Source organism: Saccopteryx leptura, chromosome 3 (genome assembly GCF_036850995.1).
Source record: "Saccopteryx leptura isolate mSacLep1 chromosome 3, mSacLep1_pri_phased_curated, whole genome shotgun sequence".
Classification (NCBI taxonomy): Eukaryota; Metazoa; Chordata; class Mammalia; order Chiroptera; family Emballonuridae; genus Saccopteryx; species Saccopteryx leptura.
The window spans coordinates 263116711-263640234 of record NC_089505.1 but is presented as its reverse complement, the minus strand read 5'-3'; the positions used below and the strand labels follow the sequence as shown (position 1 = coordinate 263640234).

At 41.8% G+C, this 523524-nt stretch overlaps 3 protein-coding genes and 1 pseudogene across 6 annotated transcripts; all 4 read left to right on the top strand.

The window, feature by feature from the left end:
- The first annotated feature begins 5745 nt into the window (after positions 1–5745).
- On the top strand, positions 5746–119077 carry ACYP2 (acylphosphatase 2). The gene is made up of 4 exons (XM_066378268.1): positions 5746–6412; positions 15695–15711; positions 17169–17278; positions 118252–119077. The coding sequence occupies exons 1-4, from the start codon at positions 6274–6276 to the stop codon at positions 118364–118366; spliced, it is 381 nt and encodes a 126-aa protein (XP_066234365.1). The 5' UTR covers positions 5746–6273; the 3' UTR covers positions 118367–119077.
- Positions 119078–153953: 34876 nt separating this feature from the next.
- On the top strand, positions 153954–220438 carry C3H2orf73 (chromosome 3 C2orf73 homolog). The gene is made up of 5 exons (XM_066372386.1): positions 153954–154039; positions 156535–156742; positions 171604–171757; positions 185483–185598; positions 220304–220438. The coding sequence occupies exons 1-5, from the start codon at positions 154014–154016 to the stop codon at positions 220307–220309; spliced, it is 510 nt and encodes a 169-aa protein (XP_066228483.1). The 5' UTR covers positions 153954–154013; the 3' UTR covers positions 220310–220438.
- LOC136397428 (elongation factor 1-alpha 1-like) lies at positions 194870–198505 on the top strand (annotated as a pseudogene).
- Positions 220439–291672: 71234 nt separating the features above from the next.
- SPTBN1 (spectrin beta, non-erythrocytic 1) lies at positions 291673–506784 on the top strand. Of its 4 annotated transcripts, none has more exons than XM_066378264.1 (36): positions 291673–291883; positions 352224–352418; positions 430675–430826; positions 443961–444134; positions 449371–449462; positions 452005–452085; positions 452407–452522; positions 455981–456093; positions 458619–458806; positions 459866–459983; positions 461038–461196; positions 461786–462088; positions 463865–464018; positions 464742–465612; positions 465705–465842; positions 466616–467372; positions 468176–468378; positions 473761–473851; positions 479723–479869; positions 480896–481159; positions 482765–482989; positions 483434–483523; positions 483698–483979; positions 484587–484717; positions 486285–486489; positions 486867–487241; positions 490273–490517; positions 492255–492393; positions 493145–493229; positions 495055–495251; positions 496547–496659; positions 497337–497400; positions 501765–502003; positions 503137–503310; positions 504686–504728; positions 505461–506784. In XM_066378264.1, exons 2-36 carry the CDS (start codon positions 352271–352273, stop codon positions 505677–505679), a joined length of 7095 nt encoding a protein of 2364 aa, XP_066234361.1. In that variant the 5' UTR covers positions 291673–291883; positions 352224–352270; the 3' UTR covers positions 505680–506784. The 4 variants fall into 4 exon arrangements, with proteins under 4 accessions (XP_066234361.1, XP_066234362.1, XP_066234363.1 ...); XM_066378265.1 differs by having other exon boundaries at positions 484587–484721; positions 486289–486489; XM_066378266.1 differs by lacking the exons at positions 291673–291883; positions 352224–352418 and adding an exon at positions 388608–389173 and having other exon boundaries at positions 484587–484721; positions 486289–486489.
- Positions 506785–523524: the final 16740 nt, after the last annotated feature.

Below are 523524 nucleotides of genomic sequence, written 5' to 3'. Positions count from 1 at the left end.
TAGAGAATAGTATAATGAATCCCTATGTACCCAAGACCCAGCTCAATAGATATCACCAATTCAGTAAGTTTATTCTAGATCAGGGGTTGGGAACCTATAGCTCGCGAGTCAGATGTGGCTCTTTTGATGGCTGCATCTGGCTCGCAGACAAATCTTTAATAAAAAAATAATATAACGTTAAAAATATAAAACATTCTCATGTATTATAATCCATTCATTTCCTACCGCTCATGTTCATGGTTGCGGATGGCTGGAGCCAATCACAGCTGTCCTCCATGATAACACCAAATTTTTATTGGATAATGCTTAACGTACACGGGTCATTGTATGGCTCTCATGGAATTACATTTTAAAATATGTGGCGTTCATGGCTCTCTCAGCCAAAAAGGTTCCCGACCCCTGTTCTAGATAAACTGTTCTGCCCTCATCTCCAGAGGACTTTAAAGCAAATCCCAAATATATTATAACACCCTTTTATGTTTGAGTATACACCAGGGGTCCCCAAACTTTTTACACAGGGGGCCAGTTCACTGTCCCTCAGACCGTTGGAGGGCCGGACTATAAAAAAAACTATGAACAAATCCCTATGCACACTGCACATATCTTATTTTAAAGTAAAAAAACAAAATGGGAACAAATACAATATTGAAAATAAAGAATAAGTAAATTTAAATCAACAATCTGACCAGTATTTCAATGGGAACTATGCTCCTCTCACTGACCACCAATGAAAGAGATGCCTCTTCTGGAAATGCGACGGGGGCCGGATAAATGGCCTCAGGGGGCCGCATGCAGCCTGTGGGCCGTAGTTTGGGGACCCCTGGTATACACCTCTAACAGAAAAGGCCTTTTAAAAAAACAAAAAAACCTATAATTCTATTATCATGTAACAAAGTGCAAGATAATTCTATAAATAATATTTAATAGTCAACTTGTGTTCAAATGTCCCCAAAGGTCTTAAAAGTGTCTTCTCAATTTACATATTCAAATAAAGATTCAAACAAAGTTTGTAAAGTGTATATTAAATTCTGTTGATTTGAAAAATGGGAATTTTGTTGTTTTAGTTGAGACCTGAGACTGAAAACTAAACAATACTTGTACCTAAATTTTATTTTTTTTGTGCACACGCACAAGAGGGAGACAGAAAAGGAGAGAGATGAGAAGCATCAATTCTTCATTGTGGCACCTTGACTGGGAAGCTCCAGCCAAGCCAGTGACCCCTTGCTCAAGCCAGCAACCTTTGGCCTCAAGCCAGTGACCATGGGGTCATGTCTATAATCTGGCACTCAAGGCAGTGACCTCAGGGTTTTGACCCTGGGTCCTCAGCGTCCCTGGCTAATGCTCTATTCACTGCACCACCACCTGGTCAGGCTATACCTAGATTTCAAGATGAGATGATAGACTAGTGATGTTGTTTAAAGGGGGTGTTTGAAACCAGTTTTAAGTTCTTTAGCCGAACACCTACCTTAGGCTCAAGAGCAGGGGTGCCCAAACTTTTTACACAGGGGGCCGTTCACTGCCCTCAGACCGTTGGAGGGCCGGACTATAAAAAAAACTGTGAACAAATCCCTATGCACACTGCACATATCTTATTTTAAAGTAAAAAAACAAAACGGGAACAAATACAATATTTAAAATAAAGAACAAGTAAATTTAAATCAACAAACTGACCAGTATTTCAATGGGAACTATGCTCCTCTCACTGACCACCAATGAAAGAGGTGCCCCTTCCGGAAGTGCGGCGGGGGGGCCGGATAAATGGCCTCAGGGGGCCGCATGCGGCCCACGGGCCGTGATTTGGGGACCCCTGCTCAAGAGGATTCCTTTGGGTAAAGTTACTGGAGACCTATGACTTTTCCTTTCTTGCCTCTCTCCCACCATGGGAGAGAGAAATGAGGTGTTTCCCCTTCAACACATGCCTACTAAGAAGGTCTTTAAAAAAACCACTTTGAACCTGACCAGGTGGTGGTGCAGTGGATAGAACATCGGATTGGGATGCGGAGGACCCAGGTTCGAGACCCCAAGGTCGCCAGCTTGAGCGCGGGCTCATCTGGTTTGAGCAAAGCTCACCAGCTTGGACCCAAGGTTGCTGGCTCGAGCAAGAGGTTACTTGGTCTGCTGTGGCCCCATGGTCAAGGCATATATGAGAAAGCAATCAATGAACAACTAAGGTGTCGCAATAAAAAACTAATGATTGATGCTTCTCATTTCTCTCTGTTTCTGTCTGTCCCTATCTATCCCTCTCTCTGACTCTGTCTCTGTAAAAAAAAAAAAAAAAAAAAAAAGGACCCCTTTGAGAGCTTATTATTTATTCTTTGGAGCTGGAAGAGACTGGTATTTGACTGATATCTGTAAAAAGTAGAGAGGCAAAGCTGTGTCTGGAGATACATGAATAATGCCTGCCCATTCAAAGCAAATTGCAACTTCTGACTTCCATCAACGGTAGGGCAGAAATATGAGTCCTCACAATTATATATGACAGGAGGGTAAGGTCTGGTCCTGTGGCCATTTTATAAGAGATCCCATCCACGCAGCCTTGTTGCTGCAGGTTCGTCTCTTTCAGCAGGGAGAGGCTGGAGGTGTAGTATTGAAAGCGGAGGCTGGGATGCAGGTGTGAGTATAGGCATTGTCTATCCAGGAAGCAGCAGACAGGAAGTCCTGGTAGGGAAATGCTCTGAATCACCCCCTACACCCCCAAAGGATCCTACAAAAGAACTATTCAGCTTTGAATGTTTACCAATCCCAGAGAACCAAACTGGATTACAAAAGTATCTGTTTCTTTCAACTTTCATCTAGAAGGGGAAATAAGGCAAGGGAAAGAATCAACCATGTCATCTCCCCACTCTAGCCTGAACAGTATCAAGCTGGGAGAGAGGAAAGAAACTTTAATGTTAAATATGTTTTGAAAATCAAATTGAACTGTGATAAAGAAAAATTGGTTCAAACCTGGGACATAATCTCCTTCTGGGAAGAAATAAGCTTTCCTGATAAAAATGCTTAAGCAATTTTCTGATAAATTATAATGAGATTAAAGCCTCTTCTGGGAAACCAGCTTACTTTGTCAGCTAACAGTTGGGTGTCTAATGATCTTGGATCCAGTTTAGTAATAATTATCTAACCATTTCAGTACCTATGAAGAATTCCTTCCATGAAGGAAACATTGAATTGGTTTGTTTAGGCCTCTTCAATTGTGGAAGTTAACAACTTGTTTTCTGTTGAGTCCTGCTCTTTTGACATAATTAATGGTTACAAAAATATTTCAGGGGGAGAAATATGTTGATGGATAATGTAATTTTGTTTTTCCCTAAAATCAAATGTACCTTAATATCAAATTTCTGAGCTATCTCTTCAGAAATCATTCCTGACTGACCTTTTGTGGTGACGAATTAGAGGTTTCCAGGTGGCACCTGCTTAGTTCAGTGTCATTTGGACACAGAGACTGTCTTTGTACATATTTCACAGGTACTGTGGCCTGGTTACTTTCTATACCCATATAATATAGGCAAGGTTTTCCTCTTCTGTGTATTACCTTCAACATCATCCTTTGTCACACACAAATTGTTTTATAGGATTCAGGAAGGGAATGATTTGACTAGGTTTTCATTTTAACCAGCAGTATAACATAAAGTCTAGTTATTCCAAAGCTGTTGCTTAGGTTATGAAATAAAAACTTTATCAATATCATCTTATATTGTATGTGAAGAGCCCGCTTATATTTGTTTGCATTAGAAGCAAATAATCATACACTCATATGATGTCTGTAGTGATATACGTAAATTAGTGTAGCCCTTTGAAAAACAATTTGGCCATATATATCAAGAATAATACATGCTTATACCCTTTGTTTTTCTGACTTCTATCCTAAATAATAAAAAAATATAAAAAGGAAGCAACATGAATATGAATATTTCATTCACAATGTATTTTATGGCAGTGAAAATTTAGAAGCAACCTGAGTGTATAATAGGGACTTAGTAGGTAAGTTTATGGTTATATTCACTTAACAGAATATCATGAAATTACTAAAATATTAATTGGAAAGGCTATAACATGGAAAAAGAAGAGAAAAATTAAATTTATACTATGATTTTAACTACTTAAAAATGAAGAGAATAAAAAATGATAGATTGTGTTAGGGTTATAATTTTTTCCTTCTAGTTTTAAAAATTTCTTTGATTATACATAGATGTTTCTGTTATTTAAAATTAGCTTGAATATTAGTAACATTTACTTAAAATTTCTAAAGTCTTAAAATCATGTATCGTTGGCTATCCATACTTAAGTGGTCCATAAAAATTTCTGTTTGCTAATGTACTGCTATTGGCAGAGTGAATATATTAGCTAAGCAAATGTCAATCGTTGCTATGGCACTTCTAAAATTACAATAAAGCTACATAATAACTGACAGGGGTACTCTTCCGTAAATGTGGTGAAAAGTCAAAGATTGATTAAGAAAAAGAAAATGGCAACCTTTCCAGGCAGTGACAGGATTAGTGATAGTTACAGGACCTCAATCCAGTTGGAGATTATACTTCTTGGAAGGCACAGTATGGGTGCGAAAGACACTAATAATTAGGATGAAATCCGGTAAATACTTGCACAGGAGACTGAACAGGATAGAGGAAGGTTTGGGAGTAGGAGGAGGTATTCTAAATAAAGTAGATCCAAGAGCAAATATTTTCTAAAAATAAGGTCAGGGTGTGTTCAGAGAGCAGGATAATTCAAAGTGTCTAGACTATGGGTTACCTATAACTTATAGGATAGGGATAAACTGGTAATCAGAAGTTAGTGAAGGCTGCAGACCTCTGGTTTTATTTGTAATGCAGTATAAAGAGTTTTGAAGATGTGTTATTGAAAGAATGACATAAAATCTATGTTGATTCTAAGCCCTGTCCAGGTGGCTCAGCGATGGAGCGTTGGCCTGGCATGTGGAAGTCCCAGGTTTGACTGCTGGTCAGGACACACAGAAGTGACCGTTTGCTTCTCCACCCCTCCCCCTTCTTTCTTGACCTCCTTTACTCCAGCAGCCATGACTCCAATGGTTCAAATGGTTCCAGTACCTTGGCCCCTGGCGCTGAGGATGTCTCCATGGCCTCCTCTCACTGAAATAGCTCAGTTGCACAGCAATGGAGCAGCGGCCCCAGGTGGGCAGAGCATCCCCTGTAGGTTTGCTGGGTGGATCTCAGTCAGGCCCATGCAGGAGTCTGTCTCTGCCTCCCTGCCTCCGAGCTCTCATTTAATTTAAAAGAAAAAAATCTGTTGATTCTAGAGTTTGCATGCATTGAAGTGGAAGATGAGAGGAAGACATATTGTGAGGTGTCTGTAATAAACAAGGAACCTCATTACATAAAATTATGTAAATTAGCACTTCCAGAATGTATTTTAAAATTATTTAACCACATTCTAACCAAGTTTTAGATGGTTTCTGGTGTTCTCTAATAGAATTGGCATATAATACTGAATCAGATTGCAGAGGATTAAACTCTATGGCCAGATGCAGAGACATAATTGAGGGCAACAAATAGGTTGAGAAATGCAAATTCTCATGAGTCAAACGATTTGGAATTCTAGAAGGCAGATTATCAATAGCTGTATCCAGATCTTTTGGACTGGTGGGTTGCTTTAAATGAAGACTTATTAGCTCACCAGGAAGTAAAATTTTCTAAGTATAAACTGTTTTAACCTTTAGGCGACTGGGATGTTGCTGAACAATAATCAAAACTATAAAAATGTTATAATGGTGAACAAGAGGTAAAGTTTATTTTTCTGTTTCCACTAGCATAAAATGGTTTAGGTTTTAAAAATCTTGTCCCAGAAATGCCAGAATCTAGGTAGACTATGGATTCAGGCCCAAAGCCTTTCTGATTTGAGAGATGGAGAGGGTGCAGATCTCACCTTAAGAATTTTGGCTCAAAAACCCAAGATTTGGCAGTCGCTTCGACATTTAATAAAAACTAACCAAATACACCACCAAGCTAGCAGATCTTTCACTTCAGAAGCACTCATTTTGGAGAACCGAACTATTGTTGACATCTGGGCACAGAACCGGCTTTTATTAACAGACACTGAGAAGCGCACCCTCCCCGCGACGCCAGGCGGATCCCACCAGCGGGAGGGCAGGGACGGGCGCCGGCCGAGCCGCTTCTTCCCTCGGGTGTCCCCGGCTGCCCTCGCTCCCAGGCCCCGCAATCTCATTTGCCGCTTCCCAACGCGTGACCCCGGCGCGCTCGCGTCCCGGGCCGGCGACGGGCGCGGGGTGCGCCGAGCGGTGCCATGTGCCTCCCCCTTCTCGCGGCCGCCGCAGTCGCCGCGCCCCGAACCTCGCTCCGGCTCCTCGGCACAGGGCTCGCCGCCATGTCTGCCGCTGGGCCCCTCAAGTCCGTGGACTACGAGGTGTTCGGGAGAGTGCAGGGTATGGGACCCCTCCCCCCTTACCCCCTTCCACCCCGCGGGAGACCAAAGACGTATTAGGGGAGGAAGAGGAGAAGGCTGAGAGACCGGCTTCCCTCTTACGGGTCCCTTTCCCTTGCGTGGCCCGGGACTTCCGCTGGGCCATGACACAGCAGCCTCGAGTGGGAAGGAGGCCCAACGCGCAGGCGCTGGAGAGCTGGGCTGGGCGGGGGAGGCGGGGAGAGGGAGCGGAACCGAGAGAAAAGGGAGGGGGCGGGGAGAAAGGAGAGACCCTTGCGCGCCCTGGGGGGGGTTTGCTAAGGAGGCAGATGAGAGGGAAAAATGAAGTTGGTAGGGAAAGGAGGGTCTTTGAACTAGGCGATATTTCAAAATGAATATGAAGTGATAAAGAAAAGCATTTGATTATTTTTTATTAAAGAAGAACATCAGAAAAGCAAATGACAAATCTAAAAAAGTTCAATTATGCAAATGAGATGCAAACTCATCTTTTACTTCATTGGTGAAAATGCGCTATACAAAAGTGTGAAAGTGTTGGAGTATCTTATCTGCACGTTCCCTGACCCCCTAATTTTTGTGAGCAGTATAGTTATCTGTTGTTTGCTGCTGGGTTCCATCTCAGCTTCAGGAAAGACACCTAGATGATGTTGGAGGGTTCCCTTTGTCAGATATAATTTTAAAAACTGTAACTCTTAAAAGAATTGTTAAATTGGTATCTAATTTTTGTTTCATCATAAACTCAAGTACTTGAAAGGGATGTAATAAGTGGTTTATTGTAACTGGTTATTTCTAAATTAAAATGTTAAATCACTGAAATTTGTAGAAGGGAATGTTAATATGTTAGTGGTTTAATATTTGCCATCATTTCATTTGAAATAAAGCTTTTTAACAGTGGGAAATTTTACATCATTTCTTTTCCTTTTGGAATTTGATTTCCATTCCACTTCCCCCACAGAATTTTATTGTGCTGTTATGCTTGAGAGTCTTACTGATCACCTGTCAAACTTTTCTGTAATATATGTGTATATTTTCTTAATTTCCTTTGACCATAAATCTGTATTAATTTTTTCTTTTAAAAATATTTTAAACTATATTAAAATTTTTTTAATGCATTGGGGTGACATTGGTTAATAAAATTATACAGGTTTCAGGTGTACAGTTCTATAGCAGATCATCTGTATACATGTTGTACTGTGTGTTCACTACTCCAAGGCGAGTCTCCCTCCATCACCATCTGTTCCCCTTCTACCCTTTTCCTCCACCCCCTTTTCCTCCTGCAATTTCCACATTGTTGTCTATGCTTCTATTAATTTTTTTCTTATGGCTTGAGTTATTATTGCAAATATTATTAGAACAAAATTGATGAAATTAATATAGATACTTTAAAAGTATGATAAATTTGTATTGGAAATTTATTTCATCAAGAGAAATCTTGACTACAGTAAGGGTTGAATTATCGTTTTATTTTGGTACCCTAGAGGTTTTTACACTTTGCACCAGGGTCAGATTAAGGATGGGTGAGACTATGCCCTTTGTAAGGACTGGCCTTTCGAGGAGTATGGAAAGAGGAAGAGCAGGAGCACGCAGGTGCTTTCTCAGACAGTCTTAGAAAAGTGTACGTGTGGAAGTTGAGGATCTGGAAATCAATTCCTTTAAAATTAGCCATGGCTTTGCACCCTGTAGGAAGTCTTTGGGTACATCCAGGAATATGATACTCTGGATTGGAAACTGCTACAATAAGTCACTGAGACACATTACACATAAAGTATGAAAATGGTGGCAAAGATTACCTGACAAAATATTTGGTCTACTGGACAGAGATGCCTGCCGTGCGCACATGGGTGACATTTACTGGAAGCGTTCCATGGGCCAAGCATTTTATTATTATTTACTTAATCCTTATCACAATTTTTTGATATATATATATTTCATTCTTATTTTAACAGTGAAAAAACAGGTACAGAGAGGTTCAGTAACATGGACAAACCCTGAGCTGACAAATGGGATTTGATCCTGTATCAGTTTAAATCTAAAACCTGCACTTTTCCATTATACAGTGTTTTCTGTTAATATATAATGTATTTAGATTGATTTTAACTGTTTAACTGCACTTTTGTGCAAATGATGGTTACATGGTATATGAAGATTAATTCTGGGTGACAGTACAAATACAGGAAAGACAAAAGTACTATATATAAACAGTGGAGTTTAAAAATGAGCTCTAGGCACTAAGTTCTATAGTTTGCAGTTTGTTAAGTGGAAGAGAGTACATGCATGCTATTGATTTATCAAGGCAAAGTATGTGGGACGATTCCCAATCACGTATTCCCACATACGTACACCAACATTGGCTGAGAACTTAGGCCAATTTGCGAAGCTCTGTACTTCATAGTTCACATGCATTGTCTCACATACATTCAATTCTCAACCTTGTACCCTCAACTATTTCCTCATTTAACAGATGGAGAAATTGAGGTATAGAGAGTTAATTTCCCCGGTTGCAGAGTGAGTTAAGTGGCAATGCTGGGATTTGAACCTTGATAATCTGATACCAGAGCCACGCTATTGATCATTATATTGATTCTCCTCTTAATACCCTTTCCACCTGTATTTTGCCTTTCTCCTAACTTATGCACTGAATACATATATACACTAATGCAGGACATTTGGACCCAACTATTTAGATCAAGGGTCCCCAAACTTTTTACACAGGGGGCCAGTTCACTGTCCCTCAGACCGCTGGAGGGCTGGACTATAAAAAAAAACTATGAACAAATCCCTATGCACACTGCACATATCTTATTTTAAAGTAAAAAAACAAAATGGAAGTAGTACTGTATGTGAGCGACACCGCGCTTTGCATATAGTACTCCTCTCACTGACTACCAATGAAAGAGGTGCCCCTTCCAGAAGTGTGATAGGGGCTGGATAAATGGCCTCAGGGGGCTGCATGCTGCCCCCTGATTTAGATTATTTCTTAGATGTCCTTGAGGACATTTTTATGATATTTTTGGTTCCATGGAAGTTTGACCTAGTCAGTAAGCAATCAGCACATTCAAAAGCTACAGCCTCTGACTCTCTGTCACTTGCTCACACTGTCACTATTTCTGTATCTCATACTGTATCTCACAATTTTATCATGGATCACCTAAGAAACAAATACAAGCCATTAGTCTTTTAGCCAAGTCATAATGATTACATAGAAATAATTGACATTAAATAATCAAAAATTTAATTTTAATACTATAAAATAAACAACAATTAAGGGGAACATAAAATTGACTCTTAATTTAAAAATATGGAATAAATCTTAGAGAAAACTGGCTTGATAGAAGTAATGGCTATGAAAGTAAATTTGCAATGGAAGAAGCTATAATTGGCAACATTTAATATGGATAAAATATGAAGTGATAAATAAAATTATCATAAAAATATTTAAATGGGATATATTCCCAATGAAAATGGTTTCAATGACATAAAAATGAATTGGAAAATAGTTTAACTGTCCTATCCTGAAAAACTTATCAATAAATTAAATTGGTTTTATGAAGTTTATGACAAAATATTTTCCAAAAGGGTGTTGTTATATTTCTATATAGAATGTTTGAATTTAAAACATCCTTGGTGACAAAATGACAGTCAGCATGTTCTAGGGGTCAAATGTACCCTGCATTGTTCTCAAATATGCACATTCTAATTTTCAAACAGATTGCATTCCAAGAATTAGTCAATAAATTGGTTGTTTGATATTCAGGAAAATACACTTATAGAAATAATATTACAAATAGTGGATTTGCTTCTCAGCTCCGTCTGCACAGCTTACGTTTAGAGCCTCAGGATGCTGCTCCTTTTTGTTGCTGTCTCTTCCTCTACTTTGTTTTTAAATAAGATATTTTTGTTTGTTTGTTTGTTTGTTTGTTTTAGACTAGTTTTAGATTTATAGAAAAGTTGTGAAGAGTTTCTGATACCAGATAAATGTTATCTGATATTAGCATGATAACATTTGTAATGACTGTTGAGCCAATGTCGATACATTATTATTAACTACGGTCTATACTTTATTCGTATTTCCTTAGTTTTTACCTGAAGTTCTTTTTCTGTTCTAGACTTCTTCCAGGATATCACACTATATTTAGTCATCTTATCCCCGTAGGCTGCTGTAGGTTGGTAGGCTGTGACAGTTTCTCAGACATGCCTTGTTTTCCATGACCTTGACCGTTTTGAGGAGTACTTTGAGGTTAGGTACTTTGTAGAATGCTCCCCCATTGGGATTTGTCTGATATTTTTGTCATGCTAAGACTGGGGTTATGAGTTTGGGAGGAAAACCACAGAGGTAAGGTTCCACTCTCATCACACCATATCAAAAGGGTACATACTATCAATATGACTTATCACTATTGATGTTGACCTGGATCACCTGACTGAGATCGAGTTTGTCAGATTTCTCCCAGTAAAGTTACTCTTCTCTACCCCCCCCCCCCCATTCTCTACTTTTTAAACTCCATGTTTTTTTCCCCACCAACTTCTGTTGCCCTGGGGGTTTTGAGATGAGGATCAGGGGAATGACTACCTACGTTTTTAGAACATTGTAACTATGGCATGGTATTTGATGTTCCTATAAATGTTTCATTACAGTTATATCTAGAATAATATATTCTGAAAGTTTGAAAGGGAAATTGATTAAGTTGTATATGGATTCTTCGATGTTTTACCAGATCTTAGGCGAATACTAAATGACATTTGTGGCAATGGGTTATGACAATCTATTGGTTTACCTGTGCTTTGGACATTCAAGTTTGTATTTTTGGCAGCATTAACTTAGTTTTAGAATAGGAGTAGCTTCTAATTCTTTTTCTCATCTTTATTCCTATAGCATTTCATTTATATCTCTGATCTACTTCTTGTTTTTATTTCTCTTCGATCCATTTTCCTTTTCACTGCAATTATTTATGCACTTATGTCTGTGTCTCATTAAACAATACAGATAGTATTTTGAAGGTCAGGCTGATAGATTGTTTTTATATCCCCTACAGGTTGTGCTTCTGATGAGGACTTAAAAACTGTGTCAAATTGAAGTGGTTGGGGATAGTTGGCTTGAAGGAAAAACAGTAGAATGATGTCTGTTTCAACTCTTTGAAAGATGCCTTGGTGTGTGGCTCCAGGGGACAGACTTTGGAAGTATGAAGAAAGGCTAAAATGAGGCAGAATTTTATTCTATATAAAGAAGGCCTTTCTGACCATTCAAGATGTTTATCATCATCAAGGGCTGCTTTATACAGCGGTAACTGGCTGACTTTCTGCACTCAAAATTGGCACAGGCAGTCAGATCTCAGGACAAAGGGGAAATTTGATTTTTGCATGAAAGGAGGCTGATGTTTAAAATTCATCATATGATTTCTTAAATACCAATACTTCTTTGTAGATTAAAGTATGATTTCCTTTGTAAATATTTCCGTCTGTTTCTCCCTGACATATCTTTCCACAAAGTGAGGCTCAGTAGCCGCTGACTGAGCCTTGCCTGAGCAGCTCATTGTGCTCGAGTCTTTCATAACTGAAGGGGCTGCTTGTCTGTCCCAGTTTTCAGAGCAGTGTGTCTGCAAAAAACCTGCATGTGTCACATCAGCTTCCCTTCTCTTTAGCAGACGAGATGGAAGCAATGCAGAGAGACCACAGAAGTCCTCAGAGCATGTTCTCCAACCCAGGCTGTGCCCCAGGGGTGCTGTGTTCCAGCCAGGGCCCATAAAATGCAGAAAATCTGTCTCCATGTTGGCTTCTTGGCTTCTTTTTTTCTCTATTTCCCTCCTTCTGTTGCACAGTATGCTTCAAACTCGGGATCAGGACTCGCTGAAAGTTTCTGAAAAAATTCCTAGTGGATTATGGAGCTTTGAATGTTAATTCCCGCATGGCCCATGCTTCACGGAGTTAATGGGCTGGTGGTCCTGATGCCTCTTGATGCACACATTCCTTCTTATGCTTTAAAATAGAGGTTGTGGTTGAGGGACTGAATAAATAACACCCCTCTTCATTTTATTGACCGACAAGTGAAACAAAGAATAAAACAGAGTTTGGGGGATGCGGTATGTTCCTTCAGGTAAGTGGACAGTACAATAATCTGCACTGGCAAGTGAAACACACCCACCTGAGCACAGGCGGGCCTCCCCCATGGCGGAGCAGGGGAATGTGAGGGAGGGTCCTTTCTGGGGTGATGGAAATGTTCTGGAATTAGCTCGTAGTGATGGTTGCAAAACTGTGAATATACGAACTATAGGTAGTGTACTTTGAATACTTCTAAGGAGTGTATTTAATATTATGTGAACTGTAGGTCAGTTTTTTGAAATGTCATAAAAAATGTAAATAAAGAAAGCAAAATACTCTCAGGTGCTGCTGGTGCTACTGGCCCATGGGCCACTCTTTGAGTAGGAAAGAGCAGGACCAGATGTTTCTGGTTTCTCTTGACCTCAGTAGCATGCGCTTTTCGCGATGCTCACATCAGACAGGGCTGTTCACCGTTGAGGAACTCAGAGGGGAATACGCACAATGCAACCCTGACCGAAACCTTCAACACTTGGGTCTTCTGGGACCTCCTCACTCTTACCATAAACGACTGCACATTTGCCCACAGTTCTGCCTGTTTTCTCTTCTGTTTTGTCTCTCTCTTCTACATGGTCTGGTTTAACTGAAAAATTTCTTGGTTTTTCTGCTACTTTCTTTATATCTGCTAGCTAATGTCTTTCCCTCCAACTACAGATTGCCTTTCTGATCCCTTTCAGACCAATACTTCCACTCATCAATCCTCCACCTTTTACATGTAGCATTTAAAATGTTTTTATAGCCCTACAAAAATTTTATTTGTGATATTATCCTGTCTTTATTGCTTAATTACTTTTTTCTTCACATTATTTTGGTACCAAAATACACAATCATCAGGAAATAAATGATATTTCTTATTATTGTAAATCCACTTACAAAATTACAATCACCTAACCACTGGTTCCTTCCTCTGTATTTTTTTAAATACTAGGCTCAATTGCTGTAAAGGGGAACACTATCTTTTGCCTGATTTATCCCCTCTGAGTTCCTGATTTTTTTTCTTTTTTTTTTCAGATGGGGTATAATTTAAATTCAGTAACATTCACCCTTTTTTAGTGTGTAGTTCAGTGAGTTTTGGAGAATGCATAGTCAGGAAACCACTCCCACAGCTGACATGCAGAACAGCGTCATCATCCCTAAGAGCCCCTGGGGCCCGGGCAGCACTCCTCTCTCCCCTCCCAGCCCTGGGCAACCACTGATTAGTCTCCTGTCCTGTAGTTTTGCCTTTTCCAGATGTAAAATTAAAATTAGAGCCTGACTGGGTGGTGGTGCAGTGGATAGAGCGTCGGACTGGGATGTGGAGGACCCAGGTTCGAGACCTGGAGGTCGCCAGCTTTAGCATGGGCTTATCTGGTTTGAGCAAAGCTCACCAGCTTGGACCCAAGGTCTGCTGTAGCCCCAGGGTCAAGGCACATATGAGAAAGCAATCATTGAACAACTAAAAGTGCCACAATGAAAAACTGATCATTGATTCTTCTCATCTCTCTGTGTTCCTGTCTGTCCCTATCTATCCCTCTCTCTGACTCTCGCTCTCTCTCTGTAAAAAAAAAAAAAAATTAGAGCAAAAATGTTTTATTACATTTAAAGTGGATTTAGTCCTTGTGTGTGTGAGAGAGATAGGAAGGGAGGGTGAGAAACATCAACATGTAGTTGGTTTCACTTTAGTTGTGCATTGATTGCTTCTCATGTGTGCCTCGGGGCCCTGCCAGTGTCCCCTTGCTGAAGCCAGTGACCTGGAGCTTTTTTTTTCCTTTTTTTTTTTTTAGAGAGAGGGAGGGACAGACAGACAGACAGGAAGGGAGAGAGATGAGAAGTATCAACTCAGAGTTGCAGCACTTTAATTGTTCATTGATTGCTTTCTCATATGTGCTTTGACCAGGGGTGGAGAGAGGTGGGAGTGGGGGCTCCAGCTGAGCAAATGATCCCTTGCTTAAGCCAGTGACCTCTGGGATAAAGCCAGTGACCATGGGGTCATGTCTATGATCCCATGCCTAAGCCAGCGACCCCAGGCTCAAGTTGATGAGCTCATGCTTAAACCAGATGAGCCCACTAGAGCCAACGACCTCGGAGTTTTGAATCTGGGTCCTCAGCGACCCAGGCTGATGCACCACCACCTGGTCAGGTAACCTGGGGCTTTTTTTATGCCAGCAATCTTTGGATACAAGCTGGTTAATTTTGGGATTATATGGATGATTCCCCTGCTAAAGCCAGCAACCTCACACTTACGAATCTGTGCTCAGAGCCAGCAACCTTGGGGTTTTGAACTGGTGACTTCAGCATTCTGGGTCAATGCTTTATCTACTGCACCACCACTGGCCAGGCTAGTCTTTGTATTTAAAAGCTGAGGATAGGTAGATTTTATATCAAATATGCTCAACTGCCCTTATAATGAGCATTTTATTTTACTTAGCATTTTAAAATAGAATAGCAAGGCCCTGGCCAGGTTGTTCAGTGGATAGCATATCCTCCTGGCACGTCAAAGTCATGGCTTCAATCCCTGGTCAGGGCACATATGAGAAGCAACTAATGAGTGCACAACTAAATGGAAAGACTAAGTGGAACAACGAGTTGATACTTCTCTCTCTCTCTCTCTTTCCCTTACTCCCCCTTTCTTTCAAATCAATGGAAAAATAAAGTAAAATAGACCAGTAATTTTCAACCCTTTTCATCTCATGGCACACACACTAATCAATAAAATTCTGTGGCACATCAAAATATATATATATTTTTGCTCACCTGACAAAAAGTAGGTCTAATTTTGGTTCATTCACATTGGATGGTTATTGTGTTGGCTGTTGTCATTTTTTTTTTTTTAATTTGACAATCTAGGGGAAAAGAAGTCAGTACTTCTGATGAAATAATCGGGTATTACATACTTTAAAAATTCTTGCAGCTGAAAAATTCTAAATCGCTGAAATAGCTTAAATACAGTCTGGCATTTTAATATATTTTGAATTAAATATTCAGATAAAATGAAATAGTCATATTACTAATTTTCTCCAAAAGTAATCTTCCCTTTCTCTTTTTATTCTAAAGGAAAATAATTAAAAAATATTTTAGAATATATTCAGATATTAAAAGATTTGTTCATTTTATTTACTTACTATTTAATAAAATAGATAAAGTTAAGTTAGGAAATATATGCTTTTTTTTTAAAGGTAGACAAGCTGACATTTTTTATCTTTCTTTTGTACAGGTGTCTGCTTCAGAATGGTAAGTTAATACAATCAGTGTCTAATTTTTTTGCCATTTTTTCCCCCATAGTTAATTCTAATCACAAAGCCAGAGCAGTGTTCCACTTAGTGCTGATCTACTGCTTACTTCTCATCCTTGACAACAAATAAAAACATATTTCTTCAAATACAAATACTAGTTGAGATTTTTGTTAGAGCTGTCTTTACAAAGTAATCTTAAAAACATTATAGCCTTCTTAGCCTTTAGTATTTTCTATGAATTTCAAAATACCTCTTTTGAGGTGAACACATTAAACATTTTGATTAGGTATATTAAATACAAAATATGGGATCTTTCACTTGTTCTGGATAGAAGAAACCCTCTAGCAAGGGTATGTCTCTCTGTTTTTTAAATGTGTCTCAAATTGCGTAACTAAAAATATTCATGCTGCATAAGGTAGTGGTTCCCAGGTTTATAGAAGTTAAAACTTCTTATTGTCTTCAAAGTTTTTATTTTGTTACTTTATTTCTTTCTTAAATGTTAAATGTAACTTGGATTTTCACCTACTATTTTAGCTGGCAGTCCCTAGATTAGGTCTCTGTTAATATGTTCCCATCCATAAAGTCTCTGTATCTTGAGATTGTTGAGATTGTTGCATTCTCTGCAGTTCAGATTGTCTCCTTTTTCATTATTACCTATGAGAGCTTGACTTGTTTTCAGAACCAGCTCATACATCAACCCTAGTTGTAACCACTGAACTCTCGCCATCTCAGTTTGTGTCTCTTCCTATTGTTTGGAATGTGGAGTATAGAGATCTTGGTTCCCCTGGCTGTCAAATAAAAGAGCATGTTATTAAAAAGTTCTAGTAGACCAGGTCTACAAGAATTTTAGTATGATGTAGTTAAAATAAGTCAAAATCTAAATGTTGCTAGTTTTTTATTTGCCAATAGTGTAACTGAATTTGGAACCAGGAAGATATTTTTTAAAAATCTATTATGAATAACAGGAGAAATCCAGAGCCAATAGAAAACAATAGAATATTTTAAATATATTAATCCAGTACTTTCTGTTGAGCATAACTGGAAATTTTTCCTCAGTGACTAAGAATTTCAGAGTGATCATCATTTGGAACCCAGATTAACAATGTAATTTATTGTTCGCTGATGTGAGGGCAATGCAGCTGAATTGTATGGATCCCAAAATACATCATGGAAACTGTTTGTTTTTTTTTTTGAAGTAATTCCAGTACCAGTTTATTCTATCATATCATGCTTGTCTTTACTGAAAGTGGAATTTAACAAAAAATTTCATTTAAGTGAAGGTTCTTGTAAATAGAGCTACAACTGTAGGTCAGCTGCATAGTTTTCTTTCTTTTTTGGCATAGGGAAAAAACGATCTACTTAGTACTTTTTGAATGTTAGACTCAAATATGTCATGAAATCAGACTTTTGATGATGAACTTTCTTTCCCTTTTTTTTTTTTTTTAATGAAACCAGTACACAGAAGGTGAGGCTAAGAAACTAGGAGTGGTTGGCTGGGTGAAGAATACCAGCAAAGGCACTGTGACAGGCCAAGTGCAAGGCTCTGAAGAGAAAGTCAATTCCATGTAAGTAGCAAGACTAATAGCACACTCATGCAATTTATGAACTTATTTTAATGTTTCATTGGATAACAGGCATAGTATTGATGTACCAAATTTTGTTTGTAGATTATAACTAAATAACAAGCTTTTAGGCCAGGGGTTGGGAACCTATGGCTTGCGAGCCAGATGTGGCTCTTTTGATGGCTGCATCTGGATCGCAGACAAATCTTTAATAAAAAAAAATAATGTTAAAAATATAAAACATTCTCATGTATTACAATCCATTCATTTCCTACTGCTCATGTTCATGGTTGCAGATAGCTGGAGCCAATCACAGCTGTCCTCCAGGACAACACCAAATTTTTATTGGATAATGCGTAAGGTACACAGGTCCTTGTATGGCTCTCATGGAATTACATTTTAAAATATGTGGCGTTCATGGCTCTTAGCCAAAAAGGTTCCTGACCCCTGTTTTAGATAGACCAGCAAAAAAATTCTCAGAATTGGGAATGGGATTTCTGTGCTTGGGAATGGATTTCCCATGTGGACAGCCCTCAGGAAGATCAAATCCATGGCATCACTCTCTAATCTCTATGAATTGTGTTTTAGTTCTCCTCTAACATGGGGGAAATATCTGGGGTCCACATGTCTCTCATGCCTTAGGATGGTTCTTGAAGTTCTTCACAAAGCCTTCAAGGCAAACAGATTGCTATCTCCCTTTTATTGTTTAAATATCCTTTTATCTAATTTTAATTTTATTTGTACTGTCAGTGAAAGTGTGTTTAATGGTATGGTTACCATGAGTCCTTGAACACCAAAGGAGACCTGATTTAGAAATATATTCAATAGAAAACATTGCCCTGTCATTTTTAAAGGCCTTCTCTTTTCAGCTTTGTAAATTCCACTGTTGTCTGTAGTCTTTAAAAAAAAAAAAGCTAACATTTATTGAGTATATGCAACATGTTAGGCAATAAACTAAGCACTTTATATTGATTATCTCATGTAACCTTTACAAGGATTTTATGAGGTAGGTGCTAATACCCAATTTATTTTATTTTATTATTTGCAATTTATCTTTGTTTTCACTACTTAATGTTTTCAGATTTAAAAAGTAATACTTTTGGTTTATTATATTAACTCAAGTAATAAGATGCAGAGCAGTATAAAAGCAAAGCTAGTAACCTCCCCTCCCCTTCCTCTATCCCTTTATGCAGCCTGTGCCAACTTTCCCAACCTTTCTCTTTCATTTAAAAGTATACATTTATAATTAAGGTTTCACTTGTTTTTACTGCAATAGAATATGCGTATTTTTCTGTAACTAGTTTTGTCATTTGATGGACATTTCAACAATCAATAAATATATAACTACCGATAACTTCCTTTTTCTGATTTCATTGTGTGTAGGTACTTCCTTGGGTTTGTGTGTAAAACTGCACCCCAACCTGAAAAGCGGGGTCCATAAAATCAATGTCATGAAATGTTCATGGAAAACAGTATTTTTTGGTAGGACTGACGCAACGTGCACAAAAGGAAAGGTTGTGAGACTTACTGTTGTGCAGGACTCATGCTTCCATGCACGAGGAAGTGCCGGATAACAAGGAGGGAGATTGAGAATGGGGACTCTGGGGGGATGCCCACCCCAGGCATGTCATGTCCTAATGCATGTGGTAGGAGGTTTCTGATTGACATCAGTGCATCCGTAGCATACTTCTGCCCCTTTTTTCTTCCCAACCTCTCTCACGCCTCCTCCCTCACGCCTCCCCCCTCACGCCTCCCCCCTCACGCCTCCCCCCTCACGCCTCCCCCCTCACGCCTCCCCCCTCACGCCTCCCCCCTCACGCCTCCCCCCTCACGCCTCCCCCCTCACGCCTCCCCCCTCACGCCTCCCCCCTCACGCCTCCCCCCTCACGCCTCCCCCCTCACGCCTCCCCCCTCACGCCTCCCCCCTCACGCCTCCCCCCTCACGCCTCCCCCCTCACGCCTCCCCCCTCACGCCTCCCCCCTCACGCCTCCCCCCTCCTCCCTCACGCCTCCTCCCTCCTCCCTCACCCCTCACGCCTCCAGTCATCTGTGTTAGCAACCTAGTACATTTCCTTCTGTATTTGTCTCCGTGTTCACCTTTCCTGTGTGTATGTGTGTTTGTGTGTGCGTGCATGGGTTCACGCATACACATGGGGGCACATACAGTTTTGGGTTGTGATCAATGTTTGCTTTTTAAAAATGGGAATATGGTGTATGCACTAATCTGCATCTCACTTTTATCATTCAAAAATACATCGAGAAGCATTCCTCCAAGTTAAAGGGTATAGCTCTGATTTATTCTTTTTAATGTCTGCTTAGTATTCCATAATATAAATGTATCATTATTTATCACCTTATTGCTGGGAACTCATTTTGTTTCCTGGTGTTTTTTGGGATTTTTTTTTTGGCAGTAAGAGCAATGCTATAATAAACATTTTATTGGTGACTTTATTTTTATGGTAGAGATTCCAAGGAGTGTGATTTGTTGGTTGAAGTGTCTGTGTGCTATTAATTTAAAAATATTTGTCAGACTGCTTTCAAAAGAGTTGTAAACAAATTACATTTTTTTCCTCTTCATTCTGTCAGCAATTGGTATTATTGCTAATTTTTATTTTATCTGATTGAGGGTAGAGTGATATAATTTTTCACTGTAATTTGCATTTTTTTAATTTTTATAAACTCAAATATAGTTATCTTTCTTTCTGGTTAATAAGTAGACTGTGAGTGCTGTTTCCTAGGTTTCCTTCTAACTTTTTTTTTTCATTTTTTTCATTTTTCTGAAGCTGGAAACAGGGAGAGACAGTCAGACAGACTCCCGCATGCGCCCGACCGGGATCCACCCGGCACGCCCACCATGGGGCGACACTCTGCCCACCAGGGGGCGATGTTCTGCCCATCCTGGGCGTCGCATGTTGCGACCAGAGCCACGCGAGCGCCTGAGGCAGAGGCCACAGAGCCATGCCCAGCGCCCGGGCCATCTTTGCTCCAATGGAGCCTTGGCTGCGGGAGGGGAAGAGAGAGACAGAGAGGAAGGCGCGGCGGAGGGGTGGAGAAGCAAATGGGCGCTTCTCCTGTGTGCCCTGGCCAGGAATCGAACCCGGGTCCTCCGCACGCTAGGCCGACGCTCTACCGCTGAGCCAACCGGCCAGGGCCTCCTTCTAACTTTTTGATGCTTTATTTATTACATTACTTATTTACTCCTCTGAAATTTGTTTTTTATTTTATAATATGAGATTGGGGACTGACTGCATTCTGCCAGGTGGATAGCCAGTTGTGCCAGCACTGTTTATTAAATAATCACTATTTTCCCATTGGCTTTAAATACATTTTTGTCATATATTAAAACTTCATATCAATTGGATTTTATTTCCAGGTTCCCTGTTCTACTGATTCCATATTGATTTAATTAAAGTGGTTTTATAGTATATATTTCCTTTTACTATTCTTTTTTGTTCATTTATTTGTTTTATTGGGTATTTAAACTTTAAGATACTTTTATCTCTAAACTTTAAGATACTTTTATCCATTTAGTTGGAATTATATATTTTTTTTAAAAAAACTTGATTGTCTTACAAATATGCTTTTTTAAAATAAACTTTATTTTTAGAAGTTTTAGATTTACAGAAAAATTGTGAACAGAGTTTCCATATACTCTTTTTAAAAAATTTATTATTATTATTTTTTTAGTGAGAGAGAGAGAGGGACAGACAGACAGATAGGAAGGGAAAGAGATGAGAAGCATCAACTCATAGTTGTGGCACCTTAGTTTTTCATTGATTGCTTTCTCATATGTTCCTTGACTGGAGGGGCTCCAGCCAAGCCAGTGACCCCTTCTCAAGCCTTCGACCCTTGGGGCTCAAGCCAGCGACCATGGGGTCATGTCTATGATCCCATGCTCAAGCCAGCGATGCTGTGCTCAAACTGGTGAGCCTGCGCTCAAGCTGGATGCGCCCATGCTCAAGCTGGGTCCTCAGTGTCCCAGGCCTTCGCTCTATCCACTGAGCCACCGCCTGGTCAGGCTCCATGTACTCTTTACTCAATTTTTCATTAACATTTTACATTAGTATGATACATATGTTATAATGAATCCATATTGATGCATTGGTATTAACTAAAATCTGTAGTTCATTCAGATTTCCTCAGCTTTTATCTAATGTTCCTTTTCTCTTTTAGGAACTCATATTTTACTTGCTTTTTAAGTCTACATTTTTATGATATTAAAAGACTTGATATTAAATCCTCCCATCTAAGAATATGGATGTTTTTTCATTAGCTCAGATTTTTTAATTTACCCTTCAATGTGATTTTATAATTGTCACATGCTTTTCTTGCTGAATTTATTCTTAAGTATTTGTCTTAGTCAGTTTGGGCTGCTATAACAAAGTATTGTAGACTGGTGGTTTATCAACAGCAGAAATTTATTTCTCCGTAGTTCTGGAGGCTGGAAGTCTGAGATCAGGGTGCCAGCCAGGGCAGGTACTGGTAAAGCCCTCTGATGGGCTTTTACCTAATTTATTTGTACCAGACTGTCAATTCTCACTCTATCCTCACGTGGCAGAAAGACAGCTAACTATCTCTCTGGCCTCTTCTCATAAGGGCTCTAATCCCATTCATGAGGTTCTACTTTTATGATTTCATTACCTCCCAGAGATTCCATCCCCAAAAACCATACTGGTGATTAGATGTCAACAAAATGAATTTTGAGGAGGATGCAAACATTTTAGTCCATCACAATATTATATTGTTGTTGTTTTTTTACCATTGTGTATGGAATACCTTTCCCATTTATGTTACTAGGTACTTATGCTAGAATAGGGAAAGCATGACTTTTTAGGTATCTGTATAAGCCTGACCTGTGGTGGTGCAGTGGATAAAACATCGACTTGGAATGCTGAGGTGCCCTGTTCAAAGCCCTGGGCTTGCCTGGTCAAGGCACATATGGGAGTTGATGCTTCCTGCTCCTCCTCCCTTTTTCTCTCTCTCTTCTCTCTGAAGGGAATAAATAAAATCTTAAAAAAAAAGATTTTATATTGTAGAGTACCTTATCAAGTATTCTTATTAATTTTACTGGGGTTTTTTTCTTTGTAAATTATAGTCTATTAGATTTTTAAAGTATACAATTATATAATTAGAAAAATATTTTTTTCCAGTGTTTATTTTCTAGAATTATCAAGACAATACTGAATAATAATAGCAATAGAAAGAATCCCTGGCTGGTTTCTGATTTTATTTGAAATAGTTTTATTGTTTCACAAGTAGAATAATGTTTGCTGTTGATTTTGGTAAATATACTTCATCACATTGAATTCACTGTTGCATTCCTTGAATTAAGCCCTGATTGGTCACATTATGTTAGTCTTTTGAATCATTGCTGAATGTTGCTAGCCAATATTTTATTTAGGGTCTTTGCATCTATATTTATTAAATGGTTTCCTTTTGAAGGGGTACTATATCAAGTTTTGGTGTTAAAATCTTTTTGGCTTCATAATATGTATTGAGAAAGTTTGTCATCCTTTATTTGGGAATAATTTAAATAGTATTGGAATTACTATTTTTATTTAGTTTATTGGGGTGACATTAGTTAACAAAACTATACAGATTTCGAGTGTACAACTCAACAAAACATCATCTGCACACTGCAACGTGCACCCACCGCTCAAAGTAAAGTCTCTTCCATCCCCACTTATCCCCCTCGTTGCCCTCTTCCATCTCCCCCGGCCCCCTTTCCTCTGCCTATCACCATGCTGTTGTCTGTGTCTCCCCATTTTATCTGCCTTTTTGTTTTTGACTGTGTGTATTTGGTAGATCTGCTATGACTCCCAAGCTTTCTGATGTAGGTGCCTTGTGGGTCTCAGTGGCACAACCTCCAGAAATGCTTCTTGTGTGGGTCATGCGCCCCCTCCTGTTGTAGTTGAGTCTTGAGTGCTCTTGGCCCGTTTGTGGGTGGAGTTAGCCTCCAGGCTGGCTGACTGTACGGGTAGACCTTATTCACCGCATCTGAGTTGCTGTTCAGGGGCTCCCTTCCCCCAGGCGGAGCTGTTCCTGCAGGTTCTGGTACCTACCGAGTGCCCCTTAGGCTGTGCTCTTTGTGCGGTTAGTTGGGTGGAGCTCGGGTGTAAGTCCGTTCATCTCCCTATTTATTTAGATGCTACTGTTGTATATTTTAATTATGTATTTTAAACCTGATAAGACATTAGTGTTTTTTGTAAGTCAGTATTTGGGGGGGGAACCTCCGTATATTTGACATTTTTGTTGCTATTTCTTCCTCCTAATTCTTTGGGCTTCTGTGTAGGAATAATTCCATTCTGCTAAAGGAATGTTCTTTAAGTATTTTGTTTAATATGGGCCTGCTGGTGATGTGTTACCTCAGTTTTTGTTGGTCTCTACGTGTTTTTATTTTACCTTCATTCTTGAAAAAATATCTTTGCTGTGCATAGAATTCTAACATGGTAGCTTTCCCCCCTCCAATATTCTGTGGATATACCGTTTAGTATTCTGAAATCTATTGTTTTGTTTTAAAGTTGGCTATCAGTTTTCCATTTTGTTTCTTCAAAGTAATTTGGCTTCATTGAAGATGGCAACATTAGTAAAATTGCCAGTTTACAATTTGCGATAATAAAAACGTTAAGCCTGTCAGTTGGTTTAGGTTTATTTTCTTCAGTAATGTTTAGTTCTCATAGTACAGATGTCGAGAAGGCATGAAGCAGGGTTCATCCAGGACTGGTTATTGGCAACTACAAAGAGTAGAGGTGAGAGAGCAGGGACTTCAGGGTGTTTGCAAGGGGGTGGCTATGATGATGAATTTGGAACTTTGGACAAGAAGAGAAACGAACTGGTAGTAAATTGATGGGCAATGAGAAATGGTTGCCTTATTGGGCTTTGGATGTAAAGATCTGTAACAGGTCTCAGGAGTACTGTTTCATTATGTAATGTTATCCTAGAACCAGGAGAGTCCATGCAGAAGGGAAGGGCTGGAACAGCGGCGGTGAAACTTCCCTGATGTTTCCCGCTCTGCTGTGCGTAAGAGCCCAGTGTAGATGAACTCTTTCACTGACATTTTTTACACCTGTGTCCAATGAGTCTATTAGTGGACTTCATCTGAGCATTGCCAAATAGAAATTCCTCCTGAAAGATATTGAAATTTTTTCATATTTTGGTATTATCATGATTTTCTTTTTATTACAGCTTTTTATTATGGGATGTTCAAACATATACATGAACAGAAAGAACAGGACAATGAACCCTATGTGTCTGTTACCCAGTTTCAATAACAATTTCTGACTTTCTTGTTTCCTATATTCTTCCAACTTTTTGTTGTTGTTACCATTAGAGTATTTACCGCAGATTTTCTGCATCATATTGTTCACCTGTAAGTCAGCTTGAACAGTATGGAACTGCCAACATTTGACAAAACTTTTACCTACAAAATGGCACTTTTCACATTGTTTAATCTAATACCTTACTGTTTTTCTCTAACCTCTAACAGAAACTCTGTATACCTATCAATATATTTTTCTAAACACCACAGCAGATCTACCATCAAATGTCCAAGTAGAGCCCATAACAGTTACACTTTCCCTGGAAACTTGTCTTCCTCATGCTCTTGGTCTAAGTCTGTTCCACACCTGGAGTGGACTCCTGTTTCCTCAGTCATATGTTTTCATCCTTCTTGATTTATTCTTTTGTTTTGTTGAAACATAATTCTCTATAAACTTCCCAAGGAAAGGTGCATGAGAGACAAAAATATTGTTATTTTGCCTGCCTTCATTTGCCCTCATACTTGATTGTTTGAGTTATAAAATTCTATGCCAAAAATAATCTCCCATTCAGAATTTTAAAGGCATAGGTCCATAGGTACTCATTTTATTTCTATTTCTGCATTTTCACAATCCTCTATCTTTGTCTAGGTTTTAATTTCACTTTAAATGATGGACCCTTGGAAGAGGAGAATTGTCCTTTTTTTGACAATTTCTTTCCCTCTTTCTTTTTGGCTCTCCTCTTTCAGAACTTCTGTGTGGACCGGATCCTCTTATTTTCATCTTTTCTCACTAGTTTCTAAAGTTTATTATCTGGGAAATCACTTCAGCTTTGTCCTCCACCCTTCCTATGAATTTTTTGTTTGTTTCTACTGCTATATTTTAATTTTTCTACTTCCTAGCGTCTTGTTTTTTCATATCTCGCTGAGGATGTATGTGTTTTTCTTCCTGAAGTTTTCCTCTGCTTTCCGCATTGTTTCTGTTTCCTCTAACTTCCTTTTCCTTCGCCTCTCCTTGCCTTTTCTTTGTTTTCTGTTTCCATGTATTGCTCCTTTCACACCACAGGCTTTCCTTGCAATGATATTTTCAGTAACTTATTCATAAATATGAACAGCCAGCCAAGAATAAACAAACTTTTAAGGAAATTTTCCAACCTGTAATTGTGGTCTTGTTGGCCTGAGGAATGGTGGTGACTGATGGAGAACGGGCCTTCTTGTTGGGGAACCTCCAAATGCTAAATCAATAGGTCTTGTTGTCTGCATTCCCGGTCCCTTCAGGTCCTCAGTCTTCTGTGGGTTCCATGAGGCAAGCTGCCTTGCTTCTCACAGGTTTTTGCTTCTGCAGGTACTTGGGGATGTAGTATCCTTTGTTTTTCTGTGTTGTTTAGTCTTTCTCTGTTTTCCTTCTGATTTGTTTCACTCTCTCTCTCTCTTTTATTTTTAGTGAGAGAGAGTGGAAGGGACAGATAGGGACAGACAGACAGGACGGGAGAGAGATGAGAAGCATCAACTCATAGTTGCAGCACCTTAGTTGTTCATTGATTGCTTTCTCTTATGTGCCTTGATGGGGGGGCTCCATCTGAGCCAGTGACCCCTTGCTCAAGCCAACGACCTTGAGCTTAAGCCAGCAACCATGGGGTCATGTCTACAATTTCACACTCAAGCCAGCGACCCCACACTCAAGCTGGTGACCTTGGGGTCCTGAACCTGGGTCCTCTGTGTCCCAGGCTGATGCTCTATCCACTGAGCTACCGCCTAGTTAGGCTCAATCTCTTTTTCAAAAAATATTTTTATATCAGCTAAGAATAGTTTCAGCTGTGAGTTAATAGAAAACCAGACTTAAAATGGATAAAACAAGTAGGGTTTTTTGTTTTTTGTTTTTTTATCAGTAACAAGAAGTCCTGGGGAAGGTGGTTACGGGCCTTGGTTCCGTAGCTCAGTTATATCAGGACCAGTCTCTGTGATTCTCTTGGCCTTTCCCTCATAGGACAAGATGGAACAGTACAGCTATGTGATATCCACAATTAAGGCAGTAGAAGGCAGGAAGGGATAAGGATTGTGTTGTTTTCCCTGAACTTCCTAAAACAGACATCTACTTGTGTTTCGTTGGCTCATATAGGCTTATGTAGTTACCCTTTGCTATAAGAAGACTGGGAAATTGGTTTGGCATATTGATACTCTGGACAAAATTGGTGTTCTCTTGGCCAGGAAGAAGAAGAGGAATAGGTACTAGGTAGTCAATAAACAACGTTTGTTACATCTTTTATATTTTGATGCTATCATTTTAATGGGGTTTCAAGTAAAGAGAGATAAACTCTTCATGTTTAATTGTACCATGGAGATTGAGAAGATCTCCATAAAGTGCCTTATGCATTAAGTAATCAGTAAACATTTGCTATCATTATCTGACCCATGTTCTGTCTTTGCCCATGTCGTGTTAGTGGCAGTTGGATGGTCCAGGTGGAAATGCCACTAAGCTCTTAGATATATGGGTCATCCCTGCAGAGAAACTGGGCTAGAGAACTAAATTTGGTTGTCATCAGTGTGTGGCTAGTATTTGAAGCCATGTCCATGGGTGGGACTGTGCGGGGAGAGCTGGTGTGATGACCAGCAGGCAGAACCGGACACCAGAGAGTGCTAGTCAAGCTTAACAAATATTAGAAAATATCATGACAATGAAAAAGATTTAGATTTTAAAGAATGAATTTATTCCACTAGCATCTACTTTGTGCCTTACTGTTTAGGGTACTGAATTATCAAAAAAATTAAACCACAGTAAGAGAAATTACAGAAAGAGGTTGTAAAGTCAGACTAAACATGGTTCATTTGTAGCTATATAATATTGCCTTGTTTCCTCCTAGTTATTATAAACAACTTTTTTATTTTTTAGAATGGTGTGACAATAAGTCACAGAAATTAGAGTTAAAAACACAGGTGGGGATTCTTTCCAAGTTATTGAAATGTGGAATTCAACAGGGCCCATCATTTAGAGGCAGTCTGGCAGTGATTATAGCAGCCCTGCTCTGTTTCTGCTAATGAGCCAGCATCGTCCGAGGACACACTGCAGAGGTGTGTGTGTGAGTGTGTGCATGTGGATTTTCTTCTCCATCTGTTTTATTCTCTCAGAAAGACTAACTGGTGGCTTTCTTTAGCAATTTGTATTATATGATTCTAATTGTAGAGGTTAGTTCTACCAACATTTTTTGATGCATAAAAACCATTTTGAATCTATTGTTTTATTAAACCTCTTTTCCTTTTCAAAATTAAACAAAAAATATTTTGTTTCTTGGTAGCCATTTTAAATTAATCTATGGAGTTATGACATAGTGAAAACCTTTGACTAAATCTACACAAAATATATTTTTCCTAAAGACTAAATGGTAATATTGCAAAGAAAAAATAAAAGAACAGAAAAAACTAAAATTAAAAACATTTGTATTTGGAGATAGTGAGCCAAATTCTAAAATTCAAATTATTAGATAGGTATAAAAGAGGTTTTCAATTATGTCATAGCTTATAGTAGAGTTGAGTTCTAACATCAGGTTTTAGACCTCAACTACTAAGTCATTTATTTTCCTTTGGAATATAATATTTTTATCAAAATTACTTAAAAGCATGTTTTTTGCTTTAAAATTTATATTTTATATATGTTAATTTTGTAAGATAGTATTTAATAAAAGAAATGCATAATGCAACACTAATTACTTATTTTTCAGAACAAAAATTAATGGGATTTATTTATTTTTTTATTCATGAGAGGCAGGGAGGCAGAAAGACAGACTCCTGCATGCACTTGACCCTAATTCACCCACCAAGCCCACTAGGGGGCAATGCTCTGCTCATCTGGGGCCGTTGCCCCGTTGCTCAGTGACCTAGTTCTTCTTAGCACCTGAGGTGGAGGCCATGGAGCCATCTTCTGCGCCCGGACCAACTCGCTCCAGTGAGCCATGACTGCAGGAGAAGAGAGAGAGAAGCAAGAGGGGGAGGGGTAGAGAAGCAGATGAGCACTTCTCCTGTGTGCCCTGATTGGGAATCAAACCAGGGACATCCACAGGCTGGGCCGACGCTCTACTACTGAGCCAGCCGGCCAGGGCTAATGGGATTTATTTTTCAGAGCAGTTTTAGGTTTACAGAAATAGAAAGTACAGTGTTCCTATATATCCCCTCACACTTGCTCTTCCCTTCCCCACTGTTTCCTCTATTATAACATCTTGAATTAGTGTGGTAAATTTGTTACAACTGATAAGACAATATTGATAGGCTATTATTAATTAAAGTCCATAGTTTACATTAAGGTTCACTCTCTATTTTGAACATTCTATGGGTTTGGTTCATTAGAACACATATTCCAAAAATTTATATGGAACCAAAAAAGAACATGAATAGCCTCAGCAATCTTGAAAAAGAAGAATAAAGTGGGAGGTATCACACTTCCTGATATCAAGTTATACTACAAGGCCATTGTACTCAAAACAGCTTGGTAGTGGCATAAGAACCAATGGAACAGAACAGAGAACCCAGAAATAAACCCACACCTATATGGACAACTGATATTTGACAAAGGAGGTAAGAGCATACAATGGAGTAAAGACAGTCTCTTTAACAAATGGTGTTGGGAAAATTGGACAGCTACCTTGGTTCATTTCTTTTTATTGCTGAATAATATTTCATCGTATAGATGTAGCACAGTTTATCCATTCAACTACTGAAGGACATCTCAGTTGCTTCCATGTTTCAGCAGTTATTAAACTAATTAATTTTTTAAAAGTTGATATTATAAATAAGATACGGTTTTTAGTATTTACTTTTATGTTTTAGTATTATTTTATGTTTCTTAAAGTTAACCTACACTACACAAATGTGAGCACAAACTATTTTTAAAAAAGGTATCTTAATTTTCCAAAAGCTTTATACCTGTTTCAGTGTATTCACTACAAAACAAATATGATTATTCTTTTTTTCTTTTTCAAAAAAATGAAAAATATTTATTCATTTTATTTATTCATTTTTTAGATTTTTATTTATTCATTTTAGAGAAGGGGGGAGGAGCAGGAAGCTTCAACTCCCATATGTGCCTTGACCAGGCAAGCCTGGGGTTTTAAACCAGTGACCTCAGCATTCCAGGTCAATGTTTTATCCACCACAGATCAGACCTGATTCTTCTTTTTTCTTTTTTTTGACACAGATTGAGAGTCAGACAGGGACAGATAGACAGGAAGGAGAGAGATGAAAAACATCAATTCTTTGTTACAGCACCTTAGCTGTTTATTGATTGCTTTCTCATGTGTGCCTTGACTGGGGGTGAGGGCTCCAGCAGACTGAGTGAACCCTTGCTCAAGCCAGCGATCTTGGGCTCAAACCAGCGACCATGGGTCATGTCTATGATCCCATGCTCAAGCCAGATGAGCCTGTGTTCAAGCGGGCAACCTCAGGTTTCAAACGTGGGTCCTCCACATCCCAGTCCGACTCTCTATCCACTGTGCCATCGCCTGGTCAGGCTGGTTATTCTTTTCTTAAAAAAAGATTTTTTTTGTTTTAGAGAGAGGAGAGAGAGAGAGAGAGAGAGAGAGAGGTTACAGGGGAGGAGCAAGAAGCATCAACTCGTAGCATTTGCATCTTGTATGTGCCTTAACTGGGCAAACCCTGGGTTTTGAACCAGTGACTTCAGCATTCCAAGTCAACACTTTATTCACTGTACCACCACAAGTCAGGATCTTTTTTAATTTGCAAAAGGTTTATATGGTTGTTCCAAACATTCATATGAAATAAAATATGTAAGCTCTGCCTGTCCTCATAATACCATAGTCCTACACATTTTTATTTTGTGTATATGTTATAAATACATATAATATAACTCTATTCTTATGAAAAAATACAATATCTACTTATATAGTTACATTTATCTCTTTATCATTACAAAGATGCAGTTATGTTACACGTATTGTTCTGCAAGTTCAAAAAGTTTTACAGTACATGGTGGTAAATGTTTTCTTAAGTCACTTTAGACTGTATTCCATTGTTCAGATAAATCATAATTTATTTAATTATTTACCTATTACCAGACACTCAGGTTGTTGCAGGGTTATTGTTGTTTTTTGTTTGCCTCCCCCCATTATGAAACTTGTTGCAATGAGCATCCTTGCACACACATACATATCAATATATATATCTTTCTCATTTATTCCACAATTATTTGATTGGTGCCCATTATATGTGCCAGGCACAGAGAGGCCGAGAGAAGGTTCATTTCTCTCTCACTGCCTTTTTTCTCCCTCCTACACCCCCTGCTCTTCCTCCTTCAGAACTTTTGCAGTTTCTTGTGATTGTTGGAGGCCCACCAACAGTCAGCCAGTAAGCTGGGTATTTTCAGACAGTGGTAAACGCTGTGAAGAGAGTGTCGGTTTCCTACTGTAGCTGGGATCGTCAGGACAGGGCTTCCGGAGGTAATGTCTGAGCTGGGAGCTGCGTGAAGAGGAGGCTGCCAGGGTATTGAGTCTGGCCATGGGAGGGTCTGCCCAGCACAGACAATAAGGACGCATGGGTGTAGGGAATCTGAAAAGAAAACCAACTAAAATCAGCCCACTTTCTATTACCACACGTGCCAGCAATTCTAACCAGTAACAAACAGTACTCCGTTTCCCCAACCCCAACCCGGACACCGAAATTGTGTTCTTTCCCCAGTATTTTTCAAGTGTTGATTCCTGGAGATGAGTCAAAGCTATGTGCATTTTACATTTAAATCTGCCAATTCATTTTTAATTAAAAAATCATGAAGTGTTTTTCAAATAATTACTGTGTATACCAAGGACTCGTGGATGAGGAAATTTTATTCTCTTGTGTACTTTTGTAAATAAACAATTGGATCAATTTAGGTTATTAAAGTGATCAAGCCACTTATAAAAAATTAAGAAATGGAAATTAAATGAAATCACCCATTAACCCACTGTTGAAAAACAAATACAGGTAATATATATATTTTTTAATTTATTTTTTTAATGGGGTGACATCAATAAATCAGGATACATATATTCAAAGATAACAAGTCCAGGTTACCTTGTCGTTCAATTATGTTGCATACCCACCACCCAAAGTCAGATTGTCCTCTGTCACCTTCTATCTTGTTTTCTTTGTGCCCCTCCTCACCCCCTTTTCCCTCTCCCATTCCCCCCTCCCCCCCCCCCCCCCCCCCGTAACCACCACACTCTTATCAATGTCTCTTAGTTTCACTATTATGTCCCACCTACGTATGGAATAATACAGTTCCTGGTTTTTTCTGATTTACTTATTTCGCTTCGTATCATGTTATCAAGATCCCACCATTTTGCTGTAAATGTTCCGATGTCATCATTTCTTATGGCTGAGTAGTATTCCATGGTGTATATGTGCCACATCTTCTTTATCCAGTCATCTATTGATGGGCTTTTTGGTTGTTTCCATGTCCTGGCCACTGTGAACAATGCTGCAATAAACATGGGGCTGCATGTGTCTTTACGTATCAATGTTTCTGAGTTTTTGGGATATATACCCAGTAGAGGGATTGCTGGGTCATAAGGTAGTTCTATTTTCAGTTTTTTGAGGAACCACCATACTTTCTTCCATAATGGTTGTACTACTTTACATTCCCACCAACAGTGGATGAGGGTTCCTTTTTCTCCACAGCCTCTCCAACATTTGCTATTACCTGTCTTGCTAATGACAGCTAATCGAACAGGTGTGAGGTGGTATCTCATTGCCGTTTTGATTTGCATTTCTCTAATAGCTAAAGAAGATGAGCATCTTTTCATATATCTGTTGGCCATTTGTATTTCTTCCTGGGAGAAGTGTCTATTCATATCCTCTTCCCATTTTTTTATTGGATTGTTTGTTTGTTTGTTGTTGAGTTTTATGAGTTCTTTGTATATTTTGGATATTAGGCCCTTATCTGAGCTGTTGTTTGAAAATATCATTTCCCATTTAGTTGGCTTTCTGTTTATTTTGTTATCAGTTTCTCTTGCTGAGCAAAAACTTCTTAGTCTGATGTAGTCCCATTCATTAATTTTTGCCTTCACTTCTCTTGCCTGTGGAGTCAAATTCATAAAATGCTCTTTAAAACCCAGGTCCATGAGTTGAGTCAGGTAATATTTTGATCCATAATAGAACTTTCTGTTTCTCTCTTTCTCGCGGGGGTTAAGTCAAGCTCTTTGTGATTTTAACTCAAAACCAGGAAATTGTTGAGCTTTCACACTCATCAAAGGTCACCTAATATTTTAACCCCAATAAAGTTCTACTGGAGCAGGCATCTCATTCAATCACGTGAAGAGGTCATCCTGGGGTGGTGGTGGGACTCAGTTGTAGAACTGGGTCTCAGAAGCCATAAATCAGCCCCTTTATGATTTCTGGGATGATTTTTCTCTAGTTTAAATATTTTATCATGAAAATTTTTTCATTCAGCAAATATTTAGTATGTGTCTTTCCATGTCCCTCTGCTAGGTGCTGGGGTACAAAGATGATTAATGATATTGTAAAAAGTCGAAACAGTATTGGGTAAAGTGAAAAGTGGGTGCGTGTGTGCGTGCATGTGTGTGCGCGCGCGTGCGTGTGTGTGCACGAGCACAGTGGAAGAGTGCCCCCCCCCCCCCCCCCCCCCCCCCCCCCCCCGTCCTCTTCTGCTGCTCTCCCTCTCACTGCCTTTCAGGCCCTCCTCCACCTCGTGCCCTTCCTCCTTTGCAACTTTTGCAGAAGCTCCACCCTCTGCCTGGGATGGATGCCGGTTTCTCTCTCCAAACCTCAAGATTGTTCCCCACTCACCCGTTGCATCCTTTTGCCGCCTGCTCTGCTTCTTCATGTCCGTTAGCAGTTAGCACAGCTGTTATGAAGAATTACTCAATAGCCCCTACTTCCACCCCAGAGAATGGCTTCAGCTGTAACATAAAACCTAATGAACAAGTGGCTTAAGCAGATGCGGCTTTGCTCTTCTTAGGTGTAAAGGGGGCTGGAGGTCAGGGGATGTGGCACTTGGTCAGCTGATTATCACTGTCAGGATGCGGGCACATAGGATCCTGTTTGATCTGTTCCTCATAGTTGTAAAATGACTGCTCCAGCTTCTAGTATCACACTAACACTCAAGGCTGGAGAAAGGGGTGGCTCTGGGTCTGTTCCCTTTTATCTTGAAAGAAAACATTCCAGAAACTGCAGCACACTCCATATATGTGCTACTGGCTGTTTCTAGCTCTAATCAGCTTTTCCAGCTACTAGTAAGGAAGGTGGGTGTTTTGTATTCTTTTATCAGATGGTCAGGTACAGCTGCAAGAAGAGAGAGAAGGACTCAGGAATAAACAAGTTTATTATACTCACAGGTCCTGGAGACAGAAGGCACAGCCTGTCACACAGGGTCACAGGAAAACACCAGGGTGCTCAGAAGGAAGCGAGGGAGAAGGTTTAGACCAGATCCTTTATTGGGGTTTCTGGGGGGAAAGGCAGAACAGGGTTGGGCAGGGTAAGCAGTTTAGGACGGGCTAGCTTGAGTAATTCTGGAAGGCTTTGGGATACAGGGATGGTCCCTGGTTGCCTGGTACCCGGCCTTGGGATGTTTGAGAGAGGAATATTGCATTCTGGGATGCACAGGCCTGATAGAGGAGGGCTCTGGATTCATTAGTTTGCATATTAACATCATGCTCAGGGCTGAGCTCTTTTCTATCCTCAGGAATTTGCTAACCCAGGAAGGACAGTCTTTCCACAGCCGGAACAGGTTATTTTTTATTTTTATTTTTAGATATCAAAACAATATACATTGAGGGAGAAGGGAGTAATTAAGACTGGTGTTGGGTTCACCACTCAACAATGTCTACCATACCTCTTAAGATTCCTTAAGGGAAGGGATTTGTCCTGTTCTTCCTTCCCAACGCCTAGCGGACTACATGGCACACAGAATGAATGGATATGTGTGAGAAAAATGAAAGCAAAACAAGGTCATGTGGGAGAAGGAGACGTCAGGTTCAAAGGCACTGAGCTGAGAAAACCTCCATTGTGTGTTTGGGGACAAGGGATTAGAGCCTAGACAGATGGCAGGGGCTGCTGGAAATTGAGGCTGAAAAGGTAGTTTGGGATCAAATGGTAAAACACCTTGCATATCTCGTCAATTTGTTCTCTCTTGTCAGCTTTGGGGAGGCATTGAATAGTTTCAGGCAAAGAAGTGACACAGAGTTTGTGTGTTAATAATGTTAACTGTGTTGGTAGTGTGGGCTAGGAACCGGAGGAAGAGAGATTGGGATCAGGGAGACTAATGATATCATGCTATGGTTTGATGAAGTAGAGAAAGAATAATTTGGAAACTTTGGAAAATGTAATTTTGAAGTCATCCTCTAGAACAGTTATTCTCAAAGTATGATACTGAACCAGTAGTCTCTGCATTATGGCAACTTGTTAAAAATGCAGATTGTTGGGGCCCACTCCAGACCTTTAGCAAGCCCTCCAGGTGACCCTGAAGTACTGGAAGCTTGAGAATCCCTAACTAGAGCAATAACATGGGTGGAAGAGAGTTTGGAGATCTGATCTGATGCAACCAATCTGCATGTTAGAATCACCTGGGGCGCTTTTCCATGGCAACTAGGTTGAGCCCCACAGCAGAACGATGAAAATCAGCTCTCTAGGAGTGGGATCCAGGCATCAATTTATTTCCACTGCTCCCTGGTGATTCCAATGTGCAACCAGAGCTGAGAGTCACTGACTTGTTGAACCCCCTTTGATGAGAAAACTCAGGGCTGGAAGATGAGTTGCTCAAGGTCATACAGCAAGTTCAGGTGAGAATCAACTTTTGAAGCTGTCTTTTCCATGATGCTTTAAATACTATCCCAACTTTGTGATAATTTGCCTTAAGATAATGGCTTCTAAATTATTCATAGTGACAGAATATAACTGCCAAAATTTTAGAAGGAAAATAGGTTACAGGCAACGTTATGAAAAACACAGTTCTCCTTTAGTTAATAGTATTTCACACTTTAGAAAGTTAACCTTTTTAAAGATTATGTAAAAATGTGTATTTTTATTTAACAGACAAGATATGGATAATAGTAAGGTGACCAATCGTCCTCCAATAGGGAGGACAGTCTTTCTTTTCTAAGTGCCATCCTCCCTGGAAAAGTGTCCTCCTACATGTCCTCTTTTTTGATATTGGAAGACTAATCTGTAAATGTCTGTATTTGATCGATGCAGAGTCAATCCATTGCGTGGGATGTGACGTATTTGTATCTAAATGAATACATTTTTCTTACAATTCATATTAAAAATTAATAGGCATGTAAGCACAATTACAATATAAAATATTACAAATGTTTTTATTATGCATTTATCATATTATAGTGTATTATTGTTACAATGAATAAAATCTTTCTTTTTTTACGATATTTATTTTTGTCCTCCTTTTCATTGTAAAATGTTGGTCACCTTAATAATAGTGCTTTGTTAAGTGTGGTGTAAGAAATAATCCCTTTTTCAAACTCTAGGTGGAGCTCTTTGGTTTATATACCTATAGTTTTATACATAATTTTGAAAGTCTTAAAAATAAGCTATTTAGATTTTAAAAAATTAAATATAGTATTTTCAGCATTTCTAAGCTCTCTTTTTTTCCTGGTTATAGAGTCACTTAGGTACAAATTCATATATTTATTTCATTGCTTGACCCAAAACCCCAAATCCAGGCATCTGAGAGTTATTTTCAAATGTCTTAAATCTGTAAAGTTATGGTATAGTGTTTACTAATGGGTTAAGCTTCCCATGTTTCCTGTTTCTTGTAAGTCTCAATGTTGAATCAGAATTTCTATAAGATGGGTTTCCTTTAATGAATAATGTTGATAGAGACTTTGCAGATTACACAGTTGTTGCTGTAATAATTTCTTCAGCTCTTTTTACTCCATTGTGTACAAAAAGGAGTGTTACCAGCTAGTTTGCTGTAACGTAGATGAAGCATCTCTTTTTCTCTTTCCTCTTTCCTAGCTCAGTATTCTCCCTTCTACTGGGAGTGCACTGGAGACAACACTCCCAGAAACGTGCAGCGTGTTCTTTTTATTTTTTATTTTTATTTATTTATTTTTTTGTATTTTTCTGAAGCTGGAAACGGGGAGAGACAGTCAGACAGACTCCCGCATGCGCCCGACCGGGATCCACCCGGCACGCCCACCAGAGGGCGACGCTCTGCCCACCAGGGAGCGATGCTCTGCCCCTCCGGGGCGTCGCTCTGCCGCAACCAGAGCCACTCCAGCGCCTGGGGCAGAGGCCAAGGAGCCATCCCCAGCGCCCAGGCCATCTTTGCTCCAATGGAGCCTTGGCTGTGGGAGGGGAAGAGACAGACAGAGAGGAAGGAGAGGGGGAGGGGTGGAGAAGCAGATGGGCGCTTCTCCTGTGTGCCCTGGCCGGGAATCGAACCCGGGACCCCTGAACGCCAGGCTGACGCTCTACCACTGAGCCAACCGGCCAGGGCCCAGCGTGTTATTTTTAGACAGTGTAAGCCAGTGGTTGTAGTTCCGGGACCAGCAGCCTCACTCACTGTCACCTGAAAGTCTGTCAGACATGCAGATTCTCAGGGCCCTCCCAGACCTGCTGAACCAGAAACCCTGGGGGTAGGGGCCAGCCATCTGTGCTGAATCCCTGGCATAGGCTATCTTGAAAGGATAAAACTCCTGTACTCACTGGCACCTACATAAAAAATACTTCTGTGCAATTGGCCGTGCCCATTTTGGGGTTGGCCAGTGCCTTTTTAACCACCTAGGATTTAGTTCAAAGGCAGAATTCTCACTCAGTAAATTTGAAGTGGAGCCTGATACACTGTATTTTTAATAAGCTCCCAAGTGATGTAGATTTTGCTTGTCCATAGATCACATTTTGAGTAGGGAGGATACTGACCAGCCAGATAGCATATATTAAGACCATACTCATGCCCACCTATGAGAGTTATCTAGGGTTTATGACTGTATAATTTTGGTTTAGTATTTCTAGAGTCAATGAGGTTTTCCTTTTCAATCACAGTGGGAAGAGACAGTTACTGGGATATAATGCTCTCTTGTTTCATTGAAAATGACTCACCCTTATTAAATGCTACAAGAATGTATTGCTTATCAGAATCTGTCTCTGAGACCCTGTATTTTCATCAGCAGTGGGCACACTTGAGGACTGCATTATTTAATTGAGAAACTAATTCATTTGTGGTATGGTGAAGCTAGAGAACATTCTGAAGCTTGGTGGTATTTTCAGACAAAATAATTTCATATAGAAAGAAATGGTTCATAAATGTTTAGATCTGTTCCTTGAGTCTTCACTATTTATTGAGCACCTGCCATGTGAAGCATTGTGCTAGGCACTTCGGGAAATTAAAAAAATAGGTAAAGTCCTTGACCTTGAGATGACAATTTACCTGAGAAAATAAAATAAAATACCTGTAAAAGTTAACTAATAAACTTAGGGAGTATTCCATCATATGGTAAAGACTGTGGTAGAGCCTGACCTGTGGTGGCGCAGTGGATAAAACGTTGACCTAGATCACTGTGGTCACCAGTTTGAAACCCTGGGCTTGCCTGGTCAGAGCACATATGGGAGTTGATGCTTCCTACTCCCCTCCCCCAAATGAATAATAATAATAAAAAAGAACTGTGGTAGAACCTCAAAAGACTAAAGGATGGCTCTCTGCTTGAGGGGGTTAAAACTGTGGAGTCTGACTTGGGCTTTGAGGGTGGGAAGAATTCGGATATTCAGAGGAGAGTGAAGGAAGGGGGATCCATAAAGGACGAGGTGGCATGGGCATGGGCCAGGGTGCAGTTTCGAAAGGTGAACCACAGATGCACGTGGGAATGGGGAATACTTCAGAGTGACTGCATAGAGCTCAGCCTTCCTGTTCAGGAAAGTATGAAAGTGAGCCCCAGACAGGCTGGTAAGGATTTAACTGCTAGGCACATGAGTTTTGACTTAATTCTTTGTGCACTGAGGAGCCACTGATGAAGGCTTTGAACTAGGGAGTGAATGACCCAATCATGTGGACTTAGGAAGAGTCATTAATGAAATGTTCAGGATAAACTGAAATGGCAAAGACTGAGGCAGAAACACTTGTTGGAAGGCCATTGCATTAAGTGGCCTTGGCAGTAGGCAAGAAAAGAACTTAAGAAAGTACAATAATGAAGAGAGTTGGTAAAGGTAAACTGAAAATATAAGTGGATTAAAGAGATGGAAAGGTAAAGTAGGGACATTTAGGACTATATGTCTATCCTTTTGGTGTGTACCCCTTGTGGCAAACAGCCTTTTCTTCAACTAACCACCTTGGAGAGACTGTATTGACTAGGTAGGTTAAATGGTATTTCTCTAGTGGTTTGCAGTTTATTATTCCACATTTACCTTTATGGTTTTATATCTGCTTTTATGGTCTTCTGCCTTATTTTCTGAAGTCATCAATATGTTTTAAATACTGCTAGTCACAAATTCCAAAGCTGGAAATCTGTTGTTAGGTAGTACTTTCAAAACAAGACAGTCATCCTAAGATTTTAGATTTAGAAGGGACTTGAGAAGTCCCTCCCCCTCTCCTTCCCTCTCTTTTCCTCTCCTTTCCTCTCCTTTCCTCTCCTTTCCTCTCCATCCCTCTCCATCCCTCTCCATCCCCTTCCTTCCCTCTCCTTCCCTCTCCATCCCTCTCCATCCCCTTCCTTCCCTCTCCTTCCCTCTCCATCCCTCTCCTTCCCTCTCCATCCCTCTCCTTCCCTCTCCATTCCTCTCCTTCCCTCTCCATCCCTCTCCATCCCTCTCCTTCCCTCTCCATCCCTCTCCATCCCTCTCCTTCCCTCTCCATCCCTCTCCATCCCCTTCCTTCCCTCTCCTTCCCTCTCCATCCCTCTCCTTCCCTCTCCATCCCTCTCCATCCCCCTCCATCCCTCTCCATCCCTCTCCTTCCCTCTCCATCCCTCTCCTTCCCTCTCCATCCCTCTCCATCCCCTTCCTTCCCTCTCCTTCCCTCTCCATCCCTCTCCTTCCCTCTCCATCCCTCTCCTTCCCCCTTCATCCCTCTCCATCCCCCTACATCCCCCTCCATCCCCCTCCTTCCTTCTCCATCCCTCTCCATCCCCCTCCATCCCCCTCCATCCCCCTCCATCCCTCTCCATCCCCCTTCATCCCCCTTCATCCCCCTTCATCCCCCTCCATCCCTCTCCATCCCTCTCCATCCCTCTCCATCCCTCTCCATCCCTCTCCATCCCCCTTCATCCCCCTCCATCCCTCTCCATCCCTCTCCATCCCTCTCCTTCCCTCTCCTTTCCTCTCCATCCCTCTCCATCCCTCTCCTTCCCTCTCCATCCCTCTCCATCCCTCTCCATCCCCCTCTCTCCCTCCCTCTACAAAAAGTCCTCTAGGACTTGAGGCAGAACAAAGCTACACTTGAAGTCAGTGCCATGTATCACTATGCCCTGTCCATGATACATGGTTCACAGAGCTGTGTGTTCTCAGGCTGTGGAGGGGGCTTGGTACCAGGAGAGTACTCTGATCTAGTCTGCCAAAGAGGTTCCCTTCCCTACCCCACCCCAAGGGAAACTCAATGCCCCTTGGACCCTGGGTGAAGGAATCTTCTAGAAGGAAATACAGGAGAGGAGCTCAATTTCCAGTCAGATTTCTTCCCAGTACTAAAGGTTTTGAGTAGAATAAGGGAAATGTTATAGAAGGACGAGTTAACTATTTTCTTTGTACTAAGAATTTTAATTCCCGATGACTAATTTACATAATTTTTATTAAGTAAATTTAGCTGCCTTTGGTGGCAGTTATGATTATATAAGAGTTATGTTTGTTGTTGGTTGCTAAATACATTATTAACCTGTTTGAAAGAAAACCTGGCAATTTTTGTTCATGAAGGTCAGTTTTCACTAGCAGAAGGATTACAAACAAAGTTAGCTGGGAAACTTAATTTTTTTTCATGTGAGCTTTTTTCACCCCTCAAATTAGTAATTCTAAAATATATGAACTGGAAAATTTAATAATAGAGTAAGTAGATATAAGCTCTGGATACTGTACTTATCAGTTCCATTTTTAGTTTCTTAGAAACAAGTTAAAAGCAGCTAATACATTTCTAATTATATTTTTTCTCCTTTCTTGAAGCTTGTTTTTATTTTAAAATTTACTGAATTCTTTACTTGTACCAATGAAAATAATTGGCTTTAAAATTTTATATTTTCTCTAACCACAGTCATTAAAAATATATATACATCTAAATCCTGGCAAAGGTATAGCACAAAAAAAGTCAGGTGCTTTAAGCAAAGCTTTGGAAATTGAAGTTGTTTAGTGTGGTCACATGGTTTTATTTGTGAACACATTTGTAGCAATTGAAGTGATGTCCTGGTTTGAATTTTCTTCATCTCAGCATATCATCAGCTACAATGACTATTTCACAACTATGTGTGTAAACCCGACAGTGACTGGGGGTGGAGGCAGAGTTAGCTTCCACACCCGGAGTAGAAGCAGGAAGAGGATGAGAGCAGGGGGGAGGTACGGTAGGGAGATTGAACTGCGGTCATCTCTCAGCTCCTGTCGCAAGGACTATGTGGCTGACTTCCACTTGGTTATGTACATCTTTTCCAAGATAACCTGAGGGATGATATATAAGAGGAGAGGAGAATGTTGCAGATTAGGTGCTCTTTTGGGGCTGTGAACCGAGGGAAATGGTACAATCCCTCAGCTTGTCTTCCCTGCTGATACTGTCTTTCACATTGACACGTGGTTATTAATGACTCTTCAGCTGCTGTCACCAAATTCCAGGGAGACTCTTAATGGCCTTAACACTCTGTAAAGGCATGAAGAGTACTATACTCTTCTCCACTCTCCTGCCATTGCCGTGCACCTGCTCCATGCGCCATCTTCTTCCTCCCTAATGCTCTAAGCTAGGGGAGTCACCCATCTTCACATGGCTGTCTCCTTGTCATTCAGTTATTCACTCAAATATCACATCCTCAGAGACGATTTTGTTGCTCACTCCATCAGAGTAGGCTTATTGTCACTCCCTGTCATATCACCTTATTTTTAACCATAGCAATTGTTGCCATTGAATATTTTTATATTTATTTGTTCTCCCTCTGAAATCTGTGTGCCATGAGAATTGGGCCTACTAATGACTTGTCTATTCCATCATTAAGAGACAGGATTCAGCCCTTCCTTTTACGTGAAGGACCAAATAGCAAACATTTTAGGCTTCACTGGCCAAATAGTCTTTGTCAAAACTACTCAACTCTGCCATCTTAGCACAACAGAGCCACAGACAACATGTAAACAAATAAATGAAGCTGTGTCCCAATAAAGCTTTATTTATGGACACTGAAATCTGAATTTTACATAATTTTATATATTATGAATATTATTTTCATGTGTTTATTAGCCACTTGTATATATTCTTTGGGAAAATATCCAAATCCTTTGCCCATTTGTGTGTGTGTGTGTGTGTGTGTGTGACAGAGAGAGAGACAGATGGAGAGAGGGACAGATAGGGACAGATAGACAGGAAGGGAGAGAGATGAGCAGCATCAATTCTTCGTTGCAGCATCTTAGTTGTTCATTGATTGCTTTCTCATGTATGACTTGACTGTGGGGCCACAGCAGACCGAGTGACCCCTTGCTCAAGCCAGCGACCTTGCGCTCAAGCTGGTGAGCCTTGCTCAAATCAGATGAGCCCGTGCTCAAGCTGGCGACCTTGGGGTCTTGAACCTGGGTCCTCCATATCTTAGTCACATGCTCTACCCACTGTGCCACCGCCTGGTCAGGCCCTTTGCCCATTTTTAAAAAATTGCATTATTTATCTTTTTATTGTTGAGTTGTAAAACTTCTTTATATATTCTGAGTAGTAGAGCCCTATCAGATATAGAATTTGTAGAAATTTTCTCTTTTTGTGGGTCTTTTTGTTTTCTCGATGGTGTCCATTGAAGTAGAAAATTTTAAAATTTGAAAATGCCCGTGTTTCTTTTAGTCATGCTTTTGATGTCATATATAAGAAATATTGCTTAATACAAATTTACAAAGATTTACACCTATTTTTTTCTTCTTTTAAACTCATATTCAGGTCTTTGATTCATTTTGAATTAATTTTTACTTATGGTGTAAGGTTTGGGGTTCATCTTCAATTTTTTGCAGTTAGACATCCAATTGTCTCAGTGCCATTTGTTAAAGAGACTATTGAATAATCTTGTACCCTTGTATAAAATCAACAGACCATACATATAGAGGCATATTTCTAAACTTTCAATTCCATTCCAGTGACCTGCATATCTACCCATATGCCAGTGCCACAGTCTTGATTACTATAGTGTTGTAATGAGTTTTGAAGTTGGAAAGTGGAATCTCTTCAACTTGTTTTCTTTTTCAAGATTTTTCTCTCCTTCTTTTGGCTATTCATGGTTCCTTGCAATTCCATATACATTTTAGGATCAGCTTGTCCATTTCTGCAAAAAAAGGAATTTTAATAAGGGTTTCACTGAAACTGTAGATCAATTTTGGGAGTATCGACAGCCCAACAATAGTAAATTTTCCAATCTGTGAACATTAATTTAGGTCTTACATCTTTCCATTCATTTAGTTTCTTTCAATAATGTTTTATAGTTTCTGGTGATCAGTTTTACACTTCTTTTGTTAAATTTATTCCTATTTTATTCCTTTTGATTCTATTATGAATGGAAATGTTTTAATTTGAAATTTTTCACTGCTAGCGTAAAGAAATAGTTTTTGTATTTGATCTTGCATCCTACAATCTAGCTGAATCCATTTGTTAATTTTAATAGTTTGTCAGTGGATTCCTTAGTTCATATTCAAAATTATGTCGTCTGCAAATACAGATAAGTTTCACTTCTTCCTTTCTAATCTGGATCCCTTTTATTTCTTTTTGTTGCCTAATTGCTCTGACTAGAACCTCCAGTACAATATTGAACAGAAGTATGGACACTCTTGTTTCCAATCTTAAAAGAAAATCTTTCTTTCATCACTAACTATGATGTTAGCTGTGGGTTTCTTGTAGATATCCTTTGTCAGGTTGGGGATGTTCCCTTTTATTCCTATGTTGAGTGGTTTTAAGTCATGAAAGGGTGCTAGAGTTTGTCCAATTTTTTTTTTGCATCTGCTGAATTAGATGCTTTGTTTTTCCTTCTTTCATATGGTATATTATTGAATTTTAAAAATATTTTGAACCTGGAGTTCTCTTCTGATACTCCCTTTTCCTTCTAAAAGGGGTAAATGAATGATTCATTTTCTGAATCCTTATGAACCCGAAATTTCTCTTACTCAAGTCATAGATTGTATCTTGCCTGGAGACAGGATTCTTGGAATGCAGTTATTTTATTTTTAAAGTCTGTGTATGTCTTTCAGGTTTCAGTGTAGTATATGAAAGATCCATTGTCAGTCTGATTATTTTACCTTTTTAAGTATCCTGTTTGTACTCTCTTGAAGTCTATAAAACTTGATCTTCTTGGAATTCAAACACATTACCATAATGTGTCAACTGTGTGTATATTTTTCCATTATAACTGATTAGTACTTGGTGAACTCCTTTGATCTGAAAGCTCCTTTCTTCAGCTCGGAAGTTTTCCTATTTGATCATTGCTTCAGTTCTCTCTCTCTTTCTGTAAATCCTGGCATTTGCATATTAAGCCTCCTGTATCTGTCCTCCATGCCTCTTATATTTTCACCAATAATTTACATTTTTTTGTAATTATTGCTTTGTGATGTGATAGGTTTTTTCCTTCATCTTCCTGTTTACTAGTTTGGTTTTCAATATTAACCATTTTTCATCCTTTGTTGGTATTTTAACCCCAGATTTCAAGTGTCTTTTAGCCCTACCTCGAATTTTTGTAGTTATTTCCTATGCATAGCCCCTTAAACATTATTGCATTCTGTTTCTTCCATTAACTTGGTCTTGGTAGAAGATGCCTATTCCGTCTATTCTGGTTTCCCTAGTTTGAACTAAGTCCCTTTGATATCTATGAAGTTTCTTTCCTGCCTTGGGTCAGGGAGGGTGTTCTACCAAGTACTGTGTAAGTGTGGTAGGTGAAGTCTATTGGGCTATGGTGGATATTGCCAATAACCCATGGAGCTGAGGTAAAAAATTGTGAGACAGCATGTGGGCTTGGAGAGAACTTTTTAGTCAAAGGCAAGGTGAAGAACCAGAGGAAACAGGCAATGAAGAGATAACTTCCAGAGATAAGCACACAGGCCACCTGTGAGGAAGAGAAGACTTGGTTCTTCACAGGGAGGCCCTCCACCCCATTCTTGGGCTGGTCTCTCTTCCCCACTCAGGCAGCAGCCACACCACTGCTGCTGTGGGATGCTTTCATCCCCACGCAGGGCTCAGGACGTAGTGGGGACCCGCCTCGTCAGCATTCTTTCTGTTTACCTCACCAGGTATCTCCTTTTCAGTAATCTCTTCCAAATAATTTCATTCCTTTCCTAAATCCCTTTTCCTAAAATTCTCCTTCACTCCTCAACATTTAACTCTCTTCCTAGAGACTTTAATCTATACAGATATACCAGCGTGTCTCACATAATTGGGTCAGGGATATTCACCTGCACTAATTTTGCACTTTGCATATGATATAGGCTTTGCTTTAGGGTTAAATGTAGACCAATAATTACAAGTAATGCACTTATCAAACACAACCCCCTTTATAGAGTATTTGTATCTTTTAGATATTTATGGCTATCTTCTCTTTTACTAATTCGTGTATTTACTCTTCTAATTTACTTCTGTTGTCTAGTTCAAGGATCACAAACTGGCAGCTGTGTGTTGAATTCAACTTGAGGTTGCTATCTCCTGTTGAGTTGGAGTAAAGTTGTTATTGTGTGGTTTTAGTGTAAACTTATCTTCTGATGGGCTGTGCACACCCTGCCTCTCTTACTTACACCTGGGACAACCACATTTTTGTTAACTCACCTATCCTTGAAGGCATTTGGGTTTAAGTTTGGGACCTTGGGCTCAAAATGTCATGGTAATTTATTTGCTTGCAAATAGCTTGCTTAAATATTTATAATGGATGATGTTGTGAATTAGAGGCACATGTCATGATTTGCAATTTAAATTTATTATTTACTGCCATTGTTGGCTGTGCCTAGAGAATGACTGAATTGTTTTCCTATCCAATTAAAAAGTTTTTTTTTACAAGTCCTATGTGATGTTTCTAAAATGTGTCTATCCAAAACGTGTTATATGTTTTCATTTAATTGGGTTGCCTGTCACGTTGCTAAAGGTATAATTAGTGATATCTCTATTGTGTTTGATTCAAAACTAATATACTAAAAGGCACTTTGAAAACAAGGTAATTTATTCTTTATGCCTTGACAGACCTGAGTCTCATAGTTTTCACAGATGGCATCCTTTGTTTATTCCAGGTGCCTGTTAGCGCTCTGTGAATTCTCCGTGACATCACGGCCTCTTCTTTAGTTCCTGAAACAGGTGTACCCCTTATTTCACTTTCGTTCAATCAAGTCCTCTTTGTGACCTTTCTCATAATTATAGATTAAATAAAATTTACTTACTTATTTCAAAATATAATTTAGAAATGCAAATTAAATGTTCCCCTGTAGGGGGTGCAATCTGTTTTGAACACTTAATATGTGTAATAAAAGCTGTAAACCAGAGGGAACATTCATAGTCATTCTGTAATAATGCAGATTTTTTTTTTCCAGCAGGAGAGACAGAGAGAGGGACAGACAGGGACAAACAGACAGGAAGGAGAGATATAAGAAACACCAATACCTCATTGTGGCATCTTAGTTGTTCCTTGATTGCTTTCTCATATGTGCTTTGGCCAGGGGCAGCGGGGGGGCAGGGACTACAGCTGAGCCAGTGACCCCTTGCTCAAGCCAACGACCTTGGCTTCAAGCCAGTGACCTTTGGGCTCAAGCTAGCGACCATGGGGTTATGTCTATGATCCCACACTCAAGCCAGTGACCCCACGTTCAAGCTGGTGAGCCTGTGCTTAACCTTGGGGTTTCGAACCTGGGTCCTCTGTGTCCCAGTTCGACACTGTCCACTGAGCCACCACCTGGTCAGGCCACAGATTTTTTTAAGTGATTTGAAAACCATGTAAATCTCGTGATAGCCAGTGCATTCCTCAAGTTATGAAATTTGAATAATGTTTGGATAAAAGCAATATGTTTATTTTTTTGTTATAGTTTTGGGCATTGTCTTAACCAGGATTGTCCCGAGAAGCAGAACCAATAGTATGTGTATATGATATATTTTTACTTATATGTATATACATTTAAATTTATATAAATTTTGCAGTCTTGAGTCTGAAGGCTGAAAACTCAGGCAGAATTTCTAAGTTGTAGTCTGAAGGCAGAATTCCTTTTTGTTTTGGAAACTTCAGTTTTTGCTATTAATATCTTCAATTGATTGGATGAGGTTCACCCACATTATGGAGAATAATCTGTTTACTAAAATCTTCTGATTGTAAATATTGATTGCATCTTTAAAATAGCTTTAAAGCAACATCTAGACTAGTATTTGATCAAACAACTGAGCGCTATGTAAAATGAATCACCACTGGCATCTTACATACATTTATATCAATTTAGGCATAAACCTAAACTCAAGATAATGGCTGCTAGGTTTCGTGTAGCTTGGCTTTAATATTTAGTACAAGTCTGCAGTAATAAAGTTGTTACTTTATATCATACTACTGCAAAGTCAAATGTGTAGGACATGAAACATATAGTCCATAAATCATACTTCTTGTCAGTTTGGATTTTTTCCAAAATATTTTTTTGGGTCAATCTCCTATAATACTATAGTATTGTTTCAGTTTGTTCTTTGAAACTTAGCTTTCATGTTCTTTGTGCGCATTCGATATTGGGCAAACTTGAACACATAATTAGAACAGTGGCCAAAATGTGGATTAAAGAGAGAAAGCTAATCAACTTGCTATCCTGTGGAATTTCTAAATCCTAAGCTTGTTATAACACAGAATGTTCCGGGACCTCACAAAGATCCATAAAATGTATCTTCTGGGTTATGTTCCTCATTAGTTTTGTGTAAGCTTCCAGTTCAAGGAGATGTCAAGCTTGGATGTCTTCTAGTTACCCTTACCCTATAATTCTTATTCTTCATCGTTTCTTTTTTTTGTCTTCATGTTTTAAAAAAATCATTTTAGTTATCTTCCCCCTACAGTGGTTCTCACTTTCCCTTTTTTCTCCCCCCCCCCCATCTTCTTTCTCTCCTCTGTCTTCTCTCTCTTCCTCTCAGTTCTGATTCTGATGTTAATAACATACTGTTCTTTATCTTGAATTTCTTATTTTCAATGTATGTAACAGTCTTCATCTATATTTTCTTCCCTAAGGTTATTACAATTTACTTTTTATATCCTAGAATGGTGTTTAGTGTGTGTGTGTGTGTGTGCGTGCGCGCACGCATGCATAAATTGTGAGCGTATTTGTGTGTCTTTAATTGTGGGAGCTTGATCTCTACGTGACTTTCCATTAGCTTGACATCATCATGTGACCTCTAGGGTTGAGCAGGAAATTAGTTTTTGTCCAGAATAGCAGGATACAATAGAAATGATTTTCTTAGCTCCAAAGCCTCTGCTGCAGGAGCACAAAGGGAAATAGTGGCTTAGTGATTGACTTAACTCATTAGACAGCCTGCTGACAACAATTTATGTTTAGACTTTGGAAGGAAAGGGAAATATTTTTTCAGGTCTCTGTATAGGTCCCAGTTACAGAAAAAAGTAAGAAGAGAAACTGTTACTTGCCTGTAGTGTTGAGCAATATTATGTGTCATAAATCAGACTTTATAGAATTAATCATTTGTCAGATTGTGTCCTGACCCCTATTGTATGATTGTGTGTATGTGGGGTGGGGTCATATATGTTCACTGAGGCAATCCCTAATATAAAGTTTATAGTTTTTCTCTGATTTCTACTTTATTAAAAGAAAGTATTGAGGAAATGACAGGTTTTTTTTTTTTTTTTTTTTTGGCAAACTCAGCTCTTTCAGGCTGTTTATTTTTGCAGCTGTATTTCATCAGTTCTTAAGAATGAAGTTAGGAATGTTTGCTGGCTTCTAGATTAGTACCACCCAGAAATTGAAAAATAAAATCTGTTTTCTTAAAATGCAATATTTGGGGGAGATAGAGAAGCTTTTCATTTGTGTGAACTAGTAGCTTTTTAAAAATCTATTTAAATAATACATTTTAATGCTGCTTTTTAATATACAGCATATTTTAATTCTATATTCTTTTTGACTCGTGTCTTGGGTTGATATATTCCTTATTTTATAGTTAATGATTTTTATGGATATAAGATAAAAGTTGCTTGTGTTTATCTTCTTCAGTAAATTTGAATATACTGTTCATGTCACTTTAGAATTTAGCCTCTCACAGAGGCTAGTCTCCAAGGATATTGATAATGAGTAATCAGTTGTTACTATTTGATCAGTCAACATCAATTACACTTCTTGTGGAGTATTTCTTGTAGTTAAAATATCTGACATTGTTCTGACGCATCTTCTTTAAACCAGACTGGAGTAAGATGAGTTGAGAAAATTATCTGGAACGGATCATTTCTTCATTTGTCAGACATTTATTAAGCCACCCAGATTTGATGTTGTCCTGTCTCTATAGAAACTGATAGTTTAGGCAAACATTGAAAGCAATTAAAATTCACTATAGTGACTGTTACAAAAGGGTTTCTTTTACTGAGTGTGTCCTACCATTCTGGGCCATCTGCAGATGGCCTTCCAAATTGAGCTTTGAAGTTGGGGAATAAAGCAGAAGCAAGGATACAGAGAGACTTACTTTCAAATTAAGTAAAATTGAAGCTGCCAACAGAGAACCATGTTAATACATTTCATTTTTTCATAAATCCTAGATAAAACTAATGATATATAAAGCAGAGTTTCTTAAGTTGAGGGATATATCCCTGCCTTTTTATTTATTTATTTATTTATTTATTTATTTATTTATTTATTTATTTATTTTGTATTGTTTTCTGAAGTTGGAAATGGGGAGGCAGTCAGACAGACTCCCGCATGCTCCCGACCGGGATCCACCCAGCATGCCCACCAGGGGGTGGGGCGTTGCTCTGTTGTGACCAGAGCCACTCTAGCGCCTGAGGCGAGGCCATGGAGCCATCCTCAGTGCCCGGGCTAACTTTGCTCCAATGGAGCCTCGGCTGCGGGAAGGGAAGAGAGAGACAGAGAGGAAGGAGAGGGGGAGGGGTAGAGAAGCAGATGGGCGCTTCTCCTGTGTGCCCTGGCCGGGAATCGAACCCGGGACTCCTGCACGCCAGGCTAACGCTCTACCACTGAGCCAACCGGCCAGGGCTTCCCTACCTCTTGAAGAAAAATATTATCTCTGTGGACTTCTAGGGTTGACTGACATTGTTATAACATTACTTAAATATCTTACTTTACCAATATTGCTTATTATGTTACTTAATATGCACAAACATGAAGCTACATATAATATTTTGTGCTTGTAACTCTTATACTAAATAAAACCAAAACAAATTGACAAATGAAATATAAATAGGACTACAAAACCATTACAGTTCAAATGAGCATAACAATTCAATTCAGATCAACATGGATTCAGTAGGATGGGTGGTACTGCTTTGCTGAAATAGCCGTTGATTTGGGGAATTACAGAAAAATGTTACTACAAGTCCAGTTCTGTGGTTCATCTGTTTCTGTATTTGAATTATGAAAACACTTACTCAGCCTTACTCAACAAATGCCTGTTTACATAAGTATGCTATTCAAACAATATTAATATCTTTAGGTCTCTAATTGGAAGTTAGGCTAATAAAGCCTCATCTTTAATAAAACTGAATAGTTTTGGATAAGTATGTTAAGGATATATCACTTGGCATCTCTTAAAGCTTCATCACTTTAAGATAAAGTTTGCCTAACTGAATTAAGGTTAGCCTTCATTCAATAGGTATTTGATAGAATTATTGCTATAATCAGGAATAGAAAAATTTTTGCATGTTATGACCTTATTTCTTTCCAATACATTGATATGGGGTCTCCCACCACTCTGCTCATTTGGATCACAGGGCCTTGCAGTCACAACTTCCCGATGACCACTGACATAAACTCAGTTGTACATATAAACTACTGCATAAAAATATTGTTTAACTATGCAGTTGCATGGGGCCATCCTAATGATGCACACTATTTTTAAGTTTCTTTTTAAAAGATTATCCTAAAACTAAAAAAATATTTTAAAATGCATCATGAAGAATTTGAAGATCTTTAATACTATATCTTAATTTGAGAAATGTTGCTATAGGAGATGCAGTAGTTTCTTGATGGTGAAAAAGAGACTTGGGCTCTAAATCCAAATTTTACCTATTTAAATAAATTTGTAAATACTTTTGCAATTCCAGATGCACTATTAACATATAGCATTATAGTGATATTTAAATCTGTTGTCCAGGACCTGTTATGAAATATATTATAAATAATTTAGATATGTCCTAGGTTTTAAGAGTCAAACCTATCTGCTGTTAGTCCTTGCTCTACTGAGACTATGACAATCCTGACCTACTTAACTGGGCTGAAATGATCAGGAAGCCCAGCTTTGATATCTTCTATATCTAGTTCTGTCTATAGGCAGTGTTGCTTTATATTTGGGTTCATTATATTTATTTTATTTTACTTTGAGAACTATGATGTTCACATTTTCATGTATTACTGGTTATGTTTAATGTCTAAACATTAGAAGTAATTCACATACCAAAGAATAAATTTAACTTGTCTCACCAATGTTTTCTACTACTCTTTTTGTGTTTTAAGTATTGAAATGATATCTACCATTTCTCTATGTATTACATTACTGTGTACTCTTTCTTCTACAACTTTAAGACTTGTATTTCCATCTCTGATGGACCAAAAAGGTGGGATATATTCAGTGCTTGAAAATGCAAGCATAGCAAAGCTGGATCCTTCATGATGCTGGAAACTCTGCTTTATTATTATTTTTTTAAATTTATTTTTAGTTAATTTATATCTGGCAGGATTTCAATCAGGGAACAACATGTTTACATTTGATAAGGTGCTGATTGTAGGCTTCATACACTGCTTGTCATAGTGCTTGGCACATGATAGGTATTCATTGTAGGTGAATGAATGAATGAATGAGTGAGTGAATGAGTGAATTTGGTGCAGTAGTAGTGTTGATGGTGTTGCCGTGGTAGTTTTTAGCACAGGCACATTTTAGATTGTGGAGACATCGTCTTACTGGTCTTCGTATTGCCTAAACTTTTATTTATTTTGTGAGATGCAGGAATCTTTTGGAAAATTTGTTGATTCCTCTGGCTAATGAACTTAGGATGAGCATGATCTTTGGATAACCATGTGGATGGGACTGCCTTTCAAATTACAGGAAACAGTGTTATAGATCAAACATCAAATTGTACGTAGAATTTCTACTTTGTTTGGCTTTTTAATTTTAGTTTGAGCTCACCTGCCATGTTGGAACCTTGGATGTAATCTCCTTTTTCCTGCCTCGTGACTAAGAATGCATTTCCCTCTGCTTTACTGGTGCTGGACTGACCTAGAGATGATCACATTAGTAGTGGTCTGTCTTTCAGGCCTTTATTATCTGCTTCCCTGATCCCAGAATCAAAATAGGAGTGAAAACACTAAAAGAATAAATGGCTTTGTTTCTGACAATGTGAAACAGAAGAGCTCATGGGCATCCCTTATTGGTCAGCTCACCCATGGGGTCAGCGTTACTTTCTCTTCCTTTTATAATGTAGTTGTAGAATTTGTAGCTGCACAGCAGCCAGGTACATTTGATAAATCAAGTTTATTTCACTTTGACTGAAAAAGTTAATATATTCCTATACAGAATATTTTCAAACTTTATGCAAAGAAGAAAATTTATGTCAACTGTAATCCTACCACATAGAAATGACCACATTTTAATTGAAGCTATCTTTACCTTTTTTTTTTGTCTTGTCCATTTTCACTACAAGAACTTAAAAATATTTGTTAGTTATTACCCATGTATTACATATTTGCTTCTAGAAAAATTAAAAAATATAGATTAAGTAAAAAAAATATCCATCATAAGATCATGTAGAGATAGCTGATATTGAGATTTTGGTTTCTATTACTTCAGACTTTTAATTGAACAATAAATTATGTAAACTTATTAAACATAATTTTTAATAAGATTGGAAGCACACCATACATACTTAGGTGTAAGATTTTTTGTGAATCTATTTTCTTGTCAATATTCCCACGGCTGTGTAACATTCCATTGCATCAATATATAAAACAAATAAATTTATTCGACAAAGCTTATGATGATGAAAATTAGGTCATTTCAAAAATTCTTTTATAATTGTTTATTGTGAGGTTTGTGCCATACACAAGTTTTACATTCTTACGGGTTCAATCTGTCTCTCGGTGTCATTATGGTCTCCTACAGGATCATGGTTAGGAATTTTCTTCCCTATACAGGGAAAAATAGTAAAATATTTTTACTATTCAGCTCTGTTTTTTTCTAGTACTTTGACGGTTTCTGTTTTAACACTGACAACTTTAACCAATAGAGAATTTATCTTACAAATTATGAGTCAGGAATCTAACTGTGTATTTCTAAAACCCCTTAAGTAGTCATTCTCCACTATTTTGAAATGCTAGTTTTATCATAAACAATAATCATAAACAAATGTAAATAGTGGGTTTGTTTCTAGACTTTTAAATTTAGTTTCATCAGTTTACTCTGTTTGTGTGCAAGATTCATACTGTTTTAATTGAGTGTTTGTAACTTGATTCATATGATGTCTGGTTGAGCAAAACCTCAAGTTTTTTGGCTAGTCTGTCAGCTGGTAAGCTTCCAGATAAACTGGAGAATAATTTTTCAAGTTGCAATTTTTTTTTTGCAACTTGATTTTTTATTGGACTTATGTTAAATGTAAAGATTAGTTTGGAGAGATTGATAAATATTATATATACTCACTAGGTAATATAAAATATGGTGCCCATAGTTAACTATGGTATACTTAAAAGTTACTAAGAGAATAGATCTTAAATGTTCTCAGCACACACACACACACACACACACACACACACACACACACAAAATGGTAACTATGTGAGATATTGGATGTGTTAGCTAACCTTACTGTAGTAATCATTTCACAATATATACATAAATCACCATGTTGGACACCTTAAACTTATATAATGTTATGTCAATAATTTAGCAGTAAATCTGGAAAAAGCAATATAAATTTATCTCTATCTTTTTAAAATCTCTGACATTTTAAATTCATATAGCTATTATATATATATTTTTAAGTTTATTTCAAAGTATTTTACCCTTTGCTACTAGTATGAATGGGAGCTTTTTCTCATGTTTTCTGATTATTGCAAGTACAAATATATATGAATGTGATTGTATTTGTTTTATATCCTAATTTTAATCATTTTTAATAGATTTTTATTTGCCAGAGACAGTCATTCTATTACACTATTTAGATCTCATTTCCCTTTATTGACTCATTTTATAGGTTCAAAACTAGTCTAGCAAAGTATTGAAAATTGTGATGATAATAGGGTTTTCTTGCCTTATCCCTGACCTTGAAAGAGAAAGACTCTAGGTGATTACTGTTCAATAGATCTTTCTACAATTATGGAAGTATTCTCTCATTGTCCAATACATGTGGCTATTGGGCACTTAAAGTGTGGCTAAGAAACTGAACTGAATTTTAATTTTATTTGATTTTAATTAAATTTAGACAGTGCCATATTGGACAACTCAGCTCTAGGTTTCCATTGTTAATTATGTCAAGTAATAGTTATATCAGATGGCTCTTTGACAGGCGAGGCCAGCTTAGAGTAAACATGATGGGTTAAAAGTGAAATTATCATGTAGATAATTGTGAAACACATGCCTTTAGCAGGTTGTAAAAGAGAGTAGAGAATAGAGTAATAACTGGAGGGAGATGAGAGTTGAAGGAAAGCTTGCTTTCATCTGTTTAAGTATGGTCTCCAACCCTTTAGTTATCTTCCAAATATGTACCTTCTATGTTACTTATTTCTGTTAATAAAGCCACTATTATTCTAGTCCCAAACCTTATTACATTTTTTTAGTCTTCTCTTTCTTATCCCCTAATATCCAAATGCTCCTTTACCCATTCCCCATTTCCATAAGCCAACATTTTACCCATTCTTCAGTGTCCTTCACAGGTATACCTTCTGATGAAAGAACCCTTTCTTGATCTTGTCAATTAGTAGGTTTGTCTTCATTTAAACGAGTATTAAATTTTTGCTTTTTTAAATAACAGTTCTACCCACTGTCTTACAGCTATTTATGAACATATCTATCAGATCTATTCTATATCTATTTAGATAGGTTTTACAAGATATGCATATATATATAAATATTACAATAGATATGCATACTATTAGATACATAACTACTTTATAGATAGGTTTTATAATAAATATCATAATAGCTATATATATCTATTGTAAGCTCTTTGAAAAAATAATTCTTGACTGATTTTTCTTTCTATCCTGTAGAGTCCCTGTAGGGCCTGTCTGCTTGGTATGGCGCGCGCGCGCGCACACACACACACACACACACACACACACGGACTCAGTAAATATTTTTTAAAGAAATCGTAACCTAACATATTAATTGTTTATGTTTTGTATGTCTTTTCTTCAATTGATAACTTTTGGAAAGCAGAGAGGATATGTATTTTTCTATTTTCTGCATACTAACACAGGGCTAAATATTGAACAATTGTTTGGTAATTCTAAAATTTATTCATAATAACAGTGTTAAGACATAACACTAAGGATTTCTGTTTTGCTCTATTGTAATAGAAATTCAATTTAAGTAGCTTAATCAACCAGAGTCACTTTTCTGAGAAGAAAACAAGTCTAGAGGTAGACAGTCTAGGGCTGGTACAGAGGTATTATGATGTCATCAATGTCTTAGGTGTTTTTGTCCTTAACATATGGCTTTTGTTTTTCTGATCATGTGAGACTCTTCTTCCAAACACTGCATACAGCTCTCCGTTTCTATCAGAAACAGTTTTTCTAGAGGTTTCTACAAATAGTTTTCTGCTTTTATCTCTTTAGTTAGAACTAGGGTCACATGGGCATTCTGTCTGCCAGAGAATTTGGGGTATTTTTAACTGGGTGCATTGCCATCTAAGCAAAATTTGGATTCTAATCCTAAGGAGCAAAAGGAGAATGAATCTTGGATGGACAACGTAGAGTATGTACTTTGGAGATGGAATTTATACGTAAAGCCATTGGAATCTACCAGGGGATGATAAGATACATGTGAAAAGTTCAACAATCCAAGACAATTGTATGATAAATTCCGTACCCAGAGTCAGACAGTTCATGCTATCAAAGATTAGAGATAGAAGAGCTTCCTGGTAGATGGAGTCGAGTAGGAAATCTTCAGTGTAAGAGGTAGGGCTTGAACAGAGCCTGAAAAGATGGGGCAAGTGTTTTACAGAGGGCTTGGATGCCTGTTTTACAAGTGAGGCATAACATGCTGAAGGTATGTTTCTGCTAAGATACGCAGCTTAGCAAGAGGAATGTTCTCACATTATGGAGCAATAGAAAATAAGTTGGGATAGGCTAATGGAGGGTTGTGAATGCCCTTGCAGTGAGTTTGGATTAGAGACTTGCTCTTATCAGCAGATCTATACTGTAGGTTTCTGAAAAATGGCATAAAATAGGGAAGTGGAATACAAATGATAATGTTAGCTTTAAAATTAGTATGTTAATCACAGATTATTTAATTAGAATTAATCAATATCTAATGGTGTAACTTCTACTCTGTAGTTAAGATAGTTCATAAGGAGTCTCTAGTATTTAAAATAGATATTTGATATTGTAATAATTGAGGCCCTAAGTTATAGAACAACGAAATTCCAGAAATCAAATTATCTGTTAAACTTATTTTTTATATTGCCAATAAATTTTTTGTTTCTGTTATCACCACAGAGATTTTAAATATTACGTCAGCATATTTTATCATATTAATACCCTAGTGTAATCTTTCTTAAAATCATTTCTCTAAGCTTGCACTGAATAATTTATAAAGCGATTGAAAACAGACTGGTGCACTTTTGATTAAATGTACTTTTGGTGTCTGTTACTTTCTCAACCTAGAATTTCAAATTTGTTGAAAATGCTTAAACTTCAAAACACTTACATTTCTTTTTTAAATCAGTCTTAATACATAAAGTTTCTTTTTAAATAAATGAAGTATGTTAGAGCTTTTCCTAAATACACTGATGAATTTTTTAAACAATAGATATTTATTCAACTGAAAATCTCACAAAATAACAGAGTTGTTATTTTCTATTTTAATAATGAGAGCAATTACTTTTCATGGTTTGATGTAGTTTGAGGAAAGAGACAGTCTGATTCCATTGGAACACATAAAACACACTTGGAATTATTTCCTACGTAATTACAAATAATATCTGAAGACTGTTACCTCTTTTACTTACTAATTACAATATTAGAAATTTCATCTCTTCGCAATCTCCTCCTTAATTACTCTAAGATCTTTCTTTTCAGAGTCTCATTAATGTGAATTTAACTCCATGTAGAAACAATACAATTACATCCAACTAATTAAAATTTCAGTATTCATTATTGAGTACTTTTGGATTATTGTTCCGCCCCCATCCCACTGATGTTCAGTTTGGCCATGGGACTGCTTTGGTGATGGAACTGTTAGTGGATGTGACATAAAGCTTTAAATACACTTGCATGCTTTGCCTTAGGTTTTTCACTCTCGTAATTTGTCACAGGAAGAGCTTTTCCTGGGCAGCTGCTACCCCTTCAGCTTAGGTCCCAGAATTCACACACGTGGAGTAAACCTTGAGCCAACCCACAGCATGTAGCAGAGCCACCCAACCAAGCCTGCCAGACCAGCCAAACTTTAGTTAACATACAGACCACGAGCCTGAGAATGTTTCTTATAAGCCACGAGTTAGGGATGCTTTGTTCCATAGGATTACTATGGCAATAGCTAACTATTGCAGTCTAAAAAAACAAGTCTACATTTTTATTAAGAAAAAGCATAATTATTCATTTTTAAACTATCGACTCCCTGCTTTATTAGATGAAAAGTAATAGCACAATATATTCATTAATTGAGAGTTTCTTTTGGCTAGTGGGCATTGCAAGTTTTATTGAGTAAAATGCCTGAAGTGAAACTGGAGGAATAAGAAGTGGGTTTTTGCTTTTTAAATTAACCTGGTTGGTACTTTAATCATAAAATGGAATGGCATAGGAGCCCTGGCTAACATTTGTTGAGAGCTCGGCCACGTCTTTGCTTAGCATCCATATCACATCTTTTCATAGCAAGCCTGCCAATCAGTCAGTAAATATTTGTTGAACACCTACTATATGCCAGGTATTACAAGGGGTGTATTATTCCATTTCTGATAAATGATCATAGTAAGGCTCAGAAAAGTTAAGTGACCAATTCAAGTCTCACAGCTAGAACAGGGCAGAGCTAGGATTAGACTTGAGGTTGGTCTGACTTCGAAGATCATACTATTATTATCATTGTGTTACTGTTTGGAAGGCTGGTGAAAGTAGGAGAAAAGATAGAATTTACAAACTGCTTTACCTAACATTTGCGAGGGTGTCCTATCCCTAATAATCATTTGACATTTAACCCAGATGTCTCCTGGAATTGCCTCAGCTTTTAGAAGTCTATATATAGTTAGTGTGGGCCCTAATGGTTTTTTTTTGTTTTTGTTTTTTGTATTTTTCTGAAGCTAGAAACGGGGAGAGACAGTCAGACTCCCGCATGCGCCCTACCGGGATCCACCCAGCACGCCCACCAGGGGGCGACGCTCTGCCCACCAGGGGGCAATGCTCTGCCCCTCTGGAGGGTCGCTCTGCTGCGACCAGAGCCACTCTAGCGCCTGGGGCAGAGGCCAAGGAGCCATCCCCAGTGCCCGGGCCATCTTTGCTCCAATGGAGCCTCGGCTGCGGGAGGGGAAGAGAGAGACAGAGAGGAAGGAGAGGGGGAGGGGTGGAGAAGCAGATGGGTGCTTCTCCTGTGTGCCCTGGCCGGGAATCAAACTCGGGACTTCTGCACGCCAGGCCGACGCTCTACCACTGAGCCAACCGGCCAGGGTCGGCCCTAATGGTTTTACAGTGCATGCAAGTCTGAAGCTCTCCCCACTATCTCTAATTCTTCCGCCTTACGCTTTTGTGGTCCCCCTTCCTGTGTCTCTGGAGGCTACCTTGATTGCCATGTCAATCTGGTGTAAAGCTCCGCCCTTTCCGGTTTCTACAGCGTGCATGTAAATCCAAGGTTTTCACTCTTCTTTTCCTCTCAGATTTGTAGGTTAACTACCCTTCCTCCAACTCTTCTTCTGTTTTGCAGGATAGCTTTCCTCTTCCTTTGATGCCTGGATAGCACAGGCACCCGCAACTTTGGGAGTCACATCTCAACCCCCGAGCTGGAGTATCAGTGTGTGCCTTCCTGTCTCCATCTCATTAAAAGCAAAAATAGTGAGGTTCTATTGGGAAAACATCAAAAATTGGAATCAGTTCCATTAGTCTGAGAGCCCAATTTTAATTTTTTCTAATCAAATTTCATTTAAATTTTCAACATCAAAAATTTTGTTTAACTAACTTTAAATGGTTAGAACTAAAAACATCTAATATAAGCAAAAGCTACTCTTCTTAGATTAGAAATAAAACCCATAACTAAGGAAAAGCCCATCTTTAGAATTTTACTTATGTCCCACCTATTTCCAAAAATGTGATTTACAAAAACCGCAGAATGAATCTGGCTGTGAGCTTTTACTGGACTCTTTCCAGACCACTTTTCCTATTTGCTATTCAGAGCGCTTTTCAGGAGTTTGATAGCTTGGTTTGTGTATGAGCCTAGAATTTAGATGGTGGTACAAATTTAAATAGTCTGAAGCTCTTGCTTCTTCAACACTGTGTTAGAAATGGTTGCATGTCTGCTTCCTGCGTCTGAGTAAGCTCAGTCTACTGACTTGTCTTGCATGATTTGCCATCAACATTTTAACTCCCGTCAGAATTATTTTTAAATGGAGAAAGTTTAAGGCCAGTGACCAAAGGAACGTTAGTTCTTACTCATTTCTAATATAATTTTAATTGGTTCATCTTTCATCTAGGAAGCGATTTTCCTAGTAATCTGGCAGACGTTAGTTCCTTTAGATAAAACCTTACTAAAGATACTGCCTTAATAGTGTTTTGAGGAGCTCATGTTTTCTTACATTCCATGATTATAGTGGTGCTGTTTTTTATTTAACAAACATTATTAAAAAGTTTTTAAATATATTTTTAACTTTTATTTAGAAAACTAAATTTAATGGGGTGACATTGATCAATAAGAGTATATAGGTTTCAGGTAAATATTTTTATAGCATTTGAACTGTTGGTTGTGTTATGTGGCCATCACCCAAAGTCAAATTATTTTCTTGATTAAACAAAGCATTACATTTAGTATGTTTCAAATGTAAGCAATACAAAAAGAGTGAGTAAACCACAAGGCAGATCCTGAATGTGAGATGCATTTGAAGGTGGGTTATCTCAAGATTTCACATAGTAACATTGGTATTAAGATCCTGTTATCATTAGTCTGGTCTTAATACTAAGATTGCAAAAAGTATTTTATCTTTGTGTGACCTTGACCAAATTCTTTAACTTGCCTACCTCTCTTGTTCCTTGTGTGTTAAATGGGTGTTAGTATTATTGCCTTACCTAACTGAAAGGTGTTGTGAGGGTCAGATAACAACATCTATAAAAGTATTTTGTATTGTATAGTAGTCATTATAGACTTTAGTGATTATGTTTGTGGGCAAAAAAGTAGGCGGGATCGAGGAGAAAATGCAAGTTTGCTCTTAAATTCATTCCTGCAGTGTAGTTGAAAAGGATATTCCTCAAATCCTAAATGGTTGAAAGATGGCCAGGAAAGGGACTACTAGCTTGATGGCACAGCAATGACAGGGCTCATTAAATAGCCCCATAAAAGTTGATTCCAATCCTTTCAGGCAATATCTGAATGTCTACAGTGTTCTGGGCACCATGTTAGATACTAGAGATATACACAATGGCAGGATACGGTGTTTGCCCTCTAGCAGTTTTCAGCCCAGCTGTGGACAACACAGCTGTGCATGCGAAGCAGAGGTGAGGGTAAGCTGGGAGAAAGGCTGGGCAGAGGGATTGGAGCAGAAGATAAGCCAGTTATTGTGATTGGGTCTTGCATGGTTTTTTTCCATGATTAAATAGGAAGATTTAAAAATAATCCATCATGTATTTTTTTCTTCTTCTTTTTCCAAGTGAGGGCAGGGGAGATAGACAGACAGACTCTTGCATGCTTCCCGACCAGGATCCAGGTACTCTGCCCATCTGGGGCCATGCTCGCCACCAAGCTATTTTTAGCACCATGCTATTTTTAGCATCTTCAGCACCTGGGCTGATGCGAACCAATCGAATCAATTGAGGCATGGCTGTGGGAGGGGAAGAGAGAGAGAGAGAAAGAAAGGAAGGGAGGGCTGTGGAGAAACAGATGGTTGCTTCTCTTGTGTGCCCTGAACACAAATAGAACCCAGGCCATCCACACACTGGGCAGATACCACCACTGAGGCAACTGACCAGTGCCATCCACCATATTTTTAATTGTTGAGATCATACAGAGAAGAAAACTAATAAGGGTATTTTAAAAGGTTGGTTACAAACAAATACCCATAATAACACTTTTTTTTCTTTTAATAGATAAAGAGGGACAGGACTGGCATCTTCTTTACAGTTTTGTCATGTTTCCGGTGTCTTATGTTCTTTTTGGGTTTCAGGAACATTATCACAATGGCTATTTTGCTTGTTTGTGTTCTTGTTTTAGGACACTAAACCTTCAGGCATCATTTTTAACTTCATCTTTTGTATTCAAAAGTTAAATTGCTAGTGATCTTTATCTTTGACAGTTTTAAAAGGAAATAAGTGGATACTATATTATTCATACTAATAAGGACCCAATGACAAAGGTTATTCTTAATTAGTGGTCATTTTTGTTTTTTGAATACCTTAAGAATTTCTTTTCTCTTTATTTCTTTCTTAGACAAATAATAAAATAAGCATTTATTTTCTGAATATATAACAGGGAGGGGAGACATTCCAGAAGATGCCAAGAAATATAAGGAAGCTAACCCAGGATTAAAAACTCACTGCAAAAAACCCAAGGTGTGGGGGGTAATTTGGTGTTGAATTAAATTCTCTACTGTTATCTAACTAATGCTTTACTCCAGTGGAGGTGCTACAGTGGTGCCTACTTTAACTTAAATATTTAGAGAAAGTGTGGGAAAATTTGTGAGGAAATTAAGTCTTATATACACAGGCTGGTCTTAATTATTTGTATTTACTGCAGAAATCCCAGAGTGGCACCGGTGTGGCCCAAGCACTCACTGTTACCGTCAATTCATGTGATGTTCTGAGGCTTTGGGAGATGGTGGCCAACCCCACATTCGAAATTCCAAACAAAACAAAACAAAAATTCATTACCCAAGTGAGTAAAAACAGATTCTTCTAGAGCTGTCTGGATTCATCTTTTAAAGATACTGAACGTCTGGAATTTCTATGTGTGTGTGTGAGGCCACAGCTTCCTCTAACGATGTATTGTGGTTGCCAGCTTCAGTCAGTAAGAAAGGGCAGAGTGAGGAAGGACAGAGCATTTACAGTGCAGGACTTTTAATAATGTATTGATGTCAGGAAACGAGTGGAGCCATTTCTGATAAGAAAGAAGTGTTAATTTTAAACAGCTGTGAATGTACTTTCTGTGATTTACTCTTGTAAAGTAACAGCAGGGTAATTCATGGGCTGTAGGTCACAAGATGAGTTTGAGTAATCAATCCCTAAGTGAAACCAAGGAGAAGTAAATACTAGACGCGGTGACAGAGTTCAGCCCTGGGAGTGGAACACAGAGTCTTTTACGATTTGACTTTCTTGCCTAGGTTTAGATTTGGCAGCAGCTGTACCCCCCCACCCCCCACCCCGCCAGGCCCTCATTCTCCCTTACAGTGAATCAACACCTATGAAACCACAGAAGCACAGGAAAAAAATTATTCCTAAGTTAGAGTTTCAGAAATGACATTGAAAATTATATAGCATTTCTATGACCCAGGTTAACTCTTAACAGCACACTCATTTTGATGCTTAAAATGAATATGATAAAAGTTTTTTTCTTAACTGATTTAAAATGTTTAATAATTCCTTTGTCTGGGATAATGATAAGGTACCTGAGTCTATGAAACTGGATAAGAGCTTGTTATTTTGGTGAAGATAACATATTTTCTGAAGATCTGTTTGCAAGCCATTAGGTACAAATGTTGAACGTCCAATAAAGTCAGAGTAATGGTGGTGTGAGAGATACTCCTGATCTCTCCCCTTGAAATTTCAACAAATTGAACAACTATAACACTGTGAAGGAATCTGACCTGGGCTCACAGAGACACCTGCAAAACCTTATGTGGGTGTGGGACCTGCCTGTTTTGCATTTGCTCCCCTCCTACCAGTCTCTATGTAGCTTCTTCTTTAAATCTCTTGTTGTAGAACTTCCATTTAGATAGGTTTCAGGTGGTTCTGAGTGACAGTTGTTCTGTAGTTTAATTGTAATTTTGATGTGGTTGTGGGAAGATTTGAGTACTGCATTTACCTATGCCACTATCTTGACCAGAAGTTCCAAAATTTTCAAATTACATTCTCAGAAAGCTAAATCTCAGCTGCTCTTCAATATAAGCCATGATGGCAGAGTGGCTATAAAAGTAGCATTCATAAAAAATGCTCAGCTTCATTAGTTATTAGGGAAATGCAAATCAAAACTACAATGAGATACCACCTCACCCCTGTTAGATTAGCTATGATCAACAAGACGGGTAATAGCAAATGTTGGAGAGGCTGTGGAGAAAAAGGAACCCTCATTCACTGTTGGTGGGACTGTAAGGTAGTACAACCATTATGGAGGAAAGTATGGTGGTTTCTCAAAAAACTGCAAATAGAACTACCTTATGACCCAGCAATCCCTCTACTGGGTATATACCCCCAAAACTCAGAAACATTGATACGTGAAGACACATGTAGCCCCATGTTCATTGCAGCACTGTTCACAGTGGCCAAGACATGGAAACAACCAAAAAGCCCTTCAATAGAAGACTGGATAAAGAAGATGTGGCACATATACACTATGGAATACTACTCAGCCATAAGAAACGATGACATCAGATCATTTACAGCAAAATGGTGGGATCTTGATAACATTATAAGGAGTGAAATAAGTAAATCAGAAAAAAACAAGAACTACATGATTCCATACATTGGTGGAACATAAAAATGAGACTAAGAGACATGGACAAGAGTGTGGTGGTTACCAGGGGTGGGGGGAGGGAGGACAGGGGGAGAGTTAGGGGGAGGGGGAGGGGCACAGAGAACTAGATAGAGGGTGGCGAAGGACAATCTGACTTTGGGCGAGGGGTATGCAACATAATTTAATGACAAAATAACCTAGACATGTTTTCTTTGAATATATGTACCCTGATTTATTAATGTCATCCCATTACCATTAATAAAAATTTATTTAAAAAAAAAAAAAAAAAAAAAAAGTAGCATTCATAGATGTAGAGAACTATGAATAGGTCAGGCAGGTTGAATAGCCCCTGCCTCTTGGAAACGAAAGGAAGAGAGATGCAAGTAATGAATTTCAATCCCTTCATCCTTTTTAAAAATTTTATTTAAGTGACAGGAGGGGAAATAGAGAGACAGACTTCTGTATGCAACCTGACCAGGATCCACCCGGCAAGCCCCACCAGGGGCTAGACCTTTGACCATCTGGGACCATGCTCACAACTGAGCTATATTTAGCACCCGAGGAGGAAGCTCCAGGAAGCCATCCTCAGTGTTCAGGGCCAATGAACTAGAATCAGTTGAGCCATGGTTGTGGGAGGGTAAGATTGAGAGAGAGAGAGAGAGAGAGAGAGAGAGAGAGAGAGGGAGGAAGAGGGATAGAGAGAGAGAGAAGGGGAGGGAGAGGATAGTAGAAGCAGGATAGTAGAAGCAGATAGTAGAAGATAATAGAAGAGGATAGTAGAAGCAGATAGCTGCTTCTGCTATGCCCTGACCAAGACTTGAACCCAGGACATCCACACGCTGGGCTGATGCCCTACCCCTAGGCCAATCTTCCAGGGCCCCCTTATTACTTTTTTGGGGGGATGGGTAAGTGATCACATATACAATAAATAAGGAAGGAAGACTTTACATACAAGTATGGAAGCAAATCAGAAAGGCATAGACATATGGGACCAGGCAAATCTTGAACCTTAAACAAGGTCTACAGATAGCAATGCAGCCTATTCTCTAGGTGGGAAGATGGAAACCATAATAATAAAAGCAAAAGCTAATATTTATGAAGTGTTTGTTACTAGACACAGTATTTATTATATATTATCTATGGATTATTCAAATGTAAGGCAGGTGCTATCTTTGCCTCTATTTTGGAGATGGAGAAGTCAAGGCATGCAGAGATTAAGACTGTTAGTCAAGGTGATACGTAGCTGGATTGCCATTCACACCCAGGGGACCGGATTGCAGAAACCATACTCTTAACCAGTATGCCATACTGCCTCCCATGAGTTTGAAAAGTAGAGCCATAGTTCATCAGTTGGTCTTGTGGGGGAGGGGATGGTGTGGACTGGTGGAATATGGTCCTAACAATGGCCAAGTTGCAAGTTATTTAGCAGGTGGCCGAAAATAGCAAGATAATCCTTAAAAATAATTCATTCCAACAGTAATTAGGTATTTGATATTGTCGGAATGTCCCATTAGGTATTAGGGAACCATAATAAGGGGAAATGTCACAGTAAGAAACCCAGCCATTGGAAATGTATATATATATAAGGCAAGGAGCCCAGTCATGGTGATGGTAGTGAAATCAGAGGAACAGAAATTCAGGGCAGAGGCGGGAATATCTTGACAAAGGATTTCTTATGTTATCTCCCCTGCTGAGGGCTGGAGGTGGCCCCAGAATCAGACGCATAACTATAAGTCAGGGTTAATTTAATAGATTCAACTCAGAAGGAAGGAGAAGCAAGGGCACTGTGCCAGGTGGGCCATTACAGACTAACCCAACTGCATGAGAGTTCCAGGCAAGGGCTAGTTTTACTAATTTTACTAACATTTTTTCACCGTGGCAGCCCCTGCTTCTGCGGGAGGTGGCATCATGTAACACTGGCATTCGATATCCAAAGACTATGGAATGGCAGGTGAATTTTTATGCTATAATTTATTTAATTCAATAGCATCCTTTCATATATATCTTATGGCCCAGATTAAATTGTTATTCTCTTATTTTTAAAAAAGCATAGTTATGTAATGTATTGATTGTAGAGTTCACTAAGCCATTTGGAATGTTATAGGAAAAATAATTATATATATATAAATCGTTAATTATGCACATCGCTTGTTTATTCTGTCTTATAATGACTTTTGGGGACTATGTGTGGTTTGAGGAGCTAGTGATTTGTGTCCTTAAAAGCTAAACCTTCAAGATAGCGGTACTCAGGAGAGTCATTTAAATAGTTTTCATTTGCTAGTTCAGTCCTCTATTCTGTGTTTATGTGGTGTTTATCCAACTGTTTCCATATTTTATCTTACAACTGCTCTAAAGACTGTCTAATTATCTATTCCTTCTAAAACTTGTGTTTTCCTAGATCTAGTTGTAAGTGCTGTTAAAAATCTCGCAAAAATGTTTTTAAGAACCCAGCTTAGTTTCATTTGTGCTGGGAAGCTGTTCTCCAGATGACTGACATAGGGTGGTTTCAACCCAAAAGTATTTTTCTTGCATAATCTGTGCATTTGTCACGTTCTGTTCAGTGAGTAGCTTTGTTATTTTAAAATGGGTCCAAGATGTAGAAAAGAAAAAAATGCTGAAATATAGGATGTACCCAGGAAATGCAGTTACTTTCTACTATGGAAATTCTCTTAACTGATGTGATTCATGTGCATCGTTGAGTCTTGTCTCATGATAGAGTCAGCTGGAGTTAGAGAGTGAGCCTGGGATTGAGGTGGGACCTGTGGTCAAAGCGTAGGTATCACCATATAAATACCGCTAAGTCAGTTTACCTCTCTGACTGTATTTCCTGATTGGGCAGTTGAGAATCATAGCTATCTGCCAGGGTCCTTGTGAAAAACAAATGTATAAATATATGAAAGTGCCAATGTAGGTTTTCACTGAAAGCTAACTGTAATCACTTCTTGCTTGGCACCTGAACTTTAAGACTATCTGCTTAAGAGAGTTATATCATTTCAAATCATAAGAACATGCTGTTGCTATAAAAGACTGTTTCCTGCCGCCCTGGGCACTCCACACAGCCCGCTACACCATTAGCTCTTGCTATCTGCAGTTAATGATGATAGTTTGGTGTGCCTCCGGCTCTGTGCTAAATAATTTACCTATATTATTTCATGCAATCGTAACAGTAGTCCTTTCAGGAAATTTTTGGTCTGACTTTCTACCACGACTTTCTACTACCTGTATGTTCTTTTAGAATGTGTACTCTTTTTACTTTTGTCTCCCGCATTCTCTCCACTGGTGTGTACTAACTATGGCGCTTTAGGTAGCCAATTAGGAGCCTTGGGGATGCAGGTATAAGAGAATCAGAACCAGCCTGGCTCAAAAAAATGCAGTATTTTTTTCACATACACCACCGAGTAATTCTTCACTGGGCTGTATTTCTCTGTGATTGTTTCCACTCCGTTTCCTTCCATGGCTCCCCTCACTGGTTAGAAAAGGCTGCAGCAGTTTTCGACATGACCGCCTTGCACTACACTCTCCATAGGAATGCAGAGCTTCTATTATTCCAGACAAAACTCTTGGCCTCCTTTGGACCAATTTAAATCTTGCACTGCCACTGACACAGTCACTGGGAGCAAGGGGTGAGAATGCATTGACTGGCTTATCCCTGCCCCTTCCTGAATCATATGCTGGACAAAAGGAATGGTGTTAATCTGATTAGTTCAAACCTAGACCTGATGCCATGGTCAATGTCACTCAAATCACAGAGGGGCCTAATGGAGCAGGCGGTGGAGTGGTCTCCCATGGAAAGTTCTCAGTGTTTTACCTTGAATTATGATATTTTGCCATAGGAGTTTTTAAAAAGACATTTTTTATCAGTTTAATGAAATTACTTTCACAGCTAAGAGTTATTTTTTAAAAATAACAAATGGATGTTGACTTTTATCAAATGTTTTGTCTAAATTTGTTGAGATAATCATGTAGATTCTTAATTCTGTAAATGTAACAAATTACACTGATTTTTTAAATGACTTTAATGAGGTATGATAGTATATAATAAGCTGCACAAATTGTTGTATATTTTGATCATTTTCTTATATGTATATAGCTGTGAAACCATCACTGAAATCAGAGTAATGAACATATTTATCCCTCCCCTCTGAAAGGTTCCTCATTCTCCTCTGTGGTCCTCTCTACTGTCCCCCTCCTGCCACCCGCCCCTCCCTCCACGCCGGCCTCCAGGCGACTGCTGATCTATTTTCTGTCACTACAAATTAGTTGTATAACGGATTGAGTTTTGAATGTCTAGCTAACCTTCCATGTCTGAAATAAACCCACCTTAATCATTACACGTTAGCTCTCTTTCTTACATATTTCTATATTTCTTTATCTAACATTTTGCCTAGGATTTTTGCGTGTATGTTTATAAATGCACTTGGGCTGCAATTTTTCTTCCTACCAGTGCCCTTGCCATATTTCAATATCAAGGATATGCTGGAGGGTGTTTTCTGTTCTCCTCTTTTCTATTCCCTACAAGAATTTGTGTAAGATAGATGTTATTTTTTTCCTTAAGTATTTGATTTGAATCAACCAGCGAAAAGTAACTGGGCCTAGAGTTTTCTTTGTGGGAGGGTTTTTAATTATTGATTCCATTTAAAACTAGGTACAGAGCTGCTCACATACTGTTTCTTCTCGTGCTGTCAGATTCTGTAAGATGCATATTTTCTTGACCTTTTAATTGAAATATAACAGGAATATAATTATGAATAAAACTTGATTTTTTTACAAATGCACAATTTATTGATGGACAGCTGATTATAATATTCTCTTATCTTTTAACCTCTGTAATAGTAGACTCTGTAATGATATCCCCTCTTTTATTCCTGATATTGGTTAGTTAAGCTTACTCTGTATTTCTTTATTATTCTCCATGGGGGTGAGATTATAAACTTATTTGTCACTTCTTTTTTTAAAATTTTATTTATTGATTTTTTAGAGAGAAGAGAGTGAGGGGGTTGGGAAGCAGGAGCATCAATTCAGAGTAGTTGCTTCGCATACGCGCCTTGACCAGAAAAGCCCATCATTTCGAACTCATGACCTCAGTATTCGAGTCAATGCTTTATCCACTGCACCACCATAGGTCAGACCTACTTGTCACTTCTAAGAACCAAGTTTTATCGCTGTCAATATTCTCCATTGTATATTAGTTTTCCATTTTAGTTGTTGCTTATTTTTTATTTTTGTATTTTTATTTTTTTTAGATTTAAGCTGTTCTTTTTATTATTTTTTATTATGGATATTTAGTTTTTTGCTTTCTAGCTTTTTTCTATTATGTGTATTTGGGAACATAAATTTTTCTTTTAAAATGGGCTTAATATATCATAAATTTTCATGAACATTCACTTCAAAATATGTTCTAATTTCTATTATGATTTCTCCTTTGAGCCATGGGTTATTAGGAAGTTGCTTGTACATATGATTGATTTTCTTTTTTTTTCTTTTTCTTTTTTTTACAGGGACAGGAGAGAGAGAGAGGGATAGATAGGGACAGATAGACAGGAACGGAGAGAGATGAGAAGCATCAATCATCAGTTTTTCGCTGTGACACCTTAGTTGTTCATCGATTGCTTTCTCATATGTGCCTTGACCACAGGCCTTCAGCAGACCTGAGTAACCCCCTTGCTCGAGCCAGCGACCTTGGGTCCAAGCTGGTGAGCTTTTTGCTCAAGCCAGATGGGCCTGCGCTCAAGCTGGCGACCTCGGGGTCTCAAACCTTGGTCCTGCCACGTCCCAGTCCCACGCTTTATCCACTGCACCACCGCCTGGTCAGGCCATATGATTGATTTTCATAATGACCCATGCATATTTGAAAGTATGTATTTTCTACAGTTTTGGGGTATAGTGTTTTATGTGTGACTATTAGGACAGATATGTAAATTGTATTATTCAAATCTTGTATAAATTGTTAAAATCTCTCTGATTTTTAAATTTATTTTTGTTTTATAAATATTAATATGTAATTTGGGGCTGTTATTAGGTGCATAAAAATGTAGAATTATATTTTACTAAAGAACTTAAACTTTTGTCATTTTGAAGTATATAATTTCTGAGGAAGAAAAAACCAAGAAGAAGATAGAGCTTATCTGAAAACTTCCTCTTGCCCTTCCTTAAGAGCATCATCCTGATAGTCCAAGGTTGCAGGTGTGATCCCCAGTCGGGCATATACAAGCATCAACCGATGGATGCATAAATAAGAGGAACAACAAATTGATCTCTCCCTCTCTTTCCCTTTCTCAATAATCAATTAAAAAAACAAGTGTTCCATAGAAGAAAGTATGACTCCAGTGGTCCAGGGGCTGAGAGTTCCATCCTCAGAGATGGGAATTTCTTCTCAGAAGGAAGTTAAAGGTGTGCTCCTCCCTATGTGGCCAAGTGGATGGCTGAGAGCGATCTGGGGTCCCTGTAATGAAGGCGGTTGGGATTGGAAGTGCCCACAGGGCTGACCAGGGAGAGGGGAGGGAGGGTCACCATGATCAGTGTTGCATTTTTAAAAACTAAATGTTAGGTGAGGCATGAAGTCACAATACTGTAAGAAGAAAATGATAAATACTCTAGATATCAGTTTATTAAATTAGAGTAGAAAATGTACCTCATTCAGGAATCAGTCTGCACATGTGCTGAAACTTTCTTGGCAAGCAGCAAATCAGAAAAGAAAATTGCCTTGTTCCAGAAAGTAACACATCAAGCTTCTGTGGCCTGGAGAACTCACTCTTCTCCACTTTGGAGATGTTTCTTTTTCTAATACCTTGAAAAGGTTGTCTTTGGTCTGAACACCTCTACCATACCTAAGGACATCAGTAACTTTCCCCAGCTTTCCATTTTTCCGTTCTTATTGGTCCTCAGAAGTTTGTCATTGTAGCATCTCCTGCCTCAGCATACCCAGGACAAAATTCCCAAGACTAGGGCTTATATTACAAAGGGTGCATTTTAAAAGAGCAATTTTCTCATGAGATGAGCAGCTCTCCAGCAGATGAGGAGAGGATAACAGGGATGCAGGAGTCAGAAAACCTGGGGGCTAGAACTAGGGCTTCCATTACCTAACAGTCTGACCTTGAGTGTGTTTTTCTGGCTTCTGTGGCTTATGCTGCAAAATAAGATCCCTTCCACCTTTGACATGTAGCCCAGACTTAGCACTTTATTTTATTTTGGTAATTCTGGAGAGAATCCGTTCAGGATGAGGGATGGACCTCTGTCCTCTGAGGTTTTTTACCATTTTATTTTTCTTGGCAACCTCTTCACTTTTCATCTGGAAGCCTTTATTTTTGTTCTTTTCCTTTCATTAGCTGGAGATTAAGTGCCACTGACATGGTCCAAAGGGTATGTTCTTTTTACCTTTAGAGCAAGGTGGAGGGGAGTGGGTATCATAGGGGAGTACTCCAACCCCTCTCCAAATGCCTCTGAATGACAAGCCATGAAAAACATTTCAAATTTAAGTCAATTCAATTATTATAAAAGTTGGGTTAACCTCTAATTTAGGCTTATCTTGGGAAACTGTAATATATGCTGGCTGATCCTTATCCAAATTTTCATGGAAATATCAGTCTTATAACAAAGTATGTTCTTGGACTATTCTAAAATATCCAGCTGCTTTAAGTGCAATAGAATCTAAAAAAGAAACCTTCTACTAACAAAATGTATTTGAAGTATGTACTCAGGTACTCAGGATAGTAAGCTTACCCTGAAACAATTCACTGAAAAGGTGCAGTAACTCTAAGCTTTCTCTCAAACTTCTTTAATCAAAATCTCTGATATTGTGTGCTGTTTCTATCTGAAGTCAAACATTGGATGAAATTGCTAAAAAGTTTTGCAATTGTTTTTTTTTCCTCTATGAGATAGAGATTTATCTATGTTCGGAGGAGTGGAGGTAATCATATTCTTCTCTTGAGTGATCAAATAAAGTTCTTATTGAAGAGTTGAACTATATTCCAGTAGTACCAGATTTACTCAACAAATGTATTGCTGTGAAGAGTATGAAGATATTTCAGGTGAAATAACAGTATTCAGGAGAAATTAGTTCTAAAGGGCCTAATAAAAATGCAGATGTCATGACTATTGCATGGTTGGCGAGAGTACCAGTAGGTTTGCCATATTTGTAACATTAGAGTTCATCTGTGCAAACCCACGTACACCACTGCAGAAATGACTGCTGTGGTGCAGGCTCTGCATTCTGCAGCAATAACAACACAGCATCAAGCAAGATGGAAATGACCAGGCTGGCAAATAGAGGAGCCTTCCAGAATTTAGTAATCCCAAGGTGACCATGCCTGTCACTGGTGTCCTGTGAGACAATTTCAGATTTGTCTTACTAATTTTGTGCTAGTGTTGTGGTGGTTATTGGTTTCCTCCATTAAAGTAGAAAATAGGGTTATAATTGGTGGAATAAACATGTACTTGGCACCTTAGGTAAAATAAATAACATGAAATTAACATCCTTCTTTGGTAAATCCCTGGATCAGTGAATTGCAGCCTTAAGAAACATCCTTTCTCATCATTCTAAGAATTTGCTTGATATCAATTTATATATTCTCAGGTTGTCATTTTTCTTTTAACTCTTCTATGGAATTTTTTTTACTATGTATATTTAAATTTTTTTCATGCATTGCATTTATCAATCTCTTCCCTTATGCCTCCAGATTTCAAATAGAAATGCCTCCTCACCTCAAGTTAATAAAAAGTTCTCCCTTGCATTCTTTTAATATTTTTATTATTTTATATTTTAAATTTAAATACTTGCTCCTTTGGAATATATCTGGTATACAGCATAAGGAATGAATCCAACTTAATTGTATTAAAAATGCATCTCCACATATCTAAAGACAATTTTTTTTTTTGTATTTTTCCGAAGTTAGAAGCAGGGAGGCAGTCAGACAGACTCCCGCATGCTCCCGACCAGAATCCATCGGCATGCCCACCAGGGGGCAATGTTCTGCCCATCTGGGGCATTGCTCCATTGCTGCTGGAGCCATTCTAGTGGCTGGAGCCTCTCTAGCACCTGAGGCAGAGGCCATGGAGCCGTCCTCACTGCCTGGGTCAACTTTGCTCCAATGGAGCCTTGGCTGAGGGAGGGGAAGAGAGAGAAAGGAAGGAGAGGGGGAAAGGTGGTTAAGCAGGTAGGCGCTTCTCCTGTGTGCCCTGGTTGAGAATCAAACCTGGGACTTCCACGCACCAGGCCGACACTCTACCGCTGAGCCAACCGGCCAGGGCCGACAAATTTTTTTTAGTTCCCCATTTTTCCTTCACTGATTTCAGATGCCATGTTTATCAGACACAAAATTCTCTATGCATTGGGATCTTGTTCTGTTCCATTTATTCCTGTCTATTCTTGTGTCTGGATTGTTCTTTTTTTTAATTTAAGAAAATCTTATTTTTAAGACACAGAGAGTAACAGGAAGGGAGAGAGATGAGAAGCATCAACTTGTGGTTGTATCACTTTAGTTGTTCATTGATTGCTTCTCATGTGCCTTGATCAGGGAGCTCAAGCTGAGCCAGTGACCCCTTGCTGAAGCCAGAGACCCGGGGCTGAAGCCAGTGACGTTTGGGCTCAAGCCAGTGGATCCTGGGATCATGTGGATGATTCTGTGCTCAAGCCAGCAACCTTGGGGCTTCAAAACTGGGACCTCAGCATCCCAGGTAAAAGCTCTATCCACTGCACTACCACTGGTCAGGCTGGTAATTATTTTATTTTATAGTGAGCATTAGGAACATTCCCCTCATTTCTATTTTTTTTGGAGGTTTTCTTGAAATTCTTTTTTTTTTGTATACTTTTTAATATGTAGTTTAGAAGTTGCTTCTCTAGTTCTCTACCCCCCCCCCCTTTACTTGTTGGCTTTGTTATTGTAATCACAATAAATTTCTAAATTTGCTTAGGAGAAACTGACAGCTTTCTGAGGTTGAGACTTGCTGTAGGAGAACTTAGAATGCCATGTTCTTTGTACAAGTCTTTGTGTCTTTCAGGAATGCTTTAAAATTGTATTAATAAATCTTGCATATTTCTAAAATTTTCCTCTTATATATTTCATATTTGGGTGTTTCTATTGTAAATGAAGTCTTCCCCCACTTCATCTTCTAACTCACTATGTTTGTTCCTCTGAAATTTATTGATATATAGTAATTCTGTGTCAGGCTACCTTACTAAATTTTCTTATTGTTTGTAGTGCATTTTCAGTTGAATATCTCAGGTTCCCATAACAATCACAAATGGGGATAGTTTTATTTCCTTCTGTAAAGTTCTGTGCCTCTAGTTTCTTTTTCTTACTAATTATCTAACATCCATTACTGTGAAGTATTAGTGGTGACATATGAGCATCCTTCTTTGTTCCTTACTTTACTGGGAATGTTGCCTACTGTTGCCCCAGTAAGTGTGATGGTCACTTAGGACTTAGAGTGTATTTTATCAAGTTAAGACGACATCTATCTATTTCTTCTTTATTAAGTTTAACCATATTTCTAAATAACAGCAAAGCCTCAGGGGTATCTGCAGCCTCCCTAGGATGACAGGATCAAAGCTCTTAAAGGAAACCCAAGACTTTCTAGTCTGCCTCCCTTCCATCTTGAGTGATACATTCCAGCCACAGGGAGATTGCAATTCCTCCTAGCAGTCCCAAAATTATTTTAGAAAAACAATCTGTAACTAAAAAAATGACTGTCTCTTAGGTCTCACACCAGTGTTCCTTTGGGATACAAAACTAACATCGAAAATTTCTCTTCTATTTTTCTTTTTCACTGTGCGTTCTCCTTGAGATTCCCTTGTTTTATACTCTCTTCCTGTCGCACTCCGGGACCTCCCTGCACTGCTTGGCTGTGCATTCCTCCCCAGCTGGCCCCTGCTAAGGAGCCAAGTTTATCAAAGATTTCTAGACAGTGACATAATCCCCTTTCCACCTCAAAACACTTCTGCCATTTGGTCTTCCAAAGTGCAATGTCTTCTGCTAGTTACTTCTGGAATTAAAGCTGAAAGCTTGTTGGAGCCACTGAGCACCTGAAACTATGCTTCAGCTGTGATGGTGCCTGTAGCAAAGCCATTTGAACCAACAGTAGATGTGTCATTAATGCCAAGGCATCTTATATTGATTTGTGGGTGGTATTTGGATCTCAAAAGAAATTAGATCATGTTTACAGTATTTTAAGGAAAAAATACAAGCAATTATTATTAGTCCTAGACTTCTAGCTTTGTATTTATTATTTGTGTCATAACTTTCATTAATAAACATCAAAATTAGCAAATGGTTTATATGCTTAGACATTTTGTATATAAATGGGAAGAATCTAAGCCATTTGGCAAATTATTCTCATTAATGATTTTCTACTGCAAAACAAAAGATAGCATTTCCATTCATATATAGTTATCGAACTATGAAGTCAGACTTGGGTTTCAATCCTGGCTTTACCACTCATTGCCTGGCTGAGTGACTGGATACAAGTAACATAATCTCAGCACAGCCTCACTTTCCTTATCTGCAAAATATAGAGTTGTGTGAGGATTAAGAGAATATTGCATAGAAAGTGCTCAGTACAATGGTACTATGATGTAGGGCCCTAATAAATGAAAGTTATTATTAGTATAGCCTGTTGTTAAGGGCTATAATAAATACTTGGTTTTTCTTTAGCTTATATGAATTTAGAAATTAACGAACAGCTATCACAGTTTTGTTACAATTTGGATCTATAATTGCAAAACAGCTTATTTATCCACATTTTCTCCTTTCTGAGAGATGGAACCAAGGTACTTATAGGGATTTGACTGAAGCCTCTGCTCTGGCTCTTTCTTAGGAATTACTTGGGCAGTCATGCCAATTAACACTGATCTAAAACCTCAAGCCTAAATATATGTTAACTTATTTTAAATTAAGTTTGCATCAGGCAGTTATTTAATAAGTATAATGTAAGAGTACTACAAAAGACCACTCTGATTCATGCTCTGTATATTTAGATCTATAAAGGACTTGGGCATCTTTTATTTACACATTCATTAGGTAATTTTGGAGTGTCTGTTCTGTGCTAGATACAGTGCTCATGCCCTAGATATACATAAGTCAAAAGCTAGATCCCTAGTCTGAAGAGGTTTACAATCTAGTACAGTGTCTATAGAGAGGAACTTAAAAGCCGCCTCTTGTAATAGTGTAAGCTTTCCCTGATAGCCCTAACCCTCAGGTGAGGGGTCTTATGCATCCCATAGCACCCTATGCTTGCACTTATTATAGCATTTCTCACGCTACATCGGTTGTCGCCTGCGCTAGGCTTCCTGACAACAGGGACTGGGTCTTATTTATCCAGAAGAAAAAGATAACTAAAACATGATCTTGACTCTTTAATAACCTACAATGGACAAAGACATGTACAAACTATTAACATATAGAACTTCAACATAAATTTGCATGAAACAAATGCTATGAAGTGTATGATGTGGCAGGTAGGAGGTTTTACAAATTAGTTAGAGGAGCTGGCATTTAAATTGACTTTAGAAGGAAGGGCAGGATTTCCATAGGTTAGGATGTAGGGAAGAGAATCCGAGGCGAGGGAACATCATGAACAGAGGCAGAACAAAAGATGGGTTGCTTGAGGAGTGAATGGGGAGGAGTGGCAAGCGAGTGGACTCCGGCAAGCATGCCAGGCAGGGGCTGGGTGGTGGCTGAGCTTGGGAGCGAAACGAGGGTGCTCAGATTCTCTTCTGCAGACAGCGGTGCCTTGACGAGGATCTTTGTGCAAAAGGGACTTGATCACTTTGTGAACAATGTGGATGATAGGAGGAGAAAGATCAGATTCCAGAAGGGCAGTCTGGAAATTTCCAGTAATGTAGGCAAGAGCTGTGGAAGTGACAGTAGGTATGGACAATAGACATAGATATGGAGAGCAATTCTGGGAACATGCAAATGGACACGCCAGCCCCCAATCTGGAGTAAGGATCCGAGATTCCAGTTTAAGAGTTTTATCTCAAAGCTGATGGCAGGAGTTCTGGCAGTGGCGAAGGTCTCCCAGGAAGAGGACAGAGCAAACAAGCCAGTGGAGGCCACAGAACCTTGTGGAAAGCTTAAATGTATTTAAGGGGAAGGTAGACCTTCAGATTTAGAAGTGATGATTTAAACCTGTTATTAAAAAGATGAGGAAAATGGTCTTTGCAATTAAGTGGTTTGCCTACAGTTTAAGGCAGATCCCTCTTAAAACTCAGGTACCCCAGCTTGTCACTCAGAGCACTATTAGTTTAAAGCTCTAGACCTACTTTAATGCTAACATTGAAAACCTCACTTCCACCTTTCCTATTCTCACCTATCTTGGTACGACAAACTAAAAACTTGGGTTTTGGACCCCTTTATATAAAAGGAAGTATCCTATATTTCCTGTGCTTCTACCAGTAGCAAAGAAAATGTGCCCATTGAACACTATGGGGCAAGCCATCTATATGGACGCCATTTAAAATTATAAGGTACTACATGAATTGATAGTAGGAATTGTAAAAAACAATTAAATCTACCTTATGTTTCAAAGGCAATAAGTTATCTTTTTCTAATTGTTGTATATCCTTTATGTAAAAAAAAAATCCCCTGCACCTGACCAGGTGGTGGTGCAGTGGATAGAGTGTCGTACTGGGATGTGGAGGACCCAGGTTTGAAACCCCGAGGTTGCCGGCTTGAGTGTGGGCTTCTGGTTTGAGCAAGGCTCACCAGCTTGATTTGAGCCTGAGGTCGCTGGCTTGAGCAAGGATGTCACAGTCTGCTGTAGCCCCCTGGTCAAGGCACATATGAGAAAGCAATCAATGAAAAACTAAGGTGCCACAACAAAGAACTGATGCTTCTCATCTCTCTCCCTTCCTGTCTGTTTGTCCCTATCTGTCCCTCTCTCTGTCTCTGTCACAAAAAGAAAAAAAAATCCCCTGCATTTTCAACACTGCATTACCTATATTGTCCCCAGATAACTTGCTATATACAAAAATGGAAAGATTTTGCTCAAATAAGCCTAAAACAAATGATTTCATTACAAAGATTTTACAGCTTCTGTTGCTATTAATACTGTAGTCTTCAATGCTATGTCCCAAATGTATGGTTTGAAATTCTACTTTTAAGTCTTAATTATCGAGTGAAATATTTATACCTCAAAGTGGGAGCCCTAAAAAAAAAAAAGATATGAAACTTTGATACATTTTCAAAAGTAAGTACTGTATGATGGGGCCAATTCTCAGAATAGCATCATCCTTGCTGAACAACAGAATTAAATAATATGTGCCTTTTATCCTCTATTTGGCTGGAATAACTGAGCTTTGAAAATGAACCATTACGAGCCATGATTAATGAACTGTTTATAACCAAAAAATTCAGATAAAGGTCTTGATAAAATGAGCAGGAGCACTGGCCCTGGCCGGCTGGCCCACTGTGTGGAAGTCCCAGGTTCAATTCCTGGTCAGGGCACACAGGAGAAGCGACCATCTGCTTCTCCACCCCTCTCCCACTCTTCCCCACCCCTCTGTCTGTCTGTCTGTCTGTCTCTTTCTTGTTTCCTCCTGCAGCCAGGGCTCCAGTAAGCAAGTTGGCCCCATGGCCTTGCTTCGGGCACTAAAATAGCTTGGTTGCCTAGCAATGAAGCAGCGACCCTAGCTGGGCAGAGCATCATCCTCAGAAGGGGGTTGCTGGGTGGGTCCTGGTCGGGGCACATGCAAGAGTCTGTCTCTCTGCTTCCCTGACTCCCACTTGATTTTTTTTTTTTTTTAATGAGCAGGAGCACTAAATACTAAATGTTGATGGCCTATACCTAGACAACTGAACATTTCTTTATTTTCGGAAAATGGATGTTAGCCATGTGAATGTGGCATAGTAAATTACCCTATTAGAATTCTTATACATGGACTCATTGCCTAGCCCAAAATAGCCCAAACCTATTTTGAAATTGGCCAGTCATTTCTGGCACAGAGTCCAGGAAAATGATGAATTTTTTGTTTGTTTGTTTTTTAATTTTTCATTGGTTACTTTGGGTTTCTTTTTAACTTTTGTTTTTCTTAAGCATATTTTATTAACACATAGAAGCACTTTACAAATTAAATACCCCTGTGTATTCAGCACCCAGTTCAAGACACAGAACATCAGTAGCCCTGTAGAATCCACCCTCAGAGTCCCAGTAAATAGGGACCCCCCACCCCCCACCCCCGCACGCCAGACTGTTGAGGGGCAGTCCTCATGCGCTCTGGTGTTTCTGCACAGCTTGCGAGCAGAGAGACTGTCTTTGTTCAGAGTATCTTTACAAGGACATCCGTGAGTAGCCTTGGAAGACAGACATAGCGTTTCCCTTCAGAGCAAAGGGCAGGCTTACTTATAGCCTTGAAAAAAAAAAGATTGTGTCTCTTGTGGAGCAAAATAAGGTTTACTCACTGCTCAGTATAATAAAGTCTCCCTGCACAGCAAAGGGCAGGCATGCTGCTTCTCTTACGAAAGTCAGGTTCCCAGGCCAGGGTTCCCCTCCTGGAACGCCACCCACTGTGGGTGCGGGTGTCACCTGGCTCCCTCTCCATCGCAGAATCGGGAATGAGGGCTCAGGAAGTCACTATTCTGACTTCTACCACCAAAGATTCATTTTACCTGTTCTTAAACTTTACATATGAGTGGAATTACATGGCATGCCTCTTGTGTCAGGCTCCTGTCATCCAGCATCACGTGTATGCGATTCATTCCTGTTGTTGCACGTAGGTACAGTGCTTTATTTCTCATCATGTCCTATTGAGTGAATATTTAAAAACTTGCTTATTTTTTTCTATTACTGATGGATGTTGGGGCACTCCCCTGTGTTGACTGTTAGAATCGTGCTGTTATAAACACTTTTATGCATGTCTTTGTATATATGTATTTCTGTAGGGGGGCATCTCCAGAGCTGGATCGGAGGGTGTGCACAGATACTGGCAAGCAATTTCCTAAAGTTGGTACCAAACGACTCTCCCACCAGCAGTGCATGAACAGTCTGGTTTTTCCTTGTTCTTTCCAGCCCTTGTTATTTTCCATCCTTTCATTTATGTATATTTTCCGACTGACATGCTTTTATTTTGCCGTTGTGCCTATCAAGAAAGAGCAGCGTGCCAATGGTACACTCCCCGCTTTACAGCAGACTCTCCCAGGGATCTTTGCTATTTAGGAAAAGAGTAAATTGTCAAGACAATTAGAGCCACGATTTCTTTTGTGTTATTTTTCCATGAAGACGATTTCCAAAGTGTTCAGAGTCTAACAAGACAAGGTTATTTGAATTATATTTCTCAAGATTCTGTTATGAATATTTGCACCCTGGCCAGATAACTCGGTTGGCTAGAGAGCATCACCCCAAAGCACAGTGGTTGCCAGTTTGATCCCTGGCCAGGGCACCATACGGGAACAGATGTATGTTTCTGTCTCTCTCCCTCTTTCTTTCTTCCTCTCTCTGAAATCAATAAAATAAACTTCAAAAACTTTTTAGAAAAAGAACATTTGCAAGTCTATATTGTACAGGAAAAAGACTGATAATTCTTCCAAATATTCCCAATTGAAAGCAAAAGAAAACCTATACAGCTGAATCTTCCCAGGAAGCAGAAACAGAGAAGGCAAAAGGATTTTTACTAAACACGAGTGAAGTTAGGGCACAGTATTAATCTTCCACATAAACAAGGTCAGATGAAAATGAGAGAAAACATCTAAAGTCTCCTTGTTTGTTTAAAGCATCCTTCTCTAGGCAACATAATTAACACTGCAGCCATCTTCAATTTTCCCATCCCAATGCTCAGAAAAGTCTTCCTCCTCCCATTACCACCGACAGAGTAAGTACCCTGCCTTGCAGGTTCTCGGTTAACCCATAGGGTTCCTGAGTGAAGGCGGTGGTAGTGGTGGGGAGGAGTTGAGGTCTTTTAAGGGAGGGATAGAAAGGTCTTTTATGTGCTGGCAGAAACCTGGGTCCATCTCCAGTAAATGGAGCTGACAGTGGCCCTGAAGATGTTCATCCAGCAGGCAGTAGCCTAAGGGGTGGGGCATAGCCAGTCGCAGGCAGCGATAGGTGACCAGAAAAGAAGAAAGAGCAGTGGAGTTGCATAAATCACAGAGACCAAGTGGCCCAGCGCTGGTCTCCCTTTTAACTTTACTAATGCCCAGCAATTGTCCACAGGCCATGTGCAGAGCAGAGTGAGTAAAATAAGCTCTTCTTAAACATAGCTAGAAATCCAGGTGATAGTAACCAGAATAGAACCCAAACAGGGTCCGAGCAGTGCAGGTAAAGGCAGTGCAATGTATAGTATCATTTGTTTGGCTTAGAGAAGTGTGAACCAAGGCCGTGCAGCATGTGAGGTTAGTGCAGAACCACACAAAGACCATGCGGAAGTGGAGCAGCGTGTCCAGGAGGGTGTTAATCTTGAGGTTGAGAGAACTGAAATGATCAGAGCAAGGAGGATGCAGAAACATCCACACACACAAAAAGTAAAAGGCGTACCCAGTGCTGGTGCCAAAGCACAGGTCCTGCAGGAGGTGGTAGGGGACCTTGTGTGGGAGGATTCCCAAGGGCACAGGCTAGCCTGATTGAACTCACAGGTCCTGGGGATCTCCACTGGCTTTCTATCTGGCGAGGTCTAGCTCTATGGGCCCTTTCACCTAGTAGGCAGTATTGCAGTGCATTTTGCTCTTTGATAATCTCAGAAATGCTGTCGTGCTGTGGAAGGCTGTGGTCTGAAAAACAGGTGACATCTTGGTTCCTGCTTCGAAGGACTGGGGTTCATGGCTCAGGTGCCACATGGTCAGAGTAGAAGGAGACAGTCAGCTTGTTTCTGAACTATGGGTTTCTTCGAAAGAAGAACTTGAACTTGCAGCCAGTTCTTGGGTGTCTGAGCTCCTTACCTCCAAATTGTATGTACCTTAACACCTCTGCGTCTTGGCCTGTAATCAGGGCAGTCAGTTGTGTGTGGTTCTGGAAGGCAGTAGCCCCGAAGCCGGGGATATTTTGAACGATGTAGTTTCTTGCTCTGGGTTCTATTGGCACATCGGCCCAAACTTGCTGCTGGAGAAAGGCCCTGTCAGCCTACGCGTTCGGTGCCCAGTTCCATTGGATGGCCTCCAGGCGTGCGTGTAGAGATCCACATACAGAAATGATGTAGTTTCTTGCTCTGGGTACTATTGGCACATCGGCCCAAACTTGCTGCTGGAGAAAGGCCCTGTCAGCCTACGCATTCAGTGCCCAGTTCCATTGGATGGCCTCCAGGCGTGCATGTAGAGATCCACATTCAGAGGCCGGGCCCTCCCCTGTCCGGCCGCTCCTCTATCTCTTTCCCTCCACCACTTCCATTTCTTCACCTCCACCACCTCGGCCCTCTCTTCCTCACCCCTGCCCGCCAGCCAGCCTTTGCTTCCTTGCCGTTGCCTCGGCCATCATCTCAGACCCCGACCTCTCTGCGCCACGGGTTTCGAGGGCCTGCTCCCCGCCAGGGCTAGTGGCTCTTCACGCTGAAAGCCCTTTCTCAGGCCGCTAGCAGTGGCCACAGAGGCAGACGCTGCTTCCAGGCCCTCTGTGGATGGCCTCCTCCTGCCCTGCTTCGGCCACTGCATGACTGTGACCCCCATCAACTAGGATCTGGAGCATACAGCCACAGTCCTTGGGGTCCTCTGGTGTGCCCCTCCGCTGGAAGCTGGGCAGGGAGCATGCAGCAGTCTCCAAGCTGCCCTCGTCTGTCTTCGTTATCACTGTGTGGCCTCCGCTTCCTCTCAGAGCTTCCGGCACTGGTGTGGGTCTGGGTCTCCCAGGGCATGGTCTGGGAGTAGTGAGGCTGCGGGTTTGGGAGAGGGATTCTCTCGACCCCACAGTTCCTTACCGTCCATTTTCCTCACAAAAGATGAACTCACGCAAACCAGCAGGTGCATCACCAGCCTTCAGTCTCGCGACACCCACCCTTCCATTTCGCAATATTTACCCTTCTGTCTTGTCATATCCAGTCTTTAGTCTCAGCAGAGTCTGTTTCCATGGCCTCCCTCATTCTTTCTTTAACCAGTCTGGTGGGTGTGTGACGTTATCAAATGATGGTTTTATTTTGCCTTTACCCAATGTCTAACAAATTGAGAACCTTTTTATGTGTTCTTGGGACATTTGAATATCTTCTTTTTCTGAAGTACTATCCCCATTTTTCCATTGAGTATTCTATATTTTTATATTGATTTGTTGGAATCCTTTATACATGTGTGTAACTCATCAATGTTGATGAAATGTGGCAGAAAACTAAATGGACGTAAAAGCAAATACAGTGAATCAGTTTGAAAAAAAACCCAACTCTTTCCACAAAGATAACATAAGGCTTAAATAGTTTGGGGACAAAAGCTACCTTCAAGGAACACATAACCTATTATTTAAATGTTCAACAAAGATTTATTGTATACCTGTAGTATTGCTGGCACTGTTCTAGACCCTTAGGATATATTGGTGAGTAAAACAAAGACTTCTTCCCTCTTAGAGTTTCTAGCAGAGGAGAAATACAATAAATAATAACAAGTAAACAATAAAACACAATAGAAAGTGATAAGTATTATGGAAAAAACAATAGGTAGAGTTGAGTAAGGGAACGGAGGATAATGGTGGTAGGGAGTAAGGAAGAGATTGTTGTTTTAAATAGGGTGGTCAATATGATCCTATACATCGAAAACCCGAAGGACTCCACAAAAAGATTATTAGAAACAATAAACCAATACAGTAAGGTCGCAGGATACAAAATTAACATACAGAAGTCCATAGCCTTTCTCTATGCCAACAATGAAATATTAGAAAACGAACTCAAAAAAATAATCCCCTTCACGATTGCAACAAAAAAAATAAAATACCTAGGAATAAACATAACAAAGAATGTAAAGGACCTATATAATGAAAATTACAAAGCATTGTTAAGGGAAATAGAAAAAGATACAATGAGATGGAAAAATATTCCTTGTTCTTGGATAGGAAGAATAAATGTAATCAAAATGGCCATATTACCCAAAGCAATATACAAATTTAATGCAATTCCCATCAAAATCCCTATGAGATTTTTTAAAGAAATGGAACAAAAAATCATCAGATTTATATGGAACTATAAAAAACCCTGAATAGCCAAAACAATCCTAAGAAAAAAGAATGAAGCTGGGGGCATTATAATACCTGACTTTAAACTATATTATAGGGCCACGATAATCAAAATAGCATGGTATTGGCAGAAAAATAGACACTCAGACCAATGGAACAGAATAGAAAGCCCAGAAATAAAACCACATATATATGGTCAAATAATCTTTGATAAAGGGGCCAACAACACACAATGGAGAAAAGAAAGCCTCTTCAACAAATGGTGTTGGGAAAACTGGAAAGCCACATGCAAAAGAATGAAACTCGACTACAGCCTGTCCCCGTGTACTAAAATTAATTCAAAATGGATCAAAGACCTAAATATAAGACCTGAAACAATAAAGTACATAGAAGAAGACATAGGTACTAAACTCATGGACCTGGGTTTTAAAGAACATTTTATGAACTTGACTCCAATGGCAAGAGAAGTGAAGGCAAAGATAAATGAATGGGACTACATCAGAATAAAAAGTTTTTGCTCAGCAAGAGAAACTGATATAAAAATAAACAGACAGCCAACTAAATGGGAAATGATATTTTCAAACAACAGCTCAGATAAGGGCCTAATTTCCAAAATTTACAAAGAACTCATAAAACTCAACAACAAACAAACAAACAATCCAATAAAAAAATGGGAAGAAGACATGAATAGACACTTCTCCCAGGAAAAGATACAAATGGCCAACAGATATATGAAAAGATGCTCAGCTTCATTAGTTATTAGGGAAATGCAAATCAAAACTACAATGAGATACCACCTCACCCCTGTTAGATTAGCTATGATCAACAAGACGGGTAATAGCAAATGTTGGAGAGGCTGTGGAGAAAAAGGAACCCTCATTCACTGTTGGTGGGACTGTAAAGTAGTACAACCATTATGGAGGAAAATATGGTGGTTCCTCAAAAAACTGCAAATAGAACTACCTTATGACCCAGCAATCCCTCTACTGGGTATATACCCCAAAACCTCAGAAACATTGATACGTGAAGACACATGTAGCCCCATGTTCATTGCAGCACTGTTCACAGTGGCCAAGACATGGAAACAACCAAAAAGCCCTTCAATAGAAGACTGGATAAAGAAGATGTGGCACATATACACTATGGAATACTACTCAGCCATAAGAAATGATGACATCAGATCATTTACAGCAAAATGGTGGGATCTTGATAACATTATAAGGAGTGAAATAAGTAAATCAGAAAAAAACAAGAAATACATGATTCCATACATTGGTGGAACATAAAAATGAGACTCAGAGACATGGACAAGTGTGTGGTGGTTACCAGGGGTGGGGGGAGGGAGGACAGGGGGAGAGTTAGGGGGAGGGGGAGGGGCACAGAGAACTAGATAGAGGGTGGCGAAGGACAATCTGACTTTGGGCGAGGGGTATGCAACATAATTTAATGACAAGGTAACCTAGACATGTTTTCTTTGAATATATGTACCCTGATTTATTAATGTCATCCCATTACCATTAATAAAAATTTATTTAAAAAATAAATAAATAAATAAATAGGGTGGTCAGAGGAAGCCTTGTTGAAAAGGGAAGTTTTTGGCAAAGATTCAAAGAAGATGAGAGAGTTAGCTAAGTGGATATTTTGGAGAAGAGCATCCTAGACGAGAGAAGAGTTAAGCAGAAGTCCTAAGATAGGAGTATGCCTGTGGTGTTCAAGGAATAGGAGCAGAGTGAGTGAGAGAGGCCAGATCAAGTAGGGTCTTATAAGATATTGTACCAAGTTTGGATTTTATTATTGGTAAAAATGGGAAACCATTACAGGACTTTGAGCAGAGGACTCAAAATCTGACTTATGTTCTAGATATGGATTACTCTGGCTCCTAGGTAAAGAATAAATTGTGTGGTGTAGGGGGTAAGGATGGTAGATGTAGAGAGATCTTTTAAGGAGGCTATCAAAGTAACCATGGTGAAAGTTGATATATCTTACACCAGGTGATATTATTGCCAGATATAGTATGATGGCAGAGCCAGCATGATTTCATGATGAATTGGATATGGGATGAAAGAGAGTTCTTTGAGCATGATTCCATGGATTTTTGACCACAGTAGCTAATGGGATGGAGTTGCCAGAAGCGGAAATAGGAAAGGTTGTGATGGAGCAGATCATTGCGGAAAAACCAGGAGTTTGCTTTTGGACATGTTAAGCTTGGGATGACTGGTAGACAACAGAGTTGAGATACTGGAGTAGGCATGATGAGTCTGAAGCTCAGGAGAGTCTGAGACAGAGATCTGGACTTTGGAATAATCAGTATATGTACATGATATTTAAGGCCAGAGGGCTGCATGAAATCACCAAGGGTGTGAGTTGACAGACTGAGGTCCTCCGAAGTTACAAGGTCAGGCGGAAGAAGAAGAACCAGCAAAGGAAACTAAGAAGAGGCCAATGAGGTAGGAGGGAATTGAGAGTGTGCAATGGGCTGGAAGTCAGATGTGTAAAGGGTTCAACTGTGTGATGTGCTGATGGCTCAAGTAAAACGAGGTCTGAGAATTGACTATTGGATTTTACAAGAAAAGAGTCACTGGTGACTCAGTAAGAGCACTTTCAGTGGAGTGGTGGGATTAGAATAGGTTTCAAAGGGAATGGGAGGCAAGAAATTGGAGGCAGTGAATATCAACAATTCTTTTGAGGAATTTGCTCCAAAAGGAAATAAATAAAGTCATCACTTGACAAGAACAGTTTTAGAGGAGTGGAAGGGTGACAGTTTGGCTGTAATAAGTTTAAGAAAAAATGGGAAGGAAGCAAATGAAAACAGCCAGTATACATGATTCTTGAGGACTTTTGCTCTGAAAGAAATGGGATGGTGGCTGATGGAGAAAGTGATAAAAAGAAATGTTTTTAAACTGGGAGGAAAAGGAGTATGTGTGCTTGCTTATATAGATGGTTCAGTAGGGAGCAAAAGTTAAGGAGACTCATTGGAGGAATGTCCTGCAATAGTGGAGAGCAGGCGGAATCCTGTGTCTGAGTGGCAGGGGAGTGGCTTTATTTTATTGTATTTTTGTTAAAAAAAATTTTTAAGTTCTCAATTTATTAATCCTCTCATGAAAAAAATCTACATAATCACTACAGATAAAGTCACTGAAGAATCTTTATCCCTTTTGTTGTCTATACTCCAGCTCACTGCCACACATCATTTCTTTGTGCCAGCACCTGCACTGGCCTTTGCAGCCCCCCTGGCTTTCTGCATTAAGTTCCTGCACTCCCTTTTCTGTTCTCTTGAGGTCCTCCTCTTTTCATCCAGGCTGTGTCTTACCAGTCTATGTTTGGGTTCATTTTTCTCTGTAATCCAAGGAATCATATTATGCCAAAGCCAGTTGTCCTGCCATCACCAAAATGGCTCCTGAATCCAAACACAGAGATGACGTCTGGTGCGGTCTTATACATTTTGTCTTGGGTACTTGCCTTACCAGGGTGATGGACCTCAATGATCATTTGTTTCTGCAGAAATATTCTGTTGATCACAAACTTCCTGGTCCAGATAGTTACTGTGTCCTTAATGATGGCCGCTGATCTTCAAGCAGCCAGGGAGGAAAAAAGCAGGAGTTGGCTTTAGATAGGAGCTTGACCACTTAATCTATGGGAACCAGCAGGAAGGCCACGTATGAGGGGGTGTGTGCTGGTCAGTGGGTCAAAGTGATAGTGGAATCTGTGAAATTCTCTCCTGTTTGCTTCAGGGTTCTCAAAGTAGAAAGCAAGATTATCAAGTGAGAGTGAAGATAAGGAGAGGCAGTGTGTTTCCAAGGAGAAAGAAGTATGGAATACTTGTCCAGAGAATAGAAGAGTGACTGGACTATGACACATAGGATGATTGTCAAACAGCATTAAAGTAATGAATTTGAAGTGAGACGCATAAGCATGTCTGTGGATTTTTTTTCAGTCACATTCAGTGTACAGGTGCAGAATGAGTAGGCAGTTGGATTTAGAGCTGAAATGAGAACGACAAGAGATTGATCACAATCATTGATCTTAGAATTAAAGCTGGAGGAATAGAGGACATACAGGGATGAGGGGTAGTGAAATGGTGGACCGATCAATGTATTGGAAGACCCAGGAAGTTGAAGGGTCACTTGGGGTCACATACCAGAGTGAGCTGGAAGGATGAGAGATAGTGGTCTGAGAGTAGACTGCAAGGGATTGGTCAGAATACTATTCATTCATCCAAGTTGGGCTCTAGGGAGGCAAACTGAGAATGAGATCATTGCAGGGGAAGAGGTCAGTGAACCAAGAGGCCAGGGAGGGAAAGATCACCTTTTTGTATATTGAAATCACTGAAAGATAAGACGAAAAAGAAATGAGAATGAGCCAGGAGATAAAATCCTTGTGAGATGATGTGGGAGTAGTGACAGTGCAGGGCATGAGGTAATGTAAACTGATGACAGGAGATTTAACACTGGGTCCGAACTCTAGGGCCAAGGTTAATTATAGAGCAATGCCACCTTTGGCTAAAATTCGTAAGAAAGCAGACGCCTTCAGAATTTCATATTGCTTAATGTCATGGATCCTGCATCATACTATTATTTTTCTTTCTCAGAGTGCTTAAAAGATTACTCACATATAAGCTGGTGAAAAATAAGAAATTTATACATTTTTAAAAATTGGAAAGTAAATAGTGGTAATACCTTTGAGTTCAGTGTGAAATGCTATTTTCTTTTGGCATCTGCCATTCTGCTTGTGTCCTAGAATATAGACTAGAAACTACTGAAAAGAACAAAATATGAATTTAACCTGGGACTTGAAACATTCTTGCTATAAAAAAAGTTTTTTAAGAGGAATAAAGAGAATATAAAATCTCTGAAATGTCTAGTCAACCAGAGGCAGAAATAATTATAAAAAGACAGAAAGAGAGAGAAGGGAGGAGGGAGAGAAAGAGAAAGAAAAAGGAAAGACAGAAAAGAAAATGTTCTCTTCTTGGGAAGAGTTTAATTTACCCACAAATCTGCTCATCATAGAATTGTGGCATGTTTAAGTTCTCTGGGAAACAGGAAAAGCATGATGGTTTAAAAGATAAACAATACAAGATGAATGAAGACAGCCTATGAATTGTATAGCCTTATTTTCCTTTGACTTCTCAAATATTATTGTTCATTTCTTACTTGTTTTGAAAGGAATGTCTTTCTCTTGACTTAAATTCTTTAAACAAGTATGTTTGTTTAGTGATTTAGCATACAGAGCTATTGTTCTTTGGACCAGGCCACCTAGTTTAGAAAGCTGAGGGCCTCAGTGCAATGTCACTTTTTTCATATTGATAGATAAGAGAAAATGTACACTTTGTTACTTTCCTCTGTTTCCCATAGAAAGGCCATTTGGACTTGGCATCTGTGTTTGGAAAGAGAATGGTAAAAAAAAAAAAAAGAGGCTTTGAGGAATGAACCACGTAGCTTTACATCAGCAGTCATCTCTGCTGCCTCTTAGAAATACCATAGAGAAAAGTGGGAAGAAAAGATTCATTACTGGGTGTGGGTAAGGATTTACCCTGGGAAAGTTAATACCTAATATTTAATAATTTTCTACTAATATATCACTCATGGAAGCAAATATACATTACAGTGCCTATTGAAACTATAAGAGACTATATGACTGTGTAGGGTGCTGGCTGGGCAGGTGACATGGTGATGACAGAGCCAGATGGCAGGGGTGACCCAGATCATCCAGGGTGACACGGAGCCTTTACAAACATCCTTCAATATAGTACAAGACATTATGTAAAATATGTTTATAAGTATAATATCTAAATGTTATACATATTCATTTTAGCATAATTAAGATAAAATTATTAGAAACAATGAAATTGATACTATATCAAATGAGTGAAATTTAATAAAAAATTGAAATAATATTATTGAATCTTTAAAATATAGTGTGTTCTCTGCCTGACCAGGCAGTGGCACAGTGGGTAGATTGTCAGACTAGGACACAGAGGACCCAGGTTCAAAACCCGAAGTTGCCGGCCTGAGCGTGGGCTCACCAGCTTGAGCACAGGGTCACTGGCTTGAGTGTGGGATCATAGACATGACCCCATGGTCACTGGCTTGAACAAGGGGTCACTTGCTCTGCTGGAGCCGCCCCTAACCCCTGTCAAGGCACAAACAAGAAAGCAATCAATGAACAACGGAAGGTGCTGTAAGGAAGAATTGATGCTTCTCATCTCTCTCCCTTCCTGTCTGTCCTCTCTGACTCTCTCTTGGTCTCTGTCACAAAAAATAAATAAATAGAGCCTGACCTGTGGTGGCGCAGTGGATAAAGTGTCGACCTGGAAATGCTGAGGTTGCCGGTTCGAAACCCTGGGCTTGCCTGGTCAAGGCACATATGGGAGTTGATGCTTCTAGCTCCTCCCCCCTTCTCTCTCTCTGTCTCTCCTCTCTCTCTCTCTCTCTCTCTGTCTCTCCCTCTCCTCTCTAAAATGAATAAATAAATAAATAATTAAAAAAAAATAAATAGTGTGTTCTCTAAAAACAGATTGCATTGATGGTGTCATCATTTGCAGTAAGAGCTTATTTTTGAGCAAATTTTTCCAGCTGCTTTAATGGCTCTTTCAGACTCTACAGTAGTGACAGAATGGTGAAGAGAGTTTTTTTCCTGATTGCTAGTATTTTTCTTCTCAGCTGTCATTTTAAAATAATCTTTTTTTTTTCTTTAGAAAGGGCAATATTTTTATGTTTGTCCCATTACATTCCCACTACACCCTATGAATAGGTATTATCATTGCCCCACTTGATAGATATGAAAACTGAGATGCAAAAATAATAATTTGCTCATGGACACAGAGTAAATGGCAAAGTCAAGAAACAAACCCAGGCAATCAGACCCCAAAACGCTTCCTCTTAAACACTGCAGGGTCTAAACTCTGAGCCTTTTTCAGGCTCAACTGTCTCATCTATAAAATAGGGTCAGTATTAGCTCTCATGGTGGTTGTGACAGATGAGATACGGAGCTTGGGCAGAGGAGGCTTTGATGCTGTCTTTATCTGTTTCTGTATTATTTGATTTGTTATAATGAACATGAATTATTCATGTACTTTTTAATCAAGAAAAAAAGTTAAGACCTATAAGAGTGCCTGCCACAGAGAGGCACCTAATAAAGTCATTGTTATTATGTCTGACAGCAAAGTCAGAGTTTCCATTTGACTTAATAGGGATTTGTCAGCTCCCTAAGCTTGGGTGTGAAGGGAAGAAATAGGGCAATAGCTGGAGGTGAATTCAGGTTAGAGGTTTTCACTTTCCAATGAGAAGGGTTGGTACATCCTAAAGTGAAGGGCAGAAACCAGAGGCAGGGAGGATGAACTGATTTAGGCAGGAGGGAATTAACCAAAGGAGCAAAGTCCCAAGAAATTGGCAGGGGTGAAGAGGGGCACAGCCCCAGAACCTTGAATGAATTCTTTTGGAGAAGGTTAATAGTGACTTACTTGTTAATAGATAAGCCCTGTTTTATAAGCTCACTGAAGTAATAAAAAATATCAAAAATCATATGGGAAAATGAGAAAGGAATTAAAAGAACTCTATGGTTTTTATTTTTCTACCTCATTCTTGGGGATGTGAGAATAGGTTTTCTGAAGAGGAGCCAACAGTTTATTTTTCCATTTGTGGCTTACATGGTGAAATGATTATTGGCAAGTGACCGTTTCTCATGCAGCTTCCCTTGCTGGAAGTCAGAGGGGCGGCGAGAGGAGCTATTTCTGCAGCTGGGGAAAAGGTTCAGGGCTGTCTTCCTGCTTGTAGGTTCTCATTTCAGAGTCTGAAATAGATTTGAAATACTGTGCTGTTTGGGAACCGGGGCCCTATTCATCCTAAGCACATTTGTTGGTAGCTGTTGCAATAAAAATAAATTCAAATAAAGTCCAAGTGATGCTCATATTACACTTATTTGATTTCAAAGAGTGTTTTAAAAACACGCCTACAGAAAGCTCTGACGGGACCTGAGACACGACGTGAAAGGCCCAGTTGTCTGCCGCCACTGGTTCCTCTGAGCCTCAGCCACGTGCAGTCCCTTTAAAATGCCCCTTCCTCCCCGCCCGAACTTCTCAACCGAGACGCATTTCAGTTTTCCGAAGTTTAAATGTGAACGATATCAAATGCTTGTGTGCTTTGCTTTTGATAGTTCTGCAGGCATCTGTAGTTGAGATGAGGCTGTGGACTATAAAGTCATAGAGCCACGACTGAGTCCGTGTGTTTTCCTCCGTGTTTTCTTACCATTTTAGTAGATGAAAATTTTATTTAGTTGCTATGATTAAGGAATTTGATATATCTACCTATTTATTCATAATTCCATTCCATAAAGGATTCAAGGCATCTTTGAAAAGGCAATACAGGCCAGAAAAATAAAAGAACTTCTCCTTAAAAAAAATTTTTTTTAAGTATAGATGGTAGACAATATTGTATTAGTAATATTAGTTTCAGGTGTACAGTATAGTGAGTTGACATTTTTATACCTCACACTGTGATTACCTCACTAATTCCTGTTTCTTCCTCCCCTTTTTTGTTTTGTTTAGGGTTTTTTGTTTTGTTTTTGCTATTTTGAATGGAATTTCTTCCCTTTTCATTATATTATTGAGCTGCTCGTTACCATGATAACAAAAGCCCCTACTTATGGTAAATTCATTATAAACCTGGTCACTTTGATAAACTCAGAGGCCAGTGTATTTAAACAGACTTTTTAGAATTTCTAGACGTGCAATGTTTTCTGCAAGTTATCCTAGTTTTATCTTGGGGTCGTTGCCATTATTGGAGTATTGAAAAGAGCATGGGGCTGGAGGGTCAGGGGACCTGAATCCTGCTCTCAGTTCCTCCCTGAGAGAGCCACCAGGAAGCCTCTGAACAGGCACTGTGCTGGGTGCTTTGCACCACCACCCTGCCCACGGCTTCATAAGACCACAGAGTATGTGTATTGGCTATCATAGGCGAGGAAACGGAAGGTGAGCAGGTATAGCAGGGCAAAGCTGTTCCACGCTGTCTAAAGAAGCAATAAGAAATGGAACACTGACGTGCCCAGCCTTGGCAGTCTGTGTATGAAAGGCCGTGGGCCTGCGGCTCTGGAGTCCTGGACCTGGCAGGTCTGTCACTCCCTGAGGGCTGCACTGACCCCTGAACTTTGGTCAAGGCTCTGGGAGAAACTAGGGAGGCATCAAGAAGCTGCATCGGTTCACTTGTTCCTTGTCTCATGTATGCTTCCTGATTCCTGCTGAGGGCAGTCTGTTCTCATTCTCATAAATCCTTTCAACCCAGATTAGTCCTTTGACGTCTGGTTTAGCTCGGTGGGCTAAGTAATTTGTCCAAGATCGTATAGATAGTGAGTGATGGAGTAAGTGGCTTGTTGTTCAACAGCCAGTGGTCTTTCCTTTCTCCCAGGGATGTCTGCAGCAGCAATGCGTTTTGGGCAGGTCACTGTACCTCTCTGTGCTGTAGTGCCCTCATCTGTAGGGCACTCATCATTTATTACTCCATGAAGGAGTAAATAAATGATCCAGGCTGACTCCATTGAATGCATTATTACAGGATATGTTTGTTTTCTTCAGGATTGCAAATTTCTCAAAGACAGACACTACACTTTCCATACTTTTGAATCACTCAAATTGCTTTATGAATTAACAAGGGCTCAGTGAACATTTGTTGGTGGAGAATGAGTGAATGATTGAATTTGTGAAACAAAGAAAATAGTCTTAATGCTTTTTTCTATAACAGATTTTCAGGGCTAGAACACAAGCACCCGTGAGGGCCCCTAAAACCTCACAGCTTCACAGTTCAGCTGTGGAGACTTTTTTTTATAAAGATTGCATTTGTCGTGAGCCTTTTCACAAGAAGATACTTCGCAAGGGTCAGCTTGTTCTCATCTGAAAAGGACAAAGAATTGAGGTTAGGAAAGCAGGAATCCTAGAAAGGATCAAGGTGGGAGCTGTGGTAGGTAGACATCTCTCTAACAAAGCTGTTTGGGCTATTTTTATCTTTGTGCTGCTGTTATGGCAACAAAATGACAAAACTGACTATTCCAATCTCATAAAACTAGAGCCTGTCCAAACCGAATTTTGAATACGTGAGGAATTAAGGAGAGCATGCCTTAACATCTCTATTTGGGCATGTGATAGAGAATTGCTAAATCTTATATTCCTGTCTAGAATTTAAACATACAGTGTTTTAAATGTACCCTTGGAAGATAGAATACAATTACTTGTGCATTATTTAGTAGTGTTCTCTTTTATGCCAAAAAAAAAAAATATTCAAAGAAAGGTTCACAGTCCTCAGGAGACATAGAATCAGTGGATTTTGTAGTTAAATAACTTAAAATCTCATTGAAGTCATTAGTTAATATTTCTAAATCTTTATGCCTGAAAACCTCCCAGCGGATATCCCACAACCTTCCTGCCCCCTCCGCCATCCCCAGCCGAAGACCCGCTCTGACAATAGTTACAAAGGTTATTTTTGGAATAAACACAGGAATTTGCAGCATGCACTGGGGTCTGGTTTTGTCTCTTGAGTTTCACAAAGACCAGCATCACATTGAAAGGATAAAATGATTGTTTTCTGAAACGGAAAGAAAAACCTGGGGAAGTTAAATGTTATTTTTTGTTGTTGAAAATTACTTAAATTTAGAATGTCAAAATTTTTCGATTAAGTTTTTTTGTAAAAGGCAGGTCGGGTTAGGGAAGCCATAAGGATTCAAACTGTGTTTGTGAGCCGGTGTCTGCGCAGGAAAAGGAAACGTTACATAAACCAAAACCAGTATCTGTGAGGTGGATTCGAAGGAGGAGGTGTGACCGCAGCAGCGGGCTCGTGCTGCCCCAGTGAAGACCAGGCTGCTCTCCGTGCCCTTGACCGAAATCCAATATTCACCTTCAGTTTCAACCAGAGAAACAGGAAATAAAGGCACACAATAGCTTGACTTCCAATTTTTTTGGACCACTTTGTGATAGCATTCAGCTTTATTGTCCCAGAACAGGAAAAGAAAAACATCATGTTAATGACATTTTGGTAATAAAGTCGTTCTTTGTGTGGATGATTTGATATTCTCAGTGTTATTTTACTTTGCCTGAGAAGGTACAGGGCTCGGTTATAGAAAACGTCACGGCAACCTGAACCGAGACGGTCCTGAACTGTGCTTCAGGCGTCCTAAAATTGTGTTCAAGTTCTGTGCGAGGTAAGATATGGAAAAAGAAAACCTCCTCACCTATATAACCTTGGTCTTAGTAAATGCCCCAATAAAGCTTATTTTGTCTTGGAGTTCAAATGACCCAGCCCTACTGGATGACTCTATGGGGGCTGCTGTTCTGCATTTATTCCTGTTCAATTTTATATGAGCCCTTGACTTGTACGGGCTCAACACATTCTCTAAAAGAGAGCCAGACCAACGTGAACTAAATCCAAGTACACTGTCTGGAAACGCCTGACTGCAGGATCTCCTTATCTGCCGTGTAAGTCGGTGTGTCACTCCCAGCCACAGGGGACGGGGCACTAGCTCTGCAGGACCCTTGGACAGGCGTGAAAATCTCATAAGTACGTTTTTAATTTTGAAAAGATACTAGTACTGCTTGACTATTTCTAGCTTCTGGCATTAGGTTAGGAAAGAAAACCCTCTTATAACATTTTCCCTAAAATCTTAGAATAAGATAGGAAGAGGGAAATAGGGCTTCATTTCTGCAACCCCAGGGGTGAGCTTCCCAAGGCTCTCACAGGGAGAAGCTGCTCGGAGTGCAGGTCAGCCTTGCATTTAACAATCCCCTTTCCTTCGAAAGTTTAAGCTTAGAATATTAAGCTCTAAGAAATTAAGACAATTTATAGAATTAAACATACTAAGTGAATTACATTTAGGTGAATTTGGAATGTTGGCATTTATTGTTTTATAATGAATATTGAGGCCCTGACTTGCCGGATAGATTTGCTCATTTCTTAAGAACAAAATAAGTTCTGATTTAATATAATTTTATACTAGTTAATATTTAGTCAAATAATAAAATACAATACTAAGCATATCCCAAATTATACTGTGTGTATGCGTGTGTGTGTGTGTGTGTGTGTGTGTGTGTGTGTGTGTATATATAATAGTAGGTTACATAGTTGCTATGGGTTGTATATATATATCATATACATCCTTTTTTGGGAAAAAAAATTGAAGCTGAAACTTAAATAGCTTACATATTTACCCTTTTTATCCTTGCTAGGAAAAATCCCTCTAAAGAAATTACAATTATAAATGTCCCCTCCCTCCCTCTCCTTCTCCCTTCTTCTCTCCTTCTCTCTTTCTCTTCCTCTCTTCTTCTCTTCCTCTCTCCTTCTCTTCCTCTCTCCTCCTCTCCTCCCTTCCTCTCTCCTCCTCTCCTCTCTCGTCCTCTCTCCTCCTCCTCTCTCTCCCTTTCTCTTCCTCTCTCCCTCTCCTCCTCTCTCTCACTCTTTCTATATGTATATATATTTCTCACGTTTTCTTTATCCATTTATCTATCAATAGACATTTTGGTTGTTTCCATATCTTGACAACTGCAAATAGTGCTGCAATGAACATGAAAGTACAGATATCTCTTTGAGATCTTGATTTCAGTCCTTTTGAAAAAAAAAAATACCTAGAAAAGGGATTCCTGGATCATAGTTAGAAAACTTATTTAATTCAGGTCAGCAAATTAAGTACCATGTACAAAGTAAATCAAGGGTGCTACTACAGTGCATATATACTGGGCACTGTCAGTGGCTATAATGTGGATACCAATATCTCAGTAGGCAGAGAGGTGCAAGTTTTTAGCCTAATGGTGCCCAGAGAAGGTTAAGACAGGCTGATGTTGGGGGCTAGACCAAACTTCAGTTGGTTAAGACTCCCCATCTTCCTGGAGTTAGGGTAGCAAAGATATTATGTGCTAGGAGTTACCAGAGCTAGAATTTGGTGAAACCCTTATGCTCAATTTTTTTGTGACATATAAGTTAATTCTAGGCTCTAGTATTATAAAGTAAAATTAAAAAGCCAAAAATCAAAGCCATATTCTTATAAATGAGTGTTATAACTCCTGGTGAGAGAACCAGGAAGATATTGATTGTGGGATAATTTTCTAAGGAGTTAAACATAGATTGAAGTAACATGGAATTTAGATGTTTATAGAAAATGTGTTACCAAGTTCCACTTGTTTCCCAATACACAAATTCAATGAAATTTTTTTCAAATAAGAGTTATATAAATAGTAATTATACTCTACCATCTAATTATTGTCTTCATTAGAATGAATGGATTATAACAGAATTATATATATCCCTATTAATGTTTAAGAAAAAGCAATGAATGAATACTTCCTTATTAACAGACCAAAACATTTCACTTGCTTTCAAGTGATTAACTAACTACACTGAGTGAGTCACTCCCAGTGAAACCACTGGAAATGAGTATTTGGTGGATAAGAAAACCAGATTGGTGACAATCTTTATATATATATATATATACACAGTGGTATCTATATTCTTAATATTTTTCAATTACATTTGACATACATTATATTAGTTTCAGGAATACAACATGGTGATTAGACACTTATATAACTTACACAGTGATAACCCTGATAAGTCCAGTACCGACCTGACACCATACATAGTTATTACAATATTATTGACTATATTCCCTATGCTGGACTTTATATCCCATGGCTATTTTTAGAACTGGTAATTTGTACTTCTTAATCCTTTCACCATTTTCAACCATCTCCCCAAACCCCTTTCCATCTGGCAACCATCAATTTGCTTTCTGTGCCTATGAGTCTGTTTCTGTATGGTCTGTTCACTTATTTTTTAGATTCCAAATATAAATGAAATCGTATGGTATTTTTATTCTTGTGTCTGACTTATTTCACTTAGCATAATACCTTCTAGGTTCATCTATGTTATTGCAAATGGCAAAATTTCATTCTTTTTTATGGCTGAATAATATTCCATTGAATGTATATACCACATCTTCTTTATCCATTCAACTTTAGATGGGAACTTAGGTTGTTTCCATATCTTGGCTATTGTAAATAATGCTGCAATGAACATAGGGCCGTATATATCTTTTCAAATTAGTGGTTTGGATTTTTCCGAGAACTACCCAGAATAGAATTGCTGGATCAAATAGTAGTTCTATTTTTAAGGTTTTGAGGAACCTACATACTGTTCTCCACAGTGGCTGCACCAGTTTACAATCCCACCAACACTGCACAAGGGTTCCATTTCTCTGCATCCTTGCCAACACTTGTTTGTTGATTTATTGATGATAGCCATTCTGACAGGAGTGAAGTGATACCTTATTGTGGTTTTGATTTGCATTATTTAGATTATTAATGATGTTGAACATCTTTTCATATGTCTATTGGCCATCTGTATGGCTTCTTTGGAACAATGTCTATTTCAGGTCTCTGCCCATCTTTTAATGATCGTTTTTTGTTTGAGTTCCTTATATAAATATATTGGGTTGGGGAATAAGTTTGTAGTGTTTTTACCGAAGACTTTTATTTAAAAAAAAAAACAATAATTATATCAATAAGTTAATCAATTATATATTCGCCATTGCTGTTTACAACCTCTTCCCACCTCTCGACCAATTTGTTGATGCTGTTCCGCCAAAAATCGCCTGATCTGGTGTGAAAGAAGTTGTTGAGCCAGTTTTTAAGGACCTCTTTGTTATCGAAGGTAACGCCCTTCATATGGTTTGACAGGGAGCGGAAAAGATGGTAATCGGTCGGTGCAAGGTCCGGAGAATACGGTGGATGCTGAAGGACCTCCCATTCGAGCTCTTGGAGTGCGGCTTTGACGACTTGTGCAACATGGGGCCTGGCGTTGTCATGAAGGAGTATGGTTGGACCATGTCGATCAGATCTTTTCAGTCGAATAGCCTCATTCACGCGGTGTAGCTGGGCAATGTAGAGCTCCTTGTTGACCGTGGCATTCTTTTCGAGCATTTCCCAGTTCTTCATCGAATTCAGAAGGCCTTCTGCTCGTGTCATCGATGTCAAAGTCGCCATTTTTGAACTTTGCAAACCATTTCCGTGCTGTAGACTCGCCTATGACACTTTCTCCATACACGTCGCAAATGTCCCAGGCTGCTTCGGCAGCTTTTTGACCTCGATGAAAAGCAAAAGAAGAGCAGGTGTCGAAAATGTTGATTTTTGCCTCCTGGGTATTCCATTTCTAAGCCTCAAAACTAATAAAAAATTAAATAACTCAAAAATACAATTAACATAGTTTTGTAGAGCAGAAAGAGTTTTATCGAATGAATACTTACCCTTTGCCAAACAGCAAACAAATCATTGTAAAATAAAAGAAAATATAAAAATGCTACAAACTTATTCCCCAACCCAATATTTTAGATATTATTGGATGTATCCTTGGTGAATATATTCTCCCTTTTAGTGGGTTACTTTTCATTTTGTTGATGGCTTCCTTCACTGTGCAAAAACATTTTCATTTGATTAGAGTCCCATTTTATTTTTTTTCCATGGCTGATGAGACATAGCAAAAAAAAAAAATTACTAAGAGAGATATTAAAGAGTTTACTGCCTTTGTTTTCTTTTAGAAGCTTTATGGTTTGGGGCCTTACATTTAAATCTTAAATGTATTTTGAGTTTATTTTTTCATATGGTGTAAGAAAGTTGTCCAGTTTTCCCAACACCACTTATTGAAGAGACTGTCTTTACCCCGTTGTTGTATTATTCTTGCCTCTTTGTCATAGATTAATTGACCACATAGGCATGGGTTTGTTTCTGGACTCACTATTCAGTTCCATTGTTGTGCCAGAGTCCTTAGACTGTCCTCATTTTTTTAAAAAATTGCTTTTTCTTTTTTTGTTCTGATTGGATGTTTCCTGCTACCTTGTTTTCAGATTGCTGATTCGAAAACAGTCTGATTCATTTAATCTGCTGTTGTTTCCTTCTAATGAATTCTTCTTTCAGTTACTATATTCTTCATTTTTTATGGCTGCTCTTTTTTTGTTGTCGAAGCTCCTACTGAGTTCATCTGTTCTTCCACTAAATTCACTGAACATCGTTATAACCAGTGTTTTGAAATCTGTATCTGGCAGATTGCTTGTCTCCATTTTGTTGAGCTGTTTTTTACAGTTTTGTCCTGTTCTTTCATTGGGAACATGGTTCTTTGTCTCCTTATTTTGGCTGCCTCCTGTGTTTGTTTCTGTGTATCAGGTAGCTGTGCTACATTTCCAACTCTTGGCAGAGTGGCCTTATGTAGTAGGTGTGTTGTTGAACCCCGTGGCACAGTCTCTCTGGTCACCTGAGCCAGGTGATCCAGGGGTGTCTCTTGTGTGGGTTGTGTGCCCTCCTATTGTAGTTGAGCCTAGATTGCTGTTGGTACGTCAGTGGGTGGGACTGACCCTCAGGCTAACCGGCTGTGAGGGCTGGTTGTGACTACAGCAGATGAGCTGTTGTATGCAGGCTGACCCTGTGGAGCCACATTAGCAGGACTTTGGTGCCAGCTGAGTCCTTCTTTAGGGTGTGTCATTTGTGGAGATGGTTGGGCGGTGTTCCGGTGTGTTCTGAAGCCAGCCACTAGGTGTATTGGTTCTGGAGTCTCTCTGAAGGGGCTCCAGTACAGGACAAGTCAGCTGCCGCTTGTGCCCAGCTTGTGGCCACCTGGAAGGAGCTACAAAGTGATCTGCAGTTAGTTGTCACTTGTGCTTGGCTCGGAGGTGCTTGGCACAGGCTATGTTGAGAACCAAGGTTTGCTGCTACTAGTGCTGACCTTGAATCCTTTGGAGGGCACCATGATATGAGCTGAGGCAGCTGCCGCCGTGGCAGGCTATGGCTGCTTAGTTGAAGCTACATTCCAAACCAAGACTGGCCACCACTTATGTCATGCTTGGAACCACCAGACAGGAGTTACAGTGCAAGTTGAGACCTGTTGCTGCTTGTGCTAGGCTTGGGCCGCTTAGCAAGAGGTACAGGGCACACCAAGGCCAGCCACTGTTTGTTTGTGGGTTTGTGGGCCTTTGAGAGATTTTAGGAAAATTCACATTATGAGCCAAGGCAGGCTACTTGTGTAGAAAAGCTGGTGGAAGAGGTTCAGTGGGGAGTGAGAGTTGGGTGTGATGAGAGCTCAGGAAATCACCAGGGCAGGATAAATGGTGATAGATTGATGGAGAACACAGATCTGGTGCCCATCTGCACCTGTTGGCTGTGTGTGTGTGTGTATGTGTGTGTATGTGTGTGTGTGTGTGTGTGTGTGTTGGGGAGGGGGACTCAACAAACGAACTTCCATCCCAGAGAGAGGTGTCCAGCTCCTGTCCCTTAGCCCTCACCCTGAATTTAGTCAATTTAACTCCCTCTTGTGTCTCTGGTGCTTTTCTTTCTTTTTTTCTTTTCTTTTTTTTTTTTTTACAGAGACAGAGAGAGAGTCAGAGAGAGGGATAGACAGGGACAGACAGGAATGGAGAGATGAGAAGCATCAATTTTTAGTTTTTTTGTTGCGACACCTTAGTTTTTCATCAATTGCTTTCTCATATGTGCCTTGACCACGGGCCTTCAGCAGACCGAGTGACCCCTTGCTCGAGCCAGCGACCTTGGGTCCAAGCTGGTGAGCTTTGCTCAAACTAGATGAGCCCATGCTCAAGCTGGTGACCTCGTGGTCTCGAACCTGGGTCCTCCGCATCCCAGTCTGACGCTCCATCCACTGTGCCACCGCCTGCTCAGGCCGTCTCTGGTGCTTTTCAAGCTGCCGTCCCTTCACAGGAGCTTAGGGAGAGTTGGGGTGAGCAAATCCATGCTGAGCCCCTCAAAAGGATGACTAGGTCTCTGGCAGTCCTCTGTCTCACTCAGATGCACTCTTCCGCTGGGGTTCACAGCCAGATGCTGTGGGGACTCCCTTCCTAGCATTGTAGCTGCAGACTGGGGAGCCTGGTGTGGGACTGGGAGCACTCGCCCTTCAGGGAGGATCTCTGCAATGGAGATGTTTCTCTGAATTTATACTCACCACACAGTGGGGACCTGCCCATTGCATGTCTCTGCCCCTCCTAACAGTCTCGACATGGCTTCTGCTTTATATCCTTAGTTATAGGACTTCTGTTCGGCTGGTCTTCAGGTGGTTCTCAGTGTGGTTGTTCTATAATTTAGTTGTGGTTTTGATGTGGTTGTGGGAGAAGATGAACACAGTGTTTACCTACTGTATGATCTTGAAGAGAGCATTCTTACAGTCACCTGCTACTCCTGTGGCCACTGGTTAGAGGCTTAAGTTCTTTTCCTTTTCCTAATCCAGGGAAATATCAGAAATGTTTCCTTCCAACATTGAGGCAAATAAAATAACCTCTTTCAAGTCGCACTTCCTTAAGTTGTGGTTCATAGTATGGTACAATAAGTGATAGGTTTTTCCACATCTTTGCCTTGGAGATAAGAACAGACTGGAGTATAACCTGGGTGACTAGGCATAATATAGGACAAGGAAACTGTAAAGAAAACCTCCTGTTTTCCTCATTGACCTGTTGGAGGCGATGATGTGTTAAATGAAAAGCAGTGGGTAGTGCAGAGTTTGTAAAAAGGTGATCCTTATTACCACTTCTTCAATGTTTTCTAGGGAAGAAGTTGCTGCCATTACATATTCTCTCAGACAAATATGCAGAGTGGAGAAAGAGCAGGCTAATGTCATTCCATCTCAGTGTCCTTCCTCAACTGGAACATGTGTATAAATAGATGGATGATATACTTGACAAGTACAGTGCCCAATATAAATGAACACATGGTCTTCTGTTCTATATATTGATCTCCTGTGGATTTGGTTAGCATGCATTTGTTCCCCTAAACCTGATCATTGCATAGAAAGCTTTTAAGATCAATTTCCTAGACCACTGAAAACCACTGGCATTTCCACCAGTATAATGATGCCCCATAGGATGTCTACAGGAAGCTGCTAGTGAGTTTCTTTCTTTGATGCAGGTTTAGCTATAGCAGGAAATGTATGTAATTAGAAGAGGTTCCCAAGCATGTCTTCACCTGAGTGATTGCTAGGTCCAAACAGCACTTTCTAGACCTGATGTCAGGGAGTTCAGTTTCTTTCACAGTAGGATCCATCTTCTGGCCTTAAGCTCTACTTTGTTGTAACTTCTGAGACCTCAGACTTTGAATTCTATTCAAATGCAAGCATATCACTCTGGTGAGTTTGGGTTCACGTTCATCTGAAAGTCAGATGGCGGCCATGTTTAGTTTTCCAACTATCTACTATAGAAGTAGCTTTCAGTTCAAAAGAGGAAGACGTAGTATGATTAATCAAATTGCATTTTGATTCTGGTGACTAGATATTCTTTGGTCATTTTGTTACTGGTGTCAGAAGAAACTGAGCATATCTTAGAATACAATTTTGAAAAATTTTTCTTAGAGGGGATCATTACATGTTTCTCAACCTCTTCAATTAAAGATTTTTCTCTCTTTTTCCTTTTTTTTCCTTCTTATCCTTCCCTCTTTCGCTTTGTCACCTCCCACTAGAGAGGCAATTTAAATATATAGATGATGTCTTTTTTTAATTTATCTGAGATTCATCAAGCTGTTAATAAATTAGATTTCTTTCTGAAAAATACAACAGTTTTAAGTCAGTCAATAAGCACACACTATTTAAATTTTTGTTTTTTTTTTTTTAAAGTTATTTTTTTTTCTTTTTTTTTACTCATTTTAGAAAGGAGAGAGAGGAGAGAGAGAGAGAGAGAGAGAGAGAGAGAGAGAGAGAGAGAAGGGGGGAGGAGCAGGAAGCATCAACTCCCATATGTGCCTTGACCAGGCAAGCCCAGGGTTTTTGAACCGGCAACCTCAGCATTTCCAGGTTGACGCTTTATCCACTGCGCCACCACAGGTCAGGCAAATTTTTGTTATTAGGGTGACAATAGTACACTGAATTTTTGTTTTCAAAGTTTAGGCAAACGTCGGCCTAGCGTGCGGAGGACCCGGGTTCGATTCCCGGCCAGGGCACACAGGAGAAGCGCCCATTTGCTTCTCCACCCCTCCTCCGCGCTTTCCTCTCTGTCTCTCTCTTCCCCTCCCGCAGCCAAGGCTCCATTGGAGCAAAGATGGCCCGGGCGCTGGGGATGGCTCTGTGGCCTCTGCCCCAGGCGCTAGAGTGGCTCTGGTCGCAACATGGCGACCCCCAGGATGGGCAGATTATCGCCCCCTGGTGGGCAGAGCGTAGCCCCTGGTGGGCGTGCCGGTGGATCCCGGTCGGGCGCATGCGGGAGTCTGTCTGACTGTCTCTCCCCGTTTCCAGCTTAATAAAAATTAAAAAAAAAAAAAAAAAAAAAAAAAAGTTTAGGCAAAAACACATTTATTGGGATTTAGCAATGACTATTTCTTAACCACCTGCAAAAAATGTCATTACTAAAAAAAATGTCATTACTGTTAGAAAGATATATACTTTTTCTTCGCCTTCTATTTCATTCTTTACTTTTATTAAAAGAAGGAAATAAGCTGGCATATATTTATATGAATACAAAAAGATAAACATTATGATGGGAAATGGCTATTTTCCAAAGCTCTATTTGTATAACAGACTGAAATTTATGAGCACTGAACACATTAATGCTGAAAATAAATATTCATATTATAAAATTCAAGTCCTAATTATAAGTGACCACTTAAGAGCTGAAACTTCAGGAGGCATGCTTAGCTTCTAACAGGAGCCTCCCTATGAACAGTCACAGACTTGGATTTAAGAGAAAAATACCCTCCTTAAGGGATAATGAGAATCTAAAAAGAATGAGTTTTTTTAAACCGTGGCAGGTTGCAAAGATAAGCCATTTCTCACAGCATGAGACATGCCCGGGAGGAAGGGTTTCATTACTTTGGTTCTTGTTGGGGATGGAAAGGCTGAAAGCCCCCTCTTCAGGGTTGTCAGCCTGCGCGCAACCTGCTCTGTCCATCAGTCCCCTGAACGCACAGCCCAGCAGACTTGGACACATTACAATATTTTTCTGGTTTTCCTTTTTTTACATGTCATGAAATATATTTTTTTATTTTTCTTTTATTCTTTCTCCGTTTTCTATTGAATTTATAGTGAATCTTTTGTTTTTCTAGTAGTTCTTGTGTCATTAACTACCTCTCCATTCTGCCTTCCAACTAGTCTGTGATTTACTTCCGCACAGATTATTTTCAAAGTGGGTGTGGGAGAGAGATGCTTTATGAATTTGTCCTTAAAGCCTGTGCACACAGCTCTCTGCGGGGCTTCCCAGGGACTAGCCTGCCCTGGCCTGGGAGCCGCCCCTCCCCCAGCACCCTCAGGAAAGCCCTGCGCGCATGCGCCCTGCCGCGGCACAGGCCCAAGACCACCTGCCCTCCCTGCGCTGCATGGCTGAGCCGTCCAGCCTGAGACAGCCCTGGCGCAGGGGCTGCAGCTGAGAGCTTTCAGTCCCCAAGTTCAAAGCTGTAGCCAGGAGGGTGGACTGAAGATACATGTCTTTATGACCTCAGAATGATGCATGCCTCACTTTAATGGAAAAAGTATCTCTAATTTCCATTATAAAATCAAGGAAACAGTATCAGGAAAGAGTAACTTCGCAGCTCTATGTGTTTATACCTCTCTTTGTTGCTAACAGGATTTGTAAGGATATGTAAAACTAACAGGAGAGTGAACATTTAAAAGTGAAAAAGGATTTAAAAATACACACAAAAAAACAAGGATGGGCGATAAAATAGAGCCAGGAACAGGGCCTTTAAAAGAGTCTAAAATAATGACCTCTGCTCAGGGTGGGCCCCACTTTGGCTCTAAACCCTCTGGTAGCCTCTATCAGCTAATGGCATCGCCTCAAAAACTCAATTTGTTTATGAGCATTTGGGGAGGATGTGGACGAGGTCAGGCTGAAGGGTGGATAATACAGGGGAGTCTGGCCAGCTCCTTTTCATTTGGCTTCATGCAGGAGCAGAATTCAACATATCTGGAAGAGAAAACATCTTAGACTGTGTGTCCTTGAAGCAATCTCCCTCAAATATTGTTTTTCTGAGACACAGTGCTTGTAAATATTGGAACGCACTAGATTCAGGATCGAGACAGGCATGGCTTGCCAAGAACAGGACCTTCAAGATGTATAAAGCTGCTCAGGGTCTCTCCTCTCCTTCACTGCCAGGCAGCCTGCAAGACTGATCTATTCATGCTGTGTCCATTTGTGCCCTTCCCCCGCACTCCTGAACCGTTCCGACCTGGCTCCCACCCCCGCCCCTCCTCCGAAGCTGATCCTGCTGAAGTCCCCAGAGCACTTTTCAGTTCACACTGTACTTGGGTCTTAGCAGCATTTGGAAGTTGACCACTCTCTCTTTAAAACACCGTGTCCTTAGTTTTCCTAACACCACATTTGGTGTTATCTGCTCTTCCCTGATCATTCTTTCTACCCTTCCTCTGTCTGCTCTTCCTTTTCTACTTGACACTTCAATATTGGTATGGGGGGGGGATTTCTGTTCTAGTGCTGAGAAGAACTCACGATCTGACAGAGTCCATGAAAGTGTTGCCATGATACAGACCAGGAAAAAACATTTCTAATCATCTGGTTTTCATAGTGTAGAATTTTAAGAAGTTTGGTGAAGTGAGTAATAGCAGCGATAGACATGATTTATTGTCCTGCTCCGCCTCTGTTCCAAGCTCTTTCTGGTACCTTTCCTTTACTGCAGACTCTGGAAAGCTAGGAACTGTTTTCCTGATTTTCTTGCAGCTAGAGTTTCAAATATGATTTAGGTTTCATCAATCAGAAGTCTTTCTGGACCTGAGGTGGTCATGAAGCAGCAGTGCCTGAACCCCCCATTTAGCTGGCATGAGGATCTAGTGGACGCTGCCTGGCTCTGGAGCCAGCAGTTTTGGAGGAACTTCCTGATGCCTGGACTGCAGTTATGGTAGAATGTTCATAAATGCAGTGACTTGGGTGGCAGCCTCCTGATTCGCAGCAGTTCCCCTAATGCACTTATCAGAACAAAAATCATCGAAGGCTTGCAAATAGAGATTTCAGAAAAGTTCTGGGTATCAGCTAGTGGCACTTTCAGGAATTTTCAGATTCTATATGGATATACTGTATCTACTAGCAAGTTGAGTTTAGCATTTCTGGTTGTATGTATGTGTATATATACGTGTGTGTATATTTAAATTCTCTGAAGTACACATAACATCCTCTAGGCTCCTTCATTAATTAATTCATTAAATTAAAATATTTGACATCACATTCGTGTGAAAATCACAATTTCAACATTTGCTGCTTTAGCAGCCAATTCTACAGCTGCTCCAACAGACCCAACATAAATCTGTTCTTCCAGCCCTTTCAGTGACTTGGAAAGGACCTAATTCCCGGAATGAAGTTCCATTCTATAATAGGTAGGGTGATTTTCGTTACCTGCATTCTCATTGACAGAATAGTGAAAAAGTATTGAGTGTTTACTGTTTTCTAGATAATGTTAAACATTTTGCACAGATCTCATTTAATCTTCATAACAACTCTATGAGATAAGTGACATACTCTCTTGTTTTACAAATGAGGCACCGAGTTTAAGAAACTTGCCCATGGAAAGTAGAAGAGAAGATGGGATCAGAGAAGAGAAAGAGATTAATGTAATTATATATACATAACTGTTATAGAGAGCAGGACAGCAAATCCTGGAGGGAAGAGGGGAAGGCATTGGGGGGAGGGGGCATGGGGCGGCCGAGGGGGAATAAGGGGGTGGGGGGAGATATATTCCGTGGGACACTTGAATCTATGTAAACACAAATTAAAATCATAAATAAAAAGAAAAAAAAAAAGAAACTTGCCCATGGTGACCAGTTAAGAAGTGGTAGCTGGATTCATATGCAAGCAGAATGATCCCCAAATCCACTTACATTACCACTGTGCCAACATCTCATTTCTTTCCACTTTATAAATAAAGCATACAGAAGAGTGCACGTGTCACTTTGTTGATCTGGAAACTGTGGTGTGGCAGAGAAGCTAGCGGTTTCAGGCATGCTCTCACTTCTGCCTTCTCTGCTCCCAGGCCCTTTGGTTCAGTTGGCAGGCTCTCAGAATCCTGGCCATAATTCATGTCGGGTGGTAGCTCTTCCAGACTCTTTGCCAGCTGAGGTTAATGGCGTGCCATTTCCCAGGGCAGCCAAGAAGTAGCTCTGCCAAGACCAAGAGGTATTACTAGTGGAATTGCACTACAAGTGTGTGACTTTAAGGACCACAGAGTTTGCAAAACAGACTGCCCACAAAGAACAATTACACTGCAATAACTGCTCTAAAACAGTGGTCCCCAACCTTTTTTGGGCCACAGACCGGTTTAATGTCAGAAAATATTTTCACGGACCCGCCTTTAGGGTGGGATGGATAAATGTATCACGTGACTGAGACAAGCGTCAAGAGTGAGTCTTGGACGGATGTAACAGAGGGAATCTGGTCATTTTTTTAAAAATAAAACATCGTTCAGACTTAAATATAAATAAAATGGAAATAATGTAAGTTATTTATTCTTTCTCTGCAGACTGGTACCAAATGACCCATGGACCGGTACTGGTCCGCGTCCCGGGGGTTGGGGACCACTGCTGTAAAGAGCCTACTGCAGGTGTGGCCAACAGACGGCCCGCCGTTAAAGTTTTAATATTCTCTGCGCGACGCACTGTGGAAATGAAATAAGTGGTACTTTTAAATCATTATACATAAATTACGATATCTAACCATTGTACAACAATGAAAGTTAAAATCTCAGCTACTCAGAAGCGGAAGCATCTTTGATTATTGGAAATCGAGATATTTAAGAAGATAGTGATACGCGGAAAAGAATTCCGCGTGTGACTAATCAAGGGTTAACTTCCAATAATTGGTCGAATGGATTTGCAATACTTCTTTATTTTTTTTAAAAATTCCATTATAAAGATTATTTTTTGTTAATTTGTTGTACTAAATTACTTACATTTATTCATAAATTACATAATAAAATTTTGTTTACTTAAATGAATCATTTTTGTATTTAACATTTTTTAATTTTAATATTTCGTTCTGCCCGTGAAAAAAGTTTTCTTTCTAATCTGGCCCAGGGGCAAAAACTGTTGGCCACGCCTGGCCTAATGTGTGTCAGATGTGACATTAGGCAATTTACATACATTCTCTTTAATCCTTTCAATAACTCAGTGAGATGGGTTTTATACCCCTGTTTTAAAGGGAAGGCATCTACTCTCAGATTAGTTATGGATGTCCCAGGATTCCCTTGGTCATCGTGAACTCTTCACTAATCATGGGCTATATAGCTGATAGAAATTTTAGACATTATATCCAAACACCATTAAAATGTTTATCTTGATAAAAGTAAATGGTATTATATATTTTCCCACATGTAACTGAATAAGGAAATTTGCTAAAGAAAGGAGAGCAAAAATATTATGTGCTAACCTTCCATTATTAGTGAAAGTTGGAAAGCTTGAAACAGGCAGGGAACTCAGTATTTTCCAGCATGCACCACCGTAGCTTTTAATTTATTAGCTGTCTTTTTCTACTGTCTGCTTTCTTGCTATGCTGTACATTTTACACTGGGGCTACAGAGATATCTGAAAGGATTATGCTGCCCCACTTTAGTCCCAGGAAATAGAATGGCTATGAATTATTAATAGTGGCTTTCTAGTACTTTAATTTCACCTCTCTGTTTCAGAGAAGGATATTAGTTAAATGGATTTTTTTATATCGCTTCAGGAACTTACTACGTTTTGTAGGAAACACTGACTGACTTGAATTATAGAAAAGACAATCCTATGTTCATCTTCACTTCTACGCATGGTGGATTCTCCGTGTCTTCCACTCCCTGACAACCTTGCTCAGTGAGGGGTTATGAGAGGGCAGTTTTCCAGCTGAGTTCCTCAGAGCCTTTGGGATTCCCCAGAGATGCTGCATGCCCCCCAACCATTCCCTTCTTCAGAGAGCACTTCCCTTTCACTTTGAAAGCATTAAGCTTTTGAGCAAGATTATGTTGGAAGAAAGTATTCCTTTCCTTAAGAAGCTTAATAATCCTGAATTAATACAATAAACATAACAATAGGTATTTGTACATCTTCGTGATAGTAAGAAAAGTGTCTAAGGATTTATTTTGTTGAATCATAATGTCTGAACATCCACAAAAACGGAACTTAACTGAGCCGGCAGCATGTCATGTGACTAGGCTTGTAGGATGGACTTGGCCCTTTTCTGGTGGTGCAGTACTCACCCTGAACTCCGGGTGAAGCCAGTTACCATGCTTGTTTATATAATGAGTAAACTCAAAACCACAAGAAATAGAGTAAAATTTGGGGACTCGCAAAAAATAAATTAACGGATTCTATAAATGAACAGGGTTTATAGGCTTATATTCAGGTTGCTAGGTCAGACCTATGGGCCTCCAACTTCCTTTAAGAGGATGAATATAGTCATAACTTGTGTTATTGCATAGGGAATTGTCATTGGTAAAATATTATTTTCTGTATTAAGAGCAACTATTTCATTACCTTTCAAGGAGTGTAACAACAAATATAAAAAAGCTCCGGAAGGGTTTTGTTTCATGTGAGGTAAAATCAGAGTTAAAAGGTCATGCTCAGGGTTCCTTTCTGTTTGTGGACTCTGTAAAACCCTAGAAATGCTCGTTCCTCCCATGTCTGGAGGGTATAGACTGGAAGAAGGCAGGCAGGTGGCAAAGATTCATTCATCCAGCATATATTTACTGAGAGCCCACTATCACTCGGCATAGTGATAAATGTCGGGGAGAAATAGTGAATAAGACTTCAAACCCTGCCGCCTCAGAATGTGTATCCTGATGTGGGGTGGGCACCTAGCGGTTACATAAACAGTTACATAAACATAGCAATTATAGAACCTGACAATTCCTATGACGCACACAACAGGTTGAGGGCGGGGTCCTTTTTCGACAGGAGAGTCTAAGAAGGGCCTCTGGGAGGGCAGAAACCTAAGTGCATTTTAGAAGGCCACAGCTGGCCTCTTTGCTGGTTGCCAAGGCCACAGATGAGTGGCAGTTACTGTACTTGATGGCTAAATGTGTGCCATCTGCACTAAAAAGAATTAGAATGCTGTGGGAACTCTGAGGGGACCAATATAGTTGGTGACTGCCTGAATAGCAGAAAAACACAGCACAGTTAATTTATCAAACACATAGATTTTTCCCTGGTCATTTAACATTTATCAGTATGTGTTTTATTCATTTCTTTAATGCAAAGATGGCCTGAAGAAGACCCAAAAGTAACACATGCAAGATCACTGTCCTTTAGCATTCCATAAAAAATTGTTTTCACTATTGTGTAAAATCCTCATCAAATATGTAAGAAATGCATCCACAGTGAAATTCTTTCTTATATTATTACTGTATAATTGGCAAAAGCAACATGATTTTGGTAAAGGAATAAAAGAGACTATAAAAATTGGTTTGATTTTTTAAATCTCTACATAAGACATTTAAAATATATTAAAGGGAGAAAGAACATGGTTTATCAAGTATCATGACTTCTGTCAATAAAATTTTCTAATTTACATTCTTACGCTTTCATTTTTATTAGTTGTGCTTTCTTATATATTTTTTAAAGCCTATCAGTGGATCATGTTTCTTAAATAAAAATACCTGAAAGATACATGCACACAAAGCAGATTCAGATTTACAGCAGAAATACTAGACTGGTCTCTTCCAAGCGAATATAACTCACCCATCTAGCCAACCATCATTTAACATTTATTGAGTCTACTAAACTGATAGGTAAAACTTGTTGGAGCCAGAGTAGTGTATTATGGTGGTGCTGGCTGGCCCCTGGCTGGGTGCACACTGTTAATGTTTCCTTCTCTGCATAGTTTGGCAATTTTCTGAAAGGCATGTAAGTAGCTAACATGGTTAGATAGCCTAAGTAAAGAGCAATTTGAAATTATCCAGGCATTGTGATAACAATTGACTGACAGGATGAATTCAGGAAAAACACAAGAAGTGGTTTACCTAGGAACCCCAAAGGAAAAACAACAACTATAATACTACTAAGGAAGTTCAGTAAGGCATCTGTTTACAATATAACAGATCACAAGTTTTCCTATATACAAGCTTAAGAACATGATAAAAAGCACCTTGTTTAAAATAGCAAGAAAAATATAATATATCTAAATATAAACTTATCAGAAAATCTACAGGACCAAGCAAAGTACAAAATTTTAATAAGGAACATATTAAACTTAAAAGAAGTAGAGAAAATTGTTACTCTCAATGACCAGATTAAATGTTTGTTAGAATGTGTGATTTCTCTGAATTAGTTTAAGATTTAAAAGGGGATTTTAAGGGATTGGAAAAAATTAAACCAAAATCTAATAGACTATATGAGACAAACAGAGAAATTTAGAAGTAAAATACTAATGTGGTTGGGTGGAGGGACAGTATAGGGACCACTTTAATTATAGCCTAAGGCTATAATTAAAATAGTTCGGTACTGTTTTAAGGATTAACCAAAGTTCTCAATGGACCCAAATAGAATGTCTAGAAAACTACACAGATTTAGTACACATTAATAGTTGTGCTGGTGAAAATGTCTGTCCATTCAAATTAAAACATCTGTTTCATAAATGTAATTACATAATTCCAGATGGATTAAATAAAAAGGATAAAACCATACTTTCAGTTAAAGATGTTACCATTTTGAATCATATGCGTTAGCCTGTCTCCTATTAAACTCCACCTAAGTATGAGTAAAAAGGATTTATTTTAAAAACTGATGGTGTGGCGCAGTGGATAAAGTGTCAACCTGGAACGCTGAGGTTGCCAGTTTGAAACCCTGGGCTTGCCGGTCAAGGCACATATGGGAGTTGATGCTTCCTGCTCCTCCCCCCTTTTTTTTCTCTCTCTCTCCTCTCTAAAATGAATAAATAAGGCCCTGGCTGGATGACTCAGTAAAAGAATGTAAAAAAAAGAATAAATATTCTTTTTTAAAAAGCTGTTTAAACATCTACGAGAAGAATGGGTAAGAAAGCTAGTTTTGGAAATGGGAAAGCAGCTGAGCTAGTGGTAAGGAATCCTGAATTGTAAGCCGGGGGTCTGGGGGTGGGGGAGCAGAGACATGGCCCATTTAACACAATGGAAACCCCTTGAGGCCCAGGCGGTGGAAGTGGGTAAAAAGAGGGGGTTAAAAATAGGTGAACTGATTCACAATCTGTTAAATAAGCAGTTACTCCCTCATCCCACACTGGAGAGCAGCTGTCCCGCAGGCCTGTGTTTCAGGCTCTGGAGAGACCTTCTAGGCACAGCTGAAAAACGCTACACTGGTGAAAGCAGGGGGATTCAGTGCAAGTTACACCCTGAATGTTGAGGGCCTAATCTCCCACAGTCCTAGAAAATGCACAGCCCGATTTGTACAATTCTAGGCAGGATGTTGGGTGTGTCTGCTCTGGAGGATCTGACCAGTTCAGAGAAAGATAGGAAGATACCAAAATCAGAGGGTCCCCAATGACATGGTTCATTCAACTCATCCTAGTAAATGTAAGACCATGGTTGGTTAGCTGGCCAAAGAAAAGTCCATTCCAGACGGGGACTCCCACATTCCATTGTTCACGCCAGGAAACACGTGATTGAATCCTTCAGATGGATTGTCCCTATTGAGAAGCCACTGGCCCGGGCACTGACCTCCTACCCCAGGAGTTTGGACCAGACTTGCAGGACAGGCGTCTAAGAAAACACACGACTGCAGGCAGGCAAGCTTGCAGCCCCCCACCCCCACCCCGGGCCCTCTAGTCTAACCTTAGGTCCCTCATTGATCTTTATCAATTCTTTCACTTCAGTCAACATTTGTTAACTCTTATAGCAATTATTAACATCCTTTTCATTTTCTTTAATCACTGAACTCTACCTCTACCTCCCTTATTCTCAGTAATTTACCTGACCTCTTCCTGTATTCAGAAAATGGAGGCTATCTCATGTGAATGCCTCTTCATATCCAAATTGCTCTCCAATTTTTTTGGCCCCATTGTCTTCTCTTCTGTAAAGATTAGGTGCATCCTCTTTCTCTTCTAAACCTAATGAGTCTACCTATGTCTTATCCTGTCTCCTCTAGCCTGCCCTGGGGCCTTGTCACACCGTTCCCATTCCTCTGTCTTGCATCTTCCACTCATTGCCTTTGCCCACTGTGAGAGCATGTGCCCTGGGCTCAGTGATGTGCACTCACATTCCCTTTCAGGACAGAGAGTTTCTTTCCCAGATTCTGGGAGTGCTGCTGGAAGGTGGCCCTCAGTTCAGAATTGCCTCAGTAGAAGGATGTCACCTCACTAAAGGTCACACCTTCTTCTCCGGGCAGCTTTTCTCTGCTGACTGGCTCATGTGGGGCTATGCGGCCCCAGCCCTCTCACCTCCACTCTGGACCACTTCTGCAGAGCTCCTGCGCTGGCTGAGGTCCACCCTGAGGCTGCATCTCTGCCGCCTTCCCCCTCGGTCCAATCCTGTCTCCTGTCCTTGCCTCCCACAGTTTACCCAAGGAGGCTCACTGCAGGCCGATCTCTATCTCAGAGCCTGCGCCCCAGGGCACCCTTCCAGAGACAGAATGTCTGTAAGCTAGGGACATTTACAATTTTAAAGTTGCCCTTCTAAAAACTGTACAAATTTGCATTCCCATCAAAAATATAGAAAAGTGCCTCGTCTTCCCAAACACCCTAACTGCCCTGCTAGATGTGGTATTATCAAACTTTCAAATCCTTGCTGTCATAAGTAACAGATGGTGTCTCCTTGCTTTTTCATATTTTTACAATTATGAGTAAGAGTGAGAATATTTTCACGTATTAGCCTTTTAACATTCCCTTTCATCTGCTTATGTTTTTTTGCCCATTTTTCTATTGATGGCTATCTTTACATCCTGATGCTTGAGTGCTTTGTAAAATAAGAAAACTACAAATAAGTTTTCCAGTTTGTTATTTGTTTCATCTCTCCTTAAGACATTTTTGACCATGTAAAAGGTTTATTTACATTTTTAGTTAATGTTATCAGTATTCTTCATATGCTTCTTGGTTTCCTGTCATACTTAAATTAGCATTCCCCATTCTAAGATTTGAAAAATTCAGTAGTGTTTTCTATAAAACTTGGCTTAAGGTCCTGGCCGGTTGGCTCAGCAGTAGAGCGTAGGCCCAGTGTGTGATCGTCCTGGGTTCGACTACCGGTCAGGGCACACAGGAGAGGCGACTTGCTTCTCCACCCCTTCCTCCTTCTTTCTCTCTCTCTTCCCCTACTGTAGCCGTGGCTCAACTGGCTCAAGTGAGTTGGCTTTGGGCACTGAGGATGGCTCCATGGCCTCTGCATCAGGCACTAAAAAAGAAAAGGCTCAGGTTGCAAAGGAACAATGCCCCAGATGGGCAGAGCATCCTTCCCTTGTGGGCTTCCTGGGTGGATCCTGGTTGGTGCATATGTGGGAGTCTGTCTGCCTCCCCTCCTCTCACTAAAAACAAACAAACAAATAAACTTGGCTCAAATGCCTTTGCTATCACAAAGATGTCCCTAAATACCTTGACTGAGAAGTTAGCCCCCAATTCCTCTCTTCCTTTATATAAAAATCACATTGCACATCACATCCTGCCTTATTATTAGTTATTATTCTCCAAACTTTTACAAACAGATTGTAAGTAACTGAGGGAAGAAAATCCATTACAAATATCTTGTATGTACTGCAGCATCTAGAATATGCCTTGCATGCAGTGCTTAAATATTTATGTAATTGAATTAGGTGATACTCTTTGATTATGTGATTCTTTTTCACACTCAGGTTGAATGTGCACATGTGTATATATATCTCTATATATTATATATCCAATCCTCACTAATTAGATATAAATTTTGTGGAAATTTGTGACTAGTTATTTTTTGCTTAGAAGAACTGTGGTGCCATGTCCAGACCTGCGCCCCACCTATCAAGGGCTGACGGCAAGAGCAGCACATGAAGTCTGAGGTCTTAGAGCTTGAAGTGCCTGGTGACCAGAGCACTCCTGAGGAGGCAGGTCAGACAAGATGGTTCCTGGCACCAGGGCTGGCACGTGTGGGGCCATAGCACAAGGTGCCCCCCCACAAACACACGCACATACACACACACCACAATTCGACCCCCACCAGTGGCATAGATTCTGCCTTGGTCATAGGTCTGGACAATGAAGTTCTTGATGGTGTTGAAGACCAGCTGCGGCTAGGTAGACAGGTTCTCAGCTAGTTAAATATACTGCATTATCAGCTCAGGTGAATTAGTCCATTGCAGATTCTATGCCTCCTGTCTACTCCTGCTTTCATTTCCTCTCTCTTCATTCTCTCTTGAGCCCATTCAAATATGGCTTTCAACCCATCAAAGCTGCTCTTGTCAGGGCCATCAGTGATCCCTGGGTTGCTAACTGCAGCGGTCAATTCTCAGTCCTTGCCTTGCTTGACCTGGGAGCAGCCCTGACCTGCCTGCTCCGTTTGACTCTCGGGACACGATGCTCTCCCAGCTTCTCTCTTGCCTCCCTGGATGCCTTCCTCTCCTCCCTGGCTGGTTCTTCCTCTTCTTCCTGGGCTCTTGACACCGGGTAGACCTAAGGAGCAGTCCTTGGACCTCTCCCCTTTTCTGTCTATATTCATTTTCTTGGTGACTCCATCCAATCTATGGCTTTCAATTATATCTGCAAATTCCAAATTTTATGTCCTCCAGCCAGACTCATAGATCCAACAGCCTACTAGCATCTCATGTAGCTCTACTAGACATCTCAAACTTCATTCCAAAACTGAACCTCTGCTCTTTCCCCCAAATCTGCTCTTCTCACAGCCTCTCCATTCAGTAAAGGACAACACCATCCAAGTAGTTTTTCCAACCAGTAACCCTGATGTCATCCTTCAGTCCTCTCTTTCTCACCTACATTCAGTCTGTCAGCACATCTGACTCTACCTTCAAAATATATCCAGAATCTGATCACTTGTCACCCCCACTGCTACTACCCTGGACAAGTTACTTTTCTGTGTGTCTCTTTGCTTATCAAGGATTTAGGAGTAGTAATGGACTCTAACTTACAGGGTTAATGTGTGAACTAAAGGAAATTACATATGGAAAGAACTGAGCACAGATATGCTCAATGAATGTTAGCTTCTATTATTTCTGGCTGTTCTTTTCTAGCAGGTTTCAAGGAGATTTGACTTGTAAAATTGAATCATCAGCTCTTTTTCATAATAACTACATTTTATTCTTCAACACATGCAATTTCCATTTTTGAGATTTCAATTTAAACAAGTTGAAGAAAATGTGCTACCATGCTCATGGCTTAGCTTTTGAAAAAGAAGAAAAGTGAAAATTCACCTTTCCCAGGAAAACTGTCACAAATAACCAAAAAAGCGTTGCATCGCACAATGGCAATTTGAAGCACTGGAATTCTTCCCTTGCCGGGCAGTAATTTTTAGCCAAAAAGACGACGTTAGCCTAGAAAAATGTTTTTTAATTCAAGGTTATATGAGATTGTTAATGTGCGTGTTAACACAGCACTAGTTTCACTAGTTGGAGATATGAGGCAGGTTATGGCATGTTTCCAGAAAAGCTGGGATGACCACCATCACTTGTATAAAACGGCTTCATGTTATTAACCCCTAGTCCCACTTAATCTGTCATCCCAACTAATTATTAATAGGTAGAAAGTTTCTGGAAAATCTTTAACAGTATTAATTATCTGAGTTGTTACCTATATTACAATAAGTCTTAATTATACAGGAAGCACCTCGGGCAAGTACCCAAATGCATAAGGAGACACATGGATATCGCTAATAAATTAAGAAAGACCATTGCATTATATTAACAGAGAAATAACTTTAGAACATTTAACTCATCCCTTTAATGCAGCCAGTTTGCTAATATATATGGTAAGAAGAAAAAATGTTCATCTAATTTTAATGTTTGTGGAGAATCACATTTATTCTTTCATCCATTTTCTCTCCCCTTCTCTCCCTCCCCAACTTCCCTATTCTCCCATTCTCTCTCTTTCTCCATCTATATATATCACCTACCATATCTACCATGTGCTACGTAATGAGAAAAAAGAATGAATTGTTTTTATTATTTACCTCTTTATAAAAATATTTTAATCCTTTTGTATTGCTCAAGAGCTAGGTAACAATGGCCTTGGATGTTTTAAGAGGGAGAAAATAACCTGAATATGAAATCATCAGTAGTTGACTGTGCTTAAGTTGTTATTAACTTTTCTCAGTCCATATTTAATTATGTACTGTGGTATTTTGACATATACGTGATATACACAATGTAAAAACATTTATATTTTCATTATATGCAAGTTACTTAGTAAAAGTAAACTCCATTGTGGGGTCCTTTTAGCTAGTCCATATATACTTCACATGCTAATTTTTGTGTTTGTGTTTGTTTTTTGCAGGAAGTCCTGGCTGAGCAAGGTTGGAAGTCCTAGTTCTCGCATTGACCGCGCAGACTTTTCTAATGAAAAAAACATTTCTACACTTGAATATTCTAATTTTAGCATTCGATACTAATAGAAATAAAAAGTGTAATGTTTATACTGCATGATAGACAGTATATAGTCTTACGTCTATGTACTAGGCTAGTAGTAGCAGAATGGGGTGAAAAAAGGAACTTTGTCTTGAAAGCTGTATTGCTAAAACTGTTTGACACTGAAATAGTTTTACTGAACTAAAATTTTAACAGATAAAAATTAGTATCCCAAAATAAAAATGTCACTATAAGGTATTTAATATGAATATTTGATTTAAACTGGTCTCATAGAAACTAATTTTAATAAATGTTATAGCATACATGTTATTTGGCGAGGCTAGATATAAAATAATAAAGTTAACCATTAAAAATATTTTTAATTTTTAAAATTTATTATGTTAACATGGATTCAAGTGTCCCACTCAATATAACAACCTCACCCCCCCAACAACGTGCTCCCCATTACACTCCCTCCCCCTCTCTTACTGCCTTGCTTCTGGAATTTGCTGTTCTGTTATCTGTATCTATGTGTTATGTATATAGAATTTCACTATCCCTCCACCTTCTCTGATCCCATCCCCTCATCCCCCTTCCCTCTGACAGCTGTCCCTCTGCTCCCTGTAACCCCGCCTCTGCCTCTATTCTGTTCCTCAGTTCACTTTGTTCATTAGATTCCACATATAAGTGAGATCATATGATACTTGTCTTTCTCTGCCTGGCTTATTTCACTCATAATAATTACCAGGTCTATCCATGCCATCACAAAAGCTAAGATCTCTTCCTTTTTCATGGCTGCATAGTATTCCATTGTGTATATGTACCACAGCTTCTTTATTCACTCATCCACTGATGGACACGTGGGCTGTTTCCAGGTCTTGGCTATTGTAAACAATGCTGCAATGAACATGGGGGTGCATATCTTCTTTTGAACCAGTGTTTTCATATTCTTAGGATATATTCCTAAAAGTGGGATAGCTGGGTCAAAAGGCAGTTCCATTTTTAATTTTTTGAAGAAACACCTTACTGTTTTCCACAGTGGCTGCACCAGTCTGCATTCCCATCAGCAATGCAGGAGGGTTCCCTTTTCTCACACTTATTGTGGGTTGATTTGTTAATGAGCACTATTCTGACAAGTGTGAAGTGGTATCTCACTGAGGTTTTAATTTGCATTTCTCTGATGATTAGTGACTTTGAATATTTTTTTCATATGCCTATTGGCCATCTGTAAGTCCTTTCTAGAGAAGTGTCTATTCAGGTGCTTTGCCCATTTTTTAATTGGATTGTTTACCTTCCTGGTGTTGAGTTTTAGAAGTTCTTTATAAATTATGGTTATTAACCCCTTATTAGATGTATTGGCAAATATGTTTTCCCATTGTATGGGTTGTCTTTTTATTCTGTTAATGGTATCTTTTTCTATGCAAAAGCTTTTTAGTTTGATATAGTCCCATTTGTTTATTTTGTCCTTTATTTCACTTGCCTATGGAGATATACTGGTAAAAATATTGCGACGAGAGATATCAGAGAATTTACTGCCTATGTTTTCTTCCAAGATGTTTATGGTTTTGTGACTTACATTTAAGTCTTTTATCCATTTGGTTTATTTTTGTGAATGGTGTAAGTTGGTGGTCTAGTTTCATTTTTTTGCAGGTAGCTGTCCAATTTTCCCAACACCATTTATTAAAGAGACTGTCTTTACTCCATTGTATACTCTTGCCTCCTTTGTCAAATATCAATTGACCATAAAGGCATGGGTTTATTTCTGGGTTCTCTGTTCTGTTCCATTGATCTATATGCCTGTTCTTATGCCAGTACCAAGCTGTTTTGATTACAATGGCCTTGTAGTATAACTTGATATCAGGAAGTGTGGTACCTCTCACTTCGTTCTTCATTTTCAAGACTGCTGAGGCTATTCAGGTTCTCTTTTGGTACCATATAAATTTTTTGTAATATAGGTTCTAGATCTGTAAAGTATGCCATTGGTATTTTAATAGGAATTGCATTGAATAAATAGATTGTTTTGAGTAGTATAGACATTTTAATGATGTTTATTCTTCCTATCCATAAATACAGTATATGCTTCCACTTGTTTGTATCTTCCTTAATTTCTTTTTACAATGTCTTATAATTTTCTGAGTACAGGTCTTTTACCTCCTTGGTTAAATTTATGCTTAAGTACTTTATATTTTTTTGTTGCAATAGTTAAAGGGATTGTTTCCTTAATTTCTCTGACAGTCTGTTGTTGGTGTATAAAAATGCAACTGATTTCTGAATATTGATTTTATACCCTGCCACCTTGCCGAATTCATTTATCAAGACTAGTAGATTTTTGACTGAGACTTTAGGATTTTCTATGTACAGTATCATATCATTAGCAAATAACAGTTTTACTTCTTATTTTCCAATTTGGATGCCTTTTATTTCTTCTTCTTGTCTGATTGCTGTGGCTAGGACTTCCAGAACTATGTTGAATAAAAGTGGTGAAAGGGGGCACCTCTGTCTTGTTCCTGATTTTAAGGGGATTGCTTTTCATTTTTGCCCATTGAGTATGATGTTGGCAGTTGATTTGTCATATATGGTTTGTATTATGTTGAGATATGTTCCCTGTATTCCCACTTTGCTGAGAGTTTTGATCATGAATGGGTGCTGGATTTTATCAAATGCTTTTTCTGCATCTATTAATATAATCATGTGATTTTTATCCTTCATTTTGTTTATGTGATGAATCACATTTATTGACTTGCAAATATTGTATCAGCTTTGCCTCCCCTAAATAAATCCCTCTTGATCATGATGTATGATCTTTTTAATGTATGGCTGGATCTGGTTTGTATATGTTTGTTGAGAATTTTAGCATCTGTGTTCGTGAGGGATATTGGCCTATAGTTTTCTTTCTTTGTAGTGTCTTTACCTGGTTTTGGAATGAGGATAATGCTTGCCTCACAAAATGAGTTTGGAAGTCTTCCCTGCTCTTGAATTTTTTGGAATAGCTTGAGAAGGATAGGAGTTAGTTCTTTGAATATTTGATAAAATTTGCCTGTGAAGCCATCTGGTCTAGGACTTTTGTTGGCTGGGAGGTTATTGATAACTGTTTCAATTTCATTTGTTGCAAGCTTGATGGGTTAGGGCAGCTGAGGTTGGGAATACAATGTTTGTGGGACCCCCTACTTCAGGGGTCTCTTGGTCAGGATCTCAGTACAGGGAAAGTGGCCCCTACTCCAGAGCCTAATCCCTCAGACACTGCTGGACATTCCATTCTATTTCTCCCTAGTGAGATGACCAGCAGGTTCAGACTGAATGAGGCTAACCGTTCCCTCTGCAGAAGTCCTTCTAGCTGGTGAGCCCCTGGTCTCAGGTAAGAAGACTGAGAGAGTCCTCCCCTGGGGCTGACTGTGCCCTCCCGCAGAAAGTGGCTAAGCCTCTCAACTGGACCCAACAATAAGCTCACAGGGACCCACACTTTAAATGTCTGTGCTGTAAGCCTTTCTCCCTTCCCTCTGTGGAATCTAGCCCAGCAGGGCAGGATATCCAGCACCCAGGGCGGCTGATTGTAAAGCTCCACACTACTCAATGGACACGAGCTGCTGTGTTGGTGTTGATCACAAAAAGTAGACCTCGCCTCAATTGTGCCCTGTGTCTGATGAGCCCTCCCATAGGACACACTGCCAGCAAGGTCATTAGATCCTGAACCTATGCTCTCTTTAGCTGGCCACTGGATTTGCCAGCCCTGGGCCTCTCTGGAGGGAACCTAAAGTAGACCAGTGGGAGACACTGCCCATGACTGGCTCTCAGCAACCTTCTTGGAGCTACAAGCACTCCAGAGTTTGTGGCTGCCTCTGCTGGGCCCAGGTGCTCATGGAAATACCAAGCCACACTCCTAGGCTGGCTTTTACCTACTTTGAGCCTGGGGGAAGGTCCACAAAATGCCAAGGTTCCCTGAGCTCTGCCTCCTGCAGCCTCTGTCTGCTGGCTGCTTGTTAGGCTCGACCACTGAAAAAAGCCTTTGGTAGAGTCTAGACTAGAGCCTGCAGCAATTCAGGGACTAGGAAGGATGGTGGGTGTGGCTCTGCCCCTCACCCCCAGGTATCAGTCTGTTCAGACTTTTCTCACAGACAGCAGGATGGTGTGCCCCCAGGAATCCAGTGGGGGTGGCCTCTGAGACCCAGAGATGTGGTCTGCTGGCAGTGAAGACAGTTTCTACCGAGTCTCCCGTGAGGTGGAAGCACCAGTCATAGACTTGGGAGCATGTGGGGGAAAGCTCCGGCCTCAACATCAGAAAACTGAGTCACTGATATCCCCCCTGCTTCCTGGCTGACTTCTCAGCACAGCCCAGTCCCTATAGAGTGGGGCAAGAGGGATTCTCAAGGGTGGGAAGTTGCTTTCCCCAGGCTGATGCTACACAGAGGGGACAGCTCTACCCGAGAAGGATGGCGACTGCAGTATTGGAGAATGACTCAGCAGAGGGGTTCTGGTGGCAATCCCCCTCAGGTCACCAACTTCACACTCTCCTTACACAACTCTAGTCCTCCCTCTGCTGGAGCCCCAGGTAAATGTCTGTGAATGAGATTTTCTGTGCTGGCCCTTTAAGATGTAGCCTGTATCTCTGAGAGCTCCATCTCTTTCTCACAGACAGAAACCTTGGCTCTTTTCACCTCCAAATGCTGTGTGGGCACCTCTGCTAGGCTCTGGGGCTCTAGGCTGGGTTGCCAGGCCTGGCACTGAGGACCCACACCTCTCAGGGTGACCCTCCCCACAGTGAGAGTCCCTGTGGACTCTCCACAGCCACTTGCTTCTGGGAGCAGGGCAGCCCTTTCCACATCTCCACCCTTCCTGTCAGTCTCGGTGTGGCTTCTTCTGTGACCCAGGGTTATAGACTTCTCTTCATTTAGTCCAACGTTGGTTTTTCAAGATGATTGTTCTTAAATTGTAATTCAATTTGGTCCTGGGAGGTGGTAGTTAGAACATCCGCCTATTCCATCACCATCTTCTCATTTAAAATATTTTTATGTAGTATTTTCAGAATTGAATTCTAAACCTTCCAGATAATAATTTATTAAAGTTGAGAATTTTAATTACTCAAAAAGAACCAGTAGATATGAATATATATGATGATTAGTATAAACATAAAATAATATCAATGAAGAGTTAAAATTTAAAGTTCTGATTAGGTGAGAACATGAATCAGGACTTAGATTGGAGCTCCTTAATGCATTCTGTGAAATATATTGTTCTGTATAGTGAACAGATGAGTGATGGCAACTGATAAGAACCCACAGTTTCAGTAGAGAAAGCAGCAAGATATGTATCAACAACCATCCCTTAAACTTGAAAAGGAACTGTAAGTCTAAATAAATCATACTATCCCCTAAACTTGGCCTATCACTTGGGGATTTTCACATGTAAATGATTTTTAAGCAACAGTGTATTTTAAGGGAGAAGTTTCTATATTCTAGAATTACACTATTGAAAAAACTTTAACTCAAAACACTGGGGAATTTCAAATATTGTAGGTATAACCTAGCATATATCCTTCAATGACTTCTAAATGTTTAAAACAATGAAATCCTTCATTAAAACAAGAACTTACTTGGAATTTAATACCTAGAGTAAGTGGAAAAGCACAACCAGCATGACTGGGGGTGGGGTCCCTGGAACCCTGCACACTTGGTCTCACTTCACTTTGTGCATCTTGCCCTCCTTGGCCAATTCCAAGTGCCTTGAATATATAGGTTAAAAAATTCCATTCTATCTATGGAAGAAATCTCCATCGCTGCACTACAGGTCAGGAAGAAGCAAGCAGTCAGGGCTCTCTCCTCCACCTGCTGCCAGATGAGAACTAAAGGAAGGAGATCAAAGGTGAACTGACCTGGGTCACTTGAAAGATTAACTCTATGGATAATGATAATACTGATATCAAATATATACAATACAACACAACACCAGGGAATGACATATATATATTTTTTAATAAATAAATTTTTATTTTAATGGGGTGACATCAATGAATGACATATATATATATTTTTTATTTATTTATTTATTTTTTCATTTTTCTGAAGCTGGAAACAGGGAGAGACAGTCAGACAGACTCCCGCATGCGCCCGACCGGGATCCACCCAGCACGCCCACCAGGGGCGACGCTCTACCCACCAGGGGGCGATGCTCTGCCCATCCTGGGCGTCGCCATTTTGCGACCAGAGCCATTCTAGTGCCTGAGGCAGAGGCCACAGAGCCCGGGCCATCTTTTGCTCCAATGGAGCCTTGGCTGTGGGAGGGGAAGAGAGAGACAGAGAGGAAAGCGCAGTGGAGGGGTGGAGAAGCAAATGGGTGCTTCTCCTGTGTGCCCTGGCCGGGAATCGAACCCGGGTCCTCTGCACGCTAGGCCGACGCTCTACCGCTGAGCCAACCGGCCAGGGCAATGACATATTTTTTTTAAAAAAACTTTCCACATACCTTAAAGGATTAAAGAATTTTCCTATTATTTTCATAGTATCATCATGTTAAGTATTCTATGTGTCAAGCATTATACAGGAGAATCTATTGTGATAGGCACTTGAGTTTTGCTCTCCTTGTAATTCCCCACTCTGCTTCAAGGATGGTAGACAGGTCTTTGTGTTCCCTTCCCTCAGGGAGGGTTTTGGTGCCAGATACCCTGAAGACAACTTTCCTTCCAAGGTTTCACTTTTAAGAGGGCATTGCATTGTACGTGGAGGAGAAAGACAAGCGTAGGCCTTTAGCAGGTAAAAGAGGAGCAGAAGTGACAACAGCCAAGGGGACAAGGAGATTATTTAATACTTTGGAAAGGAACCAAAGGCTGTGAATTTTCCAAGAGATGCAAGCCTGTCCCTTTCTCCTCAGTGGCACCTCGGGGGGATGATTAAACCTGAGAAGCAAGCACCTGGGGTGCATCCAGAGAAGCTCGATCCCAACCCCAGCAAGATTCCTGTCCCCAAAGTGCTGCAAAGTATCCTGGTTACAAAGGACTCTGGTGATTTGGACAGCAGTCATAGTAGCTGATATGGACTGGGGACCAGAGAAGTCTTTCCTGAATGTTCTCTCTTCATAAGGACCTTTACATGGTCCTTCTGAGAGAGGGTGCAAAGTCAGGATGACAGGTTTAACTTCCCACCTCCCAGACAGGTGGGGCTTGAAGCAGCCTCAACTAGATTTAGAGAAAATAGTCTTATTGCACCCTCAAGTTTGAGAAAACTTTGTATCCCTTTGTACATAAAAAGGCTAAGTGATTTTAGAAAAATATGATTTCATATGTGACACCAATCTGTCAGTCTGTATTATACTGCTGTCCTCTGACAGTTCCCTTTCCAGCTCTCACTATAAGGAAACCATACTTTGCTGGCACAATCTTGTAACTGCACAAACTGAATCACATTAGTCAAGGTTGCTTAATGATTATTATATAATTAAATTCTATTACTGGACAAAAAATGTTGTAAGTAATGATTAAAAGTAGGTGTTCATGAATGGGTAGAAAGTAAGAGAAAAAACGTAAAGCCATTTTTAAAATGTGTTAGAGAGGCCAGATGCATTATAACATTAAATTTAATATGTCAAATTTCATATGGAACTTACACAAAAAATTTTTAATTTATATATCATATTTTAGATAACTGTGATACAGTCAGGATTGTCAGAATGAGACATTTTAAAAAGATCTGCAGTAGCAAAGGAGGATGGAGTGTAGAAGCATTCATATGACAAAGGACTCTTGTATATATGCACATTTTTTTTCTTAACCTAATGGTAACCACACACAAAAAAGCCACTACGGAAACATACAGTTTAAAAAGGAGGAAACGGGGAAGAAGTATGGATAACTACCAAACAGAAATTGACAAACAAAAAAGGGAAGAACCAAATAAGACACAGAGCTACCAGAAAACAAAATATAAACTAGCTATAGGAAATCCTCAAGTATCAATAATTACCCTAAATGTAAATGGACTGAGCTCACCAATAAAGAGGCACAGAGTCACAGATTGGATCAAAAAGCAAAACCCAACCATATGCTGCCTTCAAGTGACACATCTAAGCTGCAAGGACAAAAGTAGATTCAAAGTGAAAGGTTGGAAAATGATTCTCCAAACAAATAATATCCCAAGAAAAGCAGGTGTAGCCATATTCATATCTGACAATGCTGACTTCAAGACAATAAAAGTAACCAGAAACAAAGACGAACATTTCATAATGATAAACAGAACATTAGATCAAGAAGATACTTCTTAAGATATATGCACCAAACCAGGGAGCACCAAAATATATAAGACATCTACTAACTGATTAAAAATTGAAGCAGACAAACACACAATCATACTTGGAGATTTCAACACACCACTGATGGCTCTAGATCAATCATCCAAACAGAAAATCAATAAAGAAATATCAGCCTTAAATGACACTCTGGACCAAATGGGCCTAATAGACATTTATAGGACATTTCATCCCAAAACATCAGATTATACATTCTCCTCCAGGGTGCATGGAACATTCTCAAGGATAAACCATATGTTGGGCCACAAACCTAACATAAACAAATTCAAGAAGATTGAAATTATTCTAAGCATATTTTCTGATCATAAGCCTTTGAAATTAGAATTCAACTGTAAAAAGGAAGTAAAGAAATCCACAAAAATGTGGAAATTAAACAAAATTTAAAAAATTCTAAAGAATGACTGGGTCAAAGAAGAAATAAAAGAAGAGATGAAAAGATATATATAGACAAATGAAAATGACAACATGACATATCAAAATTTCTGGGTTGCAGCAAAAGTAGTAATAAGAAGGAAGTTTATATCATTACAGGTTTATATCAAGAAACGAGAGAGCCCAAGTAAACAACCTAACAGCACAACTTAAGGAACTAGATAAAGAAGAACAAAGCAACCCAAAGCCAGCAGAAGAAAGGAAATAGTAAAAATTAGAGCAGAACTAAATGAAATAGAGAACATAAAAACTATAGAAAAAATTAATATAAAGAGCTGGTTCTTTGAAAAGATCAATAAAATCCACAAACCACTGGCTAGACTCACTAAGGAAAAAAGAGGAAGGACTCATATAAACAAAATTCAAAATGAAAGAGGAGAAATTACTATAGATATCATAGATATGCAAAGGATCATAGTAGAATATTATGAAAGATTACATGCCACTAAATTCAACAACCTAGAGGAAATAGATAAATTCCTAGAACTATACAATCTTCCTAGACTGAGCCACAAAGAAGTGAAAACCCTAAATAGAACTATAAGCATGGAGGAAATAGAAACAGCTATTAAAAACCTCCCCAAAAACAAAAGTCCAGGACCACATAGTTACTCTAGTGAATTCTACCAAACATTCAAAGATTTGATATCTATCCTTCTCAAAGTCTTTCAAAAAATAGAAGCAATACTTCCCAACACATTTTATGAGGCCAACATGACCCTCATACCAAAACCTGGAAAAACAACACAAAAAAAGAAAACTACAGGCCAGTACCTCTAAGGAATACAGATGCAAAAATCCTAAACAAAATACTAGCAAATCAAATACAACAACACATTAAAAAATAATACATTACAATCAAGTGGGATTCATTCCAGGAGCACATGGTTCAACATATGGAAATCAATCAACATAATACACCACATCAACAAAACAAAGAACAAAAATCATATGATCCTATCAATAGATGCAGAAAAAGGCATTTGATAAGATACAACATCCCTTTATGTTTAAAACACTCAATAAAATCAGAATAGAAGGAAAGTACCTCAATAACATAAAGGTCATATATGGCAAACCATCAGCTAATATCATACTAAATGGTGAAAAAATGAAGGCTCTTCTAAAATCAGAAATGAGACAAGGCTGCCTATTCTCTCCACACTTATTCAACATAGTTCTGGAAGTTTTAGCCAGAGTGATCGGCAAGAGGAAGAAATAAAAGACATTTATATCAGGAAAGAAGAAGTAAAAGTATTACTTTTTGCAGATGGCATGATCCTGTATATACAACAGAAAACCCCAAAGACTCCACCAAAAAACTATTAGAAACAATAGACCAATGCAGTAAAGTCACAGGATACAAAATCAATATACAAAAATCCACTGCTTTCCTATATGCCAACAGTGCAACTTTGGAAAATGAACCCCCCAAAACAATTCCTTTTACAGTTGCAACTAAAATGATAAAGTGCCTAGGAATAAACTTAACAAAGGATATGAAGGACCTATATACTGAAAAATACAAAACATTACTGAAAGAAATTTAAAAAGACACAATGAAATGAAAAAATATTTTATGTTCATGGATTGGAAGAATCAACATAGTTAAAATGACCATTTTACCCAAAGTAATATACAAATTTAATGCAATCCCTATCAAAATCCCAATGTCATTTTTTAAAGAAATGAAACAAAAAATTATCAGGTTTGTATGAAACTATAAAAAACCCTGAATGGCCAAAGCAATCCTGAGGAAAAAGAATGAAGCCAGACTATCTAACTTCAAATTATATTATACAGCCAATATAAACAAAAGAGCACGGTATTGACAAGATAACAGACACACAGACCAATGGAACAGAATTGAGAGCCCAGAAATAAAACCACATGTATATGGACAGATCATCTTTGACAAAGGAGCCAAAAACACACAATGGAGAAAAGAGAGCCTCTTCAATAAATTGTGCGGGAAAATTGGAAAGCCACATGCAAAAGAATGAAACTTGATTACAGTTTGTCCCCCAGCACAAAAATTAATTCAAAATGAATCAAGGACCTAAATATAAAACCTGAAAGTATAAATTACATAGAAGAAAACATAGGTACTAAACTCATGGACCTTGCCCATAAAGAACAATTTATGAGTTTGTCCCCAAAAGCAAGGGAAATAAAGGCAAAAATAAATGAATGGGACTATACCAAACTAAAAGGCTTCTGCACAGCAAAATAAACTGGCAACAAAACAAATAGGCAGCCAACTAAATGGGAGATATTTGCTAACAACAGCTCCAATAAGAGATTAATGTCCAAAATTATAAAGAACTCACAAAGCTCAGCAACAAACAAGCAAACAATCCAATTAAAAAGTGGGAAGAGGACCTGAACAGACACTTCTCCTAAGAGGACATACAAATGGCCAACAGATATATGAAAAGATGCTCATCTTCACTAGCTATTCGAGAAATGCAAATCAAAACTACACCTGTTAGATTGGCTATTATCAATAAGACACATAATAACAAGTGTTGTAGAGGCTGTAGAGAAAAAGGAACCCTCATCCACTGCTGTTGGGAATGCACCTTAGTACAACCATTATGGAAGAAAATATGGTGGTTCCACAAAAAATTAAGAATAGAATTACCATATGACCCAGCATTCCTTCTACTAGTATCTACCCCCAAAATTTGAAAATATGGGTACGTAAGGACACATGCATCCTTATGTTCATCACAGCATTATTCATAGTGGCCAAGACATGGAAACAACAAAAGTGTCCTTCAATAGAGGACTGGATAAAGATAATGTGGTACATATATATAAGGGAATACTACTCAGCCATGAAAAATGATGACATTTATGACAACATGGATGGACCTTGAGAACATTATACTGAGTGTAATAAGTAAATCAGAAAAAGCTAAGAACTGTGCAGAGCAGTGGTAGTCAACCTGGTCCCTACAGCCCACTAGTGGGCATTCCAGCTTTCATGGTGGGCGGTAGCAGAGCAACCGAAGGATAAATAAAAAGATAGATTTAACTATAGTAAGTTGTTTTTATAAAGACTTATTCTGCCAAACAGCGAAAATCTGACATAAAGTACTTGGTAAGTAATTATTATTATATGCTTTAATTTGCTGTAACTCTGCTTTATAAATTTTATAAAGTAAAGTTACTTCCCTACTTTATAAATCATCATTACTGTGGAACTGGTGGGCGGTTAGAAAATTTTACTACTAACAGAGATACAAAAGTGGGTGGTAGGTATAAAAAGATTGACTACCCCTGGTGTAGAGGTTTCTCAAAAACTTAAAAATAGAACTATTATGACCCAGTGATTCCACTTTTGGGTATTTATTTTTAAAAAGCCTAAACATGAATTCAAAAGATATATCTATATACCCCTAAGTTCACTGCAGCATTATTTACAATAGCCAAGATATGGAAGTCACCTGCGTGCCCACTGACAGACAATTGGATAAAGAAGCTGTGGTGCATTTACATAGTGGAATACTACTCCACCAGAAGAAAGAATGAAATCTTGCCCTTGTAACAGCACGGCTGTACCTAGACTAGAGGGTATTATGCTAAATGAAATGTCAGCGAAAGCCAAATACCATAAGGTTTCATTTACAGGTGGAATCTCATAAACAAAATAAATGAATAGACAAAACAAACAGACTCATAGACACAGAGAATAAATAGATGGTAGGAGGTTAGCGGATGGAGGGAAAGGTGAAGGGATGAAGAAATGTAAATTGCCGTTATAAAAACAGTCATGGGATGTCAAGTCCAGCATAGGGAATATAGTCAATAGTGTTGTAATAACTATGAATGATGCCAGGTGGGTATTAGATTTACCAGGGCGATCACTTAATAGTTATATAGATGTCTAATTAGTATGTTGTATACCTGACACCAACATGATATTGTATATCAACTGTATTGAAAGATCTTTTTAGTTAAAATCTTTTTTTCAATGAAATGAAAAATAAAAAAAAGCCTGTCTCTTTAAAAAGCTAATTGAAGAAGTAAAGCTCAGGAGAATTTTCTTGGCTGCAGGGAATATACAAATGACAGACTGTTTACAAGGTGGGGTACATAGAAGCAACAGGGGTGTAGGAGAAACATAATGTTTTTCTATTAGGATGGGTAGGGGCTTCAGAGCTCTACAGACACAGTCCAAATTTCATCTGAGACTGGGAATTTCCAGGAATACCCTGCAGCCTGAAAAATGCTTGTGCTTCCAAGGTAGCTGCTGTGTTAACTAAAAGCAGGGACGCTCTGAAGGAGAAATCTGACAGATGAGGGTGGGTGAGGAACCATGAATGTGACTGCTCAAAACTGATCACCATTTTACAATTAAATATTTTGAACTTTGTCTGCCAAAGGCTTTTTTCAGAAGCGTGTATCTCTATATTCACAATTAGAGGTGAAAGAAAAACAGAATCCACTTCCAAAAATGAGTTCATATTTGAAAGTATATAGTCCACAAATATATTTCAAACAGTAGCTCTCCCTGACTTCCATTAATACAGAATGTACACTAATTGGTTAAAAGGGAAAGATTTTCATGTCTGGGACTAATTTCGGGAACTGAAAATAGGCTGCACAGTATGGTAGAAAATATTCTGGTCTAGGAATATTTTCTGCATTCTGGGCCCAGCCCATCCATTAATTTGCGGTATGCTTAGGTGCCCTGAATTGCAAAGTCAAGAATTTGGAATAAATTGGGACTTTTGCAGGATTCCAGTAAGCCAGAGGCCTCCCAGGAAGTGGCACCAGGACAGCTGCAGAAAGGCCATGAGTAAGATGCTCAGTCGAGGGCCCTAACACCTGCTCCAATCAGAACAGTCCTCCTCTCATCTCTTTCATATATTAGGACACTTTGTAAGACATCTTTTAAGATGAACTCTGCCTCAAAGAAACAAACAAAAGACACTGAATTAGTATCTGGAGACCTCTAAATTTCTATATATGTGAAACTCAAATGTATTTCCTGTTCTCTTAATTACTTCTGTCAAGCCAGTGTAGTATGTCTAGTTTACCTCTAGCCATTTGCATTGAAACATGCATTCTTTGTGAAAAGTACTATTGGAAATAGATTCTTATTTTTCATAATGGTCTCTATAAGAGTCCATGGTAACTAAAATTTTCTGAAATTGATTTTCTGTTTTCTTTTGTTTCTATTTTTATGTTATCAAAATGAAAAATATGCAAAACAAAATATAAATATATAATAAGTGACAAAAAGTTTTATAAGTATATCTTGCAGGTTTGAACCTAACATTTGGTATTATGTGTAAGAGTCCATTTTCCTTCTTTAAAAACCTGGTTCAAATGATTTTATTTTTTTAATTTTTTAACAGAGAGAGTCAGAGAAAGGGATAGGCAGGGACAGACAGACAGGAAGGGGGAGAGATGAGAAGCATCAATTCTTTGTTGTGGCACTTTAGTTCATTGATTGCTTTCTCATATGTGCCTTGACCATGGGGCTACAGCAGACTGAATAACCCCTTGCTCAAGCCAGCGACCTTGGGCTCAAGCTGGTGAGCTTTGCTCAAACCAGATGAACCCGCGCTCAAGCTGGCGAGCTCAGGGTCTTGAACCTGGGTCCTCCACATCCCAGTCCAATGCTCTGTTCACTGCGCCACCGCCAGGTCAGGCTCAAATGATTTTATTTTATTGGTATTTTTCTGAAGCTGGAAACGGGGAGAGACAGACAGACTCCCGCATACGCCGGACCGGGACCCACCCGGCACGCCCACCAGGGGCGACGCTCTGCCCCTCCGGGGGCATCGCTCTGTCGCGACCAGAGCCATTCTAGCGCCTGGGGCAGAGGCCAAGGAGCCATCCCCAGCGCCCGGGCCATCTTTGCTCCAATGGAGCCTCGGCTGCGGGAGGGGAAGAGAGAGACAGAGAGGAAGGAGGGGGGAGGGGTGGAGAAGCAGATGGGCGTTTCTCCTGTGTGCCCTGGCCGGGAATCGAACCTGGGACTTCTGCACGCCAGGCCGACGCTCTACCACTGAGCCAACCAGCCAGGGCCTCAAATGATTTTAAATAAAACTGAAGTCTGACAAGAATTTTGAAATTTAGAATTAAAAAGTCTAATTACTGCATATTCTCATTTGCAAGCTTTTCTATAGAAAGTGAGTTTTTCTTCTAAAGAGCATGCTTTGTGCTTTCTCCTCTGCTTGAAGGTCAGTATGCACTCTTGGTTGGATGTCCAAGATACCTCTTTCATCCTCAAACTACAGTTTTCTTGTATTAGTTTTATTTATTTATCTATGTTGACACTACAAGAGGCAGTGGATATGAGCCTCTGATATGACTTTTTCTTTTTTCCTCTGGTTTGAAAGCCCAGGACTTGCCTGGTCAAGGCTCATATGAGAAGAAACTACCACAAGCTAATGCTTCCCGCGCACCCCCCCACACACACACACTCTCTCTCTCTCTTAAAAAATATTTTAAAAGGCACTACAGCTAATATAATAAAACACTGTCCTTGATTTAGAATCAGGGGAAGTACATAACTCTAAAAGTTGCAAGAAAAAATTAAATTTCAGAAAACATATGCTATGTCCTCAACAACATGCAATAAAAGTTGATCTTTGAAAGAAGAGCAGGGAGCCACTGGGGAGAATATGAGCAGATTAAAATAAAATATATGGATTGAGGGAAATGATTTGAGATACGGAATAATCACATTCTGAGGAGCAAACATACACACACCATCACACACTTAGCTATGGACAGGTTATAGCAGGGGTCCCCAAACTATGGACCGCGGGCCACATGCGGCCCCCTGAGGTCATTTATCCGGCCTCCGCCACACTTCTGGAAGGGGCACCTCTTTCACTGGTGGTCAGCATCCATATCTTGTGCTCCTGGAGTACTGTATGTAGCAGCGTCGCTCGCGTACAGTACTACTTCTGGTAACGCGGGATGCACGCGTCATGGCTCCGGAAGAGCGTCATATCATTTGTTACGGCTAGCAGTGACAAATATGGAACCGGACATTGACCATCTCATTAGCTATAAGCAGGCCCATAGTTTCCATTGAAATACTGGTCAGTTTGTTGATTTAAATTTACTTGTTCTTTATTTTAAATATTGTATTTGTCCCTGTTTTGTTTTTTTTTTTACTTTAAAATAAGATATATGCAGTGTGCATAGGGATTTGTTCATAGTTTTTTTTTTTATAGTCTGGCCCTCCAACAGTCTTGAGGGACAGTGAACTGGCCCCCTGTGTAAAAAGTTTGGGGACCCCTGGGTTATAGGAAACTCAAAAGGCAATAGGAAAGTTGTAACCCATTTCGCAGTTGGTAACTGGGATGCAGAGCTGTGGCTGACAAATCCAGGTGATCATGAGAATCACCCACAGAGCATTTTCAATATACTTATGAGGAGGCCCCACCCCAGACCTAAGATAGAAGATAAGATATTCCATGGTTTCTGTCCCTGAATCTGCATGTTTAAAAATATCCCAGATGATTCTGACATCTGCAAAGCTCAGGAAACTCTAGGGTAAAGAATAAATTAAAAAGTTTATCAAGAAAGTAGAACAACAAGGAAATAAAAATGTGAATGAGAAAATGATTAATTTAGGGGATTGAGGACACATATCTAAACCATCAATAAATCAATAATAGGCCTGAACCTGTGGTGGCGCAGTGGATAAAGCGTCGACCTGGAACTCTGAGGTCGCCAGTTCAAAACCCTGGGCTTGCATGGTCAAGGCACATATGGGAGTTGAAGCTTCCTGCTCCTCCCTTCTCTCTCTCTCTCTCTCCTCTAAAATGAATAAATAAAAATAATTTTAAAAAATCAATAATAGAAGTTCATTGGGGGGGGACCCATAATAGAAACAGAAGGAAAAATCAGTTATGATAGAAGAAAACTTTCTTGAGTTAAAACAATATATAGCTATAAATATGTAGTATAAAGTTACACAGCTAAGAAGGACTTAAGTTTTAAACAAAAATTACTGAAAAGAGGCTCCTACATAAAGCTTGGCTAAAAAATAAGTTATCAAGATAAAAAACCCTCTAGCGTTCACCTAGAAGAACCTAATGGCTGCCCAGCAACTCTAGTTTCTCTAATCCATCCACTCCCCACCCTCCTAGACAACCATTTCATACTAATTCCTCTTCACTCAGCCCTGATTTTGGCTCCTATTTCTAACAGAAGAGAACTTCCACAAGCTTCCAACACTGCATCTACCTACCTGCCTACATTTGTGCCCAAGAATTTCCTCTACCTTCCTGCCTATTACCATAGATGAGCCATCTATGATTCCAATTAAGGCTGTGCCTGGATCCCATATCCTCAATTCTCATTCTTACATCATCAATTTCTGTTTCCTATTGAATTTATCTTTTCCATCAGTCTACAAATATGCTATTAATTTCTCCCTCTCTTGATTCCTCCAGCTACCACCACAAATCTCTTCCTTTTATGAATAAACTTCTCCAAAAAAGTTGTCTATGTGTGCTGTAATCCAATTGCTCCATTCTTCTTGAATCTATTTCATTACGTTTTTGCTCTCTGACCTGTCTCTTACTATTCCTAACGATTTCATTTTATTGCTGTTAACTCCACCAGCCAATTCTCTGTCTTCCTCTTACTTTAACGGATTAACACTTTTTTCACTTCACTTCCCGGACATCACAGTCTTGATTTTCCTCTTACCTCATTATTCATACCTTTTCAGTCTTGGTTGATGATTCATCTCTTACCCTCCTAACATTAAAGGGTCCCAGAGCACAGGCTGCAGACATCTTCTTTCCTTAAGCTATACTCATCCCTTTGACAATATTATCCAGTCTCATAACTTTAAATATTATATACATGTTGACAACTCCAAATTTTACATCTCCCACCAAGGCTTATTCCCTCAACTCCAGGTTCATATAACCAACAGCCTTCTCATTGTTTTCAATTAGACTTCTATTAGGCCTCTCAAATTTTAATGTCACAAACTGAGTTCGTCTGCTGCTTGGGTCCAAACTTGGTCCTCTCACAGACTTCCCCTACTTCAGCTGATGGCTTCTCCTACAGACTTCTGCACCTACACTGAGAGCAGCACATTTTGAGATGCTCAGGGGAAAAAAAAGTTCATCTTTGACTTTTCTCTGGTGTTCACACCCTGTTACCTTCAAATGTCCAGAATTTGCTTTAAAATAATCCAGTGGGAGGAAGGGAATGGCAGAAAGTGGATGTATGTATAAATAAATGAAGATTAAAACACACTTTGACAACTCCTAAAGTGGGTACATATGAGCTCATTAGACCACTCCCTACTCTTTTGTTTATATTTTCCATAATAAAACGTTTAAAATGTATGCTCTAATCCAGTGGTCCCCAACCTGTTTTGGGCCACGGACCAGTTTAATGTCAGAAAATATTTTCACGGACCGGCCTTTAGGGTGGGACGGATAAATGTATCACGTGACTGAGACAAGCGTCAAGAGTGAGTCTTAGACGGATGTAACAGAGGGAATCTGGTCATTTTTAAAAAATAAAACATCGTTCAGACTTAAATATAAATAAAACGGAGATAATGTAAGTTATTTATTCTTTCTCTGCGGACCGGTACCAAATGGCCCACGGACCGGTACCGGTCCGTGGCCCGGGGGTTGGGGACCACTGGTTTAAACAGAAACTGATTTGTCACAGTTCTGAAGGTGGGAAGTCCAAGGTCAAGGTGCCGGCACCTTCAGTTCCTGGCAAGGCCTCTCCTCCTGGGTGGTGGACACCCACCATTTCGCTGTGTCCTCACGGGGCAGGAGGGAGTGAGCTCTGGTCTCTGCTCCTTTTCTTATAAAGACAACAATCCCACCATGGTGGCCCCACCCTCATGACCTCATTTAAACCAAAGTACCTCCCACAGTCCCTGTCGCCAAATATCGTCACAGAGAGGGTTAGGGCTTCTACATAGGACATTTTGGTGGGAGTGAACATTCAGTCCATAAATAGCAGTCTCCAATTTCCTTATTGCCGCTGTCATAAGAAGAACAAGGTTGAAATGAAGACTTTCAGAGGATCAGTGACTTCCTGTATGTGCTCTTGCCAAGGCTCCATGTCATCTGTCACAACAAAGTCAAATCTGATCTGTCTCTCTCTGCACTGAGCAGCGGGGGTTTTTTTTTTCTTTCTTTTTTGTATTTCTCTGAAGTTGGAAACGGGGAGGCAGTCAGACAGACTCCCGCATGCGCCCGACCAGGATCCACCCCGCACGCCACCATGGGGCAATGCGTTGCCGCAATCAGAGCCATTCTAGTGCCTGAGGCAGAGGCCACAGAGCCATCCTCAGCACCCGGGCAAACGCTGCTCCAATGGAGCCTTGGCTGCGGGAGGGGAAAAGAGAGGGAGGAAGGAGAGGGGGAGGGGTGGAGAAGCAGATGGGCACCTCTCCTGTGTGCCCTGGCCGGGAATCAAACCTGGGACTCCCGCACGCCAGGCCGACACTCTACCACTGAGCCAACCGGCCAGGGCCAGCAGCGGGTTTTAAAGACAGGGAGAGGGGTTGAAAAGGAGACGGTGCGGAAGCATGGAGACAACCTCAACTGATGGATAGCGGGTCAGTCGGTGCTTGTGCAGAATTCTGCATCATTTTTTTTTTAAGTTATTGATTGATTTTAGACTGAGGAACGGGAAGAAAGAGACTGTTACTGCATGTGCCCTGACCAGAGATTGAACTGGCAACCTCTGTACATCGGGACAAAGCTCTAACCAACTGAGCTATCTGGCCAGGGTAGAATTCTGCATCTTATGACTTGCCATGTATTTCTCCTACCCAACCAGCCCAAACACAGTGCTGTATAATGATAATGACTTTTGGCAGTTATGTAGTGTGCTGGTGTGTGTGTGTGTGTATGTGATAATTGCTGTGTTATTTGTTATTCATAGTCATCCTGTCAAGTCACTTGACCAGTGTTGGCCTGGTGTGCCCTAGATCCCACCCCCCACAGAGATCAAGACCAGAAGTGTGGGGCGTTGGGCAGGTGTGTCCTAGATCAGTGGTCTCCAACTTTTTTTAGGCCACAGACCAGTTTAATGTCAGAAAATATTTTCACGGACTGGCTTTTAGGGTGGGATGGATAAATGCACAAAATAAAATTATGCAACTGGTGTAAAAACTGTGGTATTTTAAAATTTTTATTTATTTATTTATTTTTTTTTTATAGATACAGAGAGTGAGTCAGAGAGAGGGATAGACAGGGACAGACAGACAGAAATGGAGAGAGATGAGAAGCATCAATCATTAGTTTTTCGTTGCGTTGCGACACCTTAGTTGTTTATTGATTGCTTTCTCATATGTGCCTTGACTGCGGGCCTTCAGCCGACCGAGTAACCCCTTGCTGGAGCCGGTGATCTTGGGTTCAAGCTGGTGGGTTTTTGCTCAAACCAGATGAGCCCGCCCTTAAGTTGGCGACCTCAGGGTTTTGAACCTGGGTCTTCTGCATCCCAGTCCAACGCTCTAGCCACTGCGCCACCACCTGGTCAGGCAAAACTGTGGTATTTTTAAATAGAATTGTCAAACTTACAAGACAAGCGTCAAGAGTGAGTCTTAGACAGATGTAACAGAGGGAATCTGGTCATTTTTAAAAAATAAAACATCGTTCAGACTTAAATATAAATAAAACAGAAATAATGTAAGTTATTTATTCTTTCTCTGTGGACCGGTACCAAATGGCCCACGGACTGGTACCAGTCCGTGGCCTGGGGGTTGGGAACTACTGTTCTAATCCAACCACTTGTCAGTAATCTAAGGTAACAGCAATTCCACTCACCGCCATTATTGTAATAGCCTTCTAACTGAACTCCGTGCTTCTGCCTTTGTCCTTTAATCTCGTCTCAACACATCAGATCATGTCACATATCAGCTCAAAACCTTCCGATTGTACTATTTTATTATGAGTAAAAGCCAAAATTATTATAGTAGCCTACTGAGTGCTATACAATCTAGCTTCCCCTATGTCTTTGACCTCAACCCTTGGCTGCCCCTTGAATGTCCCAGGCATCCTCTGCACATGGATCAGTGCACTTACTATTTCCTCCCAATTAAACGCTATTTCCCCAGACATCCACAGATACCACTCCCTCGTTTCCTCCTGGTCTGTGGGCAAATGTTACCCTACAATGAGTCCGTCCCTGCTTACCCAATTTAAATTGTTAAACACTCACTCCCCAAACTCCCTATTGACTTTTCTCCTTCATTTTCTCTAAGGTGCTTATCATCATCTCACTAATATTCCGTATTTTACTGGTTCATCTATATCAGGGGTCGGGAACCTTTTTGGCTGAGAGAGCCATGAACACCACATATTTTAAAATGTAATTCCGTGAGGGCCATACAATGACCCATGTACGTTACGCATTATCCAATAAAAATTTGGTGTTGTCCGGAGGACAGCTGTGATTGGCTCCAGCCACCTGCAACCATGAACATGAGCAGTAGGAAATGAATGGATTGTAATACATGAGAATGTTTTTATATTTTTAATGTTATTATTTTTTAATAAAGATTTGTCTGCGAGCCAGATGCAGCCATCAAAAGAGCCACATCTGGCTCTCAAGCCATAGGTTCCCGACCCCTGATTTATATATTATTTTTTATCTCAATGTAAGCTATATTTATGTAATTTATGGAACTTTGTAACCTGCTATATTTGTAGTACCTAGAATAGTGCATGGACATGGTAAGTGTTCAATAGTATTTGTTGAATTAAATATAGAAAATGAGGCCCTGGCCAGTTGGCTCAGCAGTAGAGCACCGGCCCAGCATATGAAAGTCTGGGGTTTGATTCCTGGTCAGGGCACACAGGAAAAGCAACTATCTGCTTCTCCATCCCCCCCATCCCCTCCTGCAGCATGGCTTGAATGGTTCTAGCAAAGTTTGTCATAGGCAATGAGGATAGCTCCATGGCCTTGCCTCAGGCTCAAAATAGCGTGGTTGTCAAGCAACAGAGCAGCAGCCCAGATGGGCAGAGCATCACCAGGTAGAGAACTTGCTTGGTGGATCCCAGTCAGGCCCATGCAGGAGTCTGTTGCTGCCTCTCACAAAAGAAAGAAAGGGAGGAAGGAGAAATGAAGGGAGGGAGGTAGGGAGGGAGGAAAGGAGGGAGGAAGGAAGAGAGGAAGGGAGAAAGGAAGAGAGGAAGGAAGGGAGGAAGGGAGAAAATGAAATACTCTCCCAAGGGCTTAAACTAAGGTGACAGAAGTTTACATATTCGTAATATATATTTAAAAATGGTTTAAACTCCCCTATAAAAATTCCTCACATAATCTAAACATATGCTTATTATAAGAGACACATAAAATAAGGTGATAAAAACTTCCACTATTATCCATGACATAATACTAAGCACTGGACTTAACCTCCATGGTAAATAGCTAGAACACTGGACAAAATATCTTATATATAGAACAGCTGTTTTCAAACATTGGACAACAGGCAATGCAGGGCACCCTGATCTCTAAGACAAAAGAAACAAATGAAGTGAGCTCTGTAACTGCTGCATTTTTCTGCTTAGAGGCAGTTTTTAGACTGCCGGAGCAGGAAGGAGGGATCCAAACAATGTCTGGAGGCCTTGCTGAAGAGGCAGAGAATGGAGTTTAGGGAGGCTAAGTTACATTTGGGTAGTGACTACCATACTGGATAGCACAGTTCTAGATTCATGGGAGTGGGGGGGGGCGGTGAGTGGAAACAAATCCACTGAAATGAAACAGTAGTTGTCTATCTCTAGCTGGTAAAATTTTACTTTATGTTTATATATGTTCACCAAACTTTTCTATAATAAGTATGCATTTCTGTTATAATATATTTTAAACATTGAAAAAATATATATACATTAAATTCCTCATACTTAATTTGGAATGAGAAGTGATAATATCACCAAAAAATTTTTAAAAGTAAAATCTACTAGTATAGGAACTGAATTAGCATTTAATTCTTAAAAGTAGTGTTTTTCTCCAAATAGAAATTCCTACATTAACAAAGAGTTCAGCAATGGAAAACAGAAAATTGAGAGGATATATTGTAAATTCTTCCAATCTGTCTATGACCTCCTCATCATCTCCATCACATGAATTTGCTTCAGTTTAGCAACAATGAACCTCTTAATGGGCCCCATTAGTGCCTCCAGTATGCAGTTTGAATAATACATCTGAGACATCAGCATTCTGGTATTTAAGCAGTAGCTTAACTCTGATTTCAAAAAGAATGCCAGTGTCCCATTCATTTTATTGTTTCCCCCATTGTTTGGAAACACAGTGGAGGGAAAACATTTCCAAATGTCATCAAATGTGGGTAACTCTAAATGTTTAGAGCTGTCAACGCACAGCACACCACAGGGCTTTAATTCAGCAGTATGTGTATACGTGGGCATCGTTAGCAGGCATGAGTACAAACTCTGGACTCATACAAGTATAAATTGGACCAGTACATCCTTTAATAGCAAAAATATTGCTAAATTAAAAAAATTAACATTGTCCAAAGACAAAATTTCAGAGTATTAAATGATATTTGTATTATTAAACTTGAAAATACCACTTTGGATATGACAGATCATTTTAATGCAAATCATGCCTTTCCAAACCATAATGTGCATTGTTTTTTAAGTACTGGCTGTCACTGAGTAGCCCACAATTTGAATAGGAAACAAGACATTCACAAACACAAGTCTAGAGTAAGATTCTAAGATAATAAACAAATGATATCATGGTACTATAGTCTGTACAGGTTAGTCCTAAAATTCAGGCCTGATCATGTGCGCTGCCTTGACATCTGGGAGGGCATCAAATGGCCCATTCTCTTCCCCACTCGCACCCATGGAAAAGACCCCCTCACCTAACAACCGCCCTGTGAGGCTCGGGGCCTTGGCCATGCAGGTTCACCTTGGGTTCTGGCAGACAGTAAAGGAAATGTGAGTCATTTTGTTTATTAGAGTCTTGCAATAGCGGACAAGCAAGCAGGCAGGGAAAACTGCTTTCCCTTCTCAAGGCTCACAAGCAAACAGGCCAGCGTGGCTGACTCCTTCTCTGGCAAACAATAGCAAAAATGGCCCCTCCCAATGGCTGCAGGCAATCCGCAATCTACAATCTGCTGCCCTGAGGGCAAGCACCTGCAGCTTTACACAGACTATATACACGTGGTGCTGCCCTGTGCTCATGCATCAAACAGGCAAAGTATAAGCAAGCAAGCGTAACACACTTATCTGCCCAACACATCCTTACAGGGGCCAGATGCAGTTCCCGCTTATCCCTACATAGCAAGTTCCAGTTCCCAGCCAGCCTGCAAAATTAATCGAACAAGCCAATCACATCCTCCTGTGCAAACCAGGGGTGACAACCTCATCCTCTTAACTCTATGAGGCTGCCTCCCACAGCCTCTGGTTGTTCATTCTGTTCTTATGTGGCCCTGCATAGCATGGTGTCCTACTCCCCTTGGCTGTGAGTATATATGACTAAAAAACTGCTGCCAGTCTCATCTGTGACATTTCAGGTGTCATGTGTTATGCCACATCCATAATCCTAGGGCAGGAATCTCTCCCACATTAGTGGGGTGAATAGGAGGTGATTAAAATAGGCTATCTCTTAATACTGTAAAAGGTCCAGTCTTAGAAAAAGATCCTTATTATAGTGGCTGGCTATACAGGTTTTGTGAAGTAGGTTGGAAAATGGTATTAAGGATTTGGTTTTGCATGTGGCTTTGGTCTTTTTCTGGGATTCTCTGCTGAAGGAACATATAGACAAAAATGATAGCCAAATAACAAAGTACTGCCTTCATTAACTGAACAAAGAGCCAGTTCAACAATGGAGAACTCAAGTAAAAGCTATATTACATAAAATGAGTTAGGGTAGGAGGCCAGTGTGAGCCTTCTTACTTCTTATACACCATCCCTTAAATTCTATACCCTCTTTCCAAATAGCGGCATGATTATGGATGACTGGTCCATTAGTTCCATCAGCTGCAGACAGAATAGGGAGGGTGGCAATGGCCAGGCAGGCTGAGACAGAGAGGGCAAGGGGGTGCACGCCCGAACACTGACCTTTAATACAATGAGCCCACCCTCTAGTGAAATGGTCCCAATCAATGTCCATTTCCAACAGTCTGCTCAGCGTTTGTTCTCAGCGCAGTGAAAGTGAATGAAGAGAGGGAAGCCACAAAAGAAGCAAGTTTCCTTCTAACTCAAGAACTAAGGCAAAAATACATTCCTTCTACTAAATCGGAAGGAGGACAGTTTACATAAGTCTACCTAGATCCACAGACAGAGTGAAACAGAAGTGAGGGTGAGCAGGCTGTCTGGAACACAGGAGCCAAACTATGCAGCTGTGAGACCCGTGAGGCCAGTGAAGACAGATTCATGCTTTCGGAGCGTGTGAAATCCAAAGCCGGAGGGACTGAGAAACCACCTGAGGAAAAACATGCAGCCTGATGAAAAACATGAAGTCTTTCTTGCCTAAACAAGAAGGTCTCCGGACACTCCAGTGAGCTCAGTCTTTCCATAATGCTCAGTGAAAAGTTCCAGAAGCAGGGAGAAACCAGTGGGCCGGTAGAGGAAGAGCAGAGACTGTATGAAACTGGCCGGATGCTTTTTTCATTCATTCAGGAAACATCCCTAAGAAGGGATGTCAACTCCAGGGCACAGTTTGTGCCCTTTCCCTTCAAATATGAGTAAGAAGCAAAGAGGATATTAGAAATAGGAAGCAAAATTCTGGCTCTGTCTATACAGTATTCAGTTCAGAAAGAAGACCATAATGGATCTAAGTAAAAAAGTATAAAAATTATTTTCTTAGAAAAAGTAAAAGAAGTTTAAAGAGTAATAATTATAAGAAAAAAATCACAAGTCTCACATTACTATGTATGAATAGAAAATGATAGTAAGAAAAATGTAAGTCTAGGATATAACCCCATGAAGTGTGCTCAAGATAAAATTATATGGTTTCTATATATTTTATTTTATGTAACCATAAGCACTCATTAGGAAAATAACGCACTTAGGATTACTATATTTTCCCATTAGTGAAGTTTCCTGTTCTCAGCCAATCTAATCAAACCACATTCCAGTTAAAACAAAAGTCTAAAGTTAATTATTTGGTCTTACTGTCTACACTGTTCAGGCCCATCTTTAGAGAAGGAAATACGAGTTTGGAGCAGATTATCTCATGGATGAGCTTCTCAGCCTAATATTCTTACAGAGATAAAATACGCCTTAAAAATAAGGACTAATAGAGGGATCAACAAACAAATAAAATATAAAATATAAACAAAAAACAAAAGCAACTTAAAGTTTTGCTGAAGAAGCTGATACAAAGTACATGGGGAAGCAAATTGTACTTTACACCCAGGAGTTGCTTTGTACTGTAAAACAACCCCAAGAGGTAATGTTAGGACACAAGCAAGGCCAAACTGATACATTTAATAAAGGACACTTTAACCAAGTTCCTTCCCATGTATAACTATTCCTTTAACCTTGCTGAGACTGGTAGGATAGACGTTAGTATCCCGCTGTACAGACCAAGGCTCGGAACCTCAGGGAGGTCAGATTTGCCCAGTCTAGTTTCCAACACCAGAGCCCCGGTTCGTGTTCATTGTGGTAACTCACTACCTGCAACAATAGTGGCTCACAGGCTCCCACCAGTGCCTAGGAGGCTGACTAGCTGTGATGCAGTAAAGTAAGGACTGTGGTCTTTCCTGTATCTATTCTCCACACGGCAAAAAACCTGAGGAATGCCAGATTTCTTTCTAATGTTGCCTACCTTCTCTTAAAATACAGGCAGTCCCTGGGTTATGAATGAGATAGATTCTGTAGGTTTGAAAATGTTTAAGTATTTATATGCATAGATAGATAAAAAATTACTATGTTAAGACAAACACCTATCTGAGTTGCATGTAAGAGGTAAATGTACTTCTTCCAACTTACATACAAATTCAACTTAAGAACAAACCTACAGAACCTATTTTGTTCATAACCCCAGGGACTGCCTGTATAGGAAAATCCTATAAGATCTCTTTTCCTGAACCTTACAACCCATTATTAAAGCCTCAGAAGTTGGCAAAGAAAGAAAGGGGAAAAGAAGGAAACAAGTCAGGTAAATAGTTTGCTCCCAGGCTTATGATAAGTGGATAAAAAACATGGCTAAGTTTTCAAACTCTTGAAAAGCTTATAAATACCAAAATAATTAACTATAACTTGAAGCACATAATACCATTTTAATTACACCAAGGGAAAAGAATAGGTTAGAATAATAGTTTAAAAGTAATGACTTGTAAAAGATTTATTTGTCATACCATTTTGACAAGAATAACACAGGTCTTAGGAGGTATTTGAGGTGAACTGAACTAACCCTTACTAATTAAAACTAAACTAATTACAAGTGTTGCACTTTCCTATTTAAAACCTCAACTGTGATTTCTTTTTGGGTACACCCAAACTTTTAGGTCAAAATCGTCACTTTTCTTTAAATGCAAGTCAAGTTATCCCCTATCCCTTCACTTTTGTTACAGAAGAAAAGTATTATTCAATTTATCAAAGATCTACCCATTCATATCAAAAGAATTAGCACTGTTTACCAATTCATTAGCATCATCTCAAATTGTGGCACTATGTAAGGTCATGAGTTGGAGTGGTGGTGATTTCTGTGTGCCTACCCTTGGTTGCTTTGGTTTCTATTTTGCCAACCATGGAACCTAAACATCAGCTCTAACTGCTGCATATTTGTCAAGAGTGCATTGTGTATGATGACGCTTTATGAGCAGATGTTGCAAACTTTTACTTCCCACACACTCCCCCCCACCCTATCACCGAAAAGCTATCATGTTCCCCTCCCCATCACAGCTGTCCTGTCTTAAAAAGCTTTCACTCACCATGGACTCATAACTTGAGCCAACTTTAGTCTTTCTCGTTATTTTTACCCACTCTCATACCATAGTGTTTCTAATCTCTCCAGTCTAGTCAACATTATTAGAAGGACCTTATTCAAATTTTACATTCAACTTTTATTGCCCTGGTTTAAAGTAAGAGGTGGAGAAACTAGATATAGAGGCAATGAGGCCTAAAAAAAAGAGAAATGGACCTAAAAACAAGTCCTAGCTATATCACACTCTAGCTGGGTGCTTTGACAAAGGGTAAGGATGGGAGAGGGTGGTGGGAAATAATACTTACTGAGTGCCTACTTTGTGCCAGGTACTTTACCCATATATTATTTAATACCACAGCCCACAAGATAAGTTCCTTTATGCCAACTCTTTTGAAGCCTTATTCATTTATTTTAAAGCTTAACAAGAGACATATTCAAAATCTAAAGTTCAGGGAATTTAAATAACTTGCCTAGAGTCTCAGAGCTTTAATAACAACAGAACTAGGATTTAAACTCAGGTCTAACTCACAAATTTTCCTGCCCTAGGGAAAGTATAGAAATGGCAATTTGTACCATCAAAGGAATCAAAAGTAGATTTTATGGGCAAAAGCTGAAGAATTTAATTGCTTAGTTTAAAAGGAAGTTTTAATTACCATTTATAAAATGTGGAGATCCTCTAAGACAGTGGTCCCCAAACTTTTTTGGGCCACGAACCGGTTTAATGTCAGAAAATATTTTCTCGGACTGGCCTTTAGGGTAGGACGGACAAATGTATCACGTGACCGAGACAAGTGTCAAGAGTGAGTCTTAGATGGATGTAACAAAGAGAATCTGGTCATTTTAAAAAAATAAAACATCATTCAGACTTAAATATAAATAAAATGGAAATAATGTAAGTTATTTATTCTTTTTCTGCGGACCAGTAATGGTCCGCGGCCCAGAGGTTGAGACCACTGCTCTAAGAAATTTGTTGAATAATTACTACCTGTGTCCATAAAAAACACTTAAAAATTAAATGTTGTATATATTTTAAAGGATATAAGGAAATATTTTCTAGGTCAATTTCATTCATAGGGCCTATTATTTGCAAGGTATAGGTGCTGAGGATCTCAAATGAATAAACTCAAATCTCATGGTGAGATTTGAGTGAGAACAGGCCAGAGCAGACAAGATTCTCAATATATGCTGGATTTCTCAATAACTAGATAATAAGATGTGGTAATGGCCTGTAAGGAAGATGACCACATAGATCAGGAATTCTTCAAATGAATAAGAAAAATAGCCTTAAAAAGTTGCCTGAAGATAAAACCATCAAAACTAGACAGCTTGAACTAGTGACTTCTAACCTTTTGAGAATGGTAATACTTAAAAACAATTTCATTTTGCAATGTTTCCCCCTTAAGATGCTATACGCCCGTAGCTATTCATTCAGCCAGTCTTTACTGCATGACCACTCTATTTAAGACACCATTATAGGCCCTGGCCATTTGGCTCAGTGGTAGAATGTTGGCCTGGCATGTGGATGTCCCAAGTTCGATTCCTAGTCAGGGCACACAAGAGAAGCGCCCCTCTCGTTTCTCTCTCTCTCTCCCTCTCCCCCTCTCTCTCCATATATATGGAGACACTGAGAATTGCTCCATGGCCTCCACCTCAGGCTCTGGTTGCAATGGGGCAAGGGCCCTAGATGGGCAGAGTATTGCCCCCTAGTGAGCATGCCGGGTGGATCCTGGTTGGGATGCATGTGGGAGTCTGTCTCTGCCTCCTCTCTTCTCACTAAATAAAAATAAATAAATAAAATAAAAATAAAAAAGACACCATTACAGTACCAAAATGGCCCTTCACTGTTCTCACCACCTAAAACCAACTTTTCATTCATCCTTTGGTTATACAGCTTCTATACAGGGGATGATAACTGGGTTATTTAAAAATGAACCTTGAGTCATGAAATTATAGAAGTGGTTATAACTCTCCAAACTCATAGAGTATAGCCTTCTTCCTTCAATCAGGTGAGGGGTTTTTTTTTGTATTTTTCTTTTTTTTTTAATAATTTTATTTTTTTAATGGGGCGACATCAATAAATCAGGATACATATATTCAAAGATAACAAGTCCAGGTTATCTTGTCGTTCAATTATGTTGCATCACCCAAAGTCAGATTGTCCTCTGTCACCTTCTATCTAGTTTTCTTTGTGCCTCTCCCCCTCCCCCTTTCCCTCTCCCTCTCCCCCCTCCCCCTGTAACCACCACACTCTTATAAATATCTCTTAGTTTCACTTTTATGTCCCACCTACGTATGGAATAATGCAGTTCCTGTTTTTTTTCTGATTTACTTATTTCACTTCATATAATATTATCAAGATCCCACCATTTTGCTGTAAATGATCCAATGTCATCATTTCTTATGGCTGAGTAGTATTCCATAGTGTATATGTGCCACATCTTCTTTATCCAGTCATTATTGACGGGCTTTTTGGTTGTTTCCATGTCCTGGCTACTGTGAACAATGCTGCAATGAACATGGGGCTGCATGTGTCTTGACGTATCAATGTTTCTGAGTTTTTGGGGTATATACCCAGTAGAGGGATTGCTGGGTCATAAGGTAGTTCTATTTTCAGTTTTTTGAGGAACCACCATACTTTCTTCCATAATGGTTGTACTACTTTACATTCCCACCAACAGTGGATGAGGGTTCCTTTTTCTCCACAGCCTCTCCAACATTTGCTATTACCTGTCTTGTTAATAATAGCTAATAGAACAGGTGTGAGGTGGTATCTCATTGCAGTTTTGATTTGCATTTCTCTAATAACTAAAGAAGATGAGCATCTTTTCATATATCTGTTGGCCATTTGTATTTCTTCCTGGGAGAAGTGTCTGTTCATGTCCTCTTCCCATTTTTTTATTGGATTGTTTGTTTGTTGTTGAGTTTTATGAGTTCTTTGTATATTTTGGATATTAGGCACTTATATGAGCTGTTGTTTGAAAATATCATTTCCCATTTAGTTGGCTGTTTATTTTGTTATCAGTTTCTCTTGCTGAGCAAAAACTTCTTAGTCTGATGTAGTCCCATTCATTAATTTTTGCCTTCACTTCTCTTGCCTGTGGAGTCAAATTCATAAAATGCTCTTTAAAACTCAGGTCCATGAGTTTAGTACCTATGTCTTCTTCTATGTACTTAATTGTTTCAGGTCTTATGTTTAGATCTTTGATCCATTTTGAGTTAATTTTAGTACAGGGGGACAAACTGTAGTCCAGTTTCATTCTTTTGCATGTAGCTTTCCAGTTTTTCCAGCACCATTTATTGAAGAGGCTTTCTTTTCTCCATTGTGTGTTGTTGGTACCTTTATCAAAAATTATTTGACTATATATATGTGGTTTTATTTCTGGGTTTTCTATTCTGTTCCATTGGTCTGAGTGTCTATTTTTCTGCCAATACCATGCTGTTTTGATTGTCGTGGCCCTATAATATAGTTTGAAGTCAGGTATTGTAATGCTCCCAGCTTCATTCTTTTTCTTTAGGATTGCTTTGACTATTCGGGGTTTTTTATAGTTCCATATAAATCTGATAATTTTTTGCTCCATTTCTTTAAAAAATGTCATTGGAATTTTGATGGGAGTTGCATTAAATTTGTATATTGCTTTGGGTAATATGGCCATCTTGAGGAAACGGGGAGGCAGTCAGACTCCCACATGTGCCCGACCAGGATCCACCCAGCACGCCCACCAGGGGACGATGCTCTGCCCATCTGGGGCGTTGCTCTATTGTAACCAGAGCCATTCTAGCGCCTGAGGCAGAGGCCACAGAGCCATCCTCAGCGCCTGGGCCAACTTTGCTCCAATGGAGCCTTGGCTGAGGGAGGGGAAGAGAGAGACAGAAAGGAAGGAGAGGGGGAGGGGTGGAGAAGCAGATGGGCACTTCTCCTGTGTGCCCTGGCTGGGAATTGAACCCGGGACTTCTGCACACCAGGCCGACGCTCTACCACTGAGCCAACCGGCCAGGGCATCGGGTGAATTTTAAAACTATAGATTTCTAACGATTTGGAGTAACCTAGGCTGACTATAATTATAGTATTATTTATCTCAAAAAATTTTCATAAAATTAAAAACATTTTATTTATACATCTGTATGTACCAATGTAAATATACCCATGGATATACCCAGGATGACATATCAGAAGTGATCTACATAATTAATACTAGAGACTTTTGCCTTTTAGGAGATATAACACCTCATGCTTATTTGTTTTGTAATTTCTCTCTCTCTCTTGAAAGTATGGTATATATAACCCACTAAGTTTTGAACTTACACTAGAAGAAAACTCGGATCCCTTTTATATATGTAATTCATTTGAACCTATCCATCTTCTAAGATAGGCAAATCTAACTCTAACATTTCTCATTCCCCTTGTCCTCTAATGTGTATTTTAGTTTGATAGAATTATTATAATTTAATGTCACAAAGTTAAGACAATGCAACTATGTACTTGATGAACTTTCTCCTGTACTAATTATAATACATAGAATACTAACAGCCAACTCTTAATGAATGCTTACTATATGAAGAATAAGTTTTCTGCATGTATTTTCTCATTTAATCCTTGTAACACATGTGTATCAGACAAATAAATGATCTTTTTAAAAAAATAGAAATTAAAGATAGCTTTGGTTTATGCTACTTCTTTAGATCCTCACCCGCACCACTGGTGAATCACCGAAGAGGTAACTGAGGACGCTGGATCTCCCTGAGCCTCCGAGGGCTTTCCTATCAGGTTATACAGCACACCACTCATTATTTTTGGCATTTCTCAATGGGTAAAAAAAAAGTGGTGACAATTTTCTATAACATTTCGGATGAGCAATTTCCATCCTATTGTGTCCTCACATATGATGTTCTAGCTCAAAGAGCACAATGTTAGTAAACTACTCTGAGTTGCTCTTTGCCGAGAAGTATCCCATTTACCTAACACAAATGAGAAAATTACATGTGTTATTCAGGCTAGTGTGTTCCCTGATTTTCAGTCATAAGTTTTCCAATAGAAACAATGTATTTTATAGCTGGAAATGATCATAAAGGTGATCTAATTTGGCTACTTCCTTTTGCAAGTGAGAAGCTGCAGCAGAGAGGTTGAAGTGTCTCTCCTAGGTCAGATTAGCTAGTTACTAGTGAAATAGACTAATAGTAATCCAGTGCTCTTTCTATGTAAAAAAGTCAGTAATTATTTTAAAATCCTCATTTTTTAGAGGATGTACTAATAATAAATAATTGCCTCATTTTTATAATACTGTATTATCATCACTACTAAAATTTAATACTTGTGACTGTCAGTTTTATAACATTGTTATGGCCTGACCTGTGGTGGCACAGTGGATAAAGCATTGACCTAGTCTGCTGAGGTTGCTGGTTTGAAACCCTGGGCTTGCCTGGTCAAGGCACATATGGGAGTTGATGCTTCCTGCTCCTCCTTGCCCCCTTCTCTCTATCTCTTGTCTCTCTAAAAATGAACAAATAAAATCTAAAATAAAATAATAATAAATGCTGTTATGTATTATTGCTGCTCACAATTTTTCCCTGTATTTCTGTCTTGTATCCGTATCTAAATTGTGATTTTCTTGTGGTCACAATTGTGGTAGGCACAATTTTTAAAAATGTTTCTTATATTCCTCAATTTACATATGTATGAACTGTTTAACAGTTGGAAAGAGATTGACATAAATATATTTATATTTTAGAGGAATACTCTATGTATTCTATTTCTATGTATTGTATTCAAAATAGAACTGAACAACTATCATTCTGTTTGGCTGCAGGTGAATTTGTTTTGAGAGGGAGAAAGTCGAGAAAAATCCTCATTTCTTCTTATCAAGCAGTTGGGATTGTCCCTGATGGGAGTGGTTTTAGGTGCTTGAAGAGATTAGTAAAGGTTGAAATAGAAATCAGAAGTAATAATGACTGTTGACTAAGCCTTAAGATGTGGTAAAACATGCAAATTGAATTGTGCAATAAAAATAGTAGCTAATAATGCCCAAGGAGTTACTAGATGTCTGGCCCTCTTTCCAATATTCTGCCTGTATTGAATCATCTACATCTCACACCAGCCCAGGGTACTTTTCCCATTTTTGTGGATGAAGAAATTGAGGTGCACAGATGTTAGAACATCTGCCCAAGAGAACCAGCTTCTAAGTGGTGGAGCCACTTAGACTGCTCCCAAGGCACATGCCCCTAATCAGAGTATAATGATTAGGATAAAATCAGGTAAGGAGAGTTGGCCCTCTATATCCTCGAATTTCTCATCCCAGAATTCAACCAACCATAGATAAAAAAATATTTGAAAAAAAATTATGTTGTTGTTGACATGCATTATGTAGTTAGGCCATGATGGCTGTATCTGTACTGAACACGTACAGATTTTTTTCCTTGTCATTATTCCCTAAACTACAGAGTATAACAGCTATTTAAATAGCACTTACATTGCATTAGGTATTATAACTAATCTAGAGGTGATTTAAAGTATATGGGAGGATGTGCAACATTATATTTAAATACGATGCCATTTTATATGAAGGATTTGCTTGAGCATCCTCAGATTTTGGTACCTGCAGGAGTCCTAGAACCAATTCCCCAGGGAATCTGAGAGATGACAGTATACGGTGTTTAAGACAGTCTTCATATTTACTTATCCACTCACTCTTTACTCTCCAAACACACATATACATAACCACACACTCACACATTCCAGTCTTTTTACCTCTCTGGAGTCTAGGTAACTACGAATCAAATTTCCATTCATATGTTCTTCTTCCTCATAGGACTTAAGCTCACATATGTACAATGAGTCCTAAGACCAGCCTCCACTCTCCCAGATTTCTTCAAGATGAACGTAAAGACATACTAATACTGACTCTGGGTTACAGAATACATGCATTTACATAGCTCAATACATCGCAGAATTCAACACAAATAAGGACTTCTCCCATTATCCAGAGAAATGCATGAATTACCATGACAGATGCGAAAGACATTTGGGCCTGGTAGTGGAAATTGGGAGGCAGTGGTGAAATGAGGTAAGAAATTCCAGGGCCAGAAGGTGCACGCCAGGTCATCAATTTGCTCTTTCGGATAAGTGCTCCCTGAACAAGTCCCAACCCGCTGCCAGAGTGTACAGTCCCCTCCACTGGATTCTGAATCCGGCTGGGTTGGAGCAAATGCACACAGTGCGGGGAGCCTGGGTGTTCCTTTGCTTTTTTTTTAGAAGAGAGAGAGAGAGAGAGAGAGAGAGAGAGAGAGAGAGAGAGAAATTCATTGATTCACTTATTTATATGCATTTGTCGGTTGATTCTTATATGTGTCCTCAGGAGGGATCAAACCGGCAATCTTGGCTTATGGGTAGGACGCTCTAACAGAGCACTCGGCCAGGGCCCTCTTCCCTCTGTTTTAATGTTTGAGCGGGCTGGGAAGGAGGATATGTCAGAAATCCTGAACCTCGAGGGCCAAGTTTTCTCACAGAAAAACTAGGCAGCCCAGGAGCAGCAAATCATGACCTGCACAGTGTTTAATGGTTCACTGTCAAACAACTTTCTCTCCTGCCTGCCTGCACATGCCAGCTCTGGGGTGACGCTGGGAGTGCGGTGGGTGGAGGTGGGGGCCCCTGACGGGCAGGCGCTGCGGGGACAGTGACCTAGCAGACCGCCCCAGGCGCTAAGGCCGAGGACCAGAGGAAGGCTCCAGAAAGGCCCCTCACTGATATCCCGAAGGATAGAGTGGGCCCTGATAAATACCTTTCACCGCCATATAGCGGGAAGGCCAAGTTCAAAGGCAGGGTGTCCAGCCTAGTGTAGATCTGGGAAGAAAGCCGAGATATCCGGCCAGCCGTCCGACCTCGGGGTAGCACACGCACTCCAGCTACCCACCGTGCCGGAGCCAGCCACTGCGCCTGCGTGCCCTCGTCCCGCCCCCACGCTGCTTCCGGTGGCCACGCCTCCGGAGGCCGCTGTCGCTTAGCAACCCGGGAGTCACAGTCACGCTGTCTGCTCTCCCTTTCCTGGCAGTTCTTAGTCCCTGATGTTCCCGTGAGGCTTCCCGCTGCCTGGTGTCAGGTCTTAGGCACCCATGGAGGGAAAGGAGGATAAGCAGGAGTAAGTGCTGGGGTTTGGTTTTCTCCTTCCCAAAAAATATTTTCCTCCTTGGGGGGTAAGGTTAAATGAAAGGAGAGGTGGGTCCTCTAAAGATCCCCTCCCTCCTTATCATTTCTTAGTTGAATGCTTACGGTAATACTTTTTAAAACGCGCTGTTTACTGGGCACCTACTGTGTGTCAGGTACTTTACAGGCATTGCCAGGCCTGAAATTTTTGAAGTCATCTTGAGTCAACCACTCTGTCTCATATACCACATCTAATTTGTTAGCAAATTCTGTAGGCTTTACCTTTAAAATACATCCATCCAGAATCCCCCACAATTAATGCCACAATCCTTTCCTTCAAGGACCCGATTCCAATACAAGCACATTGTTAGGTTACAACCATGAGAAGCAGATGGAAAAAAACTGATGTCAGGAGCCTACAGTGATGAATCAATCACGATCTTTAATAAATATTTTTATCTCTGGAAAGGTAGTAAAAAAAAAAAAGACTTAGAAGTTGTTTACACTTTACCATTAATCGGTTTTTTATTTTTCAAATCCTTTACAGAGAGCAATTTTGGTTAGGATTCAGGGAACTAAAATCCAAGAGTACAGAACATTGCTTGTGTGTGTGTTACAGTGGGGTTGGGAATGTACAGCTAAAATAAAGCCAGAGTAAAACAATTCCAGGAGATTCACTAGCAATAGTAAATATTATATTGGCTCAGGATATAAATATATAATGGTCCATATGGTGGGTACCTAATGATGGATGAAACACAATCTTTGCCTTTATGGAACTTTCTGATTAGTGAAAGGTTCTTGTAGTGTTTACCAAATACAAGGAAACAAAAACTAGGTACATAAATTATTGATTGTGGTGCTATGGAAAAAATGACCAAAATAATAAAATGGAGACTCCATGGGGTGAGAAAGGGGAAATCTAGGAAAAGCTTCTGACATGACATTTTAGCTGAGATGGAACTGTTAGTGAGCCAGCTGTGTAGGGAGTTGGGAATGAGCCAGTCCAGGCAGAGAAAAGGCAGTGTGTGCAAATACCCGAGGGGAAAAGAGACTGGTGCTGAAAGAAGTGGGGCTGGCTGGAGAAGTGAGGGGAGAGAGGCATGAGAGCCACTGAAGACATTAGCTGGAGCAGGGTCATGCAGGACCTCAGAACTACCATAAGAAAGCAGTTTTTTAGGCCCTGGCCAGTGGCTTAGTGGATAGAGTGTCAGCCAGGCATATGGACATCTCAGTTTGATTCCCTGTCAGGGCACCCAGGAGAAACAACCATCTGCTTCTTTCCCCCTCACTCTCTCCCTCTCTCCCTTCTCTCCCTTCTCTCCCTTCTCTCCCTTCTCTCCCTTCCCCCTCCTGCAGCCAGGGGCTTGATGGTCCAAGCATCAGCCTGTTAGCTCGGGCACTGAGGACGGCTCAGTTGTTCCCAGCTTCTCAGCCTCAAGCACTAAAAATAGCTCTGTTGCATGCCTCTGGAAGGGGGTTACCGGGTGGATCCCTGTTGGGGCACATGTGGGAGTCTGTCTCTCTACCTTCTCTACTATCACTTAAAAAAAAAGAAAAGAAAGCAGTATTTTATTGTAAATGCAATGGAAAACCATTTGAGAGTTTTAATTGAAAAAGTACTTGATAAAGGAGATGGGCCTGGCTTTGGTTTGAAGGAGGGTTTACATGTTAAGGGCCATGAATAAGGTTAAACAGAATTTACTCACTTCCTCTATAAATTTGGACTCATATTCACTCACCTTCAATGGGTAAGGGCTTTGATTTTAAAAGCTTCTAGATGAAAGTATTCTAATTCATATATTTCATTCTTACCTTTATTTTTCAAGTAAATGACATTTAAAATACAGCCTTTTATAATGTCTACTACTCCTTATTTAAAAGGAAAAAATTCCATAAACTCTTTTTAAACATTTAACATTTAAAACAATCTAGTAAATTTTATTTTTGTACCAGTGTAGTTATTAGAAGCAAAAAGTGATAAGAAATTTAACTGTTCTGATGCCTGCAACAGTGGTCTTTTCTTGATAAATAGGTGTGGTCATTTTGTACCTTTTATAAGTTTTCCAGGTGATCTTTTAAAATTAAATAGTTGTCCTTCTTCAGATAGCTGAATTTTCTAGGTAACTAACTTTTAAAGACGAGTTAAGATCAGCATGTAACAGCCACATGAAGAAGTATTGCAAATGTAAGTTGTAGCATGATCAAATTGCTATTCCTTTTTACTCCAAGCAAACAAGAGTCCGTACACAGCACTGGTATATTGGAATGAATAATCATTAGTAACACAAATCCCTTTATCTCATATGATTTAGAGTGAGAAGACACCCTCCCAAATTTTAATAGCACAAGTCTCTTATAACTATTAATAAAGCCTAAATTGTCTCTACTGATACTTGCAATATACTTAAATTTTATTTTATGTAATTGTGACTCAGTACGGAAATGCTCATTGGGATAAATGATTTACTATTTAATTCTGTTTTTCAGACAGCATAAAATAGAAGATGCTGGTATAGTGTATGTGACTGAAAAAAAGGAACTCACACATGAAAAAGAACTTGGAAAAAGCACACCACATTCAAAACCATGCATCAGGAGAGGACGTGTGTATTATGCTAAATTCATTGACACAAATGCAAGAACATACAATGAACCAGTTCCCTACATCGATCCCAAAAGAGGATCAGAAAACCAGGTTGGAAGATATTCCTTACATACGAATATAGATTTAGATACAGAAGCTGTTCTGTAGAATAATTTGGTCACTGGCTACTTAAAGGATGTGACATAGCTCAGATTAATACTTTTTATAATCCAATAGTTAAAAGCAATAACCTGAAACTAGTCTCACAGATAATTTGCATACAAACTATACAGATAATCTAGATAGATGATAGATAGATAGATATAGATGTATACACACATATATACATATATTTTACTATATTGCATATTTCATATATATTTCATATTCTATAAAAATATTTGAATTGTGTGTGTGTGTGTGTATGTGTGTAGAGCTACAAATTAATGTTTGGAAAGAAATCTCTTCTATTGTATTTGTGACATATTCTAATATAGAAATTTCCCACTATAATCTAATTCAGGTATTTTCTATAAAATAATAGCTACCATTTATTGAAAATGCATGAAGTGTTAGGAATGAGCTAAGTATTTTGTATAAGTTATATACTTGAACCTAACAATAATTTCTAGGTGTTATTGGAAATATTTTACAGATGATAACATATTCCAAAAAGTATATTAACATGTCTGAGATTACATAGTAAACAAATGTCATAGTCATGTCTCTGACCCAGGGCTATTACTTTGGCCAAACCACACTTTTATTCACTATTGTAGTAAATATAGTCCATTATCTTTTTTTTTTTTTTTTAGCGAGGGAGAGACAGGAAAGGAGAGAGATGAGAAGCATCAATATTTTGTTGAAGCATCTTAGTTGTTCATTGATTGCTTCTCATATGTCCCTTAACTGGGGGGCCCCAGCAGAGCAAGTGACCCCTTGCTCAAGCCAACGACCTTGGGCTTCAAGCCAGCAACCATGGGGTCATGTCTATGATCCGACACTCAAGCCAGCGACCTCAGAGTTTCGAACCTAGGTCCTCAGCATCTCAGGCCAACATTTCATCCACTGCACCACTGCTTGATCAGGCCATTATATTCTTTTTTTAAAGTCAGGTTTGTTGAGGTATAATTTATTGTATTAGTTTCCTACTGCTGCTGTTACAAACTATGGCAAGCTTAAACATGAGCTTAAAGAAACACAAATTTAGCCTGACTAGGCGGTGGATAGAGCATTGGACTGGGATGCGGAGGACCCAGGTTCGAGACCCCGAGGTTGCCAGCTTGAGCATGGGCTCATCTGGTTTGAGCAAAGCTCACCGGCTTGGACCCAAGGTCGCTGGCTTGAGCAAGGGGTTACTCGGTCTGCTGTATCCCCATGGTCAAGGCACATATGAGAAAGCAATCAATGAACAACTAAAGTGCCACAACAAAAAACTGATCATTGATGCTTCTCATCTCTCTTCGTTCCTGTCTGTCTGTCCCTATCTATCCCTCTCTCTGATTCTGTCTCTGTCTCTGTAAAAAAAAAACAAAAAAAAACAAAACAAAAAGAAAAAAGAAAGAAATAACACAAATTTATTCTCTTACAGTTCTGGAGCTCAGAAGTCTAAAGTCAGTCTCTGTGGTTATTGGCAGGGTTGGTTCCTTCTGGAGGCTATCAGGGAGAATCTGTTTCCAGCTTCTAAAGGCTGCCTGCATTCCTTGGTTCATGGCCCCCTCCTGGTGAAAGCCAGCAGCAAAGCATCTTCAAATCTTTCTCTCTGACTCTTCTACCTAACTCAGCAGTTCTCAACCTGTGGGTCGCTACCTCGGCGGGGGTCGAACGACCAAATCACAGGGGTCGCCTAAAGCCATCGGAAAATACATATTTAATTTCACCTAAAGCCATCGGAAAATACATATTATACAATACATTTTAAAATAAAATATGTATTTCCGATGGCTTTAGGCGACCCCTGTGATTTGGTCGTTCGACCCCCGCCGGGTCGCGACCCACAGGTTGAGAACCGCTGACCTAACTTATTCTAAGGACTCTTGTGATTACATTAAACCCACCCAGATAATCTGAGATCATCTCCCCTTCTCAAAATCCTTAACTCAATCACTGCCACAAAGTTTTTTTGTTTTGTTTTATTTTGCCATGTAAAGTTGGGTATAGTTGTGAGTTGGGTATCGTTGTGATTTAACTTAATGCTAAATCCTTTGAGAGTGAATTTTTTTTCAAGAAATGAAATTAGTTCCAGTTACAGTTTTATTAACTTAAAATCATGTTTGTTTGATAACAAATTTATGGAAACAAGAAGAACATACATTTACCTTTTTTTAATGTTGCCTTACATGTACAGTCATACTCTGAATGGTCAGGAGGCACAAGGATGTACATGAACGTTCGTACTACTCAAAGTGTTAAATGGAGATTGCTATTAGACGATTCTTTTTACAATGATAATGTCAACTGTTCTTGACCCAGAACAGCACACTCTGGCACTGTGTATGGGTGTGAGAGCTGCCTGATGCAGGAATTTCTGTAGTCAGATATGCTCTAATGCAGGGGTCTCAAACTCAACTCAGCATGTGGGCTGCAGAGCAAGATCACAGCCGTTAGGCAGGCCGTACTAGGTCTACAAAAGGCAACTGTTACGCAACACTTTTCTCACTGCAGTTGAAAACAAAAAAAAATCAGTACAACAAGCACAATCGTACATGCAGTTTACTCAGTGTCACAAAACAACTAGAAACTGTAGTTCGCATCACAACTGCTGTTAACTAAGCTAATATCTAGCTAGGATATGCTAGAGAAATGAAAAATATAAGTAGGCCCCTAGGCTTACTTAATTTTATCCAAAATATTTTGAACTTCGTGGATTAGTCTGCGGGCCGCACAAAATTGTTCGGCGGGCCGCGAGTTTGAGACCCCTGCTCTAATGTCATGTGTAAGCCCTTTACACATGACATTAGTCTTAAAAGAGCAGTTTTAAGACTATTTTATAAAAAATTACTTGGGATTTAAAAGAAATCAATAGACTAGGCCTACCCTGGGGAAACAAGTCTGGTACAGAAATCCTGAGCTCTAGTTCAGGGTGGAATTTAAATCAACTGTAAACTGAACCCATTCTTACCTTGGAGACACTATGGAAAGAGGCTGGTTTAAGAAAAGAAATAAGAAATATAAAAAATTTTAAATCCAACTAATTTTCTCTTACTTCTAATTTGTAGGTCTCTTGAAAAAATAAATAAATGAACAAAAGTGTTAGGAGCTGCTATCAGCAAGACTGGGTGACAGAGTTGCCATAGAATCTTTGTTTTATCAGTGCTAAATGCTAAACGAGTCAGAGACCTTTAAGAGATGCTGAAAGTAAGTCTCAAATGAAGTGAGAGGATAGGTAAGAGAGGTCCACAGTGGATATGAATGAGGAGTTACAAAGAACGACTGAAGGTGATTCACAAAGTTAAAAAGTGTTTTTGGGGTGTGGAGTGAAGGGAATGTTCTTGTTTAGTAAACAACAGTAAAAACCCTTGACATACGCTCATTTCCAAGTATCTGAGAAGTAATCAAGTGCTTGTTTCACATACCTGTAAACTTAGTTCTTTTATATTAGATCACAGGTTTCTTTTTTAAAGTTAGCTTCGTTTAAAATTAATTAACCGGTTTATAGTAATACTGGCTTTAAAATAAAAGTAAAGAAAATAAAGTTGCCTAAATATTTAAATTGACATATTTGTTGTCTTATGTCTTATTTTGCTCAGATAATATCTCTCTAGAACACCAGACTGATTTTATTTATTTACAAGATTATATATATATATATATATATATATATATATTTTTTTTTTTTTTTTTTTTTTTTTTTTTTACAGAGACAGAGAGAGAGAGTCAGAGAGAGGGACAGATAGGGACAGACAGACAGGAACAGAGAGAGATGAGAAGCATCAATCATTAGTTTTTCGTTGTGACACCTTAGTTGTTCATCGATTGCTTTCTCATATATGCCTTGACCACAGGCCTTCAGCAGACCGAGTAACCCCTTGCTTGAGCCATCGACCTTGGCTCCAAGCTGGTGAGCTTTTTGCTCAAACCAGATGAGCCCACGCTCAAGCTGGCAACCTCGGCGTCTTGAACCTGGGTCCTTCGCATCCCAGTCCAACGTTCTTATCCGCTGCGCCACCACCTGGTCAGGCTATTTACAAGAGTTTTTTTTTTTTAATTTATTTTTCTGAAGCTGGAAACGGGGAGAGACAGTCAGACAGACTCCCACATGCGCCCGACCGGGATCCACCCGGCACGCCCACCAGGGGCGACGCTCTGCCCACCAGGGGGCGATGCTCTGCCCCTCCGGGGCGTTGCTCTGCCGCGACCAGAGCCACTCTAGCACCTGGGGCAGAGGTCAAGGAGCCATCCCCAGCGCCCAGGCCATCTTTGCTCCAATGGAGCCTTGGCTGCAGGAGGGGAAGAGAGAGACAGAGAGGAAGGGGGGGGGGGTGGAGAAGCAAATGGGCGCTTCTCCTATGTGCCCTGGCCGGGAATCGAACCTGGGTCCCCCGCACGCCAGGCCGATGCTCTACCGCTGAGCCAACCGGCCAGGGCCTATTTACAAGATTTTTAAATGAAATAATCAGTTATACAGTTCTATCTAGGGACATAAAATTGGGGGTGCTAGCAGAAATAAAAAGGTGCTTTACCTCAGTCACTTTCAATAAAAACTAGTTTGGTTGTTGTTGGACAGATAAAATATATTATACTCACTCTGTTAAAAATGGTGCTGCCCACATGGAAGCCTCTCGCCCAGGTGATGGTATTGGTTGCCTTTCTTGCTTGGGATGGGCGTGATGATATTAATGTATGTTGGGGGTTGGCTGTGGGCAGGCAGGATCCTTGTAGCCTGGGGCTTGGTTTTAGGACTAAGCCTTTCCCACCCTTTTTGATGTGGGGTGGTACAATCCCATCATGCCTCAGATAAGTGACTTTGTATCAGAGACTTCCCTATTTTGTATATTGGATTAAAGGTTTTGATTTCTGCACTATAAAGTGGGGCAGACTGGGAGCTTGCTCTCTCGGTTCCTAAGATTAGCATTAGAGAGGAGAACAGAAAAAGACCACATGGAGGAGGCCAGGAGAAGCAGCCAAGATGGTGGAGTGCTGAAGGAAAAGCCAGTTTATGCAGGGAGAAGGAAGGAGTTGGGGAACAGAGGTGAATAAGTCTGGTGAGCTAGAAACCTTTGATTCTAGGAAACTCAGATAAGTTAGTAGCTTTGTGAGCACCAAATGAGTGGATTTTGGAGCCTAGTATGTGTTATTACTTGCCCGCTGGGTGCAAACTAGGATTAAAGATGATGGCCCATCAGCTTTTCGCTCCGTTGTTTCTTTACCAATTGTCCGAATCCAGTACGAACTTGCACGGGCCAGGCAGCTGTGATGGTGGCTGTGGCTACTGGCTTTACAGTTGTCTTATATTTTTAAGTATTGGTATTTTAAAAAAGATTATACTGCCTGACCAGGCGGTGGTGCAGTGGATAGAACATTGGATTAGGATGCAGAGGACCCAAGTTTGAAACCCTGAGGTCACTGGCTTGAGTGCGGGCTCAATAGCTTGAGTGCAGGATTGCTGGTCTGAGCATGGGATCATAGACATGACCCCATGGTCCCTGGCTTGACCCCAAAGGTCGCTGGCTTGAAGCCCAAGGTTGCCTGCTTGAGCAACGGGTCACTTGCTCTTCTGTAGCCCCCCAGTCAAGGCACATATAAGAAAGCTATCAATGAACAACTAAGGAGACACAATGAAAAATTGATGTTTCTCATCTCTCTCCCTTTCTATCTGTCCCTGTCTGTCCCTCTCTCTGTCTCTCTGTCTCTCTCACTAAAAAAAAAGAAGTTATACTGTTTTCCAAAGTGTTTTTTTCCAAAGTATACTTTCCAGAGCACTAGACGTTGTTTATGTGTTAATAAAATAAAGTTCCAAAGTCAAAAAATGTTTTTAAAAAGCTGTATTCTTATCTACTCTTCGCAGAGCTTCACAATTCACATTAGTTTATAAATGTTCAGAAAAATCTTGTGATAAGCCTGTTCAACTTTTCTTATCTCAATAGTTCCCAGATTTATTTAACTATGGAAACCTCTTTTATGGAGCACCTATTAATATGCTGCAGAACTAGTGTTCTAATGTGATTGTCTATGTGTGAGGTGTTATTAAAAGTCCATATTTCGCCTGACCAGGCGATAGCGCAGTGGATAGAGCATCAGATTGGAATGCAGAGGACCCAGGTTCGAAACCCCAAGGTCACCAGTTTGAGCAAAGGCTTATCTGGTTTGAGCAAAAAGCTCACCAGCTTGAACCCAAGGTCGCTGGCTTGAGCAAGGGGTTACCCGGTCTGCTGTAGCCCCACAGTCAAGGCACATATGAGAAAGCAATCAATGAACAACTAAAGTGTCGCAACAAAAAAACTAATGATTGATGCTTCTCATCTCTCTTCATTCCTGTCTGTCTGTCCCTATCTATCCCTCTCTCTGACTCTGTCTCTGTAAAAAAAAAAAAAATGTCCACATTTCATTAGTCAAGGTGCTGGTATAGGTAAATGCAGTACTCAAACCCTACCACAACCACATCAAAATTACAACAAAACTATAGAACAAACATCATTCAGAACCACCTGAAATCTGGCTGACTGGAAGTTCTACAACTAAGGATATAAAGAAGCTACATTGGGACTGGTAGGGGAGCAGAGATGCAGAACAGCCTGGTCCCACACCCACATGTGGTGGATAAAAATTGAGAGGGATATCTTGGCTATATAGGTCCACCCTGAGGTGCCAGGGATCCCACCCTATATACAGCCCCTATAAAGCCAGTAGCCACAGCCACCATCACAGCAGCCTGGCCCAGGCAGGTTCGTATAGGATTCGGACAGATGATAATGAAACAACGGAGCCAAGAACTGGTGGGCCATCATCTTTAATCCTAGATCGCACCCGGCGGGCAAGTAAAAACACACAACAGGAAAACACTTCCCTTTCCATTCAGGGCTCCCAAAGCCACTGACTTTATCTGAGTTTCCTAGAATCAAAGGTTTCTAGCTCACCAGACTTATTCAACTCTGTTCCCTCAGCATTCTACCATCTTGGCTGCTTCTCCTGGCCTCCTCCACGTGGCCTTTCTCTGCTCTCCCTTCTCTAATGCTAATCTCAGGAACCGAGAGAGCAAGCTCCCGGTTTGCCCAACTTTATAGTATAGAAATTGAAATCTTTAATCCAATACACAAACAAGGAAGTTTCTGATACAAAGTCACTTATCTGAGATATAATGGGATTCCTTATAAGAGTGTACCACCCTACATCAAAAATGGTGGGAAAGGCTTAGTCTTAAAACTAAGCCTTAGGCTATAAGGATCCTGCCTGCTTACAGCCTGTCCCCCCACATCCAATGCAAGCTATAAGTGAGCAAACATATACATCATATTTGCAAACTTACTTGACCAACAGCCCCCCAATGCAGGGTTCCAGTGCCAGGAAGAGAAGTCTCCATAATTTCTGGCTGTGAAAAACAACCAGGATTGTGGCTGAATGAGATGGAGGTCTCCCAGACTCCCAGGAATTTTTTTAAAGGGCCCATACATGGGCTTACTCAGACTCACTCCTTCTGAGCTCCAGCACTGAGATATCAGCTCAGCTGGCATCAGGGATACAAGGGTAGGAACTGAAATGCCTGGCATCAAGAAAGCTGTAGGGGCAGCTTTCTCCCATAAAGAAATGCTGGCAGAGGCCATTGTTCCTTTTTTGAGCCCTTCCCCCTCAGAGCTGGCAGGCAGAAACCATATCTGAGTCTCCATCAATCTGGCTAATACTGTTTGCCCTGGCCAGGTGATTCCCTGATACGCTGCCCCACCGAACTTGCCCATCCAAGCCGTTTCCAGTAGCTTTCCCATATAAATGGCCTGCCTTGACTCATGCTTCAGACTTTTCTAAAATCTCTCAAACAAGCAGCATCTGCCTGTACCTCTCACTAAATAGCCCCAGGCCCAGCACTAGTGCAGCCAGCCTTGACCTTGGTTTGCAGCTTGGCCTCGTCTGGGGACCTCCAAGGCCAGCACAAGAGCTTCAATTTGCAAATTGCTTTGTAGTTCCTGTTGGGTGGCCCTGGGACGAACACAGTCAGCGGCTGACCTTGGACTGCACGTTCTGAGAGGCCCTAGAGCCAGTGCAGCCAGTGGACAACTTCAGACCATGTTTTAGCACCACCCAACCATATCCACAAGCAACATACTCAAAGGGCAGACTCAGCAGGCACTAGAGCCCTGCCAAAGTAAGTCCTGCTCTGTGCGATGGGCCCCTGCACAGCTGATCCTCCATGGTGGTTGCAACCAGTCCTTATAGCTGATCAGCCTTTGGGAAGTCTCTCCCACTGACATGCCAACAGCAATCAAAGATCAACTACAATAGCAGGGTGTACACAGTCCACAAGTGGGAGGTGAATGGGGAAGCTGTGCAACTGGGCCCAACAGGACACCTACTATATAAGGCAACTCTACCAAGACTGGGAGATATAGCAACTCTACCTAATACACAGAAACAAATACAGAGAGGATGTCAAAATGAGGAAACAAAGATGTCCCAAATGAAAGAAGAGAACAAAACTCCAGAAAAAGAACTGAACAAAACTACTAGATGCAGAGTTCAAAACACTGGTTATAAGGATGCTCAATGATCTTAGTGAGAACTCCAGCAGCATTAAGAAAGGACATGGAAACCATAAAAAAGAACCAGTCAAAAATGAAGAATAATTTACAGGGAATCAAGAGTAGAGAAGCTGAGGCTGAGAGTCAGATCAGCAACTTGGAATATAAAGAAGCAAAAAACACCCAATCAGAACATCAAAAAGAAAAAAGAATCCAAAAAACAAGGATAGTGTAAGGAGCCTCTGGGACAAATTCAGGGGTGCCAACATTCACAACTTGGAGCTCCTGGAAGGAGACAGAAAGCAGGAAATCGAAAACATATTTGAAAAATATAATGAAAAACTTCCCTAACCTGGTGTAGGAAATAGACATACAAGTTCAGAAAGGACGGAGAGACCCAAACAAGATGAACCCAAAGAGGCCCACACATCATAATTAAAATGCAAAACATTAAAGACAAGGAGAGACTATTAAAACAGCAAGAATAAAGCAGTTAGTTACCTACAAGGACACTCCCATAAGACTGTCAGCTGATTTCTCAACAGAAACTTTGCAAGCCTGAAGGAGCTAGCAAGACATATTCAAAGGAATGAAAAGCAAGGACCTACAAAAAAAGTTATTCTACCCTTGATAGCAAAGCTATCATTTTGAACAGAAGGACATACAGAGAGCTTCTGTGACAAGGAAAAGCTAAAGGAGCTCATCATCACCACCAAACAAGTATTATACAAAATGTTAAAGGATTTTCTTTAAAAAGAAGAAAAAAAATATCAAAAGTATGAACAATAAAATGTCAATAAATACATATCAATAATTAAATTTAAAAATGAAATAAATGAACAAACAGAACAGAAATAGACTCATAGATACAGAGAACATTATGATGGTTGCCAGACGGGACAAGGGATGGGTAAAAAGGTGAAGAGATTAAAAAGTACAAATTGGTTGGTAAAGAATAGTCATGGGGATGTAAAGTACAACATAGGAACTATAGGGTTTTTTTCTTAAATGAGAAGTGGGGAGGCAGAGAGACATGTGCCTCAACCAGGACCCACCCAGTAAGCCCCCTACTGGGAGGTGCTCTGCCCATCTGGGACTGTTGCTCCATTGCTTGGCAACTGAGCTATTTTAGTGTCTGACATGAGATCATGGAGCCATCCTCAGCACCTAGGGCCAACTTGCTCCATCCAAGCCATGGCTGCAGAAGGGGAATAAACAGAGAGAGAGAAGGGAGAGAGGGAAGGGGTGAAGAAGCAGATGGTCACTTCAGTGTGCCCTGACTGGGAATTGAAGCCAGGGTGATGCTCTACCACTGAACCAACTGGCCAGGGCCAGGAATATAGTTAATAATATTCTAGTAACTATGTATGGTATAAGATGGGTATGAGACCTACTGGAATTATGACTTAGTAAGTTATATAATGTCTAATCACTGGGGTGTACACCTGAAACTAATATAACATTGTATGTCAGTTGTAATTGAAAAAATAAAAAAAAAAATTTTTTTTAAAGTCCCTATTTCCCTAGGAATCCCTCAAGTGTTGGGTTTTTTTTTTGTTTTTTTTTTTGTCTTTTTCTGAAGTGAGAAGCAGGGAGGCAGAGAGACAGACTCCCACATGTGCCCTACTGGGATCCACCGGCATGCCCAATAGGAGGTGATGCTCTGCCCATCTGGGGCATTGCTCCTTTGCAACTGGAGCCATTCTAGTGCCTGAGGTGGAAGCCATGGAGCCATCCTCAGTGACCGGGCCAACTTTGCTCCAATGGAGCCTTGGCTGCGGGAGGGGAAGAGAGAGATAGAAAGAAAGGAAGGGAAGGGTAGAGAAGCAGATGGGTGCTTCTCCTGTTTGCCCTGGCCGGGAATCGAACCCGGGACTTCCACACACTGGGCCGATGCCCTATCACTGAACCAACAACTGGCCAGGGCCATTGATTTTATGTCCACACATGATCACCATCATCAGCAGCTACCTTGGCCAGGTCACTGTGGCTGCTGCTACAAAGTTTTCTTATCACCCCTTGCTTCTTTTAACTAGTTTCTCCATAATGTCTTGCTTGCTTTCACTACCCTGAGGATTCTCCCTTAGTCTCCTAAAGAATGGGAAATAAGTAATGTTTAAATGTTTACTAATTCATTTCTAAAGGCTTAAAGATAATACAAGTATAACACAGAGACTGCTTCACAATAGCTTTCAAATGAGGGGTTCATAGTCCAATAGCCATTAGGCTTTCTAGGGGGCAGGGGTTAGTGGCAACCTCATCATCAGTAATCTCCAGGTATCTTCCTACCATGGAACCCAATAGACTGTCATCCTGGGGCAGGAAAGGAGTTAGGCATTGGGTTGGAAGGGAGGGCTCACTTCTCTCTTTGGGTCCAAAGTTTTGAACTTGGAACAACTATCTTTTCAGGCAAAACCTCCTCCGCCATCTGCCAGCTGTGGTTTGACCCCAAAGCCTAGACAAAACAATCACACTAGAGGACATTTTCCAGATTGACATATTTCATCAGAAATAACTCTGTGTAAGCCCCTCACAATTAAATGTAAGTGATGGTATACAGAGCAGAAAATTTATAATCTTTCCCTTTAGCACAAGGTAAAATAAAAAAAAAAACAAGCCTCTACCTATATCTTTAATCTTATAATCTCTTAGAAGCAAATGTTCAGACCAAAAAAGGCAAGCACACGTGCATGGGTGCATACACTCACTCTTTCAGGAACAAACCAGACTTTTCCAGGATAGGCAGACTATCCAGAAATAGAAATCATAAAAACATTTTTTGAACTGTAGGATTTCATTCTACTGAAATGAAAATTCATCCAATTTACAAGACTACTCAGAACACTTTTACCAACAATGGGGTCTTAAAGTCATCAGTCATGCTCTAGAAAGTTGTTCATTACTTCCTTTGTGAAACTAAGGACACCATTTTGGAAAATTCTAAATTCAAAAGGATTCTTCTTGAAAGTTAAATCAGTATTTCTGCTTTAAAGATAGTTTTTGCATTACACTCTTTGAGAAAGAAAATGGAAGCCTGCCAGGTATTTCCTCGTGGCTCATTTATCCCAGTCAACTACCGAGTTACTGAGTATTAGCAATTAAGTTTCTGATCAACAAAAGATGATGAAATAAACTGTACTCTTTAAAACCTTACCATAGGAGCCTGACTGGTGGTGGCGTCGTAGCTGGAGCATCAGCCTGGGACACTGAGGACCCAGGTTCGAAACCCTAAGGTTGCTGGCTTGAGAGTGGGTTTGCAGGCTTGAGTGCAGTATTGTCAACATGATCCCAAGGTCACTGGCTTAAGCCTAAGTGTCAGTAGGTTGAAGCCCAAGGTCGCAGGCTTGAGCAAGGGGTCACTGGCTCAGCTTGAGCCCCCTGGTTAAGGCATGTATGAGAAACAATCAATGAACAACTAAACTGACACAATTAAAAGGTGATGCTTCCCATCTCTCTCCCTTCCTGTCTCTCTCAAAAAAATAAATGATTACATTAAAAAAAAAAAACCCAAACCCCAAAACCTTAGCATAGAGCTCTTTCTCAGAATACTCACTTTACACCTTTTATTTTCACTTTTGAAATAATTTAAGCAAGTTTGTGCTCATCTGGCTTTTTATTCCACAGCAGATTTGATCCAGCAATGTGGCACGGAAATTAGAGGCATGCACAGGTGGCTGGGGGGTTTGAATTGTCAACTGTGCTGCCTGCTGGTGATAGAATTTGGGGAAGTTCCTTAATCTGCCAGCAGTTCTCTCATCTGTAAAGTGGGTGTGCCTCCCTCATAGAATTGTAGTGAGAGTAAATGAACGAAGGCCTATACATCCTAAAGCTCTGGGCAGAATAAGCACTATCATAATCATGGAGCTGCAAGAACCAGACATATTGACAACAGTAAGATGTGACTATTTTCAGTCAGATAGTGAGAAGACACCATCTGTTTAGTAATCTGCTCTAGAATTCCTAGAACCTACATCAAGTAGTTTTATTTTTTGTAATTCACCTTTTAACCCATTCTGAAAAATGAAGCACCTGGTCTCTCCTATTCCCCCAAATTCCCTACTTCCTACTTCCTAAATTTCTTTGATCTCTGCAAACTTATTCATTACCTCTGGTTACAATTTGTCATTGTCCTAAAAGCTGGCACTCAAAGTTGCAGAGTGAGGTCTAGCACTCTCTCCAACTGTACAGGTTCATCCCATCTTTTTCTGTTTGAAGATAATTTCCCTCAAAAGAGACCCTAAAGTTGAGAAGCTTTAACTTTAAGCTCTGAAGAATGTACTCTTCTCCAAATTTTTAGCCTTTCCTTGATTTCTTGCCACAATGAATTCTCCCTCGCCCAAGCAAACCTGAAATTTTCTGCCTTTGGCATATTCACGAATTTCTCCCAAGCTTCTTGACAACCTCCTGACAAGTTGACTGCATTAAATTATTTCTATTTCTTTGGAATTTGATAGTGTGCCCCCCCCCTTTTTTTTTTTACAGAGACAGAGAGAGAGAGAGTCAGAGAGAGTGATAGACAGACAGGAACGGAGAGAGATGAGAAGCATCAATCATTAGTTTTTCGTTGAGACACCTTAGTTGTTCATTGATTGCTTTCTCATATGTGCCTTGACCGCAGGCCTTCAGCAGATAATAACCGCTCGCTCAAGCCAGCGACTTTGGGTCCAAGCTGGTGAGCTTTGCTCAAACCAGATGAACCTGCGCTCAGACCAGCGAGCTCGAGGTCGCGAACCTGGGTCCTCCTTATCCCAGTCCGACGCTCTATCCACTGTTCCACCACCTGTCAGGCAGTGTGCCCCTTTCTATATGTGCCTGTCTTTTTAGAAACGAAGCTCACTTCAGAGCTGACTCCCTGTGCAGCCACATAGGTTTCTTTAGATGCCTCTTGCTTTTGATGTCAATGTAGCTTCAATTACATGGTCAGAATTTTACTTATAATCTCATATTCATTCCCTTTGAATCATATTCTTAAAGGCTTTGATTATGGAACCATAGTTGATTTTTTTTAAAGCTGATCTCCTTTCTTAAACCTTAAGGCAGGTGTTTGTACCTAAGGTTTCATTCTCCAATAATACCCAAGAACTCCTAGGTGTCACAGTGGCCTTCTCCTATGTCTCTTATGTCTACCTGATGGATCAGTTTCTGAAAAACATTTAGTCAGAATTCAGTCAAGTAGGTGTAAAGGAATTCCCTCGTAGCCTTCTCAGCTTCTAAGAGCTCAGATCGTCACATGTGCTAATGAAGAACCTATCAGTTCTCCCTTTGCTGTGTACTTAGGTCAGGTTTTCTTATCAAAAATTCAGTAACATCAGAGACATTTCCACTTAGATCAAAGTATTTTGAGCTGAGTCATTAATGAGTTATAATTCAATGTGGGTTGTAACAGGCATTGTGAAATAAAATAGAAGAGAAAAGCAATAAAACAGAGTAGAAAAATAGGCAACTGCACTACATGTAGTGAGAATAAATATTGTTTTGTGATGCTATTTTAGTTTTATGTATGTGTCTGCATTGTGTGCTCTTGCATGACATAAATGTATTTCATGGTGTGGATCATGGACTAAAATCTTTGAAAACCATCATCTTAGCTGGTAATACATTATTTGTACTGTCATAATGAAAAATATGGGGTGTAATTTTTAGATTGTCCTCTTTAATATATGTGCATATATGTGTACATATATAATAAAACTCTATAAAACATAAATATACCTGTTGATTTTTATAACTCCATCTGTTAATAGAAGGTAGTTTAAGAATTTAGCATCTATATTTCAGCTTAAAAAGATATTTCTATTTTTTTTTTGCTTTTTCTTTTCTGAAGCTGGAAACGGGGAGAGACAGACAGACTCCCGCATGCGCCCAACCGGGATCCACCTGGCACGCCCACCAGGGGCGACGCTCTGCCCACCAGGGGGCGATGCTCTGCCCCTCTGGGGCATCGCTTTGCCGCGACCAGAGCCACTCCAGAGCCTGGGACAGAGGCCAAGGAGCCATCCCCAGCTCCCGGGCCATCTTTGCTCCAATGGAGCCTTGGCTGCGGGAGGGGAAGAGAGAGACAGAGAGGAAGGAGGGGGTGGGGGGTGGAGAAGCAAATGGGAGCTTCTCCTATGTGCCCCGGCCGGGAATCGAACCCGGGTCCCCAGCACGCCAGGCCGACGCTCTACTGCTGAGCCAACCGGCCAGGGCCAAAACTTTATTTTAGTACTAGACTATCCAATGACTTGCTGAATATTCAAAGACATCAAGCAGCACATGTCCTACAGTATCCAATTCTGTGTTTCCAATTTTTTCCCCATAAAGGGTGATTGGTGGTCACATGATAAAGGACTGGAACATCACTTCCAACCACCTTATGACACTCAGAGCACCCAGAGGAGTGACTTTCAAAAACCAGCATGTCCATTGGTTTTGCCAGTCACACACAGCAAACTGCAAAAGCCTTCTTGTGGAATAGGTAAGGTTAGCAGTGGTAAAACCTCTTCTCTGTCACCTCAGGTTCTCTATCAACTTAAGGTGTATTAGATCTGCTGGCACCTCCGGAGAAAATTTCTTTTCTACAATTGTTGAAATACACATCTAGCAAGTGCAGCCCTTGACAAGTTTGCTTTTTATCCCTTCCTGGTGGACAGCTTATCTCCAGACACATTGAATATAACATAATAAAAGTTGTACTGATCATTAAACACCAGCCTCCAAGTCATAAACTTAGTAGTATTCTACTCTTTGTTTCCATCAGATTTTTAAAAAATTGTAACTATTAAAACAAAGTAGTAGGCAATACTATATGTCAGCATTTCTCAAAGTGTAATCTGAGGGTCACTAGTTTTTTGGATGTTTATAGATGCTCAAAAAAGTGGGAAGTAGTCAAATATGTTTTGCAAAAACTGAATTCATACAGTTAAATATATATATATTTGGCCTTCTAGCCTCTGATACACACACACACACACACACACACACACACACACACACACACACACACACACAATATTTACTACAGAACTCTTAAAACCCTTATTCAAAGCATAAGCATAATGAATTTCCAGGACGAGGAATAAAGAGTGCTATTCCCCATTCAATGACCCTTTCACCCCCTTTCCAGATCAACTCACATGCCTGATACCACACAAAACATAATTTAGGAAATACTGTTATATAGACTTTTAAAACATTTTCAGGTTAAAATGTGTTTTACCTGACAATGCCATTATAATAAACTTTGTCTTTCACATTTATTCAAGTTATATCTATTACCATGTTCTAGTCATTACTGCTGTTGGATTATGATTTGGCAAGTCTTAAAGAAGTACAGGGTTAAGTAGAAACAAAAATGTATTTATTGAGTACCCACTCTTGCCCTCACCCCACACAAATGTTCATAAGCTGAACTTTAAATTTTTCTAAACACAAGAGTAGGTAACAAAAAATCACTTTTAGAAGTTACCAGTCCCTCACTTAACTTTGGCCTTCTAGCCTCTGTGATCCGGCCAGTCTAGTTAAGCATGCAAAAGACAGCTAGACTGAAGGTCAGGACAAACAGTCATAGTCAGTATGATTTCCACCTCAACGGTGATAGTTAAGGGAGAGGGCTGTTAGATAATCTGTAATCATGGCCTCTTGTTTAGAAAGGTAATGCTTCCACTTCTGATTCAGGATGGTAAATGAGTACAAACATCTAAATCTCTGGCCTCCCAAGACCCTATTAAATGATAGCAAAACAATTGACCCATAAAGGTAAAGAGAATGGACAGAAGAACTTTCTGGAATGTGGGAAGAATGGAAGCCTGTCAATGGATAAGTGAGAGCAGCAAAGAAGCAATAGCCTAAAACCTATAGAAGGAGGTGCAGCAAAGATGAGCCAACCTGCCCGATAAAACCCCAAAAAGAAAAGGGGGTGGAAAGATCAGAGGGTTACATACAGAAATATCAAAGCATAAAACAATGACAACAAAAAAGTTAGAAAATATGAGAGAATAAAAGCAAAATGGAGAATCAGTCTGGAAGGTCCAACTTCTCTGGGGCTCCAGAAATGAAAAGAGTGAAAATCAAAGGCTAGATAATTATCAATACAATACATTCATTGAAAGCATAATATTTGCCAGGACTTTTATGGAACTTCCTAAAGATCCATTCATTCAATTTCACATTCACTGTAGAATAATATAGTAATTAATACTCTTATTTTCCAGATACAAAAGGAACCACAAAATTTAAATAATCTGCCCAAAGTTACACAGAAAACAATTAGTATTTAAATTCAGTCTGACTCAAGTACCTGTAAAAATAACCTGTGCTCTACAAAACCTCTAGAATAATAATAACAAGAAAGTTTGCCAATGTAAAAGAGAGGTATTAAAAGTGTCTACTGAGTGCTTCAAAGTATGAAGGGGGAAAAAATACACACCTACATATCACTATGAAATAGCAAAATAACAATTATCAAGAAAAAATTCCATAAAGAAAAAAATAAGTCACCATCTAAGGCAGTGGTTCTCAACCTTCCTAATGCCGTGACCCCGCAATACAGTTCCTCATGTTGTGGTGACCCCAAACCAAAACATAATTTTGGTGGCTACTTCATAACTGTAATTTTGCTACAGTTATGATTCGGAATGTAAATACCTGATAGGCATTATGTGTTTTCCGATGGCTTTAGGCGACCCCGCCGGGGTCGAGACCCACAGGTTGAGAACCGCTGATCTAAGGAATAAGAATCAATATGGAATCAAGCAGCACTGATACAAGAGCACAATGTAGTTGATGTCTTCAAAGTTCTCAGGGGAAATAATTTAACCTAGATAAGAGGATTTATTTGACATGGACAGCAGGACCTTTTTTTTCAAGTGACAGTGAACATTAAATCCACTAAGAAAGAAATGTCCTGAAACAATATTTGGACCATAAGTGAACAAAATTCAAATATATTGTAAATGCTATTTAGCAGGTCTTAATTTTTAGCATCAATTTATAAACACAATATGGAAATTTTAAATATGATTACAGGACAGAATTATTTTATCAGCCTTGACAAGAAAAGTAAATATACAGTTAACAGAAGACAAGTAGAAGAGAAGGGTGCTAATATTATTTAACATGAGTATTCAAGAGATACTATCCAAAGTACGTGAAACAGGAACAGAAGATTAAGGTTAAAGTCAAAGGAATTAATATAAGAACCAATTTTCTCTCCAGCCCTGGCCTCTTCACTGAGCTTCAAGACTACAGATCCAACCAACTATTTAACATCTCTCCTTGGTCAGCTAATCTCCTTTTCAAATTTAGCATGGCTCACACAGAACATCTAATTTTTTTCTATCCAAACCTCTTCTTCCACCAGCCTTTCCTACCACTTCTATTCTCCTAGATGCTCAAGTTTTTATTATCTGGAAGTCATTCTAAAACTCTCTACCCTTCACATTCAATCCATCAGTAAATCTTATTTATTCTTTTTTTTTTTAGAGGAGGCGGTACAGACAGGGACAGACAGGACAGGAGAGAGATGAGAAACATCAATTCTTCATTGGGGCACCTTAGTTTTTCATTGATTGCTCTCTCATATATCTCTTGACGGGGGGGGGGGGGGGGGGTGTGCTCCAGCAGAGCTAATGACCCTGGGCTCAAGCCAGCAACCTTTGGGCTCAATCCAAAGACCATGGGGTCAAATCTATGATCTCACACTCACGCCAGCAATCTTGCACTCAAGCTGGTGAGTCCACGTTCAAGCAGGCAACCTTGGGTTTCAAACCTGGGTCATCAGCTCGTCAGCACCCAAGTCAATGCTCCATCCACTGCACCACTTGGTCAGGCTCCATCAGCAAATCTTGACACCTTAATCTTCAAAATATATCCAAATCTTCTTACCAATGTAGTGCAGCCTCTACTCTCCTGCTTCTGATCCTTTCTCCTCCATAATTTGTTTTTCACACTATTTAAAAACATAAATGATACCACTCTCCTCCCTTAGGTCCTCTAGTGACTTTTCATTGTTTGTTTTGAGAAATAAAGTGCCTACCACCATGCTCAGAATATAGTGGACAATAAATGGCAGCTATTTCTGTTAATTATTGCATTGTCCTAAATTAGGTGTTGAGTTGGAATCTAGCTTTGGGAATCTGGTGTGGACATCTTTTCTCCTTCTACTTGCCTTCCCTCCCCCTCTCTTTCCTTCCTCCTCCCTCCTCCTCCCTCCTCTTTCTTCTCCCTCACCCTCCTTCTTCCTCCTCCTAACTCTCCCTCCCCCTTTCTGTCTCCATCTCCCTGTCCTTCTGTCTCTCTCTGTTCTTTTATTGTATGCCAGGTTCTAGCACAAGTGCCCACATTCAACCAATATTTACTGTTTAGTTTAATGATAAATATGCATTATCTAACAGATTATTAATTTTAAAGTCATAATATAATTTAAACTAACATACATACCAATATAGCCCTGCAATTTATTCATATTTTAGATGTTATTTGAATACTAGATGAAAATGATTTGGAAAGAAAATATTTTAATTTAACATTTTGAAATATGTATATAAACTAGTCTCTATATGCCAGATTATGCATGTGGACACAGAAAATGTGTATATAAACATGCATTACTGGGCCAATTAAAAGTCACCTCATAGTCATTCTGTTCCATCGGCCCACTTAATTACGCCTGATCTTTGGCATCTCAGCAATGTTGTCTTGTGCTGACAGTGAAAGTGCCCTTTATGTCTTGTGCCACCACACAGTTTCCTGACTGCCATCCACAGTCAGAACAACAAATGACTGTGCTCCATCATATTCACTTTTGGTTTTTGTTAGGGTTAAATTAGCTCCTTTAACACTCAAATTCCCCTCACCCAACTCCCAGCAACTTCTTTGGTAAACATTTCACTTGCCCAACCTCCTCCTCCCCTTCAGCACTCCCCACCACTCTGGAAAGGTACTGTAAGGTTGTAGTTCATTTGCTTGCTATTCTCTCACTTAATGGTTCCCTGGCCTTCACTTTGAAATGTAGCAAAAAGTTTATCTTTGCAGAAATGTCAGGGAAAGCTTGCATAGGGAAGTGACCTGACAATTAGGGAAGTTTATTTATTTATTTATTTATTTTAGAGAGGAGAGAGAGAGGGAGAAAGAGAGATAGAGGAGAGAGAGAGAAGGGGGGAGGAGCAGGAAGCATCAACTCCAATATGTGCCTTGACCAGGCAAGCCCAGGGTTTCGAACCGGCAACCTCAGCATTTCCAGGTTGACACTTTATCCACTGTGCCACCACAGGTCAGGCCCAATTAGGGAAGTTTAAATCACAATAGTTGTTTGTAAAAGCCTAGCAACTGACCCAGAGATGCTGTCTTCTGATAAATCAGCCCCCATCCCCAGGGCAGTGGAAACCCGAGGGAGGAGGGGGGGGCTGGCTGGCTTGAAGCCTCGGCTGGCCCAGCCAGCCCTGGACATTTTGAACTAGAATAGGTCTCCTTTAGACAGTTGAACAGGGAGGTAAAGAATATGGAAAAACTGTGGCACCACTACAACCCACATATGAAAAAATATTCCCTTGTACCTACAGAGGCAAAGAAATCATCCCCTTTTTCCAAGACCCTGACTAAACTATAAAAACCCTACTCCTACTCTCCCCATTGCTGACACGCCTTTGGTCTGTCTCGGCCTGCTTGTACCCAGGCATAATAAATAAATTTTCCTTTTGTGTTTTCTGTTTGGCTCTCCCTGGTGCCCATCCATGGACCTGGGAATGGGTTTAGCTGTCAGCTATCTCATACGGAATAAGGCAGTTCAGACTTGGAGAGAACTTAGTCGGGGGTTTATACTGACCTGTCATTGCCAAGGGAAACTGACAATAGGCTTTCTTTCCCCCTCCCCAGTGGACCAGCCACCCTAGCTTCAACCTTTCAGTTTTATATATTGTAATAATACTTTATAAGTTAGAAAGGCTGTTCTAATTTGCGAAAAAGGTAGTTCATATTTAAATGGAACTTTGGCTGTTTATCAACTACTTGATATTTTAACATTCGTTTGAATTTCAAATTCAGATACAGTGGGAAAAATAATTTTCCAAATTAGGTTTTTGTTTGTGTTGCTTTTTTTGCACCAAGGGGGCAACATAACAATTTGTTGCTATAGTTCTGTTCAAGTTTCAGTTTTTTCATTGTATTTTGAAAATCTGTACTGTTGTTTTTACATTGATAATCTTTTTATATAAGATCAAAATAAATATTATTTAGAAGAATGGAATTTGCTAATAGAAAAATATTACTCGGGTTTTCTTAAGTAGACACAAACAAAATGTTAAGAAAATTTCTCAAAGTAAAAGCTGTCATGTTTCCTCCAATATGAGGAGTAAGTTGTGTATATTAATAAATCTTGGCTTTGTTGATAAAATATAGGTGACTAGACAGACACCAACTTGTTTGTTGTCTCCTTGTTTAGAAAATTCCTATTTTAATTAGATCGTGTTTCTAAGAAACAGAGTGGATTTCAAACATTCTTCATGTACTTTGCCTTATTTTGTGTAAGCCTCATCTAACAAGGCTCCTTTTAAGTAATTATTTTGTATCTGATTTGAATTCTTATATAGAGTAACCACTAAGAACTTGAATATCTTCTTTGGTATTTTGCCACATAGATGTTCTTCACTACTGTGGACTACTTTAAAAGTCTCATATATTTGCATAAATGAACATGGTAGTTATGTCCAATTTTGATAGGCATAATGTCTGGGTAAGGAATTTCTCTCTATAATAGCTCAGATTACCTTTTTCTCTCATTTTATTAGTCCCTATGAAGAAATTTTTAAAGTTATTAGTTTTGAGATTCTGAGAGGTTCTAGATCACTATATAAAAGATGGCTGATTTAATTGAACCCCTTCTGAAGTATTTGTTTGTTATCAGCATAACAAAGCACTCTAAAATTTAGTTGCTTAAAAAGAACAATCATTTTATTTGCTCATGATTCTGCAATCTGAACTGGGCTCAACTGGGCAGTTCTTCCGTTGGCCTTACTGCTTGTGTGCCTGCAATTCAGCTGGCAGGCTGTCTTGGGTGTGAACTCAGCTAAGACACTAGAATGATTGGGCCTCTCCACCTCCATGTGGTCTCTCCATGTGATTTCTCAAGCAGGGTAGTGGAACTTACTATATGTCAGCTCAGGACTCCTGAGAATGCAAAAGCAGAAGCCTCAAGGCTTTCTTAAGGTTTCTGCCTAGAACTGGCATCATGTTACTTTTGCCAAATCCTATTGGTTAAAGCTAACTACAATTCCAGTTCATGTTCACAAGGAGAAGACTGTTTAAGGATGTAAATACTGGGATTTCTGATTCATTGGGGCCACCAATGTAAGAGACTATTATAATGTCCTAAATAGTTATTCCTTTGAGAGTTTAAGAATGGCCAACTCTTAACCTTTCTTTGTCTGAAACTTGTTTTTATATTGCTCTCACTCTTCAATGAATGAAATGAACAATGCCCTATCCCTTTTAGTTTTAATATCACAAATATCTTCTCCTGATCTACTACCTATTAGCTTTGCCCATGGTGTTGTTCATTGAATAGGAATCCTAAATGTTGATGTAATCCATTTTATCAAGTTTTCACCTATGGGGTTGTGCATCAGTTGTTTATGATGAGTTTTCCTAGGTCACAAAAATATCTTATGTTTTCTTCATTTGATTTTATAATTTCACCTTCCATAATTATGTCTTGAACCCTAGATTTCACCTTTATGTGCAGTATTAGGTAGGGACCTACTCCATTTTTCTCTACGAAGTGTTCTGGATACTATCTACTAAAAAATCTACATTCCCACTGTTGACTGTGTGACTTCCTTAATTGTATATTAGGATTCAATATATAAATGGGTCTGTCTCTGAGTGCTGTTCCTTAGGTTAATTTCAGTTGGTCAGTACTGAAATGTTTTCATTATATTGATTTTTAGTTTGTCTTCATATCTGATAGGGAAAGTTCCTATTCTTTTCTCTTTCTTTTCAGAGTTGACCACTCTATTTATGGACTTAATTCTTCCATTTAAACTTTGGAATTCATAAGATTCCTCAAAATACCCAGATAGAATTTTGGTTGGATTGTGTTGACATTATAGATTTAAGAAAAATTGCCCCTTTGTAGTAACATACTATCCCCTTCTATCTAAATGTAGGGAAAGTCTATTCAGTTCTACTTCCCTGTTTAGGTTAAAAGTTTAAAATTTTTCTCTGCAGCAGTCTTCTGAATTCTTTGTTAATTTCTAGAGAGTTTATACTATATAGTTTTTGTTCCTAGAGAATGTATCTTATTTTTCTTTTTTTTTTTCTAGTAGGTTACTATTATTATAGTGAAATGCTTTTGGTTTTTTTTTTGTTTTGTTTTTTTTAATTTTTTTTTTAAATTTTTTTATTTATTCATTTTAGAGAGGAGAGGGAGAGACAGAGAGAGAGAAGGGGGGAGGAGCTGGAAACATCAACTCCCATATGTGCCTTGACCAGGCAAGCCCAGGGTTTCGAACCGGCGACCTCAGCATTTCCAGTTCGACACTTTATCCACTGCGCCACCACAGGTCAGGCAACTTTTGGTTTTTATACACTTATCTGCTTACCTTGACACACGCTTATTCTCATAATTTATTGATTCTTGTGGTTTTTCTATTCAGGTAATTATATCACTTAAAAATAATGGTTTTTTTTCCTTTGCAATTATTATACTACTTTTTTTCTTTTAAAAATAATATTCACCAGAATCTCCATTATATGTTAAACAGCAGAATTTTAGTTCTGAGTTATTATGGGTATAATATATATTTATTTTTCTGTTCTTTAGTCTTTGTCTTTTTCCCCCCTTCTTTTCCAAGTAAGAGGAGGGGAAGAGATAGAAAGACAGACTCCACATGCACCCCAACCAGGATCCACCTGGCAAACCCTGTCTGGGGCCAATGCTCTGTCCATCTGGGGCCATGCTCGCAACTGAGCTATTTTTAGTGCCTGAGGCGAGGTCATGGAGCCATCCTCAGCACCTGAGGCCAATTTGTTCAAACAAATTCAAGCCATGGCTGTGAGAGAAGAGAGAGATATATAGAGAGAGACAGAAAGAGAGAGAGAAGGGGGAGGGGTGAAGAAGCAGATGGTCACGTCTCCTGTGTGCCCTGACTGGGAATTGAACCTGGGATAGCTACATGCCAGGCTCACACTCTACCACTGAGCCAACCAGCCAGGGCCAGTCTTTGTCTTTTTAAGGAAACAAAAAAAATTATTTTCTTCTGTATACCTTACGCACCTTCCTTGATTTATTTTTATTCTTGAATTCTTTCTCTAGGAATTTTTCAATGTAGTTCTGTTTTAGGGGGAAATATTTCGAGGCCTTCTTTACCTCCCAATATCTTTTACTGTGGCTTCAGAGTTAAATGACAGTTTAGTTGGCTATAATAATTTTATGCTTGAAGCTTTTTCCCCTTTAAATTTAAAAAATATTAAATCTGTTATCATTGTGTCCAATATTGTGAAATTTCAGTAAATCTGCTTCTTATTCCTTTGTTGGCAACCTACCTCTCCTCTTTGAAAGCATTTAGAATTTTTCTCTGTCTCAGACAACCTTAAATTTCTCTATAAATGTCTTTATAGAGATGTGAGTTTTTCCTAAACTATCCTGCAGGATTGGGAAGAGAGTGAGGCAAGAAAGAAATCTAGGGTGCAAAATTTAAGGAGGTATTCACTCTCAGAATCATGCAAGTGCCTCCTTAAATTTTGCATGCCATGAGCCTCACCTGCCTCACTTATGAGTGCTTTTAATCTGAGGTCTTTGAACTTTAATTCTTTTATAATCATCATCATTATTCCTTCAAATATTTCTACTTCTTCTAGGTCTCCTGAATTCTAGTGTTGGCACTTCTACCATCCTTGTCTCTTAGCTTCTATTTTATACTTTTTTCTTTATCCTTTCTTGCTGCCTTCCTGGGAGAGGTTCTTAGTCTGATTTTCAACTTCATGAATCTTGTCATATATCTCTTTTTTTTCCTTCCTTTCTTCCTTCCCCTCCCATCCTTTCCCTTCTCCTTCCTTCCTTCCTTCCTTCCTTCCTTCCTTCCTTCCTTCCTTCCTTCCTTCCTTCCTTCCTTCCTTCCTTCCTTCCTTCCCTCCTTCTATTCCTTTCTGTAAGAGGAGGGAGAGAGAATGAGACAGACTCCCTATGCACGCCAACCGGGATCCACCCAGCAACCCCTGTCTGGGGCTGATGCTCAAATCAACTGAGCTATTTTTAGCACCTGAGGCTGATGCTCAGCCCAACCAAGCTATCCTCAGTGCCTGCGGCTGACACTTGAACCAATTGAGCCATAGGCTGCTAGAGGGTAAGAGGAAGAGAAGGTGGAGTGGGAAGGGGAGAGAAGCCGATGGTTGCTTCTCTTGTGTGCCCTGACTGGAATTGAACCTGGGAAGTTCTTATGCCAGGCTGATGCTCTGTTTACTGATCCAACCAGCCAGGTACTTATCTTTTCTTTTTAATTATTATATTTTTATTTCTAATAGTTTAAGTGATTCTTTTTTATAACCTTTAATTATTATTAATAATTAATAATATCTTCTATATTTCCATATTAATAATACCTTATATATTTTTGAAGAAATTTGTTATGTTTATTTTAAATTTTTAGTGTAGAAATTCCAGTGATGCTGCTTCACATAGTATATATTTTAAGTGTTGTTGTCTGTGTCTTCATAGCATCCATTTAGTTTATCTTAGATCATGTTCCCTGAGGGGAATTAGCAGACTTGTGTAAGCAAAGGCTAAAGACAAAGTCGAGTGTGTGTGCCTCCCACTGAAATTAAGGAAAGAAAATATGGGTCAGGCTGGAAGTATCAGTCCCCAGAAAACCAGTTTTGACCATCTCCATTTATTGTCACTGCTCTAGACCAGTCCTCAAGTCAGGACTCCACTTCTTTCCTCATTAAACTCTTTAAAAAAAGGATCACTGGGAGAAGGCAATCTCTTGGTATTTTTAATCCCCCAGCACTGATAGGGGAATGGTGGAGGAAATGACCAACAGGGCAGCATCCACCCCTTTTTTTTACTCATTTTAGAGAGGAGAGTTAGAATGAGAGAGAGAGAGAGAGAGAGAGAGAGAGAGAGAGAAAAAGGGGGGAGGAGCAGGAAGCATCAACTCGCATATATGCCTTGACCAGGCAAGCCCAGGGTTTTGAACCGGTGATCTCAGTGTTCCAGGTCAACACTTTATCCACTGCGCCACAACAGGTCAGAGCCCACCCCCCCCCTTTTTTTTAAAAATCATATTACCCTAGAGCCATGATGGTGAACCTTTTTATAAAAACCACCCACTTTTGCAGTGCTGGTCAACCTGGTCCCTCCCGCCCACTAGTGGGTGGTCCAGCTTTCATGGTGGGCCAATTGCGTTTGGTTGCTCCATTACCACCCACCATGAAAGCTGGAAGCCCATTAGTGGGCAGAAGGGACCAGGTTGACCAACACTGCAAAAGTGGGTGGTTCTTATTAAAACAGGAGTCGGGAAACTTTTTGGCTGAGAGAGCCATGAACACCACATATTTTAAAATGTAATTCCATGAGAACCATACAATGACCCGTGTATTTACGCATTATCCAGTAAAAATTTGGTGTTGCCCCGGAGGACAGCTGTGATTGGCTCCAGCCACCCGCAACCATGAACATGAGTGGAAGGAAATGAATGGATTGTAATACATGAGAATATTCTATATTTTTAACGTTTTTTTTTATTATTAAAGATTTGTCTGCGAGCCATCAAAAGAGCCACATCTGGCTCGCAAGCCATAGGTTCCCGACCCCTGTATTAAAAGGTTCGTCATCACTGCCCTAGAGGGACTTCTGTGCTATTCTGATGTTACTAAATTGACAAGAGATGGCTAGACAGTTTCTGCCCACTTCTGCTGCACCCAGGAAAGCAATGATCTTCCCAAGGCAACATGGAGGAAAGTCAAGAGCAGATCTCAAAAGCTTTCCTCAACCTATTGTGTGTTGACTGTATCTGACCTCCCTACCCTCCAGCAGTTCACTAAAGCCTTTGGGTTTCTCAGTTTTTGGTGAGAATTCATGCTTCTTCTCCCTTTTGTGGCTTCCCCTTTTGTCAGGATACCAAAGAGTTGACCCCTGCCTAACTTTGAAGACTCTCTCTTGTTTGACCCCAGCATCCTAGAGACTTTGTCTTTAATCCTCACAATTCTGAAAGCAAATCATTATTATCCCTATTTTTATAGAGGAGGGAATTGAATCTCAGTAGAGTTAAGTGATTCTGTTCAAAGTCACACAGCTATGAAGTATGGTAGAGCTGAAATTTGCAAACATGTCTCTCTATCCCAAAGCCCATGCTTTGGATACTGCATTAATCCCCCCAGATTAAGGCTTAAATCTAGAGCTATCTCATTTTATTCAGAAAGTTATAAAACTGTTTCTGAAAACACGAATGTTCTGTGAGCTGGACCAAAGCATTTACCCAAAAACAGGTGGTCTTTTTCAAATTGGTGGGAAAAATATGTTAGTTAGAATTTTCTCAATGTTATAGTTGTCCACAAATTTTTATTAAATCTTTGGTACCTGCTGTTCTTTTGTGTGCTAGCAAATCCTAAAAAAAAAGTAATGATTAAGTAGGAAATGAGTTTTGAATATCTGATCTCAATTAGAAATCAAGAAAATGTTATAAATTAGCATTTTTTACCTACTAACTGGGAGGCAATTGCCATTTCATATGATATAATATATATTTGAACACTCATCATTCTTGCTGTAACATTCATTTACATCAGTGTCTAAAAATTGAATTGAATTCATGAATGCTTAATAAGTATGAATTTACTAATATTTTTTCTTTCTATATATCCTACCTAATTTTAAAGACATGATTTAAAAATTTTGAATTTCATATTAAACAGTTAATAATGCATAGAGTAAAAAATTCAAATGCTCCAATACTATCTATATACAGTGAAAGATAATCCACCCCTCTCCACCTCTGTCATCCAGCTAGCTAATTCTCTCCCCATACAAAAACCACTGTTGTGTTTCTTGTTATCATTTCATAGATATGGTAGGTATACATAATGTTTTATGTACATATTTTTTATAAAAGGGAGAATTTTTTTGTCACTAAATTGGGAATTACTCTGACTCCTTATATAACTTTGTATGCTAAAAATAAAGTGAGTTTTTAAATTTAAAATATTAAATATAGCCTGACTGGGCAGTGGTATAGTGCATAGAGTGTCAGCCTGGGATTCTGAGTACCCAGGTTCAAAGCCCTGAGGTCACTGGCTCAAGTACAGAGTCTCCAGCTTGAGTGTGGGATCACAGACATGACCCCATGGTCACTGGCTTGAGCCCAAAGGTCGCTGGCTTGAAGACCAAGGTCGTTGGCTTGAGCCCAAGGACACAGGCTTGAGCAAGGGGTCACTGGCTCGGCTGGAGCCCCCTGGTCAAGGCACATTTGGAAAAGCAATCAATGAACAACTAAGGTACTACAACAGTGAGTTGATGCTTCTCATCTCTCTCCCTTCCTGTCTTTCCATATCTGTCCATTTCTCTCTCTCTCTCTGTAACACACACACACACACACGTGTGTGTGTGTGTGTGTATCATAGAGAGAGTAGAGAAACCAAAATGAAAACCCCTATATGCCCATCACTCAGATTAAAAGATTATTTAAAAGTCAGGGTTTAATTAATGCTCTTGCATATTTTCAGAGCTTCTGTCAATGAAAAATGAAAAGAATTGTTTCCAACTACAAGTGCAGCAGCCCCAGAGTCTTCAGTTTATTGTGCTAGTGCTAGCTGGGAGCAACTTATGCATAAATTTCTCATGGCCTTTCTAGGAGTAAAAGTAAATTGAAAAATATATCATACTTATGCTTTTCCCAAAACTTTGGTTGGTATCTGTGCAAGAAGTGTATGTAGCAAATTTTTAAAGTCATTATTGCATTAATACTCATTTTTTAATTACTAGTAATTCCACATGTGGGGCTAATTTGGTTGTTTTGACTTAGCTCCTTTCACAGAGAAAGAATGCTGAAGCCATTATATTTATTATTTATATTGCATAAGTAATCTTGCATACTTAAAAGATCTTAATTTCATTAGCATTTTTGATAAAGCATGGATAGTAGAAATGCTCATCTTATGTCCATTCACAAATCTAATTTTTGTTCTGACATCACAAATCTTTTTTCCTTAGTACCACTTGCCTCTCCTGATGCATCTGCAGAACTTCAAAAGAATTTTATAGAACGCATCTCTTTCATACATCAATATGATGCCAGAAAAACTCCCAATGAGCCTATAAAGGGCAAGGTGAGAGCGTATTTAGAATCAATTATTTAATACTATAGGATGGGATATATTTATGATATAACTGTAAGCCTTTTCAAGTCATAACCATCTTTGTCAAAGTCCATTTTAACAAATTAACATGGTTATTAGGAAGATAAGGTCTCAACCACATCATAGTTAAAACTAAGAAATGATGTCATTATTTTGGATGACAGTCTTTGGAATTGGGTTTGAATTATGAAAATAATTTACTTAAGGTAATAGTAAAGCAGTTTGATCAACTCTTTGACATGCTTATGTGTGTGTTGCTGAGGGATGCATATAAGGTTTATAAAAGCCAAACAGAAGTGTAATAGTCAATTGCTGGATTTTTCCCAACTAAAAATGTTTGTTTTTATATTTCACTATAAGTAAGTCTTTTGTTGAAACTAATACACATTGGGATGCAATCATAAATCCTCATGTGTATGAGCTGTAGTATCCATAGCAACCTATAGAGCAAGAAATGAAATTTGATATGAACAGTCTTATACAATCATTTGATAGAAAAGTCGAGAGCAGGAGATAATGAGATGCTGCTTTTCTGACTTTCTGTTTTGTCTTTCCTGTTCATTTTCTGGTGCACCCTATTTTATAATTTGTTTGAAAGGTTCACCAACTGGTCCTGGACAGTTGGCTCAGTGCATAGAGCAGGGGTCCCCAAACTTTTCACACAGGGGGCCAGTTCACTGTCCCTCAGACCGTTGGAGGGCCGGACTATAAAAAAAAACTATGAACAAATCCCTATGCACATTGCACATATCTTATTTTAAAGTAAAAAAAACAAAACGGGAACAAATACAATATTTAAATAAAGAACAAGTAAATTTAAATCAACAAACTGACCAGTATTTCAATGGTAACTATGGGCCTGCTTTTGGCTAATGAGATAGTCAATGTCCAGTTCCATATTTGTCACTGCTAGCTGTAACAAGTGATATGATGCGCTTCCAGAGCCGTGTTGCATGCGTCTTGCATCACCGGAAGTAGTACTGTACATGAGCAACACTGCATTTTGCGGCACTGCCACATACAGTACTCCAGGATGCATCCGCATCCTGTGCTCCTCTCACCACCAATGAAAGAGGTGCCCCTTCTGGAAGTGTGGCGGGGGCTGGATAAATGGCCTCAGGGGGCCGCATGCAGCCCATGGGCCGGGCCGTAGTTTGGGGACCCCTGGCATAGAGCATCGGCTCGACGTGTGGACATCCTGGGTGTGATTCTCAGTCAGGGCACACAAGAGAAGCAACCATCTGCTTATCTCCCCAAACCTCTCTTCCTTCTCTCTCTCTTCCTCTGTTGCAGCCAGTGGCTTGATTGGTTTGAGCATCAGCTCTGGTTGCTGAGAATAGCTCGGCCAATTCAAGCATCTGCCCCAGACCAGGGTTGCCAGGTGGAGCCCAGTCAGGGTGCATGAAGGAGTCTGCAGGAGTCTGTCTTTCTATCTCCCCTCCTCCTCTCACTTAAAAGAAAGAAAGAAAAGTTCGCCAATAATTATCATGCTGCTGTTTTCAGTTTTGGACTAAGGTGACAGCCAATGAAGAACCATAAGTGAACACATAAATTCAATTCTTAGTTCCCGCAACTCTTGTTTCCCTGGTTAATGTCAATTTTGTCTTCCTTTCCAGCGACATGGAGTGTTTATACAGACAGAGATAAAACCAGGGAGTAGACCAAGAGCACCTAAGGGAACAGAGGTATTACTGAACACTTCAGGGTCGTGCTCATCAGAACAGCCCCAAAAAAGCATAGAAAGGAAATTCAGCGATAAGTAAAATGATCTCACCAGGTCTCTGTCAACAAAATTCCCAAGAGTTGTTAAAGGCTAAATCTCACTTCTCAGAAACAGACATCAGAGAGGCAGCCAACGCCTGCCCCAGAAGTCCCAAGAGAAGGAAGATTGCTGATGTCTTTCAAACAACTGCAGCAGATGCTGTGATCACCAGGAAAGCTCCTTCAAATCTACCAATAAAAACTCAGGATAAATTATCTTCTTCAGTTAAAAAATAATCCTTGGAATGTAGAGAAATTTCAGTATCATCATACAGGCCCTTGCGTTTGCTTTTTTGTCTTATCAATAACCTCAGAACATACAATTTACACAAATGGGAGAATGAAAAAAAAGACAGTTACAATATACCAAAATTTTAAGAGCGGTCTCCAATGAATGATGGATTATGAGACATATTTTTATGTCACATTATTTATGAACAATACAACTGTGTTTTGCACAAAAATGAATGTAATGAACAAATGTTATTAACCTTTTAGAGGAGAGGCTCTGTTAGTCATTAGTTGTGGCTCTGGAATCAAACAAATCCGGGTTGGAAAGTTGGCTCTGCCATGTATGAGCTGTGTGACTCTGGGTAAATTACTTGACCTCTCTAGATTTCGGTGTCACCATCTGTAAGATTAGAATAGTGACCTCATAATGTTACTGAGCATGAGATTATGCAAATTGATCAATCAATGGATCAATGTAATCACAACATCACTATTACTATACTAAATTTCAATGTAAGGATAATGTTCTTTGGTAAACTTAACATTTCCTCCTTATTCTAAAACTCTGAACCCCTCTCTATGTAATTAAGAATATAAAAATCTAAAAACATTTCTCCCAGTACAACACACACACACACACACACACACACACACACACACACACACTTAATTCAAAGGCATGGGTACTTAGAATATCAAAATATATCCTAAATCATGTTCTATTTTACTTAGATCATATCTGGCACTAATTCAAACCTTTGCTTTTTGGCTGAATTTGGTGGGATTAATTCTACCAGCTATTTTGTGTGGACACACAGTGGAAGTAGGTGAAGTTCCCTCTGCTGCCGAAAGATATTTACCAGCCCCCCAAATGTCCATGGAAGTATATCAGTTGCACAGTATTATCTGTCCTATTGGTAAGAATATAGGTATATCTTTATCTCTTTCTCTTCCATGAAAGAAATTTTAACAGACTACAAAAAAATGAGTGGCATTAGTACATATTTGTGTGTTGGGGACTTCCAGTCCTTACATGGTAGATTAAGGTTAATAGTGAACCCCTTTACAAACACCTTGAAATGCTAAATAAAATTAAACAATAAATATATAATCAAGCTCATAAAACAGAGACATCCACATGTTCCAAAATAGAGAACTTACTTGTTTGTGTATCAATATATATATCTTGAAGATCTTTCCCTATCAATACATAGACTATCTCATTATTTTAAGTCTTCCACATAGTCTTCCATGGTCTAGATCAGTGCTGGTCAACCTGGTCCCTACTGCCCACTAGTGGGCGTTCCAGCTTTCATTGTGGGCGGTAGCGGAGCCACCAAAATATAAATAAAAAGATAGATTTAACTATAGTAAGTTGTTTTATAAAGATTTATTCTGCCAAACTTAGTGAAAATCCAACATAAAGTACTTGGTAAGTAATTATTATTATATGCTTTAACTTGCTGTAACTCTGCTTTATAAGCTTTATAAATTAAAGTTACTTCTCTACTTTATAAATCACCATTACTGTGGAACCAGTGGGCGGTTAGAAAATTTTACTACTAACAGATACAAAAGTGGGTGGTAGGTATAAAAAAGTTGACTACCCCTGGTCTAGATATATTCTACAATTGGAGCAGTAAGAATGCAAGCTTTGGTGTGTGGGGAGGGGAAAGGGGGTGGCAGCAGATTTGGAGAAAGGTCATAAAGGCTAGAAACTTGAATTTTAATCTGCACTGGAATAGCAACAGAATTTTACAACAGGAAAAGTAGAGATTTGGATCTGAAATCTGCATCAACTAGAACCCTCAAACTGCTGACCTGTAGGTACAAGGCAGATTGGAGGGACTCCATTCATACCACCAGGCAGATAGCACGCAAGTTCATGTCTGCTTAGAACTATAGTTAGTGAATAAAGTCTTTGTTAGAAAGTACAACCTCAAGCTTGTGCCACGTTCTAGTTTGGAATATGAAATTATATGCAAGACAGCTCATAGGATACAAAATTAGCATAAAATTAATCCTACTTGTAATAACACTAAGGTGTCCAACAAAAGCAAATGTAATACTCTATTTCCACAATCCACAGGAAAAAAAACAGTCCCTAATAAAGATAAGGTCACAAACAAAAAGTACAAATCCCACAAAGAACTCAGCAAGAGTTTGCAGTACAACAAAGAGGATGATTCAAATCTCAAAACTGGAAAGAATAGAATTAAAACATTTGCAATTTAAAGATTCTTGTCATTCTCCCACTCTGGAAAATTTCATTCTCTAGCCTTTTCTATTATTTCCATCATCCCCTCCATCATCTCTCTCTTTTCCTTCTGTAACAGCTAGTGCTAAATGAGAGAACACTTGAATTTATCTTCTATGCCTCTTAACTTTTCTCTCATTATCCTTCTGAACAATGCAAGGACCCCTTGACACTAACTTTCTACTAATTTGCTTTTCAGCCATGTCCATTATCTTGCCAAGCCATCTATTGAAATGTATTAAATTTTTAGTATTATATTTTAATTTCCAAGATCTATGCATGCCTCCTAAATACACAAGACTCTTCCTATAGTACAGATATGAGAGCCTCTCTTATCTCCTTAGAATATTATAAAGTCTTTTGTTTCCTCTCTTAACTCTACTCATTTTTGTGTGTTTCATGCAATGCTTACTTTCTTGGCATTGTACCTTTCTCCTTAAATGTTTAGTGATACTCTTCTTTGATTATGAGATCTCCAGATCCCTATCACTATAAGCTGTTTCTGTCCATTATAGGCTGACTTTGGTCCAGGGTTGGGATATATAGTCAGATAGGATCTGAGGATGATTTGTCTCGCTAGGCTCTTTGGTCCCCCTGAGAACCCATAGCGACTGACTTGCTTCAGCAGACCCAGTGTCTGACTCCATTCATACCACAGCTGCTCACTGCTTAGCACCAGCAGAACAGGGAGGGATGACTGACTTGCTGCTCCACATGCTGTTCCCTCATTTCTCATATTGATAAATGCCCCAGAGTCATTTCTCCTTCATAATATCCATTGACTCTCGGCATATAGTTCTCTAAGACCTGCCTCCACAGCAGTCATCTCTATACGTCGGATTTTGTTTAGTTTTTCTCTTCCACACATTTGTTCTCTGGCAATACCCTTTTTGAATTTATTAAAAATGTGTTTCTTCTGATAAGTTTCCCTGTCTTTCAATGCTATTAAACTCTATTTTTTGTCTATATCTATTTTTTAGGAGATTTAGTAGGCAATAAACAGTAGATGTGTATATCTGTATGCCATTTGAGTCCATCTCTAATTCCTTTTAAGTAAATCATTTGCAACCTTTGTACTTTAACCATTAATAAACAAACTCTCTGCAATAGGCCTCACAGCTGTCTGAAAAACATCACTGAGAACTGATACAGTCCTCTTCCTTAGGGAAGATGTTTTAGTGACAGAGGGTCTGGGCTCAAATAGCCTAGTTAGTAGACCATTACCATAGGAGAGGTTGGTGGTTCTCAACATTTTCAAATAAGAGGACATCTTTTCTGCAGTAAAAGAAACATTTATGGCCCCTCACAAAATAGCAAGAGAACTTTCAGTATCCATTGTTTGGTAACAAAATACAATAATGATTTCCAGGCTCAAATCTCTGTTTTTTTAACTGCTAAGGGTGTTATCTCTCTATGATGATTTTCAGAATCTATTAAAATCATCATGGTCTGTCAGTACAGATAGTGCTCTTAAATTTCACACGAACATCTAAATATTTTCCAAGTAATTCCCTTATCTGGTATTTTAATAGAATAAAAGCCTTTACCAAAATAGCTTACTAAACCAAACATAAAAACATGATTATTAACATAATTTAATGTATATTTAAAATTATTTATTAATTTTAGAGGGGGAAGGGAGGAGAGGGGGAGTGGAGAGGGAGAGAGAGTCAGGAGGAGATTAAGAGGGAGAGGGAAAGAGAGAGACAGATTCAGTGCTTCGCCCAGACATGCACCCACTGGTCGATTCTTGTGTGTGCCCTGACCAGGGATTGAACCCACAACCCTGACACATCGGGAGGATGCTCCAACCAATTTAGCTACCTGGTCAGGGAATAATTTAATATTTTAAGAATACTTTAATGAATATGCTAATAGTTTTCAACTTTTAACACTGATATTACTAATACCATAAATTTGTATAATATTTTAAGCTTTAAAGCATTTCCAAATCCATTACCTCATTTGATCCTTATGATAATCCTGTGAGCAGAGCAAATAATATCTCGATTTTAAAGCTAATTATAACCCGAGAGAACTTCAGTGACATCCCTAAGTTTGCAGTTAGCAAGCAAGAAAGCCAAGATCAGAACTTTAGTTTCTCAATGCCTACTCCACTTATTTCTAAATGTCAACCAAAAGGACAATGCTGGCCTGTTACAAATGAAAAAACAAGGCCAGTATAAGATATCAAGAAAATAATTTTAGTACTTTTACTGAGATATTATCATTTTACTGCTTTTAGGGATTTAAGATGATCTTTGTTACACTTTAAAAAAATTTTTATTTACTTACTAATTTTAGAAAGGAAGAGAGAGGGAGAGAGAAACACTGATTTTTGTTCATTGTTTCACTTACTCGTGCATCTATGGTTGATTCTTTTTTTTTTTTTTATTTATTTTTTTTTTACAGAGACAGAGAGTGAGTCAGAGAGAGGGATAAACAGGAACAGGGAGAGATGAGAAGCATCAATCATCAGTCTTTGATTGCGCGTTGCGACACCTTAGTTGTTCATTGATTGCTTTCTCATATGTGCCCTGACCGTGGGCCTTCAGCAGACCAAGTAACCCCTTGCTGGAGCCAGCAACCTTGGGTTCAAGCTGGTGAGCTTTTCCCCCAAACCAGATGAGCTCGCACTCAAGCTGGCGGCCTCGGGGTCTCGAACCCGGGTCCTCTGCATCCCAGTCCGACGCTCTATCCGCTGCGCCACCGCCTGGTCAGGCTATGGTTGATTCTTGCATGTACTCTGACCAGGAATCAAACCCACAGCCTTGGCCTATCGGGCTGATGCTCTAACCATCTGAGCTACCTGGCCAAGGCTATAAACTTCTGATCACTATAATGGATTAGGTTGATTTGGGAAGTACCTATCATTCCTAACACAGATAAATGTTGATTAAAATGTAACAAAAACATTTGACATGTACAGCTAAATGCTAAAACAAGAAATTGAAATCCTCAGGTGTGAGAAATGAAGAGAACACTGAAGTGGTGAACAAGAGGAGAAGCTAAATAGACAACTTAAGGAATGAAATAAAACATTGAACTTAGGGACAGGGACTCTAATAGCTGAGTGGAAGGGGAGCTGAGGCCCCATGTGCCATGGAGTTGGAGCTGAGCAAAGAGCCAGGATGTTAGACAAGCTCTGCTGCTGTGAAAAGTATCTCCTCCTGTTAGCCTGAGAATTAGGGAGGAAGCAGACTGATTACCACTCAGATGACATACCTCCCAAACCACATGCAGGAGTGGGAGTAAAATGTGCCTTCATGAGCAGGGCTAGTTCCCAAGCCAAGAAAGCAACAGAGAAACTGGTTTAAGCCAGGGAAATCTGAAGGACCCTGGTGGAGAGAAATATGAAACTGCCCACACTAACACTTGACAATCTCGATACATAAGCCACAATGAAAGAAATACCCACGATAAAATGAAAACAAAAAAAAGTATACATATTCAAAAAGAAAAACTTTTAGGGAGGGGGTTAGCAGAATTCATGCCCCAAGAATTACAGACTATAGAGAGAATAGACTATAAAGTAAACATGCATAAAATAATTCAAGATATAAAAGAATACCATAGAAATAGGCATATTGGTTGTGGTGGGGTTGCCTATAGAAATGCTAGAGATAAAAACCACTTTTTAAAAAGTTAACTCAAACAATAGCTTAAGAGAAAATCAGTACATTGGAAGATAGAGCTAAAGAAATATCACAGTATAAACCAGAAAAAGATAAAAAAGAATCCTAAAAGGAAAATACACAAAGACTAGATGTTACTAAGAGTTTCAGAGGTTATCACAGAAGGAATATAAGGGGGAGAAATTTAAAATACAAGTAGCTAGAATAGAGATTACTGCTTGTTACCAACAATGAAATCTCCCCCTCTGCCTTATTAATAGAATCATCCATTTTTAACTGGGAACTGGCTGCCCAAAATAAACCATTATTTCCCCCTTCCTAACAGCTGGTTTGACCATATGACTGTATTATGGGCTATAACCAGAGCCACGTGTGCAACTTCCAGAAATGTCCTTAAAGGGAGGAAGTAGCCCCCTCTGTAAATTTTCCATCCTCGTAGCTGGAATACAGATATTATCATTCAAGTCTGAGTAGAGAATTTATTTGCTGAGAATAGTGAAACAGTAAAATAGAGGGGTCCCTGACCCTCTGATGTCATTAAATGCCACCAGGTAGCCTAACTTATATAAGAAAGAAATAAACTTTATCTTGTATAAGTCACTCTGATTTAGAGTTTTTCTATCACTTGCAGCAGAACCTAATCCTAAAATATGCAATGATTGAGAATTTTCTAGGATCAAAGAAAGATGTGAATCTTTAATTAGAAGGAGCAAAACGAACTTTGAGCTAGTACAATGAAATTAAATCCACACATGGACACACAATAGTAAAACCACAGATTATCAAATATAAAATGAAAACCTTAAAAAGTGAATCAGAGAGAAAAGAGATCCTTAATTTGAAAGGAAGGACAATCATAATGGCAGCAGGCTTCTCAACAATAGATGCAAGAAGATAGTGGAGTAGTATCATGAAAATGCTGAAGGCAAAAATGGTCAACATAGACTTTCACGCTTAACTAAACTGTAATTCAAGAATGACAACAAAATATGAACATTTTTATACATACGTAGATCAACAATAATAAGTGCTTATATAATACAGTTTTATAAGGCACTGTTCTATGTGCTTTATATATTTTAAATCACAGTGTTAATTCCCACAACAACACTCTGAGATAGGTGCTGTTAATATTACCATATTAATGATTATAAAATTAAGATACAGGGAGGTTAAGCAACTTGCCAAAAATCACACAGCTAGTAAGTGGCCGCTGATCAGGTTTTGAGCACAGGCATCTGCTTCAGATGCCATGGTTTTCATTGTTATGCTATCCAGCCTCCATGACTAAGAGAGTTAGCTACTCACAAATCTTCTTTGATATAACTACTAAAAGATGTCACTTAAAAGACTGGTAATGGACCGGAAAAGAAATTGTAGGATGCAAGCAGAAAACAAGACAAATTAGCAAATCACATTAAGTATTAAACTATAAAAATGTTCTTTTATGAAATGATTCTGATTTTAGATTTCAGGGCATTGTTTTCCCTTGTGGCATCTTTATTTGGCAAAAGAAAATATTGGACAACTCTATGTCAGTTCCCCCCAAAATTTTGACAAGTTTCCTGGTACATGAAATCATGAAGTCTGAAAACTATTAAACTATTGGTTCAATCTATTATGCAACAAGAGTTGTTTTCTTTTTTATGAAAAAGAAAATTTGCAAGGGTAATTACTAATGTGTTAAGCAAAAAAAATATATTTATTGGTAAAAGGCTATTTTGTTGGGTATTTGTAGTCATAATGTCAGGGTATGCGTGCAACTATTAGTGAGAATCACTATTCTCCCCAAAATGGTCCCAGCAGGGGGCATGCTATAAATTAAACTGTTAAAGAATAAAAGGAAAAAAAACCTTTCCACCACAGAAATTCATTGCTAATGTATTAAGATTTGTGGAGAGAATGCTTTGGGTGGATAAATTATATCAAGATGATCTACACTTTTTTCTCCACAATGGTTTTGTTGCCAGAACACAGGTGTCATTAAAACTACCACTAAATCAAAGCCAAAAGGGGACAGGAAAAGACTCCTATCAACATCGTCATCACTGGACACATACATTCTGGCACGTCTACCACTGCTGGCCATCTGACCTACAAATGTGGTGGGACTGACAAAAGAACCATCCAAAAATTTGAGAAGGAGGCTGCTGAGATGGGGACGAAACCCTTCACGTATGCCTGGGTCTTGGATAAACTGAGAGCCGAACGTGAGCTTGGTATGACCATTGATATCTCCCTGTGATAATTCAAGACCAGCAAGTACTATGTGACCATCACTGACACATAGACTTGATCAAAATCACAATTACAGGCACATCTCAGGCTGACTGTGCTGTCTGGATTGCTGCTGCTGTTGATGAATTTGAAGCAGGTATCTCCAAGAATGGGCAGACCCACGAGCATGCCTAGAATGCCGGTGGCTAAAGCCAGGCAGGTTCACATTCTATTTGGGGAGACAGTAGAGAAACTGCAGAGTCAGAAAGCATTGGGCCATTACCATTTAATAGAGTCTCACAACAGCAGAATAGCAAACAAGCAGGGGAAAACCTCTTCTCACAGCAGCAGGCAAACAAACAGCATAAAACAGCCCCTCACAGTGGTGGGCAGCAGGCAATCTGCAATCTGCCACCCTGAGGGCAAGCACTCGTAACCTCACAGAGACTATACACATGTGGTGGTGCCACGTGCTCATGCACTAATTATGCAAAGTGCAAGTGAGCAAGCCTAACACAGCTGGTTTCCTAACAATGCCCTTCCGGCTTACACCTGGGTGTGAAACAACTGATTGTTGGTGTTAACAAAATGGGGGCCACTGAGCTGCCCTACACTGGAAGAGATATGAAGAAATTGTTAAAGAAGTCACTACCTACATTAAGAAAATTGGCTACAACCCTGACTGGCAGCATTTGTGCCAATTTCTGCTTGGAATGGTGACAACATGCTGGAGCCTAGTGCTAACATGCTTTGGTTTAAGGCAGTGGTTCTCAAACTTTTTGAAGTCAGGTGCATTTAAAATCCTACAGATAATTGTAGGCGCCCTATATAGAAATTTCTGAGAAATATGTTATAATAATTAAGTTAAATATTAAAGAAAAATATATAAAGTCCAAGTATACTTTTATGATAATTAAATGAAATAAATACGACAAAATTAAATTTATTCTAACATTAAAAAACTTTTTTATATTACATTTTTTGAGTTATGCTTTTTAAAATTTGTAAAAAAGAGGGTTAAAAAATTAAAAAAAGACAAAAAGTTATCTTTTTGTATATATAGATACATTCTTAATAAGGTTTAGTAAATTCAGCAGGTCCCAGCACAAATGTGCTAAGTTTTTCATTCTTGTGTTTATGAGAAACATGAGCCTGATACGTCCTAATGATTTCTTCAATATTTGGGCATCTATTTGAAAGGCAAACTCTCATTTCCTCATCAATACATTGAAGAATTCCTCTCTTTTTACTCTTTAATTGTGTTGAGGGTAGAAAATCCTAATTCATATAAATAAGATGTTGAAAATTGTAGAAAAATGTTCAAGGCTTTTTTAGATATTGCCACATATTCTTCTTTTATAGAAATGCAAAAGGCTTCAAGAGATAATTCCTTATGTTTAATCATCAATCCAAAACCCCCCCACCATACATATCATCTTAACTTTATACCAAACAAAGGATGGAAGCAACTTGCCTCCAGTCTTTCCGGGGAATATGGGGGATAGTGTAAAACAATCCAGCACCGCAGTTTAACAGCCTTTTGCAACCTAATCAGGCAAGTGAGGTGGGGGGTTGGGCAGACTGTCAGCTTACAGCCAACTCCCCACACCTCTGTCTCCAAAAATCTAAACTCCAAAAACCCTGTTGGTTTTTTGGTTCCCAACAGGCACATATTTCTCTGGAATACCATAAGGCGCACTTGGAAATCTTCTAGAGCACACCAGTGTGCCTGGCGCACATTTTGAAAACCACTGGTTTAAGGGATGGAAGGTGACCCATAAAGATGGCTATACCAGTGGAACCACACAGCATGAAGCTCTGGATTGCATCCTGCCACCACTGACAAGACCCTGTGCCTGGCCCTCTAGGACCCTGGTCGGCAAACTGCAGCTCACAAGCCACATGCGGCTCTTTGGCCCCTTGAGTGTGGCTCTTCCACAAAACACCACATGCGGGCGCTACCTTGATAAGGAATATATCTACCTATATAGTTTAAGTTTAAAAAATTTGGCTCTCAAAAGAAATTTCTATCATTGCACTGTTGATATTTGGCTCTGTTGACTAATGAGTTTGCCAACCACTGCTCTAGGATGTCTACAAAATTGGTGGTATTGGTACTGTCCCTATGGGCTGAGTGGAGACCGGTGTTCTCAAACCTGGCATGTTGATTACCTTTGTTTCAGTCAACGTTACAACTGAAGTAAACTCTATTAAAATGCACTGTGAAGCATTGAGTGAAGCTCTTCTCAGGGGCAACGTGGGCTTCAGTGTCAAGAATGTGTCTGCCAAAGATATTCATTGTGGCAACGTGTCTGCTGACAGCAAAAATGACCCAGCAATGGAAGGAGGCAGCTGGCTTCACAGCTCAAGTGATTATCCTGAAACATCCAGGCCAAATCAGTGCAGGATATGCACCTGTGCTGGATTGTCACACAGCTCACAGTGCTTGCTAATTCAATGAGCTGAAGGAGAACATTGAACATCATCCTGGGAAAAAGCTGGAGGACAGCTCAAAGTTTTTGAAATCTGGTGGAGCTACCGTCATTAACATGGTTCCTGGCAAGCCCACTGCATTGAGAGCTTCTCTGACTATCCTCCTCTGGGCCGTTTTGCTGTTTGTGACATGAGACATATGGTTGCTGTGGGTGTCATCAAAGCAGTGGACGAGAAGGCAGCCGGAGCTAGCTGAGTCACCAAGTCTGCCCAGAAAGCTCAGAAAGCTAAACAAATATTATCCTCAATACCTGCCACCACAGTCTTAATCAGTGGTGATTAAAAACTATGATATTTGTTTCAGAACTGTTTGTCTCAGTTGGCCATTTAAGTTTAACAAGAAAAGACTGGTTAATGATTATAAAGCATCATAAAACCTTCAGAACGAAAGGAGAATGTTTTGTGGATCATTTGGGGTTTATTTTTGTGTGTGTGGTAATTTTTAAGTTATTAACTTTTAAAATCAGTAGGTTTTAATGGAAACTACTTGACCAAAAATCTGTCACAAAATTTTGAGACCCATTAAAACAAAGTTTAATGAGAGAAAAAAAAAGATGATATACAATATTTCAGCCAGTGCTGAAGCCAATGCGGCTGCATGCCCATCAAAGTCAAAGATGGATAACTACACTGAACAACTCCGAAAGAGTGAATTTCTTCATTATAAAATTTTCTTCAAATGAGGCTGTAAACTACTTTTTGCCATTTTGTAGATTGAAGATGCCTAATGGTTTACTCTTATGTAACTTTGTAGGTCACATGATTTCTTCATTCTCTAGTCAACTCTGCACTAGAAGGAGACACCCAAAAATGTTCCCCAGGGTTCTTAGCTCTTTGTTTCACAATCACAAGCTAATGAATTGAAGACATGTGTGAGCTAATGGAATTTTCTTGGCTGGAATCTTAATTGTAGCTCTCACAGAAATTAAATTTCTAGTTGAGTTCTGTAAATGCTATTTCATATTTAGGGTGCTTTTGTTTTTGTTTCTCTATAGCAGCAGCAGCTTATATTTTTTTGTTGTACATGGAGTTGGACATTGAAGGTATTTTTAAGAGTCAACCTGTAGTCAAATTCCCTTAGCCTATGATGTCCAGGAAATACAATTTTGTGTACAATAATTCCTATATACACCAAAAATGTCACTGAGCCACAAAAACAAAAGGAAAATCCCTCTTAGAAGTCTACCTGCCTGTAGAATGTCCTCCAATTGATTTTAACATTGGGCTTCTACAACCCTAATACACTCTGGTGTAGTAAAGGATAAACCTTGCTCAAAGAGAGGTCTCACCTTTGACCTTGGCTCCTGTGAGTTAACTTCTAAGATATTGGGATATCCCACCTGATAAGAGTATCTTTGTTTATGTGGGGGGCCTTAGACCATGCCAGATGGTCTATGCTAACAATGTGATTTATTGTGGTGGGTCTTGGCCACACAGTATTATTAGCTTGACCTCTGGGGAGGACAGAGACTAAGGTCAGCCATGTGGGCAGTCAACCATGATGATATGACCAAGCTCAGTAAATACTCTGGACATCAAAACTCAGGTAAGAATCCTAGTTGGCAATATTCCATGTGTATGATCACATATTAATGAGAAAAGTTAGCACTGTCTACAACTCCACTGGGAAAGGACAGCTGAAAACTTAGGCCCTGTGTTCCTCTTTCCTTTGTTGATTGGAACCTCGGTCCTTTCACCGTCGTATATCATACATACCCATGAGTATAAGACTCGTGGGTATGAGTGAGTTCTCTGAGTCCTTCTAGAAAATTATCAAACCTGACAGTGCCCTTGGGGACCTTCAAACTTGCAGTTGGTGTCAAAATGAGGGTGGTTGTGTAGACTCTCAAACTTGCAATGCTGGTTTTATTGTTGTGAGGATTAAGCAAGATGATGAAGTATATAGTGAAACTCCTTGGAAACGTGACGTCTCTCACTATTTTAGATGGAGCTGAAATATTTGCTAGAAGAGGTTAGTAATAAATTGTATTTGTTTAGCTATAAAAATGTTTTCACGTACTTTCATTCAAGTAATTCTGAAAAATTTAAGGACAAAGAATTAATTCTACTGCCATTAATCTCATTATGGAACTATGAAATGGCCCAAAGAAGAACTCTACATTAATCACTAATTCTTTTATTTATTTAATCAATCCTAATAAAAGGTCATTTAGGCCTCAGAGTGGTACTCACTATTTCTGGCCTATGGTATAAGGCCCTCCCTTATTAACTTTCTTTAACTCTGCCCATAGCTTCCTAATAATTCCTTTGTTAAATTCTCCCCATTCATCCCCTCTGAATGACCACAATTTGCTGGCTGGAGCTGACCAATGCAGTGATTGACACTAGAGCAATATGCATTATGAATCTTCTTAACACTGAGCTCCAGGTTATAACTGTGAATTGGTTAAAGTAGACACTTGAAATGCATTTGTCACCCCTAGATATGGGGTGTAATGATATTCTTCTTGGTTTGAGCCTTTAGCAAGAAACATGAAAAATATGTCTTATTATTGGACACTTCATTTTTTTCTCAGTTCCAATCACTGAGAAACAATGTCTAACACCTGTGGCCTCAGTAATGGGAATTTTGGCCCAGTATATCTGTCTTATAGTAGAACCTTGACAGCCACTAAGATGCTTTGAACTTCTGTGTCATACCTTTTGGTTTGCCAGTAACCTGCCTCTACATCTTACCGTAAATTCAAATGTCCTCAGAGACCAAGCACATAACCTAAACATGTGAAGACCATGGGCAGTGGAATAAAAATCAAGCAGTTCTGATTCCTAGTATGTCAGAATAAAGAAGATTTTGAAAATTCACTTTTCCATAAAAGAAATTAGAACATTGGCAAAAATTGTCAAAACCAACTGTTTTAATAATTTGGAAATTAGCCAAAGGCTTACTGCACTTGAAAGAGCATTTATTCAATAATTGCTGAATCTCTGGGAGAAGAGTGAGTTTGTGGTATTTCAACTAGTACTATTCCCACTTCAATCCCCAAAAAGAATAAAATACTTAGGAATAACTTTTTTAAAAGTACAATAATTTTACACTGAAAACTATAACATATTATTAAAAGAAACTTATTATCTAAACTAATGCAAAGCCATTATATGTTTGTGGATTAGAGCAGTTAATATTAAAATGGCAACACTCCCCAAAGTGATTTATATCGATAGAATCAACACAACACCTATCGAAATCCCAGGTGCCATTTTGCCGAAATGAAAGCTGATCCTAAAATTAATATGGAGATGCAAGGAGCTCAGAATAGCCAAAAAATCTTGAAAAAGTAAAACAAAGTTGGAGGGCTCACAGTTCCCAATTTTAAAATGTACCACAAAGCTATAGTAAATCAAAGCAGTATATTTTATACTATTGTAAGAATAAATATATAGAGCAATGAAATAGAATTAAGATTACAGAAGTAAACTCATACAGCTATGGTCAATTGATTTTCAACAAGGGTTCCAAGACAATTCAATGGGGAAAGAATGGTCCTTTCATCAATGGTGCTAGACAACTGGGTAACCACACGTGAAAGAATAGATTTGGACCTCTTCTTTACAGCTTACAAAAATTAATTCAAAATGGGCCTAAATGTAAGAGTGAAAACTATAATACATAAGTATAAATCTTAATCAACTTGGATTAGATAATGATTTCTAATATGTGACAACTAAAACACAAGAAACAAAAGAAAACATAGATAAGTTGAACTTCATCATAATTAAAAACTTGTGCTTCAGAGAACATTGTAAAAAAAGTGAAGAGTCAACCCCATGGAGGAAATATTTGTAAACATGTAAGAGATTTGTATTCAAAACATATAAACATATCATAAAATGAACAATAAAAAATGCCCAATTCAAAGGACCTGAACAGGCACATTTCCCAAGAAGACATATCGATGACCAACAGATAAATGAAAAAAAATGCTCAACTTCACTAGCCATAAGGAAAATGCAAATCAAAACCACAGTGAGATACCACTTCTTACCTGTTAGATTTGTTATTATCAATAAGACAAGAAATAATAAGTTGGAGAGGCTGTGGAGAAAAAGGAACCCTCTTTTATTGCTGGTGGGAATAGAAGCTGGTACAGCCACTATGGAAGACAGTATGAAGGTTCCTCAGAAATTAAGCAGAGTTACTATTGACCCAGCAATCCCACTTCTGGGCATCTACCCAAAAAATTTGAAAGCACTTCTTTGTAAAATATGCTTATTGCAGCATTATTCACAATAGCCAAGACATAGAAACAACCTAAGTGTCCTTCACTGGATGGTTGGATAAAGAAGAGGTGGCACATATATACAACAGAAAACTATCCAGCCATAAAACATAATGTAATATTGCCATTCGCAACAACATGGATGGACCTTAGGAGTATCATGTTAAGTGAAATAAGTCAGAAAGAAAAGGACAAGAGCCATATGACTTCATTCATCTATGGGACATAAAACAGAAAGCAACAAACAAACTCACAGACATAGACATTAGTACAGTAGTCACCAGAGGAGAAGGGAGTGGGGGGAAAATGAAAAGGGTAAAGGGGATCAAATACATGATGACAGAAGAGGACTAGACTTGGGTAGTGAGCACACAATACAATATCCAGCTAATGTATTGTACAACTGTATACCTGAAATTTATATAGCATTATTAACCAATGTTACCCAATAAGTTTAATTAAAAATGAAAGAATTATACACCATTAAAAATATGCAATTAAAAAATGGGCAAAGGATTTGAATAAACATTTTTTTAAGGAAGCTATACAAATGGCCAATAGACGTACAAAAAGATTCCCAACATCATGGGTTATTAGGAAAATGCAAATCATACCCACAATGAAATACCACTTCGCAACCCCTAGGGTGGCAAAATCAAAAAGAGGACAAGAGTGTTATTGAGGACATGGAGAAATTGGAACTCTCATTCATTGCTGGTAGGATTATAAAATGGTGCAGCCACTTTAAAACCATTTTTGCAGTTCTTCAAAAAGTAAAGTTAACCACAGAATTACCTAGGACCCAGTGATCTCACTAACGGGTATGTATCCAAGAAAATGGAAAATATATGTCCGAACAAAAACTTGTACACAAATGTTCATAGCACCAGTATTTATAATGGGCAGAAAGTAGAAACAACCCAAATGTCCATCAATTTATGAATGAATGAACAAAAGGCATAAAAAGGAATGAACTAAGGATGCATGCTACAACATGGACAAACATTGAAAATATTATACTAAGTGAAAGAAGACAGATGTAAAAGGCCAGAAGCTGTATAATTCCATTGATGGGAAATGTCCAAAACAGTCAAATTCATAGAGACAAAAAATAGATTAGTGGTTGTGGGGACCTGGAGGCAGGAGACGGGGAACAGCTGCTAATGGGCACAGGTTTCTTTCTGAGGTGATGAAAATGTTCTGCAACTGATGGTGATGAATGCACAACTTTGTACTAAAAACCACTGAATTCTACACTTTAATAGTGAATTTTTATTGCATATGAATCATCTCAACAAAATCGTTTATTAAAAAAAAGACAATAGGCGGTGCTTAAATCTATAAAAAACTATGGAATCCAGGCCCCTTCTCAAGATACTGTGGTTCAGAAACATTTCAAACATAGGGCATAACAAATAAAATACCACTGCTGTCAGAGTCAGAACTTAGGCCTCAAGTATGCATTCTCTAAGAAAGTCTTTGTTTCTTCACACCAACCTCCTGACACATATTGACCTCCCGACGGGGAAGGGGCCCCACAGTGAGAGGCTTTCCCTCTGCAGTGGGTTACACCTCCTAACACCCACTTTTTTTTTGTCTCCTACATGTAGAACCTGGTCAGGAGAGCACATGAGAGCTTGGGGGTGTTTCCCTAACCAGGTTCACCCTCCTCTGACCTGCCCATGCTTTATCTGGGAATACTGATTCCAACTCCACTCCAGTAGGGTGGCTCAACTAAGTCTAGCTCAACTGTTCTTCCAACCTTCTTGGAAATTTCGAATCCTCTGAAAACCAAGCCCTAGCTTCCCCAGGAGCTGTTCAATCACTCTAATGTTCCTTATTCACCTCTGTGCTGCATACTTTATGCACAGGAAGCGGACCTGGCCACAAGACTCTTCAACCATCACACCAGGTCATACAACAGTATTCCTCTCATAATAAGCACTTAAGTTCTGAGCTTACCAAAAAAATAAAATAAAACCAACATAGACAAAACTTTCAAGAATTCATGTGGTTAGTATGTATATGTGTGTATCTGTCTGTCCATCTGAAGTGAAATGATCCTAGACTTGATAGACATTTTGACTCATATCATCTAACAGTAATTCCCTCTCAGGAGGTTAAAAAAATCCTAAAAATCTCTGGGAAGGTAGCTTAGACCAAACTGTGAACCAAATACAGGGGGTTCTCTGATTACCACACAGTTCCGTTCCTATGATAGTGATGTAACTTGAATTTTGGTGTAAGTAAAACACACCCTAGCCTAACACAAACGGAACACTTGTGCTTTTAACAGCCCAATGGCATAGGTAAGCATACTAGAGGACACCAATCCCTTAGTCCTATGCCACATTGCTGTGTATTCTTCCGCTGCAGGCAACCAAACTAGTTTGCCCATGTAGTACGTAAGTACAACACTAATGGTGTAAGCTGAAACACTCATGCCTCAATTTTTAAAGGTTTTTATGGGAGTAAGCATTGTAAACTCAAAACGTTGTATGTCAAGACTGTGGTAACCTGAGGACCCCAGTACTAAAAAATCTGATTTCTATCCCCAAGGCAGGGTATCTCATCTATGTAAACATCAGTTTTCTAACCCATGAAGTGAGAATAATTATAATCAGTCCCGCCTATGTCACAGGTGATCTTAAGAATCAAATTGGAAAAGAAAATTGATTTGAAGGTGGATTTTTTATTATTCATTTTAGAGAGAAGAGAGAGTGGAGGGGAGGAGGAGCAGGAAGCATCAACTCCCAATGTGCCTTGACCAGACAAGGGCATGGTTTTGAACCGGGGACCTCAGTGTTCCAGTCGATGCTTTATCCACTGCGCCACCACAGGTCAGGCCTGAAAGTGCTTTAAAATTTATAAAGCAACAGACAGATGTGGGGTTTAATTATCTCATCTTTGAAGTCATGATCCTATGAAAATTTTAATAAAGCAAATAAAAATGTTGTTTAACTAGGCCAATTCCTTGGTTACAGTGAAAGGAGGAAAAATAATATTACTGAATGTATTTATTTTGTTACATATTTTGAATTTTGTATATTTTATTAGATTTATATTTACATACAGTATATATAAAATATGTTATAATGTGTGTATAAATTGTCCTTCCTAGGCCACAGGGTAGCTTGTAAACCAATGTCATGCTGATATGTCTCATCATGCCAATCACACTGTTGGGCAGATAAAATGTATTATGCTCACTTTGTTAAAGATGGCACTGCCCACGTGGAGGCCGTCGCCCAGGTGATATTAATGTGTGTTGGGGGCAGGCTGTGGGCAGGCAGGATCGTTGTAGCCTGGGGCTTGGTTTTGGGATTAAGCCTTTCCTACCCTTTTTGATGTGGGGTGGTACAATCCAATCATGCCTCAGAGAAGTGACTGTATTAGAGACTTCCCTATTTTGTATATTGGATTAAAGGTTTTGAATCTACACTATAAAATGGGGGCAGAACGAGAGCTTGCTCTTGGTTCCTGAGATTATCATTAGAGGAGAGAGCAGAGCAGAGAGCAGAGAAAGGCCACATGGAAGAGGCCAGGAGAAGCAGCCAAGATGGCGGAGTGTTGAGTGAGAAGCCAGTTAGTGCAGAGTTTGTGCAGGGAGAAGGAAGGAGATGGGGAACAGAGGTGAATAAGTCTGGTGAGCTAGAAACCTTTGATTCTAGGAGAACTCGGATTAAGTCAGTAGCTTTGTGAGCGCTGAATGTGAGTGGGTTTTGGAGCCCAGTGTGTGTTTTTACTTGCCCGCCGGGTGCAAGCTAGGATTAAAGATGTTGGCCCATCAGTTTTTGGCTCCGTTGTTTCTTTACCGACTGTCCGAATCCAATGCGAACCTGTATGGGCCAGGAGGCTGCTGTGATAGTGGTCGTGGATACTGGCCATACACACACCAAAGTTGTTAGTTGTTCAAAGAATTCAGTGATAACAATGAAGGGCGTCCCACCACAAAATGGTCCAGAGGAATGTTCCTTTCTTCATCTTGCTTCTACCATTATTGCCTGTAAATTTACATAGTCCAGAAACAGTAATTCTATCCACTTTAGGCCTATATTATATTCCAGTGCTTCTAGCTATCCAAAAAAAAGTCAAAATTACATTTTCAGATGAGGAAGAAAAAAAAGGAGGTAAAATTTCCTACCATCTCTACAAGAATGGTGTGCAAACTGAGAGGTTTTAATTATAAAAAGCATTTTGCATATTCCTTTGAAAGCACCTTACAAATACTAGTTCTTGTTTTAGTGCTTCAAAAAACATAAAGAGTAGCAGGTCTGTGGACTCAGACCCGTTGCTGCAGAACTGATGTTTCTTGGCTTTGCCACCCAGGGATCCACCCCTCAGAATCAGAATTGGGCAGGAATCTAACTTGTTGGAAACAGGCACATCTGTGACTAGTTCTGCCTGGTGCCTCTTCCTACGCTGACCCTGCTCAGCTTAAACTGTGGGAAAAGGTGAAAAAAAAGCCCCACTGGTCTTTAGAAGAAGAAAGTTCTGTTTCGGAGGTCCCTTCCCTTGTGATGTGGGAGGAGAGGAAGCCGGGTCGGCAGGTGGGCTGGGACCCACCAAGGCCAGACAGGGTTCCTGACATTCTTGGGAACTTCCTGAGAGCCCTGAGAGGGGAGACACAATCCCTGGAGGGGACAGTCTACCCCTGTAGCTTCAGCCGTGCCCAGGGCCACCCGCCAAGTGAACTGTTTTTATTGTTACCAAATGTCACTCCACCCAAGGCAGGATTTTCAAAGATTCCTTAGATGAATGGGAACTTCTGGTCACTCCTTGTTTTCTAAAGTGTGTTATGACAGGCATTTGATCTGTTTCTCCTTTGTAATTCAGGAAAAATTCCTCAGGGCCTAGTGGGTGACCTTTAACAAAAAGCAGAGGTCATTGTTGTTCCTTCTCAGGCAGTTTCAAGGGTTGATATATTCATTTCCTCACAAATATGTCCACACTTTAGGCTGTTCCAGTAGAAAGAGAAAACTTGTCACTGTTCAGAATATCTCCTTGTTTGATTTCAAGTCCCCCAAATAGGAAGATGGGGTGGGTTGAGATTGGAGTGAGAGGCCTGGCCCTGTGGGAACCACCAGTGGGGTCTGACAGCCCTCACCAGGGCGCTGGCTTGTGTTGGAGTCTTAGGCAAAAGGCAGGCCTGTCTTTATTCAGCGCTCCCCCCACAGCCATCGGGGCCTCTCCCTCCAGCCAGGAAAGAGGACAGGAACATCTGGGCCTGGCATCTGTTCTGGTGCTTGATCCCAATACATTGATGTGTCCAGTCCTGGGTTCTGGTTGACTTTGGGTAAAGGGCTAACCCCACACCACACCAACCCCATCTCAGAGCAAATGCAACAGTCTGGAGACTTCAAGCAGGGAAGCCGGGTGCCCACAGGAATCACACCTGCCATCGCAGTTGTCCGCTTCATGCTTCTAGTAAATTTCAGACATGCCAGTGGTGAGTGAGGGCCGATGCAGCCATGGTGGCATCTCCCGGGAGGATGACATCAGTGCCAGAAACACAGTAGCTTTGCCAGGCAGCTAATCCCACAGCATGGGTGGGCGCAGGAGTGGGCCTGAGCGTGCTCCTGCCTGGGAGCAGCTGCGCGGACGTGGGAAGAGCCAGGCCTCGGGCAGCAGGAAAGGGGGCCTCCGAGTTCCAGCTCTGTCACTTTCCAGCTGTGTGACCTTGAGAGTGTTACTTACCCTTCCAGGGTCATGTTCCTTCATCTGTCAAATGTTAATAATATGGACAGCCACATCAGATGGCGTTAGCGAGGAATAAGTGAGATAATACGTGCGGAATGCTTTGTAAACAAGAACAACCGCTAGCATGGACTGAGAGTGCTGTGTGCCTGGTCCCATTCTGTGAACCTCAAGTCTTAACTAGAATCCCCACCAACCCCTTAAAGTAGGTCACTGTTGTTATACCCATTAAAATGGGAAACAGGTAAGGAAAATGCGGCACTGGGATAGTAAGTAACTTGCCTATGGTAAAACTATCCAAGTGGAATGGAGCTGGTACTCCAACCAGGTTGCCTGACTCCAACTCTGCCCTCTTATCCTGGTGATACTATTCTAATGTGGGAGATATTAAGGTGCATATTCATTTTTGAAGCTTCCTTCCTTCTTAACCTAATATTTGATCAGTTGCTCAGGTCTGTGGAGTCTGTTAGTGTCTCACATTTGTCCTCCTGTTTTTATTCCCTTTGACTCATTGTGGTGGCTTTAAAGCATGGCCTGAAACTTTTTCACCCTTCTAGTGACAGAAGAGTCTGAGCTTGTGACAGATTAGACCACTCAACTAAGGTTGGAGTGATGACATCAGACTTGCAAGGTGAGGTCGTAAAAGACCATTGCTCACTGGGAGAAGTTTGACCTCTCCGAGGCTGCTGTGCAAGGGAGGCTGCATGGAGGCCTCCAACCCACTGTCCTGGCCGAGCCCGACCCTCTTCACCAGGTGCCCGATATGGGAGTAGATAAGTCACCTTGGAAGTGGCTCCTGCCACCCCAGCTCTACCAGTCCCAGCCATTTGAATCATATTCAGTCTTTCCAGGGGAGACCCCCGACTGGGGAGCAGCAATGAGTCCCACTCACTGCATAATAAAATGGTTATTGTTTGGCACTAAATTTGGGGCCATTTATTGTGCTGCAATAGATAGCTGAAACATCATTATGTCCGAAGCCAAACTAATCCCTGCCTCCTACATGCCCCCTCCTATATTTCTGCCTTTCAGTTAATGATATCATAGGTCACCCAATGGGTCAGAAACTTGCATGTTCCATCTCAATTAGTCACCAAGTTTTATTTCTTCCATCTGTTTCCTATTTCCTATTTCCACGGCCTCTGTGTTACTAGTGCAGGAACTTAACACTCCACTCATCTCTAGGAAATGGTCTCCTAACTGACCTGTCTCTCTTGAGCTTCTCACACCTCGTGCATTCTCTGCACTGTTGCTGGAATTGGCTTTGCAGACTCATCTAAGTCTGATCTGTCCCAGCCTTGCTGAAATCCCTCTGCAGGCTCCCCACTGCTGCCAGAAGGACTTACAAGACCTTCACAGTCAGGCAGCTTCTCTGCTGCCAGCCATGCCTCCGGCCCTATGCCCTGGGCGCACATCTGAGATCCTCCCTCCTTCAAGAACAGGCCACGCACATTCTCTGCCTGGACTGCCTGTGCCCTTGTACCTTCCCCAGGTCGGTAACATTTTTTCATTTTTCCAAGGCCTCGCTCAGATAGCATTCTCTGTAGCTCCCCTCCCACCAGCCCCAATCAGAACAAACTGTTCCTTCCTGTACATTCCATTGTTTCCCAGTTTGTGTGTCACTTTTGTTGTTTGTCTCACACTTTGCGTCTGCAGGGCCTACTGTGTAACCTGCTGGGCATGCAATATATTTATATATGTTCAATGCTTCCCAGATTTCCACTGCTGCTGCCCTAATTCACAGAATAATCTTCATTCACCCTAATATAATTTGTCTTCTTAAAATACAGCCCCCAACAGGTCACCTCTCCATCAAACATTTAGGTGGCATCTATGACTTATGCCTATGTCTTGGGCTGAAGGAAATTCAGAGCAGTAGTCAAACAATTGAAGTCACCCAGTAAGTTAGGTAGGTGAGCGTGTTGCCCACCTCTGTGCTGTTTCTGGCTCTCTCTATTCTCGTCTGTATCCAGATGTTCTCCAGCATAGCACTGTTCTGAGTTTCTGAATTTATACTTACAGGGTTATCTTCATAATAGTTTCTTTTTCTTGGACAAAGTCTATTCCTTCATTCCCATAGTCTGTTCTGAGCTCTCCACAGCAAGTCTCAGGAATGCTCATGAGGTCATATATTATTTCTAGGTGTTATATAGCAAGTTCACTCTCCTTATTGCCCACTGCCTCGACAATGGTGTATAAACATCTGAAACAGAAGTATTGTTTCTTGACTCCTTTCCAATCATCTTAACCTGCATCTTACTGTGCAACATGCCTCCTGCAATGCCCCTTTCTTTCTTATACTCAGTACTCTCCGTTGTAACTGGTTTTACAGTTTTATCTGAGCTTCTTCTTCTTCTTTTTTTTTTTTGCACTAATAAATGGAATCCTAAAATGATTAAAAAAAAAGGGAGTCTTTTTTTCTTTTGTCTCATTCTATTAAAAGATATTTCAAGCAACAGCATAGTTTGTTTCCATTTAAAGAACTTTAACATCAACCAGATCACACTTTGACCACTTTAGAGAAATGTTATAATAAACATTTTCCAAAACGTGTGTAGAAAGAGAAAGCGGGGGTAAGCCTTCACTAGAAAGTAGTGGTTACTTTTCCAACACAGAGCACTTGACAGATTTCTAAGTGTCTTCCAATTCTTTTCACATGGCAGGCACAGACAGATTAAGCCGAAATTTTGGCGCCACAGCAAATGAAATACACAGGCCAAGTCAACCTCCCGTGCCCTGTCTCTCACTCTCCGCCTCCCTACACCCCACGGCGCACCTTAGCGGCCACCTTTGCAGCGCACCTTTGCGGCCCACAGAGGGCTCTGTGCGGCATTCTACTCTGCATCTTCGTCCTTCATCCGTAAAAAACATTTATTAATCTTATTGGAAAAAATATCTTCTGTTTTGCTTCCATACATAATTGAAAATCTAGTGAGGTATTAAGTAAGTGCTGGCTATCTTTTTATGACATTGATCAGTCAAATGTTCAAGGCTTTTTTCCCTCCTTAAGGCTTTCCAATTACCTTATCAGCATTTAAAATATCCAAAAGAAGACCTCCCATCACAGAAGCCATGAAGGAACAGATTTGACTTATCTATAAAAGAATGTAAAATATTAACATGGCCAAAATATATAACTTTAATGAAGTTAAAAGATAAACAGAAGAGAAAAATACTTGTAGTGCATAATGAAATAGTAATAGCTCTAATATATAAAGATATTTTTTAAAACTCTACTTAAAGACCTCAGATATTTTTTAAAACTCTACTTAAAGACCTCATACAAATCAGTTAAATAAACTTGACTCAATTGGAAAATGAGCAAAGGGCATGAACAGGCAATTCAAAGAATAAATACAAAAAAAGAAGCAAACAGTGTCAAATAACTGCAAAGTAAGAACAAGATACAAGTTTTTACCTGAGATGGGCCAAAATTTAAGATTGTTCATATTAAATGTTGGTAAGAATGAGGGGAGAAACAGGTACTTTACTATAATGTTACGAGGTATAAATAAGTAGAACTCCCTTAGCAACTCACTACGCTTTGAAGATTCCTAAGGGATGGTATTTACTCTCAAATCTCAAGTTCACTCTGGGCTCTTCTCTTGGCCTTGGAATAGAGATACACGACTTTGAGTTTTGTTCCTGACCCTTTTCCCAACTACTTTGTCTTACTCATTTCCACATATCATATTCCCAATGGAGGTAAATCAAACCTTTGGTGACTGTCATGCGAATAACTCAGCAGTTAGTCACTGGGGCAATGGGCTGGAAGAGCCTGTGCAGGGGTCATACAGAATGAGTTAAAGAAAGCCAGCCAGATACTACACCCAATGCATGACCTGCTATGAATATGTTCACACAGCTCACCAGCCAGGGCTAACACTGTGTGACCACTAGCACGGAGGACCCGGAAGCACAGCAGTCTAGAAAAAGTAAACATTAGCCACTCTTCAAGGCTTCTGTCAGCTGGGCACTGTAACCATAAGAAATTAGACTTGGTCCTCCCTGAGGGCAAAGATGCTACCTTCCAGTATCACTGGGAAGCCCACACAAGAGTCTGTGCACCACAGTTTTGTGAATGACAGATTGTTTTTCTGATGTAAGACATCTTTCCTACTCACCTTACTAATGTTCCAACATACTTTCTGTTTTTCTGATTTCTATTCTCCTGGACAAGTCTCTGTTGAGTGGATACAGAAGATATTCATTAGTCCTGTGGACTGTGTATTTCCTTACATAGGGCACACTCATCACAACATCTGCATAGATACTGCCCAGTAGTTTCTTGGTAAAAGTTTAAAACCCAGCTCTCCTGGAGAAACTATGCCCCAGTTTGTAATGTTTACTGATTTCTGTAGTATAGCTATGACTCCCATGGCAATTTCAAAATACCAAAACAATGTCACTGACTGCCAGTTGGTGAAAGACATACACAATAGTATTCCATTATATAGTACTTCCTACCACAAGAGCAGAGGTAATATTAAAGTGCAATAAAATAACTAGGAAGTGATGAGTTGTATGTATGACATTTCTTTTTAATATAATTTATTTAATCATAGATTTATATAATTTAATTTCTAATAATAGCTGGGTTTAAAAACAGGTTCACAAAATTCCTGAAAATTTAACAACTAGCTCTTGTAAACCAATACAAGCTGGGTCCAGCACTCCCCTCACACTTACCACACTGCAAGATATTATGGATAGTCTTTTTCCTGGAAAAATCTCAGTCATTATTTCCTTAACGGAAACCCAGATCTCCCTATGTTTTGGACAATAAATATGTCTGTATAGAGACAGGAGGTGTCTGTGTTGATGCATTTGTCGGTTCATACCTCCTTGGGCTTTGGTGCTGGACAGGGCAGTAGACAAGGAAAGGTCTCAATATTAAAACCAAATAGATCACTGACTGCTGTGTGTCAATGTGCAATTTAATTAACCTTTGCGTCTTAATTTAATGTTTTCTATTACAGATTACATAATAATATTACCTGTGAGATTGTTGTAAAAAGAAAGAGACAAAACAGTTCGAGAATATACAGTGTGTCTGTAAAGTCATGGTGCGCTTTTGACCGGTCACAGGAAAGCAACAAAAGATGATAGAAATGTGAAATCTGCACCAAATAAAAGGAAAACTCTCCCAGTTTCATACCTATTCAGTGCAGTTCGATGTGGGCTCACACACAGATTTTTTAGGGCTCCTCAGGTAGCTATCCCGTATAGCCTCTACAGACTCGTCACTAACTGATGGCCTACCAGAACGGGGTTTCTCCACCAAACTGCCGGTTTCCTTCAACTGCTTATCCCACCGAGTAATGTTATTCCTATGTGGTGGCGCTTCGTTATACATGCGCCGATATTCATGTTGCACTTTGGTCACAGCTTTGAATTTAGTGAGCCACAGAACACACTGAACTTTCCTCTGTACCGTCCACATCTCGACTGGCATGGCCGTGGGCTGCTCCACTGTATACACAGTGTTACATCATCTGCACATGCACACATGCTGCCACATCATCCTACAGAAACTGGGAGGGTTTTCCTTTTATTTGGTGCAGATTTCACATTTCTATCATCTTTTGTTGCTTTCCTGTGGTCAAAAGTGCACCATGACTTTACGGACACACTGTACTTAAGCTCAGAGCAGGTGTGAGGTTGAAAGATTGACATAAAACACTGGGTGCATAATGAGAGCTTAACACATATCACCACCTTTTCCCCCAAAAAAACGTCCCGGCAGAGCCCCCGGTAATTCACTGGAGCTCTTTAGAGAGGCCTGCAGGACTCGGAAGGCTGAACCCCTCACTCCTTTTCTTTTTTTACCTGATTTGGTAACCAGACTGGGAGAAACACTGACTTTATCGTCTGCTGCCTAGCAACAGTCTGTAGTTTGATCCTGCCAATTAGAGTTGCTATTGTGGGGCAGAAGCTGCTAGACATAGAACTATCCTGGTTTTGTGATGATAATACTCCTCCGAGCCCTCAAGATTGGAGCACTGCTCCTTCCTGGGAAAAAATCTCAGCCTCAGACAGCTTTGCTGCTGCACCAGCTTAACCCAAGGTGAGCTTGAAAGGAGTTTGTCAAGTTGTAAATAGGTAAAAACTATGTATTGCAGCAATTTGAATTCTTCCCTAATTGCTTAGTCAAATCACATGCTTTGCACAGGTTAATGGATTTTTTTAAGAATATCAGAAATTTGTTTTAAAATATATTAGGGAAAACACACTGGTGAAATTACAAAAAAAAAAAAAAAAAGTCTGGAAAAGAAGAAATACAGAAGCGGCCAGCTTTTCCAGGAAATAGAGCATATTACGATTAACAATAAAGTACAAGGTACTGGTTTGAACAGCAAGAAAACTTAGCAACATGTCTAAAAACAGACTGGAGGATATGTAACAATTCACAAAACAGTAAATAAAAAAGTATTCAAAGAAGGAGGAAAGCTGAATGCCCTTCCTTTGCTCTCTCTGTTCAAAGTAAAGCCCCTTTTGAAATCTCAGCCCAGTTTCCCGAAGGCTCCAGTAAACCTTTATGGATTCGCAGCTCCTGAATTCCTACAGCTACTGAACTTGTTATCAATATGGCTTGGTTGTCCTCTCCTCTCATTCTGTATTGTTGTACTTTGTAGAGATTCAAATAGTCATATTTAACATTTGTTTTTGAGTGCAGAAAATGTACTGTACTCTGTTGTAACTTCATGTAACAGGCAATTCAATTCATGAATGAATAAATGAACCAAAGAACCAACAAATGAATGAACAACTATGGATTTGGGCAAAGTACAATTTCTGTGGCCCTCAGTGTCCTCATTTGGCCTTTCACAAAGAAATTACATTGATTCGAATTAAAAACGAGGCTTTTGCTGTAAATGGGGCTTATTGGTGTCAGGCCACTGGGACTGACATCTCTGGACGTGATCTGGCTGTTCCTAACAACCCCTCCTCGTCCACTCAGAAAAGCGAATAGCCAGGAAAGGACTGCTGGTATTCACTTAAGACCTTTCCCTTTGATTTCTATTTCTTCTCTAGTTCCTATCTCTTCTAGGACAGTGTTTACCAATGAGTGGTTGTGTGATCACCTCATCGGATCATTAGTGGCCCTAATTAAATATGCAGATTCCTGGGCCTCATTTATAAGCTACTGGAGCAGAGATTCTTGGGGGTGAGGCCAGGCCTGCATCTCCCAGTGACTCTTATGTACTCTATTTGAGACTCTCACTTAGAAGAGAGGAAAGAGAAATAAATGCATAGTGTGCCTCCCATATGCCAGGTACTTGTGTTTAGTCTCACAACACCACTAAAGGTAGATTTTATTATTTTCTTTCAGTGGCAAGTCTCAGACATTAGCATATTAATGAGAAAAATTGCCAAAGGCCCCACAATGAGTTAGAACTAAGGCTGGCTTTCAAAGCAAATCTGCCTGAGTCATGTCCTCAGTTCTTTCCGTGACAATACACTGCCTACCCCACTACAACCCAGACCATCTTCCATTTGCATGCATTTGAGACCCTGGTTCCAGCTAATACTTTCTATATTGATCCAAAACGACCCCTGAGATGCTACTCTTACTTGCCATGAGAACTTAAGTCTCAAAAAGCAACTCAGCTTAGTTTCAATCCTCAGCATTGTTGATACACTCTGGCCATAGCTTAGAGACGTACAATACAATTCAGATCATCAGGTCATTGCTAGGTCCTAAACCGAGCGCTAGAATCTGAAAGAAACATTGACAGGCTGCTTTCACTAGGCCATGGGACAATGTAAGAAGACGCTCTTGGCAAAGTGGGAGCACCGCAGGAGGAAGAGAGTAATCTCGTCAAGCCTGCCTTAAACTGTAGGCAGCCTCTAAAACTGCCCCAAGTATGGAATCCCCTTTCCTTGAGTGTGGTCAGGATTTAATGTCTTATTTCTAATGAAAAGAACACTGCAGAAGTGATGATATGTTACTTCTGAGATTAGGTTATAAAAAGACTGTTGCTTCTATCTGGTGTATTAAAACAGCAGAAGGAGGAAGAAAAATGATGTCCAGGTTTTTGGACTGAATGCCTGGATAGATGTGGTGTCATTTACTACTAAGATGCTGAAGATTAGATTAAAATAGTTTAAGAAGGAATATGTACTTACTCTTGATTTTGGATTTGAATGTGAAGTTTGAGATCTCCAGTGTCTGCTAAGCAGGTCATATTTAGGTGTGGAGCTCAAAAAAGAAGTTTGGGCTTCAGGATAAATTTGGGAGTTTTCAGAAGGAAAAAAAAAAGCTCCTGGGCCCTGGCCTGTTGGCTCAGTGGTAGAGCGTCGGCCTGGCATGCGGGGGACCCGGGTTCGATTCCTGGCCAGGGCACATAGGAGAAGCGCCCATTTGCTTCTCCACCGCCCCCCCTCCTTCCTCTCTGTCTCTCTCTTCCCCTCCCGCAGCCAAGGCTCCATTGGAGCAAAGATGGCCCGGGCGCTGGGGATGGCTCCTTGGCCTCTGCCTCAGGCGCTAGAGTGGCTCTGGTCACGGCAGAGCAACGCCCCGGAGGGGCAGAGCATCGCCCCCTGGTGGGCAGAGCGTCGCCCCTGGTGGGCCTGCCGGGTGGATCCCGGTTGGGCGCATGCGGGAGTCTGTCTGACTGTCTCTCCCCGTTTCCAGCTTCAGAATAATTTTAATTAAAAAAAAAAAAAAAAAAAAAACTCCTGGAAATTCTCATCCACTGCAGGTTAGTATAGGGGCATTATGTGCTTACCCTCTCTTCCAACTACAGTGTTATGTACAGTAGGTATGGGTCCTCGCACCTGCCCTGACACACATGGTTGGCCCCATGCCGTATGGGGTGATCACCCATATAGACACCCTGCCATGGGAACGTGGGCACAGACAGCGTAGCTCGTTTCTTTCTTTCCTTTTTAGATATTGTCATAACAGGGTTTCTTTGGTGATGTCTTTTTTAGTCTCCTTGTTTCCCTGACTACAGGTTGAGAATGATGAAAAGCTTCAGGGAGCTGTTTAAGTAGATCTTTCTCCACTGAGCTCGGTGGCTGAATGACTGTATTCCTAGCCCTGATTCAAAGTCTATTGTATTAAATGTATCATTCATCTACTTGCAATTGAATTTCAGAACCTGTTTGCATAAAACATCTCCCTGCCCTAGACTTTAACGTCCTCTTTACTTCATCAAGCTCAAGCTCCTCTCCTGCTCTCTTGGGCTGGTGTTGCCCCAACCCTCTGCCACCTCGGCTCCGGACCCAGGTGATATTCCTGACCTCTAGGCCTTTGTTCATGCTGGTTCATGTGTGATATTCCAGTCCAATTCCTAACTAGCTGCCTTCTGTAATTTTGAGCAAGTTTTTAAAAACTCTGTAGGCCTGTTTGTTCATTTAAAAAGGCTCCATTGACCAGAGTCACTATTTACTGCCCTAAGTATTTTTTTTTAATTTTTTTAATTTTTCCGAAGTTAGAAGCAGGGAGGCAGTCAGACAGACTCCCGTATGTGCCCGGCCGGATCCACCTGGCATGCCCACCAGAGGGCGATGCTCTGCCCATCTGGGGCGTTGCTCTGCTGCAGTCAGAGCCATTCTAGCACCTGAGGCAGAGGGCATGGAGCTGTCCTCAGAGCCTGGGCCAACTTTTTGCTCCAATGGAGCCTTGACTTCAGGAGGGGAAGAGAGAGATAGAGAGGAAGAAAAGGAGTAAGGGTGGAGAAGCAATGGGCACTTCTCCTCTGTGCCCTGACTGGGAATCAAACCCAGGATTTCTACATGCCGGGCCGATGCTCTGCTGCTGAGCCAACCAGCCAGGGCTTGCCCTGAGTATTTTATGCATGCTCTTTCAAATCCTCCTAACATGCATGGAAAGGGATATTACTATTCCCATTGTACAGATGAAAAAATTAAAACTGAGAGAGGCTAAATAAATTGCCCAAAGGTGCACAGCTAGCGAGGAGCAACGAAGGAATTAGAACCTGTAAAAGGAAAACTTGTTTTCCTCTACTTCTCTGTTCGCTTCTGTGACAGATATGTGGTTTTCCCCCCCACACCCCCCAATCTCCATCACCAGCTGGGCATCCTGCAGTGGGGTCCAGTTCTGAATAGCATTCAGCTCCCACAAGTTAAGGGCTCTGTTCCACAGGACTGCCCCCTCACTTCGGGTGCCAGTGGCACCTCCCCGGTTGTCACCTACACTTCTGGCTGACTGGTTATAAATCAGAGTTCTCATGACTTCCTCCTTGGGCTCAATAATTTGCTAGAATTGCTCATGGAACGTAGACAGACACTTACTTACATTTTCCAGCTTATTATATTATAAAGGATATAAACAGCCTGATGAAGAGATACACAACACAAAGTCCCAAAAGGTCCCAAGCACAGGAGTTTTTGTCCCCATGTGCACCACCCTCCTGGTTCATGGATGTGAGCACCAACCAGGAAGCTCGCTGGACCCCATACCATACAGACTTTTATGGAGGCTTCATCATGGAGGCATGATTACTGATTAACTCAACCTCTAGTCCCTCCCCCCATGCCGGAGGTTGCAAAGAGCAGGGCTTGAAAGTTCCAACCCTCTAATCACATGGTTGATTCCTGTGGCAACCAACTCCCACAGATCCTTAGGGTCTTTCCAAAAGTCACCTCATTAAAATCAAGCCATGTGTGGTTGACAGGAGTTTCTTACAAATAACCAAAGATACTCCTTTCACCTTTATCTGCTCTTATCACCTAGGAAATTCCAAGGATTTCAGGAGCTGTGTGTTCAATATGTATTTGGTCCTCAAATTCTTTGATAATCCTCCTTTCAAGAATTGGAGCTTAATTCCTCTCCCCCCGAGTGTGGGTTGGACATAGTGATTCTCTTCTAATGAGCAAACATAACAGGAGAGGCAGCATGTGACTTCTGAGACTAAATCATAACGGGCATTAGAGCTTCCTCCTTGCTCTTCCTCTCTTGGGGCCCCGGCTGTGGGGGGAGCCAGCGGCCATACTGTAAGAACACTCAAACAGCCCAATGGAGAGGTCCACGTGGCAAGAATCTGAGGCCTCCTGCCGACAGCCAGCAAAGGAGTGAGACCTTCTGCCAAAAGCCATGTGAATGAGCTGTCTTAGAAGAGGATGCTTTGATCTCATTCAAGTCTTCAAATCCTGCAGCCCAGCCAACTCTTGATGGCAGTCTCATGAGAGACCCAAAGCTAGAACCACCCAGCTAAGCTGCACTAGAATTCCTGAACCACAGAAACTGAGTTGTTTTATGCTTCTAAATTTGGGCAGTTTGTTACACAACAATAGATAACTAATATATAAACCTAGTTATAAAATACCCCAAGTGCTATTTCACACATACTCTTTTTTTTATGTATCTTGAAGTGAATGATTCTGAAGCTCTCAAAGGCCATAAGAAGATGGAATGAGCCAGGATCCCTGTGTCATGTGGATGTCCAAGTGCCCCCTAGGAAACCATCCCCATTGTGTTAAACCACAGGCTTAGGGCATGTTTACTATAGTAGCTGGCATGACTCTTTAACTGTACCCTCCTTTCTATGTCTCATAGCATTTATTGTACTTTACCACATAAGATATAATCATTTGCATACATGTCTTTTTTTTTCATTCTAGTCTTCAAGTTGCTTTTTTTAAGTAAACATCAAATGAATAATTAGAATATTCTTGGCCTTTGCCAGAATATCTCAAATAATTCTCACAATAACCCTATAAAGTTGATTCTATTATTTTTCTGCGCTTTTTTTAATTTTTATTTTATTTATTTATTTATTTTTTATTTTTCTGAAGCTGGAAATGGGGAGAGATAGTCAGACTCCTGCATGCACCCGACCAGGATCCACCCGGCACGCCCACCAGGGGCGATGTTCTGCACACCAGGGGGCGATGCTCTGCCCCTCCGGGGCGTCGCTCTGCCGCGACCAGAGCCACTCTAGCGCCTGGGGCAGTGGCCAAGTAGCCATCCCCAGCGCCTGGGCCATCTTTGCTCCAATGGAGCCTTGGCTGCGGGAAAGAAAGAGAGAGACAGAGAGGAAGGAGGGGGGGGTGGAGAAGCAAATGGGCACTTCTCCTATGTGCCCTGGCCGGGAATCAAACCTGGGTCCCCCACACGCCAGGCCGACGCTCTACCGCTGAGCCAACCGGCCAGGGCCATTTTTCTGCTTTTTCAGATGTGAAATCTGAGGCTGAGAGAGATTAAGTGACTTGCTCAAGATCACATAGCCCAGAAGAAGTAAAGCGGACATGTGTTCAGATTGGCAAACTCGAGCTCTTAGCCACTCTGCTCTGCTCCCTCCTGTGATCCCTGCATCTCACATGGCACCCAGCAACATCTCTTGCATACAGTTGTTATCTAATTAATGTCTGTGACTACATGACTAAGTGAATGAATAAGTGGTAATATGTTAAGAGGGGGAATGGCATGAAAGTTCACAAATAATCAAGAAACACTCTGTTATCCTGAAATATTTTTTTTCTCATACAAATGCCCCTTTTTTACTTGTCTGCATCTGAACTTTAGGGTGGTAGTGGCTAGGACTTATAAAGAGATTCATTCATGCTTAGAGAATTCTTCATGCTGTCTACATTTGCAGAAAAAGAGCTGTAAGTACTTTAAGACATCAAATAATTTCAGGACTTTCCTGAGGAGCCAGCTCATTAAGAGAAGCTGCTGAAATCTACAGGCACCTTTTTGAAGGAGAGGACAGTGACTGTTGTCCCGATGGTGCCCATTTTGCCAGAAACCTGCGTCCATTCACAGGGCCTGGCCAGGAACCTCAGCAGCAGGACAAAAGCTGATTGTTCTCTCCAGAACAACACGATAAAGCAGTGAAAGAGTGGGTGCCCTGTGTGCTGAGGGAAAAAGGCATTAAATGAGCCCCTGGCACCGCCACAACAGGTCAGCCTTGACAAAGATGGAGACAGAACTTCCTGCCAAAAGAATGGTCTCGGCGAGCCTGCCCTCTGAGTGAAATCTCTATCAGATTTACACTAAAAACAGCTAGCTACGTTTCCAAACTATGCAGCCCAGGGCACCATGGGAAAAAGAAGGCTATCCCTTCCTAGGGAGGGTAGATAAGTAATGAATAGTCTCAAGCTCTTTTGATGAAAGCCAAGCCCCCAGTCCTCCTTTCTGGTTTATTCAGAATTGGCATTCACTTCGAGTCACTACCCTGTCTCCACCTGAAGTTCGCACCTGTGTTTCTCTCAGCTCTCCCAAAGGAACGCATCAGCTTTCCATACTGAAAACCTGTTTTCTGAAATGGAAAAAGCTTTGGGGAGTGGAAGGGGGATTGGAGCAGAAGGAGGGAGATGTTTGTTGTCCGTTTTTCGCTTCTTGTGTTAATTCTTTACCATGGGTACTTATTGATTTTGTTTTTATAATGTTAAGAGTTAATCACAGGGAGGATTATGACCATTTGGGCCTACATTTTTCTATTATTGTTTCAAAAGAAATCAAATATTATTTTTTGTATGTTATTTTAACTACAAATCTCTGTCCTAAAACAACTTATTGTTCCCATAAACAAAGCCTTGCTTTTCCGAGAAAACTGCATTCAGTGTGTGTTCCCTGAACAGAATATTATAGAACACTCTCACTGAACAGAAGTGTGTGTTCCCCGAACAGAGTATTATAGAGCACTCTCACTGAACAGAAGTGTGTGTTCCCTGAACAGAATATTATAGAACACTCTCACTGAACAGAATATTATAGAACACTCTCACTGAAGAGAAGTGTGTGTTCCCCGAACAGAATATTATAGAACACTCTCACTGAACAGAATATTATAGAACACTCTCACTGAACAGAATATTATAGAACACTCTCACTGAACAGAAGTGTGTGTTCCCTGAACAGAATATTATAGAACACTCTCACTGAACAGAATATTATAGAACACTCTCACTGAACAGAAGTGTGTGTTCCCTGAACAGAATATTATAGAACACTCTCACTGAACAGAATATTATAGAACACTCTCACTGAACAGGAGGAAAAGGGGGTTGTTGAGGGTGTTTGTAATTTTAGTATTGCTTAATGCATTATATAACCGTATATCACTCTTTTACATAGATCCATGGTTTTTTATTGTCATGACTTGGGTGGGCGTGGGGGTCCTGGTGGCATCTGGCTGCTAATTATGCTACAGGGCAGTTCCCACAACAAAGAATTAGCTAGTCCGGCCTGACCTGTGGTGGCACAGTGGATAAAGCATCGATCTGGAAATGCTGAAGTTGCCGGTTCGAAACCCTGGGCTTGCCTGGTCAAGGCACATATGGGAGTTGATGCTTCCAGCTCCTCCCCCCCTTCTCTCTCTCTGACTCTTCTCTCTCTCTCTCTCTCTCTCTCTCTCTCCTTCTCCTCTCTAAAATGAATAAATAAAATATTTAAAAAAAAAGAATTAGCTAGTCCAATATGCCAATAGTACCCAAGTTAAGAAACTCTGATATAGGTATGATGATTCCATTGTAAATATATAGAAATTCACCCTGAATTTCCCTGAAATTCACGGAATAACTGATTAAACTGGGGACAGGGGAGAATCATATTTTAATTGCTTGGATGACACACCTAGTGTGAGGTTGAAATTGGCCAGATTTGGGAGCAGCTGCTTGTGTTCATTCTTCCTAAACACACAAGGAACTCAATAAATGCTTCAACATAGAATTGACTCTTCTATTCTTTGCTCTTTGGTTTAACAAATATATGTTGGATCTCTGCTATGCTATCAGATGGACACAGTTTGTAAGAGAAATCATTCTTCAACTATGAGCACATCTGTCCTCAATAAAAAAGAGAAGTACCCAGGCCATGAATATTACCATATTTCAGCCAGGAAGTGTCTTTGGAAAGTTGAAATGAAATGCGAATGAAACTAAAATGTTTAGATAGCCTTTATATTAAAGTTGCATACAATTAATTTCCAGCCTGATCGATTTTGTTTTTAAAGTCATTGTAAATAAACTCCTATTCCTTTGGAAAAGCCAGGTCCTCCTAGGGTATCAATTCAGGGGGCTACAGGAGGCAAAATAAACCAAGTAAGAACTTGGGCCCAGGACATAGCTGGCAAGAGCTTCTGATACTTTCACTTTATATTTCTGACTGGTCCCCACCCTAGCCACTTGTCTCTGGAACTTCCCTCCACAGCTAGAATAGCCGGAAGGACATGAGTGTGTAGTCCCAGGGGCTGGACTTGGCTTTTCATTTTGAATGGAGTCATTAGGAAAGTTCCAGAACTACCCCTCCCTAAGCAATCATGAATCCACGCTTAATTCTTCCTCATTAAAGTAAGCCTCATAAAAATATTCTCCTTTAAACTTAAAGAAACCCCAGAAGGATGACTTCTCTCAGAAGTTATAATAGTCATGACATTATTGATCCATGAACTTTGAATTAGTGCCTAAGAACACAAAAGGAACCCCCGTACTTATTCACAAGTCTCTGTGGAATTTCCCCATTCCAATGAAAGCAAGTTACACTTTAAAAAAAAGTTAACAAGAGCACCTTTTCCAACCACCAATGTAACCAATTGATAAGCTTTTTAAAATTATAATTCAATAAAAAAAATTTCTAATAAAAAAATGCAGCTACAAAGTAGAAAGATGAGAAAGATATATTTGTAAAAATGATATTGTACTTGTAATTCTCTCCAATTTTTAATTGCCTTCAAGTAAAACTTTAAATTGGAAGAGCAGCATTGACGTCAACTCAACTGAGCCAAAATCAAAGCTGAGCCAAGGTTAGCAGGCCCCACTGAGTGGAGGTCAGAGCAGGTCCAGCTTGACCTCCCTGCTGGGCTGGAGTCTTAGTAGGATTCTAGTCCAACCCTGCTGTGTCTGCTCCTGGTTGACCCTTTCTCCCACCCTCAATGGTGCTTTTTGCTTAGAGCCCACCTCCAGTTCTATAGGTGACCAAATCACTGGTCAGAACTCACAGCCTACTGAGGGTACAGTATGTACTGATCTGGCCTGGAAATAGACCAGATCATTTGGGGCCACAGCAATGCATGCTGGGTCCTGGACCAGCCAAGGAGTCCCAGATCAATCCCACAGCTATTCATATCCAAGGGCTTTGAACAGAACAAAAAAATTATGAGAATGCAGCAAACCATCTGCCTGACTGCATTCAGCCCTGGGTCAGTCACAATAGGTGTTCAGAACCCCTGGTCCTATGTAATCAATCAAAAACAGACAACTTCCACTAAGAACTAAAAACCTGGACAGGCTGTCTGGCTCTACATCATGCCTTATGTCACTTCGGAACTATGGAACGAGTTAAACCTCAGCATGCTCCTTGACTTTAACTCATTCCAGTTTCTTAAACGAGAACAAAGACAACAGAAGTTATCCATCAGCAGCACAATATGCTCCAGACCGAAATAAGCACTGTATTTTCACCCTTAACTCAGAATTTCCTTTCAATTATAGCTTTAACACAAATACTGTTTTTGTTAAATGATGGCACACATGTCTCTTTTTGTTTACTTATGATGTGTTGGCCAGTGTCTGTCCTCAGTGCTCTATAAACACGAGTGTATTGATGTGTGTACATATATGTGTACTTATCACAAATAGTACAAAGAATGGGGTTGCACAGATTCCAACAAGGCATGCACTCTTTTCAAGTTTTATTTGTGACAGTATTTTTAATAATTTTTTTTCTTTTTTGCTAAAGCAATACGTGCCCATTTTAAGACAGTAAAGGAAGTTTTGTAAAGAAATAGTGAATACTCTTGTCCCCTTCCAGATCCCGCCTCCTGAGGTACACCCTGTCCTACAGGGAGGGGTAAGTATAATACTTCTGAAGGGAGTGCTGTAAAAAGGTTTTTAAAAAAAACCCAAATCTCAAAGCAAACAAGTTGCATGAGATAAAGAAAAACATTTTTTCAAGAAAAGAGAAAGTTAAAAAGTGGAACACAAGATAAAGGAAAAGGCTCACAGAAGAGGCTAAAAAGCATAGCTGTCATTGAAATTTTAAATTCACACTGTTGAGGTGCGAGTGGTGAACAACAAAGCATAAGACAACATAGACCGGGTAGTTGGGTAGAAGGGACAACGTGAAATTTCAGGCCTTCTATAACTGATCAGTGAGTTTCTAATAGTAAAACAGAGATAGAGAGCAACTAGTGGTTTTCAGCAGACATTTCCTTTGAAGAGTTTAGTCACATGCCCTCTTGAAAATAGTCCAGTTACCCCAAGGGTTCATGTACCCCAAGGGTCCCTGGGATTGCATTTGAACAGTCTGCCAATGCAAATGGGAAATCTGGAAACAGTTTGTCCTCTGAGACCCAGCATCTTCCAAGAACTTCTGTTCTCCCTGTGATGTATGCAGGAGACATTTGGCCCCGCCTCCAGAAAGACTTCAAAGCCCAGGGAAGCTCCCAGATGCCCTGAGAATGGGATCTAGGAAGGTCAGTGCTAATGGAGTCCTTTGTGGAACTAAAATGCAGTACCACAGGCTCTGACTGAATAGCTCAGTTGGTTAGAGCATCTTCCTCATACACCAAGGTTACAGGTTCCATCCCTGGTCAGGGAACATATAAGAAACAACCAATGGATGCACAAGTAAGTGGAACAACAAATCGATGTTTCTCTCTCTCCCTCTCTAAAATCAATCAATAAATTTAATTTTTTTTTAAATGCAGCACAATATAGTGGAGAAGAGTCTGGGTAGACAGATTAACTGGAAAATAAAGAAGGGAGTAATCAGCACAGAAATATACTGCATATTCTCTAGGGTCACCATTGCAACCCTCAGAAAAAGGAAGGCTTCAGGCTCCAGGGACCACTCTTCCAGCTGCAGAAATGTCACAGACTGAGCATCTTTGTCTTCCAAGGAGATCAAAACAAAGATCAAATAATGGAGGGGGTGGAAAGGAGGAATACAGACTTCTTACTTAGCCAGTTGACCCTAACGCTGCATGTGATTTGAAAGCTTTGTTGTATCACATAGTACTCAGTTTCTTGGTCTTTTAAAAATACATGTGTTAATTCTTATTTCATATATTCATAAAGAACTCTTAACCTCTCCCCATAGCTAATTAATAATTCCTAATCCTCAGGAGTTTTGACTTAAAGTTCAAAGTGTTGGAAATAATCATGGGACGTGATTAAGAGGGTGTTTGTCTAAAGCAATGGTTCGGCAGCCTGGCTGTACAGTAGAATCACCTGGAGAGTTTTAAATTTTTAGTTGATACCTAAAACCCAGCCTCAGAAATTCTGATTTCATTGTTCTGGGCCGGGGTAAGACCAGATTATCCATATTATTTTTTTTTTAAGTTCCCAGGTGATTTGAATGTGCAGTAGCCGCGAAAGGTCTATGATCATTGGGATCCTGATCCCTTCCTTAAATAACCACCCCTTTCTAGGTGCACAAAGAAAACAAAACAGGTACCCTTTTATCAGGAGCTGTGGCCCCCCATCTCACTGCAGCATTATAGTCAGCTAGGCTGGACCTAACAAAGAATGCGTTCACATGCCTCTCAATAGCTAAAACCAAAGCCAAATGAAAAGTTAGCTCTTCCTCTCCATCCCCAACTCCAAGCCGAAGCCTCAGTTGTTACCACTCCAACAAGAAGGGCAGCCACATGGTCATATTTGCAACTCATATTTTCAACCAAGAAAGAATGAATATCCCAAGACAGAAGGAAATACAAATCAATAAGAAAAAAAGCAACTCAATGGAAAGGATATAAACAGTTAATAAAAAGGAAGCCTTTAAAGACCAATAGAAATACAAAAAAGATCCCCAACTTCTCCAGCGATCAGGAAGATGTCAATTATAATCACAAATGAGATAGAGACCATTTCACACTTACCAGAAAGATTAAAATCCAAGTTTGGTAATACCAAGAGTTAGAAAGGATGTTGAGCAACAAGTACTCTGAAATATTACAGATGGGGTGCAAATTTGCACAACCACTTAGAAAGGACAACTTTGCAATATCTTCTAATGTAGAAGGTGTACATACCCTTCAAGGACTCTATTTCACCTTCAGGTATTTGCCGCTCAGACTGCTACAGAAGGAGATATATACAGGGTGTCCATTGCAGCATTATTTGTAACATGAATAGGCTGGAAGGGTTAATATCCTCCAACAGTGGAACAGATCATTGTGGTTTCATCATCATACAATGAAATACATAGTAACTCAGTTAAAACGCATAAAAAACAACAGCTACATATTCCAACACAGATTAATCTAAAACATAATGTTGAATGAAAAATGCAAGTTACAAAAGTCATTTTCAGTATAAGTTTTATATAAAGTACAAACAAATATGTAGAATAAATATAAAAACATGAGCAGGAAAAATGCACATGAACAATAAGAAAAGTTAGCCTGACCTGTGGTGGCGCAGTGGATAAAGTGTCGACCTGGAACTCTGAGGTCGCTGGTTCAAAACCCTGCACTTGTCTGGTCAAGGCACGTATGGGAGTTGATCCTTCCTGTTCCTCCCCCCTTCTCTTTCTCTCTCTCTATCTCTCCTCTCTAAAAAATGAATAAAAATAAAGATAATTTTAAAAAAAACAATAAAAAAAGTTATTACTTTTGGGAAGTGGTAACATCTCGGTTGAGATTGGAGAGGCATTTCAACTGCAACTAAAATGTTGACTTCCTTCCTTCCTCCCTCTCCTTCCTTTCTTCCTTCCTCCCTCCCTTCCTTCCTTCCTTCCTTTCTATCTTCCTAGCTTCCTTCCTTCCTTCCTTCCTTCCTTCCTTCCTTCCTTCCTTCCTTCCTTCCTTCCTTCCTTCCTTCCTTCCTTCCTTCCTTCTTTCCTTCCTTTCTGTTGTTTTTTATCTGAAGCACATGTGCCCAAATATTAACAATTTAAAAACCTGAGCATAGGTCAATGTGTGCTGTTATTTTTTTATCTTTATCTTATTGTACATCTGAAATACTAATTAACTTTTTAAAAACTTTTTAAGAGAAAATAAAAGGAGCCATGAGCATCTTCTTCAGTAGGTGCTTTGGTGTGTCTGTTCTCTTGCTGTAACACTGAGATGGCAAACAGCTGTGGTGGAGAAGCCTGCCACTGGCTACCAGGACCCACTTGCTGAGGGGGCAGGGCCTTCAGGGTCCCAGGTGATCTGTCCACAGCCATCAGTTACATCAGGCTCCTGTAGCCTCATCAATGTGTGTTCAATAACTCCACTTTGGAACGTGGGAAATAGTTCATCTGACTTTCAGAGTAACACCCAAACCCTGGAGTGAAGGAATCTCTTTACTTACATAATTGGTGTTTTATGTGGGATAACTGTTTGAGTTATATTTAACCTACATTTGATGTATTTCAAATGCTCTGGCCCCTATAAAAGATCAGGCTATGAGTCATTCACAAGCAAGTCAAGGGGAGATTGGAAGCAGCTGGGGAACCAGCGCTGAGGGGCATCTGATGGACGAGGAAACTGAGAGCAGAGAGGCGGTGGGCTTGTCAAAGCCGGCAGCTTCGTCATTGCTGGAGCCACGGCCCTGGTCGCTGGGATCCGTGCCTAGTGCTCATGACCCCAGGCGGCCAAGGTACTCCTTTGTATGGACAGATGAAACGTCCTCAGGGGAGAAAACTGAGAGAAGTTGAAGCTTTTTTGCCTCTTTTTCTCTCTATGGTGTTGTTTTATCTTTACACTTAAAAATTACAGAAATGAAGCTATTATACGTTTAGGAAACCAGTTTATTTGAGGAGCCTCAACTTAAAGAAGGAAATATAAGAAAATGACTATGTTTTTAATCACCGCTTTCATCCATGTCTTGTCAAAAAATCATCCTTTCCATCATTTAGTGTCATTGTAAGCAGGTCTGATGTCTCTTAGGTAACGTTTAGATAATAAAATTTGTCCAAACAAATCTCATAAGGGATTCAAAGCTCTTCTCTCCTTCTCCAGAGTAGGCTTGGAGTGTGGGGGTGGGGTGGGTGGGGGCCTGGCTCTGCCAGCCACCTTGATGCTCAGGAAGTTGTGAGAGGCTTTGAGAGGTACAGGGGAGGCTTAAGAAATCTGCTCTGTGGCTAGTGATCCTTTGTTAGGGATGGGGTTCACCTGCATCATACTGTTTTGTTGTGATTCTCTCTGAAAATGGAGGCCTCTGTTAATTTCAGAACCACTCAGAGCCCATATAGTATCTGGCCAATTAAAAACAGGTGCCCCCAGGGAACATTCTGGTGTAGTGAGAATGTTTTATACCTTGTTCTGCTCTCCCGTAAGGCATCGACAGGAATAGTCCAGGCTCTTCACTTAAGACCTCAAGGCCAAGGGCAGGCACCGCAGGGAGCAGACTGTTGAACACCGGCTACACACGCATGGGTCGTCCAAGCATACAGGGGCACCAGGACACCCTCCCTGACTCCATGTAGCTGCCAGGAAGAGGTTGAGTTGCTCACAGACACAGTTAAGGCCTTGCTTTTACCCTGAGAGGATTCTGTTTTATTTTATTAAACTAAGACACCATGGAGTCCCGGTGAATGATTTATCAGTAACTGCATCAATGTTCTTTAGAGGGGAACTGGGGAAAGGAAAAGGAACAATGGGCCTCACCCATCCAGGTGGTGATGTCCAAAGGTAAGGGAGGAAGAAGCTTTCAAAGCACTCATTCAAATAGCTTTTTAGTTTTAGGAAGGAAGGAAAAGAGTGGAGGGAAGAAAAAACATACCTGTTCTAATCAAAGAACTCCTTTTAAAGAAAGAGGGTCACCAGAAAGTTACCTCTGGAGACAGTGTGTTCCCCTTTTCTGACCACATCCATTCCCTACAGCCTTTACCTATTCCCTGACTCTCTATTAAAAATCTTTTCTATTGAGAATAAAGGAAGCAGTGCAGTTACAAATGTTGACCATTCATAAACCTTACATAAAGGCAACACATTTTTTAAAAAAATCAAAATATGCTTATTATTTTAGTCTCATATACTACTTTAGATTTGGTTTAATTAAAAATCTTGACTCTTTATTGGACAAAACTCTCACCTTAAGTACTAAAATATTATGCTACTGCCTAGATATAATAAACCTGGTTTTTAAAAATTGATAATTGTGTTCCAAAACAAAAGGTCTGACATGCAATGACATTCTGTCTTGCTTATATGTTAAGGCATCCTGGACTTTGGTGCCTTGATACATTTGTGTTTTTGATTTTACATAAGCCAAAGGGGCCGTATTTTAAACCTTATGTGGAGGAGTTTAGAATTTACGTTTTCAGCAGGAAAATATACCTGTGGCCCCTGTCTCACTTAACGAAGGCTTTGGGTAGTGGTTCTGTCTGCAGCTGACCTGTGTTTCCCTCCATGCCCAGGGAACTGGGAACATTCTAACCCTAAAAGGCCCTTAAAGAGGGCCATTCATACCAAATGGCAGGTTTGTTTGGCTCTTTGGACCTTGTAAGAAACCTTTCATTTCAGATGAAACCTAATATATCTTAATTCCTTTCCATTTACAGACCTTAAATGGAAGTAGTTACAAGGCTCCATTTGTTGTGAGCTTTTATTTAAAATTCTATTTTTAGTATCAAAATTTTAAACTTTAGAAGGGTGGCCATATATATCTTGGGATAGAAATTGATTTGAACTATATTGATATTGAAATAATCCATGGAATATTTTGATTAAGCACTACAATCTATGTATTAATGTTATTTCAACGTTTTTACGTTGCTGAGATGTTCAAGAATTGATATATGTTCTGTGCTCTGAAGATGTTTTGGTTTACATTGATCAGAAGTTACAGAACTGCCTTGGCTGGATAGCTCAGTAGGTTAGAGCATTGCCCAGATATGCCAAAGTTGTGGGTTCAATCCCTGGTCAGGGCACATACAAGAATCAAACAATGCCAACCTGGCCAGATAGCTCGGTTGGTTGGAGCATTGTCCTGGTACGCAAAGGTTGAGGATTTGATTTCCGATCAGGGCACACACGGGAACAGGCTGATGTTCCTGTCTCTCTCCCTTTCTCTCTCTCTCAAAATCAATAAGTTAAAATAATAATGAAAAAAATCAAACAATGCCTTTTCATTTTGTTGATGGTTTCCTTTGCTGTGCAAAAAAACAAACAAACAACTTTTCAGTTTGATGTAGTCCCATTTGTTTATCTTTTTTTCTCTTGTTTTCCTTACCTGAGGAGATAGATCTGAAAAAATGAGCATCTGAAACCAGTATAATTATGTTAATTAGTGTCACCCCAATAAAATTCCATTTAAAAAAGAATCAATGATTGCATACATAAGTGGAACAACAAATTGATCTCCCCCCCTTCCTCTCCCTCTCCAAAATCAATAAATAAGCAGATTTTTTAAAAAGAAGCTACAGAACTGGCAAACTGCATGCTTACACCTAGTAAATGTAGAGCGCTAGCTTCTGTCAGACACCGAAAATAACATTCTGAGGGGAATGTAGGCTATCCAGGGAGAGATTTTTATTTCTCTATGTGGTCAACAAGATGCCTATCTTTTCACCAATTAAAGCATTTATTTATTTTTTACCTCTTAGTTAAAACTTTCATAGCATTAATTTCCCCTTCAAATGTGCAGTCATTATTTATATTTTATGTAATTCATGTTAATTAAAATTCCTCTTCCCTTAAAATATTATTATAAAAACCCAAAATATAACGAGTCCTGGCTTTCTGTTCAAGTTGTTAGGAGCAACCTGCTTTGCAATCCAGAGAGAAAGGATGAATCACTGTCATCTCAGATGAGAAGCACATGGATCTGAAATATTTATAACAAGGGCAGGTCAGGGATAAGTGTACTTGAGGGCGACTGTATGTATGCAATTAGCAGGATGCACAGCCTAATGATATATAGAAAACGTGACAGTTGGAAATAACATAAGCCTCTGTAGCTAAATAGACATCTTCAAATGGGTCTGGAACATTTCAGAATGTCTGTCATTAGCAGTTATCACAGCATTGGTTCTAAAGAACTGCCATGATTCTTTGTAGAAGTGAGCGGCTGGTTCATTCTACCCATCTGAATGTGAGTCAACGCTCTAGTTCCATTACAGAAATTTATGTGAGTTGAAAAATATGTGAGATTGGGGGAAAGGAGAGACACTGTTAAGAATTCTAGGAAGCCAATCAGAAATCCACCTCTGGGACCCCCCAAGCTGCAAATGATATGATGATACTGGCAGATCACGGCACATTATCAGCTTACCCCTTTGGATGGTTTAGCAGAAACACCTTTTCTAGAGACATGGACCAGGAGTGCTGAATCTCTTTCCTTCCTAGCAAAACCATGAAGATAACCCCCTGGTTTTATCTTCCGCACATACATCGCTGCTTTTCACTCTAAGGAATGACATTTTGGAGTTGCCTAATGTCCTCTCATCTGGAGCAGATGCTGCTGTTGCTACTAAACACCCCTCAAGGAAGCTTCTTCCTTCCCCAGGACCATTCATATGCCTTTAGCACTTTTATTCTACTCAAGGTGTCTATTAATTTTCTCTGTATCTTTTTACTATTTTGAATAATTTATGCTGGGCTTTTAGCTTTTATAGTTACCATCTCAGATTCTTTTGTCATGTAAAGTAAAAGTGCTCCCATTTTCCCACCCTCAGTTAATCTGACTATTTGACTATAAAGTACATTCAGTTTTCCATCTGGAAACAGCAGTGAGATACTAACGTTTCTGCAGTTTACCCAACTGCCTTCTTCCTCTAAGTGGTGGATGTATAGATTGTGTCATTTTAACTAATCTGGAACAACATTTCCCAGAATTCTGCTCCATGTATAGTTGGTGTAGGTCAGAAGAGAAGTTTTGCTTGAGATTCAGAAGGCAGAAATGAGGCAGCCATATTCTTTTTGTGCTCAAAGGTTGATACGGGGATGGGGTACAGTTGCCACTCACACACGTCATTGCAGATCTGGTGGCTCCACTGTTTTATGTGGGGCACCCACACCTCCTCCAGATTCTGCCAGGTCTCCGATTCAGCTTCCCTGGCTACTGGGCCAGGTGTACTCTTCTCCACGGGAGAATCACCAGCGTATCCTGCAGGTCACCTGCATCATAGACCTGGAGGTTTGTAGGTAGTTGAGAGTCCAATTTGAGGCTTGGACATCCTTGCAGTTTCTGCCTCATCCTCACATGTGTGTCTAGGCTCCCCCACTTCTGCCATCCTTCCTTCCTGACTGCCTGCCTGCGAACTTCAAGTTCCAGTACCAGAGTCAGGAGCAAAGCCTCAGAGAGCGTTAACCGGCTCCCACTGAATAAAGTCAAATCCCTAAAATAAGTTCCTTATGATGCCACCCTGACTGCATTTCTCCGGTAAAACCTTGATGGAAACATTAACTTTTCTTGGTTGAGTGCATTTTGGCAAATAAAGGAAAAAAGATTTAGGTTACAACTGTTAAGGTCAAGGTTACCTGTCCCTTAGTCTCACCAGGATGGGGAATCCCCAATCACACTTTAAACATTTCTATTTGGGCCAAGTACCTGGAATTTGAAACCAATAGTGTCCTCAGCTTTCCTTCTTGTGCTCAGAGCAGTTTAAGGTTTTGCAGCAACTTTGCTTTAGGTTCTCGGACATGAACAAGCCCCAGATAGGTGAGTGAGCACTGAGTGGCCAGGGTATAACCTTCACCTTTGGGAGTGCCCTGCTGCCCGTCTCTCATTAGAGCTAGGCAGGGCACACCAGGGCCCCGGGTCTGCCCAGTCAGCCTCCCCACATTACAGGAGGTGTTAAGAAGACATCTTAGGAAGAACAATAATCTCATTGGGCAGCCAAGCAGTGAGAATTTATTTGACTCTTCTACTTGGGTGGGTGTGTTGATTTTAAAGGATATGTTTTAAATTATGAGAGCTGCCCAGAAGCCACAAAACTACATTTTGGTTACATGCATATTTATGCACAGAGAGTTGGTGAGATCTGGAAAATGCTTTAGGAAATCTTTGTATTGTTCCCATGGCTGAACTTTCCTGAGTATAATCTAATGCCTTCTTTTCTTTTTAAACATGAGAGTTTCTTTTGGATCAGACTTAGGTATACGGGCCATGACTTGTACAAGATCTTATATAAGCCCAAACCTAGATGAATAAGAGCAGTTTCCAGACACAGCTGCTTGACAATGGAGATGGCCAATGTTCTTCTTATGAGGGGAAGGAAAGGAGATTTTCAGAAATCCATTTTATTTCTTCTGCAGCTTGATTTTCACTCAGTCCAAGAATGAAGACTAATTTTTTGTTAACTCCAAATATTCATTTTTGAAGTAACCTTTATCATCTTCATACTTTAGCTAAATTATTCTGGATTCACTTTGTATAAGTTCAAGCAACTAGACTAATATCAGTCTAGCTAGGCCTACAAGTGTTCAGCTATATTATAATCCTGACAGAAACAAAGTCACAGAAATGGAAGCTGAACATTACCTGAATTAAGAAGACTGCACCTTCTGATGCGATCTTCCATATTCAAGTCTGTCAGTGTGGATCATTAGATCCTGAGTGTCCCAGGCCATAGCAGTCCGGGGATACACAGGGGCTCATGTGTGTAGGGGTGTTGGGTGTTCATACATATTACCTACCTTTTACCTATCTGAGTTCAATAATAATTAATAGCTAGACACAGGTATCAGATAAACGAAGATAAAATATTTTGGCTTTCTTGCTAGGAAAGGCTGTTAGAGGACATAGCTTAGTTGTACAACAACAGGCATATTCCAGATTGTCCCCAGTCACAGGCACAGCTGGACAACCTCAGCCCTTACACAGAGGGTCAAGGGCTGTCCACTAAGCTTCCTGCATGACGTGGAGCAGATGAGTCAGGAGATCCCAAAGGAGTGGACCAAAAAAAAAAAGGAATGAACTGAGCATGCCCAGTTTCTTCCTTCAAAATACCCCATCTGTGCTGTCACTCCTCCGCTCATGGGAGTGGCCAAGAGGCCACGATGTTGTTCTAGGGCAGTTCGTCCCCTGGATACTGCTCCCTTCCTGGGCACGGCTGCTGTCTCCCACAGGTCCCGCCGTGGCCTCTGAAGCCCTCAAGGAACCCGAAGTGGCCTAAATCTTTAGCCAAGGAGAAGACATTTTTATTCTTTTCATGTTTTTGTGGTGGCATCTTGCTAACAGAATCCCATTGTCAGGCAGACAATGTTAACAAGCTAACCATTTTCTTCCCCAGCCCCCTTGCATGAAAGGATGGCCATGTGACATACTTCAGACCAACAACAGGAACAAAAGTCTCTTGAATGTTTCTGCTTTCCAGATTTTAAATATATATATATATAGCTAGAAGTGGCCTATCCACTCACTCCTTTTGAAATGATGGAGTTAGAGCCATCTTGCAGTCACGAGGAGTCAAGGATGCAGGTGAAAACTGGCACATTAAGGATGGTGCAGCAGACACATAGGAGACCAGGTGCTGGTGGTAAAATTGATCAGCTAAAGTAACGAAGCATCAGACTCCTCCTGGGTTTCTTGTTATGTGGGCAAACAAAAACAGAATAGAGAGACACTTTGAAATGGGTTTGCTGTTGCTTGCAGATAATTGGGATCTGAACTGATAGCAACCCTGTCTCCTCAATCAGCTTCAGAGGGAACTTCATGAAGCACCCCCCACCCCAGCAAACCCAAGCACCCAAACCAACACCAGTGGCCACAGGGATGACACATTATGGCCATTTTACCGCATCATCATTTAATAGTACTGTGTGGCACAGCCAATTTCTTCACTCTCATCACTTCTGTGCTATTTAAAATCTATTCTTACTGCTTATATCAAGCTAAGTCCATTCTCCTGGCTTTCTTGATTTTCAAAAAATTGTATTTATTAGGGTGGCTCTGTTTAACAAAATTATATGGTTTCAAGTGCACAATTCTACAACACATCATAGATATTCTGTATTGTGTGTTCACCACCACAAGTCAACTCTCCGTCCACCACCATTCCCCTGCCCTGTACCCTCCTCCCCACCCCACCCCCAGCAATCACCACGCTGTTGTCTGTGTCCATAAGATTTCTCTCTCTCTCTCTCTCTCTTTTTTTTTTTTTGGCTGGGGTAAGGTGGGGTGGAGGGATTGGCTTTCTTGGCTTTCTTGTTTAACCTAAAAGTCAGCCAACTTGCTATGTCATTTAGCATTTAGAAAAAATAGGATAAGTGAGAACTGTGTTTCTAATAAAGCATCCATTTATAATAAACTATTTTTGTCACCAACTTCTCCAGCTTTTAGGTAATCAATTCCCTTCTCAGCAAACTCAATAACTCACTATTATCTTCAAAACCAGATTTGCATTGAATAGAAACAGAGGATGAGTTGAAGGGACTCCTGATACTAGACAATGAAGAAAAAACCATGCTCACCCCCTAGGTAGTAAATCCTCAAATCCCAGAGAGCTTCACCTTACATAACTTAGTAGTATTCAGCACTAACGGAAGAAGTTAGAGGATATCAGGAGGAGGGAAAACAGCTGCCAGATCAGACCCTACTGGCTGCTTCCTGAGACCTACAAACCTATTCTTGTCTTATTTTAATATGAAATATAAAATATTTTCTCTACCAAGAAATACACTGTATTAACAGATCCAGGGAACTTTACAATAAATACTTAAAGGATTTTTGATTCTTCACTTCCTTCTGTAAAAGTGTAACATTCTTTTAAATTAATCTGTATATTTGTTGTGATGCTTCCTGTCACTTTTTTGGTTCCCATACACTTGGGTAGCTCTGTGTGCCAGCAAGTCTTATTTTTATCTGGCTATATTCATTAGAATATGTATCAGTTAGAATGCATTGAGCTGTAACAAAAAACATAATCGTGGTTCAAACCAGAGGGACATTTATTGTTTAGTTATCAGTAATTCTTGAGACAGTCTGTCCTTGAGTTTGTTCAGTGACTCTGTGATGTTGCCTAGTATTGAGGGACTGTCTATCATTCCACCCTGCCCTTCTTAAATTGTTGGTGATATTGGCAGATGGCTGCCATAGCTTCCAAATCAGTCCTCATGAGCAAAAAGTCTAAGCAAAAAGACAAAGACATGCCCTGCTATTGTCTTCTCATCACTTTCCATAGTTCATATTAATAAATATTTTACAATCTAACTTTGTATGTTTTTATTTACTATTATAGCTAAGTTGGTTAGAGCAATCATCTTGAAGGTCAGATGTTGCCTGTTTGATCCCCAGTCAGGGTACTTACAGGAACGGCTCCATGTTCCTGTCTTTCTCTTTTGCTCTCCCTTCCTCTGTTGCTGAAATCAATAAAAAAATTTAAAAAATACAAAGACACAAAGAATTTTGTTCATGGTCTCACTTCTTGATCAGAGAGGACATCTTTTGCAACAGCCGCACTCCAAAGGCTTGCTCTTGGATTTCACTATCTAGGAATGGGTCACCTGGCAAGCACTGGCTGCAAAGGGAGCTGAGACATCCCACATGGCATTTTCAATCATTTTTGTGGAAGACAGGCAAAGAGAAAGGGCTTTGGGAATAGTTGTTGAGTAGGCCATGAACATCTCTGCCACAGAGTATATAAGCTTTTGGAAATCAGTTATTGAATAATTTTACTTTCTGTGTCCTTTTGTAATAAAACAAAGTATATCAAAACAATAATAGCAGTAAATATATTTAAAGAGAACTTTTAAAAAAGAAAAGAAATCACCCATAATTCTACAAAGATTTATTTTCTGATTATTGTTTTCTCGTCACTCTTCACAGTTCATATTAAAAAATATTTTACAATCTAACTTTGTATTTTTTTCACTTATCATTATATCATATCTTTCTACATATTGTTCATAATTATAATTTTTAGTGGAAGAATACTTTTCATTAAGATTTATATATAAGGGGACGATAGAAAAGGATCAGAAAAGAGAAAGAGATTAGTGAAATTATACACACATAACACAACATTATAGAGAGCAGAGAAGCTAATCCTGGAGGGAAAGGGGGAGGGCGTTGCAGGAGGGGGGAAAGGAGGATGTTATGGGGAACATGACTGGGTGCATTTGAGGGGAACACTAAAATCTATGTAAACAATAAATTAAAATTTTTTTTTAAATAATAATGTTACTTTGAAAATAAATAAAATTTTTAACCTAAAAGAAAAAGATTTATATATAACAATTTATTTAACCATTTCCTCGTTATTGAACTCATAGGTAATTTTCTATATTTTGGCTAAAATAGATTATGCTACAATAACATCTTTTTTCTGTCAGTAGGTTGTTTTAAGTGCAAAAACTCGATGAATATTTTCTGTGTGTGTGTGACAAAGACAGAGAAAGAGGCAGATAGGGACAGGCAGGAAGGGAGAGAGATGAGAAGCATCAATTCTTTGTTGTGGCTCCTTAATCTCCTCAGTTGTGGACAAGGCCTGACGGGGGGTGAGGACGATGGAGACGCAAAGACCCGACTCCAGGGACCAGGTTCAGCGATGCAGATCCACTTTATTCAGGAAGCTAGCTTATATACACAGGTTCAGCCTATAGGGTGTTACAGCGTGTTCTTCACAGCCAATGGCTGAAAAGATCAGGGAGCTGTGTGGTTGGTGCTGAGTCACTTCCTTATAGCGGGCAAGCTCCCTTCCTGGGTATGCCCAGGAGGGTTCTGGGAGCTGGAGTATTCTCACAGCATTGCATCAGCCACAGCTGCTAGGAATGCACTCTACGCTCCACCCACATCTCCCCCCTTGTCTTTTAATTAAGGCCAATTGGACTTGATGAATGACAGCTTGCAGTTGTTGTAGCTTCTGAATGCCACTCATTATGCAATGGAACCCTAGTAGAACTAAAACAACTATAATACCTATTATACTATATGCTAATAGTTAGCTGGATTAAACAATGAGGCAAGCTTCTGTAATGTTTGACTAGTTAGGAAATAGAATGAGAGTCTTAAACAGGGGATCCTCCTAGGGCTCGGATGTCATTTCCTTCCCATTGTGTTACAGAGACCTTCTAGGTGCTGTTAAACACAGTTCCATTTTGATTGTAAAAAAATGGACGTAGGTCCATGCATGCCCCCTTCCCACAAAGGTCCCAGTATCCAAACACAGAATGGATGGCTTGCCATGGGCTGCGTACTGCATATGGTTGCAAGGCACATTACACAAATTACAACAACATGACAAATCATACAATTTCAACAATTACAACAAATTACATTTCACCAGTCTCTGAGCACTTTGCCAAAAGCACAAAATGTCCTTGTCCTTCTTTCTAGCCATGGGAAAAGCTTCCCGGGGCAGGGGAAGGGCCTCCAGCAGAGCTGCTCCCCCACCCCCATCAGGGTATTTCACATTGTCCAAAATCCGTAAGTCCATCCAACAAAGGAGCCAGTGCCCACTCCGGTCATAGTCCAGGAAATCAGTCCATGCACATGAGGCCTCAGCCATCCCCTTCATTCCTGCCATTCTGGCAGGTCTTACACTGTCCCAAAGAGGAGCATGTGGCAATGGCAGTCAGCATTTCCATCTCTGCTCCGGAGAGCATGATGACATTCACCCCTATGTCCCAAAATGTCAGCGAGCCCACCAGCGGCTTAGCAGGCACTCCCTGCCATTCCAGCGGCCACTCGCAATGCAAGCCTGGCTTCTGGTCATCCTCCCACCACAGCTGCTGCCGTTTACCTTCTGGAGTCTGCAAATTGCAACTCCAGCCCAATTCTCCTCATCCTCCAAAGATGAACGGAAAACACCAGCTCACACTGCCAGGCTCGAGCCCCGGGCTGCCACCACCTGCATCTGGGAGTCAGCAGTTACTATAGCACACAAAAACTAGAACAGAGCACCAAGGCCTGGGTGCCCATCAGGGGCAATTCTCTGGGCCCACCCTGCCAAAGCCTCCACATCCCCCCAGGTGATGGGGCGTGCACACCGGCAGCAAGGTCTTCTTCTGGAGTGCTGAGGACCTCCTCCCCTCAGGCGTAGTCGGTGTGGAGAAGGCCAGGGCTGTGGCTTTGGATGGGTGAAGACTGAACCACTTAGTGGGTGCCCAAGAAACCCTGTCAAGCAGGTTGGGAGGTTCCTGGGATCCAAATTGGCTGAAAAACACAAGCAAAACCTCTCCCTTGTGTTAGAAGAGGGTGTGATCCCCACCACTGGACCGTAGCTGGGTCCTTCCAGCGTCATTTCAGAGAGAGGGGTGGGGGAAAGAGAGAGTGAGAGATACAGAAAAATAGACAAGACAGACAGAAAAAAGACACATGGGGGCATATAGGCTGGCCCATGGGTCTGCAGCAGGAACACGTGTTGGAGAAAATGGCGTCTGAGAGGCTGGGGTGGGGCACTGAGCCCTGGCAGGGAATGCAGAAGTAGCGGTTTCCGCTTTTTCCAGCCGCAGAGCTGATGGTGCAGTTAGCAATTCGGTTGGTTTTGTTTCTGCACGCTCAGCCTGGATTTTGTCAAACTCGGAGGCTAAACTACCTTCCTCCTCAGTGGAGGGGGGTGAATAGGGAGGTAGGGGCTCCCCAGAGAGAGGGTAGCCTGTAATATTTTTGGCACTGGCGGAGGGTCCCCAGCAGGAGCACCAGTCAAGCAGGCGTGTATTGCCAATAAGGCAGGAGTGAGGCCAAGAGGGAAGGTTTGCCCCCCATGCACCTCGGCCAAATGAATGTGTCAGAGAGCTCGGGCCCAAGTATCCGGGTCCCAGAGAGGCGCGTCCTCAATCCAGGGATTGAGACCAGAGAGAATCTCCCAGTAAGTACAGAGATCCTTTTCACAAACTTTAACTCGCCTACTCTGCAATAGGGCATAGAGGGCTCGAGCCTGTGGGGCTCGAGAGTGGGGGAGAAGGTTTCCCATTACAGAGGGTCACTCACCCGTCCCTTGGATGCCGGTTAGGTACCTGCCCCACGTTGGGTGCCAGTTGTGAACAAGTCCTGCTGGGGGTGAGGATGATGGAGATGCAAAGACCCGACTCCGGGGACCAGGTTCAGTGATGCAGATCCACTTTATTCAGGAAGTAAGCTAGCTTATATACACAGGTTCAGCCTATAGGGTGTTACAGCATGTTCCTCAAAGCCAATGGCTGAAAAGGTCAGGGAGCTGAGTGGTTGGCACTGAGTCACTTCCTTATAGCGGGCGAGCTCCCTTCAAGGGTATGCCCAGGAGGGTCCTGGGAGCTGGAGTATTTTCACAGCATTGCATCAGCCACAGCTGCTAGGAATGCACTCTGCACTCCACCCACACTTAGTTGTTCATTGATTACTTTCTCATATGTGCCTTAACTGGGGGAGGGGGGAGCTACAGCAGAGCGAGTGACCCCTTGCTCAAGACAACAACATTGGGATCAAGCCAGTGACCCTGCACTTAAGCTGGTGAGCCATGCTCAAGTCAGATGAGCCCACTCAAGCTAGTAACCTTGGGGTTTTGAACCTGAGTCCTCTGTGTCCCAGTCCAATGCTCTATCCACTGCACCACTGCCTGGTCAGGCAGCTAAGAATATATAACATAAAATGTTTTTATAGTCTCATGCACCAGAATGACTGTTAAAGTTTAAGGTTCGAATAGTAGTGAGGCCCTAGAGCATCATTCCAGAAACACCAAGGTTGAGGGTTTGATCCCTGGTCAGGGCATATACAGAAAGCAACCAAGAAATGCACAACTAAGTGGAACAACAAATGAATGCTTCCCTCTCCTCTCTCACTCTCTCTTCCTTCCTCTGTCTCTCTAAAATCAATCAATAAATTTAAATAATGTTTACTAGTGATACATATTTGAAAATGTAATCACAACGATTAGATCACTATCATGGATCTAATCGTTCTTTACATGCCTCTATTGTTCTTTTTGCTGATTTAACAACTATAACATGTTGCATTATATATTATTTCCCTTTTTCTTGCTGGGAGACCAAGGGACTAAACCAGCCTGGGTGGATCTTATATGATCATAGTCCGGGCAAAAGAGTTTCTTACTCAGAGCTAATTTAAACTGAAATGCTAATAGTCATTTGAAAGGTATCTTTGAAGAATAAGAAATTTTTATAGTCTCCCTATTTTTTCTAACTATAAATTGAAAATATATTACTTTGATAATGAGTATAAAGCAATTACAATCTATTATTTCACTTTTGATGAGTGGATCTTTGATGGTACTGGCACAGGTGTGTGAGTAAAGAAAAGGGTCCCAATGTGGAGAGAATGTGGAGAGCCTAAGACAGGAATACAGAGATGAATGTACAGCCATGTGGGGCATGCACACAGACCAAAGCAGGGAACAGCACACTAATCAAGCAGACAGAATGCTAGAAACAAGAGTTTGCAGGCAGCTGGTTCTCATGAGCTCCTGAAGCAAGGCAGGAGACAGGCCAGACTCGTTCAAGGCAGAAGGAAGTATAACTGTCCCTTTGATTATTACTTCCAAAGTGTTTTCTTACTGTTACTGTATCTTCTTGAGTGAATTATCTATTGACATCCTAAAATGTGCATTTGTAATTATAATATTAATTTATTCATTCATTCTACAAATATTTATTGAGCATCTCCTATGCACCAAGCACTGTTGTAAGCACTGAGGTGCAGCATTAAACACAAGAGACAAAGTCCTTAACCAGAGAGGAAGATTCCCTGTCATGAAGAAATAAAAAGAAGGGTAAGGACAGAGAGAATGTGTGGAAGAGGGGACCTCTCCCTCTTACAGCAGGTCGGAGAAGGCTTCTCTGAGGAGGCGACATTTGAATGGAACCTGGACAATGTGAGAAAGGGAGACATGCAGATATCCGGGGGAGTGGTTTCCCAGACTTAATGAAAACAAAGTGTAGAAGTGCCAAGTCCTGAGCATACTGGATATGAGCATAAAAAGAGGACAAGTCCAGTGTGGCTGCAGTGCAGGAGAGAGTTAGGTAAGATGTGATTGGAGGGAAGCCTGGAGGCAGGATCCCATCAGCTGTCAGAGGCCAAGGTAAGAACTTGGGCTTATGTTCTGAGCATGAAGAATGGTAGTCAGGTTTGCAGTGACCTACATTTAAAGGAATCACAAGTTGCTGTTTGGAGAACAGACTGGCTCGGGACATTGGAGGCAAGGGTGAAGGCTGAGACCAGCTGCAGGTTACTGCAATAGTCTAGGGGTGAGAGGTGCTTGACGTTGGGACTATGGTGGAGGCGCTGGAACTGAGCTGCTATCAGCTTCTGGATGACTTTTCAGGCTAGAACTGACAGAATTTGTTGGTGGATTAAATGTGGCATGTCAGGGGGCTGGGGTGGGGAAGGAATCCAAGACGACTTCCAGATTCCTGGCTAGGTGAATCCATAGTGCCTTTTACTGCATCTTGGATGGAACACTGGGGGAGGGGCAGGCTTGGAGGAGAAAATTCAAGGTTTAGATCTCTTATGTATAAGATTACGTAGTTGTCCAAGTGAAGATGTTGAGTTGACAGTTGAATATATTAGTTTGGAATTCAGAGCAGAGCACCGGATTGGAGGTTTATTTTAATTTTAGAATTGACAGCATATAGACAGCATTTAAAGTCAAGCCTGGATGAGATCACCATGGGAGTAACTGCAGGTGGAGAAGAGAAGAGGCTCTTTCAGAAGAGGAGACTGGGAAGAAGAGGAGGATCAAGCAAATGCAGTAAGAAGGAGTGGCCAGAGAAGTGGGGAAGAGAACCAAAAGCTGTTTCAATTAACCATGTCAAATGCTACCAAAAAGCCTAGTAGGATGAAGACTAAGAATTGACCTGCAATTATGCTCTGGTGCTTGGTAAGCTCCCAGATGCCTAAGGTGCACAAAACGCCATTGAAAGCAATCCCCGCAACCATCTCTCCCTGGACTATTTCAAAGTGTGATATTGCCAAGATTTTGATCTGTCTTTATGTAAGTAAGAACCAGCCGGCTGGTAGCAGGAGGTTCCACAGGTTGTTGTGATTCCTGTCTGAGATGTATACTGGGTATTCCTGAGGTTGGTCTGAGGATTAAATGCATAATAATAAACTAAAAGTACGAGGCACAGGGTCTGCCACAGTGTCATCTCTCCATTATGTCAGTGTTAGTGATTATTATAACCTTCGTGAGTATCATTTAATTTTTAGCTCTCATTACAGGCTGTTGCTGGGCAGTGTTTCAGCACAAGTTTCCTGAAAATGACTGAAATTAATCCTGACATCTTAGAGCTGAAAGAACTATAGAGATTAATTCTTCTATTCTCTTCACTTGTCAAATAGGAAAACAGAGATCTTTCAAGATTAGGTGACTTTCTCAAGGTCCCCTTCCAGATTGGTGGCAGGACTCAGACCCAGGTCTCCCCGTGTTGCATCCTTCAGAATTAGTTACAACAAAGCTCACAGAGAATAGTCTTCCACGTCAGGGGACCTGTTTAGCTAACAGAAGCTTGTTCCTTTCAACCAACAAAACTTAATGACCATCATTATCATCATCATTATCATTCTTGATTAAAATATTCTACTGCTTTTGATTAAAACACTTGTCCTGCACACTGGAGTTATTTTAGTCTAGGATATTTGAAATCTTTCAAGTCAGCTTTTCTTGTCACCTTATTTCTTTCCCAGCTGCTTTAAGCTTTAAGCAGTCTATTTGACTTGTAAAGCAAGTGACAATATTGTCAAATTGATCACTTGTTATTTCCTGAAAAATCAGAAATCTAAGGAGTTAAGAACAGCAACAAGCACATGATTCTGCATCTAAGGGCATCCACGATCACAAGAGTGCATCTATTATACATTATATACACACGTAGAATTGTAAATTGACTACCGCAGGATTTCAGTGCATGACACACCTGAAACTCAAGGAAAAAGCAAATCTAAATGGGTGTTGTTTCTTCTGCAGTTCACAGAATACACGGAGCTCATATATATTTAGTTACTAAAATAATTTGTATTTCTGTAGCATTTTTCCATAGAAAATTCTGCCCATCGCTTCATTAAACACTCAGATACTCTTATGAGATATAAGGAATCAGAGAGCATGATTTCTATTCTGTAAATGAGAAAACAAACATTTCCAACATGTTAATATCCCCAGAGGACCTATATCAACCAGAACAAAGTCTCTTTTTCTCTTCTTCTTCTTCTTCCCACCAGGCAATCTGGATTTAGCCCTCAGTATTTTCAGCTATTCCAGGAATAGAGCCTGCCAGAAAGTAAAGCCTGGATCCTGACACTGACAAATCCACCCTCTACGTTTCCCATCACTAGTGACCACAGGCTTAGCTTCTGCCTATCTCCAAGGTCATGTGGTCTCGGATGCTACAACCACCATGAAACTATCACATTTCACTATTAAATGTAAATTGCCAGTCACTTACACTTTATCCAATCTTGTTATAGCAACTGAGCTGTGCATCTCTAGGGACTGGAATAGCAAATAACTTCTTGTCCTGTGTAGATTTTGGTGCCTCTGAGTGATGAGGGATATTACTGGAAGTTGGGCATGTGGGATGTTCTGGAGGAATAGCTGACCTCTGGATAATTGCAGGATGGTTGGGAGAATTAAAATGAAAGGAAGTCACACATGTGAAGTGCTTGCCAAATGGTCTCGCCCAAAGAAAATGTTCAATAAATGCTAGTGGTTATTATTATCAGTATTTGTAGGTTAGCTGGTAGAATTGGGAGAAAGCTAATAATGATAATCATGGTTACCATTTATTAAATTAGACCTAAATCTCACAATAAGGTTACAAGGTCATTATCATTTTCCCCATTCCACTGATGAGAAAAAGGCAGACCAAGGATTTGACAAAACTTTCTTAGATTTTAGCAAGCTCATTCATTCATTCATTCATTTATGAGTACTAAGCTACTGTGTACTAGGCACTGAGCTAAGCAAAGAGGTGAACAAGAGAGACCTGGTCCCTGCCCTCACAGGACTTCGAATCTAGAGAGGAGTACAGAGAAGAAAAAGCCCACCCTCATTCATGCCCTGCCACCTTGAATGCAAATCTCTGCCCTTCTCTTCATCCTCCTAAAATAAATTCACTCTATTAGTTCAGGAAGAAAAGGATATCTTACTGAAGAATGCATAGGGGGAGGGGTTTATACTTCACAACACACAGAATTCCTTTCCCAAAATCCCCATAAACATATTTTCCTCCCCGCTACCTCAATCCTTAATCTCCTCACCCCACTCCACTCCCAGTCTCCCAGTCTAGTGACAGGCCCTTGGCTCAGGATCCGCCCTGCAGGGGACTTAATGGCTCTCCTTCCTTATCCAACTACTTAAATCTTACATCTCAGAGGTCCTCCTATTAGCAAGAGATACTCCCTCCTACCCCCTAGAAGATGACCAGGAGATTATAAATATATTATTTTTTTTTCTTCTGGTACCACAAAGTAAACAGGCAGAGCTACTGGGTATGATCCTGTGTTAAAGGAGCACATAAGAGGGACTTGGAACCTGAACTTAGAGCAGCAGGGCAGGTGTCCTGGGAAAAGTGACGTCTGAAGCATGAAGGACAATGTGCTTGCCTCCTCAAATGTCCATTGTCCAACTCTTGGTAAGTACCCTAATTTGGTGGTGGAGGTTGGAGAGGGGGAATGAAGACCATATGTTTTTGGGGAAAACAATTCTATCCTCCCAAGTCAAATCTAAGCAAAATATCATAATCTCACCCCCTCACCCACAGTTATTGGTTCAGGGGTGAATAATATTGGTTCAGAGGTGAAAAAGATGTGCAAAAGAGAGAGGCAGGAGGGGGAGGAAGGCCTGCAAAAGAAACACTAACTTTTCTTTAATGAACGGATAGGTATAAGGAAACACAGAGGCTTAATCACTACTGTTGGCCGTCGGATCACCACAAGGACCACCAGCCCCAGTAGGAAGGCTTTCCAGCAGACTGAAAGGTTAAAAAGAAATTTAACCCTTCATTACTTGATAGAGATACCAAAATGCAACCTCAATGATGTGAGCCTCTCTTGTCTAAGGCAGTTTGGCTTGAGTTTTCTATTACTTATATTCAAATGCAACCTAACTGATACAGAAGGTGAGATCTGACCAACAAGTAGCCAATAGCCTAGATCAAGAAGGAGGTAGGCAAACCCCAGATCTACCACTTACAAGTTCATTTAAATGAGGCAGTTTGATTTTCAAGACAAATATATAATAAAAAATGACCCGTACATACTCTTACTTTCCAGCAAGATAAGAAATAATTTAAAAAAAGAGATCTGATCCATAACCCTATGCACACACACACACATCACATTCACAAAATTCAAAAGTTAACATGATTAGGGACTACATAATGTGACTTTTAAAAAGAAAACTTGGTAACTTTGTTAGAACAGTTTAAAGATGATAAAATGATTCAAATATGTGGATTAATAGTTCCAAGGTGAAAAGACTTAATAACATTAAAATGCCTGTACCAATCCACAGAATTGAATTTGAGCTTAATTGAATTTATAGTTTTAATATAAATACTATTCTGATCTAAAGCCAAATAATTATTTCTAATCCACAAAGTCATTCTAAAATGTATGTATAAAAATACTCACAGGGAATAGAGAAAAGAGAAGCAATGAAAGTTTCTACCAATATTAGCCATTGAATCTTACTACATAATATATAGAATAAGGATAAAAATGTGCTAACTAGATCATAGGTTAATGGAATGAAATAAAGAAACTTATATTAAGGCCTAACAACTTACAGAAGCATTTGTGGAACAAACTGAGTGTAACTATACAATTTACATGTATACATACACACATAGAAAGACATTATAAATATATGTATCTATTGCGAAATAGTTTTTTTTTTAATATAAGGAGAGGAGGAAAATGTATGACAGACACTTCTAGTCATCTGATTTAATTGTCTTTCTCAACCCCCTTCTCCCTTGCTGCCTTCCACAGCAAAATAATTAATTAGAAGCCGAAGAATTACATACTTTTACAGCCAGCATTACAGCTAGATGTGACCATACAATGCAGTTCTGGCTAATGAAACATCAGTGAAGGTCTGCTGGTAGGTTTCTCAGAAAATTTTTGTTTCCCTAACAAAAGGAACAGATGTTCTCAGTGCAGTTTCTTCCTGCTGTGAATACAATATTCTTTCTGCTTTAAATACAGACATGATAACTTGAGGTTCAGCAGCCATCTTGGAACCACAAGGTGATAAGCATGGAGGAAAAGCAAAGGGAATTTCAGAGTTTTCAGCCCCAACATCAAAACACTGAAATGATGCCAGAAGCTACTATTTTAATACTATATTAATCATAAATCTGTTTTTTAATTTTTCTGTATTTTACGAGTTTTGATATCTTAAAAATCTTGCTGGCCAGGGAGAGACTGCCTTCTCAGAACTAGCTAATAACTAAAGGTAGTAAATAGCTTACTTGGGAAGTGAACATCTTATATAAAAGCCAACCAACCCTGCCTGACCAGTGCTGGCATAGTGGACAAAGCGTCAACCTGGGATGCTGAGGACCCAGGTTTGAAACCCCGAGGTTGCCAGCTTGAGTGCAGGCTCATCCAGTTTGAGCACAGGCTCACCAGCTTGAATGCGAGATTGCCAGCTTGAGCGTGGGATCATAGACATGACCCCATGGTCGCTGGCTTGAGTCCAAAGGTCGCTGTCTTGAAGCCCAAGGTCTCTGGCTTGAGCAAGGGGTCATTGGCTTTTCTGGAGCCCCTGGGTCAAGGTACCTATGAGAAGCAGTCAATGAACAACTAAAATGACACAACTACAAATTGATGCTTCTCATCTCTCTCTCTTTCTCTTTCTCTCTCTCTCTCTGTCTTGCTTTAAAAAAAAGATAAGCCCTGGCCGGTTGGCTCAGTGGTAGAGCATCGGCCTGGCGTGCAGAAGTCCCGGGTTCGATTCCCAGCCAGGGCACACAGGAGAGGCGCCCATCTGCTTCTCCACCCCTCCCCCTCTCCTTCCTCTCTGTCTCTCTCTTCCCCTCCCGCAGCCGGGGCTCCATTGGAGCAAAGATGGCCCGGGCGCTGGGGATGGCTCCTTGGCCTCTGCCCCAGGCGCTAGAGTGGCTCTGGTTGCAACAGAGCGACGCCCCGGAGGGGCAGAGCATCGCCCCCTGGTGGGCAGAGCGTCGCCCCTGGTGGGCGTGCCGGGTGGATCCTGGTCGGGCGCATGCGGGAGTCTGTCTGACTGTCTCTCCCGGTTTCCAGCTTCAGAAAAATACAAAAAAAAAAAAAAGATAAAAGAAAAAAAGAAAAGCCAACCAACCCAGGCAACTAGAGACCACCTTTGCAGCCCAAAGCCCACAGAATTATTAAAACTAGCCACTCCTAAACTGTTTGCTCTGCCTTACCTTGCCTTTGTTTTTCCCATGGAAGGAAATCCAGTAAAGACACTGGCCTAGGTCTTCCCTAACTGGCTTCTTTCTAAAACCTGATGCTTCTCCTGTGGCCCTGCTTGGCATGCTGGGCCCTCTTCAATCAGGAAATGTAAATACTCAATTCCTTTTTCAATGGTATTGATCTCTCCATGTTATCACGTCACTCTATTTATTAAAACCTCCCAGGTACATTTCAGGACTGTCACCCACCTCTGGACTTCTTGTAAATTGAGAGGAATAAACCCTATTTATCTAAGCCACTGTTATTTAGATTTTTGTTACTTGCAGTCACATAATTATAACTGATACAAGGAATATATGATAAAAGGTATCAGTTATAAAAAATAGCTAAGTACTCAATTATATTTCAAATGGAATATGTTAATTTTTTATGAGAAAAGTACAGAATACTGAATAAAAGACTTAACAGATCTGTGAGGTAGAACTTCTTTACCTTGAAACCTTATAAGGAATTGTAAATAAAGAGATAGGTAAGTGCATACACAAATTTTAAACTTCAGTACAGTGAAAAACAGCAAAACATGAGGAAACAAAATCTAGAATATTTAAAAATATATCAAATATGACAGACTATAGGGTCATAAATGAATTATGGAAGGTGCTTATTTAAATTTATTAGCTATAATTCTTTATTCTGATAGATAAATGGGCCAAGGCTATGAACAAACAATTCCCCCAAGGAGAAATAGAAACAGTAAATAAGCACCTAAAAAAATGTTCAGCCCTGGAAGTAGTCAAAGAAATGCAGATTAAAGCAACCTTGAAATGTCATTTGAGACCTACAAAATTAGCATTTTTAAAAATGATGGGCTGGCAAGGTGACAGTGATATTGGCACACTCATTCATTTGAGGTGGTGCTACAAATTAGTACTGCTTTTGAGAGAGCACTATGGCAAGCATAGAGAAACATCTCTGCCTTCTAATCCAGTAATTCCAATTTTTGCAATTAGCACTAAGGAGAATAATTCAACAGAAGCAAAGGGACACACTCAGCATTGTTTCTTCAGAGGCTTAGCAATTCAATCAATATATTTGATACCTTCCAACTGCCAAGCAGAGGCAACAGGGAATCAGAAAGTAAAGACACTGTATCTGACCTCAGGGGGCTCCCAATCTGGCAGAGGAGTCAGATAAGCAAATAAATACATTACAAAATAGTGCAATAAACCCAGCAATAAAAACACAGATGAAGTCCGATGAGCTGGACTGTGATGGTGGGGGTGGGTGAGAGAGAGCCGTCAGGGGTGAGAGAAGGCTTACTAAGGGGACAGGTGAACCTATAGAAGAAAAGGCACAGGGAGTTAAAATAGGGACAGTGAGCAGTCCAGCACTGTGGGAATAGAAATTCCAGGAGAAAGTTTGTACAGAGTGGGAAGAAAGCTTATTGCTTTTGTTTAACATCTACAATAGCAAAAAAACAGAACATTCTTAAATCACCGACATTGGAAAGATCTCTGTAAAACCAGCAGCCGTGGCCATGCAGGTTCGCATTGGATTCGGACAGTCGGTAAAGAAACCATGGAGCCAAAAACTGGTGGGCCATAGTCTTTAATCCTACCTTGCACCCGGCGGGCAAGTAAAAATACACACTGGGCTCCAAAACCCAGTCACATTCAGTGCTCACAAAGCCACTGATTTATCCAAGTTTCCTAGAATCAAAGGTTTCTAGCTCACCAGCCTTATTTCCCTCAGTTCCCCATCTTCTTCCTTATCCCAGATACAAACTCTGTACAAACTGGCATCTCACTCAGCACTCCGCCATCTTGGCTGCTTCTCCTGGCCTCCTCCACGTGGCCTCCTTTAGCTGCTGGCTCTACTCTCTCCGCTCTCTCATGCTAACCTCAGGAACCAAGCGCCAAACTCCCGCTCTGTTCCCATTTTATAGTGTAGAAATCCAAACCCTTAATCCAATATACATAATAGGGAGGTCTCTAATACAAAGTCACTTCTCTGAGGCATGATAGGATTGTACCACCTTACACCAAAAAGGGTAGGAAAGGCTTAATCCCAAAACCAAGCCCCAGGCTACAAGGATTCTGCCTGCCTTTAGCCCACCCCAACACACATTAATATCACCTGGGCAACAGCCTCTTTAACAAAGTGAGCATAATACATTTTATCTGCCCAACAATCTCTTTATGAATTATGACACACAGTGGACCTTTATTCCACCATTAGAATGAAAATTATGAAAAGTCTATAAAACACTTCAAGACATTTACGATACACAGGCAGCACACCTGGGGGGACAGCAGCTGGCTTTGACGGTCCCAAGCATTGCCTCAAAAGTCACCTTTGCTTCTTCTTTCTCTCAAAATGTTTTTATTGAAATAGAATTCATACACCATAAAATTCACTTGTTTAAAGTATACAAATTAATAAATAAAATTGTGCCACAATCACCATCATCTAATTCCAGAACATTTTTATTATCTGAAAAAGGAAAACACTGGCAGTCCTGCCCTGTTCGCCCCAGCCTTTGGCAGCTTCTACTCTACCTCCTGATTCCGGAAGACTTGCCTGTCCTTCCCCTGGCCCTTTGAGAAGCCTCCCGAACCCCTGCCGTTTTTCCCAGGCAGGCCTGGGTAAGCAGGGGCAACACCTATTCGGCGCTCTGTCCCTGGTGCAGATACTGGCGCTCCCCAAAGTGCATGTAACAGACGCCAGTCTACATCACTCTACTAAGTCTCAGACATAATGCCGGGTGTTTAACACAGACTCACGTAAAACTAAAACATCTGCTATAAGAACAGGTAGCCTGCTCTGTGGGCCCTCAAGGTCACCATCCTAACTTGAATCTCCTCCCTGAGGTGAGCACCGTCTTAGCTCCCACCTCCTTGAGCCCAGAGAGCGGGACCAGTGACTGCCGGTGGGAGCAGCGTGTGAGGTGGGGCAGGAAACACCCCTTCCTGCGCTAAGGCACGCAAAGGAAATCTGGAGGTGCGGCTCCATTTCCCACGCCGGCACTTGCAGGGGGCGTGAGTAGTGTGGTGGCTTGGCCTCTGGCCACCTTCACCAAACTCATTATCTCTCTTCCTCTCCAGCCTTATCTCCTGCAGGACACTGTTTTGTCCCTTTCCCAGGGACATTGAGTGTAAGAGCTGTAATTCTCTCTGGAAATGACCGCCTATGAGTTTCCTTGCAATTTGTGTTTATTGTGATTTCCTGAGTAGCTAAGGAGGACACTGCTGGTAAAATTTGACCTTTTTGTCACCAGGAACTTTCTCTTTGGTGGTCCCAGTGGTTAAAATGTACCTCACTGTTCACAAACAAACTGCAGCTTGATTCATCATCCTGTCCACCAGTCTCCCGCTGCACTGGGTGGTGGGGACAGGACAGAGCTGTGACACCGCGTTGAAAGCACAGACACAGAGCCAGCCCACTGATGTGTTAGCAGCACTGACCAGAGTCAGGACATGTGGGCTCGGCTGTAACCTCTCTGTTCTCTTTCCTCATGAAAACAGTGAGAGTTAGAATTAGAAAAAGTCCTGGCTAGTTTGAAATTCCCTAGTTTCCCTAAAGTAAAGAGATAAGGAGGACCAGGTCTCATTGTTTAGATAGATGTCTGGCCTCAGGGTGCTTGTGAGAGAGAATGGGAGGGAGGGGGGAGGACAAAGCAGAGGAGAAAAGGGGAAGGAGGAAAGGGAACAGAAGAGAGGAGAAAAGAAAGCAGAGAAGGGGACTGAGGAAGAAGGGATGGATGGACAGAGAAGGAAAATGGGGGGTAGGAAATAGAAATAGGGAGGAACAGGAGGAGAAAAGAATAGCAAGTTATTAAGAAAATGGAAAGAAGATAGGAAGAATAGAACATTTCAATGTCCTACTAGATATCAGTGCTCAAAACCACTTTCAGTGTCGGTACTGATGTTGCTCTTTCACCCCCAGGCCCTGAGGTTTCAGATTCTTCAGGACCCTTTTCTGCTTGTGGAATAAGCAAGCCCCCTCCCCCATGGGACTCTGATGCAGCTGGACAGGCCTTGAGACAGTCTGGGCTACATAATTTACTCAAAGTGTCACCAACTTAATCATGGTGCTGAAGTTCAGACTCGGGCCTAGCCAGTTCTGAGCCCTGTGTTCTTTCCACTCTACTGGGCCAAGAAGAGAAAACAGAAATGAGGAGAGGTTTCAGAGTGGTATCTCTCCATGCATGTAATAAAAAATGTGCTAAGAAACCCTCTTTATAAAGTCCACTGTCAAAAAAATTTTTTTTTAAAGGAGAAAGGAAAAAGTAGACTGAATTAAGTAAACTCTGGTCAAGAACAGGTTTAAGATAAAATGTCAGAGGCATTCTGGGTACCGTACACCTTTTCCATAATTAACATGTCTCCCTCTTCACTGGGCTGGCAAAAACTTTTACTGCCTTATTCTTTAATAGGGTTCTACACTTAATAATTATGCTTTTTATTTTATAGCACATTTATAATTTTTTTAATTTTTATTTATTTTTTTAGGGAGGAAAGGAGTGAGAGAGACAGGAACATTGATCTGTTTCTGTATGTGCCCTGACCTGGGATCAAACTGGCAACCTCTGTACTTCAGAACGATGCTCCAACCAACCGAGCTATCCAGGCAGGGCTAGCACATTCATAATTTTTTTTTTTTTGTATTTTTCCGAAGCCAGAAACGGGGAGACAGTCAGACAGACTCCCGCATGCGCCCAACCAGGATCCACCCGGCACGCCCACCAGGGGGCGATGCTCTGCCCATCTTGGGGCGTCACTCTGCCGCAATCAGAGCCATTCTAGCGCCAGAGGCAGAGGCCACAGAGCCATCCTCAGCGCCCGGGCAAACTTTGCTCCAATGGAGCTTTGGCTGTGGGAGGGGAAGAGAGAGACAGAGAGGAAGGAGAGGGGGAAAGGTGGAGAAGCAGATGGGCGCTTCTCCTGTGTGCCCTGGCCTGGAATCGAACCTGGGACTCCTGCATGCCAGGCCAACGCTCTACCACTGAGCCAACCTGCCAGGGCCACATTCATAATTTTTACAGCATTTTCACATTCATTCTTCCTTTTGACCCTTTATAATAACAACAATAATAGGAGTTCAAATTAAGATTTAAGAATAAGACCTCAGTTTGATTGCCACACTGCCATTTATGAGCTGTGTGACCTTAGACTGGTTAATTAACCAGCCCGAGCTTTAAATCTTCTGCCCTCTGACATGGGGATAAAGAAAAAGTGCCTACCTCATAGGGTTGTGGTAAGCATCCAAAGAGAAAATACATGTTAAATGTTACCCATAGTAAGTGCTCAAGAAGTGTTAACCAATATTATGTATATGTTCTGACATTTGACAATAGGCAGAAAAGATTACTTGACCTTTCTTCAGAGCAGGACTGGCTTTGATTTTCTATTGACTTCACAACTCTGTAGGTGCAGAAACTAACCTGAACATTTTGTCTGATGAAGAAGTAAATAATTTCTGTCCAATAGAGCTGATAAGTACAAAGATTACAGTTTTATTGTTCTGGTGAACATTAATCAGTTTATCATCTAATTTAGAAATCTTATATTTTTCCCAAATTAAATAGTACACACACATACACACACAATCTCTAATGCTCTTTGGACTAGTTTTAACATTCTAATGTTCCCCGCAATAAACAAAATCTTTAACATGCATTCATATTATATTTTCCTGAAAGATATAATTTTTTTCACCCTTTTGAAAATTATACTTTAATATATTACAAGCTAATACAGATAGGCGTGCCTCATTTGAGGGACTTTGAAACTCAAAGAGGTTTTGATTTGCCTAGAGTTTGGAACAAAATTCCGTTTCCCCAAATTCCAATCCAATGTTTTTTGTTCTGTCTTCTGCCTTTGTTCAACTGATATACAAAAATAGAATAATAACAATAAAGTATATAATACAGAAGAATGTAAGTCCATACTCTTCAGCAGGCCACAGCATCTTCCAGGCCATCTTCACAGCCATGGCTCAGTCAGAGGAATGTGGGGGGAAAAAGAAGAATGTGAGAACACCACGTGAGGCTGCTCTCTAAATGCTCTGCTTCTCTAAATGTTTTTCAAACCCATAGAGAAAAAAAGGACACTCTTTAAAGATAGTGATGGTCTAAAAAAGAGGGATGGGTGGAATGTTTGACAATTCACTAACCTAGTTAATGCGAAATCATTTAATTTATCCATTGATTAGGTAGAGGAAGACTGGCTTGAATCTATCTCAAAATTTAAGCAAGCCCAGCATCTCTGAAAACTTTATATTCTCTTTTCTCTACCCAAGAGGAAAGTACACCTTCAGAATTAGAAGGGTAATTAAGAGGGAATCCTATGTCAGTGGCTGAACTGCTGTTAAGCTCTGGATAGGGATACCAGTTCGGGTACGACCTTGAATTTCAAAATTGACTTTGAGACAGTAAATGCCATTGGAATAGTGAGGAGAACAGAGGGTGTGTGTGTGTGTGGTGAGGGAGGGGAGGAGTAATTAGAAGAACATAAGGAAGTAAACTAGTCACTTTCCAGAGTTTGAGATTGCAATACTTCCTAAGTGTCTAGAAAAATTTTGAGCAAAAGACATAATCATTTTATTTTTATTTTGCCAAGTAAAGATATTAGGGAGAAGTTATCATCCACTGTCACCATTACCATTATGCCATAAAATAAGGAACATTTAATTTCCAAAGAGTAGAAATTATGTTAACATGAATGTTAATTTCATGGTTTTAAAAAATTGAATAAATTTGGTTATATGAAAACTTCTTATATTAACTTGATCTCTCCCATTGCACCACGGTCCTTTGGAAATGACAACACTGACATCGTGGGGAAACACTGAGTTAAGTGACTGCTTCAAGGCCAATGAGCAATCACTGACCAGTTTTCCAAGTCCATACATCTCTACGTGTCTATGGCCAATAAATATTCCCTAGTGGGGTACTGTAATGTGTAGGTGAGTAGGTGACCTCAGAAACCTGGCATTGAAATGTTATTTGGAATTTTCCCCATACATTAATTAATTATAAGACTAGGCATGTAAAAAAAAGGTAAGATATCAGAAATAAATATGTATTTGTGTATATGGGTGTGTGTGTATAATGCACTAAGGAAGAAACTGGTGGATCAAAATAATTTTAATATGTAAATTGGTACATATTCATGACTGAGACATCTGGTATCATGGTTATGTTACATAGAATACAAAGTAGAATTTCCTTTCATTTTACTGTAAATTGCTTTAAAAAATTGTTTAAAAATAATAAGATAAAAGGCACAAATAGCAGAGACAATTGAAAAAAAGTTTAATCCACAGGGTAAACTAAGAAACAACAGCAGGTGAGGAAGATGACACCAAGAGCAATTCACATTTACTGCCGAACCCCTTTATTCAGAAATAATACCCACGTAAGAAGGAGAATATATTTTGAAAATGGAAATGTGAATCATTTCCTTAGATGACATCATATGAAGAGGAAAGTCGGCTTACAGAGAATGTGCAGAATGCAGAAAGGACAGAAATTGAAAACAAAGTTGTGAAGGGAGAGGAAGAGAAACAGTCCGGGCCAAGGGGCATTCGCTAGCCAGGATCTGAACGAAGCGGGAGTGGCTGCGACATGTGTCATACTTCATTAGATGCCACTTCAAGAAATTAATAATTTAGGGCCCAAGGGGAGCATTGGGTGACTTTAGTCATACACATAAGTGAATAACAATATGGACTGAGTGTTCTGCCATTTCATTGACCTACAGGTTCCTGGAGGACAGTAAACAGGGACTCAGTGTTTGGCGCACTAGATAAACAACAATAATAAGAGGAATCATCATGGAGCTCTAGCCCTGCAGGATGCAGCCACATAATCCACTCAAGTCAAAAATAAGAGAACTCAATTAGCAGCTGTCCTTCCCTCTCACCCTGTCTAATGAAGGAAAGGAGTAGAATTTTCTCCCCCACACTCCCTAAGTCATGGGGGTGTCTCTTCAGCTTCTGGACAGCAGTCAGGAAATGAGACTGTTCAGTAAGTTGATATTGTGAACCACTAGTCCCCTGAAGAGCTTAAGTGGAAAATAATACCAGAGGGTAGATTTGAATTCCCAATAAAAACAAAGTTATTCTTCCTACTTAGTTCTAGTAGAAATTGTCATATTTTAAATAAGCATTGTATAATTTTTGTGAATTAGAATCAGATTCCAGATCTTATGTTTTGATGCAACAAGCAGTCAAGCTTTTTCTGGTACTTAGGACAAGCAAAGGAAGTTGGTATCAAGCTTCCCGGGTCAGAGAATGTCCACCCAACACGCTCCTCCTGGAAACATCTTGAAAACAAAACGACTCCCAGCCCCTCCCATTTCCCTTGGTTACAGCAATCAGAGCCTGTTGGCTCAATTCCTGTGTGCTATTGGAGATGGACACCAAGCAGGAGAAAATAAACCCAGAGATCCTGATTTATTTCAATTTTAATAAAAAAGGTTGCAAAGAATCCCAAAAGTTCTGTACAAGAGTCATCTCAGCTGAATGCACGTTAGTCTTTCACTTGGAGTCTCTGTAAAGACATGGGGACAGCAAAAAGGAGAAGTTGGGAGACCGGTCTTGACCCCACCTGTACTAGCAGCCAGGTATATGTTGACTGTGATCATGACATTTCACTTATCCTCTCTTAACTTTAATTTCCTTAGCTGGATAATCATCGCATTGATCATCTTTAATGTCTTTTCTAGTTCTAAAATAATATGGCTTGATGTTTATAACTCTGTGATTGGGCAGAAAGGTTGAATAGGTCTGTTCCTTGAGAACAAACTGGCTTATATCATTCAGCGGTTGAAATGCTCAAGATAACTAGAGTTAAAAACTCTTGGCTGGTTATTTCAGCAACCTTACCCACTTACTGGCTTGACCATGAAGCAGTCCTTTTTATTGCTTAGTTAAGATAGCTTTTTAAAACAGTTAAAATAGCTTTAAAAAAATAAGAATAACCATCTTTGATCAATTGGTCTCCAGCAGATAATCTGACCTTATTTTTGGACAGCTTGAGACACATATCCCACAGGGTTATTTTGTAAACTGTCCACCCTACATGCTACTTCCTCAGCACTCTTCGAACCTCTCCCTCTCTCACTACATTTGTTGTCCTTGGATAATTTTACCCTCGGCCTACAATAGTGTGCACTAAATGTTAACAAACGGGGATTTTAAAAAGCCCAGACTGACAGTGTTTGCTGATTTCTGTGCTGTAAATTATTCAGACCACTGTTAATTTCAAGCTACCAATCATTGTGGAGTTGGGAGTTAATGCACAAAATCAGGCCTTACCAACCATAGGAGCCAGCTCCAGCATACCATCCCAATCCTTCTACTACCAATTAGATACTGAATCCGCCACCCCCACCTCTCATTCTTTCCAGACTCAAATCCACTTGAATGTCACATCTTCTCAACATCATCAAAGGCAAAATGGACACACAGTCTTCCTATAAATCTTTTCCTGTATTCCCAGTGTATCAGGGTAACCATAGATAAGAGTGAATGGCCCAGCCTATGAGAAATATGCTAAACTTGAAATATTGTGTGAATGCATCTTTTCAGCAATGGAATAAGACCACATGCTGGTGTGTGGGGATAGAGTATTCCCAGCAGAGAATAGATGTTTCTGCTCCGTTGCCCAGTCCTGTGAAGTGGTTTCTCTTAGGACAAGAAATAGGACGTGGGGAATGCTTTGAACTGGAGGAAAGAAAGATCTAGGGACCTAAGACCAACTAAGTTGGAACCTGAGATGTGGAGAAGCCTAGAGTTGTCTACTAGCAGAAGAACTGCTGACATCATACGGAGGTGGTAAATGGTAACACCAAGTTTCTGATCTAGCAGCACTATGGAGGCTAACAGGCAAGGCAGAGAAGGGGCCAATGTCTGACGATGCCAGACTGAGGCAGCAATTTGAACCTGACTTGTCTGTCTCAAGAGTAGATATCCCATTTCCAAGGCTGGGATAGAGATCCACAGGCAGCGGCCACTAAGACATCAGAATGGGGAATCTCACAAGGGCATTGCCATAGCAGCAACAGCAGCCAAGCACAAAATTAGCAGGTTAGAAAGAAAGAGCCCAAGGGACTTTTCCCTAGCTCCACTGAGAAGCATTCCAAGACACTCTCAGAAATAACTGACAGGACTCTGACAGAAGCTGGTTTCTTCAACTAGTTCCATGCAGGCTCTGTGCTATAAGAATTTAAGTCTACCAAAAACAAATCACTATGTTGTAGTCACAGCTAGTGGGGCCAGTGCGTTCCCCTAGGTTACATTTATTTCCATCTATATCAAACCTTCTATCCCAACACCTAAGCTTGAAAACTGGGAATCATTCTGTATTCTTTGAACTACCATATACAATCAGTCACAAAGTCACTTAATGGTACCTTTGATTTACACTTGCCCTGGACTGGACAAATAATGGCTTTAAGGACTTTCTGAATATTTTCTCTTATACTTTGCATCAGCTAAATATGGGTGAAGAAAACTGAAAGATGTAATCGTGTCATCATCTTCAATAAAGTACATTTGTATATTCACTAAGATATTGCCTTTAGAAAAGGATACAACATTTAGACGTATTCCACAATTATATGTATTCACAAAGAAAATAATGGAAAACAAGTGCTTATCAGACTTAATTTATTTCATTCATGCAAGTTTAACAATAATAAATAAAACATTTTAATAGCAAATAAATTATAGCATCTGATTTTAACTTCAACTTTAATCAAGGTTGAATCAAATATATTTGGGGTTATATTCATTTCTTACAAATAGGTACTTTACATTATCTCATGTAGTACTCTAGACAGAAGTTATTATTTTTATTAATTTATTAATTTATAGTTGAGGTAATGGACGTTTAGCATGGTAAAATATGTAACTCAAGGTCACACAGCTAGTGAATGATGGGGTCAGGGTTTGACTTTACATAGTCTGCTTCCAGGGCCACTCTTAGACAAAATGCTACATTGATACTTCCCTCTCCTTTACAATCCCATATTTAAGTAATTGGCTAACTCGACCTCTTTCTTATTTATTGACCTAATCCCCTCTATCCAGCCAACTGGCCTGAATTTTCCCAGGCTCTCATAAAGTCTTTCCTAGATTATTCCTTTAGCTTTCTCCTTAGTCCCTCATTCCTAATCCTGCAGCTGAAGTGCAAATCTGATAACTTCCCTCACTTATTAAGAGTAACATACAAATTAAAACTAAAATGCAATTCTACTACTCTATTAATCTGCTTGGGCTGCCATAATGAGATGCCGCAGACTAGGTAGCTTAAACAATAGACATTTATTTTCTTACAGTTCTGGAAGCTGGAAGTTCATGATGAAGGTGCCAGCAGGGCTGGTTTCTGGTGAGGAACTGCTTTCTGTCCTGCAGATGGCCGCCTTCTCACTGTGTCTCTCTCAAATGGCATTTCTTCTGTGTCTGTGTGTGGAGGGGGAGGGGAGGAGGGAGGGAGGAGAGAGAGACATCTCTTCCTCTTTGTAACTTCATTTAACCTTAATAACTTCCATAAAGGTTCTAACTCCAAATACAGTCACATTTTGGGTTAGGGCTTCAGCATATAAATTTGGGCTGTCAGGGCACAATTCAGTCCATAACAACTATACACACACACCAGAATGGCTAAAATGAGAAAGACAATGTCAATTATTGGAAACTGGAACCACTGGAATTCTCTCATATACTGCTGCTGAGACTCTAAATTGTCCAATAACTTTGTAAAACTGGCAGTATATATCCAATAAATCTGAATAGATACTTAGTTTCTGGCCTGGAGATTCCACTCCTTGTTATTCAGTGGAAATGCATACATATACTCACCAAAAGACATGTGCAAGAACAGGCACAGCAGCACCATTCATAACAGCCTCAGACTAGAAAGAGCTCCGGTGTTGATAGAAAGGATAAATAAATTATGGAGAATTCATATATAGAACATAATATCAAAACGAGATTGAATGAACTACATCTCCATATGGGAGAATGGATGATGCTCAGAAATATGCTGGTTGTTAGAAGCCAAACACACAAGAGTACATACTTTAAAAACCCACTTAAATAATGTTAAAAAACAGGCAAAACAAAGATATCAAGTTAGAAGCCAGGCTGGTGGTTCCTCTTGGAGAGAAGAGTAGTGACTAGAAGGGGAACAAGCCTGGGCTTTAGAGGTTCTGGTTACATTATAATCTAGATGCAGGTTATGCGACTGTGTTCGGTTCATGAAAATTCATTAAGCTGAATGTTGATCCCATGTGCACGTTTCTGCATATATTTTACAGAATAAAATTCCAATACTTCAGCCTGGACTAAAGTCCTTTGTGACCTGGTGCTTCCAGGCCAACCTTTTCAGCCTTATCCATCCTACTCCTAGCCTAAACTCCAGCCAAAACAAGCCATAATCAATACCTACAATGCATCATGCTCTTTCATGCTCTCTCCCTGCCTGACTACCCATTCCATTGCATTCATTTCATCTACCTGATTGACTTCTTTTTATTTTTTATTTTTATTTACTTATTTATTTTCCTTTTAGATGAAAGGAGGGGAGATAGTGAGGCAGACTTCCACATGCACCATGACTGGGATCCACCTGGCAATCCCGTCTGGGGCTGATGCTGGAGTACTAAGCTATTTTTAGTGCCTGTGGCTGACACAGAGCTATTCTCAATGTCTGGGGCCACACTCAAACCAATTGAGTGACTGGCTGCATTAGGGGAAGAGGGAAAGAAGGTAGAGAGAAGTGAGGAGAGAAACAGATGGTCTCTTCTCCTGTGTTCTCTGACTGGGGATCAAACTCAGGATGTTCATATGCCAGGCCAACGCTCTATCCACTGAGCCACTGGCCAGGGCCAGGTAGACTCTTTATTAAACTTTAAAAATCATCTCAGGCTTTATTCTACATCAGGAAGTTTTCCCTCAACCCATCCAAACCAGGCTGAATTAGAAGTCCCTGCTTTTTCATCCCTTTAACAACAGCCTATGTATTTATTACCCTTAGTACACTGCACTGTCCTTTTTGATTTAGAAATCTGTCTTCACCATTGGACTGTGATGTGATGAGAGCAAAGACTGTGTCCTTTATCTCAGCATACATAGTATCTAGTGCCATGAACAGTAAATGAATGAATAAAGGAATTAATGAAATTTAGCTTAATCTTGATTTTGGTACAAATTTTTTCTTTAGTCATTCTAGCAAACAAACCAAAAAAAATTTTTTTTAAGAAAACTAATTTAATCATAGACTATACCATGCCTCAAATTTAGTTTGCAATGGGTGCTTTGTTCCCCACGAACATAAATGTCAAGGAAACAAAATACACTTCTTAAAATACCTAATAGTAATTTTGCCCATTCCCTAAAGACTGTCCAACTGTACAAAATGATTGCATTCCTCTGGAATATGGGTGAAGTGTTAATGTCCTTGGTTGGCTTGAAACTCAAGAAATTCCTCTAACATCTAGATTGGCCATGTTTCTTGGTGAATCTGCCAAAAATTCCTCAGATATCCTGGTCTGGGATTTATGAACTGAGAAGTTTATGATATTTCAGAGTGTAGAATAGGCTATTGTTTTACATATTAGACAAGTCAAGTAAATGCAGTGAGAGCTGTGATTGGGCTTGGGGCCTAAGAGTGAAGCAAGTTAGTAATAGTCATTTTCTATGCAAGTTCCAAATAGGCTTAAACTAGGCATAAAGCTAAGTAGTGATCATATTGGATTCTCAACAGTGTTCCTACTTCTGAGTTTGGGCCTCTGGTATGGCTTCATAATAGAAATCCAGAAAAGGTATTAATGAGGAGAGGTAGGATGATAAGGGTATTGCCATGATGATGATTCCTGATAAAGGAGAGTGAAATATTTGCAACAGAACAAGCACAGATGTGAAACCTGACCTCAACTGTTTATCATCCAAAACAATTAAGGCAAGGTGAAGAGGTAGCAGTTTATTTTAAATGTACAACCTGGGCCCTCACTGGGTAGCTCTGTTGGGTAGAGTGTCATTCCCATACACCAAGGTTGCATGCGGGGCTGATCCCTGGTCAGGGCACATACAACAACCAATGAATGCACAAATAAATGGAACAACAAATTAACGCCCCTCCCTCTCTATTAAAAAAAATCAATGGTATACAACCTGTGTAGTGTACCTAGGCCTACCTTTAGTGCACTAGCCCACTCACCGTTAGATTAGAACTTCTCAGATATTCCACTTCAAGGATCCAACCCGCAGGCTTATTTGTACTGTCACTGACTCTGCCCACCCTCTTGAGCCACAACTGATTGGACTGGACATAGGCATCTGATTCCAGCTGAGCCAATCAGATGCTCTCAGTTTGGAAATGGGGTGCAGTTAAGCCAGTGCTCCAAATAAGAGAACCTGTAAGGCTGCCTGCAGGCCATATGGGATTGAAGGGAGTGGGGAAGCAAAGAAAAGTATTATAGATGCAGGGATAAAGAAGAGATACAATAAACCGTAGTGGCTGGCTGTTTCCAATCCTCCAGAAAGTTCTGATATAGTCTCTGCCCAAGTCTGGCCTGCTCTTAATGACAAAATAGCACATTTTGTTTGTGCTGGTTTGGGTGGGTTTCTGAAGCCTGGGACGAGGACACGAGTGTACCAGTATTAGCACAGGAGGTCTGCCTTTACTTCCCCAGGGCCTTGGGACAGGACAGAAGTGTGACTGAGCCCAGTCCTTACAGACACTGACCGCTAGAGTTTTAGCTGTGAATGCCAGGTGTTTGCAAGCTGTTAGTTAGAGGAGGTTCTTTAAAAAAAGAAGCATGACACCATGTATGATGACAATACAAAATTAAGCCCTGGAAAATTTTAATTTTGATAGCTAACACAGGAAATTGCACTTATATACGGAAACTAAATTTAGAAGCCTGGACAGATTGACAGGATCCCTCCTAAAGCCATGTAAATAGCCCGTGCCAGGTGCCAGGAAGTAGCCACAGTAGCAGGGACTGGCTAGGCAGCAGCCCCTTGGCTGTCCTAAAGTTTGAAGGAAGAAAAAGGCCTTTTCTCTAGGCAAGTTATTTTTTAGAAGTCTTAACAGTTTCTGCAAGAATTATTTTCAAGGCGGTTCCTATTCTGTCCCTGCTTTGTGTCTATAAACAAGGAAAGGGTGTGGCCAGGACTTGGATTCGCTCTGGTCAGTGTTTCTGTTTCCCTGACCCAGCTGCCAGAGGGAGGACCCAGTGTAAAGGGGAAATGTGGAAAGGGTGAGGGGAAATCTCTCGGGCTTACCCACTGGACCCCTCACTCTTAGGGTACTTACTCTCTTTCCTATGAGTGCTCCTCTACCACTGATATCCCAGTGACATGAAAACTGAGGTCATCAATGTCACCTCATTAAAATTGATTTAAAAAAACCCTGAGGTCAGAGGCAGAAGAATAACATTGACAGTGGTTCAGTAGGGCAATGATGTTGGAGTTGGACAGATATGTTTAAAGCCCTGGAGCTAGCACCAGGGATACTCTCAGACCAGCCAAGAGGGCCCTCTGTCCTGGGCCATGAGCTCTAGAGGGCCCTACTCCGGTTCTCCTCAGGTATGTTCCACCGCATGGAGCAAAGAGTCCACCAGGACAAAGGAACATGCCACCAGCCCATCTCCCCCCGCCCCCAGGCCATGCTCCAGGTGCTGAGACAACAGAATTCCGTGGTGGCCCTGACCCCGCTTCCAGGACCTAGGCAAGCCTCTTCCTAGGGGTGTCCTCCCAAGGGTGTTTATTGCCTCGATTTCAGGGTGGCTTAGGGGCAGCTGTTTGTAGAGAATGTGGACAGGAGTTGGATGGTACCTACTGGAAGACAGGTGTATGAGTTTTCAGGGTGAGAAGAAAGGGCACCAGGCTGGGACTGGGCCATGACTCTCTGTGCACCACCTTTTTCTTGCTCAGACCAAAGAGTCTGAAAATTCTGAATTTGAATTTGCCTTCCAGGATGAATGTTTATTTTTCAAAGCAGGAGAGAGGAGAACACACTTTATTGACCTGTTAGCTTGATGTATAACTTTTGCCATGGAATATGGGTCTATATTTGTACTTCTACTCTAGGCCTATAATGTTCAGTGTGAGCTGTGCCACCATTTCAACACTGTGTAACCTTAGAGAAGTTACTTTTTGTCTCTGAGCCCCAGTTTCCTTATTTGCAAAATGAAGGCAATAATAATAGCTGTTATTTTGAAATTTTTATTTTTTTTTTATTTTATTTATTTATTTATTTATTTATTTATTTATTTATTTATTTTTCTTCCCACAAAGACAGAGAGAGAGTCAGAGAGAGAGATAGACAGACAGGAACAAAGAGAGATGAGAAGCATCAATCATTAGTTTTGTGACACCTTAGTTGTTCATTGACTGCTTTCTCATATGTGCCCTGACCGTGGGGCCAAAGCAGACTGAGTAACTAACCCCTTGCTCGAGCCAGCGACTTTGGGTCCAAGCTAGTGAGCTTTGCTCAAACTAGATGAACCCGCACTCAAGCTGGCGACCTTGGGGTCTCAACCTGGGTCCTTCCGCATCCCAGTCCGACACTCCATCCACTGCGGCACCACCTGGTCAGGCAAAAATTTTAAATGTAATTAGTTCTATTATTGTTATGTGCCCTTTGGCAAGTTACTTAATCTCTCTGCCTCATTTTTCTCCGCTGTCAAATGGGAGGATATTAATAGTACATGTTTTATAGGTTGTTATCGGCTAACATAAGGACCTTAGAACAGTGTCTGGAGCATAGTGAATGCTGTGTAAGTGTTAGCTGTTGTTGTTATTGTTATCATTACCCACTGCCACCACTTGGCCGAGTAAATTAAAGAAAATAGCATGTGCGGTGTGTAGGTCACAACGAGAGACACCTCTGCAACATTTCTGAGTTACTTTGAGACTTGCTTCATAGTCCAGATTCATCCTGTGATTTTAAAATCCCTACAAGACTTCTTAGGAAGTATGAAGCCTGTTCCTGCTTCCAACTGCGACTGTTGCTTTGGCCAAGTGTAATCTGATGAATACAAACTAAGTGTCCTGTCCTGGGATAACCCTCATTCTTGTCTGTAAAGAGCTTTGAGATCCACTCAAAAAGGTGCAAGACAAATCTTAAATCTCTGGGCAGAGACATGGTGGTGGCAGCAAGTAAGGAATGGGGAAGGGATGTTGGCCCTTCTCCTGAGATTCACTGATTGCCATTCCTTGCAATGGAAGAGTTTCTGCAGCCCTGTGCATTGGCTGAGTCTCAGGGCTGGGCTTGCTTTGGGAATCAACTTGAAATATTAATTTTGTAACTATCTAGAGAAGGCTGATTCCTCATAAGAGGAGACTTCATCACAAGGTAACCTATAAGCCACAGAGAGCTATAAAGGGTTTCCTAACAACAAGCCCTATTGCTTTCTGCTACACAACACTGCCTCTGTGGATGAACAGCTCTTTCTTCTGCTCAGCACCCAGGAAGCTCACCCTGTTTGCTTCAGCTTTATGATGGACCAGCAGCTTAAATACCAGAGCACTCCATGGGAATAAAACCTAAGAAAGGTACCAGGGAGGCCAACAGCAAAGCCTCAAGCATCAAGCCCCAGCTCTTCACTTCAGGAGCATCCTCTCCACATGGACCCACTGCAGGCAGGTCCTTCCTACATCCCCGAGTTCTGTAGACACAAGTTATCTTAGGAATGTTCTATTCCTTATTCACATTAAGGTACAAGTAACTCAGAACAGCATATAAAACTATACTCCTCTCAAATATTTTCATTTTATAAAGGCTTACAGAAGCCCTCAGCCAAAGAAATAATGCAATTTCAGGCAGCAGACAGCAGTTGGAGAGAGGTTTTGTCAGGGTGGTGGTCCTGGGCAATGGCAGGCCTAGCCAAAAGTTGGGTTTTTTTTTTTACCTCTGAATCCATTTATTCAGCCTACTTTCCTACTTTTGCTCTCAGGTATATTAGGAACTGACTTCACAGGTTCATTGGCATCACTGTGGTCTGGGGCTGTTCACACAGCTATTCCCCAGGGCCTCTGAGCAGGGACCACTAAATCCCTGTGGCCATGGTTGCCATCAAGGCCTTTGCTTGGAGCCCCCCTCTCCCTAGGGTTAACAGCTTGGAGTTCTACAGTCAGGGAGGGGTGCCCTGACCATCTTTTATTTGTGTTTGGTGGTTCTGACCACATACACATGCTCCTACATCATAGCAATGGGACTGTTTTAATGTATAAAAAATCACTAGACTGAGGAAAAGCAGCATCATGGTGTTGCCAGTGAGGGTACCTGCTTTGATCGGTATGAGTGGTACCTTTGTTTCAAAATCACAGTTAAGGCAGGGTGACAACATGTAAGCTGGTTTTCTTGCTATGCTGAACAAGCTCAGCAGTAAATTATGAACACCCTTCTGATATTTCTTTCTTACAGGAAAGAGTTCCTATGTGCAATTAGTAAGCACTTTTTCAAGAGTTAAACCTCTGAGCTATTTAAATTCCGCTGCAAAGTATGAAAAGCAAATTAAGTAATAATGCCATAATCACTCGAATCAGAAGAATGAGGAATAAAGTAGGTTTTTTTTTTCTTTTAAATGTTGGGGTGGTAGGGGAACATTAAATCTGATCATCATAGTTCATCAAATTTCCTAGCCATTAAAAGTTTTTAGGAGATACATGATACCCCTTACAAGTTATTAGCTATGACTATTCCGTGGTACAATCAAATCACATATATTTGATTACAGACTGTTTACTGTGTACTACAGATTGAGTGTGTAAGTTCAGAGCATGGGGAGACCATTCTGTGTTATGGGTGTGTCCATGAAGCCGCAGAAATATTTTTCTCAACATTCTGTTTATGAATCCTAGTTTGTCGGACAGCTGCTGAGGAGTTGAGCCAGAGATATGATAGCCACTATTTTCACCCATAAGACCTAATTTAAAGAAATTTATCAGAAGTGCAATAAGCCATATTCTATGCCAGCTCTTCTCTGCTCAAAAGAAACATATTGTCTGTTTATTTCCCATGAAGAAATTTTTTTTTATTTATATTGAATGTACCTTTCATTATTTATAAAGCTGTTTCCTATTTTTTCTTATCGGTATATTCAGCTGTAGCTAGTAAATTAAGTAAGTATAGGAGCTCTGTTCCAAGTCAGATGAGTGTGTTTAATCACAGTTCTGAAGCAGATCCACAGTGCTAGCACTTAAAAAAATAAAAGGGAAAAATATTTTTATTCCAGTGAGTATCTCCTATGGAAAAAATGCAGATGGAAAAAATAGCAATGATAAAACAAAATTAATATATCTATATTACATAACAACCAAAAAAAGGTGCATGTCACATCCTATGTTTCCTTTCAAATAATGTGCATGTTGTTTCTTTTCTCTTTAAATATTTGTTTCTGCTTGAGTTGGCAGCCTTAAAGGCATAGGATAGAGAATTGATTTCTATCCCTTTATGGAGACTACATATCTCTGCCCAGCACCGTTATGTGCTGATTTCATAGTTTTAACACTCAGAAAATGTGTTTCCTTGTTTTTTATTTCTTGGTCATGTTGGGGGCTGAGGGTGGATATCTTACTTTTGCCCTCACTGACGCCTACACGTGTGAAATCAAATTCCCAGAAAATGTATTCTAACTCCCTCCAGCAACATATGAAAATGTTTTGTTACCAGAGACTGAATGTATTTCCAGTTTGCTGACAAATCCAGCTCTATGGTATCCAGAGTTGGAGACTCTTCCCACCCTGTTTCTTTCTATAGGGTGCGTGGTGGTGGTGGTGGGGAGGTCAACAGTATCGAACCAGAAAGGAATATATTACTTTTAGGCCAGAGGAGTGAAGGTAGCATTTAGGGAAGGTAAGAGAGTTAACCGTGCGTCCTAAATTGAGCTTGAGGCAATGTACCTTGTGCTGTAGTTAACTAATCTTTAATTTTTGTACCAGGAACAGAGCCAGCACATCCAGTTAACTGGAAGAGATGATTAAGGAGCATGCTGTAAAAATGCTGAACATAATTCACGATCACCAAATCAGGCACCTTGGAAACTAACAATTTTTGCTCATATGAAATGCAATGACACGATCCAAATTGTGAGGAAAGAAATCCAACTTGGTTGGGATAAGAAAAACAAAACAAAAACAAAGAAACTTTGGCCCATGGGCCATTTTTGTTTGGAAAGATTTCTAAAGATTGAAGTTAGGCCAACAGTGCATTGAAGAGTGCAGTCTCCGGGCTGCCGGTGGGCAGCCATGGACCTGAACCCAGCAGTTTAAGGTGGGAAAAGACTAACTGGACAGTCTACCTTCTGAAGACGCTCTCATCAGCGCTTCCTGAGACCTTCCAGAGTGATGAGTTCCAAACTATGTACAGTCATACGGGAGAAAAAAGATTTGGCCAGCTGTGGACATGGGATTTAATTATCTACAGTCTATATCCCCAACTTCAAAACAATTGCCCAGAAGTTTAAGAATTTTATCCTAAAGTATCTCAACATAGTTTATTTTTTGAAAGAAAATTACCACAGAGAAAACTTAAAAAACAACAACACTTTGTAGCTGACCTGTGGTGGTTGCAGTGGATAAAGCGTCAACCTAGAATGCTGAGTTTGCCATTAGAAACTCCGGTTTGTCTGGTTAAGACACATAGGAGAAGCAACTATGAGTTGATGTTTCCAGCCCCACCCCCAACCTTTCTCCCTCTAAAATTAAAAAAATATTAAAAAACCACTTTCCAATTATACATACAGGGTACATATGTATGTGTATGAATACATAACATATATTTTATTTATACATACAGATTTAAATCAAGTAGGTGCCCTGGCTCTGTTCCTTATGTAAAAAGTTCAAAAAGAAGGATCTAAACATAGCTTTTTTGGTATATTCTCTGGAACATGTTTCATAGGATGTTACTTAGGTGCTCCAATTAACTGGCAAAATAATTACACATACAGAAAACAAATGGCCAATTTCTTTTTTTTTTTTTTTTTTGTATTTTTCTGAAGCTGGAAACGGGGAGAGACAGTCAGACAGACTCCCGCATGTGCCCGTCTGGGATCCACCCGGCATGCCCACCAGGGACGATGCTCTGCCCACCAGGGGCGATGCTCTGCCCACCAGGGGACGATGCTCTGCCCCTCCGGAGCATCGCTCTGTCACGACCAGAGCCACTCTAGCGCCTGGGGCAGAGGTCAAGGAGCCATCCCCAGCGCCCGGGCCATCTTTGCTCCAATGGAGCCTCGGCTGCGGGAGGGGAGGAGAGAGACAGAGAGGAAGGAGAGGGGGAGGGGTGGAGAAGCAGATGGGTGCTTCTCCTGTGTGCCCTGGCCAGGAATCGAACCGGGACTTCTGCATGCCAGGCCGACGCTCTACCACTGAGCCAACCAGCCAGGGTACCAATTTCTTTAATACAGAGCTTGAGTCTTAAAAATCAATAAGAAAAAGATAAACAACCCTATAGGAAAACAGCCATTGAATATATACAGATAGTTCACAAAAAAGAACAAAAACAGAAAACAGACATATAAAAATATACTAAACTTTGCTCATACTTGAAAAATTCAAATGATGATGAGATAGCAATTTTCACTTCCAATTTCAAAGATTAAAAAGAGTGGGAATACCAGGATAAGATATAAGGAAACAGTCATTTTCATACACTGTTGGTGAACACATTAACAGATTGAGTGTTTTGTGATGGTAATTTGACAATATCAAAGTTGACCCACAAATTTTACTTCTAGGAATGTAACACACATATAACATTGTCATAAGAACACAAAGACAGGCTCTGGATGGCTGGCTAAGTAGGAGAGCATCAGCCGCACGTATAGACGTCCTGGGTTCAATTCTGGTCAGGGCACATAGGAGAAGTGACCATCTGCTTCTCTCCCCCTCTCTCTCCTATCTTTCCCACTTCCCCTCCCCTGGCTCGGTTGGTTCCAGAGTGTCAGCCCCAGATAGGGGTTGCCAAGTGGATCCTGGTCCAGGAGCATGTGGGAGTCTGTCTCAGTATCTCTCCCCCCTCACTTGAAAAAAAAGAACTCAAAGATAAATGTGCATGGATGATGGCTGCAGCACTGTTCCTAATAGCTAAAAACTGGAAACAAACCACTGAAAAGAACGTAGATCTACATATACTCACACAGAAAGTGTTTCAAGACATAGCAACAAGTCAAAAGAATGAATTACAAAATGATATGGCTTCATTTTGTTATATGCAAAAGAAAAAAAATCTAAGGTACATATACTAAAACATAAATACTGCTTATTTTGGAGGGTAGCATTTTAGTACACTTTCCATGTCTACTTTATGTACTTCTGTGCTATTTGATCACACATTAAAGATAAAATAAAAGTATTTTAAAAAATACAACAGTATGAACATCACTTAAGCAGTTTTCTTGCCAAATGTTTTAAATCTGAATCTCAACAAGAGGAAACAATCACATAAATCCAGATTGTGTGATATTCTCCAAGATAAACAACCTGGACTCCTTAAAGTTATCAATATTATAATAAAGGAGAGTGACTGTTCTGGACTAAACATGAGACTATTCTAGATTTAAAATAATTTATGCGGTTCCTCACCCTCCTTGCCTTCCTGCATCTCCACACAATGACCCACCAGGGGGCAGCTACACTTCACAGGCTTGGAAATGGGTCCCAGCATGGGGTACGGTGTGACCCCAACCCAAGGGCGCCCATGTCATTCCTGTTTTCCATCATAGGTTGCCTTATGTCATCTGCTGACTGTCAAAAGGTATGGTTTGTGGGGGGTTTTTTGTGTGTTTTTTTATAGATTTGTAGTAAGTAAAACACACCTATACATTTTATAATCTTTTAAACATACCTTCTCTGTTAACATCACATTGTTATGCTTGTCCATTCTGTTGCACAGGCGGCAGCTCTCCATTTTGCCTGCTGCATAGCACTCTTCCTCGGGTGCATGCTCTGCAGCCGACTCTTCTACTCTCTGGTTGATGAGTACCAAGCTTTGTGACCGAGCCTAGAGCTGTTCCAATCACGCTGCCATACGGTGGAGCTGCTGGATTGTGAAGCACACAAACACCCACCTTTAGGAGGCCATGCCAGGCCTGTTTCCAAAGGGGTGGCACGAATCTGCTTTCCTACCTGCTACAGGCAAGCCATCTGATTGGTCCAAATCTCTGTCAATGATTTGGCAATGTCTAGGCATGTGATGCCACCTGACCAATGAGGATGACAGGGCTACCCAGGGGATGCTGGGAAACTCACTTAATCCCATATATCCATTGGCCATTTGGTACCGTTCCGCAGAGAAAGAATAAATAACTTACGTTATTTCTGTTTTATGTAATTTAAGTCTGAATGATGTTTTATTTATAAAAAATGACCAGATTCCCTCTGTTACATCCGTCTGAAACTCACTCTTGACGTTTGTCTCGGTCACATGATACATTTATCCATCCCACCCTAAAGGCGGGTCCGTGAAAATATTTTCTGACATTAAACTGGTCCGTGTCCCAAAAAAGGTTGGGGACCACTATATATATATATATATCTAACTAACCCTAGCTAGAGAACGACTCGCCTCTGTGTCTGGAAGTGATGCTCCACCAGAGAGCTGAAAAAAGCAGAAAGACAGACCTGGGTCCTAGGCATCCATTGCAGAGCTCCTGAATTAACCACCCCTGGGGCTGCTTTGCATTTGGACTTGAGCTTGTTACAGAGAACTGTGAATTTCCTTGTTTTAGTCATTCTGAGTTGGGTTTGCTGTCACTTTCATGTTTGCTATTATTTTCAACTGTTACTTTCAACTGCCTCCCAGCCTAGTTCTCCAGCTATTCCATGGTGACTCACTCTCCTTTTTAGCAAATCCTTTGTCTGCTTAAATCAGCCAGAACTGATGTTGGTTGCTTGCTGTTTAGCACCCTGATGATACAGAGGAGGTTCTGAACTCAGGTCGTCTGCCAATGAACAAAGGTGCGGAGACAGGAACAAGGGAGTGTATTTGGAGGTGGACATGAGAGAGAGAGAGAAAGAGGCTACAAGTGTTCCCTGCTTAGTTGGGTAGGAACACTGAAGGTCACAGTGCAAGGACACAGCAGGGGTCAGATCAGATCCTGGAGGGGCTTGGATGCTACGCAGAAGAATGTTGACTTTATTCTTTAAGTCAAAAGATTTTGACCAAAAGAGTCAATGAAATTTATACTTTAGAGCAGGGGTCTCAAACTCAACTCAGCATGTGGGCCGCAGAGCAAGATCACAGCCGTTTGGCGGGCAGCACTAGGTCTACAAAAGGCAACTGTTAAGCAACACTTTTCTCACTGCAGTTGAAAACAAAAAAAAATCAGTACAACAAGCACAATCGTACATGTAGTTTACTCAGTGTCATAAAACGACCAGAAACTGTAGTTCGCATCACAACTGCTGTTAACTAAGTAATATCTAGCTAGGATGCTAGAGAAATGAAAAATACAAGTAGGCCCCTAGGCTTACTTAATTTTATCCAAAATATTTTGAACTTCGTGGATTAGTCTGTGGGCCGCACAAAATTGTTCGGCGGGCCGCATGCGGCCCGCGGGCCACGAGTTTGAGACCCCTGCTTCAGAGAGTTTGTCCAGACACAGCATTTAGGGATCCTCTGAGCTTCTATTGCCAGCCCAACACCATCTCACTAAGCCATACAGCTCTCCTCTGAGGGAGGGATTAGTCTTTTCACAGGTGAGATTATTCTTTTTCCAGGAATTAGGGAAGAGGGCTCCCCATGCATTAGAAAAGAGTAGGCACCCCTGGGCCGATATTGCCAAAATTACCCGTGTTGCTCCCGGAAGGGAGAAGCCTCTACACTGATCAACAAATTGTTTCTGTAATTCAGTGACCAGGTTACTAGTTTTAAAGCTGTCTCATTTGAGGGCTGCCAAGGCTGATAAGTGATATTCCAGCTTTCTATATTATATTAACTTAAATAAAGCCTTTTCTAGAGACAAAAAATAAAGTGACTAAAGAGAATTGATAACTAAATGCAATGTGTGATCCTTGATTGGAGCCTGAATGAATAAAAAAGTCATTATAAAGGACTTTTTAGGACACAATCACTTTGATAAAATGATGTGAAAGAACAGGATTTCTAGAATTATATTTTGGGAAATACTAGTATAGGAAATACCCCTTTTAACTGAAATGTATTATGGCCTTCCATGCTAGATGTTCCCATGGATATATTCTCATTTAATCTTGATTATTTTAGGACAGGAAGGTGATTTCCTACTGAAGCTAAAACTCTATAACTATGATTGTGGAGGGATTAATATATTTAATTTTAGAATATTTTATCTGATTTATAGATTTGCAATTAGGTCCAGATGTCAACTAGGATTTATAATTAAGCCGAGGAATTTCAAAACTGGAGGGTATCTTTGAGGTTACTTGGGATCAATCCTCATTATTTTTCAGATGAGCAAAAGGGACCCAGATGGACTACACCAGGGGTCCCCAAACATTTTACACAGGGGGTCAGTTCACTGTCCCTCAGACTGTTGGAGGGCCAGACTATAAAAAAACTATGAACAAATCCCTATGCACACTGCACATATCTTATTTTAAAGTAAAAAAACAAAACAGGAACAAATACAATATTTAAAATAAAGAACAAGTAAATTTAAATCAACAAACTGACCAGTATTTCAATGGGAACTATGGGCCTGCTTTTGGCTAATGAGAAGGTCAATGTCTGGTTCCATATTTGTCACTGCTAGCCGTAACAAGTGATATGACGCGCTTCCGGAGCCATGATATCTGCATCCTGCTTCACCGGAAGTAGTACTGTACGTGAGCTACAGTACTCCAGGAGCACAGGATGCATCCTCTCACTGACCACCAATGAAAGAGGTGCCCCTTCTGGAAGTGCGGAGGGAGCCAGATAAATGGCCTCAGGGGGTCGCATGCGGCCCGCGGGCCGTAGTTTGGGGACCCCTGGACTAGATGATGTACCCATGGTCAGTTAGAAGGGAAACTGGTTTTGGAAATTTTGTCTTCAAACTTAGTGTTCCCTCAATAAAAGCATAAAGACCTATTCAACACTTTCTGAACATCAGCAACAGACAAAGCATCATTATGGCCTGGCCTGCCCCATGGAAAGAGGCTTAACACTGGAGGAGAAACTGCATGATAATCTTCAAGGAGCAAAGAGCCTCCAACTCCTAGCACTTGTAATAATGCAGGCAGTCTGCCGAGTCCAAGCTGAACCAAGACATGCCCTTTGCTTGACTTTTTATTACATAAGAAAGCACTAGGAGTTCAAGCCAACACAATTTTCTACAAAGAAAGAAAGAGAAGGAAAGAAGGAAGGAAGGAAGGAAGGAAGGAAGGAAGGAAGGAAGGAAGGAAGGAAGGAAGGAAGGAAGGAAGGAAGGAAGGAAGGAAGGAAGGAAGGAAGGAAAAGAAGGAGAGAGAGAGGGAAAGAGAGAGAAAAGAAAGGGAAGGAAGGAAGGAAGGAAGGAAGGAAGGAAGGAAGGAAGGAAGGAAGGAAGGGAGGAAGGAAAACGGGAGAGGAAGGAAGGAAAGAAGAAAAATAACTGAGTGATTATGGAAGACAGATTACAAAAGCCCCAAGTCCTTTACTTATCCTCCTAATAAGCATTTCCTTGCAACATGTTCTCAGCAGGTGTCATCTCATCTGATAGAATGATGGAAGAAGATTAAATCATTTTTTAATAAAATGTATGTGTGCCTGCTTCTTGACTGGACTGAGACCCCAGACTTACATCTCCTATTTTATATCTCTGAGAATAATCTCCTGATCCATACTGGGAATTTAAGGAAATCCAAAAGCCAGCTCCCTAAAATGGTTTCCCTGACTAGCTCATGCCCACTCCCCAGGGGCCATGGAACATCCCAATTGGTGATGGTGCAAGTGTGACTGCTTTTTGTGGTGGGGCAGGTACGGGGTGGAGGGTAGGGCAAGCAAAGGGCTCTGGGAGGTTCAGAGAGGCACGAAGGTGTTTCAGAAGTAAGCCCAAGTCTAAATAGCTGGAAGAACACATACAATTACAGGTATGGAGGCTATTCAGGTTGGGGTTGCTAAGTCAAGGGTTTGGGACTGAATGGGAATGGCCTTATAGCACAGACAGGTCAGGGCCAGGCAAAAGGGTCTCTTGGAAAACAGCCCCAGAATCTAGCTTGCAAGTGTGGCTCATCATTGGTGGTTGGTAGGGTCTGGTGTCTTCAGTTGGATGACATGGCCAGGATCAGTGGCTGTGGAAGAGCCACTGGTCAGTGAACAATAGCTAAGCAGGCATCCCCAAACTACGGCCCGTGGGCCACATGAGGCCCCCTGAGGCCATTTATCCGGCCCCCCGCCGCACTTCTGGAAGGGGCACCTCTTTCATTGGTGGTCAGTGAGAGGAGCACTGTATGTGGCGGCCCTCCAACGGTCTGAGGGACAGTGAACTGGCCCTCTGTGTAAAAAGTTTGGGGACCCCTGGAAGAGCAATGGGCTTGAGTTAAGGTCTGGAATGAAAACTGTATTCCCACATTCAAGAAGGTCAGCAGGATGTGAAGTCAAGAGTAAACCCATTGTTGATCCAATAATCAAGCCTGACAAGGGAAGAACAAGAACGCAAGCAGTAAGCCAGGGAGAACAGGCAGTCTGGGTGGTCAATGTCGGAGGCATGCAGAATGCTGGAGGGTGGAGCTATGCCAGGGCCAGAAAATGGGTGGTATTGCCACTCTTCATTCTGTTTCCGCTGCTCTGAATGGGATGTGTCATACACCATTAAAAGTACCACCAGAAACTCTGTTTATTCTGTTTCCCTGCAATTAACTAAATGTATGAAGGTGAAAGGAATTCATTTATGAGGATGAGTATGTTTGTATTGAATGAAAGAAACACCAGAATTTCAAACGTGAAAGCATTCCTACTGGAATATGCTAGCACAGTAGGAATGGGGAGATACGGCCAAAGGACTGTTCCGGGATTAGCCACACTGAATTTTCTAACTGACACAGTAGAGATCTATGGGTGAGGTCAACGTGAGCTCTTTAGAAAAACTGTGAGAATGCACACACATTTTGGGAGGCTGGGTAGCATTTCCACTCAAGAGGCCTAGTAGTTCAGTGCAGATACTGTATATTTATACTTATGCCCTGAAGGACTGGAATGAGGCAGCTCAGTACTGGGTAAGGCTAGGTTCCCAGTAAGGCAGCCAGAGAACATGGGCACCAACAGGGCAGGGAGAGAAAGGAGCCTGCAGTCTGCTCCAGAGCCTGCTCAGAGACGTGGGTAGAGAGGGGGCTCCAGCTCGCAGGATGCCACGTTACATACCTTTACCCCAGCTTCTGCCACAGTAGGTCAGCTTCTGTGTATTTTGCACATTGTGTTTCTATGATTTTCTTTCGTTTGGCTTTAGGTCATTTGAAAACTACCATCCTAAACCAGTAACGCTAAGTATAGTCCATGTTCTCAGCTCTATGGGCTGCTATCTTGATTATTCATGTAGGAGATTGCTGTCTCTCTGGAAATCCAGGTTTATGTAATGGCAAAAAGGAGAGAACAATATAGGGTAGGATTTAAGTGCTAAGTGATGTGTTAGGGGCTACAAGTGACTCACAATTGCGAGAAGAAAAGAGATACCTAGGGTGCAGGGATAAGGGGCCATGTCAAAAAGTAGAGAAATTTCTACAAAAGAAAAAATGTGGTACTTGAGCTGAAACTTAAAGGAGGAAAGGATTTGGATAAGGGGTGGGGGGAAGTTACTCTAAGCTAAAAGCACAACAGCATGAACAAAGGTGTAGAGATAGAAGCTCTCAAGGCCAGTTTGGAAAACAGTAAATAGAGAAAACATATGGATGACTGATAGTGTTTTCCATTTTTCAAATTACTTATTCAGACCATGTCCTGAGCAAGAACAATTTCCTGTGGTTTATAAATAGGTCCCAGTTATTTTAGGAGAAGGTAACACGGATGATCATTCATGGGATGTTTCATCACGCCTCCAATTTTCCGAGGGCCAGGAGAAGACGTATAAATGTGTATGAAATGGTCCAGCATGTGAAACGCTGTTAATGAAACCTGATAACAAAGTTTAAGTAGAAATTTTGTGTTCCTGGCCAGGTACTTGTCTTTGTCTCATTCTCCCTCCTGCATTTGCTCCTGATTTACTGTGCAAAACGCCTAAGGCTTCAGATGACATATACCCTCTGGAAATAAAAGGACAAAAATACAGACTGAGAGCTAAAGAAAAAAAACAAAACAAACAAGCACAAGAGATGAAGTCATTTGTCTGAGCTCACAGGGAGGGTGGTGCCAAAGTTACAATTCAGGACATCCATCTCAGGTTTCCCTTCACCCAAGGTCTTGAACACAAAAATTTGACCCACCTCTGTAACCAAAAAGCCACCCAAATTGTACAGAATTCCAGTTACAGTGATTCCTAAGATGAGAATCTTTTCATTGTTTCATAGGTTGGGGCTCCCAACTGCCTGTATTTGAGAAACATTCCAATGCATATGTACATACTATGTGGTGTTCAAAAGAAAGAAGATATTTATACCGATAATTAATTAGGTTAAAGACAGATCTGTATTTTTTTGCATTTAGCATTTTCTTCCTCTACTGTTCGATTTTCTGATCTGTTTCGCTAACATGTGTATCACTGTAGTTTTCATTTGGGCCTAAGAAAGATTTGAATGAATACATCTTTTTTATTTGTATTTTTCCTTTGGTTCCTCTTAACTATAGATTTAGGGCAAAAATAAACTGATGACTATCCTAAATATTCTGCCTTCAATTCATAATGCCATTGGTAAAAGAAGAGCTCTGGACTTCTATCACCGCTTTGAGTGATTAAAATCAAGTTGTAATAACAGGAACAGCAGTAGCAATCCTATCTTATATCTGAAGAGATCACTATCAGACATCTCCACAACTATGAAATAACTCTATTACTTGTGATTCTACAAGTTTTTGCAAGAATTTGGAGTTGTATGTACCCCAGCTCTCTAAATAAGAACGAGAATTATTAAGTAGCCCTCTCATTCTTACAATTGTTTATTATGTGGGCTAAGAAAGCCATCACAATAGCATTTCAAGCCATTCCAATAATCCTCTCAAAACTTCTTGAAACACTCTTAGAATTGAAAAGGTAGCTTCACTCAACTTATCAAATGTAATAACAACTGCCTACAAAAATGTCTTTTGACAGGCAGAATTAGTAGCCAGTCAAAGAGGGTTAGTTTCACCCAGTGTTTAAGATGTACAGAATCCTTTATTTATTTTTATTTATTTATTTATTTATTTTTTGTATTTTTCTGAAGTTGGAAACGGGGAGGCAGTCAGACAGACTCCTGCATGCGCCTGACCAGGATCCACCCAGCATGCCCTCCAGGGGGCGATGCTCTGCCCATCTGAGGCGTTGCTCTGTTGCAACCAGAGCCATTCTAGTGCCTGAGGCAGAGGCCATAGAGCCATCCTCAGCACCCGGGCCAACTTTGCTCCAATGGAGCCTTGGCTGTGGGAAGGGAAGAGAGAGACAGAGAGGAAGGAGAGGGGGAGGGGTGGAGAAGCAGATGGGCGCTTCTCTTGTGTGCCCTGGCTGGGAATCGAACCCAGGACTCCTACACGTCAGGCCGACGCTCTACCACTGAGCCAACCGGCTAGGCCAGAATCCTTTATTGATAACAAAAGTTTGACTTGATTCAGACAAGGCATGTGTGTAAGTTTTAAATTTCCTGAGGATTTTTGGAGGGAGGGGTGAAGGTATTTTTTTGGACATATTCTCTTTTATAGTGCTATGATAACATTGGATCATGTATTAAACCACCAGCTAATTAGCAATAAAATTCATAGGCATAACCTAGATAGGCATGACCTACATATATTTATTTGGTTCTCAACATCCCAAAATCTTTACCTTGGGGTATGAAAGAATCAGAATGGAAATTGAGAGATTTCTATTTTAGAATTAAAATCAGGTTTTTCTATTTTGATACCTATGACAAACAAGTAAAGACAAAAACAAAAATCAAAACACACCAGTTTTCTGAGATGTGGTACTTTAGAGAACTTCTTTTCTGTACAGCCCTCAGGAAGTAAGATTCAAGTGCCTTCAGTGTTTTATCATTATATAATATAATCTGTAAAGAGTGGCTATGCGCCCAGGAGGTCAGGAAACACACCTTTCCTTCCTTTCTTAATGATTGTCTATTTAGGCTTTCGCAAGCAGGTACCCCTCCCACCAGTACTTCCACTGAATATGACTTATTTTTTCTTTTCTTTTCTTTTCTTTTTTTTAATTTTTCCGAAGCTGGAAATGAAGAGGCAGTCAGACAGACTTCCGCATGCACCCGACTGGGATCCACCCAGCATGCCCACTAGGGGGTGATACTCTGCCCATCTGGGGCATTGCTCTGTTGCAACCAGAGCCATTCTAGCGCCTGAGGCAGAGGCCATAGAGCCATCCTCAGCACCCGGACCAACTTTGCTCCAATGGAGCCTTGGCTACGGGAGGGGAAGAGAGAGACAGAGAGGAAGGAGAGGGGGAGGGGTGGAGAAGCAGATGGGCGCTTCTCCTGTGTGCCCTGGCCGGGAATTGAACCTAGGACTCCTGCACGCCAGGCCGACGCTCTACCACTGAGCCAACCGGCCAGGGCTGAATGCGACTTAAACAAAGGACTTGAGAGTAGTGGCAGAGGAGGGTATCACGGCAAATTTGTTTTGAAAATGTGAAATGTGACATCTACCTCTTGGTTGACATATGAAGCACAGTAGTATAGTAAAATCTCTGAGAAAATCTTCAATTAAATAAAGGTCTATTTTTGGTTATCTTAGTATTTCCCAAGCTTACCTTATACTCTCTAGGCCATGCACCAGTATGCTGTAGAAAACCTTTAGATAAACATTGGCCTGTGCATGAACATTGGCTGTCACTCAGACACAGGGGCCTCAGACGTTCTCTTCGCTACTTGAAAGCTTTGAGACTTTGAACAAGTTACCCTCTCAAAACCCTACTTTCCTTCTCTGAATTATGTGGAAAATAATATCTATCTCTCATGAGCTTTGGAAGACATGGCATATGCTCATTAAATATTTCTCTCCTTCCATGTGCAATTCATGGTGGTATAAATCTTCCTGTGTCTAAACGTGAATCACAATATCCTCTCTAATACAACCACTTTTTCCAGTCTCATCTCCCTGTGACATGTACTGACTTTTGACTTGAGGCAAGTTACCCACTCTTTCTGTGTCTCAGTGTCCCTGTCTGTAAAATGAAGGTAATAATGGTACCCGCCTCATAGGGTTTTGAAGATTAAAGGTTAATATTTCCAAAGCACTCAGAATATCAACTGTTATAAAATAAATGATCTCAATAAAGCTCAATAATCTCAATAAAGCTACCAGTAGTCTCATCTTCTAATCGTACACTGTACTCCAGTCACATGACTCCTTGCTATCAAAGGTCCCTGATGTTTTGCCATGGCCACGTCCTTGATCTCTTCACCTCTCTTGCTGAGCTCTTCACTTGGAATGCCCTTCTTCATTCTCTCTACCTGGTGAAATGCTATCCATCCTTCCAGGCTCATCACAAATGCTGCCATCTTGATGAAGCCTGTTCAGATTTCCCATAACTGGTTTTCTTCCTTTTCCTAGCAATGCCCTCAGGGCTGTATAGCTCTCTCCTGGATTTTGTCAGGTTACACTGTATCTGCTGAGTTTTATACTGCTCGAGGAGCAACACACACAGCACCACCACCATCACCACCACCACCACACACCAGCACACACACACTCAGCACCCAACAATGTGATCTTCAGGCTGGGAACCAGGAAACCTGGGCTCTGGGCCCAAGCGAACTACTCTGTCACTTTGGTCAGGTCACTTCATAGGAGCTTTGGTTTCCTCTTTCTTAAAATAGTGGGTTGGAGAGGACCGGCACTCTCCCTCTTCCATCCCTACCTTTCGGTAAGTCTAGTATACCTTTCTTGGGCAGCCACATACATGCATGTGGAATTGCAAATATATAGAAGGAACAAAGTTTGAACAGAAATGTCTGATCAGAAATCTTTGATTGCACTGTTTGTAAAAGCAAAAGACTTAAATAACCAAGATATATAAAATGTGATAAATGATGGAATACTGTGCAGCGGGAACAAAGAAGGAGGAGGCAGAGGAGGAGGAAAAGGAGAAGGAAGCTTACCTTGTGTTATAAGGAAAGATCTCTAAGATGTATTGAGTTAAAAAAAAAAAAAGAAACACAAAGCTCAGAACTGTTGGTAGTATGCTGCTACCTGTTGTATAATAGAGAGAGGCCCTGGATGGTTGGCTCAGTGATAGAGCATTGACCTGGTGTGTGGAAGTCCTGGGTTCTATTCCCAGTCAGGGCACACAGGAGAGGCAAATTCTCATCTGCTTCTCCCTCCTCCACCTCCCCCTTCTCTCTCTCTCTCTCTCTCTCTCTCTCTCTCTCTCTCTCTCTCTCCCCCTCCTACAGCCATGGCTTGATTGATTTGAGCATGTGGACCCCAGGCGCTGAGGATGGCTCCATTGAGCCTCTGCTTCAGGTGCTAATAAAATAGCTTGGTTGTGAGGGGCCCTAGATGGGCAGAGCATTGGCCCCAGACAGGGGTTGCTAGGTGGATCCTGGGTGGGGTGCATGCAGGAGTCTGTCTATCTCCCCTCCCCTCACTTTAAAAAAAAAGAGAGAGAAGTAGTAAGAACATATATTTGATTTTCATCATCTATGTCTAAGAAGACACTGGCCAGGTACCCTGGAAGAATACATAGAAATTTGCAAAAAGTGTTTACCTATAGGGAATTGGATGGAGTGAGGTAAGGGGTGAAAGGTTACTGGTGAGAGTGAGAATTTCAATGCAAACCTTTTAGTACTGTTTTGTTAATCAATATGTGAATGTATTTAATGTGAATATATTGCTTACTCATAGAAAAAGTTAGAAATGAAATCTCTGATTGTAACAATGAGTATTTTTTAAAAAAATAGTTTATTTTCAGTTTTCAGTGGGGCTGGGGAAGAACTAGGGAGTGATTTACTAATTTATTGCTGCGGCTTTGTACTGAGATAAGAATCCCTGTGACAAACTTGTCATTGGAAAGGTGAAACTTGGCAGTTACGACATTCCTGGAGTTTTCTTCTGAGGCCAGCCACATTGATTTTCTAGTTCATGCCCCCCGATGCAGATGGCTCAGAAACCAGAGGCTTCATCCATCTGGGGAGCATCATAGCTGGTGCTCCATATGAAAGTCTATCAGCACCCTTGTTCTTTCTGGAGAATCTGGGAGAATTCAATTGAGGAAGAGGGGAGGGTCAGCCTAGCAAATTCTCATATTCTCTAGAAGGGCAAATTAACTGAGAAATGACTGGAGAAAGCTGTGATCTTCTCTTAAGCATGGTTAAAAATAGTAGTGCCTACATTATAACTGAGACAATTCAGAGAAAGCTTTCAGATAACTTTCCAAACCTTCCCATACAATCTAACCCTCAGATAGCATATATCTTGCTACCACATGGGTGGAATCCCAGGTTCTTCTCAAATTCAATTAGCCCACCATCTTAAGAAACATAGGTCTAAAAATATTTTTGTTCCTCCCACAGAGTCTCATAGCAATTAGAAATCCAGCGCATGCTTTTCTCAACTTGCTTTGGTCCAAGGTCCTCTTTCAAGAGAATCCTGAGAGTGTAAATTACTTGCAGCTGAGACAGGCCCATACTGACCCAGCATGTACTCTATCAAACCCCAGCACTCCTGCATGGCCGCTCCCGGGAAGGCCTCAGAAGGGCTTTTCAAAGCAGAACTCATAAAAACAAATACCACACCTCTGCCCCCATCTCCTGTCCCCTTCAAAAAGCAAACAACAATGCTACTCTGTTCAACCAAACACAGGGGGATTTTCTGTTTAAAGTATTTTTTTTTCTTATTTCATATTGGCAGCCCTTGTTAAGGAGCGGATGACTTTCAAGTTGGTTAACTTTGAAACATAAGTACATAAGAATCCAGGTATTTAAAACTTTTAAAATCTTTGATACATCCTCACAGCCTTCATGTAAAAAACATTGTTTTAAAGTTTTATTAAAACTATGCCAGTTAAAAGAAAAAGGAGTTCCTTTGACTACTTTTCTTGAGTTATTATGTTTGCTTTTAAAGCTAGTAATAAAATGTCTTTAAAATCCTACTTCCCTTTTCAAACTTTTGGAAATAGCTTTGGTTTCAGATGGACCTGGGGTTGAATGCAGTTTTCATCAATTCATGCAACTGACCCAACTTCTTTGTGCCTCAGTGTTCTCATTGGTAAAATGAGAATATTATTAGTAAGCACCACAGATTAGTTGTAAGGATTAAGTAAGTGCAGTAAATCTTCACTTAACATCATCAATGCATTTTGAAACTGTGGCAAAATGATGTAAAAAATGAAACCAATTTTACTATAGGCTAATTGCTATAAACAGTAGTTAAGTCCATCAACATTATTATGAAATGACATTAATGAAACATTACTGGAGGACCTGCTGGATATGTAAAGTGCTTAGCAGAGTGTCTAGAGATATGTATGAGTAGTAAAACTGATAACGTCAAAACAATTACTATTATTATACCTTGTATCTCATTTGGGGAAAATGTTTATTAACTGAATTTAGCAAATATTTCCTTATTTTTGTGATTCTTTAAGGGGTCCGATCTCAGTCTTAAAGGCATATTATTAAAATTGAAGTCTTGCTTGCTCTAACCCATGTGTAGAAGAAGGAACCAAAGAGAAGAAACCCGCCTGCCAACCATGAGAAGCAAGCAAGAAAAGATTTCATTGCCTCCATGGCAAATGTTCAGATAGATGGTCTTAGTGTATGTGTGTGTGTGTGTGTGTGTGTGTGTGTGTGTGTGTGTGTGTGAGATTCTCTGAGAATAAGATGTAATATTTGGGCTGTGACCCTGCATCCCCATCCATGCAGTATCTGAGGGCATACAATGGGAAATGACATCCCAACTTTGGAAGTATGATTGGGAGCAAGATCTAACTACTCAATCCCGATGGAAGACTTCATCCTCAAACTAGCTTTACATGTTAAACCTTTATCTATGGGAAGTAATTTTTCTGTTTCCCTTTGTTCCTCACCCATCAGCCTATGAATTTCTGAAATTCCTTGAATGAATTCTAGACATGAATCTAGCCCACTTCTGGAATCCTCTATATAGTCTGGCAAACTATGTCTAATTGGGAGACTGGCACTCTTGTCATCGCCAAGGTCATCCTTGGACTTCCAAAAGAATGACACGAGTCATGAATATATTAGTCATGCCTGCCTTCTGCTCATGGAAAAGCATCATGGCTTGCCACCCACAGATACCGAGGCCATTGTGATGGAGGCAGTATGAGAAGCGTGGAAGTTGGAAACCACCTCACGTTGGAGTTCCTGCTCTGTGGTGTGTTCCAAATTCTAGTTACTGATCTTCAGTTTTCCCCAACCTAAATAGTGAGGATGCCAATTATGGAGGCTCTAGTGACAATGTCTGAAACAGAATTGTCCAATAGAAATATGTGAGCCACATATGTCATGTAAAATTTTTTCAATAATGATATTTGAAAAAAAATAAATGGTTAATTTTAAAATAGAATTTATTTAACCCATTATATTTAAGATAGTATCACTGCAATGTATAAGTGATATTGTAAATACTGATACATTTTACTTTCCTTTTTTAAAACTATATCTTTGAACCTGGTATGTATGTAGATTTTGTAAAATTCACAGAACAAGTAGATTCAATTACCCAAGTTGTTCTAAACATACTTAAAAGTTTTCTTTTCTTTTTTATTGATTGATTTTAGAGAGAGAGAGAGAGAGAGAGAGAGGGAGAGAGAAAGAGACAGAGATTTTTTATTTTTATTTTTTTAATTGAATTTATTGAGTGACACTGGTTAATAATTGGTTTCAGGTGTTCAAGTCTATAATACATCATTTATATACTGCATTGTGTTCATTACCTCAAATGAAGTCTTCCTCCATCACCGTCTATCCCCTCTTCTACCCTCCCCCTCCTCTACCCCTTTCCCTCTTGCAATCCCCACAGTGTTGTCTGTGATAACTGAACCAATAATCAATTCTTAAATTTAAATAAAAATTAATTAAAATCAATCTGCTTTCTTTCCCTTTCTCCAGCCCCTGTCAACCACCAATCTGTTTTCTTTCTACTCTATGGATTTATCTATCCTGAATATTTCATATGAACAGAATCATATAATATGTAACCTTCTGTGTCTGGCTTTTTCTCATTAATGCTAAGTGTAAAATGCTAAGTATACTACAATAAGTGTACAATGTACTAATATTCTGTAGCATGTATCAGTGCTTGATTTCTTTTATGGCTATATGAAATTGCATTGTATGGATATCTTACATTTTATCAGTCTAACCATTGATAGACATTTAAGTTGTTTTCACCTTTTGGCTATTGTGATTAGTGCTACTATGAACATTCGTATACAAACATTTGTGTACCTGCCTTCAATTCCTTTGGGTATATAGCTAGGAGTGGAATTGCTGGATTATATGATAATTCTATATTTAAATATTTGAGATACTGCCAAGCTATTTTCCACAGCAGCTAAACCACTTTACATTCCCACCAGCAATATAGCAGGCTTCTAATTCCTCCACATGCTCACCATACTTGTTATTTTCCGTTCCTCACCATACCTTCTGTTTATTGAGATATAACTGACATACAGTTTAAGGTGTACAGCATAATGATTTGACTTATGTATATCATAAAGTGATTAATACAGTTTAGTTAATATCTATAATTTCAAAAGGAACAAAAGAAAAATGAAAAAGAATTTTTCCTAGTGATGCGAACTCAGGATTTGTTCTCTTAACAACTTTCATATATAGCCCACAGAAGCGTTAACTATTGTCATCATGTTGTACATGACATCTGTACTACTACTTATTTATCTAATAACTTAAGTTTGTATCTTTAGACTACCTTTGTCCAAATCCCCTTCCCCCCACCACAAATCTGATCTCTTCCATTTTTTAAAAACATTAAATCTATCCTAGTGGGTATGAAGTGGTATTGCATAGTGGTATTGCTTTGCATTTCCTTAATGACTAATGATATTGAACATATTTTTATGTGCTTGTTGGTCATTTGTATATCTTTGGTGAAAATTCTATTCAAGCCTCTTCCCCATTCTTGAACTGAGTTGTTTGTCTTTTTTGTTGTGGAGTGTAAGAGTTCTTTATTTATTCTGAATACTAGACCTTTATCAGATGTGACTGGCAAATATTTTGTCCTATTCTGTAGATTGTATTTTAATTTTTTTGAAAATATCCTTTGATACACAAGAATTTTACATTTTGATGGCATACAATTTGTCTGTTTGCTCGTGCTTTGCTGTCATATCTAACAAGTCATCACCTAATCCTTGAAGCACATTTAAAAAAAAAATAAAACAAAAGCTTTACATATGAAAAAAGACATACTCTGAAGTTTTATTTTACTCAAAACTTATAGATTTACATTAACCTATTAATCAGTTAATAAAGTCAGTGTTTATTTGAACATATTTGCTGAGGCCACTTCTTTTTGCATAAGCATACATACTTTGGTTTTCTTTTAAGTTAAGAACTTGGAGACACTTGCAAAGCAACTTGAACTCAAAATATTTCAAGGTTTTGTTCAATATTTTCATCCCTCCCTACTTTTTATCATTACCTTGCCCACATATGTATTTTTAAAATTTATTGGGTTGACATGATTCACCAAACCATACAGGTTTCAAGTGTACAACTCAATATAATACCATGTACACACTGCATCATTTTGATGACAATATTTTTAACCTTTAATCATTTCAAAAATAGGCAACTTAGTTTTAACTGAAAGATCTCTCTTTTCACACTCATATTTAATTGGTTTATGTAATGCTTAATTATAATAACTGTACTTACTATAATTGGAATTTGGGAACAAATACAACTGACTTGATAAATATGCACAACAACTGGAGGGAGATGAAATATACAGGTGCAGCAAAGTACAACCTACTAGGGGAGGGTGTTCTGTGTGCCATAGGCATCAGTCAATATGCTTACAACATAGAGGGAGTGAACAGTGTAATCCAGCAAATGGGATAAGTGGAGAAGCATTAAGAATGCATCTACTCTACTATTCTAGAAGTCTAAACTCAGAATTACTTTAAGAACTTTTTATAAATTGTGGTAACATGTACAACTTACCATTTTAGCCATTTTAAGTGTACAGTTCCATTGCATTAAGTATATTCACATTGTTGTGCAACTATCACCAGCATCCATCTCCAGAACATTTTTCATCTTGCAAACAGAATTACTTTTTAATAATTAATGTTGCAATGCCCAGATACACAATTCTGACATGCTAGCTTCTAAGCAAATATCTGTAGCACTTAGTAGCTATGTAAATAAACTTGGACAATTCACTTGACCTACTGGTGTCTAAATTTTCTCATCTATAAATTAGATTTAATATGTATCCCACGGAAATGACCAAAGGACAAAATAATATAGTATTGGCTAAGGCACTTTAAAAATGGAAAAGCATTTTGCCTGACCAGGCAGTGGTGCAGTGGATAGAGCGTCGGACTGGGATGCCGAGGACCCAGGTTCGAGACCCCAAGGTCACCAGTTTGAGCGCGGGCTCATCTGGTTCAAGCAAAAGCTCATCAGCTTGGACCCAAGGTCTCTGGCTCGAGCAAGGGGTTACTCCGTCTGCTGAAGGCCCACGGTCAAGGCACATATGAGAAAGCAATCAATGAACAACTAAGGTGTCGCAACAAAAAACTGATGATTGATGCTTCTCATCTATCTCTGTTCCTGTCTGTCTGTCCCTATCTATCCCTCTCTCTGACTCTCTATCTGTAAAAAAAAAAAAAAAAAAAAAAAAAAAAAAAAAAAAGGAAAGCATTTTATATTTGTTACTTGTGATCATTATTACTATTAACAGAAAATTTGAAGATCCTTTATACCTGCAAAATTTTTGTAATAAAGTATTTCTTCTATGGGAAACAAAATCATATATATATAATTGCATGCTTTTAAAAACAGAGAGAAGTATGTTCCAGACAGTATATCGATGAGGTTTACCTAGCTTTTAAATTAACCTTGATTCTATTGTGAGGATAATTAATTTCAGCAATGCTACTTCTGAGATATTTGAGAACAATCCTTTTGAATTACCATCATTACTAAGGCTTTTTATCTTTTCTAGAGTCTTGCCTTCCACTGAGATATATGTCTTCTTCAATAATCTCTCCAGATTTAGATTGTCATTTCTTTGACCTGTTACTTAGTTTCTGTTCAGTGGTATACTGGGTTTTCCTGGGTGATTTTTTTCCACCGAAAGGTAAGAATTTGAAATTGTGAACAGGTACTTATAGTGAAACTGAATCCTTCTCTTTCACATTTTTGGAATACTTATTTCCACTTTACCTTGCTAAGGTTATGTGTGACCTTGCTCTTTGAAGGAAAATTTTAGAAAGTAAGTGGGAATGGAATGGGGTAGGGGTGATGACTCATCCATCAAATGATTTATTCAAATATTTTTATCTGTGATAAAGTAATCAGTTAAGAGTCACCATTTCAGAACAGCATTGAAAGAATTTAAACAGAGGTATTCCCAGTACTACCATTGTTTTCTTTGGTATTTCATTAACATTGTGGGTGGGGAGGTGCTGGGGGCCATAGCCCAAAATAAGTGAAAAGAAAACAACTTTCTGTTCCTAATGGATTTCCAGTGTGACCTAATGAGGGCAGCCACTTACATGTTGCTTCTGTCCAACTCAACAAAAAAAATTCTGAGCAACTCCTATGTGCCTGCTACGTACTGTGATCAAAGAACCAGACCCTTGGTGAGTTCATCTTCTTGACTGATTGACTGATTCTGAGGGAAATATTAAATTATTTGCCGTCCTCAATTTTTTTCCATATATATCAAATGTAAACATTGGTACAAACATTCAAACTGATGCTGAGAGCCTAAAAGGAAGAATTATCTTCCTGAATTGCTGGGACAAGTTAATTTAATGCTATTTTTAAATTTGTCATTTAAAAATATATAGAAAAATATAAACCCATTAGGCCTGTTTCATTGGTTTGAGATATAAGCATGACCCAAACGATTTGAGCGTCTTTTATTATTTATTTATTTATTAAATTTATTTATTCAGGAGTTGAGGGTCAGAGGGGCCCTCTTCCCTCTGAAATCACCGTTAGGCACCTATCCAGCAGGCAGAAAGTCAGTTTCTCCAGACTTCTTTCTAAAGACAGTTTCTAATCGTGATCATAGGTGACGACACCATCTTTTCTTTCCAACAATAAGTGGTTCCATAATTTCTACATAGCCTGGGGCATTGGTAGGATGGGCCAGCTAGTTGAGAAGGGGCGCTGGCACTTGAGGAAAACGTCCGGTATGATCTCCTGGTATGTGAGTAAGGGGACCGCTCAAGTCATCGGGACCTCCACTGAAGCGGTGTGTCCTTTCCCGAGGAGAGATTCAGGAAGAGCACCCAATTCAGGTGAAAGTGAGTATTTGGGCCAGAGGCAAGAGCTGGACAAACCACTTGTAGGATCTGTTCCCAGCTACCCCGAGGGAAATGGTGGAAAGGAGCACTCACAAAAGAGGGAGATCTTGACTCGTCGAGGAGCAACTCTCCTCCCCTCGTCTCCTAAGGTTTCCCATGGAGAGGTCACCACAGCTCTTCATCAGACCAGACGTAACTGACAATGCACCACCACCTAGATCTAAAACCAAATCGTCCAAATGAAGCTCTAAATCCTCCCGCAACACATTCTCTCCCTTGCGCTCCAAACACAAACGTCGCGGGCGAAAAGAGGCTGCACAAGTCACGTAGAAAATTAGGCTGCCCCCTTTTTCCATGGCGATAATCAAATTAGCTTCAAATTAAACATGAAATTGGCCCTTGCTAGCTGGGCTGTGGGAACAAAGCCCGCATTGTCATTTTGCCCGGGTAGAGGAAGCGACAGTGCCCACCATGCCCAAGCTAGCCCTGGCCAGTCTCCGCGGCAGGGGACGCGGTCGGCGCAGGGCCGGGACAGATCCCGGCTAGGCAGAGCGTGCACGCGCCCAAGGTTCGGCTGGCGAGCGGAGCAGGCGCCGGGTGGGCGGCGGTGGGGCTCCGGGCAGGCGATGAGCGCAGACGGGAGGGAGTAAGTGAGGGAGGGGGCATTGGAGGAGAGCAGAGGAGGGTGGAGGGTGTGCGGAAGAGCGCGCGCGCGCGCGTGTGCGCGCTCCCTCTCCCCGCCCCTCACCCCCTCCCGGACTGCTCTGTCCCCTCCTCCCCCGCCCCGCGCTCCCGCCCAGCCTCCGGAATCAGTGCAGCTGTTGCCGTGCAGGCTGCAGATTCCTCCAGTCCCTCCTTCGGCCGCCTCTCCGCTCGGAGCGAGCGCGCAGCCCCGCGCAGCAGTGCCCACCGGTCCCGTCCTGTGAGCCCCGGCCCCAGCCGCGGACAGCCCCGCGGAGTCGCCTCCCGGCCCACCCGCCCGGCCGCCGAGGAGCGGGAGGAGGACGGGACCCCGGCACCCCCACCCCCCATCCGCGGGAGGTAGGTGAGGGGGCCTGAGGCAGGAAGATGCCAACTCACTGGGGCTGCCTCCCAGGCGGGCTTCTGGGCGGCGGGCAGGCGGGCGGCGGGGAGGAGGATCTCGGGCCCAGGCCGGGAGGACGACGCTACCCGGCGCCCGGGGAACGGCGTGGGGGCAGGGAGGCTGCGGAGCTCGGGCGGGGGCAGCGTGGCGAGCGCGGGTCAGCAGTGCCTATTAGTACTGGGGTTTTGCGGGACAGGGGCGGCAGGGCCCGCGCGAGGCAGCCGCAGACCCGCGCCGCGCACCGCGGCAGCCCAGCCCCATCCCTGGCGTAGAGGCGCCGATTCTTTCTCACTGCCTCCTTCGCCTCGTCCCTCCGGCGGGGCGCAGCAGCCCTTGGCGCGGGGGTGGGTGCGGACTGGGCAACGGCGAGGGTATATTTTCGGGTGCCCTCCTCCTAGTCCTGCCGTTGGGAGCGGGGGCGGCGTTGATACGGCGGAGCTCTGAGCCTAACGGTACGGGGGATGCGGCCAGGCGTGGTCCGGGCTGCGGCGCGATGCAGCTGAGCCCGAGGCAGCGGCCCGGCGCCCCCCCTCCCCGCCCATCCCCGCGTCCGATCCCCCCCCTCCGCGCCCGCCCCCAGCCCTCCCGCGGCCTCCGCTCTCCCAGGGCTGGGCGTGAGCCACTTGCGGACGCGGAGTGGCCGCTGCGCCCGCCCTTCAGCTCTTGCCACCCTCTCTTCAACAGGTTTGTACCAACGCGGGGACCCTCCAGGCCTGCCGTTGGGGGTGGTGGGCTGGAAGCTCCTCTCGTATCACCCCTCACACCGCGCCCGCGGCCCTCTTTTGAGGGGGGAGCCTTGCCTTTGTTTTTATGATAGGAAAAATGCCAAGTGCCTGCCATCCAGATGGAGAAGGGGAGTGTTGTGGGGATCAGTACGCAAACCGGGTCCATTATTCCAGTCAAAAGCCAGACCCAGATAGTGAGAGGGCGAGCGTGAGGGTGCTTCGGCAGAAGAGAAAAATGGATTCGGTGGGTTTATTTGGGCGGTGATATGGGTTTTTTTTGGCGAGATGGATGGCTTACGGTGCCCTCGCCGTGATGCAGCACAATGCAGCAGTATCGCTGCCTCCCCTGGTTCTCGCTCGCGGGGCTTGGCACGGCCACTCGGCGCCTGCGGCCCCCGCCCGGCCCCACCCAGACCCCGGGCTGCCCTTGGTCGAGGCTCGGGAGCTGGCTTCTACCGCGTCATGCTGTTTCAGCTGTATGTGGCTTCAGGAGGACCAGGTCACCTAGCTGTGAGGGGGGACTTTTTTCTTTGGGGTGACCCCCACCCACACTGCCTGTTGGGCAGTGCTCTGATGAAGAGGCGCCCTGCAGCGCTAATGCGGGCAGAGGGAGCCTGCCTGCAGCTGCGGACGGGAATCTGATCTCCAACCGAGGGACCTGAGCCGTAGGGAGGGGCTGGAGGGAGGACGCGGACCAGTGGTGTGCGGCGGCAGTGGTGCAATCAGTGTTGGGAGTCACAGCGTCTTTCTGAGGATCACCCATAATTTGTGATCACAACCCAACTATCCATCGATTTCTTAATATGTGAAAAGTTGATGTTTGTTGGAGCTTCTCCGTTATGACATTACAGTACCTCTGTCTTTGGTCAATACTAAGAATGAGTTTTTCCTTCAGTAGACTTTTTTTTTTTTAAACTGTTTTAGTTTTTGAGACATTTATAAAAATATTAACGTTCAATAGGTTGTTTTAAAGAAAACATTTTTTTGATGGGTAGTTAATGATTAACCAGTATGTGCTTTGCTTTCATCGTTTGCTTTTTCTGTAAGTCAACTACAATTACATATTTGGATGTTTTTATTAGGGATTATTAGGTAAATGATTGTCATGATTGATGGTGAATTGGTTCAGACTTTTATAGATTTAGATAGCCAAATTAGTCATGACTATTGGGATTATGATGGTAGCTGACTTCATTTATGTTTGTTTATATGTATTTTTTGTATTCATATTTTTTGCATATGTGGCTTAGGAGGGGTTTGAGAAGGGCAGACCACCAAGGGCTCTCAGGCTGGTAGCTATCTGGTCAGGAGATGGTTGCCAATCTGTTTAGTCTGGGCTATACACAGAGGATGTCCCTTCTAAATGCTACTTCTGCAATTCATTTATTCACTATGGGACAGCAAATGGGATAAATTTCAAATGTCACCTGAGGTTCTTCTAAACTGTGTAGCTTGAAAAGGGAATTTCAGTGTGCTAACCGGAAGGGAAGATCAATGTTTCAAAGCAAGGGCATGTCTACTTTTAGTTTTTTCATCTGTAATGAATCCAAGTTGGTGGCATTTGAATTCACCATGGTGGCTCTGCAAAGTGGAATGAATGCAAACTATGTGGTTTATGTACATTATTTTGAGTTTCTCTTAAAAGATGGCCATCAAGATATAGAACTTTTTGGATTTGAGCTTCATCATTGTGGTTGTATAAAGATGTTTGGGAGTATTGTTCCTGTGGATTACCCAGACCTATTGGATTTACTATGTTGTAAGAAAATATCATATGTTGATGTCACAGGAGGTTTAGCTGTACTAACTTAACCACCAGGTGCAGAATTCTGTTATGTTCAGTTCTTTGTAACTTTGTCATATCTGGACTCACCAAAACCTTCATCAGAGAGAATGAAAAGTATTCAGGTAGGGAAGACACTGCTGTCACTGGTCGTCTCTTGTGCAGGCTTTCCGAAAAGAGAATCTATTGGGCGAGAATAGTAACAACTCTTTGAGATGTCCTAGAAGCCAGTGAGAAGACTTTACTCTCTGCTTGTGACACATCATTAGCAGAAACTTGGTATTGCTCGAGTTTTGTTGAAAGAGTTTGTTGGAGTGGTTATTTTGTCTCGCTGTATGAAAGTATAACTATGCATGTGGAAGTATTGTTTTGAGATAGAAGAATTTTACTAAACAAACATAGATATGGTAAGTAGAAATTATTCAGTGGTTTTTGTTGAAATAAACTTTTCATTTTAAGAGCATATTCTTAGAATTTAAAAGCCCAATGTATATATATTCTTTACATGTGGTAATGTGATGCTCCTTTAATTATGTTGGACACTGACTAACATCTGCATTATAATTGGCCTTTAATTAATGTTCTGTGGATCTCCTTAAGGTAGTGCTGGTTTCTTTCTGCTAGACTATTGGGAATGTAAACCATTCTTCCATAAGGACATGGCTAATACTTCCTCTGGAAAAGTTACTTCTGTAGCTCTGTGGAGGTGAGTGAAACATGTCATGGATTTCTCTTATAAGTTTTCAGTCTTTGCTGTTTCTCAAAGTATCTCTGCTTTGCAAAAGACCTAGTAGAGTACTCTTGATACTTCTGACAACAGTTGTCTTGTATCCGAGTTCATATAGTGTAGGAATAACATCATCAATCTCTTTACTTTGGTGAGTACAATTAAACTAGCCCAATTTGATACATTCATACTTTTACTCTTAAACATCACTGGGGAAGGCATTTTCATAATGTCCCTTGCTATCATAATAAGGTTTGCGAACCAAAAACATCAGGATCTCCTGGGAGTTTGTAATAAATCAGATTCTTAGAGGCCCCAACCCAGACCTATCTAATCATAATTTACATTTTAACAAGACCCTAAGTGATTTGTATGCACATTAAATTGAGAAACTGCTCTACTTCTTCATGTAAGGGACTTCTATATCAAAAAGTTCCTTCTTGTATCTTACTTTTATCTTTTCTTTTGCTCAAGTACCAACACATTTTTCTCTATGTGTCACTAAGTGGTGATGAAGAAGGTGATTCATCACTGTAAGTTATTTAATAAAGAAGAACTTTGATAACTTCTTTAATATATCGGTGGAATAGTTTATTAATTATCATTTTTAGATTAATCAGTTTTGGGGGTCCTTTCTAAAGCTGATAAATAACCAATTCCCTCCCATCCCCCAAGAAGGCATTGGTTTGAGACAGTAGAGCTGGAACACAGGAAGCACAGGGTCCCCCTGTTCCCTCTGTTCCTCTCTGGCATCTTGTTCTCTGTCATCAGCTATTCCTCCTAGTATATTCAAGATCCTGCCCTTCTGGTCCCTTCTTTTTCAAGTTTTTTATTATTATTATTAAGTAATCTATACATACAAAATTATGTTCATAAAAGATACATTACAGAGTTACAAATCATTGGACACTCAGGCAGCCACTAACTAGTTCAAGAAGAAGAACCTGTCATATGTTCTGAGTCCCCTAAATGCCCTGTCATCTCAACTGAAGCAACCACTGTCCCACATTTTGTGTTTTTAGTTTCCTTGCTCTTCTTTATAGGTTATCCTTTTTAAAATTCTTAATTTTGTGTATTTTTGAACTTTATATAAGTGAAATTATGCTTTATTTTTTTGTGATTTACACTTTTAGATTAACATTATATTCCTGAGACACATTATTTTGTTGTAGTTTTTTTCACTGCTATATCGTATTCCACTAGGACTTGTTTATTCCTTTTACTGTAGATGGCCATTTTTTTGGCTGTTGTAAAAGGGTAACTATGAATGGTTCTTCTATATGTCTCTTAGACATATGTAGAGGTAGACACGCACACACGCAAATTGTCTGTTTTTCTCTATCTGGATTGAAATCTGCTGGATCATATGTGCATCATCAGCCTTACTAGATAATGCCAAAGTTTCCAAAGTGATTACACCAATATATTCCTACTAGTAGGGTATAATGTTATTGTTGTTCTACAACCTTGCCATTATGTGACTTACCAAACAAAAATGTCCATTTATGAAGTTATCTTATTATGCTTTTTATTTGAAATTCCCTGATTATTGAGGTTAAGTACCTATATGTTATTGGACATTTGGGTTCCTATTTTGTAAAGTCCCTGTTCAGTCTTTTGCCTGTTTGTCTTTTAGATTTTTTTTACCTTATTGATTTGTAGTTCTTTATGTAGATTGTTTACTAATCCTTTGTGTATTATGTCTGCAAAAATTACCTCCCAGTTTGTAGGGGTTTTTTTCCTTTCAAAGAAACACTTTGTGGTTTATTTTGATAAATAGTCATTCATAATTTCAGTCAAAATGAGTTTTTAGCCCTTAAGTTCTGTGAGGATGATTTTGTTATTGCAGAAAAATTTTCCTTAGTTTGGAAAGAGTATGGATTTTGGAATCAAAAAATTCTAAGCTCAAGCCTAATGCTGTTGTATATTAGTCACATGGCCATAGCTAGATTCTAGCTTTGACCTAGTTCATTACTTTCAGAATCACAATTTTCTTATTAGTGATACCGAAATAATACTTCTCATATAGTTTTGAGACACTAATGTACAGTGCTAGACATATAGTAGGTGTTCAGCTGATAACCTTTTCATTACTTCCTTTTCAGACTACCTAAGTTATATGATGAGCCACTGACACCTTTTGCAATACTTTGCAAAAACTATCTTAATATTTTTGTATCCAAAGAGCTGTTAAACAGCTTATTTTATTTTTTAAAAGGTTGTATTATCAATGGAATATTGATTAACATAGCCTGTATAAGACTACTTATTGGAAACGCATTGGCAGTTCAGGTTCCTGCTCCTGAAAGTAGTATAATTATAGCCTGGCCTATGGTGGCGCAGTGGGATAAAGTGTAGACCTGGAACACTGAGGTCTCCGGTTCAAAACCCTGGGCTTGCCTGGTCAAGGCACATATGGAAGTGGATGCTCCCTGCCCCCCACCCCCCGTGTGTCTGTGTGTGTTTCTCTCTCCCCCCCTCCCTTCCTCTCCCCTTACTAAAATGAATAAATAAAGAATAAGTAAATAAGAAAGTAGCATAATTACACTTCTGTTTACCAAGAAGCCTATACTAATATTCTCCCCTGCTGCTACTCTAAGATTACTTTGATTATATATATATACTGTATATATTTAGTTAACTGTTGGATACCTTCTCTTGCTAGGGCTTGAAGTTGGGCTAGAGCGATGATGGTATGGCTAGCTTAAAGTTGAATAAGGATTACTTCCTGAACCCAAGGATTTATTAATCTACAATATAGATTGTACTCTATATATGTACACAGAAGATAAAAGACCTTTTAACTGACCAGATGTGTGACTTAGGCAAGCCATTAACCCTTCTGGTCTCAGATCTGAATTTACAAAATGAAAATCTTAGATGAAATTGTAGTAGAGGTTAAAACATGGCAGATGGGCACCACTCCCTCTGTCCCTGGCAGACTTAGAAAATAATCATGGCACTCTTTTTGCAGAGCTGACACAGAGCTTCAGTAACCTGCTTTTTTATTTATTTATTTATTTTTATTTATTTTTTACAGAGACAGAGAGTGAGTCAGAGAGAGGGATAGACAGGGACAGACAGACAGGAACGGAGAGAGATGAGAAGCATCAATCATTAGTTTTTCGTTGTGACATCTTAGTTGTTCATTGATTGCTTTCTCATATGTGCCTTGACCGCGGGCCTTCAGCAGACCGAGTAACCCCTTGCTGGAGCCAGCGACCCTGGGTTCAAGCTGGTGGGCTTTTGCTCAAACCAGATGAGCCTGTGCTCAAGCTGTCGACCTCGGGGTCTCGAACCTGGGTCCTCCACATCCCAGTCCGACGCTCTATCCACTGCGCCACTGCCTGGTCAGGCTCAGTAGTAACCTGCTTTTAACACAGTGTTGTAGGTAGTAACTACTACCAACTGAACAGATTTGGCATTTAGACTTTAAGATCCTGTAACTTCTAAATTTCTGTGATGATAAGGTATTTGTGTACAACAACACTTCAGCCATATTCAAAATACAGTGGAACAGGAAGAAACTAGAAGCAAGGAGACCGAAAACAGGTGATGGTGGCAGTCCATTCGTTAAGGGGACAAGTTATGGTGCTGGCCATGGGAATGAGGAGAGGAGTAATGGAAGAAAGGTTATGAAGGCCTGATCCTGGGCTAGCTGTTCGTAGGGTGAGTGGATGAGACCTGGTGGATCTAAGTGGGGATGAGGAAATAATGTAATAAAGGTTTCAAATTTGGATGATGACAAAGCGCATGGTTGGTGATGGTGAGAGAAATAGATGAGTTAAGGGGAACGGTGGATATTTGGTTGGAAAGAGAATCAAGTTTGTGTTAAACGTGTTGTCTCACGTTGCAGAAGAACCCTTAGTGGAATTAGAGGAGAGAGGTCTGGGCTAGAGTGGCTGATGGAAGGCCACAGGGGTCCTGAGCTTTAGCCCTGGAGTTGCGCAACCTGGTCACTGCAGGAACTGACCAAGTGACCTTGGGCAAACTGCCTTGACTTCCCTGCGTGCCTCAGTATCTTCACCTGTACAATGGTGATAATGGCAGTACCTGTCAGAAAAGGATTTTATTGGAGTTTAAGTGAGATAATCCAGTACCCATCACAGTACATTTTAATTACCATTAAGTGTGGAATTTTTGCTTTGTTTGTCTCAATTTTATGCTTTCTTTCAAATAAGTAATTTTATTTTTTCAGAAAGATACATTCTACTAAATAATACCAGCTCATCAGATAAATAATGCTAAACTCAGTCTATATTGTCAAGACATAGTAATACAAAAGGAAAACCTGAATAATATTTATTTTTAACAAACAATGAAACCCTAGTACGTGGGGAAAGGCTAGGAACAGTTAGTTTATAAAAGAAGAAATCAGGAGAACCAATAAGTATATTAAATTGTTCAAAGTCAGGTTGCCGGTTCTATCCCTGGTCAGGTCACATACAGGAACAAAAATCTATGTTCCTATCTTTCTCTCTCTCTCCTTTTTTCCACTCTCTCCCTCTCTCCCTCCCTTCCTCTCTCCCCCTTCCTTTCTTATTAAAAATCAATAAATAAAAATTTCTAAAAATTGTTCAAAGTCACCAGTAGTGTGGAACACAAAATAAAACAGGATAATTTTTCCACCTAAATTGGTAGGTAGGTAATACTGTCTGGGATGCTCTGAGACGGGAGCTCTGCAGCACCTGTTGGGAGGATATTTGGATCAATAAAAAACTTAGAAAACAGATTATATGTATAACAAACCTTAAATGTTCCAATCTTTTGGACTGAAATCTTACTTAGCTCTATAACCTAAGGGAAGAATTAAAAATAAGGACAGGATTTTATTTTGGGGGGGGTGTTGGGCAGATAAAATGTATTATGCTCACTTTGTTAAAGATGGTACTGCCCACGTGAGGCCGTCGCCCAGGTGATATTAATGTGTGTTGAGAATCCTTGTAGCCTGGGGCTTGGTTTTGGGATTAAGCCTTTCCCACCCATTTTGATGTGGGGTGGTACAATCCAATCATGCCTCGGAGAAGTGACTTTGTATTAGAGACTTCCCTATTTTGTATATTGGATTAAGGGTTTGGATTTCTACACTATAAAATGGGGACGGAACGGGATCTTGCGCTCATGGTTCCTGGGAGATTAGCATGAGAGAGCAGAGAAAGTAGAGCCAGCAGCAGAAGGAGGCCACGTGGAGTAGGCCAGGAGAAGCAGCCAAGATGGTGGAGTGCTGAATGAGATGCCAGTTTGTGTAGAGTTTGTGGGATAAGGAAGGAGATGGGGAACTGAGGAGAATAAGGCTGGTGAGCTAGAAACCTTTGATTCTAGGAAACTTGGATAAGTCAGTGGCTTTGTGAGCACTGAATGTGACTGGGTTTTGGAGCCCAGTGTGTATTTTTTACTTGCCCGCCGGGTGCAAGCTATGATTAAAGACTATGGCCCACCAGTTTGTGGCTCCGTTATTTCTTTACCGACTGTCCGAATCCAATGCGAACCTGCATGTGAATGGCCCCGATGGCGGCTTCTGGCTTTACAGGGGGTTAAATATTTTTTTTTCTTGGAATTAAATTTAATGGGGTGACTGATCAATAAAGGTATATAGGTTTCTGGTGAATATCTCTATAGCATTTGAACTGTTGATTGCATTGTGTGCCCAGCACCCAAAGTCAGAACAGTTTCCATCACCATATAGGACAGGATTTTAAACAAGGGTTTCCTTAGCAATAATACAGTGTGTCCATAAAGTCATGGTGCACTTTTGACCGGTCACAGGAAAGCAACAAAAGAATAGAAATGTGAAATCTGCACCAAATAAAAGGAAAACCCTCCCAGTTTCTGTAGGATGATGTGGCAGCATGTGCGCATGCGCAGATGATGACGTAACACCGTGTATACAGTGGAGCAGCCCACAGCCATGCCAGTCGAGATGTGGACGGTACAGAGGAAAGTTCAGTGTGTTCTGTGGCTCGCTAAGTTCGAATCTGTGACCAAAGTGCAACGTGAATATCGGCGCGTTTATAACAAAGCGCCACCACATAGGAATAACATTACTCGGTGGGATAAGCAGTTGAAGGAAACCAGCAGTTTGGTGGAGAAACCCCGTTCTGGTAGGCCATCAGTCAGTGACGAGTCTGTAGAGGCTATAGGATAGCAACCTAAGGAGCCCTAAAAAATCTGTGCGTGAGCCCACATCGAACTGCACTGAATAGGTATGAAACTGGGAGAGTTTTCCTTTTATTTGGTGCAGATTTCACATTTCTATTGTCTTTTGCTTTCCTGTGACCAGTCAAAAGTGCACCATGACTTGACAGACACACTGTAGTAGTGGGGGAGTCAATGGGGCGTAATTAAATAAGTTACAGCACAGGCACAGGATGGAATTCAATGTGGTGCTTAAAATAACAGTGTGGAAGAATAATACTGAAATGGGAAATGCTAACAATATAATATTTGGTGGAAATAATTTGTATACAAAGCTGTATAATATTGTATAAGTTCAGTTTTGTTAAATAAAAGACTGGAAGGAAATACATTAAAATGTTAATAGTTTACTTTGGGTGGTGGGTTGATGGGTGATTTCCTTTCCTGTATGAAAGGAAAACCCTATGACTAAATGTTTCTCATTTTAAGTTTTGAACTATTTCACACATAGAGAAAAGTACAGGAAATAATATCATAGACTTCCATGAGGATCATTCTTTTTATCATCAAAAAGCAGTCAACACTTTATTTTAATGTTTAAAAAAGGAAAGAAAAAAGCAAGTTGGCAAATTGTAGATCATTGTTAAGGAATAGTTTAAAATTTCAAAGGACTGTCGTATCTGTCCTCTGTAGTTTTCTAAAAGCAGTGGGGAAATGAGCAAGTCAGCATGTCAGGGCTGTGAGTCTGGGAGAGAAGTAGAGCATTCAGATGTAATGGAATGCTAACTTGACTCTCAGCACTCACGTGGGCCAAATTGAAAAGTGGGGAAGACCAGGACTTTATTTCCAAACCACACATTTGTGTGGAGAGAGGAGTGGAATTCAGTGACATGCTTGTTCTCACTTGTAGGAGCCCACACTGCTGCTGGCGCTGATTTTGTAACCATAGACCACCAGGTTTCATTAGAATTAGTCAGAAATGTAGTTAAACCTCCAAGTGAGGCCCTGGCTGGTTAGCTCAGTTGATTAAGAGGTTTTCCGGAAAGAACAAGGTTGTGGGTTCAATTCCTGGTCAGGGCACACACTGGAAGGCAACCAGTGAATGTAGGACTGAGTGAAAAACAACAAATGAATGTTTCTGATCCCTCCCCTCCCCTCCCTTCCGCTCCCTTCTCTTCCTCTCTCTGTCTCTATCAAAAAAAAAAAAAAAAAAATTAATCCCTGGCTGGATAGCTTGGTTGGTGGGAGCGTGGTGCTGGAGCGTGGAGGTTGCCAGTTCGATTCCCTGGTCAGGGCACATACAGGAGCTGCTTGATCTTGTCCTTCCCTGCCTCTCTCAAAAAAACCCAAAATTCCAAGTGAAAACTTTTAAAATAAAAATGACTCCAGATTTAGATTACTTCCAATTAATAGTTTCTCAACATTTGAGAATATTGTAGGCTAAGAGTGGCTGGAACGAATTTTAATGATATATTTTTTATATGAAAGGAAATTCTTATTTAATGTTATATATATTTACAGTATATATATATATATGCGCCTGACCTGTGGTGGCGCAGTGGGTAAAGCGTCGACCTGGAAATGCTGAGGTCGCCGGTTCGAAACCCTGGGCTTGCCTGGTCAAGGCACATATGGGAGTTGATGTTTCCAGCTCCTCCTCCCTTCTCTCTCTCTGTCTCTCCTCTCTCTCTCTCTCTCTCCCCCTCTCCTCTTTAAAATGAATAAATAAAAATTAAAAAATATATATATGATGCACAGTTATCTGTCTTATCTATCTCTGTCACATAGATGAGAGAATTGTGTGTATGATTAATTTCCAGCTTGAAGGGAGGCAAAGGGCTATTTTAAGGCTTTACAACTGGGGAATACTGAGGTAATATTTTGAAGATGAATCCCAGGAATGAATCATATCCTTAGCTGGTGGGGGGAATATTTTGGAGAAAAGAGTACTTTCTGTTTTTATGGTCCAAGTCCCCAACTGTCCTGGCACTTGATAAAACGTGATGTATAAAAAGGAACTAATTTACTTCCATGCATTTTGTGTGTTTTCTGCCATGAACTCAAAACAGGTGATTGAAGAGGGTTTCAGGATTAAGTGTGCTTTGTGATATGAAAGTAAAATGTTACAGTTTTAAGATTGCTTTAAAATTGGTCCTTGTTTACAGGTGTCATAAATCCATTCTTAGTAAACTCTAGAGCAGGGGTAGTCAACCTTTTTATACCTACCGCCCACTTTTGTATCTCTGTTAGTAGTAAAATTTTCTAACCGCCCACCCGTTCTACAGTAATGGTGATTTATAAAGTAGGGAAGTAACTTTACTTTATAAAATTTATAAAGCAGAGTTACAGCAAGTTAAAGCATATAATAATAATTATTAACAAGTAATTTATGTCAGATTTTCGCTAAGTTTGGCAGAATAAATCTTTATAAACAACCTACTATAGTTACATCTATCTTTTTATTTATACTTTGGTTGCTCCACTACTGCCCACCATGAAAGCTGGAACGCCCACTAGTGGGCGGTAGGGACCAGGTTGACTACCACTGCCCTACACTGTGAAAGTAAACACTTGGCATGATTCCTAGAACAGTTTGACATCTCTGCTCTAGAATCTAGGGTTTCCTGTCCCTTCTGATCTTGAACGTAAACCTGAAACCATTAATTGGTTAGTAAAATCTGTATCAGAACGTAACTATAGACATTTACTCAACAGATGAACTAGGGTGAAATTAGGAATGATATGTAAGTGTAATAGAATTTATTCTTTTCAGTGTTATGTTCAGTGTTTCAATTTGTGCAACTATAGATGTCTTTGCTTAGAAAGTTTATTAGCTTGACAGAGGTTATCTCAGAGTGTTGGGATTGTGGAAAAGTTCTAGTTTTATTTCTCCATATTTCCCAAACTTTTGGAGTTGCATAACAGTAAATTTTTGTTTTTTTATCAAAAATATCCTAACAAGGCCCTGGCTGGATAGTTCAGTTGGTTAGCTGGCCGAACGTTCAGTTGGTTAGAGCATCATCCGGAAGTGCAAAGTTGCCAGTTCAGTCCCTGGTCAGGGCAGATACAGAAACAGATCAATGTTCCTGTCTCTCACTTTCTCCCTTCCTCTCACTCTAAAATCAATAAAATAAATATTTTTTAAAAAAATCCCAGCACCCTAACAGATCTTATTTTAGCTGGCTTAGAACAAGGTACCGGTAAAATGATTGATCTGCTAAATGTACCTTCTGCGGTTCAAATTTCTTCTACCATAACTTCCTGAAAAGCAGAATCAACACTGAAGGTGTAAAGAACCTTGATATTTAAAAGAGAATTTTCCCTTTCTCATTTAACTGTGCAGTTTGTTAGAGCCTGGCCATTTCATTCCTTCCACGGAGTGTGGGAAATCGCGTAGGAACAGGCCCCCGGGAGCCTCTCAGAAGCCTCTTCCGGGAGATCGGCCCCCATGGTGCTGCCTCAGGCTCTGGGAGGTCCTGTTCCCTTCCCTCGTGGGCGGCTGTTCTAGGGATACTTTTTGTCCTAGAGTATTGCCCTCAAGGCCAAAGCTAACTGGTCAAGGGCTGCATGTTGTTCTGGAATGTTCTTCCCCAGCTGTGCAGTGTCTTTAGGGTAGGAAAATTCATGTTCTTATCATGGGTTGGGGCTTTTGGAAAGGGGCATTTAATCTTATTTAAGGGAAAGGAATACCAAATTCTTCCCTAAAACAATGTGATGTTTAAATATGGTTCGTTGTATATTTTTAACCTGTAGCATTGGAGTGCTAATGAGAACAATAGTCTTAAAAATAAAAATAAAAATTTTTTTTTTTACCTTTTTAGAATCCCTGAATTTTTAATAATCTGCTAATATAAACAGAGAAGATAACTTTTACTCTGAATGGTTTCTGAAGAATATGTACATTCATAAAGGTACAGTTAGCATAAATCAAAACAGAACATCTAAAATTGTTTGAATATTTTCCTTTTTATTACCAAAATAACAAATATGTATTATAGATCATATGGAAAATAAAAGTAAACACAAAGAAGAAAATTTAAATCTCTTGGTGGATTCAGTGTCCCTATAAATGTGCAGTTAACATTTTGGTATTTATTCTTTAAACCTTCTTACCTCTGCACATATTTATTCATCTCACAAATAAGGGTCAGTTCTTAAATCTTTGGCTGAAGATGTAAAGTTCTGACTGACAGTCCAAACAATCACTTGATGTTTATCATTCTTCCAGTTCATGCATGTACTAGCATGGCAAAATCTTATTACTAGTCATATTTAAAATAAAATCTTATTTCTAGTCATATATAAAGCTATGGAATAAGTATTATTTATTGCCCTAGCTGTTTTTAAGTGGTGGAGATATTAAAGAAAAATGGTGAAGAATCCAAAATTTGCCTATAGATACTTGTCTTTTTTTGAAGGAAAAAGCTGTTTACAGTGGAAAAATAACAAAAATTAAGTTCTCATTAGATAATGTGTACTTTCTGTTTTGTTTTGAGAGGAATTCCCATCAGAGCTGCCTTAATTCCCTTGAGAGACATCTCTGTATGCTCTGTTGGACTACATCTGATTTTGCTTTTGTCTTCAGATTTCAGAGTCTTTGAAAGAGCTGCCCCATAACATGTCGCAAATGGAATAGATGTGGTTGTTATAACCTTGGTTTTAAGTGTAATAAATTTTACTGGGCTGGATTTAGTTAAAACTGTTGAAAGCGTACACCAGAGCTCAATTTTGTATTAGCTGAAGTCTTTAAAATTCTATCTTTGGAGCTAGGGTCTGTTTCAAGGAGAAAAAGCAGTATACGTATTTGATTATGCATTCCAGTTCTTTAAGCCCTGGGACATTGGGACGATTGGAAGTGACTCTCTGGTGTTTTTTTGTTGTTATTGTTGCCTTAATTCTAGTATTTGGCCTCTTCCTGAGGAAGATGCTCACGTGGTTTCTTTATGTGCTGAAGGAAAGAGGGAGCAGGAAGAGGGGAGAAATACCCTTTCATTGGAAGAGAAAGAAAGCCTTTTCTGCAATTTTTATGAGGTACTTTGTGGTTATTATAAGTCTTGTTTGGGGTGGTGGGCCCTGAACAAAAGTGGCAAGTGACCTTCACAGGTTTAAACCTTGAGGACTAGTGGCACCTCCTTTCACAGGTTGGGGGAGAATCTGAGCTGGGCTGGGTGATGGATCGACCAGGTTCAGGTGACAGAGCTCAGCTACACTAGTAGGCTTCTTCTCTCCAAATAAGAGGTTCTTCAGAAACTCCCAACCGTTGGGAATCATTCCCTTTGAGACGGCTAAAACCTATCAAAAAAAAGGCTTGATAGTTAAGGTGCCTGGGCTGTCTGAAGCCTGGAGAAGGGATCTATCACCACTTGACCTCCAGGCAGCTGCAAGTGCTGGGTCTACCACTTGTGGAAGCATCCAGCTGAGACAGTGCTCCGTACCTCAGCTTAGGGGAGAGCAGGGGACTGGAATGTGGCTTTCTCCAAACCTCTGACTGGATGAGCATACCTGTCACTATTTTAGGAGGTGAGTGGTGGTCAGAGGTATCAGTCAAATGACTTCTTTGAGAGGGGCCTGGTCCTTCTCACAGCAAGCTTGACAACTCTGTGCTGCCAGCTGTCCTTAAATACCCAACTTATCTCCTGGGGCGGAGTTGAGGGCGCACCACAGTCCTGGAGCAGACATTTGTGTGCCATTTGAGCAGGAAAGAAACCAGTGCACACCTTGTCTTTTACTCTTTGTTTAAAGGTAGGCTTTCTGTCTGTCTTTTGGCTTGTTTTTAAATCACACTGCTAAAGGAATTCCTGAGTTTCTCTGACAAAAAAGGATGATTTGTCATTTTGAAAGGCTTATTTTGCTTTTGAAGTATGTGTTCCTGACATTAACACCAGCTTTCATCCTAGTTCTAAAAAATCTTGTTTGATTTATAAAGGGTGAAAGTTTAATTAGAGAGTGGGCTAATTCATTGTCCTGTTCCCCAGGAAGACTATTCTTAGGTCCTGTCAGTTGAATTTTTTTTAATGTATATTTCCAGCTCTGCAGAATTACTTTGTTAGTGTATGTTTGCATGAATATTTTATTCTTAATGGTAGTATGTATTTCCATCAGGCTACACCCTTTTTACAGAAAACTTATTCACATGAACTAAATTATATCTTTAGTGGGTCATACTCGAGAACTGCTTCTCAGTCTTCTCAACGTTTACAGTAAGTCGATATTTAATGTAAAGAGTATTCGGCTAGCTGGCCTATTATTGGAATGTTGTGCAGCTGTGCAGAGCATGAGGATCAAATGTACTAATTAAGTATTTTTTTTTTTTAGCAAGAATGGAATGTAGCAGCATGTGGTTAACCATTCCAGTTTGTTTCTGAAGAGGATTTTTTTTTTTTTGCCAAATATTAACGATAAGAACATTGGCTTAGAGGAGGATATATTGCTATGTTAAATTCTTCTTTTCATGGAGATAATGGGATTCATTAAATACTAAGATTATTCTTTAAAATGTGCTCTGATTAATAATAATCTGCTTCAAAGTGTAGGCAGTGGGGGCATGGCACCTCTAGTCCTTTCTAAAGATTTGATCTTGCTGTTTCCTCTCCTTACCCATTGTCCCTCTTCAGTTGGTGAGTACTCAGCTTTCCTTTGGGCATTGGGCACAGTGTTTCCCCCACTTTGAGCAGTATTCTGATACTTGTTCGAGAGACCAGTTTGGATCATTAGGACTAAGCTGCAACATCCACACTGATGTTGGTTTGATTTTTTTTTTTTTTTTTTTTTTTTCAGCCAGGCATTGTGCAAAGTGACCCGGTGGGAATAAATGGCAGGCTGGTTGTGTAATGTGGCAACATCTTACTTAGTGTGTCTTTAGAGATAAGTGGGATGTGATTCCAGCAAGGCTGTGCCTAAGAAGTTGGAATGTGTTGGAGAACTGCCAAGAGATTGGGAGCAAGCTGTGTGACAAGCACCAATGCAGCCCTGGCCTGCCTTAAATAGCTATAGTTCAACAAAATGTCTTGAAACCTGTCATTTCACTTACGCAAAATCGCCCCTCTAAATGTATTACCAAGAAAGAGAGATAGTTGTGTTTTCCTCATCAGTTTAGCAAGGTTTATTTTAATTTGCTTATCTTTTTGTATCAGTGGTTTTAAAAACCTTGTGACTGTTTGTAGGAAAATACTTTTGGGCAGTGTATCTTGCATGGTTTTTACCTGGATTATCCCAAACTTTACATTGAGGTTCCCTGTTCCACCTACTTCACCGACAAAATAGGCAGTTTTGTGGCTGGAATAGAAGTTGGGGCCCTGAAGGTTTAAAAAGAAGTGCTATATTTTGTGTCTGATAGTCTTTTGGATATGAATCATTGATGTTTGAAAACACTAAAACATTGTAGACACAGAGTAAAATGTATTAAGTTCATTGGCAGTTTGTCCACAGTATTTGATTCTTACTTGTAATTTAGTTTCTAACAGTGTTCTCTCAATTTAAAAAAAAAATAAAAGTCTTGTTTTTTTTCAAAGTTAGGATGCTAAAGATGTAGTGGGAGGGGATGCAGTCTCCAGGCGGGTTTGAGCCTGATGGTGACATGTGGGGTTGGGGTGTGCGAGGTAGGTATGGGGGGGCTGCCCACAGGGGTAATCCAAACAGGTTAGTTGTTAACCAAAGTATTAGTTTGGTGCTGGGAAGAGAACTAGTTTTAAAAATACAGTATTTGGATGAATGAATGGAAGTAAGAACAGAGAAGGTTTCGATGTTAAATATAATATGAAAATAGTGAGTGAAATTTATCTTGAAGGGGCTTAAATATTAACCAAGTTCCTATTATTTAGGAATTCTTAAAAGATGATTTTAACAGTTACCTTAATCATCCTATAGGTCCATTAGAAACTTGACTTAGACATTGCAGTGATTTTATAGCTTTTTAGAGTACCCTGCAAGGGGCTTTGTTTTCTTATGTTACAGTCTTCAGATTTATAAATTTGAATTTTGCTTTCTTGCTTTTGTTATCTTACATATATTTCAGAGGGTGTCCCCCTTGTATAGAAACACTATTTCTGGCTCTATGTGAATGCCTTTTTCAGAGATTTATAATTTATAAATATTAGGCCTTTGGTTAATAGAGTTGAAGTTATTTTTTTACACGTTTGTAATATGTATAAAACATTTTGTGTTTTAAAAATAAGAAAAAATATTTTGTGGAAAACGAGATATTTAGCTTCTTCAGATGTAGTCATCTTTATTATTAGAAGGCAAATGAATTCTCTATGGTATTGTTGATGTGCTGGAAAGTACCTTTGAGTATTGAGCTTATGATTTCTAAATTTAAATTTAAAAATCTTTTTTTGAGTTTTATAAGAAATTTATTTATGCATCTGTGTGATGCACTGAGTCTAATGCACTGAGTGGTGTCAGCCCTACATTTTTAAAATTATATTTTTGTCTGTCTTTTCTTGTAGATATTTCCTGTTTTTTAAACAAACTTGAATAGCAAGAATGGTAAATTGAATTCAGGAGATGTGAAGTATGGGCCAGAACCACCAGTTACCTTTTTGCTTAGAATAGTGTTTCTGAAATGCTTGTGTGATCTTGCTTTTGGATAGTTTTTGCCTCAGACTATTCATTAATTTAGAGTATGCATTCCTTTAGTCTTGCAAGAGCATTCAATCATTCACTGTAAGATAAGCAGACAAACAGTAAAATAGTTGAATATCCCTTTTCTGGATTATGGTCTGAATTAGAAAAAATTATGCATTTAAATTTTACACATGCATATTGGATGTTATCTCTCTTTGTATGTCTTGTATTAGCACAAGTTCATGAGGCTAGGAACATATAAGCAAGCTTAGCGTTTAAAATATTCCAGACATAAAACTTGATGGAATTTGCTTTTATGTATTGGGAGATGCACAGAAGAGACACAGGGTTTTAATTGGCTCTTTGTGCAGTGTGAAGGCAGATGACAGAAATCTGCTGCAGATGGCCACGAACTGGACAGGTGAGGACCACATGGAAGTTCATACCAGGGGTAGGTGGAATAACAAGTTGTTTTATAAAATGATAGCCATTTTAGATGTTTCTACAGCTGTTGTCAGCTAGCTGAAAATACATGGTAAGACCTTTGTTGTCTGAATAGTCTTTGATAAAATATAGAGTTTCAGATGCCTATGAAGATGTCTATTGTAATAGAAAAACAAAATAACCCAAAATGTTCATCATTGGTAAGTTAGAGGAAGGAATGTTACAGAGGCAGTACAATGCAGTCGTTGAGTGCTGACCCAGGGGCTGCCTGGGTCTGAATCCCAAATTTACCATTGACTCACTTTCTGACCTTGGGCGAGTCATTAACCCTTCTGTATTAGTTTCCTCATCTATAAGATGGGGGCAATTATAGTACAGCTAGTGCCCGACTTACGACCACGATCGGTTCTGACAGATATGTCATAACACGATTTGGTCGTAAGTTGAGTAGGCTATATGTACAGTACTGTGAAATGATGTTATAAAAATCTTTAAGTCATATTTTATCATAATTTTCTTTCATTATTGTTATATATCATAATTTTCTTTGTTCATTTTATGCCATTTGTATCATCTCTACACCATTTTGTTTCTTATTTTTACATTCGTCAGGTTTAAGTAAAACACTGCATTACCAGTACAACTGGTTTAATATTTGCGAAACATATAAAATTACAAAATACAGGTGCATACAAAAATACAGGTGTAAAAATACCATAGGAAACATTTTCCCAATTGCAAAACATATCAAAATATATAAACATGTACGAAACATTTTATTGGCCTCTGGTGCTTGGCTGCGGATCGTTGATGTCATCATCTGAGGCAGCAGTTGGGGTTACCGGAGTTGGTTTTTTCATAAACATGTGCGATCACATTCACTTTCTTTCCTCCTTCATACTTGTTCATTGATTGCTTTCTCATATGTGCCTTGTCCAGGGGGCTACAGCAGAGCGAGTGGCCCCTTGCTCAAACCAGTGACCTTTGGCTCAAACCAGCGACCATGGGGTCATGTCTATGATCCCATGCTCAAGCCAGCGCCCCTGCACTCAAGCTGGTGAACCCATGCTCAAGTCGGATGAGCCTGCACTCATTTTCGTGTTGAGATCAATGGCCTTTCTTTCCTTCTTGGCAGGCTGAGGCGTAGACAAAGACAATTTCCTCTTGGTAGACATCTTGGGAGGGGTTTGATGAAAAATATCCAAGACACAAAACACAAATTGCTGTACCGAGTCTGGGATAACAGTTGAAATGGTGCACGTGGAGATGGTAGTGCTGCTGGAAGCTGATCCGCTCTGTCGTACACCCAGCTGAGCAACGCTTGCGCTGCCAGACACAGAGCAGTCATGGCTAGTGATTGTGATGGTAAAGTCGAATGGTTGTAAGTTGCATAGGTTGTAAGTCGATCAATATTTGTACAGACTTTAGATGGTTTCTATGAAGATTAAGTAAGTTAATATAAGTAAAGTGATTAATGTCTGACAAAACCTTTAGTTACTACTATATGGTAAAAATATTATTGAAAACTTTCCAATAATAACATAGGAGGTTTTTAATTTAAAGGGGGAAAAGGAGAGTACAAGATTATATAAATGGTATGATTTCAACTATGTAGAAAAACAAAGAGAAAAGAAGGAAATATTTCAAATATTAATTTTAAGGGAAGAGTGGAAAGATTATTTGTGATTTTTGTTTTTGTCTCAATACTTTTCTTGTTCTTAGTGAAGGACTTCTTAGACCCTTTATAAGCTTAATAGGCATTCGAGGAGAGAGAGTAATGTGGTATTTCCCAAACTTACCTGATCTTAGAATTCTTTTTTTTCCCCATAGTCTCTCTTAGTCCTGGAGTTTCATAGAACATGCTTTGGGATGCCCTAGTCGAGTCTATTTTTATACAAAACAAAAATATTAGGATTAAATGTTAATTATTACATACTTTGGAAAGAAATTTTGTGTTTATTATTTGTTGGAAGAGTTGATTATTTGAAGATTTTGATTTTCACTATTATCAATCAAAAATTTTTAATCAAATTTTAAAAAATTTAGCCATTATTATGGTTACATGCCTGTGTTGAATTTATAGTTTTTCTTTGTTTAGTTCAGGGGTTGGGAACCTATGGCTCATGAGCCAGATGTGGCTCTTTTGATGGCTGTATCTGGCTCACAGACAAATCTTTAATAAAAAAAAATAATGTTAAAAATATAAGACATTCTCATGTATTACAATCCATTCATTTCCTACTGCTCATGTTCATGGCTGTGGGTGGCTGGAGCCAATCACAGCTGTCCTCCGGGACAACACCAAATTTTTATTGGATAATGTGTAATGTACACGGGTCGTTGTATGGCTCTCACGGAATTACATTTTAAAATATGTGGTGTTCATGGCTCTCTCAGCCAAAAAGGTTCCCGACCCCTGGTTTAGTTGCTTTTTGTGTCCTAAATTTACCGTTGAGAAGAGTAAGGTAAACAAACCATGACCACATATCTTAGTGGATAAAATTGGTGTCTTTTAAAGATTTTTTTTCTTTTAGATTTTAATTTTTCAATTTAGAGAGGAGAGAGAGAAGGGGCAGGAAGAGGAAGCATCAACTCCTATATGTTCCTTGACCGGGTAAGCCCAGGGTTTTGAACTAGTGACCTCAGCATTGCAGGTTGACTCTTTATCCACTGCACCACCACAGGCCAGGCTTAAATTGGTTTTAAAAGATGGCACAAACACATATAACTTTTTATTGGCTTCAGCGTTTTTTCTTGGTTCTCTCTGACTTTCCATAACAAATTATCTTGGAGTTTTGGTACTACTGAAATGAGGGCTCTAATAAGAAGCAGGGAGACAACTTCTGTCAAGAGGTTTTACTTCCTTCTCCACCAGAAGATTTTGGATTTAAACACAGTATTTGTTGCCAGGGACTGGATGCTTGCATATGTATCAAATCTCAATATCAAATTTCAACATTTAAGTTTTCACTTAAATGTGGCTTTAAACTTGATGTAATAAAGCTTTAGGTAAAAAGGATCTCCTCCTGTTTTATAACTGTGCATGAGTAAAACTTGCTAATGACTAATTCCCCAGACTGAGTTTATGGCTTCCTCTTTCTTTCTTTCTTTCTTTCTTTCTTTCTTTCTTTCTTTCTTTCTTTCTTTCTTTCTTTCTTTCTTTCTTTCTTTCTTTCTTTCTTTCTTTCTTTCCTTCCTTCCTTCCTTCCTTCCTTCCTTCCTTCCTTCCTTCTTTCCTTCTTTCTCTTTCTTTCTCTCTCTCTCTCTCTCTCTCTTTCTTTCTTTCTTTCTTTCTTGAATTCAGTTTCTGTTGGAAATCACAGGAAATGCAAGCTGAGAGTTCATTTTCTGTTTTCTTTCCTCTGTGAGTGAGAAGAGGTGTGCAGGGCAGTCCCTGCTTCGTGACAGGAAGTGCAGTTCCATCTCTCAGTGAACTCAGCAGCCCCCGTTCCCCCCTTCCCCAGTCATTGATACGAGGACCTGAGCACTCATGAACTTGTCTTCTGAAGGTGCCTGGAAAGGATTGGAGGCAGGAAAAGCCCCCAATCTTGTCCTTTTTGTTGATGTAGTGTCATCGTAGAAAAAGCATTCATGACCTGCCACAGAAACAAATAATAAAAAAAAAATTTTCACATGACCTGGGGCTGACAAGAGTCAAACTTAATATATTATTAAGGAGTATTGCAAACATGAGAACTGTCCCTATTCACCGGAGGGCTCCTCCCAAGCCTGGTCACTTGACCATTGCCTGTAGCGGGCTTCCCTGGTATTTGAAGACCTCAGATGCTTGTGTTGGGTTTCAGCAATGGTAGCGTTGCCAGGCAGTCCCCTCATGGACCACTTCGGTGGACCAGCTAGGAGCCAGCCTTTAGGAAGGTTTGTGATAGAGCACTTTTTTCATATTGTAGGCTGCAGCTCATGGTCAGAAAGATTGTAGAGGATACATAGAATTACAAGTTTCAGAGCTGGGTGGGACCCTGTCGACCTTAGTACATCCACCCCGTTGTATAGAGAAGGAGGCAAGCTCAGAGCAGCCTCACACATGTTAAGGGCTTGGAATCACCATGTTAAGTCAGTAAGCATTGTTCTGAGCAATTTGCAGATGTATAGCAGAAGACAGTCTCCTTGTGTCCATTTTCAAAGTGCTGAAGCTTGAAAGGCATCTTACTTCTGCTTATTTGGACCACTTGTGATGCATTTAAACTTTATATGTAAGAGATGAACCTACAAGTTAATGCTCTTGTTCACTGTTTTCATGCTATCAAACTACCACTAATGTTTATGTGGAAAATAGGATGTGTTTTGTCAAAGATTTAAAAAAAAAGAAAAAAAATCTTAATTAGGGGGAGAAGTATGGGATTAAAATCAGCCTGTACTGCATGTCCACCTTTGTCTTAATAAAAATAGCAAACAACTGTGCCCTGGCTGCCTGGGCCAGGCTGAAGGAAAGTGAAGGTCATTCCAAAATAGAAAAGGATCTGGTTAAATATTAATTGATAAGTTGAATATGTTTACAAATTTCCAGGGATGTGGATATAGGCTGACTGAGGAATTCTCTCTGCTCACAGATGATTTGTGCTGTGTATTATCAATGATTTAAAGGGGGGTAAAGGACAGTTCTGAAAAACATGATCCTCATCTACCACACCACACATACACACAGATTTGTAAACATGTAGGAAATCTAGGGTGTGATGGATAAAAGTTAACCCCATCTTCCCTTGGAATCCTCTTCTGTGGAACATGAGCCTTGGGCAGGAGTATCTTTCGGAGGTTGGGCTCTGTCCCTACCACCTGGATAGGACCCCTCCTCTACTAGTTACTAACTGTGGGTCTTTGGTAATTTACTGTATCATTTATCATCCATACTGGGTAATTTATTGGAGTGAAAGGGGACATGCTAAATAATTATACCAGACAGCAGGCATAAACTAGAACCCTCTGAGGCAAACCAGGCAATATGGTCACCCTAGTCTTATCAAATTACCTAATCTCTGTGTCTCAGTTTCTTCATGTAATAAAGTGGGCATGATGATAGTACTCGCTGCTTAGGGGATTAGGATTAAGTGCAATAAGATATGTAAAATGTTTGAATGTTGTTTGGCACATAACTGTTCAGTAGAGTAGCTATTTTTTAAAAACTATTGTTCAGGATACTTAATTCTCACATAATAGCCTTACATATTCAGTTTACTTTCTACTGTCTTTATATGATTTCTCCATAGCAAATTTTGCTTTTAATTTTATTGAATGAGGTCTGGCCTGTGGTGACACAGTGGATAAAGCGTCGACCTGAAATGCTGAGGTTGCCTGTTTGAAACCCTGGGTTTGCCTGGTCAATGCACATATGGGGAGTTGATGCTTCCTGCTCTTCCCCCTTCTCTCTTCCTTCTCTTTGCCTTCTCTCATTTCTCTCTCCCCTCTAAATTGAATAAATAAAATCCTTATAATTTTATTGAGTGAATAATAACATTTACTAATGACTTCTTCCTTTCATGGCATTTACTCAAAACTTAATTGCTTGCTTTATCTGAGCCCTTTACTCAAGATGAAGGCCCTGAAAGTAAAATTTACTTTTGTTTTGCCAGCTACCCATGTATCTGGCATGTAGTTACATAATTATCATCTGTGGTCCAGAGAAGGATGGGCGTTGGAGCACTTGATTATCAGGTGGTGGCTAATTAGTATCCACATTAGAGACCACAGTTTTTACAGTTGACTGTCAGATACAGGAATGGTTAGATGGTTGAATGGCTAGGGAGTGCCAGAACTAGTCCTCCTTGCCTCTCTCAAGTTCAGTTTTCCCAGCATAGTGATATGTAGGGCTGTCAGATTTAGAGAAAACAAAGACACCACAATGCCCAGTTAAATTTGAATTTCAGATAAACAGCACATCTTTTTCAGTAAAAGTGTATCTCATGCAATATGTGGAGCACATACATATTAAAGAGTCATCGTTTATCTGATATTCAGCTTTAACTTAGCATTCTGTATTTATACAGTAATCCATTTTATAGTCTAAAGAGACTTTTCACCCTAGTCAATATAACCCACATTCAGATGTGTTTTCAAAAGTATAGTCCAGATCCTATTGTAACTATTGTGTTAACTTTAAAAGTCCATGTTTTTCACCCTTAATTGGAATGGACATTTGATAAGTTTTTACTGAATAGCTGCTGGGTATCCACTTAAGCCGAGGTAAAAAGGAATTCAGTCTGGTTTGCCACAGCAGCAGGGATTACATTTGCTCTGTGAGAACTTCTTGGCTATGAGTGTGGGTGGACTTAAGCCAGCTCTTTCTCCTTGGAGGGGAGGCCATTGGTTAAGGTGACTTACTGAAGCCTTGAGAGTTCTCAGTTTTGAGATTGAATTACTTTTAGAAATAACCTGGGAAAAGAAAGTTTAATTTTGGATCATTTATAGTTCACTTGTGGATGTAGAGGAAACAACTTTTAATCTCATCAAGAATGACCTTCAGATACTCTTCCCATTAACATTTCTTCTTCCTGTTTTTGACTTTCAGTAGTACTGCCTAGAAAATGCTGGTGAATTTTTTACATCAGCTTTGGAACCCTGTCAGCATTTATCCTGGGACAGAATACCTTTGGGAAATGATGATTGGAAGATTAGGGCCTATGGAAACCCGAGTGTCTGTCTGCGTTTTTTGTGCTCTGAGTATGATGCCTCTGTTAAGTCAGGTCTCAGAGAAAAAGCTTCACCAGGTTAATGATACACTTGGTGAAATTAGTAATGGCAAGTGAAGGTTGAGATTGTGCTTACTGGAGAAGGGTGAGCCAGAGCACATGGGCTTTGGACCAGTGCGGGCTTTGTAATTGCTGCCATTTAAAAAGTTTAATGTCCCCAGTGAAAAGGCACAGGTTTCCGGTTATCCTTTGAAGCAAAATGCACAGTGGTAAGAGCTTACTGTCAGGAACAGGTAGTGTGTGGGTGGACTAGCCAAGGGGGAAAATCCACTTAGAGCTCTTTGCTAGAATACCAGATTTGGAGGTGTTTTGTTGTTAACTGGTGGCTTTCCAGAACATAAATTCTTTGTATATAAAGACTCATGCTAGCCAGGCTGTGAGTGCTGATAGTTACTTTGATAAACTTTCCCCCTCCTTTTTATACCTTCCTTTCTGAACTTTCTCCTCTTCTCATTGCTCCTTTTAGTGGTCCATTCCCTATGGATATGGACCACTAAAAGTCCCTGTACAGCAAAACCTGAGATTGATTGCAAAGCCATAGGTTTCATTGCATGATGTGTGGGATATTTGGCTTGTTTACATGCCCTAGTATTTGTACCTGTCTGGTTGAATGAGTATTGACTGTCAATGGTAGGATTTTTTACAATTTAGAGCAGTGATTCTCCATCTTGCTAGCACATTGGCACTACCTTCCAGAAAATTTGGTTTAATTATCTGGAGGTATTAAATAGGCATTGGAACTTTTTTTTTTGTATTTTTCCAAAGTTCGAAGCAGAGAAGCAGTCAGACAAACTCCTGCATGTGCCCGACCTGGATCCACTCAGCATGCCCACCAGGGGGCGATGCTCTGCCCATCTGGGGTGTCACTCCATTGCCGCCGGAGCCATTTTAACATCTGAGGTGGAGGCCACGGAGCCATCCTCAGCCCTGGGGCCAACTTTGCTCCAGTGGACCCTTAGATGCGGGAGGGGAAGAGAGAGATAGGAAGGAGAGGGGAAAGAGTGGAGAAGCAGATAGGCGCTTCTCCTGTGTGCCCTGACCAGTAATCAAACTCAGGACTTCCATAAGCCGGGTTGGCACTCAACCACTGAGCCAACCAGCCAGAGCTGAGCATTGGAACTTTTACAAACTCCCCAGATTATTTGAATGCATAGCCAAGTTTGCCTGTTATCCTTTGGTCTACTCTCAGTATTATGGCTCTAGCCTATGCTGTCTGGCAGGGTAGCTGTGAAAACCATGTGGCTATATATGCACAATGGAATACTACACAGTTGTGAAAAAGAAGGAAATCTTACCTTTTGCAATGGCATGGACCTGGTGGTTATTATGCTAAGTGAAATAGCCAGGCAGAGAAAGACAAATATCACATGATCTCACTTACATGTGAAATCTAATGAACAAGGTGAACTGAGGAACAGAATAGAGGCAGAGGCAGGGTACTGGGAGCAGAGGGACAGCTGTCAGAGGGAAGGGGAATGAGGGGGGATGAGGGGATGGGATCAGAGAAGGTGAAGGGATTAGTGAAATTATGTATACATAACACACAGATACAAATAACAGGCCAGCAAATCCCACGGGGAAGGGGGGAGGGCACTAGGGGGAAGGGGACAGAGGGAGTTGTAATGGAGGCACATGGTTGGGGCGAGGGTGTTATATTGTGTGGGACACTTGAATCCATGTTAACATAATAAATTAATAATAAAAAAAGAAATTACAGTTATCTAAAACTAAAAATTCAGTTCCACAATCACACTAACCAAACTTCAAATGCTCAGTAGCTCCATAAGGTTCGTGGCTAAAGATTTGGACAGTGCAGGTATAGAATGTTTCCAGTGCGGCAGAAAGTTCTGTTGGACAGCCTGCGTGTAGGCTGTCTGTGGGATGTTAGCAAAACAGGGCTGGAGCAGTGAACATTTGAGAAGTCTGCCACAGGAAGGACAGACTTGGAATAGGGCTAATCCAACAGGACCTGGCAGTACTGGGTTACTGCGTACGTTTTTAGCAGCCTTTTTCTCAATGGTCATTTGGCACCAGAGGCCCTGCAGCAGTCGGTGCAGTGGATTATGTGTCACATCTTGCTGAAAGGCTGTGTTTCAAGTGGGCTGGCCTGAAGGGCTGTGGTAAGAACTGGGGGCAGGACAAGGTGAACTCTGAGGAGTCCAGGCCCTGGGAGGAGAGAATGCAGCTTTTTTCCTGCAAAGCTGAGGAATGCCCTTAAGGAACTGAAGCCTGGGTACTTGGGGTAAAACCAGGTGAGAAGGTATTTAATCCCTTCTGCTAAAGAAACACTTGCCCCAGTTGTCTGTGTCTCCTGGTTCATTCCGACCGTAGGGGAGAGAGGGACGGGTGCTACCACGTTTCCAGTGAAATCACATTCCGGGTCGGTCCCCATGTTCTTTGGGGTTGGGCCGGGAGGAGTTGAGAGAATGAGATCAAACTAAGTCATCTTTATTCAGACTATATCTCACAAAAATCCAAGTCGGGTAGGGTCATGGAAAAGAGAAATGGGTAAGTGAAGTTTGCCAAAGGAAGGATGTGGATTTTATTGTTCAGGCAGGTCCTCTTTCTGGAATCTGCCTCCTGCAGAGAACTGGCTTGAGGCTGACAATCCAGGCTCGATGTGAGCCTCCTCCCTTGCATTTCACTGGGCATTAGCGTCTCCTCAGGGACAGATTTCTGATACTTTTTCCTGAACCCACCAAGGGGAAGGAAGTGCCAAGTGTTCGTGGGCCCTGGGAGCAGGATGAGAGCTGTGGCAGTGTTGGATCACAAGGATGCAAGTGGTCCAGGGGTGCAAGTCACAGTGGCTTATGAGGGCCCACGAGTCACTTGAGTTTTTCCTATTTTGTCATTGTCTGCTATTAATTCCGGGTGAAGTCTTAAGCGCCTGCTGCAGGTGTCATTTCCTCCCTTTGTTACACTGGTCAGTGTTTTTGATGGGGTTGTATCTGAATATCTGTATTGATAAGTGGTATCTGCATACCCCCACCTGCCTGCCTCCCGAGGAATGAGTGGTGAGGACCTCCCCCTCAATTCCTTCCACTCTGCTTTTGACTGCTAGAGAGGAGGCTTGTTTCCTCCCTTTCTCATTGTGTAATTTGTATGTTTTGTTACATATTTTATATTTTTTGAATTATGTTCAGCACTTTGATTTTGCCAGGTTTTCTATATTCTCTTTCCTCAAACTCAGAGAACTGGATAGGAGATGTTAACTTCTTAGAAAAATGGGAAAATAGAGGCCCTGGCCAGCTGGCTCAGTGGTATAGCGTCAGCCCGGCATGTGAATGTCCCAGGTTCAATTCCCAGTCATGGCACACAGGAGAAGCACCCATCTGCTTCTCCACCCTTTCCCCTCTCCTTCCTCTCTGTTTCTCTCTTCCCCTCCCGCAGCCAAGGCTCCATTGGAGCAAAGTTGGCCCGGGCGCTGAGGATGGCTCCATGGCCTCTGCCTCAGGTGCTAGAATGGCTCTGGTTGTGACGGAGTGATGCCCCAGATGGGCAGAGCGTTGCCCCCTGGTGGGCATGCCGGGTGGATCCCGGTCAGGCACATACGGGAGTCTGTCTGACTGCCTCCCCGTTTCCAGCTTCAGAAAAATAACAACAACAACAACAAAATAACTGGATGCTTTGATTAATCCGCCCTGTCTGTATTTCCCCTCGGTAGTGGATGTGTTGGATGACACGGACTACATTGGGTAACTGCCTCGGCAGCATACATGGGTGTGGGACTTCTGTCGAAGAGTGGAGTACTTCCCATTGCCAGGCTCTGTGCTGGCACCAGGGCACATTTCTGTCCTCACAGGGCGAGAGTTCAGAGGAGGAAAAGGGGAACCACGGACATGTCCTTGTCATGATTAGTATAAACTGCAGACACAGAATTGACATGTCATATTCAGTTGGTGCCGGATAGGGACAGTTTTCTGAAGAAGAATAATGCCTGAGACAAGTCTCAAAGAATAATCATGGTTAGCTGAGAAGATCAGGGTATGGGAGAGTCTTAGGCTGAGGAAACATCCTGTGCAAAGCCGTGGAGAGAGCCACGGAGCCCTGTTATGGCTGGAGCAGAAGGAGTGTGTTGTGGAGTGAAGGAGCTGAGGCAAGGTGTTAGGTCTTACACGCCTTAAAAGGAGGTTCTCTACCCAAAACGTGAAGGGGGAGAGTGTTGAAAGGTTTTAGGCAAGTTTGTGTGTTTTTCAAAGCTCCCTAGAGCTCCAGTCCATACTGGACTGAATTTCAGTAAGGCAAAGTAGCAGAGTAGGCGATAATTCAGTCAAGAAACTCTGAGGGACTTCATTTAGGTCAAGGTTATAGTTTGTAATTTTTTTTTCTCCAGAGAAGTTTTAAAATAAACCTTACTGATAGGAAAAACTGAATTCCCAAGCCATCATAATCTGTCTCCAAATCCATATTCAGGGGTTTTAAAGATTGCCCCACATTATTGACAGGATTTTGTAATTTTCAGATATGTCCTTTTTCAGTTATTCTTCAGTTTTATAGAAAACATCTTCATTACCAACTAGATATGAATTGAACTGTTCTGGTCACTATTCTTGGTAAAGAACTGATGGATAGTTGTTGGTCATATTAGATAAGAATAGTTTTTTTGAGTAATATTCCTAAACAGGTTAGTTGCATGCAAAGTGAAATTTTGAATCATATTTTAAGTGCCTTATTGCCATGCATCATTTAAACTAATCCTCTTGAAAGTTCTGTGTGTTGAAGAGTCATTTAAAGTAATTTAATTCTTATTTCTCTGTATTCTAAACCTGGACTTCCCTATTGGGCTTTGCTTGTAGGCCTTTAAAGAAACAAACATTCAGTGTTGCTGGTGAACATAATTCTTCAAATGTTTCCAGAGAAATAATGTGGTACTCTAAGAGCTTTAAACAAACAAACATATAAAATATTTGTTTTGAAGATACATTGTAATTTTAAAAAATAACTCCTAATTATGAAAGTAGTACATTGATGAATTTTCCTGTCAGTCCAGGGATAGCCCTTATTAATAGTTGTGAGTATATTTCTTCTTGGTCTTTTTTATTTGCACTTGCTCACATGCCTATACTTACACCACACTTTTTATATAATTGTGCTCACTTTGTTACATCATGAGTTGTATCCATTTAAAAAATAGTTTTTGAAAACATTTTTCATGGCTATGTCAAGTACCTCTACAGTCCCCTATTACCAGACCTTCAGGTTCTCCTTCCTCAGGTTTTTTGCTATGACAAAAAGCACAGTGATGAGTATCATTGCGTTCAAATTCTTACCTAAATCCACCTTTTCCCATAGATTCCTAAGAGGGGAATAGCTGGATATAAGGAGGTTTGATCACCCGTTTCTAAGGCTGTACATTACCATGACCTTGCAGGTGTCTGACTACCCTCTTGTTGGCTGACTTACTCCTGTGGCAGATGCCTTCAAACTTAAGCAAGGGGGTAGCATTTTCTATGGGATTTGGTTTTTGCTATGTAACAAGTTGGCTTCTGGAACATTTGTGTAAATAACAGTATCTTCATGCCAAGAATATGTGGGCATGGGTCCTATGTCTCAAGCAAAGATATATCCAGACAGCAGTGGAAATGTAATTGACTACTAGGTGGATTTCCTTTCTTTTAGTATGGAATAAGAGTGAGGTTAATTAGCTTATATAAACTAGAGCAGAAACGTTAGTAGAGATAATAAAAGCAATCAGACTCTGTTTAGTTTTGTTACACTTTTCAACTCAGATTCTTTTAAGACTGTGTTTAGGAAATTGTGCATTTTAATGCCTATAAAATACTGAATATAGCATTACCAGAAAATCTTGTCAAATTTTAGAGCTCTGGCCGGTTGGTTCAGTGGTAGTGCTTCAGCCTAGTGTGTGGATGTCCTGGGTTCAATTCCTGGTCAGGGCACACAGGAGGAGCGCCCATCTGCTTCTCCACCCTTCCCCCTCTCCTTTCTCTCTCTCTCTCTCTCTCTCTCTCTCTCTCTCTTCCCCTCCTGCAGCCAAGGCTTCATTGGAGCAAAGTTGGCCCAGGCTCTGAGGACAGCTCTGTGGCCTCCACTTCAGGCACTAGAATGGCTCCAGCCGCAACAGAGCGACGCCCCAGATGGGGGCAGTATCGCCCCCTGGTGGGCATGCCTGGTGAATTCTGGTTGGGCGCATGTGGGAGTCTGACTGCCTCTCCGCTTTTAACTTCTAATAAAAAATAGTAATTTTTTTTTTAGTTAGAACCAATGAGTATATCTCATTGTTTTCAGTTTGCTTATTGTGTTGTTGTTATATATTCTATATACCCTATGCTTTTATGTGTTCATAATTTAAATTGGTTAAAGTTGGGGGAGAGGGTCCCAAACTCAGTGCCAAGATAGAATATTTTCCCCTAGAATTGCTTCTTGATTTTTAGCTCATGTTGTATTAACTACTGAATAGCCTCTTAAACTGGAAGTTCTTTAAATCACATATCTAATTTTGGGTACTAATAGGGTACCTGCCAAAGACACAAAGTTATAACTTCCTTAAAGTCATATGAGTGGATTACTGTCTTTTCTTGGAACACATACAAAGAAAGGGTCCTTCTTCAAGACTGATACATTCACAATGTCACATTCTTTTTCCCAACACCACTGTAGAGAATTAAAGAGAAGCAATTACAGGGTGCCATCCAAATCCTGAAAAGAATAAGGCACACTGAAGAGACAGCACAAGTTTTTATGTAACTGTAATTAATATAGGCATGACTCATTTAGAGTTAACCTCAGATGTGAAGATTGGATTTTAAAAGTCACAGAATGATTATTCACATTATAAAATGACTCATCTCTTAGAAAAAGGAGGTATTCTCTTTCTTTTAAGAGGATATTCCCCTAGAAAATTTGGATACTTACCTCATCATTGTTTTTTGTCTTTTTAGTTGAATTATGATGTCCTGTGATTCAGTTTGTTTGTTTGTTTCTTTCTTTTTTACAGAGACAGACAGACATGAACAGAGAGAGATGAGAAGCATCAATCATTAGTTTTTCATTGCGACACCCTAGTTGCCCATTGATTGCTCTCCCATATGTGCCCCAACTCTGGGTCCTCAGCAGACTGAGTAACCCCTTGCTCGAGCCAGTGACCCTGGGTCCAAGCTGGTGAGTTTTGCTCAAACCAGATGAGCCCGCGCTCAAGCTGGCGACCTCAGGGTCTCGAACCTGGGCCCTCCGCATCCCAGTCAGATGCTCTGTCCACTGCACCACCACCTGGTCAGGCTGATTCTCAGTTTCTTAAAAAATTACAACATGACCTATGATATGACCCAGGTGTTCTTAGGCATTTCCCAAGAGAAATGTAAGCACATTTCCACACAAAAAACTTGAACACGGATGTTGATTGCAGCTTTATTCAGATATCCGTGACAGGTGAATGGATAATTAAACTGTGTTACAGCTATACAATGAACACTACTCAGCAATAAAAAAGAATAGACTGTTGTTATATGTGACAGCATGAGTGAATCTCAAAATAATTATGTTGAGTAAAGAAACCAGACAGAAAAAGAGTTCATACTATATGAGTCTGTTTATACAGAAGATAGAAACTAATCAATAGTGACAGCAGATCTGTGGTGGTTTGGGGGTGGAGGATGGGGTCTGTGAGGGTGGGCTTAGAGGGATGAACTACAAAGGGGCTTGAGGAAACTTTGGAGTGATGGATATGCTCATGTTCTTGATTTTGGTGATGGTTTCATTATGTATACATATGTCAAAACTTACAAATTGTTTAATTTATAATATGTACATTTTATTATCATGCATCAACTCTATTTCAGTAAGTCCTCTTTCCACCTGTCTGCTGGCTCCATCACTCTGTTGCATCCCACCCAGTCAACTCGCCCTCAAGAACATGGGAAGGAATGGGCAACAATTGTAGTTCAGTGTGCAGAATGCTGTACTACAGAGAGACGGGCGCACAGGGCGCAGTGAAGGCCCCCTGCTGGAAGTGAGCTTGCGCTGAAGAGGGAGGGCATTTCAGTGGGCGTGCGGAATATGAGAACTGCAAGGGGCTTGAGCTGCCTAGAATGAGGGGGGGTGTGGGATTGTGGCGGGGGGTGAAACTGGAGAAAGTGGAAGCCCTGTGTGTTCATTCTATAGTGTGAAGGCCCATTTAGAAAGCCCTGGGGCATCAATGCTGGCTGGCAGTCAGGGAAGGACAAAACCATCAAGGGCCCTTGTCCATTCTGGGGAAGGATGAGGAGGCAGGAATCCCTGGGTTTCAGAGTTCAAGGAATCCTTACGAGATGCTGCTCCCAGTCTGTCCAAAGACTGTTCTTGCTGTAGAGAACCTTGTTATTTAAGAGGGATCTGTCTTGCCAGATGGCTCTGCTCTGTCTAACAAACTGCATACCACATTAGAATCCTACCTGTACAAATAACATAAAATTTCTCATTTCAAAAATAAAGTGATCTTTGTTAGAAACAAAGGAAAATACAGCTTTCTTTCTTTAAAATCGTGTTTTATTTTTTAATTACAGTTGACCTGCAGTGTTATATTAATTTCAGGTGTACAATCCAGTGATTAGACATTATGTAACTTGCCAAGTGATCATCCTAAGTCTTATACCAGTCTAACACCATACATACTGTATTTTTCACTCCATAAGATGCACTTTTTCCCCCCCAAAAGTGGAGGGGAAAATGCCTGTGTGTCTTATGGAGTGAAAAATATGGTATTTTATTAAATATTTTAACATGCCATTTGGTTCAGAATTTTTTTTATTTTATTTTCCTCCTTAAAACCCTAAGTGTGTCTTATGGTCAGGTGCGTCTTATGGAGCGAAAAATACGGTAGTTGTTGGAATATTAACGGTATTCACTGTGCTGTACTTTACATCCCCATGACTGTTCTGTAACAACCACTTTGTGTTTCTTAGTCCCATTGCCTTTTCACCAGTTCCCTCAACCCACCTCCTATCTGGCAACCATCAGAATGTCCTCTGTATCTGTGTGTCTGTTTCTGCTATTTTACTTTTCATATTCAATTTTGTGTGTGTGTATAATAATTATTATTATTTTTAAGTGAGAGGAGAGGAGATACACAGACTCCCCTCCAACCCGGCAGCCCCCATCTGGGGCCAGTGCTCAAATCAGCCGAGCTAGATAGATAGATATATACTGTATTACCATTTTATTGTTCATATTTTTTATCCTTTTTTTTCTTCTTCTTAAAGAAGACCCTTTAACATTTCATGTAATGCTGGTTTGGTCATGACAAACTCCTTTAGCCTTTTCTTGTCTGAGAAGATCTTTAGCTGTCATTTGATTCTAAATGATAGCTTTACTGGGCAGAGTAATCTTGGTTATAGGTTCTTGCTCTTCATCAGTTTGAATATTTCCTGCTAGTTCCTTTTGACCTGCAAAGTTTCTGTTGAGAAATCACCTGACCAGTCTTATTGAGAAATCACCTGACAGTCTTATGGGAGCTCCCTTGTAGGAAACTAACTTACTTTCTCTTGCTCTTTTTAAGATTCTCTCTTTGTCTTTTTTTTTTTTTTTTTTTACAGAGGCAGAGATAGACAGGGACAGACAGACAGGAACAGAGAGAGATGAGAAGCATCAATCATCAGTTTCTCGTTGCGTGTTGAGACTTCTTAGTTGTTCATTGATAGCTTTCTCACATGTGTCTTGACCGTGGGCCTTCAGCAGACCGAGTAACCCCCTCCTGGAGCCAGCGACCTTGGGTCCAAGCTGGTGAGCTCTTTGCTCAAGCCAGATGAGCCTGCGCTCAAGCTGGCGACCTCAGGGTCTCGAACCTGGGTCCTTCCGCATCCCAGTTCGACGCTCCATCCACTGCGCCACCGCCTGGTCAGACTCTTTGTCTTTAACCTTTTGCATTTTAATTACGATGCGACTTGGTGGGGGCCTCTTTGGGTTCATCTTGTTTGGGACTCTCTGCCCTTCCTGGACTTTTATGTCTATTTCTTCATCAGGTTAGGGAAGTCTTCTGTTATCATTGTTTCAGATGTGTGCACTGTCCCATTGTAGTTGAGCCTTGATTGCTGTTGGTGTCCCTGGAAGGGATTGATTCCCAGGCCAATCAGCTTCAAGGACTGGCTGCAACTACAGCAGAAGAGCAGCTGTGCAGGAGTCGAGCCTACAGTGCAGGACTTGCTTCAGTGGGGCTTTGGTGTGTGTTAACTCTGCCCCTTAAGTGTGTCGCTCATGGAGATGGTAGGGTTGTAGTCCAGCATGGTGTGAAGCTGTCCACTGGGTGCACAGGCTCTGGGACCTCCCAGGAGGTGCAAAATCATCCACTGTCTGTGCCCTGCCTGGAGCCACATGGCAGGAGCTAAAGAGCGATGTGCCGATGGCTGCCACTTGTGCTGGGCTTGGTGGTGCCAGGAGAAGCCAAGCTGTGAACCAAGGCCAGCTTCCCCTAGTGCCAGGGTTCGGGCCAGTTAGCAAGAGGTATGGGGCACACGGAGGCCAGATGCTGCTTGTTTAAGAGATTTTAGGAAAGGCAGAGCATGAGGCAAGAGAGGCCATGGAAAACCCATGGCTTGGGGGGGCCCACAAGTTGAGTGGGGCTAGGTCTCAGAGAATCACCAGGGCAGGGTGAACAGTGTGAGCCACTTGAGAGGAACTAAGATATGGCTCCCACATGCCCTCTCTGTGCAGTGGGGGGGGAGGGGGGTGTCTCAGTCAAGGACCAGTGGCTTCTGCCAGCGCTTTTGTCAGGCAGAAAGCTATGCCACACCCCTCCCCCTTGCCCTGATGCCTGATAATCCAGTTTTCCCCCTGTGTCCCTGGCTCCTTTCAAGCTGCTGCCCCAGTGCTGGTGCTCAGGGGAAGTGAGTCAGAGGAAGTCCGTGCGTGGGCCCTTTGAGGAGCTGCCTGGAACTCCAGGAGCCCTCCCTCTCACTCAGCCACAATTCCTTATGGGGACTTTTCTTCCTGGCTCTGGAACCCTGGGCTGGGGGGCCTGGTGTGGGGGTGAGGAGCTCTCGCTCCTCAGGGGGAACTTCCACAGCCAAAATATCCGTCCCGATTTTAAATTGCCACATGTGAGTGTGGGACTAGCCCCTTCCATATCTCTGCCCCTCCGACCAGCCTGGATGTGGCTTCTTCTTTAAAACCCTAGTTGTAAGACTTTCATTCAGCCAGATTTCAGGGGATTCTAAATGATGGTTGTTCTATAGTTTAGTTGTAATTTTGATGTAGTTGGGGGAGGATTCGAGTACTGCTTTTGCCTATACCACCATCTTGACTGGACAGTTTTCTTCAGAAAAATTAAAAAAAATTAAATTGCCTTTAATACTACCACCCGAGGCTAACTCTTTTTAAACATTTGGTATTTATTTATTTCAGATCAATGTATGTTTTCCAATGAAAATGGAATCATAATATGCTGCTTCACCTGAGGGTCTTACCTAAATGTTTCACATATACACGTAAAATATCAGTGTTTTTATTTGATGCATCAGAGTCCATATGTTGTATATATATCATGATTTATTTACTCAAAGCTGCTTTGGGGGATTTTTTTTTGTTATAATATATATTTTGTTATAAATTTTTAAATTCTGGGAAAGTCAGGACTTTATTATTAAAAAGGTAAATCAAAAAATGTATAATTTATTCAAATGTTTTATATATATTACAGAAAAATAGTCTACTTGATATTATAATTAGTAACCTGGATATGACTAAACGAAGGGGAGGGATGCCCGCTGTTAGAGTTACACTTGGGTCTGCACCGTGGTTCTTTGCTGCCCAGTGGCAGTTATTTCATCTGTGCTGTTCACAAAATAGTAACCATCAGTGTGAACTCTATTGTTTCAAAGGAAGATTTATCAGAAATAAGTTAAAAAGTATTAGTGAGTTAAAAAGTATAAATATCAGAAATAAGTTTTAAAAGTATAACTGTAGTGTTTTCTGAATGTTTCATGGATTATTTATTGTTTTAAGCATTTTACGTGCACTAACTCATTTAATTCTCAAAACAATTCTATGAGGTGCAGTTTTAATCATTATTCCTGTTTCACAGATAAACTGAAGTGCAGAGGAGTTAGAAATGTAACCAAATAAGTGATCAGTGTAGATTAGGAAAACGTGTTCAACATCACATCCCTAGTAAGAACAGACACCCAGATTAAAGTAACCGTTATCACTCTAGAGACCTTTGGTGATCTTAATCATAGTGTTCGTTGTTGCTCAGGAAAACAGGCCTTCCCATGCAGTGCTGGTGGGAGGGTCCATTTCTGTAGGGAAATAGATTTCTCTTGGAGAAATTTATCCTAAGAAAATAACGGTCAAGCGTACAGTGATATCACCACATTCATGGGACTGTCACTGAGAATAGTTAACAGTTTTATAGAAGGGACTTGTTTAATAAATTATGGTATCTCCATCATGTAGAACACTGCTCAGCTACCAAAAATGATGATTTGGGCTTATGTTTATGGAAATCGTTGTTCAGGAAATAGTAAATGGGGATAAACATACAGTGTGGAACATGAAGATCTGACATCTGTGCACACTCTGTGCGCCTGGTTGTGGGTATTCGCGCCCCCCCCCCCCCCACTGGGGGACCAGCGTTCCCGCTTCCTCCTCGTGTGTGGCAGTGCCAGGGTATTGCGTCATCTCTTGTCACAGGACGCACGTCCACTCAAGGAATCCCTGGGGTTTCTGTGGGGAACCCTCTGGGTTTCTCTGAAAGTAAGTGTGATAAAAAAAATGCCTGGCTTAGAACAGGCAGAGAAGGAGTGAAGATATTTTGTTATAGATCTTATGTTAACTTCATTTAACACATGCAGAAATGGAGCTTTACAGCTGGGAGGGCCAGCCGCAGCAGACCTACGACTTAGTTTTGTCTTTTCAGCCTTCTTCTAAGCCCACTTGGGTACCCTCTTTCTTCTTCCCTTGAGACTTGCTCTATCCAGTGAGCTTTCTTCTTTGCCTTTTTATTGTTCTGCCCCTCAGTGCTAAGACTTTACTTTTTTTTTCTATCCAAATTTTCCATCCAAATGAGGGTCTCATTTCCCCTCAAATCCTGTTGAACTCAGATATTATATTGAACAATAACTTGGTATGTTACCCTTCTTAGGTAATTGAACTTTCACAATTGCCTTTTCTCAAAGGTGTAACTACTTTGGGAATTGCAGAAATCATAGCACCCCTCCATTCCAGCACAAAATTTTACCCCACCCCATAATGGCAATACTCCCTGAATCCTCCTCCAAGACTTAGAATTGAAAGGCTGCCTTGATACCAAAAACTTTTTGTTTCTTCTGTTACAGAAATAACCTTGTATGGCGTGCTTTCTTCATTTTGAAAAATGTCTGCAAATATTTGGGGAACTGAATTTTCGGGAAGGGCTACCCTCTGGCTGAACTCTGCTTGCAAAATCCATAAATGCAGGGTTTCGGCCCATCACAGCAGGACAGGTGCAAGTGTGCGCCAGTGACCTAACAGCCAGAGACAGACCATTTCTGCTAACATCCTGCCAGGGGGAGAGGAGAGAATACAAAGGGAATAAAAACAAAGGCTTTCCTGTTGAGGACATCCATCAAGCTGCTATTGACTTGTTTTTATATATTTTTATGTATTTATATATTTTTGCTTAAAAAGTGGGTGTTAGAAAGTCTCAGTTGGAGAGACCCTTCATGTTTTGTTTTTATTAGATTGAGGGAATGGCATGAAGATGGGACTTGGGGGTCTAAAACCAAACCTAAACTGAGAGGCAGAGATAGAGCGTTGCCTAAGAGCACGGAGCCGTGCTTCCAGTGGGGCTTTCTGCCATGATGCAAATGGTCTGTAGTTACGGTATTCAGTCCCGTCCCCATGAGCCAGCCACATGTGGCTTCTGAGTGCATATGACTAGTGCACTGAGGCACTACATTTTGAATTTTATTTAATTTTTATTCATTTAACTTAAATAGCCACATGTGGCTCATGGCAACCATACTGGACAGCATAGTTTAGATGCTGAAACTAGACCACTCGGGTTAAAATCCATATTCCACTAACTTTACCTCTTTGATTTTAGGCACGTTTCTTAACCACTCTGTGTCACAATTTACTCATCTGTAAGGTACAGAAGATAATAGTGCCAACCTCAAGAAAAATTATTTTGAGGACCAAATGAGGTAATATTTATAAGGGCTTTAGGCCAGGCACATAGAGCTGTTTAAATGTTTATTAAGTAATGCAAATATATCAATATATGTATCTATATAATTAAAAATTAAAGCCAGATTCATATTGTGTATTTTCTTTCACGAAATTCCCACGCGTCAGTCATCAATGCATTTTTCCTAAAACCCTTTAAAAACTGCAGAGATCAGAAAGGTCACTCATAAATATTTATCGAGCCCTTACTTTGTGACAAGTTCTGTGCTGGACACTGGAGATAACACACCATAGGGGATAAAGACTTGGTTTTTATCCCTCATCCTAATAAAATAGGTAACATAACATCTAGCAGAATTTCCTCATGTATTGTTTATGGACCTTTGGAACAGGAAGGGACTTTAGAAATAGAGTGAAATGTTCAGGTTTAGACCCAGAAACCTGGAGAAATTTTGTGCCTGCTCCTAGTCAGCTTGCTGGGACTTCAGCTTTCAGCTTCTGATAATTAGCTCACACTTCCCTCTGTACCTGTGGGCCAGGTGTGACCTGAAGTGCTCACTGCCCACTTCAGAAGTCTTGACGTAAGATCACCATTTGTCCTCTTTGGCAGAGAATTGATCTTTCAATTTTTTGATGACAATGATAATTGTTCTCCTATATTGGGTCATCTTTACAAAATACTGGCAATACTGGATAGTAGTGTTTTAATTTTTATTCCCTACTTAATAAAATTTGGAAACCAATGTTGGTACCTCCATTTTTTTGTTTAACTTTTCAGGTTTGTGAAATTGAAGTCTGTGCTGGACTATATCACTCCATTTGGTTTGTATAAACCTTTAAAAAAATATTGGCCCCAACATTTATGAAGTACTGTAATTTTGACTCATAATGGATATGACAAGAAATGGACGTAATGAAGGAAGGTGACCGGCTGGTAGTCTGTTCATTTGCTTTCAGCACTTGCTAAAAAAGTGAATGGAGGGGAAGAGAATCCGCGTTTGCTTTTTACATAAGAAAAGTATTAAAATGTCAGCATGGCTCAGCCACTGACATAAGAAAAATTGTTTAAAGTTAAGTCTCTAAATGATGCCCCAGAAACACATTTGCAAACATCTAATTAAATTAATAAAGGCTACAGGTAATAGAAATAATATGGGAGGTACTTTCTGGCAGATAAAGCTTCAGGAACGTTCCCATCTGCACATGATTATGAAGCCCCTGTTGTTACTTTGCTTTCTCCCTTCCTTAGCCCACAATTCTCACTATGAACTAATAGTACATAATAATAAAACCCTGGATGTCAGCCATCACACAGTTTTGGCGATCTTTTAGAGTGTTTGCAAAAGTTGAAAAAGCAATGCAGCTGTTATTCTGGGTACTTTCCAATGGAGGATATGTTTTCCAGATGAAAGCACAAATAGTAATTGAAATGTAATCAGTATTTTTGTCCTTTTGGTGTAATAATTCTATTTCCTTTTTGTTATGTTAATTGTTCATTTCTTAGGATTTGTTTTGTGCTTTTTTTGCAGCCTATAATAAATTAAAAGTGAGGGAATGAATGACTCTTTAGGCAGTTTTTCATTCTTTGTTTAAAAACACAGCAAGTAGTGTAGTCTCATTTGTTAACCAAAGGCTTATTTTATTTTATTTTTTAAATGTTTACTTTTATTGATTTTAGAAAGAGAGGGAGGGAGAGACAGAGACAGGAACATTGATCTGTTCCTGTATGTGCCATGACTGAGGACCAAATCAGCAACCTCTGTGCTTTGGGATGATGCTCTAACCAACCAAGCTCTCCGGTCAGGGCGAAAGACTTATTTTAAGTTACCGCTTAATTTTTAAGGTTTCCTTCCTTCCTTCCTTCCTTCCTTCCTTCCTTCCTTCCTTCCTTCCTTCCTTCCTTCCTTCCTTCCTCCCTCCCTCCCTCCCTCCCTCCCTCCCTCCCTCCCTCCCTCCCTCTTTCCTTCCTTCCTTCCTTCCTTCCTTCCTCCTAACTTCCTCCTTCCTTCCTTCCTTCCTTCCTTCCTTCCTTCCTTCCTTCCTTCCTTCCTTCCTCCTTCCTTCCTTCCTTCCTTCCTTCCTTCCTTCCTTCCTTCCTTCCTTCCTTCCTTCCTTCCTTCCTTCCCTCCTTCCCTCCTTCCTTCCCTCCCTCCCTCCCCCCTCCCCCCTCCCTCCCCTGTCCGTCCTTCCTTCCTTCCTTCCTTCCTTCCTTCCCTCCCTCCCTCCCTCCCTCTTTCTTCCTCCTCCTCCTCTCCTCCTCCTCCTCCTCTCCTCCTCCTCCTCCTCCTCCTCCTCCTCCTCCTCCTCCTCCTCCTCCTTCTTCTTTGCGAGACTCATGTTACAGGCAGCAGAGGGAAGAAAATCTAAATCCCAGATACAGTGACTAAATGTTGGAGCTGACTGGGAACTTGTAGATCTTTCAGGTTAGCTGCCTCCTCAGTGTTCAAGTGTCCTCCAGGGGGCAGTATGGCTGGGAATGCCCCTCGTTGAGAGACTGCCCTACTCAGTGAGGAGCTCACCTCCTCCGTCCCCATCCACCACCCTGGAAGGGGTGGGAGGGTGTGTGCAGCTAGTTTCATTGGTATTTGGGGCTTAGGAAGTTGTTTTCTTTTTAAAGATTTATTTATTGAATTTTTTTTTACAGAAAGGAGGGAAAGAGAGAGGGAGAGAAGAGGGGAGAAGAAAGGGTGGAACAGGCAGCATCAACTCACAGTGGTTGCTTCCTGTATGTGCCTTGACAAGGCAAACCCAGGGTTTCGAACCAGCAACCTCAGTGTTCCAGGTCGACACTTGATCCACTGTGCCACCACAGGTCAGGTGGAAGGTTTTTTTTGTTTTAAACTAGAAGGTGCACTAATCAGTGGTTCTCAACCCTTTTAAACCCGTGGCTCAGTGGATAAATAGAGCATTGGCCCAGTGTATGGACATCCTGGGTCCAATTCCTGGTCAGGGCACACTGGAGAAGCCACCATCTGCTATTCCCCACCTCCTTCTCCTCCTTCTCTCCCTCTTCCCCTCCCACAGCCAGGGGCTTGATTGGTTTGAGTGTGGCCCTGGGTGCTGAGGATAGCTCTGTTGGAGTGCATCAGCCAAAGGTGCTAAAAATAGCTTGTTTCTTGAGCATTGACCTCATAAGGGGTAGGTAGCTGGGTGGATACTAGTCAGGGCGCATACAGGAGTCTGCCTCACTATATCCCCTCCTCTCGTCCCCCTGGAAAAAGAAATGATCTTGATGCCTGCCTTACCTAAGCTTAATTAAATAACAGAGTCCCCAGAAGTGATGATGTGCTACCAGGGCTGGGAACCACTGTCCTTGTCCAGTCCTCTCTCTTTACAGATGAGATGTGGAAACTAGGGCCCCAAGTTCCCTGGTGGCACTGACCCGAATGTGGGGTGATGGGTTTCTGGAAGGGATATCAGTCTCTTATTCCGACGGCCTGGTGATCGTCTCCCAAGAGGCTGCAGAAAGCAGGACCCCAGTAAGGAGGATGGAGCATTGATCTCCCTGCCTCTGTCACCCAAGTAGAAACTGCCCCTGGTTTTCCTATCAGGGCCACTGCATTCCTCAGTGGGAGGCACGATGAACTGCCTCGGGTACTCTGATTTTCCCCCCAGAAATGTAGCTAAATAAGATGGCGGCTTCCCGACCAGCTGCTGATTATCACAAAAGAGCCTTTTGAATGTGTGGTGCACTTCTGCATATCTTAGAAGACCTCTTTCTCTCCTATTAGGGAACAGTAGATACCGTTTAGGCCCCAGGTTTGGTATAACTGACAATTTCTAATGCTACGTGTACCCATTGAGGATAACTGAAACCAATTAAGTGCCAACCTGGCTGGACAGTAAGGTGTAGGCCTGTGCTATCCAAAAAGAGGGGTTGACCGCGCAGACTCTAAGTTGGTCTGTCCCCAGCCCTTCTGTGTCTGAGGCTTTGCCCAAAATGCCCTCCTTGCCCACGCACTTCCTCTGACCGCTCCTCAATGCTACAGCTGTGCACTGGGGGGTGGTCCCCACAGGGTGTCACCTGGCTTGTCCATACAGGGCACCTTTGGGACACTCCACCAGGGGAATGAAGCCTCTGAGGACAGGAGAGCACAAAGGAGGGGTCTGGGGAGTTGTGACAGGAGAGGAAGCCAAGGCATGGAGCAGCTTGTGTGCATCGAGACTTCTCTTGTTGAAAGTTTGATTACATTTTTGGTAAGTTATTTACAGCTCCCCGAAAATTTGTACTGCAGGTGATCATTAGCATATTTTGGAACGTTTGATAGAAGCACATTTGCATTGTAAAGCAAGACTGGATCCTGCCATGTATTTTTGTAATATGACAGCATCTATTTCCAAATGTAAAACTCAGGAGAAATGAAAAAAAGAAAAATGCGTGAATTTTTCTTTTCGGATGTCAATCAGGGCATTCACTCATCCCTTATCTAAAACACTCCCTGGCCTGTGAAATGACCCCTCTAACGCCCTTTCCCCTAGTGTGTGGCTGTGGCTGTGATGGGGAAGCTGGTGGTTTTCTGCTTTCTGACGCAGACGCCTCACCCCTGCTATCACCTGGATTACTCTTGTCAGGAGCCAGGCACGGGGACTTAAGGAATGTAGGCCAGATTGGACGGCCAGCATCAGTTGAGCACTTTGGAGTGATCAGGCTGACACACTGGTTTGACTTTACCTGCCCACCCCGTCCGCGCCAGGAGTTGGTTTACATCAGAGAAGACTGCTCCTGACGTTGCTGTCTATTTCTGGCAACAGGCGCAGCAGAGATGGAAGATACCTCTGCCGTTTAGAGGAAGTGAAATAAATATCCACTTCAGAGAATATATTTCAAGGCTGGGCTGTGTATGCATGGGTGACAGCTCCTTGACTGCCCTTCCTGCAAGGTTCTGTACACAGAAAAAGATTAACGGACTTAGCCTGAATTCAGACAGCCATGTTAACGAAAAATCTCTCTCAATGCAGACACCAAGGCCGAACTCTGGCTTTGCTGGTCCCCCACTCCAGTTTTGGAATGTACACTGGAAGTAGGGGGTGGAGGAACTTCTCATCCCGCATTTGTAAAGCCTGTTGAGCTGGTTAACAGGAACGTTCTGGAACTTCTAGAGGGAGGTTCCTGGAGAGTGTGTGAGTAGTGAGCAGTCTGGGTGAAGAGGGCCAGTCCTTGTTGGCTTTGTCCTCGTTAAGAGTCAAGAGGGAGCTCTGTAGAGACTCCTGAGCTAACCCATGAGCCCGCCCACCTCAGAAGAATGCACTTGACATTGCTGCCTTGTTCCGTCTGTGGTCGAGAGGGAAGGAGAGAGCTGGTAGTCTCTGCCTGTGTGGCTGGCGTCTTTCCTGACACAGCAGTCACTCTGGATTTTACACCAGAGGATCTTCTCTTCTGGTCAGTGGTCCCTAAGTTGAAGAAAAATCCTTTTGTCATGTGGAGCTTACTCTACTGAACTTATTGTTTTTTTAAAAAACCATTTTTGGATTCTGGTCATCCAGCCTCATCTGCCCCCAGGACTGGAGTGTCCATTCTGATGTCAGTTTCTTTGCATACTCTATTTGGAGATAGGAGCCTGATTTCATGGGAGCCCTGGCTAAGCCAGTGGCTGCTCCCTTTCTCAGAAGACGAGGCCTAGTGTGAGGGGCCTCTGTACTCACCTGCTTAGTGCCATTTCAGTCAGAGCAAACTAAGGAGACGAACACCCTTCCTGTCTTCCTCCTGCAGGCCCAGTGTGAGGCGAAATGTGTTAAGAGAGAAATGTTTGACATTGGCTGCTCCCCTACAGACGTGGCCGGCACACCGCGGCTCGCGAGCCACATGCGGCTCAGTCAGATTGAGGACGTTTTTAGCAAAGGCCAGTTTAGGAGTACCCTAATTAATTTAATAGCAATGTACCTACCTGTGTAGTTTAAGTTTAAAAAGTTTGACTCTCAAAAGGAATTTCAGTTGTTGTACTGTTGATATTTGGCTCTTAATGAATTTGTCGACCATTGCCCTAGAAGATCTGAGGGATTTAGTTTGAGGCAAGAAATTGTCATAAGCCTGAAAATGATTATCCTTGTCCATGCATGCTGTCATCACTGGTCTCACACACACATCTTTTTTGCTAGTCTTTGAACATATCAACTCTATCTGAGCAACACAGAAATATAAAAAACACATACCCATTGCCAGAAAGCAAAGCCAACCAACTTGTAGCTGAGAAACTACTAAATTTCTGACTCTTCATCATCCTCTTGCTGAGTGTGGTTACAGTGAATGGCTTTCCCATTCTTCTTTTTCTTTTTTTCAATTGAATTTATTGAGATGACACTGGTTAACTAAATTATACAGGTTTCAGGCGCCCAATTCTACATCACATCTTCTGTACGCCACATTGTATGTTCATTCCTCCCCACTCAAGTCAGGTGTCTGTCCTATTATTGATGCTTCCAAATGTACCAGTTCACTTTTTTTTTCAGAAATGTTTTGGTGCTGTCATGATCTACCTATAGAAAATAGGTGAGATGAGGCCACTTCTAGGAACTGCATTTAAACCAGCCATATAACAAAACAGACTCTGCGGCTGGTATGGTATCTTGGTTATTTGATTTCGTTTATCAGCAGCTTATCTTCTGAGTATCCTGCTCATTATGTTGGACATAGCTGCAAAATGACTGATACTGGATATGTGTGCATTGACTTTTAAGTACACTCGGTGGGACTGAAGATTAGTTCAGAGCCCCTCCATTATAGCAAAAATCTGATCAGAGGATCATGGAGTAATTGTTGAGAGAAACTACTTAGGAATGCAGCCCCCCAAAATTAAGAAGCAAAGCAAGGTTTTCATTTAAGCGGTGTAAACAAAAGCTTTGTGAAGCAGAGCTGTTCTATCTTCTGACTTCCTTTTATTTTTTTAGTGAGAGAAGGGGAGGCAGAGAGACAGTGCCACAACTGGGATCCACCTGGGAATGTTTTGCCCATTTGGGGCTATTGCTCCATTGCAACGGGAGCCATTTTTTAGCACCTAAGGCCAACTTGGTTGAGCCAATCAAGCCATGGCTGTCGGAGGAGAAGAGAGAGAGAGAGAAAGAGAAAGAGAAAGAGAAAGGGGAGGGGTGGAGAAGCAGATGGTTGCTTCTTCCATGTGCCCTGACCAGGAATCAAACCCGGGACATCCACATACTGGGCTGACGCTCTTCCACTGAGCCAACCTGCTAGGGCCATCTTCTGACTTTTTAAAATGAAAACTTTTTGCATTTTCATACCTATATAGGTAACAGGAATGTCTCTACCTTTTGCAAAGAAGAAATCCCAGACTCACTAATATGCCCTGGGTGACTGTCATACCAGTATAGGTAGTATTTTCTAATCAAAAGCTTTTGAATGAACAGATGTTTTACTTGGTACCTTATAGTTTAAAAAATGCACAGTTGCCTGCAAAAATAATTGTTTGGATAAATATTTCCAATGGTGCACTTAAAATGAATGTTTCCATCAAACTCTAAAAGCTACTTTCAAAACTTTTTGCCCATATTTTAGAGTGGAGTTGTGAAACCCAATGAAAATATTTGTAAATGCTTGCAGACGAACACTTGTGTTTTAAAGAGAATATAGATATTTTTAAATGGAAACAAGAAAGGTTATAATTAAAGTAATAGAGATTTAGTTAAAAATAAGAATGGAAACGCCATTCTTTTGAAAATCCCCAGAGTCCTATCGAAGAGAGAGGATTGTGCATATCTTGGGAACCAAGTCTTGAGGACTATAGTGTTACTACAGTGTGTTAATCACAAGAATGGTAAACACTTTGTGGTTAACCAAATCGCAGAGGCCTGTTAGAAAGGATCATAGAACTCCTGCAGCCCAGCTCCCTACACAGTACTTGGTTCCCTTTGTGGCTGCCCTGTCAAGCGGTCCCTCCCCACACTACAGGAACCTCGGGTGATACCATGAGCTCCCTGCTGTCTGCCGAGCTCTCTGCATTTTTGGAGACCTCTGGTTGTTAGAAAGCTCTTTCTAACCCTGTGTCTCTGTACATTTGTTGCTCCCTGCCAGTCAAGGAGTCTGTGCCAGAGCCCACATGAGAACTCCTGAGGCTACTTAAAGATTGTTGCTGAGTGTCCCTTTAAGACTTTTCCCCCCTCTGGCTCCTTAGCTGGAAATCTCAGGTGTCTTACAGACTGGCTGCTCCCTTCTGGACACTGTTGGGTTGATCAGTACCCGGGATTTTCTAACAATGAAGCCATCTAGGACTATACTACCTTCATATTAAGCTCACCATACTTTCTTTGGACTGCTGTCACTTTTCACCTTTTCAAACCTTGGGGCCCTGGCTGATTGGCTCAGTGGTAAAGCGTCAGCCTGGAGTGTGGAAGTCCTGGCTTCGATTCCCTGTCAGGGCACACAGGAGAAGCACTCATCTGCTTCTCCACCCCTCCTTCTCTTTCTTTCTCTCTCTCTCTCTCTGCGCCTCCTGCAGCCATGGCTCAATTGGAGCAAATTGTCCCCGGGTGTTGAGGATGGCTCCATGGCCTTATCATCAGGTACTAAGAAGAGCTAGGTTGAGCAACGCCCCACATGGGCAGAGCATTGCCTCCTATTGGGCTTGTTGGGTGGACCCCAGTTGGGGCACATGCGGGAGTCTGTCTCTGCCTCCCCTCCTCTCATTGAATAAAAAAAAAACAAAACCTTGGGTAGTTTTAAAATCTAAATGTAGAACTATATGTGTTGAACAATTTTGACTTTCTTCGTGGTCCATGATCTTCCACTGTGCAAAATTTACTTTCTGAACTGTGAAGCAGGTTCTGATGAGACCTGCACCCTGGCTTGTTGAACCTGCCCCACCACCCTTTAAGCTTTGAGTTAGCACCTGTTGAGTATGGCTGTTCAGCCAGCAGTGAAAGTTGAACTTGGGAAGTTAGCCTCTGTGATTTAGAAATTTAAAGTTGCCATTTCAAGATTTTCCTTTGCTCAATGAAAGTAGTTAAACATTCTAGTGTGGCAAATAAAGTAAAATATAAATAAATAAATAAATAAATAATGTAGAGAATTCTTGATCATTTAGGGGTTTATTTCCATTGTTGTTTATTTTTAACCATTTATAGCTTTCATTTGAACAAATTTACCATTGGATAAACTGGAATTTTTTTTCTCTTGATACAGCAGATTTGGTAGAGAAAATACTTATAATAACCTTGAAAGATGAGAAAATTTTAAGCATAAAGTTTATGAATTAAATGTTTCCTTGTCTGCTACGTGCTGGGCATTGTATGTAGGCATACATTGATTTCAAAAAACGAGGGAGAAATGCCTAATGATTCATGGCAATTATAATATGTAAGATGAGACTGTTATTTAACAAATAATCACATAGGTAATTATTTTAAAACTGTTGGTACATGCCCCCAAAGAAAAGATACCAAAAAGAACAACACATCAGGCGGTGCTGTGCTGGAGCCAAGGCTTCAGAAGATTCTAACAAGAGAAAGGTTTATCTGCTGTCCTCATCGTCAAAATCACAAGTTATTGAGAGACCACAGCTCCATTACTAGTGAGATTAGAAAGCTTTCCTTGATTACAGGATCCTTTTTGGGGTTCAGATTGGCATTAAATGTCACAAAAGACAGCATTAAAGTTCACTCCGACACCTCTAAAATACCTAGCCACCAGTGGGGAGCCCAGCCCCTGATTTTCTCTCTGCACAGAATCAGAGAATAACAGAATTTGTTTCTCTCTAGTTCTTTAAACTGCCATACCTTCCTGTTCTTTACCATGTTGCAGAGTTTGACCCAAATGGAAAAAAAAAAAAGCAAATTTTTGAAAGCACTTGGAGGCAGGAGAAACAGTGTACCGATATTTTGGGAAGCAGAAAATGGGTTTATTAATAACATATTTTGAGGAGATGAAAGGGCAGGTTTGATTTTGGTCAGTCAAGGAGTTCAAAAATACAGTTCCCAAAGTCACATCACCAGGGAGCTTTTAAAGAATTCAGACTGGTCTAGATGTGTTCTAGTTCTTGTTCTTTTAGCCTCTTCCGCCCTGTTCAGAGAGCAGGGAAAGTTCCTGGCTTCCTTTGCTCTTGAACCTGATTGAAGACTTTACCAGCAAAGAACTTGTTTTCATTTTGAAGTAATTTGAGCAGCAGAGTGGGAGCCAAGCCAGTCTGGATTGCAGGCTGGTGCCACGGTAGCCTGGATAGTCTTTGCTTTATCCTCTGCCTTTCTGAGAAGTTCGGTGGTGTTGGGTTGTTGGCTTAGTTCAGGGGTCCCCAAACTATGGCCCACGGGCCGCATGCGGCCCCCTGAGGCCATTTATCCGGTCCCTGCCGCACTTCCGGAAGGGCACCTCTTTCATTGGTGGTCAGTGAGAGGAGCACATTGACCATCTCATTAGCCAAAAGCAGGCCCATAGTTTCCATTGAAATACTGGTCAGTTTGTTGATTTAAATTTACTTGTTCTTTATTTTAAATATTGTATTTGTTCCCATTTTGTTTTTTTACTTTAAAATAAGATATGTGCAGTGTGCACAGGGATTTTTTCATAGTTTTTTTTTATAGTCCGGCCCTCCAACAGTCTGAGGGACAGTGTAAGTTTGGGGACCCCTGGCTTAGTTGGTTGGATCATGGTCTGGCCCTATGGTAGATGTACTTGTGTTTGGTCACCTATGATAAATGCACACTCGGTTATATGTCAGAGAGCTCCCCTGTGATTCTAAAGTTATGGCAGTATTTTAAACACTAGCTCATTTTTGTTGTATATCAGCATTAAACATGCATTATGGAAAACCAGAATGAATCCCGCATTTAGTTTAGCGGACCTTTGTTTGCCAGGCTTGATCATCCAGCACCTTTGGAATCAAGCTTTTTGAATAGCAATGCACAGCATTCAGATGGATCTCAGCCTGATACATTGTGTTGAAAAAATATTTTTTCAAACTGATGAGGCATGAACATTTTAGTAAGGTTTGATTGGGTTAAAATGGTATTTAGTTGAGTGGTTTCTCTGGGATTGACTTCACTTCTCCTTTTCAAGTACCACAGGCCAATCTTTCTTCTTTTTTGTTTGTTTGAAAGGTTACAGATTTCTGAGTAAGTCGGAGAAATATTTACCAAGCATACAAAGGGGGAATGCTTGCTGCTGCAGTATTTACCCAGGCAACCGGAGTTCTTTAAAACTTTTCTCTGAGAAAATTTAATGGTATTTAAACCTTCAGAAATTTGGATATTGTTAGAGAAGCCTAGGATTTAGGTCATTTTTCAAAGAAAGATTCTTAAAATATTACATATTAAGATAAGTATGTCTATTCCAATGATACTGTGAAATTAATGATTATTCCATTTCTATCCAAACATGACCTTATTTTGCAACGGTTGAAAATAAATTTTTTATATGGAACTCATCCTGTGCTAAATGAAACTAAGGAAAGAGAGTGTTGCTCCTTATATAACAACGAGAATTTTACTGGGGTCCAGGATAGCAGAAAGAAGCCCTGTGTCTTAGAGTTTGATTGCTCCATAGTGACACTGCTCCTACTGCCTACCATTTCATTTCACAATTGTTTCTGAGCAGCTGCTGTGGCTTAAGCTTGGTGGTGATGATGCAAAGATGAACAGAACAGAGAAGATCCTGGTTCGTGGAGCTTCAGTGTGTGTGTGTGTGTGTGTGTGTGTGTGTACGTGTGTGTGTGTGTGTGTACGTGTGTGTGTGTGTGTGTGTGTACGTGTGTGTACTCTTGCCTCATTCATCATTTCATACTGTGTTGCTTTTTGTTACAGTTTTACCTATTTTTTTCATTTGATCAATATTCTAGGTATTTGAGATACACATTTTTTACTCAGTAGATATGCAGGGAATTTAGGCATGGGGCTCTAGGCGTAAAAGTCAGCTTCCAAATAGAAAACACATAATTGCTCTTCTGTTGTTCAGGTACACACGATACTCACTTATTTACAAAATCAAGGTAGTGAAATGCCAAACTCACTGAAAATTCAGATAGCAGTGTCATTAGACCTGGATGAAAAGTAGTTTAAAACTGTCAGGACGTAAGGGTAAGCCCAGCAGGCTTATTTATAGTGGCTCAGAAACTCCACATTGGCCAGAGGGTCAGTGTTAGGTCTGCTTTGAGTTAATGATTTTAAGTTTAATTTCTTCTCCCTGTAAGGAGAACAAAACCAAGGATGGTCTTTAACTGTTAGGTACATAAGGAGAGCCATGAACTTAGTAGAAATAATTTAAAAGTTGTTTTGTTTGATTCAAGCTAAGTGATTCTGAGACTTAAAGCTAGACATTGGAAAAGCTTACCTTTCTCTCAAAATCTATTTTCAAAGTAAACCTAATTTTAAAATATTTTAGGATGTGCAGATGTATATTTAGAATCTAGATTGTATCATGCAGGCAGAAAAAAGACATAAAATATTTAGTTAAAAATTTAATGTACAGCCTGACCAGGTGGTGGCGCAGTGGATAGAGCATCGGACTGGGATATGGAGGACCCAGGTTCGAGACCCTGAGGTCACCAGCTTGAGCGCGGGCTCTTCAGGTTTGAGCAAGGCTCACCAGCTTGAGCCCAAGGTCACTGGCTCGAGCAAGGGTCACTTGGTCTGCTATAGCCCCCCAGTCAAGTCGCATTGAGAAAACAATCGATGAACAACTAAGGAACCACAATGAATAATTGATGTTTCTCATCTCCCTCCTTTCTGTCTGTCTGTCCCTATCTGTCCCTCTCTCTGACTCTCTCTCTGTCTCTGCCACACACACACACACACACACACACACACACACACAATTTAATGTACAAATAGTAAATATTGATAAGTATGCAAGATGTTAAGAATTTTCATTTAAGGCACTCAAATAATAAACCTGTTTATAATTGTACTGTTCTTTGTGTAGTTTAGTCTGTAAAATAGAGGAAGACAGGGAGGGGCCTGTTGTTCTTCCTTGAAATACTTCTTGTTATTGCAGAAATGTATTCTTGGTCATATGATATAATTTCTTAAGCCTTAGAGATGGAGTCTTTTTAAAAGGTTTTTAAAATAAAAGAAGTTACAGTCAATATATTTTTCTCTAGTGAAATTTTTGAAAATCAATTTCCTTTATAATAAGGGTTAATTTTGCTACTCCTAACAGTAGAGCCTGGTGTAACCTACCCATGTTAAAATATAGTTTGTCCCTAGAGTCCTGTTCATAAAACTAAAACCAGTCTTTTAGTGGTATCTGTCATCTGTGTAGAAAAGAGATTATTTCAGAATATTGAGAAGTAAAGTGTTTTAGTCCATTTGGGATGCTATACCAAAAAATAAAAATGCCTATTTTCTCATTTATTTAAGAACCTTGAATTCATTAGATATTTTTCTGATGTGTACCACTATTAGAGTTTTTGTGCTTCAAAATGTAGGCTAAGTTATTCATTAGAGTCATACACATTGGTTAAATTCCTCATGGCTTCCTCATTTCCTTGCTGTGTCACCACAGAAAGCCTTGGTTTATTCATCTGTAAATTAAGGCTTATAATAATATCTACCTCATAAAATTGCTGGGCAAGATTGAATAAAAAAAAACATGTAAAGCACTGTACCCAGTGCCCAGTAAGTTAAGCCAGTAAGAAAATTATGTTATTTATAATAGTATTAGAGTTTTCTTTGGCTGTTAAACTCATCTGGAAATTCTCAGACATGCAATTTGTATTCTCTGTATTTTAAAGATTAGATTGAGTTCTTATGGTTCTGGGTTTAGTGCTGATAAATACGTTATAGATGTTGGCTCATAGAAGTGTGACTTGATTCAGTTGTTTACTCTGTGGAAGCTCCAGTTTTCACATTTTATTACTTAAATGGAAAAAATAAGTTGGTTGAAACATCAAATATGGCAGTAATCCTAATAAATGTAAATGGATTATATCTGCCAACTAAATGACAGAGACTCTTGGATTTGATTTTAAAAAGAGACATACCTACAACAAAAGGACTAAAGAACATAATAGAATGGAAAACATATGCCAGGCAAATATTACTATTTAAAAAGTAGGATTAATGTGTGAATGGGGAGAAAGAGGATATTGTATGTTAACAACCTGCCAAGAGGATAAAATAACTTTGGTTTTGTATCTATTCTGAAAGTTATAAGGAAAATCTGATAAATTCATGATTATTGTGGGAGATTTTAATGTATTCTTTCACAGATAAATAAAACATACAGAAGTTAGAGTAGAGTACTTGAAGACCACCTTTGTTAATGAGGCTTAATTATTAAACAAGTCTCTGTGTGCCCTTCTCTCTCAAAATGGCCTGATTCTATGAATTTTGGCTAGTTTGTACAGTTATGTCATGCTTTTTTGTATAGTCGACATGTTCCTGTAAAACTGCAGGAAACCTAGATAATTTTAAAAATGAATAATACTATTAAACAATAACCTTCAAGGCCAAAAGTTTTCTGAAGGAAAGGTATTACTGAGCCATATATTAGCCAGAAGAGGGACCAGCTCCTGGGGTGTACAGCCTTGCCAGCAGCAGCAGCTAGATGGAGAAGGCAGATACGTGCGCCATCCTGGGATTGACGGGCTCTTGTATACAGTGAGTTTAGGGAAGAAAGATGGAAGTTGTTTTGAAAGACTTTACCTTGGGTATATATATAAAAGGGGAGGCAGGCGTAGAAGGTGAAGAAGCAGGGCTAGTTCTGGCATAGGTGTATAGTTTGTAAGGAAGAAGTGTTTCCTGCTTTTGGGTGGCTTGTGGGCAATAGTTAAGCAAGTTCATGCGATGGTGTCTGGTGGTCTTCTCTAAGTAAGAGCGGAAATCACCATGTCTTAGTGTTTGTGAGCAGAGAGCTTGGAATGTTCGAGTTGATATCTTGGGCCTTTGCGTGGAGCTAGTTCTGTGAACCCGTGTAACAGCAGGTTATTTATCAGTGTGGTTCTTACAGATAGGCCTCCTGTTGGCTGTTTTATAGATGCTGCAGAGGGCCACGGTCGGCAGGTTGCAAACAGGGTGTGTGCCCCTCGTGCTTTCTGGTGACTGAACAGTCGAGAGGATTGAAGCAGAACTCAAACAGGATTCTTTCTGGAAATTCTCAGACACACAATTTGGTCCCTTAAAGTCCCTGAACAGGACTTTTAAAAATCACTTGTTTATTTATTTACAGATAGCAGTTCAGTGTATGCTTTTTCAAGTCTTTTTTGAGTAAAGTGGGAGGGTTTTAAGTGTTTGCAGAACATTTGGGTCTGTGAATTCTGCCAAGGCAATTGTTAACATATGCTTTTTCCTTCTTAAAAAAGAATTGGCAAGTGTTTGTCACCTTCTTAAATTTTTATTTAATTTATTTGAGCCTTTAATTAAGATGGGGATTAACGTAGTATGTGTTTGTACATGTGTACTTGTGTTCTCTGTTGCCTTAATCTCTGAAATCTGAGTAGTTCAGACAAGAGTAAATTCTCCTCATAAATAAAAACTGAAGAGGGAAACAAATTTTAACATGTACCTGGAGAAGCACCTTATTAAATGTGTGTTTGTGTTCTTGAGCAGCCCTGTCTAAAAATGTGACTTCCTTCCAAGCACAGTGCTCGCCAGATTGCTCGCCAGGTCCACATAGCTCGAAGGACTGTGTGTTTTGGGCTCTGTGGTGGATGGAGATAGTACAGAGGAGCGGCTTGAATTAACATCCTGTCCCGGGTGTCTCCTTCCAGTCCTTGGCCTACCAGTCTTTCACCAACCCCAGCCAGCCCACAAATGAATACTTAGTAAGCACTTAATGTTTCTAGGCACCCTGTTAGGAATTGAGAAATATAAAGATGGTATGATGGTGACGTGAACGACCCCGAGAGTCCATGCCCTTTTGACAATAAGTAAATTATAATTATGAAACAGTCTTATAATGGTAAGTGATAGATCAGAAGTATGTAAGTGTCTGGGAGGGTGCACCTATGCAGGCTATGTAAGATTGCCTAATTTAGAACAGCTAGTGGTGAGTGTTTAGGGGCGGATTCCTGGATGAGGTGATACCTCCACTAGGATTTGTGGCGAGAGTAGAAAACTGTTCCAGGTAGTAGTTTTGGAGGTGAAACCAAGGGTGTGACCTTTTAGGAGCTACAAGAGCATGGGACAGGATTAGTGAGCTGAGGGCAAGAATATTGAGACCAGGTGGGACAGCTGGGCAGGGCCACCTCCTGAAGGTATTATTTCTCTTTACAGGGCTCTGGCATTATTCTGAAGGCACAGGGATGTATTATCTTGAAGGCATGGACATTGATGGGGTTTGGTCACAAGAATGAAATGATTAGAATTACACCTGAGAAAGGTCCCTCTGGTGGCAATGTAGGGGAATGGATTAGGGGTTAACAGAGGTGAGGCGCAGAATAAGAAACTATTGCTTGAGCTAACTCAGTGGGTTTTCAGGAGATACAAGCAAACATGGGGCCTGGATATGGAAGAAATGAGAGTGCCATTCAGTGAGGGAGTGACAGAGGAAAAACAGAGCTTGCAGGGAGGAATTGTGAGTTTAGTTTTAGACACTGACTTGATAATCCATAGAGGACAACTACATTTAGCTGTCTAGAGGTAACCCAGGGTGGGAGCCAAAGATGGGAGTGGATAATGTCACCCAGGGATTCTGTAGAGTAACAGAATAGGGCGGGAAAGGGCAGCTGGGAGATAAACTATGAAGAACAAAAACCTCTGCATTGGTCTTAATACCTGTGTGACATGGAAAATAGATTTGGGATCTTGGAAAGTAACAGAACAGATAAATGTTTTCTGTCTGGGCTTTGTCAGGTATGACTTTTAGAATTTTAGTCAATAAAGGGGAGAACTAATGGAATGCTTCAGTTTTTGTTATTTTTTTCACAAAGAAAGAAAGAGTGAGGGACAGACAAGGACAGACAGGAAGGGAGAGAGATGAGAAGTATCAATTCCTCCTTGCGGCATCTTAGTTGTTCATTGATTGCTTTCTCATATGTGCCTTGACTGGGGGGGGCGGGGGCGCTACAGCAGAGCGAGTGAGCCCTTGCTCAAGCCAGGGACCTTGGGCTCAAGCCACCGGCCTTGATTTTCAAGCCAGTGACCATGGGTCACATCTGTGATCCCATGCTCAAGCCAATGACCCCGTGCTCAAGCTCGTGTTCAAGCTGGATGAGCCAGTGCTCAAACCGGCGACCTTGGGGTTTTGAACTTGGGTCCTCCACACCCCAGTTCAACACTCTATCCAGTGTGCCACTTCCTGGTCAGGCAACTGCTTCAGTTTCTTTACTGATGGTATGACCTTGTGGTGGCACATGCCAGGGTGGTAGGAACCTCTGTGCCTCGTAAGTCTAGGATAATTATTTCCTCACCCATTTCTGTCTTGGTCTATTAGTTTGAAGAAATAAAATTATTGTGTTCTTACTGAAGTGGAAAATGATAAAGCTTTTGGAATTTCTTTGTATTTTGGGGGTGGGAAATTCAGTTTATTGGACATAGGATTAAAGAAGAGCAATTTGGTGGAGGAGGCATGGCTTTTTTTTACGTATTCCTTATTTATATACACATGCACACACTGGAGATAAAGAAGAATGGTGAAGATAGGTATATAGTTTTAACCATCTTCTCAAAATTAAACCACAAAAATGGGTTTTACCCATATTACACCCAAGATAATATTGAATTTTACTCAAGTGTTATTTAATGAACGCGGGTCATGGTATCAAGGTAGATAGAACCCGGGCCATCACTGAGAGAGTAGACTGTGAAAACCCTTCTTCAGGAGAGGAGCTTGTGTCGTCTCCTGCCAACCTTATATTAGATAGTACTTTGAAGCTTTTTCCTGATTGCGGACCCACCAGGCAGAATTCCAAGATGGCCAGCCTTCCTCTCTCCTCTCCTAATCGTCCCACAGCCATTTAAGAAGTACAGAATACTTCACTGGCCCTTGGGACACATGGCTGATAGCACCTTGGGAAAATCTGTTTTTTTATAGATAACCTCCTGGGGACACCTCTGTGTGTGCTGTGAACTGCTTTCACAGCTGGCACGCCCCCTTCTTGAAATGTGTTCGACGATTAATGATGTTTGTAGCATCCTGGTTTTTCTGGACTCCCTGTGCTGTGGGCACACTTCATCTATCAATGTCCTTTACTTAATTCTGACTGTGCCTCCTCCTCAGGTCACCCTGTTGTTGCCGTTGAACACCTAGAAGCACCCTTTCACCATTGCCCTGGTGGGGATGTGGGATGTTGGGTGTTTTGCTCTTTGGCAGTGCCCTGAAACTTAAAAAAATGTCCTAGGTATGCAAATTCTTAAACATTCGAGTGAAGCTATGGAATAAAAAGAATACCTTATAGCATCAATATTTCTTTTGTACACAGGCTAGTAAGAGCTGTTGCATTCCACTCTCCTCTTTGTTTTAAAGCACTGTTGTGTTAGGAATAACACCATTAAGACGAACTCTTCAGGGAAAAAAATGTGCTTACCTTCTCTGAAGGACTTGTGTTTAGTTTAAGGATTGATGCTTGCTTGAGAAATTTGGGAAAAGTAGTTGGTGACTTTGGAACTAAATCAGTGGTAGGAAAAGATTCATGGGGGAAGGGGTTGTCGTGCTACTCAAGAGTCAGATGGCGTGAAGTCAGGGACAGGTCGGTAGCTGCCCTGGAGGCTGAGGTGTGGCTGGTTCTCAGTGGTCAGCAGGTGGCACCAAATAGCCAGAACAAACCTGGAGTGAAGCGGTTAGATTTCACCTCGGGATGGGTGAAATTATTCTTTCTGTGCATTTAGAAATTTGATATGAATAGCACCTTCACATTTTCCCTGCTAGAGATGGTATCCTCCAAGACTGAATTTTATGAAAGTCTTTGGTATTGATATAGTCAAGAAAATTAACCAGTTCCAAGTTCAAATGACAGTATCAATTTTTTTTTTTTTAATTTTGGAAGAGGGTTTATTACTGAATGTCAAGAGCAATTATAAGATCATGCAATAGAATATACTTAACTGGCTTAGATTTCTGAAATTTTTTTGTTTTTATGAAATCTTACAAATATATCACTAATATCGTTGTTAAAATTACTGATAAATTTATGTTGTTGGGATTGATTTTGTCTGTCTGGTGAGAATCCAGGATCTTACTCCTATCCAAGATGTTTCTGTTTGAGCAAAGATGGGTGTGTGCCTTGGTTGGAAGGTGGACACAGTGCTTTTTCCTTAGGAATATGTAGGGTGTATTGGCTATGTTCTTGGGTAGCTTGTGAGAAAACAGCTAGTGACTAAAGGGGAGGCAGTTCAATATTGTTCCAACCATAATTATGCTGTTTAAGGTGTAGTTCATTTGTGTCAGCTTAATTTATTTACCATGGAAACCTGGTTGCATGCTAGAACTTGAGAAAAACTACATTTTAAGTGCTGTAAAAGCAATGTTTCTTTTCAGCACATGCTGCTTTATTTTCTTTAGATGGTGGCAAGTGTGAGGGGGAAAATCAGCTCAAGTGATCATTCTGTGGTTGCTGGGTGGTGGCCTGGTTTTGTTAGTGCACAAGCTCTAGTGATTAGGCCTGTTAACTTTGGTCCATGAGCATATTCTTGGTGCAAGTGAATAAATGAGGCTTTTGCTAAGTGAGCATCTGGGTACAAAATCTTATAATAAATTACTGACTCTTAAGATGAGGGAGTCAGGACTGGATGGGACATCTTTCTACCACTAAAAGGGTGTGGCATCTTGCTTCACCTTCTTCTTACCTTACCTAGACACTTTTGTATATAAAATATACAAAATTTATCTGCACCAGTGAGAACCAAGAGCTCATCCTTACCCCCTAGAATGTGTTTTTCATGCAACACCAGTATTGATCTTTTAAAAATAAACATCCAATGATGTCAGTTATTAGCTTAAAATCCTGCCGTGCCTTCCATCCCACTTAGGTTCACAAGGCCCTTTGTGGTCTGGCCCCGCCTCCCTTCCAGCCTCATCTCCTTGTCTCCCCCTACTCACCAGCCAGACTCCAAACACACTGACCTCTTCATTCCTCCAGCAAACCATGCTGTTTCTCACCCTAGGGCTTTTGAATAGCTGTTTCTTTAGCCTGGAATGTTGTTCCTTTTGACCTGTTCTTTTTGAGATCTCAGTTTAAATAAACACCTACTCACAGAGGCCTTCCCGTGACTACCAGCGCTAAAGTATGTTCTCACTCATTCTCTGTCATATTGCTTCACTTTTTTCTTTCGACTCTCTTGCCTTTTCTTGTGTGCCTTTTTCTGGCTCCTCCTACTAAAATACAAGCTTCACTGGAGCCTCCTCTTTATTTTGTTTACTTTTGTCTCTAGCATCTGGAACAGCTGAGCACATAGTAAGTCTTCAGCACATTCAGTTCAGAGACTGAATAATAGCTCTTTTGAAGGGTGAAGCTATATTTAAAGCTAAATTTATTTCTCTTCATTCTGGGAGGGTGCTATAATCAAGTGAAGACAGCAGTGGGCCCGATGCTGAGGCCTAAGTCCTTTTTTACCATTGATCCCTGTAAAATACTGTGACCATGGGTAGTTCCCTGGGAGTGGGTATTGGTATTGGCAGTAAGAATTTATAACAACACAGCAATATAATAATTGCAGTCACTCTTTATTGAGTATCTACTATACACACCAGTGCTGTCATTAGTGTTATTCATTTGCTATCATTAACTCTCAGACACCAGTTTTATGATAAGTAAATGAGATGTTTAGATGAAGTGATTTGTTAGTTCTTTTATATAACACTTTATGAATTGCCAGGAAAAGCTAAAACATTCTGGTTTATGGTGATACACAGTAGAAATAAATGAGTTCATTCAGAAGTCCCAAGTAGCTATTCACCCAGTTCTGATAAAACTTCAAACTTGCGAAGTTTAAACTTTAGAAGGAAGTAGGAAACCTGTCCTTTGTTGGGCGTCCATCACCTCATTCAGTCCTCCCAGTAACCTGTATTTTCCCTCTTTGATGGTTGGAGAAACTGAGGCTCAGGGATGGTAAGCACTTTGTCCAAGGTCACACGTGTGTTATGAGGCAGTGCTGAAGTTCAGAAGCAGTTTGGATTGATTACAGAGACTTGTTTTTGATATGTGTGAATTATTTTACCTTTTACTCACCTTTCTCCCAGTAGGTTGTGTGAGGACTCGACACACGTTAAAAAGCTAATTAGGTTTTTCCTTTTCTTTCTCACAGAACTCTAAGAAGGAGCTGATGTGGAGGAGCAGCTGAGACAGTGCAAGATGACGACCACAGTGGCCACAGACTATGACAACATTGAGATCCAGCAGCAGTACAGCGATGTCAACAACCGTTGGGATGTGGACGACTGGGACAATGAGAATAGCTCTGCGAGGCTCTTTGAGCGGTCCCGCATCAAGGCCCTGGCAGGTGAGTCCTTCCTGGCCCATCACTGAGGCCCAGGATGCATTGTAGTTCCCTTTGAAATCATCTGCCCTGGATCCCTTCCAAGATCGGCTCCCTTCTACTGAAACATGCCCCACAAGGGCAAGCTGACCATTTCGTAAGGCAGCCAGTTCTGTATTTGGAGAACTGTCGATCTCCAAAGTGATTCAGAGCAGGGTGATTGTTGCAGCAGTCTAGAAGAACAAGCTCTTGGTTTTTATATTTAAAACCCTTGCGTGATACTAACCTGGGTTACTCAAAGTAAGTACTCTAAGAGGCCAGGTCAACTAAGTACATTGGTTAATTTGTATATTTATGCTTCCTAATTTTCAAATGTAAGATGCATCAAAAATAAACAAATTCTTAAAATACTAGGCCAGCTAGCTAGCTCTTCCTTTTTAAAAGACTTTATTCATTTTAGAAAGGTGAGAGCGAGAAAGGGGGAGGAGCAGGAAGCATCAACTCCCATATGTGTCTTGACCAGGCTAGGCAAGCCTAGGGTTTTGAACCAGTGATCTCAGAGTGCCAGGTCAACACTTTATCTTTTGCGCCACCACAGGTCAGGCTGGCTAGCTCTATACATGCCTTTACATTGCTATATATAGCAGGTAAGTTTGCCATTGATTCACAAAAACTAGCAGGAACACATTCTTACTTTGTGATTTCTCGCTCCCTTGTTGTTGAATACCTAGAACACATGTTCACTGTGGCCCTAGTTGGAGTGGAACTGTTTTCCTCTGAAATTGCTCTGAAAATCTGGAAACGGTTCTGTCACCATGAAAACTCAGCAGTACTGAGTAAACCAAGGATGAAAGTGGACTTGCACAAGGCCTTGCATCTGTACTTTGAGATTTTAAATGGTTTCCAAATGAGAAAAGTAGGGTTATGATTTTATTTCCCTAATGTCCTCAATTATGACAAGTAAATCATAGTCATGACTTTAAAACAGGTAAGTTTTCTCTTAATTGTGAATATAGCTCACTTTTTTGTCACCTTTACTGTGTAAAGGCATGTACAGTTTAGTTCTCTTGATTGTAAGCAAAAGGAAACTTAACCCAAAGTGGTTTAAATGACAAAGAGAATTTATCGATCAAATAGTAGACAAAGTGGTCTTTAAGCAAGTCTTAGTTCTGTATTTAAACGGTGTGACCAAGACCTCATCTCTTTCTCCCACTTTTTGGCTTTCCTTGCTAGAGTGGATTTATTTTTAGGCAGGCACTAGGGACCCTGTAGTCCCAAGATAGCTGCTTCAGGTCCCAGATCTGTCTGTAGGGACATGTAGCAGAAAAAAACCAAAAACACCTTTTTCCCCTAGTACTTACACCCTAATCCTGGGGTCATTCTCACTGGCCTGTTTGATCATGGCTTGGGTCATGTGCTTTCCTCGGAATCTCTCTGAACAGAAGAGGATATGCCGACTGACATTAGGTAAACAGGATATGCTGCTAAAGTGGTGGGAATTTTGGGGCATGGGGAAGGCTCAGCCCCACCCAAATAGCTTGGCTAGAAAATTCAGAATATAACAGGAAGGAGGAAGGAGGAAAAGGACCTTGAGGAGGCAGCCAACTAAATGCTATAGGGAAATCATGCAGCTGCCTTAGGATAACTTGTTTCTTGAGTGGCAGTGACTTAACGATTTTTCTTGAGCTTGCCTGATTTGAGGGCATAAATGAATGATTAACCAGATAGTCACTCTGGAATTGGAGCTTTATTTTCTAGCTTATTCATTAACATGGAACCTTATGGAAGCCATGATCCTGGCTTGTGCTAGTAGATTGATTCACACTTTTAATCTCTTTGAAGCTTTAGTCCAGTATGACAGTGGTGGCCAGTTATCTCGGACCATGAGCCATTTACTTTCTGGTCCTTGGGTATACTATATATTATCTCTCTTTTAAGGAGAATTTTATTTGGCAAACTGAAGAACAGTATCTTGCTATTTGTATCTGTTCCCTTCTACAGTTCCGGAGAAGATGTCCAGCTGTCCTTAGTATGGATCAGTTGTCTTTACACTTCCTAGGAGATCCCCCCTCCCCCGTGTCATCTAGGTCCCTGAACTATTATAGTTATGGTAGTAATAATAATAATAATAATAATAATAATAATAATAGTATGCACTTAATATGGTACTTACAGTGTGTCAGGCACTGTTCTAAATGCATTGCATATATTAACAGTTATTCCCATAACAACCAAATGAAAGAGATTATTATTATTTACAATGTATGGATGAGGAAACTGAGGACAGAGAGATTAAATTGCTTGTTCAAGGTCATACTGCTAATGAATGGCTGAAGGCATAGTGGCTCCAAAATGTCTACTATTTTTCTATATTCAGTAAAATACAAAATGAATGAAAGCTCATTGGTGTAGAGTATTGATAATGGGTAATTCAAATATGTTAAGGCACTTTTATTTTGAAGGCTCAGGAATGTATCCTGTGATGTAGAAGAAGTCATGAGTAACCTTGACACTTTATTGAAAAGAAAACTGGCTGCTTCTAGGTTAAATGATGTTAAAAAAAAAATTATTTCAGTGAAAGCAGGAAAAAACCATCTGTGTGTTTGTTAGAGGAAGTTATCTTATTATCTGACTTCCCAGTTCTGTGAAACAGAAAAATCTCTGAGCTGTCTAAGAATCTTGTTTGCTGGCAGCAAGAGTAACATACCAGTCCAGCAGTGTCTAGACCAGTGGTTCTAGAATTTGAGTGGGCATCAGAATCACACGGAGGTCTTGTGAAAGCACAGATTGCTGGGTATCTGAAACCATTTCATCTGGACCCAGCTATAAAGTCTAGGGAGAATTAAAGTATCCAACGCAACAGAGTTATAGTAAAGATATCCTTGAATATGGGAGTGGTGTGGAAGGCTAGCACTTGATTTCGAGAAATGGGAAATACTCCCTGTCCCCAGGCCTATAGTAAGGTGACCAACTTTTTTACAATGAAAAGGAGGACAAAAATAAATTGTATCATAAATAAACATTTTATTCATTGCAACAATAATACGCTATAATATAAATGCATAATAAAGACATTTGTAATATTTTATATTGTAATTATGCTTACATGCCTATTAATTTTTAATAATAAGTGTAAGAAAAAAGTACTCATTTAGATACAAATACATCACATCACAGGCAATGGATCGACCCTGCATCAATCGAATACAGGCATTAACAGATTAGTCTTCCAGTGTCAAAAAGGAGGACATGTAGGAGGACACTTTCAAGGGAGGATGGAACTTACAAAAGAAGGGGAAAGTATGAGAGTGCAGTTGGTAAGTTTCTGTTGCAGATATGTGTTCTGGGCCCTGGCCGGTTGGCTCAGCGGTAGAGCGTCGGCCTGGTGTGCGGGGGACCCGGGTTCGATTCCCGGCCAGGGCACATAGGAGAAGCGCCCATTTGCTTCTCCACCCCCCCTCTCCTTCCTCTCTGTCTCTCTCTTCCCCTCCCGCAGCCAAGGCTCCATTGGAGCAAAGATGGCCCGGGCACTGAGGATGGCTCCTTGGCCTCTGCCCCAGGCGCTAGAGTGGCTCTGGTCGAGGCAGAGCGATGCCCCTGGAGGGGCAGAGCATCGCCCCCTGGTGGGCAGAGCTTCGCCCCCTGGTGGGCGTGCCGGGTGGATCCCGGTCGGGCGCATGCGGGAGTCTGTCTGACTGTCTCTCCCCGTTTCCAGCTTCAGAAAAATATAAAAAAAATTATATGTGTGTGTGTGTGTGTGTGTGTGTGTGTTCTGAAGTGGGATGTCTTCATTTAGAGCAGTGGAAATGTACATACCAAGTTTGCTGTCCCTCTAAGGCACTCTGTATGTTTAGACTTCTCTAGATTTCAATCTGAATTCTGAAGTGATTACAAAAGACATTGACAGGAATTTTCTTTTTACAGTGCAGTACATCTTATATTGATAGTGTAGCCACCACCTTGTCTTATATCTTTTTCTCAGTGGCTTTAAAAGTCTGTCTTTCCAAGGAAACAAGGTGAGGTGAACTACTTTCTACTTCATCTTCAGGAATTGCTTTTAACTCAGCTATAATAAATAATTTTTGTCTTTGTCCCCAGTTCCTCGAAGAGAGCTCCTTAAACCCTTGGGATTTTCCTGGGCGTCTTTTGTTATTCATAAAGAGCCTCTTTCATCACACCTAGATTTATGCTAATGAAGTGACTTAGGGTGAGATCCCCTCTAGAGCCTTAAGTGGACCAGCCTGGTCACTGAAAACACCAAGAGATTGGGAGGTGGGAGTTTCCAGCTGTACCCACCAATCTGCAGGGAAGGCGGGCTGCGGATCAAGGTTAACCACCAGTGGCTGGTGACTTAATCAATCATGCCTACATAATGAAACCTCTATAAAACCCCTAAATGTGACAAGGTTTGAGGAGCTTCTAGGTTGACAGACACATCAGTGTCCTAGGAGGAGGTGTGCCCCGAGAGGGATGGAAGTTCTGCCCCCTACCTAATACCTTGCTCTAGGCACGTCTGCCATTTGGCTGCTCCTGAGTTACCTACTTTATAATAAACAGGCAGATATAAATAAAATGTTTTCCTCAGTTTTGTGAGTTGTTTTAGTGAATTATTGAACCCAATAAGGGTTGTCACGGGAACCCCTGAATTTTTAGCTACTCAGTCAGAAGTCCAGTCGCCTGGGACTGGCGAGTAGCCTCTGAGGTAGGAGCAGGCTTGTGAGGTGAGCCCCTAACCAGGGGGGTTTGCCCTGACTCCAGATATTAGCATCAGGATTGAATTACAGGACACCCATTTGGTGTCAGAGTATCAGACTCAATGAGATATTTCACAGGGAACGTGGCTTCTCTGGTATAGTGTGTCACATGTCCTTTTTAAAAAAAAGAAAATCTAGAAAACAGGCCTGCACTCACTTGTCAACTGCCAATTTATCGTCACAAAGATAAAAGAATCCAGAGTGGGTTCACGTCCATCGCCCAGTGAGATCTGAATCTCTCCATTCTCCGTAGACATTCTTGCCTGTGAGTCTGACTCCTGGCTCAGTCATCCGTCGCCCCTCCTGCACCTTAGTGGTCAGGATCACCAGAGGGAAATGCCAAGTGGAATCGTAGGGAACTGCACTCTCCTGTCTTCGCCATCTACCTAGAGCCTGTCCTGGTGAAATTCGAAAACACCAACTTTTCCTCACAAGTAGTGAAAAACTTAATCTGAAAGCATTCCCCTCACACAAGTTGGGTGAAGAGAGAGTCTTTCAGATTTTCAGCTTGTAAACGTTCAAGGCTTAGGCATGTCTGAGGAGAATAGTGACGATTGCCACATGTAGGAAGGTCTTATATGCCCGAGGCTGGTGAGATACTACTTCTAAAATCCAACAGGCCACCATTTACAGTTCAGGAGGGAAGTGAGAAGAGCACTGGACGGTGGTGCTGTGAGGCAGAGAGAGCACAGCATGCTGATTCGGCCTGGAGGCGAGGGCTGTGAAGCGATGTTTGTGCATTCTGTAAATGATTGCCCACAGCCCGTTATGGCAGACCCACATTCCTGACCTCTGACCAAGTTGCCTCAGTCTAGTGTGGCACATGTGGTGATAAAGAAAGTGATTCAAAAGAAGTTGGGCTTTTGGGAAACCAGCATTTTATTTGAGATAACACTAAAATGTAAAACCTTTATTCTTTTCAAGAAATGTAAAAGGTAAACGTGTTCTTTTTGTAAGTAATGGGTGTGTATGGTTATAGGTTATATTTGGGGGAAGTAGGAAAAGTTGTCTTTTAAAAAGTATAATATTTACCTTGAAAATATTGATAAAGTAACTAGAATTGATATTATTTTTCCATTAATACTCATAAATAATGAATTTAGAAAGTTGGGAGGATATGCACCAAAATATTTAGTGCTGGCCCTGGCCAGTTGACTCAGTAGTAGAGTGCCGGCTTGGTGTGTGGAGGTCCTGGGTTTGATTCCTGGTCAGGGCACACAGGAGAAGTAACCATCTGCTTCTCCACCTCAATTCTTTTCTCCTTCTCGTTCTCTTCTCTCTCTCCCCTTCTTCCTCTCCTGCAGCCATGGCTTGATTGGCTTGAGCAAGTTGGCCTTGGGCTCCATGGCCTCACCTCAGGTGTTAAAAAAAATATCTCCAGTTGCAACATAGTAATGGCCCCAGATGGACAGAACATCATCCCCTAGTGGACTTGCCAGGTGGATCCTGGTTGGGGCACATGTATGAGTCTTTCTGCTTCACCTCCTCTCACTAAAAAATAAAAATAAAAATTAGTGTTTATTTCTGATATATATATATATATATCAGAAATAATATATATATTATCAGAAATAATATATATATAAATAATATATATATACACACACACACTATATATATATATATATATATATATATATATATATATATATATAGTAGAGAGAGAGGAAACATGAGAGAGAGATAAACATTGATCTGTTGTTCCACTCACTTAATTCATTGATTATTGCATGTGCCCTGTCTGGGGATCAAACCCACACTGTGGTGCATTGGAACAGTGCTCTGACCGACTGAGCAACCCGGCCAGGGCTGAATAATAATAAAATATTTTATTCCTAAAAAATAATGGCATATAGAGATGGTAGGAGAAAGCTTGTGTATGAATGAGCATTAAAAAAAGGACAAATTAAAAATGAAATTACTTTGGGATTTGTCACTCATCAACATTTATGAGCTAAAATTTTTCATAAGAGCCCTTCTGCTAAACTATGGACATGGCAAAAGAAATTGACCTTGAGTTTACATGATTATGGGTATATCACGGACAACTGATAACTGTAGAAAAATGAGGTAAAAGCACCTATTGTATCTTTACATTGCATGTGTAGTGTAAATAATTAGTCACGGCTTATTTATAGACCATACTCCCTTTAAACATAGGCATTTATTTGAGTGACCAAGAATTTAATTAGGTAAAGCAGTGACTTACTTTATCCTTATCTGTGCTGTCCAAAAGAAATATTATACTAGCCCATTTTAAGTTTTCTAAGTTAGATATTTCAGTTAATCAAATTCTCTAAAGCCTGACCTGTGGTGGTGCCGAGACCTGGAGTGCTGAGGTTGCCGGTTCAAAACCCTGGGCTTGCCTGATCAAGGCACATATGGGAGTTGATGCTTCCTGCTCCTCCCCCTGTTCTCTCTAACTCTTTCCTCTCTCTCTCTCTCTAATAAAAATGGATAATTAAAATCTTTTTAAAAGTTCTGTAAAATATTATCCTATCTGTAATCAGTAGAGAATGTTATTAATGAAATACTTTATATCTTTTATACTAAGTCTTTGAAAACCAGTATGTATTTTACTACCCACATTTCACATGGTCAGTAGTCACATGTGGCCAATGGCTACTGATTTGGACAGTGCAACTCTGGTGCCTTCACACAGACACTTTTATTGGTTAAAACTTTGTAGATCCTGCTGAACAGATGGACTTTAAAATACTCTTCAAATATTTGGTCTTGTGTATATTTATGAAGCAGTAAGAGGTTGGCCACTTGACTAAATGTGAATTTAAATTTTGATGAGGAGTAATTCGTCAGTCAAATAGTTATTTTAAAAACAAACAGTCCAACTCTGGCTGGGTAGCTCAGTTGGTTAGAGCATTGTCCCCATATACCAAGGTTGTGAGTTCAATCCCCTCTCAGAGCACATACAAGAATCAACCAGTGAATGCACAACTAAGTGGAACAACAAAGTGATGTTTCTCTCTTTCTCCCTCTCTCTACCCCTTCCTATCTCTCTCTCTAAAATCAATGAATAAATTTTTTTTTAATTTTTTTTTTTTTAAGATTTTATTGATTTTAGAGAGAGGAGAATTTATTTTTATTTTTTGTATTTTTCTGAAGCTGGAAACGGGGAGACAGACTCCCGCATGTGCCCGACCGGGATCCACCCGGCACGCCCACCAGGGGGCGATGCTCTGCCCATCTGGGGTGTTGCTCTGTTGCAACCAGAGCCATTCTAGCGCCTGAGGCAGAGGCCACAGAGCCATCCCCAGTGCCCGGGCCAACTTTGCTCCAATGGAGCCTTGGCTGCGGGAGGGGAAGAAAGAGACAGAGAGGAAAGAGAGGGAGCGGGGTGGAGAAGCAGATGGGCACTTCTGTTTGCCCTGGCCGGGAATCGAACCCAGGACTCCTGCACACCAGGCCAACGCTCTACCACTGAGCCAACCGGCCAGGGCTTATGTAGTTGCTTCTTGTATGTGCCTTGACCAGGCATGCCCTGGGGCTTCGAACCAGTGACCTCAGCGTAGGTCGATGGACGCTCGAGCACCACTGCACCACTACAGGTCAGGCTAAAAAAGTTTTCTTAAGTATAAATAAAAAACCCTTCTCCTTATTGTCATGTCTGTGATCCCACGCTCAAGCCAGTGACCCCACACCCAAGCTGGAGAGCCCGCACCAAGCTGGCAACCTCAGGGTTTCGAACCAGGGTCCTCTGAGTCCCAGTCCAATACTCTACGCACTGCGCCACTGCCTGGTCTGGCAACACTCTGCTTTTTCAGCTGAATACTTCCACACTGTTTTTGGACGTAGACAACAATATCACACTTGTTAAGAATGCATATTCCTAGGGCCCACCAGCCCCCATAAATTGAGATTCACTATTGTGTGAGGGAGCATAGGAATCTGCATTTTTAATGCGTATGGTACAGTTTGAGAGCGACAAGGACATGGCTAAGTGCTGTCACTTAATATTCAAATCCTATTATCCTTGAGTATTCCCACCAAACTGAAAATATCTCCTTTAAAATATAAGTTTTTCCTTTCCCTCACTAAGTAGGTCACAGTTTATGTTTTGATATCTTGACATGTAAGAAAGCTTAATGTTCTGCCCAAACTGAGTATAGTGCTGTCTGCTGGCTGGCGGAACGCAATGTTCCTATAATCCCTGGCTTCACAACAGCCCCTGCCTGGGTGGATCTTGCTTGAAGTGGAAGTGATTGAGATCCTCCCTTTCTGCCTCTATCACTGGGCCTTTTAAATTGTAATCTCCAAGAGAGCAAAAAATTTCTCTGTGCATAAATTATCTCTCTAGTGCTAAGTAAAATTAGTGCAGACACTTGAAAACTGTATCCTAAAAAAAATTCTGCAGCTAGCCTGGCCTGTGGTGGCTCAGTGGATAGAGCACCGACCTGGAACACTGAGATTGCTGGTTTGAAACCCTGGGCTTGCGCAGTTCAAGGCACATACGACAAGCAATAAACAAGCAGGGAACAACTAAAGTGAAACAGCTATGAGTTGATACTTCTCGTTCATCCCTTGTTCTCTATATAAAATTAATAAATAAAAAAATCTTAAAAAGGATTTGTGGTTATAAATAAAAATATTCAGGCACAGGGTTTTCTCAGGAGGAAAAGAGCTGGATTTTGTGCACTGAGAATTAACGCAGAACTTGCCATCATTTTCTCCCAGTTGACTGTACATTTCACGCTATCATTTAAGTTTTGTGCTTAAATTATTTCCTTAATACCCAGACAGAGAGACTTGCACATAGACGGAGGAAAACTTACTGTATTTTTCCCTCCATAAGATGCACCTGACCATAAGATACATCTAGGGTTTTAAGGAGGAAAATAAGAAAAAAAAAAATCTGAACCAAATAATGTGTTAAAATATTTAATAAAATACCGTATTTTTCGCTCCATAAGATGCACAGACATTTCCCCCTCCACTTTTGGGGGGGGGGGAAAGTGCATCTTATGGAGCAAAAATATGGTATTTTAAAACGATAAGCAATTTTTAAGTTTATCCTTTTTTTTTAAGAAAGAGATACGTAAATTTTTTTCTATAATCGTGAGTTTTTAATTAGGTGATTTAGATACTGGCTTTATATTTTTTATGGTCTCCTATAACATGGTGGGTTTTTTTAAGACACTTTATAGAGTAAGACTGTTTATTCACATCAGCTAATCCCTTTCAAAATAAACATATATAAATATTATATTTGACTTAGTTCTTGTAAAAGTACAGAACCAGCTTGCTATTGAATATGTTAAAGAGATCTATGAAACATGGTCTGGAATTGTCTAAGTAAGAAAATAAAACCCATTTACACGAAACATTAACTAAGCTTGTATGCAAGTGCCAAGAAAGTAATATAGGCATTTAATGCTCTTGTCATTGAGAGTCAAGATTGATCACAAGAGGAAATAAATTTTGAGAAGATGGGTCAAGTCATGTAAAGACATTGGAACCTGCGGAGAGGGAGACTGGGGTTTGGGCCCTGGAACAGCTGCTGCAGCTTCCTCTGGGGCTGAAGAGGCCAGGCTGCAATCTCCGAGGACCTCCTCATTGAAATGGCAAGGTAGCTTTCCGCTTCTCAACAGGACATACTACCTCAAGCTTGGAATCATTCCTCAAAAATTAAGCTAGAGCTTTTCTTATTTACATACCCACAGCTCCATTCAGATGGAACACTTTTATGCCCCAAGGGAAAAGCTTCTTGCATGATGGAAGGGATTTATACAGACAGGATTAACAGGGATTTAATAGCTGTCCATTATTTCATTCATTCGCTCTTGAGGCTGTTTCCCTAAATTGTGCATTATTTATGATTATTTGTCAGAGTGACATGGTCCCTAGTGCATATGAAGCACACCACCCGTTATTTGTGAAATCTGAATCTGAAAGAGCATTTCATATCAAAGAGGTTCATGAAAGCTATTGAGTCGAAGGTATGTTTAGGTCATTAAATGTAGCCCCAGATTACACCCTCAATTTATTTGCTATAGATGTATAACTTCAGTAGTTCTCTGACTGTAGGAATGCAGGGATTTTTTTCTTCTTCTTTTTTTGGGTAGAGTTTCCTTCCCTTCCTTTCCTCCTCACTGCAGTTAGTGACCCTCCTCCCCACTGTTGAAGTCAGTTTGGATTCCTGCTTCTGTTCCTTACCTTCCTCACATTCTGTTCACACCTCAGCATTGGCTGAAATCCCTCAGTCGGCGAGGCGAGGGATACTCTCCATCAGACCTCTTCAGCACACAGGTTGCTTCTTCCTGACCCATCCCACGTTCCTGCCCTCGCCTTCGAGAGCCCAGTTCCATTCCTCAGCCACCTCAGAACACTTCTCTCGTCACCCGTGGCCTTTGTCTTCACTCTTCCCACCTGACTGGAAGAGTTTCCTTCAGTCAGTCTCTTACTGTTGAGAAACTCCATTCACCATTTCTATGAGAAAATCTCATAAATGTTAGGGTTGATTTATGAGTGAATTTAGGATTAGCAAAAAAGGGAACACTTAAGATTTTTCTCCTCTCTTACGCTTTTTCTGGCACCCTGGGTGTGTGTGTGTGTGTCTGTCCCCATCTATTTCTTATATAATTTGCATATCATAAAATTTACCCCATAAAGTGTACAATTCAGTGGTTTTTAATATACTTAGTTGTGCAGTCACCACTAGTTCTAGAACATCTTTATCACCTCCAAAGGAAATGCCATACCCATTAGTCATCACTTCCCATTGTCACCTCCTGCTAGCCCCGGGCAGCCACTAACCTACTTTCTTTTCTTTTTTTTATTATTATTTTTTAAGAAATTAATTTTAATGGGTGACATTGATCAATAAGAACAGATAGGTTTCAGGTAAACATCTCTATTGTATATGAACTATTGATTACGTTGTGTGCCCATCACCCAAAGTCAAATCATTTTCTGTCACCATATATCTGTTTCTCTTTATTCCCCTCACCCTAATCTACTTTCTGACTCTGGATTTGCCTATTCTGAACATTTCATGTAAATGGAATCATACGGCCCTGGCTGGTTGGCTCAATGATAGAGTGTTGGCCTGACATGTGGACGTCTGGGGTTTGATTCCCAGTCAGGGCACACAGGAGAAGCGCCCATCTGCTTCTCCACCCCTCTCCTCTTCTTTCTCTTTCTTTCCCTCCTGCAGCCATGGCTTGATTGGAGCGAGTTGGTCGCAGGTGCTGAGGATGGCTCTATGGCCTCGCCTCAGGCGCTAAGAGAGGCTCTGATTGCTGAGCAATGGAGCAACGCCCCAGATGGGCAGAGCATCACCCCCTAGTGGGCTTGCCGGATTCAGCCTGGGCAAGGCGCATGTGGGAGTTTGTCTCTGCCTCCCCTTCTCTCACTGAATTTAAAAAAAAAAAAAATGGAATCATACAATATGTTGTCTTTTGTAACTTTTCTTGATTTAGGAAAATGTTTTTAAGGTTTATCTATGTTCTAGAATGTATCAGTTCCTCATTTCTCCCTCTGCTCTCTTATACAAATAATAGTAGTAGAAGATTAGTGGAAAAGAACAGAGAAATTCTGTGAGAGCTACCAACATCATAATATTGTGATTTTTATTTGGCAGTTGCCTGGGAACAGATGGGAGATCTATTGTAGGCATCTGAAAGCACTGTAGACATACATGGGCTTTTTTTTTTTTTTTCATTTACCTGGATATGGTCATCAAAAAAGCCTTTTGGTGGGTGATTGGTATCTCATATGGTCATATTTGTTGCCTTTATTAAGTTTACTATACAGTTTACCTCCTTTGCCAGTTTTCTACCAAAGTGAACCTGTGAGCAGGTAACAACACAGGAAAATAAAAGTAAAAAATAAAATTTATATACAGGGCATTTATAAAGTCCTATATACTTAAAAATAGAACATGTCAGAAGAATGAACTGAAAATGTCATGAGGTAGGTTTTATATTAACAATACCATTTATATATCTGAGGTTTTATTTAACCACCATCTTTAGTTATACTGTTCAATTTAATTTTCTTATTCGTAGAGAAAAATGTTGCTGGGTAGATGTTAAATAGTTTGTTAAAATACGTTGTGGTTTTGACACCAACTTGATTAAAGAAGATGTTTGTTTTTTGTTTTGTTTTGTTTTTATTTGTTTTAGCAAAGGAGGGGGGGAGCAGGAAGCATCAATTCCCATATGTGCCTTGACCAGGCAAGCCCAGGGTTTTTAACTGGTGACCTCAGCATTCCAAGTCGACACTTTATCCACTGCACCACCACAGGTCAAGAAAATGGTTTTGATTATTGAACTGCAGATTCATCAGTCGTTTGACACGATCACATTAAATAGTAATCTGATGAAAGGGGCCTGAGTAACAAACAGTTGGTCTGTGTCTACTGATTGGCTTCTCTGAAAAGAAGCCTGCATTCTGAGTTATTTTTGGTTAGTCCTTTCTGGTTGTCGGGCACAGAGATTCTCTTATCTGAATAAAAAAGGATAAGTGTGCTGTGGGCAGGGGAGGAGAAATGGAGGGTTATCGCAATGTTTCAGATGAATAGGACCCAGAAATCTCTTGGTCACTGAGGCTGTATAGGGCTGGGGACGTTCATCATCTTCCAGACGGGCTGTGTGCCCCATTCATAGCAGCCCTTGGCAGAGGAATAGTATCTGCGACCTTGTAACTCAGCTCACACATGGCTTTGGTGTACTGTAATTCGAACTCCATATCCTGCCAATCTTTTCTTTTTTGACCTTATAGCTAAATGACTCAATGTCTTGGTTTTCTGTAGTTTACATTTCTGTGAGGTTGAGCATGGAGATGGGGTTCTGATTTGCCCAGATAATCTTTGTAAACCAGATTATGAACAACTGGATACTTACAAATGTTTATCTGTCTTTAGAGGAGGTATTCACAACATTGGTGAAGAGCAGGAAGCCAGTTGTTTAAAACATACCAGCCCCATCCATCCACAGCTTAGAGAGTGTTTGGCTGGCAGTTGGAGGCTATGGTTCACATTTGTAATGCAGAATTCTGATGTCCGGAACAGAGGTACTTTATATTATTAGAACTTTGGGAAAAGAACATTGGAGTATCTTGTGTGATTAAAGGAAGATAAACACAATCTGAGGAAAAGGCTAGGTGCAGACAGGCCCTGTAACAGAAATGAAGGCTTTCTATCTCTCAGTTTCTTGCTTTTGTCTCTGCACTGTAGGTGGCCTTCTAGATGACAGGAAATAGGGTTGTCATCTGCCCCATGGGCTTTGTTATTTACCAGTTCCCTGTTTTTCTAGTTTCAGTTGGAAACATGGGGGGGGGGGGTATTTGATAGGTAGGCTATAATTTATTAGGCCTTGGTTGGGGGCTGCTCCTGAACCAGTGAACTGTGGTGTGGGGTGTGGAGGGATAGAAGAAACTGGCAGCTCTCCCTGGAACCACATGGAACTGTACTGCAAAAAGATAGTGGGTGCTGGGCAGATGACAACATGTGACAATAAATGTGCATGACGCCTTTTCAGATAGATTGATGTTCTTGATTCAGACATAAAACTACTTTATAAAATGGCAAGGTGATGTTCCCCATTGACTACTTGTTACCTTTAAAAAACAAAGCGGCCCTGGCTGGTTGGCTCAGTGATAGAGTGTTAGCCCGGTGTGTGGAAGTCCCGGGTTTGATTCTCAGTCAAGGAACACAGGAAAAGCACCCATCTGCTTCTCCACCCCTCCCCCTCTCGCTTCTCTTTCTCTCTCCCTCTCTATCTCTCTATCTCTCTCCCACCCCCCTCTCATCTCCTCCCCTCCTGCAGCCAGGGTTCAGATTAGTGAGAGTTGGCCCCAGGCGCTGAGGATGGCTCCATAGCCTCCACCTCAGGCGCTAAAAAGCTGGCTCTGTTTGCAATGGATCTAGGGCCCCAAATGGGCTGAGCATCGCCCTCTAGTGGACTTGCCAGCTGGATCCTGCTTGGGGCACATGCAGGAGTCTCTCTCTGTCTCCCCTCCTCTCACTAAAAAAAAGAAAAAAAGGCAACCAATAATGTACAGCTTCCATTAAAGATCTTTGAAAACAAAGAGAAACATAGAAACATTAGCATTTCAGTCTTCAGAATATGCCTCTTCTAATAAGATCTTTCCTTTACACCTAAATTATTACTTCATGAATTTATGTGGTGATTTTGACACTGGGGAATAGTCCCTCCCATTTCTTCTTCTTGGGGCCTCCAGGATCAGTCCCATTCTTAAAGAGTATGACAGGTGGCCAGTAATAGAGTGTCATTTCAAATATTTTAGCAACATGATGATGTAAGTACCATATTAACATGTTCCTCACCCACATGTAATCTTATGTAATCTTCATTGGGAAAAGCAATGAATGCAACAGTGTTACATAAAAGCGTGGTGATGCTTCTCAAAAACCTGAGCCTTAGCCTTCTCGTTCTCTGATTGATAAATGTCCATTTTCTACCGTTAGGGAATCTTTAAGGGAATTTGCTCAGCTCTGAGTTTTGACCTCTTTCCTTCACACTTGTGAATTTTCAGGGCCCTAAAGCAGTGACATAATTGAATGATGGACATATGTTTACTGGGTGAGGCTGTTAGAGATTTTGCCACACAGGGTTAAATTTCTGCAGACTCCTTAGATTTGTTGAACATGTATGTGAAATTGCTTTATTAGCCACACGATTGTGTCCGCAGGCATCTTAAGAAATGGATTCAGGGAGATGCTGTGCCATAGCCAGGTCCCCAGGCCCTCCCTGCGTTCATTACATGTTACCTATTGCGTTTCCCTGTAACCTTCGGAAACCCAGGCCCTCTCCACTGCCTCTAGCCTGAGCCCCCTGCTACTCCATGGAGCCATCTTTTTAAAATTTTTTATTTATTTACTTATTCATTGATTCATTTTAGAGAGGGGAGAGAGAGAGAGAAGGGGGGGGGCCCATCGAGCCATCTTGCCTGTGTAGTCCACACTGACCTTTTATTTGGCCTTTGTTATTCTCTACTCTATTCCCTTGTGTCTTACTCACCTCCTATGTGTGCTTAAGGTGGGCGTTACCCTATTTTCTCTCTAGCTGATTACTGAACTCCTCACAGACAGTGACAATAAGTAATATTTCTTACAGCAACTCACCTAAGCCTGAATGCAATTAGGTGCTTTTACATTGTACATTACAATTCAGAGCATCACGAAAAAGAGAAAATCCAGACACTACAAAAGTGGAACATGAATGGTTCCCCTTTTCCAAGCCCATCCCCATCCCTAAAGATGCTTCCTTTTAAAAGTTTGATACATGATATTTTTAAGATATTTTCTGCATACATTTTTATTTTTAATTTTTTCCCATAGATTTGAGAGAGAGAGAGAGAGATGGGAAGGGAGAGAGAGAAGCATCAACTCGTTGTTCCACTTAGTTGTTCCATTTAGTTCTGAGCTCATTGGTTGCTCCTCCTATGTGCCCCGACTGAGGATCGAACCTGCGACCTCGTCACACTGGGGCGATACTGTCATTGAGCCACCCAGCTAGAGCTTTCTGTGTACATTGTTGAAAACACCTTTTTTTTTTTTTCCTCTAATAATGAACAGGAGCAGGACCAGTTGATTATTAGAACCTGGAGTTTAATCTTTGGCACCGAAGGGTATATATTTGCCTTTCAAGGTTTTCATTCTTACAGTATCTGATCTCCCAACCAGTATTACGTTACAGCAATGCTTTTGTAAGTTTGGGGTGTTGTGAGCCAGTCTCACAGCTGATGGGATGTTCTTCACGCAGTCCTCTCAGTTTGGCTTCTGCCTCCTTTTGTGCTGCAAGTGTCTGCCCCTAGGATTTTACCCTTTGTGGTCAAAACCGCAGACTTCTTTGTGTCCACTCTTTCTTCACTACAGTGTTTCTGGACCTCTTCCCTCTTCTCCTTGCCTGTATCTTGGATCCTGTAGATGCTGTTTGGGGAAGGGACCATCTCTAAATAGGCACCCCCTCATAAATCTGCCTGCATCTTGCCTGTTTTTCTTGTGTCATCTCTAGCCTTGAGTGGATGTGCAATTGGTATTTGCTAATTTAATAGTTCGTTACAAATTTATAAATGCAGGCCACAGTTTTCCTCCTGGAATTCTGTTTTGTGACTTTAAGGACATAGGGAGTTGGGTGAGCGTGATGGCCAAATATGACAGGAAATGGAAGGCTGTAATTGTAGTATATTGTTCTTAGAATACTTCCATTTGCCTGACCTCTGATGGCACAGTGAATAAAGTGTCGACCTGGAATGCTGAGGTCGCTGGTTCGAATCCCTGGGCTTGCCTGGTCAAGGCACATACAGGAAACTACTATGAGTTGATGCTTCCTGCTTCTCCTCCTCCCTTTCTTTCTCTCCCTCTTCTCTCAAAATCAATAAATAAAATCTAAAAAATAAAAAAAAAAGAAACAAAAAACGTCCATTTCCTGTAACAGCTAAAGTCCTACAATAGCTAATGGCTATTCATCTGTCTCAGTCTAGGCTACAGACTAGAGTGCTGCTGTTATTGTTGTTGTTTTAACTGATATGTGATTTAAGCCTTTTCTTCTGTGGTTACTGGAGACAAAAACAACCTATTAACTTCTTAAATCTATGGTGCCATTGCCATGTCATTTAGTCAGCTTGGCCCTGTGGTCAGTTTTCACCTTTTTCTCTAGCCAGGGATGTGGCTTTGACATTTCCATGGATTGATAGCTCCCAAAGCTGTTTTATATACTGATTTTGGAGAAGTAAGTTTGCAGACCAAGACTGTTAGCCCTTTATATGTCTCTATTGTGAAAACACAAATCTCTATATCCAGAACTGGTTGCTCTGCAGAGGGTTAGTGTGGCGCTTCCAGCGTCTCCGCTGCACACACCATCCCTGGTATTGTCTCCAAGCATTTGAAGGAGGGCCAGTGTTAGTAGTGGGGATGCTTGTAAATAATGTAGAGGCATTCAAGACTGCCTTGAGAAATACAGGATGGATGGGAGGCAAGCTTGGAGGATATACTTGATACTAATTCGAAACCCAAAACCCCAGCACTGAATTAACAGGTGTGCTTGTGGGGCTTTCTTTGTGCATTTAATGAGCCATAATCTTCAGGAGTGTCCACTTCTAGGTCTTTTTATTTTTTAAACTCCCTCATGTTTAGAGAACCATTTCAGTTGGCACACCGAAACAGCATTATTATCTAACCTGAATTCTATCATGGAGGATATAGTTTCTCGGGTTTTTTTGTTTGTTTGTTTGTTTTGTGAGAGAGAGAGAGAGAGAGGGAAAGAGAAACAGACAGGAAGGGAGAGAGATGAGAAGCATCAGTTCTTCATTGTGGCACCTTAGTTGTTCACTGATTGCTTTCTCATATGTGCCTTGACCAGGGGGGCTACAGCCAAGTTAGTGACCCCTTGCTCAAGCTAGCAACCTTTGGCTCAGCCAGCAACCTTGGACTTCAAGCCAGTGACCTTTGAGCTCAAGCCAGCAACCTCGCACTCAAGCTGATGAGCCCACGCTCAAGCTGGTAACCTTGAGACTTCGAACTTGGGTCCTCAGCATCCCAGGCCAACGCTCTATCCACTGTGCCACCACCTAGTCAGGCTAGTTTCTCATATTTTAAAACCTGTAGGACTTCCTGTATTGGTCTAATCCAGTGGTTCTCAAACTTTTTGAAGTCGGGGCACATTTAAAATCCTACAAATAATTGTAGGCGCACTATATACAGATTTCTGAGAAATATGTTATAATAATTAAGTCAAATATTAAAGAAAAAATATAAAGTCCAAGCATGCTTTTTTGATAATTAAATGAAATAAATACGGCAAAATTAAATTTATTCTGACATTAAAAAACATTTTTATGTTACATTTTTTGAGTTATGCTTGTTAGAATTCATAAAAAAGGGGTTAAAAAAAAGTTATCTTTTTATATATAGATACATTCTTTTTCTTTTTCTTTTTTTTTGTATTTTTCTGAAGCTGGAAACGGGGAGGCAGTCAGACAGACTCCCGCATGCGCTCTACCGGGATCCACCTGGCATGCCTACCAGGGGATGATGCTCTGCCCATCTGGGGCGCTGCTCTGTTGCATCCAGAGTCATTCTAGCGCCTGAGGCAGAGGTCATAGAGCCATCCTCAGTGCCCGGGCCAACTTTGCTCCAGTGGAGCCTTGGCTGCGGGATAGGAGGAGAGAGACAGAGAGGAAGGAGAGGGGGAGGGGTGGAGAAGCAGATGGGCACTTCTCCTGTGTGCCCTGGCTGGGAATCGAACCCGGGACTCCCGCACGCCAGGCCAACGCTCTACCACTGAGCCAACCAGCCAGGGCTATAGATACATTCTTAGTAAGATTTAGTAAATTCGGCAGGTCCTGGCACGAATGTGTTAAGTTTTTTTCATTCTTGTGTTTGTGAGAAACATGAGCCTGATGTGTCCTAGCGATTTCTTCAATGTTTGGGCATATTTTTGAAAGGCAGATTCTCATTTCCTCGTCAATACATTGAAGAATTCCTCTCTTTTTACTCTTAATTGTGTTGGATGCTGAAAACCCCCACCATGCATGTCATCTTAACTTTACATCAAACAAAGGGTAGAAGAAACTTACCTCCAGTCTTTCCGGGGAACATGGGGGGTAGTATAAACAATCCAGCACCAGCCTGATCAGGCAGTGATGCAGTGGATGGAGCGTTGGACTGGGATGCGGAGGACCCAGGTTCGAGACCCTGAGGTTGCCAGCTTGAGCACGGGCTCATCTGATTTGAGCAAAGCTCACCAGCTTGGAGCCAAGGTCATTGGCCTGAGCAAGTGGTTACTCAGTCTGCTGTAGCCACCACCACCCCCACCCCCCGTCAAGGCACATATGAGAAAGCAATCAATGAACAACTAAGGTGTCGCAACGAAAAACTGATTGATGCTTCTCATCTCTCTCCATTCCTGTCTGTCTGTCCCTATCTATCCCTTTCTCTGACTCTCTCTCTGTCTCTGTAAAAACAAAAACAATCCAGCACCACAGCTTAACAGCCTTTTGCAACCTAATCAGGCAAGTGAGGTGGGGGGTTGGGCAGACTGTCAGCTTACAGCCAATTCCCCACACCTCTGTCCCCTAAAAATCTAAACTGCAAAAACCCTACTGGTTTTTTGGTCCCCAACAGGCACATATTTCTCTGGGATATGATAGGGCGCACCTGGAAATCTAGGATGCACCAATGCGCCCTGGCACACACTTTGAGAATCACTTGTCTAATCTATAACTGGCCTAAGATTTTGAAAGAAAATAATTTTGAGCACAGTATCAGTATGAACTCTAGTTTACATGGCAACCTAGTACATATATTTATGTATGTTGGATAGTTGTGTGTGTATCCACTTGTATTTAAATTTCACAAAGTAGTGTTTACTTATGGTACATGAGATGCCCTGATATTGTCTATTCTGGTAAACTTTTTTATTTTATTTATTTGTTTGTTTTTTAAAGCATCAACTCATAGTTGATTCACTTTATTTTTTATTCAGTTTAGAGAGAGAGAGAGAGAGAGAGAAGAGGGGGGGAGCAGGAAGCATCAACTCCCATATGTGCCATGACCAGGCAAGCCCAGGGTTTTGAACCAGCGACCTAACATATCCACTGCGCCAACATGGGTCAGGCCTCTGGTCCACCTTTTTAAATGCTTGTATGTAGCCTGATCAGGCAGTGCTGCAGTGGATAGAGTGTCAGCCTGGGATGCTGAGACACAGATTCAAAAGCCTGAGGTCACCAGCTTGAGCTGGTGGGGTCACTGACTTGAGTTATGGGGTCATAGGTATGACCCCATGGTCGCCAGCTTGAGCCCAAAGGTCACTGGCTTGAAGCCCAAGGTTGCTGGCTTGAGCACGGGGTCACTAGCTTGGCTAAAGCCCCTTGGTCAAGGCACATATGAGAAAACAATCAATGAACAACTAAAGTGCCACAACTATGAGTTGATGCTCTTCATCTCTCTCCCTTCCTATCTGTCTGTCCCTGTCTGTCTCTCTCCCTCTCTTGCTAAATAAATAAATAAATAAATAATCACATCTAAGCAGTTCCTCTTTTTAAGCTTTGTGAATCATGATTATTAGAGTGAGGTGGTATTTGATTTTTCTTGTTTCATTCACTTGTTAGTGAATGAAGGTGTGGTGTATTTACTCAGAACCTACTAAGTCCCAGGCACTGTGATGAATGTTAGAAATACAGAGATGGGGGGGGCCTGACCAGGTGCTGGCGCAGTGGATAGAGCGTTGGACTAGGATGTGGAGGACCTAGGTTCGAGACCCTGAGGTTGCCAGCTTGAGCACGGGCTCATTGGGTTTGAGCAAGGCTCACCAACTTGAGCCCAAGGTCGCTGGCTCGAGCAAGGGGTCACTCGGTCTGCTGTAGCCCCCCAGTCATGGCACATATGAGAAATAAATCAATGAACAACTAGGAACCGCAACAAAGAATTGATGTTTCTCATCTTTCTCCCTTCCTGTCTGTCTGTCCCTACCTGTCCCTCTCTCTGACTCTCTGACTCTGCCACACACAAAGAAAGGAAATACAGAGATGAGGGATTGGGTGAAAACAAGCCTGTGGTCAGCAGAAGAGATTTATGGTTCCCGCAGAAGAAAGGCAGTGCCCATAGATGGAATGGGATTCTTGGCCGAGCAAGGGGTGCCATGGTGGTTCCTGGCACTCTCAGGGAGCCACATGGAGGAGTGCAGAGAGCTCAGGGTAGAGGTATTAGGAGCGCACACAAAAGGCCTTGAATGCATGCTTGTGAATTTAGCTTTTATCTTTTTGGCCTGTGATTTTTAACATTTAATACAGGATAATTTTTATTTTCAAATAAAATTTTATTTGTTACCTCAGTATGTAAAATGGCAAAGTTCAAATTACCTTGGTTGAAACAATGGGCTCCACTAGGATTCTACTACCAGGAGTCCTGAGGCCCCTGTGACTTCATCTGGGAACAACTGGTGTGGGTTCAGGGAGTGGTGGGATCTGATCCGACTTGTGTCTTGGTAGGACACTGCTGGGGACACCGGGGAGGAAACCTCAGCGAGGAGAATGGCTGGAGGGAGGGAAGCTGTTTTCGGAGACTCATGTTTGTCCTGAAGAGATGAGAGGGTCCTAAACTGAGGCAGTGGTCAGGGGCTTAAGAGAGCAGAGACTTAAACTGTTGAATTAGAATTAGGACTTGCTCTTTAGTGGGCTGTAGAAGGAACGGGAAAGGCAGGGGGGAGGAGCATGAGTATGGTTTGGGTTATAGAATGCCTCATGCTAAGTCTTCTGGGTGCCATATACTTGGGTAGGTGAGAGTTGTGTGGTGTATTTTGGTCACAGATCTGTAAGACTCAATCACGTGGCCTCCAGTTTTCAAGATTATGTCACGTTTTCCTTAGTTCATACTAGTCTATTCTTTCCAGCCTTTGGAAACTGTAGGATCCCTGTGGCTCTTCCTGTCTGCATGTATGTTTCGAGGTCCTCCTAGGGCCGTCTCAGGGCTGGTGCTGAGATAGGAAGAATGGCTTTAGAGGCCTGGGGTCCCAAAGCAAATCCCTGCTCAGCTGCTTAAACTGTAAGTTAGTGGGCAGGTTACTTCTACAGTTTGAGAATTATAATATCCACCTTGTCAGACTGTTGAGAGAGCTCAAAATAATGTGCAGGGTTTCTGGCTGACTGTGTACATACACACAGATGTACCATGAAGTGTTAAAACATTTTATTATAAGAAATATATATCTTCTGAAGAGAGGGCTTATCTTTCCTTCTGCAAGGAGGTCTTCTATACTGAGACATATATACTAATGCAAAGTGGGAAGATTGGAGGTCAAAGTGGAAGAGCAGGACCCTTCAAAGGGCACGTGTTATGATGGCCTAAAGACAGTGCTGACCTGTACCTTTTTTATGATGTTCAGAGGGCATCCATGTCTTTTCCTGGGAGGCAGAAAAGCACTAAAAAAGACTAATTTTAACTCTGAACATTTATTGAGAAGGATGATTTAGGAGGAAAGTACAATAAGAAATATTTTTAAACGTTTTTTGGAATGGAAGTTGAGAGAATGATTTTTTTTCTCTCCCTGCACATGGCCAGGAATGGAGGGCAGGAGAGGTGGAGATGGGAGAGGGGGACTTGGAACCCTTGGAGGGAGAGAGATGTGCCCGGCATAGGCAGACAGGCTGGCCGGACTGGGAGAAGGGACGTGCTCGGCATAGGCGGACAGGCTGGCCGGACTGGGAGAAGGGGACGTGCTCGGCATAGGCGGACAGGCTGGCCGGACTGGGAGAAGGGGACGTGTTCGGCATAGGCGGACAGGCTGGCCGGACTGGGAGAAGGGGACGTGCTCGGCATAGGCGGACAGGCTGGCCGGACTGGGAGAAGGGGACCTTCGTGGGGGTTATGTAGCTTTAGTGCTCTCGTCCTCTCTGTTGAAACAGCTGTACTTGGTATCAGGGGATAATGAAGGAGAAATATTACTAGGTTTTTCAGGGGGATTATTTATAATATTCAAAATTTGTATATCACTTTTATCTTGGAGAAGATTCTAAAAATATTACTATCATCTTGAAAGCAGTCTTTGGTAGGGGGCCGTAGCCATGTCTCAGATTTCAATCTGAGATTTTTCTAAGTTAGGTTATTTGCCCCAGCCTGCCTGCTTTCGTGGTACCATAAATCAGAGGCCCCTGCCTTCCAGGGTGGTAATTGAAAGCCTCTGATGCCTGTCTTTGACCTGCCTTTTCCAACTCTGTTGGAAATTGTTGTTCTTCACATAAGTATTAGTAAGTCTTTAAGCATTTGTAGGTCTCTGAAAGATGCCCTTTAACTCATCAAAGAAGAAAATGTTGTACTCCCTATAATTACTCCATACTAGAGAATTATGAGTAAGACTTTGAGATCCCTTGAATAAACTTACAAGATTAGAATTGTTGGAGGGACAGATATTAAAACAAAATTTTTTGTTTGTTTTAAGGATTGAACACTCATTTGATGACATCAGTGGTAACTGAGCTCATTAAAACCTTTCCCAGTAGAGCCAAAGAGTACTTATATTTAATAGGAAAACTGAGAGTAAAAATCATATTTTACATTAGTCTTTCTTTTGTCTCTCAAGCATGAGAGAAGTATAACCGGTTTTAAAAGGGAGGCCCGTTGCCCTGTCACTAGCTCAGCTGGTTAAATAAAGCATTGGTCCAATGTTGCAGGTTCTATCCCCAGTCAAGGTACATACAAGAATCAACCAGTACCCTGGCTGGATAGCTTGGTTGGTTGGAGCATTATCCCAAAGCACAGAGGTTGCTGTTTCAATCCCTGGTCAGGGTTCCTATCTCTCTCTATCTCTCCCTTCCTCTCTCATTAGAGTCAATAAATAAATGTCAAAAAAGAATCAACCATTGAATGTAGAAATAAGTGGAACAACAAATCAATGTTTCTCTCTCTCTCCCTTTTTCTCTCTCTAAAAAAAAAAATCAATCAATAAAAAAGTTTTTAAAAATAAAAAGGGAGGCTTGTTGACCTATATCAAAAAGGGTCAAACATTTATTTGTGTTAAATAGAATACTAAAAGGATAATGGCAATATGAGTTATCTTATGTGGAGACATAAAATATATCATAGATATGAGTGTTGGTAAGTTGCACAAAAAACTTGAAAAAACGTTTTTGGAAAGGAGTATGTTTTTATTTATGGGAGGATGAAATTAAATAAGTGAAGTTAAATAAGTGAAGGTATCCTGAGACCCCCGCCAAGTAACAGTAGTAGCCGGATACTTTATTTAACATGCTTACTATTCCATGGCTGTTCTGTTAATGAAAAGCCAACAGATGGACATTAAATCTAAGGGAAACTTTTTTTTAGATCACAAAGCTTTTTTATGGCCTTTACTAAAGTGGCCATCAGATAGGGGGCCGTTGTCAGTACTGTTACTGTGGTCACAAGATCTGGCCAGTTGATTTTAGAGAAATCACCTAACCTTTTTCAGCATCAATTTCTGTACTTGAAAAGCAAGGGGGTGGGCTGGTTAAACAGGAAGATCCCTAGGACTCTATGATAGTGTGTGGGCTCCTGGGAGTTAGCAGGCTGACTTCCTGCGGTTACCAAAGTGAGTTTGGCCTCTTTGCCTTGTGGTTTCTGTGTGCACAGGGAGACACAAACTGTGTGTGGGTATCGGGAAGATAGCAACCTTTGTCCTTCACCAGGAAATAATAAATGCTGAGTGACTAACTCAAGTCCTAGTCCCTTGTTGACTTTTTCTTGTTAACTTTTTATGTTTGATGAGTCAGAAATGCAGGCTCTTGGAGAGTATTATTAATAAGACTTTGATTATAATCACTTCAAATTACAGGCTTCTTTCCTGTGTAATGATTTTTGCCATTTGCCCTTCAATAATCTTTAATAGGCAGAACAGAAGGACAATATTCTTAATCAGTAAGAAACTTATTCCATTGCTTCCTGAACCCTTATTGCCTTAAAATTGTTGTTCACAGAAAACTAGGTATGTACTCACATTGTAGGATACCACTATTCTTTAGCTGGGTGGGCAAGCCTAGATCTTTCAGGATAGTGGATGGTCGAGTATCACAAAACCTTAGGAGTAAGGAAAACTTGCCCTTTTCATATCAACCAAGGAGATCCTGTGTGCATGTGGGCCTGTACATGCACACACCTCCAAATTGTGTGAATACGGACATGCCTGCTCTAAACTATGATGTGTTGCTGCCTATTCCTAAATTGCCAATTGATTGCTTCTGTGTTTCACGGACTTGTTCCCAAAGATGGTGACTTAAAAATAAAGTTTTTGAACAATTTCATGAAGGTTGGCCTTTAGAGATAGGCCGGACACTAGTGGTAACTCTTGGGGTAAGTGGAGGTTTCTCTATAGCAGTGTACACAGTTGAGAGGCTGGAGGCACATTGGAGTCAACAACTCATTTTTTAGGCCTTTGTTGTAAAAATGAGAGTTGCATGGTTCCCATAAATATTTTTTTCTTGGGAGTTGAAGGGAGGAGTCGGAGAGATCAGTGTGTTGGTCGATTGCACATGAAAACGTTTTGTTTGAGCTTCAGAGTCATAGACGCGTAACACGTGGCTTTAGATCTGCCACATTTTTAGATGTGTGCTTGAATCTTCGCTGCAACTTTTAATTTTATTTTATGTTTAATGGGAGGGGGAATCATAAACTATACCCTCTTAAGCATTTTTAAGTATATGGTTTAGCAGTGGTAGCTATATTCACATTGTTATGTAGCAAATCTCTAGAACTTTCTCCCCTTGCAAAACTGAAATTCTATATCCATTGGACAACTCCCCAATCCCCACCCCCACCCCCAGCTCCTAGCAACCACCATTCTCCTTTTTGTTTCTATGAGTTTGACTGCTCTGGATCTCTCATGTAAGTGGAAACATACAGTCCTCATTTTTGGGAGGATTCACTTATTTCATAATATCCTTGTATGACTTAGCACAGTATCCTCAAGGTTCATCGTGTTGTACATTTGACAGGATTTTTTTCTTTTTTTAAGGCTGAATAATATTTCATTTGTATACATAGACCACATTTTCTTTACCCACTCATTCATGTGCAGACACTTGGGTTACTTCTACAACTCTTGGCTCTTATGACTAATGCTTCAGTGACCATGGTGGTGCAGATATCTCTTTGAGGTCCTGCTTTCAATTCTTTCGGGTATACTCCCAGATGTGGGATTGCTGTATCGTATGTAGCTCTGTTTTTTAATTTTTTTTAAGAAGCCATGCTACTGTTTTTCACAGCAGCTGAGCCATTTTACATTCCCACCAGCAATGCACAGGGCTCCAATTTCTCCCTACCCTTTACTGCAGCTTTTACTATATTATTAAAATAAGGCATAGTGGAGAGAAGTCACCATCATGGTCACAATTTGTGTTTTGCTTGGTAGAAGGTAATTAAAAGGGTGATAGAAATGATAAAAAGGTGAGTGGGAAGGTGGTTACAGGTGAGTATGGCATGTTTTATTTAGTAAAAAGCTTATTAGTCTTTCTCAGATCTTAACTTCATTCTTTACCTGCTATTAAAATGAATAAATTCATTTGTAAAAATTTTTAAATGCTTTATGAGTAAACTGTTCCCTAAACATCATAAGAGTAATAAAGAAAGTCCAATGCAGAAAACTAAGAAAGTGTCTTTGAACAACAGAATTTAATGGGTCTGACTACGTGTTCGGTTCTGTGCTGGAAGGTTGAGGTTGAGATCGAGCTGCACATACCACAGTCTGGGCACTCGAGTACAAGTTGGATAGCAGAGAACATGGAAAGGTGTGGCTCCCACGTGGTAGTGGACTCCGGAAGGGGAGGTGCAAGAGGGGATGAGGAAGAGCTTTCTCTGGTTTCGAGCCCTGGGCCCACTTCACTGACAGAGGCAGGAGAAATGCATGCCACCTTCCTTTGACCTCAGCTTCTTCTACCTTCAGGTTTGCCCTGTAAGAGAGAGCGGCATCAGGAATTCAGAAGGCCTAGTTTCTAGTTTCCGGTAATGCAGTAAATTACCCTGTATCATTGCACATGCCACTCCGTGCCTCCTTTTCCTTTGCTGTGTTTTCAGACTTCTGTTCAGGTTTTTGAAATGGCTCAGTCCCTTTGGAACTACAGTTCTAAGGAGAACATAGGGCCACGGGGCATGGAGCAAAGGTTATGTAAGACTTGCATCTACCCTAAAACAGATAATGATATATTGTATTTCCAAGAGCATTATATCCAGGGGGCCTTAGAGCCTTTCTAGTTCAGATCCCTTGGTTTTTAGGGAAAGCATTCGAGAAGCCAGGGAACTGGCTCAGGGTCACAAGGCCAGTCTGTGTCAAAAGCAGAGACTGGAGTCTTTTTACTGCTCTTGAATATGTAACTCGTGCACATTCCATTATTTTCATTAGATAGATAAGACTGATGCACTAAGGCAGGGCATGATAGATGCCAGATTTGGGGACGATGACAGTGTACTGGTATAGGATTTCTGAGGAGGAGGAGTCATCCCCACTGGGATAATCTGGGAAGCCTTTCTAGAAGAGGGACATTGGAGCTGGGCTTGAAAGATGAGTGGACTTTCGACCAGAGAGCACCAAGAGCAGAGGCATGGAGATGGGAAAGCCCAAGACAGTGATGGCTGCAGCAGAGGGAGAGGGAAGAGGAGGGAATGAGGACTGACAGTGACTGAGCATCTATCTAGGCTCAGGGACAGTGTCACCTCACCCTGAGTTGGGCAGTGACATCTGACCATGTACTTGTATGAGGACGTCACTTCTTCCCACCACATCTGTCTACTTGAGACCTGTACTCCTTAGAGTAAAAAGTTACCCTTCAATCTAGTGGGGAAGTTCCTGGTTTGAAGTAAGGAGAAAAAGAAAAAAGGAAGGCTTGTCTGTTTCAGTAAAGAAGGTCTCAGAGGTAGTTGATAGTATTTAATTCTTTTACAGTAAAGCCGGGAGCCTGCATCCCACTTCATGGCAGCTGGCGGGCCTTGGCACTCCTGAGTGACTGGGCTGACCATGAATTATTCAGGGCCTGTGCCCAGAGAGTGGTTGCCTAGCAAAGTCCTGTGGGAATGAGGCTGTGCTATCTCGTTGGGTTGTTCAACAGAGGCTCAGGAGCCAAGGACGAGGAAATGACTGTACTCTTAAAATATTTCACGTTAAAAAAATATTTTTTAAATTTATTGATTTCAGCAAGAGAGAAGGGGAGAGAGACAGACAGACAGGAACATCAAGCAGGGTCCTAGGGAGGCTGGGTCCCTTAATGTGCCTCATGGGCAGGGTAAGGGGACTCCGACCCACTCTGGTGAGACTCTCCTCAGAGTTGATGGTCCTTAGTGACGTTTTAACTTTCCTTTTGATGAAAACTGTCACTTTAGCATTTAGTCTATTTTAGAATCCTGTGTAATGATTCTAGAATCTCGAAATTATATGATGTGTTATGTAAGAATTTTTTTTATTGTCCTTTGTATAGGTCTTTTTTTAATCTTATTTTTATTAATTTTAATACAGTGACATTGATAAATCAGGGTACATATGTTCCGAGAAAACATCTCCAGATTATTTTGACCTTTTTTTTATGCTGCATACCCCTCACCCAAAGTTAAATGTTATGTAAGAATTTGCTATCAACAACATTCCTGTGTAAGATAGAGACATATCACATACTGTTGTTATGATTTTGTGTCAAGATGATGCAATAAACTTGGAAAATAGATGTTAAAAAAAAGGAACATAAAGCTATTCCTGTGTGTGCCCTGACCAGGCATTAAACCGGCAGTCTCTGTGTTTTGGGACAATGCTCTATCTGAGCTATCCAGCCAGGGCAAAACATTTCACATTTTAACATGCCAGGGCCACATGTACTGTTTCATGGCACTGAAACTGGGTAATTGGGATCTGGTTTTTAAAGAGCAAGAAATAATAGCTCCTGTTCCCCATTAATAAATAGAATAACCTGTTAGCGTGGTACATGTTGGCAGGGATTTAGTTAGAAGCTAAATTAAAATTGCAGGTAAGATGACATAGCCACAGAGAACATTCATGTGTAAGAAACCGTGCTCTGTTCTGTTCTTGCCTCGGCCAAGTAGTGAAATGCTGCTGTTAATTCATTCAGGATGGCAATTACTGAAACTATCACGACCCTCGTTTGTTACATGCTACCACCTCTTTGTTTGTGCATGTGCATGCATGCATGCGTGCATGTGTGTTTGTGTGTGTGTGCTATTTCCTCAACTAGGTTAAAGTGCCTGCAGAGAGGTAATCGCTTGTTATAACCCTGTGGGTCCCTCGGATGCCTTGTGCGCCCTGGTGGGGCTGAACACATGCTGGATGGGCTGACTTCTGCCCTCTGTAGACCAGGAACTGTGGGGCCTGTGGCTGGATGGTGAGATTTGCATCCCCTCACTCCCTTCTTTTTCCTTCTTCCTTCTCCGGGTGACTGTGCAACCTGTTTCTCCTTTTCTCCTTACAGCCAGTCTGTGTTAAGCTCCTGGAAAAGGTAACATTGGTGGTAATACCTGAGGGCAGGGTCCAAAGGCCAATTTTATGTGAAAAATAGATTTGTATTTTCTCTTTTCCTGTTTCTTTCCCTTGAGTTGTGTTACCGGGAAGCAGCGTCCTCGCTGTTCCACCTGCTCCCCTGTAACACTCTGGCCTGATGGCTCTGAACACCTCTGTGTGCGGCCTTTCCCCTCCATGTTGGAGGTGGGAAGCAGAACCAGAAATCCTGGGCAAGAGCAGGCCTGGCCCCAGCCGCATTCCTCAGATGTTCTTTCCCTTTGAACCATTTATCTGTTGTAGTGGAGGAGCCCAACCTTGGCTCTGGCTGGTATTACATTCACAGGCAAAGCAACACCTGTTTGTCAAAGGTGGGGCCTCTAGACTGGGGCATACTTTTGCCTACACAGGGAATCTTTGCATGTGTAGATAACAGACAAACAAGAATGCAGGGATAAGGTTTGCCTGGTGTAGAAGACTCCATAAAAAGTCTTCCTTCCCCAGGACCTTGAGTATTTGTTGCTGAGTGTAACTTGCCATTTTTCTCCTTTTCTATTTAGAGGTTCTGCTGTGACTGGTTGAATGAGAAGTAGCAAAAGGATATGAATGGAAATTAGATTTGCCCTGGTGTTCCACGTTCAGTGTATAACTGGTGTGAGTGGGGTGGAGGGGAGAGAAGACCGTCCCTGGCCTCCAAGGATCAGAGATAGCTATTGCTGTGGGCAGAGAAATGCCTTTAGCTTTTTTTAAAAAATTTTTCTTCTAGTTATTCTAACTTCTGAAATATCAAATGGAATAGCCCCACCTTAAGTAAACATTGGCCTTTTAAAATCACAGGCCCTTTCACGACTTGTTTCATAGTGAGTGTTGTGTTCCTTCTATCTCTGAGGTGTTAACTGCTTTTATGTCTGTAAAACATGATTTTGAATATCCCTTTCCAAGTACATAATGGGGTGAGATGAGGAGAAAGGATTAGGATTTGTGAGTACTTCCCAGGTGGGGGACTGGTCCTGCCCTTCCAAACTGCCCTTATCCAGCCTGACCTGTGGTGGCGCAGTGGTTAAAGCGTCGACCTGGAAACACCGAGGTCGCTGGTTCGAAACCCTGAGCTCACCTGGTCAAGGCACATATGGGAGTTGATGCTTCCTGCTCCTCCCCTCCTTCTCTCTCTCTCCTCTCTAAAATGAATGAATAAAATAAAATAATAAAAGAGCATTCAAACTGTCCTTATCCAAAAGTGCGCAGGGGTGACCTCTGGTTCGAGCCTGAGGTCAATAAAGGGATAGCATGTGAAATCCACAACATCCTCCAGCTGGTAGCCTCCTAGGTGAAGAGATGGCTCAGGAAGGATTAGTTTTTGAAATTTCCTCTATGAGGAGTTTAAAGACTACTAGTCGTAGCTACTAGTATAGTGCTAAGATCTGGAAATAGCAGTGGAGAACAGCAGAGAATTTGGCAAAACAGTTTAAACGTGAAACCTTATTGTTTTGTTTGTTTGTTTGTTTTTTGTTTTTGGTCCCTTTCTGTTCCCACCACTTCTTTCCAGCTCTTCAGTTGGGTTTTCAAGTTCTTGAATGTTTACAAATCCCATCACATTTTAGCATTTTGGCTATCCTCTCCCAGACATTTTCAGTCTTGCTAATGTTTATATGTTCAGGAAATGAACACCCATAGCTTAAGCTGTCAAGCTTGCTGTAATGCAGGAAAAGCATTCATCCTTTTCTTTTCTTTCTTTCTTTATTTTACCTCCCAGATTACATAAAGCTTCTTGGAACAAACAGAGACTTAATCTCACCCCCTTAGTGTTCCCATTCACATGTTACATGCTAAATTGTATAGAATCTTAGTGTACAGGTCCACCAAGTGTGAAAAAAGGAAAGAAACTAAACCAACCAAGACCAAACAAAATCCATTCACTTGAGAACTCACAAAGTAGCAACTTCTGTGTGAACTAGCAGAGAATGTGCCTGATCTTGACCCAAACTAAGTGTTGTAGAGGTTCGTGTGGAGGCTTGCTTGGGTTTTAGGTTTATCTTGATACCACTTGTCAAGTTTTATGGGTTTTCTGAAAAGGTTAGAGAACATTAAGTAAGCTGATATTACACTGAATACAAAGGAGAAATGGCACTACACTTGATCAGTGTGGGGTCCAGGTATGGATCTGCCACTCACTACTGTGGGACCTTGGGCAAGGTGTTGTATCTCTGACCCTTAGTTGCCATGTGCCTTGTCTGCAAAATGGACACAAATACCTACCTCACAGGGTTAGTCACTTGAGAAAAATGTATGTGAGAGCGTCCTGTAAGCTAAAAAGTGCTGTAATAATGTGATATTGTTATTATTATGGCCATTCAGTTTATGTAGAGATGGATGATAATTGGGAAGACAACAATAGTCTCCAAGAAGGGGGAGCCCAAAACACTAATAAATACATATAGAATCAGCAGGAATTTTTTTATGACCACAGATTCCAATCTGTTTGATTTATAGGCAAGGATTGCTAGGCCTAGGGATGGTCAGACATGTGTGCAATTACTTAGCTTCTTGGTTGCACTCAGGAGTCAGGGTAATCCTGATTACCTGGCTCTGAACTTGAGTCTTTTCCACCACACCACAGCACTTCTAAGTTGTGATGTCTACACATAACCACAGGGACTTAATTTTACCTTTCTGGCATCCCATGGATGATGTACACATGTTACTCAGTCTTCAGTTGCTATGATGCCATTGCTGACTGCCAGTGAGTCATGGCTGTCTTTCATTACACCTTGGAATCTTGATGCAACTTCAAGGCAGGCATAACCACTTATCAGAGTTGGCCATGTCTTGATATCCCTGGCATGGATGAGGCACAGTACCTTTTTAGCTTAGAAAAGATTGAGGGGATAGGCTGAAATTGGAGTCTGCTTCTATAGAAAATTTGGTTGACTACTGAGCATCTGAAAACAGTCTCATTCCCCTTAATGTCCCACTCACATACTATGTGATTCTGCTGTAGGTGTCTTCAGGGTTCTTCTTCCACCACTATAAGTAAAACTGTGGACAGGATACCTGGCCTCTTGCTTTATTAAGTTAGAGCTGGGCCGGCACCTTTCAATTCCTTCTTTCCTCCTCAGTCTCCGTCTTTTTCCTCCTGCCTCTGAAGGTACGTGTACTGGTAAGCCTAAGGATGACTGTCCACCCATACCATTGAGTCAGTTTTTCAGTGGCCTTTTCCTACTTGTGCCAACTTAGGTCTGAAACCTGTGCACAGAGGACATGCTCACCTGGACCTTTCCCCAGAAGCTGTTCCCCTGGTCCTGTTCACGAGAGTCAATTCTTCACCACCTCTATCTTCTTGTTCTTTTCTAACTCCCTATAACCTCGCTTCAGCTTTTATCTCCTATTGACCTCCTGATTCACACACTGGATTACTTTCTCTGGCTTGTAGTTCCTTGTTCTTTTTGCATTATGTCATGCCATTTATCCCTTAACTGTCTGAGTAGTTCCCTCTTCTCTTGGATTTTATTCTGTAACTTCTTTGGTCTCTCCATTGCTGTTCCTTCTTCCTCACAGATGCTGGCCTTTCCCAGGGCTCTCTGCTCAGCCTCACGCCTCCCTTCCTCGATGTAAGCCCACTGTAGTCACAACCCTCCCTCTGTGGAAGGGATGGTATCTTCAGCCTTGAGCTCTCCTTCTACATCCTAGTTCCATCCATATCCTTGACTCCTTCTGGAAATGTAACCCTTTGGTGTTGGGGTCATCTTCAGCCCTTACCTTTGAACCTCCCACACACAATCTGTTACCAAAGTCCTGTGAACTCTTGCATCAGTCCATTCCTTTTTGTTTCTGTTGCCATACCCTGACTGGTCCTTTGACCTGGACAACTGCAGTGACCATCTTAGTGACTTTCTGCCTTCAGGCTTTTACCTTTCTATGTATTCTAATTTACCATTGCCAGACTATTCATCCCCAGGGCACAGCACTGACTCAGTTACATGCTTGCCTGTCATAGTTGACATTCCCTTATGTTCCAGACAAATGGTAGCCCTTGCTGGAGGTGTTCTTGTCCAGTCAGTGCCTGAACCGGTGTTGCTTTCCCTCACAATGAGAGGTAGCTTCGCCCTCGTCCAAGCCTGTTGCTAATCTGGCTGCGTTTCTGGGTCTGGTCAAATGCCTTCCCTGCTGGAGCTGATCCTTCCTGCCTTATCCTTCTTGTCCTCTAAACTCTTCCCCTGCCCAGCCCTTATTGTCTTCTCTTGGTATTGGTCTGTTTGCATATTTGTCCCATCTCCTTTGGCCAACAACTTGCCCAGTCATCTTTGAATCCCTCCAAAGCACTGGGTAATGTACCTTGCACACAGTTGGTGTCCAGTAAATAGTGAGAGAAATAAAGAGTGAGTGCCTCTGACCTCCTTTCATCACCTCCCCACTGCTGAGTTGGAGGTGGTCAGATGAACCATCAGGATTGTGTCTTCTTCCCTGGTGCCATCACACCAAGAGGATTCCCACGTCTCATCTCTAGCTCTTGCTGGGTTATAAACCCTTCCCCAGCCTCAAAACCTGTCTTTCCAATCCACTACCTGACAGTTTGTTCTAAGTCTGCTCTTTAGGATTGAGTGTGGCTACACCACTTCTACCCCCATCATGTTGTAACCTGGCTAATTAGAAAGCTTGTTTCACCTACTTCCCCATTCTAGAGGGAGCTGAAAGGGCGTCTCTTAAGAGTAGTGTGACTCAGACTGTATTCACTTAAGTGGCTTAAAGTTTAAACATAAAAGAGTTATAAATTGTCAAGCACCTGCAATCTCGTTTTCTATGCCTATAGCTGGATACTTAAAGACTTATCACTTCACCAGTATATTTAATAATGAAGAAGGGCCTGTTAAGAAGCTGTTAACTGAGAAAATCCTCCATTACACTCTGTAGTCTTGATGTGATGGGGGGGGGGGGCAGATGCAAGAAGAGGTGCATTTTGAAAAATATATTCCTAATTTTAAATAGTATGACCATTTTTGAGGCATTTCCACATCATCCCCTCAGTGATTTTGTAGAGGTAGGCATTAATTATCCCTGACAGTGGAGGTTTAGAAAGAATCCAGGTTTTCATCTAAGGTCATAGGTGATTAAGTGGCTTGGCCAGTTCAGGTTCAGCAACTGAGGTCTTGGGAATCCTAGTCAAGTGCTTCTTACAGTACTCCACATTTTGCTGTCTTCCGAGGTGCGCTGGTGGTTAAAGGGCTTTAGAAAATTTTGTCCATTTTGGCTGAGGAAAAATATCTTTGAATCCTAGGCCTGGCTTTTCAAAGCTGGGTTGATACTGGGTGTGGATGGAACCAGTGGGGATTTTTCATAGTTTAGTTAGTAGTTAGTTGGACTCTAGGTTTGTTTTATCTCTAGCCCTGATCAGGATGCAGTTGCTTGAATTACAAGTGCCCTGGGGACTAAAGTAAACCTGGGTTGGAGGACCACCACCTTTTTAGCAGATTGGAATCCCTTAGGAATGACATTACCTTCTTCACTGAGTCTAGATAGCTGCAGGGCTCCATGCTGCAAACACCAAATTAGTGATTAGTTCTCTGCCTGTAGTTAGTGAGGAAGGGGGTGGGGGATAAACAAGGGTCGATTATTTTTCAAGAATATATTTTGATCACTCTTTATTGTCTATGTAGAGGATTTTATTTTTGGTTGAGCTTGGTGGAAGAAGCAACTAGGGAGGAGTTTTAAAAATGGGAAGAACTGGAAAGTTTTGAGACCTCGTTTTACAAATCAAAGTAGTATAGTAGTTGAGGTTCATTTCTGTTCTCTTATCTACTCATTGGTTTATAAACTCCTCCAGGTCAGGGATCCTTGAGGTGTTTGTTTACCTGTGTACCTTTCTCCCACAATGACTTGTCAAGTCGGTGCTATAAATCTTGCAGCAAATTACTATTATAGGGCCCGTGTGATCCCAGAAAACCTCTGGCTTGAATCTCGTGAAGGCAGAAGTCTGCTGAGGAAAGTGTTCCATGAGTCTGAACTTACACGTCCCTCCCTGTGGCCCTGCATTATCCAGAGTGACTTTGTTTTACTTTTTCCGCGGCGGCCTGCCCCGGTCTCCGCCGCCGCGTGGTTGGCGCCCGCGCGGTGGGGACGCCGTGTGCGCCCAGGTGCGCGGGCCGCGTTATCTTCGCAGACGGTGAATAGTGGATGAGCCGCTCCAGCCGGCCGGGGACCTGCGGGGCTCCTAACCCTCCCAGCCGCCTCCTTTTCAAGTGATAGTAACCGGAGACTTTTCCGTTACGTGACGCCCTCAACAAAAGATTGTAATTTCAGCAGCTTTGTTTTAGGAAGGTACCACCGCGGCAGGCGCGGCCCGGGCCCGGCCCGGGGGTCGCTGGCTGTGGCCGGAGGGGCGGCTAGCGGGTGGGGGTCTACCGGCCACCAGCCTCCCCCGGGCCCCTTCCCGTGGTACAGCCTGCGTTTCCTCTACAATGCTGTTATGCTAATCAGGTGACATCACCACCCAGCGCACGGCGAGTGGCTCCTGATTAAATTACAAACCGGCGGCCGCCTAGGGCTGCGGGGAGGAGGTGTGCGCGCTGCTCCCGCGAGCTCCCTGGCTCGGGGATCCGGCCAAGCTTAAGATTGGCCGTATTAAAAAAAAATTTTTTTTTTAAGTAGGACTAGCGCCTTCCTTGCTCGATTCTTCCGTCACTCCTAGGTAATTTATTTCAAACGTCTAGCCAAGGGCCACAAAAGGAAGGGAAGCAACAAGGAATTAGGTGCCTGAGTGGTAATTCCTGGCCGGGCTAAGGTGGACTGTCCTGCAGCCAGCTTCCTATCAGATCACCCTGCTGGACTTTCAGACCGGAATGGGGCTTGCCTAAGGTCCAGCCCTTTTCGCAGGGGCCGGGAGCCAAGCCGTGCGGAAGCTGCTCCGTGTTGGATGGGGGTAGGAGGGGGCCTGAGCGGGATTTCCACCGTGCAGCCCGCCAGGGCGATACGCTGGGCATAATGGAATTGCAGAGGACGTCTAGCATCTCGGGGCCGCTGTCGCCGGCGTACACGGGGCAGGTGCCTTACAACTACAACCAACTGGAAGGCAGATTCAAGCAGCTACAAGGTAAGCCTTCTTCCCAAAGGCCGGGCCTGCCAGGGGTTCTGAGGCTTTATTTGTGCCATATGGTACGTGACCCTAATCAAGACGGGCAACCGGCCGCAGGGCCTGGGCCCAAAGCCTCCGGTTGGCTGCGAGCACCCCATTCAGTACTTAAAGGAGACTGTTTCTTACTCTACTCCAGAAAAGCTATCATTTAGAGTTCTCCTGGCTCAACAGTATGCTTTTGGCTCTTTTAGTTGTCAGGTACTGCAGTCCACTGCACACACATTTTCTGTCCTCTTTATCTTAAATCTCAGTAGATAAGTGTTAATATGCTAGTGTTTGATCCCTGTTGCCTCTGGCTCCCAGCCCCCAGCCCCCAGCCCCCCCACCCCCACCTCTTACCTCTGGGAAGCCTAAAGGTGTAAAGTGCATTGCTTTACTCCCAGTCCTGTAGAACAATAGCAGAGGGGAGGAGGGAGTGGTCTTTTTGTTCCTAAGCCTGAGTAAATTACAGTTTTGATTCCGAAGCTTAATTTTAACTCTTTTGATGTATTGTGTTGGGGGAGAGCCTTCCCATCAATTTAGTGGACTATGTAATTTATAGTGAAAACCCGTTATTGTCATTTCAGTGTAATGGGTTGGATTAGTTGGATCAATTACTGGTTTCTTTAAGACTCTGTTGATATCAAGTAATTGAATGAATGCGATATTTTACTGCACGTAATTTTATGAAGAGCACTGTCCTGTGCGCAGCAGGGTGTGGGGTGATGGGCCTAAAGCCTGTGGCTTGGTTGGCCCCTTTGGTGGTCCCTGCCCAGCTAGCAGTCCTGACCAGCAGTGTCTCAGATCTTCTATATGAGAAAGAGTTCATAACTGGAAACAGAACTCCTTCCAATTGAAAGGCCCTGGAGTCAAGTAATAGGCCAGGAATGGCTCTAGTGCTGTGAAAAAGTAACCTTCGCAGGCTGTGTGTGTTTCTTATTTTAACTCTTTTTGGTGCCACAAATGTGGTTCCTGTGAGGAGGAGGAAGGAAGGAAGCAGCTCAGGCCCAGAATGTTTTCATTGGGAAGGAGGGAGGATATATTTCATTCACAGGTTTATTTGTCTTGTGAAATAGTTGACAGTAATGACACTTTTCTGGAAAACAAGAGACAGAACAGGACACGAATTTAAACATTTGGTAGGCTGCGCTGCATTCCTTGAGCAGTTAGCTAAGGGGAAGCTCCAGTCCCTCCAGGGAATGGTCGCATCTTTGGTTCATTCCTCCTGAGCCCTTAGAAGGTAGAATTTGCTTTTTTGGCAAGCTAGGGTGGTGGGGGGAACTTGCAAGTGGTAGACAGAGAAATGGGGGTATGCTTCTTGTCTTCTAGATCTAGGTTAGAATCCCCACACAGTTTCCGATTTTGAGAATTCAGAATGCACCTCTTCGTGTGGCCCAGGCTCCCACTTCACTGTGTCACACTCCAGGAAGGAAAGCACCCTTGCGGGATTCTCCATCAGAAAACCTATCACTATAGTCTCAGAAATGGAAAACCAAGGAGAAAATAGGAGGTATGGGAGGAGTGTACCTCTAGGCCCATCCGTAACAAAAGGCTGTTATTCTGAAAGGTTTGAGGATGGTTGTAAAACTGCTCAGTGAAAAGGGTGGAGCTTACACACAGGAAATGTCTTAAAACTGTCTTCTCTGGACAAAGTAAAATTTAAATGAAAAAATCACCATGTGCTTCTGAGATTTTACCTCACAACTGTGTCTCAAGGAGATCTCTTCAAAAGGGGTGGGTTTTATCTTTTTGTGTGGTGACTTTGTGTGTGTGTGTTTCCTTTGTCCCCTAATTTAGCTCCATTTAACTTTTTTATTTCTAAATACTGTGGTTTAGGAGTTGCACAAGTTTAGTGTTGGTATTTCTATAACAGAAAACCGCCCATGTTGAGGAACTGAGAAATGGTGGATCCCAGGAGAATTACAAAACTTTTGGGAGCGTCCTTAGTAACACAGGGGACTGATGGCATTTTAAACCATTTTAGGAGGATTTTTGATAAACCCTTTTCCCGTTTTCTACCTCCCACTCCTAGTTTGACATTTTGTTTGTATTTGCAATTTTTCAAGTCAACATCTCTGATAGCATAGAGATTCTATCTGCTGATTTAATCTTGTGCATGCCTATAAAGCTGCCCCTTTTTACTCTTGTAGGTATAATCTTTCCTAGCATTTGCATCCCAGTATTGCTTTTCTGAATCTGTATTAATTTTTTTAAATGCCTCTTATATGAACTTACTCATTTAGTATCTATGTCTGAGAGTACCGTGATTTTTGTGGGAGATATTTATGCATTTTTCATGGTTTCAAGTATTTTCACACTGGATCCTAAAAATTTCAGGAGGGACCATGGGATGAGATTTGATGTTCTAGCAAGGGAAATACGATTTTAAAATTAGTCTGGTCTCTTTAGCTAAGATAATTTCTAGAGATTTTGGGGTAAGTAGATAAATGTGATTAAAAACAAAGCCACGTTGACTTTAAGGACTGAGATGTAGAGTGGTGTCTATCACAACTATTGCTCCTGGCAGAAGAGAAGGGAGAGAACCTCTACCTCTGATGGCTTCAGACATGAACCACAAACACCCAGCCCTTCATGGACACCTCGCAGACACACCCAGTTCATTTGCTTGCTCGCTTTCTCAAAATTTTCAGCTGCAAAATTCCCACCTTCCTTAGTTTGTTCATGTATCTTATAATGTTGGATTAGTCGTTTTTTCTTTTTTAAATAAGAGAGGAATACTGAGACACAACAAAATCTTACGTGTTTAGAAAAATGTGTTTGTTGTAACGGGGAGGTTCATAATATCTTTTCTCCAGTTTCACATCAGCCAGTTGAACTCCTTGTAGGAAAATACTCCTGCTACTCTTCTCCTCAGGAACTGGTACTTGTGCCTGCTGTGCAAACTGAATTCCAGACTCCTGAGCTTGATATTCAGGACCCTCCCCCAGTGGTCCCAGCCCACATACCAGCTCTTACATTCTGATCACATCTTTTAGGTAGGCAGGCCTGCTGCTCTTCATAAAACCCAGACCTGGGTTTTGCTTTCATTGTCTTATCTTTGCCTCAAATATCCCACCCTTCCATTGTACATGTAGAAATCCTTCCTGCAACTTTTTAAGACTGTGCTTACATTCCAGTTATTCTGTCAAGTTCCTTGTCTCCTCAGATCCTATTGAGTACTTACCCATATCAGACATGTTAGCAGGAGCTTTATCTAGAGTGGGGCAGAAGTATGTTTACAGTTGTTCGTATTGGAAGGTGATACAAATAATTCATAAATAATACAGTAATTCAAAAATAACAGCACAGGAGTAAAACTGTGTTTCACCTTCTCATAACCGTAAACCTACTTTGGGCCCTTCTATCCATACTATCTTAATCTAGACTTCATAACATACCTATGAGGTTGCAAAGATGAGAAGATAGAAAGAAGTAACTTGTCCAGAGTCACAGGATTGACGGGCTCAGGCTGCACATTGTTTTCTGTGACTTTCCTTGCTTAGACTTGTAAATACTAATATTTCATTTATGCAACGAAGGAAATGGGTGACATTGTTCAGTGCCCACCCTAGCCTGATTGCCTGTCCCGCCTACCTTCCCCCTCTCCCCTACCTACCTTTCCCCTCTCTCCTGCCTACCTTCCCCCTCTCCCCAGCACTGATTCTTTTGGCTCTGGCAGTGGAGTTGTAATGAAGACAAAATCTGGCTGAAAAGCATCAGAATGAACTTTCTGTTCTTTCTTTGCAGCCTGACCCTGACATTTAGCACCTGGTATTTCTGGGGAACGTGCTTTTTTCTCTTAGCTGTTCTGAATCAATGCATTAATCGCACTGTCCGGAAAGAGTTGTGGAGTCGTCTATCTTTATTGGGACATGGGGCGGGGGGTGCTAAAGAGTTTTAGGCCATGGGAATGCATTAGTACTCTCAAGTTCATTACATGCCAATTCAGAGTTGTCTTGTTGAATGTCTTCTTTTTTTTTTCTTCATAACTGTTAGGAAAAGATTTGCTGGTTTCATACCTGTAGATCCTGAAGAAAATTTATTCTTTAGTTTTTAAGAACTTTCCATCTAGATATTTGTCTTGCTTAACTTTTTTTCTTTTTACCTTTTTTAAAAAATTTTTCTTAAAAACTTTATTCATTTTAGAGATGTGAGAGAGAGAGAAGGGGGGAGGAGCAGGAAGTATCCATTCCCATATGTGCCTTGATCAGGCAAGCCCAGGGTTTCGAACTGGCGACCTCAGCATTCCAGGTCAACGCTTTACCCACTGCGCCACCACAAGTCAGGCTGTCTTGCTCAATTTCTTAAACCTAGGCTTACACCTGCTTGTCATGGAGAAAATTTTAAGTTCTTAAATATAAAGTAATGGCTTTGAAATATTCCCCATTGTGACAGTGAACAGGGTTGGTGACAAGTGCTATTCCCGTTTTTGTTTTTGGAGGGATGATTTATAAGAACATTTTTAGCTTAAATGAAAACATTAAAAGATTGGCTCTTTGGTTTGGTTCCCTCCAATACTACCAGTTTGTGCTTTTGCATCTTGTCCTTTCTCACCCAGACCCTCAAACCCCCTCTTGGCAGCCATCAGTCTGTTTTTGGGGTTTTTTTTGGGGGGGGGGTGTCTATGAGTCTGTTTCTCTTCTGCTTATTCATTTATTTTGTTTTGTAGATTCCACATATAAGTGAAATTATCTGACATTTGTCTTATATCACTTAACATACTACCCTGTAGGTCCATCCATGTTGCAGATGGCAAAATTTCATTTTTTTTTTTTATGGCTGAGTCATATTCCATTGTATGTATATATGCACCACTTCTTTATCCATTCATCTGCTGATGGACACTTAGGTTGCTGCCATATCTTGGCTACTGTGAATAAGGCCGCAATAAACATATGGATGTGTTTGTCTTTCTTGTTTAGTGTTAGCTATCACTTTTCTTAGGGTAGTGAAATAGTGGAACTCCCAATGTCCCGGCTGCTGAAGAAGCTTTCTGGATGACTGTTCCCAATTCTCTCTGCCCACATGTTGGGCCTGGGAAGAGGTCTGATCACAGCCCTACTGCTTCTTCCTCTGTTTTCGTCTCCCTCGGTGGTTTTCTACAGCCCCCTGCCCCGTCAGGCAGCTGTCCAGCCTCCCTAGCACCAGGTCCTGTTCAGAACAAGATCTTCTCCCTCCCCAAACTTTTGGGATTTAACTCGAGCCAGCGTTCCCATCTCCAGCTCCTCTTGACTCTACTTGACAGTATTCACGATTTCTTCAACCTGCCCTGCCTTTCAGACTGCGCTCTCCTGGTTTCTTTCATAGGGAATTGTTTCTTGTGTCAGGATCATTCTTTTGAGCTTTCGTTTAGATGCCACATCATTCTAAGTATTGGCAGAGGAAGGGGAGGTCAGAATCCCTGCTTGGATTCCCCTCCTTTACGGTTTAAGCACTGTGGTCTTTCTGTGATATTTTTCACAAACTGGTTTTGGTAACAGTTTGAATATTTGCCTCTGTTTTCCTTACATTTCTCACGAAGTCTGGGAGCATAGAGACAAATGTCTGACATAACCTGTCTTTCTTACACATAGCAGGCACCAAGTCTTTCTTAAGGAGTACATAAATGAAGTTAATGTAACGGGCTACTTTATTGCAGTGGTTGCCCAAATGAGGTCCTTAGACCACTGGCACCAGTTTGACCTGAGGACTTGGTAGAAATATTAATTCTCAGGCCCTCCTTCTGACCTACTGAATCAGAAATTCTGGGGCAGGTTCAGCAATAGGTGTTGCAACTGGTCTACCTGGTGACACTGGTACATACTGAAATTGGAGAATCACTCCCTAATGGGACCATTTGACAGTCTTTGTAATTTGGGGGGTGGGAGTGGGTGAGAGAAAGATGGGGAGGAACAGACTGCAGGTACAGTATTGCTTTCAAATAGGAGCCTATATCTGATTTCTTACTGAAGAACGAAGTCTAGTGAGAAAGTATGTTTTAGAACAAAATTGTGTGATATGTGGAGAAAGCATTTAACTTGTCAAGAGTGGGCTCTATCCTGCTGAATCAGAGAAGTTCTTACACTACTGTAGCCCTCAGCCGCCTCATCTGCCAGACCGGGTCTGGTATCTTCCCCAGTTCGTTCCTTCACCGAGTTGGTGTGAAGACACAATCTATTAAGAGATATACGTTTAGAAAAAAAATAAAGATTATAATAGTATATATGGGTTCTGCGGACAGTTCAGTAATGGATCTAGTTTATGTCCATTCCGATTCTTAATTTAAATATGTATTGGATTCAACCACAACCACAGAAATCCTAGTAACTTGGCCCCTGGATGGGAGGCAGGTGACATTTGGCTGTGGCTCTGTCTTGGATATCTGAAGACCTTGGCTACTTTCTTTTTCTGAATACCTGTCAGGTTTACCTTCCAGGGCTGTGTTGAACGGCAAATACCATACTGTTTATGAAGTTTCCTTGGAAACATCTATGTACTGTTAAAAAATATAAAGTATGGTTATTGTTTCCATAATCATTTCTTTTTAAAGAAAACTTCCACATACAGGTGAACTCGAAGTCCAGTCTTGTTCAGCGGTTTCAGTATGGTCTTCAGGGTTTGTTCCCCTCTCTGGAAAACGACGTGAGTCGTGTTGGAGCTTCACGTTTATAGTTGACGATAACTTCACAGCCCCTATCTGCAGAGAAGGAAATAGTCCCAGAAAGGTTGTGACCTTTCTGAGGTTTAAGTTTATATGTTTTATATACTGTACATACTGGAATTACACTTGTGCACATTATCAAAATAAGCCAGGCAGATCTCGGCCAATTTTAGATCTTGGTACCTTTTCTCCCTCTTCCCTGACAAGTTTCTATCAACCCTTGGACCCCGGCTATGAAATTCTGATGATGGGGGAAATAAATGAAGGAACATTGTAAGCATTTTTCTAACTTAAGTATCCTTTGCTAGAGTGGCTTCATATAAATTTGGCAGTTAGTTGTTAAATCATTTCATGGGTGGAAAGGGCTTGCTGTTTAAATGCTCAGTAATTGGTCACTGATCTAGGCTACTTTAGCACAAGAATTGTAAAATAAAGCTGACTTTAAAAAGAGAGGGCTTGTACTTTTATTTATTAACAAATATTTATTGATTACTTGCTTTTCGACGAGCAGCTGTCCTCTGCTTAGAAACTGTGTTTCCGCCGTGCGGAGACGCTGGCTGGGCTGACAGTCAGTGTAAGCAAGCAGAGAAATCCACTTGTTCCAGGTGAGGGACCTCAGTAGGGGGATCCAAGAGGTGGGAGACCCAGGTAGGATCATTTGAGCAGGTTCAGGGCCGTCAGAGTTTTAAGAGTGCAGAGCAAGCCAGGGCTGACCAGAGGGGGGTCTAGAAGGATAATTAACAAAGGCCAGAGAGCACATGGTCCTCTAAATCAGGTTAAGGAATTTGGATATAAGTAAGGCAGTGCCAAGCTACTGAAGGATTTTGAATAGGAAGGATTTTGTTCTGACTTTTTTTTTTTTAAAGAAAGGATGGTCTGGCTCTTGAGTATTATTGTTTTAAAAGGTAGTGGTCAAAGGAGGCGGGAGACCAGTTCAGAGGCTGTTGCGTCAGTGGGGTGAGAAATTTAGCCTCCTTGAATTTTGAACTGCAAAGTACAGAAAGAACCTTGTGGAGTTTGTTAGAAATGCAGAGTATCAGGCCCACCCACGGACCTACTAAGTCAGAGCTTTGTTTTAACAAGCTCCCTATGTGGTTTATATGCACATTCCGTTTTAAGAGGAAATAATCTTTACTTGACTCCTCTCTGCCCCTATGTGCAGAGAAGGAAATAGTCCCAGAAAGGTTGTGACCTTTCTGAGGTTTAAGTTGATATGTTTTATATAAAGTCTGCATTAAAAGTAGGAGTTTTGTAGGAGGTTTTTCTCTCTCAAATAAACTGGGTCATTTTTACTAACTATAAAAACAATATTGTAGTTAAATGTATAGTAGTTAGTTAAAGTTTAGTGTACTGCCCTAGGAGATTACAGGGCTTTAAAGCATGGTTGGTTAATTCCTACCTTTGTAAACCTTCGTAGAATTTGGCTGGGATTTTCCTACTTGCTAATCCTGCAGTTCTAGAACTTTGTGAGCTTAAAAAAAACAAGTCTTTACATTTACATTTACTGTTTTTGTTTTTTTAGAAAGAGAGATGAGAAGCATCAACTTGTAGTTGTGGCACTCTTAGTTGTTCACTGATTGCTTCTCATAGATGCCTTGATGGAGTTGGGGGTTCCAGCAGAGCCATTGACACCTTGCTCAAGCCAGTGTGACCTCAGGGTTTTGAACCTGGGTCCTTGTTGTCCCAGGTTGATGCTCAATCCACTGCCTGACCCACCTGGTCAAGCACCAGTTTGGTATTGATGGAGAATTATAAAAATACTCTGGGCCACTTTTCTCTAAATTCTTCCAGAATTTCACCATGGTGTCCTGGGAAGTAGTTTATATACCTTCAAACAATTTTTTTTAACTTTTTTTTTTTTGACAGAGTCAGAGAGAGAGGGACAGATAAGGACAGACAGGAAGGGAGAGAGATGAGAAGCATCAGTTCTTTGTTGCAGCTCCTTAGTTGTTCATTAATTATGTTCTCATATGTGCCTTGGCTGGGAGTTGGGGGGTGCTACAACAGAGCGAGTGACCCCTTGCTCAAGCCAGTGACCCTGTGCTTAAGCCGGCGACCTTGGGGTTTTGAACCTGGGTCCTTCAGGTCCCAGTCCAACGCTCTACCCACTGTGCCACTGAAGGATCAGGCAAATGATTTTTTTAAATTTTTATATTTATTTATTTATTTAGTATTTTCCTGAAGTGCAAAACAGGGAGAAAAGAGAGACAGACTCCCGCATGCACCCCACTGGGATCCACCTGGCAAGCCCACTAAAGGGCAATACTCTACCCATCTGGGGCATTGCTTCGTTGCAACAGGAGCCATTCTAGCGCCTGAACTGGAGGCCATGGAGTCATCCTCAGCGCCTGGGCCAACTTTGCTCCAATGGAGCCTTGGCTGCGGGAGGGGAAGAGAGAGACAGAGAGGAAGGAGAGGGGGAGGGGTGGAGAAGCAGATGGGCTCTTCTGTGTGCCCTGGCTGGAAATCAAACCTGGGACTTTCACATGCCAGACTGACGCTCTACTGCTGAGCCAACTGGCCAGGGCCAAACTATTTTTTTTAAAGCAAAACTACCTTCCTCTTTTCCTATGCCATCTTAGTAAAATGATGCTATATTAAATGAATATTGCAGCTCTTGCAGTTGATTAGACTATAAAGTTTCACGTATATCAGATTTACCTGGCAGTGCTTTCAGATTTTTGTTTAAGGTGGATACTTCTTTTTATTTTTAAGATTTTATTTATTCATTTTAGAAAGGGGAGAGAGAGGGAGAGAAGAGTAGGAACGAGAAGCATCAACTCCCATATGTGTCTTGACCAAGCAAGCCCAGGTTTCAAACTGGCAACCTCAGCATTCCAGGTCAACACTTTATCCACTGCACCACCACAGTTCAGGCAAAGATTGATTCGAAATACATTAAATATCTGTTATTTAATATAAGTGCTCATTTGCTGTGAATCTGCAGAGCAGGGTTTAAAATGACTGGGTATTGATTAGGAAGGGGATACAAAGCACCTGCTGAAACTTGATGGCTAGGAGTTTTGCCCCTTAGAACAGGGGTCTCAAACTCAACTCAGCATGTGGGCCGCAGAGCAAGATCACAGCCCTTCGGCGGGCCGCACTAGGTCTACAAAAGGCAACTGTTACGCAACACTTTTCTCACTGCAGTTGAAAACAAAAAAAATCAGTACAACAAGCACAATCGTACATGCAGTTTACTCAGTGTCACAAAACGACCAGAAACTGTAGTTCGCATCACAACTGCTGTTAACTAAGCTAATATCTAGCTAGGATGCTAGAGAAATGAAAAATACAAGTAGGCCCCTAGGCTTACTTAATTTTATCCAAAATATTTTGAACTTCGTGGATTAGTCTGCGGGCCGCACAAAATTGTTCGGCGGGCCGCGAGTTTGAGACCCCTGCCTTAGAAGAAGAAAGAAAAGAGGTGGAAGGGATAAGTGACTTCTGTTCTTGACTGGCACCACTCCAGAACTCTCCTGCTGGAAGGGACACAGGTAATGAAAGCAGTAGTAGTCAGGAAGTGATTCAGATGATATTCTTTCAAAGAAGGGTTGAAGGTCATTTATGGACAAATATATTTTTAGCTGTCCTTTGTAGTAGTACTTCCAAAGTTCTTTTTATATATTTAATATTTCACAACCATACTACAACACCATCAAGAGAAAGAAATATGAAATAGTTTATGTAAGATCCTGCAGTCCCAGCAAATTTTAACTTGCTGATGATAGTTCTTTTCTATTTGCAAATACACTTTAACAGTATTATAATCGTTGTATAAATTTAGTTTGTCATGCCATCCTGTTTCTGTGTTTTACTTAACATTATATCGTAAACTTTTTATATGTGGTAATTTTTATGCCTTGTGCCAAGTTGCTTTCCAAATCAGGGCAGTTTATTTACTAATCTGAGCTTGTTTTCTCATCTATGGAATAAGGGTAATAACAAATTCTGTGTGAAAGGATTGTTGTAAGAGTAAGTGAGATTCACCGTAGAAACAGTTTGGCACAGTAGCTGGTACGTAGTAAGCCCTCAGAAATCAATGACAATCATTATTTCTGGTCCTGGTTAAATGGCAGAGCATAAGGCCTGGGAGGGGCAAGTCTTTTGAACTTGTGTTGAGTGTCTCAACCCCACACCCACACCTGAAACCTGTTCTGGGTGTGGTTTCCTTTAGCATGTTAGAAAAGTGTTTAATTTGCGTTAAAATGCGCCCAACTGAAACACTGCTTTTTATGTTCCCCTTTATAAAGTACACAAGGTTGATGTCAGTCTCTTGAGTCTGTGCCTTTTGATGTAGGTTGAAGGTCACAATGGTGGTGCCTCTTCCAAGTTCATAAAAAGCGTCTGGAGCAGTTATTACTGAAGCCAGAGCATCCAGCACTTAGAACTGCTATAGCCAAACTAATATTAACTGCCCTCCATAGATTGTTGAATGCCTCTACTGTGTTTGCTTTTGAAAGGCCTTTCTTTTAGCCTTTCTCTCTCTCTCCCCCAACCTTGTTTTCAGGAGGCACAGGACCTTTAAGTAGCAAATCCAGTATTCACAGTAGCATGGAGACACAGGCTGGCCTATATCTGGTTTCATAAAGGCCTTGAAAAAGATCTGGCCTTAAAGCCCCTTTTTAATGCTGAAATGATGTAAGTGGAAAGTTAATTTGAGGATCACCGAGGCACACTATTTGTGAAGAATGTGAGCAAAACAAAAAGTCTAGAGGTTCTGTTCTTCTCTGGTGGCAAGGAAATTACATAGGCTGTGTCATTATTTGGGTGAATTTTATTATTCCCCTCCACTCCCCCATTAAGAGTAAAATTGTGATGGAATTTTGGAGTAAGCTCTTACTAGTTGCAGAAGTCAGTCGGGGGGTGTGTTTTGCCTGAAATCCTTACACAAACTACAGGCATTATTCTGGTGACATTGACCTGCAAATGGTGGTTATCTCTTGAAATGTGTCCTTAACATTTTGAATTAGGTGGGGTTTTTTGTTTTTTGTTTTTTTAAAGAAAAACTTTAAAAGTCTGCTTTAAAGTGTTTGTTAGCCTGACCAGGTGGTGGTACAGTGTATAGAGCATCGGACTGGGATGCAGAGAACCCAGGTTTGAGCCTCGGTCACTGGCTTGAGCAAGGGGTCACTCGCTCTACCCTGCCCCCCATCAAGGCACATATGAGAGCAATCAATGAACTATTACGGTGCTGCAACAAAGACTTGATGCTTCTCATCTCTCTCCCTTCCTTCCTGCCTGTCTTTCTCTCTGTCTCTCTCACTAAAAAAAAAAGCATAAAACACTTTAAACTATATGGAGTCTGAAAGCCTGTTTGAGCCATTAAACGCCAATGAGTTTCTGTAGATTACTAGTCTGAATATATAGTAAGTAGAAAAGAGGTAGATGCAAGTGTAGTGTAAAGTGGGTTTCTGGTGCTTGAAAACGGTGCCCTGATTTCTGTTGAAGGAGGTGTTTATTTCTACAGAGGTTTCAACAATTTGCTATTTTAAAAAATCTTCCTTGCAGTGGTAGGGGGAGATTATGCATTATCTGTAACAACTGTAAAGAAGATGCAATCCTAGTCTGTGGTGGAGAGTGGGTGGGGTGGCCTGGGCAGCCAGGGAGGAAAAGGCTCAGAACCAAATGGCCGAGGTGTGGTAAAGAGGATGCTGAGACCTGACCAGGCAGTGGCACAGTGGATAGACCATCGGACTGGGATACAGAGGACACAGGTTGCTGGCTTGAGCATGGGATCATAGACTTAACCCCGCGGTTGAAGGCTTGAAACCCAGGGTTGCTGGCTTGAGCAAGGGGTCACTTGCTCTGCTGGAGCACCCCAATCAAGGCACATAGAAGAAAGCAATCAATGAACAGCTAAGGTACCACAGCGAAGAATTGGTGCTTCTCATCTCTCTCCCTTTCTGCCTGTCTGTCCCTATCTGTCCCTTTGTCTCTATCACAAAAAAAAAAAAAAAAAAAGCTGCTGAGGACAAAAAAACTGGAAAGACTAAATAGTCCGTGGGGTGGTTGTGAAGCTTACATTGGAATATGTTAGGGTGGCCATCTAATCCTGGTTTGTCAGATGTTCCCAGTGTTAGCACTGATGGTCCAGTTCTGGAAAATCTCCCTGAAATCCCAGACAAGCCAGGCATGGTTCACCCTAATTATGTATGAAGGTCCCTATTACTGTGTGCAGAGGACAATGTCTGCGTGTTTGTTCATCCCTGTATTCTTTTGTAAGTGCTTGGCACATAAATGGTTCTTAAATAAAGGAATGAATGAAAGAGTTAAAATGATGAAGGCAGTAATACACAGATAGTGGTTTTAAAGTGAGTTAGTTGCGCCTCCTCCCTGTTGCTTCATTTCCCCTGAGAAAAGAGGTGGCCTCATCAGCCACATAATGTGTTGAATGAAAGAATGAATCACGTGGACCTAATGGCGGTGACTCAGTGGACAGTGTGTAGACCCAGAACACTGAGGTCTATGGTCGGAAACCCCAAGGTCTCCAGCTTCAGCATGGGCTCGTCGGCTTGAGTGAGGGGTTCTTGGCCTGAGCATGGGATCATCGACATGATCCCAAATGTTGCCAATTTGAACCCAAAGGTTGCTGACTTGAACAAGGGGGCTGCTGGCTCAGCTTGAGCCTGAGGTCCAATCCCCAGTCAAGGCACGTACGAGAAGCAATGAATGCACAAGTAAAGCAACTACGAGTTGATCCTTCTCTCTCACTCTCTCCCAAAAAAAAAAAAAAAAAAAAAAAAAAAAAAAAAAAATATATATATATATATATATATATATATATATATATATATATATAAATATAAAAGAATGAATCACACTTTAATGATTTTGTGGCTAAACTGTAACTTCAGGAAGGGCTTATCTGGGTTTTCTACTTTTTTGATAAAATGAAATTTTGATAGGACCCTAGGGGCCTCCCTCATACAGTCCCTGTACTCTGAAAGGCGCCGGGGAACTGACTTGACTTTGGTGGGGCGGAGAGGACAGGGGAGCCCACGGACTGAAGTGCTTGAAGAAAAGGAAACAGTTCCTTAGAAATCAATCAGGTTGTCTCTTCTATTTTTCTTTTTCCTTTGAGTGGGATGGGGCAAGAGTAGTTAGACCAGGGGAAAGTGTAAGGGTTATGCTAATATAATATAATCACATAGCAAATGAGGTAGAAGTGTAACCCAAGAAACTGATACATTCTTCTAGGTGTGGTAGCCACTCAAAGTTTTGTACTGTGTGACTGTAAAATGAGTGTGCCTTCGCTCACTGTGACACAGTATGAGTAATGCTTTTCTAGAAGCCAAGCAGTTAATAATACTCTGAGCAAATAGAGGCAGGGCCTCAGAAATTTAGATACCAGATCAATGTGCAAGCTTGGCCTTTTAAACTGAAGGAATATCTGCGACCAAAGTAATTTTGGCTCAAAAACTGCTTCCCAGCCCTCAGTGCCTCCCAGTCCCCCACCCCCTTTAAAAAAAATCTTTGGTTTTTCTTCTGCAAGTATATATGATTTCAATTTTGAGATGGGAGGTTATTTTTTACTTGAAACACAAGGAAGCAATTTTTAAAAGTCATATTCATTCAGCATTGGGCTTGACTATAGCTAGGAATTCTTGGCTACAGAACCACATACTGTGATCTTTATCGGGGTAGTAAATTAAGATGGCTTTGGGGGAAGGGAGAGGGCTGGAGTTGAGGGAGGGCACTAGAACAATGGCCTGCTGGGCTGGGGCTGGGAGCTGGCTGCCTTTGTGAGTGTTTGCCACCAGTGGGCCAGGCCGGCCCAGATCTTCAGCTCAGCCATTGTTGTCATCCAGTGGTTCTGAAGTGACCTTCCTTACCTCATTTTCCTATGAGCTCATAGTTGTCTGCAGACATAAATTATGTCATGGATCCTTGCTCCCTCCTTGTTTGATAAGGGGCTCTGTTGCTCAGTGTCTTTTGGAAGAGGAAAGTGAGGAACAGGCCACTGTGATCCAGCGATGGATTTGGGAGTCTTCTCTTTGTTCTCTCTTCTTCCGTGGGAATTCACAGTGCAGTTTATTTGCTAGGGTTCCAACCTGCATTGAGAACCAACAGACAAAACTCCTATTGGAGTAGGAGACTGATCACTAGAATAGTTCCTGGTGTTACTCAACGGCCACTGAATATTCTACCATAAGGGGGTGCCTCTTTTCCAGCTTATATGGGAGAATTTCTTTCCCTCTCCTCAAGAAGCTCATAAACAAGTCAAGAGACCGGACAAACATACTGTTTTGAATGGGTGGTTATAAGGTAGGGTGGGGTTCTTTGTATCCCTACAAAATGGATAACACCTACCCTCCTTACTTCTCAGGGGTTGCTGTGAGAAATCAGTTACAAGAATGTGTGTGAATTGCCTGTGAAAAATACAAACCCATGATCAAATCTTATGTTTTTGGGGGTAAACAAATGGTGAGACTGTCTTGTTCTCAGGTCCACTCAGTTTCTGTGGTGTCCACTGATGAAGGAAACAGACCTTTTCAACAGTAATGGCCAGCATTTATTGAATGCTGATGTACCAGACTCTGTGCCATGTATTCTATGCATTACCTCATTGCACACCCAGGAGAATGCCAGAGGTAGGCACAGACGTTATCTCTGTTTACAGATGAGGAAACCAAGGCTTGGAGAGATGAAGTAACTTGCTCAGTATTCTACAGTTCGTTGGCCGAGTGTTCACAGAGCCCTACTCCACGCTGCCTCGCCAGAGATGGTTATCTTCCTGGGAGGATCTAGGTGTGGCCGGGTGTGGAGAGAGCGGTTGGACCTTGTCTAGCAGCAGCCTACGCAGTTTCTCAAGTCTTGCTTTGAAGCAGCTTCCCCAGCCTTCACTCCACAGAAAGCATTGTCCTCTGGGTTTAGGATTTATGGTTTCCTTCCTCCTGTCTCTGGAGGTCAGCTCTTCTCCCCCAGAGACAGAAAGCTCATTAGTTACCAAAAATCTGATGTGCTGAAGTCCCTTCATGCCCACCCTGTGTTCAGGATGGGACATGCTTGTGTCACCACATGGGAAACCAGGGGTGCTGTGGGGGCCTGATCAGTGTATTCCTGGTTGGACTCAGGTCATGCCCTTTCTAGCATAGTGCTCATGAGTCCACTGACTCTCGTGCTGTAGAAGTTCAACAACCACAGCTTATTTCTCCTGCACTGAACAAGGTGGCTTCGCATAGAACTTTTTTGTTCACATACATATTATTTATCCTTTCAGTAGCTCTGTGAGGCAGGTGGTGTCATACCTGCTCTGTGGATTGAGGAACCTAAGGATCAGAAAGGTGAAATGAGGCGGCTTAACTAGCAAGTGACAAAATGAGTGACTTGTGAAATTCTGCAGCAAGACGGGGCCTTTTTCAACATTTCTTTGAATTTAAAGTGTGTACTTTTTCTGTACAAGTAGAGGCAAATAGCAAGGCACAGCGTACATGTCTAGCGGCACATGGGTAGCTTGTATTGATTTTAATTTCATTTTAAATTTTGCTTAAAAAGTATGTTTAATCATTCTTACTACGATTCAGCCAAACTTACACTTGTTTAAACAAAGTATCGCACTTAACCTAGCAACAAATTGAATACACAGCTTCAGGTTCCTCCAACGTCACTTGCTGAGAAAAGTTTGCTATTAATGAGTAAATCCTTCCATTCAAAACAGTATAGTCTGCTAATTTGCTTATCATTGGCAGTGAAAAGGGCATACTATTGTGGGGATGGGCACCACATTGGCATGTTTTGAAGGACAGAGCTGAAGTCCACCCACATGCAGATACAGTGTTTGTTTGGTTAATTCAGTTAGGATATTGGTGGGATGTTAGGCCAGTTCGTAGTCTAAATTCAGGTGATATTGAGCCTTGGTGTGTCAGGATCCTTTGAACACAGCAATAGAACCCACTACTAGTACTGTGAGGGCTCTGGATTTGGTTAGAGATAAAATACCTGCAGCCAAAGATCTCTCATGATGCAAGGACTATGGTGACTCAGTGGTGGACAGACTGTGTGACAGCTCAGCCTCAGGGTAGCTAGGGCTCTGAACCATGAGGAGAGGGGAAATGTGTTTACATACATTGGAAAAGCTGGGTCCCAACATGCCTCTGCTTAGGCAGTCATGGAAACTTTGTCTTTCTTCCATTCTTTCTCCTGGGCGAGACAGGAAGTAACCTGCAGCACGAAGAAACATGTTTTGGTGGGTGCATAGTGTAGCGTCCGGAACCTGCTTCAGTTCGAGTTATGGCAGCGGAATTCTAGGGGAAGGTGGATGATGGTGATGGTCCCTTTCTGCTGCCACCTTGCTCTGTTAATGACTGAAAGCTAGAACGTTGGTGCCTAAGCCCAGGAAGATAGCTTCTGGCTCTAGTTGTTGCTTTAGTTTCTTTGTTTTAGTGACAGAAGTATTGTGATCAAAAGTCAGCTGGCAAAACCTGGAAGCCATGTCTTTATCACGTGCTCTAGTAGTTGATGCAATGTTGCAGACTGGCTGTTGGGATAGAGTAGCCTGTGCCTCCTAAAAAATGAATAATACTATGGATGAAAGCGGGATAAGTTTTTAGAACATGTTCATAGCTCCAATATCACCTAAGGACCATCAAATTCACCCAGCAAGCAAGTGAGGGTTGTTGGTGAGCATGTTACAATGCTATAAACACAGTAGAAACAGGTGTGAAAAAGACAGCCACTGCCTCAAATTACATTCTAAAAGAGAATTACTAGATAGAAAGTGGCAGGTGTTCTAAGACATGCAAACAACATCCCTCTTTTGTGGGATAAGAGAGGCTTTTTGGAGTTGATGTTGGAGCTGCAACTTTGACTAGGATTAGGTAACAAAATGATGGGAACTTGGGGGTGGGAATGGGATATGACCAGAGGGAGCCAGGAAACAGTGAGGCATGTTGGGGGAATGACTAGACATCTGCCTAGGATATGATGTATATTTTTTTCCTTCTATTTCAATTATTAATGCCTGTTATTATTAGTAGGGATTTTTGCCTCCTTTTTGTTAGCCAATTTCAGCTCATACTGGCACGGGTACATGGACTTAGGTGCTTAGCAGCTGACGTTGGTGAAATGACCTTGCTCAAGTGACTTGTGTCTCATTTCTCTCACTGGTTTGAAAGGGTTGTTACCATCACCTGAGAGGGATTCGAAGGCCCCTGCAAATAAATGCATGGAGGTAGTACAGTAGCCAGTGGTAACTTTTATTTCGCCAAATGCTTCTCCAAGGCTCTGTTCTGCTAGATCGATGCCCACTGCTGAAAAAAGGGCTCCTTCCATGTCCCCTGGGCTCACAGAATCAGTCTTGTCCAGAAACAGGCCTCTGAGGAGGGGAACTCTAAAGCAAAGGGATGGCCTCAAGCAGAGAGAAGGAGAGTGGGTCCCTGTGGTGGTGGGTACTGGTAAAATAGTGATATGGGCTAAAACGTCTTGATACTTGCAGGCACTGTTTTAAATACTTCGCATGTATTGATTTATATGCTCCTTGCAGCATCCCTGTAAGAAATATCTCCATTTTGGAGTTCAGGTAACTGAGGTACAACAGACACTTTGCTCAAGGACACTTAGCTGGGAAGTGGTAGAGTCCGGGTGCCAACCCAGCACCCGGATTCCGAAGCCTTAACCACTCTGCTGTGCTGCTTCTCAAGGGCGTTTCCCATGTGGTGTTGGAGGCCTGCGCTTTTATAAATCTCAGACTCACATTTCCAGGACCTGGAAACCTGGGTTTGGTGAGAGCAGTTGCTGAGAAGTGGAAATCCCAGATGCTACTCCAGTTGTAAAGGATTTGTTGAGACTCTGACTCTTAATTGGTGGTGGTAGTGAAGGGCGGCCTGGTAAGCACAGTGTAGAAATCAAGACCTGCCTAGTCTGGGAGGACTCTGTTCCCTTTGGTGGTAGTTTGGCGATTCTGACAGAATAAAAGGGGACCCAGCTGACAGATGCCTTGAATCCCCCCCCCCCCCCATGGTAGACCATTTCTATTGTAGCAGTATTGAGTTTTGTTGTTCAGAAATTTTGGTTTTGGTAGTGGTTTTTTTGTTGTTTTTTGCCTGTTTTACCAGTAAACAAAACTATGTGTAAAGGGACTTGGAGAACATGGAATGAAGGGTAATAGTATTGAAGTATAATTTTGTAGTTAGAAGTGTAATGTCCAGTCTCAAGACAGAGGCAGACTACGTGGAAGGTGGTAACCCTGGAGCAGTTTTCAGTGCTGATGGTATTAACCTAGGAGTTGGGCCAACACACACGTTTTCTGTTCAGATTCTTGGACTTTGTGGATCTTCTTTGACTTGAAACATTTTCAGCTGCTGGAGCACTTGTTGCCATGTTTAGGCCGAGTTGCTGTTTCTTTGATGATGTCCATGTGTGAATAAAGCAGATCATCTCCGTGTCTGGTTCCAGCGCTGCCGCCGCCAAGCCTCAGTGAAGACTTCCAGCTGCTCTCTGCAGTTTGCTCTCAGGCCACCTTTTGAGTTTCCTCATAACATATAAAAATAGTTTTTAAGAGGGGCACCTTACTTGTTCTACCCCACACCACAAACTTGGTTTTGTCTGTCATCCATTGTGTTACAAATTTGGTGTGGAGAGGAGCAGGTCATTTATGTTGATTGTTTATTCCCACTTTGTTCCAGAAATGATTTAATTTGGCCTCGGCAAGAGTCTCCTGATGATCATTTCTTTTATGTGTGTGTGATGATAATTTTGCTGCCTGGCGAGTCCAGAATCACAAGACTCATCATAGGATCACTGGGTTGGTGAACACTGGCTTTGTTCTCTTTGCTGGCTTCCCTCTCCAGAGAAATGTGAATATCTTTCTTAGGAAGGCCTGACATTGCTAGACTGAAGGTGCCACGTCACTGCTGTCTGTTTTCCCCCAAAGAAAATACTTTTAAGGCTACTTTAGGGAAACCATCTTGTATGACTGCCTATGTTGTAAACTCCTATTTTGATCTCATTTGAGAATAAAGTTATTTTATGGATTTATACTGTTCAAGTGATATTTTACCTTTTCTTTGAAATGCAGTATACTTAAGCATGGAAGAAGCTATGACAAGCCTGAGTCAGAATAAAGTATAATAGTTTGCATTCCACATGTGGTACCCCACAGGTGTAAGAGTGTCCCCCAAAGAGAGACGCTACAGTACTAGATTATGAGCTACCATTTTCTTGAGATTGATTGCGTAGAGCTAATAGCCAGTGTGTGGCCATTATATATGCGTAACACCTAAATTCCCCGTCTTTCACATGTACACATAGGGCCCATGGCACCCAGTGAGGTTTGGATAGTAGGAACAGCACAGCTATCTTTTTTTTTTTTCTTTTAAGATTTTATTTATTGATTTTAGAGAAAGGAGAGAGAAAGGGAAAGGTCGGGGGAGGAGCTGGAAGCATCAGCTTGTTGCTTCTTGTATGTGCTTTGACCAGGCAGGCCCAGAGTTTGGGACAATTTCAGCATCCCAGGTCAGCAATCCATCCACTGCGCCACCACAGGCCAGGCAGCACAGCTGTCTTAATACCCAAACTGGACAGAGCAGATCCTGACTTAGCTGGAGCACATGTCTGAAATTGGGCAAATCAGGGGAGTTGAGCGTTGCTGCCCCTTCCTGCTTTTGAATTGTTGGGAAAGGTACACCTGCTGCGCGTGCTGAGTTCTGAAAAGGACCTTCGTGATTCCAAGTAACTTCTGCCTATCCACCTTTGGGTTCAGGTCTAATGTAAGTCTTAGAGAGTTGATGAGAATGCAGGAACCAGTTCTAGTCAGTGCATTAGGACTAAAATGACTATATTGTTTGTCAGGTCTTGAAAGTACAAAGTGACAGATCCTAAAAACTGTGAAAGTAAATCGCCTGCAGCAGTTAACTGTATTTATTTTGGAAACACGTTATAAACCCAAATCCCTGTGCAGAACTTGAATGAGCGTTTCTTCTTTCCGGGGTAAATGCTGCTCTCTGGTGTTGGTAGGACAAACCTATGTGACCTTCTTTAGGTAAATCATTAACGGGGGGAATGTTTTAATTTACTTTAAAGCCATATATGAAAGAGGTTTCCAGGCTGGTTCTGACACTACTGGCCCTGGGCGGGAGTGGGGGGAGCTAACACTGAAAAAATTCAAGCTTCCACATGGTCAGATGGAACCCCAGAACATCTTGTTCATGACAGTGATGGCCACAGGGTTGTTTTTCTTTGAAGTAAAGCTCTGTGAAGGTTACTCTGGGCCACGTGTTTTGGTGCTTGCTAGGTGGTGGGGGTTAAAGGTAGAACTGTAGGGCATTTGGAGAAACTGAAGGTTCATATAAGGCCGGGGGCTGTGGCCATACAGGTTCACACTGGATTTGGGCAGAAGGTAAAGGAACTGTGGAGCCAGAGGATGGTGGGCCATTCTGTTTATTGAAGTCTTCCAACTGCGGACGAGCAAGCAGGCAGGGTAAACTGCTTCCCTCTCTCTCTGGACTCTCAAACCAAAAACAGGCCAGAGGGAAAAACCCCTCCCTGGCAATCCTCAGTTTGCAATCTGCCGCCCTGAGGGCAAGCACCTGCAGCCTTACATAGACTGTACACACATGGCACTGGCCTGTGCCCATGCCCAGTCATGCAAGTGAGCAAACCTAACACACTTGTAACACACTGGTTTGTCCAACAGTTCGATTCTGGGATCATTCTGCAATAAAGTGAGAAAAGCAGATTGTGATCTCTTTGCCAGTGGAGGGTCTTGCCTTCAGTCTAAAAAGTACAACACCTGTGAATTGCAGTAAAACCAGGTTTGTGGACCTAAAAACACATCTGAAAATTTTGGGAAAGCAACAACATTTAGATGTTTCTGGCTCCCTTCGGGTTGGCACGTTTCATTTTCAATGCCCCATGCTGGCTCTTCACAGCCTGTTTCTTGAATACATGAAGGACGTATTTACCTACATTATTGGGCAGCAATTTGAAGCACAGGCCTTATGAATTGGGGTGATCAAGAGTATTGCCATCATCTGTTTATTTGTGTGAGGAGGTTGTAATCTTAGATCATCACTCTTTTCATTTGAAAAAAAGAACAAACAGCAACAACCTTCCTTTCTTCATAGTTTCTTGCCAGTAACTAGTTAATCCTGAGAGGATTGGGGTTCCTGTTGCACACTTCCAAAGGTCCTGGTCCTAGAAGTAGCTAAGATGTGATAAACCCACAACAGATTTAATGATAATAACAAGTGTAGGGTGCAGAGTAGAGGAGTTGACCATAGCCATTAAGTACTTTTCTCTCTTTGTGATTAATGACCCTTTTAATATTCTTAGTATTGGGGAGGAAGGGATGCTCTGAATTGAGGGTTTTCAGCAAGGGCTTCTTCGCAACTGTGCAGCTTGTCAGAACATGGGTGTCCTTTGGTGTTGAGTTTGATGTTGCTTTGGAATCACAGCTGGCACAGAACTCTGCCCTTGCCTCTGAGCTTTCAAGGTTACTACTCCTGGCAGCCTTGCACAAACGGATGCTTTTGTTTCTTTGCCCTTTTTATTAACCCTTTATTTGCCTTGGGACCACTTAGAGGCTCTTCAGGGATTTTCTTGGGGGTCCCCACAATCTAAAAAAACTGTAAGGCCTTAGTTTATTACAAGAGTAAAATCCCCTTTCCCTTGTCATTACTGCATCCTCCTTACTGACTAATTAGCCAGCTGCTGCAGGTCTCATTAAACTTCAATAATTCCGAGCATCTGTCTATATAGGAACCGCCTCAAGATAAAAAGAGGAAACTCAGCTAAACATTTCATTGCTGCTAATTACCCCAAGATATACTTTTGATTAATTGCTCTGCTTCCTTCCAAATCTGAACGAGGACCTTGCCCCGTGCCCGGCAGCAGGTTTTGGGTCTGCCCTGGCTGCGATGCACTGCTCTGTGGTTCGGTGCCTGGGCTGCATGTAGTTGTCAGCGCTAAGAGTAGGATGGCGCTGGAAACCCAGGTGAATGAAAAACACACCTGAAAGTCTCTGGTTGTGTGTGCCCTCTGCTTATTCAAAGCCTTCAGTCGATAACGATGCTTTTAAAAAACAGATGCAATCTTAAATTATCTCTTCTGTTTGTTAAACTATATGATGGCAAAACAATTACAAAGCTAGTTTTCTTGCCTCACTGGTTCTAGACTCAAAGGAGGAATTTTAATGGGAGCTGTGAGGGGAGAGTGCGGGATATTTCTGTGCAGTGGCTGAAGGAGAGTGTTCTTTGGATTTGTGGTGGGTTGCTGGTGACTCAGAGCATCTTGATGGTACAAGGTGATGAACACTCCTCCCAGGTGTCAGGCAAGGGAGAGGAGCACACTTCTCTCGATGGGACTTGCAGAGAGATCCTGATGGAATTGAAAATAGGGGAGATTCTGATGAGGGCTTCTACATTGAATTATAATATAAGTAAAACTCCCCACTATAGAATTGTCAGAAATTAAGGATACTGTAAGAAGTTTAGTCTTCTGTGCTCCCTTTAGGTAGGGAGAAATCCTTATTTAGCCTTCAGGGTGGAAGCCTGTTTCATCTCAGTGGAAGCATAAGGTCTTTGCTAGCGTACAGTTCTGTGAGGAGCAGTGGGGGCTGTGCAGGCAGACCTTGGTTCAAACTCCTGGGACTTGCTTTATGACTGTAGGCAAGCACAGAGCCTCCCTGAGCCTTAGCTTGCTTTATGCAAAATATATTCGATGATCAGAGTACCTTCTTCACATGGTGCTTTTGAGAATTAAATAGTTTTAGTGAAGTGCTTAGAAGAGTGCCTACCCCTTAGAGTAAGCAGTAAACTTAAGCATGGGGGATGGATGCAGGGGATGACAGTTGAATTTCCTCATCATTTAGGCTCCTGTCCATGGAGCCTCCCGCTTGTGTGGCTGAAGCACCTGTAGATCAACCCCATTGGGCTCTGATCTTCTCCCTGCTGCTGATTAGTGATGTCCCCTCGAGTATGAAGCTCTGACCCCTGACTCACCTCTGGTCAGTTGATCCCACAGTGCTTTACCTGTTCCTTTCTTGTCACCTATTACCTTGCAGTATAAATACCTGTTGGTGAGGCTGGGGCATCATTAAACCGGAAACTTCCCCAGCATCTATCCTTCTTTCCCATTGTTTAGTCAAGCAGTTTACAAATACTTTTAAACACCAGGATTTATTTTTCCTGTACATGCAATCTGAGGTAGAGCCCCAGTAAATAAAAGGTATAAAACAGGAGCTCTTCTGACCAAAGTACAGAGTGAGAAGGTATTTGAAGCCTGACCTCTAGGCTTCTGCTTTGTCCCTTCGGCATCTCATGCTGGGAAACGTACTTCCCTAGCCTTCTGTAGACCTCAGTGTTCCTTCAAGGAGTGCCACTTATTTTGTATTAATTCCCTTGTGTACCCATCTATTAAAAGGGAGTGTTAGTATTTTTGTCTTATTTTCCTTCTAACTTGTCATATAAGGTTAAATACTAAATTACAACTCCCCAAAAGAAAGATAAGAAAATTCACAGAGTGGCATTTTATTTTAGAGGACTCATTGAAGGATGGCATTTCACATACAAGCATTTGTGGTGCTCTGGGAGAATTCCTTTTCCTTTAGTGAGGGCCTTCTTTATACCTACTTGTCGATCTTAGACCCACTGGTGAACCTCAGTTCTCTTTCCAAGTAAAAATGAGTTGTGTTTTCCTCTCAAGCGGAAATGCCTTTTAAATATTTCAAAAATGGGCCTGACCTGTGGTGGCGCAGTGGATAAAGCGTCGACCTGGAAATGCTGAGGTCGCCGGTTCGAAACCCTGGGCTTGTCTGGTCAAGGCACATATGGGAGTTGATGCTTCCAGCTCCTCCCCCCTGTCTCTCTCTCCTCTCTTTCTCTCTCTCTCTCTCTCTCTCCCTCTCTCTCCTCTCTAAAGTGAATAAAAATTAAAAAAAAATGGTATGTGTTCATTTTTTTAAAAAATCCAACAAAGTGCAGAAATGCCTCCCAAGGTCTTTGGTTGTGGCTTGAGATAATTACTGTTAATAGTTTGGAAAGTATCCTTTCATACCTTTTTATGTAATTTCTTACATTTGTATATGTATAAATTTATTGGCTCATACTAAGTGTATATATACACTGTTCTGTAAGTGATTGTTCACTCATGTCCTCTTCCTGAGCCTCTATCCTGCAGACTCCCTTACTCTCTCTCTCTCTTTTTTTTTTTACAGAGACAGAGATAGAGGGACAGATAGGGATAGACAGGAACAGAGAAAGATGAAAAACATCATTATAGCACATTGGTTGTTCATTGACTGCTTTCTCATATGTGCCTTGACTGGGGGGCTATAGCAGAGCAAGTGACCCCGCGCTCAAGCTGGTGACCTCGGGGTTTCGAACCTGGATCTTCTGCATCCCAGTCAGACGCTCTATCCACTGCGCTACCACCTGGTCAGGCCCCTTACTCTTTTTAATGTGTACACACTATTCTTTTATATGGATGCATCATGTTTTAATTCATCAACCTATGCATTTACACAGAATTATTTTTGGTTTTTCCTGTTTTGTTGTTACTATTTGTGTTTTATAATTACTTAAAAAATCTGCAGTCTGTGTCCTGCTCAGTTTTGTGCACTTGCACAGGTATCCTAGAAATTAAATACCTACAGGTGTGATTGGTAGATGGAGGAAGTGTATATTTTAAATTTTGATACTGCCCACTTACCCTCCCAGCAGCCACAAACCAATATGCCCTTTTGTCTATGTCTTCAGTGAGTGAAAGGATTTGTTTTTAAGTCCAAGGAATAGAGTTTAGTTTATTTTCACTTACTTTCCCCTATTCCTGAAGAGGAACTCTGCTGTCTGCCACCCCAGTGGAGCCCCTATGGTCCTCCAGCCCTTCCCACAGTTTCAAGATTATCATCTTTATAAAGGCTTATTGAGGAAAAACAGCCAAGGTCTAGCTTAAGCAATAAAATGGCCCTGAACAAATCAGCTACAGCAGTGCAGTAGGCTTCCCAGGGCATATCTAGGTGGCTAGCAGCAATCCTTCTGTGAGAGGGGTTGATTTACTCTTTCCCTCCTCCCCCATAAACTGACAGAACTACCGACTACCCACACTTGTTGTAAGATACCTCACTTTGTGGCAGGGGAGATAAAGCCTTGCTTGTTAGGGATGGGAGGGGTTTGGGGTGAGGTGGGGGCCTGCATGTGGGTGCGTACTCTGGGGCGGAACAGAGTTCTGTGTTCTCGGTTGTGGAAAGAGATTTGCATATAGTAAGCAACACCATGCAACACACAGGTTTAAGTTTCCAAAACAAATAGAACAATAGAAAAATCAGTCTCACTCTTTATGTCCCCCCTTTTGTTGCTTTCTTTTTTCATTTAAAATATTAAAGTAGATGACTAATGTAAGCTAAGTAGAGTCAGTATGATCCAGGTCACACGTTGTACATTGTCTAATAAAAAACTGTGCTTCAAGTTTTGATTAGTGTTCCTATTAATGAGAAACAGGCTTTGATTAAAAAAACAACAACAACAACAAACTAGGATAAACTGTTAACTGTCCTACCCACTTTTGATTAGAGTGAGGGACTATAGTGCCACCCCACCTGTCAGCTGGGCCATCATGGGGGTTGAATCTGAGGCCATTTCCTCCTCTAACTCTCTCTCCTCCTTTATTAAAGCAAGGTAATGTGCATTGTGTACTGATAAGGTCCGCCCACCAAAACTTTGTACTGTTTGGCAATGAAAGAAATCTGGTATAACTGTTTATTGTTTGGGTGAGGTCGAGGACAGCCACAGAGGAAGTTAGCAGAATTGTTTTTCAATGTTTGACTTTCTGAGCGACAATAACTTTCACTTTTTTATTTTAAGATATCTTAAAAATAACTAAATGGTAGCTGATTATGGGTATCATTTATCTAATGCCACGAATTTTCAAGGAATTGAAAATTGCTCACAAACTTTTTAAGAAGAGAACTCTTAATGCTTTTAGGTGCCCTTCTCAGTGCCAGTGCCTTCAAACTTACTCAAGAAATTGTTGATCATTAACTGATCGATCCAAGATCGGGGAGGGGGATGGTCATAGTCCTGTATGGCTGAATGCTGGGTACTAGTGTGTACATTTGCTGTTCTACACAGCATAAATTTTTAGGCAGTGATATTGTTGGCTAAGTTACATGTATAATTGAGGATTGAGTCAGAGCTTTTCGTTCAGTAAATTACTTACTCAGTGAAAAGTGAAATTTGGTCCTGGCTGGTTTGCTCTGTTAATAGAGCATCGGCCTGGTATATAGACATCACAGATTCGACCCCCAGTCAGGGCGCACAAGAGAAGCCACCATCTGCTTCTCTTCACTTCCTTCTTCCCCTTCTCTCCCTCTCTTGCAGCCAGTGGCTAGAATTGGTTCGAACTTCAGCCCAGGCACTGAGGATAGCTCAGTTGATTTGAGTATTGGCTCCAGATGGGTTGCCAGATGGATCCCGGCCAGGGCACATGTGGGAATCTGTCTCACTATCTCCCCTCCTCTCACTTTAAAAAATGAAAAAGAAGAAAAGAAGGATGAAATTTTAGTTTAATGTACTGGGATATCATTTAGAAGATAGTGCTTATCTTTATAGCTTTTACACATTTTGTTTTTTTGTTTTTTTTTCTTTTTTCATTTTTCTGAAGCTAGAAACAGGGAGAGACAGTCAGACAGACTCCCGCATGCGCCCGACCGGGATCCACCCGGCACGCCCACCAGGGGCGGTGCTCTGCCCCCCAGGGGGCGATGCTCTGCCCATCCTGGGCGTCGCCATATTGGGACCAGAGTCACTCTAGCGCCTGAGGCAGAGGCCACAGAGCCAGGCCCAGCGCCCGGGCCATCTTTGCTCCAATGGAGCCTTGGCTGCGGGAGGGGAAGAGAGAGACAGAGAGGAAAGCGCGGCGGAGGGGTGGAGAAGCAAATGGGCGCTTCTCCTATGTGCCCTGGCCGGGAATCGAACCCGGGTCCTCCGCACGCTAGGCCGACGCTCTACCGCTGAGCCAACCGGCCAGGGCCCACATTTTGTTTTTGAATCTTGTCAGAGCCTTTATTTCTGAAATCCAAATGTAGTTTGGATACCTTCCCCCAAAACACACATGAAGACTTGGGCTTACTTGCATTTACAACTATGTATGATTTTGAAGTTTTGCCATTTAAGTTGAGACAGCCCGATTTAATATATTAATCTGCCACTTCAATCCTGATAGTTTTTACAGTGGGTTGTGGTTACTGACCAGAAGGGGTTTAGGTGAGTAACTGGTAATGTTCTTTAGGACAGAAGCGAGTTTTTAAATACTTTCGTTTCATTTGTTTTTAATTACAATTTTTCTTAATAAGTGGAACCTTTTCATAATTCTTATAAAGCCAGCAGCCACAGCCACCATCACAGCTGCCTGGCCCGTGCAGGTTCGCATTTGATTCAGACAGATGGTAATGAAACAATGGAGCCAAGAACTGGTGGGCCATTAGCTTTAATCCTAGCTTGCACTCGACAGGCAAGAAATACACACAGTGGGAAAACACTTCCCTTTCCATTCAGGGCTCCCAAAGCTCCTGACTCATCCTTGTTTTCCTAGAATCAAAGGTTTGTACCTCACCAGCCTTATTCACCTCTGTTCCCCATCTTCTCCTCCTCTGCACAAACTGGCTTCTTCAGCACTCTGCCATCTTGGCTGCTTCCCCTCTCCTCCACATGGCCTTTCTCTGCTCTCCTCTCTAATGCTAATAATCTCAGGAATGGAGAGAGAGCAAGCTCCCGGTCTGCCCCATTTTATAGTATAGAAATCAAAACCTTTAATCCAATATACAAACAAGAAAGTCTCTGATACAAAGTCACTTATCTGAGGCATAATGGGATTCCTTATGAGAGTGCACCACCCCACATCATGCAATCAGTCAAGGGTGTAGGGAAAAGCTTAGTCTTAAAACTAAGCCTTAGGCTATAACGACCCTGCCTACTTACAACCTGTAATGCAAACTATAAGCGAGTAAACATATATATTATATTTACAAACTTATTTGACCAACATTTCTGTAGTTCCAAGTGATAAGTCAACATCACTGTGGCTTCCTTTGTCCCCAAAGCTAGGCCTTTGCAGATTAAATTTACATGGGTAATCCTATGTTGAGGATTTCCATGATACCTTATATTATCTTACATGGGCGTTTCCATACTCACTCAGGAAATGATTTTAGTATATGGCTGTGCTGTCCACGAAAAGCAGACAGTTTAATGGTGACTTTTAGGTCTCTGAGCACCTCCTTCTTGCCGGTGTGTCTCTAGTTAAGGAAAAAAAAAAAAGAGCCCCTTGGATCTTAGCTTTTTGGACTCCATAAATTACCACAGTTACTTTGGACATCCTCATTTCACAGGAGAGCTGTCAGAAACTGTATCGGGTTGCTGGGTTGGCGGTTGTCTTGTTGGCTGCATCAGCCTTTCTGAAAACATTGAGGAGTATCCTCTTGTATCTTGGGTGTCTGACAATAATGTGACTCTGGTGTGTGAAAGAGAATTCTGTTTTCTTCCCTGCACTGTTGACCCTAAGAATTATGGAAAACTGGGGAAAATAGAAAAATCATAAGCACACTATTTGATTTTTAATATGCTAGCTTAGACTAGCTGTATATGGTACACAGAACAGGACAGTTACCTTTTCTGTGCATTGCACGAATAAAGTAAATTTAAGTATTGTTCACCACCTCCACTTCACCCCAAGGCTCCTATAACAAAAGCCCACCCTTAGCCCTTGAAAATGAATTACAGAATTTTATCTTTACCAGTGAATTTGTGTGCTACGTGATAGGCTGGCTTAGAACACATTTACTGCCTGTTGCTTAGAGAAAGTTATATACAGACACAACCTCCCCGCTCCTCTTGTGATATATCCCCATTAACCTACCTTCATAAAGTCTTATCTCTAGTGTAACCATTATGGTTATTTCCCGGTGTTCTCCTCGTTAGTTTGTTCTTGTTAGCATTCTGCCATCTAAGTTTAATAATTAAGGATGTGATAATCGGTTTAGTCCCAAGCTTTTTCCACATTTTAAGAATATTACAAGCTACCCCCAGTCCGCCTTGGACTTAATATTTTTCAGTCTTCTTCCAGGGAGGATTGGGGGAAGAGATGATGACACAGTGTCCATCAGAGTAAGAACTGAGGACCCGAAGCTTGTGAGAAGACTCAGTGGGGAATTTGAAAGTCTGGCCTCAAGGCTCTTCCTCATCCTTTGAACTTGAAGGTGTGGCCTTGAGTTCCAGCCATGCTTTGTGTCTCCTGACAGCACACTTGTTAATCCTGTGTGTCAGGTAACCAGGTAAATGCCCCTCACTTGGGGAGGGGAGAGGGCCCTGAGTTCACTGCCTGGCTGACCTGACAATAATATAAGTAAATATACCTATATATATTTATATGTGGCTACTGCAGGTTTAACAATGAAGTTTAAAATGGCCCCTAGGCCCTGGCCAGTTGGCTCAGTGGTAGAGCGTCGGCCTGGCGTGCAGGAGTCCCGATTTGATTCCCGGTCAGGGCACACAGGAGAAGTGCCCATCTGCTTCTCCACTCCTCCCCCTCTCCTTCCTCTCTGTCTCTCTCTTCCCCTCCCACAGCCAAGGCTCCACTGGAGCAAAGTTGGCCTGGGCGCTGGGGATGTGTTGGGCAGATAAAATGTATTATGCTCACTTTGTTAAAGATGGCGCTTCCCACGTGGAGGCTGTTGCCCAGGTGATATTAATGTTTGTCTCTGTGGGCTGTGGGCAGGCAGAATTCTTGTAGCCTGGGGCTTGGTTTTGGGATTAAGCCTTTCCCACCCTTTTTAATGTGGGGTGGTACAATCCCTTCATGCCCCAGATAAGTGACTTTGTTTTAGAGACTTCCCTATTTTGTATATTGGATTAAAGGTTTGGATTTATACACTATAAAATAGGGGCAGAGCGGGAGCTTGCTCTCTTGGTTCCTGAGATTAGCAGAGGAGAGATCAGAGAGCAGAGAAAGGCCACGTGGAGGAGGCCAGGAGAAGCAGCCAAGATGGCAGAGTGTTGAGTGAGAAGCCAGTTTGTGCAGTTTATGCAGAGAGAAGGAAGGAGATGGGGAACAGAGGTGAATAAGTCTGGTGAGCTAGAAACCTTTGATTCTAAGAAACTCGGATAAGTCAGTAGCTTTGTGAGCACTGAATGTGAGTGGGTTTTGGAGCCCAGTGTGTGTTTTTACTTGCCCACCGGGTGCAAGCTAGGATTAAAGATGTTGGCCCATCAGTTTTTGGCTCCGTTGTTTCTTTACCGACTGTCCGAATCCAATGCGAACCTGCATGGGCCAGGCTGCTGTGATGGCAGTCCTGGATACTGGCCTTACAGGATGGCTCCATGGCCTCTGCCTCAGGCACTAGAATGGCTCTGGTTGCAACAGAGCGACGCCCCAGATGGGCAGAGCATCGCCCCCTGGTGGGCATGCCAGGTGGATGCCGGTCAGGCGCATGCGGGAGTCTGTCTGACTGCCTCCCCATTTCCAACTTCAGAAAAATACAAAAATAAATAAATAAAATGGCCCCTAGTATGATGCCTTGTTCATAGTAAGCACTCTGTATATTTGCTAAGCTGATTTTTATTTGAAAATGGAAGCTAACAAATGGAATATGGGACCAATGACATTATAAAAATATTTTAAACCAAGAATTGATAAACTTTTTCTGTAAAGAGCCAGATAGTGTCTATATTAGGCTTTGCAGACTACTTAGGGTATATGTCATATCTCCACATCCTCCTCCAATGCCTCTTTCCCCCGCCCAACGAAAGGGAAAAACTGTTCGAGCTCCCAGGCTGTACCAAAACAGGTTAAAGGTTGAAGAATGCTGTTGGCTATTTTAAATTGATCTTTTCAGTTAAGACGGTACTGATCTGGGATAGGTGACTATGAGTTTTTGTTTTTGTTTTTGTTTTGGGGGGGGGGAGCATCAACTCATTGTTTCACTAAATTGTGCCGTTGATTGCTTTTCTTGTGTGCCTTGGCTGGGGCTTGAAACAGGACTCCAGGATCTAGCGGGCAACCAGGCCTCGGCACTCCAGGACAATGCTCTAGCCACTAGCCTGGACTGTGGGTTTTTTTTCTGTTGTTTTGGAAATGTAGTATCTTGTTTTCCTTAGGCATATGGGATGGTGACATGGGTGAGTGGGAGCTGGGATTCTTTTTTTTTTTTTTTGTATTTTCTGAAGCTGGAAATGGGGAGGCAGTAAGACAGACTCCTGCATGCGCCCCACCGGGATCCACCTAGCATGCCCACCAGGGGGCGTCGCTCTGTCGCAACCAGAGCCACTCTAGCGCCTGGGGCAGAGGCCAGGGAGCCATCCCCAGCGCCCGGGCCATCTTTTGCTCCACTGGAGCCTCGGCTGCGGGAGGGGAAGAGAGAGACAGAGAGGAAGGAGAGGGGGAGCGGTGGAGAAGCAGATGGGCGCCTCTCCTGTGTGCCCTGGCCGGGAATCGAACCCGGGACTTCCGCACGCCAGGCCGACACTCTATCACTGAGCCAACTGGCCAGGGCCAAGCTGGGATTCTTTAGGGTTTAGACAGATATGTGTTTTAATCCTGACTGTGTCTTTTCTAGCCATATGCCCTCAGGCGGATAATCAAAACTTTTCTGTGCCTCCTCTAGTTAGAACTAATGGCTTGTTAGTAAAAAACAAGGTCAAGTTAGTGCAGATCCTAACACAGTATCCACCAGTGGGTAGGAGCGGAGTGGGATGCACTTCATCCTTCATCCCTGTTGGCCCAGGCTGTGGTTTCAGGTTTCAGGCTGTTCCTGCTGGACTCTCCTGCAGAGGAGAGTGGCAGGTTAGCACGCTCAGGATATGACTGCCTGTATATGAGGCAGTTTTGAAGTGTGCCACTCATTTTCAGGCAGATTTTGTGAATGGTTTCTTAATGTTTTTTTCATAATGTCCTGTTTCATTTTTTTAAGGCACATTACTCCTGTGGCTTTAGCATTTTACAGTACTGTGTATTCACCCCAGTTCTCGTAGCTGTCATCTTAGAAGAGTTAGCCCATTTGCTCTCAGAGCTCATCCTTCTGTAACGGCTGCGTCCTCCACAGTCTCGGCTTTCTATGGGTTACAGTTTTAAGGGGCTCACCCGTGAAGTGACAACCTTGACAGGCAGGCAGGACCCATTATTGTGGGCCTCCATGCCGAGGTTCCTCCTGCAGTGCCTTGGCTTCCATGTTGGCAAAATCGGGACTGTCACTCAGAGGAAAGAACCTTGGTAAGCTGCAGCAGGGCCTGCTTCGCTGGTGTGAACCGTAGGTTCAAGGTTACAGAGTTCATTGTTGTTCTGTAGTCTGCATATCAGACTGTTAAGTATTAGCAGAGGATTACATGTTTGTTACACATGCATTTAGAACAGATGTTTACATGTGTTTTGTCCATGAAGTGAGTTAAGCTGTTATGAAAAGCATTTTAACTCAAGTTCTATTTATATACAAATCAGCAAACATAAATGAAAGGCCTCCAGACTAATTCAGCACAGGGAGGCCTTCAGTCAAAAGATTAGTTTCCTTCCTTTTGCTGCCTCAAGATAACAGTTTGATTCTCTGTTATCAATACAGCCAGTGGCCTGTTTCCTGCTCTGTGTATTTTGGGTGTTGCTCATGGAAATGATTTATTTATTTTTTCAAGTTAAGGCCAAGCTAAGGCTCATACAAGAGCTCCACCCTGCCATACTCTTTTGTTTCAAATTAGAATTCTTTTTTTTTTTTTTAAAAACAACTCAAGAATTGAGCTTTAATGGACGTATTGTTACAATTAGTATAAATTAAGTCTTATGACTTATGGGCCTGTTTGGGTCAAGTTAAAATAATGCTGTAATGATTACACCCTTCTGTGTCTGGCGGCTGCACTCTGCTCTATATAGGTCTGTGGTGGCAATTACCCAGAGGCAAAGCAAAAGAAAAACAAGATTTTGTCACAATTGCAATTTTATTACTTGTCGGACATTGAGGAACTGTTGCAAGAGACAGTTCCGTTGTGAAAGATTTTTAGTGTTGTACATTGATAACATTAACTACTTAAGGCCTGTCTGTGTGACTTGAGATTTCCTCAACAATTTCAGTGGAGCAACAGCAGCAGCGGGATTTATTGAAAGCTTATTTGCTGGGAACTGGAAGTTTGCTGATTGCTTCAGGAAAGGTTTATTGTGCACCCACTCTACCAGGCATGTTGCTAAGGCTGTTAACAGACGGAGAGTCAGTGCCGTGGAGGCAGGTACTGCTCACTGAAGAGGGTAGGTCACAGGACACATATTAAAAAGACAAGAGCCCACATCCCATCACATAAAGGCCTATTAGAAAAGCTGATCTTGGCCCACGTTTTAAAAGAAGGGTGGGAGAAGAGAATTACCTTCCAGGTTAGTTAGGAGTGTGGTGTCAGCAAAGGTGGGAAAGAAAAGGAATGTGCAAGGTGAGAGCTCAGAACAGAATGAATAAGAAGACCCGCTGGGTTGGAACAGGAAGATGGTATCTTCGGGAAGATCCCAGGGGAAACAGGTGCCCTAAGAAAGGCTGCTTGGGACCCTGACCGCCAGGCTCAGAGATTTGGACTGTCTTGTAGGTGATGGCTGGAGGCCATTGAAGGTTTTGGTTACAGTGGTGTAACTTAGAAAAACCAGTGTTTGGGGCAGATGAGTGTGGCACTAATGTTTAAGGTGGGTATGAATGGGAAAGGCACAAGGCAGGGACTCCAGTAATTGTTGGAGGGTGGAGCCTGACACCATTCCAATTGTACTGAGCTTTTTCTGCCAAACACCCCAAAATAAACTGTTGAAATAATTCTTTTGGCAATTGATCTGTATTCCTTTGTAATATCTTTTATTTTTTAACTTCCCATTTTGTTTCCCCAGCTAGACTTCTTGTCTTAGACATAGTTCTGCATACAGTATGCACTTCGTAAATATTGGAGCTTATAATAACTCTCAACTGCAGATGCAGCTTAGTACTTACTAGCTACCTGTACAGTATTGTCCATTTAACCTGCCACCCGTGGGTGTGTTCATGGGATGATGCTTCATCATCTCATCTCCTTTTGATTCTTTCTTAGCTGCCATTCTTGTATCTCCTTTCCTACTAGGAACCTAAATCTAGACCTAACGTAGCCATGCATCTATACAAAGAAAAATTGTACATGATTGTCAATTCTTACTTAAGATAGGCTATCTTATCTTAGCACAGCTGAAAAAGATCCTGATAGAAAATATTCCTGGGTTATACCAAAAGGTTCAGACTATTTGAAAAGTTAAAGATTTGCTCTCTTAAGTCAGGTATAAATTCAGTCTTTGGAGAAATAATGTTTCTGTATTTCCCTTATTTTCCATCCAGAAATGTTCCATGCTTTCAAACTTTCCTTCGTCCCTGGCTTCCACCCCTTTTCATAGCCAGAACTGTGGCATGTGGCGAATATGGTTGTATTTAGCACGCTGTGCAGAGGGTGTTGCAGAAATATGCCATACAATCATTTCCACAATACAGTGTCCTCCTGTTAACACATAAAAGCTATCTCTATATCCTATAGCTTCATTCGTGCTAACAGTGTTTATTTTTTAAGTTAGAGTAATAAATAAATATCAAAGCACAATAGTTTTCCAGCATTGATAAGTCATTCCACAGTCAAGGCACATATGAAAAGCAACAACTAGGAGTTGATGCTTCTTGCTCCACCCCCTGTCATTATATATATCCTCTCTCTAAATCAATAAATAAAATCTTTTTTAAAAGTTTTATGTCAGATGCATGATGGTATTATTACAGGCATGCCATCTTATAAAAATTCCAGTTTTAGGAAAGAACAGCATAATAGAATTTTACTTATAATTCATTCCTTCCAGGGATCAGAAGCCGACATAGGTGCTAACATAGATGTTTCCACTTACTGGAAGTTGGGTTTTCTCATCTGCTTCTCAGGAATGCTTATTTTCCAAGCAGTTGACTTAATTCACCTCTGAGCCTGTGGAGCTAAAGAATTAGCTGGCTGGATCTTAGAACCACTTAGAATCAGTTCTGGTTCTCAGGGTTCCAAAGGCATTTGGGTAGAATCTGTGTTGTGGGAAAGTTGTTTTGAGAGGAGCTTGGGGGCCCTTCCTGACTCCCACCCATGCACTGACACAGAGACTGCCTCAACAAGCCCCTCCCACAGAGGGCAGCGGGTTCTGCCTGCCCGTCCTTCTCTCGGTTCCCCACTGTTCCATCTCTGCACTGCTAGTCCTGGCTTAAAGCAGTGGGTGTGCTGTCATATCCAGGCTGTTGAGAGCTGTTAGTGTCCATAGGGACCATCATGTGATCACCTCTGCCCAGTTCACTGTGTGACAGTCATTGCGAAGAGGGGTTATTGGGTATTTAAACCTGAAGCCTTTTACATGGAGGAGTGAAGAGACCTGTTGGGCAGATAAAATGTATTATGCTCACTTTGTTAAAGATGGAGGCCGTCGCCCAGATGATATTAATGTGTGTTGAGAATCCTTGTAGCCTGGGGCTTGGTTTTGGGATTAAGCCCTTCCCACCCTTTTTGATGTGGGGTGGTACAATCCAATCATGCCTCAGAGAAGTGACTTTGTATTAGAGACTTCCCTATTTTGTATATTGGATTAGAGGTTGTGAAGCTACAATATAAAATGGGGACGGAGCGGGAGCTTGCGCTCTTGGTTCTTGGGATGACTAGCATGAGAGAGCAGAGGGAGCAGAGCAGAGAGCAGAAAGAGGCCATGTGGCCAGGAGAAGCAGCTAAGATGGCGGAGTGCTGAGTGAGATGCCAGTTTGTGCAGTTTGATGCTGGAGAAGGAAGGAGATGGGGAACTGAGGAGAATAAGGCTGGTGAGCTAGAAACCTTTGATTCTAGGAAACTCGGATAAATCAGTAGCTTTGTGAGCACTGAATGTGAGTGGGTTTTGGAGCCCAGTGTGTGTTTTTACTTGCCTGCCGGGTGCAAGCTAGGATTAAAGACTATGGCCCATCAGTTCTTGGCTCCGTTGTTTCTTTACCAACTGTCCGAATCCAATGCGAACCTGCATAGGCCAGGCTGCTGTGATGGCGGCCCTGGCTACTGGCTTTACAAGACCTATTCTCTGTAGCTTCAAAGGTGAAGTGAGCCCCGTCCACCTCAGACCACAGAGATAGATTCATTCTTGGTAGAGACACCATCCCAACAATTGGAGTCACCCAAGGGCTGGGCAGACCGTTTGTTTGACAAAACAGGACTTGGGCTAGGATGGTGAGATTGTGAGTGATTTTATATCTGTGCCATTGAAACTTTTTATTTTTTTAATTATTTATTTATTTATTTATTTATTTATTTTGTATTTTTCTGAAGCTGGAAACGGGGAGGCAGTCAGACAGACTCCCGCTTGCGCCCGACCGGGATCCACCCGGCACGCCCACCAGAGGGCGTCGCTCTGTCGCGACCAGAGCCACTCTAGCGCCTGGGGCAGAGGCCAAGGAGCCATCCCCAGCGCCCGGGCCATCTTTTGCTCCACTGGCGCCTGGGCTGCGGGAGGGGAAGAGAGAGACAGAGAGGAAGGAGAGGGGGAAGGGTGGAGAAGCAGATGGGCGCTTCTCCTATGTGCCCTGGCCGGCAGTCGAACCCGGGACTCCTGCATGCCAGGCCGATGCTCTACCACTGAGCCAACCAGCCAGGGCTTAATTTATTTTTAATGTGCTGAAGGCATTAGTGCATCGTGATTGAGAACCAGGCTTTGGAGCCAGCCCACCTAGAGAGTTACTGGTTCCTGCCTCAGGGAATAGTTATGAGGATTGTAAAGCACATATATTGGTACCTGGGACATAATAAGTGCTCAGTGAATGCTATTATTATTTTAATAAAAAGAGAAAGAACAAGTCATTTTCTCTTTATACAACTATTAACTTTCTGCCACACATACATAGTTCCCCTCTCTTGGGATTTTTTAAATAGCTGGCCCAAGTAGTATAGAAGGATTTTTTTTCTTTTGAAAGAAAGGCAATTCAGATGACTTCTAAAGGCTTGTTCTACCCTGGGATTATATGATTCCATGATCCTTGATAAGTTTCTCACATGGTTTGAACTGATGAGTGCCATCTTGCTGGGGGAAAGGAGAAGGAACTGAGTTAATGAGCAGTTACAAGTCGGACGCTCGGATGTGTACTTCACCTCCTCTCATTTCATGCCAGAGCAACCTCTAGCTGAGTCCCTCTAAATGAATATAATTGGGAGTGGGGAACAAACACAGCTGAGAGATACTCATAGGGAGCAGGCCTACGAGGTGCCTGTTCGTTGCCACACCGCCCACCACGTTTTGGGTAGGGCTGAGTAGGAAACTGCTCCAGCGTCAGGCGCTGCCATGCCAGCTGCTCGGGAGGACATGCAGGCATGATGTGGCTCAATTAACAGCAGTACAAGGCCCTGGAAAGGTAAAAGGAGAATGGGAACGGTGTGGGGGACTGAAAGGTCTGCTGTCACACCAACCCAGACAGAGCCCCCGGCGAGCTTCTCCCTGCTGTTTCTGTGGAGGCTCCTCTGTCTTTCAAGGAAGCAGCAAGTCCTTCGTGGAGTGATTGGGCTCGAGGGCGGGCGGGGAATTTCTCTGCCATCAGCCAACATGCAAACCATCAAGATGGAAAGCCCTTTGATGTGGGTAGAGTGGGTAAAGAGAATAACAAATGAACAACACCCCAATTCAGCTGTCCCTCTCCGGGATGTTCCTTTGCCAAATGCAGTCTGATACACTGGGAATGCCAACTCCAGTTGGTGTAAGCCCAGAACGTCTAAACTAGGGTTTCTCAACCCAATCTAGCACTACTGACATTTGGGGCTATAATTCTTTGGGGGTTATTCTGTGTACTGTGGGGTGGTTAGCAGTGTCTGTGGCTTCTGCCTACTAGATAACAATAACACCTGCCCTCCACCCCCCGTCATGACAGTCAAAAATGTCTCCAGACATTGCTACATGTTCCCTGGGGAGCAAGATCACCCCCAGTTGAGAACCACTGATTTAACCAAATCAATACGGAGCTTTTCAGTCACCAGATTTGCTCATACTTGTAGAACTAGAAGTAGTTTCTCTTCCTGCTGCTACTCTCACCCGCTCTTCATAGCTCGGGCACAGTGACAGCAGCTTGAGATTGGAAACACGCCTCTGGACTGTCTTCCTTTGTCTGTGCCAAGGGCCTCCTGCTCCTCCTCTGGCAGGCGTCCGCCCTAATCTGCCCCAGCCTGGCTGGGTTGGAATTGCAAGGGTGATGTCATCTGCCTTCCCAGGAAGGGTGGAACAAAGGTCGGAGTCCCCAAGGACACGCAGCCTCATCCTCAACTGGGTCTCCAAGTAGCTTTTTTCCCCCTTCCTCTTCTGGTTTCAGAAGTGTTTGTTGTTCACCAAGCAATCCATTGTAAGAGGACACACTAAGCTGGCTGGGCTTCCTGTCTCCAGCTGAGCCCGTTTCCTGCCCCTCATGTGTCATAAGAGTGTTGGTTCTGGTCCAGTCCCTGGATGGAATCTCCATGCCTTTTCCAGTATGGTGGTGTGAGCCGGGGGAACTTGGACCCTACGTGATTTTTTCTAGCATGCTTGTGCTACCTGGATCCGGCTTCTGAAATTGAGGAGAGTAGAAATGTGGAAAGCAGGAGAGAGGACTAGAAAGCAAGCCTTCATTCCTTTCATTTTGTTTAATTTTTAAAAACTTCTCTTTCTTACCCTCTTCCTGGAGTTTGCAGACCCCAGCAGCCCGGGAGCCCTCCTTGCCCAGATACTCAGCCTGTTTTATTTCTAGTCAGTTCGCTCTGCTCCGCCCGGGACCTCTCTGTATCTCCTCACTGGGAAGGGGTGTGGAGGTAGGGCGATAACTTCAGGGCTCTGTGGGAGTGCTTTAACTGTCTTTTGAAGCAAATCCTCAAAATCTCCTCATAAAGGAACCTGTTAATTCAGAACCTGAAAGAAGCCTGAGGTGTTTCTGTAACATGAGATTCACCCCAGGGGTGACAGTGGCTGAGGAACAGAACACATAGTGTGCTTGTTTATTTAGAAATACCTTAATCCAGGCAGGTTTTCATTTTGATCTTGTTGCCTTGATAGGCTGGGTGTGGTTGTGACTTTGAGCCCCAAACCCTTTAATAACAGCTTAGGATACCCATCAAGGGCTTCATAAAAGACATTTGCAACTCCAGTGTAGCACATAAAAGATACTGTAAAAAATAAAAATTAGTTTTCCCTAAATACATCTAAATCATACTTAGGAGAAAATGTGTCTGTGTATTCCGATCTGAACCTGCTCTTCCAAAACAACCAACCTTAGGCAAAGAAAAAAAAGAAAGAAAGAAAGGCAGCTGGCCATGTCACTGTCGTACAGTTACCATCCATCAGGATGATTGTGTGATTAATAATACATGTCCCCTTTCTGTGTGACCTAGCACGGTGCTGTTGGTGCAGCTCCTTCTCCAGTCTGCAGCCTGCCCCTCGCTGCCTTTTTCTTGTTCCCCTCAGTCTTGTCCTTGCTTGTCCTTTGTCTGGTTTTGGTCGGCCTTTGTTCCTAAGGAAAGGCCCCTTTTCCCTCTGGAGGGGCTGTTCCTTTAGGGAAAGGCTGGGCCAGGAGGAGCTGCTGGCTGCAGCAGGTGGCCAGCTGTCTTGGCAGAGGACCCTGGCTGCCTCACCTGCCAGGTTGGCAACGTGAAAGGCTCATCCCGCGTTGTCGCTGCCTTCCTCCCTCCCTGCGGTGGGGTGGGTGGGAGCCTTAGCAGATGCTTCCAGGCACACCTTCTCGGGCTGCTCTGGCTGTCCTGGGAAACCAGTGCTCCCAGGCCACCCACTACGTGCCCTGTCAGCAAGGGTGGCTTTCAGTTATCACCCAAGGGTGTTGAAATAATGAAAAACTGTTCCTTATTTTGTAGATTAATGTGTAAACATCTTGGTGGGTTTGGGTTTGCACTGGAAGGAGTAGATTTTGGGTCCGTCGGTGCCAGTTCATGCTCATGGAACTGGAAGTGGGGTGAGTAACTGACAGAAGGGTCGCTGTAGAATCAACAGTCAGGACGTACAAGTGAGCAGGTTCGTGGGTCATTCCCTGGCTGCCATTGAAAGTCTTCCGCAGCCTGCGTTTAGAACATCCTGCAGAGACAAGAAGATTGGAAGCCTATTAGTATGGGATATGAAGGGCTAGTTCTGGGCAGATGTGTCTAGAGATTTTGCTTTGGATTGGACAGAACTTGACTGCTGAGCTTGAAGAACTTAATACTCTTCCCTGGATGACTTGGATGCGCAACTACCACACTTCAGAGCATAAACTAACAGTTAGTTGCCTTTTCAGCAAGAGGTTGAAGTTTGGAGGTGATAGTTTTCTATTCAATCTTATAGAAAGGGGCAGTAAATCTAGTGTCTCAGCACCCTGGGTCCAGGCCCTACTCTCCCAGTGCCTGGCCAGATCTCTTTGAACTCAACCATGTGCTGCCCTATCATTTCTGTGTTGTTCATGGGGCTTGTGGCTTAGCAGGTAAAAATATTTTGCAGATCAAGGTCTTGAGTGAATTTATCTTACCGGTGATGCCTAATCCTTTGCACAAGGAGGCAGTTTCTGAATGTCTTCTGAGCTTTTCTGCCCCACATCCTTCCATATTCTGTACCCTGTTGCCTGTTCAGCAGAAACGGGAGAAAGTGAAATGAATGAGAGCAGGATACTCTGCTGGTGTGATGCTGAGGCACTCACATGTTTGAGGATTGGACATTCCTACATTCCTATATTCCCAAACAGTTGATCATACTTAAGAAGAGCTAAGTAGAGGTTTCATACAGGTGTTTTGCTGTTCTTCCCTTGGGTGGGGTCCTATGACCCTGCTGGCACAAAGCCTCTGCTGCCTATTCTGTGGTTGGTAATAAAGCAAGCTCTCCTCTCTTGCAGATGAGCGTGAAGCTGTGCAGAAGAAGACCTTCACCAAGTGGGTCAATTCCCACCTTGCCCGGGTGTCCTGCCGGATCACAGACCTGTACACTGACCTTCGTGATGGACGGATGCTCATCAAGCTGCTGGAGGTCCTCTCTGGAGAGAGGCTGGTAAGTGTTGCAGTGGTATTAAATGTCTTGCACCATTGGTGGGGAAATGTTTTTGAAAAATCTAGGGTGGACTTTCCTCCTGCTAAATTACGTAATTAATGGTTGATAGTTTTGAAAAGGAGAAACTTGAAAAGTGAGATGAATACATTGGGGAGAGCTCCTGTGTAAACATTTCTGAGTCTAGTTGATGTTCTTGAACCTGTAATAAAGTGGCTATGTTCTAGTAATTTGTGAGGTTACTACTTTCGGTCAGAGAGACCTTGGCTGGTTTGCCCCATTAAAACAGGGTATGGTGCTGGTAATTGAAGGGCCAGGCTGGGGCGCTGGCTCCAAGATGAATCTGTAGCCCACGAGATCATGGAATAATTTTAAATTTGTGTTTTATTGATTCTCTGGAAAATTTGAGCTGCCATATTAAAGTGGCAAGAATTGAATTCTGTCGTCTGATGTTTTTCGCTTCCCTGCACACTTTCTGTTTGGGGGTGGAGGGAGAGGCTGGTGTTTTGTCATCACCTAGGAAACTCGGAGCTTCTGATGAATTCCCCGTGCCTTTTCGGGCAAGGGAGTTTTCAGCCTGCAGTGAAAATTTTACCCCCGTTTTGTTTCCCAGAGCTATTGCGGCTGTCTCTGATGTGACTTGTTTCTGAACCTTAAACCCAAGAAGCTTAAACCAGTCTCTGTAACTGACCCAACAGGTTTTGTCTCATTTGGTTTGGAAATGGATTCTGTATTCTACCAGAGCACACGCAGTTCCATAGGTGGTGGGTGGGACCGAGCCAAACGCTGATGCCCAAGGATAGAGGCCCACATCTGTAGTGACATCACCAGGAAAATATGCTGGCGGTTGGCAGGGCTGCCAGAAAGCCTTATTTTTAACTTGATCTCCACCCTGTAACTTGACAGCCACATGGCTCTGTGTGCGGACAGACCCACACACCTCTGACCACAGGCAAGGACCTAAGGCTGTACCCTGCCCTGTTATTAGTCCACAGACAGAATGGCCTCATTGAGCTTGGAAGAAGAGTTTTCTTTCTTCCAGCCCCTTCATTCAGGAACAGGGTCCTCTAAAGGAGGGTAAAGCCCCATCTTTAGTCTTGTCTGTGGTCTTTGTTCCCCCTGCATGCAGGTGGTGTTGTCTCGTTCTCTTAGGGAATTTGTGGGCCACCAGACAAACTAGATGAATAAAGGAGGCTTCTGCCTGAGACTGTGATGGCTGCCTGAAGGTGGTTTGAGGGGTGAGAGTGGGCCAGGCGCCTGCGTGGAGAGGGCAAATGTCAGTCATTGACTGCATTTTGATATATTTTTTGAAGTGAGTCTTTGAGAGCCTATGCTAGAATTTATTGTAATATCCACCTTTAAATATATTTTTGTAACCAGACTTTCCCCCCTACCTCTCAGCCTTTTTTCCTCTGTTAATGGTTAACCTAGTACAATTGTTTATTGATTTTCTTTTTTTAGGATGATGATTTGAAAGTAGCTAAAAAAATAATAATAATAAAGGTCACATAGATAGAAATTAGTTTGTATTTTTGTTCCTGTAGGGAGTAAATTGTTCACCTCTGAAGGTCTATAATTTTTTTACACCAAGAAGGTTGTGTCCTTGGTAATGTCTACATAATAAATAGGATCAAGTCCATTGCCTCCTTTTTTTATTTTCTGAACAGGGCAACAAAAATATTCACAGGAGAAAAAAAGCAACCAGCAGAGCATAATTCTTAGTTATGTGCGGATACTCCCCACTCCTCTTTATTTGCTGCTGGCAATAATTCTTTTTCTTTTTCATAACCCATCAACCCGAGGAGAGTGGATGGGGAAGACCGTGAGCTTGCACCGTCTTCAGCCTCTCCAGCAGCTGGTGCCAAAAATTGTATTTGGCAGTGACATACTGCTTTGTAAAAACCCCAAGTATTTTTACTTCTTTTATTATCCATTCCTAACAGCCGACCCTGATTATAGGTTGGGCAGTCCGATTAATCTTTTTATTCCAAAAATAAGGATACCATAGATAGAGTGAGCTTAAAGCTCTTGTTCACTTGGACGGGAGATTTTCAGCCTGTTTAGCCCTGTGGTTGATTTGGTTCATGGAGCTTTCTGGAAGGGACACAAACCTCTCTCTGCTGTTGGCTGCAGAGGCTGCCAGGGACTCAAGGTAGAGACCCCCTGTCGGCCAGGACCTCTGAGGGTTTGCCCCAAAGGATGCTTGCATATTCAGGTTACAAAACTAACGACGTGGTTAGAGCTTCAGGTCCGGGTAAATTAATGTCCACAGCTAAGTGAGTATCATCAGATAACATTCAGTCAGCACTGGGCTTTCTGCACCAATGATCCAGAACGCTGGGTAACATAAACATTTGCACTCCATCTGGAGCGCTGTGTCAGTCGGCAGCTCAGCCTCCGCACTTAACCACCAGCTTGGTAGTAGGCAGTGGGTAAATGTTTGAGGGCCCAGAGTATATAAATTTACTTTATTAATAGATTCTTGGAGCAAGTTCATCCCTCTTTATAGAAGAGGAAATGCACCTGATTTTTACTGAGCAAAGTTCAAAGAAACATTACTTTACTGATCCAGACAGTTTCATCCTAACCCCCCCAGCATTTTGACTCAGTAAAATTTGAACAGGTTGCAGGTAGGCATTTGGGCTGTCAGGACACTGGATTCTGATGTACTGGGGAACATCAGAGGGCAGAGATCCCCGTCTCTGGTCCTGGCTTGAGCAGGATCCATGTCTAGAAGTGTCCCTTCCTTTGCCTCAGTTATACTGGCTTATGGAGCAATGAGGAAACTGAGGCTGAGCCAGGAAGCCATTGCTTAATGGGATTGGGTTGATGATAAAAAAAAAAAAACGAACAACACAAATTTCTTTTCAATATCTTACTCTGAAATGACTATGCACTATGACTCTTCATAAAGGCCTTGCTTTAAAATTCCCTAAAAAGTGCCTGACCTGTGGTGGCGCAGTGGATAAAGCGTCGGCCTGGAAATGCTGAGGTCGCCGGTTCGAAACCCTGGGCTTGCCTGGTCAAGGCACATATTGGGAGTTGATGCTTCCAGCTCCTCCCCCCCCCCCCCCCCCCCCCGTCTCTCCCTCTCCTCTGTAAAATGAATAAAAAAATAAAATAAAATAAAAAAATAAAAAAAAATTCCCTAAAAAGTATAGACCCATCCTTGACTTTAGCCTCAACTGAGTAGATAAAAATGGCAAGCACAGAACCTGTGCGGGTCACTTTGTCACCCCAGGGCCAGACTAGATAGAGCAGGACTCGAGGAGTGAAAGTTTGTCCCACAGCAATACTGCCATTTGGAGGGAGCAGGGCCTCTGGCATAATGCCGTCAGGCCCAGGCGTTGGTGATGAAGTGTGGAGCCCACAGTCATAACAGAACCCAGGTTCCAAGCTTGCCTGTGCCTTCTCCCTTCCCTCTGTGGGCCTCCGCAGTGGAGAATGGTCCTTCGTGAGAAGGTGAGTTGTCGACCTTTCTCCTGCCAGACTGAGCCCTGGCCTCCGGCTGAAAGAGAACAAGGCTTTTCTAAACATCTATCTCTGCCCTGCCTCTAGCCCTTGCCCTTTCCAATTGCAGATATCACTGGTTTTTGCTTGCCTGTTGTTTTCCTGATATTCTGTCTTCTTTGTTAATCAGCTTCAAAGAAGAAAAAAGGGAAACTTTTGTTTTGTTTTGGTTTTAGGGGTTTTGTTTTGTATTGTTTTTGCCACCGTTAATTCCAAAACAGGCTGAGCTAGTTGGAAAAGGTAGATTTACTTAGATGTGTTAAGCTTTAAATCCCACATTGAACTGCTCTCTGAGTTTCATATAAAGCCTTTGTTAGGAGAACCATACTAGTTTGTATTGTTGTTGAAACGGTTTTGTGGGCTGGCCACAGAACCTGCCTGTTTGTAGTATCATTTGTATGGGACAGTTTTTTTGTTGTTGTTGTTGTTCTAAATAACCAGCCACCAAAAAAGTGCTCCCGTTGAATTCTGGTCTAATGGCACAGATGTGCAAGGTGAATTAATAGTAGTGGGTACCATATTGTAAAGCACCAAAAGAATGGAGTTCAGAAAGGGAACAGGCCTTCCAGATGGAGTGTCAGGAAACCCTAGTAAGTGGGTGGGTTCCAGTGGGATCCAGGAGGAGAGGTCCAGGTGTGGATAGCAGAGCATATACGGCTGAGGGTCAGCTGTGAGGCGAGTGCAGAGAGCATTTGGGGGTTGGCATCTGCGGGGAACTGGAGTAGGGAAGATAGCCTGGCTGAATTGCAGTGTTTTTGGAAGAAGCAATGAATGGTGACTTTAGTATGTATAGCTTTTAGTTCTTACTGTCACTCACATTAGCTCATTTAGTTATCATAGTTTAATGAAGTGGATAATTAATGTTTCATAAAAAAACCCAGAGCTGAGGGACCAAGGGTCTTGCCCAAGGCAGTGCTGCTAGGTAGGTAGTAAAATTTGGACTCCAGCCCACTGTCCTGTCTGTGAGTCCCTCCTATCCCGGTGAGTCCTGCTAAAGGGGAAGATAGATGCTCCTCCGGAGTAGGTCCCAACCAGTGAGCAGACAGGCAGGAGTTCATGGAACACAGTATGTTGTTCCGTCATTCATTTTAATTGGGCAAGAATTGTTTCTACTCTTCTTAAAGCTCAGAGTGGGGGTGTTTGGGGACTTAATGTGAAATTAGTTTGGCTATATATCATTAATTAGAGGAGATCTTGGAAATTAGTGCTTCCCATCCTACCCTCCGTATTAAGCAGAGGGTGTGTGTGTGTGTTGAAAATCGATTTGTGATTAAAAGACAAAAGCACAAGCAAGAGTTTGTCACACTGTTGTACTGAGACCAGTTAGTGTCTTTTCTCCCTTTCTTTTTCACCTGAACAATAAGATCAGCAGGCACACTAAAATTCACCTTGCATGCTAGTCTTTCATCTTCCTACACATGGATTGTACTATTTTATAGCTGGAAGAAACTTTGAAAGGCCACTAAGTTAGATCCCTTCACTGCATAGGTACTGTAACTTGGTAAGCAGCATGCAGGGTCATTCAGCTGGTGTGTGGCGAAATTAACCTGGGAGCTAGCCATTCCCAATGCCCAGAGCTGGTGTTCTGTCTGCTCTGCAACCCTTGGAGAGCTGTTGCCCCATTGTTTCGAGGTGGTATTGAACATTCATGGAGAAAATCCTTAGGGAGTGGGGGGGGTTACTGGGGTGGAACAGCATGGCCCAGTTCCCCAGTGGCCTTCTAATACACCCTGCTGGGAATCCTCCCTCTGTCTTCCTCATCTGTTCCTGGAGGCCAGATCAGCTCCAGGAAAACTTTATGTTCTCCATTCTATTCCCAGGTCCTGATAAAAACTCTGTTATTGTGATTGTACCATAGCTGTACACATCCTGATGCCCACAGGATATAACTGACCCAAACTCAAGGCTGGGTGGGCAGCTGGGGCAGAGCCATGGACCAAGAAGGGGCCATCCAGCTCCAGCCAGTGCCTTTGTTTCTCTCAGGGCCTTGGGTCCGCTAAGGGCGTTGGTTCTGCTTGGACGGACTTGGCCAAGGCCACACTGCTTCTCATAGGCAGGGCTTGGACTAGCTGCTCTAATTAGCAATCAGAATTATGTTTTCAGATGCTAGAGGTGGTTATTTAGCCCTAGAATTTTTACTCCTCCTTTGGAGTCAGAAAGAAGATGGGTCTGGAGCAAAAGTCAGGGATGGAGCAGTGGTTGGTAAAGATTTGGGACCAGAGTGGACCTTGGGGAGGGGAAACGAGAAAAGCGCCTGCAAAACACAGGAACACTGGCCATGGTGTGGGAAGTTTGTTAAAATTATTTAAGGGAGAATCAGTAAAAATAGGCATTTCCTCAGAGGAACCGCCTTCCTGCCTGCAGAGCCCTACCCCCCATTTCTGAGTCACGTTTGAGTCTGATATTGGTATTGATCTTTGTCTCCACATTAATGACATTTCAAACTGCCCCATCAGAAATGACATACAGGGCAGAAATGCACAGGTTGCCGGGGGAACGAACCTGTGTCACACTAGGAATGTGACAATTAGTGGAGGAAGACAAGCAACACTCCTCTTGGCAGAATTAGCCACTCTTGGTGCAAGGCTTCAGGAAGTGTTATGAAGGAGAGATGCATCCCTCCCCCCAGTTCCATTGTGTTTAGTTCTCTGTTGTTATCTCTCCTTCCTTTTGAGAAGATGGAAGTTTAGTGATATAAAAATAGCTAAAGAATCTAAACTGTCTGCCAGATGGAAACCGAGTCCCTATTTTCTTTCATGTGGAAGCATGTACCACTTGTGGTTCTGAGGTGGTATCAAGGGAACAGCTTCGGAATCCTGGCCCACCACATGCTCACTAGCTGCACAGTGTGTTCTCTGTACAGTGACAACAATAATTATTATTATACAGTATTGTTGTGAGGATTAAACATGATTACAGATATAACCACCTAACAGAGGTTAACACAGTTGCTCAGTAAATGGCAGCAAAAAATTTATAAATCTTGTGGGTTCTATGCAACTTATATGACCAATGTGTTTCACTGTATAGCTTTGTGAGATCACCAACACTTGCTAAAATTAATTTCCCATAAGTATTGCTCCCTTAACTCACCCAAGAATTGTTCTTTAAAACCCTCTGCGGCAGAACATACAAGGCTTGGGAGTTGGTATACTTAAGTTTTAGTGACTTTTACCCCCTTCGTACAGTGCCACCAGCAAATCATCTAACCTCACCGTGTCTTGTTTATTCCTTTGATTTAAAGGGATTAATAGGCCACTGAGGATGAGTGAGCTTCAGTTGAGATGAAGTGTGGGGAAGTGCTGTTACAAAGGCATAATGGTGAGGTGGTAAAGCACATCTTTTTTTCTTTTATTTTTTATCTTGTCTGAACCTTTATTCTCATCTCCTTTGGTAAATATGTTTAACAAGACACATTTATTTCTGAATGTCCTATGAATTTTACTTGCAATATTAATAATTAAATAAAGAATAACTAAATGATGCGCTCTGGAAAGCCATATTAATTCTTTATATTTTGAGAAAATTCCTTAACTTTTCCATTTTTCTCTTTTTTTTTTTTTTTCATTTTTCTGAAGCTGGAAACAGGGAGAGACAGTCAGACAGACTCCCGCATGCGCCCGACCGGGATCCACCTGGCACGCCCACCAGGGGGCGACGCTCTGCCCACCAAGGGGCGATGCTCTGCCCATCCTGGGCATCGCCATGTTGCGACCAGAGCCACTCTAGCGCCTGAGGCAGAGGCCACAGAGCTATCCCCAGCGCCCGGGCCATCTTTGCTCCAATGGAGCCTTGGCTGCGGGAGGGGAAGAGAGAGACAGAGAGGAAAGCGCAGCGGAGGGGTGGAGAAGCAAATGGGCGCTTCTCCTGTGTGCCCTGGCCGGGAATCGAACCCGGGTCCTCCGCACGCTAGGCCAACGCTCTACCGCTGAGCCAACCGGCCAGGGCTGTCCATTTCTCTTTTGAATGAAAAGGATTTGGGGACAACTAAGATGCCTACACATCTCTTAATAACTTCTACTGCACAATAGCCTAGTTTGAGTTACCAGGTACAGAGCAGTAATAATATTTAAAATATAGCTGAAAAATTATGCTTTTTAGATTTGTTTTTTCAATCAGCTTTGAATCACAGAGTTCTTCCTGCCGTGTTTCACTGAAAATAAGACGGTGTCTTATATTAATTTTTGCTCCTAAAGAAGCGCTAGGTCTTATTTTCAGGGGATGTCTTATTTTTACATGAACAAGAATTCACATTTATTATTGAACAAAAAAATCAACATTTACTAATACTGTAACCAGGGGTCCCCAAACTACGGCCCGCGGGCCGCATGCGGCCCCCTGAGGCCATTTATCCGGCCCCCACCGCACTTCCAGAAGAGGCACATCTTTCATTGGTGGTCAGTGAGAGGAGCATGGTTCCCATTGAAATACTGGTCAGTTTGTTGATTTAAATTTACTTGTTCTTTATTTTAAATATTGTATTTGTTCCCGTTTTGTTTTTTTACTTTAAAATAAGATATGTGCAGTATGCATAGGGATTTGTTCATAGTTATTTTTATAATCTGGCCCTCCAACGGTCTGAGGGACAGTGAACTGGCTCCCTGTGTAAAAAGTTTGGGGACCCCTGCTGTAAACTGTAGTCATGTCGTCATAAACATCAGCGTAACCAGCCAAACTCTGAATTCCATCAAGAATTTCTTGTGACTCTATTTCCATGTACAAAGTCTACCCTGTTTCCTTAAAAATAAGACAGTGTCTTATATTAATTTTTGCTCCTAAAGATGCACTAGTTCTTATTTTCAGGGGAGGCCTTCTGTTTCTAAGCTTGAAAAAAATTGCACTCGGTCTTATTTTCGGGGAAACAGGGTATGTATATAAACCCCAAGTATTATGGTTTAGGTATTTCCACATCTTCTCCCTTCCTTGGGACACCAGCCAGCCATATTCTTCTCTACCACCCTTTCTTTCCATTCTGGCCCAGAGTTTAATTTAGGGTATTAGGATTAGAGTAAGAATATCATCACTATTTGGGGGCCCACTTGCCTCTCGTTTTAAATTTACCTTTCTTTTTTTTTGTTTTTTTAATTTTTTTTTATTTTTTTTTTTATTTTTTTTTTTTTTTTCTTCCCCGAGACAGAGAGAGTCAGAGAGAGAGATAGACAAGGACAGACAGGAACAGAAAGATGAGAACCATCAAACATTAGTTTTTCGTTGCAACACCTTAGTTGTTCATTGATTGCTTTCTCATATGTGCCTTGACCGTGGGCCTTCAGCAGACCGAGCAACCCTTTTTGCTTGAGCCAGCAACCTTGGGTCCAAGCTGATAAACTTTGCTCAAGCCAGATGAGCCCGCGCTCAAGCTGGCAACCTCGGGGTCTTGAACCTGAGTCCTCCGCATCCCAGTCCAACGCTCCATCCACTGCGCCACTGCCTGGTCAGGCTTAAATTTACCTTTCAATTGGTGTTTATCAACTTCTCTGGCTCTTACTGGGAGAGTTCTGTTGAGTGGGATAGTTGTGTTGTCTACGAGAGGCATATTATTTATAAACAGTTTGAAGCCCAAGTGGCACAGGGAGAGGGGAGAGTCCCTCTTTTTAAGTAGAATTAATTGTTGGGAGAAAAATACTTGCGGAGTCTTTTGCTGGTAGAGACATTTTGTAGGATTGAGAACCCCATAATGATTAGTTTACTGACTCATTTATATGGCAGCCCTTTGAGATAATTATTGATGTCCTCATTTTATGGGTAAGCAACTGAAAAGTAAGGCACCAATTTGCTAGAAAGTAGGGAAATTATAACTTGAATGTGAATATTTTAACATCAGAATCATTTTAACACAGATCATTACCTTCTCCACTGAATTGTCCATCAAAAGTATACATATTGTGTATATCTGGTTTGCTCGTGTTTGATATTTTAAAGCTGTAAAGGCTAGGAGCAGTAGGAAAGTTTTGTTTGTTTGTTTTTTAACCAGTAACTTAGAGAAAAGTAAAATATCCTCTTCTGGCCCACTCCCTGTCTTGGTTTGATTTGGGGGAGAATTACCAAAAGGGTTGTGTGTGGGGGGGTCTTCTGAAAGTTTTTCGTTTCTTCTGGCTTTTGGAAATTAGTGGATTCTTTGTTAGCCTGATCATTTACCTAAAGAGGTTTGTCTGCCATTTTATTTTAGTTCCTTCCTTTTAGTGGGCTGATGGCTGGTGCTTGCTGGGGACGGGAGTTGCCTTTAGATGTGTGGTGACCTATCCTTAGTTCATCTCACGTGGCCAATCATCATCACCCTGGGGTCCCTTGGATGTGGCACTAGACTTCTCCATCCCGTGGAAAAGTGCAATCCCATCACATCCTTCCCCACCCACACCCTTGCACCCCACGTTCATTCACGTGGGAATGTGCACACTTCCCACTGAGGTTTTGTAAAGAGAGATTGTAGAGGCTTGAATGTCTCATGTGCATTTGGGATCAAGTTTTTCAAGAAAAAGACTGAACTCTGCCTGGTGGAGCTCGGAAGATACTGACAACCCCCATCTGTTCTTTGTTCTCCCCCTCCCAAGCTCCTTCTATAATTCTGTCCACACCATTCCTCTCACTCTCAAATAGGAAATAGCCTTTTCTGCCCTCATAGAATTAGACACCTGCAACAGGTAGAAGACTGCTCTGTCTTCCTTGCTCTGCAGTTCTGGCTTGAACAGACTTTCTTTGTGATTGAAACAGCATGTGGAGGTGGACCACTGTCCCACCAGGCTGGTAGTCACATGTACCTTTGTTGAAGAGAGATTAGAGAAAAAGATCTTGGATAGCAGAGAAACAGCAGGGCCCATGTGTCAGAACTCACACACCTTCTTAGAGGCAGTTAACCCCATCCTTCAACTTAGAACAAGGTTTTAACCAGGGGCCGCTGTGAATTGTCACATTGTTGGCTGTGAGAAATGACCGCAGGTCAGAGAAGGTGAGAGGAACTAAAATTGCACACAAGACCAGATGCAGAGTTGTGCGACTTATTACCTGGGGGACTCCCCACCCCAACAGAGACATCCCTGATGGCATGCACATCTCTCCCTCTGAGGAGAGGAGCACAGATGCCCGCTCCTGTGGCTGACTGAGGAGGCCGTTGGGGGCCCTAATGTCAGCCTCAAACCACATCTCTAGAATCAGCCACAGAACTGGAGATTGAGCCTTCCTATTTTGATGTAATGTCATTAATTGACCTAACATATATAACAGATCCTTGCATTTTCCACTTGTCTGAAATAAATTGTGAAGTTTCTGAAAGAAAATGCCTTTTTGGAGGGAATGGGGTTGTGTGTAATGAAAGCTATCATAATAGTGTGAAAAACTTGACTTTAGAGAAATTTCTTTTTCCATTGCTCTTATCTGAAAATAGAATCTGTCACTTGTGGCAAGGCCTATACTTGTAAATCATCTTTCCTCAGGGTCTAAGCATGTTCTTCTCTGCTTGTTAGTTTTTTGTAGAAAAGAAAGTCAAGGGGAAAAAATGACATAATTTGAGACTGGATGCTTAAAATGATTACTTGTTACCAAGTCATCTTCCCCTCATGTTTTTCATCTAACAAAGATCTGAGGGTCTCAACTACAGAGGGAAGGTGGGAAACAGGCAAGACGTTACGTAGGAGTGGCTGCGGCCCTGCCCTGGTGTGCCACGTTGTTGCACACCTGGTTGCATTTTTGTGTGAGGCCAGCTCTTACGTATAACACACACCATGCCCAGTCCATCTGCATTCGGTCCTCTGCGCATGGGCCTTTGTGCTCTGAACCAAACCAGAAGCCACTGAGAATATAGCACAATTATAAAGCAGTGTTCCCGCCCTCAAGAAGCCAGGAGTCTAGTTGGAAGTAATAGAGGAGTGTGTGAAACAACAGCAGAAATGCAAGATAGATTATGATTAGTTCCTGAACTCTGTGGTCCAGACCATAAATGTACAGAGTAGTTAGAAAAGGGAGGCTTATGAGAACTGGAGTGGTTGGAAATGTCTTGGAAAAGGAAAGGTGTGCCTTGATTTAAGCCTTGAAAAGTGGATGGGTTACAGTGTGATTGCCGAACAGATGTTGGGTAGGTAGGACAGCAGCCACCAGGTCAGCCAGGCCAAGTGCATTCTTCTGGCTAGAAGAAACAGTGCATCAGCCAGAGGTGCGGCCTCTGCTGGGGGAAGTGATGGGAGATAGCGGGGGCTGGGGGTGGGGAGCCAGGCAGGGGAGGGTTTGAGCTTGCTCTCAACAGTCTAGATCAGTGGTTTTCAGCTACCAGGCCACAGAAATTCCATGTTGGTCCACAAGATTAAACCACCCTGATGTATGAAGATTATAGAGTCTGTAATCATTGGGTCATACAACATTAGGTTGAAAAACACTAGTCTAGGTGATTGAGACCCATTGAGCATTTTGTCTGTGTGTGTTTCTTTGGCTTTATTGAAAATGTTTTACCTTCAAAGGACCTCTTGCATTTTGATATAACTGGGTAAAAGGAAGAGACATTTGGAATATTCAAATTAGACTATCATTTTTTCCCTTTACTCTTACTCTATTTAGTGAGTCATGCCCTTTATTCCTGTTGAGCAAATAAGTTTGTAAAATCTGTATTTTCTGGTTTTGCTCACTTTTATTGTTAAAAATGGCTCCTGCCCAAGTGAAAGGACTAATTACCTTTCATGCTTGGGAAGGAGCTTTGTTATGCTCATGTGTGCTGGAGGAGGGCTTTCACAGCGAATGAAAAGTTTTAAAAGGAGTAGCCAGGAGGCCACTTTGGAGGAGACCACACTGTTGCAGGTAGAGAGGCCACCGGGCCACGTGGTGATTGGAGAGAAAGCAACAAGATGGAGGCATGCTGAAGGGGAACAGAGGTGATGGGCTTTGTAAGCTTCACTGAACTGGTGAGGGAGGGCCTTTGATTCTAGGAAAACTCTGATGAGTCAGTGGGTTGGGGAGCCCTGAATGGAAAGGGAAGTGTTTTCCCCACTGTGTGTATTTACTCGCTTGCCGAGTGCGAGGCTAGAAATAAAGGTAATGACCCACCAGTTCTTGGCTCTGTTGTTTTATTACCATCTGTCTGAATCAAATGGGAACCCGCACGGGCCAGGCGGCTGTGATGGTGGCCGCTGCTGCTGGCTTTACAATTCCCTATCACCTTCCCAAAACCAACTAATTCTCCTGATCTGGTGTGGGTCCCCTTCTTCTATTTTGAGCCACTCGTAGGAAATTACCCAAACCAGCAGGTGGCAAACCTAATTTTAGTTTAAAGCAGCCAAAGAATCCTCAGAGCTGTCTTGCCATGCATCTGCAAAAGACTATGTATGGTGGCAGTAGCTCTCTGTAAGAACTGGGTTCATTTTCTTCTAAACATCCAGTTTCTCTGTGCATTTGTAAATTGTGTAGCCTCCATGATTAAACAAACCTTTGAAGAGTGATTGGTTACCATTTCTTAAGTGAACTTTCTCTTCTGAGGCTGTTAGATAAATACTGTCCTTGGACTGAATGAGCACACGTGGTTTTTATGTTTTGGTTTGGGTAGGAGAGCATGGAATGAACAGGCAGCTTGAGCACTGGGCAGTAGCTCTGGGCTTGTCTCTGCCCAATTGGGTGATCTGTTTCCACCTTCTGTTCATCCATTTCTAGCCTAAACCCACCAAGGGACGAATGCGCATCCACTGTCTGGAGAACGTGGACAAGGCCCTTCAGTTCCTGAAGGAGCAGAGAGTCCATCTTGAGAACATGGGGTCGCATGACATCGTGGATGGGAACCACCGGCTGACCCTCGGCCTCATCTGGACCATCATCCTGCGCTTCCAGGTAAGGGGTTGGGCCAGGAGGATCTGGCTTCCTCTCAGGTACGAGCATCCTTGTAAAGCTGGTCTCCCTGTCCAGAGAGACCCGGTTAAAACGGCATGAGTCAGGTGTGCAGGGCTGTGTGTCACATCCAGCTGTTCTGCAGGCACAGCTGCTGCATCCTGCCTCAGTTTTGCGGGTCCCTGAAAGTCTTGGCTCTCCTGTCAGAAAAGGGGGTTCTGGGCTGCATCCCAACCCACCCACTTTACTGGTACCTGCTCTGCCGCCTGGTGTCTGCTGCTCGGCTTTCAGCAGCAAAGGTATAAGATGTGGTTGATGCTCAGTTACCAGCACCAGGCTGTCTGAACGTCACTAGATTGTGGCAAGTAACATAGAATATTTTTAGGAGAAGTTGTTTAGGATTGTGACCCAAGTATGGGCTCCCTTTTCACCTTCTTGTTCTCCTTTGGAGGTGAGGAATGTGCAGAAAGCCTTAGGCTTGTGTGAATTGATAACCCATGTTATGGGTTTGTGGTATTGGGGAAGAAGGCTCTAAGTATAGAAGTACTCTGAGCCGTAAGACACTGTCAAGGTCACCTTGTTCATTTCCTTCTCTGAGGCAAGGGAGGAGCCTTGCCCAGGCTCGAGGGCCGGCCAGGCAGGGCTGCAGCACGTGGTTCTGGCCCGCCAGGAGACAACAAAGCTTCTCGGGACTGTGAAGCACCCCGGGTCTGATTACTGGTCTTCCTCCAGGAGAAGGCTTCATGCTTATGCTTTTCAGTTGAACATTGAAATGCAGGAAACAGTTCTTACCAGAGCGTCAGGTTACTCTGCAAACAAATGTCCTAACAGGCCTGTGTCCCCCTGGCTGTATTCCCTGTGCCCTTCCTTCCTGCTCTCCTCCTTTGATAAAGTCTGATTGATTTTTCTGGGTAAATGAAAATCTCACCCAAAAAGGGCAAAAACAGATGTCAAATTAGATCTGTCTTTGTATTCTTATTAAAACTCTGAGATCACTCTGTAACCAGTCCTTTTCCTTCTCCTCTCCCCGGGATTGGGCTCCAGTTAAGAGTGTTCTAGGTGCTTGTGTGTGGGAGGAGGGGTGGGGCTGAGCCCAACAAAGGAACTCCTTGCATGGGTGGCTTCTAGCCTGGCTGGTCATCTGACTTCTTTTTCTTTTCTTTTTCTTTTTTTTTAAATAGGGACAGAGAGAGAGTCAGAGAGAGGGATAGATACGGACAGACAGACAGGAACAGAGAAAGATGAGAAGCATCAGTCATCAGTTTTTCATTGCGACACCTTAGTTGTTCATTGATTGCTTTCTCATATGTGCCTTGACAGCGGGCCTTCAGCAGACCGAGTAACCCCTTGCTCGAGCCTGCGACCTTGGGTCCAAGCTGGTGAGCTTTGCTCAAACCAGATGAGCCCGCACTCAAGCTGGTGACCTCGGGGTCTCGAACCTGGGTCCTCTGCATCCCAGTCTGACACTCTATCCACTGCGCCACCGCCTGGTCAGGCTCATCTGACTTCTTAGGAACGCATTTTACTAATTCAGATTCCCTGTCCCAGCCCTGGAGATCTTAATGAAGTAGATCTAGGGAGAGAACTCCTGTTGAAGATGGCATCGTTAATGTGGTTCATTCCAACAACCAGCAACTTCATTTTCAGACAGAAGTCTTATGTTGGTTTCTGTTATTTAATTTCTGAATGATTTAAAAATGGAGTGAGTGTCATTAAATTCACTAATTATTGCCCTTGATTTTAGGCCAACAGAGGTGAAGTTAGCAGGACTCTCCTTGAGTTTCACCTCAGTTTTGTAGAGTAAAATAATTCTGTTTCTATTGCTTTTGGCCTGTGGGAATCAGAGTATTGGAAGGGCATCCCGATGGTGGACTCCCTGCTCATTAGGTCAGTGCCCACATGGGGCAGCTGGCAAACACAGCCCATTCCAGGATTCTCGGCAAGAATTGGGTTGAGTCATTGCCTAATTAGCTTCCTGACAGCTCTCCTTTTTCTGTACTTGTAAATGCCGAAATGTACTTTCTCTCTTTCCTTTGAGGCAAGAAATAACGGGGCTGATGTCGCTACATGGCCTACACTGTTGGTGTCTCACATGACCCAGCTTTAGTAAATCCTCGCCCATCCTGCCTGACTAGGTGGTGGTGCAGTGGATAGAGTGTTGGACTGGGATGCAGGGGACCCAGGTTCAAGTCCTGAGGTCGCCAGCCTGAGCGTGGGCTCACCAGCTTGAGTGCAGGGTCGCTGGCTCAAGCATGGGGTCATAGACATGATCCCATGGTCACTCTGCTGGAGCCCTCCAGTCAAGGCACAGATGAGAAAGCAATCTGTGAACAACTAAGGTACCACAACGAAAAATTGGTGCTTCTCATCTCTCTCCCTTCTTGCCTGTCTGTCCCTCAATCTTTCTGTCTCTCTCTCACTTAAAAAAAAAATCCTCGCCTATTCCACAAGTACAGGGTGAGGCAAAAGTAAGTTTATAGTTGTGAGTAAACGAAACACACAGTTTATTAATTATTGTCTTATTTTCCATATGAACAACTGTAAGCCTACTTCCCCCCAGCCTCTGTGTGTTGATTCTGCATCAGTCAGGGCCCAGCTCACATTCTGCGTCCTCTGAAGCTTCTTCACTTACTTAAAAGATCTTTCTTCCCCCCATCCCCCAGCTCCTGAACATACAGCCTTGTCTTATGTTGTGCGTGTGCATGTATGTGTGTTCCTGTTCCTGTCCCCAGAGCTCCCAGGATGTGGCCTGGCCTGTCTGTACATAGCAGATACCCATGAACTGCTGATGATGACACACAGTTGTTACGCTGCTGTCCCTTTAAAATAGAGGAAAAGATGGTGTGGGAAACTGGAATAGAAGTCTGAGTTCGCCCTATTTCAGGAGGATAGGCTGTGTTTCTAAATGAGCAAGTCTGGAAATAGATTCCCTCCTTCACCATGGAAGCATAGGGAAGTTTATAAGTTAACCTGTAAACTTGCCCCTGCCTTTCCTGGAGAGTCTGTGTTGTACCCTTGAGTGTGTGGGTGAGTTACTCCTCCATACTCACCTCCTAATGGTCCTAACAATCGAGTTGGAAGTCTATGCAGACTCAGACTTCACATATATCTTTACCACTGCTGAAATGGAGAATTTTTTTACAGAATGTTAATTAATTTCTAGGTGTTTTTCTTGTTGAAAGCTTCTAACTTTTTAATCTTGTATTTACATACTTGGTCCTCCTTGGGATGGTTAGTGCTGAGAGATGACTGCTAGGCCAGCACCACTCACCCCAATGCCCGTCCCACATTTTCTCATCATAGGCAAGGCAGTGAAGACAAAGGGTGCTTAGAGCATTTGTCTAAAATCATCTAACTGCTAGGCAACCCCTAATCCAAAAAGCTAGTATGTATGGGCTCCTTGCTGTGAGCTCAGCATGTTGTGTTGTTTGTATAAGTGCCCAGCAGTGCTGAAAGGTAGCCACTGTGTGGTTGCCATTCCTCAGACGAGAAGCCGAGGAACTTGCTGAAGGGTACACATAGGTGGTGAAGCCTGGATTCAGACCCAGGCGGTCTGGCTTTGGTGCCAATAGACCAGGCTCTAGGTATAACATTGAAAATAAACTGCCCATGAGTGGCTAATGAATGCAGACCATCTTATACCATTGGGGCTGCTATAACAAAAGACCACAAACTGGGTAGCTCAGAAACAATAGAAATTTATTTCGCACAGTTCTGGAGGCTGGAAGTCTGAGATCAGGGTGCCAGCATGAGGGCCCTATACCAGCCCACAAACTTGTCCTCACATTGTGGAAGGTGCTGAGGGTCTCTACTCTCTCTATAAAGCACTGGAGCAGCAGTTCTCAACCTGTGGGTTGCGACCCCAGCGGGGTCGCCTAAAGCCATCGGAAAATACATAATGCATATCAGGTATTTACATTCCAAATCATAACTGTAGCAAAATTACAGTTATGAAGTAGCCACCAAAATTATTTTTTGGTTTGGGGTCACCGCAACATGAGGAACTGTATTGCGGGGTCACGGCATTAGAAAGGTTGAGAACCACTGCACTGGAGGGTTCCACTCTCCTGACGTGAGCACTTCTGAAAGGCCCACACCTACTAACTGTCGCCTTTGAGGGTTAGGGTTTCAGCATAAGAATTTGGAGGAGGCAGACATTCAGACCATAGCACAGACCACGGTGCATAGCATTTAAGTGCTTGCTTTCTGAGAGTTCGGGTTAGCTTGTTCAGGCAGTGGTGCACACACAGTCCTCATCAGCGAAGAACACACCCTGCTGTGGAGAATGTCTGGTTATGAAAAACTGGACAGTATACTTTTCTGTGTGTAAAAAGGGAGAAATTAAGACTATTCTTATCTGCTAATATTTTAATATGAAACACTGGAAGGATACACAAAAAACTAGACGCCAGGGGAGAGTCAGAGGGGAGAGGGGAGACCACAGGGGGAGTAGAGTTTTTCACTGTGTGCTGTTTCCTTCGAGGTAAGTACCAAGTACATGCAATGCCTGTTAGCAAAATATTTTAACGAAAATAACCACTTTGGAAGAGGCTTGGCAATTTCTTAAAAAGTTAAACATAACACCTACCATAAGACTTTGCCTTTTCTGGGTGTTCCATTTATAGGATAAATGAAAGCTTATGTTAACACCAAGACTTGTATGTAAATTTCATAGCCTCTTGATTTATAATAATAAACTGGAAACAACTCAGATGTCTCTCATCAGGTGAATGAAACTAATTGTGATCCATTCATACAGTGGATGCTACTGAGCAATAAAAAGCAAATTACTGATACATGTAACAACATGGGTGAAACTCGATGATTGTATTGAATAAAACAGGTTAAAAAAAAGAAAAACTGAACATAATAGTTTTCTGGAGTCTGATGAGGTTTGGGGTGGACCGTGTGAACCACTGTGCTAGCTTGTACATAGTTGGAAAGATGGGCTAGCTTAAGGGTAGAAGTGACCCCTATTAGGTTCTAGGAAGTCATAGAGGTAACTTGTCTTCATTTCCATCTTATCTCTGTGCGAACTGGGAAATGTAGTTCTGGTGTAATTCATCCTTGGAGGCAAATCCCGGCTTTAGAAAGCAGTTTTCATTCACACTCAGAGAGGGATGGTCTGCAGGGCTGGGCTCGGATCTCAGGTTGACTGTATAAATGCAGACCAGTCTTCCCTGGCTGTCATTAGGCAGCTGACCCATCTTTTCATCTAATATTTCTTTATCAATCCTAGATCCAGGATATCAGTGTGGAAACTGAAGACAACAAAGAGAAGAAATCCGCCAAGGATGCATTGCTGTTGTGGTGCCAGATGAAGACAGCTGGGTGAGTGTGAGCTCCGAGGATCAGGGGCCGCTTCGCCCGGGATGAGTTCCACTGCAGTCGTCACTTCCAAGGTGTTGACAAGTGTCTCTTCCCTGGCTCCATTGAGAAGACTTGCTAACTCATAAGCAGCTGACAGTGCTGACCTTTCGGCTAGCTCTCAGCACGGAAGGAATTCTGATTTATGTTCTGGGCCTCTCATTGCCACAATCAGTTTCCCTCTCTTTATTAAGGAAGCTCCAGAGAGCAGTATATCTTGAATTTTAAAACCCTGAAACCATGTGTAGGGATCCACATCCATGATACGTTTTTAAAAACCAGTTGTGTATTTTCTCCTCCCTTTCATATCTGCTGCTTTGAGGGAGCTGTGTGCAGTAATCATAACAGCACTCTTTGTACATATTCTGTCTCAGTTTTACTTCCTTTTTCTTTTTTAAGATTTTATTTATTGATTTTACAGAGTTGGGGTGGGAGTGAGAAGTATCAATTCAGAATCTGATTTACTTTAGTTTGTTGGTTGCCTGTCATATGCACCTTGACTGGGCAAGCCCAGGGTTTCAAACAGGTGACCTCAGTGTTCCAGGTCAGTGCTCTACCCACTGCACCACCACAGGTCCGGCCCTTTGATTCTTTTATTAAAAATTTCAGTGAAGATATTTTTTAGGGACTGCATATTTTTTGTTCCTCACTGAAATTGCCAGGGCTCATAGAACTTACTGAGACCTGATTATGTACTAGGTTAATTGGAGAATTACTGGCAGTACTACTTGGAGGGCAGATTTTATGTGTGTGAGAGAGGCAGGGAGAGAGAAACAGAGAGATAGGAATATCGAGCTATTCTGTGCGTGTCTGACCAGGGATCGAACTGGCAACATATTCACTTTGGGACGATGCTCCAACCAACCGAGCTATTTGGCCAGGGCTTTATTTTTTATTGATTGATTAATTTTAGGGAGACAGAGAAAGAAAGGGAAAGAGAGCGAGGGGAGGAAGCATTCATTTGTTATTCCACTCAGTTGTGCATTCACTGGTTGCTCCCTATGGGATTGAACCTGCAACCTTGTTGTTTTGGGCTGAAATGCTAACCAACTGAGCTAACTGGACAGGGCTGAGGGCAGATTTAACTGTAATGGCCACAAACCTTTAATCAACCACAGATACAAAGTTATCACTGTGGTATAGAATAGTTAATTGGTAGTTTCAAACATAGGGAAGTATTCAGGGAGGTACTTTTTTTTCCCCCCTATAGTAAGAAGCAGGGAGGCAGAGAGACAGGCTCCCGCATGCGCCCGACCGGGATCCACCCGGCATGCCTATCCGGGGGCGATGCTCTGCCCACCTGGGGCGTTGCTCCGTTGCCACCAGAGCCCTTCTAGTGCCTGAGGCAGAGGCCATGGAGCCCTCCTCAGCGCCCGGGTCGACTTTGCTCCAATGGAGCCTTGGCTGCAGGAGGGGAAAAGATAGAGAGAGAGAGAGAAAGGAGAGGGGGAGGGGTGGAGAAACAGATGGGCACTTCTCCTGTGTGCCCTGGCCAGGAATCGAACCTGGGACATTCACACGCCAGGCCGGGGCTCTACCACTGAGCCCACCGGACAGGGCCAGGAGGTACTTGATTTACAAAACTTCACCCAATTCAGTGATGTGAGAAAGTAAGTAAGCTGAGTCACATGAACAGGTAATCCCAGCTATGTCCTCTCCCAAAGTAACCTGGCCCTCAGTGACTGTGGGATCCCCGTGTCTTTGCTGGCAGAATAGAAAGCCAGCGGACAAAGAGACCTCGGGGCTTCTATGATGTAGTCACTTTTTCCTTAGTAAGGGTGGTGTTTTTACTAGGACACAGTTCTCATCATATGTCAGATTGAATTACCAAGAATGGAAAGCCTTACGTATATACATTTTATTTTTATTTTCTAGCAAGCTGAAATTCAGGTGGTACTTGCTCTTACTTGGTGTCCTTGTTCATATTTGCTGCCTCACATGTACAGTGCTTATAGACCTTATAGACTTTTTTAAAAAACATACTGCAGCCCTGGCCGGTTGGCTCAGCGGTAGAGCGTCGGCCTAGCGTGCGGAGGACCCGGGTTCGATTCCCGGCCAGGGCACACAGGAGAAGCGCCCATTTGCTTCTCCACCCCTCCGCCGCACCTTCCTCTCTGTCTCTCTCTTCCCCTCCCGCAGCCAAGGCTCCATTGGAGCAAAGATGGCCCGGGCGCTGGGGATGGCTCTGTGGCCTCTGCCCCAGGCGCTAGAGTGGCTCTGGTCGCAACATGGCGACGCCCAGGATGGGCAGAGCATCGCCCCCTGGTGGGCAGAGCGTCGCCCCTGGTGGGCGTGCCGGGTGGATCCCGGTCGGGCGCATGCGGGAGTCTGTCTGACTGTCTCTCCCTGTTTCCAGCTTCAGAAAAATGAAAAAAAAAAAAAACAAAAAACGAAAAAAAAAAAAAACGAAAAAAAAAAATAAAAAACATACTGCATTCAGCAGATGTTTACGCCTGTGTGTATTCAGGAACTCGGTTGTTTTTCCCTTGTGCTTCGTCTTGGCCAGGTACCCCAACGTCAACATTCACAACTTCACGACCAGCTGGAGGGACGGCATGGCCTTCAACGCGCTGATACACAAACACAGGTAAGCACTCCTCTACAGTGGGCCTGGGTGACGTTTGATCCTCGTGTCCATTGCCTTAGCCGCTGCCCCACAGTGAGGAAAATGCGAGAGAACACGTGAAGTCACCTGAACAAAGGAAACAAGCTTCCCCATTATACTCAGTTCTCTTAATAAACTTTGGAGTGCTTATTTAAAATCAGGTTTCACTCATTGATGAGTAAATAATACAATTTCACTCTACTCAGTGGTGATCTTCACACTTTGGGAATAACGATTGTGTCTCATTGGTCACAGAATATTTTAAGCTGTGGTTTTTGTTGTGTTCCCTTGTTGTCCCAATAGGCCTGACCTGATAGATTTTGACAAACTAAAGAAATCCAATGCACACTACAACCTGCAGAATGCATTTAACCTGGCAGAGCAGCACCTTGGCCTCACTAAGCTGCTGGACCCCGAAGGTAAGGACGCAGGGTGGCACCATCGGCATCTCCGGCGATGAGGGGTTGATGTAAAATCTGCTTCGTGTCTGTGTGTTTTATTTGTACAGTGTGCTGAGGATTTGTGCAAAGGATTACATTTGAAAATGCCTCGAAAGATGGGTGGGATTTAAACACATTCTGAAGGAGAGGGCATGCCAGGCAGGGACTTGTGTGAGCAAAGGATAAGGAAGGTGTGTTTGGGGACTAATAGTCACTGGGAATGGTGTTTAGAGTGATAATAGGAAATACCAGTGGAAAGAGGGGTGGGGGCCCAACTGGTCAAAAATTTGAGAGGCTATTCAGTGGGCAGTGGGGAGTCATTGAAAGTTCTTAGCAGCCTGGGCCAGTTCACTCAGAAGTACAGCACCAGGCCAGTGTGTGGAAGTCCCGGGTTCGATTTCCGGTCACATAGGAGAAGCCACCATCTACTCCCCACCCCCATTTTTCTCCTCCCGCAGCCACGGCTCTAATGGTTCCAGCAAAGTTGGCCCTGGGTGCTAAGAATGGCTCCATGGCCTTTCCTCAGGTGCTAAAATAGCTCAGTTGCCAAGCAACAGAGCAGCAGCCCAGACAGGCAGAGCATCACCTGGTGTAGAGGGCTTGCGGGTGGATCCCTGTCAGAGTACATGCGGGAGTCTATCTCTGCCTCCCTACCTCTCACTTAATAAAAAAGAAGAATAAGAAGAAAGTTCTTAGCAGCTGTGCTCAAGGAAGAACTCCTGCCATAGGCTCTCATTGAAGGCTTGCCGACTGGCATGCACCCCAAGGCAGCAGGCAGCATGGTACGGAGTGGGCGGAGATTGAGAACAGGCTTTTTTAGGGGGCTGTGCAGTGTTGGCTTATGAGGAAGAGCGTAAATGATGAAGGTGCATCAGGAAAGGGGAGCATGTGGGTGGAAGAAGGCGCGACATTCACAGGCCCTTCTTAGGCTGGCTGCTGGGAGGCACAGACTCGCCTCCTCTCCGTGGACTTGATCTCTTTCCACTCTCTGTCCCTGCAGCAGGGCCCCAAAGACTGACTGCAGGTGACATGGAGTTTGCCTGTGTGGTGGCTGTTTCCCAGCTTGCAGCCCTCTAGCATGGTTATCTAGGTACCGTTTCTAATGTTGAGAAACATCAGAGGACTTTTTTTTTGTAGTGCTGAAGCTTTTTAGATCCTGTTCACTGTGTGCAAGTATTAGAGAGAGAGAACTGTATGTGAATGAAAGTTTAAAGTTCTAATAAATACGAAACAGGAAGTTTTAACTCCCCAAGGACAGATTGAGGTCATGAGGCTGCCTAACTGGCTTCTTGCATTTTTCCAGTGCATCAGATGTACACTGATAAGTTCATTACAGGAAGCTGAGATAAAATTATCTTCGTGCTAACTCATTAAATTACTTCTCAATATAAACAAAACTAAAATTCCTTGAGCTGTAATAAATCTTCGTACTTAACCCCTACCTTACTGTGGGAAAACACCCCTCCTTAGCCTTAGCTCTTTGTTAAAGAACTTTTTCTTTTTTTTTTAATCACTATGACCACATCTTTTTACTAATTGCTCATTGGTTAATCTTTCTAATTTAAAGATTGAAAAGGGGGGTTGATGTTCCCCAAATCACAAGACAAGGACCTAAAAAAGGCATTTATTGTCACTTATCCTGTGGGTTTGATTATTAGTGCCCTTACTATTAGTAGTTGTCTCAGAGGGCCATCAGTTAAAATATAACTGTAGACAAGATTAAAAAATGGTTTTGTCTGGTTACTCCTTCCCTGGTTATGTCAACATTTTGTGTTTATTGAATTGCATACAAGACTGGCATTTTTTTCTTGTCTTCCTCTAATTTGCTGTCCTTGGGACACACTTGGATGGGGCTGAGCAGACGCAGGAGTTGGCCACAGGGGGCCCTGGGGAAACAGTAGCTGGGTTTCTGGCCCACACTGTCATCGGGTTGGCTGTCTTGGTGACACTGGGCAGGGAGCTTTCCAGGTCTGTGTGATAGTATTCTCATCCTTAAAATAAGAGCAGCAGCCCTGCCTCCCACCGGGCTGCCAGGAAGGGGGGAAATGAGGGCGCATGTGTGATGCACATTGAGAAAGAGCCCGGTCAGATCAGAGTCATCCTGTGTGCTTTCTTGACCTGTCCCGACTTGAGTGCTTCACTCAGTAATGCCAAACTGTGAAGACTTACTTCTTAACTCATTGCCACCTTCACTCATTTGCTCCCTCCCTCAATATTTGTTGACCACCCACTCTGTGCAAAACAAAGCATTAGAAATGTGGGAGGTGGAAGAGCAAAGGGCTTACCAAGACAAGGTTCCTGTCCCTGGGAACTTAGTCTTACAAAACAGATAAAACAGGCATAAATAGTTATAGTACTTGGCAGGAAGTACACCATGTGTTTGTATCACCAGGCCCCTTAAGGGAAAAGAGGAGAGAGACACTAATTCTGGCTATAGGGATCAGAAATGGCTGTGTTTGGGTGGTAACTTTCTTTTCATTTGGACCTTGAAGAATGGGAAGATGATGAAGTATAGAAGGCCATTTCAGGCAAAGAGAAGTTGTTAGTAAAGGAAAGGACTATTGGGCATTCTGGGGTGTGTGGGGGGAATGAAGAGTTTGGTGTAGATATATAGTGCTTGAGAAGAATTAGTAGGCTGTAAAATCAGAAATGTCTAGAACAGTACTTGGCAATTAGTGGAAGCCTGATCAATATTTGATGAATGGAAGGAAGGTTATGGCAAATTCTAGAGGTCTAACAGGCTTAGACTTTATTTTTCAGACTGAGGGCATGTTCAGGTAATTTTGAGCTAGGAGGAAGTGTGTTCCTAGCTGGGTGCCGTATATAAAATGAACTGTGTAGCAGAGACACCCAGTGAGGAATACTGCTTCAGGTCGGGTTGTGACCCAAAGAGTCTGAATGCTGAGGGACAAGAATGATTCTCTAAATGAAATCATCCACACCTCAGGCTCAGTGACTCACCTGGATGTGGGTAACAAGAAGATAAAGATGCCAGAGACTGAGTGACTGGGAGAAACTCTGGTGCCATCGGCAGAAACGAGGACTCAAGAACACAAGCCCAGTTTGGGGGTGCGGATGGGCAGAGGCAAATATGGGATATCTAGGAAGTAGCCCTATTGCTGAGAATTCTTACATTCTTCATTTCTCTATAGTGATTTTGCATCACTTTTGTCTTCTTGATAGCCTGGGATCCTAGAGAATGGATTGTATCTCTTAAGACTTTATGTCCTCGTTGCATTTATGAATATTGATACAGTAAAAGAGGTGGTGAGGTGGTTTCATCCTCATTAGCCTTGTCATTGATTCAGTGATGACATAGCTCACAGGTACAGAAAATAAAGACCTGTACAGTGTCGGACAGTTGCTCCAGGGCGCTCTTGCTGCGTGATGGCAGCGCTGTGAGCACAGCACTGAAGGGTGTCTTCTCTGGGTTACAGATATCAGTGTGGACCACCCTGACGAGAAGTCTATCATCACTTACGTGGTAACTTACTACCACTACTTCTCTAAGATGAAGGCCTTGGCTGTTGAAGGAAAACGAATTGGAAAGGTGAGCTCACACCAATTTTATAAGTTGTGAAGGCATTATTAAGGCTCACATCTTTTTTTTTTTTTTTTAATGTGCCACATCTTTATCCAGTCTCCTATTTTTTTTTTACAGTGATTAAAGCCTTTAAGCAAACTCTTGGCCAATACAGTAAGAATCCATAAAAGAGTAATGTCCTTAACATGTTCACCAAGTCCAAGTTGGCCCCAACACCATGCCAAATCCCTGAAAAATGCAACCCAACCCCAGTTCAGTCTGTTAGGAGCTGTCACAGGGAGCAGGAGTCCAGGACAAGTCCACCTCCAGGAAAAGCCCACATGGCACTGGAATTGTTATCACAATTCTATACTTTGCAGCTCATGTCCAAGTCCCAATGACCGCTGCTTCTAGCTGGTAATGATTCAGGTAGACTGGAAAAGTCATCTGCAGCATGTGTGGAGATGGAGCTTCTGTTCTCCTCTGCCTGGAGAGATGAGACCAGGTTGCTTTTCCCTGGAGCTCTGCGACTGTGGCATGGTAAAGAGAACCTTGGGATACACTAAGCTGGGTGGCAAAGGTAGATTCATAATAGAAGTTGGCAAAAAGGGGAAAGAGAGCTCTAAATTAGGAGTAGGTCCCAGCCTGAAATATGAGTGGGGCATTGAGGTAGGAGGAATAAAGGAAACACTATATATTAAACAAAGCAGCAGAAAATAGGACTATCAACACCCACAGCTGAGATCTTCGAGGGAAGAATAAAAAACCTGACTATTCAGGCAAGACATAGTTAAGTAGCCCTTGTGCAAGTGAGATCAATTTACCTGCTTCTTGGAAGAAATACCCTAGGCTTGTCCACAGTGTTGTAGATGGGGCCGATGGCCCTGGGCACCTTCAGCCTTCAGTGGCAAACCCCAGCTTTCTGGGCAAGGTTAGGTCATAGGTGGCTGGAGCAGGGCTGGAAGAGACTGAACCCTCCCTTAGAGGAGCGAGGGGGAAGCCTACCTTCCAATGTCCCTGTTTCCTCACAGCAGAGGCATGTAAGTCTGGCAGGCTTTAGCTCAATGACCTTCCTTTCCACTATTGAAGCAGGACCCAGATGGCATCCTATGAGACCCCTTTGGGGCGTTGGAGCCTTTAAGGGCATATCCTAAAAGCTGGTAGTTCCCCTGATCTCTATTGGGCCTTTTCTGCCTCTTGGTATCTTAAAAGCCATGCTCAGAAGATCTCGCTGAGGGGTTTGAGGACCCCCATCCGCCTATATAAATCTTTTCCATATATCTGGAGTTATTTGGAAAAAGACAAAACAGTGTTATTAGCTGGATCAAATAAAGAAGGTAGTTTGCAGGAGAAAAATATTTGTTCATCAGCATTCAAAAGAAATTTAAATTTTTTTTAAGTAAAAAGCATGATATGATAGACCCATAGGAGTTCCAGGATATGACTCCCCCCTTTTAAATTTTTTTAAATTGACCTTAAAATATTTGCTGGGTACACTTTACTAATACCCTGACTTTAAAGATTGTAAGAAATACATGTAATTCGAAAGGTTTGACAAAATACAGTAAATACTTTTGCTCCATATGCAGGAGCATTGTCAGTTTAACCAGTTTAGGAAATCCAATAATAGAACAGTGCATACAGACAATAAGCTATAACATGCTTAGCAGCCTCTCCTGTTCTGACAGAGGTTACTATAAATCCAGAATATGTATCCACTGTAACGTGGACCTACGACTGTTTGCCAGATGAAGGTATATGAGTAACATCCATTTGCCAAAGTTGTCCTGGTAGGGGTCCTTGAAGGTTAACTCCAAATAAAGGGGCAGATTGTAGTATAGGACCCCTTGGGCTCACATCTTAATGGACTGCCACTGAGTTCCTTTGCCCTGCCATGAACTCGTAAATTTAGCCAGTCACAGTTTGGGGTGGACTCTCCAAATGGCCGGGAAGTAGGCAGAAGCATCTTCATCCCAAGGAGTAATGGAGGTAAGAGTGGTGGCTAAAATATTTAGGAAGGGTTATGAGGGGAATCTCAGACCCAGAAAAACACCTTCCCCCATCTTCCCCAGAAAATTGGGTACTAAAAATCTGATTTTGCTGGCTAATGCCATGGACGTGAAATCCTACTTCCCACAGGTGAAAAAGCCTCAGTGTTGTGCTTTTTAGTTCTCGTTTGCCAGTTATTTCAGAAAACCTCAAACTAGATGACATTGTCTTCTCAATGCAATAGGAGTGCAAAATTCACGAGCACTCATGGGGCAGGACCCAGCAAAACAGAGCCCTTTTTGTTTCTCTAGGGATTTTGGAGCTTGGGTAACAGGAGTCATTCAGACTCTGAAACCCTTTGCCTGGGGGTTGGGAGGTTCCAGAACCAATTCCAGCTGAGCTAAGCTGTCGTTGCTGTCAAATAATAGCCATTGGCTGGGTGTCTGTTAACAAAAGTAGCAGCGTGGAATCGTCATGAAGCAGGTGTGCTCGTATACGGTTGCAGTCACATTTTCCCTGTGTTGTGACACGATCTTTTCCATTTTTCTAACTCCTGTTTACAGGTGCTTGACAATGCCATTGAAACAGAAAAAATGATTGAAAAGTACGAATCACTAGCCTCCGACCTTCTGGAGTGGATTGAACAAACCATCATTATTTTGAACAATCGCAAATTTGCCAATTCACTGGTTGGGGTTCAACAACAGCTTCAGGCATTCAACACTTACCGCACTGTGGAGAAACCACCCAAGTAAGACACACATCAGCATGCATTGCCATTAATGTGGGGAGAGGGACCATTGCGGTCACAGGCCCCTGTTTTCTGACTTGCATGATCTCATCTCTTAGTGCATGCCTCTCACCAGAGGCCCGGCCCATCTTACTGCTTCCCATCTGATCCTGAGTTGCTGAGATTTATTACAATCATGCTCTCTGTGAGCCTTTTGCAATATATAGTGCCACTGATAGATGAGAATCTGAAGAAAATACAGGTCCCTAATTCCTTATCTAAAACTCTTGTGCCTACTGTATTTCAGAATTCCATTTTTGTTTTTGGTGTGGTGTTTTTTTGTTTGTTTGTTTGTTTGTGTTTAAGAGAAGTAGCGTTGTGTGTATGTTATATATCATGACTCCAGTTGGGTCTGAGAAAGGAACCCATAATCAGGCCCACTATTGTATCTGTAGCAAAATGTGTAAATGCTCATGTTGTATTGGAGAGAGACAGACAAATAGTTTTGCTGCCCACCAAATTTGATTTTTTTCACACCTTTTAAAAATTCATAATTATGGAGTAAAGATTTGGACCATATCTCTTAATTATAGTGTGAAAGTCATTTCTCCTTTTTCTGAAATTCCACTCAGTTGTGAATTTCTTGCTCTGAGGTCTTTGAAACCCATCAAAAGTTATAGTTGATACAGTCATTTGAAATAATTCTTGCTGAATGCCTTCAGTTCTGCTCTCTAAATGAAGTAAGTCCATTGCCAGAACATAAGGTCTAAATCTTGAAAGAGGTGATTAATAAAAGAATGCTATTGTGTGCCCCCAAATATAACTCTCAGTAATAAACAACCAACATCAAAAAAATAAAAAAATTTCACAGTTGGGCACATTTTTGAGGTCTGTAATACCCAAAAACTAACCTACTCTGGTTTCTCTAACATGCATTTCACATAAATCAGACCGGAGATAAATGGCTTTTTAAATTGCGTGATTGTGTGAAATTTGCCAGAAGAAAATTAAGTATTTCCCCTTGAAGGAACAAAATATAATAAATAATGTTTACGGCTGGGTTTTTTTTCCTGCGCTCAGATTTACTGAGAAGGGGAACTTGGAAGTGCTTCTTTTCACTATTCAGAGCAAGATGCGGGCCAACAATCAGAAGGTCTACATGCCCCGGGAGGGGAAACTCATCTCTGATATTAACAAGGTAAAACCGTCTCTGTTCAGGCCCCATCCTCGTAGACTTGAGGTTCTGTCATTGGGCCTCGATTGCTGATAGGGCAGCAGGCCCAAGGGTTCTTTCCTGCCTGCTGAATTAAGGGGCAGCTGTTGCTGGGGACTGCAGGGGGTCAAGGGAATAACGTGTGCTCGGCTGATCTGTTGGAGGTTTGGGTAGAATGTTAGACTTTATCAAACCAGCTTGGGTGCTGCCTGTTTGCCTTGTTATTCTCATCAGTCAGAGGCATTTGACTCAAACATCTTTAAATTGCAGAAGGGATAACACAAAACATGATTTCATGTACCTGGAATCTCTAGTGGCTGGGGCTTGGGGTTTTGGCTCTTGTATCAGAGAAGCTGTTATATTAGACAGTCTCTGTTATCATGCCCGTTGTGTCTGTGGTTGTAGAAGTTCACAGTGGGCATTATTTCCAAGAACAGATTTGAAAAATTTAGAACTTTGGTCATTGTTACCTGTTTAGATTCTTTTAAGTTGAATTTTTTTAAACATTTAGTATGATATATTTCATAGAAATATATTTAACATGTACAGTTAGTAAGGATTTGGGGGAAAATATACTCAGATACATGAATTAAAAACAAGTGGCACAGGATGAGGTGAATGAAAGTCATAATAAGATTTCTTCCTGAGAGAAATCATTTCCTTTTTTATATGACCAGAGCTGTTAGAAGTTGTTATTATTTTGTTTCCTCTCAGTTAAAGAGATATATGGTTTAGTTATATTGCTCTGTATCTGCACTGTTTCGTTTTCCAAGTACAACACAGGATCTTTAGATTTAGATAAGAAAGCATGTTCCCACGAGGCTAAACTGAGGAAAAAAATCCTATTTTTTTTCTCAAGGCTTAAGAGTCAACAAAGATGGGAACGGGATTTCCCTTTTAAGTTCTTGGGTCTTTTGGAGATTGTGTGTGTGTGTGTGTGTGTGTGTTTTGTTTTGTTTTTGAGAAATACTAGCTGTTGACTGTCACCAAGGGAAGTTCCTTGAACCTTGCAAGAAACTGTTCTGTCTCACTTCTGTAGGCCTGGGAAAGACTGGAAAAGGCGGAACACGAGCGAGAACTGGCTCTGCGGAATGAGCTCATAAGACAGGAGAAACTGGAACAGCTCGCCCGCCGGTTCGACCGCAAGGCAGCTATGAGGGAGACGTGGCTGAGCGAGAACCAGCGTCTGGTGTCTCAGGTCCTGCTCTAGACACTGTTCCAGAACCTGCCCCCGGGACGATCTAGAAATGCACACCATCCCCAGGGGCCCCGGGACAGCTGCTTACGAATATCCCAAATTCTGAAGTAACTGTCAGGTCATCCCGCCCCCTTCCCATGAACGGGATGTTTATCATTTCTAATATACTGTCACTTCTCTTTATCTAACGTTTTACAGATCTGGAAGCAGCTCAAGCAGAGTTTGTTTAGAGCCAGTGAGTGTGTGTGTGAACTGTTCATATTTATGTAATTTTCAGAAATTTTCCTCTTTTCCTCAATGTCTGACCAACCAATCCTTCCAGGCAGTTAGACTGGTTATGAACTAAATAAAACTGGCTTAATGTACACCATCACCTGCCCTAGTTTTATTAAGTCAGGTGCTAGGTATGAATAGGACCCCTTTGTAAAGTTGCTGATTTGCTTTGGGCGAGGGGGCATCTGAGCTCAAGCCCAGAGCTTTAAGGGCCCAGGGGATGGTGTTTGGCTTTAAGATCACCACAGACTAAGGTGTGCCCAGAATTCCACCTCTGTTCTGCTTCTTTGTTCCAATTGGATGTTTTTTTCTCTAGGACAACTTTGGATTTGATCTTCCTGCCGTTGAGGCTGCCACAAAAAAGCACGAGGCCATTGAGACGGACATTGCCGCGTACGAGGAACGTGTGCAGGCCGTGGTCGCCGTGGCCCGGGAGCTTGAGGCAGAGAACTACCACGACATCAAGCGCATCACCGCAAGGAAAGACAATGTCATCCGGCTCTGGGAATATCTCCTGGAGCTGCTCAGGGCCCGGAGGCAGCGTCTCGAGATGAACCTGGGGCTGCAGAAGATATTCCAGGAAATGCTCTACATTATGGACTGGATGGATGAAATGAAGGTACGCTGTGACTGAGAGGAGGCCAGAGCTGATCCAATGAGGCCTTCCTTTTCTGGGACCCACCCACTAACCCCCGTAACACCCCCCCCAACATACACTGTGCCCCTTGTCTGACAGCCCACTGTGCAAAGCCAGAGGAGGCCCACATTGCCCTTGGGAAGATTGTTAGCTCACAAGTTAAATGACTTGTGAAGTGTGAAGAAGTTGTAAGTAAGCCCAGTTTTTTGTAGCTGGAGGTCTGATACTGTGATTTAGATCTGATTTACATATATTCCACAGTAGGGAATCAATCAAATTGGGGTTTTCTGTGTTTTTAATTACTTATGGAGTTGAACTAACCTTCCGTCTCACTGATGTATGTGTGAGTGGCTCTGGTGTGGGGGAGGGGCCTGGACAGGTGAGAACGGGGTAGGCATTGAACGGAGCGCAGTTCGGAACCAGGCAGCCAGAGCCCATGTTGTGAGTGCCAGAGCCGCCTCCTCTCCTGAGCCTCCTTTCTTCAAGTGGAGCTCGTATCACCTGCTACCTCGCCCGGCTATAGTGAGGATGAGTGCGGTGTGGTGATGTGTATACGATCCTAGGATGGGGCTCGTTGTAAATAGCTGTCAGTGCCAGTTTGTGCTTCCCCTTCCATGTTGACAGCTGAGCATGGAGTTCAAGCTTTCCCCCTATGCAGGCAGAGACCTGCCACTCTGCTGAAGCCTTGTTGTGCCCATTCGTGTCCTCTGAGGCAGGCCACAGAGTCATCCACGCCATGCAGTTCCCCAGCCGAAAGGCCTTTCACTCCATAGTGGGGTCGGAATAGGGCAGTGTTGGGGTCATACCGTGAAGCCTCCACTATCTCAGTACATTGTGTTCCATTCCCAAGCTTGACCTTGTGCAAGGGATTTCCTTCCCGGATTGTAAGCCCTCACGTTTGGCTTACCTCTGGAGCTGCTCCTGGCAGTGGGACACGATCACCTGATGTGCCGTCAGCCCTCCCTCTTACTTTCCCAGGTTTATGGTGTTCTCATGTGCGGTCTCTCTTGACATATTAAAATAGAAATGTTCATAAAATTTAGCAGAGAGGTGCTTTTCATTTTATGAAACCCCATGCATATTTTAGTTCAGATTGGTCCAGAGGCTTCCTCAGAAGGAAGCGTGAAGTAGAAATTCTATTTGGAGGGAATGTGGGATTAGCCCCCAGATTGACCTGTTGGAAGAAACAGAGGAACATGTTAGTGAGTTCAGGCTTAAACGAAAGAAGCTGTTAGGGGCCTACACAGCCACCCAGCTCTGTTCTTCTTTGGTTACAGATGCAGCTGGTAAGCGTGTCAACTAGATTCTCCTCCCATTGATTGTACACGTGTTGCTGAGGCTCTTGCTGAGGAAAGCATCCCTTTAAGAGGGCAGCAACCTGGAAGAGATTTTTTAAAACTTGGAAGCAAAACAGCTCTATTACCTTTTTGTTCTCCAATAGTTGTTGCTGCAGCAGTTTCCTCTTGGGGCCCTAGTTTATGTTTCATACTGGTTCCCACTCTCCCTCTTTTTCTCCTATCCTGAACATTTTGTTATAAAATTGACCTGCTTATTCCGGGGTAGGTGATCCTTAGTTTGTGGTGTCTCTCCTGATGCAGGCTTTTGGGTTTGGTTTGCTTTGGGCTGGTTTGCGCATTTTCTTCCCCGAAGATGAGGGCAGGGCGGCTTGGTTGCTAGCTGCAAGCTCTCCGAAGACTGTAAGATGCTGAAGTCCAGGCTGCATTCACAGATGTCCTTTCTGTTACCTCTTGTGCACAGGTGCTATTATTGTCTCAAGACTACGGCAAACACTTGCTGGGCGTGGAAGACCTGTTACAGAAGCATGCCCTGGTTGAAGCTGACATTGGCATCCAGGCAGAGCGGGTGAGAGGTGTCAATGCCTCTGCCCAAAAGTTTGCAATGGATGGGGAAGGTAAGGACAAACCATTCCAGATGTTACCTCCTTGTCACCAGAGATCTGTCTTTATAGAAGGAGATGGGTCGTGTGTGGCAGTGGGCTTTTGAAATTACTGTGCTGTTGCGGTTTCCCAGCGGGTTTGTCTGCCTGCATGTTGGGGGTACATGAAGTTCAGTGGGGTGGCCCTCTGACCTCTTTAACTCTGTGTTGCTTTTCTCAGATGGATATGTCTTTTCCTTGAATGTTCAAGTGCCACTTGGTCTTGTATGGCTAGATGCTTGGCAGTGAGAGTTTGCTAGACCACACTTGGCAACGGCTGTGTGCCAGCAACCTGTTGTGCATGCTCAGGCATCTCAAGGCTTTTAAACTTGGTTGTACGCACATTTCTTCAAAGGACATTTGGAAGGATTGGGTTTTGTTTCTTATATTTTAAAAACAATTAAACGTCTCTGCCTTCTGTCTTACAATTACATGCTTTTTTGGTTTATAAGTGATCCAAAAAATAATAATAATAATAATAATAATAATAATAAGACACCAGGGCAGGAAGATAATACTTATCATTGCCCCTCTCTCCTCCTCTAGTCAGAATCCTAGAAGGTATTCTGTTGCCTCATAGCATGGCCTTCCTCTTAGAATTGTACTGGTCGTGTAGTAAGAACATGAGGTGCAGCCCCTGCACAAGCAGAAACCCGGGCGAAATTGTCACACATCCATTCCGCCCTTGGCCTTCCACAGGTTACAAGCCCTGCGACCCCCAGGTGATCCGAGACCGCGTGGCCCACATGGAGTTCTGTTACCAAGAGCTTTGCCAGCTGGCAGCTGAGCGCCGGGCCCGCCTAGAAGAGTCCCGTCGCCTCTGGAAGTTCTTCTGGGAGATGGCAGAAGAGGAAGGCTGGATACGGGAGAAGGAGAAGATCCTGTCTTCCGACGATTACGGGAAAGACCTGACCAGCGTCATGCGCCTGCTCAGCAAGCACCGGGCCTTTGAGGACGAGATGAGCGGCCGCAGCGGCCACTTTGAGCAGGCCATCAAAGAAGGTGAAGACATGATCACGGAGGAGCACTTCGGGTCAGAGAAGATCCGAGAGCGGATCATCTACATCCGGGAGCAGTGGGCCAACCTGGAGCAGCTCTCGGCCATCCGGAAGAAGCGCCTGGAGGAGGCCCTGCTGCTGCACCAGTTCCAGGCAGATGCCGACGACATCGACGCGTGGATGCTGGACATTCTCAAGATCGTCTCCAGCAGTGACGTGGGCCATGACGAGTACTCCACCCAATCTCTGGTCAAGAAACACAAGGACGTGGCAGAGGAGATCGCCAACTACAGGCCCACCATCGACGCGCTGCACGAGCAGGCGGGCGCCCTGCCGCGGGAGCACGCAGAGTCCCCAGAGGTCAGGGGCCGGCTTTCGGGCATCGAGGAGCGGTACAAGGAGGTGGCCGAGCTGACGCGGCTGAGGAAGCAGGCGCTGCAGGACACGCTGGCCCTGTACAAGATGTTCAGCGAGGCCGACGCCTGTGAGCTCTGGATCGACGAGAAGGAACAGTGGCTCAACAACATGCAGATCCCAGAGAAGCTGGAGGACCTGGAGGTCATCCAGCACAGGTGAGGGCTGCGCCGGCGCGTCGGGCACCAGCCTGCCTCCTGTGAGCGGTCGTGGCCGAGGAGGTGACTACCCTGTCCAATTGCCTTTTCAGATTTGAGAGCCTAGAACCGGAAATGAACAACCAGGCTTCCCGGGTCGCCGTGGTAAACCAGATTGCACGACAGCTGATGCACAGTGGCCACCCGAGTGAGAAGGAAATCAAAGCCCAGCAGGACAAACTGAACACGAGGTGAGCGGGAGGCCAGCGGTGTGTCGCGGGAGGGTGAGTCACTCGCTGAGCCTTGCTGTCAAGAATTTCCTGTACCCGGTCACTGGCATTGTAGTGCTGATGTCATGGCATTGGCATGTGCCTTTTGACATACCCTAATTGTGCAAAAAGTGTCTTTCGGGATGATGTAATTCAGAGTAGCCTGGCACCTGCCCCTCCCCACACCACAAGTTGGGCCCTTGGTGAGGCATCAAGGTGGTTCCCATGCTGTCTCTCTTAATGGAATGGTTTCTGGGATAGGATTTAGGCATGTTTGAGACATAATTGGCCAATGCATGTCCTGAGTATTAAGGTAGACCTTTGTCTGGGTCTAAGCTCTCTGCTGAGGAAACACATTTGAGTAAGTGGTGGTGGCAGGATGGCCTCAGCTCTAGAGGTTACAGTCAGGTGCTGGGTTTGGAAAATGTCCAGTAGGTGCAGCTCAGAGATGAGTAAGGTATGTATGGCAGGTGTGAATTAATTGACTCTTTGGGGGACAGATGTGTTATGGCTCATGTTGGAGCTCTTTAAAAAGCCCCTCTTCCTCTCAGGCTTTTCCCAGATCATAGTGCATCCCTGAGCTGTTTTGATAACATTTGACATCCATATACTGAGTGAGATGATTTTCCCAAGTGTGCAGTTGAGAAAGGTAGAGGGGAGGAAAGTGTAGCCTTGTCCGTAGTTAAGAACTTCATTTTCCAGCCACGAGCTGCCAGCCTTTCACACTGCTCTCTCTGCTGCCCCTGCATCCACAGATGGAGTCAGTTCAGAGAACTCGTTGACAGAAAAAAGGATGCCCTTCTCTCTGCCCTGAGCATACAGAACTACCACCTCGAGTGCAATGAAACCAAATCGTGGATTCGGGAGAAGACCAAGGTGATCGAATCCACCCAGGACCTGGGCAACGACCTGGCTGGCGTCATGGCCCTGCAGCGCAAGCTGACCGGCATGGAGCGGGACTTGGTGGCCATCGAGGCGAAGCTGAGTGACCTGCAGAAGGAGGCGGAGAAGCTGGAGTCTGAGCATCCCGACCAGGCCCAGGCCATCCTGTCTCGGCTGGCCGAGATCAGCGACGTGTGGGAGGAGATGAAGACCACTCTGAAGAACCGCGAGGCCTCCCTGGGCGAGGCCAGCAAGCTGCAGCAGTTCCTGCGGGACCTGGACGACTTCCAGTCCTGGCTCTCCAGGACCCAGACGGCCATCGCGTCGGAAGACATGCCCAACACCCTGACTGAGGCGGAGAAGCTCCTCACGCAGCACGAGAACATCAAAAACGAGATCGACAACTACGAGGAGGACTACCAGAAGATGCGGGACATGGGCGAGATGGTCACCCAGGGCCAGACCGACGCCCAGTACATGTTTCTGCGGCAGCGGCTGCAGGCCCTGGACACGGGATGGAACGAGCTGCACAAGATGTGGGAGAACAGGCAGAACCTCCTCTCCCAGTCCCATGCCTACCAGCAGTTCCTCAGGGACACCAAGCAGGCCGAGGCCTTTCTTAACAACCAGGTAGCGTTCGTCCGCAGCCTTTGACTTCCTTCCTCCTCGAGCGGGCCTGGTTGCCTTTAGAAACATTCTGGCCACAGCTGCTCGTTTAAACACTCCTGTGTGAAATCAGAAGGGTGCTTTAGAGACATTTTTTCCCCCTGACTTTTCAGGCATTGAAACCTATCACAGGAAGAGAACAGGGATTGATTCCCCTAGGAGCTGTCTTACTTTGCAAGGTGCAATTCTGTTTCAACTGCTGCAGATCCCTTAGTGTTCATAGCATGTCCTCGTAGCACCTCATTAAATTGGCTATATTCTATGAGCTATTCATCCACTTTAAAAGGTACAGAGAGAGGATTTGGGGGAAGGGGGTGACCATCTGTCTTTACCTGATGACACAGAACCAAGAGGTTGGAGAAAGAAGAAGAGCTGGGGATGGCCAACAACCTCGGGTTAACCTGTTGTAAAAGACTGAGTTTGGAGGGTATGTTGCTGCTGCCTTCATGGCCACATGAGAGGACCCTGTGGCTGAGGGACAAAGCTTTGCTTACTTTCCTCATTCACTCTGGGGGGGAAATGCAGAGCATTTAACCACTTAGGAAAATTTAGTCACTTACGGTGTCCCACTGGGTTTTCCTTCCTTCCCAGCTTTTCATTTTATCAGATTCAATAGATAATTTGCTGGTGGTGGAGCAAGTCTGGTGAAGGGTGAGGCATGGCGGCGCAGGACACGGGAAGGAGTGTTTTTGTTACGCTGAAAGTGAGTCGCATTTCATAGTGGCTCATTCTTCTGTGGCTTTTTTTCTCCCCTTTTTTTAAATAAGGAATATGTTTTGGCCCATACCGAAATGCCCACCACCTTGGAAGGAGCTGAAGCAGCTATTAAAAAGCAAGAGGACTTCATGACCACCATGGATGCCAACGAGGAGAAGATCAATGCCGTGGTGGAGACCGGCCGGCGGCTGGTGAGCGACGGGAACATCAACTCGGATCGCATCCAGGAGAAGGTGGACTCTATCGATGACAGGTACGGCGGCCTCGGGTTCTTAAGGGAACCTTGCACCCTGGAACTCTCAAGCGTCTTAGTCACTGACCCAAAGTCCTTGCAGCTGGAGGTACAAATTTCCCAATGGGTGGGATGTGGGAAACTAGCAGAATTGAACCACCTGTCACTGAAAATCGGTGGGCAACAAACAGCTGGCTGGGATTGTGGTTCTCATTGTAAGACATGTACGGGTGTCCACAAAAGGAAGGACACCACACTAATCCTTACCCAGACTTAGGAGAGCAGTAATGCTCAGGAGCACTCCGGTGTAAGCCATGTCCTTCCTGCGTCGGCACAAGCATGTTGCCTGATGGGACCCTGACAGCTAGACACTTCCCCAGCCAAGCCCACATTTGCCTCTGTCCACCCAAGACTCCTATGACTCCTGTCAGGAGGGAGAGGGGAAGGGGGTGAGGTTTGCTTGCCCTGAGGACCTGGCAGAGCAAAAGAACGTTTATCAGGCCTTTCTTGGAAAACTGGCTTGCATAATGCTGAGTAGGGTCTTTCTCATGCTGAAAGAAAAGGCCCCTTTCCTCTTCCTCCAAGGCATCTATGATTGGATGCTCTTGTTTCATATTTATTTATTTATTTATTTATTCATTCATCTGCAGTTCTAAAAGGTTTTTCTCCCTGATTGAAGAACAGTGTGCTCTGTTTGGCTTTCACCCCTAATTCTTGCCCTGCCTTAGTTATTACTGAGGTGGGAGGTCAGGGCAGATCAGGGTTTGGATGCACTGGCACAGGCTGGCCACTTGAGCCTGCTCCGTCCGACCCGTGCAGCCAGCCACTAGCCTCTGTTGCAAGTGATCTCTGGTCCCAGATGGGGCTGGACTGAAGGGCTTATTGTGAGACTAATGTCACTGAGGAATAAGCTTTTCCCCAGCACTTCTTTGGCCTCCAAGTACAGTGAACAGGAAGAACTTCTTGCCTAGAATGTTTCCTTGCTTACCGTAGTCAGGAGGGTCTGTTGGGGCCCTGGGACCCCGGGCCAGATTAACTTTTTATGATTTGGGGTAGAAAGGGGAATTACTCTTTCCCCATAAAGCATCCTGGTCTTTCTCACTGATTAAGAGCCTAAACCATGTTTGTTCCAAAGGTGCTACTATGGAATAGGGTATAACATACATTAATTATAATTTTTAATCTGTTGCTTTTAATTTAAAACAACTATAAGAAAGAAAAACATTCCCTCCACCAAACCCTCCTTAAATGAGTGTGAGAGGCAAGGATTCGGCAAGGCATTCTTAACCTAGGCAGTGATTGGCAAACCGTGGCTCTTTGGCCCTTAACTGTGGCTCTTCCACAAAAGACCACGTGCAGGTGCTACCTCGATAAGGAATGTACCTACCTATATAGTTTAAGTTTAAAAAATTTGGCTCTCAAAAGAAATTTCAATCATTGTACTATTGATATTTGGCTCTGTTGACAAATGAGTTTGCCGACCACTGACCTAGAGGAAAAGAATTTCCCTCTTCCTTAATGTTAAAGCTCTCGTTGTTTTGTAAATATGATACCCTGTGCTCCTCTGTTAGACGCACACAGCTGGTTTCCTGAGGGGGACTTGGGCTCTAGGGACACATGCGTTCAGGCTGGCCTGCAGCTGCCGCAGCTTCCCACATGTATTTATATGCCCCCTGGTGCTGCAGCTGAGAAAGGTTATTGGAGACAGGTGATGCTGTCAAGGCTGGAGACTCCTGGATCTGAGAGAACATTTCAGCAGCTCTCAGTTGTGGCTTAACCTTCCTTTTGTCCTTGACTGAGCACTGGGGTTCCAGAGTCTCCATAGGATTTCTGGTTTCAGAAAAGGAATGGGAGGAGGATCCTCTGCTCTTCACAAGCACAAGGAAGGTTGGGGGTGGGGGTGTTAACCATTGACCTGCTCAGGGGAGGACTGTGGCTGGTGTTACCGAATTCTGGTTTCACTTGAACGTCCCCGGAGGCCTCAAGATCTGAAACTGACCTCAGAGGATACTTGTCTGTTATAAATATACACAAATCTGAGTTCCAGGTGCCATAGGGGCACGAGCTAAGTAAATACCTGGACCTGCAGATTGAATCCCCTGTCCAGATACATTCTGAGGCTCTTCTCAAGCTATTTCCATAGAATGCAAAATCATAATGTGCTTACATTCCCAAAATCTTGTCAATTACCACAGAGTTTGTTAAAATGAGAAAGTACCAGAACAAAGACACTGACTCTTAACAAATGTGGGTGGGGTACAAGTGACCTTTCAAGTGCTTGTGACTGGATCGAAAAGAGCCCTCTGCCCCCGCCTGCCCCCAGCTGTCCCGGGCTGCGCTTCCTGGCGCAAATGGGAATTCAAGCCATAAGGAAATCCTGGGAGAGCAGGAGCAGTATTGAGCTTCATAAAGCCAGTTTCTATCTCCCGTCTGAAGAAAACCTTAAAAATTCCCAGCCCTTTTCACCGAGGCACCTGTGCTTCTTTTCACAAGAACCAGAGTTTAACCTAACATTTGCCTCACGTGAAAAGGGAGCTTTTGAGTCTTAAGGTAGAGTTAGGAGGTGAGAGATGGAAATAAAGCAAGAGCTTTAACCGTGCCCTCAAAGAGACTCTTAGGGCTGTGGGAAATGACAGCCACGTTTTAGAGACGGTCCTTCCCTATAATTAAATCCACGGTCCTGCTTTGAAAGGCTACCCTAAGTTTCACTTCCCATGAACGATTTCGGTTGTCACCAGTAAACAGTTAAACCACACACACTTCTCTTGAGGTTTTTCTGAGTCAACAGCCGTCTCAGCCGGCTGCGTGGCCGTGTCTCGCTCTGCAGGGCACACCAGTCACAGGGCATCACCTTGCCCTTCCCATAGATCTGTGTCGTTAGGACATGCCCTGCGTCCCCAGTTAGCTTTTCCTCCTTCCTGGTCCCACTCTCAGAGAACGCTTGTCCAGGCAGATACCTGGTGGGCAGCCACATGAGGCTTGGTTATCTAAGAAATGTGTTCAGGATTCTGCCAGGTTGTGTTTCTCCCTTAGTGAATCTTCTCGGTGTTTGGAACTGATTTTACTTTTGCGTCCTTCTGTAACTGCCAGCATCTGTGGTTCTTCTGGCCAGGAGTCGTGGTGCTTTTGTGTGGGGCGGTGGGAGGCAGTCGGCCTTTCGTTCAGGGCTTTTCACTCTTGCATTTTGTCACTAATTCCAACTCAAATTACCTCCTTCCTGACAGTTTGCTTTATTATCTTAAAACCCCTACAAATAGTGACTGGAATTTGAGGGTAGGGCACTTGAAGAGCTTTTCTTGAGACATTCCTTCTTCTCCCACATTTTTAGATGACTTAATTCCTTTAGCCAAAATTCACTAACAGCATTAAAAACTTTATTTTTAATTTTTGGTCTCTGAGAAAGGATAGCATAGCAGTGAAATAAAGGAGATTGCCCTTTATTTACAGTATGTTATCAAAGCAATAGAATGTCTAAAAGTGGAGGGGAAACTGCCATTCATTTTATCCTGACTGAGCACATGCCATTTTAGTTTCCACCTTCTCATCTGTGCTTTAGCGTTTTATCATTGAATTATGCATAAGCTCTTTTTATTTAGCGTTACATAAGAAATATTTTTCTAGTTTTGCATTTTGCCTAAGTGGTATAAGCATATTATGATTCCTTTTCCTGAAGCTGTGGAACACCTTTCAACTATAAAAAAAAATGTAAAGAGTCATTTTGTGTCTGTGGTAGATAGCTGACAGTGTTGTTTAATTCACGTGGCTCCTGTCCTGCAGTCACTGGTACCTGTGGGAGCTGAGGGCATTCCTCTGGTTCCCCAGACAGATGGCAGCTGTAGTGCCACTCTGTCCCTTGTGCTGCCAGCACTCACCGAGGACCGTGTGACACGTGGCCTTGCTCTAAGATCTTTCTTTCTTTCTTTCTTTTTTTTTTTTTTTTACAGGGACAGAGAGAGAGTCAGAGGGGTAGACAGGGACAGACAGACAGGAATGGAGACAGATGAGAAGCATCAATCATTAGTTTTTCGTTGCGCGTTGTGACTTCTTAGTTGTTCATTGATTGCTTTCTCATATGTGCCTTGACCGTGGGCCTTCAGCAGACTGAGTAAGCCCTTGCTGGAGCCAGCGACTCTGGGTCCAAGCTGGTGGGCTTTTGCTCAAGCCAGATGAGCCCGCACTCAAGCTGGTGACCTCGGGGTCTCGAACCTGGGTCCTTCCACATCCCAGTCCAACGCTCTATCCACTGCGCCACTGCCTGGTCAGGCTAAGATCTTTCTTGATATTCCCTGAGGAGGGTTCTTTAAGAGTCAGTCAGCAGCAAGTGCTCACCAAGCTGCTCTTTTTTTGTTTGTGGAAAATCAGAGTTTGTGTCCTTTCCCATCCCTGATGAGAGACCTTGCCCCAGGCATGTGAGCAGGAAACTGCTTTGAGAAGCAAAGTGAAGAACTGGGACCTTTCTGTCTGCACCCTTTCTCAGCCTCTCGAATGCCCTGCATGGAGGCTGGCCGCCTTGGGTTACGCCAGTGTCAGGGGAGCTTGCTGTGGGAGTCTGGGTGTGGGATAGCTTTCCCCCGTTTCACGGGAGCCATGAAGCAGCTGTTGTTTTCACAGCATTCACATAGCTGTTCAGTTTTCGGTAGAGAAACTACACCACTGGGTGGGGGAAGGAAATTTGCCGATGAGTTCTGGCCCCTCTGCAGTGTGTGCGAAGAAGCCATGTACGATGTTCAAATGGGCGAGCAGGCACCCTGCTCCTTCCAGCTCTTACTGTTTTTTTCTGTTTAAGGTTTTATGCTTTTAACTTCTTTAAACCTTGGTTATACTTACCTATTAATAATAAAAAGTAGGTAATCTACCTACCTGTGAGTAGGTAGATAATCTCACAGGTCTTAAAGTTTCCATTTCTGATTTATTAGTGTTTTCGGTGAGTTTTTCTCGAGACAGGAATCCAGTTATCACAGTATGTTAATTATCTGTATTTTCCTAGCCATGCACATGTCCTGTCACCCTTTTACAAGTTTCTTAAATACAGGCTTCAGATTCTTTCACAATGCCTAAAATGGGGATTTGTATAGATTACAAGCTCAGACCCCCCCTCCCCCACAGATTAGGAAGTGTGGGGTTTGTACCGCTCATTTGACTGCATTCTTGGCCTGTCGTGTAACTTGGACAGGTGTTTTGCTCTCCCGTACTATGGCTCACAGTTTGGAGGATGCTGGCCACTCTTGTTTATCTTGTCTCCTTGATGTAAGTAAGAACTTTTAGCAAACTGTTTTCAGCATATGCACACACACTACATATATATACATATAGAAACCCAGGAAAGAGACTGAATTATGAAATCTGTGTTTCAAGATTCTCTGATTCCTTTATTAAAAAATGTTCTTGTCATCATTATAACAGGCACAGGAAGAATCGTGAGGCAGCCAGTGAGCTTTTGATGAGATTGAAGGACAACAGGGATCTTCAGAAATTCCTGCAAGACTGTCAGGAGGTATGTCTCCCTCTCCCCTCTCCCTTCCTGGTTGCTAGCGGGCGCCAGCCAGCATTTGGCAGAAGAGCTCCTGGAATAAAACTGAGGCCAGAAGTTTATAGCCCATGTGATTTTTCAGGTGAGGCAGTGTGGTGCCATGTTTGTTTTCCTACCTACAAGTTATTACTTAGAGTAACTAGATTTTTATAATCTGTAATATCATAGTCTAGAGTTGTGCCATTCGTTACGGTGGACACTTGCCACATGTGGCTGTTTCATCTTAAGTTAATTATATTTAAATAAAATTCAGAGAGCAGTTCTTCCATCTTCCAGCTGTATTTTAAGTGCTCAGTAGCCGCCTGTGATTGGTGGCTGCCATATTGGACAACGCAGATGTAGGACGTTTTCCACCATCTGAGAAACTTATACCAGACAGTGATGTCCTAGAATAGTCTATAACCTAAAAGCATTTAATATTTTAACTATTTAAAGTCATACCCATTCTTTCCAATGGAATGGAAGGAAAGAACTAAAAGGAACTGGAACTGGGTGCCCAGGTAAGAAGCAGAGGTTTTCTTTAAAAAGGCATACTGGGCCCTGGCCGGTTGGCTCAGCGGTAGAGCATCGGCCTAGCGTGCGGAGGACCCGGGTTCGATTCCCGGCCAGGGCACACAGGAGAAGCGCCCATTTGCTTCTCCACCCCTCTGCCGCGCTTTCCTCTCTGTCTCTCTCTTCCCCTCCCGCAGCCAAGGCTCCATTGGAGCAAAGATGGCCCAGGCGCTGGGGATGGCTCTGTGGCCTCTGCCTCAGGCGCTAGAGTGGCTCTGGTCGCAACATGGCGACGCCCAGGATGGGCAGAGCATCGCCCCCTGGTGGGCAGAGCGTCGCCCCTGGTGGGCGTGCCGGGTGGATCCCGGTCGGGCGCATGCTGGAGTCTGTCTGACTGTCTCTCCCTGTTTCCAGCTTCAGAAAAATGAAAGAAAAAAAAATAAAAAAATAAAAAAAATAAAAAGGCATACTGAGTTTCTTACTCACTTCAGACCTTAAAGTATCCATCTTTCAGCCCCCTTAGATTTGTGTCTAATATGCCAAGAGCAACAAGCCTGGTTTCAAACCCTGAGTTTTCACATGTGGTGTTAATCTGGTGGTTCTCATACTGCTTCATGCTCCCTTGGTGCAGGCACACACAACTTGGAAAACTAAAGTTAGCCAGAAAAATGCCGTCTTTCTGCAAGCTTAGTTGGAGACAAACATGTAGCTGACTTCACATGTGTGAGTTCACGAGCGCATCATGTTTCTCTGTCTGCCAGAGAACAGTGGCCCTCTCTGGTGTTTTAGACCAAGTTCCCTGGGAGGCAGCAGTGGGATGAAGACTATCCAAGGGAAGCTGTAGGGACTGTGGGCATGAGCAGGGGAGGGCGTGAGGGGATGAGGTCGGGTTGTATGCTCAGAACGTGACTCAGATCATCAGAAACGCCTGTCATCAAATGTGCAGCTCTGTGTTAAAAGAAATAGGGCTCTAATGACAATTGTGTTAGATTGTCTGTGACAGAAGCAGTCTTTCATGTCCATTACACAGCTGTCTTATTGTGAATCTTACAGCGTGCCGCAGCAGCCAGACCTTAAGAAGGAAAGCACCTGAACTGTGTAGTTTAGGGGCTGTCAGCTTTCAGCACCACATTGCTGAATCTGGGTCTCTGGGGACTTACCTGGAGCCAGACAGGCTGAGGACAGGAGTACCTCTTCAAGTGCCACTGGAGCATTAATAACCCATTTGAATAGGGTGCTCATTTAAAAGAAGCATTCATGTCCCAAGACGGGGCATTAAGGAGACTAATGGGATCACAAGTTAACTGTGGGGAGATGCAGTGAATAACAAGTGGCCCTTTAGCATTGGAGGGAGTCAAAGGAATCAGGAGATGTTTGTAGCCTGGGCTGTACCTTCCACGCATGGGAGGTCCCTGTATAACTTTGATGTTTCCCTTGAAGCACCATCAGGCTGTCTGGGGGGAAATGGAGAGTAATAGTGGGCTTTCATGCTCTTGCTTAAAGGGCAAGTTAACAAGGTGAAATTCACTGACCTGACCATGGTGAAACCTGGGCTAAATAAGATGAATGCCAGGAAATGAGCAGGCAGTTGGGAGGACATAAAGAGCTCTGGGGAGAAACCTGGTTGAAATTTCCAGCCCTTGTTTTCCATTTACGTAAATAGATTCTTATTCATAAATAGAGATGTGTAGGAAAAGTAAACAGATAAAATGATAGTGCTTCCCAGTGGAATCACAGCATATAACCTTAATAAGTCTTTGATCTTTGCTAACACTTGTTTGAAACTGGCATTCTTGGTTGCAAGGAGTCCACTCCTTACACACCAGTGACTGTAAACTATGCAGAAAGGTGTAGGCTGGGCTTGCGTGTCTCAGAGATGATTTGCAGGTCTCCTTGTGACTGCTTGGCCACATCTCCTGGATTTGTCTTTTCTTTCCTTGACTCTCATTATTTCAGTACAAACATAGTATCTGCCGGGGGTGTCAGATGTCCCACATCAGCGTATACATTTTTTTACATGACGATGGAATTTAGGTCAGGTTTGGAGTTTCAAAATCCTTGGAGTTTGAAGTACAAGCAAAGGGGTGCTATGTACTGTATTTCCCCATGTATAAGACTGTTCCATGTATAAGACACACCTTAATTTGGGGGCCCGAAATTTGAAAAAAAGATGTATTACATTAAGTTATTAAACTCGTTTTATTCATCATAAAATTCATACAACTCCTCATCACTGTCACAAGTCCCGTCCATTAGCTTGTCCTCATCTGTGTCAGATGACAAATCAGTGTCTTCATATCAGTGGTAGTCAACCTGGTCCCTACCGCCCACTAGTGGTCGTTCCAGTGGGTCGTTCCATGGTGGGTGGTAGCGGAGCAACCAAAGTATAAATAAAAAGATAGATTTAACTATAGTAAGTTGTTTTATAAAGATTTATTCTGCCAAACTTCGAAAATCCAACATATAGTACTTGGTAAGTAATTATTATTATATGCTTTAACTTGCTGTAACTCTGCTTTATAAATTTTATAAAGTTACTTCCCTACTTTACAAATCACCATTACTGTGGAACCATTGGGTGGTTAGAAAATTTTACTACTAACAGAGATACAAAAGTGGGCGGTAGGTATAAAAAGGTTGACTATCCCTGCTTCATGTATTGCCTCGTCCTCAGTTCCATCTGTAGCATTTGAAATGCCACACTTCTACAACCGCTGTATAAGACGCACCCAGTTTTTAGACCCCAAATATTTTCTGGGAAATGTGCGTCTTATACATGGGGATTACGGTATTATTCTATCATTCAGCCTCATTTTAAGCCAGAATTTCTGAGAATGGCATTCATGTATAGACGAGCCCTACATTTGAAAATCTGTGTATTAGGCTGGTAAATATTTACAGAACACCCAGAGGTCAGATTTAATACCATCACCATCTTAGTATTGTTCAGGTCAGACAATTCCACGTTGTCTCTGTCACACTCCCACGTGGTACCTGGCTAAGGCAGGCATCGGTTATGGAATCTGCTGCTGTTGCCCCACCCCCACCCCCACCCCAGACACTGCCTGAGTGGGACACTCTCTGCAGCACTGATACAGTGAGGATGAGCAGGGACCCACCAGTTCAGTTATAGGTAGAAAGTTACAAAGAGCCTCATAGTTCTAGTAGTGTTGTTTTAATGTGATATACTGAAAAAGGAATGATTTAAAAGATACTATTTTATATTTTATTCCCTCACACAATACTTCCTGTTTTCTAAAATGGATCCTTTTTTTTTTTTTTTTAAGGAGAGAGGTATGACTGGACGGCTGTGGCACAGGGATAGAGAGCATGCTTTGCCTTTAGCTTAATTCAGTGATCAAAGCATTTTTTCTGTCCTTTTCCAGTCTGCAGTGTTTTCGAGAGAGAATGAGTGTATCTCACATGACCTTTGTCGGTGCCCACAGATAATAGCTGCAGCTCTGCTTCCAGCGTGCTCATGAAGGGCTCCATGAACTGGCAGGTTCCATAGACCCGCTCCATTGATCTGCGGCGCGTGATGCTTTATCTGTAGGATGATGTGTTCAGCAAAGAACAGATTTGTTTATAAGCCTCTGATTTTTATATAGCTTTTTTTTTTAGTCTCTCTTGGGTAGATAGCTATGAATAGCAAATATATGTGAATATATGAACATCCTTGGCATTTTAGATAAATTATTTTATTGTGTTTATGTGTAGGGGGTGGTGTACAAAATAAAGGGGGAAATATTATGGTTTGGCTTCCTTTTAATCTATTATTCCCTTAGGTTGAATGAATGGCTGTTGTGTTTCAGTTAATTGGCCACAGTATGCCCAAATGACTAGAAAATAGGTGGTAAATTCTTATAAAGTAGGAAATTGAGTGTCTGTTGTCTTGTAGCAAATCTGTGGTCTTTGCTTACAGGGGTTTTTGTGAGACTTACAGGTTTTCCCCCTCAGTAAAGAGTGATATCAAAGGTCTCTCCACCTTTTGCTTCCAAACCCCACCCCTCCCGCATGGTGGGCGAGGAGCCTGAGAAAGGTAGAGATGGTGCAGGGAGTTCATGCGTTCATGGCCAGGGCTCCTCCTGTGACCTACATTGTCCCCCTTAACGTCCTTCCCAAAGGACAGGCTTTCTGTTGTTTAAGGAAATTTATGGGGAATCCTTTCCCAGCAGCAGCCCAGAGTACAAGTGAATGGCCTCAGAAATAATGATTCTGTGAGGGTTTCTGTTGGCCTTTATGTGCCATTTCTAAACTTTTGGAGATAGGGCCATGAAGAAGTTCAGGTGCAGATTTGTTGTGGCAGCAACTGGTGTAAAAGTGGGCATCTCATGGCCACAGGGGAGAAGGGACACTGTCCCTGAAGACATTCCTATCTGCTTGCAGGCCAACGCTGTATTCCTCTGTGTGTCTTCCACCTGGGCAAACAAAAGCTCCTCGTCTGTGTGCAGGGTAGGAACCAGGACCCTGGCCGTGCCCGCTGCAGGCAGGCTGTAGGAGCTGGGCGAAGCGGGGTGAGAGCCGCAGGAAAAGTGTGTCCAGGGCCCAGGGCTGGCCGAATCCCAGCCCGAACCTCAGGGGATAACTCCCCTCTCAGATCTGTCAGCAGCTGGCAGGCTCTGTGAGGCTTTCCAGAGTCCAGATCCAAGTAGACTTGTTGGGTCTCAAAATCAAGTCCTGTGAGGTGTTCTTGGTCTGCAGGGAAGGCCCGTTCGAGACCGGTGGCTGTAGGGAAAGGGGGGAGAAAGGGTGTCCTTGCTGCCGTTCTCCTACTGAGAGTGCGTTGTTTGTGCTTTTGGGAATTCCCATAAATAAACCCGTGAAGGGGAGAGCGAGAGGTAAGAGAGCAGGAATTTTGGTGGTTTTATAATAGAATAAAAGTAGGGAGAAAAAATTACCGAGTGGAGTGAAAAACAGTTACTCATGGTTAGCATAATATATATAGTTGGCAAAGGTATTTATTTGGAAGAGAAAAGGATGTGAGTTGGGCTGGTTTAGGTAAGACCTTTAAACACAAGCCTTGGGGGAATGCTGGTTAAGAGTACCAGACGTTTGAAAGCTGGATCAGAGAGCTCTCAGACTTCAGGATTTAATATTAGATACATAGTTTGGAGCAAGGCTCAGGTCCAGCATCCGTAGAGTGGAGATACCTGTTGTGACAGGTCAGAATTATAAAGTCAATATTTGGTTGTCTGTTGACATGGAAACTGAGTAGTGTGTCTCGTAGGACAGTATGACATAACACAACTCTTTCCAGGCAGAGAAAGGGCTGATGTCTCTGATCATGGTCTCTGAAACTTTCCTGTTTTGTTTTGTTTTTTTTCTTTTCTGCCCTTTTCCTAGCTGTCTCTCTGGATCAATGAAAAGATGCTTACGGCCCAGGACATGTCTTACGATGAAGCCAGGAATCTGCACAGTAAATGGCTGAAGCATCAAGCATTCATGGCGGAGCTCGCTTCCAACAAAGAATGGCTTGACAAAATCGAAAAGGTGGGTTAAAGTGTTTGATGAGGCTGCCATTTCCATCCACAGTGTGGCCATGTGGAAATGAGCCGCTTTGTACCTAGCACATTTTCCAGCACATTTGAGTCATGTTTAATCACCTACAAAAGTTACACAGCCAGTAGTCAGCAGTCCTGCCTCCACTTACCCGTCCCTAACTTCAGCCCAGCAGAAACCCAGCCAGCTGGTACAAATGTTCCGTTTATCTTTCCGTGAGTAGTAGGTGTGTAGTTTCTGTTGCTGCACAGGGTGGGCTATGAGCTGGGCAGGGTCCCCACTGTCTTGATCATATTACACGTATACAGCTATGACAGAGATTGGTAGATCCAGTTGTACAGAATTTAGAAATATTAACTTTTTAAATTTCTCTATTTTTTTTTCATTTTATTATTTTTTAATAGTTTTTATTGATTGATTTAGAGAGAGGGAGATCGATTTGTTGTTCCACTTAGTTATGTATTCATTGGCTGATGCTTGTATGTGCCCTGAGTGGGGTGGAACCTGCAGCCATGGTGTGTAGGGATGATGCTCTGACCTACTGAGCTACCTGGCCAGTGTGACTACTGCATTCTAGTCACTGTAATAATTTAAATCTTACTGTTTCAGCACAGGGAGCTTCTGTTCAGTGTAAACATAACTGAACATGAGTGTGATCAAGTTCTCCACCCTCCCTTCTCTTCCTTGAGACTTTTTATATTGTTTCAGACTCTTATCAGTTAAAATAATGCATCTTAGGTTGTTAGCATTGAATGTCTCATTGCCTCAGTGGAAACTGTTTTAGTGTGCAGTAATAACTTCTTGCTTGACTCTCATGAAAGCCCTTGCATAGAACTAGGTCATTGTCAATTTTTTTATGGTAACTTCATGTGGAGAGAGAGAGAGAGCGTGTGTGTGTGTGTGTTGAATGAATGGGTAAATCGCAGGTCAAATAATCTTAGGTTTCCTGTTTCTCACAGTGACATTTGTTCTCTAGCAAACTATTTATTTCTAACCACAGTAGTTTGTGTTTTCTAGGAAGGAATGCAACTCATTTCAGAAAAGCCTGAGACAGAAGCTGTGGTGAAGGAGAAACTCACTGGTTTACATAAAATGTGGGAAGTCCTTGAATCCACCACCCAGACCAAGGCCCAGCGGCTCTTTGATGCAAACAAGGCCGAACTCTTCACCCAGAGCTGTGCGGATCTGGACAAATGGCTGCACGGCCTGGAGAGTCAGATTCAGTCGGATGACTATGGCAAAGACCTGACCAGCGTCAACATCCTGCTGAAAAAGCAGCAGGCAAGTGTGCGAGGAGACCACCTGCTTGGATCTGTCGCTGTTTTACTGGCGTCATCCTAACTGTGTTCTCAGCCATCTACCTTCTCTGAGAAGGGCTTTAACCCCACAGAGTGTTTGCTCTGATAGCTCATGGGGTGTTTCCAGAGCCAACTGGGAAGAAACAGTATTGGTCGAAATGTTGGGTGTTTGTGCCTGGGAATACATTTTTAATCATTGTCTTAGTCAATGGCTTGTACCATTTAACAGTTGAAAATATGCATTTCATTTAGTTCTGCGATTTACATGAAGGAAACTAATATTTGCACACTTTGCTGTAGAACTTCTAGATACATGATAGTGATCAGAGTTGTTCAGAGTGCCAGAAATTTGATATTTTTTTTAACCCTTTGAGTAGTGTTTTTTTTCATGCTTGCTGACTCCCAGGAATGAGTTGGGTTTTTTTGTTTTTTTTTTTAAGAAAATGAAATTAGTTCCAGTTCTAGTTTTATTAACTTAAAATCATGTTTGATAACCAATTTATGGAAGCAAGAAAAACATGCATTTGCCTTCTCATCATGTTGCCTTACATGTACGATTGTACTCTGGATGGTGAGGAAGCGCGAGGATGTACATGAACGTTCCTGCTACTCAAAGGGTTAATATCACGGACAAATGAGTTTACTTCAATTTATGCAAAAACAGCTGCGGTGAGGTTGAGTAAGCAAGTTGGTGCAGAAGCTGTGGGTGGCTCTCCTGGCTGGGTTTGTATTGTGTGCCCCAGTTTCAGGCCCAGCAGTTCTGCTTAGAACCAGGAGCTGCAGAAGCACCCTTGCCGAGTACTGAGGCTTGTTCCTTCACAGGGACACGCCCCTTCCTGTGCTGAGTGATTTGGCTACTCTGCTCTTCAGGTGACCAGTCATCCAGGAGTTTCCTTCATGGCTGGTTTTTAGTCATGGCTCTCCCTCCCCGACCTAGAAAGGGAGTCAGTTTGTCCCCGACTCGGTCCCCTTGTCTCCAAGCTGTCAGTTATACGATCCTCCCTGTGTTATGTTTCCGGAGTAAGACGCCTCTGCTTGAATTTTGCCCATTTTATTCATGTAAATAAACAGTATGTTTTCAGCCGATTATCCAAATATGTAAACAAAGAATACTTGGCTTTCTGACTGAAGAAATTGAGAGAAGATGATCACATTAGCTATGTTTCTTTCCCAGAAGAACTGGAACCTCAGGACTTGAGTTCTTCCTGATATCTAAACTAGTTTCCAGCGTTGTTGTGACTTTTGAACAGGCCAGTGAAGACTATCCTGTCCCCATAATTAATCCTTTTGTTTTCCCTGTTATTTTCCTCCCAAGTTACTGGATAAACTGGAATGTTCTTTCAAATTTAAAAATCCTAGAAAGGGATTTTTTTTTTTTAAATTAGCCATCAGAGCAGAAGCTAGCTGATAACTTTGGGTCATGTTAGGTCACATTTCTTGGCCTCTCCGCTGTTAGGAACCATTTCTTAGGCTCTCCACTCTGTAAATTTACATTCTGCGGTCTTCCATTTTGGCCAGTACCCAAAACAAGTGCTTTTTCAGTGTGGGGTCTGGTGTGAATGAAGTTGGGTCTGCTTCCTGCCCTCAGATGCTGGAGAATCAGATGGAGGTGCGGAAGAAGGAGATTGAGGAGCTGCAGAGCCAGGCCCAGGCGCTGAGTCAGGAGGGGAAGAGCACCGACGAGGTGGACAGCAAGCGCCTCACCGTGCAGACCAAGTTCATGGAGTTGCTGGAGCCCCTGAACGAGAGGAAGCATAACCTGCTGGCCTCCAAAGAGATCCATCAATTCAACAGGGATGTGGAGGACGAGATCGTGAGTAGACCCTTGCTGCAGGACCAGCTTTCCTGTAAACCTCCCGGCCTGTCCTTGGAGCCCATGTCCCGACTTCTCTGTCCCTCTCACCGGGGGCCACATGGTGAGCAGAGCTCTCAGAGCTGACGTAGGTACATTCTGAGAGTTCTTGCCCCTCTCACACGAAATGCAGCTCTATTTTTCTCTCTGGTTTTCTAAAGACATTCTGGTGTCTTAATGGCCCTAGAATGGTAATCTTAAAAATCAGTGAAGGATGAGGACTCGCTCTAAGTTTGGCACGGAGGACGAAGCGGGCTTGGGAGACCGGCGCGCGCCCTGGGCGGGAGGCGGGTGGGATGTACTTTCTCCGAAGCCGGCCTCCCCGCTCTTCCCCGCTGCACTCGCTTACGCCCAGCGTTTGTTCGCTCTGAGTAGTCCTGACCATTCCTTTACTATTGTCTCCAGCTGTGGGTTGGAGAGAGGATGCCTTTGGCAACTTCCACGGATCACGGCCACAACCTCCAGACTGTGCAGCTGTTAATAAAGAAAAATCAGGTAAGCGTTCCTGCTCGGGCTCGTTCCGTCAGATAAATAATGGCTCCAAGTTAGAAGGCAGAGAACATGCAGGAGGTTTGTAGGCTTGCATTTTCTCCCGGGCCCTCACAGCGAGGCGCACAGTGTGCTGTTGCTACTTCACGAACCTTGTGTGTGTGTTCCCCACTCCCACAGACCCTCCAGAAGGAGATCCAGGGGCACCAGCCTCGCATCGACGACATCTTCGAGAGGAGCCAGAACATCGTCACCGACAGCAGCAGCCTGAACGCCGAGGCCATCCGCCAGAGGCTGGCCGACCTGAAGCAGCTGTGGGGCCTCCTCATCGAGGAGGCGGAGAAGCGGCACCGGCGGCTGGAGGAGGCGCACCGGGCCCAGCAGTACTACTTTGACGCGGCCGAGGCCGAGGCGTGGATGAGCGAGCAGGAGCTGTACATGATGTCTGAGGAGAAGGCCAAGGTGAGGGAGGGCGCCCGCCCTGGAAGAGCCTGAGACTGTCCTGTCCCCCTGACCCCGAGCTGTTTTGCTGATGGCTGTGTCTTTGTGAAGCATTTCATTGCGGCCTTTGAGTGCCACAGGGCGCCGTGGTGCATGAAGGTGGCTCGAGTTTTATTGTCTGAACCCTGACGGGTCATTAACAATGGGTCATCTGTCTTTTTTTTTTTTTTAGTAGAAATTTGCCAGTCTTCTTCCTTGCTCTCTAGTTACAGGGTTACCTAAATTTTACATGACAGTTTTAAGACAATTTGCAAGTATTTTCAGGCTCCAGAACGCTGCTGTCAGACCCACATATTTGTTACACTGTGAGGAGTTTCAGCCGGCCCCGCACACTGGGTGTGCCCTGGTTCTGCTCTGCCTTAGAGGGGCCGCAGCCATTCTGCATTATTCTTTGGTCAGTCCTTTACACAGTCCAGTCCATACTGATGACCCTGACACGCCTGTTTCACTGCCCGTGTCACACTCTGGTCCTTCCTCCTGTCCCACCATGTACTCAGCCTGTCCCCCTTTGAGGTGGTATTGGGCCCGAGGGGACAGCTGTGGTTATGACAGTGCCCGCCCTTTGCAGGATGAGCAGAGCGCTGTGTCCATGCTGAAGAAGCACCAGATCCTGGAACAAGCCGTGGAGGACTACGCAGAGACCGTGCATCAGCTCTCCAAGACCAGCCGGGCCCTCGTGGCCGAGAGCCATCCTGAGAGGCGAGTACCATTTTGTAAAGATGAGACCAGGCTATCAGTTACTCCCAGGAAGGGCCTCTTACTTCAACCCATGCAAAGTAAATGGTTGCATTCATCTTGAGTAACTGGTAACACAGATCTTTGAGAAGCTCCCTCACCCCAAGAGAGAAAGGAAGGGGGAGAGAGAGGGTGAGAAGCATCGACTCACAGTTGCTTTCCACTTTAATTGTGAATTGATTGTTTCTCCTATGTGCCTTGACCAGGGCCATGCCAGTATCCCTCTCTCAAGCCAGTGGCCTTTGGACTCAAGCTGGTGAGCTTTGGGATCGTGTGGACGATCCCCCCACCCCACCCCCGCTCAAGCCAGCGACCTCAGAGTTTCAGACTGGTGACCTTAGCATTCTAGGTCAACGCTTGATCCACTGCACCACCTGTCAGGCTGAGAATCATTTTTAAAACAGACCTAGTAGGCCTATTCTGAATAGGAAGGGTGAACTATTGCATAGAAAATTGCTTTTATCAGTTAAATATCTCCCCAGGTCACGGCCTTATTGAGAGATTGTTGGTGACATGAGTCAAAAGTGTAGATTGATTTGCACAGATACAGCTTATCAAGGCACCTACACTTGGGTTGAAAAGTCATCCAGTTTAAGAAAGTAGTTTTTAGTTTAAGAGGAAAGGCTAGTTTAATTACTAGTAGTGACTAGTCATTAGGTACAGAAAACAAGGAAACTTGGATCTATCAAATGAAAGGGCTCCCAGGAAGAACAAAATGCTATCACCTCCTGCCTCTTACACATCAAGTCCTAGTGCCTCAGGAATAAAAGGGTAGAAGGTGAGGGTGTCGTACTGTATACCAGGCTCCTGTATTACCTTCACTGGCAGTCATCTTAGCTTTCTGTGTTTGTAACTGCCTCTTATGGCTCAGAAAAGAAAGGAATCTGCTTGTGCATTACCCAAGGCAAGGTCGGGATTGGGTCTTTCGGGTGTTTGTGTTCAGGATTCCCAGATTTGTGGTCTCCAGGGACAGGCATCCATATCCTTGTCTCTTTGATTTCCTGTTACAGGACAGTCATTCTGGGGAGCGTTTGGAGGGCGGGGAGGGTTGCAGTTCCTGCAGGGCCCACGGCACAGGAGCAGCAGGGCCTGCCCCACCCCCCACCCCACCCCCAGCAGAGACTAGCACTAGGCCTAGAGCAGGTACGGTTGTGTGCCAGGCGGGGATATCACTTGTCCCTTTGGCAGCATGATGCCTGAGAGCATAAAGCGGCTCCTGGATTTCACATTAACTTTTAACGTTAACGTCACAGGAAATCCTGACCTACAGAGCCGCAGTGCAGTTAGTGCCCCGTCCTGTCCGGCTGGCCTTTAGCCTTCATTACTATGTTTTGTTTACATGTTGCCTCTCCTTGACTTGGAGTGGAAGTCACACTGTAGAGTTGTGGGTTTTTTTAGGCTAAATAGGTTCACCGGAAATCTCCTTCAAGAAATCTCACATGGTGTGCTCTCTTTGGCATTTCCACCTTATCTGTTTTCTCCCTGAAGGAGACGTGACATTGAAGACCCTTCTCCCCTGCCCCCCTTTCAGTGAGCGCATCAGCATGCGGCAGTCCAAGGTGGATAAGCTGTACGCGGGCCTGAAGGACCTGGCCGAGGAGAGGCGGGGCAAGCTGGACGAGAGGCACAGGCTGTTCCAGCTCAACCGGGAGGTGGACGACCTGGAGCAGTGGATCGCGGAGCGGGAGGTGGTCGCGGGGTCGCATGAGCTGGGGCAGGACTACGAGCACGTCACGGCAAGTACCTGGCAGCGAGGGGGGTGCAGCGAGCTGCGGGCATGCAGGCCATTGCGTTCTCTCTCTGTGAGCAGATAAAGCGCCCCAGATGCCAAGGTCTTGGGGTTTAATTTCAGCTCTGCATTTTTATCACTGGGCAACTTAGACTTAGCTTGTTTAACCTCCTCATGCCCCCGTCTGTAGTAAAAGGAAAGGGCGCCAGGGCCTTACTCAGGCTGCAGGGAATGAGAAGCAGGCCTGGTCGATACGAGGTTTTAGAGCTAAGATCTGTCAAGTCACGCATACAACGCATTTCTTCCCAAAGGACATTCATGTGATCAGGAAATAAAATGTTCACAAAAGTCTCACTGATTTCATCACGCTCGTCTCCATTTCAGATGCTGCAAGAACGATTCCGGGAATTTGCTCGAGACACGGGGAACATTGGTCAGGAGCGCGTGGACACGGTCAATCACATGGCAGATGAACTCATCAACTCTGGGCACTCGGATGCCGCCACCATCGCTGAGTGGAAGGACGGGCTCAACGAAGCCTGGGCCGACCTGCTGGAGCTCATTGACACGAGAACACAGATCCTCGCTGCCTCCTATGAACTGCACAAGTTTTACCACGACGCCAAGGAGATCTTTGGGCGCATCCAGGACAAACACAAGAAACTTCCTGAGGAGCTTGGGAGAGATCAGAACACAGTGGAGACCTTGCAGAGAATGCACACCACATTTGAGCATGACATCCAGGCTCTGGGCACTCAGGTGGGTGGGGGAGCTGCCCGTGGTGGTGGGAGGTTTTCTTTCCAGACAGAGTCTCTGTGTATCTCATGCCGTTCTCTGACTCCTCAAAACATGCCTCAAAGAATGGCCTAAATGACTACTTGTGTGTGCTTAACACATGTAAAATGCTCCATTTATTTGGGAGAACTTACTGGTCCCAAAAAGTTGTACATTTGTAGACATTGTTAGAGGAACATCCTCATGATTAAAATAAACAAACCAGATGCACACAGAACAGTTGCAAGTGGTAGACCTTCACAAGAATTTGTATTATGTTAGCATATCCACCCAGAATAATCTCCAGAATAATGCCTTACCACTCTGCCAACCAGGTTTTGAGTTATATATCTGCAAACAGGGAAAACAAGATTCTAACATTTTAATTTGCCCAGCATTTATTCCACTAGTATGAAATGTGGCTAACACTAGGACTTTGTTTGAAAGGTGTTTGACAAAGTGATGACAGTGTAACAGTAAGAATCTCCTCTAGTATATGCATTCTAATCCCTGCGCGGTTTCTTGTTTAGTCTTTCAGATGAAAAATAAATTGTATCCATTCCCCACCACCACTCAATGTCATGGTCTTATACAATAGAAGAAGTCACTTTTGTTCTCGATACCAGCCCTCAGTCTTTTGGGGGTTTTGTTCTTGTCTATTAGGTGCATGTTGACCACCTAGTGTAGGGGTTGGCGAACTTCTGTAGAATTTCAGATAGGAAATATTTTCAGCTTTGTGGGACATATCAGTCCTGTTGTAATTACTCAGCTCTGCCATTGTAGCCTAAAGCAGCCACAGACAATATGAAAATAAAGCTTCCTGGCTGTGTGCCGGCAAATCTTTATCTATCAATACAGGCAGCCCAGATTGAGCTGTGGGCTGACCCCAAATCTGGTACCTCAGCCTTACCATTGTCTGTGGGCGCCAGGGTTTGCTCTGTGGAGGGACCACCTTCACTGCCATTGTCTCCTCGCTTACCCGGGATTTGCCCGCTTCTAGAAGCAGTGGGGAGAGCACAGTGGGGCTCCTTTCATGTGAGTACTGCAGCCTCTCCTCCAAGGAGGTGGACCGTGTTGAGGGAATCCTTAAAAGAGATACATGGAGCAGCTAACGGTCTGCATCGCGCAGAATTTAAAAGGGACCACCGACCACCCTTTAGGGTTTCTAATCTTCCCTTCACAGCTGGTGGGCTCCCTAGCTCTGCGAACACTTACCATTCAGCAGCTTTATCAGCGTCATGTTCAGAGGCTTTCCCTGCACCGAAGGTCCTGGGGCACCTTGTGAGTGATCCATAGTGCTGCAGTGGTTAGAGCAAAGGCAGGCCCTGGTGTGAACGGGGCCTGCCGCCCCGCGTCGCTGCAAGCTTAACTTGACCTCTCCCAGTGTCAGTCCCCTAACGCACTGAGGATTGAGGTGATCTTACAAAACGTAGGCCATAGCAAGAGCTTTACGACTGTTCTCTGTAACTATACAGCAGAAGTGGTGAGGAACTTGTGGAATGCCTGGAGATAGAGTTACAACACCTCACCAGCAGCGCGCCTCTCCTCTGCGCCTGGAAAATCATTTACTTTTAGAACCTGAAGAAACTCCGACATGATGTAGTTGCTCCCTCGTTTTGTCATAAATCTCTTGATCTCGTGGGGCCCAGAGAGGTGAGGGCACCCACCAAGGGCCAGGAACACCCAGGGCTGGAGCCCACTTCCTCAGGCCTGACAGTCTCCACCTCATCATAGTGACATGAGTGCACAGAGCGCCCTCTCTTTCATGACTATGGAGGCACCACCATTAATTCAACCCGTCCCTCACTCAGGGACATCTGCTTTATTTTCAGTGTTTTTCCTTTTGTAGACAAGGCTGTAATAAAGAACCTATGTGCATTTCATTTCCTAAATGTGCAAGAATATATGTAGGGTAAGTTCCCCAAAGTGAGATCATAAATTCAAAAGTCTATGTCTTCGTAACTTTATAGATACTGCCCGTTTGCCCTCTTCAGGAGCTGTGGCATATCGTCCTGTCAACAGTGAATTAGCTCACTGGCAGGTATAAATCATCCAACTTGAGTTTTTGACAATCAATAGACAACAAATTATACTATCTCTGTGTAGCATCTTTTCATAAGATCCATTTGTGCCTGACCAGGCGGTGGCGCAGTGGATAGAGCATCAGCCTGGAATGTTGAGGACCCAGGTTTGAAACCCTGGGGTCACTGGCTTGAAGCCCAAGGTTGCTGGCTTGAGCAAGAAGTCACTGGCACAGCTGTAGCCCCCCTGTCAAGGCACATATGAGAAAGCAGTGAATAACTAAGGTGCTGCAACTAGAAGTTGATGATTCTTATCTCTCTCTGTTCCTGTCTGTCCCTATCTCTCTCTCTCTCAAAAAAAAATCTTACATTTCCTATTTTGCAAAGTTTTTGAAATTTGCCTCTACTCAAAATTCTGCCTTCATTGACGTCAGTGTTTTTCTTTAACTACATTAGGTGCTACCTTTTTTATGTTTTTCAAGCTGAAATGTTCCGTAGTGAGAGAGCTCTTACAGGTGGTATGTATACTGTTTTCAGCAGCGTCACACCAGCAATGGAAAAGGCGTTTTCAATATGTGTTCTTGCTGGCAGTTTCTCATTCATGACTAACTCATCATCTTTACCCTTTAGGAATAGCTCAGGTGTTATGTTTTGTTTTGTTTTAATATACTTATCATCTTTATATCCCAGACCAGCTCCAGGGACCATTCCTGACCAAAGTCCCCTGCCTGCATTTCTTTAGCAGCCCATTTGTTTTATCATTTGTGCAGAACTTACTTTTGTACATGTATTAGTACATGTATCGTAAATTTGTATTTTTGTGACCTGGATCTTTCTGATGAAATTGTGTGCTTCCCTGGGTCAGGGATCCCCCTGTGACTTGGTCTCCCATTGGTGTGGAAGCAGAACTGTGCGGCGTGGCGTGAAGGGCATGGTGGGGGGATGGAGCAGAGGCCCGGCCACCTGACCTGACTGTCTCCCCTGTGGCTTCACAGGTGAGGCAGCTGCAGGAGGATGCGGCCCGCCTGCAGGCCGCCTATGCCGGTGACAAGGCTGACGACATCCAGAAGCGGGAGAATGAGGTCCTGGAAGCCTGGAAGTCCCTGCTGGATGCCTGCGAGGGCCGCAGGGTGCGACTGGTGGACACAGGGGACAAGTTCCGCTTCTTCAGCATGGTGCGTGACCTCATGCTGTGGATGGAGGATGTCATCCGGCAGATCGAAGCCCAGGAGAAGCCCAGGTAATGCGCCCAGCCCCCTGGGCAGGCTGTCCAGCAAACTGACCCTGGGAAATATGTGCATGGGATCTTCCAGAGACAACTGGGGGCCTTGCCTGAGAGCTCTGAGGCCACAGCCGTGTGGAACAGAGTGTAGGGGGGCCAGCCACTGCTTCATTGTCTGCTGCACACATGTGCCAGGGAACGGAGGCCCAGTGCTTCAAGCCTTCCCCTCCCTGATTTTCCCCCACCTGCCCCCATGTGCCGCATTCACCCAGGCTCTTCTGCCCTTGAGATCTTCCTCCCCATTAAAATAAGGTGGCTCTTCTGAGCTCTTTATCTGTTCTCCTCATAGACATTACTGAAGGTGTCTCTTAACCTTCAACATCTGCTTTAATGGTGTCGTAAGATGATTAATATTTGTTCTTCTCCTTGGCTGTGTTTCCTGGTAGTGAAGAGAAGCTAGCAGACAAACAGGCAGGCCCATAGCTTCCAGTTCACCCCTGCCAGCTCCAGACCCCATGGTCATTGAGAAATGAGCTCTTTCCCAGGAGAAGAAATATACAGTGTGTCCGTAAAGTCATGGTGCACTTTTGACCGGTCACAGGAAAGCAACAAAAGATGATAGAAATGTGAAATCTGCACCAAATAAAAGGAAAACTCTCCCAGTTTCATACCTATTCAGTGCAGTTCGATGTGGGCTCACACACAGATTTTTTAGGGCTCCTTAGGTAGCTATCCCGTATAGCCTCTACAGACTCGTCACTGACTGATAGCCTACCAGAACGGGGTTTCTCCACCAAACTGCCAGTTTCCTTCAACTGCTTATCCCACCGAATAATGTTATTCCTATGTGGTGGTGCTTCGTTATAAATGCGCTGATATTCACATTGCACTTTGGTCACGGATTCTAATTTAACGAACCACAGAACACACTGTACTTTCCTCTGTACCGTCCACATCTCAACTGGCATGGCCATGGGCTGCTCCGCTGTATACATGGTGTTACGTCGTCATCTGTGCATGCTGCCACATCATCCTACAGAAACTGGGAGGATTTTCCTTTTATTTGGTGGAGATTTCACATTTCTATCATCTTTTGTTGCTTTCTTGTGACCGGTCAAAAGTGTACCATGACTTTACGGACACACTATATTTTTTGTATATTCTGTTATTTTCTGGATATGGACTTCCAGTCTTAGGTTTTGACTCATGAGAAGCTCTCTCAGCTCTACCGGTCATTGATTTCTAAGTGGCTCCTGCTCTGTGAACCTGTTCATGTCCAAATAAGGGGGCGACATCAGCTGTTCTTTTGAACAGTGCTGTCCTAACCTTTGGCAGTTAACTCATTGGAGTACGATTAGGGATGCACATTATGTCTCTGTACCTTCTTGAAGAGAATTGCATCTCAAACTAAGTTTGAACCAAAATCCAGTGGTTTTCCTGGCATCTGCCTAGCAGCCACTTTGAATTATTCAGGCAGGCACGCACGTGCGCGCGCACGCGCACACACACACACACACACACACACACACACACACACAAATGAGGCTCAACTTACTCTAAACCTGAGGTTGCATGGCTGGTCCTGAATTATAATGTCATCGTACTTTAGCTCCTGTGACTCATACAGTGAATCAGATCTTAAAGGTAAATTGTGTCATCAAACAGTTCCCTTCAAGTTAATCATGTGCTTTGAAACCAACACATTTATTTGAAAAGCTTGATCTCCTAAAGGAGGTATTATTCCTCTCATTTTAGGGATGTATCATCTGTTGAGCTATTAATGAATAATCATCAAGGTATCAAAGCTGAAATTGACGCTCGTAATGACAGTTTCACAACCTGCATTGAACTTGGGAAATCCCTGTTGGCGAGAAAACACTACGCATCTGAGGAGGTAGGACGCCTCTTTGCTTTGGGGCCGTAGGGTGACTGCAGCTGGAGCTAAGTTGTAAAATGATGTGTGTGTGTGTGTGTGTATCCATGTCCACAGAGAGTTACATATTTACTTCACATATACATATGCACATACTTACATATATTTCAGAACTCCTTGCTTCTTGCCTGTGTGTATAGCAAAAGGTAAGTAATCAGACTCTGGACAGAACCAGTAAAAACTCCATGGCAGAGCTGGCAGTTTGAAGGCCCCAAGTTGAGGCTTCATCCTCTCACCTTCATGAGTAGGCTTCCCAATGACACCCCTTCTCCGTCGCATGTGCCCCAGATCAGTTTGCTCTGTAGTAGGCGGGTGGTTGCTGCTTCCAGTCAGGATGGTGGTGATAAGGAGCTAAATGGTTAGTGTGGGTGTGGCCCCTACCAGGGACTGGCTGTTCTCTCAGAGAGGTCAGGGCTTTGTCCCTCTCTCTGTCCCTCTCTCCCTCCCTGTTTGCCATAAGGCACCCCAGAGTCCGGAGGGCTCAGTGCAGTGTTGGCCTCCTCATGACAAAGCAGCTTTGGGTGGAGCCTGGCCTTGCTCTCAGCCCTCTGCTCTTCTCTCTCTGCACAGACTAAGCGTCCCTAGATATTTCTGGGCTTAGTGGTGGTCTCTACAGAAAATGTATTCTTGTGGGAAGAGGCCTATGAAAAGGAAGAGTAGGGGGATGTGCTACATTTCTGAAGATGTCCCTGCGGTGCTTCTTGTCTCACAGATCAAGGAAAAGTTACTTCAGTTGACGGAAAAGAGAAAAGAAATGATCGACAAGTGGGAAGACCGATGGGAGTGGTTAAGACTGAGTAAGGACATCATGGTTTTATCTCTGCTCTTTCTGAGTGTCCATTGAAAGCATGCGAGTTTCTTTTCCTGCTTTAATTGATTTGTGTGATATTATCACTTAATTATGTTTGCAATGCTAAATGCTTCTTTTTTTTTAATGCCCTATTTCACTACTTCATGCTGTTTATAAGTAGTTCTCTGTGGCATATTGATTATTTTTTATTTTTTGTCTTATGATTGATATCCAGTGTTGTAAAATGGACTTGGGTGTTTTAGGAACAGCGTGGGGATGACCGTTTGATGTCCCCCTGGGCACCCACTCCTCCTCTAGTTATTTTATTTATGCAAAGTCAAAGAAGGTGGAAAGTTGGCCTGATTAGATCTTATTTGGTGCTCTTAGAAGGATGAGAACAAAATTAATAAAAGCTAACAAGTAGAAATGTTTTACAGGGAACTTGGCATTATTCTAAGTGTTTTATATATTTTTCTATACTTGTTCCCTACAGTGACCCTCTGAGGTAGACTACTTTCAATCTTTTTTATAAAGGAATATGAGAAATAAGAAAATAACAGAGTTTATAATATACAGTATTGGGAATAACATTTAATCACTGGTATAAACACTGAAAGAAGCCCAAGTCAAGCTATATACTTTGCCATTGTTTGTCTGGGGCTCTGGGCTCTGTCCCTGTGTTATAACCCATTATCAGACACCGAGGTTGCTTACTAAAAACAGAATCAGAGGGCCTTTTCTACACTATGTGTAAAAGACCTAATGAAGGCACCTTACCCTGTGGTGCCCAGAACCCTCTTTTGAAAAAGAAATCCCACTTTTGACCATTCTTTGGATGAGGATTTGGTCTGTAAATTTGGGGAACTCCTAGGGCAAGTTCTGTTTACTTCATAAAAATCTGTCTGCGCCCCACTGAACTAGGCACCAGTTTACATGTTGGGCATACACAGTGCGGTGACAAGCCCCTAGTGTATAGTGGCATCGTCTCCTTGTGGCCCTGTCAGGGCTACCAGGGTTGATGAAAGGAGGTAGCGGGCAGCACCTGGGGACACCGATGCTCCCTGAAGCCCGTTTCTTACCTGAATGGCCCCAAGCACTGCTGCTGGAGGTGCAGGAAAATTATTGTCAGCCACGGCACAGCGCCAAGCTCCAACTCACTTTCTCCACTGCATGGATGCCATGCTGATTCCCTCAGGTGGGGAGGAACAGAGTGAGCAAAGCAGAAGTCTTGGCTTGGGATAGTGTTCCACATATCCTTCCCTCCCTCTTCCACCACCCTCTGAGGAACTACAACCCCAGAAGGGTGGTTTGTGAACGTCTGCTCTGTCAGCATAATCTGGTTGGTTGTATGTAGGTTACAAACTCCTGCAGGCTTATTTGAGGCTTATCTCACTCAAGTAGGGCTGAGTGAGCCGAGTAGACCTTCTAGGCCTGGGCTGTTCAGTATAGCCACTGCCCACATGTAGCTTTTGAGAACTTGACATGTGAGTGGTCCAAATTGAAACGTGCCAGAACTATAAAATGCACATCAGATCTCAAAGACAAGAGAAAATGTGACGTGTCCGTAATTTCTATACTGATTAAATGTTGGAAACGATAACAGGTTGCTACATCAGTTTGTCTAAAGTGTGTTTTCGAAATTAATTTCACCTGTTTCTTTTCAATATGGCTACTGGAAAAGTTAAGGTTGCAAATGTAGCTCATACTACATCTATGTTAGCACTGATTTAGCCTATAAACTGGCTGTGCAGGCGGCTGCCAGCAGAGGGCAGTGCCATCCCCACTGCCGAGTCACCCTGATCTCTAGTCCTCCCTCTTGGTACCTTGTGCAGTTCTGGAGGTCCATCAGTTCTCAAGGGACGCCAGTGTGGCTGAGGCCTGGCTGCTCGGACAGGAGCCATACCTATCCAGCCGAGAAATAGGCCAGAGTGTGGACGAGGTGGAGAAGCTCATCAAACGCCACGAGGCTTTTGAAAAGTCTGCAGCGACCTGGGACGAGAGGTTCTCTGCCCTGGAGAGGCTGACAACGGTAAGTGGCTGCTGGGTTCCCAGGGGCTTGGCCTGTTGGGCCTCCCAGCAGCCTCTGCTGCTCACCTCCTTGCCTGGGGAAGTCACGTGATTACTCTGCCTTTAAAAGCAGTAGGGATCTTCCTGAGATTGATGGCTCTCTTGGGACAGGAGCTGGGGAGACTCCCTGGGGCTGCCACCCAAGTCATTTCCTGGGCACCCAGCTTTATCATCACCTACAGTAGCTTCCTGCCTGGGAGTTGATTGATTGGGGATTGCTTTTCTCTTTTGATCTTTCATCCTATATCTCATAGAAGCTTTAGTTTCCAAGGAGCATAGCCTTAAAATTTTCTTCAAAATTAGAATTCCCATCATCATAGCTTGATGCTAGACCAGTGGTTGGCAAACTCATCAGTCAGCAGAGCCAAATATCAACAGTACAACGATTGAAATTTCCTTTGAGAGCCAAATTTTTGAAACTTAAACTATAAAGGTAGGTACATTCCTTATCGAGGTAGCGCCCACACATGGTATTTTGTGGAAGAGCCACACTCAAGGGGCCAAAGAGCCATGTGTGGTTTGCAAGCCACGATTTGCCAACCAGGGTTTTAGACCATTGGAAATGCTAGCACTCCTGATCGTCTCCTCTGCCGACCTCCAGGCCTCTGAACAGGGGCTGTCACTGGTGTTTCCTCTTCAAGGACACTTACCCTCCTGGTAGAAGGCTGATTCTTTCCGATTTCTACAGTTCTGACTTAAAACGTACCTGCATATTCTTGTGCCATAATGGAATACTTTCGTTGCATGTCTATTGCTCATGAAATGGCTTAGTTTCAGTTGAGGTGATTCCATGGCTTTTTTATGTGTTTGGGGTTTTGGCTAAACACCAGTTGCTACCACAGCACTGGGAGTATCCCGAGAATTACCACAGCTCTGTCTCAGGTGTTTGTCTGAGCTCTGATGGGAAGTCCAGCAGGGAATCTCATACTCAGGTAACTTTTTTCCTAAGCAAAGTTGTGAACTGCATAGTTCATCTAGAAATTCAACCCCGTGTCCCAGTACACAGACAACCCACAGAAATTCTCCCAGCCCATGAAATAGACTTGTTTCATCACTCAGCTCTCTTTCCTATAGTTTTGACTTGTTGCTACGAAATGGATCATAATACCATTTTGATGAGGATATTAGAGCCTCTGGTTGGCCAGTGTGACCCAGTGTAGAAAACTCAGGCTAGAGGACTTCCTGAGTTCACCTGGAACCCCTTCATTAAGAGGCAGAGTCTGGGGCTCTGCTGAATGTCCCCGTGTTCTCCCTCAGTTGGAGTTACTGGAAGTGCGCAGACAGCAAGAGGAAGAAGAGAGGAAAAGGCGGCCGCCCTCGCCTGAGCCGAGCACGAAGGTTTCTGAGGAGACTGAGTCCCAGCAGCAGTGGTGAGTCACGGCACCGCCCCTGGAACCCGAACTTTAGTGGCAAGTGAGGTTCAGGGAGCCCCCTTTCTAAGCCTGTGCTGTGCTAGGCCTGACCACCGTCCTGCCTGTTGATTACTTGTGTAGGACTTTTAGAGTGTGTGCAGGCACCTGTGGATAAAATTTGAGAACACACACATTGCTATGTAGGCAGCGGAGGTGGGATGTAGACAGTCCATTCTCTACTGTACACCTGTGCTCACGTGTGCCTGTGCGCACGAATACACACACATGCAGAGTTCCCATGTGATTAAGTGGAAGGAGTGAACCATCCAGATTTCAAGCCAGTGATTTTGTGGTGATGTTTTTGAAAGTCCTGGCAACTTCATGGAGGACAGAAACCCCGTCCTGTTTCTGAAAGGCTGATGGTTTTGCCGTGGTAAGAGCTCCCTGATCAACCTCGTGCTGCCTTTATGGGGGAGGTGGTGCGCCTGCAGCCTTACCTCCGTGTCTGGAGTTGGTTTGAAACACTTGGGAAGTTTTTTTAAAAAGAAATCATATTACATAAAAGAGGGTTGCGTATGTTTTACTAAGAGCAAACCTGTAATAAAACTGACATCTGTTCTCCCCTCTCTTACTGTTTTTCTCTCTCCCCTCTGCTCCTTCTTCCTCCCTGTCCTCTTTCCCCCTTCATCCAACAGGGATACTTCAAAAGGAGAGCAAGTTTCCCAGAATGGCTTGCCGGCTGAACAGGGATCTCCACGGGTTAGTTACCGCTCTCAAACCTACCAAAACTACAAAAACTTTAATAGCAGACGGACAGCCAGTGACCAGACATGGTCTGGACTGTGAAGTTCACTACCACTTGTCAAGAACCACTCTTTCCAAATCCTGATGGTTTGACCTTTTGGCTTCCACTTCACCCAGTGTTACAATTTTACTTAATTCATAGCTTTCCTTGGTTTCATATTTGTTTGCATTTAATTCATGTTTATTTGAGTCTTTTAACTGATGGATGCTCGGTTGCCTTAAAGCAACCTACTTATTTTTTGTTTATTTATGTGAGCTTTTTACCTTATTGAGATTTTACAGCGAAAGCCTTACATGAGTAATTGCAATTTAATGAGATTACAGCAAAATGAAGAAGAGAACTAGAACCTGACAGGTATGATGACATACCCAGTTATACTAACAGGGTGCAGCACCGCACTATATGTAGCTCCCCTTTACAGATGTTATTAACCTGCAACAGTTTACTGGTAACTAGGAAGACTGGTGTATGCAGAAGGAGACTTTAAGTACTAAGATTGAGACCTAAAGTCAGCTGTGTGACATTCCAGGAAGGGTGCATTCATTTATTGAAAACAAGTGGGAGGAAAAAGCTGTATCTACTTGGGAAGCTGTTTGAACTTTTAGGTGCAGAATCTCAAATGTTTTGAGACCCTTGAATCCTTTATTTTTTACTCACCAGTTCCTCCCTCATTTTATTCTGCCAAGTCCTGAATTGAGAGTTCTAGGCTCACTGGCAGCAGACAGTGCAGCCTCGGGAGTCCAGTGCCCGCTGACGGCCGCCCCACCTCTGCCTCAGTCTCTGTCGGCACCGCTGGCTGCCACAGGTGACAGCGGTTCTCGGCATGTTTCGATAGCCTGCCTCCCGGACTTCCAGGCCTGTCTGTTCAGCCGATGACTTCAGGGTGTCAAACTGTTCTAAGTTTTTCAAACAAATGGAGCAAAAGCCATTCTGGTTCACCCTGATTACTTGAACGGTGCGTGCGGTGCACCACCCCTAGGAGCGGCTGCACGCCTCCTGGCTTCAGAAGTAATTTCAGCATCTCTGTAGACAGAAACCCCGTTGTCTCATTATGGATCTTCTGATTCATTTTCTCATTTTCTTATGAAAATGAAGTTCTTCCGGAGTTCCCTAATACAGAAGTCTTTTAGAATGGCATTTGTCAGACCACCAGCAGGGGCTGAAAATGTTTAACAGGAATTCTGTTCTTAGGAATAAAAGCTAACAGAAGAGGTGATTTCCTGGTACTGATAAAGACAAAACCAAATCCATGCTACATCAGAGCTTCATGAGACATTCACTTGCTCATTTGCCATATTTAGGTGTTAGTGGAATCAGAAACCTGTTTTGATATGTGTTCTCCATGAGTTAAGTCTAATTTGTCTTTTCATTTCATGATGCATGTCTTTTTTTTCTTTTTGTCAGGATAACATCATATAGCATCTTGTTTGTTTTTCCTTATTTCTATGTACATATCTATCTACTTGTGATTGTAGATGGGTATATAGATAGATGCCAAGCTTCTTATGTTCTGGGGGGTAATGTGCACCATTATTGGGTCTCTGCCTTAAAACACACCAAATTCCATTTTATAACAAAACAAAACACTGCTTTATCTTTGGTCTTTTAGGGAGCCCTGACGTGTTTCTGGCTCCAAATCGTGTCATTGATCTATATGTATATATGTGATGTTTCCATATATATGTTTAAATTTTGTATCATCAGAACTAATATTCAGTTTTATGCTTTTTGTATTCAGAAGACCAAAAAAATAAATAAAAAACCCACAACAACCATATAAGCACACAGGAAAGAAGTGCTGTGGTGTTTTGGGTGTTTGTTCTCATGTCTATTTTTATCTAGCTTTTTAAACTGTAGCTTGCCAGAACAAAGTTTTAATCACAATTGGATTGTGTTGGAAGAAGAAAAGTCTTTTCATTCTTTGGAGTTACAATGCAGAGACTCAAGTTAATGAACTTGAAAATGGTGTTGCTTCATGCACTTAGAAAACCAATCGAGTGTTTCATGTGCTACTAGTTGTCACTTTGCATTTGTGTCCACCTTCTGATTTAAATATCTCAGATGTGCCCAGCCACTAAAGCACTCTGGACTAATCGCTAAAGAGAAGCAACACGGGGTGGGAGGAGGGGCGTGTCCACATGTACCCACTGTTTGGTCATAGCACTATGATTTGCTTTTGATGTTTGTCTCTAGTGGTGTGTTGTCCGTTGGCATGCTTAAGCACATGTCCATTAAAATTCATTTTGTTCCTTTTATTTTCCTTGTTTTCTTGGTTAGTGATTCATTTACATAAACATTAATTATCTCTGCATACTGGTTTGGGTTTTCTCTTTTCCTTCTAACTCCAAAGAAAAAAATTTTTGCTGCAGAATTTCCCCCAGAAGAGGCTTTCCCCGGCCTGCACCTACCCTTGGAAGTCAACCAAGCATGATAAATTTTAGCCTTTTTTAAGTAAACGGTTCTCTTGCTGTCACTCACAGTTTTCGAGTCACACCTGCAGCACTAATTTTTTTTAACCTGATTTCTGTACACACTAACTCCATGTCTCCCTGGACTCACGCCTGGCACAGGCCTTCCAGACCAAATTCACATTTCCTCCCCACCAGAAACTTCCTGAAATCTCACACTAGACCAGATTTGTCAACTTGAAAATTCACTCCCTTTTTTGACTCAGGGTTTTGTTTTTTTGTTATTTCCCCTCACGTACCTCTCCTTTAAAAGTGAGAGAAATACTTAAATAGCTGATTGCTCATAAGCGCATGTCTACAGGCTGTCACCTGAAAGGCCAGGATAACTACCATGCATCCCCCCGCCCCCCATGCCTTTCTGCCCTAAGAACCCCGTTTCTGTATCGCTTTGCAGGTAAAGGGTTCCAGTCAAAAACACGCTTAAATTGCATATCCTCTAGTCCCACCCTAAACCCCGATGCTAATGGCAATAGTTTGTATTATAGATGGAATATAAATTTGTGACTCCCGTCCAGCCACTTAGATCTAAGACCTAAATGAGAAACCTAGTCCCTGAGAGTTGACATATCTGAGTGTGCAAGCAGTGGTAGCCAGTCTGCCGTTGATTCTGTTGAGGTTGTTGCTGCTGATTCGGTGTCATTCTGGTTCTGGGCATCAGTGGTGGGGGACTTGCCTAATGACCATCGCCATTGACACCTCCATGTTTGTCCGTGTATAAAGGGAGCCAGGTTGTCTGTAATCCACTAAAGTGTCAGCCACACCCAGCTTTAGTAACTCGCTAATCCCACGCCCTGGGTGTATCGGCCAGGGGCTGCTGCAGTTAATGGTACACAGTTGACGGTACACAGGCTGAAAGCGATAATGAATCGAGACCCTACTGCATTGCCCAAGCCGCAAAGCCATGAGGGTTACACTATAAATGAGCTTGGCAAGGAACAGCTCCCGAAGACGTCTCCAGCCTGAAGGGTCAGAGCCGCTGGAAGCCTGGCTGTGCCTGGGCTTTCCCGTCTCAGTGCAGCAAGGCACCGTGATCAACCAACACGTGATGGGGAAGGCCCTGGTTCTGTCTTTGTTTGGGGGTAAATAGCGTGTGGTGTTACGAGTGACTGTGATTGGCTTTTCCAGCTCCTTTAACACAAACTACAACCCACTCACGATACAACTTCGGCAGATGTGGTTCAGTTGATGTTTGTTGACTTGCCTCATTTCCTTCCAGCTCTTAAGTTCCAAAGTCTAACTGGGATGGTAGATGTGAAGTGCATGATTGTCGTCCTAATTTCTGCATGTGTTTATGACGATGTGTTGAGGGGCGGGGGCGGAGAGCCAGGGAGTATTTTCAGAAACCGCAGGCCTCTCCTTGTCTGACTTTGGGGGAATGCTGTGTCGTTCTGATGGAGTTGTCTGTCAGTCTGTTTGTGAATGCCCTTTCGCTTCAATTTCCAGCCCTTCTGGTGGCGTCCTTGGTTGTAAGGTGGCTGCTGTATAACGTCCACTCTCCCATATTTAATCTGTGTGATTGTTATTGTTGTCCTTTTGTTTTAAAAGTAACCATAAGAGGAAATGATCTGAGTTACAATAGAGAAAATGGATTGATCAGAGGAGCAGAGTGCAGTAAAACTCATACTGGCATTTCGCTTTTCTCATTTCCCCGTAAACGGGCGGGCATTAATCCCTTCCCACCTTCTAATGTCCTTGGTGTCCAGCTGGCTTTGTGGGGTGTGCAATGGTTTTACTGTACTGCCTCGATCTGTGCCAGGCATTTATACACAGCCACGTGTGCGAGTCAGAGCGTATGTGGTCACCCCCGCCGAATCTCAGGGTGCGCTGAATAGCCTCTCCACTGTCCCTAGATGGCAGACACGGTGGACACAAGCGAAATGGTCAACGGCGCCGCCGAACAGAGGACAAGTTCCAAAGAGTCCAGTCCCATCCCCTCCCCCACCTCTGATCGCAAAGCCAAGACTGCCCTCCCGGCCCAGAGTGCTGCCACCTTGCCGGCCAGAACCCAGGAGATGCCTTTGGCCCAGATGGAAGGCTTTCTGAATCGGAAGCATGAGTGGGAAGCTCACAACAAGAAAGCTTCGAGCAGGTAACGGCAGCGGAGGCTGCAGCAGCGGGAGGGGGAGTCAGTGGCTGAAGGTTAAGGCAGGTCGGTCTTGAGTGGAAAGGAGAGGGGGGGCTGTGTTCATGTAATTGATTTGTTCGTAGCTTTCTGGGCATTAGGTTCTTAGGACTGACATTGGAAACGGGGGGGGGGGGGGGGGGGGGGGGGGGGTAAGGTGTCTCTTACTAAGAGGAGGAGGAGTTAAATACAGATGGTTCATCCTTAGAAGGAATGCTACTAGATTGCAGCTGAGTCTTCCTTAAAGGGAAATGGTTTCATTGTTGTTTTCCTCGTGGGGTTTTTAAAGACATTCTCCATTTCCCCTTGCCTCATCTCCTTACCAGTCTCTACATTTTGTTGTCTCCCAGTAGCCCTCCTTCTATTATCTCTATGTTACAGGTGAGGAAACCGAGGCCCTGAGAGGTTAAGAATGCCTGTTCCCTGTAGGAAGTTAGTAAAGGGCAAAGCTGGGGTGAAACTCGTGCCTGACGTCACAGCCTGTGTGCTTGCCCAGGAAGCAGACTGCCTGGGGCGACCCTGGGCAAGTGGTGCAGGCTCTGCACTGGGCAGGGAAGTCCCACCTGGGAGCGCCGTCCACATTGAGGACACCGGTCTGAGACACACAGATAGTTGTAAAGCGTCTGTTCTCTTAAAATCAGGATGTTATGACAGATTGCCATATCACAGGGGAAGGCTACCTTTTTCTAGTTCATCCAAAGGTTTTGTACGTACTCATGGCCCTGGGTCTGCCTCCCCATGAAGTCGCCAACCACATAAAGAATGAATCAGGTGGAAGAGCTGCCTCTACCCTGTTCCCACAGGAGGCTGTGACAGCAGGTGCCAGATCCTGTCAGAGCCAAGATCACCTTTATTGAACAAATGGAAGCACCGTATAACCCCCAAACCCAGAGCGAATTCACCCTCAAAAACCTATCACCGTAGCAACAGGTGCCCCGTCCCAGGAATCCACAGGGGCATTGTGTTCTACTTGTTCAGTTTTAGCAGAATTTAGGAAGTCATAGCACGTTGTATGAGAATCATTTTCATATTAATCAAATTCCTAATTCTTTAAGAGCATGTGGTGTGGAGCCTTAAACATTCCTTTCTTTACTGCTCAGGTCCTGGCACAATGTTTATTGTGTCATAAATAACCAAGAAATGGGTTTCTACAAAGATGCCAAGACAGCTGCTTCCGGAATTCCCTACCACAGCGAGGTCCCTGTGAGTTTGAAAGAAGCCATCTGTGAAGTGGCCCTTGATTACAAAAAGAAGAAACACGTGTTCAAGCTCAGGTGAGAGTTGCCGTGTCTGTGGTGGCCAGAGAGTGGCTGTGTGTTTCTTTTCTGAGTGGGAGTTGGTTTTCTTAGATTCTGAGATCAGTTGGTTCTTTTCCTCTGCCGTTTAAAAAATCACTAAGCAAGGGGCAAGCAGGTTTGGCATATGTCTCTGTTACGGTCTCCGGGGAATGGCCAGTCGCCAGCTTCCCCGGGATCCATGGCTCAGCCGGCCACTGAAGAAAGGGAGCTTTGGGTTTTATAAGCTGGAACTTGCCTGTTCCCTGAAGAAAAGATGAGCTATTCCCATTTCACAGTTTACAGGAAGCTAGAAAAATAGTTTCCCCATCTTTTCAGCTTAACCAGACTTGAAAGGTATTATTCTTTGTTTGCGAGTTATCTGGTTCTGGCTCACGTGGGTTATCCTGGGGCCGGGTGGAGATGGGCACGAAGTGCATGTGTGGGGCCTGGGCTTCCGTGCTCTGTGACCTATCCCGTGGGTGTTCCTGCTGCCCCTGGAACTGTCAGTTCCAAACATCTGTACCCTGTGGAGCACCTGCGTGTCCCCACAGAGTGGACCCAAGCTCAGAACTTCTGCTTATTACTTGGAAATGGGGAGGAAAACCATTTTGTCTCTTAAAAATGTAGAAAGTGTATTGTTTGTGGTTAGGACGTCACTTAGTTTAAGACTGCTTTGGTCTGTCGCTTTGGGATCTGGAAAGGTCTGGACTTTGGTTACATGTGTCTCGTGCCAGTTGGACGAGGCCAGGGACTACAAATGAGAGTGTTTCAAATGGAGTGATTTACTGAGCTCTGTTGGCGAGCACTGGAGGCTTTTCAGGACTTCAAACACTTGACACTCTGTAAAACAAGGCACACACAGCCTGGCCCCCTGGCTGCCTCCCTCTCTGTACGCCGATGTTGCAGCTTCAGAGTGTTAGGGTACTGGCGGAGGGACTTACCTCCTCCCCGCCAGCAAAACCCCCTTCCTCCTGGCAGCAGTGGAGCATAGGAGTGAGCCCTCAGGCCAGTGAGTTCTCCGTGCCCCAGGGATGGCCTTGCAAGGGTACTTTCATTGAGACATACATAAGAGAAATCAAAGACCGTTTCTAGATATCTATTCAGAAACTTGTTTTTGCAAATGTGGGGGATGCAAGCTTAGTGGTCAGGCATGTAAGTTGGCTTTGCTACAACAAAGCCAGATGTTGCTTCATTTGGGACTTTTTTTTCTCATCTTTCTAGTGGGTTGAAATACCAAGTTTCCTCTATGTTATATTGGCCCAATTATATGGCTCCTGCCGGGCCTGCTTGTATCCCACATAAGATATGGGAGTTGGGGGATTTTTTCTTTTTTAAGTTATATTGTGACTTCCTTTCTTCTTTCAAATTACAGACTAAATGATGGAAATGAGTACCTCTTCCAAGCCAAAGACGATGTAAGTTTTAAGATCCTTTTCTCTCAAATACTTCAGTGTGTAGTGTCTGTGGAATGATGGGATTTACTTGTCATGTCCTTCATCTAAGTAACGGTCAGTGACGGCGTCTGTCATCTGGTTTCCACAGTCACTCACCCAGGGAGGCATTCGGTTCTCCTTATGTTTCCGGGAGCGGTGAAGGTCACCTGTCTCCTCGCCAGGGCAGGAGAGCTAGTGCGGGCACCTTGCCGTCCACCCCCCCAGTGGGGGAGGCCAGCGCGGTGGTTTCAGGACTGGACGTGGAACCTGATGCCCAGTCAGGAGCCTCCCCACTGCCTTTAACCCTTGGACCATCCACTGCATGGTTGTGCCCCACCGGGGGGCGGGGGGGCAGCATGTGCAGTGCTTGACATTTCAGAAAGCGTCTGTTAAGTTTACATAGTCTTATGTGGCAAATATAGTGCAATTTAAAAGGGGGGGGGCAACTTCTAGGTTAGGGCTTGATACCCCACAGATAGAGACCAGTCTTCCAGCTCTTCCAAGTGTACAGGTCCTTAAGCTAGAGTGATGACCTTCAGGTACTGCAAACCTTGTTCTCATGAGAGTTGAACCATGTTCACTCTACTGTTATGACAAATTGTGCTGCTCCCAAGCCTTCCAGTCGAGAGTCTCGGACACTCAGGCAATGGGAGCGAGAGCGTTCTGTGCCCAGCCCTTTTCACTGAGTCTCACCCGTGCCGCCTCCCTGTCCAGGAGGAAATGAACACATGGATCCAGGCCATCTCCTCTGCCATCTCCTCTGATAAACACGAGGTGTCCGCCAGCACCCAGAGCACGCCAGCATCCAGTCGGGCGCAGACCTTGCCCACCAGCGTCGTCACCATCACCAGCGAGTCCAGTCCCGGCAAACGGGAGAAGGACAAAGAGAAAGACAAAGAGAAGCGGTTCAGCCTTTTTGGCAAAAAGAAGTGAACTCCTTTCCTTCACCTCCTGCCCTTCTCTTACCTTTTCAGTGAAATTCCAGCATGCAAGCTCAGAACCAACACATTACTCTCTGTGCCTAATGTTCCTCAATGTGGTTGATTTTTTTTTTTTAATTTATAGAGCATTTCTGGGGGTAGGGCGGGGGGAAATACACCTAAACACTCTATCTCCAAGTTAACAAAAGTTTGAGGTGCAGAGGGAAGACCAGATTTTTTTAAACAAAATTATATAGATTAGATCTCAATATTTAAACTGTTCCTCAATTTTGTGAGGCTGTGTTGGAAATAACTGGCCTCTAGTGCTGTTGGTATGCAAGGCAGCGGTGCTTAAAACAGTATTTCCCGTGCACACCAGAGACAGAATATACCAATTTCCTGACACCATTCTCTGCCATTTACTTCCAGTGGTTACCTTGCGTTTTGACTATTGGCAGTGCCCGCGGTGGGACTAACCTTGATTAAACAGATCTTGCATTAGGATCTCGCTGCAACCATAGCGCAGCTCCATGTTAACTCTGCAGACCAAACCGTTCATATCTGGCAGCACTTACTAACACTCGACATATGCGGCTTTTCTGCATCAACCTCGACGACGGTCAAGAATGTCGGTATACAAGAAGGAATAGAAAACTGATACTGTTTTAAATCTTGTAATTTCAATTTTTTTTTTTTTTGCTGAAATACATTATATTGTATGTTTGAGATAACTCTAGTACAAAGTATAATAAAACTAGATGTATAATAAGCCCTTTAAATCATTGGTAAGTGTACAAGTGGAACTGAAGCATTTACTGGACAAAGTAATGTTACTCTAATGGTTACTTGCTCGTGCGTTGCCACACTGTGTTATAATTTGCTTCATTACCTTGCTATTTGGTACATAGTGAGCATTTCTCTGTCACTGTAACGATTGTAATGACAAATTTTCATCTTCCTGCACAATCAAAACGGCATTGATAGGAATGAACTCCAGAGGCTGGGCCTGAGCAGGAAGGTGGTCACTCAGGCCCGGTGCCCAGTCGTATGACCTGTACCTCTCAACTTTTGCCCTATCTGTTAAATATATGCTATGTTATTAAATGCTTTTAAATCTAGCACGGTGGGTGGTTGTTGTTTTTCCTCTCCTGCATACATGCCACATAGGGGAATTGCACAGCAAGAGACAGCAAGCAGGACACGTTAAACAGTCCCGGGTTCCTGTTTTGCCTTCTTATGAGTGACTGGTGTACCAGCTTTGAAAACTATAGGAAACAGAGTAATACATATGGAATGTTTGGCTGCTATACATCCAGGTTTTATCTTTTATTTATTAAAAAGTTACCAGAGAGATTGCTAAACCTGAGCTGTGAGGCAGGGGCTGGCAAATTTTTTCTGTAAAGACCCAGAGAGAGTCAATGTTTTTTAGGTTTCGTGGCTGTACTGTGTTGCAACTCCGGTGTTGTATAATACAGAGGCAGCTGTTGACAATATGTGCCAGCTGGGCATGTCTGTGTTCCAGTAAAACTTTGTGGACACAAATCTGAATTTCATATCATTTTCACATGCCACACAATACTGTGCTTTTGGTTTAAAAAAATAATAATTCAAAGTGTAAAATCTGTTTTACACAGATCACATGAAAAGAGATGACAAGCCAGATGTGGCCCACGGGCCAATTTACTGACACCAGCATAGGGTTATAGGTTAGATATGTGTGTTATACACGTCCTGGTTTATCAGTGCTTTTGACTATGCCGCTCATGTTTTCTTATGTAAAGTAACAATGCATGCCAACATAACGGATTGTCAGTAAACTGTTCCACAGAGGATTAACGCAACATCAGCCCTGGGCTCCACAGCTGAAGGGCACTGGAGCTTTCTGTGACCCCTCCTCGGTGAACTGCCACCTCACCAGCTTCTCCCCCCGCCTCTCACATATACCCAAGGTCACTTATCTCAGCATGCGTGACATTCCTTTACCCTTGCCTTAGGATTGGAATCAAGTTGTTCAGTTCTCAACAGATGAACCTATGACCCAAACATTAAACCTATTATTCATGACAACGATGGCAGTCAAGCCACACTCAAATACCCAGCAGTCTCAGAATCCTATAAAATAACATACATGGAACGTCTTGCACATAATTTCCAGAGGCTTGCTGACCCCTGACTGAAGCCTGGTTTGGTGGTCCTTGCTCTCCTCCTGCTGTACTTGCCAAGGCCTGAGTGCCAAAGATGATGGTGATGAAAAGAGAAGCAGTAGCAGAAGACTGGTTTCTGTGGGTTGTCAAGAGCTGATGTCACCAGATGTGATTTAAAAACCCCCATGAAGCCTGACTGCTGGTGGTGCAGTGGACAGGTCCCAGGTTCAAAACCCCAAGGTCACTAGCTTGAGCCCAAGGTCGCTGGCTTTGAGCAAAGGGTCACTGGATCAGCTGGAGCCCCTTGGTCAAGGCACATGAGAAGCCATCAATAAACAACTAAGGTGCTGCAACAAAGAATTAATGCTTCTCTTCTCCCTTCCTGTCCCACCCCTTCCCTCTCCCTTGCGCACACACACACACAAACTCCAAGACATGGTCACTGGCAGAACTTACAGGCCATATAGAATCGTGAACTTCAGTCCTGTCAGGGCAAAGAATGGGTTTTTTTAAAATTCTACACTGTTTAATATTTTGAAGATTCTACACATTTGCTGTTATTGCTAAAATACATTATTTTACTTTAATTTTTAGTGTTACAGGATGGGCGATGATAATTCTCTAGTTCTGAAAAGTAAGCACCAATTAAAAACTCAGGATGTTTAATGAAAGGCCACTTTTGTCAAACTTGCACATCTCTCAAGGTGCAATGCATCTTCAATTGATAGCAACTCGTTGCTGTGTTTTCTTCAGGGCACTTAGAGCAATGATGTTTCTTATAACCTAGGGCAGTGGTTGGCAAACCGCGGCTCATGAGCCACATACGGCTCTTTGGCCCCTTGAGTGTGGGCGCAAAGGCCAGCTTAGGCGTCTCCTAATTAAGTTAATTACAATATACCTACCTATATAGCTTAAGCTTAAAAAATGTAGCTCTCAAAAGAAATTTCAATCATTGTACTGTTCGTATTTGGCTCTGTTGACTAATGAGTTTGCCAACCATTGACCTATGGCATCTTCATTCGATGAAATAGACTGTATCAGATTAGGCAATGGACACGTCATTGTCTCACCAAGTTTTTGGCACTTTTAGGATTTGTGTATGTGGGTCCTGTGGTATTTCCCTCTGGATATGCTTTTCATTTGTTAGTTGGAATACAGTACTTTTTTTATTTCCTTCACTTGGTGGAATTCATATAGAAAAGGCAAGATAAATGCTTGTGCCTTTCTCTATTTGAACTGACCTCTATGCATGACCCATAACCCAGAAAGCCTCCTGCCCCCACCCAAAAAAAGTAAAACTTCTGTCCACCAAAGCTCCAGACTTCTCTCACCATTGAAAGGCATGGTGAAATCTTTCACTTCCCAATACTAACCATCAATGAAATCAATCCTTGAAACTTTAAAATGTCCCATCATTGTCTGGGGGAAGATCTTTCAAGTTGGCCTCCTGAGTTGTTTTTTATATAACCCTAGTTATCTTTGATACCTTTCTCCCTACCTGGCATGACAAAATGTCTCAGGCTTTCCCAGTACATTTCTTGACCCCAGAAATCTGTATTTGGTCATCCTCGCCCCCCTTACTTTTGGCCCGTTCTCTAAGATACAGCACTTAAGATGAAGTGCTCTTCTGTTGCTTTCAGGACTGAATAAAGATTTCAGAAAGGACCCCAGACCTGTAATTAGTTTTCTCTAAGAAAGTGGTTTCTTTTAGTAAAAAAAAAAAAAAAAAAAAATGGTAATCTAAACCACAATTTGTGTGCTACCAATGCTCATTGCGTCTTACTGAGCTGGTCCTTGTTTCTAGGTGTATCAGTAGATAGAGCAAAGGAGAAATAACTTGTATGTTCATATTCCAATTCAGGATTGCAGGCTTGTTTCAACTTCTCCTGTATTACAATCATTTTCGCTCAGAGAATCATGGCTCTCAAGGATACAGGGGGCATAGAATTAGAAGGTCCTATAATTACTCATGTGCTTTTACCCCATTATTACACAAACTCCAAAGAGCAATACTGATACCACCACCAACATAATTAAAGAACAGTTTTTATTTTTTTTAATTAACCCCTTTTAAAATTTTGTGATAATGTAGATTCCCAAACAGTTGTAAGAAATAATTCAACACCCTTTACCAAGTTTCCCCTGATGATAACATCTTGCAAAACTATAGAACAGTATCCATCCAGATTGTTGACCTTGGTTCAGTCAAGATACAGAACATTCCCAGCACCACAGGGAGCCCTCCTGTTGCTCTTTTATAGCCACACTTGCTTTCCAGCCCCACCCCCTTCAGCCTCGGGCAACCTGCAGCCTGTTCTCCATTGCTACAAGTTTGTCATTTCAGGGATGTTGTATAAATAGACTCACACATGATGTAACTTTTGGGGATTGGCCTTTTTCACTTGGCATAATTCTCTGGAAATTCCTCCAGGTTATTGTGTGTATTAATAGTTCCTTCCATTTTTGTAGCTGAGTAGTATTCCATGGTGTGGAGGTAGCAGTTTGTGTAACTATTCACTTACTGAAGGACACCTGGGTAGTTTCTGTTTTGTTTTGTTTTGTTATGTCTATTACAAAGGCAGTCGCTATAAACGTTTGTGTGCAGGTCTTTGTGTAAATGTAAATCTTCATTTCTCTAGGACAAAAAGTGGCCAGGAGTATGAGATGAATTTTTTAAAACATTTTGAATCTGCTCTCTGCCTCTGCATTCTCCCCTCACCCCACTTTTATGTCATTTTACTGTAGCTACAATATTGGAGCAAATGGCCTTTCTTCTCTCCCTCTTAATCCTCCTTTGGTCTTAGTTCAACAATTAAGTGTATATTTAATGCTCGTCAGTCCTTATGTAGAGGTTTCTTAGCCATTTCGGTTGTCTAAAGTTCATTCCTTTGGGTGTGTGTGTGTTTAAATTAGTTTCTGCTTGCCATCCCCAAACCATCCTCACCCCCCTTACTTCTGGCCGGTTCTCCAAGATCCAGCACTTAAGATGAAGTGCTCTTTTGTTGCTTTCAGGACTGAATAAAGATTTCAGAAGGGAGAAATAAATGTGAACTTCAAAGTTTTTCAAGGTTTAGATCCAAAGAGCACAAAACTGCCCTAGAATGAGTTTTTCAGTTTGTTAAAGAAAGAAAAAGGGGGGGGGGGGGAGTGAGAAAGACTGTGACATTCTGTTTGGAGCTTAGTGCTTTTTGTAAAATCCAGCCCCCTTCTGAAAGAAGAGATTCAGGAAATGGAATTGGAGGGGCCTCCTCTCTCCTTTTAGGGATCAAAATGTGTGAGAAACGGATGCTTCTCTGCCGGCCTGTCAGGCTGTTGTCACTGAAGCTGAGGCAGTACCACCCACCGCTGAGCCTCCTGTGAAGGGGGCTGGTTTGGGATGGCTAGTGGGTAGAATTATTGGGTAGAATTCAAAAGCCTCTTGCCTCTGCCAGCTGCGGGGAGCTTGAAGACAGCCTCCTGGGGATGCCCAGGTTTATTAGGACACCTGGCTGAGTCGCCTCGGTTGTCAGCGTTCCGGTCACACCTGTGTCAGGTGTGCGGTGGTTTCTGTTCAGGGCGGGTCAGCAGCACAGCAGGAAGAGGACACCTGGACCCGGAGAAGCTGGAAGGGTCTCCTCCACTCTCCTGCCGCCCTGCTCCCACCACGCCCGCGCTGCTCCCGAGCCCGTTCCCATGCCGTCCCAGCGCACATCCGGAAGGGCGGCCCTTCAGGGCCCCCAGAGTTGCGGCGGTCCACAAGTTTCCGCTGGTCACTCCAGATACTTATCACACTTGGGGACCCATAGTGTCTGTGAATGGGAATGGAGGAGGCAGAAGGTCAATGGAGTTTCCTGAAGCTGACTCTTCAGAGGGAAAGGGACTTTTCTCTTACATAAGCCCAAAGGGACTGTCCCCCGGGCAGGAGTGTCCTGCATTCCGGGGCTGGACCGAACCAGGAGCCTCCTCTGCGAAGGCCAGCCTTGGCTCTCGGCATTTCCCCTGGAGAACCTGCTCAGATTTCAGTCACCATTTTTGTTTCCTTCACACAGTGAACTATTTCCAATGCTGCTGTTCTTCAAGCTTTAATGTCTGTGAGGGAAACAGGGTCTCAAGGTTCTAACCTCCCATCTGTGTATGTGGCGGGGGGGGGGATCCCACAGCCTTAGTTAAACTGGCCAGAAAATGCTCCTCTGAGCTAGTGCTTACTGGGGAGCAGGCCGCCCTTTCCTGCTGCCATCTGTTATGTCTGCTGCCTTCCCTGGGTGCATGTGACCTGATTACTTCACCCGGCTTACTCGGCCTCTTTCAGGGAAAGATCGTGGGACTCTGGGCCCAGACTGGTTGGGATCATGGCTCCTTCACCATCCAGCCAAGTAAGAATTCCCTCATCGCCTAGGCAAAGCTCCTACTGAGTGCCAGCGCCTCCGGAGCGGCCTCGGGAGCTGACAGTACACTGGACTCCTCATCTGCATCACCTGAGCTGGCTGCGGAGCTGGAAGAACTGAGGAGAAGAACGCGGCACTCCATGAATCAATTCCTCTCCCGCTGCCAGAAGGAGGCTCTTTTTTTTTTTTTTTTCCAAAGAGGATTTTATTAGAGTCTTCATAGTTCCGTAACAGAAAATCCACCTCCAAATGGTATCAACAACAGAGTTTGGCAGTTCACGCGACTACACATGTTGGGGTGGGGCACGTTTAAACGTTGGCTGGCTGCTGGCTGCAGTTCTCCTCCTGCCCTGACGCAGGCGCTCCAGCTGCGTGCTCGCCGCCCCGCCCTCCTCCGCGGTCCGCCTGGCCCTCCGGCTGGCTAGCCTCCTGGCCATGGGGCTGCCCCCTGGCCTAGGAGGAGGGAGGGGCCCCTCCTCCACCAGACCGAGAACAAAGCCCTGGGTTTCACTCTGAATGGATTAATTTAGGTTTTGCTTCCCTAAACCACGTCAATACAACAGCCCCGTGCTGCCACCTGCGGGGTCCCCTCTCCAGCCATCAGAGGGGCTGCTTCAGACACCTGTCCTGCTCACCAGCGAGAGGAGCTGATGTGAGCATGCTATAAATTTATGAATTAACCAGATACTTGTCTAAGGACTTGCATTTTGTCTTTTGAAATAAAGCCCTCCAAAAGGTGCTGATAATGTTTCTTTGGGGAAGTCCCGAGTGCCTGAGCTAAGGTGCAGAACATTATTTGGCTGAGACTATATGTGTGACCCCTGATGCCCCACCCCATGAGGGAGCAGCTCCTTCTTCACTCAGCACTCTGTTTCCTTCAAAGCCTCCATCACTGGCAGGAGGTAAAATTACCCAGAGTAGTAATGACTTAAAAGGTCAAGGGTGCCCCCTGTCACTGGGCCAGGGTGCTGAGACAGGGTCCGGGCAGGCTGTTGGCTTGAGTAAAGGGGGCTTATGGAAGAGGGTGCCACTGGTCTTTAGAAAAGGAGCAGAGCAGACAGAATGTCTGGCAGTCCTCAGTTATGAGGGGAAATGATTTAAATGCCATAGGAGAACAGTTCGCAGAGATGGACCTGTCCTTCTGTTATCTCTCTAGCATTTATGTCATTTCTCTATCACAGTTGCCTCTCGGAGAAGCAGCGCGGCTGTGGGCACATAACCAGATGGCTCTGCTCCTGGCTCAGATTCTTGGGAGCTGAGACCAGGGGGCAGCCTGTGTTCTATTCTATGGCTGTCCTCGTGGCCCTTGGGGTCCCACCAAGAGGAATGCCATTGCTGCTGCACCCACTGTGACTGACAGCCAATATTTGCTGAGTTCTTACTGTACACTGCCGGTGACCCCCCTTAACACTTCATACGTGATAACTCGTCTAACCTCACAATGACCCTGTGAGGTAAGACACTCGTTATGGGGAGTCACTAGAGCTGAAACCAGAGCAGTCACTGCAGGGACCAGAAGACAGTGAGCCAAGCTTGGAGCTGGTAGAACTGAGACCACAGCATGTTAGAGTTCTGAAGCTTTGGCAAGGTCTGGCTGACCCCAGGACCTTGTCCCCCTTCATCATCCCCACCCAGCTGTGTTATCTTCAGCTTGGGAGAAGGGTGTTGGCCCAGGATCTCACTGGCACCCTGTCTCCCTTTAAGGGGGTGGTGAGTATGCACATACCCTGTAGGGAGAGGGCCCTTGCTGAGAGACGAGGGACACAAACTGGATCTGAACATACCAGAGTGGCTGTTTGGAAAAAGCCAGCCAGTGATCTGAGTAAGGGACTCTGAACAACTGGTTTTACATGTTTCTACCCTTATTATCCTCCAGGTAGAATGACTTTATCTTGCCAATAACAACAGCTGACGTTGGGTTGGGTATATAATGTGTCCAGCAGTGTGCTAATCACTTGAATGATGTCATCTCAACCTCATAGTAACTCTGGTAATGGTTGTCTTATTATGCAGAGGAGGAAAGTGGGGCTCAAAGAGGTAAGCTCTTGTGTCAATAGCAGAAAGAATTCTGACATTCTTTCCAGAGGCCACATTTTCAAACTAAACAGTCCACCTATCCCTCACCTACATTCTTTTCCTGAACTTCTCTATGGGCTGAGAAATAATTGTTATGGAAACAGTGCCAGCCAGTAGGAGATCTCCTGTACATTAACAACCACCCAAAGGTGGGCTTTCAGAGAAAGGACTACCATGACCAGTGTCAGGTCCACTCTCCAGCCATTCAAGCTTGGGTTCTCAAAGTCACAGCTCTTCACCGACTCTTAGCGCCCATGTTACCTTAGATGTGCAAGCTGCAAGTTTTGCTCTCAAAGGCATGTGCTACACAAACGGAGAGTGGCTGATGCCTGATTCAGACTTACAAATCTCCAGCTGCCCAGATGTGGACTTGTCCACACACTGAAATGCTCTTTGGATCACATTTTAAGACCAGATAAAGAGCATATGGGAAACATAAGTATTTGAAAGGAAGAAGGAAGGAGGGAAGAAAGGGTGGAAGGACCCTCCAATGAACTGAGAATTGTAGCCTCAGAAAGAGACAGAATAAATCAGAACTCAGTATAAAACCTATGTCCATGTTTGGTGTTTTGAAGAAAAAAGAAAAAATATCAGCCCACAGTCTATGTGTGGACAGGTCTCTTAAATCTCCTTCACACCAAAGGATGTGAAGAAGAGCAGCTATAGGAGCTGATGGGTTCCAGCTGAGATGGATCAGATTTTCATTCCAGCTCCCTGAACTGGCCACAGGGCCCCCTTTGTTCTCTGCAGCGTCTTTGCTCCAATTTCTGACTCTCCCCACCATCTGTGCATCTTACTCCTCAGCTGTCCTTCCCACGTGCATAAAACCCTACACAGTTAAAAATCATACCTATTTATTCTGTATAGTATTTCCACTTAAATTCACATCACAACTGTCTTGCCATGTTGCTGCAGAGACTCTAGGGTTCTTATTTCAAGGGCTGTATATCATTTCCCACAGATTGGCACACCATCAATAACTAAAACGTTCCCCAATTGTGAAGTACTTAGCAATAAGGTCTCTCCCCACCAACTAGGCTTGTGGTCCTAAAATGATGGCTCTGAACTTGCTTCTTTCCAAGAGCAGTTCTCTGGGGGCATAAACTCCCTCCAGACAGGGTCACCTCACAGGCCCTATTCCCCTTTAATCATCTCCCTCCATACAGGGTACTTACCTGGAAACTGTCTCTTTCTGCCTTCGTGGAAATGTTCTCTCAGAGGATTTGCTGCCCTTTCTGCTCTGGTCCTTCAGCTCAGACACCCTGACAGGCTCAGTAACTTCACAGTTCAGGAAACTGCTAGTGGGTCTGCACCCCTTCCCACCTTAAAAACTTCCAGGGTCCTAATACCAATTTTATCATCGCCAGCCTAGCACACTTTAAAGCCACTTCAGTAATGTCTCTTTCATACAGACACACAATTTTCACACCTTGGCACATTTTCTTGGGAATTGCTAAGAACATGTTTACAGATTCTGCTTCATGGTTTCTATTACTGCTTTTCAAACACTATATCCACTTAGTTACTAGCCATAAAAATGATTTTTTAAAAATTTTAGCCTGCTTTGAGTTTCTTTGACTACCCACTAGGGTTAACTTTCTCTCCCGTGTTTGACATTTCTTTTTCCTTTTGGGAAAATTATCTGTCCACACCTGGTTCACTGAGACTTCTGAGTCACAAGCCACTAAAACCAACCCTGGCTAATTTGACAGCGAGGGAACTTATGAAGGCTCCCAGAATCCACAGGAGGGCCAGAGCACCAAGCTGAGGGTCTTCACAACTAGGAGGGGTGCCCACAGTCCTGCAGCAGAGTGGGCTCCTTGAACTCGCCCCTGGGCACAGACCCTGTGAGCACCCGGTGTCACATCCGATTGCGTGCAGACCCTGTTCTGCTGCCATGGAGGACAGCAGATCACGCACACGCTCTCCTCCTTCACGTCATCAGCTTCCACTCTAAGTCACGCAGGTGTGTACAATTGGCAGACACGGGCTATGGACCTCTTCGTCACGAGGGAGGCTGGGAAATAGATCCTAATTTTTATAGAGGGAGATGGTGCCTCAAGAGGTGGCGGATACTGCAAACATAGGAACAGGGTTAAAAGCTGGTGGCAGAATTAGTTTCCCTTTGCTGCCTTAACAAGTTACCATGAAGTTCTGGCAGCTCTGTAAATTAGAAGATGGACACGGTGGGCTACCATCAAGGCATCAGCTGGGGGCATTCCTTTCTGCAGGCTCCAGGGGGGAATGTTTCCTGGCCTTTGCCAGCTTCTAGAAGGGGCACATTTCTTGACTCATGGCTCTCTTCCTCCCTCTTCAAAGCCAGCAACAGTGGACACAAGTCCTCACGGCACGTTGCTGTGAATGTCTATGTCTCTCTTCCACTTTCAAGGACCTGTTTAATTAATTACACAGCATAATCTTGGATCCTCGCCATTTTAAGGTCAGTTGGTTAGCAACCATAACTCCTCTTTGCCATGCCATATAACATAGTCATCTAGTCTGGCATTAGGACCTGGATATCTGGGAGGGGGTAGGCATTATTTTGCCTATCACAGTTGTCCAAAAAAGAAAGAGAGAAAGAGAGAGAGAGAGAGAGAAATATCCATCACACCTTTGTTAGCCACTTATTTATTGAAGTATTTATGACTTGGTTCTACATTGAAATGCTTGCTCTAGATCAGGGGTCCCCAAACTTTTTACACAGGGGGCCAGTTCACTGTCCCTCAGACTGTTGGAGGGCCGGACTATAAAAAAAACTATGAACAAATCCCTATGCACACTGCACATATCTTATTTTAAAGTAAAAAACAAAACGGGAACAAATACAATATTTAAAATAAAGAACAAGTAAATTTAAATCAACAAACTGACCAGTATTTCAATGGGAACTATTCTCCTCTCACTGACCACCAATGAAAGAGGTGCCCCTTCCAGAAGTGCTACGAGGGCCGAGGGCCGGATAAATGGCCTCAGGGGGCCGCATGTGGCCCGCGGGCTGTCGTTTGGGGACCCCTGCTCTAGATTTTTACCCTTTCTCTGTTACACAGAGTGAAACTGTTTCCCCCAGGCTGCTGTTTTATTTTGGTATGGAATTCAAAACTATTTATATAAGATCTATTCTTTTTTCTTTTCCCTTTGTGACTTTATTACTCCAACACTGAAAATAGTCATCTTTCATAGATCTAAAAACCTGGTTGTTTTGTGCTTTTTATACAATGTTTACCATTCAAAAAATTCCCCTGAAATTTATTTTGATGTTCTTTCTAAGGAGTGCCTGGAACTTAATTGTTTTCCCCAACTTCTAGTCAGTTATCTCAGTACGATTTAGTAAACAATTTTCACTTGTCTTCTTTCCAATATTAGAATTTTAATATCTGACTTTTTTTGAGCACTGAGTATTTATTAAACGCCAGTCCAGTTAACATTATTTAATTTTCTCATAGCAAAAACACTAAGTGAACGCTGGCCCATGTCTGTTCCATTCACATTGAATCCCCTGTACCTAAGTGCCGAAGCCTGACACTTAGCAAGCTCTCAATAAGCACTGTTGAGTGAATAAATAGTAATAATAAATTTATATTTTAGTCCTTGTTAATTTCACTAATCCATTCTAAAATCCCCTTTTCTGTATTTAGGGGCCTATTTCTAGTTTCTTAACTTTAATATATATATATATGCTATATATATGATATATATATTCTTTTTCTCACCAACACTACACATTTTACTATTGTCACTTTCTTAACTTTATCATATATATATATATATATATATATATATATATATATTCTTTTTCTCACCAACACTACATATTTTCCTATTGTCACTTTCTCACTCCAGAGGTTTAATGCTGTTGGGTTTTAGTTTTGTTTCATTGACATAGTATTTGATCAGATATGAGTATCCATGTTCAGACCTAAGTCCTGGTGGGAAGTAGGATGGGGGAGGTGATAGGCATGTGCTTGGTGGGGTTTGGACAGAGCTTTTGATTTTGAATATTGTGGTCACTGCTGAAAAAAAAAAAAAAAAAAAAAAAAAGAATCTGGTACAAAGTCCTCTGTGCATTGCAGTTCTTGATAAGTTCCCCCTGGCCATGCACAAGTATAAGATTTTTCTCTCCAATATGAACTTTGCATAAGAGGGTGTGATTTAAGAGACAGTAGGAGAATAAACAGTGATTTAAAATGTGGGCACTGATTTTTTTTCTCCCCAGAAGGGTTTCTATTTTGAAGTGAAGTTATACCTAGTACTCTTGTTTATTTATATATATGTTTACCATTCAAAAAATTCCCCTGAAATTTATTTTGATGTTCTTTCTAAGGAGTGCCTGGAACTTAATTGTTTTCCCCAACTTCTAGTCAGTTATCTCAGCACGATATATATATATCATATATATATATCATATATATATATATGATATATATATATATATCAGACTTTGTGCATATTTAAAAGATTTGTCCTTTGGAGGTATATTTATCAAGGAGGATAAAACATATTTTACTTACCAGTTACTTAGATTGATGATGGCGAACCTATAACAAGCGTGTCAGCACTGACATCCGTAACCATTTTTGATGACACGTGGCTGCATGCGGCTGCATACCAGAGAAGTATGGGGTCGCATGCCGAGAAGGACGTTTCGTCCTTGGCTCCTGCACGGCCAGGTGCAGTAGCCGAGGATAAACATTTGCTGTAGTGTAGACACTCTGTGCCGGAGGTCTATAGGCCAAAACAACAGAACTCCGGCACAGAGCATCTAGTTCTGGGACTTCCGGTTAGGCTGTTTTTCTCGAAGTGACACACCACCCGAGTTATGCTTGGTTTTTTGGCGAATTTTGACACACCAAGCTCAAAAGATTGCCCATCACTGATCTATAACTTTAAAAAATCATTTACGTGATACACGGGCCTTGTGTTTACTCTTGCCCTAAGTGTTAGGGGCAGAACTGTTTGTGTCTATTGAGGTGATCCCATTTCTTTTATTTTGTTGGAAAATGAATTGCATCAGTAAGATTATTTAGCTAAACTTGCATTCCTAATGTAACTCAAATTAGTTATGGTACGTTATTTTGTTTATTTTTACATTGCTAGAATTTGGGTTAGGGTTTTTGCAATCATGTTTGTGAGTGAGACTGGTGGAATTTCCCTTTCTTACACTTCCTTTGTGTTTGTGGTCTCACAGTTAGAATAGCCTCATAAAATAAGCTAGGGAACATTCTATCAACTTTGCTTAGGTTATTTTAAGCTTTATTATTAGGTCTATACAAGCTTAGAATTTTTATATCTTTCTGATGAATGAAAGTGTTTAAATATTATCTAGTGAGCTGTTTTCTATCTGCTTCTGATTTGGCCTTAAATTTTGTTTTGTCTGATATTAGTTTTATTTAATTCAGTTAGTATAGAAGTTTTACTTGGCTAATGTATATATTTCCATAATTCCCCCCTGCCCCATCTCTCTATTATGGTCTGTTGATCTCTGTTTTTTAATTGGAAAGTTTAATTTCTTTATATTTGTTGTAGCTACTCACATATTAGCTTTATTTCTACCATCTTATTATTTGTTTAAAAAAAATAATCTATGCAGCTGTGTAGGCTGCTCAGACTGCCATAACAAAATACCACAGACTTGGTGGCTTAAACAATAGAAATTTATTTTCTCACAGCTGTAGAGGCTAAAAGTTTCAGATCAAGATACTGTCATATTTATTTTCTGGTAAAGGCTCTCTTCCTGATTTGCAGAAGGCCACCATCTTGCTGCATGCTCATGTGACCTCTTTGTGCCTGTGGTAGAGGGGTAGGGAGGCACTTATCTGGTGTCTCTTCTTATAGGAACACTAATCTCGTTGGATCAGGACTTTACCCTTAATTACTTGCTCTGAGACCTCATCCCCAAATACCACTGCACTGGAGGTTAGGACTTCAATATATGAATTTGAGTGTGTGTGTGTGTGTGTGTGTGTTGGGGGGGGGGCACAGATAGTCTATAAGTGGCATTCTAGGTCATCTCTCTATATTCCCGATTTCTAATTCTCTATTGGGGTATATGCTCTGTCCTGTGAGGTCCTACATTCTAGTGGGGAGACCCAGACAATTGACAAGAATGTATCATTACATTAGGTACAAAGACCACTGTCAAATATATACACCTCTTTAAAGAGAGGGGTGTGCAGTTTAGATAGGGGGTCCAGTGATGGGCTCACTGAGAAGAAGACATTTGAGTTCAACATCTCAACGACGGTGAGGACATGAGTAATGTGGATAAATGGGAAATTCTTTCCAGGAAGAGGGAACATCTGGGGCAGAGGTTCTGAGGATGAAACGTGTCTAGTGTGTTAGAGCAACAAAATGAGGTGAGAGTGGCCAGAGAGACTGAGCAAGGGGAAGGGGAGGAGGAAGAGGGTAGAGAGGTATCAAGGGGTTAGGACACCAGCAAGATAAAATCAGTCGAATCCACCCATTTTATAATCTAAAGCATGTGTTTTATTTCAGTAGGCTGTGGTAAAGGCTGACTTGTATGCTGAGGGAGGTGGAGCACCTTGGAGGATTCTGAGCAGAGAAGTGAGGTGGTTTGGCTTCCCAGCATCATTTTGGCTGCTAGATGGAATAGCAGCTTGAGAGGAGTTAAGACTGAGAAGTGAGGAGCAGACATCGATCCTGGAAACACAGGCATTTTAGTGGGGAGGGTCAAGACAAGCTCTGGGTTTTTCCTCAACCTAGAAGACTCTTCAATATGTTGGTAGGCTGAGAGATAGTTGTCAGCAGAGACAGAGTCTGCTTAGCTGCCTTAAATGGAAGGGTGGATCTTGGAAGGTTGAGGTCTCTGATAGGTCCAATAAATTTTACCTCTTATTATCTTTACCAACCTTATTATTGCAAAACCACTTGAGAAATAAAACAAGAGGTATGAAGAGAAAGGCTAAAATATCAAGGCTAGGTTGAAGGAGGTGGCTTTGTGTTAGGGCAGATGGACTTTGGAACTGAGTCTGAGCATATGCAGATGTACCTGCCCAGTTACAGAGGTGCTGGATCATCTCAGGCCTCCTCCAGCAAGGGCAGGACATTCGTTGTTAAGCCTGCAGCTTGGCCAGGAGCTCCATGCAGGTGGGCTGTTTCCAAGAGGGAACAGGGGAAGGGCTGAGTGGAGCGTGATTTTTAGACAAAGAGCAAAAACCATACTAATTTAGTTCCAAGAGAAGGTGGGTGACTTTCCTCTTGACATCACCCACTTTTTCATTCTGCTTGACCTCTCAGGTTTAATCATGGTTAAGTCCTCTATAGTTCAGCATAGGCACTGCCATGTATATATGTATGTGTTTGCTTTAATTTGTACTCTGTGAGCCTTCATTTGTCCTAATTCAATCAATGTACACTTCAAGAGTCATTAGGTTACAAAAAGGCTTCAGCTATTTTATCTCAGATTAGCTGCAGAGACTTTGTTAATTAGACAAATGAATGTCATCAGTCAAATGAGAGATATACACGATACAGTTTGGAAATTCCAGGCAATCCCATTCTTTCCTAAATGGCAGTGATGGGATTCAGCCAGTTTCCACCGGTTTGGCAGAACTGATACCTAATTTTTTGTTGAGTTCGGCAAACTGGTTGTTAAAATGGCACTTGTAATCAGGGTTCTTTCTAAGGTGGGCGCCTGGGCAGCTACCCAGTGTGGAAATCACATATACTTCTTATTCTTTTTTAACATTCATCTGCTCAACAGTGTACTCTAAGAACCCATAGTAATGTTCATTCCATCCATAGGTGAAAATAATTGCAAGTGAGGATACTAATAAAGAAACAATATGAAAAAATCTTAAATAACAGTTTTATTATTTTTGTCATGTATTATTTTAATATTTTTTAATTGATATTTTAAACCTTTTTCTTATAACAATCTAGTTTTGTGTACCTCTTTTATTGTTCTTATTTAAGTATTAAATGCATGAGATAATAAACTATCTTTTGGTGTATTGGTTTTTATTCAGGGGTCCCCCACCTATCACGGGGGTTAGGTTCCAGAACACCCTGCGATAGGCGAAAATCCACGAAGCAGTGACGTTATAGTTATTTTATTATTTATATATATTTTAAGGCTTTATAAACCCTCCCCACATTTTTATAAACCTTTTCCATATTGTTATTAACCTTTGCCAAACTTACTTTGCTTATTTTATACCAAAAATATATAAAATAGTAAATATATAAAAATATCTACATACCACAAAATCCTGTGATATAGCAAAAAATCAACAATACAAAATTAGATCTATACAGTTTTAATATCTGTGATACAGGCCCTGGCCAGTTGGCTCATAGGTAGAACGTCAGCCCGGTGTGTGGAAGTCCAGGGTTCGATTCCCGGCCAGGGCACACAGGAGAAATGCCCATCTGCTTCTCCACCCTTCCCCCTCTCCTTTCTCTCTAGCTCTCTCTTCCCCTTCTGCAGCCAAGGCTCCATTGGAGCAAAAGTTGGCCCAGGCGCTGAGGATGGCTCCATGGCCTGTATCTCAGGTGCTAGAATGGCTCAGGCTGCAATGGAGCAATGCCCCAGATGAGCAGAGCATCGCCCCCTGGTGGGCATGCCGGGTGGATCCCGGTTTGGCACATGCAGGAGTCTGAATGCCTCCCCGCTTCTAACTTCAAAAAATACAAAAAAAAAAAAAAATAGCTGCGATACAGTGAGACCACAAAAAGTAAACTGTGATATGGCGAGGGACGACTGTACTTAAAATGGTCATTAGAGCCTGACCTGTGGTGGCTCAGTGGATAAAGCGTCGACCTGGAAATGCTGAGGTCACCGGGTCGAAACCCTGGGCTTGCCTGGTCAAGGCACATATGAGAGTTGATGCTTCCAGCTCCTCCCCCTGTCTCTCTCTCCTCTCTCTGTCTCTCTCTCATCCCTCTCTCTCTCCTCTCTAAAATGAATAAATAAATTTTAAAAAAGTTAAAAAAAAACACAAAACGGTCATTAGGGCAGAGGACCAGTTGTTAAATTACTTGAATCTCACCACTGCTAAACAGGGTTTAAAATATTAGTGATAGCTGATCATTACCCATTGAATAAAATTCTGTGAGTTCATACTGATATTAATTAATTTAGGGAGAAGGGAAAACTCAATAAGAAAACTAGAAGAAATTTTGGATTTAGAAACTCATAAACATTGCCCAAAGTAGTAGGCGAGTTTCATGACAAATCATGTATTTACATAGTCTCAAACTGTGTTTTTGGATATTGCTTATTAATTATGGAGAGGGTAGCCTGGCTGGGTAGCTT

Excerpts from the sequence above, each read along its gene's own strand:
- C3H2orf73 (XM_066372386.1), top strand. The coding sequence starts at position 154,014 with ATGGAGGGAAAGGAGGATAAGCAGGA. Across the intron at positions 154,040-156,534 it reads GGAAAGGAGGATAAGCAGGA|ACAGCATAAAATAGAAGATG; the intron begins GTAAGTGCTGGG and ends TCTGTTTTTCAG. Across the intron at positions 171,758-185,482 it reads AAAGCCTTCTTGTGGAATAG|TACCACTTGCCTCTCCTGAT; the intron begins GTAAGGTTAGCA and ends TTTTTTCCTTAG.
- ACYP2 (XM_066378268.1), top strand. The coding sequence starts at position 6,274 with ATGTGCCTCCCCCTTCTCGCGGCCGCCGCAGTCGCCGCGCCCCGAACC. Across the intron at positions 17,279-118,251 it reads GAAGAGAAAGTCAATTCCAT|GAAGTCCTGGCTGAGCAAGG; the intron begins GTAAGTAGCAAG and ends TGTTTTTTGCAG.
- SPTBN1 (XM_066378264.1), top strand. The coding sequence starts at position 352,271 with ATGACGACCACAGTGGCCACAGACTATGACAACATTGAGATCCAGCAG. Across the intron at positions 458,807-459,865 it reads ACTGTGGAGAAACCACCCAA|ATTTACTGAGAAGGGGAACT; the intron begins GTAAGACACACA and ends TCCTGCGCTCAG. Across the intron at positions 503,311-504,685 it reads AAACACGTGTTCAAGCTCAG|ACTAAATGATGGAAATGAGT; the intron begins GTGAGAGTTGCC and ends TTCAAATTACAG.